The sequence below is a fragment of the Bubalus kerabau genome, chromosome 7 (genome assembly GCF_029407905.1).
Source record: "Bubalus kerabau isolate K-KA32 ecotype Philippines breed swamp buffalo chromosome 7, PCC_UOA_SB_1v2, whole genome shotgun sequence".
In the NCBI taxonomy this organism is placed as follows: domain Eukaryota; kingdom Metazoa; phylum Chordata; class Mammalia; order Artiodactyla; family Bovidae; genus Bubalus; species Bubalus kerabau.
The window spans coordinates 115,906,316-116,483,031 of NC_073630.1; the positions used below are offsets into that span (position 1 = coordinate 115,906,316).

At 43.1% G+C, this 576,716-nt stretch overlaps 2 protein-coding genes and 1 long non-coding RNA gene across 9 annotated transcripts; 1 reads left to right on the forward strand and 2 right to left on the reverse strand.

Moving 5' to 3' along the window:
• Nucleotides 1-4,701: 4,701 nt before the first annotated feature.
• On the reverse strand, nt 4,702-458,009 carry LDB2 (LIM domain binding 2). 7 transcript variants are annotated; one of them, XM_055589162.1, is made up of 8 exons: nt 457,637-458,009; nt 291,567-291,669; nt 86,487-86,659; nt 76,330-76,452; nt 73,860-73,943; nt 15,922-16,045; nt 11,962-12,104; nt 4,702-6,052 (listed from the first exon to the last, which is right to left on the reverse strand). In XM_055589162.1, exons 1-8 carry the CDS (start codon nt 457,766-457,768, stop codon nt 5,822-5,824), a joined length of 1,113 nt encoding a protein of 370 aa, XP_055445137.1. In that variant the 5' UTR covers nt 457,769-458,009; the 3' UTR covers nt 4,702-5,821. The 7 variants fall into 7 exon arrangements, with proteins under 7 accessions (XP_055445137.1, XP_055445135.1, XP_055445136.1 ...); XM_055589160.1 differs by having other exon boundaries at nt 11,956-12,104; XM_055589161.1 differs by having other exon boundaries at nt 11,962-12,107.
• LOC129658134 (uncharacterized) lies at nt 254,952-291,540 on the reverse strand. Its single transcript, XR_008717284.1, has 3 exons — nt 290,734-291,540; nt 262,948-263,067; nt 254,952-255,826 (listed from the first exon to the last, which is right to left on the reverse strand). It is a non-coding gene; the product is annotated as an uncharacterized LOC129658134 (long non-coding RNA).
• A 92,355-nt stretch (nt 458,010-550,364) lies between the features above and the next one.
• LOC129657326 (E3 ubiquitin-protein ligase RNF138) lies at nt 550,365-551,216 on the forward strand. The gene has a single exon (XM_055587528.1). The coding sequence runs from the start codon at nt 550,365-550,367 to the stop codon at nt 551,100-551,102; it is 738 nt and encodes a 245-aa protein (XP_055443503.1). The 3' UTR covers nt 551,103-551,216.
• The last annotated feature ends 25,500 nt before the right edge of the window (nt 551,217-576,716 follow it).

Below are 576,716 nucleotides of genomic sequence, written 5' to 3' on the forward strand. Positions count from 1 at the left end.
AAGCCAGAAAGAAAAACACCAATATAGTATACTAATGCATATGTATGGAATTTAGAAAGATGGTAACGATAACCCTGTATGTGAGACAGCAAAAGAGACACAGATGTACAGAACAGTCTTTTGGACTCTGTGGGAGAGGGAGAGGGTGGGATGATTTGGGAGAATGGCATTGAAACATGTATAATATCATATATGAAACGAGTCGCCAGTCCAGGTTCGATGCATGATATAGGATGCTCGGGGCTGGTGCACTGGGATGACCCAGAGGGATGGTACGGGGAGGGAGGTGGGAGGGGGGTTCAGGATTGGGAACACGTGTACACCCGTGGTGGATTCATGTTGATATATGACAAAACCAGTACAATATTGTAAAGTAAGTAGCCTCCAATTAAAATAAATAAATTTATATTAAAAAATAATAATAATAAAAAATATTAAAAGCCAAAACATTTTAACTTTTATTGAAAATTCATCCACTGTTTTCCTTTATTTATTTTTAACTGAAAGATAATTACAATATTGTGTTGGTTTCTGCCACACAACATGAATCAGCAATATCCGTACATACGTCCCCTCCCTCTTGAACCTCCCTCTCACTTCCCACCCCAACCCACCCATCTAGTTTGTCACAGAGCCCCAGTTTGAGTTCCCTGGGTCATACAGCAAATTCCCATTGACTATTTTTTTTTCAGTGTTATCATGCTTTTATTGATCAATCTGTGCCCAATTTAAAAACAAACAACCAAAAAATACCCTTATCTAAAAGCAAACTTCAGGATGAGAATTAAGGAATATCTGATGTCTCTGAGGACAAGGGTCTGTGAAGTGGCGTATTGATAGCACTTGTAATTTGAAGGTTTCCTCCAGAGGGGACTTCATGGTCTCATTAAAAAAAATAAGTCACATAAAGGTGTGATTTTTGTTTGGACTATATTTTCTTTTTTTTTTTAATTTTAACTATTTATATTTTTTATTTTAACTATTTACCATTGACTGTTTATATATGGCAGTGTATATGTTTCCATGCTATTCTTTCCATTTGCCCACCCTCTCCTTCCTATCCACCCCTCATATCCATAAGTGTGTCCTCCACGTCTGTGTCTTCAAAGCTGCCCTGCAAGTAGATTCATCAGTACCATCTTTCTAGATTCCATATATATGTATCAATACGATATTTTGAAAACTCATCAGTTTTTAAATGTTAACAAATAACTAGAAGTTTTTCAGACATCTTTGTGTAGGCTGCCAGGGGTAGGCTGGATTCCCAGTTGTTTGTTCATACCCTTGAGTCTGCAAGATGTAGAGTTTATTTCCCCACTCCACTGATGCTGGATTGTCCTTGAGACTTGCGTTGGTCCATGGATGCAGTGTGAGCAAGTGTGTGTCTGTGTGATTTGGCTTGACTTCTTTCACTTCTTTCAGAATCTGCCAAGAAAGTGTGTGCTCTGAAGATTGCCTGTTCTAGATAGAGACCCGAGGGGCAGACCCGAGATACATTTGTTCCAGGTGATCCACAGTCCCATCAGGGAGAAAGATAAAATCTTTCTGGTCATCAGCTGCTGATATTTGGAGGTTATTACAGAGCAAAACCCAACTATGCACCACCATTGGGTTCCCATCATTGTGAGACCACTCAGGCAAAGGACCTAGCAAGCGGCTGACATGTAGTGTGTACTTGAGAAATGGTTGCCCTTGGAATTATTCTGGGCCTGACAAATCTCCCAGGCCTAACAAATCATTTAAGTTCGGTTTAAGCCAGTGTTTTGTAGAATGTTTGTTTTGTGCCGACCTGCCCTCGGAGAACCTTGAACACGCCCGTCTCTGCTACCTCTTATCTCTTATGTACCCACAAGGGTAAACATCACTTTCTGTTGTGCCATACAATGACAGATTGTAACATGAAGGGGAAATGCACGGTAAGCAGTGGTGTCATGATTTCTTGCTTGGGAGTTTTTAACTCTGTCTATTTTGATACGTATGATAGAGTTTAGATATTAAGGATTCAGATGGAAACGATTAAACCACTCAGCCCTAGAAAAGTCTAGCAGGACAGTGAAAGGTATTTAACAACAGAAACAAAAACTTGTCAGGACAGAGCCAAGGCAGAAGCAAGAACCAAGGGCTCTTGGATCCCAGAGGGGACTACGGATGCTGACCTGAGTTGGGGAGTCATCTCAGGGCCAGGAGAATCAAACTGGGCCTTTAAGAGTGAATAGCTTTGGGGACTTCCCTGGTGGTCCAGTGGTTAAGAATCCACCTGCCAAGGCAGAGAACATGGGTTCGATCCCTGATCTGGGAAGATCTCACATGCCAGGGAGAAACTAAGCCCAAGCACCTCAACTACTGAGCCTGCACGCCTAGAGCCCTCACTCTGCAAGAAGAGAAACCACTACAATGAAAAGCCCACACAGCATGACAGAGGCCCAGTGCAGCCAAAACTAAATTGATTAATTAAAAAAAAAAAAGAAGGATTGAGTAGGTTATGTAAAAAGGTGGGGGTGGCATTCTAAGAGGGAGAAACATATGCAAAGACATGTCTGATGTGGCACTTAGTGTATTCGGACAACGAAAAGGAGTGGAGGTAGATGGTGGTCAGGTACCACTGGGAAGGGGCTAAGGACACAGTGTCAGGGAAGCAAGGACCAGCCTGTGGACTGTGTTGGATGCCGTAGAGGTTTGTTTCCACACACGGCCGTCTGCAGTCAATCCCCTTGTTGGAGGCACGTGCTACTTACCCATCACAGAGGAAGTTTGGGTCTCTGCACCTTGAATCTGGGCTGCCTTGATGGGCAGTGCAGATAAGTGATGGTGTTTCAGTTCCAGGCACTAGCAGTTTGCTTCTTCTCCCCTGGGAACCCAACCATCATTCCGTGAAAGTCTGGTGGAAAGGCTGTATTCAACAGCCTTACATTCCATTCTAATCGCCAGCTATGTGATTGCGCCATCTTGAATGTCCAGCCCAGCCAAACCTCTGATGACACCATCCCCAACCAACATCTGTGCCCCTAAGTGCAGACCGCCTGACCATTGAGCTCTCAGAATGTTAACTGATAATGATAAATTGCCTCTTGAGTCTCTGAGTTTGGGGTCGATCAGCTGTGTAGCAATAGATAAGTGGAACAGATGTCAAACAAATTGTCCCAGAAATCATCTGTGATGACTGCAGGTTGGTGACTTTAAAGAGCTGATGAAAGGAACCCTGAAATGATGAGGTGGGCAGAGGATAAGCTGGCATTCTCCTGTTCTAGTAGGGGAGCTTCAATTACAGTAGCTGTTTCCCTCAATTTCCTTTGGCTCTGTTGCCATTGTACCACACATTTCCCTCCCCATGCTAATGTCATAAGGAAACAATGTGATGCTGAGAGAGAAGCTAGGCTTTGTAGTCAAGGGAGATGCAGTAAGAAATTCCACCGATGTCTCCCGTGAGCTCTGAGATGGAGCAAGTCACTTACTGAAGCAGACGGTTGGTCCCCTGCCCAGACGCCCTTTCTGGGACTAACCTACCCATGCCGAGATGCTAAGACTGTTGCTTTCCAGTTGATCTCTCCTCTGCAGGACAGCCCTTGGCCAATGGGGGCTCATCTTATTCTGAAGTTACTGCCTCCCACACCCCCTGGGGGTGGCCCCAGCCAATGACTAACCGGTACAGGTGTACAGAAATCTGGCAGCTGAGTTTCGAGGGTTAGATAACTCTGTGCCCCAAGCCTTCCCCTGCACCATGGACCAGGCTCAGGAAGTAGGCTTCCTGAGTTCGCAGCTTTCCTACCTCTTTCCTCTTCTGCCTCTTCCCCCCTCCACTCCCTTAAAGATTTTTTTTTTTAACTGAAAAAGATCCCCTCAGTAACTCTGTGCTCCGAATTTTGGTCTCAGGTTCTGCTTCTGGGAATCTCAACCTAAGAGACACACTCTCCCTTCTCTTCTCTTTTTCAAGCCCTTCTTTTCCAGAACTGGCTGAGATGATCTATTACTATGGCCTGGCACTTTATACACACCCAGTTAATGCTAACAGATTTCTTCTCTCATCTTCCTCATTCGAACAGAGTAGACAAATGTGGCGAAAGTTCTTGAAACCCAAAGTCCTCAAATGAATTTTCCATAATCTTTGTATAATAAGCTTTTTAGAAAAATAGGCAAGTGGGAGCACTGATTTATAAAAAATGGGGAGATGAAGGCCTAGTTGGTGGATCTGTGAGGATTAGCTGAAATAAAGGCTCTTCTGTCCATGGAATTCTCCAGGCAAGAATACTGGAGTGGGTTGCCATTCCCTTCTCCAGGGGATCTTCTCGACCCAGGGATAGAATCTGGGTATCCTGCATTACAGACAGATTTTTCACTGTCTGAGCTCTCAGGGAAGCCCGAAGTAATGTCTGTGGACCTTAAATTGAGATGCTTGGTACAGAGTAAGCACTCCGTGAGTGGAAGCCGCTGCCCTTGTCCAGCCACAGGGAGCGAGGTCAATCCTTGCTTTCCAATCCCTGTGTCTGCGGCCAGCAGAGTGCCCAGCTCAGAGAAGGCACCCCTGTGTTTGCCCAAGTAAACTGCAGTGAGTGTGGAAGAAACTGTAGTTTATAAAGATGAGGCGTTTTCACAGTCCCACTCCGTGTGGGATTTGGGTCATAAATCCATGCTCAGTACTTCTCATCATCGTGGGCAGATTTCTCTGCCGGGATCACAGATATGCAGACTCCTTTGCTTTGGTCGTTAACACAGTTTATTATTGGCACACTTATCAGTAAAGCATACATAAAATACAGCTGTTTTATAACACACGAGCCACTGTGTCTTTACATGGATAGAGGAACATATTAATATGCGAATGGAAAAATTAGTTCTTTTATAAAGTTTCACATAAATACACTGGGATTGCCCCCAAGGGAAAGTCCCCATAAAAGAACCAGGTGAGGGCTTTACAAAATATTATACAGGAAATATACTATGAAGAGAAACAACAGTCAACTCAGATACAATAAAAAAAAGAAACCCAGAAGTTTCAGATTTATTAAACTGCCCACAAAATTAATGGATTACATGGCTTGAAAATATTTGGATCAACAGCAATTTTACAAACAAATACATTCTCAAGGGGCCAGGTGTCTTTCTTTATGTAAAAATCTGCCTTGGTGTCTCTGATGACAAAAAGACATTTCTTGTTTCTGCACTCGGGCTCGATTGAACCAACTCGGGCTCGAGGACCAACTGACATTAGCTTGGCCATAAATTACCCTGCTGGGCCCTCTTTGCTGTTGCCCAGTGAAAGAAAAGGTGAAAGAGAGAGAAAAAAAAAATAAAGGTACGTTTAAATTACTTTTCAAAAGCGGATTTTTTTTCCTTTTCTTTTTTTACTGAAACAAGAAACTCTCAGATGCAAGTCAAAAAGCAGAAAATATTTTACAATATTAAAAAGTCATCTGTAGTTGGATTCGGCATAGAATGGGATCCTGAGCACTGAGGGTTTACTGACAACATGGCCTTCGTTGGATGGTTGGATGCGGGGTTGGCGAAGGGAAATTAACAAACATGGTTCAAACTGAGCCAGGAGAAGCGTTAGCATTTGCTCTTGTTTTAATTATCATCAGTGCCAGTATCTGTGTTACCTGCGAAGGCCTCCAGGGAGGGGTCATGGAAGTTTATTCGGAATGGTCCTCTCAATTTAAAAAAAAAAAAAAAGGAAGAAAGACACTCAGATCATTGTGGTTTAGAAATCAGTATTTGCGTGGCAAAGTTTTAACGTCTTGCTCCTTCCTCTCCTGTAAGTAAGGATCTGAAATAGTGAGCGTGACCCACGGGGGCTATGGACAGTGGATTCTGGAGCCGGTCACTCTTACTGGGAAGCCTGGGGCTGGGGGTTCTCTGATTTGGTCTCCTGAGTGGCCGGAGGTTTACTGTTCCATGGGCTGCTGTTCCCCAGGGCGGGTGAATTGGTGAAGTCTTCCTCGTCGTCCATGCCGTTGGCCGCATCATACTGCGTGTTTTCTAATCTAGTGATTAGCCTTTCGTCCTCGTCCCCAAACTCACCTCCCATCAGAGTTGGCTCTCCTACCACCATCACATCCTGTGAACAGCAGCTGACATTATTACAGGGAACCTTGGGAGAGAGAAGCCCACTTAAAACACTAGCGGGAGGAGGCGCTGGGGGACCTGGGTCAGACACACCGTGTCCTGTACACCGGGGCCAAGTCTCGGTGTCGGGGGGGCCAAGACGCATATTGGATTTCTACAGGAAATAAACATCGCCTCCTGACGGGAGCGACCACGCGAGTTTATGTCCTTAGCGTGCAGCCTGACACCGGAGAACGAGCAATGCTAGCAATCTGCAGAAATAAAAAAATGGATTTTTCAAAATTAAAAAAATCCACGCTTTGCAACTTGCCGACACTGGGGACTTTTGAGAGGGCAGTGGGCGCTGTGCGAGACCTCGGAAACGCCACCACTTTTACTGAGGGTCTCGGGACGGCTTTGCAAACGACTGAGAACAGCAGCCAACGCCGGGGAGGAGGCGGCTCTGCCGTCTTCACGCAACTCATTCCAAACGGCATTTTCTCTGTCCCAAGGACGGTATACGTTTTAATTGAAGACAGATCTCTCTTTTTTCCTACTCAGCCAGGCCCTTTTACACAGCCAACATCCTTGACATTCTGCTACTTAATTATGGTAATTAATTTAGGTAAAGTTTTCGATAAAAACAATGTTCACACTGATTTGACAATTTGCATAGCTAATTAAGTCATTAGCAAAAACCTGCTGATTGCCAACAAGCCCTGAATTTACCATCTGTTATTCCATGGTGCCTGTCACCTATCCCCACACAGGCAACCCCACCACCAATCTGGGCAGTAAAGAGAACCAGTCTGTCCAGCTGGTGCCGTTAAAGGAAGATGAAGAGAACTAATGATAATTATATCGATGAAGCTGGTCGTCATCAGAGATGGAAGCGGGCAAGAAGAATCCATCTAATCACTCCTTTAAGTACAAACTGTCCTTCCATGCAAACAAGGAAGGCACGTCCTAGAGCTGGGAGCTTGGCAGAGGCCACCGCTGCAGAGGCTCGAGGACAGGGGAGAAGAAAGCCTACCCAAGGCATGGCTCTGGCCTCTGTGCTCCAAAGGGGCCCTATGGGCCCAATGGCTGAACTGGGCACGGCACAGGGCATCCATCAGGTGGATCCTGCTCTGCCAACTCTGAGCAACAATCTACTTAAGAGTGCCTGACTGCCCTTGGCCTTGGCTGAAGCTGAAACATCAGGGCCAGCCAGATGCTTTTGGAGATATAAGTAAGCATTTGCTGATACGGGTGTGCATTTGCCTTGACAACGGGGCAAATGTTCTTTCCACTGGGGCAAGAGAGGCTGCCCGGGGCAGTCTACGAGTGGAACACTGCCTGTGGTCAGGAGAAAGGTCCAGCTGTCCCTCCAGGGCCCTTCTCAAATTTTGAAGGTGCCCATTGAACTAATCCCTTCGTGACCATCTGCTTTGTTTTGGAATGGAAAACCTTGTTTGTCTGATAGATCGATTCCCCTCGAATTAGAGGGAAGATAATCAATAGGTTTCACACTGTGTTTTCAGACTAATCACTCTTGCGAATTGATAACAAGGATGTTAAAGAGAAATGTCCCAGATGAAGTAAATGGCTCAAAGGTGACCTGAGTAGACTCAGCCTTCGACGTGCCGGCAGGGTATTCAACTATGAGTCCCTAAGAACATCCTTATGATGCCACCAGGAGCCAGACGTGACACTGACTTATAAGAGACTCACAAGGACTCTTGAAATGAGATGTAAAATAGACACAGAGTTCGAGTGTCAAGAAAGCCGATGGGACGTTAAATGGAACAGGGCTTCCACCTGACCCCTTGGGGTGCTGGGGATACAAAAAGCACCCTTCATTGCAGGCCCTCAGGACACTGTGCCTACAGTCAGGAGCAAAGGCAGGAGGCAAGACCAGGTTAAGATGCGGCAGAGCGCCACACGAGGGTGCTCCCCAGCCCGTGACCTGTGTGCGGCACCCTTTGAAGGGCTGGGAAAACACATGCATTAGGTGTCACAGGGCAGGAGCAGAATGTTAGAACTGACGCGTGGGTCTGCATTAGTATTGTGAGTCCAAGGTCAGCGATAGAGGCTGGGGGAATGGGAGGAAGTAAGCATAATTTGGAAACAGAAGAAGCCGACTTAAACGTGATATTAGCCAAGAAGTTCCCAACATTCCAGATGCCTTCACTCTATCAGCAAACAGCAGCCATTCCAGAAAAGTCCTCCAAAAATAGTGATTTGAATCTCTTCAAATGGGGCTCATGCAGGCTCATAGTATGTTTGGTGTATCTTTGTTCCAGGAACAACTGGAAAAAATGCTCAGGCATATTTTGGAGCATCTGAAATTTCAGAGAGATGCCATGTTTGCCTTACTGATTATAAAACATATCCTTAGCCAGATGCATAATCGTGGGTGTATGTATGAGTGTGTGTGCACACGTGTGCATGTGTGAGTGATGAATAGATGGCAAGTTATAATAAAACAGACGTGTGCTAAGGACTTTGTGTGTACCTAGAGGCTTGAGGACAGTTACACAGTTATGCACAGGACTCTAGCTGGGTCTGCTAAACCTCCAGGCTGGGACATGTGTTCTCCACTCAGGTGGGCTTGACTTGCTATCTTCACAAAATGAGTGGAGACATAAGGCACATTTTGCGTGCATGCTCAGTTGCTTCACTTATATCTGATTCTTTGCAACCCCGTGGACTACAGCCCACCAGGCTCCTCTGTCCATGGGATTCTCCAGGCAAGAATACTGGAATGGGTTGCCATGCCCACTTCCAGGGGATCTTCCCAATCCAGGGATCAAACCTTCATCTCTCTTGTCTCCTGCATTGTCAGCCAAGCTCTTTACCACTAGCACCACCTTGGAAGCCCAATGCACATTTGGGGCTCCTTCTAACTGGGGGTGTTGGCATCGTTTTCCCCACACCCCCACAGTCTTTAAAAATCCCCCCACATCATTCAACATCCACAGTGAGAGCTGAACTTCCTGCCCTGTCTTGTGGGACCCCCCCCAGGAGGCAATATTGGTCCACCTGAGAGTAACCCATGTGGTCTCAACTCCCCACAAGGCAGACCCCTCTGCTCCTTGCTGGAGACCCTGGGATGCCACCAGCTGGTGCCCATGTACCTCTTCTCACTAAGCCCGCGAGCGAGGCCCACCAACCTCTGAGGACGGGGAGGGACTCCTTTCAGGGCCCCTCAACGCTTCTCCTTAAACTGGCCAGCAGGGGTCACTGCTGTGGACTGACACGGGTCTCCATCCCTCCCAGGGTTGAGGCTGTGGTTCGGGGTCACTCCTAGCCCCTGCTCTTGGATGGACTGAGAAGCAGAAGCCAAGGATTAAACCCGAGCCCTTGCCGGACACACACGCTGCCGTCCGGCCACTGGGTGGACGACAGCCATGGCCGTGGTAACATGCCCCCCTGTCCGTGTCTTCAGATAGGGCAGCTAAGGCCAACAAGTGGCATTTCTAGTTAAACAGGAACGGGGTGTGAGTGATTCAGGACACACAATAGATGTGATCCTTACGAGCCAGTCGGTGCTTATCATCTGACATCCAACCAGCCGGGGGACCTACAGAAATGGACACGTTTGTCTAACCTGGATGACTTCCCTGTTTCTCTCAGCCATCTCTAAGTTTCACTTAATGAAAACATCCTTCTTTGCACAGTGAGGATACTGCTAACATTCTTCTTGCACTTTCTAATGGTGCCTTGCTCTTCTCCGAAGGGTCTTAACTCACTAAAGACCCTCTCAACACAGGCATCTTCCAGCAAAATGCAATGGTTGGTTGGGAGGACAAGAATGTAGTGGAGTAGAAAAAGTTAGGTGCTCTTTAAAAAAAATTGCAATGCTTCTGACTGGGCCAGGTATGTGAAAATACATGGACAGGTAGATGTTATTCTGTACCCACGGCAGACATCACTAATGAATGGCCTACCACACCCAGTTCAGGCTCAGAACCTTTCTGGGCACTCTACCCTGTGAGTTGACCCCAGGAGACTGAGTTGGCAGGAGAGAAGAAACCTCTTCATCGTCCCTCCTTTAGATAGCGAGCTCTTCAATAACGGAGCTTGGGCATCTTTTGGTCTGGTTTTTTTTTTTTTAATTTTAAATCTTGGGATTACCAACACCTGGTGTAGTGTGGGGCACACAAAAGGAGCTCAGAAAATGCTTGATGAACCGCTCTGAATTCTTGCAGTCCCTGTGCCTTTAAGTAGCTATGTCAGAGTTCCAGAAATCCCTGGAATGTACTTTCAATTGTTTGTGGAAACTAACCACCTTTAGTTTCTAAAACTCTCAGATTAAATGAATGAATAGGCTTCTTGTGTATGCTTTGGGGGCTGATTTTTTTACACCTGGCCATTTTTTTTTCCTATTCATTTTCCATTTAACCAGCAGTGGGTACAACTTACTGGCACCTTAATAAGAAGACTGCTTTTCTCCTTTGATTTCCAGCCCCCTCACTCTTCAGGGATGATAGCCCAGTTAAAAACAGAGGTGACTCTGGTATTATCTAAAGACTGAAATTCCTAACGCTCTTAAAATTAAAATGACACCTACCCCACAGGCTGGCCACTCTCTCATGACCCTTTCTTTTTAATGTACTGGGGAATGGCAACCGTACCCTCTGTCTATGGAGGACAGGAGGAGAGGCCAGATAATTCTCCGATACACTGGTGGGGTTGGGTTTAGCCGAAGAGAACTGACCAATGGGACGTGGGGGCAAGTGGGTGGGGGGTCAGGTTTGAAAGCCACACTTAGAAGTAAGTGGAGAACCTTCTGGAAAGGATGGTCCACTCTCATATGGACAGGAGACACAGCAGGATCAGAACCTGAAGGAGGAGGACCACAACCAAATCCAAGAGGGGAGACGAGTGAGAAAGAGGGGAAAGGTTAAAAAAAACACAACTGCATTGGAGGTGCGAGAAAGGGCACACTCTCAAAGACACAGGATCCAGAGGGCACCTCTGAGGCACCATGAGAGTCCCTGGGTTGGAAGGAAGGACAGCTGAAAGCCTGGTGAGGTGATGTACCAAGGGCGCAGAGAAGGAACACCCGCAGGTCACTGAAGAGGCAAGACAGGCTTCAGGGGACGTGAGAAATTGTCAGTAAAAGTGGCAAGTGGTCTAATTCTGGGATGAGGAATTCAGAGTCTAGAAGGAATCAGGAAGAAGGGAGAGGACTGGGGAAGAAATCAAGAGGAGAGCAAGAAAGGTCCCATCTGCCTGATTTGCCCTTCTGGGGACACCCTCGGCTATCAGTCTCAGAGTTCAAAGAAGCCCCATTCTGAGCGGCCCATTTCCTTCGTCAAGACCCGGAACTGAAAGAAAAGGGTCAAGAGGTCAAGACAGTTCAGACCAAACCTGTGGCTGAACCTCCCTCTAAGCTAATGAAACAGGGAAAGCGAAATCCACTGAGCTGCACTGGCCTTGAGTTAATTACCTGAGTCTTAAGATAAGAGGAGATGCCCATGTCTGGGGTGGGGTGGGCAGGGCTGGGGACAGTCGAATGACAATCTGGAGTCTGAGTGCCAGGAGCTAGCTTTCCAGTGGAACGCAGGGTCCCAGCGATGGTGCCCAGAGCCCCTTATCTGCCACCAGGCACATCGCTCAGTGATATTTTAATTAAACCTTAGGTGACATATCTCCTGTCTGCGACTCTGACGGCATTTTCATTCCTGTCCCGCTGCAGCACAGACTCTGCGTATTGCTTTCTAGTTCCCAGTTTGCAGGGGCTGGTTTTCAGGACAGAGTCCTCCCCCTTCCTCCCAACTCCTGTCCCTGCCTTCCCCTTCCCCCACCCCGCCTCCCGCCTGACCGGCCCAGAAGGTCTTTGCAGCTAAGAGTCTTTTCCGCGGGTCCCCCTGGAATTGGGAGATGGTAAAGGCAGGAATTGCAGCCTAAAAGGAAAGCGAGACTTACAGGTACCTGACTGGACAGACTCAGGTTGGCGGCCGTGGTCTTCTTCTTGCTGCCGGTGCTGTTGGCGGCGTTCCCCGCGCTGCTGTTGGAGGTGCTGCTCGTGGAGTTTTTCCTTTTCCTCCGTTTGGTTGTCGGTTGCCTTGTGGGTTCTGCTGCAATATGGAAAATGGAAGGGGGATCAGTTCCCGGGCGACCACCATGGTCCCTCCAGTGACGCCGTTTTTGTAAACTGAAAAGAGTGGACTATTGACATTTTTCCCCCCGTCTCTTTTAACTTGACAAAACCCAAAAGGAGAAAACTGATGATCTAGTTTTAGTACAAAATGATGGAAACTCTTTTCTTTACCATGTCTATAAAATGATTTGCATTTAATTGTTCTTTCTGATTTCATCTGTATGTCTTGTGCTCAGTCATGTCCGATTGTTTGTGACCCCATGGACTGTAACTCGCCAGGCTCCTCTGTCCCTGGGATTTTCCAGGCAAGAACACTAAAGTGAGTTGCCATTTCCTACTCCAGGCGATCTTTCTAACCCAGGGATTGAACCCAAGTCTCCCCCTTCTGCATTGGCAGGTGGATTCTTTACCATTAGCGCCACCTTGGAAGCCCATCTATATGTCTGGAATCTATGAATAAGTCTTAGGGGTGAGTTATACCACTATCACAATTTGAACTTAAAGTATTATTACCATTATGAATTTTGAGAAAAATTTTTTATGGCCTACCTTATTTTTATAATAAAAGGAGGGCTCTGAGAATCCACCTGCAGTACAGGAGACCTGGGTTCGATCCTTGGGTTGGGAACATCCTCTGGAGAAGGGAAAGGCTACCCACTCCAGTATTCTGGCCTGGAGAATTCCATGGAATGTACAGTCCATGGGGTTGCAAAGAGTTGGACACAACTGAGAGACTTTCATACTATTCACACTGAGATTCCTAGGAATCCTCCAAGGCCTGAGAAAAGTGTGTGTGTGTGTGTGTGTGTGTGTGTGCACTCAGTTGTATCTGAGTCTTTGTGACCCCATGGACTGCAGCCCACCAGGCTTCTCTGTCCATGGAATTTTCCAGGGAAGAGTACTGGAGTGGGTTGCTATTTCCTACTCCAGGATCTTCCCGACCCAGAGACGAAACTTGTAACTCGTGCATTGGCAGGTGGATTCTTTACCACCAGCGCCACCTGTATGAATGTAGTTAAATTAGGGACCCAGTGAGTAACAGCAGCACCTACTGGCCAAGTGTTGTATTGCAGCCAAGCTCTATCACACCTTGAAATGATGAAGCAAAAAGAAGTGTCCATCCAACCAGCCATTGATGTACAACTTGTGGATTCCCAAACTCAGGAGAAATGCCCATGGTTTGCATCCTGGTGTTTAAAGGATGCAACTAACTTGAAAATTCCTGAGGGGAAAATGTCTTAATATGCTATAATCAATATATTAATGAAAGGAAACTAGACCTCTTCCAGAAGGTATAGAAATAGAAAAAAGAAAATTTTTTTTGAACCTGAAGGATGAGGCAAGATCTTATTGGAAGTGTACAGACTTATGGAAATGTGCAGTAAGAAGAATTTCATTTATTTATTATGCACTATGAGCATGACTCAATGTTTTCATATTCCTGATATTTTCTGTCATTATTTTATATGCATAGCAACTCTGTTAGTTAGGTGCTATATAATCTTTGTTTTGAGAATGAGCAACTTTCAGAAGCCTGTTCCAGGCGCTTACTAAATGAATTGGAAATGGTATGTAAGAGCTAACCCTATTCTAGGTCCAGCCCTGATGGGAAGAAGGTAAGCTAGGGCCATATTGGAACTAAGTGAGCGGACCTTTGGCATTTTCTTGAGACATCTTTGCTGCTTCTATTGGACAATGGGGTGAGTTTGTTTTAAGGCTCATTTCAAAGACTACTGGGTCCATCATGTTATTCCTGACTTTTGATGAAGAAGTAGAAGGTTTCTATTTATACAGTATTTTTTCTTTCATAAATATTTTCATCTTAATGTCTGAAGATACTCATCGACAGAGGTCTACTGTCCCTATCCATGGAGAGTTAAGGGTGCTTATTCTGAAGGTTATGGAAACAGGAAACAGAATTGTTCCAACTTAGGCAGCTGGAGGTGAGCTGAGTGGTACAGTCTAAAGTTAAGCGAATACCCCAGTTTTCCCTGACCAGCGTCTTTTTCCTTTGACTTGAAATCTGCTGCTTTTTATAAAAAAAAAATTGTATTTTTTAATGGAATTTTGGGAAAATATGCTTAAAATGTTTGCTCTGTGTTGCTCCTACTGTCATGAACTGAAGACACAAAAACTTATTGTGACATAGGTCTCCACTGATTAGTCTTGTGCTAACTTTGGCAAGCTCTACTTTAAATCTGGGGCCTATTGTATCGAATGGGAATAACAAGAAATATCTCATACCTCACAATAACCCTAGTGAAGATTCAACTAAAAAATAAAGAAAGGTCTGAGAGACTGTGATTTATGACTCTTTTCACACAGTGCTGTAAGCAGAGTGGCTTGGCCAGTGCCTGGCATCTTGTAGGGGCTCAATAAATAGTTGTTGAGTTAATGACTGAATTAATGAATAATATATGAATTATGGGGCTTCCCTGGTGGCTCAGACGGTAAAGAATCTGCCTGCAATGCAGAAGACCCCTGTTCATCCCTGGGTCAGAAAGATCCCCTGGAGAAGGGAAAGGCAACCCACTCCAGTGTTCTTGCCTGGAGAATTCCATGGATGGTGGAGCCTGGTGCGTGACAGTCCAAGGGGTTGCAAAGAGTTAGAGATGACTGAATGACTAACACACACACACACACACATAGACGTCATATGAATTATATGTGCATACATCAGGAAATAGAAGTTTTCAAGACCTGGAGTGAGTGAAATTTTTTCCCCATAAAACCTTATTGATATTGAAAGAGAAAATAAGGCCAATTTAAGCACATTTAATATCTTTGAAAAATAATGTTCTAAATGTCGAAAATTCCCCTAAGATGGAGATGCAGCTATTCTATGTAAAGTAATGCTCATTTTCCCAGCTTTCTAAACATGTGCTTGATTATATTGACTATATCCTCTTCATTTAAAACCCCTGGCCAATTACCAGTGGAAGGTGACCATTATATTTCATGATTCAGAAAGCTATGTGCCTCATGTTAATAATTACTCTTCATAAAAACAATTTTTAGCGAATGGATACATTTTGCTTTTATGATCAATGAGGCTCGGCACAGGCCTGGGAGTGAAAATGTATTAGATAGAAAGACAATTAATGATGACTCAAAGCAGTAATTTCAGAACCCCAGCAGGAGACTACAGTATCTAAAGTGTATCCTAGGGAAGTGGAGAAATGGGGTCTTTTATGTATTCTTTTCATGATCAGAGTACCCTTTGATATTATGTATCGTTAAAAATAGGGCAAAACTTTCTCCCTCCTTCCTTCCCTTTTTTCTTCCATCTATTCCTCCCCCCTCCCTCCCTTCCTTCTTTTTCTCTTCTGCCCATCCCCCCATTTTTCCTTTCTTCTTCCTCCTCCCCCTTTCTTTTCGTAATTTCTACCATTTTTCATTCTTCAAAGGACAAAGAAAACTAAAGTAAGCCATCAGCGGTCACCAAAGTCTTGTCCAGTGGAACGACCACTGGCCTGGGAGACAGTGAACCTTGGTTCCCATCTTGGCTTTATCAACATCTCAGTAACATTAAAGACATCAATTTCCTTCTGTGAGTTTCAGGTCCTCCTAAATCTAGCAAGTGAGGAGACTGTGGAGCATGGTCACCACGTCGAAGAAGGATGTTTGCCCTTCACCAACTCAGTGTCTTTGGATCCAACATCACGGTCAGAACATCCCTTATAAACTACTTGGCCTGATACGTTTATAATCACTCCCTTTTCCTATCCCTTCACGTCCAGAAGCAGCCTCGGAAAAAGCGTGTAGATGGAGAGTGAAGGGCAAGGTCGTACCTGGCGGTGCCACCATCCGCTGCCACTTCTGAAACAAGCAGGTCTTCAGGCAGTCCCGCGGACTGAGGTTGTAAGTTTTATGTCTGGACATCAGTTCTTGCATTGGCTCCAGTATTACACACAACTGCAAGGAGTTCAAAGACAGGGGTTTCACTACTTGATAATATTATTTGCAATAAATAATATTAACAGCCGGAATCCATTTCGAAGCTTAAAGACATTTTTCTTCCCTCCTGCCCACCCCCACCATTTTTTATTTTTTTCTGTATAAGTGTGGAGGAAAAGAAATATTACCAACATTTGATAATGCTCACTGTCTTTACTATCATTTATAATATCATATTACAGCTGAGTGTGATTTACACACACACACACATTTCCCCATGTATTCTAAACTGATGGTTGGGTGGATACACGCAGTTCTATTCTGAAACGACGTGATTCTCTCTGGTTAAAGAAAAAAGCTCTTTCATATTAGCACAGCATGCTCAGATGTCTACTCTAGCTTCTGTTGTTTTTCCTGTTTGCATAACCACACACTGTGAGTTACAATGGCAGTTTATGTAGATTTTGTGGCAGTGAAGGCATCATTCAAGCTTTTGAGAACAAAGTGGTAACTTCAGGTATGTTTTTTGACCCTAATTCTTATAAAAAACCATGATGAACACAACTTCATTTTTATCCACGGGCTCATTTGTATTTTACACAAGATGTGAAAATTGGTAATGGATGGTAATGTATACTCCCACATATATTCAGTGTGGGGTTTTTGCTCTGGTTCTGTACGTAGTCACGCTTCTTGCTTCCTTTAGTTAGACCTTTCAGCTCTACTGCAGTCCAAGACATCTGACGACAAAGATTAATGAATGAAATAAGAAGGTAAATCCAGTTAGGATTGCCCTGGACTTTTCTGAATCCCTTCTCAGTTGGAAGCTTATCAGAACACTGCTGCATTGAGAGAGCTGTTGCTAAGAGGGCAAAGACCACAGCTTGGAACAACGCATCCATTGCTGTTGAAACAACAGCAATACGAACATTGGCAATGCACCTGTGCATGCATGCTAAGTCGCTTCGGTCGTGTTCGACTCTTTGTGACCCCATGGACTGTGGCCCGCCTGGCTCCTCTGTCCATGGGATTCTCCAGGCAAGAATACTGGAGTGAGTTGCCATGCCCTCCTCCAGGGGATCTTTCCCACCCAGGGATTGAACCTGCATCTCTTACATCTCCTGCACTGGCAGGCGGGTTCTTTACTTCTAGTGCCAACCAGAAAGCCCTGGCAATGCACCTACCCGTGTGAAAAGATGTTATTTTATTATGAAAGACAGACTTTCAATCTCCGCCTTCATCCGCCCATCTTTTTTACCACCCTTTCCCTTCTGCCCTGTCTCATCTGAGTATTTCCCTAGAGGCCACACTTCTTATTGCCCACTGGGTTCCCTCAACCTGGAATTCTTCCCTCCTCTCTTCCTGGTTTATGCCCACTCATCCTTGAAGGCAGAGTCCCTTCTTCTGTTATGCCTTTCTCCCCAGGACTGTGCACTTCTTCCCATGTGGGCTGAGCCGAATACCTCTCCAGTTCTCCACAGCACACAGCTCCTTCTGCTCTATGAACTTATTTACATTTTGTAACCATCAGCTTCCAAGTCTCTTCTCTACTTGACTTTGAACTCTTTGAATGCTGAAATGAGACTATGCCTTTTATCTCTGTGTTCCTAGACTTGGCTCAAATGAATGGATGCATTGAAAGAGTGTTTCTCAGAAAGACTGGAAAACCTTTCTATGCCAATGTTCCTCAAAGTCCAAGGCACACTTTTATCAAAATCAGATGAGTTGATTGTTTAAAATGCAGACTTCTGGGCTCTGCCCTTTCTGTTTTACTGAATCTGGAGATGGGGCCCTGAATCTGCATTTAAAAAGAGCATTCCCTCATCTAATTCTGATAAGTATTATCCAAAGCTGAGAGCCACTGCCTTGCAGATGCTGGGTTTTAGCAGAGAGAAATACAGAAGCAAGCCACGCACAGATCTCCAAGGGTTTTCTGCTCAAATTTCCTTCTATTTTCACCGCCCCCACCCTACTTTCCCTCTTCTCAAGTCTAAGCATGATAATCAAAATTGTCGTCATCTAGAAAAATACCTTAGCCCTTCCTAGCTATCAATGATCTAAGCCAAAACCATTAACCCCACTCAAGGGCCAACTGTAATCTCCTTTCATTTGCAGTTTCTTCAGGAAAAGAGACTAAGATTTCAAAGCTTGAGCGACACAGGTACAGTGTGACTCAAAGAGACAAAGTCACTAGTGCGTCAGGCTGCAAAGTAGTGAGATCTGGGTTAGTTCCCATCCATCTTCAATTTCCCTATCTTCCTGTTTACTTGAGAGTCCTTTCTGAAACCTTTTAGAAACAATAGACTGGTTCCAAATTGGGACAGGAGTACATCAAGGCTGTATATTGTCACCCTGCTTATTTAACTTATATGCAGAGTGCATCATGAGAAATGCCGGGCTGGATGAAGCACAAGCTGGAATCAAGATTGCCAGAAGGAATATCAATAACCTCAGATATGTAGATCACACCACACTTATGGCAGAAAGTGAAGAAGAATTAAAGAGCCTCTTGATGAAAGTGAAAGAGGAGAGTGAAAAAGTTGACTTAAAACACAACATTCAAAAAACCAAGACCATGGCATCTGGTCCCATCGCTTCATGGCAAATAGATGGGAAAACAATGGAAACAGTGAAAGACTTTATTTTCTTGGGCTCCAAAATCACTGCAGATGGTGACTGCAGCCATGAAATTAAAAGACGCTTGCTCCTTGGAAGAAAAGTTATGACCAACCTAGACAGCATATTAAAAAGCAGAGACATTACTTTGCCGACAAAAGTCCGTCTAGTCAAAGGTATGGTTTGTCCAGTAGTCATGTATGGATTTGAGAGTTGGACTATAAAGAAAGCTGAGTGCTGAAGAATTGATACTTTTGAACTGTGGTGTTGGAGACTCTTGAGACTCCCTTGGACTGCAAGGAGGTCAAACCAGTCCATCCTAAAGGAAATCAGTCCTGAATATTCATTGGAGGGACTGATGCTGAGGCTGAAACTCCAATACTTGGACCACCTGATGCAAAGAACTGACTCATTGGAGAAAACCCTGATGCTGGTAAAGATTGGAGGGAGGAGAAGGGGATGACAGAGGATGAGATGTTTAGATGGCATCACCAACTCGATGGACATGAATTTGAGCAAGCTCCAAGAGTTGGTGATGGACAGGGAGGCCTGGTGTGCTGCAGTCTATAGGGTCACAAAGAGTCAGACGTGACTGAGTGACTGAACTGAACTGAACTTGAAACCTAAAATGTTAATAAAGAAAAACCTGTGAAAGAGGGAGGGTTCCTATACATTTAAGTCCATATTCTGGTGTGTTTTCCTCCACTAAGTATTCTTTATTGGAAATCAAAATATGTGTGCAAATTATAGACACTCTCAGGTCTTCCCTTGTCACTCATAGCAAACAGAGTGAAAGGTTCCACATCCTCTCTCCACATGGAGATAAGACTGCGTTATCCATCAAAGAACTACTATTAGCTTCAGACAGGGTCAGAAGATATTTGGATCAATTATTAAGTTAGAACAGTAAGAAAAGCTTTCAGAGAAGTTCTAAGGACTGGGAAAACTTTTTCTTTTAATTAAAAAATGTTGTAAAGATTTTAAAACCATTTCCTTGTGGTCAATTCCCATTCTCGAGAAATTGATTTACAGTGGATATAAAAGTTCATGGATGGAGTGGAACGAACATGGACTTAAAAACTGAGAGGTCTAGGTATAATCTTATCCTTGGCTGAAACAATAATAATGCTGGCACTTGGTTTCATCTGTAAAACCATACATATCTCGGACATTTGAAAAAGTTGAGATGATACGCCTTGACACGTAAGTTCAACAAACAGTAGATATTATGATCATATATTAACAAGCACAGCACAGATTGCAAAACAAAGCGCATTTCTATTACGTTAAATCAACAAGCATTTATTGAGTTTCCTCCTAAGTTTCAGGCACTTTGCTTAGGAACTATGAGAGTGATCGGAGAAGGCAATGGCACCCCACTCCAGTACTCTTGCCTGGAAAATCCCACGGACAGAGGAGCTGAGTAGGCTGCAGTCCATGGGGTCGTTAAGCGTTGGACATGACTGAAGTGACTTAGCGGCAGCAGCAGCAGCAGCATGAGACTAAAACACTCTTGGTCCCCAAAATTCAGTCCCTTAAAAATGATTTTAAGTATATTAAGAACACTATCCTATATTTGACTTAGCTGCTTAGAAAATCACAACTTCCTGAAGCAGATAGTTTCATGATTGCAAGTTAGATGGCAAATATTTTTATTGTATGAGAAGTTACCTGTCTGGACCTAGAACGGGTTGTCAGAGTTGAACATGCTAAGAAGTGGAAGAGTTGCATTTATCGTGAGAACTCAGGAGTTCATTTTCTCTTCCTTTTCCCCGCTTTCCTCCTGGGTTTTTGGGCAACGCTTCTTTCAGGTGCTAATCCTCAGGATTTATCCCTTCCCCTTTCATGTAAAAATATCTTCCCATCGCTGTAACTCACCCCAAAGGAATTTGCATCTCTGAATACTAATCAGGAATCCCCAAAGCCGTTTTTCTTCTAGAGGAGGGGTACCAGGCTGGAGAGGCAGCGCGCACCGCCCCTTATTCATGTATGCAAATGAGCCTCCCGGCTCCGGGAGCCAAGCGGGCGCCTCTGCCCGGCTGCGTGCTGTAGATGGCAGAACTAACTCAGACAAAAGCCTCCTTCTCAGGCAGCAAGCCAGTGCGTCTTGGCAACAGCAGAAGCCTGAGGCCTTATGGAATGAGATCGGGAAGATGGTTCGTTGAGTAGGTTCCGGCAGTCACTCGCTAAATCCTTCTGGAGCCAGGATTCCTATTCTCCTTGAGGTCTCAGATCCCCTTGAGGATCTGGTGAAGGCTATGCAGCCCGTCTTCCAAATTTTGCACAAAATATTTGGAGGTTTATAAACCCTTTTACATTCCCATCCATTGACTGTAGGTAAAGAGTCCCCTGTTTGTAATACACATGTACAGACTATGTAAGAGACTATACAAGAAGAGACCGATTTCAAAGGTGCCTTTACCTCCACCTTCCACACACACCACACACACACACACACACACACACACACACACACACCACTCCAACCTCAAATGCATATTAATGGAACTGAGCAGAATAGCAAAGAGTTCTCTGATTTTAAAGAACAACGTTATCTGCAAAGTTGTGTCTGTTCCCAGCCCCGGTCCCCCTGCTCGGAAAGAAAAGATTCAGACAATGACATTTGCAAGACTGCATTAGCCTGCCTGAGTCTGGTCTCCACCTGCGGGGCTGCTGGAGGGGTGAAAGGATCTAAAATAGAAGCAGAGGCTAGGAAACTGAGACTCGACCCTGGCGCTCAGAAGAAGGCAACTTAAGAACGGAGAGACTAGTTTCCCCTACAGAGATGACATAAACTGACTTCCTGACGAAAGAACAGCCACCCAGAATCTGCCTCCATCCTCGAGCCAATGAACTTGTGCCTGGGATGCTGGCTACAGCCCTGCCTGCTTCGCACTCCTTGTCCACGAACACAGCCCGCCTCAAACCCTTAACCGATTTGCTGGCGCTGGCTACAGCATACCGTTCCCTAGCTGCAGTTTCTCCGCTATTCCTGAATACACTCAATTTCTGGTCCTTTGAGCTTGCCTCAGTTTACCTCTTTTTTTTTTTTTTTTTTAAGGTTTCTTGAGGATACTAGGGGAAACCCAGGACATTGTGTGAGGGAACAGGAATCAGCAAGGCCTGAGATCTCTCTGAACAGGAAGCCCCCAAACTGGTATTCATTGCCTGGTCCAGTTAAGATCCCAAAGAAAACCACTGGCCAGCCTGGCAAAGTTCTGAGGATGGCTTTGGCAGACTTAGAGTTTTAGGCTGGGCTTGTGCCCTTGATGCTTCCAATTTCATTTTCTGGGATTATGGCCCAGCACTGACCCTCTGTTACAAAACCCAAACCTATAACCACAGCGATGACTTGCTGAGGGAATGAATGAGTGGGTGGATGGATGAATGCATGTTGAACAGATATCGTGGCCAGATTTACAGCAAAGAGTCATTTGCTAGTGCCAGACAAATTAGGCATTGTCCTCTGGGCTTAGAGGTGATGCATTTGTCCGTTTAATAGATAACTGATTGCCCTGTCTGTGCAGAATGCTTTGCACATGTATACATACATATATGCAATTACTACAGGTCCTGGCTGAGCCAGGTGACCTTAGCTCAGCCCCAGACTCCTGCCTTTTCATAGTAACAAAGAGCCTAGCAAATCTAGACAGCATGTAGTTTTGTTTTATTTAAATATAACAGTTCTCCCAGAGAAATTTGATTCTCTTTAGCCATACATAACTATATACCCGTACTCTTTCTTTTTGCTTATCTCCTGATCTGAACCTGGGAATGGGTGGTGCTTATTAGAGTTGAAAATGAAATGAAATACTAGTCGCTGAGTCATGTTGGACTCTTTGCAACCCCAATACTGTAGCCCGCCAGGCTCCTCCATCCATGGGATTCTCCAGGCAAGAATACTGGAGTGGGTTGCCATTCCCTTCTCCAGGGGATCTTCCCAACCCAGGGACTGAACCATGGTCTCCTGCATTGCAGGGAGATTCTTTACCGTCTGAGCTACCAGGGAAGCCCTGGTGAGTTGGCGCTGGCTTAAAAAGCTGATACCTTGGGACTGGCCTTTGGCTAACTTCCAAAGATGGGTTCTGACCACCAACATTTTAATTCAGTCTTTCCGGATGATGGATGACATGCTCTGAGTTTGAACCACCCACTCTTGGTATAGGGTCATGGTGATCACAGCAGCTCAGGCCATTGCTCATGCTGTTCTTGCCTTAAAGACCTTCTTGGCTCCTTCTCAGTCATCTTAATGGGATATTGGCAAGCTATAGCCAGTGGGTTTACTGTGACCAAGCCTTTGTATTGTCCTGAGCTGCCTCTGTGTTGCAACACCACAGTTGAATAAGTACAACAGAGTCTATGTGACCCATAAACTCCCAAAATATGTACTACCTGGCCATTCCAAGTTTGCTAACTTCTGTCCTAAACCAGTGCTACTCAAAGGAGGTGCTGTGCAAACCATTTGCTATGTGTCCTTGAAGGGATAAGGAGCTCGAGGCAGAGCATAACTCAGTTCATTGCTTCCTTCATTAAGAAAGTCTTGTGTCAAAAAGTAAGTCAGATGAACTAAACAATGTATTCAATAAGGTGGTCGATTCACATTCTAGAGCGAGCTCCTTCTTCTGGTGTGGATCACTAAGAGTTTGCAGTCTGGCCCTGGTCGGCAAACCATATTTGATTCACACAGATTGACTATTAAGGTTCTCCAAGGTCCAGCCCAGAGCTAATATCTGTCTCTGACCATCCTCACTCTCAAAGGACTCTTACATCTGCAGCACTTATTACTAATCTATGTACATCCCAGAGTTTATATTTGCATTGGGAATTTTCCTTTCTTGTGGATTTGTTTCATCGCCTTATCTATGGCAAGCCCTACTCCACTTTTCTCTCTCCTTTATTTAACACGGTATGAGGCATACTCAAATATTTGTTGAGTCATACCTTAATAATCACTGTGGCGTATCTAACCTATGTCTGTCTCTGGAGTATGTACTTGCTATATATTATATCATTAACCCTCACCACTTCCTGCTTCACTTTTAACAGGTGAGAAAACTCAAAGACTCAAAGCCATTAAGTCACCCAGGTTGATATTAAAGAGTGTGATTCTTATAATGTGTCGAAGCTTATACAACCATCTGAGGAGCAGAAAAGAGGCTCATAGTCAAGTCTGCCTGACTCCAGCCCCGCGCTCTGAACTCATTACTGCTCTGCCGTCTACCTCTCTGACTACGAATGGCCTAAGTCTCTGCCAAGATACCAAGTTCCAAGGCTTTCTCTGTCTTTTATATTGTTCCTTGTTATTGTGCAAGGAATAATGCACAGAGAGGTGTGTCTATACGGAGACAAGAGTGATAGAGAGGGGTGCAGGCTTTGGTGCCAGATCCATATGGATTCAAACCCACATGTCTGCCATTTACTACTAGCTGTGTGTTCTTGGCCAAGAACTTCAGCCTCTCTGAACTGCAGTTTCCTCATCTGTAAAATGGGGACACTGACGCTTATCTCTGAAGATTTGTAAGAATACATGTAAATCCTTAATGCAATGCCTGGACTGAGGTGGGTACTCAAAAGATGGAAATTCACATTATGATAAATACTGGCTGCCTCTATGGTGCAGTCCCGCTGAGCCCATAGATCAATGTGTGATGTGATTGGTTAGCTAGTTGGGGAAGTAAATCACCTTATTTCCCTGAGACTTAGGGGCTCCAGATGCTCCAAGGGATGGTAATCAGGCCAATGGTACATGGAAATTTAGTAGCTAATGTTTCTGATAATTGGGCTTCCCTGGTGGCTTAGACAGTAAAGAATCTATCTGCAATGCAGGAGACTCGGGTTTGATTCCTGGGTCTGGAAGATCCCCTGGAGAAGGGAATGGCTACCCACTCAAGGATTCTTAGGGCTTCCCTGGTGACTCAGATGGTAAAGAATCTGCCTGCAGTGCAGGAGACCCAGGTCTCTGATAATAACCCATTTTTAGCGATAAATACAAAATGTTCAAATCCACAGACCAGAGTCCTTTTTTTCTTTTCTGTTTCCCCCAGTAACTTACTCTTCTGGGTAACTCTGAATTAGAAAAATATCAGCGGATAGGGGAGGGCTGGTTAAGAACAAGTTTTTATCTAAGGGTGAAGGAGCCTCTCCTAATTAAGAAACACAACACAAAAAGAGATCTCATATAAAACAATAGAAAAAATATAACTTACAGAATCTAGAAGGAAACAAAACAAGCAGATAATTCCCCTAGAAACAGATAAGAATGAATAACAGGCACCCACAGGAGTAAAACCCACTCTGCCTTCAAGGATGAAAACCAGGGGGAGAGGGGGGAAAGGCTTTCCCTGAGAAGCTGTGCAATTCCAAAACATCAGATTATGATTCGGGTTTATTTCCTGATAGGATTAAAGGTAGATTGATTGTCAAATTCAAAACATCCTCTTTTTTTTTTTTTTTTTTTTAATCTGAAGATTCAACCAGGGGAGCCTTTGCCTTTTCTCAATTGTTTTGCAAATTGATTACTCAGGGAAGTTATCACGTCCGCCAGATATGGGCACCTCTCTGCATGTCTGCACGCTCTGCTCAGTCAGCGGAGGGGGTGCAGAGGACCCCCTCCAGTCTTGGAGGAATGGGAGGGACGGTCCTCTGCCGGAGCAAGGACTCACGCATGTGCATTTCAGAATCTGTGCCTTGACCTCAATTTTGAGGCCACGAGGAAGGTTGCCTCTACGTGACCATGGAGGCCACTGGTTGCTTTTCTGACCCACCCCCAGGGGAGAAGCGCTGGGTTATTTTCCTGAGCTGCAGAGCCAAGCTCAGGGCTGGTTTCTGCTGTACCAGTCAGGCCCATGATGAGATGGGCCAAGATTTCGAATGTTTATTCTCTTTCCTTCGGACCCATGGACTGAATCCCTCCACCCCATTATTTGGCACGGGCACCCCTTCCACGTTGCTCTGGTCATTTGTTTTCTTGTCCTTAGATCCACCCCTTCCTCCCTGCTCTCCTGCAGAGGACAGAACCCTGCATATTATTTCCCAGCTGCTTTTGCCAACTGGCCTCGGGTGAGGTTGGGCCAGTTAAAGGAACCAGGGCAGACTGGGGGGGAAGTGGGTTGAGCTATTTGAGTGGGGCTGCCATAACCAAGGAAGGCAAACCGGGTGGCTTAAAACAACAGAAACTTATTCCTTCTTAGTTCTGGAGGGCGGAAGTCTGAAATCAAGGTGCTAGCAGGGCTGTGCTCCCTCTGAATTTTCTAGGGAAGAAGTTCTCCTTGCATCTTCCATCTTCCGTTGGCCCTGGCTAGCCTTGGTGCTCTTTGGCTTCAGGTTGCATCACTGCAACCTCTGCTTCTGTCTTCGCCTCACCTTCCCCCGCCCCATGTCTCTGTGTTCTTTCCTCTCCTTGCAAAGGCAGTAGTCGTAGGATTTCCAAACAGTCACATCCTGAGGTTGGAGATAAACATGGATATTGGAGGAACATCACTCATGGTACGGCATGGGTAAAGGTAAGTAAGGGTGTTTCTTGTCCTCTCTGAGGTTCAGATGGCCTCTCCAACGGCTGTCACCAAGGTCCATGATGGTCCCAACTTCTACCACGTGGCCTGACAGGAAGCCCTCTTGCCTTTCTTCCCAGGAGGGCAGTAAATAGACTCACGGCGGCCTCATCTTCCCCTGGCGGGTTTTCTAGCTCTAACACTTCTATCAATAGCTTGCCAGCTGTGAGTTTTGTTTTCTAGGATAGATTCTGATTGGCATTCATGGTTTATCAGATATTAGGCCATATCTAAAAGGTGTGTTTTTTCCTGGAAAATTCCATGGACAGAGGAGCCTGGTGGGCTGCAGTCCGTGGGGCCCCTGAGTCGGACATGGCTGAGTGACTGAGCACAGAAAGGCGTGTGGAAGCATCCTGGGTTAGGGGTTAAGCATGCAGCTGTGTCTCTGGTTCAAATGGCAGCTACTTAGTAGTTGGATGACCTTGGGTGGGTTACTTAAGCTCTGAGTGTTTGTTTCTCCATCAGCAAAGTCAGGGTAACAATGGAATCTAATGGTATCTGATTAGGATGTTAGGAGAAACAAGAAAATCCACATAAATTGTATCCCTAGGTTCTAACATGTGGAAAGTGTTCTCTATACATGTTTATTATGATGGGGCTAATTATCAATCTGTGAGGCAGGGGCTTCATGGAAGACATCTGGAAACTTGTCACAACACACCTAGTAAAGTTTAATGGGCGTTCCCTGCTCAGTGTATTAGGCTGGCCAGAAAGTCTGTTTGGGTTTCTCTGTACTGTCTTACAGAAAAACTTGAACAGACTTTTTGGCCAGCCCAATGTATACACATATATACACGCCGGTTAATTATTAGATCTTGGTGATACAATGGATGTTTAAAACGTTCAGTCCACATGCCTTTCCTATAAGTCACTTGCTTTGACCACTGAGGCTTTGCCACAAATATCATATGCATGTGCTCCACTAGCAGCTGTAAATCTGAGAGCACAGGAGCTGGAATGTTTCCAAAGGAAAAACATGACATCTGCCTGGAACTACCCCACCATCATTAATAAATATCTAATGCGTGGTGTCAGTTACCTAGAGGGCTCTGAGCAAATTTTAGGTACATTTAAAAAAATTCTTATTGAGCAATTATTGTGCCCTCAGATGGACCAGGGGGCCTCCCAGGTGGCTCAGTAGAATCACCTGCCAATGCAGGAGACGTGGGTTTGATCCCTGTGTCAGAAAGATGCCCTGGAGAAGGAAATGGCAACCCACTCCAATATTTTTGTCAGGAGAATCCCATGGACACAGGAGCCTGGTGGGCTGCTGTCCACGGACGGGGTCACAAAGAGTTGGACACGACTGAGTAACTGAACATGTACACATACACACAAGCCCTGAAAATAAAGGTCAGGGGCTCAGAATTACTCTAAGAGTCTCTTTATTGTCTGTTACTGTGTTAGGGTTCTCCAGAAAAATACACAGAACTAAGAGGAGATAAGGGTGAGTGTGTGCATGTATTTTAAGGAACTGGCTCATGTGACTCTGGTGGTTAGCAAGTCTGAAATCCATAGTTTCCAGAGCTGAAATCTTAGGCAGGAGTTAAAGCTTCAGTCTCGAGATGGAATTCCCTCTTCTCCAGGAAACTGCAGTTTTGTTTTTAAGAACTTCGACTGATTGGGTGAAGCTCGCCCAACAGTAATCTATTTCACTTAAAGTCAACTGAGGGCTGTTATTGTTCAGTCGCTAAGCTGTGTCAGACTCTTTGTGACCCAGTGGACTGCAGCACGCCAGGCTTCCCTGTCCTTCACTATCTCCTGGAGTTTGCTCAAACTCATGTCGATTGAGACAGTGATGCCATCCAACCATCTCATCCTCTGTTGCCCCCTTCTCCTCCTGCTTCAGTCTGAGGGCTGGATGATCACCAATGCCAACCAGATGCAAATAACTTTACAGCAAACCCTAGATTAGCCTTTGATTAAAAACTGGTACCTTAGCTAATCTGAGCTGAAATGTGACCCCCTCACATTGCTACATTGATGTCTTAACCCCCATTGTGACTATATTTGGAGACAGGGCTTTAGGAGGTCAATAAGGTTAAATGAGCTCGTAAGAGTGGGGTTCAAAACTGACAGATTGGTGGCCTTGTAAGAGGAGGAAGAGACATCACAGATATCTTTCTCTCTCCACGTCCACCATGGACAACAAAGCAAGAGGGAGGCCTCTGCAAACCAGGAAAAGAGCTCTCAGCAGAAAGGGAACCCTGCCAGACCTTGATCTTGGGCTTTCCAGTTTCTAGAACTGTAAGAAAATAGATTTCTATTGTTTAAACCACGTAGTCTGCGGTATTTTGTTAAGGCAGCATGACTGTCTTAGGTCTGCCTGAAAGACACAGAGAACTATCATAGCCTCCCCACTACACTGCAAGGAAGTGGAGATCTGGGAAAAGATAAAATAAAAATCATTTTATTTTTAAAAATAACACCCAGTACCGAGCAACAAGTGTAATATCTGTGGGTGGAATGATTCCTTGAGTCCATGAATACCATCGAATGAAAAACAAAAAGGCAATCAGACATCAGAAAAGGAGTCAGATAATTTTTTAGTTTATTTTTTATCAGAGTACGGAAGCCCCACAATGTGTCAGTTTCTGCTGTACAGCAAAGCAAATCAGCTACATGCAAACCGATATCCCCTCTCTTTTGGATTTCCTTCCCATTTACGTCTCCACAGAGCACTGAGTTCCCTGGGCGATCCAGTAGGCTCTCATCAGTTATCTGTTTTATACATAGTGTCAGCAGGTATCTATGGGTCAGATCTTGCTTCATCCACTTGGTAGTTATAGTAACCGGGGTACCAGGGATGTGGTGGTGAAACAGCAGATATAGCCTCCCTCCCTTGAAGCTTACTGTCTAGATGGGAGACAGATGATAAACAGGAATCCCAAACAGGCTGCATATTATAGAGGAGAGGGGCAAGTGACACCAGGAAAGGTTGCCAGGAGGCACTAATATTTAAGTTGAGATGAGTCAGGAGCCAGCCAGGTGAGAGAATGCAGCCAGGACAAGGGTTAAGGTGAGCATCTCGGGCTGAGGGAATACACATGGGAATGCAAGAGAGAACACAGAACTAGAAACTGAAGCATGATGACGTCTGGGCTGACACGTGTGGGCTACAGTGGACAGGCAGGCAGGGGCCAGGCTCGCCAAGGCCCCAGTTTCCACCCCACAGACAAGCTGGGAGGGGCAACCGATGTGGCCTCCACATATGCTACTTGGCTGAACCCTGATGATAGGTAAACATCACGCTGTTCTTTTACCCGCGATTCCTGAGCCTGGGGAGGGCCTCATCGACATTGGGATGTGGCTGGTAAAACAAAAGCACCAAATGTGCCCAAAGGGAATCACTAGCTGCTTGGGTTCCAGGCAGTGGAGACTGCCCCCCCAACCCCACCAAGCCGATCAGTGTTGATTGCCGCACTGGGAGCATTTGCACCGGTCCATGCGGTTCCTCATTGGAAGGACTGATGCTGAAGCTGAAGCTCCAATACTTTGACCACCTGATGTGAAGAACTGACTCATTGTAAAAGTCCCTGATGCTGGGAAAGATTGAGGGCAGGAGGAGAAGGGGACGATAGAGGATGAGATGGTTGGATGGCATCACCAACTCGATGGACGTGAGTTTGAGCAAGCTCTGGGGGTTGGTGATGGTCAGGGAGGCCTGGCGTGCTGCAGTCCATGGGGTCACAAAGAGTTGGACATGACTGAGAGACTGAACTGACTGATGCGGTCCCTCATTGGAAGGACGTAGTTTTTGTCACATGTTGGTTATTTTCCCCTGGGAACTGAGAGACTGTGTAATTGTGCTGAAGCAATGTTTACGCACTGGCATTTATGAATGAGTCCTTATAATCTCAATACTGTGGGAGAGGGAATTCAGATTTGGTCCTTGGGAGTTGTCAGTCACAAATTTGGCAAATCTAATACAGTTATGTAAAGTTTAAAAATAAAATAAAATTAAAAAAAAAAAAAAACAAAAAAAAAAAAAACAAAAAAAACCCCACTTGAGCATTAACTGCATGTGTACCCTTCCCTCCTGCCCTGCTGTAAATACCCGGGAGGCTGTTAAAGACAGCATTGCATCGTGGGGTTTGGGGTAGCACTCCCACGGTCACTGTCTGGGAAGACGGCTGGGCTCCCTCGGTCGGGTTGGGCATGTGGACTTGTCGGTCCTGGGCACCCAGAGCACAGTTGTCTGTGTGGTGCCTGCCTGCCTGGGACCTTCTGCCAGGCAACAGAACCTCCCAGCCGCTCCGCCCTGACGCACAGGGGAGGAGGGATTTCTTAGCTGCCTGACTGCTCCTCAGGCACCGCCTTCATCACACCTGTGGAACCTTGAATCAGCAGCCATTTCCCTGCCCAAGGGTGAAGAGGGGTGGGTGGAAACCAACATTCATGTTGACAGTGGCAGCGGTCTATGACAATGGAGCTGGAAGAGGCTGGAGTCCACTCACTCAGCCCTTATGCATTGAATGCATACTGTGTGCCCCACCTTGCACTAGGTGTTGGGAACGCAGTAAACAGAAAGAAAGAAAATCACTCCCCTTAGGTCAGTCGCTCAGTCGTGTCTGACTCTGCAACCCCAAGGACTGCAGCGCGCCAGGCCTCCCTGTCCATCACCAACTCTCGGGGTTTACTCAAACTCATGTCCATTGAGTCAGCGATGCCATCCAACAATCTCATCCTCCGTTGTCCCTTTCTCCTCCTGGCTTCAATCTTTCCCAGCATCAGGGTCTTTTCAAATGAGTCAGCTCTTTGCATCAGGTGGCCAAAATATTGGAGTTTCAGCTTCAACATCAGTCCTTCCAATGAACACCCAGGACTGATCTCCTTTAGGATGGACTGGTTGGATCTCCTTGCAGTTCAAGGGACTCTCAAGAGTCTTCTCCAACACCACAGTTCAAAAGCATCAATTCTTCAGTGCTCAGCTTTCTTCACAGTCCAACTCTCACATACATACACGACTACTGGAAAAACCATAGCCTTGACTAGACAGACCTTTGTTGGCAAAGTAATGTCTCTGCTTTTAAATATGCTGTCTAGGTTGGTCATAACTTTCCTTCCAAGGAGTAAGCGTCTTTTAATTTCATGGCTGCAATCACCGTCTGCAGTGATTTTGGAGCCCACTCCTCTTAAGGAATTACATTCTAGTGAAGGAGACGGATACATTTTAAAAGCAAAAGATATATGTTAGTGAGGAGTACCAAAGAGGGAGAAAAAATCAAGGAGGGTGGAAAATTTGGACATTTTGGCTAAAGTCACTGTGCTTAGAAGATTCATAGCTCTGCAGAGTCTCAAGGCTTAAACTCTTGGGTGTGTGAATATGCCAGGTTATGGCAGAGGGAATTAAAATCACTAATCAGCTGATGTTGAGATGGAGAGAGTAGTCTGGATTATCTAGATGGGTACAATTTATAAAAAAAAAATTTTTTTTTAATTTATTGGAGTATAGTTGCTTTGGGCTTCCCAGGTGGCACTAGAGAAAGAACCCACCTGCCAATGCAGGAGACATAAGAGATGTGGGTTCAACTCCCCTGGGAAGATCTCCTGGAGAAGGAAATGGCAACCTGCTCCAGTGTTCTTGCCTGGAGAATCCCATGGACAGAGGAGCCTGGCGGGCTGCAGTCCGTGCGTGGGTCGCAAAGAGTCTGACACGACTGAGTGACTAAACCCCCGCCACCCGTTCTCTTCATTTGCATCTCTGTTCCTGCCCTGCAGATAGGCTCATCTGTACCACTTTTCTAGATTCCACATATATGCATTAATATACGATGTTGGTTTTTCTCTTTCTCACTCCTTTTCATCCTAGACTCTGGCAGGATCGCAGCCAATAGCAGGTGCTTGATAAACATCTAATTGAAGATAGGGATTATTCCAAAGTCCACATTCCTTCTACCACCTTCCTCTGCTGTGGCAAAGTTACGCTTTCCTTGAGCACACCGGTTTTGAAATCAAAATTGATTTAAAAAGAATCCTGCCAAGACCATTCTCCTGGGGCCAGCACTGGGCTCCCAGTGCCTCTGTGACCTCTCTGGCACCCGTGGCTCCCAGTGGTATCTTTCGGAAGCAGCCTGGGAAGTGACGATTTCCTGGTCTCCCGTCTCTCTTCGCTATCTGGCGTGAAGTTTCAGAATGACATTTCCTTCCTCTTAATTTCTCCAAAAGGCCAACAACACATTATTCAGGAGTCCTGCATCCAATCCTAACACCCGATGCATCTGATAGGAAAGCCGCTCGCTTCTTCTGTTTGTGCAGCGGAGACATCTTATCGCTCCTCCTGCACCTCGAGTTTCCATTATGAAATGCATCTCCTATCACTCTTCACCTGTGTCCTTGGCAGCTTCCTCAGGTTCACGTGGCTTCTCAAACACTATTCATCTTGTTCAAGTTCTTCAGGGTCCAAAATAAATCATCGCCCTGTCGCCCAGACTTGCACATGCCCCACTGGCGCACGGCTGAGTAGACAGATGGACGTAGGCAAACCAGGGATGTGGTTTAGGAAAGCCATACTATTGGAATACCTTTTATCTGGGAGCCTTCTGTCCAAAAGTACCCCAAAGACATGCGGTTTTACATCACCTAAGGAAACATGCCAATGGATCGTTTTTCCTGCAGACAGTTGGAAGCTCAAACTATGATGAGCAGAAGCGCACCTAAAGGTGAGCCCGGCACAGTTTTCATTTAGGGGTGACAGGCTCTAGTAAAAGGTTGTTTTTAAGGTTTCATGCTGGCTTAGCGTGATCCTCTTGGGCACTAAAAATAAACAGATTATACAGAGCTAGGGTTCTGAGGGAAAAAAATCAGCTTCCTTTACTACCCTCCTTTTTATCCTCCCAACTTTCCTTTTTAATTTGTTTCTTTAATTTTCAGTATGCCAAAAATAAGGTTTTCAGGAGCATAACAAATTATGGATTTCAGGCATCACAATATTTTCTCCAGGTACACACACACACACACAATGCACACTTACACACATGCACACACATGCATACACCTCAATGTGGAATATACACACATACAATACACACTTACATGCATATACACGTGCACACACGTGTACACATATATGTGATATACACACGTACACATTCTTTTAGGTTTCTATGCCATGGCTAAAGCACAAACACAGTGTTTTTCACAGAACTGGTGCTATTTTTAGACTAAATTGTAGGAAGTCTGCAGCTCTAATAAATGGACAAGAAGCACAGAACCCCAGTGCATCGTAACACACCAGCGTGAAAGCTAGCCTGGCCTTCAGCCAGTGAACTGTTGTTAGATGCTGTAGCAATGGAAGTAAGAACACCACTTACAAAGGAATGATTAATAAGCTGACAAACTTCCAGGCATTTATTTCCTATTCTTTGGTGCCAGCAATATTCACAGTAGCATGTTTTCAACTTTATTAGTAAAATCTCCCAGCCTGATATGCTTTGGCACGTTCATGGAGGGCTTCTTAAATCTGCTGCAAATTATTTGGAGAGGTGAACATTGGATAAACATTCCTTTTTCTCTGTCACCCTAACAGAACTTTGTGTTTCTCTGACTCCATGACAGGTGGCATCGAACAATACCGTTATGTTTTACCAAACTTGACACGAGCAGAAATCTTTTCTGACAGAGGAATTAGCATCTGCTGGTAACTGACTCATGGCCAGTGAGTGCACCTTCCTGGGTCATGTTTGTTTCAGGGAAGTTCTGTCCTTCATGGCATCTGCCCCCTCTGTGGGCACTTCGACTGTCTTTGGAGGTCAACCACTTCTGGGGCTTCCCAGGTGGCGGTAGCGCCAGTGCAGGAGATGTGAAGGACAAGGATTGATCCCTAGGTCGGAAGATCCCCTGGAGGAGGGCATGGCAACTCACTCCAGTATTCTTGCCTGGAGAGTCCCATGGACAGAGGAGCCTGGAGGGCTACAGTCCACGAAGTCACAAAAGAGTCAGACATGACTGAGCACTGAGACCAGCTGGTTAATGGTTCCCAAGCCCCTCTTTGGGATAAACCGATGATATTAGTCATCAGGGAAGACGATGTAAAATGATGTAATGTAAAATTATGGGATGGAATGAGGGTGATCAACTTCTTCACCTGGGACTGTCCCAGATTTAAAACCAGAAGTCCCGAATCCCAGGAAACTGCTCAGTCCCACTCAAAGTGGGGTGTTGGTTACCCCAGATGGTAGAGTCACCAGCTTGAGTGAAGGAAACCCGGAGGGGCTGGGGTGTGGGGTCAGACCCAGTTCCAAATTCCAGTGGCCCCTGTCAGCTTTGTGACCCTCTGTGACCCGTTAACCTCTTCAAGCAGCTGTGTTATCAAAATGGGGCGAATGCCTAGTCATAGGGTGCTGTGAGGTTTAAGTAACGTAAGATATTTAAGTTGTAGAACACCATGCCCTGGCCCATTCCTACTGCCACGATCATTTCTGAAGTTATAAAAGTATCATGTCGGCAAAAATAAAAATAACTGCTACCTCATGTGTTGGATGAGACAAGGTCAAATCTGCACATATAGGAAATAATGAACTGTATCTATCTAAAATAGATAGCTAATAAGGACCTGCTGTCTAACACAAGGGACTCCACTCAATATTCTGCAATGATCTATATGGGAAAAGAATCTAAAAAAGAGTGAATATCTGTATATGTATAACCAGTTCACTTTGCTGAACACCTGAAACTAACATACACACAGAAAGAAATAACAAACTTTAGAGCCGGGGTTGGGGGGCTCTTAGGTGGTTTGTGATGGGCTCTCGGAAGTGGGTTCTAGAAATGTGACGGCAAATGACACAGTCAAATCATGCCGTCCATGGTGGTCCCTTCCTCTTAACTCCCATGCGATTTCCCCAGGAAAGCAAGACTTCAACCGACAAGTCTGCCTCCTTCACCATCTCCTGGATGGACAGATGGTGCTTATATAAAAGACCCTGCCCTCCACTAAAAAATTCTATTTTGGGGCTACATAAAAATGACAATGACTGGGAAGTCACCATTTTTAATTAAATGTATTCAGAGAGAGTACAGATTAATGCCTCTAACCAAGAGAGTATTTAATGCTCAGAAGCCAGCTCATGCCTGCTGAAGCAAAAATCTCCCTAGCAGTGGCGCTTTTAAGAATTGCTATTTCCTGCATTAATAATACTCAAAACCACATTCATAACAATATAGTTAGCAACACAGTTCCTATCATACCGTACGTGAGGACTCTGCATTATTAATTACACCAACCGAGCTTTCGCACAGAGAGCCAAGCTCTAATTTTAGCTTTCAAGGTAAATGAACTTAAACGTGGGGGTCGGGGGAGCCCCGCAGAGCAGGGTGCCCGGCGCACAGCTGTCTCTCTGGTGATCACTAAATAACAGCGAATGCCCTGTCCACAGTGCCTCGGGGAATGACATAGGTTTCAAAGTCCAAGCTTGAGTGAATTTGGCTGTGCTCCCAAATTTTGTACACGGGAAAATATGACGAATATCTGAGCAGTGCTTATTCTATCTAAGGCTCCATCTTTAAATCCACAGGACATCGTGATACTTGTCGATGGATGAGCTGAGCAGGAAGGCCTTCCTGAGGGTCTTAGAGACCAAGTCTTACCCCTGTGGGCTTGGCCCACTATTTCCAGTGCCTCCTTCAACACTCCGGGTGACTTTGTAAGACTCTTGCCTCTGGTACCAGAAGCACTCGAGTGAGGAAGATGCATGTTTTGTCATCTCTGGTTTTGCTAAAGGCTTGTGCTAGTTCTGAGAAAGGAAATAAAATACTGAAACAGTTGTTTGTTGTTTAGTTGCTATGCCATATCTCTTTTGTGGTTCCATGGACTGTAGCCCACCAGGCTCCTCTGTCCATGGGATTCTCCAGGTAAGAATACTGGAGTGCATTGCCATTTCCTCCTCCAGGGGATCTTTCCGACATAGGGATTGAACCCGAGTGTCCTGTGTTGCAGGTGGATTCTTTACCACTGAGCCACCAGGGAAGCCCATTGAAACAGAGCAGCTCTAACTTATATTTCTTGTGCAGCTTATAAGGGCACCCATTTCTGTATATCTTCACAAAAGTCTTACCCTCGAAAAAATAAGTTTGCCAATTGGATACATACAAAATGATAGGAAATTGTTATTTTCATTTGCCATCATGGATTACGAAGAGCACAGCTCAGCCGAGATGGCAACAAGGAGGAGGAGGTTAGACCCAGAATGAACTAGGGCAGGATCAGAGGATGCTTCTGGGGCGTGCCCTGGCTCTCCACCTGTCTGCAAGGTACCCGGCCGCCCTCATCAGCACCTTCCCCACACTGCCCTTACTGTGAGATCTCTCTGCTCAGAATGCCCAGAGTAGGCATTCCTCCACCAGAATCTAGCCCTTTGGTGTTTTCTTACTCTTTGTGTTCCATTAAAAAGGCTGTAATTATTTAAAAAGACTTCTCCAAGGATCTACCAGAGATTAGATGGACATTAGGCTAGCTTCTGAGGATGCTGAAATAAATAAGCCCTCTTCCCTAACTCAGAGGAGCTCAAAGCCCAGGGAGGAAGATGGACAAGTGAAAACAAAACCACTGAATACAATTCATTGTGAAAAGCAAAAACATAAATGAAACTTCTGTATACGTCATAAAGGGCTTATTCACTAACCCACTCCCGCCTGACAATGCACAAGCAGGTTAAGAAAAAGCAGTGTCTCCCACTGTAACTTTATGTTTCCACGCAGTATGAAGAGGCACTTCTGGTCTGGGTCTGGGTCTTACTCAATGGGTGAAACCACAGTGACCTGACTCCCAGCACTTCGGTCCCCTTAACACTCAGGATGGGTGTGGCTGAGATGCCTTGGCTCGGAGAAGGGAGTTGCTCTCTTTTCTGTGTGAGGGTCAGAAAGGAGTGCCCACAGGAATGGGGATGTGGAATGGACTTGTGGGCACGGCAGGGGAAGGGAAGGGTGCACTGAACTGAGAGCGTAGCACTGACGTCTGTACACTGCCACGTGTAAAATGGGGTTTCCGGGGCCTCAGGGGCAAAGAAGCTGCCTGCCGATGCAAGAGACATAAAAGGCAAGGTTCGATCCCTGGGTCAGGAAGATCCCCTGGAGGAGGGCACGGCAACCCACTCCAGTATTCTTGCTTGGAGAATCCCATTGACAGAGGAGCCTGGACGGCTACAGTCCATGGGGTCATGAAAGTATCAGACATGACTGAGCACTGAGTACCAGCTGGTTAATCATCTCCAACCCCCTCTTCGGGATAAACCCATGATATTAGTCATCAGGGAAGATGATGCAAAATGATGTGATGTAAAATTATGGGATGGAATGAGGGTGATCAACTTCTTCACCTGGGAGAACCTCAGATTTTAAAACAAGAATGTCTGTTGTGTGCAGTGATGCTATGGGAAGGGCTAAGGATAGGAGAAACAGTTACTTCTCTCCAGGAAGTTACCTCTCAGGAAGACAGACTAGCAAACAATAATGAAGTTACACTGTGAGAAATAAAACAGAAATAGGTTTAGGGTGTAGAATTGTTGGGAGCTTCCCAGGTGGCCCAGTGGTAAAGAATCTGCCAGCCAATGCAGGAGACTCAAAAGACACAGATTCCATCCCTGGGTCGGGAAGATCCCCTGGAGGAGGAAGTGGCAACCCAGTCCAGTATGGTTGCCTGGAAAATCCCATGGACGGAGGAGCCTGGTGGTCTACAGTCCATGGGGTCCCAAAGAGTTGGACATGACTGAGCACGCCTGCACGCATTCACATGTGAAATAGATGCCTAGTGGGAGCTCAGCTTAGTGCTCTGTGATGGCCTAGAGGGTTAGGATGTAGGGGGCGGGAGGGAGGCTTGAGAAGGAGGGGATACATGTATCACAGAGCTGATTCACATTGTTGGATAGCAGAAACCAACACAACATTGCAAAGCAGTTATCCTCCAACTAACAAAAATAAAGGAGACCCCAAAGACGAAGGTCCATTGAGCTAGGTTTTGAATGTGAAAAGGAATTTTCCAGACAGAAAAGAGGGAAAATCACATGCAGACACGTAGAACATCAGACCATAATATTAATGGCATATTTGAAGAGTGTGTGACATGACTTAGTGGTGGGGAGTGGGGGGAGCAAGACTGACAGAAAATGAAGCCCAGGGCCTATAACATGTGTATTATCAATATTTCCTATTATATATTTTGCAAATATTAACAAGTATTTGGCAAAAGAATAAAAAATATCCCAGGTTGAAGTCATTTGGAGTAAAATATTGAATGAATTACAATGAAGCAAATTTTCTGCAGGAATTCTCAGAGCCATCAGCTGAATTCCCAAGAGAAGGTGACAGGCTTTCCCAAATTTATTACTAGGTTGAACCCTTTAAAACAAAAATCAAATTTGCCATTTTTGTAGATAAGAAACAGTCAAATAGTGGCAATTTTATATGATTCTACCTAGCATTTTACCACCAAGCTCTTTGATCAGGGACTGATCTGTTTTAGAGAACAGTTTGCAAAATTCGAATAGAAGTGTTTTCCCATCCAGAGCAGAACCCCTCGTGAAAACAGAATATGTCATATTTTCCTTGCATACCATCCCTACTTCCAGAGTAATTGCTGTTTAATAAAAACTTTTGAAATCAGGCTGTCTGATGGACTTTTCTCCAGGACAAGAAGATCTACCTACAAATAGTAGAAATGTTTCCAAGTAACCACTTAGGTATTCGAGGGCATAATATGCAAAAAGGAGAATCGGATCAACAGACAGCCCAAGGTCAACAGACTGGACTCAGTGTTTGCCGTATCACAGGCCTCACCCCTGAATATTTGTTGGAAGAACTGATGCTGATGCAGAAGCTCCAATACTCTGGCCACCTGATGCGAAGAGCTAACTCATTAGAAAAGACCCTGATGCTGGGAAAGATTGAAGGAGGGAGGAGAAGAGGGCAACAGAGGATGAAAAGTTTAGATAGTATCACCGACTCAATGGACATGAGTTTGAGCAAACCCCGGGAGACAGTGAAGGACAGAGGAGTCTGGCAGGCTACCATCCATGGGGTCACGAGTCAGACATGACTCAGGATGGAACAACAAGAAAGGCCTCACCGCATCCTGAAGACCAGAGCCAAGTAACAGACTACGAAACGGTGTGATCCACCTGGACCACACAAGCTGGGCGCTCAGGGGAGCTGGGCTGCTGGTCAGATGCCCAGGTGGCCTCAACCACTGGCCAGAAGACAGAACCTCTTTAAGATGCTTTTGCCTCCAGTGACACAAAAGTCCCTGCCCCCTGGGTGAGAAGGCGGAGCAGTGATGTGAAGCACAGGCACCCGTGTGACCCCAGACTGGCCTGCGTAAGGACTTGTGTCCTCATGGAAAAGGAGCCGGTCCAAGGGTGGAGGGGCTCCTGTCTGCCAGCCTCCGGAATCACGGGCCACCGATGGCTCGGGTGATGGAGCGTGGCTAGAGGACGGGGTGGCAAGGCAGCTGAATACCCTCCTGGGGGCTTGAGCCAGGTGGGAGGAAGGCCTAGACGGTGAGCACAGGTCAGGAGTCAAACATGTCTGCTTGTTAATCCTGTGCCCCGGCTTATCGCTGTGTGACCTTAGGCCAGTTACTCAGTCTCTCTGTACTCAAAATGCAGCCTCCTTCTTAGGGATGCTCTGCAGTTTAAACAAGATGATGCATGTAAGGCACCAGGCCCAGCGCTGAGCTGGCGCGTCTCCAGTGCTGTGTCACCAATCCTGTTACTCCAGGTTTGTTTTGGTTTTTCTTCTGAAGTCATATTTATACATTGCCTTTTTGGAGGTTTTTAAAAAGTTGATTTTTTTTTATTGTTATATGACATCAAAAATCATGTTTGCATGACTATGGGTCTATTTTTTCTTTTTTTTTTAAGGATAGAGAGACTATCTTCCTTTTGATTCCTAGAAACATCAGTTAAAAAATTTTTTTTTCCACCTAAATGACAATATAAGAAAACCCCAGGAGACTTTGTCAGGGACAAAACAGTTTACTTTTCACTGAGTAACAACTAGTTTCTCTTGATCTTCCTTCTTTTAGAAGGAAAAGTGTGGATTTCCTTAGTTTCTTCTTCCTGTGTGAAGACCTCGATATAGACACACTGCAACCTGAGAAGTCATAATTCCCGGGGGAAGAATATATTTCAAGGAAAAATTCTTTTAAATCCATGAGAGCCTGGTCTGTTTTTCCTTCTTCGCTTCTTTACTGAGAAAACTGGGTCTGTGGCTGACAGCACAGAGGGTGTTGGGAATTCGGCATATCAGTGTCTGGGGCCAACACTAGCCGTTCTCGGGATTTCCTGGTGGTCCAGTGGCTAATACTCCATGTGCCCAATGCAGGGGGCCTGGGTTCGATCCCTGGTCGGGGAACCACACATGCCATGACTGGAACAAGAAAGATCCCATGTGCCACAATTAAGACTGAGTGCAGCCAAATAAATTTTTTTTTTTTAAGAATAAAACAAAATAAAAAACCTCTAGTCCCTCTTACTGTTTTCTGTGGTTATTGTGCTGTGCGTAGCTGCTCTGTCCTGTCCAGCTCTTTGCAAAATCACAGACTATAGCCTGCCAGGCTCCTCTGTCCGTGGGGATTCTCCAGGCAAGAATACTGGACTGGGTAGCCAGTTCCCCAGGGGATCTTCCCAATCTAGGAATCGAACCCAGGTCTCCCGCACTGCAGGTGGATTCTTTACCAACTCAGCCACCAGGGAAGCCCTTATGTGATTACAGATCACAGCAGTTTGCAAAGAGCTTTCGTGGAGGGTGGATTACTGTTCCTAATGTTCCCCTAACCACCCAGAGGGGAGGGGCAATGAAGATCCCTCCTCCTTTTCCAGGCAGTCAAAGCAAGACGATGATGTTACATGCTGCCCTACCAGTGGTGATCAGGACTGGAGTGGGATTTGAGTCCGGGTCTTTTCCTGTCTGTCCCTGGCTGCCCTGGTTTCTGAAGCCCCTGCTCCACTGAGTTGCCCACAGCATACTGCAGGGAGTTCCTTATTACAGGGGTCACCCCGATTGTTGAGGGAGGAAGCCCCCTTTCATTTATATCATGTCACCTGGTCCCTTTAACAACAGGGCTGGGGACAAGGGACATGGGCATGGGTGATACAGCATCTTGGTAACCGAGGAGGCAGGTTGTGGATGTGACTTGGTCAGCACCTCCCCATGAGTCACCCCCAAACCTCGCACTTGCTGGGCTCAAGTCCGGGGATGTCTTATCTGCTTTCTTAACACAGCAGCAGAAGAAAGAGGGGTTATTCTCTGATGGGCCTGGATTGCATTTCTAAGCAACAAACTCCGTTTTGCTTTCTCCCAGCATCAAGGAAGCATTAAGAATAAAGATGTGAATGGATAAAGAAGATGTGTAAATGGAATATTACTCAGCCACTATAAGGAATGAAGTAATGCCATTTGAAGCAACATAGATGACCCTAGAGATTGTCATACTGGGTGAAGTAAATCAGAGAAAGACAATCATCATATCACTTATATGTGGAATCTAAAAGAAATTATACAAATGAACTTACTTACAAAACAGAAACACTCATAGACTTAGAGAATAAACTTATGTTACTGGGGGGAAGGGTCGGGGGAGGTTCAGTTAGGGAGTTTGGGATGGACATGTGCACACTGCTGTATTTAAAATGGATAATCAAAAAGAAAAGATAATAGACAAGGACCTACTGTATAGCACAAGGAACTCTGCTCAATATTATGTAACAACCTAATTGGAAAAATAATTTGAAAAAAGAATAGATATATATATAAAACTGAATCACTTTATTGTATAACTGAAATACATTTTTAATCAGTTATGCTATAATGTCATGTAAAATGTGAAAAAGAATATATAATTCACAGGGATAAATTAGGAGTTTGGGGTTAACATATACAAACAAAAGTGAAAGAGAATGTCGCTCAGTCATGACTGACTCTTTGCAACCCCATGGACTATACAGTCCAGAATTCTCTAGGCCAGAATACTGGAGTGGGTAGCCTTTCCTTTCTCCAGGGGATCTTCCTGACCCAGGGATCGGACCCAGGGATCGGACCCAGGGATCGAACCCAGGTCTCCTGCATTGCTGGCAGATTCTTTACCAGCTGAGCCACCAGGGAAGCCAAACAGATAAAAACAACTATATATAAAGTAGATAAACAGCAAAGCGCTACTGTATATCCTCTAATAAACCAGATAGAAAAGAATCTTCAAAAGAACACATGTATCTATATAACTGGCTTACTTTTCTGTACACCAGAAATGAACACAAGATTGAAAATCAACTATATTCCAATTAAAAAGAAATGACAAAAGACTGACTTTGTGAGCTGGGCTGCTGAGCATTGCATATGACTAAGAAATGAAAAATCCCTGCTCTGCACCCAGAGCCTTCCAATCCTGCTGTCTGGACTGTTTCTCTTTTCTATTCACTAGAATGAAATCAGGCAAGTCTGAGAAGGAAAAGCTATCATAATAGCAAAGATTCAATGGGAGAGGAGGAGTGCTATCCTGAAGCTTCCTTCAACGTGCCTTTTCCTTTTCCCTTCCCACCATTCTCATCCAGGTCGGCACAGATGTTTATTCCACCCATTTGTGAAGCACCAGCCATGTACACATACCGCATCAAAAGTGGATTTTCTAGAGTCAGCCCGCTCAAACCAGCTGTGTGACCTTGAGCACAAAACCTTCTTGAAGCCTCAGTCTCAGTTTCCTCATCTGAGAAATACCAGCTAGTGAGATTGAGTCAGTTAATCACTCACTCATTCATTCATTTATTCCTTCACTCACTAAATGTGTACTGAATACCTGCCGTGTGCCAGACATTGTTATTTCTTTGCTCACTAAACATTTACTGAGCTACCTACTCTGTTTACTGGGCACTTACTACATGCCAAGCATTATTATTATTAAACACTACGGGGTTTATTTTTTATTTGCCCATCAAGACAACCCTGTGGCAGTTCCTTTCATTATCTTCATGTTACAGATGATGAAATGGGAGCAAAGACAGTTGAAATAACTCAGGGTCACATCACCAGTGAGTGGTTGAACTGGGATGGGAATTCACACTCAGTCGTCCTGTGCCGGTCCTGGAGAATAAAGCACACCACTCGGTCCCTAATCTGAAGATGCTCACAGCTTAGTAGCGAGATAGGCGTTAAAGTGGTTGTGATATGTAGGCACGGGTTCACGACAGAGCTATGACATATGGGGGGAACTCAACCCGTCTTAGAGGTGGAGGTCAAGGAAACCTTAACAGATAGGGGATTTCAAGTGAAATCTTGAAGGACGTGTGTACTTTCTCGATGAAGGAAGGGAGGGAAGGACGGGCAAGGCATTTCAGGTAGAGAGAGAAAGGGGTACAAAGCACAGAAAAGATCAGACGCGTTTGGGAAACCGTCAGGAGTTCAGCAGGGTTGGAATGCAGGATATTTACAAAAAAGAGGAGGAACGTGAAGCTAAAAGGATGAGCAGGGGCTTTAATTTTCTCTGGTCACATACACAGGCGGGAGCAGTCGCCGCCCTCCTCCACGCCAGTAACCATGGTGATGATGGTGGTGATGATGATGATGGATTAGATTTGCACAACACCTAGCAGTTTATGAAACACCATCACATACATTACAGTGTAGCATTTGATCCCATGAAGAAGGCAACACAGGGAGTAGTTTTAATCCCTCTGTTCCACAAAAATAGTTTAACCCCCAGTTGCTTACAAGAGTTTGTCCCAAATGTACTCAGCCACCCTCAAAGGCAGTGTTTTTTATTTGTTTGCTTTGCATTTGGAGTCTAGGAGTCTACTGTTACTTCTCTTATCCAGTAAGAGAAAAAAAAAAAGCAATCAGATCCACTAAAAGTTCGGAGTTAATGTTCACCAAATAACCATGTGCTCCCTTGAATCTCCTAATCCCTGCCCCCTCCCCCCACCACCCCAACTTCCAGTTGAGCCAAAGTCACATGACTAATTCTGACCAATGGGCTGGGACTAGAAGTGAGGTGTCATTTCAGGTTAAAGTAGTTACTTCCTTTCTTTTAATTGCTTTTCACCTGACACAGGGACATCGTATCTTCTAGATGCGATAGCTTCAAGATGGCAGAGGGTGGCCAGCTCAAGCTGGAAATAAGTCTTTATTGGGTCAAGCCAGCTGCAATTTTGGGTCTTATCTTTACTCTGACATAGCCTAACCTGTCCTTCCTACAACAGTTTTCCAATGTTGGCATTTATTCCTTACCTTCTATTAGTCTTTATCTCAGGTTGACACATATCTCCTAGAGAACAGAGACAAATAGAAGTATTTGAGAAAGCTTGCTATTGCTAATCTCACAATAGGGTTGGCTGAGCTCACTTCTCTTTCTTGCTCAAAAGTCTTCAAAGGTTTTCCACTGTTCCGACTGACGTCTGAATCCCTGAGCCTGGCAGGTAAGATATTTTGTGATCTACTCATCTTTGTATTTTATTTCCCACCGGAATTTCCTCCGCAATTTAATTTCCTGCCTCAGTGCACCACATAGAGTCCCTGCATATGTCCTTCAAGAATTATTTATAGTCCTCCTTCTCCTACTGGATTGTAAGTTCCTTGAAAGCAGAGCTGTGGCGATTGTTTGGAAAAAGAAATTCTTCCCAGGAAGAACTTGGTACAAAAGGAATGTGCATGGGACTGAATGCCTTGGAAAAATGAATATGTGAGAAAGGACCACTTTGCTTGGGACACTTTTAGACTCCCAAAGCAGTCTAGCTGATTTTAAAAATGATGTCATTTAGGTACTGATGAACCTATTTGCAGGGCAGGAGTACAGGCTCAGATATAGAGAACAGACTTATGGACATGGTGGTAGTAGGGGAAGAGAGAGTGGGATGAATTGAGAGAGTAGCATTGAAATATAGATATTACTATTTGTAAAACAGATAGCTAAAGGGAAGGTACTGCACGACACAGGGATCTCAACCTGGCACTCTGTGACCATCTAGAGGGGTGGGATGGGATAGGATGTGTGGATACCTATGGCTGATTCGTGTTAATGTATGGCAGAATACTACAAAATACTGTAAAGCAATTATCCTTCAATTAAAAAAAGAAAAAGAAGGAACCCACCCTCCTTTCCTCTCTTCTTTCCTTCCCCAGTTAGTCTGAGATCCGGGCAGGCTTTATATTCCCTGGGCCTCGTCACAGAACTGAGGACTCTTGTTTTTTCCTGATACCTCCCAAGGCATGCAAAGACCTAGTGGATAAAGATATCTCAGTACAAAATAGATAAAATCATATCCAAGTACAAAAAGCATCCCTTGCACTCTGTTATTATAATAATAACATGGCTGGTACTTTCTTCCCAACTTCTCCCCGTGGAGAATTGAAAAGGCACGCCACGTGAAGGTTCAGCAGCATCAGAAGGCATACACGATCAGCATAAACGTCTCATTCTAGATGAATCCACTTCAATTATATATTTAATTCAGCTGAGCACTCCCCAAAGAATGGTTATTCTGTATTCACCTGCCAAAGTATTTCTGATAACCTCACGGGGACAAGGATTTTCCAAAATTCATGCAACCTTTCTTATATTAATGCAGAAGAACTTGAAGGTTATTAAGTCCATGCTTCTGACAGCCCCTGCAGTTACAAATAAAGCAGCTAATGAGAAGAAAAACTGCCCCTACCGCCTTATTTCCTAATCCCCAGCCATCTTTACGCAAGAGTGCTGTGACAAATGGTACTTTTCACCTTTTTAGCACGCCCCTTCTCCGATTACAGATATAGATGGATAGCATGACCACAAGAGTTAAACTCCCCGAAGCAAATGACTGCCTCTAGCACCCACCATATGCAATTTGGGTGAAATTTCCAAGCGCCAAATGAAATAATTGCAACAGGGAAGTCTAACTCGGCAAGTGAATTTATAAAAATTAAAAGGTCTGCGAGGTGATGCTCGTGGACCCATTTGTCACATTTTTCCTCATTAAGATTTAATTGAAATGAACTCTGGTAAATGTAAGAAAAGTTACATTCTTATTTTAGACTAGCCGATACAAGAAGGTAATCTTTTAAGCGTCCAGTTTCCATTTGGGGTCAGCTCCATGCCTAGCTGTTTCACGATGGACACTCGCGTGATCGTACCAGTGAAATTCAAAATACAAGAAATATCATTATTGCTACCAAAAAGGCAGTCCAGTTTTGACATTTCAGGAGCCCTGGTGCCTGTGTTTGAAGGCGCAATTAAAACAGCTTCCGAACCAACTTGAAAATGTGAATTGGCCCCCTACCATGTAAAACTAATTTAAAGGAAATGGAGAGTCAAAATATTGTCAGCTAACATAATTACCTTATAAAGACGAAGTCATTCATTTATCTGTACTTCAGTGTAATTGTAGAAGTAAGTGTTAGTGTAAAACACACTCTTATGTCTACATAAGGGGTGGGGGAGGATTCGAATATGAGAGTATCCTCGTCTGGAGCCTGCTAGGCAGCTGATGCATAGAATGTCATTGAACAGCTTGCAAGTCGTGTGATATGCTGGCTACCAGGAATCTCAGCTCCACACTGCTGTCTCTCCCACCAACACTGATTGAAAAAATAAATTCCCAAATGGTCCATGTCAAGGTCACCACCCCACCCCCACCGCTAACACACTGTATGTGTGCCACACTTCAGGGCTATCTGACACTGCCGCCGTGCCATCCTTTTTATACATGATATACTTCCTTTGGGTTTCTAGGTCTTTCTCCCGATTGCCTCCCTCCATCTCTGATGACTTCTCTTGGGTCTCCTTTCAGGGTTCTCTCCCTCCAGTGTTGGTCCTTCTCCAATTTTTCTGCTCCAGGTCTACCTGTCTTCTTGCTCAAGACCTTCCCACTGGAGTGGGTTGGATAATGTCCACCAAGGGAATGTAAGTTACTGCAGCCACTATGGAAAACAGTGTGGAGAGTCCTTAAAAAACCAAAACTAGAACTAGCATATGATCCAGAAATCCCACTCCTGGGCATACATACCTATAAAAAACTATAATTCAAAAAGATACATGCATCCCAACGTGCATTGCAGCACTATTTATAATAGCTAACACATGGAAGTAACCTATACGTCCATCGACAGATGAATGGATAAAGAAGATGTGGTGTATATATATATATATATAATGGAATATTGGTCATCAAAAGGAAATGAAGCAATGCCATTTTCAGCAACATGGATGAACCTAGAGCTTATCATACTAAGTGAGTCAGAGAGAGATGAATACCATATGATATCACTTATATGTGGGATCTAAAATATGATACAAATGAACTTGTCTATGAAACAGCATCAGACTCACAGACACAGAGAACAGACTTGTGGTTGCCACAGGGCAGGGGGCTGGAGAGGGATGGATTGGGAGCCTGGAGTTAGCAGCTGCAAACTATTATATGTAGAATGGCTAGACAGCAAGGCCCTCCTCTACAGCTCAATATCCCATGATGAACTGTAATAGAAGATAATATAAAAAAGGATGTATATGTATGTATAACTGAAACACTTGGCTGTACAGCAGAACTCAACACATTGTAAATCAACTATACTTCAATTTTTTAAAATGAAATATTAATACACACACATTTGTGTGAGATTTAACAGACATGAATTTGAGCAAACTCTAGGAGATCGGGGCTTCCCTGTTGGCTCAGATGGTAAAGCGTCTGCCTGCAATGCAGGAGACCGAGGTTTGATCCCTGGGTTGAGAAGATCCCCTGGAGAAGGAAATGGCAACCCACTTCAGTAGTCTTGCCTGGAATATTCCATGGACTGAGAAGCCTGGTAGGCTACCATCTACCTACCAGGCTTCTCAGTCCATGGGGTCGCAAAGAGTCGGACATGACTGAATGACTTCACTTTCACTTTCTGGGAGATAGTGGAGGACAAAGGAGCCTTGCATGCTGGAGTCCATGGGGTCGCAAAGAGACACAGCTTAGTGACTGAACAACAACAATAAATGCCTCTCCACTCCACCATAAGTATATGAAAGCTTGAATACCACTTTCCCTGCTCACCTCTGTAATTCCAGCACCCCACATCATGCCTGGCACCTAGCAGGCATCCTAAACATTTGCTACCAGAGTCGAGGAATGCTCAGCACATAATAAGTGATCAGGATATTCTGGTCATTAATGCTAAGCTTGGTGAGAGCAGCAAAACACCTTCATTTTTATAATCCCCAGGCTTTGGAATACAGAGAGAATAAGAGATTATCTTGTGTAGTATCAAAGGTAATGACTATTCTTTTGACTTCATCCAATAATCAGCATTTTAAGCATATCAAAGGTATTTTTCTCTATCATAAAACCATAGACAATAAAGACTGTTCATACACACAGTCATTGCCACAGCTAGAGATTGCCTAAAGCCACTGGGAAATTAATAAGGAAATAATAGTTTTCAGAGGGGTGAAAGACCTCTAATAAGAAAAAGCTAAGTGAGCACATGTAGTTAAAAGTTGAATCAACTGTATATAAATATAGTTATCAAAAGCATGGTTATAACTACTTTTAAAAAAATGAGGCAGTCCCCTTATCAATTTATAGCTATGCCTAATGAAGTAAGATGCCTGATACTTTTAAGAAAGAAGGAATAACATAAGAATATTCCTTAGTCTCAGGTTGGGGGGAAGGCAAACTCTAGAGTTTTCTAGAAAATTCTACATCTAGAAAAACCAAAGTTAACCTTTATTAAATTTTTAAAAAGTAATTCTATGTGCTAATATTATCATATCCTAGATTATTCCAGACAGTCACATTAAAACTGTGAAAATACTTCCTTTTCTTAAAGAATTTACAGAATTTTCATTAGTAGACAAATCTCCCTCAGGATTCCAGACATTGGTTTCTATGTGTGCCTCTGAACCTTAGAATATTTTTGTATTAAAAACCTCTATGCCATGTTTTAAGAGGCTCTTTGGGTGTATGTACTGAACTACAAACCACAATGTTATTAAAAACACTTAAAAACATCTGCTCAGAGAGTCTGAAACAACACAGCAGAAAGACTAGAAGGCAGTCACAACACCTTCGACCTGATCTTGTGACAGATGGAACCAAAGATCTCCTTAAGGACAGGCACCTATGCATTCCCTGAGGACCCCAAGTCAGTGATGTTCTTCTGGAAGCTCTCCAGATTTCTTCCTCCTAGAATTCACAGACTCCCTGACAAAGAATCTCAGTGGGTAGCAAAATGGACTGAATGCTCAATGGACAAGATGGTCCAAGAATTAACACCTGTGAGTGTTACGGCTTTGGCTCCAGGCTCCCTGTTTCTTCCTGGGCTTCGTCCTTCACAGTGATCTTCAAGGTTGTAATTGCTAGGTAGTCAGATGTTAAGAAGACTCCCAGCTTATAGTCAATCCCTTTTTGCCCATCTGCTGCTGCTACTGCTAAGTCGCTTCAGTCGTGTCCGACTCTGTGCGATCCCAGAGATGGCAGCCCATCAGGCTCCCCCGTCCCTGGGATTCTCCAGGCAAGAACACTGGGGTGGGTTGCCATCCTCCTCCAATGCATGAAAGTGAAAAGTGAAAGTGAAGTCGCTCAGTAGTGTCCAACTCTTAGCGACCCCATGGGCTGCAGCCTACCAGGCTCCTCCGTCCATGGGATTTTCCAGGCAAGAGTACTGGAGTGCGGTGCCATTGCCTTCTCCGTTTGCCAATCTACCTGTCTCAAATACCTTCTAATCCAACACATCAAAAAACAAACATGAAAACAAAAAACCAACTCAGTGACCCTCTGCACTCAGTCCCCCACCCTGACACCCACCCTACACAAAATCTTCGTCCAGTCCCTGCTCAGTAAAGGTGTCCAGTGCCCAGCCTGTTTTGACAACCAGAGACAGAGCAGATACCTCCTTCTCCCTCACACCTTTTATCCAATCTAATCACTAACTTTTCTTTCCTCAGATCTTTCAGATGCACTCATTTCTCTGTGTTCTTCACCTTCAACAGCTTTGCACTGATTTAGGGTAAAATTTTGAACATCATAGAGGTCCAGCTCCTGCCTCCAGCCTCAGGTTGAACCATGCTCTCTATTTGGCTGTTTGGGTTCCAGCCACATTCAAATTTTTTAGTCCCTGAAATATCACTATATAAAAGCCCCCTGCCCATACTGGGTCTTTATTCATTTTGGGAGAGATTCCCCTCCATTCCCCTTCTACCTCCAACCTCCATGACTTCTACTTTCTCTCTTCCGACATGTGTTTTTCTTTCCTAGACCTTAGTGTGATTATAATTTTACATTCATGAGTGTTATTCATTCAGTGTGTATCATTTCCATATGTTAAACTGTACTGACCTCAGGACCAACTAAATAGACCAATTACCTAGAACAAATTTAAAAATTTATCAAGACACTACCCCTCCAAAAAAAAAAAAAAAATGTCCCAAGCCCAGATTTTTTCACGGGGGATTTTGTCCAAGGTAGTTTCATAGAGAACTTCTGCAATAGCTTTAAAAGACAAGTAACTTCAATGCCACTTAGATATTCCTGAAAAAAGAAAAAAAAGAAAAAAGAGAAATATTTCTAAAACATTTATGAGGCCAGGTTACCAACAAGCCTCGGCACTGAAAACAAACATCATAAAAGGAGAACTTTAGTTGGATTTTTTTAAGACTGATGCAGAAATTGTAAATAAATATTAACAAATGGAACCTGTGACACACCAAAAGTATTTGTCCCAAGTAGAATTTGTTCCAAGAATGAAATGATAATTTACTAAGAAACTTATCAAGGTAAAATAGGTTTGCACATAGAAGAACTGCCCTGAATCCACTCTCAGCTCTGCCAGTTATTGCTTGTCCGATCTTATTCAAGTTATTTAACCTCTGTAAATGTGAGTTTTGTTTTTTTTTCCCACTTTAGAGTGAAAGTACTAATAATACTGAGTTCTAGACTGGGTAAGGATTAAGTGAGTTGATACATGTAAAGATCTTAGAATATCACTTTGGATAACAACTGCACCAAGTAAGCACCAATTACTTTTATTAATATATCTAATCACAATAATAAAAAGAAAAATAATATCATTTCCTTGGACACTATAAATACATTAGATAAAATTCAATGTCCTTCTGTTTCTTTAAAGAGCTCTTAATAAAATAAGAATAGATAGATATTACTCTAACATGAGAAATATGTCTATCTCAAATCATAAGCCATCATCCTGCTTAATGAAAAAAATCTAGAAGCATTCCCATTAAAGTCAGACACAAGTTAAGGGTGTCAATTATCCTATTATTTAATACTTTTCTGATGGTACTAGCCAATATAATTAGAAAAAAGAAGAAAAGAAAATATAAAAATTGGACAAGGCTTTGTAAAATCACCATAATCTGCAAATGACATAACTTAGCTGGAACACCCACCCAAGAAGACAAACTGAAAAAAAAGTTCCTGAAACTATTAAGAAGATTCTCTATGATGCCTAGGAATAAAATTAATATACAGAACTCAATAACTTTTATAAATACAGGGAAACCAATTAAACTATAAATGAAAAGACCATATTTATGATAATGAACCCAAAACAGACAGAACCAAAAACAGATGTAGATGCAAAGTTATCAAGAGATGTAAAATAAAATACATGTCTATATCTATATACAAAATAAAATACATGTGCACATACATGCAAAAAAAAAAAAAACCCTCAACACTTTACCAGGGGACACAAAAAGGACGTTAATACTGGAAAGGCTATCCAAAATTACGGGTAGAAAGACCAAAGGTCACAATGACAACAATTTCTCCAATGTTAATTTAATTAACTCCAATGTAAATTTAGTTTCCGTCTAGTCAAAGCTATGTTTTTTCCAGCAGCCATGTATGGATGTGAGAGTTGGATTATAAAGAAAGCTGAGCACAGAAGAATTAATGCTTTTGAACTGTGGTGTTGGAGAAGACTCTTGAGAGTCCCTTGGACTGCAAGGAGATCCAACCAGTCCAGTCCTAGGTGTTCATTGGAAAGACTGATGTTGAAGCTGAAACTCCAATATTTTGGCCTCCTGATGTGAATAACTGACTCATTGGAAAAGACCCTGATGCTGGAAAAGCCTGAAGGCAGGAGGAGAAGGGGACGACAGAGGATGAGATGGCTGGATGGCATCACCGACTCAATGGATATGAGTTTGAGTAAACTCTGGGAATTGGTGATGGACAGGGAGGCCTGGTGTGCTACAGTCCATGGGGCTGCAAAAATTCAGACACGACTGAGCGACTGAACTGAACTGAAATTTAGCTTCTCCAATGTATATTTAATAGCATTCCAATAGAATATCAATAAATTTAGCTTTAATTAGATAGGCTAATTCTTGGCCTGTATGTAGGTCAAGAAACAATAGTTAGAAACAGGCATGGAACAATGGACTGGTTCAAAATCGGCAAAGCAGTACGTCAATGCTGTATATTGTCACCCTGCTTATTTAACTTATATGCAGTGTACATTATGTGAAATGCTGGGCTGGGTGAAACACAAGCTAGAATCAAGACTGCTGGGAGAAATATCAACAGCCTCAGATGACACCTTCCTTATGGCCGAAAGCAAAGAGGAACTAAAGAATCTATTAATGAAGATTAATAATTAATTAATTAATAATTTAATTAATAAGTTAAATAAGCAGGGTGACAATATACATCATTGATGTACTGCTTTGCCGATTTTGAACCAGTCCATTGTTCCATGCCTGTTTCTAACTATTGTTTCTTGACCTACGTACAGGCCAAGAATTAGCCTATCTAATTAAAGCTAAATTTATTGATATTCTATTGGAATGCTATTAAATATACATTGGAGAAGCTAAATTTCAGTTCAGTTCAGTCGCTCAGTCGTGTCTGAATTTTTGCAACCCCATGGACTGTGAAGGTGAAAGAGGAGAATGAAAAAGCTGGTTTAAAACTCAACATTCAGAAAACTAAGATCATGGCATCTGGTCCCATCACTTCATGGCAAATAGATGGGGAAACAATGCAAACAGTGAGAGATTATTTTCTTGGGCTCCAAAATCACTGCAGATGGTGACTGCAGCCATGAAATTTAAAGACACTACTTGCTCCTTGGAAGAAAAGCTATGACCAACCTAGAGAGCATATTAAAAAGAAGTCAATCCTAAAAGAAATCAATCCTGAATATTCAATGGGAAGACTCATCCTGAAACTGAAGCTCCAATACTTTGGCCACGTGATTCGAAGAGCCGACTCCTTGGAAAAGACCCTGATGCTGGGAAGGATTGAAGGCAGGAGGAGAAGGGGACGACAGAGGATGAGATGGTTGGATGGCATCAACAACACAATGGACACAAGTTTGAGCAAGCTCCAGAAGATGATGAAGGACAGGGAAGCCTGGCATGCTGTAGTCCATGGGGTCACAAAGAGTTGGACATGAACGAGCGACTAAACAACAACAAATACACTTTTAAAGTTTAGATGAAAAAAAAAACTTTAAGAATTCTATAAAGAAGAAAAATGATATGATCTTAATTCTACTAGATGCTAAAGTATATTGTAATGGAAAGGTAATTTTTAAAGCTTGCTTTTGGGGGACTTCCTGGTGATCCAGGGGTTAAGACTCTGCTTTCACTGCATGGGGTGAATTTTCGATCCCTAGTGGGGGTAATTAAGACCCCACATACTGTGTGGCACAGCTTAAATAAATGAATAAATGTGGTTCGGGATAAAGAAGATAAAGACAGGTTAACAGAACAGAAATTAGAGTTTATAAGTAGGCTCAAATAGTTAGGGCAAAGAAAATGCCAAATTGAAATTTCAAATCAGTGGAGAAAATATGCATTAACTAACAGAGAGTGTTTAGACAACTGACTAATTAAATAGGGTCTTTAGTCCAGATGGTAAAGAAATCTGCCTACAATACAGGATACCCAGGTTCAATCCCTGGGTCAGTAAGATCCCTTGGAAAAGGGACTGGCTATCCATTCCAGTATTCTTGCCTGGAGAACTCCAAGGACAGAGGAGCCTAGTGGGTTATAGTCCATGGAGTCGCAAAGAGTCAGACATGACTGAATGATTAACATTTTCATTTTCATGTTTTATACCCCCCAAATTCCATGTGGATCAATTATTTAAACATGAAAAAGTCCCCCAAATTTTAAAAGTGGCATTAGAAAGCATAGAATATATTTTAATTATTACTAGCTCAGAGGACTAATGCTAAATATGAAACACAAAACAAAAGACATAGGGGAAATACTGCTTCATGTGACACGTCAAAAAACATTTGGATAAAACAACTTTATAGAAAATTTTAAAAATCTCAAAAACTTGTGATTTCAATTGTATCATAAAAAAGTGTATACTTCTTTAAATTATAAGAAAAGAACAAGCCAAAAGAAAAATGGGTAAATTATATGAACAAATAATTCACAAGAAAGGAAATACAAATGGCTCTTAAGTATAGGAGAAGATAATAAATCTCTCTTGTAATAAGAGAAAGGCATATTACAATGAAAATGAGATACCATTTTTCACCTACAATATTGGAACATAGAAAAATTTGATAACCTTTAGTTGTTGAAAAGTGTGGAAAATAGTCATTTTATGTGCTGCTGGGGAAAATGGAAACTTGGTACAAACTCTATGTTGAACAGCTTAACAATATCTATCAAAATTGCAATGTATGTGTCTTTTGACCTGGAAATTTTACTTCCAGGAATTTCTTCTATGAATTTAGTCTTTTAGTTGCTCTTGAGTAAAATCAAATATGAGAAGACATTTGCACATCATTGTTAATAATAGAAAAAGATTAGAAACAACCCAAATGTCCATCAACAAAGTACTTGGAAAATAAATTATATCTCTAGAGTGATATACCTCTTTAGAATATATCTCTGTTGCTTTTATAAACAGGATTACTGCTCAGCTCTTAAAACAGTATGAACACTATATTACCATTTGTGCATACATGCATGTGTGTGTCTCTGTGTGTTTAAAACAGTATATATTTAAAGTATATGCAGAGAATATTCCAGGAAGAAAATGCAAGAAACTGACAATGTTGGTTGCCTCTAGGGAGGTGAACAGAGAGGTTGAAACTAGGTGTAAAAGGTATATATTTAAAAAATATTTTTACATTTAAAAAATTTTACAATATATATGAATACATTATCTATTCAAAATATAAATAATTAAGTTTTTAATGATGTAATGAGGGCTAGTTAAAAGATCTACAATGCCTGACCCAGGGTCAGCAGGCAATAAATGGCTGTTACATTTGCTATTATTATGTTAAATAGCAATTGGAAGATGATGGTGGAAAATGGAAAAATCATGGAGTCAAGTGATTGTCTGCCTTGGATATGGGGTGCCCTGTACCCAAGTATTTGGAGAAAGCAACGGCACCCCACTCCAGTACTCTTGCCTGGAAAATCCCATGGACGGAGGAGCCTGGTAACCTGCGGTCCATGGGGTCGCTAAGAGTTGGACACGACTGAACGACTTCACTTTCACTTTTCACTTTCATGCATTGCAGAAGGAAATGGCAACCCACTCCAGAGTTCTTGCCTGGAAACTCCCAGGGATGGGGAAGCCTGGTGGGCTGCCATCTATGGAGTCAGACACGACTGAAGCGATTTAGCAGCAGCAGCAGTCCCTAAGTATTAGAATGAACCATATGAAATAGCCAATATTTAACAGCATTTGACCTGCAAAAATAGCAAGTTCATATAATTCAACCCCAAATTGCTTTATTCTTTGTAAATTAGACTGTAGGTGATCATGAGAATCCTGGTGACCATTAGTTCAATTATTCCTCATCATTGAAACTTACCCAGTTTTCAATTTGGAGAGTGAGAATTCAGAGAGTGAGTTAGAATAATGGGAATACTGAACTACATGGATTAATTTGGTTCCTGCATTTTGGATAGTGAGTAGCTTGAATTGGATAAGGAAGAATTTATTTAAAATTTTTTTCCCCCAAAACTCATTGCTGTTGCTGCTGCTAAGTTCCTTCAGCTGTGTCCGACCCTGTGCTACCCCATAGACAGCAGCCCACCAGGTTCCCCCATCCCTGGGATTCTCCAGGCAAGAACACTGGAGTGGGTTGCCATTTCCTTCTCCAATGCATGAAAGTGAAAAGTGAAAGTGAAGTCGCTCAGTCATGTCCGACTCTTAGCGACCCCATGGGCTGCAGCCTACCAGGCTTCTCTGTCTACGGGAGTTTCCAGGCAAGAGTACTGGAGTGGGTTGCCATTGTCTTTTCTGAAAACTCATTGATTCCTAAATTAAGATAACAAGTTTGGACGCTGAGAGTTTGGATAGTCAATGAGGGGTATCTGTTTTGCAGAAGAACCTTACAGCTTTCAAAGCATTTTATTATAAGTGACCTCACATATTTCTTAATCTATGGAGGTGTTATTCCAATGCCCGTTGCATTTAACAAAAGGGGAACTGTTTCTGCTTTCAATTGCAAGCCCGTGCTAACCAACGCAACACAACTGGTGTGGAAGGACCTGACAAAAGACTAGACCTCCTGTAGGACAGGGCACCTGTTCAATGGTAAGACTACAGGTTACGTCTCTTCTAAAGCAAACACTTGTCCTTCCTGTCTTCCATCTGTTAGTGAGATATCAAAAGTCCAGAAGCTCAGAAGTTACGTGTCAATGGTAGTAACAGAACTAATGGCTTAATTGTGTCTGAGTCTTTGTGGCCCTATAGATTGTAGCCTGCCAGACTCCTCTGTCTATGGAATTCTCCAGGCAAAAATACTGGCGTGGGGTGCCATTCCCTTCTCCAGGGGATCTTCCTGACCCAGGGATCGAACCTAGGTCTCCTGCCTTGCAGGCAGCTTCTGTACCGCCTGAGCCACCAGGGAAGCCCACAGGGAAGGGTAATGGCACTGGCCAGGGTGGCTACCATTTTGCATATGTTTGTAAATTCTGTTAATCAACAACAAGAAAACTCTAATTTTTCTACCTAAGTTTCCCCCTCATGGTAAAACCATTGAAGAATTGATAGGTGACAGCAAACTCCTGCTGTAGGTAAAACATAGGCAGAATCCCAAAGGGACATCAAAAAGGGAAGAAGGAAGACAACCGCTTTGATCAATTCCTAAGGCTATAGACATTTATTCTACAAAAGCCACATTGTGAAGCTTCTGGAGGTGAGGCTGCTCTTTTGCCCAAAGTTTCCATAATGATCGAAGGCTGTATTGAACCCAAAAGGGGTCAGTTCATCCCTCCCAAATCTTGGGAACATGCAGGAAGAGAGGAGGGGGAAATGAGTTGCCTTCTCAGGTAGACTTCCAGTCTTATGTTATGACTGACCTAGGAAATCAGAAGCAACATATATGAGATTCTCACGAGCACAGAAATATTCAGTATCAAATAGGGAATCTGTTGGCTAGAGACCACAGTAGACCCAGGTATACAACAGGTGCTCAGGAAACATTTGTAGACTGAACGGCACCAGAGTAGACCCTGGTATACAATAGGTGCTCAGTAAACACTTGTAGACTGAATAGGACCAGAGTAGACACAGGTATACAATAGAAAGTGAAAGTGAAGTCGCTCATTTGTGTCCGACTCTTTGTGAGCCTGTGGACTGTAGCCCACCAGGCTCCTCCATCCATGGGATTCTCCAGGCAAGAATACTGGAGTTGGTTGCCATTTCCTTCTCCAATACAATAGGGGCTCAGTAAACATTTGTAGACTGAATAGGACCAGAGTAAACCCAAGGATACAATAGGGGCTCAGTAAACACTTGTAGATTGAATAGGACCAGGGTAAACCCAGGGATACAGTAGAGGCTCCGTATATGTTTGTGAACTGAATGGATGTGAATGAGTCTTGAAAATGGGGAATCAAGACAGAAAGCAAACCATAAACCATGCTATACTAATAAGTTGGCAGACCTGGGCCAACCTGGAACCTCTTGAGTGTAGCTTCCTCATTTCTAGCATAGATTCTTTAACATTTTATTTGTTGTATGTGTTAATATTTCTACTTTGTGCTCCTCCTTTTTAGAAGGCTTGAGTAGAAGTCCTTAGAAGTCACGTTCATCCTGTGTTTTATAGATGAGGCACAGTCATCAGATAGCGTTAATGACATCCCTCCCCTCCCGTCCCCGACAGGATTGTTTATAATTGCAAAATAAGAACATCAGATCCTTAGAGAAAAATGCTGCAGGTGCTCAGTCTGTAGTGTCAAGGATGGTTAACAGCCTTCACACAAGTGTCCTTGATATTCCAAGGCAACACTTGGATTTGGGATTTTATAAATGGTTTCCTCTTTAAAACTTCCAGCTGATTAAGGAGCACACCTCAAGTTGAGGAGACTTACCATTACTAGCTCTCTATTCAGGGGCTAGGAGACAAGATAGCCACTCTCAAAACACCTGCATTTCAGTAACAGGTATGAGGGGGGAGAAACAACAGAAAACGGAAACTGATGATTACGCAGGACAATTGAACTGATGAAAACTGCTACGGGGAAAAGCAGCCAGGTAAGAGGCGACAGAAGATAACTGGGGTGGGGAGTCCTCTTTAGACTGGCTGACTAGGTGAGACCTTTTGGAGGAGCAGATGAGTCCTGAGACCTGACTAATAGGGAGACGTGAAACTGTTAGTTGCTCAGTCATATCCAACTCTGAGACCCCATGGATTGCAGCCTGCCAGGTTCCTCTGTCCATGGAATTCTCCAGGCAAGAATACTGGAATGGGTAGCCATTCCCTTCTCCAGGGGATCTTCCCGACTCAGGGATCAAACCCAGGTCTCCTACATTGCAGGCAGATTCTTTACCATCTGAGCCACCAGGGAAGCCCATGCAAAAATCTGGCTGAAGTATCCCAGGCAGTGGGGTTGATGATGATGACATTGACGACAATGGTATTTTCTGAGGACTTACTACATTCCAGGCTTTATTCTAAGCACCAGTGCCATTTTATTCAAACTTCTCCATGACTCTTTGAGGTAAGGGACTATTATTATTCCCTTTTTCTTGATGGGAAAATCTAGGCACAGAAAGGACAGAGAGTTGCCTGTGGTTCTATAGCTAAATGATCTGATGGAGCAAGTTAGAGCCCCTGCTATGTGGGAGGAACTTAGTAGGTTGGAAAAGCAAAAGTCAGGCCGGGGCACTGGAGCCAGCTCTGAGATGAACTTGGGGAGGTCAGATCCCATAGGGCCTTGCAGGCCAGTGTCTGTTCTATGAAAGTGTTTGCCATCCAAGGCATCTGTTGACAATTATCTGTTGACAGTCTGGCAAAACAGCCTGGACATCTCAGCAGAAGTGGCTGACCGAATCTTCAACCCGGCTCATATTAGCAGGTGATACTTCGGCAACATGAGAGTGGGCGGGGTACCAGGCCCACACAGGATCCCACCTAGCCTGGCAGTTTACCCACTGAATGACCTTAGATGAGCCCCAGAACGGGATGAGTCTCAGTTTCTTCTGTAAAATGAGGCCATGCACACCCATCTCCCAAACCAGTTGTGAGGAGTAAATAAAACCAGAGAGAGAAGAACGAAAAGGTGAAAGTGTTAGTCACTCAGTCGTGTCTGGTTCATTGAGACCCTACGGACTATAGCCCACCAGGCTCCTCTGTCCATGGAATTCTCCAGGCAAGAATAGTGGAGTGAGTAGCCATTCCCTTCTCCAGGGGATCTTCCCAACCCAGGGATCGAACCGTGGTCTCCCGCATTGCAGGCAGATTCTCTACCATTTGAGCCACCAGGGCAAGTTTCTGTCTAGTGCCCATTGTAGGCACTCAACAATTCTAGTTCTCTGCCTTCCCTTTCTCCTTAATTATGGTGCACACCCTCCATCCATTCCCAAGCTGCTGATGAAGATCAGGACTGAGGGGTTTAACCTCACCTGCCTTCCCTCCTTTCCACATGCTTGTTTATTACCTGCCTCCTCTGCTCCCTAAACTCTGCTAGGGACAGACAGTGAGGTCCTGCAGCCTAACAACAACTGCTCCCTCTAAGGAATGGGAGTTTCCTGTGGGCAGTGACATGGTGCCTATGCAAAGTTGGACAACAACGGAGACCAGGCACAGAGAAAGGTCTCGAGCCTCAGAGCGATGCAGGGAAACCAGCCCCTCTTCATTTTCAGGCTACTTTCCTGGATGTGTGCGTGTTCTCAGTTGCTCAGTCGTGTCTGACTCTTGGCGACTGCATGGACTGTAGCCCACCAGGCTCCTCTGTCCATGGGATTCTCCTCAAAAGAACACTGGAGTGGGTGCCATGCCCTCCTCCAGAGGATCTTCCCGACCCAGGGATCAAACCCACATCTCCTTCATCTCTTGAACTGGCAAGCGGGTTCTTTACCACTGAGCCACCTGGGAAGTCGGCCCTGGCTGTGCTCTTAAAATAAATTCAAACAGCTCTCCTCTTGCTTCCTGGTCTGCATTTTCCTGACATGTTTGTGACTCATTCTAGACAATTAGAGGCTGAAACTCCAATACTTTGGCCACCTGATGCGAAGAACTGACTCACTGGAAAAGACCCTGATGCTGGGAAAGATGGAAAGCAGGAGGAGAAGGGGGTGACAGAGGATGAGATGGTTGGATGGCGTCACCAACTCAATGGATGTGAGTTTGAGTGAACTCTGGGCGTTGGTGATGGACAAGGAGGCCTGGCGTGCTGGTGCCCATGGGGTCACAAAGTGTTCAGACATGACTGAGCGACTGTACTGACTGACTGAGACAATTAGGTAGGCTGTTTCTCAGGACCCAGAACTCTGGGCTCCGTCCTGCATTTCACTTTGCAATCCCTTATCCATTTCTGCCTAGAATCTCACTGCCCACCTTCCCATCTCCCCTGATTTTCACTGTCTTGTTAAATGACAATTTCTCTTTCTCTAGTACCTGAGACTTGGAAATTACTTTCTTTAATCCAGCCCTATTCGTACCTTTAAGGCCAAGCATTTTAGAAGCATGCATGGCTCTAAAATTGTTTTCAGTTAAGACTGCCCTGTTAAAATACTCTCTCTGTGTGTGTGTGTGTGTGTGTGTGTGTGTGTGTGTGTGTGTTTTCCTTTAGTGTTCTGGTAGCCATTGCTTATGCCTGACTTTAGGAATCCGTGTTTTCTGGACACTGGGCTATCTCTATGTTATGATTATTTTAGCTCTTTAAGAGTGAACTGCTTTAATCCCCTGATCACGCAGTCATGTAAGCTACTTTTCCATCTCCAAAAGCAATTAAAAGTGCCCTTTGGGTGTTCCAAGTTTTAATCATTCTATGTGTGTAGCATTCCTGGGCTCAGAAGGCCTTTCTCGGCCTCCTCTTGGATGGATCTTTTCTCCAAGGAGGGAAAGGCGGAGCGGCGGAAAGTCAGAATGAGATGGGAGGCCAGGCCCCTCAGTCTTAAGGCACCGTCTCTCCTGCAGGGGCCAGAAGCCAGTCCCCAGCAGCAGTGGGTGGGGTGGGACGCAGGCTCGGGGCCGAGCCAGGAAGCGTTGCTGCCAGGACCAGCTTAGCAACCTTAGGCACCAACTGACTTTCATCTGTAAAACGTGGATAATAATTGCTGTCTCATCCTTTTGCTGAGAGCACAGAGAAGCTCCTGCCTCACTAACGGTGTTATGATGGTCCCGATGGTGCTGAATGGTCTCTGAATCCATTCCACGTCTGACGCTCTAAGCCAGTGCTTCTCCAACTGTGAGTCACATGCCCTTGACTAGTGACCACACGCTCCGTGAGTCGGACAACACCCGAACCCCTTCATAGCCTGGTCAGTGGGTTGAGTCCACTGCATGAACTTGGATGTCCTGGCGATGTCCAACTGCTGTAGTCATTTTAAGTCTTTTAATTCTCGTTTTCTGAACTTATCACAAACTGATCATGAACTGCAAGCCTTCGGTGATCCATGCTTTAGGCTGTGAGCCGTTGGAGGATCATATGGAGCAGGTGCTGTGGGAAGCCCAGGAGATCTGCTGGGATGGTCACCCCCTCACTTTAGTGCTTAGGAAGCCTGTGCTGCTGGTCTGCCCGCAAGAAGAGTGAACGGTCTGCCCAGGTGCCAGCCCATCACCAGGGGACCGCCATAGTTCATCTCAGTCTCTGAACAAGGATCCTGTTCCACCCTCAGGCTTGGCTTGGCATGTAGACAGGAAAGGGGGTTGGATTGCCATCCTTTCTCGTGCCATAAAACCAAGGAAAACATCCTGGCTGGCAGTCAAGCCTCACAAAACAGCAGCAACAACAGAAACTCTTGGCAGGATTTCAAAGGGCTGACTCCTGCCACGGTTGCTCTCCCCACAAAAGGCCACTTGGGGTCATTCAGTTGAGGGTCATTTTCCAAAGCAAATTGCCTAGTTCTTCCAGGTACTGGACGATACTCCTTTGGTATCAGTACAAGCTACATGCAGGGACCAGTGCTCTTTAGGGCCTAACAATCACACAAAAAAATCTTCATTCACTTGGGAAATTAAAGGTACAGGGTCAGAAAACATTAACTGTGAAAACTCAAGCTATCAAGGCCAGTTGAGGATACTGCATTTTTGAAGGGATAGACTTAACAACAACAAAAGGTTATAAATAGCATTGAAAACACCCAGTGATGATGGTGAGATGTTTGTAATAACATTTCTATTGAAAAGGGAGTTTCAAATATTTGGCACGTGCCTCAGACTCTTTCCTGCCCCCCTTCTTGGCAGCTGTCATTTGCAAATCCCTTCTCTTTTTTTTCTTCCTATCATCTGGCTTCAGAATGTCAGTGTAGAATTCAAGGCCATGACCGATGTACAGGAGATGATAAATGGAATGGGAGTTATTTGGCTTCCTGGTGTAGTCATTTCGAATAACATGTGCTCTTCACATGCATTATCGTTTTAACCCTCGCCGGCAGTGTGATTCTTGCTATTCACAGTGTAAGTAATCACTCACATGTGAGAAAACTGGAGATCTGAGAAATTAAGGCGGTCAATCAATAGTGACCTTGGAGTCCTGACCCACTGCTCTGGACAACACAGGAGAGGACTAGGGTTTATTATGCTCCTTCTGTATGCTGTGTGCATGCGTGCTCAGTCACTTTAGTCATGTCTGACTCTTTGTGACCCCATGGACTATAGACCGCCAGGCTCCTCTGCCCATGGGATGCTCCAGGCAAGGATCCTGGAGTGGGTTGCCACTCCTACTTCCTCCAGGGTATCTTCCTAACCCAAGGATCGAACCCACATCTCCTGTGTCTGCCATACTGTAGGCTGATTCTTTACCCACTGAGCCGCCTGTGCCAGGATCTTATAGTTTGTAGCTGATCTAATCTTATGAATCGTAATTTGTGCCAACCTGTGAGACATTATTCTTCCTGATTTTCAGATGACAAGAGTGGGGTTCAGAGAATTTAAACTTGTTCAAGACTGATATAGGTCATAAGGGGGCTAGGATCTGGACCCACATTGCTCTGATTCTGAAGCACATCTGTTTTACTCACTATGTGGCCTCAACAGTTCAGCCTCTGCAGAGAACACCACTGAGAGCAAGACATGGCTAGGGCATTTAGAGGAATGGTATTAATGACAGCAACAACTTGCATATGACTCAGTTTCAACATTTAGAGAAATGATTAAATTACCCTCACACTGGTATTTGCAGCTATTATAAATGGTTTATATGATGACTACGTAGAAACAGGCAAAAGTGTTTACCAAATAACATTAAGAAATCGTATGTGTACTGATTACATTTATGCAGAAATTATGCATATAGATGGATAAAGAGTAAGACCCACAAAGAAAATAGCTTTTGGCTGGGATACAGGACAATAAGATGCTTTAGCATTATTAATTGCTCAGTCATGTCCAACTCTTTGCGACCCCATAGACTGTAGCCTGCCAGGCTCCTCTGTCCATGGAATTCTCCAGGCAAGAATACTGGAGTGTGTAGCCATTCTCTTCTCCAGGGGATTTTCCTGACCCATGGATTGAACCCGAGTCTCCTGCATTGCAGGCGGATTCTTTACCATTTGAGCCACCAGAGAAGCCCAAGATGTTTTAAAGCTGCATTAAACAAAACAAAATGCTTAAAGAAGTGTGTGCATTCAGGCACCAGGAAAAGCTGGCCAAAGAAAATAGGCAAAAATAATCACCCACTAAGAAATGTGTCCCCAAGAATTTAAAGAAGATATTTCCAAAATGATGAGATGGCCATAATGGCACTTAGGGCAAAAATTACATACTGATTCAGAGCGGTTTTAGAGTAAAAGCTTTGGGAAGTCTGAGTACTTTAAGTGGAGATTCTGCACACTGGAGTGATCCAAAGGCCCCGTGCCACGTTTCTTTCATTTCCTCAACGCATTCAACTCTGCTTCTTTTTAGATTTCATGGTAAAGTTCTAGGTAGCAACTTTGAAAATGAATCACACATTGTTTTTTAGATGCTGCAGGGCAAGTGAATTCATCTGAGTTCTATTACTTTGTGTGTGTGTATGTCATTCAAAATCCAGCCTTCCATTCACCAAACTCCCATCCACCAATCATCCATTCAAGAGGCATTTACTGGGTGCCTACCAGTTTCCCTGATGGCTCAGACAGTAAAGAATCCCCCTGCAATGCAGGAGACCTGAGTTCGATTCCCTGGGTCAGGAAGATCCCCTGGAAAAGGGAATGGATACCCACTCCAGTATTCTTGCCTGGAGAATCCCATGGATAAAGGAGCCTGGGGGGCTATGGTCCATGGGGTTGCAAAGAGTCGGACATGACTGAGCGAATCACTTATCGTGATGTAGACCTTGTTAGGCCCTAGAAATACAAGGCAGTCAACTTGTTCTCGGGTTCCTCTGAGTCTCACACAGGAAACAAGGAGAGACTAAACATGGAGACAAACAGGCGCATGGAGAGACGATTCCTACGTAGGATCTGCTGAGATGTAAGCCGCATATCACGTGTGCAGGACATCAGGGGCACTGGGGAGGGACCGGTACCCCCACTGAGAGTCAGAGAGAGATGCTCAGAAGAGGGGATGGACAATGGGTCCTGAAGGATGAGGAGGAGCTAGACTGGGGAAATCGGATGGAAGGGAGGGTAGGAACCGCAGTGCAGGCAGTGAGGCACACTGCCAAGGCATGTAGGCAAAAGAGCATGGCCAGTTTGGGGATGGGCAGCTGGTCCGTGTGGCTACAGGATGACACATAAGTGGGGAAGGGAGGTGGACCAAGGCTGGGAATCGCAGAGGCCCCACCGTGGAGGGCTTTGAGAGCCAAAGTCGGGAGCAGAGCACTTGATGGGCACACTAGAAACTACGTGGGTGCAGCTTAAGTCATCTGTTGAGACCGACATGGGTGTGTATTAGGAGCAGAGGAACATTCTGGGGTGATCTGAGGTCCCCAGCTGAGGCTGGGCAGTGTGAACTGTGAACAGAACTACCTATCACAGTGTCTTCAGCTCCTCACAAAAGGGAATGTGCCTTATCCATCCTTATCAACACCATACCTTGTTCCTTTTGTGCCCAGGGCCTAGTAGGTGCCACCCAAAATGTCTCTTGGCCAGATGATTGACTTAAAATTTAAACACAAAGCCAAACTACCCCACATTGTCAAGGGATAAAGCGCTGTTATCCTGCGGTATCCAGTGGGCAGAGATTGTTTCTACTGTTGACAGCAGATGAGTGAAAATGGCACACCCCACTTACAGCCAAGGCAGAAATTCGCGGGGGTTTCCTTTAAATGCTTACGGACAGGGTTTCTGCATTACCAACCTTCATTCTTTTTATGGGATAGGAAATGAAACAGACGTCAGTTATTTCAGTTTCAATTTTAAAGTCTTATCTTTGAAGCTATTTAAAGAAAATAAATCCTCCACACAGTAAACATTCACATATAAGAACTGCATATAAGAAATCTGGGATGGTGGCAATTTCAAACCCTGAGTTAGAAAGGGTTTTCACTTTCATGAAGTGGAAATAAAGAAGGATAGGACTTCTGGGTGTTCTGACCAACTGGAACTCTTCTCATAAGCTCTGAACACAGGGGAATCTGATGAATGACTTGATCCCACTGAGAAGAAAGGACCAGAGACCCTACAAGAGTGTGCTTGCAAAGAAAAGGGAGCTCCACATGAATGTATCTCACTGGAAATCAGTTAAGGGGGTGTTACACCCCATTCCTAAATAGGGAAACAGGCTCAGAAAGGTCAAGTAACTTTTCCAAGGTCACACAGCTAGCAAGCGGCAGTCCTCAGATATATACTCTTGTCTGTCTCACCCTTACACCCAAGTTAAACAAGCTTAAAATTTACATTCCAGTCATATGAAGCCAACTTATTGGAAAATACCCTGATGCTGGAAAAGATTGGGGGCAGGAGGGGAAGGGGGCAGCAGAGGATGAGGTGGTTGGATGGATCACCCAGGCAATGGACATGAACTTGAGCAAACTCCGGGAGATAGTGGAGGACAGGGAGACCTGGTGGCGTGCTGCAGTTCAGGGGGTCTCAAAGAGTCAGACATGACTTAGTGACTGAACAAGTGAAACTGCCTAGAATTCATCCATACCCCCAGTTTTATCCATCCTTCTCTGATGCTACTCCTGGGTGGGACCACATACTCATCTTTCAGAGTCAATTCAAGAGCCAGTTCCTCCTTGGAGACTTGGCCTCCCACCCCCACCATCCAACAATCTCTCTGTTCTTTGTGTCTGGAGTCAGACTGTGGGTTCTAATCCCTTCTCAGCCATTCACCGGGCCCTGCGACCTTGGGGAAGTACCTCCCTAAGCCTCAGTTTTCTCACCTGCAAAAAAGGGCCAACAAGAGTCCCATAAAGTTGTGAGCATTAAAAAAAATAAATGAAATAACTCCTTGCCCAGAGCACAGCAGCATGCCTGGCACGAAGGAAACACTCAAGTGATGTTAGCTAGCATTTTGTGCATTGCTGTAACCAGGCAGATGTCTCTCCCTGCAGTATTTTTTCTTTCTCGCCTACTAGACAGTGATCTCCTTAAGGATGATGGATAAGTGGTGTCTCATAGATGCTTGTGGGATGAACCATGAATAATGGCGGAAGGAGGATGTGGCGTGGGGGGGGAGGGGTGCTGGGGGGGTGGGGCGGGGCGGGGTACTGATGAACTACACAGGCGGGTCTCATTGACCTGGACTCCCCATGCCTCTCCAAGGGCACCTGGCCTTCCCGTAGACCAAGCTCTTCAGAAGATTGGAGGGACAGCCTGTCTGCTGCTGTGTCCAGCAAACATGGCATGGAACACATGCCTGAACTCCCACCTGCTTCTAGATATAGCGTTCCCTCCCCAGAACACACTGATTGAGGGGCGCCATCACCCTCATGATAGTAAATTCCTTCGCCTCCAGGAGACAGTGGACACGTTCGTGAAACACACCACCCAGTTTCCGGGACTCCTAACAACTGCTCACTCTGCATGCCTGTTCCCAGCCCGGCGGCAGCCAGGAGAACTACCCCAGGGACACAAGGTCAGTAAGCCCTGGCCTCCCGGAGGTCATAAGACGGCATCCAGGGGAAGCGAGGCTGCACGTGGTCAGGAAGCCATCCCTGCTCTGCCTCCTCAAGCCTACGTTCTGCTCCGCGGGGACTAGCGAGCCAGCCAGCACACCCCTGGGCACCACGCCCCTCCGGCCTTGATGTGCTGGAGGTGGCCGAGGGAACGCAGGCAACCTGACAACTCAGATTAAAGGACAACAGCCGGTCTGTGGTCACTTCAAAAGCATCAGGTCCACAGAGTCCCCAGCAGCGCACTGCCAGCTGCTCCAGCAACGTCATCCGTGTTCACGTCTCGGAGCTGGGCCGTGTGCTTCGCCAGCTCCTTCCTCTAACTGGGGGAGCCGCCTCCTTGTAACCCCTCCCACAGGCCCCCGGACAGCGATTGGGAATTTCAGGCAAAGCTGGGTGATCATAACTGCTTACCTCCTGTATTGCTTAATTTTGGTTCCTGAAAGACAAAGCTTATTGAAATTTCAGATGTATGAAGTATTTAAAAATCTCCTATCCCACCTTTCCAAAGCAGGGCGCATTGATGTTTAAAATTCTTCCTGTGATTCAGAAGGCCCTGGATTAGTATTTGCCCAGATAAAATGTCTGACTTCTTCTTCCGATGCTGGGTGTGGCTAGTGAAATTCCTGGCTAACTCTGTTGAAACAACTCTTCAGGTGACTTTCTGAGGCTGGAGCCAAAAGCCCATTTCCTCAGAAGGATGGGAGAGCTTTTAAAGTAGTTTTTATAAATAAAATTATTTTCTTTCCTCTTTTTTTTTTTTTTGGCTGCTCAGCATGTGGAATCTAGTTCCTCGACCAGGGATTGAGCCTGTACGGTTTGCACTGAAAGTGTGAAGTCGTAACCACTCTGGACCATCAAGGAAATCCCAATAAATGTATTTTCTTACTGCTCAACTGTTTTGCAAATATTAGGTGATAAGAGTACTAGGAAAATGTTAGATCCTGGTTCTAAAATGAAGAAATTAAGCTTTATTTCTCATTCTTGGTGACCACTGACCAGGCCAGGTCTCGTCGTGGAAGCCCTGTGTGCTGGTTTTGGGCTCTAGTTTGAGATTCTGCTCAGCCATGACCTGCCAAGCGGTCCTCAGCTGCCCTGAGGGGTTGTGGATGGGAGGTTGGCTTCTACGCTGACCACCTTCCCCGCGAGACCCACAGGTCCCTCCCCAGGCTCTTCTCATGGGCCTTGCACACCCCTCCAAGCCAGCACACCTCTCCCTGCCAGCTTCGCCCACCAGCCTGTGACCACTACCCTAGGAAGGAGGCCACAGCTCCATGATGGAGGGCCATCTCCTGGCACACTGCCAGGAAGACGGAGTGGGTTCAGAAAGTGTCCTGAAACAATCAATAGGTGAGTAAGGGGTCGGGTGAGTGGAGGCAAGAAAAGCAAATGGCCACTGAACCAGAATGCATGAGCCTGGGAAGCCAAGTGGTGTTGGGAGGACTGTGAGTGAGAGGAGAGAGCCAGAGGCCATGTTGCTCCAAGGAGTTCCCGGCTGGAGGACAAAGACGACACATAACAGGCGCTCGGTAAACTATGGCAACAAACGCTAAGTGGGCACTTTCTGGCTGAGACCTTGGGCTAAGCCCTCTGTGTGGGTTCTCTCTCTTAATCCTCACATTGGGCTTCCCAGGTGGCTCAGTGGTGAAGAATTCACCTGCACTGCAGGAGAGGCCAGAGACATGGGTTCGATCCCTGAGTTGGGAAGATCCCCTGGAGGAAGAAATGGCAACCCACTCCAGTATCCTTGCCTGGGAAGTCCCATGGACAGAGGAGCTTGGCGGGCTACAGTCCATGAGGTCAGAAAGAGCTGGACATGACTTAGCAACTAAACAACAACAACAACAAATCCTTACACTAAACCCTACAAGGAGCTGACATAACTTTCGGTAAAGGAGATTAATGATCCAGTGAGAAACACTGACTTCTCTGTCAAGGCGGGAAAGACATGATCCAATTCCTATCAATATCATCATTCTATGAGAATACTGTTTGCAGAACATGGATGGACCTAGAGAGTGTCATACTAAGTGAAGTAGGTCAGACAAACAAACTAAATATCATAGGCTGTCACTTATTTGTGGAATCTAAAAAAAACAAAAACAAAAACAAACAAAAAAAAACGATGCAAATGAACTTACTTACAAAACAGAAATAGACTCACAGACATAGGACACAAACTTACAATTGCCAAAGGGGAAGGGGGTAGGTTTGAGATGAGCAGACCCACACTACTGTATATAAATAGATAAACAACAAGAATGCATTGCATAGCACACAGGACTATATTCAATATCTTGCAATAACCTAGAATGGAAAAGACTCTGAAAAAGAATATATATATATATGCATATACCATATATATTTATGAATCACTTAGCTGTACACTTGAAACTAACACAAATTGTAAATCAACTATATGTCATTACAAAAATAATTTTTAAATCATCATTGTACATTCTTACTAGAAAGGCAGTGTTTTGCCATGGAGCATATAGATTCTAGAGTTCAAGTTCCGGTCTGTCATTTGGGGGCATAAAGCTGGGTGACTGATTTTATTTCTGTCCCCTGTGCCAGCTCTTTTATGGGAAAGTGAAAGTGTGCACTGTTTCACATGGGCCATTGTGGAGTCCTGCTACATCAGGACAGCCTGCAGTACTTCACTTTAGGTGGTAGCATTGGAAATGCATCTCTCTGTTGCCCCAAACCATACATGGTTCCCCATGTCATTATCAGCAGAGGGCCTGATGCCATTCCCTCTCTGCTGGTATGATGTCCTTACTCTTTGCAGGCTGCAATCAAAAGACTGCAGACGTGGAGACCAGTGAACCTTGCTGATCCCACGGTGACGGTCACCATTTTACTGATGACAACAGAGGAGCTGGGCGGGTGGGGCATGTAGGGAGGAGGGAAATTCAGCATTTATCGCTCTGTGTTTAAATGCAGCTGAAATATGTAATAGTCTGTTCAAGACCTCAGCAGAGACTGAGCAACCGAGTCCAGGATGGACGCCGAAGTCCCAGATTCCACGGAGGTGTCAGCTGAGGACATGTAGTGTGGGACTTCTCTATCTGCCTAAGGAGAGGCATCATTAGATGGTTCAAAGGAAATCTCTCCTGGCCCCTGACAAGACGCAATGCCGGGTGGTGTGGGGCCGCCTTCTGAATTCCTGTGGCTGGAACAGCACCGAAGACCCCCATGTCCTACTGGCTCTGTGCCAGCAGCCCTTACGGGTGCCAGTGCTGAACGCAGAGCCTGGAGGCTGGGGAGAACGCAGCCTCATCTATCCCGCTGAGAGCTCTCTCCTCGGACCCCGCCTCCTGGGCAGACCCTGGTTTCCCTCCGAGCAGGAACCAGGGGGCCGTTTAGCGGGGAGCGCCCTGGCTGAGGGCGTCCAAGATGGCGGGCGCGTTGGCGTGAGGTGGCGGGGAGTGAGGCTGACTCTGGGTCTTGCCACAACAGCTGGATTTGGTTCTGGGGCATCCAAACCGAATAGAAGACTCTTCTTCCTTTACTCAGGACGGAGACCCTGCTATCCTCATGTTTAATCTTTTCGGGGGTTCCTGGCCCCGGTACCCCGGCCAGCCAGTTGCTCCAAGACCTGGCTCCCAACTAACTCTCTCTCCCTCCTCTTCTCGGCCTCTCCCTTCACATCTCAGCATCACCAAACTGCTCGGCTTCCCATTCCCTAACCTGTGCTCCTTCCGCTCCCTCTGATGGAAAAGGCTTTCCTCCTCCTTTGGCTTTTCTTTGTTCATTCTTTCACACTCTGCTCAGGCATCACCTCCTCCATGAAGCCTTCTCTGGTTGATTCACCGGAGATGTCTATCTTGTATTCCCGTAGCTCAGTCTGGAAACTTCTATCATGATATTCACCCTTTCATATACAATGATCTCTCTTTATAAACCCTCATAGGGGAGGGTTTCTTCGTAACGGGTGCCATGACTTTTGTCTTTGAATCTTCAGCATCTAGTTCAGGGCCCGTCACATTCCAATGAGGGCACAATTTGGAAACATTTGTGAAAATCATTCTTCATTTACAGAAGAGAAAGTCCCGCCAAAGCATTTCAACACGTAGAAGTATGCAAACGTGATTGAACTTAGAGGACTGCGAATTCAAAATAAGATTCAAAAGCCTGCCCTTAAGGATAAAGAAATTATCTGTATATTATTTTCTAGCCTTCGAATTTGATAATATCAACTATTTTACTATTTTTGAGCTGAATAGATCCTACAGCACTGCGGTTTTCCTTCTTGTTTAATTGACATTTTTAAAAGCTTAACGGTGAATTTACTATGAATCTGATTCTTTCCACCTCTCAGAATCAACTGCCAAATAAATGAACACGTTCCAATGCTTTCATCTAATAGTAAATATAAGTTTTCAGGTAGATAAAAAGGAAAAGAAACAATGGCATAAACACTCCAATGGGGTGGGCCCCTGGAGAAGCAGGGCGATGTGGAAGCCAGCAACTCAGAGGCAGAGGGATGGGGACCGTGGCCACTGCCTTCCTGTTCGTTCTGGAAGGCGATGCTGGCTTTATGAAGGAAACCGTATCCTCTGCTTGCAACGTGGTGACTGCCACTCCACACTGAAAACAGCATTGACATATATACAGCGTGCACGTGTGTGTGCAAAGTTGCTTCAGTTGTGTCTGACTCTGTGCAACCCTGTGGACTGCAGCCCGCCAGGCTCCTCTGTCCATGGGATTCTCCAGGCAAGGATACTGGAGTGGGTTGCCGTGCCCTCCTCAGGGGATCATATATACATCACCTCATGTAAAACAGACAGTTAGTGGCCATCTACTGTGCAGCACTTCAGTGCTCAGTAATGACCTAGAGGGGTGGGGGTGGGGGTGGGTGGCAGGGGAGCTCAAGAAGGAGCGGGTATATATACACACACAGCTGATTCACTTTGTGGTACAGCAGAAATCAATGCAACATTGTAAAGCAATTATACTCTGATCAAAAGTAAATTTAAAAATATAAATAACACGGATATATAAAAATGAGTATAGAATATTTAAAAAAGAAACAGTGTGATGTTTGTTACCCTGACCAACTATATTACTGTAGTTGTTAGCATAGACCAATATAAAGATGTTTGTCTCCAGAGACCAACTCTGGAGGCTGTATTATGTGGGCAGAGAGTTTTGCCTTACATTTAATTTTTTTTTGAATAAAAATTCACTCTATATCTAAACCAGAAAACCGATTACACGTTACACACAGAGTCCCCAACAAGCCTTAGAAATAAATGTCTGTGTTCCAGCACTGAGGTGAGTTTCTTCAGGGGACCCTCTCTGGAAGGCACACTGAGCCTCCTTACGCGTGAGGAGTCCCTGGACGCAGACACAGAGACTATGAACTCGGCAACAGTACATTGGCGACTTGAGACAATCAGAAGGGACACGGCACCGAAGCATTTGATGAGAGAGACATTGCCAGCCTTTGAATAATTCATTCTGGGAGTCATATAAACGTAGCGAAGATGCTCCACCCTGACAAAGTCTAGGCTCAATGCTTTTTGTTAGTTAAATCCAATCATCCATCGATCACACACAGACACACACATGCACACACAGTGGTGTAAGACATACACATTGTGCTACTATTCACAATCGCCAAGGCCTGGGTACAACCTAAATGTCTATCAGTAGATGAATGGATAAGTAAGATGTGGTACACGTATACAGTGGAATATTGCTCAGCCACAGAAAAGAATGAAATAGCATCATTTGCAGCAACATGGATGGAGCTAGAGATGCTCATACTGAGTGAAGTATGTTAGAAGAAGAAAGACAAATACTTCTTAGAATAGAATATCATATACATGTGGCATCTAAAATAAGACACAATGAACTTATTTGCAAAAGAGCCTGACAGCTACAGAGAACAGCCTTGTGATTGCCAAGGGAGAGATGAATTGGGAGTTCTGGATCTGCAGATGCAAACCACCATACACAGAATGGATAAACGACTAACTCCTACTGTACAGCACAGGGAGCTGTATCGATATCCTGTGATAACTATAATGGGGAAGAATACGAAATGAAAGAGCAAGTATATATATATATACATGTATAACTGAATCACTTTGCTGTACAGTAGAAATTAACACAACATTGTAAATTAACTATACTTGAATAAGATACATTTTAAAAAGACATATGTATTGTGCTAGATTACCTCATTTTAATTCCTTGGTTCAAGATACACATAAATCTCTAAAACACTTTTCAAACTCAATGGGAAATATCCTCAGGCCATTGGTCTTACCCTGAGGTAGTTGAGGGTGAAATTTGTCAGCCCCATCCTGGTGATGTTTTTGGACAGCTGATCCAAGACCTGAGGATCTTGTGCCTAAACAGGAAAAAGAAAATCAAATATTTTATCCCCTCAAGACGGTATCAAGGAAGTCCCGACTGTGTTACTGCTGCTAAGACATGCAACTTGCCAGTTTTTCTCAGAGGGTAGGTTGCTGGAGAGAATTTGTTTTACATTTTGAAGATACTTGCATATAACGCTCAAGGTCACCTTTGGATCAATGGTGCAAGACTCATTGCCAGGGAGAACTGAACGGAGTCAGATGGGAGAAAGGACTTCACTTCCTCTGTGAGAGGCCTTGTGTCTTCCAGAGGAGGGTTATTAAGCCCGATCAGGACACCTCCAGGTCCCTGGCACCCCCTTAACTCTGAGGGGAGGTGGGGTCTGGGTTTGGCAGAACCATGTTTTAGGGCTTCCCAGGTGGTGCTAGCGGTAAAGAACCTTCCTGCCAATGTTAATGCAGAAGATGTAAGAGACTTGGGTTTGATCCCTGGGTGGAGAAGATTCCCTGGAGAAGGAAATGACAACCAACTCCAGTATTCTTGCCTGAAAATTACCATGGATAGAGGAGCCTGGCCAGGCTATAGTCCATGGGGTCGCAAAGAGTTGGACATGACTGAAGTGACTTAGCACACACGCACACATGCTTTAGGACTGGCCTTTGCTGTGGGTTATGATAATAGTTTTTTTTTTAAAGATCTTCAAATTTTTTATTCTAATCTCTATTAATTATCTACTAATGTTATTTATGGGGGGAGGACACATTTCTATTTTATTTTTGACCACATCATGAGGCATGGGGGATCTTTGTTCCTAGACCAGGGATCGAACCTGAGACCCATGCAATGGAAATGTGGATTCTTAACCACTGGGCCACCAAGGAAATCTCATGACAGTGTTTGTAGCAGCTTGGAGTTGAGTCCTATATTTGAAAATTTTGGAATTGCCATGAAATATATTAATACATATATATTAAAAATGCCTAACTCTCCTCTCCATTAAGCTGAGGCTACAAATAGATGTCCTCAACAACTTTAATCCTGAAGGACTGTAAAGGTATGCATTCTATTTTCAGAAATATCAGCCACATTAAAAATATCAAGATGTCATGTTTCATGGGCCACCCCCAGTGTTCTGTTTGGCAAGAAAAGAAAACAGATTCTTTCTGGATTCCGTTGTAAGGTGAGTCTCTTAGTCACTGCTCTTTCTTTCTGTTTGTTTTTCCTTCTTTCTTGATAGATATAAACTCTTGATAGATATAAACTATTGCTAAACAGAGGAAGTCTTAAGTAAACATCTTCTTGCCTCCGGGTCTGCATTCCTGAGACCATCTAGGTTATACCAACATCTTAATTTATTCTTTTTCTGTACTTAATTTCCCTCAGAGTAATGCAACCAATTGGCTTTGTGTAGATAAAAAAAAAAAAACAAAACAAAAAACTAATGTAGGTGAAAATAGCTTGCCATTTTTCATCTCAATTTCTGAAAAGAGGGTCCTCTGTAGACAAGCGTGCATGCATCCTAAGTCACTTCAGTTGTGTCTGACTCTGAGACTCTATGGACTGTAGCCCACCAGGCTCCTCTGTCCATGGGATTCTCTAGGCAAGAATCCTGGATCGGGTTGTCATTCAGTACTGGCGTGGGCTGCAATTACAACTGTAATTGTATTCTCTTTTCACCACATAGGGTCTTAAAAATCAGGCTCAAATATGATTTTGCTCCAAAGCATTTTCTCAGAAACTGCTGCATTGTGCATTCTGGAAGAAGCATTTATTAAGTCAATGCCTGGTGATTCCTTCTTACGGGACTGACCTGATGAGTTTCTGTCAGGTCTTACCATTAAAACATCTCTCTAGATTGGCATCGAATCCACCCTTGGACCTTCTTGATGTCCAAGCAATTTGATATGATTTACAGCCAAATGCAATCAAGAGGAACCCAGGTCTTCCTCGGGTTTCCAATGCCGTGGTTAGGAAGTGTGTGCACACACATTGGAGGTATGTGAACCCCACATCTTGTCAGATGGTTCCAATAAAAACTGGAAACTGTTTTTCCTACTCCTTGTTTTATTTCTCTCATTTATACATAACAGGTTTATTAGCCCAGGCCGAGTGGTACTTGATAACAAATGCGTGGAATTTAAGAAAAGTACAGACTGTTTATTGAGGTAACCTCCATTTGGAGTTTAAAATAATAAAGTAGGAAAGGAAATAGTCTCACAATTTACCAAACTCAGAAACAAAGGAGGGCAAAAGGGGCCTGTGGATGAAAATGGTTGATGGGAAAACTCAAAATTTAGAGTTCATTGCCTAAAGTGTGAAGATTCTGGGAGCTCTTTCACAGTGAGAAAACAGGGCTTCTCTTTTCCGGGTAAGATGAGGGGATGAAAGGGAAGAAAGTGAAATGGAAACTAAGTACTTACGTGCATGGCTAGAATGCTTCTTGGGACTAACTCTCTGTACTGTCTAATGGTAAAGTGCCACGTTTTTATTCTCATGAGGTCGTCAAAGGTGAACTCCAAAATCAGTCTGCCTTCTGTACACACCTGGAGGGGCAAACAGGAGGATCAATGGTTATGCACTTGGTGGTTGCGACGTTTTTGTAATTCACATGGCAGCCACTCAACGCGGTCGCCCTGACTCCTCTTGGCAGGTGCTTGATCTTGGCAAAAATGTGGCACAGGTGATGCATCCATGGAGCAAGGTCTCAGCTCGGAAATTAATGGGGTCAAAGGTCAGCACAGCCGCTCACCAGCCATGAGCTACTGGTTTGGCAGAAACTCCATGAGCCCCTATTTCTTCATTTGTAAATATGCAGACAAAACCCATCCTATAGCGATGCTATGTCAAACACTCCTGGTACATGTGTCCCCCATAACATTAGCATGCTTTCATCTCCTTTCTCCTCCACTTTCATCATCCTTCTAGAATAAGAGTTTGAGCTCTGTTCTAATCTCCATTATCCCACTCTGGGAGAAAGTACCTAATACAAGTATTCCGTGTAAATATGAGTTACTTCAAGCTCACCCAGGCAGGAGGAGAAGGGGACGACAGAGGATGAGATGGTTGGATGGCATCACCAACTTGATGGACATGAGTTTGAGCAAGCTCTGGGAGTTGGTGATGGACAGGGAAGCCTGGCATGCTGCAGGCCATGGGGTCACAAGGAGTCAGACAGGACTGAGTGACTGAACTGAGCTGAACTGAAGCAGAGGAAGTTTTCATTTCCAAAGAGAAATGTCAGAGGTTGGTGCTTAACCCAAGGCTGTGGGTTATCAATTACAGATGTTTGGAAAGAAAGGCATTTTAGAGTAAATTCCTTGAATCATGTTCTATTAGACATGACGAATTCTGCTTCTATAAAGGGCCAGGCTTTGGGGAGCCAAATTAACCTAAGATAAATGTATATTATTAATGAAATATAGTGAGTCTTATAGAGTGATCAGTGACAGGGTAGCCTTTTTATCTGCTTTGAAAGTCAGATGATTTTTGGCATGCAGTTCATTTTTTTTTTTTTTTTGGCAGCTTACAGGATCTTAGTTCCCTGACCAGGGATTGAACCTGGACTCATGGCCATGAAATGGCCAAGTCCTAACCACTGGACTGTCAGAAAATTCCCTAGTTCCTATTTTATTCATATTTCTTCTCACTGCGGTGCTGTGTGCTTAGTTGCTCAGTCATGTCCAACTCTTGTGCAACCCTTTGGACTGTAGCCCGCCAGGCTCCTCTGTCCATGGGGTTTTTCAGGCAAGAATACTGAAGTGGGTTGCCATTTCCTTCTGCAGGGGATCTTTCTGACCCAGGGACTGAACTTGCATCTCCAGTGTCTCCTGTACTGCAGGCAGATTTTTTACCTACTATGCCGTTGGGGAAGCCTTTTTTTCAGTGTTAATGACTTAGAAATGAAAGAAAATGTGGGAAGTCTTACACCACTCATTCTATCTCACCTCTAAGATGGGAAGCAGTGACAGTATATTGGTCCAGTTTAAATAATTGTAGCTCGTTATTCAGCCCACGTTTGCCTAGAGAAGCAGTACAAAAATAGGAGGCTTTGGCACCAGAAAGTCCTAGATTCAAATCTTGACTCTGTTTTCCACTTATTTTGCAACTTTCAGAAAATCAAACAGATTCCATAAGTTTCAGTTTCCTCATCTGCAGAATAAAGATCAGAATACCCCTAGATAGGGATATTGGGAAAGTATATTAAGTGAAATTTTGTATATAGATTGCCTAGTATTGTTGGTGTTGTTTAGTTGCTAAGTCACGTCCAAGTCTTTGTGACCCCATGGACTGTAGCCCGCCAGGCTCCTCTGTCCATGGGATTCTCCAGGCAAGAATCCTGGAGTGGGTTGCCATTTCCTTCTCCAGGGGATCTTCTTGACCCAGGGATTGAACCCATGTCTCCTGCATTGGCAGGTGGATTCTTTACAGCTGAGACCCCATGGAAGCCTGCCTGATATTGTACTTGACAGTAAATGATAGTTTAAAGATGAAAGACATGCAACCAAAGAACACAGAGCCTTAGACCAGGGGTTGTTGTAATGTCCTATCTGAGACCTGGGCGGTTATGAGCAGTGTATCCGGGGCTCTTCTGGGAAGAGCTAAGCCTCCACCTAACACTGAGATTCCCACTCACTTTCTTGATTCAACCAGAACAGCTTCAGTTTTATCTGTTTTAAGTAGTGGACCTCTGACCAAGCCTGGCTGGAGAAAGATTTCTTAGACTAAAAAAAGTACAAAACTTTGGAAATCATTGCACTTATACTTAAAGAAAAAATAACAGTCAACTGAATAGGGAATATGATCATTTTAGAAATAGTCTAAACTATAGTCCATGAAGATAATTAGCAATGTAAATCATTCTTTTGGGCTTCCCAAGGCGGTGGTAGTGGTTAACAACCCGTCTGCCAATGCAGGAGACATAAGAGACACGGGTTCAATCCCCGAGTCAGGAAGATCCCCTGGAGCAGGGCACGGCAACCCTCTTCAGTATTCTTGCCTGGAGAATCCCATGGACAGAGGAGCCTGATGGGCTACAGTCCATAGGATCAAAACGAGTTGGACATTACTGAAGTGACATGGTACAGCACGTCAACCTTTTATGAAATCTTAATAGTCACTTCAAATTTCTTTTCAAATGAGTCAGTTCTTTGCATCAGGTGGCCAAAGTATTAGAGTTTCAGCTTCAGCATCAGTCCTTCCAATGAACACCCATGATTTCCTTTAGGATGGACTGGTTGGATCTCCTTGCAGTCCAAGGGACTCATTTGAAAAGACCCTGATGCTGGGAAAGATTGAAGGTGGGAGGAGAAGGGGACAACAGAGGATGAGACGGTTGGATGGCATCAACGACTCAATGGACATGAGTTTGAGTAAACTCTGGGAGTTGGCAATGGACAGGGAGGCCTGGCGTGCTGCAGTCCATTGGGTCTCAAAGAGTCGGACAGGACTGAGCAACTGAACTGAACTGAATAATCACTTCCTTCTTTGGGAATTTTATACCAAAACCCATCAATTACTGAATTCCAACTATGTCCTAGGCACTGGGTTAGGTGCTTCCTAGTCTCTCTAATTTAAAGAACTATTTTCTTTAAACAAGCAGAACACCAAGTGCAGGAGAATTAGTAGTAACCTGTTGATAGAGCATGACTTAAGAAACATGCTTTGGAAAAAAAAAAAAGAAAGATGCTAATAACACCTGCCATTTTCATTTCATCAAAGGTCTCAGAAGCACTATCAGATAATTATTGATAATCTGGGTGAAGGCCTCTGACTCAGATCCAATTAGCACAAGCTGTGGGTAATTCCAGGCATTTGGGCTGCTTGCCCTCAAACTCCTCGACTGAGTGGTCTTCAGAGCCTCGTTTCTGGATCTTCGCCATGAGAGTCGAGCACAGTGAAATGGGGGAAGACTTCCGCGTCCCCACACCATTCCTCCAGAGCCTTGCCCGTCAGCATCAGACTTAATTTACCAAGGTTTTCCAAAGAGTTGCATGGAGATTAAGCCACACAATTCTTCCCTGAGTGTTAACAGGACAGAAGCCACCGGCAGGGGAGGCTTTCCCAGAAAGGAGGTGACTATTGCCAGACATGGGCAGAGAAATGTCTTGACAATGCAGGACAGGGATATTTGGATGCCATAATCCTTTTCTTTTAAAGAGAGGGGGTTATTGGATGTTTAAGCAAATATTAGCCAAGTTAAATGTCATGCTTTTTTTTTATTATCTAATCTATTTGTTTTGTGTTTATGAGACAAAAACCCAAGGCAGAGAGAGGTTCTGGTTTACTTCTACAGGAATAGAATTTCATAAGGGGAAGGCCTGGGTGGAGTTCTTCTGATGAATTACTCAGTTGGAGAATCTCTAAGGCCATGTTCAACTGTGTTCTTTGTTCACTGTGATGCAGCAAACCAGCTGAGGACTCTTCTTGCCATCAAACTGCTAAGGGCCTATGAAAAGAAACATTGCAACAACCCTGGACTCCTCCTTTCTCAGCGAAAACCAAGGACTCAGGTTTATCCGGGACATAGCATGTGCAAGAGAGGAATTCTGAGAACTGAATCTAAGTGGCTGTGTCGAGTGTTTTCTTTAAGGGAAACTAAATGACTGAAGTGGGTGAAAGTCACTCAGTCGTGTCCGACTCTTTGTGACCCCATGGACTGTAGCCCGCCAGGCTCCTCTGTCCATGGAATTCTCCAGGAAAGAACACTGGAGTAGGTATCCATTCCCTTCTCCAGGGGATCTTCCTGACCCAGGGACTGAACCCAAGTCTCTGGCATTGCAGGTGGATTCTTTAGCATCTGAGGAGCCCTGGTGACTTCTTTGAATGAAAGGATGGGAGACAATTTGATCAATGCTGACCTTCCCCAAGCAATTCTTCCCACAGCCTCCTCCCAAGCCCTGCCCATCCTCTCCACCCCCTGCCCTCCTAATGGAGGTCAAAGGAAACTGAAGGTTTTGTGATTTATTTTATTTTACATGCAACAATCAGAAAATGAAATAGAGATGCTTAAGAAAAAATATATATACATATATATATATATATATATATATATATTCCTTGTTTGGAATAGTTAAAAAAATGAGCATAGCTTACGAAGAGGAATTAATGTTTCCTCTTTAAAGAAAAACTCTGTGCATTCCTTGTAATCAATACAATTAATGTAGCTTTTATCTAAAGTTGGCCTTAAAAAAACAAAAAAGCTGCCTTTCACTTGGAATCCAAATTCAAAAGGGTCCCCAATTAAGAAAACATTTTCTGTTGTGCTGAATTCATGTTACTGTGAGTTCTGACATTTTGTTTCTGTGGTAACCAAAATCAGCTGATTAGTTGGCATGGCAACAGAAAAGATGTAATCCCAGCAGACACACTCTAATCAATGCCCCCAGCACAGATGGTCTCCGGAGGATCAACAAGAAAGAGGCTGGCAGGCATTCGGTGCATCACGTGTTGGCTTGAGACTAGGCCAGGAACAAGAGAACCAAAAAAGAACATTTCTCAAACTAACCCGTAGCTTTTTAACCCTTTTCTTTCTTTGCCTAATCATAAGGCAATACTGACCATGTCGTTGTATAACAAAATGATTCTCATGCAGCTTTTACGAAATACAATATGCTTGTTAGATGGGAGTGTTCATTTAATTTTTCTTGGTCTTTATGCTTAGAACAGTTTGCATGGACTAAGGCTTTTAGATTAACAGTTGCATAAAGCTCAGTATATCTTACTTGGAAATGCTGCACATGTCAATCCATAGTGGTTTAATTGCTAAGTTGTGTCCAACTCTTTGTGATGCCATGGACACCTTTGCCCCTCAGGCTCCACTGTCCATGGAATTTCCCAGGCAAGAATACTGGAGTGGGTTACTATTTACTTCTCCCGGGGATCTTCCTGACTCAGGGATTGAACCCGGGTCTCCTGCATTGCAGGAAGATTCTTTACCTACTTAGCCACCAAGGAAGCCCATATGTAAATACATATATATACATTTATTAGAGTGATATACTCATTGATATAGTAATTCCATTAGAGTCAGGATGAGAGTATAAAGGGCTTTCCAGGTGGCGCTAATGATAAAGAACTCGCCTGCCAATGTAGCTGGATTTAAGAGGCACAGGTTCAATCCCTGGGTTGGAAAGATCCCCTGGAGTAGGGCATGGCAACCCACTCCAGTATTCCTGTCTGGAAAATCCCATGGACAGAGGAGCCTGGTGAGCTACATTCCATGGGGTCGCAGAGTCAGACACGACTGAGCACGCACACAAGAGTATAACATAATAAGAATGATGAACTAACTGTCAAACACATCAGTGAGGATTCATACTGGAAAAAAAGTGAAAGTTACTCATGTTTGACTCTTTGTGACCCCATGGGCTGTAGCCCGCCAGGCTCCTCTGTCCATGGGATTCTCCAGGTAAGAATACTGGAGTGGGTATCCATTCTCTTCTGCAGTGGATCCTCCTAACCCAGGGATTGAACCCAGGTCTCCTGCATTGCGGGTGGATTCTTTGCTGTCTGAGCCACCAGGGGAGTCCAGGAATACTGGAGAGGGTAGCCTATCCCTTCTCTAGTCGATCTTTCCAACCCAGGCATTGAACTGGGGTTTCCTGCATTGCAGGCGGATTCTTTACCAGCTGAGCTACCAGGGAGGCCCACACTGGTTGGTATTTCCTTGGTACTTTTCCACAGTATTAAATAATTTCACAGCAAACAATTGGGATAAGAAAAGACCATAGCCTATGTTTACAGAAATGACAAGAAGTCCAATAATGGCTGTAATTATGGTTCCAGTTTGTGAACCCCAAAATGATGCAACATGTACCCCAGAGAGGGTCCTTTCAGTATTGGCCAGAATTCACATCCTCAAATATAATTCAAGGGTCTTTAATTCTGAAAGCCTTGGGGATTGCTCTTCTGATTATTAAGCTTTGTTTCCAATTTGATTCAAAGTTGAATACAGAAAAGAAAGCTTTCAGAATACATGTGTAAAAACTCTCATTACAGCATCTATAGTGTTCCTAGGGTCAGGAAATTGCAAAACATGCTTTGTGGTCCTGAGGAATATTAAATATTACCTTTGATTAGGGCTGTGGCTGATTTTTGATTCAGCAGTTGACCACATTTTCATAAAAGCAACTCAGAAATGCAGAGTCAAACGCTATTTGGAGAATTAGAGTTTATTGATAGTCTAAATTAGAACAATGCGAAAATGCCTGCACATAATGTGCTAAGTGATACCATGTACTAATAGCAGGCTCCCCTTTTAAAAAAAAAAGCATCAGCTACCAAACTATTTTTCTTTGTGATACTGAAAGGTCATTAGATTTCTGATTTCTACTAAATCACCATATTATTTTATTACACAAAGATGAGTTATTTTTAATTAATATAAGAACAAAAGAAAAATTGGAAAGATTCTTTGGGTAGTATAATAATCACCCAAGGAGCAAAAAAAAAAAAAAAAAGAGAAAAAATGAAACGCTTTGGAATATTCTAAAAATAAATGTGCATAATTAGCATCTGGACGAAGGCCACACAGCTAAGCTACATTTCCCAGAAAGTGATATTTTTCATCACAGTATAGAAATATTCATTACTGGAGCTGGCAAAAGTATTGCCACAGAGTAGAGTCAGATGGGTGATCTAAATAATTAAAGCTTGAAACCCAGAGAGCTGAGTTCAGGAGAATGTCCCCGTGTGGGAGGGGGTGCCATGTGAGCAGGAGCGCTCCAGCAGGGAGGGGGAGGCAACAGAGGAGAACCTTGGTTTCTTAATTTGAATGGTAAAAAAAAAACCACCTTATCAATTCATAGGAAGAATGGGATTCTTTTTGATTTAAAACCAATCTGGCATGTACAGCATGATATCTTCAGAGCAACTATGTTCATTTCTGAAAAAGTTTCGGTCTGAGAAGGACATGGAGGAAATATATGAAAGGCTCATTGCAATATGCATTTTTATTTTCAGTGGCTACAGGCTTTGGAAGTAGCTCCTTCATTACAGCCAAGTTTAATTATCACGGATTTCTTTTTTCTCTGAAAGCAGAAGGAACTGGTGTGTTTTTCCTGAATGACCTAAAAGTACACTAGTGTTAGTGTGTTTAGTGGCTCAGTTGTGTCCGACTCTTTGCGGCCCCATGGACTGTAGCCCGCCAGGCTCCTCTGTCCATGGGATTTTCCAGGCAAGAATACTGGAATGAGGTGCCATTTCCTTCTCCAGGGGATCTTCCTGACCCAGTGTCTCCTATGTCTCCTGCCTTGGCAGGCAGATTCTTTAACACTAGCGCCACGTGGGAAGCTGTAACACTGTGTGTGTGTGTGTGTGTGTGAGTTGCTCAGTCATAGAATACTGGAGTGGGTTGCCGTTCCCTTTTCCAGGGAAAGTAACACTAAGCTTACACAAAGGATACGGAAGCAACAGAAAAAGGCTTTCCCTGCAGTGCTCGGGCTTTGTAATTCTAGAAATGGCTCCTGTATCCACAGGTGATGTAAATGTTTGGTGTCTTCAAAAATAAGTGAGTCATGGACAGAGTAGACCATCACCCAGGTGACCATTCCTTTGCACACAGCAAAACTCTCAAGACCAGCACGCTCCATCACACGCAGTGGGAATCTTCCTTATCCCAGACTGACAGCTTTTCTCTCCGCTCAATGGTTAAAAAGGGAAAATGGGAAAAACCCTCCTCCTGTTCCATATTTAAAATGTCTGTGGATGATAATCAAGATACCATAAACTCAATGGCATTGGATGATTCGTTTTTGCATTTATATAAGCATTTTCTTTGCCTGTGGTTTTTAACACCCCTGTGGGCACCAGAAAGGTGAAATTGCACCAAGATCAAAGAATACTTTAAATAATATACGTTTTATATCTACTCTTTCAGCAAAATAGTGTGTAGGTGGCAGACACATCTTCAGTTTTATAATTTAGGCTTCCGCAATTAACCCTGATAATTCAGCTTCTCTTAACTATAAAGAGAAGGTTGTCATTTGTGTTTTTAGCTAAAAGAAAGAACTGGTTTTGTTGATGTTACAAACTGGTTTCACCCTGAGTCTTAGTCAAAATGCAATGAACTAGTGTTCATTAAAATAAACTTCCATTTTCCAGATTCTTTGACTAAATATTTATTCTTACTAATTTTTCTGCTTGGGAGATGATATAAAGGGATTTTCTATAGCATTCCATTTATATTTTTATACTTTTGTATTCCTTAAAGATTATGACTAGTTGAATTGTGGTTTGTTGATTTTCCCCCTGCTTCTTAATATTTGAATTTAGCTTTAAAAACTTTAATTTCAGTAATACAGCACAAATACTGACTGCACAATAATCGAAGAATGTTCTTTTAGTTGTAGGATATCCCTGAGTATCAAAACTGAAATTCTATGTAATGTATATCATCATGGGCTATAGCGAATAATACATAGTATCTTTGGAGTGTTGTATATTTGAAAGTTACTAATAGTCTTTAACACATTACTGACCAGAGACATATTAACACCACAGGCGTTAGTTTCTAAAAAAATCCCCCAGTCTATAATGTGTTAAAGGGCTTCGTCACAAGAAAGAAATTTTAAGCATGTGTAGTGGCTGGAGGGCATCACTGACTCGATGCACATGAGTTTGGGTGAACTCCGGGAGTTGGTGATGGACAGGGAGGCCTGGCGTGCTGTGATTCATGGGGCCGCAAAGAGTCAGACACGACTGAGAGACTGAACTGAACTGAACTGAGTGTTGGATGGGGGTCTTTCCTGGTGGCTCAGACAGTAAAGAATCTGCCTGCAATGCGGGAGAGCTGGGTTCGATCCCTGGGTCAGGAAGATCCCCTGGAGGAGGGATTGCAACCCACTCCAGTATTTTTGCCTGGGAAATCCCATGGACAGAGGAGCTTGGTGGGCTACAGTCCATGGGGTTGCAAAGAGTTGGATACGACTGAGTGACTAAGCATAGTGATGGATGTTAACTAAACTTATGAGTAACCCCCTCACAATATATACATATATCAAATCAACATGTTGTAAATGTAATACTAATACACCGTTACGTATAAGTGGTATAAGTGTTAGTCGCTCAGTGGTGTCTGACACTCTGTGAATCAATCCATGGACTGTAGCCCGCCAGACCCCTCAGTCCCCGGAATTCTCCAGGCAAGAATAATGGAGTGGGTTGCCATTGCCTTCTCCAGGGGATCTTCCCAACCCAGGGATAAAACCTGTGTCTCCTGCCTAACAGGTAGAGTCTTTACCAGAGAAACCTGTTACTGTCAATTATATCTCAATTAAAAAAAAAAGAAAAAGAAAAAAACCCACCAAAATTGTAATTTAGTAGCCTACGTTTGATAGGCAACCAAAACTCTCTTCTCTTTCTTGAAGGTTTATCCTGTTTGACTTTCTTGGGGTCTGTATCAAATGCACAGGGCTCCCCCAAAGAGTCTTGCCAGGTTACAAACCAAAGAGATGACCTCACAGGGCTGTTCGCATCTGACATGTGAGAAGTCAGCTTAAAGTTCCAGAAGAAAACCCTAATCAGTATCCTGCAGCACACCCAGAGGAGAGCAAGCCGTGTGGCCGAGCCCAGCCCGTACCTTGGTAAACATGGGCTTCCCATGCTGGGTGACCATCGCACACTGGTCACAGTCCACGGTGATGGACGAGTTGTGGTAGGACTCTTTCGAGTGTTTGAGAACGTAATACAGGTCAGTCACCCCTCCTTCAAACACAGTGCTAAAATAACGAGGGATGAGGGTCCTGCCGATAGCTGGAAGAGACACACAGAGAAACAAACCATTAACAATAAAATCCGGATGGTCCCATATACCCTACACCACAGTCAGACCTCCAACTGGATACAGATCATACCAAGAGGCAAATTTTTTCTCCTTACCAACTGCCATATCCCTTATGGCTTACAGCTAATAAAATAAAATCTCTAAGTATTCACAAAAAATTTATGCAGCCATCTTTCCAGATTTGGCATCCATCAATAATGTAAGAGTTAGTACTTTAAACACAAAGGGGGAAATGCTGATGACTTTTGACCTCATAGATATTCTTTAAGTTAACATGTTTTCAAAAAATAAAACATATCCAATTCACTTGGACTTTTCAATGGATTGCACACCAGTTACTCAATCATGTTTTATTATTAGTAGTAGTAGTCATAGTAATACAAGTTTTGATAATGTAATGCTTTGTGGGCTATGAATTATTTTGGGGCTTCACACACTCATTGGATCTTCAGCACAAAGTCAAGAGAATTAGGAACTATAAGAAACACAAAGATTATTACAAAAGAAAAAGTTATTGGGAATGTTTGAAAGTCACGTGACTTATGAGTAGATAACTGAGGTGTCTAACGTCAAATCTGCAAATGCCTGTAGGAGTTTGGGATGGACATGTACACACTGTGATATTTAAAATGAGTAACCAGCAAGGACCTACTGTATGGCACAGGGTACTCTGCTCAACTTTGTGTGGCAGCCTCGATGGGAAGGGAGTTTGGGGGTGAATGGATATTATGTATATGTATGGTTGAGTCCCTTTGCAGTTCACCCCAAACTATCACAATATTGTTAATCAGATACACTCCAATATAAAATAAAAACCTTAAAAAAATCTGCATACATTGAAACACTTTCCAACACCATGTCTCAAACTGATTTAATGAATGGATATCTTTAACAAGTGATCCCTATCTGTATACAAAGAAATCCATACCTACGTGAATGCGCACTGCTCTATCTGCTTCTGGAGTTGAAAGAAAATCTCTTTCCAGAATCAAAGGGCCATCTTAAGAAAACCTGATACCTTCTACTTGGTCTAGATTGGTCTCTTTCATTCTGCATGTCCTGTCCTGTCCCATTTTAGTTTGAGTGGTTTGTAAGTAGCTGGATCTCTCTGATATATGATGTTTAGAAACAGCTAACAAGCCCTTGCTTTAGCAGAGATTTTAAATCCTCTTACCCTGAAAATCCCAACTCATAATATCAGGAATTTTGCCTATGTGCAGATTTTGAGGCAAAGTACTAAAGCACTCTCAAGTGATTCAAGGTTTTAATAAATTTCTTACATTCACTATATAAGGCTTCCTGAAAGACAAAAATAATATTTAAGATAAATACATTACCAAAGAGTGCTTTAGTAGCAAAGATCATGCAATCATCACTTGAATGCTTAAAAATGTTTAATTTCATTTTAAAAGAATCAGTATTAATCCATTTTGTATGAATCTATATCTCTTTTGTACACGGATTTGGAAAAATACTATGAAAAGAATACTCTGCCAAATGTTTTCTGAAGTGATCGCGAAAGAATCCCAATGTGAATGCCTAGTCTCTGAATAATTTATATAGTTGTTATTGCTTCATATTTACTGCAGTGAAATCAATCAACAAGTGTGTGCTGAATATTCCAGGATCTTTGGCAATTTCATCCTAAGTAATCCTTATACATACACTTCCTAAATACTGCCTAATCCCCAATAGTGCATGTTTATTTGCTAAATATAAAATTCAAATAAGAGTCATTTGAGTCTGTCATATTCTTAAACATATGCATAGCTGATATGTCATAAAGAAAACTTTGCTAATATGAAAAACCTTATTGTACTTTGCTAAACAGCTAAAATTAATTAAATGTATTTCAAATATTCCAAGTTAAAACTAATTACCATAAATCAGCTCTAGCAATTTTGACATTTTGGGATATGTACTGTGGAAAGTAAACACACACCATAAAAATATAGATGTAGGGTGAAAATATTTCACTACAATATCCAAGGAATTGTCACATTAAAAAGGTTATGCAAATAAACATCACTGGATTAGCCACATTATCATTTATTCATGAATCATGCACAATTTAATTTCTCTGTAGTAGTGTTTGCTATATGTAAGCATTATTTTCATTCATAGTTTAAGGAAATTCAAATGGAAAAAAAGTTCAAAATTCCTTAACTTTCAATTGAAATTTTTCAATCTTTTTTTTGTGATAAAAGTCACACAAAACACAGCATACTATTTTATTTTTTTTTTCATTTTTTTTAAATTTTATTTTATTTTTAAACTTTACATAATTGTATTAGTTTTGCCAAATATCAAAATGAATCCGCCACAGGTATACATCATACTATTTTAAAAGTATGTTCACTTTGCTGGGCAACTCTCACCATCACCCACGTCCTCAAGTTTTCACCTTCCTAAACTGAAACTCTGTCTGTCCCCTTTAAATACTGGCTCCCCTCCCCGCCTCCTGCCCCCTTGTTCCCTGGCGTCTAATATACTTTCTGACTCTATGAATTTGACTACTCTAGGTGACGTGCATATGTGGAATTATAGAGTATTTGTCTGCATCTAGTATATCCTCTCTGACTCGAGATAATGCACAAGCTCTATAGTCAACAGACATAGAGGGTGTCGACTTTGCTTCACTGAATCCTTTCTGTCACTGAAGGAAATGATTGTTAGGGACACCTGAGGGTTGTTTTCAGTCCCGAGTCCTTTGTGGGACTACCCCTACCATTTTTGCACTGTCTGGCTTGGACCGTCATGCACAACGCTCTGTTGTCCTCTGTGGTAGACTAGCTACTCTGATGACCCCAGTGACTCACACCAGTGGGAGTCACAACCTTACATATGTAGCCTCCTCTTTTCAGATCAGGCCTGGATCCTGTGTTCTGCTTTCATAAATAGAAGGTGGCTTACTTTACTCTGTATAAGCTCTAGGTTCACCTACCTCATTAGAACTGAGTCAAATGCATTCCTTTTTATGGCTGAGTAATATTCCACCGGGGCTTCCTAGGTGGCTAGTGGTAAAGAATCTGGCTGCCAATGCAAGAACACATAAGAGATTCAGGCTCAATTCCTGGGTTGGGACAATCTCCTGGAGGAGGGCATGGCAACCCACTTCAGTATTCTTGTCTGGAGAATCCCCATGGACAGAGGAGCCTGGTGACTTCAGTCCACAGGGTTGCAAACAGTGGGACATGACTGAAGCAACTTAGTAAGCATGCATGCAATATTCCACTGTGTATATGTATCACAACTTCTTCATCCATTCATCTGTTGATGGACACCTAGGTTGCTTCCGTGTCCTAGCTATTGTAAACCCTGCTGCAGTGAACACTGGGGTACGTGTGTCTTTTTCAATTACGGTTTTCTCAGGATATATGCCCAGTATTGGGGATGCTGGGTCATAGTGTAGTTTTATTCCTAGTTTTTCAAGGGATCTCTGCACCATTCTCCATAGTGGTTGTATCAATTTGCAGTCCCACCAACAGGGCAAGAGGGATCCCTTTCTTAGCATCTTCTACAGCATCTGGTTTTTGAAGATTACACAGAGTGAAGTAAGTCCAGAAGAGAAAGACAAATATCCTATATTAATGTATTTATATGGAGTCTAGAAAGAGGGTACTGATGAACCTATCTGCAGAGCAGAAATGGAGAGGCAGACACAGAGAACTGACTTGCGGACACAGCAGGGGAAGCAGGGGTGGGGGGGACGAATGGAGAGAGCACTGATATATGTGCAGACAGTCAGTGGGAACTTGCTGCATGAGGCAGGGAGCTCAAATCCTGAATTCTGTGACAACCTAGAGGGGCGGGGAATTAAAAGATGCTTGCTCCTTGGAAGAAAAGCTATAACCAACCTAGACAGCATATTAAAAAGCTGAGACATTACTTTGTTGACAAAGGTCCATCTAGTCAAAGCTATGGTTTTTCTGGTAGTCAAGTATGGATGTGAGAGTTGGACCATAAAGAAAGCTGAGTACTGAAGAATTGATGCTTTTGAACTGTGGTGTTGGACAAGACACTTGAGAGTCCCTTGGACTGGAAGGAGATCCAACCAGTCCCTCCTAAAGGAAATCAGTCCTGAATATTCACTGGAAGGACTGATGCTGAAGCTGAAGCTCCACTACTTTGGTCACCTGATGCAAAGAGCTGACTCATTAGAAAAGGCCCTGATGCTGGGAAAGATTGAAGGCAGGAGGAGGGAATGACAAAGGACTGAGATTGCTGGATGGTAATCACTGTCTCAATGGACATGAGTTTGAGCAAGCTGTGGGAGATGGTGAAGGACAGGGAAGCCTGGCGTGCGGCAGTCCGTGGGGTCGCAAAGTGTCGGACACGACTGAGCGACTGAACAACAACAGAGGGGTGGCATGGAGTTGGGGGAGGGAGGGAGGTTCAAGGGGGAGGAGACATGCCTATGCCCGTGGCTGATTCATGTTGATGTATGGTAGAAACCAACACAATATTGTAAAGCGATTATCCTCCAATTAAAAATAAACAAATTAAAAAAATATATAGAAGGTGGCACGAGTAACCTTGTGTCTATTGGGGCCCAAACTTGAGAAGGCCTAGGCGCTTCCACTTTGAGCTTAAGGGAAAAATCGGTTGCTATGTGCAAAGTCCAACTACTCTTAAGACTGCCATCCTGCAAGAAGCCCAACCTAGCCATGTGGAGCAGTCGCATGAAGGGGAGAACAAAGGACAACATCCCCAGTTGAGCATCCAGCCAATAGCCAGCAGTAGCTTGCACGAGGAAGGACGTTCTGGACACTTGAGTCCCCAAAGAGCTGCCTTGAGCGTGTCTCACATGGATCAGAAGTGAGCTGCCTTCCAGAGACTTTGCCCAAACTGCAGAATCATGAGCGAATAAAACAAGCGTCTTGGGGCATTTCTAAGTGCAGCAATGGATAATCACAGCAGACTTTCAATCTCTTAGGCTACAAAGATGGGCAGATTAGAATTCTTCCCTGGAAGAGGATAGTTTTGCCACTAAAAGCGTGTGAATTGTAGAAATGCTGAATTCTGTACAAAGGAAGCAGATGAGAGAGACTGACTCTGTGGACTGATGGGGGGTCATCTTAGCTGGGACAGAAGCCAGATCCATCTCTTGGAGGTCCCACTTATGTGAAATATGTACCCCCACTTTTTTGATCTAGTTTGTGTTAGATTTCTGTGATTAGTAAACAGAGATATCTTGATTAATGTTGTCCTGTTTCAGCATGGAATAAAGGAGCGGACACACAAAATAAAGAGGAAGTGATAAGAAAAAGTTGTCAAAGACTGTATCTGTATTTTAATTGTTGCTGCTACAAACTTGGTCTTCCCTGATGGCTCGGTGGTAAACAATCCACCAGCCAATGCTGGAGACACAGGTTCGATCTTTGGGTTGGGAAGATCCCCTGGAGAAGGAGATGACAAGCTAATCTAATTTTCTTGCCTGGGAAATCCCTTGGACAGAGGAGCCTGGGGGGCTACAGTCCATGGGGCCGCAGAGTTGGACGTGACTTAGCAGCTAAACAACAGCAACAAACTTAATGCCTTAAAATCCATCTGTCTATCTATCCTCTATTATTTATCTATCATCTATTACTTATCTTATAGTTCTGACAGTCTGACGTGGGTCTTGCTAGGCCCAAATTAAGGTGTCAGCAGGGCTGTGCTCCTTTCTAGAGGCTCTAGGGAAGATTCACTTTTCCTGCTTTTCCAGCATCCACAGGCTCTCTCTTACTGCCTGACTGTGGCCACTTCCTCCATCTTCAGAGTCAGCAATGGTGGATGGACTCTACGTGGTCTTATCCTCGCCTCCTCCTCTGCCTCCCTGTCCCACTTTTGAGGACCCTCATGAGTGCAGTGTGCACATGCGTGTGCTCAGTCACTTCAGTCACTGACTCTCTGCAACCCCATAGACTGTAGCCCTCCAGGCTCCTCTGCCCATGGGATTCTCCAGGCACAAATACTGAAGTGGGTTGCCATGGCCTCCTCCATGGGGATCTTCCTGAGCCAGGGATCGAACCCAGGTCTTCTGCATCTCCTTCACTTCAGGCAGATTCTTTACCCACTGAGTCACCTGGGAGACCCCCTGAGCACACTGGGCCCACCCAAATAATCCAAGATCATCGCCCACTTCAAGATCCTTCATTTAATCGAATCTGCAAAGTTCATTTTGCCAAAAGGTAATGTCTTCATAGGTTCCAGGGGTTAGGACTGAACTTTTCTGGGAGGCTGTTATTCTATCTGCCATCAAACAGCTTCTGTTCTACAAGGGAGTGGAGTCAAAAATACAATACACGCATGCACACTAGATACAACAGTTAATGTGCAATGAATGGGAAAAGAAAGCAGAAAAAAGAATTGCACACATTCATTGATCTCCTCTATAAACCTTTACTGAACCCAGAGTAGGTGCAAAGCTCCTTGGCAGGTGCTGGAAACACAAAGATAGATTTTTGTCCTTGTCTTAAGACCTCATTTCTAATAACAAATATCTAAGTATCTGTAACATAATGTAAAAATAAAGTTAAAAAATAGATTTGTGATTTTCAACTTTGCCGTTTTCTTCTGAATCCTGAATTTGATGTACAATTTTATTACTTTTGAGGCACTAAGATTAAAATGTCCTTTTAATTTAATAAATGGTGCATCCGCACTGCACAGCCTAATATAAATGGCTTTAAAGTGAACATTTCAGATTTAGACCCCGTGGTCCCCTAATTCATCAGCCATACCAATTCTGAATCTATTTAAGTTGTATACTGTCCCACTCATAAGCTACACCTATGCTTTACATTGATACATTAATCCTTGGAATAAAAAATAATTTTAAATATTGATATGATAAATCTACATTTGTGCCTCCATGAAAGGGATTGTATCTTTCAAATATACTTGAAAAGAGATTAAGATTCTAATAATTATAAAAGTGATTCTATTTTTCTAACACATTTAGGTCAAAGCTCCAAAAAACTGGAAAGAGAGAGTATGGAGAGTCAGATAGTATGAGAAGATTTTCTGTGATATTATGTGAGTGGAATACTGTATATGCTATTTATCCATGTGTTTATGAAACAGAAAAGAAGATCACAGATTAAATTATTCAGGAGTCTGAAATGTGTATAAAGAATGTTTAAACAAGGCTCGACCTTGTAGGTAAACATGATTAGTTCAGAATAGCTAACAATTTTGTGTGTGTGTGTGTGTGTGCGCTATTCACTCAGTTGTGTCTGACTCTGTGGTCGCGCGGACTGTAGCCCATCAGTTCCTCAGTCCATGGGAATTCCCAGGCAAGAATACTGGAGTGGGTTGCCATTTCCTTCCTCAGGGAATCTTCCTAACCCAGGGATTGAACCCCGGTCTCCTGCATTGCAGGCAGATTCTCTACCAGCTGAGCCACCAGGGAAGCCCATTATCCTAAGGTAATTTGGGTGCTGAGCTCTGAATTCCAGTTCCTTGGGAAGTTTTTCCTTGTTGTTCTGTTTGTCCCCAAGCATTGGCCCTTCTTCCCCAGAAATTCTTGCTGTGAAAATTGGAGGGCTGATGGAGCTGTGGAGGAAGGATCTAGTTTCTCTTTTTTTCTCATAGAGGTTACTTGTAGACATTAAGCTGATACCCGTAGATATTAGCTGATTTTCCCCTATTTGGAAACCAAATGGTACACATTGGTAGCTCTTAATCACTGAGAAGATATAAGCATCTGCCTTTTGGAGCAGTTTGTCTCTACTAATAATTATGAAATGCTTTTCTTAAACTCTTGAGGATGTTTAGAAGGAATTCACATGAAAGAAACTGCAAGAAAAAAATAATCACATGAGAAAACGTTCAAACTAGTAACCAAAACACATATTAAAATAAAATTTAAAAGATTAAAACATCAACCTGATGAGGTTGTGGTGAAACTCTAGGGAAATCAATGTAACAATTACTCCTAGTCTGGGGAGTGTCTAACTCTCAGATAGTTTATTAGATGTGATGCTAAGCTCTTGGGAAAGATCCTGGCCAAACTGAGGTTCTAATGTTCAGATCTTAAGCGCTCTGAAAACCATTGTCCAATGTGAAGACCTTTTGGTTTGGGGCCATCCCTTATATTCTAAATGTCTATAACTTCACCTTTCAAAGAAAAACCACTCCAAAAAATGTAAAAGTTTGAGGATCCCAGTGAAAATGGGGAATAAGAGCAATGCATATAACTAACAGTATATTAGGATCACTTCACCCTTGACAATTATTTAACTAGTGATTTTCTACCGCATTGGAAAAGGAAATCATGCTACCATACTGCACATTAGTGCTTTTAATTAGGCATTGTTAATTATTTTAAAGAAATTGAGAACTATGATTTTTAAACATTTTTTCATAAACATGACAATGGATAAACTGATGGCCTAAATCTGAGTAGTTTTTATAGAGTTGTTCTAAAGCTGCAGTACCTCAAAAATTCAAAAGGAAATTCTATTAGAGATATCACTACATCATAAGTGCAAAATTCTACTACATAATACACGTGAAGATTCAGTCAACTTTAGACTTCTCTGAATTCAGATATTAGTAAATGCATTATGCTAACATAATGGGAATGCTCCTAGTTCTGAAATAAACAATACTGATGTTTTTATTTATGGTACTTGTGATTTCATACATAGTAGCTCAGTTGTGTCTGACTCTGCAGCCCCATGAACTGTGGCCCACTGCAGCCTTTGTCCTTGGAATTCTCCAGGCAAGAATGCTGCAGTGGGTTGCTGGTTCCTCCTCCAGGGGATCTTCCTGACCCTGGGATTGAACTCGCATCTCCTGCGGCTTCTGCATTGACAGGAAGATTCTTTACTACTGAGCCACCAAATATAACTATATAACCAAAACGATGGAATTAAAACATGCTTGAACTTTGATGGGGGTGATACAGGATTAAGGCAGATTCCTTTGTCTTGATGAAGGTAAAGCAAGCCCAAATCACTTGACTTTTATAAATTATTTTCATTGTCATGTACCTTTAACTACTTTTTGTAAACAAAGCAATCTGATTTAAACATTCTTCTTTCTTGCTATTTCAAAGATTCTTTCATTCAATATATGTTTATTAAGTACCTGCTATGGGCCTGACATTGTTCTAGGTGCTGGGGATAAATAGCAGACAGTGGGAAGACAGAGAATAAAATTGGTAGGGAAGGAAGGCAGGCTGGTTTAGGTTGGCTGGTCTGCAAGGCTGCAGTGGCGAGGTGTTGATGGAGCTGAGTCTAGGCTGGACAGGTCATGTGAGCATCTGGGAATGAAAAGGTCCTATAAGGCAAAGCCCTAAGACAGAAATGAGCTGGAATTGAATGAGCCTGGTGTGTCCCAGGGTCAGAAAGAAGGAAGTGTGATGGGACCATAGTCATGGAGAGTGACATGACCGGTGAGTTCAGAAAAGGAGGTGGGGCCAGACTATCCAGAACCTTCTTGGCTGCTGCAAAGACTGGCAGCTCAATCTCAGTGCAGTTCACCTGACCTGCCTCTTGAGAAACCTGTATGCAGGTCAGGAAGCAACAGTTAGAACTGGACATGGAACAACAGACTGGTCCCAAATAGGAAAAGGAGTACATCAAGGCTGTATATTGTCACCCTGCTTATTTAACTCATATGCAGAGTACATCATGAGAAACGCTGGGCTGGAAGAAGCACAAGCTGGAATCAAGATTGCCAGGAGAAATATAAATAACCTCAGATATCCAGATGACACCACCCTTATGGCAGAAAGTGAAGAAGAACTAAAAAGCCTCTTGATGAAAGTGAAAGAGAAGAGTGAAAAAGTTGGCTTAAAGCTCAACATTCAGAAAACGAAGATCATGGCATCTGGTCCCATCACTTCGTGGGAAATAGATGGGGAAACAGTGGAAACAGTGTCAGACTTTATTTTCTTAGGCTCCAAAATCACTGCAGATGGTGATTGCAGCCATGAAATTAAAAGACGCTTACTCCTTGGAAGGAAAGTTATGACCAATCTAGAGAGCATATTCAAAAGCAGAGACATTACTTTGCCAACAAAGATCTGTCTAGTCAAGGCTATGGTTTTTCCAGTGGTCATGTATGGATGTGAGAGTTGGACTGTGAAGAAAGCTGAGCGCTGAAGAATTGATGCTTTTGGACTGTGGTGTTGGAGAAGACTCTTGAGAGTCCCTTGGACTGCAAGGAGATCCAACCAGTCCATTCTGAAGGAGATCAGCCCTGGGATTTCTTTGGAAGGAATGATGCTAAAGCTGAAACTCCAATTCTTTGGCCACTTCATGTGAAGAGTTGACTCATTGGAAAAGACTCTGATGCTGGGAGGGATTGGGGACAGGAGGAGAAGGGGATGACAGAGGATGAGATGGCTGGAGGGCATCACTGACTCGATGCACATGAGTTTGTGTGAACTCCGGGAGTTGGTGATGGACAGGGAGGCCTGGCATGCTGTGATTCATGGGGCCGCAAAGAGCTGGACACGACTGAGCGACTGAACTGACTGACTGACTGACTGACTGACGGAAACAGCAGTTTCGGGCTTTAGCCAATGATGTGATCAGACGCACTTACTCTGTTTTTCAATGTATTATATTATATTATGATCTGATGAAGTTGCTGCTTTTAAATGTGTCATCCACCTGTCAACACAGTTCCAAAGTGCCACAAAATTTTTTGTTCCTCCCAGAAATCTAATAGGCATTTTTCTTCCGTTTTCTACCAGAAGACTTCTACACGACAACCACCTAGCAGAGATGCCGGAGGAACAGTGCAGACTGTGATAAATCTCATCCCGCTCTTAGGGAGCTTTTGGTCAAGTGATTCTTAGAGCTATGAGTTCATTAATTAAGGACAAATATAATAGGATGCAACTCACGGCTCGTTCTTGTTCTCCATTGTTTATTCATTCCGGACACACAAATGGGACCCATACATGTTTGCTGAATGAGTGAGTGCAATCCATGAATGGATTTACAGCTTAAACGTTCCAAGAGTTTACGTGTAAGACTTGCCTCATTTCACCTTATTTAATTCAACCAGGGATTGGGTGTAATCAGATAACTTCGGTCCATGATTTTTTTTCAGCTATACCACAGAGTGTTTTTTCTCACTTCTGTGCCTTTCATGATGGGCAAAATCCTTTATCTCTTTGTCCCACAGTTTTGATAATGATATTGTGCAAGGGAAGTCCACAGCCACTGCTGCACCTCTTACCACGAATCAGTACCTGATGGGTATGAAATTGAAACCCTTGAATAACGTCCAGATTAAATCCATGTCCTAGTCACTGTGCCTCATGGACACAGGCCAGTGTTGATGGGAAGAGTGAGGCGTCAGAGAAACACCCGAGCTGAAGGGTGAAGGTGAAAGTGAAAGTCGCTCAGTTGTATCTGACTCTTTGCAACCCCATGGACTATACAGTCCATGGAATTCTCCAGGCCAGAATACTGGAGTGGGTAGCCTTTCCCTTCTCCAGGAGATCTTCCCAACCCGGGAATCGAACCCAGGTCTCCCACATTGCAGGTGGATTCTTTATCAGCTGAGCCACAAAGGAAACCCAAGAATACTGAAGTAGCTTATTCCTTCTCCAGCAGATCTTCCTGACCCAGGAATCGAACCGGGGTCTCTTGCATTGCAGGTGTATTCTTTACCAACTGAGCCATCAGGGAAGCATAGACACCAATCAGATACAGGGAACCAGAGGGAAGAGAGTAGTCCTGGCTGAGGAGACTGCATATGTGTAAGGAGCATGTGCATTTCCCATGATTTGGGCTGCTGCCTTTTTTTAATCTTTAAAAATTAAAAAAAAAAATTAAAGTTTTCTTTTTAATGCAAACTGTTTTAAAAATATTTATTGATTTTGCTTCTGTTGTACATTTTGTGGATGTGAGGCATATGGGATCTTAGTTACCCCACCAGGGACTGAACTGGCACCCTTTGCATTGGAAGGTGAAGTCTTAACTATTGGCCACCAAGGAAGTAGCAACCAGAACTTATATATTTATACTTCAGAAGAGTTTGTCTGGATGAACTATTACATAACCATGACATTTTCTCACTCTTTCCTTAGGACAGTATGATAGTCTTTTAGTTATCCAAACTTTATAATGTAGTTTACATCTGGCAGATTTATTTCTGCTCTATTATTTTATTTCAACATTTTCATAACTGATACTGATACTGCTTATTTTTCTAGATAAACTTTAAGATAATTTTGCAAGTCCTGCCCCCTACCAAGAAAAATTGGAAGGAGGTTTGTTTAAATTGAATTTGCTAAAAAAGAATTGACTTCTTTAGAATACCCAATCATCCCGTACAAGAAGATAAAATGCCCATTTGTTTAAATCTTTATTTCCACCTCACAATAATTCTGTAGCTTTCTATAAGTAGATATCTAACAGTGCTTGAATATTTTAGTTATGCTGAATGGTTAATGTAATTTTTTTCATTATTTTTCTGTCTGGAACACAGACACTTACTTCAATGCTCTTACTATTTTAATAGTCTTTTGGAAGGTTGCTTTGATTTTTCTAGGTGAAGAAATCTATGTATTTCCTTCTTTATAATATATTTATATCATTAATTTCTCATTTTACTACAATAGTTGGAATAGCTCTTCCAGGACGAAAGGATAAATAATGAGGCAAGTAGTAGGCTGTCTTTTTTTCCCCTAATTTTTTTGAGCATTTCCTCTAAGAAGGGAAATACTTTTTGTTGATTTGAGATCTGATCATTTAACTTATTATGGAAAGAGAAACAAATTATTTTTATAACTCTTGTGTTTATGATTTTGTCCTTTTTAATCCTGATGAATGTCTAATTTGATCAAGTGCTTCCTTGCTTATTATTGAGTTGGTTGTTTAGGTTTCTTTAGAAAATTACCTATTAATATATTTGCAGTTATTAAATAATTTTTGTACTTCATATAAACCTTTCTCTTGTGCACACATATATTTTAAATAAATTTTTGCATAAATTCATGATTTTATTAATTTCTTTAACAAAGACCCATGAAAGCAGGGCTCTATATGAGGCACTAGCCTAGGTACTAAATTAGAATGATGGAGCAAGAGAAGACCTCATCTTTAGTCCACTGACTCCAGCATTTTCTAATTCCAGTGGGTTTCTGACGATCTTAAGAAGCACCCCCTAGCTAGTTCCATACTTCAAAAATACTATTAAAAAAGAATATGTTTAGCATGTTTCTCTGATTTGAGTAAAGTGAACTCAACTCATGGTGATACTGATTAGCTTCTGATTAGTGATTATGAATAACACTTAACATATGTGGGAAAAATATGATGCAGTATACTAACAATTATTTAATAAGTGTAATAATATTATCCTTGATTATATTTCATACCCTCACTTTATAGCAGAAAAATCTGATGGCTAGAAAAGAAAACTGCAGAGCTACTAGGAGCCAGGGTAATATAAAGTAGAATGCTTATTCTTTTTAATAGACCAAACTTTGTTTGTTTCTATGCCTGAATTTAATTTTTATTAATTTTTTAGTTGCATAAGTGATCCACATGCAAAAAATTAATACAGTGTGGTTGCAGAGACTCACTAACTGTTCACTAGATCTGATTTCTTTTTCTAGGCATAGAGTAGACCTCACTTCCTAAACTCCCTTACGGCTGAGAGGCTGCCTTATGATGGTGTTGTAACCAATGTCCAATGGATGTTTCTATTCTTTTCATTTTTTCCCACCAAGCAGACATCACGGAAAACTATTCAACTTTCAGAAATAATGGATGAAATCATTCTATGTGTAACTGATAAGCTCTTTCCCAGCTCTAACAGCGAGGTGTTGAAGACCCAGGAGGGGATTCCATGGACCCCTGATAGTACACACTTTATCCACAACTTCACCAGCACTGAATATTGTCATCTGCATTTTTTCTGCCATTTAGATCACAAAGCATTTCCCTTACAATGTGACGACCTTTAAGTATGCAAAGTTTTATGTATGTGTAGATGATGAAACTAAGTAATTAACCACAGACTTCCAACTCATGGGGTTAATGTTCCAAGTGAGTTATCCATATCTGACATTTTCAGATGGTTTGCCATTTTCTGGAATTTTTTTTTTTTTTTTACCCCAACCCCCTTCACTTTACTAAAAGAAAAATAACTCCTCTAGACTAGAGAAGCAAAAAAAAAAAAAAAAAAATTCCATCCCTTTATTTTTCAAAGGTGCCAAACATCAAGAATTCTTATGAAATTATTTCAATATGATGATTTATTGGAACTGCTCAAACTCAGACCCATGGGGACACCATAAGTCATTCAGTTCTGTATTTTAATATCAGCACAGTTTAACTGAGTTAGAGAAAGGCTGCCAGAGAAACAGACATATGTGTGTGATTTCAAACTTAATCGAAACCAGGACTCAGCAACCTTTAGCAATGCCAAGAGTGGTGAAAGAGACCATTTCCTCTCTGTAGAGACAGGCAGACACAGGGAAACTGGGCCCGTCCCCAGGACTGGATATTACACAAGACGTTCCCTGGAAGGTGTTAAGTGGTCACTAAAATAGAAGCTAATAAAACATGACCCTTTAAAGTGGATTTTGAAGTCACGGGAAAGGTTGTAGAATTAAAATAATAAACTAGCTGTCCCCACCATTCTCCCAACTCCATTTCAGTCTCACCCACTCCCTTAGTGTTTCCAGGCTCAGCACACCTTGAAAACATCATTCACGCAGCATCCTTTGCCTGCGACACCCTAATCTTCCCTCTTCTGCTTCATCTAAGTCCTAGGCAACCTTAATTCTCAGCTCAAGGACCACATCCTATAGTGGAGCATCCCTTTTTCCCTTCTAATTTTCCTCTTCTGTCCTTAATACTCTTCTTTAAAATTATTACTATTAGTTTGGCTGTGCCCGAGGCAAGTGAGATCTTATTTCTCAGACCAGGGATCAAACCTGTGCCCCCTGTGGTGAAAGGGCAGAGTCCCAACCACTGGCTCCCCAGGGGAACCCCTCTCCTTGGTACCCTTAAAGTGATTTTAAGCTTGGATGCTGTAGTCAAAGTTCTGAATTCATTGACTCCCTTGATGACCTTGAACAAACCATTTATGCCCTTCACACACCAGTTTCTTCATCTGTTGAAATGGGAATAGAAGATCCACGCATTCAGTGAGCAGTTACAGGTATTACTGGCATCATACATGTAAAGTATTTGGCACAGAGTTGGACTCTGTAAGCGTTTAATGCATGTCATTGTTCCTGTAACGCTCCGCGTGTGCACAGACCATGCGGCCTACCCCGCAGCCCTGGAATCCTCCACTTTATTGTCTTTCCATCAGTGACTGAGGTTCCCTGAAGGCAGAGAACATTCCTCCATCATCTTAGTATCGCAGCACATTCGGGATGTGAATAGCTACTTAAGAGACGTTTGGCAAGTGGATGAAGGAGACTTGGCATGTCTGCATAGGGAGGCTGCCAGCCCCAGCCTGGTTACGTGTACACGTAGGGTTTTAATGCAGAGGTAAAACTACTTTCAGAGTTCAGGGTTGGAGAACCAAAATCACAAGGAGAAGAAAGGAAGGTTTTAAGGTCCCATGTCTGGAATTTTCATGTCTGAATGTTCAGGTCCAGATAATTAAGGATCAAAGATTAGTTATTTTGAAAGATTCATCTTGGGATTAAAACCAATTTTGCATTTTATAAGTAAAAAAGTGTCTCAACCAAGACTCCTCAGTTTGAAGGGGCTTCACCCTTACCGTATCTGTGGGACTGATTTATAAACATCCAAACTCCATAAACAAAAGCAGGCTTCTTTAAAAAGGAAACTAAAGGGAAAGTGCCCTGGAGAATGGGAACAACAACTCATTCCAGTCTTCTTGCCTGGACAATGCCATGGACAGACGAGTCTGGTGGGCTACGGTCCATAGGGTTGCAAAGAGTCGGACATGACTGAAGGGACTTAGCATGCACGCATAGAAAGGGAAAGAAAGAGAGAAGGAAAGGAAGGAAAGAATGGAATGAAGTCAGGAAGGCAGAGAGAGAGAGAAAGAAGGAAAGAAGGAAAAAAAGAAAGAAAGGCACCATCTGCAGGCCAAGTCAGCATTCCAGGGGCATTTTACAGGGATGTAAAAATCCTTGGAAATGAGAAGCAGTAAAAGAGGGTCAGCTTCGCATTCCACAGAAGTCCACTGGGGGCTATGCTTCTGACCCTTAGACGGTGTCTACAAGCAAAGGGACAGCGATTCCGACAGTGAATTCAATGTTGTGTAGGCTCTCTGGCAGCAGCGCTTAACAGCCCCACTGCACCCACCTGCGTCTGGTGAAACCGCGTGGGCGCCAGCTGTTGGAGTCTGACATGCCGAGTGCAGGTTTCAGAGAAACCCGAGGATTTAGGCAAGAGAAGGCAGCTTCTGAGTGCTCTGTGGGTTCTGGGATGGGTCTGGTTTGCCTGAGCCTTGGTACCCAGTTACCAGCATGATGCTAACATCTCTTGTGTGTTAAACAGTATTAAAAAAAAAAAATCCCCTCACTACCCACCATCATCCAATAGCCCCTCCCTGGCTGCCCAGCTCCTCTCAGTAAACAGACTGTGACTCACCTCCCCTATCCCCAGGCTGAAAGGACACTTCTGGTGTCTGCACTCCATTGCCCCTGTGAGGGGAGGTGCCACCTCATGGGGAGACGAGGATCCTTGGAACGCAGGGTCTGGAGCTGGGCCACTGAGTCCTGACAGGCACATGGGTCTGTCCTCTCTCTCACTCTTCCCTTTCTTCTCTGTCACTATCAAGAACTGACAAAAAGGTGCAGGGATGCTCCTGGAGTTATTGCTCCGAGGTCTCACTAGCCCTGACCTCTTCCGAGGAGTGGGCCATGGGGTCAAGAGTGTGCACTTGGAGCCACCTGGCCTGAACTTGAATCCCAGCTCTGCTGCTGTGTGACCTCGGGCAAGTGACTCAGTCACCCTGAACTCAGGTTCCTTATTTGTCAGATAAGGATGCGGACAGGGCCAGCCCCACAGGGATGCTGTGCAGAGCACGTAAAAGCAACCACAGAATGCTCTCCCCTCTGGCTATTAAGTAAGTAATTATTAATCATATCCTAATTAATTTTTCTTCATAGCTTTGATCACATATTATATTTGTGTATTATCTGCTCCTTCGCTGGAATACAAGCTCCAAGAAGGGAGAAGCTGTGTCTGCTCCTGGCTGTATTGTCTCAGAACCCAGAGCAATATGGAATAAAGAGTAGGTACTTACTATTATAGAATGGCTGAATTTTGCATGGGTGAATAAAAAGACATCAGGCTTCCCAGGTTGGGCTAGTGGTTAAAAAAAAAAACAAAAAACAAAAAAACCTGCCTGCTAATGCAGGAGACCTAAGAGACACATGTTTGATCCCTGAGTTGGGAAGAACCCCTGGAAGAGGGCATGGCAACCCACTCCAGTATTCTTGCCTGGAGAAACCCATAGACAGAGGAGCCTGGAGGGCTATAGTGCATGGGGTCACAAGGAGTTGGACTTGACTGAAGCAACTTAGCATGCACACACGTTAAGACATTACTATTATTATTACTATTATTAGCATGCCATACAGATTAAATAGCATGGAGCGTGCCTGAGTATTGAGGTTGTGTTCAACACACAGTGAATAAACGCTAGAAAGAAAAAAGGGAGGAGATGGTGGACAAATGCAAGGAAGAAGAGCAGACACGTTCCCAAACAACTTCTGCATGGGAGGCAATGAGGTGAACGTGAGGCCAGCATTAGGGGAATGGGTGGGTGGGCCAGTGCCTTTGAAATCTTTGGCCAAACACCCACATGTGAGCAGTGCTTGAGGACCAGGGAGACAAGGAGAACTTGTGTTGGGTGGGAGTTACTCCGGCTGCACAGGAGTGGCAGCAGGTTGGTGGCGTTTGGGATCTTGAGGCATCTCCTGAGCTCTTTCCCAGGCTAGGGAATCAGGGGTGCAACTGCCTGCTTAGTAAAAGGTGCCCAGACCTTCCCATAAAGTGAGCTGGTGCTTGCCTCATCCTCTCCCTCATAGGTGGTTAGAGAAGAATCAGCTTGGGGTAGATGAGAGACACAGCTGTGAAACCAGACAGAACAGGGCCAGACCTACTTCTGCTGCTACAGGCAGCCACGGCGTAAGACAGTTAACGAGAATGGATCCACTTGCTCCTTGTCTCTGTAGACCCCTCCCCCTCCACATCACTGTAGTTGTTCAATTGCTAAGTTGTGTCTGACTCTTTGTGACCCCATGGACTTCATGCAGACTGCCAGGCTTCATTGTCTTCCACTATTTCCCCGAGTTTGCTCAAATTCATGTCCATTGAGTCAGCGATGCTATCTAACTATCTCATCCTCTGCCATGCCCTTCTCCTTTTGCCTTCAATCGTTCACATCATCAAGGTCTTTTCCAATGAGTTGGCTCTTTGCATCATGTGGCCAAAGTACTGGAGCTTCAGCTTCAGTATCAGTCCATTTCCCTACACATGTGTTATGTACCTTGGTGGCTGGTCATAAGCTAGTTCCATGGAGATAATATTACTTACTTTCTAGATGACCTTGAAGATTAACTGAAATAGAAAAAGGCATTGAATATCTAACTGAGCTCCCAGGACTCAATAGACTCCAACAGGTAGGGGTACAGAGTTGGGACCTCACACTCAGTCCTCAGTACTTACTTACTGAAGATGAGAACAAAGGTTGAAATCCAGATAACTCATCAAAAATCATATAAATCTCTCACCATCAACATAATACTTTGGTCACCTGATGCAAAGAGCCAACTCATTGGAAAAGACCCTGATGCTGTGGAAGATTGAAGGCAAAAAGAGAAGGGGGCAGCAGAGAATGAGAAGCTTAGGTAGCATCACCGACTCAATGGACATGAATTTGAGCACACTCCAGGAGAACAGGGAGTGTGGTGTGCTGCAGTCTGTGGGGTCACAGAGAGGCAGACACGGCTTAGTGACTGAACATCAACAACCACCACAACCATAACCATCTACACACACACAAAAGATGATTCTAAGTGTTTTCACGTAAGGAACTTGCAAGATGGCTGCTTTTAAGGACAGAGGGGCTCAGGGTCTGTTCCCACCTTGCTCTCTCCTTTTCTAGCAAATGCAGAGCTAACTGCATTCACTGGTCTGCACTTCCAAACTTGTCCAAGAGCCCAAAGATTAAAAACAGCAGAGCACAGTAACATGGGTACATTTTTCTTGCCCGTCTACCATTATTTTCTCAGTCTTTGGCAACTCTTTGTATTCTTTTCATGGTTTACATTGGAATGACAGCTGGCCAGAATGACAGAATGTACCTGGCTACTTTAATAGCATGTCTACAAAATTCTTCTTCCTTCCATCTCCCCTTCTCTCCTTTCCCTCTTCCTCCTCTTTCTTTCTTTCCTTTCCTCCAAGGTTTGTGTTTTCAGAATTTCACCCCCTCCCCTAGAGGGAACATTTTAGCAGCATGGGTTTATGACTACTGTAAAGAAGAAATTTTGAAAGGCAAAGTCAGAGACGTGATTCCCCAAGCTTTATAACAAACTCCTGTCAAAACATAACAGAAAACCACAGCCAGACATGAGCCACGATGACAGAATGCAAGACCATAAAGATGATGGAGATCAGACAGGACAGGCACTTTATAGAAACAAACACCTTCCTCGCAAACAGACAGAGCAGGCATAACACTGAAAAACCCTTCCTGAAAAAAAAAAAGGTCTGAAGAAATAAGGGCAAAAACATAAAATTCAAATGATAGCCCAGCCCAAGGAGATAAACCCAAGGCAGAAAGAATCCAATTTTACTAAATCAAACCAACATCTCTTCCTGACTTTAATTGACCTCAGTAAGCTGGATCCTAAACAAACATAAAATTAAGGAGTCGGTAGCATCCAGGGGGAGAAATGGACCATCCATGTGTAGATACTTGAAGTTTCACTTTCTCAGGACGTTCTTGGTTCTGTACAGAAACATGAACTCATTCACTCCAGGGCGGGTGGTGGCCACAGCGCCCAGTGTGAGGTCGATTCAGTGTTCCTGAGAGTGCCCGTGGAAGGTTCAGAGTTGAGGTCTGGCTCCAGCCATCAAATATCAGTTCAGGTTTCCATGGTGCTGTCATCATTGGGAACAATTGAGCACAGGAAGGGGAAGTGAAGCTAATGGATGCAGCGTCCCAAGATGCCAAGGAAAGTTCTGTCTCCTGTTAAACTGGAAGCATTACCATGGAGGAGGCACCAAAATGACCTCTATTACCACAAGTCCCTTAGTCATCAAGGCGTGTATGTTTTGAAAAAAATCTCCCCATAGTCTCTCTGGTTTTCCTTTGCTGGACATTCTTGCTGACCCTTCTTCCTTCCTTTATTTATTTATTTTTCTGGGTAACGCTTCCTCTTCTTTAGCTTCTGACTTGGGAACTATTTCTTCCAAGGAGGAACTACTTCTTTGATTTCCGCAGGTCAAGCTGGTTCGGTCTGTCTCTTGCAAATTCTTTTGACAGCCTCTCCTTCTCTGTCATAGGATTTATCGTATCACAGTGGTTCTCCAACAGACTGCAACTTGGGGAGCTTGTTGAGATAAAGATTCCCAAACCTCACCTCCAAAAGCATCTGTTTCAGCAGGAGTGGGATGCGGCCAGGGTCTGGTATTTTTTAACAAGTATTCCAGATGCTTTGGTCACAGATAATCCCTAGAGCATATTCAGACTCTGGTTTATCTGACTTCTCTCTGAGTCCTCTTACTATGTCGGGTCCATGAGAACAGAAACCAGATCTGCCGAGTGTCACACTTGTGTCCATAGGGTTGATCTGAGCAATCAGCTTTCAGTAACAGCCACTCTGTTTTGTTGCTGTTCAGTAGCTAAGTGGTGTCTGACTCTTTGCGACCCCACGCACTGCAGCACGCAGGCTTCTCTGTTCATCACCAATTCCCAGAGCTTGCAGAAACTCATGTTCATTGAGTCAGTGATGCCCTCCAACCATCTCATCCTCTGCCTTCCCCTTCTCCTCCTGCCTTCAATCTTTCCCCGCATCAGAGTCTTTTTCAATAAGTTGGCTGTTTGCATCAGGTGACTAAAGTATTGGAGCTTCAGCTTCAGCACTAGTCCTTCCAATGAATATTCAGGGTTGATTTCCTTTAGGATTCACTTTTTTTTTATTTCCTTGCAGTCCCAGGGACTCTCAAGAGTCTTCTCCAGCACCACAGTTCGAAAGCATCGGTTCTTCGGCTCTCAGCTTTCTTTATATTCCATCTCTCACAACTATACATGACTACTGGAAAAACCATAGCTTTGACTATATGGACCTTTGTCAGCAAAGTGATGTCTTTGCTTCTAAGTAGGTTTGCCATAGCTATACTCCCTACATATGTATGTAGGCATGTAGATGGCTGTGTATCTGTATATGTACATGTATACATATGTATGTGCATATGTCCACACACACACAAACACACATATAGTCACAGAGTGAATATGGTATGGAGCTGTGTTTGGTAGGTTAGGTAGGTAGGTTACCATACCTACGTGTGTTTGGTAGGTATGGAGCTGTGTTTGGCAGTCCTGTGTTTCACAGAGATGAGAATGATCGTGGCATGGAGTATTGAGGAGCAGTATCTCATAGCCTCTGGTTGTCATCACTGATTCTTCTATCATGTATTGCCAAGAGAATGGACGGGATTCTCAGAAAGCAAAACCTTCCACTTACTGGTGACTAGGTAAGAAGTGGCCAGCTCTATCCTGCCAGACACTCCACTAGGCTCCCCCTGCTGAGTCTCCCTGGGTGCAGACCCTGCTCAAGGAACCTCAGCACCAGCCGGTGGGAGTGTCCCCTGGTGGCACTTCTGCTGAGAAAACAAATACTTCAGTTCCAAACAATCAAGACTGCGGTGGGGCCACGTGTTGAGATAATTCTGGGAAACAGATTTGAAAGATGAGGTCTCTTTTCTATCAGTCACATCCCCAAACTGTTATAAATCTGGGACTGCCCACACTCCACTTAACATGTTAGAATACAATTGAGCGCTGAGCTTTACTCCAGGTTCATTATAGTGGGGACTTTGCATGATGAATGTGTTGGAGATGAGGGGCTTGCAGTAATCCAAGAAGGCAATTCCCAGAGCCAACAGGCCATTGCGAGCATGTATGAATTGATAACCAGTGATCACTCGTGCAATTTCAGGCTGTGGAGATACAAACAATATCTCGCTAGTGGATAATATCAGTTGTCAAGCATATGTTTTATAACCCCCAGGACTCCCTCTTGTTTTTGCAAGCTGCTGGTGGATATCTTCGATTTTTTTTTTTCCCTAGCTGCATAAGACTTTGGAAAGGTTAGATTTCTTTTTTTTTTCTTTCTCTTTTTTGACCAGAGAGGTTAATAGTAGAGAAAATGTAAGCAGAAAAAAGAAGTGAAGACAGAAAAAAATTATGAAGAACCATTTCATCAGCCCTTTAAACACCACTGAAAACATTTCAAATGGGTATTTTAGTATCTGTAGTCAATGTGACAAGAAACCTGCATACGTCAGAGGCACTGCTTTCTCTGCCTGAAAGATAATGCGGGTGAGATTTAACTGTCACGACATCGTTTAGCCCCGGTGTCTCAGGGTTCTGTAAGAAAGGAAGCGTGTCTGTTCATCTCTACATCTTGAATGCCCAAGCCAGCACCCTGCACAGTTGCTAAATAATTTATGTGTTCGTTCATCACCTTGGGTTTCTTTCTTTTTTTTTTTTTTGAAATTTATTATTTTAATTGGAGGCTAATTACTTTACAATATTGTGGGGTTTTCACCATACATTGACATGAATCAGCCATGAGTGTACATGTGTCCCCCATCCTGAACCCCCGACCCACCTCGCTACCCATCCCATCCCTCTGGGTCATCCCAGTGTACCAGCCCTGAGCACCCTGTCTCATGCATCAAACCTGGACTGGTGATCTGTTTCACATATGATAATATACATGTTTCAATGCTATTCTCTCAAATCATCCCACCCTCACCTTCTCCTACAGAGTCCAAAAGTCTGTTCTTTACATCTGTGTCTCTTTTGCTGTCTTGCATATAGTCATGGTTACTATCTTTCTAAATTCCATATATATGCATTAGTATACTGTTTTGGTGCTTTTCTTTCTGGCTTACTTTACTCTGTATAATAGGCTCCAGTTTCATCCACCTCATTAGAACTGATTCAAATGTATTCTTTTTAATGGCTGAGTAATATTCCATTGTGTGTATGTACCACAGCTTTCTTATCCATTCATCTGCTGATGGACATCTAGGTTGCTTCCATGTCCTGGCTATTATAAACAGTGCTGCGATGAACATTGCGGTACATGTGTCTCTTTCAATTCTGGCTTCCTCGGCATCACCTTGGGTTTGTAAGAGTTGGAAGACAGGAACCGATCAGGTAGACTGGGATTAGGAACCAACCCAGGCAGATATGAGCCAGGAAAAAGAGGTGAGTCTCTGGGGAAGGGGAAGGTGAGCGACATGAGGCAAGAAGGTTCTCTTAAGTCTGTGCTTCTGTTTCTGCTTTATAAATAAAAGACTTAGAGGATAAAATATAAAATAAAGACTTAGAGAATGACCATATGGTTACCAGGAGGGAAGAATCAGGGGGCAGGATAGCTAGGGAGTTGGGGGTGGACATGTACACACTGCTATATTTAAAATGAATAACTAACAAAGTCCTGCTGTACAACACAGGGAACTTTGCTCAATGCTATGTGGCAGCCTGGATGGAGGGGAGTTTGGGGGAGAATGGATACACAAACCTAGACAGGATATTAAAAAGCAGAGACATCACTTTGATGACAAAGGTGCATATCATCAAAGCTATGGCTTTTCCAGTAGTCATGTATGGTTGTGAGAGTTGGACATGAGGAAGTCTGAGTGCTGAAGAACTGATGCTTTCAAATTGTAGTCCTGGAGAAGACTCTTGAGAGTCCCTTGGACTGCAAGGAGATTCAACCAATCAACTCTAAAGGAAATCAATGGTGAATCTTCATTGGAAGGACTGATCCTGAAGCTGAAGCTCCAACTCTTTGGCCACCTGGTGCGAAGAGCTGACTCATTTGAAAAGACCCTGATGCTGGGAAAGATTGAAGGCAGGAGGAGAAGGGGACGGCAGAGGATGAGATGGCTGGATGGCATCACGGACTCAACAGGCATGAATCTGTGTAAACCTCAGGAGATAGTGAAGGACAGGGAAGCCTGGTGTGCTGTACTCTATGGGGTCACAAAGAGTTGGACGTGACATAGCAACTGAATAAGAACAACAAATATGTATGGGTGAGTCCCTCTGCTCTCCACTCAAAACTACTGCAACATTGCTAATTGGCTATACTCTGATATAAAATAAAAAAAAATTTAAAAAGAAGGTCTGGGTTGGAATTAAAAGACTTGAATGCTGTGGAAGAGGAAACCAATAGCTGCCTAAGACTAATACAAACATACAGGCAGGGAATAAGTAAGGAGGGTTTTCTGAATCAACAGGGAATTGGCATTGCGAGGGAATGTCCTAGACACTTGAGGGTTCTTCTTTGTGGAGGAATCTCCATAAAGTGATATGCCTCACCTCTCTTTGCCTCTTTGCTTACTCCACCTGGGTGAAGCAGAGGCATAAGAAGTCTTACCAAAGAGTTGAAAGTTCAGAAGGCAAAGTTAGGCATGTGTAGTCCTCTTCATTCTGCTTCCTTCTCTTGGATACAAGCTCTACAGGGAATGTGTGTTCCACTCAGCTCTTGTAGCACCAGAATCTTCCCTCCAGGGTGACATGCAATGATGGTGATGGCATGAGTAAGTCTACTTGTTCTTGGACTTAATTTTAGGAAATCCATTTTCCTGGGGATATACGGTATGTTCTCCAAAGAGTATGCGTACCAGAATTATAAAGTCATCTGCATCTGGCATCTCCTTTGTCTTACTTCTCAATTGGTTTAGAACTTTTAAGTGTTAAAAAAAAAAAGTGTCATTTGTTGGAATCTCAATTCACTGGACAAATATTTGGCAGGTAGCAAACATCTCAACTCAATTCAATTTCATGAATCCTTTTCACACACCCACTATGTGTACAGCCCCATGTTGCCTTTCGGAATGTTTACAGCAGTAACCAAGACAAGATTTCAGGCCAGGGCACCATACACCATTCTAGACTTGAGGCAGGGAGCAGATGTCATGACCACTGACTTAATGGCAAAACCCATTGCCCAGTACCCATGATTAGATATGCAAGCGCTTTGGTTGACCTACATTTCACATTACAAGGCGCACTTGCAGCCCCAACTGTGTCTTGTAGTGTGAGACCCTTGAAAGCAAGAACTCTGCCTTAGTCTTCACCTTGGTCTCAGTGTCTGGAACATGGATTAACCTAGAACATCATAATGGAATTGTTGCTTAGATGGATGGATGGATAAGTTCTACTGGATATGGAAAGACTTGTGTTGTGAAGAAGGTAAAAATCATCTCCACCTCAAGTGGTCAGAGTGACAAGTCAGAGAGAGAGAGTTTGAGCTCTTCTAACAGTTTCACTCTAAATAAAGCATGCACATTTGGAAGATGTTTTCAAAAATAGTAGAGTAGAGATTCTTTCTAGATAAAGAATCATGTTTCAACAGTAGGATGCTTTGAAAAAAAAGTGAAGGCTGCTAGGTAGGTGGATAAAAAATGTATGCTAAGATCTCCTGCTTCTTCCTTCTGTGAGTCTTTTCTTCTGGTCAGATGGTTAGGGAAGAATTAGTGGAACCATGACATTTGCTTTTTGATGGGGAAGATTATTTTTGATTCTCTAAATGACTGAGTCAGGTATGAGTTGGAGAATGCCAACAGTGAATGCTTATTTAAATTCAGAGAAATCACAGATTTGATAGTATGTCTCAAGGGGAACAAATAAAGAGAAAAAACAAAAACAATGACTATCTGGCATACAGTGTGCCTTTGATATCTCTTGCTTGAATGACATAAGTGAAATAGACACACGCTTAGAAAAAGAAAGCCCAGACAAGTAGAAATTGCAAAACACTGAGATGAGGCAGTGGTTCAAGTTACAGGCAATAGCTTTGGGGTATCTTTTCCTGCACACCCAAAGTCCCCGGCATCTTCAGGAAGCCTTGGGAATTAAAGGCAAAATAGCAAGAAGAACAACAGCTGTTGGCTAACTTCCTATGGCAGTTTTGAATGAAAGCTTTCGAGTTCAGCTTTTGCTATGCAGACAGAAGTTATGAAAGGTTTTGAACCTTGGAATGGATCTGGATTTAAATATTTCCCAGCTTTAAATTTCCATGACTGCTTTTGGTAACAGCCCAGTAGTGCTTAATTTTCTCTGTTAATACGTGCATCAAATCACAGAGGAACTAAGAAGGAATTTTAATGGATCTGGTATGGGGTGAAAGCATGTGTTAGTTAGTGGGGAGAATGTACAAATCTCTGTGTGCAAAAGGAGTCATTTGTATAATTTTTGAGACTTAATGAAAACCTCTACAAAAACAAGGTCATATAAAAGCTATTGTCCTGCGTCTATAACCCTGTGTAATGATCTAAATTCTGATAAACCTATCATTCTACCAATCTCCCATTTTACCACATTTATTTTTCTATGCCTACCTCTAGACAGTTCTAACCACCTCCCAAGGATGATAACTGCTCCATTCCCAAGCCAAATATATGACCAGAATGCAAGTTCCAAGAGGGAAGACTTTTTTACTTCTTGTTCCTTCTGTATCTCTAGGGCCCAGACTATTTCCTGGCACAGAGCAGGGACTCAATAAATATTTGTTGAATAAATAAATAAATGATGATAGCTATGAATTTAGCAAAAACAACACTCACTGAAAGTAACCAGAGGAAAGCAACGGGGAGAAAGCCATGCCAAATAATAAAAAGGACAAAATGTTCTGCAAAGAAATGTCATTTTATTGCTTTTAAACATGCTCTTTAAAATCAATGGCTATCAAGTACTACCAATTTTTGTGATATTTTGAGATATTAATACTTGCATAGATCAGTAAGGCCACATTTATAATTATCATGTGGCATATATACCTAGAAGTGGCTTAAAGTACTGGAAATTTTTTTTAAGAGTTTAACACCCCAATCTAAAGAGTCTCTTGATGAAAATGAAAGAAAGTGAAAAAGTTAGCTTAAAACGCAACATTCAAAAAACTAAGATCATGGCATCCAGTCTCATCACTTCATGGCAAATAGATGGGGAAACAATGGAAACAGTGACAGACTTTATTTTTGGGGGGTGGCTCCAAAATCACTGCAGATGGTAACTGCAGCCATGAAATTAAAAGACACTTGCTGCTTGGAAGAAAAGCTATGGCCAACCTAGAAAGCATTTTAAAAAGCAGAGACATTACTTTGCCAACAAAAGTCCATCAAGTCAAAGCTATGGTTTTCAAGTAGTCGTTTATGGATGTGAGAGGTGGACTATAAAGAAGGCTGAGTGTCAAAGAATTGATGCTTTTAAACTGTGGTGTTGGAGAAGACTCTTGAGAGTCCCTTGGACTGCAAGGAGATCCAACCAGTCCATCCTAAAGGAAATCAGTCCTGAATATTCATTGGAAGGACTGATGCTGAAGCTGAAACTCCAATTCTTGGGCCACCTGATGTGACGAACTGACTCATTTGAAAAGACCCTCATGCTGGGAAAGATTGAAGGCTGAAGGAGAAGGGGATGACAGAACATGAGATGACTGGATTGCATCACTGACTGGATGGACATGAGTTTGAGCAAGCTCTGGGAGCTGGTGATGGACAGGGAGACCTGGCATGCTGCAGTCCACGGGTTGCAAAGAGTTGGACATGACTGAGTGACTGAACTGAACCGAACACCCCAATCTCCTCTACCATGGCATATAGAAAGGCAAAATTGGAAATAGTGACAAAGTTTATTTTCTTGGGCTCCAAAATCACTGCAGTGGATGGTCACTTCAGCTATGAAATTAAAAGATGTTTGCTCCTTGGGAGGAAAGCTATGACAAACCTAGGCAGCATATTAAGAAGCAGAGACATTACTTTGCCAACAAAAGTCCATCTAGTCAAAGCTATGATCTTTCCAGTAGTCATGTGTAGATGTGAGAGTTGGACCATAAAGAAGGCTGAGTGCTGAAGAACTGATGCTTTTGAAAGTGTTGAAGAAGACTCTTGAGAGTCCCTTGAACTGCAAGGAGATCAAACCAGTTAATCCTAAAGGAAATCAAACTTGAATATTCATTAGAAAGAATAATACTGAAACTCCAATACTTTGGCCACCTGGTGCAAAGAGCTGACTCATTGGAAAAGACCCTTATGCTGGGTAAGATTGAAGGCAAGAGGAGAAGGAGATGGCAGAAGATGAGATGGTTAGATAGCTTCATTGACTCAATGGATATGAATCTGAGCAAACTCCAGGAGATAGCAGAGGACAGAGAGCCTGGTGTGATGTAGTCCGTGGGGTCATAAAGAGATAGACATGATTTAGTGACTGAATGATAACAGTCTTCTTTACAATTGCCAAACTTTCCTTTGTTTATTTTAAAGCAAATGGGTTTTAGTCTCATGGAGAAAAGAACTTCACACTACATCAAATTAACAGGATCCTGAATTTGAGGTGTTTAAATAGATTATATTGCAGCTGGTAATGTGATGGTAGTAACGTAACTGTTGTTATCCAAACCCTTTCTGCCAGTTTTAGCTTCCCAAAAGTATCAGTCCTACTGCTATTAGAAAGCTGTTAATAGCTAACTAAATTTAAGTTCTTCTCAGGTGCCGGTCATTGGATTAAGTTTGTTTGTTTTAACTCTATTATTTCCTCTAATAGTCTCAATGACATTACATAGTAGTTACTACTATTATCTGAATGTTATACATAAAGGGGCCCAGGCTCAGAGAGGAATGAGTACCTAGAATATCTGACCCCCAAATCGACCAATCAATAATATTAATCCATCTCATGCCCCCTCTTTTATTGTGTAGGAAGGTTATATGTCCCTCGAGTTTTTATTTAACTTTATGCACAAACGAACCTCCCAGCACACCCAGAATGGTGTCAGCCACATAATGGATGAATAGTGAAAGTTTTGCTAGATTGATGCCACTGTGTGAATAAACGGTATGATAGTATCAGATCAGATCAGTCGCTCAGTTGTGTCCGACTCTTTGCGACCCCATGAATCGCAGCACGCCAGGCCTCCCTGTCCATCACCAACTCCTGGAGTTCACTCAGACTCACGTCCATCGAGTCAGTGATGCCATCCAGCCACCTCATCCTCTGTTGTCCCCTTCTCCTCCTGCCCCCAATCCCTCCCAGCATCAGAGTCTTTTCCAATGAGTCAACTCTTCGCATGAGGTGGCCAAAGTACTGGAGTTTCAGCTTTAGCATCATTCCTTCCAAAGAAATCCCAGGGCTGATCTCCTTCAGAATGGACTGGTTGGATCTCCTTGCAGTCCAAGGGACTCTCAAGAGTCTTCTCCAACATCACAGTTCAAAAGTATCAATTCTTCGGCACTCAGCCTTCTTCACAGTCCAACTCTCACATCCATACATGACCACAGGAAAAACCATAGCCTTGACTAGACGAACCTTTAGTATAGTTGACTATTTTTTAAATATTAAAGAATCTATTTATTTGGAAAGCATCTCAAAGAGAATACAATAGTATATTTTGGAGATGGCACAAGTCTACAGGGATCTTAAAGCTCACCTAGTCTAACCATTTGCCAAAAGTGTCTGGCCAAGTTCAATTGTCTTTAAAATCTTTCAGCGGCTCTCCCATTGTTTTCAAGGTGATGCTGTTGTTGTTCAGTCGCTAGGTCATGTCCAACTCTTTGCAACTCCGTGGACTGTAGCACGCCAGGTTTTGTCCTTCACTATCTCGTGGACTTTGCTCAAATTCATGTCCACTGGGTGGGTGATGCTATCTAACCCTCTCATTCTCTGCTGCCTCCTTCTCCCTTCGCCTTCAATCTTACCCCGTGTCAGGGTTTTTTCCAGTGAGTCGGCTCTTCACATTAAGGTGAAGTGCAGACTCTTGAATATGATTTCCAAGGGTCTTTCATGATGGGGTCCCTGCTTATCTCTTTGATCTTGTTTCTTATAAGTTACCTGCATCCCCTGTTCCTCCTCATCCTCTCCTTCCTCCTCCTTGTCCCTACCATTCACCCCCCATCACAGAAAGACGCACAGTCTTGGCACTAACAGAACGTTTTCCTGCTCCTCTAAGTCTGACAACTCTCCCTTGCTTCTGCATTTTTAGCTCATGAGATTCCATCTGCCTGGAATGTCATTACCTTTCTCTGGCTAATTTCTTCCTAAAAACCACCTCCAGGACATTTGGAGAAGGCATCTCTTAGCAGTGCTTCTGCCATTTCTTCTGCTCTCCAGTAAGAGACCACAGCTCGCGTTGCACTGGACAGTTTCCTTGATCCCCACCTGATCCTCTTTGAAGGCTGGAACTACAGCTGTTCTGATGCTATGTCCCTACAGGACCAGGGACAGAGCAGGCTGAATGAGCTCTTGGTGAATGAATGAGTTGGACCCAACAGCCAGGATTTCAATGCTCGCTGGGTTCTTGTCCATGGATACATCAGCGTATCAAGTGGGGAAAATGCAGAAGCAATAAAGTCTTTGTGCAGTACAGTCTTCTGACTTCTGGGAATGGTGTCCACCTGGGTCACAGTCTGAGCTGCCCTGAAAACTCACGGAGGCTTAACCACAGTCCCAAGACGACTCAGTTCTGTGGCTTCTCTGAGCCACAGGAAGCCAGTCTTGATGTGGGCATGCAGCTTCACCTGTGTTAGCATCTTCTGTTGTAAAGAATGGGCTTCCCAGGTGGCTCAGTGGTAAAGAATCCACTTGCCAATGCAAGAGATGTGGATTCGATCTCTGGGCTGGGAAGATCCCTTGGAGAAGGAAATGGCAACCTACTCCAGTATTCTTGCCTGGAGAATTCCATGGACAGAGGAGACTGGTAGGTTATAGTCCATGGGGTCACAAAGAGTTGGACACAACTGAGCATGCACGAATGAACGAATGATTGTAAAGAATGTCCGAGAGCTTCTTAGGAAGGCACATCTCTCCTGCTCCCCACATCTACGTGGGATCCTCATTCCCTTCTGCTTTGTCCCAGGATCACAGCATGGCCCAGTCGGAAGGGTCTGTGCAGACCGTCTCGCTCAGCACCCTGATTCTGATATAGGCTGATGTAGGCCAGGGAGCTGGAATTCCTAAACATTGCACGATAGTGGGCAGGACCCTGCCTATGTGTACCCAGGTTTTGTGCATTATCTTAAATTATTGACAGAACAGCTGTATGGGGTGGCGTCTGTTATTAACCCATTTGTACAAATGAAGGAAGTAAGGCTTAAAGATGCTAAGTGGCTGGTCTAAAGTTCCACACCGGCTAGAACATCTAGTGCTCGGTCCCCATCCCCTACTCCAAACCACTGACTTCCAATCAGAATACACATCAGTTACCGGACCACCCAGAGAATGTGAGATTTAAACCTCAGCAGCAATCTAAGCCCCTGGGTTTCATTTGCCCCGTCTCATTCTTTCTCTGTTTTGCATTAGAAGAGTGTCACTGAACTTTGTCTCAGTGTACTGCCTTGGGAGACACGTCACCAAAAAGCCTAAAGTATGAAGTTGGTCAGGAGAGACCAGCTTATGTTGACAGCTTTGAGAAGCCCTGATTTCAAAATCCTGCTAGCTCTGTGCCCCAATCCAGTACTTGGAACCAAGGCAGATTCTCAGGGAAAGATCAAGCAAGTACAACTTGTACCCTTTTCCAGGGGCACTCGGGGCAGAACTGCACTGGGTTGCAGATTATCACAAACATCTTTTCATGTACCAGCTGTGTGACCGTGCACAGGCTGCTTTTCCTCACTGGGCCAGTTTCCCCATCTATAAAATGGGAGTGATAACAGCCCTCCTCTCGAGTGTAGTGAGTTTTCGATGAGGTATTTGGAAGACAGATCATCAGTGGAGGTCAGTTAACCACATGTTTAACACACAGGAGCTTCAGTGCAAGACCTCTCCTGCCTCCTACTCTGAACAGATGCCTATACCTGGAAGAAAACACTGCAGAAAACAGATCCGCTTGGATGGCTGCAAAGGGAGAACCGGATTACAGACAGGACTCACCAAGAACTGCAAGGAGGCTGGGCACAGAGAGCTGAGTCTTAGCCTTGTTAAAGGCTGCTGTTGCTGTTTAGAGAGAGCTTCCCGGGTGGCGCTAGTGGTAAAGAACCCGCCTGCCAATGCAGGAGAACTAAGAGACACGAGTTCCATCCCTGGGTCGGGAAGATCCCCTGGAGGAGGGCATGGCAATCCACTCCAGTATTCTTGCCTGGAGAATCCCATGGACAGAGGAGCCTTCCAGGCTACAGTCCATGGGTTTTCAAAGAGTCGGACACAACTGAGCCGCTGAGCACACGCTTTTTAAAGAAACTCTCCTGGGAGGCTCTCTGAAGAAAAAAAACACCCACTCTCCTCCATGTCTCCATCCCCGATGGCTGCGTATCTGTAGTCACGAGGGCTTCTTGGCAGCGATATGAGCCCATGACTCACGTTGAGAGCCCAGTGCCTAAAGGATTATTCCCCTCGGTGTCATGCCCACACCACCATAATTCCACGTTCCATTTGCTACTTCATGTTTTTAAAGCTTCTGGAAAATAAATAATCATTGAGAGGACTAGAAATGGATATGGATGTCATGGGTGCGGTTCCTATTACTAGGGCAATGTGCTTCTGTTCTCCCCCAGCCTAGCTGAAAATGGGTGGTGAATGTTGAAAGCATTAGGCTCATCCATCCAGCCCATCCTTCCACACAAATGACCGCTCCACTAGGAGCTCACCGGGAGCTTCCTCTTCCTTCTGGAAACAAGGGGAAAAAACACAAAAACTAACATTCATCGTCATCATCATCACTACCGTTTTCACTATCATGATTATTTTTAGCTGCTACTTATTATTACATATCAAGTTGTTTACATTAATTATCTCCATTTGTTTGATGGAGAAATCAGTAAAGATTTCTGATGGAGAAAGATTAGATGAACTGTTCAAGTTCACGCAGATACTAAGTGCCCAAGAGTTAGGATGCCCAGTGCAGTAGGTTGTTTCCCAGGTGCCTCAGACAGTGAAGAATCTGCCCACAGCACAGGAGACCCAGGTTTGATCCCTGGGTGGGGAAGATCCCCTGGAGAAGGGAATGGCAATCCACTCCAGTTTTCTTGCCGGAGAATCCCATGGACAGAGGAGTCTGGCGGGGTCCCAAAGAGTCGTACACGACTGAGCGACTAACACACTTTTGCACGGGGTGCCTCCAAGATGGCACCCAGCTATCCTTGCCTTCTGGTATTCATACCTGTGGGCAATCCTCTTGCCTTTAGCATGGGCTGGATTTAGTGGCTTGCTTCTGGCAATACACCAGACTGTGGCAGAGGGGACGAGACATCACTTTCGAGGTTAGGTCACTAAAGGACCGTGACTTTCATCATGGCTGGCCTGTATTGCCTGCTCATCCCGAGGAAGCCAGTTGCCAGGTGTGAGCTGCACTACGGGAGAATATTTCTGGTTTGCAGACACCAAGGACATAAATCTGCTGGCAGTCATGAGAGTGAGCCTGGAAGGAAATTCCCCCCAGTTGAGTGCTGAGATGAATGCAGGCCCAGCTGACATCTGGATTCAAGCTTTGTGAGGAACACTGGTCCAGAGGCACCCAGCAAAGACACACTGGGATCCCTAAACTACAGAGACTGTGGGATAATAAATGTTCGCTCTTTCAACTGCTGTGTTTTGTGCTAATGGACTACACATGTGCTACGTGCTAAGTCGCTTTAATCTTGTCTGGTTCTTTGTGATTGTATGGACCATAGATCGCCAGGCTCCTCTGTCCATGGGATTCGCCAGGCAAGAATACTGGAGTGGGTTGCCATGCCCTCCTCCAACCCAGGGACTGAACCCACATCTCTTATACCTCCTGCATTGGCGGGTGGGTTCTTTACCATTAGCATCACCTTATGAATGGCACCCCACTCCAGTACTCTTGCCTGGAAAATCCCATGGACGGAGGAGCCTGGTAGGCTGCAGTCCATGAGGTCGCTAGGAGTCGGACACGACTGAGTGACTTCACTTTCACTTTTCACTTTCATGCATTGGAGAAGGAAATGGCAACCCACTCCAGTGTTCTTGCCTGGAGAATCCCAGGGACAGAGGAGCCTAGTGGGCTGCCGTCTGTGGGCTCGCACAGAGTCGGACACGACTGAAGCGACTTAGCAGCAGCAACAGCAGCAAAAATCAAACTCTTACACCAACTTAGTTTGGTTGGAAAGGAAAGTGAAGTCCCTCAGTCGTGTTTGATGCTTTGCGACCTCATGGACTTACCAGGCTCCTCCGTCCATGGGATTTTCCAGGCAAGAGTACTGGAGTGGGCTGCAATTTCCTTCTCCAGGGGATCTTCCTGGCCCAGGGATTGCACCCAGGTCTCCCGCATTGCAGGCAGATGCTTTACCCTCTGAGCCACAAGGGAAGCTAGCTTGGTTGACCTCAAAGCTAAAGTGTTGGGCTCTTCCTCTGTGTCACTGTGTCCTTAGGACACCTGTCTTTGCATTGTAATGTTACAAGTCAGTGCTCTGGGGACCTCATCCCAAGGATGACCCGTAATGGAGCAAAACACAAAAAGACTGGGAGTTGAGAAGGAGAGAAGAAAGAGTAGAGGGAAGTTGGTTAAGAAATCTCAAAGTCTGACCTTCTCATGCTCCACCATTGCTGGACTCTAAGAAGGAGCCCAGATGTGCACAGTTCAAGAATTGAGATACACTGAGTCTGCTGCTGCTGCTACGTCACTTTAGTCGTGTCCGACTCTGTGCAAGCCCATAGACGGCAGCCCACCAGGCTCCCCTGTCCCTGGGATTCTCCAGGCAAGAACACTGGAGTGGGTTGCCATTTCCTTCTCCAATGCATGAAAGTGAAAAGTGAAAGTGAAATCGCTCAGCGACCCCATGGACTGCAGCCTACCAGGCTCCTCTGTCCATGGGATTTTCCAGGCAAGAATACTGGAAGGGGGTGCCATTATGCTGAGTCTAGTAAGTATTATTACAGACTTTGGGGGCTAGATTGTAGACAGGGCATCATATACAGTTGTAGTATATGGGCACTGCTCAGAGGGGGAAAAAAAGTGAAAATGATGTATGTGTTAGTCACCCAGTCATGTCCAACTTTTTTTCATCCCATAGACTGTGGCCTGCCAGGCTGCTCTGTCCATGGAATTCTCCATACAAGAATACTGGAGTAGGCTGTCATTCCCTTCTCCAGGGGATCTTCCTGACTCAGGGATTGAACCAGGGTCTCCCACATTGCAGGGAGACTCTTTACCATCTGACCCACCAGGGAAACCCATAGGTACTACAGTCGGCAAGGGTGAACTGAAATTGGCTATATCCTCCTGAAGGGGATTACCTTCCAACTCATACGTGGGCTTCCATTGGCTGAGGTCATTACTTTGTCTTATTAATAACAAGTGGACTAGGATAGGACTTGTGGAACCCAGGAATAGCCCCAGGAAACTGCATGGTGTCACTCAACAGGGCTTCTCTTTGTTTATTTTCCCTTTGAGTTAAAGTCTTTGTGAACATCCCAGGCAATCTCAAAGATGGTAATGATCTAACCAGAGGCAAGACAGAGGTAACTTTTGTTATTGGTGGTGGTGTTTCAGAAGCTTTACTTGATCTGAAGCTTCAAAGAGGGAACTGGGTGGCATTCCTTTGGGGAGCCTGATAATAGCTGGGAGCCTGATAATAGGTGGGAGTCAACGAGAGAGACCCACTGAGAGTACTCGAGAGTAACAAAGGGGGCTGCCTTCAGAGCTCCCTGCACAGTATGTCTTCCCAGCACCTGCAGACTCCGCCTCCAGGGCCAGAGTCCTGACGACTCTGTCCTTCTAAGAAGAGAGTCATGTCTTGTTTCCTTCAGGGGCAGAGAGGATTCGGGTGCAGGAAATGTGTGAGGCTCTTCCTCTGGTGCACTGGCTTGGGGTGCAGGGCAAGTTGGGTTGTGCATTTGGACATAAACCAGAGGAGGCAGGCCCACTGCAGGGTCTTAGGAAAACATGGGGGCAGTGGGTAGACACAGGAAGACTGAAAAGCATTGGATATCTGCAGTTGCTGTTCGGTTGCTCAGTTGTGTCTGACTCTTTGAGACCCCATGGGCTGTAGCACACCAGGCTCCTCTGTCCATGGGGTCTCTAGGCAAGAATGCTGGAGCAGATTGCCATTCTTTTGTCCAGGGGATCTTCCCAACCTGGGGATTGAACTTTCATTTCCTGCATTGCAAGCAGATTCCTTACTACTGAGCCACTTGGGCGCTCTTATATCCTCCATCCAAGTTCTTCTCTCTACATCCTGAATCTATATTCAAGACCCACTTCAGCTCTCAGCCTTTAGGGGCTCTCACATAATGGACCTCACCAGACACATGGGACTCAAGGGGTCTCCATTTCACTGTCCGGGGGTGACAAATGACAGATGCCTTGTGACCTGAGTGACATCGCCTGCTTAGCAACACCGCCAAGCATCATCCCATGCTTCCTCAGGCCTCAGTGCTTTACCCGTGTTGCATCTCCCACCAGGACTGCTCTCTCTTCCATCTCCCTTTTATCCTCCTCACAGTTATTTATCGTTCTGGTGAACTCCTACACATACTTCAAAACCCAATTCACAGACCATTTCTTGCAGGACATTTTTCCTGACATCTGGTGACCTACCCCCATCCCAGCATCCCAGGCTCTGTCAGAAGAGCCACTGTGTCCTCCCATAACAGCAGGCATTTCCTCTCACACAACATGCATTGTGCTGTATTATAAGGATCTGTGTTTATGATCGCTCTTTCCTATTCACTGAGAATTATAGCTGATAGCTGGCATTTCAGTATCCCAAATGCACACTCCAGGGGGTCAAAAATATTCTTTATATGAATATATACATGTAACGGGAAAGCATGGGAGGAAGAGCAACCCCATGAAGAAGGTCTAAATGGTTTGTCCCTGAAATGTGCCCACACGTGGAGGCACGGCGCTCTGCACTTTTTAATGATTTACTCCTGAAACTGTGTACAAGCCCCCATGTCCTTGTCTTTTGAAGTAATGTGCTGCCTCCAGAGTTAATAATTAGGAAATAAGAAGATGTAGAAACAAAGAATCGGTGTTGGGCTGGGGAACTGGCAACGATTTAGACTACTTCTGCCACACAGCAGAATCACTGGACTCCCGGTTTCCTGAAGGACACAGATAAAGGCCTGACACACATCCCTAAGTTGGTTTTACAGGATGCAGACCCCTTCCGAAGAAAACTGTTGACCACAGGAACATAGACTGACTGGTTAAAACTAGAAGGTTAGTGATGCTTGAAACTCCGCCTTGATGCCAACCAATCAGAGAACTGTCCACAAGCTGATTATACCCTGCTCTCTCAACACTGTAACACTCCTCACTACAGCCTTTGGGGTGGGTCACACAGTCTTAATGGCATTAGCCCCCTGTGGCCTCCTTTGCCTGGCAAAGCGATAGAAGCTACTCTTTTCCACTTCATCCAAAACTCTGTCTGCATCTGTCTATTTGGAACCTGGTGAACAGAGGCTGAGTTTCAACATCTCTACACATTCCACTGAGGGTTCAGAGAACTGGCGTCTGAGGACTGGCCTGGTCACCCAGGCCCTGCAGACAGGAGGCCCAAGCAACCGATGTGAAATGAACATGTGCCAGCAATTTACTATTTGGATAATGTCCCTTCACTGTGGTCTGTGCATGTATCACTGAAGAAACACACCTCGGTCCCCAGGTGGGTCATAAAGGCCCAGGGTAGCTTAGAAATGTTCCCGAACTGGCCAAAAAGTCCCCGAACTTTGGGTTAAACACAAGGAAAGGAAGAGGAGGCTCTGTTCACAGTGTTTGGGGTTTAGTGAAATTGGACGATACAGCTTGCCTGGCACCCTCTCCCTCTAACTTCTAAACCCTCATAAACTTCACAAGAATCAGAAACAGACGGTTGCATTCCTCTGATTCAAGTCATCAAAATATTGTATTGTAAGGATTATGTGAATTCCAGAGAACCTTAAAGAAAAGCATTTCTTTATCTCATGCCCCCAAAACTCCAAATAGGATCCTCACAGCAGGGGAGAGTGTCATCTGACTTAGAATGTCTCGGGGCGGTTCGCCACGGCTTTAGCGACAATGGGAGCCCTGGCCCAAAGTAATTGATTCTAACCCAAATTAACAGCCAGCGAATTTGGTTCAGATTGATTTGCCACACTCCATCTTTCTAATAGAAAGAGAAAAATCATAGAAAGAGAAAAATAACTTCAGGGGAGGCCTTTCTCAACTTTCTCGCTTGACAAAATTCTACACATCCTGCAATGAGTCAATCCTTTTTTATCCTCTCCCCCAACATCAGAAAAAAAAAAAAAAAACCCTCTCTCAAATGTGGCTGCTCATGTTCCCATCCTTTCAAATGGCCATCACATGGAGCGCGAATAAATGTCAGCTCATGGACTTCATTTAGAGGCTTGTAGGCAGTGCCTGGGTAAGGCTGAGAAAAGGTTCTGGAGCTAATGTAGGATGTCATGTGCTAGCTTTAGTTGAGAGCATGAGATTGACTTGTGATGTTCGCTCTGGACGCAGGTGGATGGAGTGATGGGAAGCTTGCTGTGAATGTACTGGTTAGTGCTGCAACGCAGTCATGCCCTGAAATGTTACCGAAAACACGTGCGAATATTTATATCTAGATCAGCCACGCTTTCCAGTTCTTGTGTTGGAGGAGAAGGAAGGTGGGACAAAAAGCGATTCTTTTAGTGACACGTGCCCTTGCCCAGAACACAACAACGACGTGTTCTGTGTGCCAACAACATGGCTTTTAAAAGAGTAAAACAAAATTCTGCATTTGTATAAGGCTTGATAAAAAAAAATAAAGGACAGAAAAGGTATGGATGTAACAGAAGCAGAAGATATTAAGAAGAGGTGGCAAAAATACACGGAAGAACTATACAAAAAAGTTCTTCATGCCCCAGATAATCACGATGGTGTGATCACTCACCTAGAGCCTGACATCCTGGAATGTGAAGTCAAGTGGTCCTTAGGAAGCATCACTATGAACAAAGTTAATGGAGGTGATGGAATTCTAGTTGAGCTATTTCAAATCCTAAAAGATGATGCTGTGAAAGTGCTGCACTCAATATGCCAGCAAATTTGGAAAACTCAGCAGTGGCCACAGGAGTGGAAAAGGTCAGTTTTCATTCCAACCCCCAAAAAAGGCAATGCTAAAGGATGTTCAAACTACTGCACAATTGCAGTCATCTCACACACTAGCATGGAGAACACAATGGCACCCCACTCCGGTACTCTTGCCTGGAAAATCCCATGGGCGGAGGAGCCTGGTAGGCTGCAATCCATGGGGTCACTGAGAGTCAGACACGACTGAGTGACTTCACTTTCACTTTTCACTTTCATGCATTGGAGAAGGAAATGGCAACCCACTCCACTGTTCTTGCCTGGAGGATCCCAGGGACAGCGGAGCCTGGTGGGCCGCTGTCTATGGGGTCACAGAGAGTCAGACACGACTGAAGCAACTTAGCAGCAGCAGCACACACTAACAAAGTAATGCTCAAAATTCTCCAAGCCAGACTTCAGCAGTATGTGAACTGTGAACTTCCAGATGGTCAAACTGGATTTAGAAAAGGCAGAGGAGCCAGAGATCAAATTGCCAACATCCGCTGGATCATCGAAAAAGCAAGAGACTTTCAGAAAACATCTACTTCTGCTTCATTGATTACACTAAAGCCTTTGACTCTGTGGATCACAATAAACTGTGGAAAATTCTTTAAGAGATGGGAACACCAGACCACCTTACCTGCCTCCTGAGAAATCTGTATGTAGGTCAAGAAGCAACAGTTAGAACTGGACATGAAAAAACAGACAGTTCCAAATTGGGAAAGGAGTAGGTCAAGGCTGTATATTGTTACCCTACTTATTTAACTTACATGCAGAGTACATCATGTGAATTGCCAGGCTGGATGAAGCACAAGCTGTAATCAGGATTGCTGGGAGAAATATCATTAATCTCAGATATGCAGATGACACCACCCTTATGGCAGAAAGTGAAGAAGAACTAAAGATCCTCTTGAAGAGTTGACTCATTGGAAAAGACTCTGATGCTGGGAGGGATTGGGGGCAGGAGGAGAAGGAGATGACAGAGGATGAGATGGCTGGATGGCATCACCGACTCGATGGACATGAGTTTGAGTGAACTCTGGGAGTTACTGATAGACAGGGAGGCCTGGTGTGCTGTGATCCATGGGGTAGCTAAGAGTCGGACACGACTGAGCGACTGAACTGAACTGATGAAAGTGAAAGAGGAGAGTGAAAAAGTTAGCTTAAAACTTAACATTCAAAAAATTAAGATCATGGCATCTGGTCTCATCACTTCATGACAAATAGAAGAGGAAACAATGGAGACAGTGATAGAGTTTATTTTCTTGGACTCTAAAATCACTGCAGATGGTGACTGCAGTCATGAAATGAAAAGATGCTTGCTTCTTGAAAGAAATGCTATGACCAACCTACACAGCATATTAAAAAGCAGAGATATTACTTTGCTGACAAAGTTCCATCTAGTCAAAGCTATGGTTTTTTCAGTAGTCATGTATGGATGTGAGAGTTGGACTGTAAGAAGGCTGAGCACCAAAGAATTTATGCTTTTGAACTGTGGTGTTGGAGAAGACTCTTGAGAGTCCCTTGGAGATCAAGGAGATCCAACCAGTCCATCTTAAAGGAAATCAGTTCTGAAGATTCTTTGGAAGGACTGATGCTGAAGCTGAAGCTCCAATACTTTGTCCACCTGATGTGAAGAGCCAATTCATTGGAGAAGATTCTGATGATGGGAAAGTTTGAAGGCTGGAGAAGAAGGGGATGACAGAGGATGAGATGGTTGGATGGCATCACTGACTGGATGGACATGAGTTTTAGCAAGCTCTGGGAGTTGGTGATGGACAGGGAAGCCTGGCGTGCTGTAGTCCATGGGTTTGCAAAGAGCCAGACACGACTGAGCGACTGAATGGACTGACTGAATGATAAAAAACTATTTCTGTACAGTCAACAGAAGCACACAGTTATCACACAGGCACACACTTCACTTGGCGTGCCCAGCCCCTTCAGCTTTCTGCGCCGAGACTGTTTGGGCATCTCCATTTTCTGCCGGGTTACACCCATCCTTGCCAGCATCAGCTTCCCCCTTTTCCCTTTGGGTAACTTCTCTTCCTTCTTTGCAGGGACCGTTTTAGAATTAAATGTTCATGTCCTGCTTAAAATACCATGATTGTTTATGAAAAGTAACTGTAATAAAGCTGGATACAATTAAAAGAAAAAAAGAAATTCTGCCTTGTCTTTGCTGTATTATTGCCTGACTCTGCTCTGCTCATTCAACTTTGTAGCAACCCTTCTGTTTTAATTGTTGTTCCTACTCTCCCATCAATTAGAAAACCAAGAAAGCCTTTCAGAAATGTGTTTTCCAAAAGGAAATATGATTTCAAATCTGGGCTCACGGGTTCTGGTATGAGTGAAATTCAAGAGCCTTGCTGCATGGGATTTATCATTCCCATATAGGGGGTTCTGATTATCATTTGTCATGTCTTATCTTCGCAGATATGTTCCAGATAAACAGATGCTCTTACTAAGAAGTGGCTCCTTAAGACTGGAAGAAGCATGAAGGTGCTTAGTCATCCAGAACTTTTGCAAGGTTGAGGGTTGTTTTATATGGGAGCAGATGTATCATAAAAAGCCATTATGAATTATTAAAGTTCCCATTGACTTACACTGAGGGTGAAATCCTAAACATCATGAGCATGTTATTCCCATTTCACAGATGAAAACACTGAGTCTCAGGGAGTGTTTAGGATCATACTAGCATATCAAAGGCAGAGCTGAGATTCCAGTCTGCCTGGGTCCACAGCAATGTAGACAATCCTCTGTCATTACCTGCTGCCCCAGCCATCCTGCATTTGCTTCTTTTCTCCCAAAGTTACCAGATCAGAGAAATTGCAAGTGGAGAGACACAGAGATCATGCTTAGCAGCCAAGAGGCCCATGGTAGCCAGCCCATGGGAGCAGACTGTTGCCAGCCCACCAGTGTTACGTTTCTGGTGGGGCTCTGATTATTTAGGAGATAAGCTGATCCCTGGACAATGCTGCTGCTGCTAAGTCACTTCAGTCATGTCCGACTCTGTGCGACCCCACAGATGGCAGCCCACCAGGCTCCGCTGTCCCTGGGATTCTCTAGGCAAGAATACTGGAGTGGGTTGCCATTTCCTTCTCCAATGCATGAAAGGGACAAGTCAAAGTGAAGTCTCTTAGTCGTGTCCAACTCTTGGCGACCCCATGGACTGCAGCCTACCAGGCTCCTCCGTCCATGGGATTTTCCAGGCAAGAGTACTGGAGTGGGGTGCCATTGCCTTCTCCGTCCCTGGACAATAAGATGCTGTAATTTATCTGATGATGCTTCCTGCTGTATGACAACTTCTATTTGTGTATTTTGTTTTCAACTCTGCATCTTTATTCTTGGAGATTAATAAGATGAATCACTTTATTACAGCAAATCCTCTTACATTTTGACAAGGGGAGTGCAGAGTGGGGGTTGGGGGGAAGCGGACAAGAGCAGGAGTTTGAATTGGGGAGAAGCCTAGACCCTACAATGATTTTAGAGAGAGATGACATTTTTCTTTAATTAATTTATAAATTATCTGCCAGCTCAAACAAGAACAAAAGGCTCTCAAGTAGCTTGGAGTATTACAGCTCATATATGTCAAAGCGGTTTAAACAGGATTTGCACAAAGGAGAGTGGAGAAGCCTTTTAGAAGGAGAAGCGATGTAATTGCACTAAGAATTTAGGAAGCACTATCTGGCTGCAGTCAAGTTTATTCTGCAATTTGCACTCCTTGATAACAAAGAATTTCCAGATAGAAGTCTGGTTGGATCTGCTTTAATTGAAATCGGAAACCCCCAACTGATTACCAGAAGTTTGGGTGCTGAGATTCCTCAAGTCACTTTGCTCTAGGATAAACAAAAGCACCTTCTGCTTGTTGCTGTAAATCACTGGGTTTGGAAACACTTTCGCAGCCCAGCCCAGGCCAGGTAAAATATTCCCAGACTCTACATTTGTGGAGTTTAAATGAAGGAAGTTTCAGTCACAAAACCTGAGTTGTTTCTCAACCTCACATAAGGAATCCCAGTTCTCTGTGAGAAAGATTTGAATGCTCCATGGAAATTCTTTCCTGAGTAATTCCTTTTTCAGCATCCCCTGCCATTACAGAGAGGAAGTTTATTTGTTTTTTCCATTAAATTTTTTTTCAACTTTTTATTTTGTACTGGGGTATAGCTGGTAAACAAGCAATGTTGTGGTAATTTCAGGGGAACAGCAAAGGGACTCAACTATACATACACATGTATCCATTCTCCCCCAAACTTGCCTCCCATCCAGGCTGCCACATAACACTGAGCAGAGTCCCCTGTGCTATTCAGTAGGTCCTTGTTGGTTATCTTTTTAAAATATAGTGATGTGTACATGTCCATCCCAAACTCCCTAAGTTTCCTCCATCCTTTCCCCTGACAACTGTAAGTTCATTCTCTAAGACTGAGTCAGAGAGGATGGGTTTTGATAGACAGAGGCTGCCATACCTTGCTCTTAAGCAAAGATGTGGGTGCTTCAATGATATACTGTGATGACTCTCCAAAGTTAACTACACCTTATTCTTTAATCTCACAAATATTTACAGAATGCCCCCTCTGAGTCAGATGCACGGCTGGTTACATGATCAACCAGTGTTCCCCATCTACCCTCATGGAGTAGAAATCTACAGGACACTGAGCAGGGGATGACACTCATGAGTGTAGAGTCACAGACTGTGATAAAAATTACCAGGGGAAGCCTGGATGCTCAGTGGGAGAATAATGATGAGATTTCAGTAAGATGGGAGTGTTGGGGGACTTCCCTGGTGGTCCACTGGTGAAGATTCCACCTTCTAATGCAGGAGGCACAGGTTCAATACCTGGTCAGGGGACTAAGATCCTACATGCCCTGCAGTGCAGTCAACAAGTTAAAAAAAAGAAAAGAAAAAGATGGGTGTGTTCGACAAGCCTCCTGTCTGGGAATAAGACGGTAGGAACAATAGCATGAGGAGGAATTATTCTTCCACATCTTAACTGTGGAGCCCTCTTCTTCCATTTTTCTACTGAGAGCCAGCCAAGATGCAGCAAGCATGGCAGGTGCTTGAGATGAAAGTTGAGCAAGACCTGCCCTCCATCAAAGGAGAGGGGCCGAGCATTTTAAACTCTGCAGCCAGGTGCCAGGGTTGAAATCAGGACTCTGCTATGTACCAGCTGGATGCCTTGGGTGAATGACCTCACCAATTCCTGCTTCTTTTCCTCCTTTTAAAAACAGAATGTTATGGCGCTCGCCCCATGGGGTCATAGGATTATAAGGATGAAATGAATGAATATACATAAAAGGCTTGGAAACAGTTCTTGGCATTTAATGAAAGGTTTTGTGTCTGCAGACATACATGGTGTTTGCAGACTCATTGGAAAAGACTCTGATGCTGGGAGAGATTGAAGGCAGGAGCAGAAGTGGGTGACAGAGGATGAGATGGTTGGATGACATCACCGACCGGATGGACATGAGTTTGAGCAAGCTCATAAAGATAGTGGAGGACAGGGAATCCTCAGGTGCTGCAGTTCATGGGATCGCAGAGAGTTGGACACGACTGAGCAACTGAACAACAAGGGTGGGGGAGGTATGTGGGGGTGTGGGTGATTACATAAATCATTCACTGAGGGGAAAGGCTTTATAAGTGAAGCATCATCCAAGTGCAAAGAAGGGAACAGTGGATTTTGCTAGAAAACATGTCTAAAAAGGCTCAGTGTTGCAGGGAAGAAATCCATTATGCCACGCATGCAAAGAGAGCTCTGTTCTTTGGTTTAACATCTTCTGGCTTCGTTTTCTTCATCTGTGTGATGGGTGTGATGATCTGTTCAGAGGCCATAGCTGAAGCATGTCATCAGAGTGAGGTTCCCTGTGCAGCCGCACGAGGTGTCTGGACGAATCGCTCCACAGACCTTTGTTGGAGGATCACACAAGAAGGGGAGGGAGCCACCTCGCCCAGCTCCGCTAGAGCCAGCTCTGGCTTGCTCAGAGCTCAGGGAGTACCTGAGAAGGAGGGGGTCCTATCTTAAACAAAACTTAAAGAACTTCCTAAATGAAAAGGAAGTGGGTGCAACTTTAATGATAGCCAACAGGGCAACCTTTCCTTTTGTTTCTTTTTTGTAACTTTAAAAGAATTCCAGATACATTTGGATATTTTTGTTTGAAATGTAGGTGATTTACAATGTTGTGTTAGTTTCAGATGTACAACAAAGAGATTCAGCTATATATATACATGTGAATGTATATATATATTTGCTCAGTCATCAAGTTGTATATATATATATATATATATATATAGTCTTATATTCTGGGCTTCCCTGAAGGCTCAGATGGTAAAGAATCTGCCTACAATGCAGGAAACCCAAGTTTGATCCCTGGGTCAGGAAGATCCTCTGGAGGAGGTCATGGCAACCCACCCCAGTATTCTTGCCTGGAGAATTCCATAAACAGAGGAGCTTGGTGGGCTACAGTCCATGAGCTCACAAAGATTTGGACACATCGAATACTTTCTTATGTTCTAATACACACACATGTGCACGCACACACACACACATATATCCTTTTTAAGATTCTTTTCTATTATAGGTTATTACAGAATATTGAGTAGAATTCCCTGTGCTATAGAGTAGGTCCTTGTTGGTTATCTACTTTATATATAGTAGTGTACATATGTGAATCCCAGGCTCCTAATTTATCTCCCGCTTTCCTCTTTGGGAACCATAAGCGTGTTTTCTATGTCTGTGATTGTAAATAATTCATATAAGTGATATCATATGGTATTTGTCTTTCCTTGATTTTCAAATTAACTTTCATTGTCTCTGTGTTTTGTGAAGCCCATGCACACTGCACTTTGAAAGTTTGCATGTTCCTTCATCTATCTGGCAACATTAATCCACTGAGCTCCTTCTGTGGCCAAGCACCGTGCTGGGTATCAGAGCACAGAGGCAGGCATTTTATACTTTCTGCACACAAGTCCATCATTTGATGCTCCACACATGTAAGGAAAGATTGTTTCAAGAAGACAAGAATGTGTGCTCTGTGATAGAAGCCAGCACAGGATTTTATGGGAGCAAAGAGACAATCTCCTATTTGGAATTTGTAACATAACTATTTAAATGCCTTATTCCCTTGTGATGCAAAAGACAGCAGTAAACTCAAGCTTGGATTCTTCAACTTTGGAATGTTTCAGAGAAGAGTTTGAGAAAAACTTGAAAAAGTTTGCAGAAGGAGGAAAAGAGACTAAAGAAGAATTATAATCCTCACTTAGTTTCAGTTCTCACTGTAAATAATTCCACATAGAATTAGTTCTAGGGAAAAGGTTTCTAACATTGTCTGGCAAAACAAACCAAAGAAAAATAACAACAACACGAACCACCTCCCAAATTTCTGTTGCCATGTGAAATAGTTTAGAGGTTAAAAAGTTAATTGTGCTAAATAGAAATTTGGCATAGGCATGCCTTGGCTTCAGAGAGAACTATAAGACAAAACTCAAGAGGAAGTGTAACATTCTAAATACAACCCTGGCAAAACAAAGCTTTTAATGAGAACAGGATAGCTATTATGATGAAAAAAAAAAAAAAGAAATATACAGAAAGTTGGAACCAAATAATTTTTTTTCAAATATTGAATGTAGCTTACATTTTACATTAAATTCATCCTTTCAGTGAATATGTAACTGGAGACTCAGAGGAAGTAGCACAGAAAAGGTGCTTTCAAGGCACACACAGTCTGTTAAAATACTGTAGATGCAAAGATGACTCAAAGCATCCATTATCCATCCATCTCCAAAGGACGTTACAGTCGCCTCACTTTGTACAGTTAGTTAAACCTCAAATTTTTATCTATGTATCTACCTATATAGTCATTAATTATTTGTTAACAGCCACTATGTGCCAGCCTATTTTATTTACTTTTGTAGCACCCTATACGTTGGCCACCTAACGTGAAAAGCCAGATCACTGGGAAAGACCCTGATGCTGGAAAAGACTGAAGGCAGGAGGAGAAGGACACGACAGAGGATGAGATGGTTGGATGGCATCACCAACTCAATGGACATGAGTTTGAACAAACTCCAGGAGATAGTGAAGGACAGGGAAGCCTGGTATGCTGCAGTCCATTGGGTTTCAAAGAGCTGGATACAACTTAGCGATTGAACGACAACAAATTTCTCTTTTACAAGTACTTATCACAATTGGAATATACTAACTACTAGTATAATCAGCCACTTGGTATCTTATCACTCTTTTATTCTATAAGGAATACGAGAGTTTAGCATCTCACCTTGTGGGTCTGCAAAAACATGCAGAATAAACAAAGAGATGAAAAAACAGAATAGCGAAGAAAAATCAGAGAGAACAGTAAAACGTCCAAGTAAATGCAGTAATGGAAACTCTAGATGGTTAAGGGATTTTAAATAGTTAACTGAAATAATAAAAATCTCCTAAGTGTGCTGAGTTGTTAGAAAGGCTTCAGAGATGGTCCTGACTCTTTAAGGAGAAGGAAGATACCACAAGGACAATGCTAGGGATGTGCACTCATCCCTTTTTCTTCCCTATTGTTTCCCAGATTCCATGGGATAAAGGAAGATATTAGTAATATTTTTGGATTATTTACTACCAGTCAGGTGTTATTAAAACCACTTGTTATTTTTGAATTAATTTAATTCTCAGAGTCTATGAAAATGATATTACCATGATCTCAGGCTACATATATTGAAACTAACCAATGAAGAGCTGTAGTAACTTGGCTCAGATCTTACAGCTGGCAAGTGACAGACACAGGATTCAAACCCAAGTGGTCTTTTTTCCAATGTTTCTCCAGACAGTGCAGATTCTACTTTAAAGGGCTCCTAATGAGTGGCTTCGGAGAAGGCAATGGCACCCCACTCCAGTACTCTTGCCTGGAAAATCCCATGGATGGAGGAGCCTGGTGGGCTACAGTCCATGGGGTCGCTAAGAGTCGGAAATGACTGAAGCGACTTAGCAGCAGCAGCAGCAATGAGTGGCTAATCTCATATTTTGTACCTAAGACTTGCATTTGGAACTGGTTCTTAGGAAATACTGCCATTTTAGTTAAAATTCAACCATGATGTCTAGATGACAATATTGCTTTCATTTAAGTTGAGTCTCTTTCCACTTGAGGCTCAGCTCGGTCTATGCAATGAAGCCAACCCACACTACAAGACTGTTCTACCTGGTAGAGTCCAGCTCTAGTTCTCAATATCAGGAAGTTAACACAGAGCGTAGTCTACACCATTGTCTTAAAATGTGTGTGCTGTGTGTGTGTGTGTGTGCACACATGTGCACACACAGGTTCCTATCCCAGCACTGCATATGTAGGACAGACAGAATACCAGTCCCACATGACAAAGAAATCAAAATTATGATGCAGATCATGATAAATCTAGAGAAAAGAAGATATAGAGTAAAGTAATGAAGAATTCTTATACCAGAGCATGTGTGTGAATGTAGATATGTGAATGGGTAGTGCAGGTGAGGGAACACAGAAAACTGATAGAAAAGTAATATTTAAAAATGTACCTAGAGAATAAGAGCTTTCTTGGGGTTAAGACTAAGAGTGACCAGAGAGGGAAGGGACCTGATGTAATGAAATTTACGAACAGGCGATTCTCAAGTGGAATAAAGGAAGAATTGCTTCACAACCTGACTGCCAGAGCTGGGCTCAGCCCCAGAAATCAAATGGCCTCAGAAAAGAGAGGCTCTTAGATGGAAAATCTTAGCTGTTTCAGTACAGAGGAGAGCAAAGAGGTCGTCCCTACTCCATCAGGACACCTGGAAAGTCTGCATTGCCTAGCAAGATCAATATGACCGTGAACTACACAGTAACCTTAGAGATAAACCATAGAAAAAGAATATTTGTAAATAGAAGAGGAAAAAAAGAGAGCAAAGAAGGTAAAAGATGAAAGAAAAATGCACTTCTAAGAAAAAGTAAATAAGAAGGAGAAAATGTCCCATAAAAATTCATGAATTACAACAGCTTGATAAGTTTATGAATTTAGTAAATTAAAAATTCAGAAGCAAGATGAAAAAATGTCAGATGGAGATAAATTAAAAATTAAAAAGAAAATACAACAAAACAAAATAGATTCAAGGGATTAGATCTGACAGACAGAGTGCCTGAAGAACTATGGATGGAGGTTCATGACATTGTACAGGAGGCAGGGATCAAGACCATCTCCAAGAAAAAGAAAAGCAAAAAGGCAAAATGGTCGTCTGAGGAGTCCCTAAAAATAGCTGAGAAAAGAAGAGAAGCAAAGGCAAAGGAGAAAAGGAAAGATATACCCATCTGAATGGAGAGTTCCAAAGAATAGCAAGGAGAGATTTAAACAGCCTTCCTCAGTGATCACTGCAAAGATATAGAGGAAAACAATAGAATGGGAAAGACTAGAGATCTCTTTAAGAAAATTAGAGATACCAAGGGAACATTTCATGCACAGATGGGCACAAAAAAGGACAGAAATGGTATGGACCTAACAGAAGCAGAAGATATTAAGAAGAGGTGGCAAGAATATACAGAAGAACTGTACAAAAAAGATCTTCATGACCCAGATAATCACAAAGGTGTGATCACTCACCTAGAGCCAGATATCCTGGAATGTGAAGTCAAGTGGGCCTTAGGAAGCATCACTACAAACAAAACTAGTGGAGGTGATGGAATTCCAGTTGAGCTCTTTCAAATCCTGAAAGATGATGCTGTGAAAGTGCTGCACTCAATATGTTAGCAAATTTGGAAAACTCACCAGTGGCCACAGGACTGGAAAAGGTCAGTTTCATTCCAATCCCAAAGAAAGGCAATACCAAAGAATGTTCAAACTAACGCACAATTGCAGTCATCTCACACACTAGCAAAGTAATGTTCAAAATTCTCCAAGCCAGGCTTTAGCAATATGTGAACAGTGAACTTCCAGATGTTTAAGGTGGATTTAGAAAAGGCAGAGGAACAAGAAATCAAATTGCCAACATCTGTTGGATCATTGAAAAAGGAAGAGAGTTTCAGAAAAACATCTATTTCTATGCTTTATTGACTATGCCAAAGGCTTTGACTGTGTGGATCACAATAAACTGTGGAAAATTCTTCAAGAGATGGGAATACCAGACCACCTGACCTGCCTCCTGAGAAATCTGTATGCAGGTCAAGAAGCAACAGTTAGAACCAGACATGGAACAACAGACTGGTCCCAAATTGGAAAAGGAGTACGTCAAGGCTGTATATTGTCACCCTGCTTATTTAACTTATATGCAGAGTACATCATGAGAAATGCTGGGCTGGAGGAAGCACAAGCTGGAATCAAGATTGCTGGTAGAAATATCAATAACCTCATATATGCAGATGACACCACCCTTATGGCAGAAAGCCAAGAAGAACTAAAGAGCTTCTTGATGAAAGTGAAAGAGGAGAGTGAAAAAGTTGGCTTAAAACTCAACATTCAAAAAATGAAGATCATGGCATCCAGTCCCCTCACGTCATGGCAAATAGATGGGGAAACAATGGAAACAGTGACAGACTTTATTTTCTTGGGCTCCAAAACCACTGCAGATAGTGACTGCAGTCATGAAATTAAAAGACGCTTGCTCCTTGGAAGAAAAGTTATGACCAACCTAGACAGCATATTAAAAAGAAGAAACATTACTTTGCTGACAAAGGGCCATCTAGTCAAAGCTTTGGTTTTTCCAGTGGTCACATATGGATGGGAGAGTTGGGGTATAAAGAAAGCTGAGCACTGAAGAATTGATGGTTTTGAATTTTGGTGTTGGAGAAGACTCTTGAAATTCCTCTGGACTGCAAGGAGATCCAACCAGTCAATCCTAAAGGAAAACAGTCCTGAATATTCATTGAAAGGACTGATGCTGAGACTGAAACTCCAATACTTTGGCCACCTGATGCAAAGAGCTGACTCATTGGAAAAGACCCTGATGCTGGGAAAGATTGAAGGCAGGAGAAGAAGGGGACGACAGAGGATGAGATGGTTGGATGACATCACCAACTTGATGGATGTGAATTTGAGCAAGCTCCAGGAGTTGGTGATAGACAGGGAAGCCTGGCGTGCTACAGTCCATGGGGTCAAAGAAGAGTGGGACACGACTGAACAACTGAACTGATCGGGTGATAGATTCTCCCCAAAAACGTAGTATCATAGGTTCCTCGAAAAACTAAAAATATAACTACCACATGATCGTGCAATCGCACCCCTGGGAATATATCTTTGACAAGATATGTGCACTTTAACTTTCATAGCAGCACTATGTACAGTAGCCAAGACATGGAACCAACCTAAATGTCCATCAACAGATGCATGGGTAAAGAAGATATGGTACATATACATAACAGAATACTACTCAGTCAAAAAAAGAATGAAATAATGCCATTTGCAGCAACATGAATGGACCTGGAGATTATCATACTAGATGAAATAAGTCATTCAGACAAAGGCAAATATCATATGATATCACTTATATGTGGAATATAAAAAAATGATACAAATGAACATATTTTCAAAATGAAAACAGACTCATAGACTTGGAAAACAAGTTTATGATTACCAAAGGGGAAAGGTTTAGGGGAGAGAGAAAGTAAGAGTTTGAGATTAGCATACAATAACTACTATATATAAAATAGATAAACAGGAAGGACCTACTGCATAGCACAGGGACCTCTACTCAATGTTCTATAATAACTGATATGGGGAAAGAATCTGAAAAAGAATGGATGTATCTACATAAATGTGGTCCATTTCCTCCTTGAGGTCAGTGATTCCCCTCCACATGGCCATGAACAACCACTTGGAAGTAGTTTCTGCAAGGAAACCCAGGGACCTTTATTCCATAGTGTAATAGTGTGTTTAACCATTGCCCCACCTAGACTGTGGGCTCCTGAGAAGCAGACTTTCTCACTCTTCTTTGCATCCCCTTGGAAGAGTACAAACACTTAGTAGGCAGTCAGGCTTCTTCTCAAGTGGTGCTAGTGGTAAAGAATCTACCTGCCAAAGCAGGAGACCTGGGGTTGATCCCTGGGCTGGCAAGATTCCCCTGGAGAAGGAAATAGCAACCTATTCTAGTATTCTTGTGGCTCAGCTGGTAAAGAATCCGCCTGCAATGCAGGAGACCTGGGTTTAACCCCTGGATTGGGAAGATCCCCTGGAGAAGGGAAAGGCTACCCCACTCTAGTATTCTGGCCTGGAGAATCCCATGGACTACAGTCCATGGGGTTGCAAAGAGTTGGAGACTACTGAGCGACTTTCACTTCCCTTTCCTTTTCTAGTATTCTTGCCTGGAGAGAAGCCTGGTGGGCCACAGACCTTGGGGTCCCAAACAGTCGGACAGGGCTGAGCGCACACACACACACAAAGAGATAAATGGTACCAAGATCAACACAGTGTTTCATTAAGGCTTAAGTCTGAATAAAAAGGAAAACTTGGAGGGGGCAAGATGGGAGAACTTTATCTTCTTTAGCTTTCCTAGAAACAAAGGATATTCTCCTGCTCGAACTGGAGACAGAGCCACCTCCGAGGGAATACCTTTCACATCAAGGGTATCATAGATTTTTATACTTATTACAACAATTTTCCGGTAGATGGCAGTAAGCCGTCTTGGTCTACACAGTCAGTTTATTACAACAATTTTCAAACAGATGGAGATAAAAGTATCTTGAGGGAGAGACACTGCTTCCTAATTCCCATGGAGACTCCATGTGTATACCTGCAGTGCCCAGGGCAGGAATTCAACATACCTATGTTCAAAACCTCACTCCTCCGATTGCTAGCTGTATGATCGTGGAAAAGTAATATAACTGCTTCAAGGTTCAAACTTCCTATCTGTAAAAAGGCTTAATAGAAGTTCCTATTTCAGAGAGAGGGATCGAGGAGTTATTAAACAATACAAGTAAAAAATTAAGCATGACTAACTGGCACAAAATAAGAGCTAAATGGTATTTTACATCATCCTCACCAAATTATTATTACTGTCATTAAATTGTTTTAAAACCTGCTTCTTTTGTATTTTTTAACCCAAGAAGGTAAATCAGTCTCAAAATAAGTAGAGTATGCAGATCATGCCTAAAAATAACGCAATTATTTCAAACTGATAAGATATATTTTGTATTTTAAGCACTTCAAAGTGTGTTGTCTATTTCAAGTATTTGAATACAGGCATCTTAAAATAACTTCTGCATTTTGGTCTTGGGTGGAAAGTGATGAGTGATTTTTTTTTTTTAAGCTGCCCAGTGATTAAGCGCATCTCACAAATAAAATGTAAGGAATTTATTTACTGTATTTTGTGCTCAGTCGTGTCCGGCTCTTTGCGGCCCCATGGACTGTAGCCTACTGGGTTCCTCTGTCCATGGAATTTTCCAGGCAAGAATTCTGGAGTGGCATGCCATTTCCTCCTCCAGGGGATTTTCCAGACCCAGGGATCGAATCCACATCTCTTACATTCCTGCATTGGCAGGCGGGTTCTTTACCGCAGTCGCCACCCGGGGAGCCCATTTACTGTACTAGAGTATATCATTTCATCTGTTGACTCTTGCCTTACAGATAGCTCTCTGATGCCGTCTGAGAAATTACGTTTTAGCGCCTTGGCATAAACAGCATCTTCCCCTGTTCTTTCTCTGGTATCTCCTCAACAACAAGCAACCTTTCCAAGTGCTGCTTCTTGAGTAATTGTTTTTTGTCAATGTTTTGTCAACTTGTCAATTGCTTGCGCACGGTTTACGAGCCTTCACATAGCGCAGCTGTCTACGGTCTGACGGAGAAGCGCATCCCTTTGGGATGGCAGCCCTGTTTGAGTGAGTTCTGTTCATGTCCAGGATGATAGAGAGAGAGTCCATGGGAGATTTATTGCCACTCTTTTGGCAGATTCAGATTTTGACAGAATTTCTTTGAATACAGAGTGCCGACCAGTGCAGAGACATGAATGGATGGGGCCTGTGCTTCAGTATTTCATTTCAAGCTCCAGGTGTTTCCTTAAGGACAGGTTGGTCAAATGCCTTTGGCCCCTCCTGCCAGCAAGGTACCCATTCTCACCACCAACCTCATCATCAGCATTTCCCAGGAGCCGGTTTTTGTTTTACACTTTCTGATAAAGCTTCTCTCTTTCATAATCCTACATTTCAGATCCCCATAACGTTCTCTTGATAAACTACATCTTTTCCATTCACCTTCCATATCAGATATTCAGACCAATTAACCTTCCTGACACTGTTTTTCTTTTTTTTTCCCCCTTTTTCATTCTCACCATCACTCTGTTACCATTCTAAGTACCTTCCAAAAATCTAATTTGCTTCCAGTGGCTTGCCTGATAGAAAGGCATAAGAACAAACACTTAATTTGAGAAAAAAAAATCTTATTAGCTTTGAAATAAAGCAACTTTCCATTCTATGCATCAGCTGTGTTCCATTTAGGCTGTGACCAAAGGGAGAAGGGTGGACAACTGAAGGCCATGTAGAAAGTAGAGCATCTTTTAGGCAACAGATTAAACGCCAGTGATTCAGACCCCACCAATTCAGAACCTAAGTGAATTCACAGGGGTGGCCAAGGTTTCCTTTTATAATAGTTATAAAAAAGGATCATTTGGGTAGCTCCAAAGTATAAGCAGGGCTTCCCAGTTTGCACAGGGGTAAAGAACGCGCCTGCCAGTGCAGGGGGCACAGGAGACACAGGTTCAGTCCCTGGGCTGGGAAGATCCACTGGAGTAGAAAGGTCAACCTACTCCGGTATTCTTGTCTAGAAAATTCCATGGAGCCTGGTGGAGTCCATGGGGTCGCAAAGAGTCGGACATGACGGAACGACTGCGCATATGCACGAGTACCCGAGTAATTACCGTGAGAACCAAACAGGGCGACTGCCAGAGAACCCAGCTGCATTAAGAAGGGGGCCCCATTCAGGCTGGAGCCAGGGCTCACATCTTTCAACCCTTTATTAGCGATTCTACAGACAGAAGGAGGTGTCTCTGAAGGCTCTTTCCATCCCTGAATTTTGTCATTCTGTGAAGTAAGCAAGCATCTGAGGACTCTAGGAGCATCAAAACAGAATATGTAAAATCAATAGGTCAGGGACTTCCTTGGTGGTCCAATGGCTAAGACTCTGAGCTCCCAACACACGAGGCCTGGATTCGATTCCTGGTCAGGGAACAATATCCTACATGCCTGCGGCAACTAGCGACCCCGAGTGCCACAACTAAGACTGAAAACAGCCAAATAAATATTTAAAAAGTCAACAGGTTAATTACAAAATGCCTTCACCTTTTCATTACAGTGACTGTCCAAAGAATGGCTTCTACATTACTATAACTTTCTCACCTCTTAATTTTCAAACAATAAGTTATAATTTGGAAATCTGTCTACCCTTTCTCTTTTTTTGTCTATTTCCCTGGTTCTCACCTTGATTTAGAGACCTGTAAATTCTGTGTTAGGTCATTCTTCCCAGATCTTTACTCCATTTATATAATGGGGTTATACAAACACATACTGTGCCATGGGACACTGCAGAATCTTCCAAAAAAGTAGGTAGAGCAAACTTCCCCACACCATGACTTGTGGGCCTAGCCGTGTGACTTGCTTTGACCAAAGGAATGTTACTGGTTTGACATGGCCTCAGGCATGTCTGTCATTGCCATAAGGAGAATAGAGTCTGGGTAGCCACTGGCCCCTGAATGAACTTGACCTACAAACTGTAGTCAAGCCCTGCCTCTCCTAGCAGGGATGGCAGAGTTACAGCCGACCTAAGAGCAAGAAATAAATATTTGCTATTTTAAGCCACTGAGATCTGGGCTTTCCATGCACCGTTATCACAATGATAGCTAACCCTTCCCTGGATTTTTATCAAGTGAAAACAGACTAAATTGACTTGTATCTCCTTGTTCGGGTTCTTCCCCAGTTCACACATGGGGGAGGTATTGTTTGTACAATAGACAATACTTCAGGCATTAAGAGAAGAAGGGGGAAATGATGCAGCTGCTTTGGAAGAGTCTGACAGTTCCTCAAAAGGTTAAACATGATTCAACACCACCTCTAGGTACCTACTCAAGAGACAAAAGCATATGATGTCGACACATGAACTTGAACATGGGTACTCAGAGCAGCCTTATTTATAACAGCCCCAAAGAAAACAACCCAAAGAGCCGTCAGCTGAGGAGTGGATAAATAAAACGTGGCCTGTCCACCCAGTGGAAAAAGATCTGGTCATCAAAAAGAATGAATAACTGATAGGCACTCTAACACGGGTAAACCTTGAAGACAAGCTCAGGCAAAGAAAGAAGTCAGTTCCAAGGACCACATGCTGTATGCCTCCACGAATGAAATGTCCAGAATCCATCGGGACAGAAAGGAGGTTAGTGGTTGCCAGGGGCTGAGAGAAGGGAGAAAGGAATATGACAGTCGATGGGTATAGGGTGTTGGGGTGTGAAGAAATGTTCTAAAATTGATTGTGATTATGGTTGCACAGCTCAATGGATATAGTAATAACCACTGAATTGTGTATTTTAAACTGGCAAATTTATGGTTTGGTTATGACATGATTATGACATGGGTTATTAAGACATGGTTAGGGCTTCCCTGGTGGCTCAGTGGTAAAGAATTCGCCTGCCAATGCAGGAGATGCACAAGTCTTGGGTTCGATCCCTGGGTCTGGAAAATCACTGGAGAAGGAAATGGCAACCCACTGCAGTATCCTTGCCTGAGAAAACCCATGGACAGAAGAGCCTGGCGGGCTATAGTTCATGAGGTCGCAGAGTCAGACGTGACTATGTGACTGACAACAAGTTATACGTGCTGTGCTGTGCTGTGCTGAGTCACTCAGTTGTGTCTGACTCTTTGTGACCCCATGGACTGCAGCATGCCAGGCCTCTCTGTCCATCACCAACTCCCAAAGCTTGCTCAAACTCATGTCCATAGACTCAATGATGCCATCCAACCATCTCATCCTCTGTCATCCCCTTCTCCTCCTGCCGTCAGTCTTTCCCGGCATCAGGGCCTTTTCAAATAAGTCAGTTCTTCGCATCAGGTGGCCAAAGTATTGGAGTTTCAGCTTCAGCATCAGTCCTTCCAATGAATATTCAGGACTGTTTTCCTTTAGGATGGACTGGTTGGATCTCCTTGTTGGCCAAGGGACTCTCAAGAGTCTTCTCTGACACCACAGTGCAAAAGCATCAATTCTTCAGCCCTTAGCTTTCTTTATGGTCCAATTCTCACATCCATACACGACTACTGGAAAAACATAGCTTTGACTAGATGGACCTTTGTCGGCAAAGTAATGTCTCTGCTTTTCAATATGCTGGGTCTACACCCTAAATCTACTTGTACTGTTTTATTTATCACAGTGTTACTTCATTATTGTTCACTAGTCTGTCTTCCTAAGAGGTAACTTCCTCGAGAGAAGTAACTGTTTCTCGTATCCTTAGCCCTTCACATAGCGTAACCGCACACAACAGACATTCAATATAGCTCCGCAATTCAAGCAGCTGGTCTCAACTGTGGACACATGGGGACCTTAAAAGGCAGAGGCCCTTGTTTTATGAATGGTGAAGTTCGGTCTCCGAGAGGACTAGGTAACTGCTGGATGCGCCCAGCTAGTAAGTGTGCCAATCAGGATTGAGGTTCAGAGCCTCAGCCTCAGATTCCAGCTCCTTTTCCTCCCTCATCAGCAGTGCAGACATTTCAACTAGATCTGATGAGAAACTTGAGTAGATGAGAGTGCTTCCCAGCTATTTATATCCGACTTTTCTGGGAGGAAAGGAGCATCTCAGATGCATGCGATGCATAACCTTAGGTGAGCAGGCACAGTTCCCGGCCTGTCTCATCTGTCTCAGTTGTCCAGCTTGGCAAGCCTTCTTGCCAACTGGTACCCAGAAAAACCATAGACCCCCTCATGTGGTCACCTTTCAGAGTGATTAATGTCTGCTGCTTCCTTTCATTTGTCTGCCAGGCAAGTGAGAAAGATACTCCAGAGTCTGGTAAACACTATGCAATGCCTTTCACCTTGACACTGGAGCTTATAAGCTGATTTGCAGATTCTTAGGAATAAAGTACAGAACCCACACAAGCCCAGTGTTTTAATGCAAAGAGACTATATCATATTTAATCACTCCTCTCAATTTTCCTCCTTTTTTTTCTTCCTTAGAATTTCTCTATTTTTTTAACTGAGAACTCCTCCAAATCACTTTAGTTTTTCTGAACCCAGCCATGGCTGGAGCCATTTCATTTATATTTATAGCTAAATTCCAACTGCATATACTCCACACATGATTAATTCACAGATGAAGGGCTCTGAAGTTTGAACATTCTCAGTAAGTACAAAGCAGGGCAGAGTTTAAAAATGGGAGCTGAAGCCAATAATTTGAATTTATAAAAAAAAAAATTCAGAAATCACAGACAGTCTCTGGTTTAAAAATTTATGATCCCTTAGAAAACTACTTTTTTATGTAGAAAAGGAAAATATTAATCTTATGTTAACTAGGCGGTGGCAAGAAGCCAAGTCTCAGCTTCAGACTTTCTTTCTTTGTATCTTCCCTTGGCATTACCCTAGTGGGAATGTTACCCAGAACCCTCTGCTGTCAGATGACTATAATGTTTGGCCTTCAGAGTGAACTGATATAAGAACCACAGGTCTAGCTAGGTTTATACTGGGAATGAAAGACTTCCATTCCTCATGATGAAGTATACGTTTGACCAAAATGTTCCTTGTAAAATATATGACCAAAGACTAATTGCATTCACATATTATGAACTTTTCACTTTCCTTAGGTTTCTGAAGACATGGAAAGGTTGGCATAAATTAAAAAAAAAAAGAAGAAGTAGAAGAAAAAGAACGTGTTTAGGTAAAATATATGACCAAAGACTAATTGGGCTAACGTGTTATAAACTTTTTACTTTCTTTAGGTTTCTCATGACACAGACAGGTTGGCATAAATTTAAAAAAAAAAAGAAGAAGAAGCAAAGAAAACGTTTAGGGACTTCCCTGGGAGTCCAGTGGCTAAGAATCCACTTGCTAATGTAAGGGACATGGGTTCAATTCCTGGTCCAGAAACCGAGATCCCGCATATCTTGGGGCAACTGAGCCCAGTGCACCGCAAGACTGAGTCCATGCTCAGCAACGAGAGAAGCAACTGACCACAGTGAAAAGCCTGTGGTCTTTTCTAGAGGAAGCCTTTGTGCAGCAGTGAAGATCCAGCACAGCCAAAAACAAATAACTTTAGAAACAGATGTTTAACAGATTCCCCTTGTACAAAGGGCAGACAAGCATAACACCTCTGCATTTGCTAGAGTAAGTCAGTCTAAAGCGTGCCTCCTTCACTCTGCTTTTATTGTATGTGCATTAAGACCTACGAAGCAGTCACAGGAGCAGCTGCAGACCCGGACTGCCCAGGTTCCAGCTCTACCACTCACTAACACTTTTAAATTCTGTGCCTCAGTTTCCTCATCTGTAAAATGGGATGCTAATAATTGAGCTTACTGCAAAGGGCTTAGAACGGTGCTTTGCATATAGAAAACACTGAATCAGAATTCACCCCTTCTTTTTCTCATCATTGCTACTAGAACTTAAGAGAGTAGCATAAGATACAGAAAATTTAATTAATGAACGCCGTGCCATCAAAGTGCCTGGGAGGTGAGGGTTATTTGGAACAGTACTTTAAGGGATTTATAAAGCTGGTGGCTGTAACAGAGAAAATATGTGTGGTAAAGAATACTTATCTTTTCCCTTTATCCTGTAGATGCCTGACTGGGAATGTGTGTCGGGGGGTGTTTCACTTTGTCCCCATTTCTGCTCCCAAGTGTGACTCTTGTCCTGGTTCTTTCTGAAATTGCTTGTTAACAGAGGCAAAAGCATGCTTCCCCCGAGTGAAAGCTTTTCTTCTCTTTAATCAAGTGAAGGAATGTTTAGAAGCACAATCTCCACGTTGATGTATGGCAAAACCAATACAATATTGTAAAGTAATTAGCCTCTAATTAAAATAAATAAATTTAAATTAAAAAAAAAATAGAAGTACAATCTCTGGATCCAACACGCCTAATTTCCAATCCTGGGGCCACCACTCTCGTACGCTGTGTGACCCTAGGCAAATTTGCTGATCTCTCTGTGTCAGATTCCCCTTTCTGTACAATAGAGATGATGGCGGAACATCCCGGTGAAGAAACGGGAAGCTTCAGAGAAATGATACGCACTAAGCAGTCAGAACTGGGCCTGCGATAGAGCGGCCTCTCAGCAGCACATCTGCTGTTATTATTATGATAAACCTTCACATCCTGACAGTCTGCTTGGTGGAACTTTTTCACTCATCCAGTAAACGTTCATTGAGGGCTAACCATATGTTGGGGTTCATGCTGTGTGCCAGGGTTACAGAGAATCTAAATTCAGGACAATTTCTCTAAGATTATGTTCAGAAGGTGAAAAATATTTCCCAGTTCTTTCACTAATACAATTAGTCATTAGCACAATTTAAAAGTAATATGTTCTAGAACTCTACTTGTAACATTTAGTTACTGTAAACGTTCGTCTATGTTTTAAAATACAAAAAAAAAAAGAACACAAAAATCATGTTTTAAAATACCAATGGGCTTCCCTGGTGGCTCAGCTGGTAAAGAATCCGCCTGCAGTGCAGGAGACCTGGGCTCGATCCCTGTGTTGGGAAGATCCCCTGGAGAAGGGAAAGGCTACCCACTCCAGTATCTGTCCTGGAGAATTCCATGGACTGTATAGTCCGCGGGATCACAAAGAGTCGGACACGACTAAGAGACTTTCACTTTCACCTAAAATACCAAACTTGCAATGTTTAGCAACAGTTGCTATCTTCCTTTTAGCATTGAGTTATGACATGTCTTTGCAAGTAGACACACCAAAAGATCCCAAGGTTTTCAGAGTCATCTCAAAGGTGGCACCTCATAATTTCTGAATGCATATGTTCCTACAACATTGTCATGTAAATGTCCACTCTCTTTATTCCTACAAGACACAACACTTTCCACTCAATTCAAAGTTGTGCTCCCCAAATCTGTATATAAAATCCCTTCTGGAGGTTCTAATTCCTTCATTCCTATTTATGGGCCACCACATTCATGGGTAATTCATTTTTGCCAACTTTGCTCCCACGTTTTTCCTGTGCCCTTATACCTTCCAAGTGTCATAAATTCACTCTGCCAACTTAGTTGAAATCAGCTCACATTTTCTCTGGAGACTTTGGGATAATTTTTCTTCCTCTGTTGTTACAAAGTTTTGAGAATGACTATGTTATCTGGGGGGTTTCCCTGCTGGCTCAGTGGTAAAGAATCCACCTGCAGTGCAGGAGATGTAGGAGACGTGGGTTTGATCCCTGGGTCGGGAAGATCCCCTGGAGGAGGGCATGGCAACCCACTCCAGTATTCTTGCCTGGAGAGTCCCATGGACAGAGGAGCCTGGTGGGCTACAGGCCATTGGGTCTCAAAGAGTTGGACATGACTGAAGAGACTGAGCACACAATCACATGTTATCAAGGTCTTAGAAGGATACACACTTTCTTTTTAATTCCCCACCAGGCCTCAGACATTCATCCCTCCCATGACTTTAGATTCCACTCTGTGCCAGGCACTTGCCTTATGGTGGTCATGATGGGAAAGGTAAGATTAGGATTAGATGTGATGGCTCCTAAGACAGGTGCCAACTTCACTGGGACTTTGTCCCAACCTCAATATGGGCGCTAATCAATTGTGTATTTTAAGCACAATTGTTTGCTATTACTTAAGTCAATAGCTCTCATGAGTAAATAAAAATGTTTTAAGGTTTCCATAACTCTCTTGACTGTTGAAGAATTGATGTCTTCAAATTGTGGTGCTGGAGAAGACTCTTAAGAGTCCCTTGGGTAGCAAGGAGATCAAATCAGTCAATTCTGATTGAAGAAAATCAATCAGGATTGATAAGAAAACCAATATTCAGGGTTGAAGAAAATCAACCTGATTGATTAGGTTGATTTTCTTCAACCCTGAATATTCATTGGAAGGTGATGTTGAAGCTGAAACTCCAATTCTTTGGCCACCTGATGCAAAGAGCCAACATTGGAAAAGACCCTGATGCTGGGAAAGATGCAAGGCAGGAGGAGAGTGGGTGGCAGAGGGTGCGATGGTTAGAGAGCATCCCTGACTCGATGGACATGAATTTGAGCAAACTCTGGGAGATAACGGAGAACAGAGGAGCCGGGCAGGCTGCAGTCCATGGGATTTCAAAGAGTCGGACAGGACTTAGTGACTGAACAACAACAATACATGCCCAAAGCATCTGAAACTAATGAACCTTGAAGAAATAAAATACCCTGGTCAGAACTTAAAAGCCCCTTAGACTGGTTTATCCCAGGACCAAGAATAAGAACATCAAGTTTGAGCCCAAAGATATTGCTATGTTGCTGAGTGAGAAGCCGTGCACAACTCAATGTATAATGGCCAGGCTGGTAAAATTTTTACCTCACACACCCCAATCACTTCCCCCGGGGAGCTGCTGAGGGTGGAGCGGACCTCACAGGCACATATCTGGCAGAGATGCTGAGCTGCCAGACCTGGGTACCACTTCGGGAGTGTCCCCAAAGCTCTGCTGTCCGGGCTTTGGGAAAGAAGAAACAGCTCTAAGGAAGCCCTACTCCAACACTCCAGGTGTGGAGCAAGCAGCCTCAGGAAGCCCCACTTTTCAACGGAGCGGGCAACTCCTGTGGTACTTGATATTCAGGCGTTCACACGGCTCCCCCGAGGACACGGTTTTTATTTTTAGAGGAGCCTCCGTTTGCTGACTGCCGTGCAGAGAACACTCAGGAGGCGCCATTAGCAGTCACTTGTTTCAGTAAACATTGGATGTAACATATGCCTCTCAAGTAATGTGTATCCAAACATACAATTTACAAATAATTAACATCATGTTAATTAGTCACATTAATTTATGCCACTTTGTGGAATTATTTCCTCAGAGTGTTTAGGAACGCTGCCAGGAGCTTGAGCCAAACCGTGTGGAAATGTGCTTGAAGTTAACGCTTGGGAGTGGCTGTGAGACACAGCTTGAGCTGCTAGTGCCCGGGGCCCTGCAGCAGATCGGAAATGAACTGCCTTTTGGTCGCCCTGCCTCGTGAAAACTCAGTCCTGCGGGCGTCCTCTCACCTTTCCTGACTCGCACCTTCTTTTTCATTCTTAGGTTTCTGCTGATTGTGGGTGACTGCCCCCCGTCCCCACCATCAAAAACAAAACCAAAACCACCGGCAGGTACACACAGGTGGGACTCAGCAAGCCCCCCTGGTGAGTCTTACACGTGGTGATGTTCTGTCCACCACTGGGGCTTGGTGATGAAAACATCAGCGCAAAACAAACCTGGGAACTACGTCCTGTAAACAAAAGCTCTGAGACTGTGGCCTGGCAAAAGCAAAGTGTTAATATTCCAAATAAAGGGGCATCCCTGTAAAGTCTTCACCTGCCTTTGAAACACCACCCCCCTCACAAAGATCAGACCCCACTCTCCTCAAAGGGCTTAAAATCCAGGGAATTAAGAGGGCTACAATCAGCTGAGGAATGAAAAAGGAAGGTTTTAAACAAAACGGATTTTGTAAAATTTTGCAAACGGAGTGGAAATAAGGTAGGAAACTTGAACACACCAAACAATAAGATCAAGTCAAGGAAATAGTGCCAAAGGACACGAGGGGATTGGGCTCATTTCCGGGGCTGAGTCCTGGTGGGAGTAAGACAGCTTCCTAACGTGGCTGGTCTGACATGATTCAGGGCTCTTTGAAGCATGTCATGCTTGCTCCTTCTTAGATCTGGCCATTCTTATCAGTGACTCCAGTGGTGATTGTATCTAAGGTTGATTTCATTGGGGGAACTAAACTGATAAAAGGGAGATGGAATTTGGAACTCTTCCTTGAACTTCACAGTATTAATTCTGGAAAGCCCCAGACAAGCCTTGGGACGTCCTCTGTTTGGGGTGATCCCTAAAGGGCTGATGATTCTAAATGAATGACGCACGGCAATACTAAAATTCTATGATTGAGTTATACTCCCAAGGTCCAAATATGAGCACAAAGAACTTTATGAAAATTTAATGCAGACAAGCATTTGAATGCAAGAATACTGACCAACATGTGAACATTATGGACAAGAGAAGGAATAGGAATCCAGGAAGCTCTCTTAAAACACTGTATGTTAGTGAAAACAAGGTCAACAAGATGCCTGCTCTCTAAATCCCTGCTTTATCTCCTTAGTTGCAGAATAGGTCATTGCAAGCTGCCTTACTTCATTGACACAGCGAGAAATTGAGAGTGAGTCAGCAACAAAATGATGGAGCATCTAGAGGCTAATGAAGAGGCATGTAAGTTGTTATTAATAGCACTCAGCATCATTCTGGTCCTCAGGGAGTTGAATAATCTAGTGGGAGAAGCAGATGTGTTCCTTAAATATATATATATATATATATATATATATATATATATATAATATAATTTTAATGCCAGTAAGATACTGGGTTGGCAAAAATATTCATTCAGGTTTTTCCATAAGATGTAATGGAAAAATTCATATGAAATTTTTGGGTAGCCCAATATGCTATAAGTGTAAAAAATGAGGCTCAAAAATGTATTGTGGGACCCAAAGGAAGCCATGATCCACTCAGAAAGTTAGAGACATTTAGCTCAGAGAAATTTCCTTTCTTGATATTTCACCCCTGCTGCCTAAAGAGATGCATTCTGAGCTTTATTTCCATGTGGACACATGGATATGTAAAAATAGAGGGTATTTTTCCCCATGAGAAACCCTCAATACATTGGTATGAGAACCACATTTAATCTATAACTTCCCCCAAAGTCTTGATTAATAACAACATATTTTAAGTGTTGCTTTTTAAATTTTATTTAGGGCCTATTTGATTCACTTTAACCTCGATTCAATTTGGTTCTCTTTAATATTTATCCAATAATGTTTCAGAATCCCAAAGAAGTGAATACATGAAAGTTGTTCCCTAATGTCCAGGAAACCATTGAGAATATAAAAGCAGCAAAAATCATCCTAGGGTTTAAGGACGTTCAGAAACTTCAAAGAGATTCGAATGAAATCTGCGCCTATTTTGCCCAATCTGAAATTGCGCTCGGCAGGAGAAGTGCTTCTCCCTGTGTGCAGATATCAGAAAACGCATTTGAAAAAATAGATCCATATTTTAATTAAAAGGGGCCGTTCTGAGCCCAGCATGTGGAAGCGTGGCATTAATATTTGTGACACTAGCCATGGGGGACGGGGTTGCAAAGAGGGTCTTGCCTCAGCAGCAGGAAGTCAAAGTGGATCCTTCTTGAAACCCAAGTCTCGCAGACATTAAGGGGTTTGTTCTTGCTTTAAAGTGCTCCCCAAGGACAAGGCATAGTGTTGGCAGGTCCAGAGAACCATTAGGAGGGCTACGGTGGGATCAAAGTTTAAGCAGGATAGTGCTTCTGCAGAACAAAAATGTGATGGACGTAGATGAGTGAGAGTCTGTGCATGGGTGTGTGTGTGTGTGTGTGTGTGTGTGTGAGTGACAGCCAATGACTCTGCCTATCAAGCAAACACAAGAATAAGTGTCAATTCCCAGTTACACAAATTTTAAAATGAGTATAATTTGCTCAACAGACTTCAGAAATGTGACGGTCTACTGAATACTGATGGTGTTTACTGGCATTATTTGTTCGATGGAGCATGACAGCCTTCCAACAGCCCCCTAGTTGGCATTTAACAAAAATGCACATATTCTGCCAACTTTCGGCAGCCACTCCTCAAAGCTGTGATGTGGACATCAGCCATCAGGGCTGGTAGCCAGTCCCGGCCCACTCAAGGCTGCCAGGCTTATGAACATGTAAAATGGAACAGGTAAAAGAAAGTCACATTTGTGTGCATGAGACAATTTTTCTATGTCAAATGGACCATTTCCTTCTCGTAAAGAAAATACTCATCGGTCTGTGTGTAAAACATCTTTTAAATGTAACCTGGTTCTTATGTGCTTGGTGTCATGTGGCCTTGGCTTGTTTGTTAATAGAGCCCCAAGAGTTCAGTTTTGAGTCCCACGGGATGGGAAAGCAGAGAGTGTGGCATTTAGAGCTCCTATCAGCCAATACCTTCTCTGGTCAGAGGGGAACAGGCCAGGAGAGGTAAGGGCAGGGCCTCTTGGCTTAGAATTTCACTGGGGTTGCATGTCCAACATGGCAGGCACCAGTGATTCGTCACAGGTGGCTGTTGAGGACTTGAAATGTGGCTGGGGAGACCAGGGAACTGAAATTTTTGTTTAAATTTTACTGATGCAGAGTTAAATTTAAAATTTTAAGCAGTGCAAAATACCTTTCCATCAAGCATGGCTATGATGCTGGAATGATCCATTTCCATCCATGTAGCTATTGTATCACACAAGATAATATAGTCATTTTGTAGTTGAGAGAGTGGGGAACATGTGTCATTTCTATGATACTACCACACATTGTGTGTTTGTTCCTGTCAACACATTGATTCAGCTTGAATGGCTTTCCTTTGCAACAGACAGCATTATAATATGTTTATTTAAATATTTTATGCAGACAGCATAAATAACAGGGATTTCTACATAAATCATAATTGAGAATTAAAATAATGGTGCTAGTTATAAATCATTACATTAATTTCCAGTTAAAACAAATAAGTAGAGACAGATTTTAAAGTGTATAAGCTGATGCAAAATCTAGGGGCAAATTACAAGCCCCTTCTACAACCAGAAAAGTTAAGACAAAATAGACTAAAAAAAAAAAAATCCCCCCCTTTAGACTAAAAGAAGGAATACCACAAGTTTCAAGAGGTATGTTGACTGCGATTTACTGCAGCAGAAAAGAACAAAGCTGATTGTTGTATAAAAGTTAAATGTAATAAAATGGACAATATAAAAAGACATTTTCAGCAAAGATCAGTAGATTTGAAAAGAGCGCCCCCCCCCCAAACGTGAACCAAAAATGTTGCTACTAGAAAAGATGGTTCCTAGAAAATTTTAAATTACACATATAATCTGTGTGCTATATCAGTTAGATGGTGTCACGGGGCCAGTACACACTCAGTCTTCAAAGTCTGTCCTGAATCTGCTTCCATAGCCATTGTCATCCTACAGGTGGTGTTACAGGGAAGAACTGACTCCATGTTGGGTCTGTTTCTTTTACTTTTGCTTCTGGACGCTTTTGTTCACTAGAAGGATAATGTCCACACAAATGGCCTGCCTTGGGGAGCCTTAGCCAACTGCCTGAATGTTAAAACCAAACTGCCTTAGTATACTGTATTGGTGTTTTTCTTTCTGGCTTACTTCACTCTGTATAATAGGCTCCAGTCTCATCTACCTCATTAGAACTGATTCAAATGTATTCTTTTTAATGGCTGAATAATACTCCATTGTGTATATGTACCACAGCTTTCTTATCCATTCATCTGCTGATGGACATCTAGGTTGCTTCCATGTCCTGGCTATTATAAACAGTGCTGCGCTGAACATTGGGGTACACGTGTCTCTTTCCCTTCTGGTTTCCTCAGTGTGTATGCCCAGCAGTGGGATTGCTGGATCATAAGGCAGGTCTATTTCCAGTTTTTTAAGGAATCTCCACACTGTTCTCCATAGTGGCTGTACTAGTTTGCATTCCCACCAACAGTGTAAGAGGGTTCCCTTTTCTCCACACCCTCTCCAGCATTTATTACTTGTAGACTTTTGGATCGCAGCCATTCTGACTGCTGTGAAATGGTACCTCATAGTGGTTTTGATTTGCATTTCTCTGATAATGAGTGATGTTGAGCATCTTTTCATGTGTTTGTTAGCCATCTGTATGTCTTCTTTGGAGAAATGTCTATTTAGTTCTTTGGCCCATTTTTTGATTGGGTCATTTATTTTTCTGGAGTTGAGCTGTAGGAGTTGCTTGTATATTCTCGAGATTAGTTGTTTGTCAGTTGCTTCATTTGCTATTATCTTCTCCCATTCTGAAGGCTGTCTTTTCACCTTGCTAATAGTTTCCTTTGATGTGCAGAAGCTTTTAAGGTTAATTAGGTCCCATTTGTTTATTTTTGCTTTTATTTCCAATATTCTGGGAGGTGGGTCATAGAGGATCCTGCTGTGATGGATGTCAGAGAGTGTTTTGCCTATGTTCTCCTCTAGGAGTTTTATAGTTTCTGGTCTTACGTTGAGATCTTTAATCCATTTTGAGTTTATTTTTGTGTATGGTGTTAGAAAGTGTTCTAGTTTCATTCTTTTACAAGTGGTTGACCAGAGTTCCCAGCACCACTTGTTAAAGAGATTGTCTTTAATCCATTGTATATTCTTGCCTCCTTTGTCAAAGATAAGGTGTCTATATGTGCGTGGATTTATCTCTGGGCTTTCTATTTTGTTCCATTGATCTATATTTCTGTCTTTGTGCCAGTACCATACTGTCTTGATAACTGTGGCTTTGTAGTAGAGCCTGAAGTCAGGTAGGTTGATTCCTCCAGTTCCATTCTTCTTTCTCAAGATCGCTTTGGCTATTCGAGGTTTTTTGTTTTTCCATACAAATTGTGAAATTATTTGTTCTAGCTCTGTGAAGAATACTGTTGGTAGCTTGATAGGGATTGCATTGAATCTATAGATTGCTTTGGGTAGTATACTCATTTTCACTATATTGATTCTTCCAATCCATGAACATGGTATATTTCTCCATCTGTTAGTGTCCTCTTTGATTTCTTTCACCAGTGCTTTATAGTTTTCTATATATAGGTCTTTAGATTCTTTAGGTAGATATATTCCTAAGTATTTTATTCTTTCCGTTGCAATGGTGAATGGAATTGTTTCCTTAATTTCTCTTTCTGTTTTCTCATTATTAGTGTATAGGAATGCAAGGGATTTCTGTGTGTTGATTTTATATCCTGCAACTTTACTATAGTCATTGATTAGTTCTAGTAATTTTCTGGTGGAGTCTTTAGGGTTTTCTATGTAGAGGATCATGTCATCTGCAAACAGTGAGAGCTTTACTTCTTCTTTTCCAATTTGGATTCCTTTTATTTCTTTTTCTGTTCTGATTGCTGTGGCCAAAACTTCCAAAATACAGTATACTAACGCATATATATGGAATTTAGAAGGATGGTAACAATAACCCTGTGTACGAGACAGCAAAAGAGGCACTGATGTATAGAACAGTCTTATGGACTCTGTGGGAGAGGGAGAGGGTGGGAAGATTTGGGAGAATGGCATTGAAACATGTAAAATATCATGTATGAAATGAGTTGCCAGTCCAGGTTCGATGCACGATACTGGATGCTAGGGGCTGGTGCACTGGGATGACCCAGAGGGATGGAATGGGGAGGCAGGAGGGAGGAGGGTTCAGGATGGGGAACACATGTATACCTGTGGCGGATTCATTTTGATATTTGGCAAAACTAATATAGTTATGTAAAGTTTAAAAATAAAATAAAATTTAAAAAAAAACAAAAAAAAACCCAAACTGCCTCTGTTCAAGACCCTGTCCACCTGTGAGTGGCTACAGGAAGGAAGAGATAAACACACCCCTTCCCTGATGTTGGCCATTTCAGGAGATATTTGTAAGACTAATGGCCTTTTTACTTTACTCCCTCCCCTTCTCTCCCTCTCTGTTCTATAAAAGAAAGTGGCATTCAGAGAGTGATGACAAGATGGTTATTTTGAGACATTAGTCTGCCCTCTTCTCGGTCTGCCAGCTCTCTGAATAAAGTCGTATTCCTTGCCTCAATCCCTTTTCTCTCAGTTAACTGGCCAACAGGTAAAGAAACTGCCAAGAATTCACCTGCAGTGCAGGAGACTTGGGTTATGTCCCTGGGTTGGGAAGATCCCCTGGAGGATGGCATGAAAACCCACTCCAGTATTCTTGCCTAGAGAATCCCATGGACAGAGGAGCCTGGTGGGCTGCAGTCCATATGGTCCCAAAGAGTTGGATACAACTGAAGCAACTGAGCACGCAGGCATGCACACAGCAAGAAGAATGAGCTCAGACTTGGTGGCAGTGTCCCCCATCACCTCTTACTTGCCCTAAGCTGGACACCACCTCACTGGCCTTCTGGCTTCTCTCTTGCCTCCTTGTAACCCATTCTCCACATCATGATCAATGAGATCTTTTAAAAAATGGAAATCAGTTTTCTCATTCCCACCACACTCAGAAAACACACAAGACCCACGACAAAGCCTATAGGTCCTGCATAAATGGCCAATGTCATTTCTAACTGCCTTTCTCCCTGCATCCTCCAACCACACTGGCCTTCCTTCTGCTTCTTGGAAGGTATCCCAGCTTGTCCCCATTTCAAGGCCGTAGGACCCACTGTCCCTTTGTCTGAAGCCCTCTTTCCCCAGCTCTGTATATACATCGCTGATTAAGTAAATAAAAGGGATGTCAGGGGAAGAGTGAATTGGGTTAGACGTTGGAATTTCCTCCATCCATTTCTTGTCATAGGCATTCATGCATTATTTCAACAAACAAACTACTTAATTCCCGCACTTTGCCAGGCACTAGTTAGGAGTTGGGAAGCCAGATGTTTTTCTTAGAAAAATGTCTCTCTATAGGGAAAAAAAAAAAGGGAAAATGGCTTCTGTTTGTGTCTTCTGTTTTCCTAAATTTTAGGAAGACTAAATTTATCTACAGCAAAATCATTCCAATGATGTTACGTTATCAGTACATGGAACAAAACGGAACAAAACAAAAACTAGGGCTCGTAAGCAGAATATGAAAAGTTAATGATGTTATGAGTCTCAACTCAGGATGAAAACAGAAAACAGAAACTGCAATCTGGTCAACGGATGGAAGATGTCAGCAGGGCAGGTTCCTCTTGGGCAGGGGCCGTATCGTATTACGTTTTGTGTCCTCCATGCCGGATCTGTGGTAGGAATTCAATAAATTCCTGCTAAATTGAAATCATCACTTACAACAAGCCCTTAATACGACTGTGAATTCCTTGAAGGCAGGAACTGTGGTGGTCGGTCTCTGCATCCTGGAAACCTTCCTTTTAAGTACCCAGAGTCTCTGCAATTGCTTATCCGCATTGTGGCGAAAACCTCAAGTCTCGAACCTATCAGGCAGGTGACAGAAAGTGTGAAAAGCAAGCCAGGTGTGAGACATCACAGAGTGATGGAAATCAGGAGACTGGGGCAAGGTGCCCCATCTTCAGGGACCCAGTGTTACCAGATCTTCTGATTCTGTGTTTCTTTCAAAAGCCTGCAATTTAGGTTTTTACTTGAAACCTCCAATTTCTAAATATTGGCAATTATTTCAGAATGTCCTAAAGGACTTCGCCAACGGACACATAGGCAGGCCACTCTGGGCTCCTTGGGTGGTCCGATTGTGATCCTGGTGTTATGAAAAAAGGGGACAGGAATAAACACTCCCTAGCACCCATCCATGTAGCAAGTCCTGCCCTGGGACCTTTCTTTTCCACATCTCCTTCTGTCTCCCAGCTGCCTGAAAAGCACATCTCATTAGCTCTCTTTACAGCAGAGAAGAGTAGGACACAGAAGGGTTAAGCATTGTGTTGGCCCCAAAAGTTCATTCGCTTATGCTTGGAAGGGGGAGGTTGGGGGGAGGGGACGGTTAGGGAGTTTGGGATGGACAAGTACACTCTGCCATATTCAAAATGGATAACCAACAAGGACCTACTGAACAGCACAAGGAACTCTGCTCAACGTTATGTGGCAGACTGGATGGGAAGAGAGTTTGGGGGAGAATGGATGCCTGCATATGGATGGCTGAGTCCCTGTGCTGTGCACTGGAAACATTGTTCTGAATTAGCTATACCCCAATACAAGATAAAGAAAATTAAAAAAAGAAAAAGCTTGTTCAGATTTCCCAAACGAATCTTTTTGGCCAACGCAGTAATTCATCCAAGGTCACACAACCAGTAAGTCAGTGTGGCAGGGGCTGAAAATCAAAGCCATTGATCTTTCTAATACACTGATTTTCCTTCTAACTTTCTAATTACAGATACCAGACTGGTTCTTAAACAAAGAGAGGAAAAATAAAACTCTCTTTCTAAAAGGCTCACCATGTTGGCTTGAATTTTAGGATGGGGTCATATTTTAAACATGACCAGGAGCACCACCCAGACACCCTCCAAAGAAAGACATGTCCTTAACTATGTCAAGGTTCTGCTGTACCTTTCTCAAGTACAGCCAAAGGGTAAACAGAAAGACCTAAACTGTACAGAAAAGGTCTGAGATACACTTGGCAGTTTGATCTTTCTCTCTTTGGTTTTTGCAGAGTTCATTTTGCAGACATGTGTTTCTGCTTAGAAATGCACAGAGGTGGATAAATCACTGGATTGGCGTCTCTGGAGCCAGCTCCATTAACTTTCCTGGCATGATCTCACCACTTAAGTCAACATGACTTAAGAGTTTATATAACATTTTATTAGGCTTTAATTCCATACTTTTCCTGAATTTCAATGTTCGTCTGTTAGTTAGAAAAGAAATGCTACTCGCGACTCAAAGACTGAAGTTTTCTAGCTTTGTTATTAATTAATTTCTTTGGTTAATTTGAAGTAGTCAGGAGGGAGAGAGTTATGAACACTTCTGAAGAAAAAAATCATATATATATTATATAATATTCATACACACATACATACATGTGTTTAGAAGGTGACAATATAATCAGACTTCTGAGATGAGTAAATGGACAGAAGTTTAAAGTTCAATGTGAAAAATAAGACTGGGGTGGGAGGTGGGAGGCAGGAGAGGGTTTCAAGAGGGAGGGGACATAGGCATACCTATGGCTGATCCATGTTGATGCATGGCAGAAATCATTACAATACTGTAAAGTAATTAAAAATTTAAAAAATTTTAAAAAATAAAATAGGATCATTTTATTGTGATTGTATTCTTGGGCTTCCCGTATGGCTGGTAAAGAATCTGCCTGCAATGCAGAAGACCTGAGTTCAATCCCTGGGTTGGGAAGATGCCCTGGAGAAGGGAAAGGCTACCCACTCCAGTACTCTGGCCTGGAGAATCCCATGGACAGTATAGGCCATGGGGTCGCAAGGAGTCAGACACGACTGAGCGGCTTTCACTTCACCTGTGTCATGTGATCTCATGACTCTGGTGATTATATTTGACTAACTTTGTCTTCTGACTCCTGACCTCTTTTTTTAAACCAGACTTTTAATAACTATGTAGGTCAGAGTTTTCATTTAAGGAGAAAAGGAAATAGTATGACCAAAACTAGGCTTCCCTAGTGGCTCAGTTGATAAAGAATCTGCCTGCAATGTGGGATACCTGGGTGTGATACCTGGGTTGGGAAGATCCCCTGGAGGAGGGCATGGCAACCCACTCCAGGATTCTTGCCTGGAGAATTCCAAGGACAGAGGAGTCTGGTGGGCTTCAGTCCATGGGGCTGCAAAGAGTCAGACATGACTGAGTGACTAAGCACACACATGACCAGAACTCAACTAATTGGAAACGTATCTTTCGGACAGAATCATTAGACGAGTGGACCTCAACAAGTGAGAATTTTGCTCCCCGGGGTACAATTAGCGATGTCTGAAGACATTTTTGGTGGTCAAGATTTGGCGGTGTTGCCACTGGCCTCCAGTGGGTAGATCAAACCACAAAACCGAAAAAGTGTGATACGAGAGTTTGCCCTCAAGAGAAAGAGATTATGGAGTTATCTTTCATCTCACAGGGAAAATAAAGCACTTGTTTCTCCAGTTCCTCTGGTGAAGAAATCTTATTTTGTAGCTGATATGGGCAATGCCTCTCGCAGTTTCAGAGAAGGCATGGAATTCCAGAAGCCTGAGCACAAGACCCACATTTTGCACAGGCCATCGAGTGGTCTTAGGCGAAGCCTTTTAGCTCTTTGAAACTTAGCTTGTTTATATATCAATGGGGCTGCAGATGATAATGATAGCTGCCCATCTGATCTCACAAGATACTGGAGAAAATTCAATGAGATGATGCCTATCAGGCATGATCAGATGTCACCACCACCGCCACCATCAACACCATCATCATCATCTTCAACATCCAGATGGACCACAAATGTCCATATTAAAGTAACAGCCTCCTTTTTCATTCATTCTTTCTTTTTCATTTATTTATTCAGCAATTATTTACTGAATTATTTATGTAGCACCTGCTACATGCTGGGCATCCTGCTAAGTTCAGGGGTTATAAATACGAGCAAGACATTCAAACCGTATTCCCTTGCTGCATCAATTCCTGTTCTCCAAGATCTTATGATCACTGGACAGAACAAGAGAAATAAATACGGGAATGGATGTAGAAGAGTCCTGATACCTTATCACATGGTCCCTTTCATAACTGGCGAGCCTCAGAGAAAGATGTAACTGAGTTCAGGAATGGCTGGAGAGATGTATGGGACTGGCTTAGGAAACAGGTTGCATCAATTATTTGGAGTTTGGCCCAATCAGATTCAGGCACAGGCTCACTTTTTTCCGGAAGAACCAGGAAGACAATCATTGTCCTAGAAAGGATTATAGAGAACACTTCCACAGGAGAGTAGGGCTCCCATGGATGCAAATTTAATTCTCCTGAAGATCTGAGATTCTGATTTTAAAGCCAAATGACACCCTATCCAACCAGTCCATCCTAAAGGAAATCAGTCCTGAATATTTATTGGAAGGACTGATGCTGAAGCTGAAACTCCAATACTTTGGCCACCTGACATGAAGAACTGACTCATTTGGAAAGACCCTGATGCTGGGAAAGATGGAAGGTGGGAGGAGAAGGGGATGACAGAGGATGAGATGGTTGGATGGCATCAACAACTTGGTGGACATGAGTTTGAGTAAGCTTCGGGAGTTGGTGATGGACAGGGAGGCCTGGCGTGCTGCAGTTCATGGGGTTGCGAAGAGTTGGACACGACTGAGAAACTGAACTGAACTGACACCCTATCCTTCCCAACCTTCCCTCCAACACCCGGGAAGCTTTACCTCCCACCGTGGAACATGAGGCGTCACACTGCACAGCGTGTGTTCGTGTGCGTGTGCATTTAGTGTGTGTGTTCCCACTGCAAGACAGTGACTGCTGTTGCCGTTCAGTCGCTAAGTCATGTCTGACTCTTTGTGACCCCATGGACTGCAGCATGCCAGGCTCCTCTGTCCTTCACTATCTCCTGGAGTTTGCTCAAGTTCATGTCCATTGAGTCATGCCAGACAGTGAATCAAGGAGTGAAAGGAAAGGAGAAAACAGTCTGGAGAAACAGCCTACTTGTGCCAAGTACCATCACCATGGCAACGGTTTTCAACATCAGAAACACATCAGAACCTTTGGGGAAACTTTATGGAAATATGGAGGCAAAGCACAGTGGTTAGGAAACAGAGTGAACGGGCTCAAACACCAACTGCCACTGACCTTGTTCGGACCTGGGGGCAGGTTGTTTAGCTTCTCCATGCTGCGGTTTCTGCATCTTTTATGGGGATAATATTGCCCATCCATAGGGCTGTTGGGAGGATTCAATGAGATAATTTATACAGAACAGAACAGAACAGTGCTGGCACCCAGTAAGTGTTTACTGTATAGCTGCTCTTACTGCGCTGCTACCATTTTTAACATTATCGTCATCATTGTCGTCAACACCAGCATCATTACAAGAGGCCCTGGGTTCTAGCCCCAAAGCATTCCATCACTTTTAAGGAATGAGGGACCGGGCATCAGTATTTTTTTCCAAAAGCTCCACCCGTTTGAAAAATCACTGACTGAGTATGCAGTTGGTTTTCCATAGCGATTGAAAAATAAATAAATGATGGAATGAAATACATCCAAGTGCCATGGAAGAGATCCAGAGTAGAAACTGAGTCAAGACAGAGTGAGAGCCAGAGAGATCCCTTGGCAGCTGGAAGACTGACCCTGCAGGATGTTGGCAGAAGGACTCAAGGAAACGTCTTCCCTTCAAACTTTAATTAATGTGGCAGGTGACGCTCATTCTTGGAAACTGTCCACACAGATTCTAGCCTTCGGCCAAGGGAAGCCCCTGATGAACTCTTGGTCTCCTTCCAGCCTTTCAATTATTTATTTCTCCTTTTTCTAAGGAAGAGGTAGAAGGGAAGAAGGTAACTGACGGCTAGAAAACTCAAGATTCGTTCTGTGCAAGTTCTTGTTGTGACTATCTTTCTGGGTCCACTTCACTCTGGAAGAGTTTGGTTGGCATCCCAACCCAGGCCTTTCCTAACCACTAAGTCCACCCATCCCATAAACACACTGACTCTGGACCTTCAGCACATCCCCCAGGGGGATTAGATTCTTCTTGATCTTTGCCCCAGACACAGCACAGAAGATGCTCAACAATCTCTGTTGAAAGATGAAAACAAGCCAAGCAAAACAGAGTATGGATCTTGGCTCCATAATAAGTACTGGGGCTTCCCACATGGCTCAGTGGTTAAGAATCCACCTGCCAATGCAAGAGCCACAGGAGATGTGAGCTCGAACCCTGGATCAGGAAAATTCCACATGCCACAGAGCAACTAAGCCCATGCACCACAACTACTGAGCCAATGGTCTAGAGCCTGAGCCACAATTAGTGAGCCCAGGTGCAGCCACTACTGAGGCCCTTGCACCCAAGAGCCCACGCTCTGCAACAAGAGGAACCACCGCAGTGGAAAGCCTGTGCAGTGCAACTAGAGAGTAGCCCCTTCCCACTCCAACTAGAGGAAGCCTGCCCAGCAACGAAGACTCAGTGCAGTCAAAAATCAAAATAAAATTTAAAAATTATTTTAAAAAATAAGCATTGGCCACAAACTTCTAAAACCCCTATCCCTGATTGTCATAAGCCCACCATCTCCCACACCATGTCTTGCATCAATTAATATCTGGTGAGAATACATAGCAAACAGTGAGAAAGATGTTTAAAGTAGACTTTATGTTACAGAGTTCTATTTTTGTTGAGCAAGAGGATGATTCGAAACATTACAATAACAAACAGAGAAGAGGGCCTCTCCCACCAGGATCTGCTACTAACTAGCTGGACCCCAGAAGAGAATTTGAATTACCCCGAGCCTTCATTCCTTGGAGCCAAGGAATAAAGAAAAGAAAGCTTTTCTTCTAGGAAGCCCAAAGTGCTTCCTTTTGTATGCCTTCCTTGGTTCTCATAGTTTCTCTTAAAAGAGAGAAAAGCAAATATCCTATGATATTGCTTACATGTGAATTTATCTGTGAAACAGAATCCCTCATGGCTCAGTTGGTAAAGAATCTGCCTGCAATGCAGGAGAGCCTGGTTTGATTCCTGGGTCAGGAAGTTCCACTGCAGAAGGGATAGGCTACCCACTCCAACATTCTTGGTCTTCCCTGGTGGTTCAGCCGGTAAAGAATCCGCCTGCAATGTGGGAGACCTGGGTTCGATCCCTGGCTTGCGAAGATCCCCTGGAGAAGGGAAAGGCTGCCCACTCCAGTGTTCTGGCCTGGAGAATTCCATGGACTATACAGTCCAAGGGTTTGCCAAGAGTCAGTCATGACTGAGCGACTTTCACTTTCACTTCATGTGAAACACAAACAGTTACAGATGCAGAACAACACAGAAGCCTGGATGTTTGGTGTTAGCGTTTTCGTTGTCATTTAGTCACTAAGTCATGGCCCACTGGTTTGCAATCCCATGGGCCCTAGCCCACCTGGTTCCTCTGTCCATGGCATTTCCAGGCAGGAATACCAGAGTGGGGCGCACAGAGTTGGACACAACTTGGAGACTGAAAACAACGACATTCTTGGCAGACAGGTAGGGGCTGGAAGGACAAAGTGGCATGAGGCTTATATAAAAGTGAGAGAGAAATGAGAATTCAAAAAGATTTGGGACATGAAATTAGGGCAGGGCAGCATGCCAGGGGTGGTGGGTCATTTGACGAGGCCAGGAACATGGAAGTGAAGGTGGGAACAAAGACCCCCGTGGCTGATCTGAACTAAGAAAGAGCTCTCGGGTTTCCATTTCATCTGTTACCAATGAGTTTTCTTCTTTTTTTTTTTTAATCAAAAAAGACCACCCAATACCTCACCACTTTACAGAAGAGATTTAAAAAAAAAAAAAAATGTCTGCTATTCAAATGTGCATTCCTGTGGTGAAGGTCCTTTCCACAAGGCGTAAAACAACGGCCCATGTTTAATTCTTTTCTACCTTTCCCCATCTTTCAAGGGTCTTCATGATAATAGATGTAGAGTGGAGGCACACTTGTACTCTCTGCATGATTCCAGAAACTTCCGACTGGCTTCTTTGCAGAGATTCCCAATCTACTGTGCTGTGCCTGCTTTTTTTTTTTCTTCTTTTTTTACAGCAGTGAGAGCTAAAATAGTGAGAATGCCCTCATCAAAATGACACCCTAAGATAATCCACATAACTAGAAAAGGCTCTGCCTTTTCCCATTGCAACTAAGGAGCTAATTCAATAATCACAGAGCGAAATAAGTGGGAGACAGCAGGATGCCTCTGTGTGCAGACAGACAGACCCAGCAGAACAAGGAGATAAAGGAGCCTTGGGTGTGGGCACAGAACCCCGGGGAAGGGAGTTCTTGGAGGGTCTGTTGTTCATAGGAGTCTCACCCTTTCCCCAGGGCACAGGGCATTTACGACCTTAGATGCTGGTGGCTCAGATGGTAAAGAATCTGCCTGCAATGCGGGAGACCAGGGTTCAGTCCTTGGATGGGGAAGATCCCCTGGAGAAGGGAATGGCAACCCACTCCAGTATTCTTGCCTGGAGAATTCCATGGACAGAGGAACCTGGCGGGCTACAGTCATGGGGTCACAAAAAGTGGGACACAACTGAGTGATTAACACACACACACACACTCCAGAGTGAAGCTTCAGGGATGCGGAGATTTTTGAAGTCTATTTCTATTGACATTTCTGACAGTTGAAAAACAGAAGTCTTGAGACCGACCCATACCTGAAAGAGTGAGAGAGGATCGGGTGTGGGAGTTCGAGCCCTAAGAAAGGGCAGGGGAGGCTGAATGCCTCCCTTCTGGGTGACCAGCTGGGAAAGGACTGCTTGGAGAAAAACTCCAATACTTGGGCCACCTGATGTGAAGAGCTAACTCCTTGGAAAAGACCCTGATGCTGTGCCTGTGTGCCAGATAATCAAAGGGGGAATGAAGGCAGGCCCAGTAAAACAGTTCTACAGTTCAGTTCAGTTCAGTTGCTTCTCCTGCTGCCTTCAGTCTTTCCCAAAATCAGGGTCTTTTCAAATGAGTCAGCTCTTCACATCAGGTGGCCAAAGTATTGGAGTTTCAGCTTCAACATCAGTCCTTCCAATGATCACCCAGGACTGATTTCCTTTAGAATGGACTGGTTGGATCTCCTTGCAGTTCAAGGGACTCTCAAGAGTCTTCTCCAACACCACAGTTCAAAAGCATCAATTCTTCGGCACTCAGCTTTCTTTATAGTCCACCTCTCACATCCATACATGACCACTGGGAAAACCATAGCCTTGACTAGATGGACCTTTGTTGGCAAAGTAATGTCTCTACAGGTGCTGGCTTAATGCCAGACACAACAAGCCGATAAATCCGAGAGATGAGGGGTTAAGTCAGGGAAGAGACTTTATTTGGGGAGCTGGCTGACTGAGAAGATGGCAGGCTAGAGCCTCAAAAAAACCATTTGTCGGGGTCTGGGTGCCAGGTTCCTTTGTAAAGTCAGAGAGAAAGAAGCAATGAGGAACTGAAGTCAAAAGGCAGAATAGAGAGGGAGAGGCAGTGGGAAAGTAAAGTGAAAGGGTCTCCAGGTTTGCAAAACATCTCCAAGGGAAGGGCCAGCCTTTGCAAGGGGTGTGTTGTTGTTCAGTCACTCAGTCGTGTCCGACTCTTTGTGACCCCATGGACTGCAGCATGCCAGGCCTCCCCATCCTTCACTATTCTCCCAAAGTTTACTCAAACTCATGCCCATTGAGTTGCTGATGCCATCCAACCATCTCATCCTCTGTCACCACCTTCTCCTCTGGCCCTCAGTCTTTCCCAGCATCAGGGTCTTTTCCAAGGAGTCGGCCCTTCCCAGCTGGGCAGGGTCAGATCACCTCTCTATGAGCTGAATAAGGCACTTTAGTTTACAGTCTGGCAGAGGGGCAGTGTCCTCTGAGGCAGGCCATTATGTATGATGATATTAACAAAAGCAACAAAAAGGAAGTCAAAAAAACAGTTTCCAACATGGAGTCGGAACTTCTCTGCAACACCAGGACTTAGGACCCCGTGCGTGGGGACTGCAGGAGGGACGGGGCCATGAGGGAAAAAACCTCTGTCCACATTGGCCAGGCCAACCCAGGATCTCTGCTTGGAATATTTGCCAAGCCCGGAACGTGAACCCTCCCAGCACCCCCACCTCATCCACAGACTCTGAAGGAGAGTAAAGCAGCAGCTGCGGGTGGGGGACGGATGGAGGTGAGTAGAACAGAGAGGACAATGCTTTCCTCACCCAGTGCATCTTTTAGTCTGAACCAAGTCTGAGCTGCACAGCAGAGAAGATCTAACTGGAGCTCAGGATTTGGCTGTTACTCAACATTAGATGTTCCAGCAGGTGAACTGAAACTCAAAGTAGCTGAGTCATACCTGAGAGGGAGCAGACCAGATGAGGCTAGATTTCTCCAGGGACAGAAGGAGGAAAAAACCTGCAGTGGGTTGAATAGCAGCCCCACCCCACTCAAAAGTTAGGTCCACTTGGAACCTGTCGTGTACAGATGTGAGAGCTGGACCGTCAAGAAGGCTGAGCACCAAAGAACTGATGTTTCCAAACTGTGGTGCTGGAGAAGCCTCTTGAGAATCCCTTGGACTATAAGGAGATCAAACCAGTCAATCCTAAAGGAAATCAACCCTGAATATTCATTGGAAGGACTAATGCTGAAGCTGAAACTCCAATACTTTGGACCCCTGATGTGAAGAGCCGACTCATTGGAGAAGACCCTGATGCTGGGAAAGACTGAGGGCAGGAGGAGAAGGGGATGACAGAGGATGAGATGGCTGGATTGCATCATCAACTCGATAGACATGAGTTTGAGCAAACTCAGGGAGATAGTGAAGGACAGGGGGGCCTGGCATGCTGCAGTCCATGGGGTCGCAAAGAGTCAGACGTGACTTAGTGACTGAGCAACAACAACATGGAAAAAAGGCGGTGTTTGCAGATATAATCTAGTTGAAGATGCAAGATTATCTTGGATTAGAAAGTGAAAGAAAGTGAAGTAGCTCAGTCATGTCTCACTCTGCAACCCCGTGGACTGTAGCCTACCAGGCTCCTCCCACCATGGGATTCTCCAGGCAAGAATACTGGAGTGGGTTGCCACTTCCTTCTCCGGGGGATCTTCCTGACCCAGGGATTGAACCCAGGTCTCCTGCATTGCAGGCAGACGCTTTAACCTCTGCGCCATCAGGGAAGCCATCTTGGATTAGGGTGTACCCTAAATCCAATGATAAATCCTTATGAGAGGTTAGAAGGGAAAATGGACCCAGAGACACTGGGGAGGGGTCCATGTGAAAACAGGGGCAGACAGAGGAGCGATGTGTCTACAAGCCAAAGCTTACCAAGAGCCACCAGGATCGAGAAGGGACACCTAGAAGAATCTCAGAGCTTCAACCCAGCAGACGCCTTGATTTTGGCTTCAAGCCTCTAAAATTGGGAGAGAGTAAGTTTCCGTTCTTTTCAAGCAGCCAGGTTTGGGGTGCTTTTGTATGGAAGCCACAGGAAACAAAGACGACCCGGGGTAAATTTGAAGAGACGCTGGGAAGGGCGTGTTTTATTGTAATCCACATGACAAGCTTGGGCCACACAGGAGTTATGGGCGGGGGGATAGTTACCTGCCTAGCTCTGGCTCAGGGAGTGCAGTAATGAAGAGAAAAAGGCTCCAAGGCAATCAGCCGGCCAAGGGGCAGGGCTGAGAAGGAAAGAAGGCCTCCCGGGCCTGGAGCTGACCCCCAGTCTGCAACCTCACAAGGGGGTCTTGACGCCTCACTGAGGCTCACTTTCTAGCCCTGGAAGAAGCAAGGCAGCTCCCTGCCAGCAGCGGGAGTCCCTCCTCTGCTGGTCCTCTGGGTGGGTCGCATTTCCTTTCTACGGCAGAGATGTCTGCTGAAGCTCAGGTTTCGGGCTTTAGTGTGGCTTTACCGAGCACCCTCCTGGTAGATGACCCTTTTATGGAATCAGGCTCTTACAGAGAAAATCCACAATATTTCACAAAACCTCCGAAGTAGAAAGACCCGTGGGTCTTCACACAACAGCAACTTGGAAACGCGCCCGTCCAAAAGCAATGCTGCACTCTCTCACCCTTGACTCGATTTGAAAAACAGGCGGTGGTTGTTTTCTCACAAAGCCTCGTTGTGTTTTTTTTTAAATAGGAGAAAGGGGCAAAGAAAGGGACCTTATTCCGTCCACAAGTGTTGGGTGGGGGCTTTTCCCTTTGAGTTGGGGGTGGCGGGGGCGGCGGCTGGAGGGGTGGGCGTGGGCACAAGCTGGTTAGTTAGATCCTGAACACTCTGTCTGTCTGTCGGACTAAGATCACCACTCCAGGGCATCTGGGAATGTCATAGATCACTCAATGTCTCCTCAGTTTTGTTCGTAAAGTGAAGCACAGAGAGGGTGAGTGATTTGTCAAAGGACACACAGAGATAGGAAGAGATAGCACCTGCATCTCAGCCCAGAACTCTTCCATCTCTAGGCTTGCTCTCCGTGATCTCGGGGTGACCCTTGTTTAGTATCTGACAGTACAAAGGCATTTCCATCACACCATGGGGGCTTCCAACTGTGGCTGAGCAGCGACGGGAGGTCGGGTATTTCTTGGGCTCTGCAGTGTGCAAGCCCTGGGCTCCATGCTTTTCCTGGGTTTTTCCCTACTGCCCTCCTGACAACCCCCAGGTATCACTTCCATCTTAGGGTTGAGGGAGCTGAAGTCGAGTGTGAGCATGGGCTTAGTCTGGTCTGATTCTTTCTGATCCTTTGAACTGTATAGCCTGCCAGACTCCTCTGTCCATGGGACTCCCCAGGTAAGAATCCTGGAGTATTTTGCCATCTCCTCTTCCAGGAGATCTTCCCCACTCAGGGATCAAACCTGTGTCTCCTGCATTGCAGGAGGATCCTTTAACCGTTGAGCCATTGGGAAAGTCCGAAGTCAAAAGAGGAGGAAGGATTTGGCTAGTTTCCAGCAGACCTGGGATCTCCATTTTTTTCTTTTAATGTTTACTTAAGTAACTACTTGCATTTTCTGCCCCCTTTATTTTGTTGTTGTTGTGGCTTTATTTTTATTTTTAGGCTGTCTCATGTGACACGTGGGATCTTAGTTCCCCTACCAGGAATGGAACCCCTGTCCCCTGCATTGAGGGAAGCGAGGAGTCTTAACCACTGGACCACCAGGGAAGTTGCTCCATTTGGTGTTCTTTCTGGTACACTTGCCACTCTGACCCCCCACAGAGCAGGTCAGAGGCAGAAGAATTAATGAGGGCTTTGCAATCAGGCAGAGCTGGTGTCAGGCTGGACTGTGGGCTCAGACAACTCCCAGAGCTTTGTTCTCTCTCAGCTATAAGGCTAACTCATGGATGGCATCAGAGAGGGAAATGGCAACCCACTCCAGTGTTCTTGCCTGGAGAATCCCATGGACAGAGGAGCCTGGTGGGCTACAGTCCACGGGGCTGCAAAGAGTCGTACAGGACTGAGCGACTAACAATTTCACTTCACTTCACTTCAAAGGGTTTTGGTACTTGGTGGAACCTTTCAAGGCCATCCCACCGTTGTTCTCCTCTGAAGTTCTGCCCTAGTCCCGGTGCCTGACGATCCGTCACATGCAACCATATGACATGTCTTGTGCTTCTGGTTATTTCGGGCTCCTCCATATGGGTTTATGTAAATGATGTGGCAGAAGGAACTTTGTACTCAGAGAGATTTGGGTATGCATCTTCTTAAAAATTATTTATCTGTTTATTTTTGGCTGCACTGGGTTTTCGTTGCCACGTGGGTTTTTCTCTAGATGCGGCGAGCTGGGGTCACTCTTTCATTGTGGAGTGTGGGCATCTCATTGCCGTGGCTTCTCTCCTGGCAGAGCACAGGCTCTAGGGTGCAAGGACTTCAGTCGTTGTGACACACCAGCTTAGGTTCCCCGCAGCTTCCCTGCAGATTTTGGGAATCTTCCCAAACCAGGAACCGAACCCGTGTCCCCTGTATTGGCAGATGGGTTATTAATCACTGCACCACCAGGGAAGTCCTGGGCAAGAATATTGCCCTGTTCAATTTTTGAGCTCTGCAACCAAGGGGTGAGAGAGTCAGTTTCTAAGCAGGTTGATAAGGAGCCTAGGGGTCCCCAAGGAGAGAGGGGTCTGGAATTCTCAAGGAGGAAGAAAGGACAAACTTTTTTTCTTTCTCTACATTCCTTAGGATTATATAACAATAATTTATCCTGCCTAAGGACAGTCTCTGGATAAAACCTTCTGGCTAATTCTATTATCTTAAAATGTAAATTATGGGAGTAGGTCTGATGAGGTCTTTACAACCTCCAGACATTCTTTGGATTATATAACTTCATTGTTAACACTAGCAAGCGGGTACTCTTTCTGCCCCCTTCTGATGCCTATGTCAGAAGCTTTCTCTATCTCCTTTATACTTTAATAAAACTTTATTACACAAAAGCTCTGAGCGATCAAGCCTCATCTCTGGCCCCGGATTGAATTCTTCTCCTCCGGGGGCCAAGAATCCCGGTGTCTTCACGTGATTCAACAACAACCTTTCAGGGGAATGTGTCATGGCCTCTGGGTGCTTGCTTCCTCCCCTATGAAAGGGGTGGTGATTTCTGCTGTGTTAGGTTCTCCAGAAGACTGGGCAGAGTTTCAGATGCAAAGAGCCTCACATATCACCTAGCACAGACTAGGTGCTCAGAAACGGTCTTCAGTAATGATGTATCTGCATGATGCACCTGGGCGATTCCACTATACATTGAAAATTGCAAAAACAACAACAAAAATACTGGCAGTGAAACTCATGACAGTATCAGATTCACATCGGATATTGGCAGACGAGTAAACTATTCAGGGCAAAGAAGGTTCAATTCATTTAAAGGAATCAGATCAGGGACTTCCCTTGATGGTCCAGTGGTTGAGAATCCGCCTCCCAATGCAGGGGACGTGAGTTCGATCCCTGGCTGGGGAAGTGGGATCCCACATGCCACGAGATAACTAAGCCCTCCAGCCAAAACTGGAGAGAACCCACGTGCTGTAATGAAGATCTCCCATGCCACAATGAAGACCCAGCATGGCGACATAAATCAGTATTTTAAAAAATTAAAAAAAAATAAAGAACTGACGTCATGAAACCCATGAGGATTCCTCGAATGCTGGGATGGAGAGGACACAAGACCTGGACTCTGGTTCTGAGACTAAAGGATCAGACTGGCAAGATTCATCTTCTTTAACCTTGATTTCAGTACCTGGAAAATGAGGATGACAGCACCCATGTCACGGAGGCCTGAACTAATCACACGGGATAAATCACACTTAGCATCTGGAACAGAGTCAGGGCTGGTAAATTAAAGCTACAAATGTGGCTGATTTTTCAGGCTCTCTCCCAGATGATTGACTTTGCTAAGGAAACCTCAGTTTTCTCATCTCTACAGTGATGATCACAAGATTTGTCTTGTCTCCTTCAAATGAGATACTTTGTCCTGCAAGTTTTGAGTGGAAAGCAAATTCTGGACACAGTTGAGTAAGAGCTTTGAGATGTCTTCTTGTCCATCTGATCTTCTCTTTTCTTAGTAGATTTATGATTGGAAAATAGTAAGAAATGGACACACGTGCTTCTGTTGATTAAACACTAATTCAGTGCATTTATTTATTTACAAGGACTTCCCAGGTGGTGCTAGTGGTAAAGAACTTCACCTGCCAGTTCAGGAGACATGAGAGATGTGGGTTTGATCCCTGGGTCAGGGAGATCCTCCGAAGGAGGGCATGGCAGCTCACTCCAGTATCCTTGCCTGGAGAATCCCATAGACAGAGGAGCCTGGAGGTTTACAGTCCATGGGGCTGCAAAGACTCGGACATGCCTGAAGGTGAACACTAATTTAAAGGTGTTAATAGCCAGCACTTCGCAATTCTGTACAGGGAAACTAGCGCTGTCTTAAAAACTGCATAGCTGCTCTTTCATTTACTCTCACAATACCCTGTAACCTGGGAGGTGTAATATTTTTTAATATCCATTTTGCAGCTGAAAAGTATAATAAGCATCAAGTCCACACTCTAGGCTAGGATCCGGGCTAAACATTTTTCAGGGATAATTTTAGTCTCTGGTGCTGTGGTTCTGTGACCACTCATGCCCAAATTCTGGAGACAAATACCCTGAGTTTGAATTTGGGCTCCTCCATCCCAAGATATTCAATCTTTGGTTCCTTATCTACACAGTAGGCATAATAATAGTACTTACTTTACAGAATTGTTATAAAGACTAAATGAGTTAATACAAGGAAAGCTCTTAGAGAAGACACATAATAAGCGCTCCATAAATGTTAGCTGTCATTGGGATGACTGTCTTTCAATGAGTAAAATATTGAACAAAAGCAATTGGTAACTAAGCAGCAAATGGCAAGAATGCGAAAAGCTCAGGCTCAGGCTGGAGGAACTGCTTCAGGAGATGCCCAGACACGTTGTCCAGCCCCGGCTGTGATGTATGGTTCAGATCAAGAAGCGGCAGCTAGTCACCATGTCACTTGTCCAACCCACCCAGTTTACAAAGGAGGACAGGCTGAGATTCAGAGAGGGTGATGGGCTCGGTGTCACGCCGCAATCAGAAGTGTGAGCGCCAGCACGGAGACGGAGACTGAAACCCAGCCCAGGCGTCTCCATGCCTCTGGACTTGCCCTGGGCATGCTCCTCCCGGCCCCAGGGCTCTCTATGGCCCATGAGCCCCAAGCTCACGCATCCATGTCTATTTTCCCTTCTTCTCTCCTGATCCTGTATCATCGCCAGAATCAATATGTTGCCCATTGTGAGCTCGAATCCTTAAAAAAAAAAACAAAAAAACCCTCTCTATAAAAGGTGTTATGCACTGAACGTTGGTGTCCCCACACCAAAAAATTCATATGTTGAAATCCTACTCTTGGGTGTGATGGTATTAGGATGTGGGGCCTTTGGGAGGTAATTAGATGATGAGAATGGTACCCTCATGAATGGAGAGAGTGCCTTGTAAGGGGACGAAAAGACCGAAGTTTTCAGGACTTCCCTGGCAGTTCATGGTTAGGACTCCGAACTTCCAGTGCAGGGGGTACTTGTTCGATCCCTGGTCAGGGAACTAAGATCCCACAGGCTGTAAAAAACCAAAACAAACAAAAAGAGCGAGAAAGGAAGACTGAAGCTTTCCCTCTGCAATGTGAGGACATGGAGAGAAGGCAGCCATCTCAGAAAAAAGAGGGTGAATGTTGACCAACTGGAGGGAGAGTCATCTATCAGGGTCCCCACAATTCTGGAAGCAAGATGCTGTTCTCGGGCACAGAACTGAAGGTCAGGCTAACTGTGTGATTGGACTAAGATCTCACAGCCAAGAGGTGCCAACACTGGGATGCTAGCCCAGGATTCCCAGCTCTGGTCCTTTGCCCTCTGCCATGCTTCTCTGACAGCAACGACCCTGCCTCCCAGGTTGGTCCAGCCTACGGATACCAGTTTCCTTCATATCCGCTGCCCACCCCCAAATACGCAGGCACGGTGGCAGCTGCCTTCGGGGGAGCCAGGTCACCTGCCTGGCTCATCCTAGGCTTTCAGTCACCTAAAATCTGGACCCTGATTCTTAACCGAGTTCTTGCAGTCTGGACTCATGCTGATTATCCCCTAAACGATAAATGGAAGTATCTACCTTTATCCTTTTGTAATTAAAAATGCATTTTTATGTCTATTGATAAATATAGCTCTATATTTGATCTTTACATGGATCCACAGAGGAAGGTTTGGAGAAGGCAATGGCTACCTATTCCAGCATTCCTGCCTGGAGAAATCCCAGGGACAGAGGAGCCTGGTGGGCTACAGTTCATGGGGTCACGTAGAATTGGACACGACTGAGCAGAGGAAGGTTCATAATGTTCTCTCCTTTACAGAAAACATATGTGAGATTCAGAAAGATGAAGTGCATTGCATCAGTTGTCAAAGGCAGACAAACTGAATAAGTGACAGAACCAGAATTCCAACCCAGCTATTCACAGAATTTCTAACGTTTACTACCTGCCGTTGGCCTGGACCACTGAGAGCTTTGTGAATCTTCATTTTCAGCACCCACATTTCAGGTAGCCCTCTTTCCCAGGTTTCTGTCATTACTAGTGTGATAAATCTGTCTCTGTGTCTTCAGATATAGATTTTTGTTTGTTTGTTTGTTTTTGGCTGTGCTGGGTCTCCATTATGGCACAGGTTTAGTTGCCTTGAAGTATGCGGGATCTTAGTTCCCTGACCAGGGCTGGAACCTGTGTTCCCTGCACTGGAAGGCAGATTCTTTACCACTGGACTTCCAGGGAAGTCCCTGCCTTCTGAGTCTTGATCAGAGGTCAGCAAACTAGGGCCTAAGGTTCATGTCACATACTGGCTCATCACCTGTTTTTATAATGTTTTATTGGAATATAGCCGTGTACATTTATTCAAGGATCTTCTAAGCCTACTTACATGCAGTGATACCAGACATGAGTAGGTATGACAGAGACCTAACAGTCTGCAAAGCCATAAGTACTTCCTCTCTGACTCTTCATGAAAAGTTTTGCACCTTCTGATCTAAGTCATTGATGAAGCTGAACAGAAGCAGCCTGAGATTTGCCCTGTGCCCACCACTGGAAACCTTTGCAGATGGCTTGTGATTGGCACTCTTTAGAGTCAGAGCTTATCCAGAGCCAGGACACAATTTAGTGATATACACCCACTAGGATCCTCTGTCTAGGGGATTTTTCCAGCAAGAATATTGGAATGGGTAGCCATTCCCTTCTCCAGGGGATCCTCCTGACCCAGGGATTGAACCTGAGTCTTCTGTGATGCAGGTAGATTCTTTATGGCTGAGCTATGGGGAAGCTCCAATATATGCCAGTCCAAGAAAAATGGCAGCCCCATGAGTCAAGAGGCTATTCACTAACATAAGCCACATGACCTCGAATGGCATTTTTTTGCAAATCTCTAATTTCAGGGGCGGACTGCCCTGTGACTTCACACACAAAAGTTGTGAGTCTTTGCCACTTTCTCAAGGTGGAGTCATAGACAGTGGCTCCCTGGGATCTGTGAGACTGCTATAGTAACTCGCCAATAACAACAGTTCAAATCCTGACTCTCAGGACTGACTGACTATTAAATAAAAAACAAGCCAGTTCAAGTTCATGGTAAAACATCACCCAGTGCAATTAAAAACTGCAGACTCTGATCAAAGGAAGCTCCTCTCAGTTTAAATCCCAGGTCCACTGCTTTCCACCTGCAGTCCTCGGGAAAATACTCTACCCTAGGCAACAGGAGTCTCATCTATAAAATGCAGGTAATGATAATACTCACCTAAAAAGGTTTTTGTGGCAATTAAATTTGTTAAAATATGTCACTCAGTAAGAGATCAAACCAGTCAATTCCAAAAGGAAATGAATCCTGACCATATATTGGAAGGACTGTTGCTGAAGCTCCAATATTTTGGCCATTTGATACGAAGAGGCAACTCTTTGGAAAAGACCCTGATGCTGGGAAAAATTGAAGGCAAAAGGAGAAGGGGGCAGCAGAGGATGAGATGGTTAGATAGCATCACTGACTCAATGGACATGAATTTGAGCAAACCCCTGGAGACAGTGGAGGACAGAGGAGCCTGGTGTGCTGCAGGCCATGGGGTCACAGAGTCAGAAGTGACTTAGCAACTGAACAACAACAGTGAGAGAATTCTTGAAAAGTGAAAGATGCTCAGTCGGGTCCGACTCTGTGTGACCACATGCAGTGGAGCCCGCCAGGCTCCTCTGTCCATGCGAATTCTCCAGGCAAGAATACTGGAGTGGGTTGCCGTGCTCTCCTCCAGGGGATCTTCCCAAACCAGGGACTGAACCCAGATCTCCTGCATTGCCCATGGGTTTTTTTTGTTTGTTTGTTTGTTTTTTTACCATCTGAGCCACCAGGGAAGGCAGAATGCTTGGCCAGTAGGAAAGGCTATACGCAGATTCGCTATTGTTATTTATTGAGTGTGTAGAATATGCAATTGTATTCTAAGAGCTGTGCACGGATTACCTTGAACCTGTGACCCTGAATTACGGTGTGTGGGCTCCTTTCCGAGAAGGAGGAGTTAGTCACAGCTGGTGTGTGGGGGATGGGGCAGAACCCACAGCCTGTGTTATCTCTGTGATATTCAGAAATAGATCTTTCACTGGATGATATCATTACTCAAATACTCAAAAAAAATTTTTTTAAAGTAGCACACACACAGAAACAAGAACTTTGAATTTAAACACAATTTTCTCAACTTTCTCTGAAAAATTTGGAGGAGGGCTTATTAAAATCATAGATTTACCCCCCGAGAGCACGTCAACCATGAGAACATCACCTGTCAAATGGATGTCGGGAGGAAAATTCTGGCAAATCGATATCTTGGGAATTTAGACTCACACTCCCTTTCAGTCGATCACGAGTTTCTTCATCTGCACAGAGCCAGGCTCCAGGTTTGCAGTGAGAGAGAAACAAGATCCTCCGCATACAACCCACTGACCAAAATGGGGGCTCCTGGCACTCCGAGAGCCCTCGGCTCCCCTGTCGCTGTCCCTTGGCATCTGGGTTCCCTCAGTAGCCAGAACCCAAGCCTATTCTGGGCACAGGTCAGTCAAGCCCCCAGAGACGGAGACCAACCTACAATCAGAACCTTGGGCTTAACGTGTGCAAACGGATGGACATCCTGTGCTGACTCTGGGAGCCCAAGTGTCCAGCAGCCCAGACAGAGGGGCCTGGTGGGTGACTCCTGGAGCCCAGTCCCTGTCCCACAGCAGGCGGGGTCCACGCCACTGAGAAGCGCCCAGGAGCTCGGGGGACACCGTGGAGCCCAGAGGTCCTCCTGCGTGCCAGAAGCCATCCGCACAGAGTGACTCGGCGAGCAGGCGGGTGTCTGGAGCCGTGGTTAGATTACACCAGCCAGGTTCAGGGGCCTCCCTGGTAGCGCCGTTGATAAAGAATCCGCCTGCAATGCAGCAGACCCCAGTTCGATTCCTGGGTTGGGAAGATCTACTGGAGAACGGATAGGCTACCCACTCCCGTATTCTTGGGCTTCCCTTATGGCTCAGCTGGTAAAGAATCCGCCTGCAATGTGGGAGACCTGGGTTCAATCCCTGGGTTGGGAAGATCCCCTGGAGAAGGGGAAGGTTACCCAGTTCCGTATTCTGGCCTGGAGAATTCCATGGACTGTATAGTCCACGGGGTGGTAAAGAGTTGGACACGACTGAGTGACTTTCACACACACACACACACACACAGAGCCAGGTTCAAGAAGTCAGTTGCTTTCCACACAGGACAAAAGTGGGCTGCAGCCAGCTTGCTGTTGTTTTAATGACTCACCATTTTCTTAGTTTCTGCAGGAAAAATGATGCCTGGGATGCAATTTCCAGAGCTGCCTCCCAGCTCCCTGCCCAGGTGCGTGGAGAAGACCAAGACTTCGGTGACAGTGACAAAACAGCCGTGACTAGCAGTTACCCGGTGCCTTAAAGACGCTTCCTCGTCATTACTCAGAGCTACCCCTTATGAGGAAGGCGGCATTATCATCCCAGTTTCACAGCAAAAAAAGAACTAAATAAAATAACTCGGAGATGTTAACCAACGGGCCTGTGATCACACAGCCTATGAGTGGCAGAATCCAGTTAGAAATCAATTCGAGTTCAGAACCAGCAATCCTAGCCTCTATCTCTAGTGATTCCCAGGGTAAGTATGCCCCCCCAAACCAACATTCTCTAGTGGCCAAGTCAGAGCAGGAGAAGAGCAGAAGGGAAGGAAGCCTGGTGGAAGATGCTTGAAGTCTGGCAATGTTGTCTAAGATGCTGAGGCTGGTGGACAGCACCCCAGGCTCACTGCCAGACAGGCAAGAGTTAACAGAAGGGCAACTGTGCCCCTGTTGACTTGTGTTCCAGTTTCTTTTTTCAACTATCCTACTGGGAAGGACTGTAAGCCTTTCCCGCTCCTTATTAAAAACAGAAAATCTGTTTAGGCAGCAGCTACAGAACAAAGACAGATAGATACACAGGAGCAAAAAGGAGCCAGGCTACAGGCAGCCAGCATCTGTGGAGGCGGGGTTTGCATCAGCCAGTCAACAGGCTGAGGATCTCCAGTTAAACCCCCTGCCTCTGGCAGGGTTAGGAAAATAAGAAACAATGGAGAAACAAGAGCACATTTCATGCTCTATAGTAACAAGGACAGAATGAGTCCTTCAAGGGGGGGAAAAAAACCAAAACCAACTACAGCCTTCTTTCTTTCCCTTCCTCCCTCCCTCTCTCCCTTCCTTCTTCTTCCAACTCATCACTGAAAATTCTGATTTGTGACCAACGGGGTTTTGATTCTGAAGGGAAAATGTTAGTCGCTCAGTCCTGTCTGACTCTTTAAGACCCCATGGACTGTAGCCTACCAGGCTCCTCTGTCCATGGGATTCTCCAGGCAAGAGTACCAGAGCAGGTAGCCATTCCTTTCTCCAGGGGATCTTCCCAACTCAAGGATCGAACCCAGGTCTTCTGCATTGCAGGCAGATTCTTTACCCATCTGAGCTACCAGGGAAGCCGTGATTCTGAAGGACAGTGGTAATTACCATGATATTCCTTTTCAAGGGTAAGGGCATGAATCTGTTTCACAGTTAATATCTTTGCTTACAATCTATAAATACAAACTTTTTATGGGATACGCTCTTCCTACAACACCAGTCCAACGTCTTCAGCATGTGTATAATCTGCTCAAAGACTGTGTTGAAAACACTTGTGGATACTTATTAATTAATCAGTGAGTGGATACTTACTAACTAATCGGTGAGTGAATGAATACATGAATATCAGAAGTAGATGGCCAAAGTCAAGGTTATTTCTGCATCATCTCCCCCACTACCCCCGTTGGATTTTGGGGCTATTTTTGTGCGTCACTTTTAGATTAGGTAGCAATAAGAAACACTCAGGTCTTCTCAAAACCTATGCTCAGATGCTCAGTCATGTCCAATTCTCTGCTAACCCATGGACTGTAGCCCACCAGACTCCTCTGTTCATGGGATTTTCCAGGCAAGAATACTGAAGTGGGTAGCCATTTCAAAACCTAAGGTCTTCTAAAAACCTTCTTTGCACACACGCCCTCTGTTTAAGAATTCATTTTAGGTAGCTCTGAAATTTGTTGCAGTAGGTTTTGTGAAGTCATCAGAATTTTGCAGAGGTTTTGGTTTCTTTATGCTGCTGAGTGTTCTATTTTTCTTTGCTGTTGACAAGTAAGTCCTGGCATGGGTAAACTGTTATATGGGAACATCTGACCATATCTGGACACACTATGGTTGCACAAGTGATGGGGTAATTGGCGTCTAGAAGCCAGGGATACTGCCAAACAACTACATTTCATAGGACCTCCTCCTTCTTCCGGCTTCCCAGGTGCTTCAGTGGATAAAGAATCCACCTGCAATGCAGGAGATGCAGGCTGACATGAGTTCAATTTCTGGATTGGGAAGATCTCCTGGAGGAGGGGATGGTAACCTACTCTATTATTCTTGCCTGGGGAATCTCATGGACAGAGGAGCCTGGTGGGCTACAGTCCATGGGAATGCTAAGAGTTGAACATGACTGAAGTCACTGAGCATGCATTATCATCTCCTTCTTCACCCCAAAATATAAAACTATCCACACCAAAAAGCCCATAATGCCAAGGCTGAAAAACCAAATTACCCTGACAAGAGGTCTTGTTGAAGAGGAAGGGAACCCTGAATATCAAAATGAGGATACCTCTTCCTCTTCTGCACGCCTCCCCTCCTTGCAGAGAGGCCTGTTAAATTCCATGGGATCTCTGCCCAGAGCACACAGAGAGTGCACAGGAAAATTAGAGCAAAGATCAATAACAGTAATAACGATAACGACCCACATTTGTACATCACTTTACTGTCTACAGAGCACGTGCCCATAGGTTAACTCAACTGCAGCTGCACTGCTGAGGAAGCTGGGAAGGTTGCCCCGAGAAGATTTCCCATTTTATGCATTTCCAGAGTTAACAGTTTAAAGCAAATTAGAAATAGCTTAAATGAAATAATACCTTTGGTCAAACAGGAAAGCAATTACATGATATTACATGATAGGAAGTTGTAATAATCCATCACAGGCGTCTACCTCCGAATCTCATGCTGGTGGCAGTTCTTGCTGGCATCTGCTGATACCCAGCCATGGACGTTGTCTTTGGTCTTTGAAATGCCAGAGACGAGAGCAGTCACCATGGGGAGGTGATTGGAAGAGGGTACTGAGGTGTTCCCAGTGGTAAGTTGTTGTTCAGTCGCTAAGTCGTGTTCGACTCTTTGCAACCCCATGAACTGCAGCACACCAGGCTTCCCTGTCCTTCACCATCTCGGAGAGTTTGCTCAAACTCATGTCCATTGAGTTGGTGATATCATCCAACCATCTCATCCTCTGTCATCCTCTTCTCCTGCCTTCAGTCTTTCCCCATCAGGGTCTTTTCTAATGAGTCAGGTCTTCACATCAGGCAGCCAAAATATTGGAGCTTCAGCATCAGTCCTTCCAATGCATACGCAGGGTGTTTTTCCTTTAGGGTGGACTGGTTTGATCTCCTTGCAGTTCAAGGGCTCTCAGGAATCTTCTCCAGCACTGCAGTTTGAAAGCACCAACTCTTTGGCGCTCAGCTTTGTTTATAGTCCAACTCCCACATCCATACATGACCACTGGAAAAACCATAGCTCTGACTGTATAGACCTTTGTCGGCAAAGCAGTAAGTTAGAAGCAGCTATCTTTTGTTGTGTTCCCGTGTAATGGGCTAGACTGGGACTTGGTTTATATTTTATCCGTACATAATATATCGCTTTGGCCAAAAAGTTCATTCAGGTTTTTCTATACCATCTTATGAAAAATCCAAACAGTCTGGCCAACCCAATAATTTCCTTTCTGGGCTGTATTTTTGCAAGCTAGGGATTGCCACTCACTCACGTATACATGGATAAGGAAACCAAGAAGCTGAGCAATTGCCTCACACAAGTAAACAATGCAGACACACAAATAGCAACAACTTGTGATGCAGGCTTTGCACCTTGGTCTGCCCGCCACGCCATCCCCACGGCCTGCCCCCAGCCCCCACCATGCCCTCATCATCTGTAATAAAGAACTGCATTTCTTGGGACCTGCAAATGTGTGGTACCTTGTACACAGGAGGGATTGAATTAGTATTTGTTTTTGTTGTCATTTTTCTGGATAAAATTATAGAAGAAATAAAAATCTCATCTTTTGACAACACACATACACCCATCTTGTTCCTTGTCAACAGTAAAGGAATGGCGGGTGGCTTTTGTTTTCATTCAACACTGTGATAGCAAAATACCTAATTTATGAATGAGGAACCCCAAAATGAAGACCTCGTTGGCATTCATGTCTACATATAAGGAGGCTCCATGAACCATGAGATGGTCAGATTTCTGCTAACTTGTGCCTACAATTCTGAGTATTGTCATACCACTTCCTCTGTACCGAGGATGTACTCGTTTTTAAAAACTCTTCATTTTGAAATAATTGTTGGCTCATCTGCCATTGTAAGAAATAAAACAGAGAGATCCAGAATATTCTTCCCTCCATTCTCCCCACTGGTCTCCCTGGCAGAGCCCAAGTATAGGAACAACTGCATCCAGGGAACTGACATTGGCCTTGATACCTCAGCCCCACCTGAGTCAGGGCTCACTACTTGTACAAACATTCACACGTGTGTGGGTGTGTGCACGAGCTTGTGTTCGGTCACTCGGTCATGTCCCACTCTTCGAAACTCCATGGACTGTAGCCCACCAGGCTCCTCTGTCCATGGAATTTCCCAGGCAAGAATACTGGAGTGGGTTGCCATACCCTCCTCCAGGAGACCTTCCCAACCCAGGGACTGAACCTCCATCTCTTCAGTCTCCTGCACTGGCAGGCAGATTCTTTACCACTGAGTGTGACCTTAATCTTATGCAATTTTATCACATGCATACTTTTTAAATTTTGTAATATGGTAAGTACTCTATGCAACTTCAATAAAAGTCAAATAGTGCAAAAACAATGATGAGTCACATTCCTAATATAGATACAGTAGTTCAAAAGATTCACTGAAGATGTTCTCTGCCAGGCACTTTCATAAAATAAAAAATATTAGACAGGAAGAGAAAAGAAAAGCCCAGCTCCTGTTGTCCTGGCACTTCTGGTCTCATGGGAAAGGCAGGAATGTAGATAATTATAGAACCCAGCAAGTGCAAAGTAAGTCTTTCAACTACAGTTGACCCTGAACAACACGGGGGATAGGTGCGCTGACTCCCAGGGCAGTTGAAAATCCACATAGAACTTTATGGTCAGCCTTCTGTATATGCAGTTCTGCATTGGTGGGATTCAGCCAACCGGGGATCATGTAGTACTGCTATGCATATTTGCTGAAAAAATCCATGTGTAAGTGGACCCATACAGTCCAATCCCATGTTGTTCACGGGTCAACTGTTGCTGCAAAAATAATCAAGATGAATAAAATTATATATCTTGGTGGTTATTATTAAAATGTTGGCCCTGAGCCCAAAGTCACTTAAACCCTTAATACTATATACATCTTAATATATTAATAGTGCCCATGCAACATATGTTGAACATTTAAAAATATGAGCTCTAATGATCTATCAAGATGATGTCTGTGTATCTTTTCCCATTGCAGCAATTTAATTCAATATGTTAAAACATAAAAATAAATCAAAGCCAGACTTGACTTATTTATACAGAGATTTCCCCATTTCTTTAGTACAAGATTATTTAGAATCCCATCAAATACACGTATCTGTCTGTGCTTAATTAAACAAAGATGTTTGTCAGATTAGGAAGGACTATTTGGCATATTGGCAGATGCTCATTAAGCTTTTATTAATGATAGGAAGATGAACAGTATATTTCATACCCACACGAACACCTCTGTTGGGAGAAGTCAGTGTTTTTAACTGAGTATCATCACATCCTGGGACTTCCCAGGTAGCGCTAGTGGTAATGAACCCACCTGCCAACGCAGGAGACTTAAGAGATGTGGTTCCATCCCTGAATTGGGAAGATTCCCTGGAGGAGGGCATGCAACCCACCCCAGTGTTCTTGCCTGGAGAATCCCATGGACAGAGGAGCCTGGCGAGCTGTAGTCCATGGGATTGCAAAGTCAGACTGGAGAGTATTTCGTCTCTTTCTGTATCACATCCCTCTATCCCTAGAGAGTGGAGAGGAAGCTGAAATGGTTTTACCTGGGAAGGACTGAAGTACAAGAAGGTAAACCCCCAGGTGAGGATCACATGCCCACTGGTGACTCAGGCTAGACACCATGGCAAGTGCTGTCGGGACCACACAGAAGAGGAAACTTCTATTAACCAGTGAGCCTCTTTCACCTCCTATGACATAGATGGGCTTCTCAGGTGGCTCAGTGGTAAAGAATCCACCTGCCAATGCAGGAGACGCAGTTTGATCCTGGGTTGGGAAGATACCCTGGAGAAGGAAATGGCAACCCACTCCAGTAAGATGATGCTGTTAAACTGCTGCACTCAATATGCCAGCAAATTTGGAAAACTCACCAGTGGCCACAAGACAGGAAAAGGACAGTTTCCACTCCAATCCTAAAGAAGGGCAATGCCAAAGAATGCTCAAACCACTGCACAACTGCACTCATCTCACATGCTAGCAAGTTAATGCTCAAAATCCTTCAAGCTAGGCTTCAACAGTATGTGAACTAAGAGCTTGCAGATGTACAAGCTGGATTTAGAAAAGGCAGAGGAACCAGAGATCAAATTGCCAACATTCATCAGATCATAGAAAAAGCAAGAGAATTCCAAAAAAAAAAACCCATTTACTTCTGTTTCATTGAATACACTAAAGCCTTTGACTGTGTGAATCACAATAAATTGTAGAAAATTCTTCAAGATATGGGAATACCAGACCATCTTACCTGCTTCCTGAGAAACCTGTACGCAGGCCAAGAAGCAAGTTAGAACTGGACATGGAGCAACATATTGGCTTCAAATTGTGAAAGGAGTATGTCAAGGCTGTATATTATTTAACTTTTATGCAGAGTTCATCATGCAATATGTTGGGCTGAATGAAACACAAGCTGGAATCAAGATTGCCAGGAGAAATATCAATAACCTCAGATATGCAAATAATATCACTTTAATGGCAGAAAGTAAAGAGGAACTAAAGAGCCTCTTGTTGAAGGTGAAAAAGGAGAGTGAAAAAGCTGGCCTAAAACACAGCATTCAGAAAACTAAGATCGTGTCATCCAGTCCTAACACTTCATGCCAAATAGATGGGGAAAAAATGGAAACAGTGATAGACTTTATTTTCTTGGGCTCCAAAATCACTGTGGATAGTGACTGCAGCCATGAAATTAAAAGACACTTGCTCCTTGGAAGAAAAGCTATGATAAATCTAGACAGCATATTAAAAAGTAGAGATAACACTTTGCCTACAAAGGTCTGTATAGTCAAAGCTATGGTTTTCCCAGTAGTCATGTACAGATGTGAGAGTTGAATGATAAAGAAGGCTGAACACCAAAGAACTGATGCTCTCAAACTGTGGAGCTGGTGAAGACTTGAGTGTCCCTGGGACTTCAAGGAGATCCAACCAGTCCATGCTAAAGAAAATCAGTCCTGAATATTCATTGGAAGGACTGATGCTGAAGTTGAAGCTCTAATATTTAGGCCAGCTGGTGAAGATCTGACTCACTGGAAAAGACCCTGATGAGGAAAGGTTGAGAACAGGAGAAGGGGGTGACAGAGGATGAGATAAGGTTGAATGGCATCATTGACTCAATCGACACAAGTTTGGGAAAACTCCAGGAGATGGGGAAGGACAGGGAAGCCTGGTGTGCTGCAGCATCGGATCACAAAGAGTCAGACACGACTGAGGGACTGAACAGCAACCAATATTCTTGCCTGGAAACTTCCAAGGACAGAGGAATGTGATGGGCCACAGTCCATGGGGTCACAAAGAATTGGACATGACTGAACATGTGCACACACACACACACACAGCAGATGCAGCATTCTGCTAAGTTCCAGAGGTACAAATAGCCCTAAGGATTTATTAGTAGCTTCGAGAACTACACAGTCTAACTAGCACGCCAGTGACTTCCCTGGTGGTCCAGGAGTTAAGACGCTGCCTTCCAGTACAGTGGGTGTGTGTTCGACTCTTGGTTGGGGAGCTAAGATTCCACACGCCTCAGAAAAAAACAAAACATAAAACAGAAACAAACTTGTAACAAATTCAATAAATACTTTAAAATGGTCTACATTAAAAAAAAAAAAAACTTAAAAAAAATCTTGGAAATAGGTTAAACAGGAAACCCAAAATAAAATGTCAGGAATAAAGTTTAAGCATATCAATAATTGTAATAAATATGGTTAAGCTCATCTATTAAAACTGTTAGATAGGATTTAAAGGAACCAATACAGTTGTATACTGGTTAGAAGACAGAAGACAGTGGGAAAAAAAGCAACGAAAAAAGATATGTAAACAAGTGCTAACGAAAGGAAATATAACAAAAAAGATCTTAATATTAAAAAATAAATAATAAGCCAGAAATGAGAAGCCTTTCAAGGCAGGTACAAGAATGATATAATGCCTGGTTTTATAAAAGCATGCGGTCTAAGCTGTGACAGTTTAAGGAAACCACAAAGAAAGGAGGAACTTGAGAGCCAAGTCAGGACAGGGTTCTCGCACGTGGTGGTGTCTCCGCATTTGGCGTTGGGGTGCCTGGAGCTGGAGCAAGACGGAAAGCAGGGCAGAGAGCTGCCTCTGGGGTTTGAATCTGAGAAGCTGAACTCCGCTTCTTGGCTTCTCTCTTAGCAGCGAGAGAGTTCCTTAACCTCTTGGAGACTCAGTTTTCATCTGTAAGTGGGGACAGGGTAGTGGGCATGGGGTAAGGTCATGGTGAGGTCTGCATGTGTTAATACCTGTGATGCGCTTGGCATGTTTAATCAGCTCTGGAGGAAGATCGTCACTAGGTGAGAGGTTGGGGGGAGAGGAGGTAGAGTATGCACGAGGGTCAGAAGGATGGACAGAGTTCAGGGGGCCTGACGTGGGGCCGTGGACCTGAACTTCTTTCCCAGGCTGTGAAGGGTTGTCTGTCCTCATCCAGTTACATGAAAACAAATGAGCACATGTGCATAAAGTGTGGTCACAAAAGTTATTGACAAGCAACTGAACCGAATGGAGAAAAGCACTGAAGTCTGTGGGAGAGAACTGCACAAGACAGATGGCAGGAGGGAAGGCTGGATCCGGCAGGAAAAGTGAGTGAAGCTGAGAGACACTCACTGGGGAGAGAACAGGAATGCAATCCACACGCCCCACATTCAGAGCTTCAGCCTAGCAGCCTGGTGACGCTGGTCCCTGCCAGGCAGGACCCCTCCTTGGGAAAGGATCTGAGAACTGGGCAATCTGAGTTTCCAGTTGATTCCATATAGCTCCAGAACATGACTTGTTTTTAGATCAAATATCTCGTTTTGTATAATTACGTACTCCAATAAATTATTGGAGTGGCAACTCCAACTATGGTTTTATATTTTTATATTTTTTACATGATTAATGGAAACCCACTCCAGTATTCTTGCCTGGAGAATCCCACAGACAGAGGAGCCTGGCGGGCTACAGTCCATGGGGGCGCAAAGAGTCAGGCACGACTGAGTGGCAAACATACACCCATGAAGTTTATTATCCAAACTGAGAGGCTTTTGTTCTGGCAAATGTGAAAACAGCTGGGATGCCAGGAAAATGGAGAGAAACTGAAATATCCAGCCAAACCAGAGCGTGTGTTCCAATTTCATACAACCCACGTAAATACCTTAATAAATGATATTACATTTCCATTTTTTTATTCTATTATAGAAACGCTGGGAAATGGCTGGAAATATTTTCACCATGTTTGGTGGGCATATTGGGGACTATGTGAATCAGAATGTGGATCTCTGTAAAATTTGCTGGGTGCGGTCTGGGAAATGCCTCGAAGCTATACACAGCCATTCACCCAGAGCATCTGAGACAATTATGAGCAGCCCTGAGAACTGCCATGCGGGAGAGATGGGCCATTGTGTCTGGACAGCAGTGGACAGAGAAAACAAACAGTGATTTCGGAGCTCAGCCCCAAATCAGAAGTCCCCAGGCAGGATGGCCAAGCCTGCCAAGCAATGACCAAGGAGTCCAGAGAGGGCTTCTCAACTCTATAGATTCTATAGCTCTACAGGCCACAGTGAAGGATGACATCTTTGTGGCCTTTGTCTTCACCACAGAAATGCAGCAAAGGTCAACTCAAGAGTTAACATTTGTTGAGCAATTATTTTGCACCAGGCCTGCTGGTAAATTCTGTTCTTTTTTCACAGCTGCACTGAAGTGTAATTGACATACAACAAACCGGACACGTTATTGTCTTGGAGGGATTCTTAACCCCATGTGGCCATCAAGTGTCGAATTGATGTGCCTCAAATGTATAGTGTGACATGCAATGTTGGGTACTGCTAGGGTTTCAGGGGGGTTCAGGGGGGCACCTTGTCCTGGCCTTGGGTTTCCAAGGGGAGTGAGCCTCTTTAGAGTAATGCCCTGTGTCTCTCTTGGCCCCCTTCTCACTCTGTCTCAGGAAATGTGGAATGAGTTATTTGGTAAACTCTGCAGGAGATTTTGAGAAGATCCAGCTTGGCCTCAGCCTCTCTTCTATGGAATAGACCTGCAGAAAGGACCCATTCCCTGCTCCTCTGCTGTCTGCTTTCAGGGCAGGACCTGGGAGAGAGATGGATAGAAGGATTAGGAAATGTTAGCCCTGCTCACATGGGATGGGTAAACATCTTGTCTGAGGACCCTAGGAGAAAGTCCAGTTGATTCATGGGCCTGAAGTCCCATTTTCTAAACTAGACTTCATCTTTTAAGGTATTAATACTAGCAATTTTTTATCTCCATCTTCTTGAAAATGAAAGTTGCTTGGTCCTATCTGACTCTTTGGTATCCCCTTGGACTGTAGCCCGCCAGGTCCTCTGTCCATGGGATTCTCCAGGCAAGAATACTGGAGTGGGTTGCCATTCCATTCTCCAGGGGATCTTTCTGACACAGGGGTTGAACCTGGGTCTCCTGTTTTGCAGGTGGATTCTTTACCATCCATCTCCTTGAGTTCTCTTTATTGTCAAACAAGTATAGAGATGAACATGATGTTTATTAGGCTTTCCCAAATCTCAGTGGTGGGAAATCTAAGAAATATAAAACAGGGTCTCTGAGCTTATCACCAGGTTGGGGCTGGAAAACATATACACACACACATACATACACACAAACTTAGAAAATTGAAAAGATATGAAATAAAACATTGCATTATTTCAGTGCCTTGCAGTAATGTAAATGGCATTAAGGTGAATTTTTTAGACCTTTCCGCTTTCACCCTTTTTCATTCATATGGTCAAGAACTGAAAAACTGCAAAAAACAAAGTGATTTTAGGGGAGTGACTGCAACTGAATTCTTCTTTTAATTGTGGATGCTGTGACGTTGTGTAGTAAAGAAAGGAAATAACAGAGAAAAAGGAGAGAGTTGGGAATGAAGGCGGGGGAGAGAGAAGGGAACTTTTCTAGGTTGAAAGAGAATAATGATGATGACAATTAATAATGCTGAGCATAACACTTCTCAAGCATTTGCTATGGCCAGGCACTAATCTTCTACCTTTATGAACTCATTTAATCCTCACAACAATGCTGTAAGGTCGATACTATTGTCTTTCATGTCAATTTCAAAGAGGAGCCAAATGAGGCAGACAGAAGTTAAGCGACCTTTTGGCAGTCCACGTGACCTTCAAGGGGCAAGAAATGAGTGTCCCTGGGCTGCCTTCAGTCCAGTCATGTGCTTCTAAACCTTTATACTCTGCGGCCATGGAGCAGGGTGGTCAGGCAAGGAAGTGCAAGAGGGAGGAGGGGCATGAAAGTGATCCAGAAGGAACAGCTGATGGGGATAAAGGACCGGAGGTGGGGCAGGCAAAGATCCTTCCCCAGGATACCTGCCAACCAGCCTGACCAGAGTGGAAGGTCGGCCCCTGCCACTCTGAGCCTGGCAGGCTACAGTCCACGGGGTGGCAAAGAGTCAGACACCACTGAGCCACTGAGCACAGCCCAACATCTTCTAAGGACACAGACCATCCCTTCTCTCCTTGCATGCTCTCTTTCTTGTCCCTTTCCCTCAATCAAAGCTGATCTTAACTTCCACCTTCTTCTAGACTCAGTGACGTGGAGGCAGGGAAACACCATATCTGCTCCTGGTTTATCTTTCTTTTGCTAAGTGTGTTCAAAATTCACCTCTAGGAATGAGGGCCGATATTCGGCTTCTTAGAACTTTACTGCGGGGGACTTCCCTGGTGGTCCATGGTTCAGACTCTGCACTTCCAATGCAGGGGGCACAGGTTCCATCCCTGGTTGGGGAACTAAGATCCTACATGCCACATAGTTGGGCCAAATTAAAAAAAACAAAAAACAAAAAACAAAAACACTTTGCTCTGTAAACAACTAAAATAGTCACCATTTGCAGGATCCATACAACATGTTGGGAGGCTACACAGAGGACTTACTTGCTGACAACAGAGAGCACTTGGGAAGGTTTGTTTTTAGTTTAGAGATAGGAGATGAGATTCCAAAAGGCTAGGGAGCATGCCCAGTGCAGCACACAAGTAGGTAGAGAGGCATGGATTGGAATCCTGGTCACTCCTTCTCCAAAGCCATGCTCTTGTCCCTTATTGAACACTTAGCTTTTCGCCACTGTTTCCACAAGTGGCAGAGGATGTAGAAGAGTGGGGGGAGGGCAAATGCAAAAGGGAAACAAAAAAAGAGAGAGAGAGAAAGACCCTGATGCAATCCAACGTACTGGCCATCTCCTATTTTATTCCTTAGAATCAACAGTCCCTGACTATTATACAGCCAAAGAGGGCAGAGACAGCCACTCACAGTCCAGTTATGTAGTAAACCTGAGAACTTACCATTAAGATGAAAAGTCACAAGAAAATAGAATGTTGGTGGGCAGAATTCTCAGATGCGCCACAGGATTCTGGTCCCTGCTTATCAATACTGTACGAATCCAGGTGCAGCTGCAAAGAGATTCTGCAGATGTAACTGAAGTCCCCGTTAATCAGCCTAAGATATGGAGGGTATCCAAGTGGGCTTGACCCAATCTCATGAGCCTGTTAAAAACAGAATATTTTCTGGCTGGTCACAGAAGAGGAAAAAGCTGAGAGAGTCCCTGGGACAGCAAGGAGATCATACCAGTCAATCCTAAATGAAATCAACCCTGAATATTCATTGGAAGGACTGATGCTGAAGTGGAAGCTCCAATACTTTGGCCACCTGATGCGAGAGCCAACCCATTGGAAACGATCCTGATGCTGGGAAAGATTGAAGGCAGGAGGAGAAGGGAGCAACAGAGGATGAGATGGTTGGATGGCATCACCGACTCAATGGATACGAGGTTGAGCAAACTCTAAGAGATAGTGAAGGACAGGGAAGCCTGGTGTGTTGCAGTCCATTGCGTTGCAGAGTCAGACACAACTGAGCAGCTGAACAGCAAAAAACCCTAAAGCCACAAGAAGTCAAATTCTTCTAACAACCTGAATGAGCTAGGAGCCTAACCCAGCTGATACCTTGTCTTGGGTCTTGTGAGACCCTAAGTTGAACCCATCTGATGGGTGTCTTATAAAACCAAGGCATAATAGATGTGAAGGAAATAGCAACCTATTTCAGTACTCTTGCCTGGAAAATCCCATGGACGGAGGAGCGTGGCAGGCTACAGCCTATGGGGTCAAAAAGAGTTGGACATGACTGAGTGACTTCACTTCTACATTAAACCATTGTTTGCTGTAATTTGTTACACAGCAAAAATATAAATAAATAAAAGAATATAAGAATTTCACTGTGATAATATTCATTATTGAAATGCACTCTGTTCCTCATTTTAATAAAATGTGTGCAAACCTTCTGCAAACCTGAGAACTGGGGAAACCTTTTCTACTTTTAGCCGCATTAAGTTTAACCATCTAGAAACATAGGAGACAGCTGCCTGTTTGTAAATGAAGACGTACAGTAACATGCAGACTAATTTATTTCCCAGACAGTATCTTTTCAAAAAAGTTTTAATGTCATTTTGAACATTGCTCGTCAACATGTTTATTTTATATAGAGAGCAAGAAAACAATTGTGTAAGACAGTTGATGAGATTTGAGTCTTAAAGAAGTAAAAAGTGTTTGTTCCTACACCACAATGTTTTTTAATCTGTCAGGGGAAAAAAAAGCCTTAGAAACAAGTTAAAAAGTAACAAGAAGTGAGATCCCAGTTTAGGTTCTGTCAGCCCTCAAATCTGGCTGTTTCGTGTCTCTGAGGATGAGAGTCAGAGATGGGGAAATGGATGCAATGATGTAGAAGGGAAGGGAGGACCAAGATCTGCCCAGTGGCTCCTCCCTCACTGACCACCTGAAGCTCCACCTTCTCACTGACCATTGAGTATCATCACGAGATGACTATCAGGACAACCAATATTTTATAAAGCATTTAGAACAGTAACAGCCGTGGGCAGATGCTCAGGGAATGTCGATCCCTGCCCCTCTGGACTATCTCCTGGTTAGCTGGAGACGCTGCTTCCCTACTCCTGATGTTTCTTTCCTGTGGCAGCAGCTCAATTAGCTCAAGACTCTGGGCATGCTCAGTTCATCTGAGCTCTCTCCTCCTTCAAGAAGTCAACACTGGTCAGAACAGTCATCACTGAGAAGTCTACAAATAGCAAATGCTGGAGAGGGTGTGGAGAAAAGGAAACCCTCTTACACTGTTGGTGGGAATGTAAGTTGGCTCAGCCACTGTGGGACACAGTCTGGAGGTTCCTCGGGAAACTAAAACCATAATCACTGTACGATCCAGAGATCTCATTCCTGGGCATGCATCGAGGCAAACTCTAATATGAAAAGATACACGTACCCCTACGTTCATAGCAGCACTATTCACAGTAGGCAGGACATGGACACAATCTAAATGTCCATGGTCAGATCAATGAATAAAAAACATGTGGTACATATATACAATGGAATATTACTCGGCCAATGAAAAGAATGGCATATGCCATTTGCAGCAACATGGATGAATCTAGAGACCATCGTACTAACTGAAGTCAGTCAGAAAGAGAAAGACAGATACCATATAATGTCACTTATATGCGGAACATGGCACAGATAAACCTGTCTGACACAGAACCAGAATTATGGACATGGAGAACAAAGAGATGGTTGCCAAAGGCGGGGAGGGGGAGAGGGGTGGGGATGGGATGGAGTGGGAGTTGGCACTGGCAGATGTAAGCTTTTATGTGTAGAATGGATAAATGAAGTCCTACTGTACAGCACATTGAGCTACGTTCAATATCCCACGAGCAACCATAGTGTTAAAGACTATAAAAAGTGAATGCGTATTTACATATAACTGAATCACTTTGCTGTACCCCAGTAATTAACACGACTTTGTAAATCAACTATACCTCAATGAAAAAACAAATAACAAACAAGCAAAAGGAAGTCAGCTGATCCTCCAGGAACCAACTCAGCTTCTATAGGAGGTTTGCAAAAGTCCAGCCTTACTGCACCTGGTTCTAGGGCTCAGAATAAGAAGCTCACTTGGACAATGTACCTCATGACAAACCCTCCAATCTGACCTCTTAATCAGAAAGGTGATATTTCAGCCTATTCTTCAATGCTCTATTTTCTTACTTGTTTAGAACCAAGATGGGAAATAGGACTCTTGTTATTGGATTTTCCGTTCTGAACTCCCAATCACAACCCCAAACACTGCAACTCATCTCTGTTTTATTCTGAGGTTCGTGATTGAGCTACTATGCTTCTAGACCATTCACCTTAGTGGGTGTTCAGCTTTAGTTGCAAATCTCTCTAATAAATTACAGTAAGAAGTTTTTGTCTATGTTTTTTCTATCTAACAAACTCACCCAACCTGGAAGCTCTACATTCCAAAGATAAATGAGAAGTAAACTTAAATAAATGCTTACAGGGTCCAGAAGATAATAATATGTCACTTTAAATAATCCATTACAAAAGCAACAATGCATTTATCTCCAAATATATTTCTCTTTTGGAAAATTCCACTTGAGATAACTGTACAGCTGGACAGTGTCACATAGGGCTACTTCCTGCCTCAATACTAATATTATGCTTTCCCCAGCCCTAAGAGGGAACATAAGTAGTTTCAAGTATAAACTGCTGCTGCTGCTACTAAGTCGCTTCAGTCGTGTCTGACTCTGTGCGACCCCATAGACAGCAGCCCACCAGGCTCCCCCGTCCCTGGGACTCTCCAGGCAAGAATACTGGAGTGGGTTGCCATTTCCTTCTCCAATGCATGAAAGTAAAAAGTGAAAGTGAAGTCGCTCAGTCGTGTCCGACTCTTAGCGACCCCATGGACTGCAGCCTACCAGGCTTCTCCGTCTATGGGATTTTCCAGGCAAGAGTACTGGAGTGGGGTGCCATTGCCTTCTCCACTTATGGTTATTATGAAATATTGACTGTATTCCCTGTGTTGTACAATATATCCTTGTAGCTTATTTTATGTCTAATAATTTGTATCTCTTAATCCTCTGTGCATGCATGTGTGTTAAGTTGCTGCAGTCTTGTCTTACTCTTTGAAAATCCATGGACTGTAGCCCGCCAAGCTTCTCTGTCCACAGGATTCTCCAGGCAAAATACTGGAGTGGGTTGCCATTCCCTCCTCCAGGGGACCTTCTCAACCCAGGGATTGAACCCGAGTCTCTTATGTCTCCTGTGTTGGCAGGTCGGTTCTTTGCACAATCTGAGAAGCCCCCTTAGTCCTCTGCACCTGTAATACTCCTTCCTCTCCCTACTGGTAACCACTACTTTGTCCTCTGTATCTGAGTCTGCTTCTTTTTTGTTATATTTACTGGTTTGTTGTATTTTTTAGATTCTTAATAGAAGAAATATCATCTTTCTTTTCAAATATCAAAGAAATAGTATCTTTCTTTGTCTCTGACTTATTTCACCTTGTACAATGCTCTCCATGTCCTCACATGTTGCCGCAAGAGGCAAGAGTTTGTTCTTTTTTATGGCTGAGTAATATTCCATTGTGCATATACACCACATCTTCTTTACCCGTTTATCTGCTGATGGAAAAGCATTATCTATTTTATATAGGAAGTTCCAAACAACCTAGGAACATTTAAGTCCAAAGTGGAAGAGGAAGACAGGCCGCCTCCCAGCCACAGGTGAGGATGTTTTCCACTTTGGACTTTCTACCATCACGTCTTTATTTTAGGGGCCAGTAAGTTATAGCCTGGGGACTCAGAGGCAGTTCATCATCTGTTTTTGTAAATAAAGTTTTATTGGAACACAGCCATTTCTATTTATTTCCATCTCATCAATGGCTGCTTTCTGCCTCCCTGCTACAATAGCAAGGTTGTTTTTTCTTTTCTTTTTCCTATCCCAGGAGTTGAGACAGAAAGTAAATGGCCGTTGAAACCCAAAGTATTTGCTGTTTGGCCCATTACAAAAAGGAAAAAAATTTCAACTTTTGCTTCAGTTAATATTTGTTGTTGGCCTAGAGGTCTGAAATCATATTTTTAATAAGTTTTTCTCAATTATCAGTGATAATGTATGGTGGAGATGTTATTAAACCCCAAACCCAAGGGTTCAGTTGTCTCTACTGGACTCAAACCAGCATTGACTCATTTTCCACTTTTCTTTGCCTTGGAGAGCAAATTTAAAAGAAAGTTCAGCTACCTTAAATAAAAACATGACACTTTTTCAAAGTGTTTTTTTCCCCCACACAAAACAAGAAATATAACTCTGTCAGCAGCTCAATAAGCCAAACTATGATGAATGGGCAATCAAGGAATATATACATATTTTGTAGAATATTCTTGATGAGTTGAATTCTACCTGAATCCAGCCATTCTTCATGTGTTCGTTCTTATTACAGTTGGACAGAAATAACAGCAGTCACGTTTTCTCTCCTCACAGTCATCTGACTTGCATTTCTGCTCACACGCATTGAAAATGAAAACGGTACACAGAGCAAAACACACACTCCATCTCAGCTGAGCTGAGCTTGCTTTTCATCATGAACGGTGATGTTTCATTTGGCGCATTTGTGTTACATAATTAAAACCAGATAAAGCAGAGATCAGTTGCTAACAGGCAAGCTGCCATAGAGAATAGAAAGTTTATATCTGTGACAAGTACATCACATTAACTGTGAAAGACGCGGCCATTGTTTCCCAAAGACGGACTCTCAGTTTCTGTGGAAGAGCGTTCCTGCTGCTAAGTGCTTACCCCACCAGGACTAGAATTCCTTACCCCCTTTCTTTATGTCTAGGCAAGGTCTTTCTGATGGCTCAGTGATAAAGAACCCAGCTGCAATGCAGGAGCTGCAGGAGATGGGACTTTCATCTCTGGGTCAGGAAGACCCCCTGGAGAAGGAAGTGGTAACTCTCTCCAGTATTCTTGCCTGGGAAATCCTATGGACAGAGGAGCCTGGCAGGCCCCAGTCCATGGGGTTGCAAAGAGCTGGACAGGGCTGAGGCTACTTAGCAGGCAAGGCCTTATGACACATGGCTGCCAGTAGAATGTGAGAGAAGCTTCTTTCCAAGCTGAATGGTAGGAAGGGATGTACCTTCTTCACTGTATTTCACTTCAACCCTGGAAGGAATTGATGACCTAGAGGCCTGAGGGTGATGCGGCAACAAGACAGGAGTTGGGGTCCTCAGTGAGCAAGAAACATTTCTGTTGTGCTAAACCACTGAAATCTGGGGTTTTCTCGGTTACAGTGGCTAACATTAATTAATACACTCATCTGTAATTCTACTTTATTCTATCATGACACCTCCCTAATGTGAACAATTCCCAGTGACTGTGATAGTCACCTTCTTCTCCAGGGGACCCTTCCCCACCTTTCTGATTAATTCTACTCGTGTGTTCTTTGTTAATTAGAGCCAGGAGGCACTTGGGAGATTACAGTCCAACCAACTGCCTTTACAGTTTAGTTAACTGAAGTTTATAAATGACATCAAGCAATTCAGTCAAGGTCCCATTGCTCATCAGTGGCAGACCTAACTTTAGTGTTCAGTGTCCTCATGCCCCCAGAATTCAGTGTTTTTTTTTTAACCTCACCATAGTATACCTTTGTAATCTATTAGTTTATACTTGGAGAAGACAATGACACCCCACTCCAGTGCTCTTGCCTGGAAAATCCTATGGATGGGGGAGCCTGGTGGGCTGCAGTCCATGGGGTCGCAAAGAGTCAGACATGACTGAGCGACTTCATTTTCACTTTTCACTTTCATGCATTGGAGAAGGAAATGGCAACCCACTCCAGTGTTCTTGCCTGGAGAATCCCAGGGACGGGAGAGCCTGGTGGGCTGCCGTCTATGGAGTCGCACAGAGTCGGACATGACTGAAGTGACTTAGCATGAGTGGAGTATAATCTTTAAACATTAAGAGTTACTATATTGTACACCTATAACTTACATAATATTGTACAGCAATTATATTTCAATAGAAAAAAGATAAAAAATAAAACAGATACTGTTTCTATGGTAAACAGGTGATGAAAGGGAAGGATATTTGCCAGCTGCTAATGAACAAAGTTTGACACCCAGGAGACCAAGTTCTAATTTTGGTCGTGCTGGTATGGATGTGATCTCCCTTGCCTCATTTAACTTCAATAGGCCTTTGTTTCTGCTTCCCTAAAATGAGGGAGTCGGGCGAGATTACCTCGAATACCCTTTACATCTCTCAGGTTCTTTTTAGACTGAAAAGCTAACTGCTGGAGAAAACGTCAGACTTGGACCCAGAGGGCACAGCCCTACATCTTGCCAGGTATGCCATCTCGGATGAGTTACTTAAATTCTCTAAGTCTAGCTTCTCCAACTGTTTGATGAGCCTAATACACTTTATCTGACAGGATGAAGTGGGATACAGGATGTGAAGATGAGTGGCAGGGCCACCCCCGGATCTTGATGTTCCAATGTGGTGCTAGTGTTCAGTCCCTAAGTCGTGTCTGATCCTTTGCAACCCCATGGAAAGCATTCCAGGCTCCCCTGTCCTTCACTATCTCCCTGAGTTTGCTCAGATTCATGTCCATTGAGTTGGTGAAGCTATCTAACCATCTCATCCTCTGTTGTACCCTTTTTGAAGGCAGGAGAGCCTTCAGTCTTTCCCAGCATCAGGGTCTTTTCCGATGAGTCGGCTCTTCACATCAGGTGGCCAAAGTATTGGAGCTTCAGCTTCAGCATCAGTCCTTCCAATGAATATTCAGGACTGATTTCCTTTAGGATGGACTGGTTTGACCTACTTGCAGTCCAAGAGACTCTCAAGAGACTTCTCCAGCACCACAGTTTGAAAGCATCAATTCTTCACTGCTCAGCTTTCTTTATGGTCCAACTCTCACATTTATACGTGACTACTGGAAAAACCATAGTTTTGACTAATATGGACCTTTGTAGCCAAAGCGATGTCTCAATTTTTTAATCTACTCTCTAGGTTTGTCATAGCTTTCCTCCCAAGGAGCAAGTGTCTTTTAATTTCATGACTGCAATGTGAGTCGAATCCAAATCCATGGCTAATTTAAGGAAATTTCCTTCACTTCAGTTATCCTAATGTGACCATCAAAGCTGCCCCAACCCCTTAGAATCTAGAAGCATTTTCCCGGAAGTGATCATCAAAATCAAGTAATTAAAAAATGTCAATGTGGCTGGTCAAGGCTAACCACAAGCTCTCAAGGATGTAATTTCCATGGGGCAGAAAGTTCTAACGGAGGAGCAGCCATGAATGGGGATTCCCCCTGTCCTTTCGCTAGATGCTCGGAGACCTAGAGTCCAGCTTCTCCCTTCCTTGTGGCTGTTCCTTCATCACAGCCCGAGCCCAAATCCCACAGCCTCAGAGAGCTCTGAGCCGCACACGGGTGAAAGCTGGTTACCTCCCTCGTGCCAGGCACTGTGCTGGCCTCCGAGGGCATTTTTCTCACTGTACATTTACAGCCTTTCTCTGCAGTTGGCATGACGCTTCTCATTCTCACTGATGCTGAGGGGCTGAGGAGGCATGGGCCTAAGTAACTTTCCTAAAACAAAGCCTGCAGGGAGGATTGTTCGATTCCACAGAGACTGTGCTTCTGTTCAAATCTCAAGAGAAGTTAAAAATCTTTGGGTGGATACGATTAAGTGAGGCAGGATGTCTGAAACCAAACTTCCCAGTGAACCTGAAAATCAGAGTCTGCTTCCCCAAACCACGGGACTCTCTTCTAGAAGATGGATAAGACAGGCAGACAGTCAGAATGTAAGTCAGGAGGATCAGGTTGTTCTTGACCTTGGAGCAGAGCCACGCACACTGCACGTGAACCCTACATGTTTTTGAATGAACAAATGAATCGATGAAGGATTGGTTTATATTTAAGTTGCCAGGACCATACTGGTCCATGGATGAGATAAATCTTGTGCTGCCTTTTCTGTTTGTGTTTTTAGCACATGTCCTAGCTCTTTGCCACAAATCACATTTTTCTGTCCTTATTCATCCAGATTTCAGCCTTTGGAAGCCTGACCTTCTATTTTCTTTGGCTTCCTACCTTTCTTCCCCACTGCCCTTCATCTTCATCCCAAATGCTTTCAGAAAGAAAGCCTCAGATTTTCTTCTCTTTTTTTCCCTCCAATTGGGTGAGAGGAAGGACTTCTTGTTTTTATATACATTTAAATCCTATGACTTTATAAACTTAAAAAGAAACATGAGTTCATTAACGTAACACCATGTGCTTCTTATTAAGGGTCCTATTTTCAGTCGTGGGAATAATAATAATAAGGAAGATGGTGACTTAAGACATATATAAACTAAGTCTGGATTTCTTTAGAAATCAAACAACAGCAGACCCTATTGGGAAATATATCCACACATACCAAACAATGCTCACTCATTCATTCAAGGAGTTTCTTTTTCCCCCCATTATTTCCTTTGTTCAGGGAGCTATACTGAGCCTGGATCGAAAAGCAGACCAGGGAAAAAGTTAAAATGTGAGAATATGTGACTCTAGGAACTGACTCAGGCGTTTTCAGGATAGGCAAGTTAAGCATGGAATTAACCTTGTTCATCATAAACAAAAACGTGGGGAGTAAACAGTTGAGTGGGAGACCTTCTTCAATTCAACTCATATTGCAGATATAAATACTGGAAAGAGTCTCATGCTTGTTCAGCATCCAGTAAGTGTCAGGCACTGGGCTGGATGTGTTTATATTAAATTTTAGCTGCAGACTCAGACTTTATGAGACAGATCATAAAAATGAGTCATCAAGACTAAACTGAATTATTCCAAGTTACAAGGTGTGGAAGGGCAAGCAAGGGGATTTGAACTCCAGTCCTTGGGGCCCCGAAACCCCTTGTTGCTACCGCAACCACTCTGCATCCAAGAGTGATCTCTGTGCAGCAGAAAAAACAAGAGCGGTTCCCCGGGAGCTGGATACGGGAACTTGGTAAGAAGACCGTCTTTTCCATCAAGTAGGTATTGGCTCAGAGATCCCCCACCCCACCAAATTCAGGCAGGTGTTTATGCAGCCGCCAGCTCTGCAGGGCAGCTGCCTCAGGCCCCACAGCCCTAGGAAGCCCTGCATCACTGCGGGGCTCGCGGGATCCTGGGGCTGCAGGAATCGCCCAGCTGGCTGAAGGGTAGGACACCCCTCACTGTCACTGAGTATGAGGATGGGCACCTGCCTTTAGTGAGCGTCTAGCATGGGCCAGTCACATGGAGCTTCAATAAGCTCTCTGCCTACAGGATTTTGTTTCACCCCTTAACCCTTGGAGGAGGTCCTATCATTCTCATTTTGAGTTTATTGTCAATAAATGAGGAAAGGGTTGCTAAGGAGTCTGCTTTCCGAGGTCCACAATTTGATTGATAGTGAAGTTAGGAGGCGAGCCTGGCTTTGCCTCCTACCAAAATCTGCCCTCATTTTTATTATTATTATTATTTTAAACTGGAAGATGAGTGCTTTACAATACTATGTTGGGTCCTGCCATACTTCCACATGAATCAGTCATAGGTATACACATGTCCCCTTCCTCTTGAACCTCCCTTCCACCTCCCACCCTGTGCACCCTTCTAGCTTGTCACAGAGCACCAGTTTGAGCTCCCTGCATCAAACAGCGAACTCCCACTGGCTATCTATTTTACAAATGGGGCTGTATATGTTTCAATGCTGCTCTTCCAATTCGTCCCATCCGCTCCTTCCCCCGCTGTGTCCAAAAGTTAAACCTGCATTCTTAATCCTTAATCTCTAAACCTGATAACTACATGCAACTGACACACCAACCCAGATGTTCACAAATGGTCTCTGTGGCTTTGGGGAGCAGAATTCCAGGTGGGACGTGACCTGGGACAGGGAGCAGAATGGAACCCACAGAGAACAGGAGAAGCCAAAGAGGGTCAAGATGGGACCAGAAGGAATTCATAAAAATGTTTAGGGAAGGATTGGAGTTAATGCATATGCTACTTTTGTGGAGGATGAGATGGTTGGATGGCATCCCTGACTCAATGGACATGAACTTGGGCAAACTCCGGGAGATCGGGAGAGACAGGGAGGCCTGGTGTGCTGCAGTCCACAAGGTCACAAAGAGTTGGACGTGGCTTGGCAACTGAACGGCAGCTGTGGCTTTGTCTATGTACACACACACACACGCACACGCACACACACACTGCAGTAGGCTGTAGATACAATTTCTCTTTACTAATATTTGTGTCTATGAAGTTCTGAGTTGGAAGAGCCCATTCAGACATTGATAAGGAGATGTGCATGGGTGAGGGCAGACCAGCCAACAGGCGCGGGCACCTTCCCAAGGCCAGGAGAAGCAAGTTGAGCAGCCCATGAATTTGTTTGCTGAGAGTCCACGTGGGGCCTTTTCCAACCTCACAGGCTGCTCACTATGGACTCCGTGTACGGGGGCTGGATTACCCTGGTTTACGGATTTCTTTGGGGAAAAGGAGAGGCAGACTAAGGAGGGACTCAATGCAAGGATGATGGGTGAGTAATTCCTGGGGAAATTATGAAGAAAGGAGAAGCCTTGCTTTAGATCTATAAGAGGGAATCAAGGAAAATCGCATCCCTTTTGAGCAAGGCTGGAGAGAGGCTTCCCCTTACCCCCAGGGATGGTGGGAAGGCGCGATCACCTTGGCGCCACGGAGGAAACCCCACTGGACGTGGAGGACCACGTGAGAGTTAAGGCGGCTTAAACGCAGAGAGTGGCAGAGGCCTCGGGCCGCTGCTGCCCCCACGCCGGATGGGTAGGAAATTGTAGGTTCTTTTTTTTTCCTTTTATTCCATTTTCTTAAAAAAGCACAGACCGGCACTTTGCTCTGTAGATAATAATTGTTACAGCACTCGATTAGAATACGGGATCTGATAATAATTTTAAAAAATGATAACGTAGCTTCACTTCTCTCCGCATCTTGAGTGATTTGCCCAGGAGACAGAGTGTGGGGCCTTTTCAATCCGGTTGCGTTCAAAACAGAGAATGGGCTGCATTTCAATGAGGTATGCGCTCTATGTAAAGTTATCCACTCCAAGTCTGCAGGCACAGTGTTAGAACAACAGGGTCTCAGAGCCTAAACTCAGAATCTCTGCCCCCTCTTCTTGCCCCTAGCAATCCTTTTTTCCGCCTAACATACACATCTTCAAGTCTTGATATGTTATTTTTGTTGCTTTACAAAAATGAGAAGCAATATATCAGATGTCTAGCTTTGGATTCTGCATCAGGCAAGGTCGAGTCATAGAAACAAAACCCACTTTAGGAATCCCAAGCAGAGTGGGTACAGCACAGACATTGTCCTCACAGATGACAGAGGGGCCGAGACAACTCAGGGGCAGAGAGTGATCTAGAAATTACCCACAGCAGGACCATAGCCCGTCTGCTTCCCGTAAAAATACAAGAGTAAGATCTCTAAGGGAGGAGTGAAACAGGAGGGAAGGGGGCACAGCACAGTCTTTAAAAGCATGACATAGTCATAGGACAAGACAAAAGCTGGGTAGAACCAGTTAGGTCCGAGACGGAGGAAGATTTGACTTCCAGTGGACCTTGAGCCTCTTTATACGCTCACTGAAATACATTGGCTAAATGACAGTCCCAAGGTTAACCACAACAGGTCAAAAAGTGGACAGCGGCCCAATTCCTGGAAATCACCACTCCTTCCCTGGAAAAATTGGAATAATCCTCCCACCTGTCTTCCCAGGTGAAAGTGAAAGTTGCTCAGTCGTGTCCAACTCTTTGAGACCCAACTCTTTGGACTATATAGTCCATGGAATTCTCCAGGACAGAATACTGGAGTGGGTAGCCATTCCCTTCTCCAGGGAATCTTCCCAACCCAGGGATTGAACCCAGGTCTCCCACATTGCAGGCAGATTCTTTAGCCACAAGGGAAGCCCCAGGTGGCACAGTGGTAAAGAACCTGCCTGCCAATGGGGAGACCCAAGAGACTTGGGTTTGATCCCTGGATCAGGAAGATCCTCTCGAGAAGGAAACAGCAATCCCCTCCAGTATTCTTGCCTGGAGAATCCCATGGACAGAGGAGCCTAGTGAACTACAGTCCACGGGGTCACAAAGAATCAGACATGCCTAAATATATACACACACACACACCCCACCCATTAGCCTTTGCAATTACCTGGCCCATAAGAACTAATCACACCATATGCCGAGGCCTCTCGCCCTCTGATACGACCCACACTTTGTCTGTGAAGTGTGTGTCTCTCTAAATCAAACCACTTCTCACCTATCACTTTGTCTCTAAATTCTTTCTGTGACAAGACATCAAGAACTCGAGCTTCACTACATTCTAAGACCCAGTGTGTAGTCTCAATTAAAAGACATGGGTTCAAGTCCCAGTTTGGATTCTGGCTGAGTTCAAGCCCTGGCATGTGGGTTTGAGTCCCATCTGAGGTGCACGGATGGTTTCAGCCCACCTGAGCTCTGAGGCCACAGAAAAAGACAGGAGTTCTGAATGCAATGTCTCCTGGTAGGAGCAGGAACCACTCGTGATCTGTGATATGGAGGGAAGGGCAATTCCAGAAGAACCAACTCATAGAAGAGATTCAGCTTCTGCTGGAGACAATGTCTGCATCAGCCAGACATTACAGTCACATAGGCAGAATAGCCTGTGAGCCTCAAAGGCAAGCACCAGCCAGGAGTCTGGTGGTTGCCCCAGGCCTTAGATGTAATAGATGCGAGCTTGATTGACGTGGGTTCAAATCCTCGCTCTCCCATTTATAAGATTTCTGATTCTTGTTAAATTACTAAATCTGGCTCAGTTTTCTCATCTACAATATGGGAGGAAAAAAACTCATCCACATAAGGAAAGCACAAAGATGAAATGCTGAAACGGGGCTTAAGCCTCCCTGCACTCAGGAAATGAGCAGCTTCCCACTGTAGTGCAGTCTTCTCTGGGTTGCAGATAAATTATGATGCATTCGGAGAGCTAATGGTTTCTATTTGTTCATTTCCCTAAATCACTCACTGTATATTGTACAACCTAATGGAATGGACTGTGTCTGGGGGGAAAGTTCTAAGAGCAGTTAGGCCTTGATGTTGTAAATATGAAAATCTATTTGCAGAGCTCATCTTCCTTAAAGCCATCCCTCCTGAGAAATTAACAGTAGAAAGCAGCTTCTGAAGGAGGCTGCAGAAGGGGCTGGCCCAAATTGGGTGAAACCCATCTGTGCAATTCATCAGCTTCAGTTACCCAACCAAATAAACAAAGATGGTTGGGCTAACCTCCGTGGCCAAGTGCTCTTAAAACAAGGACAGGCTGTCTTCACTCTCTAACTCATCACCAGGATGGGTGTTATAAACAATGCCACACCAGCTACTGCCAAGATTTCCTCATCAAGTATCAAAATGTACTTGGAAGAGCTATGGTTTTTTGCACCTGCTGTGATCATCTTGGGAGCTGGGAAGGGTCCTCCTAAGTGAGGACAGCCTTCAGGCTTGGGGGAAACAGGTCAAACAAATGTAGATGCTAGCAATGAAGGCTGATTAGAAACTTCAACCTGAGAACTGAGGCCTGAGAAACTTACGGGAGAGAGACAAAGTCACTGAGAGATCTCAGTTACTGCTTCAGTAGCTGAGATCATATTGGGGAAAATGTCCTAACGTTTTACACAATGGGATTCTAGAGATGCTTTAAATATAGTTTAAAACCACTCTGCACTTGTCCAGAAAGAAGCTTGAGTCAGATGGCCAGTTTCCCCCAGGTGGAAAAGCAGTTATCTTAGATTTCCTCTTCTGCCCTTTAAATATAAGCACCTTTACTGCTATTTATTAATCTATACAATAGGCAAATCATTTCCATTAAGGATTTCCAAGTCTTGAGGCGTAACTGCAGGATAGGCATTGCTATCTAAATCTTAGAGATGAGAACACCAAGATGAGAGAACTTAGGTTGGTCTGCTGCTGTTTCTGCTGCTAAGTCACTTCAGTTGTGTCCAACTCTGTGCGACCCCATAGATGGCAGCCCACCAGGCTTCGCCATCCCTGTGATTCTCCAGGCAAGAACACTGGGGTGGGTTGCCACTTCCTTCTCCAATGCATGAAAGTGAAAAGTGAAAGTGAAGTCGCTCACTCGTGTCCAACTCTTCATGACCCCATGGACTGCAGTCCACCAGGCTCCTCCATCCATGGGATTTTCCAGGAAAGAGTACTGGAGTGGTTGTCATTGCCTTCTCCCTTAGGTGAGTCATCCAAGGTCAAACAGCTTCCATGTAGCAGAAGTGTGAATCCAATCCAGGCTGTTCGTCTCTAAGGCTCTAAGGTCCTTCCTCTTTCAGCTGGACCAAGTGTAGAAGAAAAATGTCACCTGCCAAGTCAGCAACAAAGGACATTGCTGCCGTCAAGCCAGCAGCCACTGCAGCCACCCCAGCTGCACACCCTGAGGGGATTCAGAATGGAGAAAAGCAGGATACTGACCCCAGATACGGAAGGCGCATATCAGAGCGATGATTTCAGTGAACCCAGATTCTTACATTTTCCCTTACATTTAGCAAAGGGCTAAATTCATTACCTTGAGATATCTGATTTTCTTTAATTAAGAGTTAGCTTTAGGTGTTTCAACTATCTAGTATTTTGTTGAAAAAAAAAAAAAAAGCAAACCTATATATTCTGGTTCCTCGTCTACTTCTTTGGAACAGTGCCTCAGAGCAATCTAAGAGGCTGTCATCTGGGCTTAGTATTCGGCTCAGTCATGTTTGACTCTTTGCTACCTCATGGACTGCAGCTCACCAGGCTCCTCTGTCCATGGGACTCTCCAGGCAGGAATACTGGAGTCAGTAGCTGTCCCCTTCTCCAGGGGATCTTCCTGATTCAGGGATCGGACCCACATCTCCTGCATCACAGGCAGATTCTTTATTGTCTGAGCCACCAGGGAAGCCCTCTTCCGGGCTTATGCCCTCAGAAATTTTGAGGAATAAAACACAATTCTCAGCTTTGAGGTCATGCATGCTTTTCCCAATGGACAATGCTATGTCTCTTCTGTGAGAAAATATTATTCCATCATTCATTCATCATTAAGCAAATAGCTAATGAAGGCTAACCATGTATATGGAACAGTACAGGGCTCTGAAACATCAAGAATAAGCATGGGGTGGACTGGCTGTGCAAATGTAAGCCACCCGCAGTAAGTGCAAGTTCTCTGTCCTGAAGGGAAGGAGGCTCTTCTCAAGTGAGGACTGTGTGTGCTTGCTGCTGTTGTTCAGTCACTTAGTTGTGTTCAACTCTTAGCGAGACCATGGACTGCAGCCTACCAGGCTCCTCTGTCCATGGAATTTTCCAGGCAAGAGTACTAGAGTGGGTTGCCATTGCCTTCTCCACGGATGTGAGAGTTGGACCATAAAGCAGGCTGAGCGCAGAAGAACTGATGCTTCGAACTGTGGTGCTAGAGAAGACTCTTGAGAGTCCGTTGGACAACTAGGAGATCAAACCAGCCAATCCTAAAGGAAATCAACCCTGAATGTTCATTAGAAGGACCGACACTGAAGCTGAAGCTCCAGTACTATGGCCACCTGATTCGAAGTGTGGACTCGTCAGAAAAGACCCTGATTCTGGGAAAGACTGAAGGCAGGAAGAGAAGGGGACAACAGAGGATGAGATGGCTGGATGGCATCACTGACTCGATGGACATGAGTTTGAGCAAACTCCAGGAGATAGTGAAGGACAGGGAAGCCTGGTGTGCTGCAGTCCATGGGGTCACAAAGAGTCGGACACAACTGAGCAACTGAACAACAACCACCTTCTATACTCTGATCTTCCCATTTTCTCATTCTAAACTGAAAGGGAGAAGTTAACCCATTTTCTTCTCGTGACGAAGATCATCAAAAGGAGTTTAGGTGTCTGACAAATTCAGGTTCCCATTCCTTCTGTTAGGGACCCCCTCTCTCCTTAAGTTAATGATCCTTTGAGAAGCTGCTTCCTGTCCTGAGCTTCGTCTCTTTTCCCTGCCTGCTAGTTACCAACACTGTCGTAGTTACAAAGAGTTGAGTGCTTGACCTTTTCTCTTTGATATTCCAGTGACCTTACCATGGCCTTGGTGACATTCTGAGAATCCCAGGATCTAAGTATTCTAAATATTATGTGAAAGAAGCACCCTTTGCTTCATCATGAGAGCCAGAAACATGTATTTGGAGGGAGAAATCTGATAGGAAAAGAAGCCTTATGTGTTATCAAAACATCAAAACATCTCTGTGTCTATAAACTTCTGTAGTTACACATCTTAATTTGATAAAGCAGAAGTTGAATGTAAATACACTGACTCATGCCTGGAGGATATAAAGGAGAAAACAATCTTCTGTTAATTGCTGAGACCCTCAGAATTACCACAGTTGATGTCTTCCTATCAATTCTCTTGCTAATACACAAGTAAATGAAAAGTTAGGTACAATCTTGTCCTTAGGGATCTATCAAGTCTAAATCCAACAGCACCAAGGAAAAGGGTTACCTCTAACCCAGCCTCCGAACGTGGAGATAAGCAGGAACTGGTGCTCTGAGCATGTAATATTTATAATGCCATACAACTTTAATTTTTTTCTTCTTTGCTGTGGAAAGACAGAAATCTACTTTTTTTCTCTCTCTCTCTCTTTCGGTAAAGCTCAGCACAGCAGGAGGAAGGGAAAAAAAGTACCTCGGCCATTTGGGATTTTCCACTGCCCCCATCAGTCTAGTTAGAGAGCATAGTGAGGACATGGAGCCAGAAAGAGGCACAGAGATGAAGATATGTCAGTTGGTGAATTTCAGAGATGTTTCAGGGTTCTCAAGCCTGATGCTGAACCTATGCTAAGCTGGTGATCATGCCTGAGTCCCTTCTGCGTTCTTTATGGACACACAAAGTGGTCCTGACATGTTAGTTGCTCAGTCATGTCTGCCTCTTTGGGACCCCATGGACTGTAGCCCACTAGGCTCTTCTGTCCATGGAATTCTCCAGGCAAGAATACTGGAGTGAGTAGCCATTCCCTGCTGCAGGGGATCCTCCTAATCCAGGGATCAAACCCTGCATTTCAGGCAGATGCTTTACCATCTGAGCCACCGGGTTCTTACACAGACATATGAAAATCTGAGACTGATGTCTGCTCTAGAAATCAGAGACAATTGTTCCTTGCTGTGAGCACAGGCATTAGTTCTTGTTTTCCCTGGGGTAGAATTAGTATAAAAGTATTTACTCTCCAAATTTCCTCTCCTCACCTCCAAGCCCCATTAATTTTTACATTGAGAATTAGGTAATTCTCTGGGCCAGACCCCCTGTAATTCTCAAGGAAAGTGGACAAATAGATTTCAGGGATCTTGACTTGGCTTATTGCAGGACATTGTCAGGGAGGCTGCCATAACATGAGACACACAGGGAATGAGTCCCAGAGAAAAACCAAAGACCTGACTATTGATGAACCAAAGACCTGACATGATTTTATTTGAGACTCATCAATCTGGAGACCTAAGGAATCTTTAGCGAGAAGAACCAGGGACCTGTTGCAGCCCTGGAATCTTCCAGAACTCCTGTGCCCTGGCACTGGGGGTACTTATTCCCTAGAGGAATGATGCTACACTTTTTGTGGCCTGCACCCCTTTGACACTCTGACAAAAATCTATACTCACTGGAGTTAGAAAAGCTCACAGACATACTAATACAAATATTTAAACATTTGTATATATTTTTATAACACAAATCTTAGCTCGTTAGTAATACATATTACAAAGCAGTTAGTGCTAAGATGGTGGAGTAGAAGGATGTGAGCTCATCTGCTCCAGTGAGAACTCCAAAATTGCAACTTGCTGCTGAACAGGAGACTGTTGGATCCCACCCCCAAAAAAACACATCCCACATCCAAGGGAAAAGGAGAAGCCCCAATAAGATGGTAGGAGGGATGCAATCATGCTTAGAATCAAACCCCATATCCACCAGAGACTCTCAGAGGGCTCAAAACACCCTCGTGTGCACCAGGGCCCAGAGATCCCACAGGGACTGAGTCAGACCTGCCTGTGAGCATTTTTGTGTCTCCTGCAGAGGCACGGGTCAGCAGTGGGCATGGGTCAGCAGGGGGCACGGGTCAGCAGTGGGCACAGGTCAGCAGTGGGCATGGGTAAGTAGTGGGCATGGCAGGGAAAGGGGCTGTGGGTGCAGCAGACCTGGGAGGCACGACATATGGCATAAGCCCTCTTGGAGGAGGTCGCCATTAGCCCCACTATAGAGCCACTGAGCCACGGACTGGAGAACAATTTTACCAATGACATTCTTACACTGTTATGGAAGTTCTAGGACTCACAATAGATTTCTAACTCTTGGGATCCAACAAAGGGATTGAGAAACCCCAGGGAATTTGACTTTGGAGGCCAGTGTGATTTGATTACAGAACTTACCCAGGACTGGGGAAACAGACTCTTGGAGGGCACAAACAAAACATTGTATGCACCAGAATCTGGGAGAAAGTAGCAGTGACCCCACAAGAGACTGAGCCAGACTTGCCTGGGAGTGTCCAGGAGTGTCCGGCGGAGGTGTGGGTTTACAGTGGCCTGCTGCAGGGTCAGGGGCACTGAATAGAACAGTGCTGGCATAAGTCCTTTTGAAGGAGGTTGCCATTACCCTTCCATAGTTTGGCCATGGCCAAACAATAGGGAGGGAACACGGCCCATCAACAGAAAATAGGATTAAAGATTTACTGAGTATGGCCCCACCATCACAATAAGACCCATATTCCCCCACAGCTAGTTCCTCCCATCAGGAAGATTCCACAAGCCTCTCAACCTTCTCCATCAGAGGGCAGACAGAATGAAAACCACAATCATAGAAAACTGACCAAACTGATCACATGGACTACAGCCTTGTCTAACTCAATGAAACTATGAGTCATGACATGTAGGGCCACCCAAGACGGACAGGTCATGGTGGAGAGTTCTGACAAAACATGGTCCACTGGAGAAGGGAATGGCAAACCACTTTAGTATTCTTGCCTTGAGAACCCCATAAACAGTATGAAAAGGAAAAAAGATATGACACTGAAAGATGAACTCCCCAGATTGGTAGGTGCCCAACATGCTACAGGAGAAAAGTGGAGAAATAACTCCAGAAAGATTGAAGAGATGAAGCCAAAGTGAAACAACACCCAGTTGTGGATGTGACTGTTGATGGAAGTAAAGTCTGATGCTGTAAAGACAATACTGCACGGGAACCTGCAATGTCAGGTCCATGAATCAAGGTAAATTTGAAGTGGTCAAACAGGAGATGGCAAGAGTGAACATCAACATTTTAGGAATCAGTGAACTAAAATAGATCGGAATGGGAGAATTTAATTCAGATGACCATTATATCTACTACTATGGGCAGGAATCCCTTAGAGGAAATGGAGTAGCCCTCAGAGTCAACAGAAGAGTCTGAAATGCAGTACTTGGATGCAATCTCAAACACGACAGAATGATCTCTGTTCCCATCCAAGGCAAACCATTCAATATCACAGTAATCCAAGCCTATGCCTCAACCACTAATGCTGAAGAAGTTGAATTTGAACACTTCTATGATGACATACAAGACCTTCTAGAAGAAACACCAAAAAAAGATAGCCCTTTCATCACAGGGGACTGGAATGCAAAAGTAGGAAGTTAAGAGATACCTAGAGTAACAGGCAAGTTTTGCCTCAGAGTATAAAATGAAGCAGGGCAAAGGCTAACAGAGTTTTGCCAAGAGAACGCACTAGTCATAGTAAACACCCTCTTCCTACAACACGAGATGAATCTATGCATGGACATCACCAGATGGTCAATACTGAAATTAGATTGATTATATTCTTTGCAGCTGAAGAAGGAGAAGCTCTATACAGTCACAAGAACAAGACTGGGAGTTGACTGTGGCTCTGACCATGAAGTCCTTAGTGCAAAATTCAGACTTATATTGAAGAAAGTAGGGAAAAACACTAGACCACTTAGGTATGACCTAAATCAAATCCCTTACAATTATACAGTAGAAGTGACAAACAGATTCAAGGGATTAGATTTGACGGACAGAGTGCCTGAAGAACTATGGATGGAGGCTTGTGACACTGTACAGGAGGCGGTGATCAAAACCATCCCCAAGGAAAGAAAGGCAAAAAGGCCAAAAGGTTGTCTAAGGAGGCCTTACAAAGAGCTGAGAAAAGAAGAGAAGCAAATGGCAAAGGAGAAAAGGAAAGATGTACCCATCTGAATGCAGAGTTCCAGAGAATAGCAAGGAGAGATAAGAAAGCCTTCCTAAGTGATTAATGCAAAGAAGTAGAGAAAAGCAATAGAATGGGAAACACTAGAGCTTTCTTCTAGAAAATTATAGATACCAAGGGAACATTTCATGCAAACATGGGTACAATAAAGGACAGAAATGGTAAGGACCTAACAGAAGCAGAAGATTTTAAGAAGAGGTGTCAAGAATACACAGAAGAACTGTACAAAAAGATCTTAATGACCCAGATAACCTCGATGGTGTGATCACTCACCTAGAGGCAGACATCCTGGCATGCAAAGTCAAGAGGGGCTTAGGAAGCATCACTACAAACAAAGCTAGGGGAGGTGATGGAATTCCAGCTGAGCTACTTCAAATCCTAAAAGATGCTGCTGTGAAAGTGCTGCACTCAATATGCCAGTGAATTTGGAAAACTCAGCAGTGGCCACAGGGCTGGAAAAGGACAGTTTTCATTCCAATCCCAAAGAAAGGCAATACCAAAGAATGTTCAAACTAATGCACAATTGCAGTCATCTCACACACTAGCAAAGTAATGTTCAAAATTCTCCAAGCCAGGCTTTAGCAATATGTGAACAGTGAACTTCCAGATGTTCAAGCTGGATTTAGAAAAGGCAGAGGAGCCAGAGATCAAATTGTCAACATCCGTTGGATCATAGAAAAAGGAAGCAAATTCCAGAAAAACATCTACTTCTGCTTCATTGATTACACTAAAGCCTTTGACTGTGTGTATCACAACAAACTATGGAAAACTTTTAAAGAGATGGGAATACCAGATCACCTTACCTGCCTCCAGCGAAACCTGTTTCAGGTCAAGGAGCAACAGTTAGAACTGGACATGGAACAACAGACTGGTTCCAAATTGGGATAGGAGTACATCAAGGCTGTATATTGTCAACCTGCTTATTTAACTTATATGCAGAGTACATCATGTGAAATGCCAGGCTGGATGAAGCACAAGCTGGAAACAAGATGCTGGGAGAAATATTATTAACTTCAGATATGCAGATGACGCCACCCTTATGGCAGAAAGCAAAGAGGAACTGAAAAGCCTCTTGATGAAAGTGAAAGAGGAGAATTTGAAAAATCTGGTTAAAAACTTATTCAAAAAACTAAGATCACAGCATCCAGTCTCATCACTTCATGACAAATAAATGGGAAACAATGGAAACAGTGACAGACTTTATTTTCTTGGTCTCCAAAATCACTGCAGATGGTGACTGCAGCCATGAAAAGACGCTTGCTCCTTGGGAGAAAAGCTGTGACCAACCTAGACATCACATAAAAAGCAGAGATATCACTTCGCCTACAAAGGTCTGTCTATCAAAGCTGTGGTTTTTCCAGTAGTCATGTATGGATGTGAGAGATGGACCATAAAGTAAGCTGAGCACCAAAGAATTGATGTTTTTGAACTGTGGTGTTGGAGAAGACTCTTGAGAGTCCCTTGGACTGAAAGGAGATCAAACAAGTCAATCCTAAAGGAAATCAGTCCTGAATATTCATTGAAAGGACTGATGCTGAAGCTGAAACTCCAATGCTTTGGCCACCTGATGTGAAGAACTCACTCACTGGAAAAGACCCTAATGCTAGGAAAGACTGAAGGCATGAGAAGGGGACAGCAGAGGATGAGATGGTTGGATGGCATCACCCACTCAATGGACATGAGTTTGAGCAAGCTCTGTTGGTTAATGATAGACAGGGAGGCCTGGCATGCTGCAGTCCATGGGGTCACAAAGAGTCGGACATGACTGAGCGACTCAACTGAACTGATTATGTGTTCAAGCCACTGATGGGCTCCTAAGTTATAAGTTTTGGACCTTAAGTTATAAATCCATTCTAGAGAAATCTATTAAATAATCAAAGCTAACTACTAAGCACTACTTGTAAAATAATAATAACAATGAATTGGGAGGGAGATTATGGGAAAAAAATGGAAAAAGTAAGTATAGAAATTCCTAAACAAGGAGTTTTTTGTTCCCCCATCCAAATTAGTACCAAAAAGCCATGAATTTCATGCATTGATAAAAAATAAGAGTTATAATCATGAAGCTGAAGCTCCAATACTTCCACCACTTGATGTGAAGAGCTGACTCATTGAAAGACTCTGATGCTGGGAAAGATTGAGGGCAGGAAGTGAAGCGGGTGACAGAGGATGAGATGGTTGGATGGCACCACTGACTCAGAGGAGTGATTCTGGGCAAGCTCCAGGAGATAGTGGAGGACAGGGGAGCCTGCCATGCTGCAGTCCATGGGGTCGAACACGACTTAGCAACTGAACAACAAACAACAGCGTTTGTTAAATAATGATCATATTCCTGGCATCGTCCTGAGTGTTAGCTGTACCAGTTCTCTAAATCTTCCCAGGGTATGGGTACTTCATAAATGTGAGCCGTATAGAATAGACAGAAAAAGGCTATGCCTCTAGGCTGTATGATGCTAGACCCTCCAGGATAAATAAGCTGCTATTAGTGTTTGTGCTGGGTTTTGTCTTCAGGTCGGAGCTTATAACACATATCCCATTAGAAGTTTTAAGCCAGGCGTGTCCTCCTAAGTCTTGGATGAACAGGAGAAACATCTTGCAGGAGGTAGCGTGTAAGCCATTGCAGTAGATCATCGCCAGGTGTGAACAGCTCAGATGTCTCATTTAGTGTTTTGCTTTTTTCTCAAGAAGCACCCTTCATTAGGGACTTCCCTGGTGGCTCAGACGGTAAAGGTATCTGCCTACAATGTGGGAAACCCAGGTTCGATCCGTGGGTTGGGAAGAAACCTTGGAGAAGGAAATGGCAACCCATTTCAGTACTCTCGCCTGGAGAATTCCATGGACAGAGGAGTCTGGTGAGCTATAGTCCATGCAGTTGCAAAGAGTCAGCAAGACTGAGTGACTTCACTTTCACTTTCACCCTTCATTAAAATAAACATGAACCACAATGATACTTTTCTTTTATGCAGTGAGTCTTCTCTCAGTCACAGGTTATAGCACCAGCTGTTATGGGTCCATGTTCTTTTTTTTTTTTTTTTTTTTTTTTACTTTTTATTTTGTATTGGGGTGTAGCCAGCTGATTAACAATGTTGTTAGTTTCAGGTGGACAGCAAAGGGACTCAGCCATACATACTGATGTATCCATTCTCCCCCAAACTCCCTTCCCATCTAGGCTGCCACATAGCAGAGTCCCCTGTGCTATACAGTAAGTCCTTGTTGGTTTTCCACTTCAAATATAGCCATGTGTACATGTCAATATATGGGTCCATGTTCTTAAAACAGAGAGGAGAAAGGCTGGAGATAAGGAAGCAGTGGATACAGAGAACATCTCTCCTGAGTTTCTTCTCAACATCAGAGCAAAAGTGTGAATGTGAGAGTAAGTATGGCAACATGTTTGTGAAATGCTGCTTTCACAAGTGACTATCGGGGTCAGAAATCCATTAAAATCCTTCCAGTAGGTTATCCCAAATGTGCAGACCAAATCCTGGCTAAAGAAGCTTCCTCGCAGTGTGGGCAATGCGCTACGCTTTGCAGCTTTGGGGCAGAATAAAAGAGAATGCATCACAACTTAGACTGGTTGGCCCTAGGAGTGGTCCATGGAGCTGTAGTTTTGCAGCTTTTGCTGACTCAGTGGTGTGCTGTGACCAGCCAAGAGGCAATTTACATGATTCAAAGTTGGAATGATTCATTCTGTGTACATATCGTGGGGGGCTTGAGGTAATTCCCGTACATTTGCATCTCAGGCTGCTGCCTTGGGAGGGAGAGCAAAGGCTGGTGTGTCAGGTTACCTCCTAAAATTGCACCTCGCCCTGGTTAGTGTCAGCACGGGAACATGAACCTCAGCAGAAAGATAGAAAATACGTATGCTTGTATGGGAACCGATGCAGTCATGTTCTGGTGGGGCACCAGGGACCTCTCTACAGTGATCAGGGGTCCTCTGATCACAGACACATTGGGAAAGGTGACAGATTTAGTAAGAAAACAGTTCTCAAAGCCTTTGAAAGAGTGGACAGCCTTATAAAACCTCACCAAATGGGAGGGAGGTTTAAAAAGGAGGGGTTACATGTATACCTATGTCTGACTCACGTTGAGGTTTGACAGAAAACAACAAAATTCTGTAAAGCAATTATCCTTCAATAAAGAAATAAATTTTAAAAAAAGAAACCCAAAAAACAAAAAAACCTCACCAAAAGAAAAGTCAGACCCAAAAATCATAGTGCTTTAAAGTATATCTAGAATGTTGACTCATTGAAAAAGACCCTGATGCTGGGAAAGATTGAAGGCAGGAGGAGAAGGGGACAACAGAGGATGAGATGGTGGATGGCATCACCCACTTGACGGACATGAGTTTGAGCAAGCTCCGGGAGTTGGTGATGGACAGGGAAGCCTGGCATCCTGCAGTCCATGGGGCCACAAATATGAACATGACTGAGTGACTGAACAACAAAGAGTTTTTAGTATAAGCACGATCAGAAACAATTAGATCAGAGATTGGCAAATGTTTTCTACAAAGGGCCAAACAGAAAATATTTCAGGCTTTCCATAGGGCTCCGATCTGCCCTTGCAGGGGGAAAGCAGGCCCAGACAAACGTAAATGACCGGGCATGGCTGTGTGCCAATAAGGCTTCACAGATGGACATTGAACCTCGAGTTTCATACGACTTTCAAGTGAAATACTTTTCTTCTTTTGATATTTTCTCCCCAAGCACCTAAAACGACAAGCTATCAGTCAGGTTTGAGCTCACTTCTCCAATGAACCACAGCCCAGCTTCTTCAGAAAGTGGGGAGGGGGTGCGGAAAAGGCCGTTACAGCCTCCACGGACATCACGGCAACCAAGCCCAGGACGAGCTTCGAAGACTACCGAGTGTTGCATCTCCGTCTTTAGTAACGCCGAATTGCAAGCTTTCAAAAAATCTTTGCACCACGCCATGTGCTTGCCCCAGCAGATTGCTACCCCCCAAATATATTCATAAATTCATCCTTTTCCCCCAGATATGTCACTTTCAGTTCAACCACCAGAAAGCCTTTGCTGAGCACAAACTATACGCGTGGCTAATAGTGACCTGTGGTCTCCACCTGTGACTTCACAGGTGCTTTTTCCCACATTTGGCCGCTGAGCAGAAGTTTCTAATTACATTTCCGGGATGCTCTGCACCCCAAGGCTAGATCTATGTGCTTCCCTCGGCCCGGATTGATCCAGCCTCCTCCACCTGCAAGTAACTAACCTCTATCTACCTTCCCAAACCAGCTCGACAACTGGATGCTCGGGGAGGCCTCCGGGGCCCGCCAGCATCTCTCCCTGGACCAGAGCAGGAGGTTCTGCCTGCTCTCTCCGGCCTCATCCTGTGCGTTCCTCAGAGCAGCTAGAAGGACTTTGGAAAAACAGAAATCAAATCAAGTTACTCCTCGGCTTAAAACCTTCCTATGACTTCCTATTAAACTTAAAAGGATGACACCCACACCCCACCACGGCCTCTGAGGCTTCATGAGACCCAACCTCTGCCCACCCGTCTGATGCTATCAGCATCACTTTGCTTCGCCTCCTCTGCTCTCATCTCAAACCCACCACCTGTGCACCTGCCACAGGGACCTTGCACTCGCCTCCCTTGGCCTGAACCCTGACAGCACTGGTGCCGGGTTTATTTGCCTCCCTGGCTCTAGGACCTCCACAGCGAGGCTTCCTGGTGCCCCCAGCCCAGTTCTGGGAATAGGCTGGTGGGAGAGAGAGACAGTGCTCCTGTTCTCATCCATCTGACATTCTAGTAGGAGCAGACAGAGAGGGAACAAGAAAAACACAAGTAAGATTGACCTAAGCAGTGCCACGTAATGTAAAGAAAATAAAACAAAATGATGTGACCAAAATTCTCTCAGCGTTGTACAGCCAGCACCTATAAAAGTCCTTGGAACACTGGAGGTATTACGTAAATGTTAGTTAAAATTGGATTCCTCTTTGTGTATGCATATTTTTTTTAATTGTTTTATTTTGGAGTGTAGTTGATATTGTACAGCAAAGTGATTCAGTTATACATACGCAAGTATCTATTCTTTTTCAAATTCTTCTCCCATGTAGGTGGTTATAAAATATTGAGCAGAGTTCCCTGTGCTCTGCAGTATGTCATTGTTGGTTATCTACTTTAGATATAATTATGTGTACTCTTTTTTTAATGCTAAAACAAAAAGGAGTATAATTTATGCACTGTCCGATGTTCTACTTTTTTCTGTTGATGATATATCTTAGACAGTTTTTCTCATAAGCTCATGTAGATCTACCCTATTATTTACTGTTTTCATCCAATTGAATCCTGGTGATAGATCATTTCTTGTTTTTTTCTCTTTTTTTTGTAATTCAAAACATCATTTCACTGAACATTATGAATATATATATATATATGTAGTGGGCACCACATTAGTGAAGAACATTCCTAGGGGGCAAAATTGTTGAGTCAAAAGAATATAAGCCATATAATTTTGATAAATATTGCCAAATTATCCTCAAAAATATTGCCATTTGAATGCCCATACACTCCCAGTGCACAACAATAATGCTGCTTCCATACACGTCCCAGGTCCCTTCTGTTGTCAGACGTTTAGTTTGTCAGTCTGATAGACATCTGCTGGTTCCATTTGATTTGCATGTCTTTAATTATTAATTGATGCTTTTGAACTGTGGTGTTGGAGAAGACTCTTGAGAGTCCCTTGGACTGCAAGGAGATCCAACCAGTCCATCCTAAAGGAAATCAGTCCTGGGTGTTCACTGGAAAGACTGATGCTGAAGCTGAAACTCCACCTGATGTGAAGAGCTCACTCATTTGAAAAGACTCTGATTCTGGGAAAGATTGAAGGCGGGAGGAGAAGGGGATGACAGAGGATGAGATGGTTGGATGGCATCACCGACTCAATGGACATGAGTTTGAGTAAACTCTGGGAATTGGTGATGGACAGGGAGGCCTGGAGTGCTCCAGTCCATTGGGTCACAAATTGTCAGACACGACTGTGTGACTGAACTGAACTGAATTATGAATGAGTCTGAGAATCTTTCCATATGTTTATGGGCTATTTGCACTCCTTTCTGAACTGTCTTTTCATATATCCTTTCTTCACCTTTATTCTTATTCTTAAGTTGTTCACCTTTTTCTTATTCCTTTCTGTGGATTCTTTGTAAATTAATTTGCTTTATGATTCATATTACAAATATTTCTTTCACATTTGTTATTTTTCCTTTCACATTTATTTTTTATTTATTTATTAGTGTATTTTTATTTGCCCTATGAGAAAGTTTTTTATTTGTATAAATGCAAACACACTATATTCCTTCATGGTTCCTTGGCCATGATTGTTTTTCGTGTAGTAAGGATCTTAGTGTCTCATCATGAATGAAGTCATTGTCCTAGTCCTAGTATACAAAATGCCACAGACTGGGTGGCTTTAAATGGCAGAAACTTATTTCTTCCAGTTCTGGAGCCTAGGAGTCCAATATCAAGGCACCAGCAGATTCAATGTCTGGTGAGAACCCCCTTTCTAATTCGTAGACAGAAGTCTTCTCCCTGTGTCTTCATTTGGTGGAAAGGACATGAGCACTCTCTCTTATTCCTCTTACAAGGGCACTAACTCAGTTCATGAGGGCTGCACCCTTGTGACCTAACCAACTCTAAGAAATCCCTACCACCTAATTCCATCACACTGGGGATTAGCTTTTAACACATGAATTTGGAAGGCCACAAACCTTCAGTCTATAGTAGTTATGTTAAAAACAGAATTCCTAGAGTTGGCAATTAAAGGCACTTACAGAAAACTAAGGAAGTCTTTCCAGTCAATGACGAAATCTCCTTCTTGACATCTCTGATGAAAAATTGGTCAGTTTCTCCTTCAACCATCATAGGTATTAAATTTCCTATTTTAAGAGGCAGCCCTTTATATTCTTAAACAGCTTCTTATCCATTTGTTCAAATAAGAGGTAGAGGAACTGTGGTCCAGGCAGCGGAACAGGGTGCACAGAGGTCAAGCACAGGAGGTAACAGCATCTTTGGGGGCTGCTCATCCTTCAGCTTCGATGTGAGCTAGTTCCTCCTAATACAAAGCCCAATGCTGTCTCCTGCTGATTGATCATGGCTTTGTAATAAAGTGAACCCATTCAAAATAACAGATTCTGCCAATCTTTGTGGTCCATGCTGCAAAAATCAAACCAACACTCCCTGATAAGGATCGTTACGAACTAATTTTGTAGTAAATCCTGACACAGATTTCACTCTGCAGTGATATTAGCAAGTAACAGGTGTTTTTTTTTTTTTTTTTTTTTTTTTTTTTTTACAGTTCATGGGAATAGGATGTACTTGTATGAGTTTGCCTGTAAGATTAAGTTCTGAATATCAATACCACTTTCCACTGAATTTCTTTATGTAATTAGATATATGGTGGCCTGGTATCAACATCCATTATGCAAAGGAACCTATGTTCTCATGGAGAATGTTTGAGATGGAGAAGTCTATGGAACACCTAGAAATAGACACTGCACTAAGAACTGTGAGAGAAATAAGGTAATAACGCCAACCTTCAGAAATAAAAGCTATAGAGAAGAGGAACAATGAAGAAAAGGCCAAAGGTAGACTTATAGCCTAAAATGATCATTATTCCAAAGAAAAACTTCAGTCTTTCATTGCTCGCTTCTCTCTTCTCTGGGAGGAAAATCAGAAGAAATCCCTGAGAGGCTGGAATTCCCATGATGCACTCTAGTCCCAAGGTGGCTGATGCTGCATCCCCTGATAACTCATGGATGCAAGGTTGCCAGATTCAGCAGGTAAAGGGGACTTACCCTTCGGTCCAGCGATTAATTAAGACTGTGCTTCCAGTACAGGGGGCACTGGTTTGATCCCTGTTCAGGGCACTAAAACACCACATGCTATGCAGCATGCCATATATATGTATATATATATTATACATGTATGTATGCAGGAGTCAACTGGAGAAGGCAATGGCACCCCACTCCAGTACTTTTGCCTAGAAAATCCCATGGATGGAGGAGCCTGGTAGGCGGCAGTCCATGGGGTCGCTAGAGTCGGACACGACTGAGCGACTTCACTTTCACTTTTCACTTTCATGCATTGGAGAAGGAAATGGCAACCCACTCCAGTGTTCTTGCCTGGAGAATCCCAGGGACGGGAAGCCTGCTGGGCTGCCGTCTATGGGGTCGCACAGAGTCGGACAGAACTGAAGCGACTTAGCAGCAGCAGCAGCATGCAGGAGTCAACAAATAAAAATGCAAAACACGCAGTTAAATTAGAATTTCAGATAAATAATGACTAATTTTTAGAGTAAATATGTCACAAATATTGCAAATGTGCCCTACATTTGATCTGGTAACCTCATGAGTGGTAAACTTATTTTCATTTTGTAAACTCCACATCCTATAAAGATGATCATTGGGGTAACTCCAAATTTACAAGTCTTTATATTATCTGTTAAAAACACTTGGTTGCTGTGTAAGAAGACATTCTTGTCCTGAGAAGTTCCAAATGTCTTAGGGGAAAAACCTAACCACAAATTTCATTTGTATATAAACATATTCTGATCTGAGGAACAATTACCACATGCTTTCCCACTGGAAACTTCCAGTGGATTAAAAAAGATCACTGTATTTGTTCTGTTTCTAGTGGCAATTTGTATTCAATCACATCATGCATGCAAAGCTGGTCATGAGTTGGAGAGCAACACGCTATGCTGGGGAGAAGCCAGACTATGTAGTGAGAAGTCCATGGAAACCTCTTATCAGTAACAAAGTGGGAAGTGGCTGTTGTGTAGTCGCTAAATTGTGTCCAACTCCATGGACTGTTGCACTCCAGGTTTCTCTCTTCCACAGAATTTCCCAGGCAAAAATACTGGAGTGGGTTGCCATTTCCTATTCCGGGGGATCTTTCTGACCCAGGGATCCAACCCAAGAATTCTTCCTCTCCTGCATTGGCAGGCAGATTCTTTACCACTGAGTCACCTAGGAAGCCCATACAAAGTGGAAAGACTTGAGGTGAAAACAAAACCTCATTGAATTGTTAACTACAGCAATCATTTCTGACTTCCCCTGGACCAGTTTGAATACAGAAGCACTCTAGATAATGCCTTCATAAAGAAAGTTAAAGCCCCCCGCTAAATAGATATGAATAAATGTCCTTATCAGCTTCCACCAAGTAAAGGGACAAATGAGTGAGAAAATCACAGTCAGTATTGAACAATACTAATATAAATAACTCTCATTTTGCCTGAAGTGTGTTTTATATATATTAACTCATTTGTTACTTAGAACAGTCCCGTAAGGGAAGAACTCGTACTACTTTCACTTTACTGCAGAGGAGCCTAACTCACAGAAGAGTTGAATCATGACCCCAGGTTGTGCCCACCTGCAAGTGGCCAAGGTGAAATTCAAACCAAGGCAGAGAATAGAATGCTTGCTTTCTATGAGGCAGCTTGTTCCTCAGATTATCTGACAAGGGAAAGACAAAACAGAATGACAAACCAGAATAGCCACATGGAGCAAATCTAATGGCCTCTCCAGAGGTCTTATTCTGATTATATCAGAATCCACACTGGCAGCCTCAGCCTCCACGGTGAAGACCTAACTGCTCAGTAGACAGCCTGTCAGCTGACAAGCATCGCGTTTCTCTGAGGACCAGCCTCACCACCCATTATGCTCCCAGGCGTGAAGCAAAGGGGATGACGAGAGGAGAGTGGATTAGATGGCTGAAACTCGCCCAGTAGCCACGTGACACAGCACCCTGAATTGCCTGAACAAGCCTGCATGCGTGGTTCTAACAGCAATAAAGCTTCCACCTGTTCCCCTTCCTCCACGGCCTCTCTTTCAGGGTACTTTCAAGAGGTAAGCAAGAACAAAGTGAAGGTGAGAGAAGCTCCGATTGTGTTTTAGGCATTGTTGGATTTTATCTTCCTCTCCAAGCAAGGGCTGCTTCCTTGCCAGCAGACCCTGGGAGGTGGGTTAGCATCATTGTTTGTGTCTCTACTTCATTCTGGAGATGAAAGGAATAGCTGATGAGGTCTAGATGCCTTCTTGGTCTGCACAGGGACTGAGGTGTGGACCCAGTCCCAGAGGTGTTTTTGCACACACACACGCCCCCAAAGGAACACTAGCAATGTGACTATGGCTTCCTTCCTTCCTGTGACTTGAGAGGCTTGCTGCATCTGCCCTTGACAACCTTCCAAGCCCTGTCCCTCCCACTGTGCCATACTCAATTTCTCCCAGTCCTTGGACGTCCAATGTGCCTTCTCCATGGTCTGATGCAAAGAATTCTTCCATATGGAAAACTCCTTCCCTCCACTTATCCTGAATGGTTAAGTTTAAACATGTTACCTTCTAGAAAGCCATTCTCAATCACAAAAACATTCTGGATTCCTTTTCCTTGCTGTGTATTTTTATATGCTGAGTATCAGTAAACCCACATTCACTGGGCATCTTCTGCGTGCTAAGCTCAGCCATGTTTGACTCTTTGTTACCCAGGACAGAATGGAGTAGCCTTTCCCTTCTCCAGGGGATCTTCCCAACCCAGGGATTGAACCGATGTCTCCTGCAATGGCAGATGGATTCTTTACCACTGAGCTATCGGGGAAGCCCAGGTGTAGGTGCTATGTAAACAGGTAGAATGGGTGTGATGTGTGGGAAGGACAGAGATTTTGCTAGACGAGAATATCAGTGGTCTGTTTGTGTGCCAGTAAAATGATTGTCATGGCCAGTTTACATTCTCTGGTCACCTGACGGGCAGAGAGCAGTTGCACATGAGAAACTTTAGGAGAAAGTTTTCCCATGAAAGGGAAGAAAATTTCCCTTTTGGTTAAATTAACCAGGGTTATTTTCTTTTGTTTGCAACCCCAAACTATAACCTATCCATATATCTATCTTACTGTTATTATGATTATGACTGCTACTGTTATTATGATGATTAGAAAAGAGGGTTTAATTAACATTATTATGATGATTATTTTTGATGCTATAACCAGACCACAAATTTCCTGTGTAAATTGGCAGTAGATACTAAATCAAAGGCAAGCTTCATACATCTCTATTCACTTTCACATTTATGCCCACACCTGCTGGATAAGGTTCAAAGCAAGAAAAAATTTACAAATAATATACTGGGCTTCTGATTTAATGTCTATCTTCAAGGTCAATGACAGTCACATAAAGAAAAATCTCTGACCAAATATTAGTGGGGGGAGAGAGATTAATTAAGAATTTGGGTTTCACATATACATTCAAGTATATATGGGCTTTTCCAGTGGCTCAGCAGTAAAGAATCCACCTGCCAACACAGGGGACATGGGTTCAGTTCCTGGTCTGGAAAGATTCCACATGCCGCAGAGGAAGTAAGTCCCTTTGCCACAATTATTGAAGCCTGAGAGCCCAAAGCCCATGCTCCGTAACAGAAGAAGTCACTGCAATGAGAAACCCATGCTCTGCACCTAGAGAGCAGCCCCCTCTTGCCACAACAAGAAAAAAGCCCGTGCAGCAAGGAAGACCCAGCACAGCCAAAAGTAAGTAAATAAACAGTTTTTTTAAAAAAGACTAGAACCAGTCTTGTGACTTTTCTGCCTCCCCACAGCAGACTGAATCAGCGTCCACACCCTTCACATCCTCCCTGTGTTAGAATCACACATCCATGTGGCATCTGACTTGCTGGGTCTCCTATTGGAGTTGAGTGGGGGTGTATTTTCCCACCCTTTGAGATTGGGCATGACCCTGTAACAGCCTTGGCCAATAGATAGTGATTGTAAAATCTCAGGGACAGAGCAAGTTCCCCTCTCTCCTTGACCTCTTATAATGTGCTATGAGAACCACTGACCCAAAGCTGTTGTTCCAAGGAGGATGAGGCACATTAATGCCCAGTAGGTGGGCCTGCAGTGGAGCCTGGCTGAGCTGAGCCTGACATAGGGCTGCCCCACCCTACCGCAGACCCAGGAAGCAAAAAGTAAACAGCTGGGGCTTCAAGTCACTGCATTTTGATGTTGCACAACAATAGGATGATATAGCTGAACCATGTATCATTAGCCCTTAGCGCACCTTATATGATTCGTTGAATGACTATAAATCTGCAAAGTTAATGTCAGGGTCTGGTCCACTGCTGTTCCCTGCACTCTTTAGGACAGTGTGTAACACATAATATTTACTGGTCTATGAGTCTATTGCATGAGCTGATTGTATTACTCTAGTCCTCTGTCACCAATAAGATGTGAATTTAAGAGAAATAAGCGATCCTACGTTAAAAGTGGTAGACACAATACATATGGGATGTTCTTCCACTTTTCCCAGTAACTGGATAATCAATGTTTTTTTAAGTGAATCAAATAAACAGGCAAATCTTACAAACAAAAGCTCTGGTGCCACTTTACACACTGTTCGAGGAATTCCCTGGTCGTCCAGGAGTTAAGACTCTCACTGCAGTGAGAGCGCAGGTTCAGTCTCTGGGCAGAGAAGTTCCCCGTGCCACATGGTGTGGTCAGAAAAACAAAACAAAGCTGTTGGAGAAAATATTTACTGCATTTTTGAATGGTGGAGGGCCCAAAAATGCCAGTCAAAATAATTCTGAATTTGTGTATTCCTTTATTCATGGAATAAGCCTTTTGACAGAAAACTGACATTCTGCAAAGATCCTGATGCTGGGAAAGATTGAGGACAGGAGGAGAAGGGGACGACAGAGGATGAGATGGTTGGATGGCATCACTGACTTGATGGACATGAGTCTGAGCCAACTCCGGGAGATGGTGATGGACAGGGAAGCCTGGCATGCTGCAGTTTATGGAGTCTCAAAGAGTCTCAAAGGACATGAGTTAGAGATTGAACAGCAACAAAGCACCATATTATCTTCTTGAGGTAGGAAGAGCAAGCTCGTGGTTCTTGGCCTGAAGTCCTTTATACTGTCCTGGGAGACACAATTCCCTGGACATCTCAACTTTAGTGTATCAAGAATTTGGCTAGATAGAGGGTTCTCTCCAGTGGGGTATAAAAGAAGACACATCTAACTAGGACCTGGGAGAAATCAGGAGACCTCTTGAAGCAGGTTGAGCTGGTTGAATTTTAAATGATGAGAAAGAGACAGCTGAGTGAATAATAAAATTGGAAAAGATAAAATTGACAGCATCTCTTCTCAGAGACATCATGGCTGGCAGGGAGACAAGGATGGCTTGGTTAGGAAGCAGCTTATTCCTCCAAAGTTCGCAGTTGGAGCACAAGGTTTGTTCTGTCTGCCTTCAATGGCTGTGATTCTATTTTCTCCACATCCCCCAGCCCTCTGGGAAAATGGTTATGCTTTTTACCTTGGCAAGTTCTCTGGGATAAAGCAAAGTCTGCAATGTGTGCGTGTGTGCGCAGTTTCTCAGTCGTGTTCAGCTCTTTGTGACCCTGTGGACTGGAGCCCACCAGGCTTCTCAGTCCTTGGGGTTCTCCACAAGAATACTGGAATAGGGTACCATTTCCTTCTCCAGGGGATCTTCCCAACCCAGGGACTGAAACTGAATCTCCAGCATCTTCTGTATTGGCAGGCAGATATATTACCACTGAGCCACTTGGGTTTAGACAAAATATTCACAATGTTGGTTTATTTGCCCTCTATTGTAAAATTAATGATAATCCTATTGTACTTAATGTAGGGGGCAGAAGCTGCACATGGAAGTCTAGGAACTAATTTGATGAGATAAAAATTTGATATTTTGTGAATCATCTCACAACTCAAAAGACAATGCTGTGGGTCATCTTATGTCACTGAGAATTTTCAACTTAACATCTGTGACATATAAGAGCACCGCTATCTTTCTATTATTTACATTTGGCCAAATAACTGAGCATGATAATAAAATAAAATTCTAATTTTGTTCTCTAACTATTTAGAGGAAGGAAAAAAACCCCATAATTAAAATATTATACAAAATGACCAATGGATGCGGGGATAACATAAAATAAATCCCGGAATTTAATGAGCTTTTTAATCATCACTAGTTAAGACAATTGGTAGGCCCTGTTATTTTCAGTAGCAAGCTCAAATCATTTCACGTGATAATTTCGAGGGTTAATTGTCTCAGTTTATTCAATGCAATCTTCTCCACCAGCTTTATTTTTATCTGCCAGTATACCAATATGCTGTAATTAGCATAAATTAAACTAAATGAATTCTGTGGGTTACTAAATTATTTTACACCCGTCTTTTTTTATTTTCCTCTCCAAACATTTAAAGGTTAGGGATGGGTGAATGGTTTGATGGCAAATTCCAACATCCAGCTGCTCAGGTTCAGCTCAGAAGAAAAAAAAAAGCTTAAAAACGGAATGATTGATTTTTAGAAATCTTGAGTAGGAAAATACATCGTGAAAAATGTCATCACGCAAGATGTTGTATCATTATACACTGACCTTCACAGAGGTCCACATGACTCACGGCTGGAAAGTGGGGAACTTGACATGCAAACTTAGATAATGTAGAATGAGAATGATTCAAGCGTGTGCCTCAAAAGAGCAATTTCCAGGGCTGAGACCTACACGTGGTGACCTTGGATGGCTACGGGAACTTTTGTGCTTAACAAAGTGAGTTTTGTCTAATTTAGAAACCTGGTTCCTTTAACTCTGCCCTATTGGTGGTAACCCATCTTTCACTGAGAACCTCAGCACAGATCCCCTTGACTTCCAGTCAACTTTAGAAAGTTCTACAGAATGGTCAGCCACTGCTCGACCTTCTTACTGTCTACCTGACCAGTAACCAGGATGACACTCCTCCAGGGTCGCTGAGCCTCTGCCCCACTGACATTTCCTGCCCACACTTTCTTCCTGCCTTGGACCCTCCCTGCTCCCCCTTTTTACCTCTGTCCTGCAGGAATTCACCTACCGTTTATTACCTACCATTTTCCTCCTCTGCAACTCTCACCCTTTTCTTACCGTCTCCTTCCTCAGCCAACAGCATTTACTGTGCACCTATTATGTACCAGATTCTGGGCCTTGTGCTGGAGATCCATTATTGGACAAAATAGAAATGGTGTCTGTTTCACGAAGAGTAAAGTCAACAGGAAAGACGGTAATTACAGTAAGTCCCCTACATATGAACCTTAAAGCTGTGGACTTTCAAAGAGCCGAATACGTGTTCACATGTCCCATCATGGATGTTAATTGACATGTCTGGTGCACATTGTCACACATGTGTGCATCCTCAACCAGTAACTGTGCTTTTGTGTACTTTACTGTACAGTGCTGTGTAGAGCATTGTCTTTATTTCAAGACAAGATGCCCAGAAACAAGCATTAAAGCAGCTGCAATGGAGCTGCTGCAGGACTACCCAGGCATCACTGGATCGTTTTTTTAAGACAGTAGATAGGACTGAATCCACCAAGGAACCAGAACCTGTGCCATCAACATCCAGTGGAGTAATCTTGCCAGTTGCCCTGGTCTTCTGTTGCTGATGATCCTTCAGCTCCACTATTTCCGACCTCTTACCCTCCTCCCCCTTTCAGTAACTCTTCTTGCCTGTTCACTCGATGTCAGCCCCTTACATGCCAGCTGTTGTGCTGGACTTTTCAAGGTACTGTGCTATAAGATGACAAATGATCTCTTTATTTTTTAGTTTGTTTTTTATCTATTATTTGTGTGAAAAGTATTATAAACCTATGCAAGTATCGTACTATATAGCTGATCATGTTAGCTGGGTACCTAGGCTCACTTTGTTGGATTTCCAAACAAAGTGGACTTAGGCATGTGCTTTTGGGACAGAACTCATTCATATGTAGTGGACTTGCTATATGATAAAGCCATCAACATACTCCACTCGGGACAGTAGAGATTGTAAGAAGAGGGGAGGGCCTCTCCTCCCCCCCTCAAGTCTCCTTTGTTCTCTCTGGAAGCGCCTTCTCTCCACCACACTTGCTGTACTCCTGAATGGGAGGGTTAGACAGGCATGACCTTGGTCTCCAGGGGAAGGGAACATGTGAAAATAGCAACATGCTCTACAAACCCTCACTCTGCAAGCCACCTCTTCCTGCCCTAGCACCTCCAACACCTTGCAAGCAAGAGCTGGCCAATTTCTTCTTTGCTCCCAAACTACGGGTCTGGATTCAATGGCAGCTCTTCCTTGGAACACATGCTTGGTCCAGGTGCAGGCCCTTGTACGGAAGGCGTTCTGTGATATGTATGCTAAGTCACTTCAGTCCTGTCTGACCCTGTGTGACCCTATGGACTGTAGCCTACCAGGCTCCTCTGTCCATGCAGTTCAGGCAAGAATACTAGAGTGGGTTGCCCTACCCTCCTCTGGGGGATCTTCCTGATCCAGAGATCAAACCCGCATCTCTTATGTCTCCTATACTGGCAGGTGGGTTCTTTACCACTAGCACCACCTGGGAAGCCAATTCTATGATAAGCAGCTTATTATATCCATCACTAATTTCTCATTTACTTGATCAGTGCCTCCTTCATAAAGATGCTCAGTAAATATTTCTTGAACAAACTAAATGAATAAATAATGTGTTAAATTAATGAATTGTTTTTAACATTATGATATCTACCAATATGGTAGATGATGTTTGAGTAGAAACTTATGACCACATGAAACTATTCTGGAGTGCATAAGAACAGAAAGAAGTTCTGAATTTATCATGAGTCTGCTTCAAGGCCAAAGGGATCTCAATCTACCAGTTGAGAACCAACTGCCCATCATAAAGGAGCCTCGGGTCCCAAACACCTGACTAGAATGCTCATGAAATGAGCATTCCATGGGGTCTATCTTATCCACTGCTGAGTCCCTATTACTTAGCACCAAAAGGTGCTCATAATACTTGTTGAAAATATTAAATGAAGGAGCTAAAATAAACTTGGGACTTATAAGACATATTTGTTTGTTAAGGGTTTCTGTGCAAGAATGCATCAGCTAGTGGCCTGCAGATGTGTTCTGTTGGATCTGAAGCTTGTTTTTCTAAAATTTGAATGGTTTACCAACATGGAGAATTTGACAATAGGAAAATATCTGACATTTAAACAAATTTAACCTTTATATTTTTGAGAAAATATGAGAGAGAATCTAGAAATAGCACTAGGGGGAATAAAACCAGGAGCCATTTGTTTAGAAAGCTCCGGGGGCCATCTCGTTTGAGAGGGGCATGAACTCTCCACCTCATGGTGGTCCACACCTGGCTGGCCTCATGCATCCATACACCCCGGAGGTTTTTGGTTCTGTGACTCTGATCTAAACAAGCATATTAGAGGAGAAGCAAGAGAGATCATTCGTGGTTAGGCACCCTAAGGTGCTCTTTGATTCTTAATAATTTATAGTTTAAATCCTTTGTCTATTTTCTAACAGAGTTTAAAATGGAGAGTGATGGGATGGGAAGAAAAACCACTTTAAAAAAGCTCTCTGCCTTTACAAATAAAACTCAAAATACTCTCCAAGCAGCCAAGTAAGCTGAAAACAGGGTGGGGTGCGTTAACTTGTTCTCCACGTGCTCCCTGCTGGCCTGTGGGGAGGAGAAGGGACAGCCATGACTACAGACAGTCTAGAAAATGCTAGAAGGATGCCTGGTTTGACAGTGAGATCCACCGACACCTCCAAAAGTGGAGTGGTTTCGTTCAGAGTCTGGTGTCCGACAGTCAAATCCTTCTCCTTTGGGTTAGACCTGTCAGTAACATAATGAAGTGAAAATTATTGAGAGTCTGAAGAGAATCCAGGCTTCCTGAGAAATCTGGAGTCATTTATGTGCGGGCAGAACACTAGAAGGTGGCCTGAAAGATAAATACTCGCGATCCAGGTGGAAAAAAACAGACACCCAAGTAGAAAGCAAGCTCAGAAAGCCATTCCCTAATAGTTGACAGGATGGTTTTCTTGAAGGCTTTTTTAAGAAAATAAGAAAAAAAATAAACAAAAAACAAAACCGGGTCTCCAAGTATATTTTATTGGATTTGAATTAGGACAAAAGTCTCAGCAACTTATCCTTAAGCAATATTCAAGCTGAGCTTTATCATGATGCCAAGAGTTGTTCTTGTTTAATTGTTTCCCTCTTTTTGTTTCTAATCCACTGTTTATTGGCCCAGAACCATCTCAAAATAATAGGTTGAGTCAACAGGGAAAGACGCAAAACTGAGGGCAGAGAGCAGTGGGCTCAAGAAAGAGCCAAAAAGGCAACTGACTCTGCCCTTACTGCCAGAGGCTGGGCAACAATCTCACTGCACATAGCCAGGGATCTAGACTCCAGCAATCTTGTGAAGTATCCCTGGCTATGTAGGTGCTTTCTGAAAAACCCTAAAAAATAAATTTCAAAATATGTATTTACCTATCCATTCATTCAACAATGTTATTGGGTACCAGGTCCCATGAAGGTCAATACTGAAGGTCTTACAATCTAGGAGAAGGTATATACATATAAACCAATACCTATATTGCTATATGATAAGTGATATGCTAGAATTATTTCCAGGGCACCTAAAGTACATGGCAACAAGGGAGTATTTGGTCAGGGGAAAACTTCTAGGAGCAGTTTACCAGGTAAAAACGAAAGAAAAAATGGTGCCCAAGCAACGATCATGGGTACTCCTGGTTTGTTCATCTTATATGATGTGCTGTGCTTAGTCATTCAGTCATACCCGACTCTTTGAGACCCCATGGACTGTAGCCCACCAGGCACCTCTGTCCATGGGGATTCTCCAGGCACGAATACTAGAGTGGGTTGCCATGCTCTCCTCCAGGGGATCTTCCCAACCCAGGGATCCAACCCAGGTCTCCCTCACTGCAGGCACATTCTCTACCATCTGAGCCACCAGGGAAGCCCATCTTACATAATAAATATCTACTTTTTCCAGGCACTGTACTTGCCAGGGCGCTAGGCTCTGGTGCCTGAAGGCGTTAAAAGCATACAGCTTCACTGGGCAGTTTGAATAGCCCAGGGATGTTGGGATGAACAACTTTGAGGGACGATGTAATGAGACAAAGATGAATGGATAGGCAGGGGCACCTTCCCTTAATAAATAACTTTATTTATTAGAAATAAAATGATGACAAGCCAGATAGGGTTTTAGAAAGATCTCTCTGAATGCTGTACAGAGAATGGACTGCAAAAGGCAGAGACTAGGGGCAGGAGACCAATTAGGAAGATGGTCAAGTCATTCAGGTGAGAACAGATAAGGATTTGATTTCAAAATTCACGGTAAAGCTATAGTAATAAAGACAATATGGTTCTGGTATAAGGATAAACATATAGATCAACTGACTAGAATTGAAAGTACAGAAATAAATCTTCACATTTACTGTCAATAGACTTTAAATGAAGTAGTAGAGACAATTCAGTAGGGAAATAAGTATTTTCAACAAATGGTGCTAGGTTAACTGGATATTCACATACAAAAGAATGAATTTGAACCCTTAAATCATACCAAACATAATAATGAGCTCAAAATGAATCATAGACCCAAAATAGAAAACTTTTAGAAGATAACATAAGACTTTGGTTTAAGCAAATATAAATCGCAGCAAGATCTTTTTGACCCACTTCCTAAAGTAATGAAAATAAAAACAAAAATAAGCAAATGAGACCCAATTAATCTTAAAAGCTTGTGCAAAGAAAACCATAAACTAGACTAAAAGTTAAAAGAACTCAGAACAGAAGAAAATATTTGCAAGCAAAGCAACCGACAAGGGATTAATGTTCAAAATATACGAACAGGTCATGCAGTTCAATATAAAATAAACAACCCAGTCAAAAAATGGGTTGTTCAGTCACTAAGTCATGTCTGGCTCTATGTGACCCTTCGGATGCAGCACGCTAGGCTTCCCTGTCCTTCACTGTCTCCCAGAGTTTGCTCAAATTCATGTCCATTGAGGCAATGATGCAATCCAACCATCTCATCCTCTGCCGCCCTCTTCTCCTTTGCCTTCTTTCCCCATATCAGGGTCTTTTCCAGTGAGTCGGCTCTTCACATCAGGTGGCCAAAGTACTGGAGCTTCAGCTTCAGCATCAGTCCTTCCAATGAATATTCAGGACTGATTTCCTTTAGGATGGACTGATTGGATTTCCTTTCAGTCCAAGGGACTCTCAAGAGTCTTCTCCAACACCACAGTTCAAAAGCATCAATTCTTTGGCACTCAGCCTTCCTTATGGTCCAACTCTCACATCTGTACATGACTACTGGAAAAACCATAGCTTTGACTGTAGGAACCTTTGCTGTCAAAGTGATATCTCTGCTTTTCAATAGTTTTGTCGTAGCTTGGGCAAAAGACCTAAATAGACATTTCTCCAAAGATGGCCTACAAACACATGAAAAGTTGCTCAGTATCACTAATTATTAGAGGACTGTAAATCAAAACTACAATGATGTTTCATTTCATACCAGTCAGAATAGCCATCATAAAAATGTCTACAAACAATAAATGCCACAGAGAATGTAGAGAAAAGAAAACTCTCTTACATTGTTGGTGGAAATGTAAATTGATACAACCACTATGGAGAACAATATGAAAGTTCCTTGAAAAATTAAAAATAGAGCTACCAATAGTAACAATGCAACTATTGGGCATATACCCTGAGAAAGCTATAATTCAAAAAGATACATACACCCCTATATTCATTGCAGTACTATTTACAATAGCCTGGACATAGAAGCAGTCTAAATGTACATCAACATAGGAATGGATAAAGAAGATGTGGTACATATATATACAATGGCATATTACTCAGTCAAAAAAAAAAAGGAACAAATTGTGACATTTGTAGAGAAGTGGATAGACCTAGAGACCTGGCATACAGAATGAAGTAAGTCAGAGAAAAATAAATATAGTACACTAATGCATAGATCATGAGAAGCGCTGGGCTGGAAGAAGCACAAGCTGGAATCAAGATTGCTGGAAGAAATATCAATAACCTCAGATATGCAGATGACTCCACCCTTATGGCAGAAAGTGAAGAGGAACTCAAAAGCCTCTTGATGGAAATGAAAGTGGAGAGTGAAAAAGTTGGCTTAAAGCTCAACATTCAGAAAATGAAGATCATGGCATCCGGTCCCATCACTTCATGGCAAATAGATGGGGAAACAGTGGAAACAGTGTCAGACTTTATTTTGGGGGGCTCCAAAATCACCACAGATGGTGACAGCAGCCATGAAATTAAAAGACGTTTACTCCTTGGAAGGAAAGTTATGACCAACCTAGATAGCATATTCAAAAGCAGAGACATTACTTTGCCAACAAAGATCCGTCTAGTCAAGGCTATGGTTTTTCCTGTGGTCATGTATGGATGTGAGAGTTGGACTGTGAAGAAGGCTGAGTGCCGAAGAATTGATGCTTTTGGACTGTGGTGTTGGAGAAGACTCTTGAGAGTCCCTTGGACTGCAAGGAGATCCAACCAGTCCATTCTGAAGGAGATCAGTCCTGATATTTCTTTGGAAGGACTGATGCTGAAGCTGAAACTCCAGTACTCTGGCCACCTCATGCGAAGAGTTGACTCATTGGAAAAGACTCTGATGCTGGGAGGGATTGGGGGCAGGAGGAGAAGGGGACGACCGAGGATGAGATGGCTGGATGGCATCACCGACTCGATGGACATGAGTTTGGGTGAACTCTGGGAGTTGGTGATGGACAGGGAGGCCTGGCGTGCTGCGATTCATGGGGTCACAAAGATTCGGATACAACTGAGTGACTGAACTGAACTGAACTGAATGCATAGATGTGGAATCCATGGTACAGATGAACTTATTTGCAAAGCAGAAATAGAGACACAGACGTAGAGAAAAGATATATAGACACCAAGAAGGTAGGAGGGATACAATGAACTGGGAGATTGGAATTGACATATACACTACTATGCATAAAAAGATCACTAATGGGAACTGATTATATACACAGACAACTCTACTCAGTGTTCTGTGGTGACCTAAATGGGAAGGAAATCCAAAAAAGAGGGGATAGGTGCACACATACAGCTGATTCACTTTGCTGTATAGCAGAAACTAGTTGTAAAGCAACTACATTCCAATAAAAATTTTTGAAAAATTTTTAAAAAGATTCTTTAAATATAACATCAAAAGTACATCCCATAATAAATCAATAATGTGCACTTCATCAGATTACAAATTTTTGTACTTCAAAAGAAATTATTTAAAAAGTGAAAAGACAACCCAGAAACATGGAGAAAGTATCTTAAATTGTATGTTCAATAAAGGACTTTTACCCTGAATATGTAAGTAACTCTTATAGCTCAACAATAGAAAAGACTAGTAACATATTTGATAATGGGCAAAAAGATTGAGTACACACTTCTCCAAAGAAGATATGTAAATAGTGAGAGAGTCAGTTCCTACGCAGGTTGATAGGAAGTCCAGGGTCCCTGAGGAGGAGAGGGGGGGTCTGGGGCTCTCGAAAGGAGATAAGGGTCTGGAATCCTCGAGGAGGAGAAAAGGACAAAGGTCTTTTTTTTTCTTTACGTTCCTTAGTCTCAGTCACATAAAATGTTTTTTTCTTTAAGCCTGGAACTGATGATTACACAACAAACAACTCAGTTTAAACTCTCTAATAAGGATTATATAACAACAATGTATCCTGCTTGAAGACAGTTTCTCCTTCCTGAAAACCTTCTGGTTAGTCCTGTTATCTTAGAATTATTTGAGTGAGTCTAGTAAAATCTTTACAACCTTGAGATAGTCTTTTGATTTATTGTAATATCCAATTAAAAAGCATATAATTCCCTTGCTAACACTAGCGAGGGGGGCACTCACCATCCCCCTTCTGATGTCTGTGTCAGAAGCTTTCTCTGTCCATTTTTATATTTTAATAAAGCTCTGCTACACAAGGCAATGGCACCCCACACTAGTACTCTTGCCTGGAAAATCCCATGGATGGAGGAGCCTGGTAGGCTACAGTCCAAGGTGTTGTGAAGGGTCGGAGAGGACTGAGTGACTTCACTTTCATTTTTCACTTTCATGCACTGGAGAAGGAAATGGCAACCCACTCCAGTGTTCTTGCCTGGAGAATCCCAGGGACGGGGGAGCCTGGTGGGCTGCCATCTATGGGGTCACACAGAGTCGGACACGACTGAAGCGACTTAGCAGCAGCAGCAGCAGCTACACAAAAGCTCTCGAGTGATCAAGCCTGCTCCCTGGTCCCAAAGCTAAATCTTCTTTGGAGATCAGGAATCTGACACCGTTCACCGTAACCTATCAGTAGCCAATAAGCAGATGAAAACAACGTTCAGCATCAGTAGTCACTAGGGATACACACACCACACCCACTAGGATGAGTACAGTCAGAGAGAAAATCACGAATGCTGGAGAGAATGTAGAGCTCTCAGAACCCTGAAACTTTGCTAACGGAAACATAAAGTGACACAAAAACAGTCTGGCAGTTTCTCAAAATGTCAAACATAAAATTACCATATGACCCAGTAATTCTACATTTATGCATCTATGTAAACATATATATATATATATATTTCTACACAAAGATTTATACACACAATGGAATGCTGTTTGGCAACAGAAATGAATGAAGTCCTGATATTAATACACCCTACAACATGAATGAATCCCCAACATATTGTTAAGTGAAAGATGCTAGACACAAAAGACCACATATTGCACAATGCCATTTATAGAAAATGTACAGGAAAAAAAGTATATCTTTAGAGACAGAAAGGAAAGGAATACGTCAAGGCTGTATATTGTCACCCTGCTTATTTAACTTATATGCAGAGTACATCATGAGAAACGCTGGGCTGGAAGAAGCACAAGCTGGAATCAAGATTGCTGGAAGAAATATCAATAACCTCAGATATACAGATGACACCACCCTTATGGCAGAAAGTGAAGAGGAACTAAAGAGCCTCTTGATGAAAGTGAAAGAGGAGAGTGAAAAAGTTGGCTTAAAGCCCAACATTCAGAAAACTAAGATCATGGCATCTGGTCCCATCACTTCATGGCAAATAGAGGGGAAACAGTGGAAACAGTGGCTTACTTTATTTTTCTGGGCTCCAAAATCACCGCAGATGGTGATTGCAGCCATGAAATTAAAAGACGTTTACTCCTTGGAAGGAAAATTATGACCAACCTAGATAGCATATTGAAAAGCAGAGACATTACTTTGACAACAAAGGTCCGTCTAGTCAAGGCTATGGTTTTTCCTATGGTCATGTATGGATGTGAGAGTTGGACTGTGAAGAAGGCTGAACGCCGAAGAATTGATGCTTTTGGACTGTGGTGTAGGAGAAGACTCTTGAGAGTCCCTTGGACTGCAAGGAGATCCAACCAGTCCATTCTGAAGGAGATCAGTCCTGAGTGTTCATTGGAAGGACTGATACTGAAGCTGAAACTCCAATACTTTGGCCACCTCATGCGAAGAGTTGACTCATTGGAAAAGACTCTGATGCTGGGAGGGATTGGGGGCAGGAGGAGAAGGGGACGACAGAGGATGAGATGGCTGGATGGCATCACCGACTCGATGGACATGAGTTTGGGTGAACTCTGGGAGTTGGTGATGGACAGGGAGGCCTGGCGTGCTGCGATTCATGGGGTCACAAAGAGTTGGACACAACTGAGCGACTGGACTGAACTGAACTGAACTGAGAGGGAGCAATACAGAGTGTACACATTTCTTAAACGGTGGTATTATTGGGGGTGATGGAAATATTCTGAAATTGGATTGTGGTGCTGCTCAAACAGCTATGTAAGCAAAATTTTAAAAATATTGAGTTGTATACTTAATATGGGTCAAGTTTATGGTATGCATAAAATAAACAATAAAGACGTTAAAAAAAAAAAAAGATGAAGAATGGAGGAACGTGATGTGAACCAACAATAAAAAAAAAAAAAAGCATCAGCAGAATTTGAACTTGGAAATGAAAGAGATATAAGAGTGTGTGGCAGAAGAAAAAAAACTGTAGCATTGAAAGATTGAAAACAAGGATGATACTGATGGATCAACTTAATTGAGCAACTGTTATGTGCCAGACATTGTTATGTGTCTAATATGAATCACTGCATGGTTTTTGTAGAAACCTTATTGCTGCTTCTACTGCTGCTAAGTTGCTTCAGTTGTGTCCGACTCTGTATGACCCCATAGAAGGCAGCCCACCAGGCTCCCCCGTCCCTGGGATTCTCCAGGCAAGAACACTGGAGTGGGTTGCCATTTCCTTCTCCAATGCATGAAAGTGAAAAGTGAAAGTGAAGTCACTCAGTCATGTCGGACTCTTCATGACCCCATGGACTGCAGCCTACCAGGCTCCTCCACCCATGGGATTTTCCAGGCAAGAGTACTGGAGTAGGGTGCCATTGCCTTCTTCAGAAACCTTATTAGGTTGGGACTATTATTACCCATGGGATTCCCAGGTGGGTCAGTGGTAAAGAATCTGCCTGCCTGAAGATGCGGGTTTGATTCCTGGATAGGGAAGATCCCTTAGAGGACGAAATGGCAACCCACTCCAGTAACCTTGACAGGAAAATCTCAAGGACAGTGGAGCCTGCCGAACTACAGTACAAGGAGTTGCAAAGAGACAGACATGACTAAACACTGAACCCATTATGATCCATGCTTTATATATGAAAAAACCCTGCCGAGGCACAGAAAGGTTAAGAGATTTTCTGACAGTCACACAGTAAGTGGTGATCCAGTGACACTATCTGTGACCAGAAGAAGGATCAACTTCACAGGCCACCCAGGGATTCCTTATAATGCTAGGTAATCCGTTATTTCCACAGGTTATCCACACTGTGATCTTGATCCACATGGCAGGGAACATGCACATGTCTTCTTTTCTGGCTGTAGATTCTGGCCGGAGCAACTCTATCCCAGCTTTGCCATTGCCTTCTGTAGGGATGTTCATTTACATATTGATGATCTCTGCCTGAGATCATCAGAAATGCCAAATGGTAGGGCCAGGACAACAGCCAGAGAGAAATTAACAGCAGTTAGGACTCATTCACTACTGAGAAGATATTTAAAAGGCAATTAACAGCTTCCTCCTGACAAGTAGCCAGAAATTGCCATGGAAAAGTTCACAGGGTGGAACACCGCTTCCTCTGGGCAGGAAGCAGGAAGCCATCTCCTGTCACGTGCTAAGAAGTTTTACCTTGAGAAATTGGTTTTTCTTTGGTCACTAGTCCAACCTGGGTACTAAGCTGCTGGAAGATGACCTGGAGAGGAATAAATACCAGGCTGCCGTGTTTGTTCAGCAGAAATTTTACTTGTGCAAGGAATGAACAAGCAAGCGTTGCCTGCCTGCTCACCCCAGGCAGGTGTGAGTCCGCCGTGTAGCTGGACTCCAAACTCGGTCCAGGCACATCCCTCCAGGGAGGGCATCGTGGTGTGGGCAGTGCCCAGAGACCAGCTGACTCCCCAGAGGCCTTTTGTCCACGTGGGGCCCTTCCACTGCTGGCCCATATTTCTGTGTGTCCTTGGGTGAGGACCATCATCTTTCTGGGCAGAAAATATGAAGACTGTGGCAGATGGATGCCAAGATCTCTTCAAGCTCAAAAGTTCTTTTCCCAATGTAGAGTCTGAAACAGACCAGCCCATTAACTGGGGGGTGTCCTCGATGCTCCAGTGCAGGAAAAAATAACAATATAAAGCCTGGCTCTTCCCCTTATGGTTAGAATAGTGTGTTGGTTTCCCGTGGCTGGCTGCTGTCACATATTACCACAAACTGGGTGGCTGGAAACAGACTTTTTCATTCCTAGCCGTAGAGGCCACAAGTCCAAAATCATGACCTCTTCAGGGCCGGTTCCTTCTGTGGACTCTGGGGAAGAATGCGTTTCAGGCCTTTCTCTAGCTTCTGGGGCTGCTGCAGACCTTGGGGCTCCTTGGCTCAGAGGCACGTAACTGGAACCTTTGCCTCTGTCTTCACAGGGCTTCCCTGTGGTCCTCCCCTCTGTGTCTCAAACCTCCTGCTCCTTTCACTCCTGGGAACACCTGTCATAGGATTTAGGATGCTCGCTAAATCCAGGAGTCCATCTTGAGATCTTTAACTACATCTGCAAAACCTCAAGGGGCCTCCCAGGTGTCTCAAGTGGTAAAGAATCCATCTGCAACTCAGGAGATGGAAGAGACCCAGGTTCGATCCCTGGGAGGGGAAGATCCCCTGGAGAAGGAAATGGCAACCCACTCCAGAATTCTTCCCTGGAGATTCCCATAGAGGAGCCTGGCGGGCTACAGTTCACAGGGTCACAAAGAGTTGGACACAACTGAGCACGCACACATGCAATGACCTAATTTCCAAATCAGGTCACGCGCACAGGTACTGGGGTTTAGGCCTTGAGGATATCTTTTAGAGGTACAGAATCACTTTGCTAACAAATAGCTAACACTTAGTGAGATTTTATATGGACCCTATGTGTCTCAAGGGGCTTCAGATGCATAACCGCATTTATTCCATATGACACAAAACTTGGTGGTGATGGTTCCTGCTCAGCTGAGTCTGACTCATTGTGACCCCATGGACCATAGACTGCCAGGCTCCTCTGTCCATGGGGTTCTCCCGGCACGAGCACTAGAGTGGGTTGCCATTTCCTTCTCCAGGGGATCTTCCTGACCCAGGGATCAAACCAGAGTCTCCTGCATTGACAGGCAGATTCTTTATTACTGATCTACCTGGGAAGCCAATAAAAACTTACACACATCTTATAAATGAGGTTACCAAGAGATTGACTAACTGGCCCTTGTCACTCAGTGAGGAGGGGGACAAAAGACACCACCCCAAAATCTGCCACTTTGTTATGCTGCTGCTGCTAAGTCTCTTCAGTCATGTCCGACTCTGTGCGACCCCATAGACGGCAGTCCACCAGGCTCCCCCGTCCCTGGGATTCCCCAGGCAAGAACACTGGAGTGGGTTGCCATTGCCTTCTCCGCCACATTGTCATATGGGTTGTTTTAACCTGAGGGCAGTTAAGGCCTAGCAGACTCAGGGGAAGTGTTTATTTTTAACCTCTCCCTTAACTGCCTAAAATAAATTTAGATTGAGGGCTTTCATCAGGAAGAGAGCTAATACCAAAGATAATTTTTTATATCAGAAAGTCTTATCCACATGGATAGAAAACATTGGTTCACCAAACACTCATCTTCCTGAGATTTCTATGCCTCGCCTTTGAGACCCTGGGCCCTTGTCCCCTCCTCCTTAGCCCAGGGTGGTGTACAAGCCTCAGTCACCTGGCTGCCAGGAGGAGCACATGTCTTTGTGGGGCCTCTGTGCATAGCAGAGTAAACTGGTCTGAGTTATGAGACCAGCCAAAGAGCCTAGAGGGACAGAAGGAAAAAGTTTTCCTCTCCTACATCCACTATTCAGCAAGGCATGTAGAATGCTTCCAGAGCACCCATGCAAACAAGGTCTCGATGCTGCCTCCCACAGAGGCACAACGAGACAAAGTGCCAATTTCATGTAGATTATAGGGAACATCAGATTTCATTCGTTTATTATCAAACAACACAGGAGGCGCTTCATATACACTTCTTGATTAAATAAATGCCTGCAATGCCACAGACTTTTTAATTGGACACGGGGGTAGAGATGTTAACAAGACTGCAATAGGATCTGGAAAAATCAGAAATGGCTTTCCAGGCATAAAAGAAATGACATTTTGCCATTTGCAGCAACATGGGTGGACTTGGAGGGTGGTATGCTAAGTGAAATAAGTCAGAGAGAGAAAGACAATTGCTATATGCTACCACTTATATGTGGAATCTAAAAACATACAGCAACCAGTGACCTTAACACAAAAGGAGCAGACTCACAGATATAGAGAAAAAACTAGTGGTTACCAGTGGGGAGAAGGAAGGTGGGGAGCAATACAGGGGTGGGGAACTAAGAGATACAAATTATTAGGTATAAGACAAAAGATATATGATACAACATGGGGAATGCAGCAACATTTTACAATAACTATAAAGACTGTAACCTTTAAACACTGTGAATCATTATACTATACACCTGTAACTTATATTCTAGGCAAGAACACTGGAGTCAGTTGCCATTTCCTTCCCCAGGGGATCTTCCCAACCCAGGGATCAAACCCAGGTTTCCTGCATTGCAGGCACATTCTTTACCATCTGAGCTACCAAAGAAGCCCACTGTACAGCAACTATACTTCAATAAAAAATAAATTTAAAAAAAAAAAGGAAAAAGAAATGACTCGAGCTAGGCCTAATTCTTTGAGAGTTCCCTGGATCGCAAGGAGATCAAACCAGTCAATCCTAAAGGAACTGGAATTCAGGAATCAGTCCTAAATATTCATTGGAAGGACTGATACTGAAGCTGAAGCTCCAATACTTTGGCCACCTGATGTGAAGAACTGACTCACAGGAAAAGACCCTGATGCTGGGAAAGATTGAAGGCAGGAGGAGAAGGGCATGACAGAGGATGAGATGGTTTGATGGCATCACCGACTCAACGGACATGAGTTTGAGCAAGCTCCAGGAGTTGGTGATGGACAGGGAAGCCTGGTGTGCTGCAGACCATGGGGTTGCAAAGACATGTGTTTGACCCCTGGGTTGGGAAGATCCACTGGAGAAGGGCATGGCAACCCACTCCAGTATTCTTGGCTGGAGAATCCCATGGACAGAGGAGCCTGGCGGGCTACCGTCCATGGGATTGCAAAGAGTGGAACACAACTGAGTGACTAACACTCGCTAATACTAATATACGGATTAATTTGAACTAAAGGCAAGTGAGAAGAAGCAGATCCAAGCAAATTTCTCTTTCTTCCCCTCTTTGCTTACAAGTATATACTAGATGTTTCTTAACTATTTAAAGCCGTGGATGGTTAGGTTAGTTTGAAAAAAAGAAAGGCTAAAGGTAAGACAAAATCATAGTTAATAACTTTAGTTGCTTCATTTTTTGCCTGAACTGGTGGTAAATAATAATGATAACAATAGAGATGATGACTAACTTCATTTCTTTCTCTTTTCCACTTCCCTTTCTACTGGGACTAGAAATAGGTGACCAAGGACGATGACTCAGCACAAGAAACAATAGCTCTGCTTACTCTACAAGTCGGAAAATGCAGGCCTGGTTAACTGGGTGTTGATGGAGAACACTGGATTGCTACCTTGAATACCAAGCATACCCTGACCCCTCTGTGCAGGTGAAATGCATTCTGTAAGGGGATGCAAATAGCTGCCTATTGTCATTACTCACTACCTAGCTTCCATTGGCAGGGAAGTTTCCCCAGGGGAAGAAAAATGATTCCAAAGTATGATTAAAACTCATACTTTAAGAATCTTAATAATCATATCAAAAAGACTTCTGTGTTTCTCCAAGTCTGTGCGTTTAGCTACCCCGCAGTCCTGCAAGTGAACAAAGAATACATATGATCATCTTACATTCATTTACCACCTCGTGTCTATTAAATCAAATATATTATTTGATAATCACTTCCCCCTTTGATGAATGGATTGTGTTGCTTGATATTTTGCCCAAATTACTCTGCCAGTAACACTGCATGTACATTTGTCCCCTTTAAATATTCCTGAGAGTAGTAATGGGGGCCTCCAAGGCTCAAAGCACTGAGAAGATCCTTTTTGCTGTTATTCAGTCCCTAAGTCCTGCCTGACTCTTTTCAACCCCACAGGCTGCAGCATCCCAGGCTCTATTTTACCCCCAGATAGGACTGCCAAGATTAACCAAAATATCAAGTTCCTTTGCTTTAAGCAGGGATTTAGAAACAGTGATAACAGTGCTTATCTGCTGCAATCAGAAGCTCTATCTTTCAACAGCAAACAATGGGAAAACAAGTTCATTGTTATGTAATAAATGCAGTTTGGTAGACAAAAATCATGTGAAACGTAGAACCCAGTGGGGGATTAATAAAGACATCCAGGTAAATTTAAAAATGCAAATAATTAAGCAACATCATTTTTCTGAGAGGAAAAAAAAAAAAGCAACTGAGCATGTGAGTTTTACTGGGGTGGGGGCGGGGGCAGTTGGTGGTAATGGTGCAGGCCATCTACCTACTGGAGAATTATTTATTCAGCCTGCTTTGGTGCTGAGCATTGTCCCAGCTACCGGGGAAACAGAAGAAATGGAGGAACACAGAACATGGATCCTGTCCTCAGGGGGTTGCCAATCTAGGCGGGAAATTTTTTATTATGTAACTATTTGTATATATGTAACAGATATGATTTTATGTAGATGTACATGTGTGTATATTCTTCAATCCACTTAATAAGCTGTCTAATGCAATGAAAAGGAAAAACGAAAAAAGTTTAAGAGAATTTTCAAGATAAGATTGAGTCTAAGAATTTTAAATGGCTTTAAACCAAATGCTATTCTGACAACTTTTACTCTCACTGCTATCTTTAGACACAAGACACATGGGCAAACATTGAGATTTGCATATTCAAGGCAGCCAGTCTGGATATGTGTAGTCATTGACCTAATGGCTGCACTATAATTTCTCCAAGTATATTCTATAGCTCATCATCCCTTGAGGGGGGAAAAAAAATAAGGATGGGGAGGGACGTATGATCAACTTAACTGGGAAATCATTGAAAATTTTCTCTCCATCTTAGAGATTCATAACAAATCCACATATGAAAAGCTAGGTGAGGTATTGTATCAAAGAACCTAGTATATTTTATGAAAACCAGACTTTCCCAAACTTACCTCCTATGGATAGAATTCCTTGTGTAGCACCTATTTATTGGCATTCCAGAACATTCTCTCAGAAATACTGCAGTAATAGATAACAAACATGTATCTACTGCTCTTAAAAGAATATTTGTAGCCCGCTTATACTGTTGATCCCAGTGACACCTTCCAGAGATTAAACCATCATATCCTGCCGTGTGCATTTGCAGAAACTAATGTTTATATATTGAAGAAAACTGTGACGATTGAACCTCAAAGTAAGTAGGTATATAAGAGGGAATAATCTGCAGTATGAAAGGTTATGAGTAAATGCACAAGGGAAAAAAAAAAGATTTTATATACAGCAGCCAATCTGTTGTTAAAGAGGCTTTATGATCTGCTTGGTTTTCCTTATTCTTTTCTTCTCGACATACACATGATTCAATTGTTTTAGTCAATTCTTTCATGATAGCTTGGTTAGTTTCAAGTTGTAGATGACTGTCAGAGAAAACAGCAGACATGGTCAGCTAAAGGAAGCCATGCTTTTCAATTACAAAACAAGTGCCTACAGAGAAGCATAGGGAGTTCCTTAGCTTGATAAGAATATATTCATAAGATCAATAAAGTAAGTCAAAATAATTTTATTTCCACGATGTTAGTTCTACAGAGAGTGAGTATAACTTTGGCCTTTTGTTCTTCGATAAGGCCTTCTGTAGCACAAGAAAAATCACTTAAAAATAAATCTCCTTCTCACAGGGTCCTAGGTTTCAGCTTCGTAACATGAGTAAGCGCTAGAGCTCTCCTGTACAGCACAGGATCTCCAGTTAACAATACTGAATCCTACATTTAAACATTTGCTAAGAAGATGGATCTTATATGAAGCATTCTTGTCCTCCCAAATGACTAAAAATAATGCACTATAAAGAGGCAGGAGAAAGCATTTGGAGGTGACAAATACGTTTATAGCATAGATTATAATGATGGTTTCATGGGCATATCCTTTCCTCCAAATTCATCCAATTGTATACACTAATTACATACAGCATTTTAGATATCAATCATATCTCAATAAAGCAGCTTAAAAAAGGAAATAGACTGACACAAAAAGATAGAGTATGCACCAAATATACATCTTTATACATAAAAATAAGTAAATTTTATGGATATACATATTCGCCATTGGCCTTCCCAGGTGGCTCAGTGGTTAAAAATCTGCCTGCCAATGCAGGAGACACAGGAGATGCAGGTTTGATCCTTGGGTTGGGGAGATCCCTGGGAGAAGGAAATGGCAACCCCTCCAATATTTTCACCTGGGAAATCCCATGGACAGAGGAGCCTGACAGACTATAGGCCATAAGATCGCAAAGAGTCAGATTCAACTTAGCAGCTGAGCACAGGTGCATTCTCCATTACTCATACAGTTGATCTGTTTGAAAACACCAGTGTGTCTTCCAATTCCACCCTTCCTGCCCCTGACCTATCATAGTTCAGTAAATTTAGTAAATTCTCTCCACTAAAAAGATGTTCATGTTTACAGTTATTGTTACTATAAGTAGTGTTTACTGTGGTCTTACATGCGGTAACGCAAGTAATGCATTTGTAACAGCATCTGGCCCATGTAAAGATCCCCTGAGTGTTGGCTGTAGTTATAATTTGCCAGCAATTTGAAAATCAATTCCTCTTTCACTCCTCACAACATTATCGAGTAGACAGTATTGTTCTTCCCATTTTATGGATGAGGAAACTGAAGATCTGACACAAAACAGCTTGAAGCAAAAAGCAACCAGATCCTCAGAATTACTTTATGCATGATCCAAGGTCAATTTAAATACTTATTTTCTTATAACTCATTAAACTCCAACTGTTACAATGAGAAAAATTGAGAGCAGAGGAGTTCAGCAGCTCCTTCAAGGTCATGTGGAGTCAAAAGTGGAGCCTGGTGTGATGGCCAGTTTTCTGTGTTAATGTGGTTTGTAATTCAAGCTAACGCTAATTTAAGTGTCCTTGGGAAGTTCCTTCCTAGATGTGAGTAAAGGCCATCATCAGTTGACTTCAAGTAAGGGAGACTGTCCTAGTCTGGATGGGCTGAACTGTATTAGCTGAAAGCCCCAAAGACCAGAAATCATAGCCCTCAAGGAAGAAGAAAGTCTACTTAGGGCTACAGCATCAGCCCACACCTGGCAGTGCCAGCCTGCCCTTCCCAGGGGGCCCACCCTGTAATTTTTGGAATTGCCAAGCCAGCCCCCACAATCACATAAGACAATTCCTTACAATGAATCTCCTAATGTGTATCTGCGACTGGTTCAGTTTCTCTAGTTGAAACATTTGGATTAAGACCCAAATCTCTGTGTCCAGAGACAGAGTTCAGCTCTCAACTATTAGCATCACAGTAACCATCAAAACTCAGCTTATCTCGGTCAAAGACGTCTTGGCCTATTGACTTAATTATGAGGGCTTCCCTGGTGGCTCAGTGGTAAAGAATCCACCTGCCAATGCAGGAGACATGGGTTTGATCCCTGGGCCAGGAAGATCCCCTGCAGAAGAAAATAGCAACCCACTCCAGTATTCTTGCCTGGAAAATTCCATGGACAGTGGAGCCTGGTGAGCTTCAGTCCATGATGTTGCAAAGTCAGACATGACTGAGCGCATACGCCACTGCCAACCGTTAAAACTCAGCTTGTTTTGGTCAAAGAGGTCTTGGTTTTATCAGAACCCTATTGGTTTAATTAAGCAGCTTTAATGAGACCCACCAGGAATAAAGAATACAACTGTTCTTTAACCTGTAGAAATGCTACCTTTCTTGTACTAGTAATAGTACACAAATAGTAATAGTAAATTAACATTTACTGAGGAAGTACCACTTTTCAGCAAATGATCAAGATCTTTGAAGTCATAATCTTATTTCATGGAGATAGAGAGGTGGGATCCTACTCAATACAAGGACGAATTTTCTAAGCATAAAACCAACCTGGGCTGATTTGAGAGGTGGGAAGCTTTCCATCTGTCAAGGTCTGGAAACTCAGATTTAAGGCATTTTGCAAGTTAGGGAGGGAATCTGGCATTGAATGGTAGCTAAAGATGACAAACCATAAGCTCCCTTATTCCAAAAACTCTGTCCTCTGGACATTTACATACTAAGCCTGCATAACATTATTTTTAAATTGCTGATAAAACTGTCCTCAAAGACTGAGTGCATGCAGACTTGAATTTCTGGCAAAATTAAATCAGTGAACCTTATCTCTACTTTTGTGGCCTCCCCCAATAAGGGTGTCTGCAAAGATCCATAAACAGGCACTAAACAAAAATGCAAATTAAACCAGAGTCAGTTCTCAATTATCCACATTGATAGATAGAGCAAATGGACAGATAATCCAAATCAGCAATCAGTGGCAAATTTTTTTACATTTGATTTTTAAATCCTGCACTCTACTGCTCCATGATTAAGAGGTGACTTTAGCTGGGAAAAAAAAAAAATCCACTGCCTTGGTAGAATTTTGCTTCCCTTATTTTTATTTTTTTAATGTTTGAATTGAAATATTGTTACTTTACAATGTGCCAATCTCTGCTGTACAGCAAAGTGATTCAGTTATAGACATATAGACATTCTTTTTGTATATCCCTTTCCGTTACGGCTTCTATATAGTTCCCTGTGCTATACATTAGGACATTGTTTTTATCCGTTCTAAATGTAACAGTTTGCATCTACCAGCTTTAAATCCCCGGTCCAGCCCTCTCCCCCACCTCTATCTCCCTGGAGACCGCAAGGCTGTTCTCTATGCCTGTGGAGTGAGTGAGTGTCAGTCGCTCAGTCGAGTCCGACTCTTTGCGACCCCATGGACTATATCCCTCTAGGTTCCTCTGTCCACTGGATTCTCCAGGCAAGAATACTGGAGTGGGTTGCCATTTCCTCCTCCAGGGGATCTTCCTGACTCAGGGATCAAGCCTGAGTCTCCTGCATTGCAGGCCGAGTCTCCCACCTTGCTCCCCTATCCCTGGGAATCTCTGAGCAAGGAGACTGGAGTGGGTTGCCATTTCCTCCTCCACTATGTCTATGAGTCTGTTTGTATTTTGCAGATAGGTTCGTTTGTGCCATATTCTAGATTCCACACGTAAAGTACATCATCTATTTGTCTTTCTGACTCACTCAGTGTGATAATCCCTGGCTGCATCCATGTTACTGCCAGTGGCATTATTTCATTCTTCTGTGGCTGAGTAATATTCCGTTGCATATATCTACCATATCTTCTCTATCCATTCATCTCTTAATGAGCATTTAGGTCATTGCCATGTTTTGGCTATTTTAAAACAGCATTGCTATGACCTAGGCATCTAACCCACATCTCTTATGTCTCCTGCATTGGCAGGCGGGTTCCTTTTTTTTTAATTGAAGGATCATTGCTTTACAGTATTTTGTGGTGTTCTGTCATATATCAACAAGAATCAGCCATGGGTACACCCTCCCTCTCGAACTGCCCTCCATCTCCCTACACATACTGCCCTTCTAGATGGTCACAGAGTCCCCGTTTGAAGTTCCTGAGTCACACAGCAAATTCCCATTGGCTATCTATTTTACATGTGGCATTGTAAATTTTCATGTTACTCTCTCCATATACATTACCCTCTCTCCCGCCCCTCCCCCCATGTCCATAGGTCTGGTCTCTATGTCTGTTTCTCCATTGCTGCCCTGCAAATAATTTCATCAGTATCATCTTTCTAGATTCCATATATATGTGCTAGTATACGATATTTTTCTTTCTCTTTCTGACTTACTTCACTCTGTGTAATAGGCTCTAGGTTCGTTCACTTTGTTGGAAGCAACTCAAACACATTCCTGTTTATGGCTGCATAGTATTCCACTCTATATGTATACCACAGCTTCTTTATCCATTAGCACCACCTGGGAAGCCCAGTATATGGATTAGCAAACCTAAATTGTGCAGCTTCTTACTTTGTCAGAGATAAGACACGTTACATCTTAAATACAGCTCACACCAAACCTATTCACAGGGGAAGACTTTTCATCTTACCTTGTCCCTGAAACTTTGCATTTGTTCCCTTGACAGGGTTAGGCTGCAGGACAGTCAGTTTCTAGACGGTCTAAGCCAGAAGACTAGAGAGTGAGGGCACAGTGATCTTAAAGTTAGTTTTAAAGAATTTTGAGGAATTGAAGATAAAGTAGGAATTCATTGCACTCATTTCTTGCATCACAAACCATGGCTCAGCAAAGAGAGAAAAAGCTTACCTTCATTTCCTTATGTTTCAATAAATAATTAAAACAACATATAACAGTTCAAGACAGAATGAAGTGTTGTGTCCTGGACTAGAATGTGGAAGGCAGAGATGCTTGTCCGAGTCTGTCAGTAATTACCTGAGACAATAGGCAAATCATTTGACTTCTCTGTTTCCCAGTTTCTGTATCATAGCAACAGCTACTACTTGTGGAAAGCTATCTTATGATGTCTTGGTAACTTTTTAAAAATCACTTTTGCAATTTAACTCAACAACCTTGTAAGTTAGGTGGGACGAGCAACCCTGTTTTACAGATGACAAAAGAAAGGCATAGAAAGTAATGTGCCCGAGGCAGGCGCATGGAGTGGGGTCAGGTCAGATTGCAACCCATATGGTTAACCATCATGCTACACTGCCTCTCTGTCAGAAAATGTGAGAGTTAAATTAGGTGTTCTCTCCGGATCCTTTAGGTCTTATATTCTGTGATTCTACAACAGAGCAAACTATCTATTAAACAGTTTGAAAGGGCTAGCCTCAGAGGGGATGTCCATTCCCAGAAATATGTCTCCTTCAAAACCCAGATGGAATATTATCTCCTCTGCTCCCGAGGCGCATGGCACAGTATAGCCTCTGTGAGATGAATGCTCAATCTCAGCTTTGGCTCTCATCACACGGCATACACTATCACCAGCTTGTCCTTCTTACCTATTTGGTTGCTGACTCTTCCAGATCAAGACTGCTCAATGCACGTACATGTTCTTGTCACTTCCTGAGCCGATAGACATTAGGAATTTTATTCTAGAGGAACAGGAGGGGAAATCCAGAAATCTAAAATGATCCGCAGGTGGTGATACCGCATGTCTTTGGAAGAATCAGAAGTCTGAGGTCTGTTTACTCTGCCTGAGAAATCAAAGACTCTGATTTTGATAAGGACTTGTGCTGCTCTGTCCTTTGCCACTGCTTGTCCACATGTAGGAGAAGCAGAATGGCTTCTTGGAGAATTCAAGGTTACCACTAGCTAGTCACTGGCATGCACTTGAGTTATTAGTGATGGAAAGGAACTACTACATAAAATATCTAACAGATAGATAGAGAAGGGAGGAGGGAGGCAGGGAGGCAGAGAGGGAGAAACAATATAGAAATGAACAATGGGCAGAATCTGTATAAAACTCACCCACACCCTGAAGCAACCGGCCTGGGAGCCCAACCCTTCTCTACAAGAGCAGCCCAGGAAGTCAGCCTGCTACAAGCCAGACTTGCTGGAAGCCTGACTGCTCTTTCTAGTGACAATCCAAGAAAGCGAAACAATAACTTCTGGAACAATTGGTTTAAACTGGCCAGGACTCAATTAAAACTGACTACTTGATTGCTGATTACCTTTTGTCCAACTTAGGATCCAACTTAGGATCCAGCATGAGAAAGCCAAACAGGCACTCCCAACCAACTTGGGATGACCACCTCCAGCTTCCCCAGGGCACGAGCCTCTAGTCAGGGCCGACAGGAAACCTTGCTGTTTTCCACTAGGAAGCTTTCCCACTCCTCTGCTTGCCTTTGAGTCTCTACCAGAACTCAGGTGCTGGTGACTGATTCTGTTACTGGAGCAGGCTTTGAATCAACATCCTTTGCTTTTCTCATTTGGCTGATATATAGATATATTGGGTTGGCTGAAAAGCTAATTTGGGTTTGTCCATAACAAAGGGTGGAAAAACCTGAATCAACTTTTGGGCTGACCATATAGAGATAATACGCTGGTGGTTCAGTCATTAGGTTGTGTCCAACTTTTTGCAACTCCATGGACTGTAGCCCACCAGGCTCCTTTATCCTTGGGACTTTTCCAGGCAGGAATACTAGAGTGGGTTGCCATTCCTTTCTCCAGGGGGTCTTCCCCACCCAGGGATTAAACCTGGGTCTCCTGCATTGCAGGTGGATTCTTTACCAACTGAGTCACCAGGAAAGCCCATATATATACATATATGTAAACACACACATATATCTGTATACACATATAATTTTATTCATATATATATATGTGGATATATAGCCCACATAACCAATGAACTATAGTTTGTCTAATATTTTTCTTTAAACATATTCCCTAGAAAACTTTACATTTCTTTTTAAAGTGTACTTTCACACTTCTATCTTAAACAGTGATAAACTAGTAATTTTCTAATCAGTACTAAATGTTTGTTAAGTTAAATCTCTTGATTCAGTTACTGCCTGGAAACATGTCACATACTGCCAATTATTTAGTGTATGATGGCACCCCACTCCAGTACTCTTGCCTGGAAAATCTCATGGACGGAGGAGCCTGGTGGGCTGCAGTCCATGGGGTCGCTAAGAGTCCGACACGACTGAGTGACTTCACTTTCACTTTTCACTTTCATGCATTGGAGAAGGAAATGGCAACCCACTTCAGTGTTCTTGCCTGGAGAATCCCAGGGACGGGGGAGCCTGGTGGGTTGCTGTCTATGGGGTCGCACAGAGTCGGACACGACTGAAGCGACTTAGCAGCAGCAGCAGCAGCTTAGTTGAGTGAACACTGAGTTCAGGGGTAAAAAGCCTTGTGTTTGCACTCAGTTCTAACACTCACCTGCTCTGTGGACTAGGACAAGTGATCTAACCTCTCTGAGTCTTGGATTCTCACCTGCTGAATTCCTACAACTCCAAACTAGTAGGGTGATGGTGAAGACGACATTCCAGGGTACCTATGAAAACGCCAGGCAAAAGCTAATGCTCAATGAATACATGTATGTTCTAACAAACACAAAAAACCAGGAAGTTATGAAAAAAACTGTAGCATCAGAATGAAGTTCCTTGAGTTTGTTCAAAGCTAAATTAGTATGTGGAGTCCACCATTGGTCAACTACACAGCAGCCAGGAAATGTTCATTTAAATGAAGTAAAGTGCTGACAATGAAAAGCTATTTAAACCACATCAGATGAATCACATGATATTTAGAAGGAAGGCTTTGAGCAGAAGGAGGACCAGCCTGAGGGTCATTTACAACCAAACTGCCATTACTGGTAACATGTGTTCAATGCCTATTTAAGGTGTTTTTGAATGTCGCTTAGAATTAAAGCAAATAAAGAAAAAATATTCATCAGATGACAAAACAGTCCTAAATCCATCCTTGGACATTTTCCAGAAAAGACTGGATCTCTTTCAAAAGCCTTAGATAGCCCCTAACAGTAAGAAATCTGGAACACAGAAATTGCGTACATATAGGTGTACGCGTGTAATTATTTTTTAACAATGTTCGTGATAATGTGGGTCAGCTTGCTTTAGAAAAATAGCATAATTATGGTAGTTTCTCTGTGCTCAGTTGCTCTGTTGTGTCCAACTCTTTGCGACCCCATGGATTATAGCTCACCAGGCTCCTCTCTCCATGGAATTCTCCAGGCAAGAATACTGGAGACAGCCATTCCCCTCTCCAGGGGATCTTCCCGGCCCAGGGATCAAACCCACGTCTCTTGTGACGCCTGCATTAGCAGGCAGGTTCTTTCCCACTGTGCCTGTGGTAGTTTGTTGGTACGTTATTTCATAAGTAACTGCACAGATTGATGAATCAACCAAAATGCATTTAAACGACGGCCAAGGCTGCCCAGTTTTCTCTTGGGGGAACGTAGAAGCAGAACTACGAAGCAGATGCTCCCAGGGGCAAGGATTCCTAATTCACTGAGTCAAAGAAGACTGCCAGGCCGCCAGAAATTGGAACAAAAAGGGTGGTGCTATAGACAGTGCCCCTGGGGGAGGAAGAGCAGAAGTTCTATTCTGCAGAGAGAAAGAAACCGCCTTGGCAATTTCCAAAGCAAGAAGCTGGCGTACCGGGGTGATACAGATAAAAAGCCAGGCCAGAGGCTGTCTCCGTCCATGGAGTCCACGTGCAGGTCGGCGTGCGCGCCACGTCCCTCTCCATGAACGTGGACCACCAGGATGTGGGAAAGCAGGCAGGGGGTGCTCAGAACCCCTCTGCCCCAGGCACTCCTCACCAATATTCTCATTTCTTCTTCAAACACAAGAGATACCTTTCTGCTTCTAAAGAAGAGACACCTGTGCACCATCTCATGAAGTCTTTGTTTTGCCCTTCCAATAGCCAGGTCTCTTTTCTTATATTTCCTGCAGGCTAATTTTCTATCTAGCACGTGTCATTTCCCATGTCTTCCTGCACGAAGATGCTGTCTCCACTGCTGCGTTTTCTCTGGCTTTCCCATTCAAACAAAGTTGATAGTTTATTCCTCCCCACCCAGCCCACCCCCATATTTTGCCATGCTTCTTTTCCTTCTCTCCCCCCGTATCCCATCTTTTTTCCCCTTTCATTAAACGCCTTCATCTTCATGTGCAGAAGTAAGCAATAACATGACTTTCAGATGTCCACAGAGGGCTTGACTCCCCCAGGGGAAATCTTTGCTCTTTCTCCAGTGGGATTTCATAAGGCAGGCATTTCCTGTCAGTGGCCCCTTCTATGGCCGAGATTATTTAGAAATAAACCTTCCTGAACTCCCATGTCATGTACTTCTCGGTAAAATTTGGGCTCGGTAATAATAATAACAGTGGGGGCTCCTTCTCACATTAACATTCTCTTATTATATGTTCATCCAGTTTACTAAATAGGATTTGCTCTCATTTTGAAAAGCAAAACAAAGAAGTAAAAAATGAAGATGCACCCACACTGGGGAAATTAGGGTGTTTCACGTTAAGAAGAGAGGTACGTGTGTGTGCTCTGTTGCTGAGTCGTGTTCAGCTCTTTGCAACTCCACTGACTGAAGCCCGCCAGGCTTCTCTGTCCATGGGCAAGAATACTGGAGTGGGTTGCTATGCCCTCCTCCAGGGGATCTTCCTGACCCAGGGATCGAGCCTGAATTAAACAGTTCAGGATAGTGTCAGACAGAGCATGAGTATCAACACCAAGTAGGATTAAGTACTCAAAACCTAGCAAGGTAAGAAGGGAAAAAAGCGTTATGGCACCTTCAAGTCAGTCAAATATAGATATATATAAAATTAGAAGTCTATACATAGACTATATATACATTGATGGCATAATCAGTAATCAATGCTGTATTTACAATGTGTCATTGCCACACAGCAGGATAACTAATATAATGTGCCTATCCCTCGTACTGATGTAATTTCTAGCTGACACAACATGAAAATACCCCAGTACCTCAGTCTCCAAGGGGAACCACTGGAATGGCCTCCTTTGGAGGGCCACTGGTCATATGGTCACTGGCATCCCTGTATCCCTCAATGGGTACAGTCAAAGGTTTGGGCAAGATGAGAGCACAATAAATATTTGCTAAATAACTAAAGGAGAGACCGTGATGATCTCACGGACAAGTTGAAGACAGAAGAAAGAATTCGCAAACGAGGCTCTGCAGGACTTTTTGCCTCAGCAGCGTGCGTGCAAATAAAGCACTAAACTCCACCAAGAAATTAAAGCCACATTAAAAAAAAAAAAAAAACAAGTGAGATCCTTTTTTTATTGGAAAAACTTGCATTTAGATCTATGGTCTGTTAATGTGTGAAAGCTGGTCTATGTCATCAGTAGCCAGATCCTAAAAATGCAGAAAATTCCCTGAATTACACAGAAAAGGCAGAAGTCGTCAACTTGCTGAAAATTAAAACATTTTTCTTTTCGTACTATATTTCAGATGATTTCAGCTTTCAAAGCAACTTCATCTTTCACGTTAAGAACACAAACACAAACCCTCTAGCCCTCTCTGCTCATGCTGTGAATTCTGTTTCTCATGTTAAAAGAGGTTTTTTTATAAGTCCAGCCTTGATTTATCTCCTCATTTATTATAAGGCTACATTGTTTAAAGGTAACACGTATGTGTTTACAGAGGATCGGCCAAGGTAACAGAGCTGGGTTACATGGAATTCAGCCCACAATTCAAGTTGAAAACTTACCATTTTCTCTTTGAATGGCAACTGAAAGAAGAAAATACAAAACCATCAGCTCAGTCAGGGAGCAGGAGCAGGAGGAGGGGAATTAGCAAATCTCTGAAAAATAAAGCTGCATAATCTGCTATATTTCAGGCTGCCTTTATCCTCCAAATCCCCCATCTTTGTTTAAGCTACAAACGGACTCTATAAAAATCAGCTCACTGGCCTCCCCTATTATACACCTCCCTGCACAAATCAAATGAAGCTTTGGCTGAAAAGCTGATAAAAAAAAAAACACTACCACTGACACATGAGCAAGCTGATGTATTTAAAAAGCGGTTATCATTTCTAATTCTTTGCCTTCTCTGCAGGGACCAGATCATCTTTCTAAGGAGCACACACAGCTCTGGCACGGAGCACACTTTGCCTCTGCGTTTGTTTTCAATAGGGATTTTCTCAGATCACCACTGCACAAAGTGTTTCATCATTAGCATCGATTTTTAACACCTTGGGAGGAAAGTGAACAGTGGTTAGTGTAACTGTTTAATACCAGGGCATAACCAAGACTATCTTCTAATATTTGCTCTCCTGATCCAGTTTTTTCCTGGAGAAACAAATTCCTCTTGGGCTGAAAACCACGCTGGCAAGGTATCATCCAAGTACTTGAGGTCTAGGCTGTTTTATTTTCCCTTGTTTTTTTTTTTTTTTTTTTTGGCTGTTTATAATGAATTCCAATTTCTGAACAGCAACATTGGAATGTAACAGATCCTTCTTGGCATTTTTTTTTTTTTTTTGGTCCTGGCTTTTCCCCTGATTGCTGGCAAATTGAGCAGGGGCTGGGGGATTGTGGAGGGGGTATTCAGTGTCTGTCTCTTTTGTAGGTCTGCTCTCCAGGACCCCTACCCAAATCTCAGTGCCTGCTTCACACAGCGCCATAGTGTCAGAAATCTCTGCTTCACGGTCATTACCACGGTTACAAGCGTATAGTGTCTAATCTTTGCTCCGTAACACTGAATTCCATGAAAGCAGAGACTCTTACTCATCTTTGATACTCTGTGCCCAGCCTCCTGAGCTGGGTGTGAGAAAGACTCAATAACTGTATCACTTACCCCATTATAGATTTTCTCATAATAATGTTAGCTAATATTGACAGAGTATGTACACTCCAAACCAAGCACTTTACATATATTAATCCCACTTACTCCTCTCTCCAACTCCATAAAGCAGTGACTAATATCATCTCATTTTTCAGATGGAGGCTTAGAGGGGCTAAGTCATTTGCCCAGATACATGGGATAGAGTCAGCATTTAAATTCACACAGGTTGCCTTCAGAGCCCCAGGGCTGACCCCCTAGACTCCCACCCTGGGCCAAGAAATCCTCAGCATAAGAAGGTCAAGTCTCCATTTCGGGGTAAATGGTACTGAAACCTTGGCTCCAGGTACTAAGCTCTTTGTTCTGAGACATCCTTCAGGCACACAACTATCCTGTTCATGAAGAATTGTCACTGTCCTCATCCCCTCTGATTGTCAGGAGCACGGCAACCTGGAGTTCAAGTGAGTCCTCTGGGGTAGTAGGGAATGTCAGAGGCCAAGCTTAAAGCCCTGTCTGTTGGGCAAAGCTTTCCCAGTGCTCCTCCAGGGGAGCTGGAATTGGAGGGAGGGAGGGAAATTAGGGAGAAAACAAAAACAGGCGCTGCTCTTGGTCATCAGAAGGAATCAGACAGGCAGGAAAATGACAGAAGGGAAGTAGAGGGAGTCAAATAAAGCAGGCTGCAGGGTTCACAGGTGGGACTCAGGCAGGCTTTTGTTGAACCAGAGTGGAATGGAAGGGAATAGAGTGGGTTAGCGTGGAAGAGAATGGGTGGAGGTAGAATGAAGTGGAACAGTCTGGTTTGAAACAGACTAAAACACGTGACCAGCTTTGCACCTGGCACGTCTGTGGGCGTGTGCAGTCGCTCATTTGTGTCCGACTCTTGCAGCCCCGTGGGCTGTAGCCCAACAGGCTCCTCTGTCCATGGGATTTTCCAGGCAGGAATGCTGGAGTGGGTCATCATTTCCTCCTCCAGAGATCTTCCTGATCCAAGGATTGAACCTTTGTTTCCCGCATCCCCTGCATTGGCAGATTCTTTACCACTGAGCCACCTGGGAAGCCCTTGACACATAGGTTTACTCATTGCTGTGAACTGAATTGTGTCCCCCAAAATTCATATGTGGAAGCCCTAACCAGGGCTTCATCACACTTGGTGTGATGATATTTGAAGACCTTTAGGAGATAATTAGGGTTAGAAGAGATCAAGAGGGTGGGGCCCTCGTAACAGGATTAGTGCCCTTATTAGAAGAGGCATTAGAAACTTGCATGCCTTTTCCCCCCTGCTGGGTGTATGCAAAGGAGAGGTCATGTGGCCATGAGGCAAGATGGTAGCCAGGACGAGAGTTCAGAAATCAGAAGTCAGGAATCAGATTGGCTAGAACTTTGATCTTGAACTTGCTAGCCTCTAGAACTGTGAGGACATTAATTTCTATTGTTGAAGGCACCCAGGCTATAGTATTGGGTTGGCCTAAAACATTATTTGGACTTTTCCATAAGACAGCACAATAAACCCCCAAAGAAAATTTTGGCCAACACGATATTTCACTATGGCACCCCAAACACTCACATTTTCCTAAAAGTCTTTGTAAGCCTCCTCAGCCTGCTTCCATTTCCAAATCCCTCATCCTGGCCTAGGCTGTCTTCAGCTTGTAACATTCACCGAGAAGGTTTCTTTTGCTCATTGGGCCTGCTTGCTTCCATTCTAAAGCAGTCGGTCTCAGGAAAGCAAACCAATACAAGAGGGAAGGGATATGTACATATTTATAGCTGAATCAGGTTATTTTACAGCAGAAATGAATGCAACATCATAAAGCAATTATCCTCTGATTAAAAGATAAAGTTAAAAAAATACAAATCCAAAGCTGCTAAATTGCTGCTAAGTCACTTCAGTCGTGTCCCAACTCTGTGTGACCCCACAGACGGCAGCCCACCAGGCTCCCCAATCCTTGGGATTCTCCAGGCAAGAACACTGGAGTGGGTTGCCAATCCGAGGCAAATTCAAACTCCTTTTTCAAAACTCACATGATGTAAGAGACAGAGGGAACCCCAAACCGGTGCTCTGTGAAAACCTAGAAGAGTGGAATGAGGAAGAAGTGGGGAGGGAGGGCTTGCGAGAGAGGGACGTATGTATACCTATGGTCGATTCATGTTAATGTATAGCAAAAACCATCACAATACTCTTAAGTAATTATCCTCTAATTAAAAAAAAAAAAAAAAACCACTCACATAGGTGGCCTTTCAAGCTGTGGGTGGAATTTGCAGAATATTCAGGAATTCAGAGGCCTTGCCTTGAAAGGTAGATCCGATTCTTCAAAGCAATTTAGTCTGAACTATTCAGCCTACCCGGTGGTACAATGGTAAAGAATCCGCCTGCCAATACAGGAGCCAAAGGGAGACACAGGTTTGATCCCTGGGTTGGGAAGATCCCCTGGAGGGGGAAATGGCAACCCAGTCTAGTATTCTTGCCTGGAGAAGTCCATGGACAGAGGAGCCTGGTGGGCTATAGTCCACGGGGTCGCAAAGAGTCAGACACCACAGAGCAAGCACACACGGATTTAACCTATCAACTTTGAGTTGCTCAGATTCTCTCTCTCATTATGGATTTGAACCTGCTGCACAGACGGAAGAAAAGTCTCCTTCCACAAAGAATGTTGTTTCGGGACACCCGGATTTACCCCTGTCCCCTCCCAGTCATGCCTTTTCAAAAGATTGAGACTTGGCTGGAGCCTTTTTACATAAATGCAAATACAATTATTACTTATGCATTTCAATACATCCCCAAATGGTAAAGGACAATACCACGGCACTCACAGTAACAGTGCCTCCCCTTTCCTGCCCCGCCGAGCTCCAAATGTTACTTCGTTAGTGTGGGTTTGATCACAATGCTCTCTGCCACCATAGCTTCTATTCCAAAACCCAAGGAGGTCGCAAATGCTGTATAATATATAATTATTAACCTACATCAAGCAAATCGGAGTGGCTCAGTATACTGTTTTCCTACTAAATCTGGTCCCTCATTAATAGCCTTAATTATTGTGCATGGACAGAACAGGATTCGTAGAGTTCAGAAGCCTGAAACTGCTGTGGCAAAGTCATTACCATCTGTAGCTACAGTTCTATACAGAAGTCAAACTGGAAAATGTGAGAAACTGCCTAACACAAGAGTTGTATTTTGATAGAAGACTGGGAGGATGCTTTCTCATCTATTTGGATGAACAAATATACACATCTGAGGAATCAGCTGTTAGGGACCAGAATGGAGCTGGGGGTGGCGGCGGGCAGAGGGGAGGGGATAGGAATAAGGGATGCATTTTTCCCTGAAAAGGGGTTTGTCAACAAAGCAAAACCAATGTAAGCTAAAAATGAACACTCTGCCCTTGGAAAACCAAATTATGCAAATCCATCCACTTTTACCTAGCTCCTGCTTCTCTGCACTGGTGAACTTTTCAGTCTGGGGACAAAGGCACAGGGGGATGTTTGTAATCCTCTGGGTTAGGTGCTGAGGTTACAGAAAATCACAGTCAAGGAAACTAGCCTTGATTGGAACCAGATACACCAGATTTTTAAAAAACCACTGGAACAAAAAAAGTAAAACTGTGAAGCAGGACAAGCATCAAACTCAGGCCACTGCTTAGTGGAGCATTCAGATGCAATGTAACAGCACGACAACAACAAAAAAATGGTCCAAAATCAAATGAATTTCCCTGGAGGTATGTACATATTTCCTATGTCTAATATTAATGCTGGACTTCCCTGGTGGCTCAGTAGTTTAAAAAAAAAAAATCCACCTGCGATGCAGGAGACACACGTTGATCCCTGGGTTGTCAAGATCCCCTGGATAAGGAAATGACAACCCACTCCAGTAATTTTTACCTGGGTAACTCCTTGCACAGAGGAACCTGATGGGCTATAGTCCACAGGGTTGCAAAAGAGTCAGACACGACTTAGTGACTAAACAACAAGAACAATACTAAAGTCAGGTAGGGATAAAGAGGGGTGTGATCTAGTCCCTCATGATTATCGGGTGCCCTGGAGTGGCTTAAACTTTAAACCTGGGGCAGATGATGTGAGCAGCATAATTCAGATGAACCTAAACAAATCTCCAATTATTGTACAGGAAAACTTGGTGTCTGATTCTTGAGCTGTTCTGGAAGTTCTTGACAAACACGAGATGCACAAATACCATCTAGGAATTGGCCTTGGAGTGGGGAATCTGGCTGTTGACAGATCAAGCAATGGCACTGGATTATAAAACCAAACATTGACACCTCGGGGTTTACTACATCTGCCTCAAAGGGAAGCTTTGGGATATGATGGAATAATAGAAGAGAAAGCCATGTGAGATAGCAGCAATGGGTAAAAATTATTTGTGTGGCACCAGTGAACCCAGAATCTGCTCGTTTTCCAGCGATCCACTCTTACGACAAGCGTGGCCTTGTGACGTGGGAGACTTGCAGAAGTACCGTGTCCTGATACGACGCTTACGCTGTCTTATCTATTGTACACAAACCACCCTAGTCATCAAGGCAGTAATTAACTTCATATTGAAGTTGCCTAATTACCATGTTTATTCTTCACACTCTCATCACATATTGGCTTATTTTTAAAAAAATATTATTATTAGTGGTAACAGATAAAATAAATAAAATCTCCCTGTCTGGGCAAGATGAAGCTGCAGAAGACAATTTGTTATGTTACAGAGGCAGCCTGGCACAGGGAGAGGAGAACAGAATTGGATTCAGGAGAAACAACCTGAGTTGAAATGTTGACTTGGCCTTTGTTTTCTCATCTGATAAATGAGACTAATGATACTGACCTTTACAGAGTTGCTGGGTGGATTAGAGAGATGAGATGCTTTATGTGATACTGTAACCAAGTTTGCGGCCCAGAGGCTCTCCTTAAATGGCTGTAATGATAATGATGATGACTAATAAAAGCGGTTCGTTAGGTCAGATCTTTGAAGCAGGATGTGTGAAAACTCACACACTGGGGTAATTCATCCAACTACAGTATATTCAATCAGGCTGATTAAGTCAATTAAGGAGTGAGTGAGCAAATAGATGAATGAATACAAGGAAGACGGTGACTTAAGGAATACAGCAACATTGCTCATCACTAAACAATTCAGGCCTTGAACCACTGGTCCCGAAAAACAGTGCCTGGCCCTCAGAATTTGTTGGAGGGAGTTAAATAAAACATTGAAAAATATTCCCCAAAGGAATTTGCTGTATGTCTCTGGGAAGTCAACCCAGGCCTCTGTGTCAAACTAGAGGAATAGGATGGGGTTGGAGGTGGGAGGTGGGAGGGAGGTTCAAGAGCGAGGGGCATATGTATATCTATGGCTGATTTATGCTAATGTATGGCAGAAACCAATATACTATTGTAAAGCAATTATCCTTCAATTAAAAACAAAGAAATTAAAAAGTATTCCCCAATGGGCAACTATACTCCAATAAAAATTAATTAAAAACAATAAAATTATTGATATTAAAAAAATAAAAACAAAAACCATTTCCCAATGAACATTGTTACACTGTGGAGCACCCTTTCCTGGCCATTTGCCCTTACCTCATTCTACGTGGGCTTCCCTGGTGGCTCAGCTGGTAAAGAATCTGCCTGCAATGTGGGAGACCTGGGTTTGATCCCTGGGTTGGGAAGATCCCCTGGAGAAGGAACAGCTACCCAATCCAGTATTCTGGCCTGGAGAACTCCATGGACTCTGTAGTCCAGAGGTCATAAAAAGCTGGACATGAATAAGTGGCTTCACTTTCCACACTATGTGTGGAAGTATTTATCCACACGCAGCCCTTGCCTAACCACCCACCTTACTCTGCCTGTCATCAGGGGCCTTTCCTCTGGCACTGCCCACACTGTGCGATGCACCCTCTTCTCAGTTTGCACCAAAGATAAGGAAGAGCTGGTCGCTCTTTCTAAGGACTTAGCGGTGCACTGAGCTGCTGTCACGTGGGTACAAAAGAATGAGATGAGTCGTCACTCCCCCAGCTTAAGGGCTGCTCAGGTACCCGGTTTGTTGTGATCCACGTGAAGGCTTTAGCAGCAGTCAATGAAGCAAAAGCAGATGTTTTTCTGGAATTCTCTTGCTTTCTCTATGATCCAGCAAACATTGGCAATTTGATCTCTGGTTCCTCTGCCATTTCTAAACCCAGCTTGTACATCTGGATGTTCTCAGTTCACACACTGCTGAAGCCTAGCTTAAAGGACTGGTGATGCACAGGGAGGCCTGGCGTGCTGCAGTCCATGGGGTTGCAGAGTCAGATACGACTGAGCAACTGAACTGAAGACCTGCAAAGAGCTGATTCATCACAAAAGATGCTGATCTGGTAAAGACTGAAGGCAAAGGAGAAGGGGACAGCAGAGAATGGCTCTGCATCAATGACTAATGGGCATGAATCTGAATAAACTCCGGGAGCTGGTGAAGGACAGGGAAGCCTGGCGTGCCACATGGTGTGCCACAGTCCGTGGGGTCGCAAAGAGTCAGACGCAACTTGGCAACTGAACAACCACAACAGCATGTACCTGGGGGAGAGCAAACAACGATGCGGCTTGCAGTCATTCCTGTCCTTTGTGCTCCAGGTCATTCTTCTCTGCTCTGATGTGGTGGAAGGTGGGGCGTGGACTTAAATGGTCCTGGAGGACCTGTGAGAAGACAGCCTCAAACTGACTCCCCAGATGAAGCGGCTGCTGTCCCCCATCCCGGGGGCCACCCCTCCCCTCTACCTTCCTTCCCTCCTTTTAGAGATGGGCGGGTGTCCAGGGAGCTGGACCTAGGCAGGTGCAGGCAAGGGGCCAGAGACTCCACAGCAGGGGGCCAGCCCCCACCTCCAGCTTCTCCCTCCCACCAGGCACCCTGAACCTCAGCTCTGGGTGGGAGGGGTCCCCACTACCCACCCGCCCTCTCTGGCCTCAGGCCCGCACACCTCTCACAAGCATTGCTCTGGAACATTCCAACCTTCTCAGAGGACTTCACAGATCAAAGGCAATCAAATAAAATCCTTCCAGATGGAAAAGTTAATACTCCCCACACAGTATTCCCGAGTCTGTCCACACAGAAAGCCAGAGTCCGACTTTGACATCGTCTATCTGCCTATATATTTTAAAGGCTCTCTCCACCCTCAGCTTTGATTGGATGCTTGTATCTATACTTGATCTTATGTAATATTTCTGGAGCACTTTGCATTGAATAAATAGGACACTGAACAGGAGGGGATTTAATACGTTTAGTAGAAAATAAAAAGAAACACACTGAACTAAGTATAAGAAGATCTGGGAAAGACACAGAATCTTCCTGAAGGCAAGCAAGATATCAACTGTGCAAGTTTGGGAACTTAATCTATACTTTACCTTTAAATTCTGAAACACTGACAGTGTGTTCTTCAGTTATTATCTTTTTAAAGAAAACAAAACCAGCCAATGAACTAACAAACAAACCCCTAAACCTCTAGAATTTGCCTCCTTTTGTCTTTAGGAAGTAATATAAAATAGGTCAGAAACTCAAATCAACAGAGACCTCTACACAAAAATATTTGCTATCAAACATTTAAATTAAAAAAAAAAAATCCAAACCAAAAATTTGTTGGGTGTTTCCATGAGATCTTAATTTTGATTTAATCCCTTAAAACTGGAATAACAAAAAATATTTGTTAACCAATTTATGCATGCATGGGTGCTAATTTGCTTCAGTCTTGTCCGACCCAACTCTTTCCAACCCCATGGGCTGTAACTGACCAGGGTCCTCTGTCTGTGGGATTCTCCAGCCAAGAATACTGGAGTGGGTTACATACCCTCTTCCAAGGGATCTTCCTGACCTAGGGATGAAACCCACATCTTGGTCTCTTATGTCTCCTGAATTGGCAGGCAGGTTCTTTACCACTGGTGCCACCTGGGAAGTCCCAACCAATTTATGCTTGGAGTCAATTTTAAATATAAACATTGGCAATATAGATATTTTAATAAGAGTAAAAGAAATTAAACTGTAATTTTTGCAATAATAACTAGCACAGCTAGGAGTGCAGGAACATGCACTTCCTGATCTATTGCTGATAGGAGTGTAAACTGATACCAACTTTAAGGATCAAAATTTGGCCATATCTATTAAAAGTCTTTAAATATAAAAAATATTTTTAAAAGTCTGTATTACTTCTATCCAGCAATTTTTCTTTTGTGAATAAATTCCAAGGGGAAAAAATCTAGGTTTATTCACAAAGATTTAGTGATAAGATGTTTGGTAAGACACAGCAAAAACAGTACAAAAAAATTAAAACATGGTAAATAGTCAATAACAGAACATCAGTTAATCATATGAAACTCATATATAAAATAGAATATTACACAGGCATTAAAAGAGATATCATAACAGAAAATTTTATGTTAAAAAGATGCTGATTGTTTATATTGAGCCAAGGGAAAGACAACTTACAAAAAGTCCATGCCCTTACCATTCCAATTTTGTAAAGAAAAAGCATTTGAACATAGATGACAACGATTGGAAACATAAGCTAAATATTAAGTGATTTGCCTCTGAGTTATGATAATTTTTATTTTTTTCTTTCTTTTTTCTTCTTTTTCTTTTTCTGTATTTCAGAATTGTCATCAATAAGCACATATTGCTTGTGGTTATTTTTTAAACAATTTATACTACCCAGAAAAGGATTTTAGAGTAAGGATTTATCTCTTACCATGATTCAATAATGCTTATAGACAGCTAGTTCCTGTAGTCATTTAAATGAGTTTATTTCTACCCCAGCTCACATTCAGTTTAATTTAATAGTTAAGATTAGTTGTTAACATATATACACTTGTTGTTTTTGTTCAGTCAGCCAAATCATGTTGAGTCTGCACTCCCATCGACTGTAGCCCACCAGGCTCCTCTGTCCAAGGGGTTCTCCAGGCAAGAATACTGGAGTGGTTGCCATTCCCTTCTCCAGGGGACCTTCCCAGACCAGGGATCAAATGCACGTCTCCTGCATTGACAGGAAGATTCTTTACCACTGAGCCACCAGGGAAACCCCAAATATACGCTGCTGCTGCTGCTGCCGTGTTGCTCCAGTCGTGTCCGACTCTGTGCGACCCCATAGACGGCAGCCCACCAGGCTGTACTATTTATAGAGTAAATAACTAATGAGAACTAACTGTGTAGCACAGGGAATGCTATTCCATATCTGTTGTGACCTAAATGGGAAGGAAATCCAAAAACTAGGGGATATACATACACATATATATAGGACTTCCCAGGTGACACTAAAGAACCCACCTGCCAACGCAGGAGACATAAGAGACACGGTTTCAATGCCTTGGGTTGGGAAGATCCCCTGGAGGAGGAAATGGCGACCCACTTCAGTATTCTTGCCTGGGAAAGCCCATGGACAGAGGAGCCTGGTGGGCTGTAGTCCAGCGGGTTGCAAAGAGTCAGACATGACTGAAGCAACTCAGCATGCACACACACACATAACTGATTCACCTTGCTGTACAGCAGAAACAGAACATTGTAAATCAGCTACACTCCAGTTAAAAAGAAAGATTAGTCATTAAGTTCAGAGGTCTAGAGTGAGGATTTTGGGCTGCCTTTAGAATATCCTACCCATGGTATCAATGGTCTGATGTGGCAAATTGTTTGGAAGGAATCTACAAATGGGACCTGTCACTCAGAATGTGTATCAGGGAAAACAAAGATTAGGGATTTCATAAGCTGTGTCGCTGGATACACCACTGCCCCTCACCTAGCTTCTCACCACCAAAGGGAATGGTTCAATTTTCATTATCCTCAGACCAATGTAATGACAATGCTGTCATAGTGTTAAAAATGAAGAAGAGGAAGTAGACATAGAGTGGAGGGGCAGGCAAGGGGGTGGCGCTTAATGATGAAACATACAAGGAGCATCAGACACAGGAAATGATTTTCTTCAGCCTTCATACGACACATTGCCCGAGACTAGAAGCTCTCAGGCGGACTTCATGACTTTTGATATTTTTTCCTGCAGGACATAAAATTAATTTGTACGTTGCTGCACAAACCCACACCTACTTGTATCAAATGGAAAGGCTCTTTCATTTTCAGAAACTATCAAGGAAAACTTTGTATGGCTACCAGTGTCCTTAGAGAAAACTGAAAATCTGGCTTGTATGTATTAAGTACAGGAGACACAGAACATTTGGCAAATTAATGAACAAATGTTAGGAGTGTTAAGTGTAGAACGAATGAATATGTGAAGAGATGAAGTTAACATTTGTGGTCCCATATTGAATAAATTCTTATCATGGATTGTTTACCCATAGGATATGCAAATCTTATCCGTGCAGGCTGGGACAGTTCTAGTAATTTGGGGTTCTTTGATGAAGGGGAGTAATTATATATTCTGGATCCAATTCTTCTAAACTGGAAAAATCCTTATCACTTGGAGCATCTCGCCAAAATTTTGTGATAGAAGAAATTAAAAATTAATTTTTAAAAGGAGAGAGAGAAAGAAGGATAAAGAGATAGACTGAAAGACACAGACTGCCTTCCAGTTTTCCCAAATGAAACTTTCCTATGGGGTCTCTTTAATTAAACCAATCTAAGGGACCACCAAAGTAATCATCCTTTAGAATGTTGAATTTTGCCCACTCTATCAGTTTCTGAAACTCCTTTGAGGATATAAAAATTTTAAATTTTCTATCACAGGTAATTTTTTTGAAGAAGTTTTTTTTCAACAAGTGCAGAGCAGAAATGGTTATTTTTTTAAAATACACTAAAGCATAGCACTATTCATAACAGGGAAAATATGGAACATGCCAAAGTGTCTACCAGTGGATGAATGGATAAATAAACTGTAGTGTATATATATACATATATATGTATAGACTTCCCTCTTGGTTCAGATGGTAAAGAATCTGCAGGAGATCTGAGCTCAATCCCTGGGTTGGCAAGATCTGAAGAAAGAAATGGCTACCTATTCCAGTATCCTTCTTGCCTGGAGAATTCTATGGACAGAGGAACCTGGCCCGCTAAAGTCCATGGAGTTACAAAAAGCTGGACATGACCGAGCAACTAACACTTTCACAAGAATACTACTCAGCCACAAAAAAGGAAATCTTACTATTGGCTACACCATGGATGAAAATAGAGGGCATTATGGTAAGTGGCAGAAAGTGAAGAAGAACTAAAGAGCTTCTTGATGAAAGTGAAAGAGGAGAGTGAAAAAGTTGGCTTAAAGCATGACGTTCAGAAAACTAAGATCATGGCATCTGGTCCCATCACTTCATGGCAAATAGATGGGGAAACAGTGGCTGATTTTATTTTGCTGGGCTCCACAATTACTGCAGATGGTGATTGCAGTCATGAAATTAAAAGATGCTTACTCCTTAGATGTAAAGTTATGACCAACCTAGACAGCATATTAAAAAGCAGAGACATTACTTTGTCAACAAAGGCCCATCTTGTCAAGGCTATGGTTTTTCCAATGGTCATGTATGGATGTGAGAATTGGACTATAAAGAAAGCTGAGAAGAAGAATTGATGCTTTTGAACTGTGGTGTTGGAGAAGACTCTTGAGAGTCCCTTGGACTGCAAGGAGATCCAACCAGTCCATCCTACAGATCAGTCCTGGGTGTTCATTGGAAGGACTGATGTTGAAGCTGAAACTCCAATACTTTGGCCACCTGATGCGAAGAGATGACTCATTGGAAAAGACCCTGATGCTGGGAAACATTGAAGGCAGGAGGAGAAGGGGGTGACAGAGGATGAGATGGTTGGGTGGCCTCACTGACTCAATGGACATGGCTTTGGATGGACTCCGGGAGTTGGTGATGGACAGGGAGGCCTGGCGTGCTGCGGTTCATGGGGTTGCAAAGAGTCGGACATGACTGGGCAACTGAATTGAACTAATGGTAAGTAAAATAAAGTCAGAAAAAGACAAATACCGTATAACTTCATATATATAGAATCTAAAAGACAAAACAAACGAGCAAACAAAACAAAACAAATAGATTCACAGATACAGAGAACAAACGTGTGGTCACTAGATCTGGGCGGGAATGGGTGAAATAGTTGAAGGGGATGAAAAGATATAAACGTCCAGTTATAAAATAAGTAATCACGGTGATGTAATGGTGATGTCATATACAGCCTAAGGAGTATGATTAATACTATTGCTATAACTTTGTGTGGTGATAGATGGTTAGTATACTTAGCATGGTGATTTATTTGTAACATATACAGCTATTAATTCACTATGTTATACCTGAAACATATATGCTCTGTTTTTTATGAATATACTATTGCATGCCAAGTATTCTTCAACAGCAACAAAAATAAACAAAAAAACCTATTTTTCAATAAAGTTGATTGCATTTTATATCTGAATACAAATTTTCCTACCTTTAAACATTAAAATTAAAATGAACTGATGTGTTCATTACTTGGATTAAACGAGGAACATGAAATTAAAGATTCATGGGATAACACGGTTCAACACGTGTGATTAGTGGAAACAAAACATTTAAAACATTAAAGTTGGAATTGGAGACAGGAAAGGGCTGGCAGAGATTTCACGGTGCAGTCTCAATAAATATTTCTTGGTTTGGTCTCATGAGCACTAAACCGGGACATCTAACATTTGAAAGAAATCAGCTTTGTTTTTGAGTCTCTAAAAAAGCAGTTTTCATCGTTTCTTCTGCTGGCAGACACCCAACTGTTTAAATTCCTCTTTTGTTTTGTTGCCTTTGGTTATATTCCCTCGTACACTGCCCTAAACAGGTCACCTGTGAGCCCTGGAGGCTTGGAGGTGTCTCGAGCGACGCGTACTCTGCTATCAGCCACTTAGCTACATTGCATATCCTTTGCTCCTTGCCCACGGATCAGTCCCACCAGGGCTCCAGTAGTGTGAGATGTTCTTTTGATTGTCCTTCCGTATCCTTTGCCCTTCCTGCTGCTCACATCAGCACGCTGGGGACAGAATCCCGAGCTTTCAGCATCAGTCTGACTTTTGTCTCATGCTAATGCTGTGCTTGTCTAAAACCACTCAGGGACCTCTCAGGCACAACCCCTCCTTGGGCTTGTCTCTGCCTTTGGAGAACTATATCCTGCAGGACATTTACTGATGTATACAAACAGGCATTTTTTCCTCTATAGAAAGAGATGTCGTTGTCTGTCCATCTGTCCTAGAGGCATATTTTCACTCATAGTTTGATAGACATTTCAGTCCTATTGATGACTTGGACTATCTCTTTAATGTTATCTCTGTGTTGTATTTATACTTAAAAAAAACCTTATCTTCCTAATCCTAAATGTAACATTCTGTAACAAGTCTAAAATGCACAGCACATCTGAGAAATGCCCAGTTATGGAAGACTCGCCCTATCAGAAAGGGCTGGACCTCAATTCGGTCCCTTAAAAAAACGCATCATGGGAATTCCCTGGCAGTCCAGAGGATAGGACTCTGCACTCTCGCTGCTGTGGGGCTGGGTTCAATACCTGGTTGAGGAGCAAGGATCCCACAAACCAGGCGGTATGGCCAAAAAAAGAGAGAGAGAAAAATAAAAGGAGTCTCATACTTAAAAAGCAAAAAGTATCAACTTTCTCAAATTATCAAGATCAAAAGCATACTTTGATAATTGATAGTAGACATAACCAAGTTTTTCAAATTCTATTTCAGTTCGGATTCATATACACAAAGTCATGGGACCTCTGTCCCATCCAGAGAAAGTGAGTTCCACCTCTACTCTGAGACAGAACTTTTCACTTTGGAAAACTGATTTTTTTTTTTCTTTTTCAAGATCTTCCTTTTAAAGTCCGGTGGCTTGTCAGTGTGTTACTTTCATCACTGGTTCTAAATTATTCATTTAACTAGTTCTGGTTTATATCCAACTAGTTCTGGTTTATTCACCCAACAAATACTATGCTGTGCTGTGCTTAGCTATTCAGCCGTGTTCCGCTCTTTGTGACCCCATGGACTTTAGCCCGCCAGGCTCCTCTGCCCATGGGGATTCTCCAGGCAAGAATACTGGAGTGGGTTTCCACGCCCTCCTCCAGGGGATCTACCCAACCCAGGGATCAAACCCAGGTCTACCACACTGCAGGTGGATTTGTTATTGTCTAGCCACCAGGGAAGCCCAACAAATACTATTCTGCACAAACTGTGTCATCAGATGAAGCAGTGGGTAATGGTGATGAAAAGATAAAGCAGCCACAATCACCGTCTGAGGACGTCGGCAGTGAGGTTCTAGCCGAACCTTGTGTAATAGGTGGCTGAAGGCCACGTGATGGAGGAAAGGGCCACATGGCACCAGCATGTACAGAAGGGGGCGATGGATCCTCTGGAGGGAACTAGGGAGAGAGGCAGGCTCCGAGGGGAGAGCACTGGTACTCAGGCAGAGAAGACAAGAAACACATCCAAGCTGATACATTCTGTTGTTGTCCAGTTGCTCACTCATTCGTGTCCAACTCTTTGCCACTCCATGGACTGCAGCATGCCAGACTTCCCTGTCCATCACCAACTCCCAGAGCTTGTTCAAACTCATGTCCATTGAGTTGGTGATGCCCTCCAACCATCTCATCCTCTGTCGTCCCCTTCTCCTCCAGCCTTCAATCTTTCCCGGCATCAGGGTCTTTTCCAGTGAGTTGGCTCTACTCATCAGGTGGCCAATGGAGATTCAGCTTCAGCATCAGTCCTTCCAATGAATGTTCAGGACTGATCTCCTTTAGGATGGACTGGCTGGATCTCCTTGCAGTCCAAGGGACTCTCAAGAGTCTTCTCCAACACTACAGCTCAAAACCATCAATTTTTTGGCACTCAGCCATCCTGATGGTCCAACTCTCACATCCGTACATGATTACTGGAAAAATCACAACTTTGACTAGATAGATCTTTGTTGGCAAAATGATGTACCTGCTGTTTGCCTGAGAGACACATGACAACTCTGTGTTCACTTTAATTTGTCTCTTCTCCCGAGAGATTTTATTCATCCTTTCTAACTTGCTCAGAGAGGTTTAATTTGATGTCACTCCTGCAGAGATTGGTTTCAGCCTCTGATATTGCTCTCACAGCATTCCAGATATTTTGCCCACAGCACTTATCACAGTTGAAATTAATTCATAATGAGTGTTTCTTTGTTAGCTCTCTATACCTCGAGAATCTAAAGCCTAAATGATCTAGAATTGTCTTGGGTCTAGATTATAAACCTCATGAGGGCAGGAGCCAAGGCGGTCTCATTTACTGCATCTCCGGAGCAAAGCAGGAGGGGCACCAAGGAACAGGGTAACATGCTTAGTCAACAAACACATGATGAGTAAGTGCACCGATTGTTACATGTCACAGCCTTGGGTTCTTTAGCTCCAGCTGGTGTCACCTATAGCTTATAGGATTAAACTTGCAGAAGAAATCACTTCTCCCAGGTCCTAAAGGGTCAGCAGAAGGAGGATTCAGAACCTTACAGACAAAGCACATGTGGCCAGAATCTTCCCTTCTCGATGAGCCGGTGCATTAAGAAGCAAGGGATAGGGACTTCCCTGGTGGTCCAGTGGCTAAGACTCTGCCTTCCAATGCAGGGGGTTCGGGTTCAGTCCCTAGTTGGAGAACTAAAATCCTACAAGGACTATGGCCAACAAGCTAAAATATAAGACAGAAGTAATATTGTAACAAATTCAATAAAGACTGTAAAAAAAATAATCAGCAAAGGATAATAATGGAATCAGGTAGTTCTCATCACATTTTGTATAGGAAAGCTTCTGCCTGTAATGCAGGAGACCCAGGTTCGATCCCTGGGTCAGGAAGATCTCCTGGAGAAGAAAATGGCAACCCACTCTAGTATTCTTGCCTGGAAAATTCCATGGATGGAGGCGCCTGGTGGGCCTGGAGTTCTTTCTTTCATTTGCTCAAAAACGGGTCGAAAAGAGTCGGACATGACTGAACAACTTCACTTTCTTTCTTTCATTTGCTCAAAAACCTAATAGTCTTTAAAAAACCACAGAGCAGTTCCTTAGAGCCAAGTCTCAGTTCATTTGGGCTTCCCAGGTGCCTCAGTGGTAAAGAATCCATCTGCCAAGCAGGAGAGAAAGGCTGGATCCCTGGGTCAGGAAGATCCCCGAGAGAAGGAAATAGCAACCCACTCCAGTATTCTTGTCTGTAAATCCCATGGAAAGGGGAGCCTGGCGGGCTACCACCTGTGGGGTCACTAAAGGGTCGGACACGACTTAGTGATTAAACACCACCAGCCCCTACTTCGCCTGGGTCAGGATGTGATTCTTCTACTCTCTTCCTTCCTCACTGTCCTTGCTCGCCTTGACCTCTGTCCACATGAACTCTGCCCCCTGTTGCTGTCATGCCTCTCAAGCTCCATAGCAGGAAATGACTTCTCTTCTTGGGCTTCACCTGGCACTTAATACTTCCTTGATGATATTGGCCAGAAAGTGGTGTATCATAGCTATGAACTTGTCTCATTTCCCTGGCGGGCAGACTTCTAAGATAACCCTCAAGATTCTCACCCCCTGGTGGGCACACCCTCCGTTATCTTAGCCTCCCCACCCCCAGCCACTCTGTGTGTGAGTAGCACTTAAGATAGTGATGAGATGTTGCTCCATGATTATGATATATGAGATCACAGAGGGATTGTGCAGAGGTTAATAAAGTCCTTAAACAGATTAAGTTATCAATAAAGAGACTCTTTTTGGTGGGCCTGACCTAATCAAGTGAATCCCTCATGTCAGAAGGGAGAGAGTCTCCTGATGGTCTGAAAGACCAAGTCTCCATGTTGTGCAGGGGACACATTTAGGACCTCCGCTGCTGCTAAGTCACTTCAGTCGTGTCCGACTCTGTGCGACCCCATAGACAGCAGCCCACCAGGCTCCCCCGTCCCTGGGATTCTCCAGGCAAGAACACTGGAGTGGGTTGCCACTGCCTTCTCCGTTGGACCTCTAAATACTCTCTAATAACAGCCAGCAAGAACGGGGAACTTCAGTCCTACAGACACAAAATAACTGAATTCAGCCAATAGTCCTGAGTCTCATAAGGGGTCACAGTTCTAACCGACATCAGTTTCAACCCTATGAGACCCTGGGCAGAGGATCTGGTTAGCCAGTGCCTGGACTCCTGACCCTTAGAAAATGTGAAATAGCAAATGTGTATTTTAAGCTGCTGCTGCTAAGTTTGTGGTCATTTGATATGCTGCGGCAGAAAACTGAAACACCCGTTCGATAGCTGATTTCTACTTCTTGGCACACCATTGAATTCAAAGAATTTAGGGACATTTTATATTGTACTTGGCTCTGAACTATTTTGAAGATGATCCAAAGAACAAAATTAAATTATACCTGGTCCCCATAAACCATGTTTATAAACCATGAAGAACTGTTAGCTGGACACTAAGTGGAATCTTGTGTTTTATAAAGAGTCGAGAGAAGTGAATTCGATCCTGGCTCTATCACCAAATAGCCAATTGCCTTGAATAAGTCAAAGCCAAGTCAACTTCTTGGTAGGTTATCTGTCAATATTAAAATAGCTACTTGTATTCATTGGAGGTGCTGAAGCTGAAGCTCCAATACTTCGGCCACTTGATGTGAAGAACTGACTAATTGGATTGAGGGCAGGAGAAGAAGGGGACGACAGAGGATGAGATGGTCAGATAGCATCACTGACTCAATAGACATTGAGTTTGAGCAAGCTCCAGGAGCTGGTGATGGACAGGGAGGCCTGGCCTGCTGCAGTCCTTGGGGTTGCAAAGAGTCAGACGTGACGGGGTGACTGAACTGAACTGATACTGTTGGTAAATTCTCATGCATCAGGGATTGCATGTATTCTATTTACAAATACCACCAAGCCATAGCCAGATATACTTTATGCTCATTTTATAGATGAAAATAGTGAGGTTCGGAGAGATTGGGTATAATAACCAAGGTTATGGGTTACTGCAGGATAAGGTCATAATTTGGAGGCTCTCTGTCTCACAGGTCTGGGCTATTAAAGTGAGGAGTTAATGTAAGATCTTCTCCATTTGGGGCTTACCTGATAGCTCAGTTGGTAAAGAATCCACCTGCGATGCAGGAGACGCTGGTTCAATTCCTGGGTCAGGAAGATCCCCTGGAGAAGGGATAGGCTACCCACTCCAGTATTTTTGGGCTTCCCTTGTGGCTCAACTGGTAAAGAATCTGCAATGTAGGAGACCTAGGTTCGATCCCTGGGTTGGAAAGGGAAAGGCTACCCTCTCCAGTAGGGGCTTCCCTTGTGGCTCAGACAGTAAAGCGTCTGCCTGCAATGCGGGAGACCCAGGTTTGATCCCTGGGTTAGAAAGATTCCCAGGAGAAGGAAATGGCAGCTCACTCCAGTACTCTTGCCTGGAAAATCCCATGGATTGAGGGACCTGGTAGGCTACAGTCCATGTGGTGACAAAGAGTTGGACACGACTGAGCTACTGAACGACTTCTCCAATTGGATCATTCTAGAGATACAGACATAACGTATCACAAGCACAAGGCCCCAAGAAGACTCATCCCCCACACCTAGAAATCAGTCACATCTGAGTTCCTGGCAATGCAAACGTGTCCAGGTTTAGACAATGACACAAACCCAGTGCCCAGGCAGGGAGACTGCACAGATTTAAGGACCTGTTTACTGAGAACAACGGAAAGGAAGTCAAGCATGAACTTTCTGAGCTTCACAGATATTCTCAGGGCCCATTTGGGAATAAGCATAAATCTTCAAATTTATCCAAAGTTTAGCAAATTCACAATGACAAACGTAACAGTTCCTCTAAATTGAAGTTCATCTCTTGGCAGTTTTGGAGGCTTGGAGAAAATGCCAGCAACAAGGAGTTGGAAGGAAATAAATCTTTAGATTCCCTGAAAACATAGATAGTTATTATGGAAGACATATGGAGGATCCCATACTGTGCTGAAAAAGAAAATTTATAAATGTCAGCTTTGAGGCAGCAACGTTGGAAGGATTGAAGTGCTCCGCACTTAACTCTGATGGGCAAAATTATGCTGGGGCTATGTGCTCCCATGAAGAAAGAATTCTTCTTAACCTGTGCTGTTTCTGGAAGGAGCGATGAGGATAGAGAAGACTCCAGAATTCAGAGCAAGAGGTTAGTTTTTTTGTTTTTGTTTTTAAATCGAAACAAGTAACATTTAACAGATTTAATTTTCTTGGCCTCTAAAATCACTATAGATGGTGACTGCAGCCATGAAATTAAAAGACACTTCACCCTGGAAGAAAAGCTAGGATAAGCCTAGACATTGTATTAAAAAGAAGAGACATCATTTTGCTGACACAGGTCCATACAGTCAAAGCTATGGTTTTTCCAGTAGTCATGTTTGGATGTGATAGTTGGACCAAAAAGAAGCCTGAGCACTGAAGAATTGATGCTTTCAAACTGTGGTGTTGAAGAAGACTCTTGAAAGTCCCTTGGACAGCAAGGAGACCAAACCTGCCAATACTAAAGGAAATCAACCCTGAATACACATTGGAAGGACTGATGCTGAAGTTGAAGCTCCAATACTTTGACCACCTGATGCGAAGAGCTGACTCACTGGAAAAGACCCTGATGTTGGGAAAGATTGAGGGCAGGACAAGTGGGCAACAGAGGATGAGATGGTTGGATAGTATCACCAACTCAATGGACATGAGTTTGAGCAAACTCTGGGAGATGGTGAAGGACAGGGGAGCCTGGCACGCTGCAGTCCATGGGATCACAAAGAATCGGACAAAACAGAGCAATTGAACAACAACAACAGCAGCAGCAGCATTTAAAAATTCTCTACTGTTTAAAAAAGATGCTGAGAAATGGGAAGAAAAATGGACTTCAATATAGACACTGACAGCAAGTGAGTTTTCATCTCTACAGTACAAACGATCAGCATAATACCTTCTTCCGGGCTCATAGCAAGGATGGAATGAGGTACTACCATCCAATCCCACTCAGCAAATATGAGCCATGGTCCCTCTCTTCCTCCCTTACAGCCACAGGCCCTGAGGGTGCAGAGGAGACCATGGTCCAGTCTTTTCCCTCCATGAGCTTTCAGATGCTCCTGATTTATGAAAAGCATTTATAAACTGCAAACCATGATCAGAATACTTGTCATTTGAACTCATCCACCAACCCAGGAGGTTACTATTGGCCATATTTGAAAAACATCAAGGAAGAATCCATGAAGTATCTCTCTCTCTCTTTCTTTTTTAGCAAATTAGAAGATCAGAGCTAGAATTACTTTGGCCTAAAAATTGGAATCGGTAACTGTCTTGTTTTTTAGGCAAAACCACAGCTAATATTGGAAGATCTTGATTTTTTTCCCTTTTCCAAAGGGAAAGAAGTAATAAATAAAACTGGAATGCAAAACCAGGGAAGGTAGGAAGAGAAATGGTCTCATACACATTTCTCCTTTCCCTGGGGATGGGTCTTCTCTTTGCTCCCTGGAGGTTCTGAGCGAGGATGGTGTCAATTAAACAGTGCCCAGTCGGACTTCTCAGGTGGCACAGTGTGTGTAATGGATTCTCCTGCCAATGCAGGAGATGCAGGAGACGTGGGTTGCATCCCTGGGTCAGGAAGATCCCTTGGAGTAGGAAATGGCAACCTGCTCCAGTATTCTTGCCTGGGAAATCCCATGGACGTAGGAACCCAGAGGGCTATAGTCCATGGGGTCACAAAGAATTGGATGTTAGAATGTGCATGTGTGTGCATGCACACATATGCAAACACACACACACAGACATGGTTGGCAACAAAGCCCAGAGCTGAGAATGGAGAAAATACAGTTGGAAGCATCAACCGTCAACAGATGCAATGGGACCTCAGGAAATAAATTATGAACATCTACTGAGAAATACGTGACTTCTCAGAACTTCCATAACTAATGTCAATGAGGCAATGTTGAAGAGGAGTCTGGATTTAATAGATCTTTTAATATTTTCACAGCTGGGCCTGCTGGCATGGAGCTGGTGGGCCATTTTCTTAACTAAGGTATGGCGCTGGTCTGACATTAGTTTAACAAGGTAATTATCAAGTGAAGAATAGCAGCCACACTGCTGTGAACCTGAATAATAACGCTCATAATTACTGATTTTGGGCCCATCTTTTTAAAAAAATAATAGAGCACTATGTACTAAAGCATTTTATAGGAAATACATTCAGGTACAGTGTCTAGAAGTATGGGGAAATATTAAAGATGTAATTAGCAGTTTATTTACATAATCAGTCAAACACCCTATATCATTTCTCTTATGGTCCTATTGAAAAGAAGCAAATAAGCGTGGGAACATTAAGTTAGGTTGGGAAGTTCCCCTGGAGAAGGGAATGGCTACCCACTCCAGTATTCTTGCCTGGAGAATTCCAGGACAGAGGAGCCTGGTGGGTTACAGACCATGGGGTTGCAAAGAGTCCGACACAACTGAGCAATTACCACTAACATGCAAGCAACCTGGAAAAAGTTGATAATTATTATTATTTTAAAGCTTGAAAGTTGAAGTGTCCTAAATGCCTCAGTTGAAAAGTGAATAAGTGCTATTGACTTTATCGAATGCTACCACTCCTTCACACGTATGATGTGACAAACATTTCCAAGGGAAGTGTTTCTTGGGCAAATACATCTCTCAGGTAACTAACTTTAATATTTGGAATATATTCAAAGTTTTCATTAATTCTGAAACAACACACAAATAGCCTTTTATTGAGAAACATCTTAAGTGGTTGATTTTTATCTGGAATATGAGAGCAACATGGAGATAGCATATATGTCTGTAAGGCAATATCCTCTCAAGCATTACTGACTAAGCTTCCCCATAATTTGATTTTAGAACTTCTGTCTTTCCATTGTCCTCAGTAGAAGTAACCCATTCTCACATAGCAAATGATGTGTTTTTCAAAGTTAAAAAAAAGACAATCAAATTCCAAATCAGATTATTCAAAGGCAGGATTAAGTAAGACACATATATTTTTAGAAAAGTCTTTAAAAAAGTAATATAATACTCTGATTGCTGTATATAATATGGGACTTTGTCTCATGAAAAGGGAATGGCTTTATGACCAGGCTCCCAGGTGACCTTCTTCCTCCTTCTACAGATCTTCAGAATGATTATTAAAGTTGATTGCTGTCAGTTTCAAGTCCTCCTGACTTATTGAAAACCCAAAGATAATGCTGCATCAGGGAAGTTCTCATCAAAGAATACATTAAAGGCAGCACCAACTGGGAAAGGACCAACTTCATAAAAATAAATAAGCACATTATAATGGTTATGCGAAGTGAATTCTCTTGGAATGAATAATAAAAGCAAAATACAAGTAGGCACTAAGTTCTGTAAGCTCCTGAATTTAAATATTCCAAAACAACCACCTTGATTAAACAGTAAATAATGAAACACACCCCAATGGGTGATTTTGTCATGGAACCTCTCTATTCTTAATAAAATACACATGACATTGTTTAATACAGTTGTAGGAGAATGCTAATTTAACCTGACTTCAACAAATGTTTATTTTATCCCATTTGCATAAATAAGGTGTCCTCACAACCTGCAAAGATAACACAATAGTGAAGATGAAACTATACACTGGTTTGTGGGGGAGGGTGCTTCAAGTCAGCTGATGTCACTAAATAAGAGCTTCACAAACCAGTATAGTACCAAGGAAATACCACGTACATTCCAGCTTAACACTGAGTTTTCAAAATGGTTTATATTGAAAATACTATCAATGCTACGTTTAGATGTAGAATCTAAAAATGTGATGGTGGGCATTAATAAGAACAGGTTTATAGGGCTTCCCTGATGGTGCAGTGGTTACGAATCTATGTTGCAATGCGGAGAACACTGGTCCGGCCCCTGGTCTGGGAAGACCCCACATGCTATGGAGCAACCAAGCCCACGTGCCACAACTAGAGAAATGCCCTCGTGAAGAATGAAGACCCAGTGCAGCCATAAATTCATTCATTAATTTTTTCTTAAAGAACAAGTTAATAAACAGAGGCGTATGGCAGCAATAAGAAAAAAGTCCAGCTAAGATCCGCCAATAGTCAAATCCTAGAAGCAACAGCTCACTAGACTTTCAGCTCCTCCCAGACAAGAATGTTTGCTCATCCCTCTTCTTATCACAAAGGCACAGGTAGATGACACCTGGAAAGTCCTTGAGAAAAGTTAAATAAATAAATAGGTATTTCAACTGCAGTTGTGTCCAGAAAGATCCATTCAATACAGAGATTTAGGTACGGTTGTTGAGGGCTACTTATTCTATGAAATTTGATGACACAGTCGGACTTACCAGGAAGGCTGGCAGACTGTGTACTGAAATACTCCACTAACCTATGGCCCAAAGCATTAAAGGAAAAGAAAAAAAGCAATTGATCCTAGTATTGTCAGATCAGATCAGATTACATCAGTCGCTCAGTCGTGTCCGACTCTTCGCGAGTATTGTATTAATATCTAAACAACCTACAACCTAGTATTGTAGGTTGGTTAGTTTTTTTTTAATTATTTTTTATTGGAGTGTAGTTATAATGTTGCATTAGTTTCTGCTTACAGCAAAGTGAATCAGCTACACTGATACATATGTCCCTCTTTTCTGGATTTCCTTTCCATATAGGTCACCATAGAGCACTGAGCAGGATTCCCTAGGCTATAGCATAGGTTTCTCACTAGTTATTTATTTTATACATAGTATCAGTTGTGTGTATATGGAAATCCCAATCTTCCAGTTCATCCCACGCCCCCTTTCCCCCTGCTAGTATCCGTTATGTCTATTCTCTACATCTGTGTCTCTATTTCTCTTTTGCAAATAAGATCATCTAAACCATTGTTCTGGATTCCACATACATGTGTTAATATACGATATTTGTTTTTCTCATTCTGACTTCTTTCACTCTGTAGGACTGTCTCTAGGTCCATCCTGATGTCTTCACATGGCACAGTTGGTTCCTTTATGTGGCTGAGTAATATCCCATTGGATATATGTACCACATCTTTTTTATGGGTAGATATGATTTTCATTTGTTGTTTAAAATGTTAAGTCTAAGTCTCAGTTCTCTTTATGGACAAACTTCCAAATTGCTCTGTGACTTTTCTGTTACTCTACAATACAAAATGAGTCACTAAAGCTAGAGATTTTGATTGTAGACATCTATTAAAACATGAGAAAAACTGTATGTACAGTTAACGTGCCTGTGGGTTAAATAATCAGTTCCCATGGATCATATTGATACTATTTATGGACTTTCTGGTGGCTCAGCAGTAAAAAATTCTACTGCAATGCAGGAGCCCATGGGTTTGACCCCTGAGTTAGGTAGGTACCCTGGAGAAGGAAATGGCAACCCACTCCAGTATTCTTGCCTGGGAAATCCCAGGGACAGAGGAGTCTGGCAAGCTATAGTCCATGGGATTGCAAAGAATCAGACACAACTGAGCAACTGAGCAGGCACACACCCTTGCTCTATCATCTGTCTAATCCACAAATACTTATTGAAAACTTAATCTTTGCAAGGTATCCTGGTAGTGTGTTTTCTGTCATGGCTTCAAAGAACCAAAGGTTTTAGAAGGTTGGAAAGACCCCTTTACCAGTTTGAGTTTTTCTCCTGGAAGCAGATTTGATCACGTTCTCCTTTATGCCCCAAGGACTTTGTTAGCCTTAGGCTTCCACTGTGGGGATATTATTGCACTGGAGTCAGTTGCTTATCTCCATCTCCCCTGTTAAACTGTAAGGTCCTTTGAGGCAGGTGATAGTTCTCACTCCTGTGTGCTCAGTACCTGCCCAAGTGCAGCATAGTCAACTGTGGAAGGTCTGCAATATGGACTTTGGATTCAAAATCAGGCAGGCTTTAGCCTGCTGCCCTCCCCCCCCCCAACCCACACCATGCCCCCGCTGCTGAGGTGTTTTATTCTTTAGGTAAGACTCATGAGAACAGTCGCTGAATGTAAGCAGAGGCAAGACGCTTGTGCCTAACAGGGCCAAGTAACACTCTCAGAGATTTTCCCATATAATGTATAGTGTTCACACTCCATTAGAACTGCTCTGGAATTGTCTAGATTTCATATTTGAGCGTGAGCTGGGGTCCTTTGGTAGGGCTGCCAGCTTTAAAAAAGAAAGACAGACACAGGGCATCTACTTAACTCAGATTGTTAGATAAACAACAATCGATTTTGTAGTATTAATTATGTCCCATGTATTGCATTTGTATACTTTAGATTTTATCTAGCAACACTACCTTCAAGATGAGGAGTAAATTGGATGTGAAGAGGGCCAGGTAAGATGTTTCTTAATAGTTTTTTATTGAGTAGGACATTTATCTTCTCCAGCTCCTGACAATAAATGCCGGTAGCATCAACTATCACTGTGATAGCGAAAAGTTGGCTACATTCATCCTGTTACCCACCGTGAGGCAGTGCCATATTGGTTTGAGAACCACAGGGAAGCAAATGAGAGTGGGAATATACCCATGAAACCAAGAGTCAAGAAATGTACATACCAGTACTCCATAGATATCATAGTCACACAGTCTCAAAAGTGAGACATCTTTGTCCATTTCTTGGCTAGAACCTCCTTTAGACCTCTCAACCCAGCTCTTGAGAATAGTTATAAGTCTGACTTGCTTAAGCTGTATAATATTGACAGTGAATTTTGGCCCCCTGAGAAAAGATCCAGCACTCCTCCCAGATTTCCTAACTGCTTGGCTTATAAAGGGAAAACAAAGTCACCAAACCCAAAAGGTCAATTATAAACATGAGGATAATCATGCTTTCAACTTAAACAGCACTTTATGTAACACATTTTTCTGCCCATTGTGTCATTTGATTGTTAGTGTGGGATTTATTAGCAGATGAGTGAATGGGAGATATGCTGAATCTATTGCTATGACCAATTTTCATTTCTTGATATCAGCAATTTGAAACCACAGATGAGAAAAGATTCAGGCTCATCTTTCCCTTCAGAAGTCTGTTTGTTCCTTCATCAGTTGTAGGCTTTCTCTGAGGTCTTTTTTTTTAATATATAACTAATCCTAGATTTTGCATTAACATTGCGAGAATATTTTCTCTTTGTGCTACTTAGCAGATTGTGTTAATTTAAGGCAAGAGTTTTGCATTAAATGAAATTAAAACTCAATGAAAAAAATAGTGATGAACTGCCTTCCTCTCAAGACTACCTAACCCACGATTACAACGCCTGGGGAAAAGCAAGAATTCGGTGCATTCTGAATGCATGAATCAACGAATGAGTGAAGAGAAAAATGAACTTAAATGAATGCCTGTTTAAGTAAATGAACTTAATTTACTCCAAATCTTGCCAGCCCAATAAAGACTTCTGTTGAAAAGGATAACTCACTAGAATTACAATTTCAAATACTAGACCTTTCCAGAAATCCTATAGTGCAGCTCCATCAGAGAATAGCATTTTCCTGAGTTACCTGAGGCAAAGACAATGATGTCATTATGTAACGGAAGTGACACAATCATCATTGTAATAGTTTGGCACTTGTTTATTTAAGTCACCATCTTCCATTAGTATCAACTTTTCTCCCAGTTGGTCATTACATTCTCAAGGTTTCTCTATGGCAGACAAATTTGATCAAGCTTTGCCCAGAGCCAGAGATTTTCCTACTGTGTGTTAAATGATGAAAAGAAGGGAACTATCCTTTACATGTATGCCAAAGTGAAAGTGAAAGTTGCTCAGTCGTGTCCAACTTTTTGCGATCCCATGGACTATACAGTCCATGGAATTCTCCAGGCCAGGATACTCGAGTGGGTAGCCCTTCCCTTCTCCAGGGGATCTTCCCAACCCAGGAATTGAACTGGGGTCTCCTGCATTGCAAGCAGATTCTTTACCAGCTGAGCTGCCAGGGAAGTAGTATTAATACCAAGTGACTGGCATATCATAGGTTCAACTCATTCTCTTATTCATCCATCCATTCATTTATCTAAGCAATAAACATTTTCTGTGCGTTTTTCATGGACAGCACTAAGCTAAGGTACGTGTTCAGTTCAGTTCAGTTCAGTCGCTCAGTCGTGTCCGACTCTTTTCAACCCCATAAACTGCAGCACGCCAGGCCCCCCTGTCCATCACTGGGGAGATCACCAGGGAGAAGTGATTGAAGATTAAGGTGTGTGTTACTTAATCTTATTTAATCACTGGTGGCTCAGTTGGTAAACAATCTGCCTGCAGTGCAGGAGGCCTTGGTTCAATTCCCGTGTTGGGAAGATCCTCTGGGGAAGGGATAGGCTACCCACTCCAGTATTCTTGGGCTTCCCTTATAGCTCAGCAGGTAAAGAATCCACCTGCAATGCGGGAGACATAGTTCCATCGCTGGGTTGGGAAGATCCCCTGGGGAAGGGATAGGCTACCCACTCCAGTATTCTGGCCTGGAGAATTCCATGGACTGTATAGTCTATGGGGTTGCAAAGAGTTGGACACGACTGAGCAACTCTCACTTTCACCTCACTTTAAACCTTCACAAGTATCTTAGGATGTTGGCATTCTGATCACCTTGATGTTATGTATAAAAAAACTGAGGTTCATTACCTCACACACCTAATTTCACACAGCTCTGGTGGAGCAAAGGCTAAAAAGGACCCAGAATCAGGGATTTTGAACTCTACCTCCTTAAATGGAAAAAAAAAAAAGAAAAAAAAGAAAGAAAAAGAATGAAGAATTTTTAGAAGAACAAAATTACTTCACAGAGGAAGAACCCCTGGACTAATTGGCACATGCCTCTCGAGGAAGCTACAGGTCTCCAAATGCTCACAATCCTATGACAAATTTTGTTTTCTTGGGTTCCCAAATCATTGCAGATGGTGACTGCAGCCACGAAATTAAAAGATGCTTGCTCCTTGGAAGAAAAGAGTGGCAAACCTAGACAGTGTGTTATAAAGCAGAGATGTCACTTTGCTGACAAAGCTCTATCTAGTCAAAGCTTTGGTGTTTCCGGTAGTCATGTATGGATGTGAGAGTTGGACCATAAAGAAGGCTGAGCCCTGTAGAATTGATGTTTTCAAATTGTGATGTTGGAGAAGACTCTTGAGAGTTCCTTGGACAGCCAGGAGATCAAATTAGTCAGTCCTAAAGGAAATCAACCCTGAATATTCATTGGAAGGACTGATGCTGAAGCTGAAACTCCAATAGTTTGGCCACCTGATGCAAAGAGTTGACTCATTGGAAAAGACCCTGATGCTGGGAAAGATTGAGGGTAGGAAGAGAAGGGGGGTGACAGAGGGTGAGATGGAATATATAGAATCTAGAAAAATGGTATTGATGAACCTATTCGCAGGGAAGGAATGGAGACACAGATGTAGAGAATGGACTTGCGGATGCAGCACAGGAAGGAGAGCATGGGACGAACGGACAAAGTACACTCTCAGGGGTAAGATGGATAGCTAGTGAGAAACTGCTGTGCAGCGCAGGGAGCCCGATCTTGCACTTTCTGATGACCTGGAGGAATGGGATGGGGAGAGAGGAGGGAGGTTAGGGAGGGAGGCGATGTATGTATAATTATGGCTGATTCACACTGTTGTATGGCAGAAGCCAAAACAACGTTGCAAAAAAAATTTTTTAATAAAATATTCTTTAGTTGAAGAATAAAAACAAGAAAGAAAATATATAGGTGTACTACTAAAAAAACATACTCATGTTCATATCCTAATAGTTATTAAGTGTTGTGTCAAAATGCTAATTCAAGGAATCATTTTGCCAGAAACATATTTTTAATCATGTAAGGTGATATTGCAGGGAGAAAAAGAAAGCGGGGGGAAATGTTTTCAGAATTCCGATATAGCAAGCACAATAAAAACACAGCTGGACAAGGTGAACCAATATAAACCAGGGGAAAAAAATACAGCAACCAGAGATAGGCAAGCTACTCGGGCCTTATAGAATTTCTCTACCTTAAGGGCACACATCCAAATACACCTCACATAAAAGCACATATTACAAGACAAAACTGAAGAACTGCATCAATATTGCCATCAGAATTTTCAGAATAAAAGGGAAACAGGACAAAAAATGTAAAAGAGAGGTAAGAGTGTAGAAACTGCTCCAGAGAGGGGCCGACGTGCAGGTCTTCAAACATCTAGTGGGGTCTGACGACTAAGGAAACAGCACGGAGAGTGATGGCATGCCCCAAACAACTTAATGCTTTTGGACGGTGAAATAAACGAACCCCCAGAAGCCACAGAGGAAACAAAAACAGTCTTCGGCTCATGTGACTATAAAGGTGTGCGGTCCTGCCAGAAACCTTTACTCTGGAAGGAACGTGGGATTCAGCACAATATGGGTTGTGAGACGGCAAATTACTGGGACCCGTCACCCTCAAATTATGAACAATATTTAAAGGATTAGCAACGACTGTGTTATCTGAGTTGCCCTCGATCTCAATCTAGAGGCCGAGGTACGCTCATTGGAATTCAATTGAAGAACAACACCTGTTTATGGAGCTGTTTTCTGTGTGCTGGAAACTCTGCTAAGAAATTTACATGCCTCATCTCGTCAAACCCTCGCTTTGCAAAGGAGGCCGCTGATGCTTCAAAAGTGACTGGGACCAAATCACACAGGTAGTAAAAGACAGGGTGGCTCAGTGGTAAAGAATCCGCCTGCCAACGCAGGAGACACTGGGGACGCGGGTTTGATCCCTGTATTGGGAAGATTCCCCTGGAAAAGGAAATGACAACCCACTTCAGTATTCTCGCCTGGAAAATTCCATGGACAGGGGAGCTTGGCAGGCTGCAGTCCATGGGGTCCCAAAGAGTCAGACATGACGGAGCATACATGCATGATCTCTGTCCAAATGAGTTGAAGCTGGGATCAAGTAGTTTGACGGTAATCAAGTAAAAGCAAAGGTGGGTCTGAATCCAGGTATCAGACCCAGAACTCCTGCCTGAACCATGCTGCTGCTGCTGCTGCTGCGTTGCTTCAGTCGCATCCGACTCTGTGCGACCCCATAGACGGCAGCCCACCAGGCTCCCCATCCCTGGGATTCTCCAGGCAAGAACACTGGAGTGGGTTGCCATTTCCTTCTCCACCTGAACCACGCACCTCTCCCTAAAAATAATGAGGGGGATAAAATTTTTTTAAAAAACTGGGGGCCAATGAGAAGTGCCCCCAAATAAGATGGCATTTTAGTATTTGTATCAGCCCTCCCCACCAAATTTCCAGAACAAGGCCAACCTGGACATACTGTAGAGTTTGGAGTCGTCAGCCCCCAAAGCCCAGAGCCCACACACACTCAGTCACTCTTCACTTCCTCTCCCACTTCACTTACCAGTGATGACTGTGGGTTTTCTGCAGTGGAAAGCCTAGGAGGGGGTGGTCACTTCAATGCTGCATTTCAGCAGGAATTGCCCAGCAAAGCTGTCTGTGGGCTCCCTGCTGCCCAGCAAGCTCTAGGTACTTGATAAGGACTTGACCACAGCAAGCCTCTCCAATGCACAGAAGCTTCACTGATGCCCAAGCTGTGTATTGTTATCAGTAATAATAGTGGGGACTTCCCTGGCAGTCCAGTGATTAAGAATCCGCCTTCCAATGCAGGGGACATGGGTTTCATCCCTGGTCTGGGAACTACGACCCCACATGTCACAGGGCAACTAAGCCCACCAGCTACAACTACTGAGCCATGACCCTCTGGAGCTCAGGCGCCACGACCCTCTGGAGCTCAGGCGCCACATCTAGAGAAGCCCGCACGCCACAATGAAAGATTCGGCATGTTGCAATTAAGACCTGATGCACCCAAAGAAATAAAAAGTGAAAGTGTTTGTTAGTGGCTCAGTCATGTCTGACTCTTTGCGACCCCAAGGACTGTAGCCCACCAGGCTCCTCTGTCCGTGGAATGCTCCAGGCAAGAAAACTGGCGTGGGTAAGCAATTCCTTCTCTAGGTGATCTTCCCAACCCAGGGATGGAACCCAGGTCTCCTGCAATGCAGGCAGATTTTTTACCCTTTGAGCCACAAATGAAGCCCTAAATAAATCAATAAATATTAAAAAGAATACTAGTGCTGACTGCTACATTGTTTAAATGCTCCAAGGGTCTTTGATCATCTTATCTCCTTAATTTTTACCATAAACCAGTGATGGTAGTATTGAGTCCATTTTACAGATGAGGAAATAGAGGTTCTCTTTAATAATCAAGGCATAAGTTAAGACCCAAGAATGTTCACATTGAATCCTTGTGTGCTTTCTATTGTCGAATATATCCAACTGCCTCCCAGTCTCTCCACTGTCTCCATGAAACACAAGAGAACTTTCTCCATGCATCTCTCCCAGCAGAGAACCCTTTCCTGAATGAACTGGCAATCACGTATTTCTTATAGATGAAGAATACAGCCATCGTGACCCTGGATGTTAGCCTAGGTCTCTTTAGGGGGTTAACCAGTGTCTTTACCAAAAGTGTCTGTGCTGGTCACCAGGAGCTGGGGAGACTGTGCCCACAGTTCTGCTCTGTGCCCAGAAAAGGTGCAGAGGAAAACTGACCCTTGCTTGATGCTGACAGTGAGCAGGCAACCTAAGAATGGTCACTTCCGTACAAGATGGAGGAGAAAATCACGCAGCACCTTAAAATTGCAAAACGAGCGTGCAGAGGGCTCTGCCATCCCCTTCCTCTTCTCACTTGTCTTCTCCGTCAAATAAGACACATTATTATTTGCGACTGGTGTTTTCAGAAATGTGTGAATTGACACACATTTCTTCCCCCTTGGCAGTGGGAGATGAAAGGGTAGGATGGGGTGGGGCAGGGTGCCCTGACTCTGACTTTGGAGGTGGTCAGCCTGAGGCCTCGCAACTCACCAGCTGGGGCTCTGGGGGCCGAGGAAGGGTCCACTTCCAGAAAAGACACTCTTCAGCTCTCCTGATCTTTAACTTGGACTTGCTGACCAAGAAGGAATCTCTTCTGCCTGGCCCTCTTCCCCATTCGAGAGTCCACCACACCCAAAGAGAAACCACCTCCCTGGACTGTGGGTTTCTCCAGCTGCTGGGAAAATACCTTCAGGATGGCTCACGAGGCAGCGGCAGGCACATAACCCTAGGCGCTGCACAGCCCGATGGCAGACGTTTTCCAGTAACTCTGTTCCTCTGGGTCCTCTCCTCATCAACTACACACCAGTCTTCTAGGAAGACAGCAGCAGTCTCCATCGGCAGTTCCCATCATACCCGACCTGAGGAGGGAGCCTACTCCCATCAGTAGAGTAGGGACCTGGGTGGTTGGAGCAACAGGGACTTTCTAAAAGGCAGAGCAAATGGACTTGGCCAGCAGGCCAGTGGTTAGGACTCCTCAGTTCCAATGCAGGAGACAGGGGTTTGATCCCTGGTCAGAGAACTAAGATCCTGGATGCCACACAGCCAAAACATAAATAATAAATGGTAGAGTAGTGTATCTTCCCAAACATAATTACTTTCTGAATTATTATATGATTAGGTTTCCCCCTCCCAGTGCAGTTCAGTTCAGTTGTTCAGTCGTGACCGACTTTGAGACCCCATGGACTGCAACACGCCAGGCTGTCCATCACCAACTCCCAGAGCTTGCTCAAACTCATATCCATCCAGTCGGTGATGCCACCCAACCATCTCATCCCCGTCCCAACCGTGCAACTTAAAATAGATCCAACCACACCCTAGAACTTATTTGAAAACCAAGCAGAGCACGTTGGTTTGAGTTCTCCCCATTTAAAGAAGTGCAAAGACCTCTGTTTGGTGGTATAAAATTTTCCCCCAAAATGTCCATTCATAGAGTCATTCAATGAGTATTTATTGGGCACCTGTCTTGTGCCAGTTTCTGTATTAACTTGATAATTCAGCAATAAATAAAACAAAGCCCCGGTGCACAGAGAGATAACATTCTATTACAGGATGACAGGCAACAAATAAAGAAGTAGCACATATTACAGGATTTACGGTAGCTTTGAGATACGATCTATTTGAGCTGAGAGACCCTCTGAAAACACTGAGATAGGGAGGGAGAAGGAAAAGTTTTTTTCTAGTAAGGGTTAAGTAAACCTCACCTGGAATATTTCTTGGTACTTAGAATGAAAGTAATTTGCAGAAATGTCTTACATACATAAATGTAATAGCCAAGTCCTACTTTCTCTCTCAGAAATACACAGCTCTCAGCTCCCTGCAAGGTGTCAAGAAAAGGCTGCAGCCCCCAGCACGGGGCCAGCGTGCGTTTTCCCTGCCCAGCCGGCACAGTGTGCCTGGACCGCCAACGGGTTAAGGTAGCCTCGAGATGCTCGGAGCGCTGCATAAACAGCGTGTGTCAGACGTTCCAAGCATCCTTCATCTTCCCTATCTCCCGGTCCTCGGCTGTCAATCAGCTGTCACTAGCCCGCACATCAGCAAGCGTGCGCACATCACCCGACTGTCAGCAAAGCAGCTGATGAGGCTCGGCTCCAGACTGTCAATCATCTTTGTTTCTCTCTGCCGCTCAGGAAATATTTTGGCTCAGAGGAACAAAGAAGCCTGGGCAACAATGGCTCGTTGTCAGGCAGGCACTCCTGTACGTGAATATAAGATCTTCAAAGAGCCCTGATCATGCCTCACTGCCCGCCCACCCCCCGCAAATGATGTTGGGGTCAGGAGTGGACAGATGGAAGACTGAGAATCTGTTTTATTAGTAATTCTAGTTCCCCGAGCAGACCCTGATGGATTCACACACACACAAATAAGCACAGGAACATGAAACAATGATAACTTGAAGTTATCTGAGCTTATGCCTCAGAAAAAAAATAAGGCTTGGAGGATGGATGACTGCTTGGTTCGCAATTATTCATCATTGATCAGGCAGGCTTTTGGGGAGAGAGTAACTGTTAGATTGCTGAGTTCATTCATCTCCCAGGGAATTCTGAGATAGTAGCTTCGACTCTCCCACTCTCTGGGGTGTGAGGAGGTTGGGAGCACCCACGCACAGAAAAGCCAGGGAACTCATTAGGACCCCGGTGAAGTGGGTCTGCTGGCGCTTGCAACAGGCGTCCTTATGTCGAATGTAAAGACATTCTGGAACAGCCCCTTGTCTGGCAGAGAAGCTGCCCCTCTCATACAAAACACGTATTGAATATGTCCCCTACCTCTAAAAGCCTGCAATATACAAATCTAAAGAGATGCTCCTGGCTCTGAACTTCCGTCGAGCAAGCTGTCCTGCTCCCCACCAGTTTGCCACTTTTGCAAAATCACCATGCATGTATTGGCATAATTAATCAACATCATCTTGCAATAGATCCAAATACTAAGTTATCTGAAGCCCTGTAGCATTAAGAAAAAAAGTACACTTATTGTACGCTAATTGCTTTGCAATACATTTAGAAGCCGTCAGATCTTTTCATGGTGTTTATCAAGACTGCTATTACCTATCAATTACCCAATGCTCTGAACTGACCCGTTTGTACATACTGTGACTGCTCCCATTATCAGCTCCGTGTTTGTGACATTTGGGATGCTTTACCCTCTGACAGACAGATCCTTTCCTACCGCGCAACGCTGATTTCTGAAAATGCATCTCTCCTGATCTAACTGGACATTAATTGCTTTTGTGCTGATGCATCTATGCCTCTCAGTCTCCCAGCATAACTAGCAAATCTCATCTCTGACAAGTTGGCTGAACCTAATCAGGACAGATCAGCTGTTACCCAAGGTGCCACGGGCTGTAATTTGTGGTTCTTTACAGAGTTATCACTCGCTGGAGAGACAAGGAACTATAAATTCTGTCAACAGGAATCCCAAAGTGTGTGTTCCAAGCAGCTGTGGCCTCCCCCGCCCGCAAGAAAACATAGCACTTGTCAAATAAATACTTGAGATAATTGATAAGAGGGGATTAGAAGGATGTGGCTGATACCGTGACTGTAAGACTTTTTTTTTTTTAAAGGAAACTTCAGTAGCAAAACGGTGCATGTGAAGTATGAGTTGTCAAGGATAAAGAAGGTTTGCAGGGAAGTGAGGGGTGGCAACTGTCCACAATTCAGCTCCACCAATCACTGGGGAACTTGGTTCACATCTGCCTTGCTCTCCAAACAGGCAGAAGCCTAGACATCCTAAGTTGCAAAGGAAACAGCGCGCCGCCTCTGAGTCAGGCTGCCGCCCGGTGACAGTGCCTTGATCAGAGGCAGGAGGGCAGGGAACACTGTCAGCCTGTCAACAGCATTCTATTCTCTGAAGACCCCTGTGGTTTTCTTTCAGGCGCAGAAAAAAAAAAAGGAAATATTAGAGAAAATAAACTGCTTTCTTACTGTATCGCTTTGGTCCATCTTCCAAACAAAATGAAAGGGTTAATGTGGCATCATCTTCAAAAAACTCGGTGGCAAACGCGTCCCACCAGAGGTTGTCGCTGTCCTGCAAAGAGACAGATAATTTATTTAGCAGGCAAGAGCGGAAAATAGCTCAGAGAGGAGCTGAGAAAGGGAAAAAGGCCGAAAAACCCAGTCACCGGTGGCTTGGGTCTCAGCATATGTGTGTGGGTGTTCTGGAAGGAGTGTGGGCAGGTGTGTGGTCACTCTTCAAATTAATTGCCTCAAATGGGGATGGAATTCCAGTCCAATAAACAAGCTAATGCAAAGTGAATGAAAATTAGTTCTGGGGGACATATTTGGGGAGATTTAATAAACGTATTTTGGAATACTGTGAAAGTTTTTAAGAAAAGGGTTTGCATTTAATGTAAAATGTACTCGGCCTTTTTTCTCTTTCTTTCACTTTGCTCTTTTAAGAGCCGGACTTTACAAACAGAAACCACAATATTACAACCAGGTTAAGGAGACTACATTTTTTAAAGATAATTTATTTAAAGAAAAAGAAAAGATTGTGTGTGGCTTGTGGCATTCCTCTATGTAAATATCCCTATGAAAGACACAGGTATTGCTACCTGGATTTATGTAGAAAGATGAGTTTGTGCACAAGCAAACATCACATACATGAGGACTATTCTCGAGGACTGGTTTAAGATGGCAGGCAATCACTAGTCGTTATTAAATCAGTTATAAAAACAGAAGAGTTCGGCAGAATGCAAGCCATCCACAGGAACTCTGCTTGTTTGTCTTGGGTTGAGAGTTTCCCTTGTTCATCCAGAAAATACTTTGAACTTGACCCAGTTGAAGACCGTTAATGTCACTGTAAATCTTCAAGGGCAGGAGAAGGGCTTCCGTAACAGGGAATTGGGGGGATTATGCATAGTGTTGTGTTTAAAAGGGGGGGTCCTAACTGTGCCTCATTCTCTGCATAGTGCTCGATTTACTCCCAAATTATTTTTTAATTTTAATTTTCATTCATCAATTTTTATTGAAGTACAGTTGCTTTACAATACTCTGTTAGTTTCTGCTAAGCAGCAAAGTGAATCAGCTACACATATAGATATACCTTCTCTTTCTAGGATTTCCTTCCCATTTGAGTCACCACAGAGAACGGAGTAAAGTTCCCTGTGCTATACGGTAGGTTCTCATTAGTTATCAATTTTGCACCCAGTATGAATAATGTGCACATATACACATGTACATATAGACATATATGAGTGCTCAATAGTTGATACTTTCAAACTGTGCTGCTGGAGAAGACTCTTGAGAGTCCCTTGGACAGCAAGGAGATCAAACCAGTCAATCCTAAAGGAAATCAACCCTGAATATTTATTGGAAAGACTGATGCTGAAGCTGAAGCTCTAATACTTTGGTCACTTGATGCAAAGGGCTGGCTCATTGGAAAAGACACTGATGTAGGGAAATATTGAAGGCAGGAGGAGAAGGGGATGACAGAAGATGAGAGAGCTGGAGGGCATCACTGACTCAATGGACATGAATCTGAGCAAATTCAGGAGATAGTGAAGGAGAGGGAAGTCTGGCATGTTGTAGTCCATGGGCTCACAAAGAGTCAGACACAATTTAGTGCCTGAACACCAACAGCAACATGAGGCTTCCCAGATGGCTCAGTGGTAAAGAATCTGCCTGTCAATGCAGGAGATGTGGGTTCAATGACTGGATTAGGAAGATCCCCTGGAGGAGGAAAGAGCAACCCCCTTCAGTACTCTTGCCTGGGAAATCCCATGGACAGAGGAGCCTGGCGGGCTATGGTCCGAGGGGTTGAAAATAGTTGGACAAGACTGAGTGTACACATGTGCGTGCATTCACGTGTACACACACACGCATGTATATATGTACTTTTGTCACCTGATGTGAAGAGCCAGCTCATTGGAAAAGATCCTGATGCTGGGAAAGAATGAAGGCAAAAGGAGAAGGGGGCAACAGAAGATGAGATGGTTAGATGGCATCACTGACTCAATGGAGATAGTGGAGGAGAGAGAAGCCTGGTGTGCTGCAGTCCATGGGGTCGCAAAGAGTTGGACATGACTGAGCAACTGAATGACAATATGTGTCAATCCCAATCTCCCAATTCCTCCCACCCCACCCCCTGCCCAACTCATTTTTCTACATCTTTGGGGAGGCAAGGACTAGGGTTCAGGAAGAAGGAAGGGTGATGGAAAGGTTCATATTTTGTCTCAGTCTGGTTTCTTTTCAAGCCCTTCACTCTACTGCTCCATTGTCAGGACTCATGCTCAGGAGGAGGCTCAAACCATGCAGTAGGGCAAGTGGTATTATTAATACATCATTGGTGGATCAGTCCTGAGCACAGCCCTCGGAGCAGGCACATCCTGACACCTTTTCCCAGCTATGTGAACTTGAGCAGCTTATTTTACCTCCGTGAGCCTATTTCCTTACTTGGAAATTAAGGATAATGATAATGACAACAATAATACATATCTCAACCAGAAGATACAACAACAGTTACATTAATAAGTATCTTGCATAGAAGATGCGGCATTTCAGTAAGTTAGTGGCTGTAATGTACTCAGCAGAGTGCTGGGAACACAGTGAAGATCAATGCAATGCCGCTTTCGCTTATCCTCCATCTTTAATGTCACTTCTAAGGGATGAAGCATTTCATGTTCTGAAGAACTCTACATTAAAACTGTTTCCACACATGTATACCTGTGGCGGATTCATTTTGATATTTGGCAAAACTAATACAGTTATGTAAAGTTTAAAAATAAAATTAAAAAAAAAAAAAACTGTTTCCAAATTGAGTATATTTCCAAATCACTTTGACTGTCTGTAACCCATTTCTTGGCAACAATACCTGTCTGTGACATAGTGGAAACTTATGAATGGATAAAGTGTTGTGGTATACACACACACACACACACACACACACACACACATATATATATGGTGGAATATTACTCGGCCATGAAAAGGAACATACTTGAGTCAGTTCTAGTGAGGTGGATGAACCTAGAGCCTGTTATACAGAGTGAAGTAAGTCAGAAAGGGAAAAACAAATTTCATATATGAACACAAATATAAGGAATCTAGAAAAATGGGACTGATGAACCTATTTGCAGGGCAGGACTAGAGACACAGAACTAGAGAACAGACTTTGGACACAATGGGACGAATTGAGAGAGTAGCCTTGAGATACATACACTCCTGCATGCTAAGTTGCTTCAGTCGTGTCTAACTCTTTTCAGCCCTATGGACTGTCTGTCCATGGGGTTGTCCAGGCAAGAACACTGGAGTGGGTTGCCATGCCTTCCTCCAGGGGATCTTCCCAACCTTAGGATCGAACCCATGTCTCTTTTGTCTCTTCCACTGACAGGCAGGTTCTTTATCACTAGCGCAACCTGGAAGCCCATATAAATGCTGCTGCTGCTGCTGCTAAGTCACTTCAGTCGTGTCCGACTCTGTGCGACCCCAGAGATGGCAGCCCCCCAGGCTCCCCCGTCCCTAAAATAGATGGTCAGCGGGAAGCTGCTGTATGGGCACAGGGAGCTCAACCCAGTGCTCTGTGACAACCTAGAGGAGTGGGATGCACGGGAGTGGGGTGAAGGTTCAAGAGGGAGGGGACATACACTTGTGTACTGGTGGCTGACTCAGGATGTTGTATGGCAGAAGCCAACACAATATTGTAAAACAATTATCCTGCAATTAAAAAAAAGAAAGAAAGAAATTAACCAACTTTCTTTCGCTTGCTAATTGTTCAAAGACCCAGTGACTAAATCAGTTCCTCCAGCTCCATTCTCCTGTCATCTCACTCTGGGTTTCTAGCCCTTTTGCTAGAAAGTGGGCCAGTGGAAGGTGAAAGCCCAGGGGGCACACAGGCTGATCTGAAGTCACTAGGAAAAAAGAAAGGATCCAGGCTGTCAGGAGGTGGGAGGATTGTCCATAAGCAGCCATACAGTTTCCGCAGGACCCAGACAAGGGAGTGCTGGCAGAAGTCAAGGGGTGGGTAAAGACCTCAGAGGGGGGGATGACATTTGATTTAAACCAACTGTAATGGAACATGAGATGACTCAGTGTCTCGGGAAATGTCAGGACAGGCTTGGTAGGAGAAGGCTACATCAAATGACTATACACACACACACAAAACCAATTGGCTTTGGTCACAGATCTTGGGAGAACATTCCCAAAATAAAAAAAATACATAGTTTCACAAGACCAGACACATCATAGGTACATAAGAGAACACACACACATGTGGGCTGAGAGAATGAAGGAGTAGATGAGAAATGGGGGCTTCTTTTTTGTGCCATCAAAGACAACCCAACTCAAGAAACCCACGTTTTTGTGAGGTCTAGATGGTCGATCCTACTTTATCTGTCAGTCAATACTTTTAAACGGGCACAAAAAAATTTTTGGACACTATTTTTAAGCTCTAGTTGTCAACTGCCCCCCAACACACATATATAAAGTTTTTAAATTAGTCCTTAGTTATGAGAGAAAAATTCTGATGGAAAGAGGGGATTAAAAAGTAGTATTTTTAGGAAAAAATTAGTGAATGTCAAGTACAATCCAGGCTCAGCTTGGCTTTTTTTCTGAAGGAAGCAGATCATGGAAAGAACGTACATAGCAGGGCGGGGGCACTGGGTTAGTAGTACCACCCATAACTCAATATTTTCTAAGTTTTTTTCCCATGAATTGAACCATCTTATATTCACAACTGCCCTAGTTGTTCCCAAGGGGCACAACAAGCGGTCTTTAGAGAGAATTTATACCTTTGACCTCTATGTTACATTGGCTTCAACATATAAATTCTGCCTCTTATTCACTGATGACCTAAGTCAAAACCTCAACTTCCTTGCCTCTATTTATTCATTTGCAAACTGGGAACAATTATTGCAGTGGACTGTGGAGCCTAGGGAGTAACTGTCTGGCACATAATTGTTGCTCAATAAATGGCAGCTATTATTATTTATTATGGTCTTCTTTGACGCTAAGATATCTGTAAATAGAGAATCTGAATTTCGAAAAACTTAAACCCAGTCAAGATCATCAGCTAGAAAGTGCTGAAGCGAAAGTTCCCATGCTGTGGTTTCCTTAGTCTACACACACACACACACACAACATGGGAACTTAGTTTCACACTTTCTAGCTGATGAAAGTCTGCTAATTCTAGCCTATTTTTTTAAATGGATTTGATCTTTTTAGCGTAGTTTTAGTTCACAGCAAAATTAAGAGGAAAGTACAGATGATTCCCACACCCCCTTGCTCACATACATACAGAGCCTCGCTCACTATAGCAGTGGGTTTGTATAATTGATAAACCAGCCCATGTTTTTTACCAAACAGTTCTGTTCAAAAAGTGATTTTCACCTTAGACTGAAGACAACAAGCAAGAGTACAAGAGGCTGGCACTGGCTGCAGGACATTTTGCTCGAGTAGATCTCCTCCAGTCCTTCCAGATTTTGCCCCCTTCTCGCACCTTCATGTGCTTTTTTCTGAAAATGAACCTCCTCTTTACTCCCTCCTGCCACTCACCGACTAGTATAATTCCTGGGATCAGTGAGGCAATTTTATGGAAGAAATCTGCATAGTAGCTAGGCCAGGAGTCCAGGGAGCAGCAGAAATACTATAAAAACCCATGCTGAACCAATGTGAAATTTCTAGCAGAAAATCTAGCAATGTGACAGGTGGAATCTCAGTTCTCAGCCACAGAGCTGAGCTAACAACCTCATGAGCTGTGGGCAATGGTAAAAAATCAGTGCTTCCATATTCGATTTCTAGATGTCAGTCATCTAGATGGCATGAGCCTTGCAGACAAAGGCAACAGGGCTCTGCTTGACCACATGTGAAAGAGACCAAGGAAAGGTAACAGAAAGTGACTGGTCACAATTCTGCCTTTCTATGCACAGGCTGTGGAAAATTCTGAAAGAGATGGGAATACCAGACCACCTGACCTGCCTCTTGAGAAATCTGTATGCAGGTCAGGAAGCAACAGTTAGAACTGGACATGGAACAACACACTGGTTCCAAAGAGGAAACGGAGTACGTCAAGGCTGTATATTGTCACCCTGCTTATTTAACTTATATGCAGAGTACATCATGAGAAACACTGGGCTGGAAGAAGCACAAGCTGGAATCAAGAGTGCTGGGAGAAATATCAATAACCTGAGATATGCAGATGACACCACCCTTATGGCAGAAAGTGAAGAGGAACTAAAAAGCCTCTTGATGAAAGTGAAAGAGAAGAGTGAAAAGTTGGCTAAAAGCTCAACGTTCAGAAAATGAAGATCATGGCATCTGGTCCCATCACTTCATGGCAAATAGATGGGGAAACAGTGTCAGACTTTATTTGGGGGGCTCCAAAATCACTGCAGATGGTGATTTCAGCCATGAAATTAAAAGACCCTTACTCCTTGGAAGGAAAGTTATGACCAAGCTAGATAGCATATTGAAAACCAGAGACATTACTTTGCCAACAAAGGTCCGTCTAGTCAAGGCTATGGTTTTTCCAGTGGTCATGTATGGATGTGAGAGTTGGACTGTGAAGACAGCTTAGCGCCAAAGAATTGATGCTTTTGAACTGTGCTGTTGGAGAAGACTCTTGAGAGTCCCTTGGACTGCAAGGAGATCCAACCAGTCCATTCTAAAGGAGATCAGTCCTGGGTGTTCTTTGGAAGGAATGATGCTAAAACTGAAACTCCAGTACTTCGGCCACCTCATGCAAAGAGTTGACTCATTGGAAAAGACTCTGATGCTGGGAGGGATTGGGGGCAGGAGGAGAAGGGGACGACAGAGGATGAGATGGCTGGATGGCATCACCAACTTGATGGACATGAGTTTGAGTGAACTCCGGGAGTTGGTGATGGACAGGGAGGCCTGGCATGCTGCAATTCATGGGGTCGCAAAGAGTCGGACACGACTGAGTGACTGAACTGAACTGAACTGATGCACAGGCTAGCACTTCCGCCTCCTGATTGCAAACGTGCTGCCTCCATCAGCAGAAAAATGAATGATCCAGGAAGTTCCATAGCCCGCCAGGTTTCTCTGTCCATGGGATTATCCAGGCAAGAACACTGGAGTGGGTAGCCATCCCCTCCTCCAGGAGATCTTCCCGATCCAGGGATTGAACCCACGTCTTCTGCATCTCCTGCATTGCAGGCAGATTCTTTATTGCCAAACCATCAGGCAAACCAGAGAAAAGCCATTATTATCCTTTTGGGGACCAGCATCTTGAGGAGTTGGCCTGTGTGGAGTCAAAGGACCCAGCAGCTTAGCTTTTCAAACCAAGGGTCCCTTATTAACCATTTCCTGCTCCCTCATTTTTGCATATATTGTTCTTTTGGATGGGCATGTCCAACAAAGACCAAGTCTCAGTCCTTGGATTCCTTTTTCCCTGTCTTCTGTGCTAGAAGAGCTTGACACCTCTACCCAGTTAGAGTGTGGATCAAATTATAATTGAATCACTGCCTTGAAATATACTGGCTTGGCCAAAAAGTTCGCTTGAGTTTTTCCTTAGGATGGTACAGAAAAACCAGAACGTACTTTTTGGGCCCAATACGTTTATCTAACCTTGTGACTGCCGTACTAGGTGCCTAAGGAAAAGTGAAAGTGAAGTCGCTCAGCTGTGTCCGACTCTTTGTGACCCCATGGACTGTAGCCCATCAGGCTCCTCAGTCCATGAAATTTTCCAGGCAAGAGTACTGGAGAGGGTTGCCATTTCCTTCTCCAGGGGATCTTCCCAACCCAGGGATGGAACCCAGGTCTCCTGCACTGCAGGCAGATGCTTTACCGTCTGAGCCACCAGGGAAGCCAAAGGACCTGGTATTAAGTGTCTCTCCATCCTCAGTAGGTCTCCCATCTACAGCTAAGCAGTAGAAGAAATGGAGAGGCCATACCCGCATAGTGAGTAAGATTCTTCCTCGAAGACTGGAGGGAATCTTAAACCTAAACTCCGTGGCTAGGGGCCCAGGACAGCACACAAGAGGGCCTTTCTGTGTCACATCACTGCTGCCTCCCTTGTTATCAGTGGACGCACCAGCCACGCACGTGACAAGTCCACACAGTTGCAGGAAGGACTTCTCACTTATACTGCTGTTCCACTGAACCGCCTGTGGGTATTTTTCTTGCTCTTTTCAGTGAAATGTTCGTTAAGTGAATACACTTCATTGATTGTAACACAAATAAGAGACTTTTTATTTTATCAATTTTTAAAAACCATAGAATATGATGAAGACTCATGGGCCCATTATCCAGGTGGTTTGATAATTTAAATAATAGTTTAATAATTAATCATTATTAAAAAAATATCTTTTTTCCTTTTTAAAAGGAATGAAAAATTATAAATAAAAAAAGATGTCCCAGGTATCCACAGCCAGCTCTGTTTTTCTCTCCCTTCCCCCAGGCTCCCATAAACAACCGTCTCATGAAAATCATATAGCCCTTCATAGTCCATCTTTTGTGTAAAAGTGAAAGTCTCCCAGTGATGTCCGACTCTTGGCAACCCTATGGACTATATAGTCCATGAAATTCTCCAGGTCAGAATACTGGAGTGGGTAACCTTTCCCTTCTCCAGAGAATCTTCCCAACCCAGGGATCGAACCCAGGTCTCTTGCATTGCAGGTGGGTTCTTTACCAGCTGAGCCACCAGGGAAGCCAATCTTTTGTGTATATATATGCATATATATATACACACATACATAGCTCCATTCACATGCAGCCCTGTTCCCTGCTTTTAATATTGCATTTAAATGATGTCATACATTATGTTTCCTTTTGTAAACTTGCTTTTTTTCCACATTGTGTTTTGGAGACCTCTCTATTTTATATATTAGAGTCTCTTCTTTCCTTATATAAGCTAATGGTAGCACACTGAATGAACAGAATGTATGTTATTTAAGCATTTTGCTATGAATGACCTCTAGACAGTTTCTAATGTTTTGCCATCACAACAGTGCTGCAGGCAGTATTTTTGCGTGTCCCGCTGCGCTAACACGTAAGAACGTCGGGGTGAAGTGGCCACACCTAGGCATAAAGTGTGTGCTTTTCCATTAGCAGATCCCTACGCTTCCAGATTGAAGACTTGTGGTCTGAACTTGCACAGGTAGAGTTGAAGCAAAGAGCATTTCTAAGTGATGTATTTCAGTGGGATCTAACAACAGTATCAACATAATTACAAGACAGAGTCCGGCTCTGCTAGGAAAAGGATGAGCATCCAAACGTCCTAAGAAGATGCGGTGATCAAATACCAGCACTCATAAAACTTTGCTTATCATTCTCTTAAAGGCAGAGTGTATCACAGGGCTTCATTAGCCAAAAGGAAGGTTTTTTGCCACAACACAAGAAAGGAAGCATGGTTGCTAGGGTCTTCCAAAGTGGCTCATGAGACAGGATGAGTGAGGACCAAAGGCCCCAACATGTGGGCACAAAAGTGGGGAATGGGGGCCACCTAATTCCATACGCCCTGCCACCTGGCTTCTCATGGAGGTCACACCTTCCTTTTCCAAACAGAGAGGTCCTTTCAAACCTTGCTGTTGCTTAGCATCTGAGCAGCGCTTATTTACTAGTTAGTGAATATTAATAAGTAAAGAGTGGATTCTTTTCCCTAAGCTGGAAAGTCACAATAGCAGAGTGCAGCCTCCAGGTAAAGAAAGATGAAATTAACTCAGCCTGAGCTCAGGCATGGAGCCTGGTGCTGACAATCCCTGTACATTTTAATTAGGTAAAAATACCAGTGGCGCTTCTCCACTCTAAATAATCCCCCATATGCATTCTGCGACGAAAGCCCCCGGTCCTTCTGTCTCATCTCACAGGTGAGCCCACGTAGCCCCAGCAGCCAGATCATATACTGGGAGGAGAGATGCACTCGGGTCAAATAGCAGAAGAGTGTCTTAATTAGATTCAAAAATCCACAAACGCATTTTGCTCCCATCCTGGATCCGCGTCCACTCCCGTCCGTGTCTCTCTCCACCAAAAACAGGATCCGGGTGCCAGGGTTGCCCCCCGGGCAACTCTAACTTCAGTACTGACAGGTTATGTGGGATTTTTGCCAGAGTAATTATTTTTCAATTCAACAATAATGAGAAATTACCATGGCAACCACTTGTCACGTGGCACACATACACCCCCTCCGAAGAATGAACTATACATAAAGCTGTTGCTTGAAAATTGTACGTTGTTTTTTTTTTTTTTTTTTTTTTTTGCGTTTTGTTTTTTATGAAAATAAACTTAAACAGGTCAGAGTGGAGAAAAGGGTATGAAGGGGTCTGGAAATAGGAGGATGAGGAGGGCAGCGGCTTTCTTCTGTACCTTGAGACTCTAGAAAATGATGATACCTCATCCCACAGCCCTACCGTCTTGCACAGAGGCACACGCAGATAGCACACTATTGATTTGTCTCTGACCACTGTGGTCACTCCCATCAGACATGTGTCAGCTAGCTTCTCTCATGTGACTCCACGACCGAAGCGGACACACGCTTGGCCAGACTTGCTTTCTCTAAATGTCTCTGCCCGTTGCAGGCATGTTTTGAGACAGAAGACCTTGACAATCCCAAATCTCCCGCCTTTCCCTTTCTAGAGGAGGCCCCCCTCGGACTGAAGAGGGGTGCACGTCTTTCATTTTCTCGATCAATAAGGTCTTGCTTCCATCGTTTTCTCCAAGCCTAGGAGTCTTGTATCAAACCACGTTTATGTCAAATTAGCTACATTTAATAATATGGTCATACAGAGTGAAGTAAGTCAAAAAGAAAAAAACACAAACATTGTATATTAACACATGTACATGGAATCTAGAAAAATGGTACAGATGAACCTATTTTCAGGACAGGAATAAAGACACAGCTATAGAGAACAAAAGTATGGACACTAAGGAGGGAAAGTAGCGGGTGGGATGAATTGGGAGATTGGGATTGACCTTTATACACTATTGATACTATATATAAGGTAGATAACTAATGAGAACCTTCTGTATAGCACAGGGAGGTCTATACAGTGCTCTGTGCTGACTTAAATGGGAAGGAAATCCAAATCAGGGAACATATGTGTACATGCAGCTGATTCACTTGACTGTACAGCAGAAAATAACACATCGTGTGAAGCAACTGTACTCCAATAAAAAAAATTAAAATAATAATAAACAGTTCCAGCGCAGTTATTGCAAGCTGGCCACCATTCTGAGCCAACTGAAAAACATAAATTCCTTGAAACCTCACAGGGAGCCTAGCAGATAAGTCCTACTATTCATTCCAAGATTGCAAAGCTGACAAGTAACAGAGAGATTTCAAACTCTGGCTCTTGAGTTGAGGCTCATATAACCATTCTGCTACTCAGATATTCCTTTGTCCAGAATACTGTTCTTCAAAATTTCTACTGTCTTAGTTGTTTCAATATCCAATTAATGCACTGAATGTTTGAGGCTTCATCTTGTGAACAGACAGCCCAAAGCAAGGTTTTCCACCACATCGATGGAATTCTACATTGAAGCAGAGATAAAAGTGGTAAGATCACTTGCTCTCACCAGCTGGTAATTGCAGAAGCATGTAATGGACACACAGAATTTTAAATCCTTCTTTTTTATTTAATGTTATGGATTTTTCAAAAATCTCATGTCCCTGGGGTTGTAGTTTTGATTTGCCTTTTTTCTCATGGTCAACTAGGATTTGTTTATTCTCAATTAAATTGTGTGTTATTTACCAGTAAACATTAGTTACCATTTTAACAGAGAAATTCTAAAACGGCAGCATGTTACCAAGAGAGTAAATCGCACGTCAGGGTTTCACTCACAATTCAAGGCTTCCTTTTTAGAAAGTACCTCCTGCATTTCACTCCCCTGGGCTGCTGCCTTGGGAAAGATATGTATTAAAACAGGCAGAGAGACAGAACTTGGCATCTGGCCGAAATGATTCTACAGCCGTAGCTACGTCAATGCCTCCCCTTACCCCAAACACCTGGAAAATCCATGTATTTCAATCTCCATCCTTGACCTACAAAAGCATTAATTAATCGTAAGGAGTCCAAAGAGAAAGGCTACTTATAATAATCTAAAAATAATGAGTAAAATGTATACAGTTGAGGTACCAAAAATAAGCTTTGAACTTCTTACAATTATTATGAAATCCTGGTGGCTCAGATGGTAAAGAATCTGCCTGCAATGCCAGAGACTGGGGTTCGTTCAGTCCCTCGCTCAGGAAGATCCCTTGGAGAAGGGAATGGCTACCTACTCCAGTATTTTTGCCTGGAAAATTCCATGGACAGATAACCTTGGTAGTCTACAGTCCATGGGGTCACAAAGAGTCGGACATGTCTGAGCAATTAACATTTTCACTTCACTTTTCATGAATTGTTTTTAATAGTCTTTTTTGATTAATTTATTTATTTTAATTGGAGACTAATTACTTTACAATATTGCTGTGGTTTTTGCCATACATTGACATGAATCATCCGTGGGTGTACATGTGTTCCCCACCCTTAACCCCCCTCCCCTCTCCCTCCCCATCCCATCCCTCAGGGTCATCCCGGTGCACCAGCCCCGAGCACCCTATCTCATGCATCGAAATTCCTATCAGCTTTATGAAGGCAGGATTGCTACCTGTATCTGTGCATTGGCTAACATCTGGCAGGCAAGCAACAGATAAGTATTCGATTACTTGATTATTTAAATTATTTCTTTTAACAAACAAATACTTATTTAATTTAAAGCCAGCATATTCTCAAAACCCTAAAGAAACACAATCGCATCTTCATGATGTTTGGACACATCTATTCTGTTTTTTGGTTCACGTGTCTATTATTAATAAGTGGGGTGTTTTAAATCTTCAAAGAGTGACAATGTGAGGGCTTAAGAGTTTCACAAGGAATTACATTCTAGTCCTCACAGTATCCCTATCAAGTTGCTACTTTTACTATCTCAATTTAAATGGGGAAACTGAAGACCCAGGAGGTTTAAATATATACCCACTGGACTTCTCTGATGACCCAGTGTCTATGACTCTGAACTCCCAACGCCCAAAGCTGGGGGCCTGGGTTCGATCCCTGGTCAGGGAACTAGAGTCCACGTGGCCCAACTAAAAGTTTGCCTGCTGCGGCTAAAGATCCTGCCTGCCTCAACTAAGACCTGCGGCAGTCAAGTAAATAAAAATAAATAATCAAATATTTTAAAAGATATGTATCCAAGGCCACAGACTAAGTAAGAGGCAACCGTGGGATTTAATGCCTGAACGCTGTGATTCTTAAATGTGTGTTTCTATCTGCAGAGCTTCATTGCCTTGTTCTCATCTCTATTATTCTGGTGTGAAGGACTAGTATTTTCATCATAATTAAATTTCCTCTATTAGACTCCAACCTGAAAACGTGCACTCTGACATACCAAAAATCATACACTAGAGACCCCGAGCAAGCTCATTTTGCCAATGACGTCATGAAGAATTACTCTGGAAGCCTGGGTTTCGCTGGGGACAGACTGGGCGGCGAGCTCATGTTACATCACACCCTCTAGGTGTGAGAAGGCCTGAGTGGCAGGGCGATCTGATGAGGCAGTGACTCGTGTATCTTGAGAAAAGCACACCATAAAATCAGGCACAGATTTTCTGTCCCAACCTAAACACAGCAGACAGCAAGAGAACATTTGTGGAAAAGCCTGCGAGATGCAAAAGCTTGTTTTCGTGACCTGCCCAATTGCATCAGAATCAGGTGACAGGGATCACTCCTGGAGTCCCCACTGAAAACTGGAAGCTCGTGCTGGGACCGAAGCAAGGAAAGAAAACTGGTGTTTCCTCTCTCCTTCCTTGGGAACAGGGAAAAGGACTTTTGTTCACAAAGATAAACATAATCTCAAAACTCAGAAGGAGGATACTAGGTTTCTCTGGACCATGGTCGAAGGCCTCCCTGCTGTTCTCAGTTTACCCATCTGTTTATTGGGGTCTTAGAGCCCTTTGAGGCTGTGTCTGATCACAGCTCCCAGCTTCTCCTTGGGGCTCCTCTAACTCCACCTGCCTCACAGGCTTCCCCATCTGCTAACCAAAGACCGAACACGCCCAAAGCCAGACCCGCCCCTATTTCTCCACACTCCAAACCTATTCTCCCCACTCTTTTCCAACTCAGTAACATCACTCCAGATTGCTATTCTCAATAGCAATCTACTTTTAGCCCAAACTTTTAGGACATGTTCTTTTTTTCTCTCTCTCTTTCATCCAGGATACTCTGATTGAAGTTTATTTAACAAGTCAACGACAAACAAAACAAAAGAGGACATATGCTTGATCCCTCTCTTTTCCTAAGCCCACACCTCCAATCCATCAGCAGTTCCCACGCATCTATTTCCAGCCTATAACAGGGCCCATTCACCGTTCTCCTCCTCCACCCCTGCTCTTCATCTGGATCTCCAGTCCCTCCAGCCTGCACAGCAGCGCTGGCTTCCTAATCCTTCTTACTGCCAGAAGCCTGTTTCGCTGTACAGTAAGTCCCCTACATACAAATAAGTTCCATTCCGAGAGCGCGTTCCTAAGTGCACTTTGTAAGGGCAACAAGTTAGCCGAGGCACCCAACTAACACAATGGGTTATATAGTACTGTCCAGGAATAGGTTTACAATACTTTTCACACAAATAACACACAAAAGACAAACGCAAACAATAAAGGAAACATGGTTAATCTTACAGTACAGTACCCTGAAAAGCACAGGAGTACCAGCTACATCACTGCTGCAGTCATGCCTGCTTGCGGACATCCTGGGCTTGAAATAAGGACACTGACTACCGTACTCTATACTGAACAGCACAGTGAAGTACACAAAGGTACCCCCTCTTGCAGAGGATGCACGCACGTGACAATGTACGCCAGACACAAGAACCAACTTACATGGTTGGAGACGCAAACACACTTTCATATCTTTGAAAGTTCAAACTTTGAAGGTCCGTATGTAGGGGATTTACTGGACCTGTGCTCTACAAAGAAGCGTGATATTTGAAAGACACCCACTAGATTACATCACTTCCTGCTGAAAGCCTCTCGTGGGGTCCCGTGGCTGCTTATCGCCGTAGCGCACCCTGCCCTGCATGGCTGGGACTTGGTCTCCCCCCTGGGCTCAGTTCACCTCACTGAACACGGCTCACAGATCTGGGCTCTTGCCACAGAAACCTTCCTTCTGACCCGGGACTACATTCTTGGCCAACACAGAGCCCTCAGCAATCGCTCTTCCATCCACAAGTGGACACCTTTCCTCTACTTGACGTGTCTTTCTCTTCCTCGTCATTCAAATCTCAAGTCCTGTGTCACTTAAGAATCTGCCTGCCAATGCAGGAGACGGAAGTTTGACCCCTGGGTCGGGAAGATCCCCTGGAGAAGAAAATGGCAAGGCACTCCAGGATTCTTGCCTGGAGAATCCCATGGACAGAGGAGCCTGGTGGGATACAGTCCACGGGGCCGCAAAAGAGTTGGACACAACTGAGCAACTAAACAACAATAGCAACAATCCATAGGAGCTAACCTTAAAAAAAACCAAAAAAACCCAAATCTGTCAATGTTTTTTCTCTGGGAAGTCCTTATCACCTGCTTTTGTCTATTTGTTTGTCTTCCTAGCCACTGGAAAATATAAGCTCCTTGGGAGAATGGAATCCTGCTGCCCACTTGGCTGTAGACCGTGATACCTGGTGCTCTGCCTGGGGGCTCAGATGGTAAAGAATCTGTCTGCAATGCAGGAGACCCGGGTTCGATCCCTGGGTGGGGAAGATCCCCTGGAGAAGGAAATGGCAACCCACTCCACTATTCTTGCCTGCAGAATTCCATGGACAGAGGAGCCTGGTGGGCTACAGTCCATGGATTTGCAAAGAGTTGGACATGACTGAGCAACTAACACTGGTACCTAGTAGGTGCTTAATAGAAGACAGCTTGAATAAATGAATATATGAAAAAAAAATGTGTTAAGCAAGAAAAGAGAAAAATCTATCAAAGAAATCAATTGCTTGAACTTCCACAGGGCAACTATTCCCAGACCCAGGCTTGTCACAACCTGGTTGGCTTCAACAACATAATAGAGTCCTAGAAACTTACCAGAATCTTTATTCCCTTTAATTTTTAAAATAAATATATGCCATGAATTAAAGGCATTAAAAAGCATTCATGCCCTTTGACTTGGTAATTCTATTTCTGGGAACCCATCCAAAGAACATAATCCAAAAATATGTAAATGCTTTATATGCAAAAATAGTCACCATAGGAGCCTTCATAATAGAAAGAAAACCAAAAAACTAGGAACAATATGCTGCCTTACGAGGGAGAAATTATACCAGAAATCACGATTTGGACACTAGAAAAAAAATAGGAATCTTTAAACGTAATGTTTGCTCATGGTTTATAATAATGCAAAGGCATGCTTAGGTTATAATGTGAAATAAAGACAGGACGATGGACACACAGAGCTGTGTGGCCGAATGGAGGGTGACAGAGATGCAGAAGTGGCCTGGGGTCTGAGTCTGTGGAAAAGACGGCCTCGCTGGGGAGAAGGGGAAGGGTGACGATTGGAGAAGTAGTCTTGATTTTTCATATGTAAAATTACATTTGATTCCACTTCACATTATCAATAATTTGGCCACCTGATGCAAAGAGCCAACTCACTGGGAAAGATCCTGATGCTGGGAAAGACTGAGGGCAGGAAGAGACAGGGGTGACAGAGGATGAGATGGTTGGATGGCATCACCGAATCAATGGACACGAGTTTGAGCCAACTTCGGGAGAGAGTGAAGGACAGGGAAGCCTGGCGTGCTGCAGTCCATGGGGTTGCAAAGAGCTGGATATGATTTAGTGGCTGAACAACAACAACACATAATCAAATATAAATTCCAGATGGATCAACCATAGAAATGAAGAAAAACAAAGTTTTCAAACAATTAGAAGCAAAGAGAGATTATTTTGTATGACCTCACAACACGGGGGGAGTCAGTAAACAAGCACACGGACAAACCATATGAGAAGCAGGGGATCCATTTGAATCCATCAGCATTTCCTGTGACAAGCATTTCATGGGACAGAAGACGTTATAAACAGGCCACAATGTAAGTATGAGCTGGATGAGGATTAGCCACAGAATACACAACAAACTGTCAGAAATCAAGAATCAATAAAATATAAAAGAGCAAGAAAGTTATGAAAGTACCATTCCCAGAAAATAAATAAAGCAATGAAAGGCTGTTCTATTTTGCTTATAGCCAAGAAAAGGTAAATTAAATCTAAGTCCTTGAAAATCCATGAGATTGTCAAAAAAAAAAAAAAAAAAAAAGAGTTAAAAAACTGAATAATACCACACGTCGCTCGAGAGCGGTGGAAATAGGAATTCTCATACGCTGAGATCACTTCTCAGGGTCTGAAAGCCCCGACGCACGAAGCGGACAGATGTCTGCATCCCCGCCCGCTCAGCACGTACCGCCCTCCTGGACAGACTTGCCCTTCACCTCTCCGTTCCTTCACTTGCAACACTCTTCTCACACCACACTCTTCCACTATTTTCCACCTATCTTGACTCATTCAACCTCCACCAAGTCTGGCCTCCATCCTGAAACTCACCAAGATTTCCAAACTATAGAAAAGTCTCTGTTTTCTAGGCTGAGAAACAAAATTTTCCATGACTGTGAGCCTCCTGCTGACAGCACCTGTAGAACAATAGTTTGATTTCGTTTTACATGATTTTATAGTTTACGTGATGTCTAGTCATGGCAGGCACGTCTCAATGACTGTAAAGTCCATGGATGTGAAGTGAAAGTCACTCAGTCGTGTCTGACTCTTTGCGACCCCATGGATTATACACTCCATGGAATGCTCCAGGCCAGAATACTAGAGTGGGCAGCCTTTCCCTTCTCCAGGGGATCTTCCCAACCCAGGGATCAAACCCAGGTCTCCTGTATTGCAGGTGGATTCTTTACCAACTGAGCCACAAGGGAAGTCCATGGATAGAGACATCATATACTTTGGGTTGCTCTTTGCTTTCCGTTGCTTACCTGGCGCACATTTATATGTTTAATTATGACCCAAACACTGTGCATTGTCTATTTCAGGCTTCGGAGTGCGATCAGGTAGCTACTATTATTCTCCTTTTACAAATGAACAACAACAAAAGTGCTCAGAAAGGTTACTCAGTTTTTCCAGTCACACAAATGGTGCATGTTGATATCAGTGATCAAAGCCATGTTGCGGTTCCAGAACTCATTTCTTGTAACTGATGTGAGAGAAAATATCCGTGATAAGTCACATGTAAGACTCGTGCATGAATGTTCATTGCTTCACCATTCACAATCAGCCAGAAATGGAAACCATCCAAATGTCCATCAACTGATGAATGGATGCACAGAGTGGTATCGCCATATAATGGAATACTATTAGCAATGAAAGGATTCAAATATTGCTAAGTGCCTGAATATGGACCACAAAACCATCATACAAAGAGAAAGAAGCCAGACACAAAATGCCACATGTTGAATGAAATTCAACGTGGATGAAATATCCAGAATCCCAGCTCTGCTGCTCACCAGCTGTGTGATCTCAGGCAAATTACATAAGCTCTCTGTGCTTCTGCTTCATTGAGTGTAAAACAGATGTAATAATTCATCATTGTCATTGTGAAGATTACAGTAGATAATACATGGACCGATGGCTGGAGTAACGCCCAATAATGGGCACTATTACTAAGTGGTAGAGAAAGTCCCAAGGTCAGGGTTGGGTGGATATTAAATAATAAGTATCAGCAGTCCATCTTACGTAACAGACCACACACTTTACAACCTGACCTCCAGGGGCTGGATTCCAAGGCCAGCATTTCTATGCTCTATAACTCTAGGCAGGTTATTCAATCTCAGTTGCCTTTGCTGTAAAGATGAGAATGATGATGGTCTTGGCACCTTGTAGTGCTGTTGTGAAGATCGCTGCTGCTGCTGCTAAGTCACTTCAGTCGTCTCCGACTCTGTGTGACCCCATAGACGGCAGCCCACCAGGCTCCCCTGTCCCTGGGATTCTCCAGGCAAGAACACTGGAGCAGGTTGCCATTTCCTTCTCCAATGCAGGAAAGTGAAAAGTGAAAGTGAAGTCGCTCAGTCGTGTCCGACTCTTAGCGACCTCATGGACTGCAGCCTACCAGGCTGCTCCGTCCATGGGATTTCCAGGCAAGAATACTGGAGTGGGGTGCCATTGTGAAGATTAAACACACTGATACATTGATGTGCTTGGGCTTCCCTAGTGGCTCAGTGGTGAAGCATCTGCCTGCAATGCAGGAGATGTGGGAGATGCAGGTTTGATCCCTGGGTCGGGAAAATGCTCTGGAGAAGGAAATAACAACTGACTCCAGTGTTCTTGCCTGGGAAATCTCATGGACAGAGGAGCCTGGCGGGCTGCAGTCCATGGGGTCACAAAGAGTTGGACAAGACTGAGCGACTGAGGCACGCACATTGATGAGATTAACACAGTGCTGGCACACGAGACGTGTTTTAGTTTTGTTATTTTTTACCTACCATTATTGTTTTGGCCATCAGTGTTAGGGGGCATTAAAGACACCCAAGATAGAGATCTCCAGCCTCAGAAAATGTATTATCCAATAGCCTAGCTGTCCCAGTATCACCACTGGCCTCAGATGCACACAAGGAAGCCCTCCTCTGGCTGTGTCCCTCCTCAGCCGGCCAAGTCCGCAAGGGTGGGATCGACGCTTTGTTTTTCACTATCTCCCTTGTGCCTTGCACAGTGCCTGCCTGGGAAAGAGCAAGGGTGTGCTATCCACCAAAGTGAGTTTTCAATGCAGATTGAAGGGAGAGCAGCTCCTGCTTTGCACGCCAGCCTCAAATCCACACTTGCATGCGGTTCAGGCTAATTTGCATCTCGGCATCTCAGAAGGCTCTGCATTTAGCTACTCAGTTTGCTTCCTTGTCAACTGGATATCACAACTTGCAAGGCAAAAGGGAGCTTTAGGGAACACTGGCTTGCCTCCCAGCACCCTGATTTGGGGCCTGCAGGATCTTTCATTTTCTCCTTCCATCTCCATGGAAGACAGAAAACTGGGTTCTAATTCTGATGCCAGTAATTCTTCATTGGGTGACTTCACACAAGTACAAATCAAAGAATCTTAAGTCTTCCAAATGTCCTTGGAGGATGTGCTTGGACCTCCCTTTTTCCGTCTGTCAAATATGAGGATCTAAGGATCCTTCCAAAGGCATCCTGCCAGAACACTCACTTCCTCAGGGATTTGTTTTTCACCAAATGAACCTGCCCACCTTCCCTACTCTTGCTTTCAGGGAAAACATTTTTGGGGTATCTTGGTCAGGGCTATAGTAAAGGCAACACTGTCACCAAAGGGTGTATAAAGGGAAGATTTCCACCACCTCCCAGGGTCCAAGAATAGTCACCATAAGGATGGCAAATGGATTTTAACCCAAGTGGCCTCTGATGAATGGGTTATTGCTCACTAGGACTCTGAATCCATTCTCACACACAACAGATATTTATTGAGAACTTACTATGGGCTAGACAATGTCCAAGGCATTCATGAGAAAGCAGTGAACAAAAAGGACATAGATCTCTGTCCTTGGAGAGCATAAACCATGGCTGTTGTTCATTGCTTAGTCACATCCAACTCTTTGAGACCCCATGGACTGCAGCATGCCAGGCTCCCCTGTCCTCCACCATCTCCCAGAGTTTGTTCAAACTCATGTATATGTATATATATATATATATATATATATATATATATATATATATCTCCAGTAGTGGTTGATGCACAACAAGCAAGATAAATAAGTGACATTTACCATTTCTCAGATTGACTAGTACACAGGAGGAAAATAAGAAAGCAGGGAATGGGACAGAGTGTGGGGGTGAGGAAGGGGCTGTGAGACCTTAGAGGGGGCAATCATGGATAGCCTTGCTGGGACATCCCTCTCTTTCTATGAAACTGGATTATAGTTGCTCTACAGTGTCGCGTTAGTTTCCACGGTACCACAAAGTGAATCAATTCCGTGTATATCCCTCCCGTTTGGACCTCCCTCCCACCCCCATCCCCCTCTCTGGGTCATCACAGAGCACCAAGCTGAGGTCCCTGTGCCAAACAGCAGGCTCCCACTAGCCATTCTCCCAATTCTTCCCACCCTCCCCTTCACGCCCGTGTCCCCCATGTTCATTCTCTACGCCTGCATCTCTGTTACTGCCCACAGATAAGTTCATCTGTGCCAGTTTTCTAGATTCCACATATATGCGTTTATTGTTGTTGTTCAGCCGCTAAGTTGTGTCCAGCTCTTTGCGATTCCATGAACTGCAGCAGCACACCAGGCCCCCCTGTCCTTCACCATCTCCCTGAGTTTGCTCAAACTCATGTCCACTGAGTTAATGATGCCATCCAACCATCTCATCCTCTGCATTAAGATACAAATATTTGTATTTCTCTTCCTGACTTACTTCACTCTATGTGAGAGACTCTAGGTCCACCCACATCTCTACTAATGACCCAACTTCATTCCTTTTCATGGCTGAGTAATAGTCCACTGAATGGCCATCATCAAAAAATCTACAGATGATAAATGCTGGAGAGGTGTGGAGAAAAGGGAACCCTCTTGTTCTGTTGGTGGGAATGTAAACGGATACAGTCACTAGGGAAGGTCTCTTCAGAGCCAGTTTTATTAACCTCAGCACCACTGACACTGGGCTGGAAGCTCCTAGGTGAGGGAGGGGGCTGTCCTGAGCATTGGAGGGTGTTTGACAGCATCCCTGGTCCCTACCCAAGAGATGCCATACATGCCCCTCAGTGTGACAACCAACAATGTCTCCAGACGTTGCCGGATGTCCTCCAGGTTCAATACCACTGGTTTAGAGCAAAAACCTGAAGGAAGAGCAAGAAAGAGCCGTGCAGAGCCCGGGTCAGGCACCGGAGACAGAGGAGTGAAAAAGACTGATTCTCCCTTCTCCCCCCATCATAGCCAACTTACATCAAACAAATATCTTCTCAAGTATACTTGTTCTTATGAGAGTTCTTTCTTTTTTTAAATAAATAAGAAAAAGAAGATCAGATAAAGTAAAATAAAATAAACTATAAAGATATATTATGCAACACAGGGAATACAGCCAATATTTTATAACTATAAACAGAGTATGGACTTCCTAGGAGATGCTAGTGGTAAAGAACCCGCCTGCCAGTGCAGGAGACACAGGAGACATGGGTTCCATCCCTGAGTTGGGAAGATCCTCTGGAGGAGGGCAGAGCAGCCCTCTCCAGTATTCTTGCCTGGGCTCCAGTAATGGGGTCTCAAAAGAGACACGATTTAGAAACAAAGCATGCACACACACAAATGCAATATAACTTTTAAAAATTATAAATCACTATACTGTACACCTGTAACATGCAATATTGTATATCAACTATACTTCAATAAAAAAATTATAATTTAAATAAAGAGAGAGAGATAGAGGTCTTGGTCCACAGAAGTGAGGAAAGAGAAGGGCCCGACCCACGAGGTCAGAAGAAGGTGCTGCATTCAAGAAACTGAAAGGGGGGCATCTTAGCCAAGTGCTGAGAGCAGGAGGGAGGCCAGAGACGAGCCTGGTGAGGGCCTGGGCTCTCCTCCTGCAAGCAAGACCTCCTAGGAGAGTTTTAAGCAGGAAAGAGTCACGATCAATTTAGATTCCAAGAACCTCCTATGAAAAGACTGTCACTCCTGAATAGCTGTGTGGCCCAGGGTGAATTCCTTTGCTACACGGGGCCTCAGTTTTCTCATCTGTAAAATTGGGGATGGGGGCAACATGAGTAGCTGCTTCACGGGTTTGCTGTGAGGTATTATTAAGCGAGAGAATCTATGCAAAGCATTTAGAGCCCTGTCTAGAACGCAATGCACACTTGATCATGACCTTAGCTTTGATAAAGAGCACGCTCCTGAAGCAAATATCAGCTCTTCTTTGCTTCCCTTTCTCTTGGAAGCTTACCAAGACCCAGTGAAATTTATTGTAGGTATAGTTTTCTTTCTTTTATTTAAATTTTTTTTGGCCATGCTGCTTGGCATGTGGGATCTTAGTTCCCAGAGCAGGGATTGAACCCATGCCCCCTGCATTGGAAGCACAGTCTTAACAACTGGACCACCAGGGAATTCTCAGGTTTAGCTTTCACATCCACCCACCCCATCCCTGCCCTTCCTTGGCCCTCACCCCTGACCTCAGGCCTCTGCTCCCAGGACCCTGTGTTTCTGCTTCTATGGCACCACCTACTTGCCAACTTCTCTGCACACCTGGACTGCACATTTTCAATCAATAGCTTTTATTGGGGCAAATACTTCCATTTGAAAACAAATGTTAAAGAGACCTTCTATTTCCGTAAATACTGTTAAGGCCTCCTATGTGTATGACTCTCAGTTCTACCTTGAGAACAGGTTCTAAACCAATCAACTGTCACCTCTGGGGGTCATCAAACCACCCCCCCTCACCACCACCTAATGTATTGTCTTTCCATTTCTGGCCACACTTTACAACTTGTTCCCTGACCAGGGATCGAACCTGCACCTCCAGCAGTGGAAGCACAGTGTACTAACCCCTGGATGACCAGGGAATTTCCTTTACTGCTTTCTTATCAGCCATTCAGTGTTTACATGATGCTTCTACCTATAAATTATTTTCCCCCAATTCATGGTCCAGAGTATTTCCGCCAGTTGACAACTGCAAGAGTTCTCCTTCCCAATCCTCCTGCCCCCAACCCCTCCGCTCCCCCTCTATCTTCAGCAGCAGTAATTCCACCCCTCTTAACGTGGATACCAGCACCCGCACAGAGCCCAACACTGAGCAGAGAGTGACTCCTCTCTACCCCAGTCAGCATCCTTTGGAGGGCCTGATGCAAACTCAGTGACGTCACATACTGTATCTCATGTGATTCTCACACCAAGACATTAATACTAATAACACAGGTGTTTTGTATATGAGCAAGCTAAAATGTGCTCCAAGTTTCCCAGAAAGCAAATATCAAAACCATTAGCTACATACGAATCTCCTAACTTCCAGTGCCTAGACTTGTATTTTAAATAAAATTGCTATTTGCCAAAACTTTAAAATGTTTAGACTCAAAAGATGCAGCGTAAGTATATACACAAAAGTACTGCCTGTGTGTTCCTGGGCTTGTTGTCATCAATAGTACCAGGTAATAGTAACAAAAAGAATAAATAGCTAGCAATCACTGAACACTTTATCTGGACAGGCAGCATGCTGGGCACTTTACAAAACTGCTGCCGTTAGTCATTTCTGACTCTGTGACCCTGTGGATTGTAGCACATCAGGCTCCTCTGTCCTTCAGTATCTTCCAGAGTTTGCTCAAAATATGTCCATTGAGTCAGGGATGCCATCTAACCATCTCATCCTCTGCTTCCCTCTCCTCCATTTTGCCTTGTCTTTCCCAGCATCCGGGGGTTTTCCAATGAATCAGTTCTTTGCATCAGATTGTCAAAGTATTAGAGCTTCAGCTTCATCATCAGTCCTTCCAATGAATATTCAGGGTTGATGTCCTTTAGGATTGACTGGTTTGATCTCCTTGCTGTTCCAGGGACTCTCAAAAAATCAATTCTTCAGCACTCAGCCATCTTTATGGTCCAACTCTCGCATCTGTACATGACTACTACAAAACTAACTCATTAAATTCTTACAACATTCCTATGAGATAGGTATTACTGTTTCCAACCGACCGATGAAGAAAGTAAGACTTTTGACCAAGGCCACTTCATCAGTACATGATAAAGGTAAAATTCAAACCTAGGCAATTGTGCTATTAATTTTATGTGTCAGTTTGAATGGGCACTGGGTGCCCAGATATTTGGCTACACTCTATTCTGGGTGTTTCTGTAAAGGTGATTCTGGATGAGACTGAGTAAAGCAGATTGCTCTCCTGATGGGTGGGCCGTATCCAATCAGTTGAAGACGTAAATGGAACAGAAAGGCTAAGAAGAGGGAACTTCACCAGCCTGTGCTGGGCCATCAGTCATCTCCTGTTCTCAGACTGGAGCTTGAATTGTTGGCTACCCTGATTCTCAGGCCTTTAGACTCAGACAAGAGCTTTCCTGGTTTAGCTTTCCTTGGTCTTCTGCCTGTCAATTCACCATGCAGATCTTGGGGCTTGTTGGCCTCCATAACCACTTGAGCCAATTTCCTGTAATAAATCTCTTTCTATGCATACATATATCCTATTGGTTCTGTTTCTCTGGAGACCCCTGACTAATATGTTGGTATGCACCTAAGCCCTGGTATGTTTCCATTCTCTGTATTAAGTAGAAATAGAATTCCTTTTACTCCAGGTGGTGAAGAAGCATTAATTATCAATAGGCTGCAGCAAGGGACTCACTAACACATTTCACTAGATGTAATTTGCTTTGTTCCAACATCTCAGAAGCAGGTTTTCCCCCTGCTCGCTTATATTTTAGAAAATCACACTGTAGAAGGGATCTGAGAGATGGCTTTGGATTTCTAGGAGCTTGGTGGGCACTGGCGCTCTGACACACCCCGCATGGATGACCGTGGAAAAGTCAGATGACCTCTCTAAAGAGGAAGAACGTGGATGATATACACCTAGGCCCCCCATGTGAAGCTTAAAGCAGATCAGGAATTGATTATTTCTAATTTCTTTCATTCATCTCCAGACCACAAAAAAAGTTAGCAAGCAAGGGGGACTGCCGGCTTCAGGAGCAATGCACCATGAAAAATAGATACTAATTCCATTTCATCTGATTCTTGTCCAGTCATCTTAACTGAAGGCTAAAAATGATTCTGCAGTAATAAAGGGAATTATAATACACAGTTGTGGAAGCTTGGAGAGCAATTCCAGCACTGAAGCAAGCGATTACACATTGCAACAAATTAAAAACTCGGAGAAAAAGAGGGGAGGGAGAGGAAGGAAACCAAAGAGCACTCAAATCCCTCAAGAAACACTATTTAATAAAGCAAACTCTACTTTCCATAGAATTCCAATCAAGGGGCATTTTGGCCACATGGAAGCAATTAAAGACATCTATGATTTAATGAAAATGCGAAAACCGAGGACAAAACAACTTCATAATATGAGGCTACGTCTCAAACCCCTGCCCCCAAAACTGTGGGACGGAGAATGGCTGAAAAGCCGGTACCAGTGACACAAGCCTCAGATCAGCCCGCGTCACAATCCCCCAAAGTCCAGTCTGCCATTTGCTGGAACACAAAGGAAACAGAGCTTTAAGCAAAACAAAGACCAAGCACAGCCACACCAAGCCTCCTCCGCGGGTGGCCTTTGAGACCAGGGCTCTCAGGAGGAGAAAATGCATGTGCGGTCTGGCTCCCCCGCTCTGGCCTTGGTGCACAGCTGGCCCCATTCCTTAGCAGAATGTGATCAGCCTGGACGCTCCCCTTCGCCAGCCATAAACACCCAACGTAATTTTGATTTTAAGCCATTGCCCTCACACAGAAGCATACATAAGTCACTTTCCTGTGAACTGGAACTCTTTTGGCTTCAGGTGATGAAAAAGGAGACAAGTTTATCTCACTGACACCATCCCCTCTCCCGGAGCCCCTGGACCTTGCTCTGTGGCTTTTTCCCTCAGCTCCCAACATCTTATGCTAATGTCTGCTTCAGGTCTTGTTTCTTGATGTTCCCTCTGCCTGTGGGGCTGGTCTTCCAGCTCTCCAAAGACTTGAATCCTCCACTTACTCTACACGTTATCATGTCTGATTTTTTTCTTTTTTTGAGCACTTCTCACCATCCAGAACCTCTGCTATTAACTCGTGTACTTCCTGATTTAACCTGCCCCCCTTGACCAATCTCTCCTCTCATAAACCATGAGAAAGCAGAAGTGTTGATCATTTATCTCTTTGCCACCACGTTCCCCACTCCCAGCACAGTTCCTGGCAGACAGCGGGCACTTAATAACATCAGTATAATGCATGCATAAAATGGTGTGTTGTTTGGAGTTTCTGAATTTGGGGAAGCATGGCTTTAGCCAAGAAGCATCTAATTTATTCATTCATATGCATCCATTCTTTCAATATCAGTTGAGTACAAGTATGTTCCAGGAACTAGGGATACAGCGAGGAATTAAATCTGGGTCCTTGCCCACAAGGAGTTAGGAATGGAGATGAAGAGAAGAGGAGGCAGCCTACTGCAGCAGGATGTGAGGAGGAGAACGTGTCAGGGCACCAAGGAGGGGCCGGCACTTGACCAGTGGCAATGTCACCTGGCCTGAGGAGTGGACGTTCAGAGGTCCTTACTGTTAAGTAGGTTTGTTGTTGTTCAGTCGCATCCAACTCTTTGCACCTCCATGGACTGCAGAACTTCAGGCTCTCCTGTCCTTCACCATCTCCCAAACTTTGCTCAGACTCACGTGCTTTGAATAGGTGATGCTTATCCAACCATTTCATCCTCTGTCGTCCCCTTCTCCTCCTGCCCTCAATCTCTCCCAGCATCAGGGTATTTTCCAAGGAGTTAGTTCTTTGCATCAGGTGGCCAAAGTACTGGAGCTTCATCTTCAGCATCAGTCCTTCCAATGAACACCCAGGACTGATTTCCCTTAGGATTGACTGGTTGGATATCCCTGCAGTCCAAGGGCCTCTCAAGAGTCTTGTCCAACACCACAGTTCAAAAGCATCAATTCTTTGGCACTCAGCCTACTTTATGGTCCACCTCTCACATCCATACATGACTACTGGAAAAACCATAGTTTTGACTATATGGACCTATGTCAGCAAAGTGATGTCTCTGCTTTTTAATAATGAAAAAGTGTTAAGTAGTATTAAGAAGGTGGGCATGTTAATTTCTTGTGACTGCTGTAACCAATGGCCACACGTTGGTGGCTTAAGACCACAGAAACTTGTTCTTCCACAGTTCTCAAGTCCAGAATTCTTGAGTCAAGGTGTCAGCAGACTTGGTTCCTTCCAAACCATCAGGAAGCATCTGCTCCATGTTTCTCTCCTAGATTCCGGAGGTGGCTGGCAACCCTTGGCATCCTTGGTTTGCAGGCACGTCACTGATTTCTGCCTCTGCCTTCACATGGCCATCTCCTTGTGTGTCTGTCTCTGTGTCTCATGAAGACACCAGACGCTGGGATGTAAACCCACCCAAATCCAGTGTGACCTTGTCTTAACTAGGTACATCTTCAGAGACCCTGTTGCCAAAAGCTCACGTTATGAGACTCCAGGATTTGGGAAAGACGGGTTCAAGGAGGACAGTCTTCAACCCAGGGCCGTTGGCTACACCTTCCTTAGCCTTTGATTCTGGACAAGAGAATGCCTTTCATGAGCACCGTTTGTCTGACGGATTTAGTGTGACAGGATTTCACTCTCCGCTGAGCACACGGGTCTGCCAAAGTGTGAGGGGTGACCCACATTCTTCTTCTGCCTCTGATAGAGTCAACCTACCGGAGGGAAGAGGGGCGAAGTAGGTCAGGGGCTGCATGCCGCCTGGGCGATGCTGTCCCCCTAGGAGCCTCCCTCAGCCGAGGGCTCCATCGCCTCTGCCTCTGCTTCATCTCTCAGTCTGGGTTCAGCCAAGGGGGAGGGGGCTTTTGGGGGACATTCGACAGGAGGAGTCATTGTGAAGCCCTCGGGGATGCTGAGGAAACTTCCACCAATTAGTGCTCCTTCTGTTTGGCCCTTGAGATCCCAGCCTGGCCTCTCTGCTATCCCTTCTGGTATAAATGTAGCCCAGCTCCCAAGCTGTTGCTTCTGTCTTCCTACTCCATTTCCTTTCCAAGCCATCACCTTAGCTCTTCTCAGGGATGGAGACCAAGGTCCCTGAAACCCAAAGAGAAGGCCCCAGTCTGGAGACAGCTAACTGGTTCCCTCATTGGAGAGGATCGCAGCCACTTCCAGGCAACCCGCGTCCCAGACGTGGCCCTGAACAGCCCCGAAGTGAGGCTCAGTAGAGAGCTGACACACAGGAATCCCACAGCCCACAGTCCAAAGCTGAGCCCTGATCTTCATTAAGCGTCTCACTCTAGAGCAACGGCTTAACCTTCTTAGTGGCCATTGCCTCATGGATGCAAATTCCTACCAAATGGGGGTTAAAATACATATTACATTTTAAAATAATGATGCATACAGCACAGGTCAAGACACACTGGGGCTTCCCTGGTGGCTCAGAGGTTAAAATGTCTGCCTGCAATGCAGGAGACCCGGGTTCGATCCCTGGATCAGGAAGATTCCCTGGAGAAGGAAATGGCAACCTACGCCAGTATTCTTGCCTAGAGAATTCCATGGACAGAGGAGCCTGGTGGGCTACAGTCCACAGGGTTGCAAAGGGTGGACATGACTGAGCAGCTTCACTTTCTTTAAGACACATGGGATGTGGTCAATAAATGTTTTTTGAATTGCATGAAGAAAATCGAAAGATCTGATATAGAGCTACTAAGTTGCAAGAGAGAGAGAAAATATACTGGATTGAGGTCTAGAAAGAAATACTTGCATTTTCACTGATGTACAGGTTCAGTTTTCCTCCATGGCTGGTGCCTCCCCATTCTTCAGGTAACTCAAATGCTACCTTCTCAGAGAGGCCTTGCAAACCAGGTTTACCTGGAAGAGGACATCTCTCCTCTAGACTCAGTCCATCTTTCTCATCCCCTTCATACAAATAACGGTATCTGTGTTTGCTTTATTTGCTCCTGTATTTATTGTCTGTCTCCGGCTCTAGCTTTTTCCCTAATCCCAGAGCCTCGCATAGGGCAACACATCCAGTGACATTTGTCAAAAGAATGAACGAGGAAAAAAGTCAAATCCTGTGACAGCAAATGGAGAGCCTGCCTTAGTTTCATCATTTTAACTGTTTTAAAAAGACATGGGAGAGAACTGTGCAATTTGCCAAAGAAAATGAAAGAAGACAGAAGGATTTCACATTTAATTTCTACTTGTGGGATTATTGCAGCAGGTTAAGAATAGTAGGAAACTTGTATTAGTATATAATCAATATTCAACTGATGCCTGAAATTCTGAGACACTTCTGGTTGTTTGTTTAGTCATTGAACTGAAGTGGGGAGACAGAAGGAAGTGACAGCAAAATTAATTTGCCCCAGTCACCCCTTTGCCTTGGCTACTCAACACCTGCTAAGTCACTTCAGTCGTGTCCGACTCTGTGCGACTCCATAGACGGCAGCCCACCAGGCTCCCCCGTCCCTGGGATTCTCCAGGTAATGACACTGGAGTGGGTTGCCATTTCCTTCTCCAACTCAACACCTGAATGTCCTAAATATGTCTCTTAAAAAAAAATGGCCTTCAAACATTTGAGGACACAGTCATGGCCCCCACGGCCCTTCCTCGTCTCCAAACTAATCACCTTGAGACTTCCAACTCTTTCTCAAAGGACAGAGCTTCGTTTCCTCTTATCATCCAAGGTGGTGGGGCTGAAGTCAAAGAGATATTTAACTTGCCACCCAGCCGCCTTCCTATGTGGTAACAGTCTGCGTGAAAGAAACAGGCAAGTAAATCCGGGCCATCCGTGCTTCGAAAGTGCGTTTAGATTTCCATAAAGCCATAAAAGGTTTCAGATGACACATTTGCTTTAAAAACGACAGATTCTTAAATGAGAGTGATTTCAAGAAGCCCAGGCATCCTGTGGTGCAATTGCGGAGGGAAAGCAAATTGCATAACCGCGGCTCATCTGAGCAGCGGTGAGGAGTCCTGCCAGCAGTGGCCCAGGTTCAAATCCCTGGGCCACCTAAGCCAAGTTCTGCAAAGAGACTCCTCTCCAGCTCACTACCCCCCACAGCTAGATGGCCAGGCTAACTCATCCATCCCGTTGTGTTTCCCTGAAAAACTGGAACACAAAGAAAGATATAAAATGAGCTTTGTGAAAGCCATACATTTGTCCTAAATGTTCCCTTCTCTGAGCAGGGACACAATGAGACGGGGATGAAAAAACTTTAGCCTGGGAGTCAGGTTCTTTAGGTCTGATTTTACAAGGGGAAGGACCCACAGCCGTGAGCTAATTCAAGTCTCTCGTTTTCCATCTGAGGTCATTGACACTGAAGCCACCTTCATTATGTAATGATTCATGTGATCTTGAATGAGTTGCCAAGACTCGCTGGCCTCAGTTTCCTAATCTGTAAAGTGGAGATGATGATCATATTATCGCTGAAGAATCAATGCTTTCGGGTTGTGGTGCTGGGGGAAAAGACTCTTGAGAGTTCCTTCGACAGCAAGGAGATCAAACCAGTCAATCCTAAAGGAAATCCACCCTGAATATTCACTGGAAGCACTGATGCTGAAGCTGAAGCTCCAATAACTAGGCCACCTGATGCAAAGAGCTGACTCACTGGAAAAGACACTGATGCTGGGAAAGACGGAGGGCAGGAGGAGAAGGGGGTGACAGAGGATGAGATGGTTGGAGGGCATCACTGACTCAATGGATATGAATTTAAACAAACTCCAGGAGATAGTAGAGGGCAGGGGAGCCTGGCGTGCTGCAGACCATGGGGTTGCAAAGAGTCGGACATGACTTGCAACTGAACAACAGCAAAAAGAAATAGCTATCATGATTCAGTGACAGTGGAAAATGTATGTAATGTGCTTGATAGGGAGAAAGCACTCCATAATAGCCAGCTATTATTATTTTTCATTCAAATAGTGATTGGCCTGTGCTATGTGTCAAACACTGCTTCAAGTAATGAGGATATAGCAAGAAATGAGATAATCCCTGACTTTATCCTCCTGAAGGCTTCTGGGAAGACAGACATTAAAACACAAATTCACAGACACTGTTGATTATAGTTAGATGAGCACTGGGGCTTAAGATCACACAGCTAGTTGCTGGTTCACATGAAATTAGAATTTAGGTCAAAGAGCTCATAGGTTTCTAATTTTCATGAGTGTCACTGTGACCATCCCACCCTTGTCAGCTGTACCACGAGGGAAGCTTAGTGAGATATAATGCATGCAGGCTAAGCCGTCCCTTCAGTCATGTCTTACACTTGTGATCCCATGGACTGAAGCCAGCCAGGTTGCTCTGTCCGTGGGATTCTCCAGGCAAGAATACTGGAGTGGGTTGTCATGCCCTCCTCCAGATGATCTTCCCCATCTAGGGATCGAACTCAGGTCTCTTACATCTCCTGCATTGGCAGGCAGGTTCTTTACCACTAGCACCACCTGGGAAGCCCAGGAGATATAACAGCAGGTGCATTAAGAAAAGTTCCCTCTTCTAAGTGTTGATGAGTCTGCAATGGAGTCCTAACTCAGCTTGGCCACTTACTTAGTGCCGATGTTGGCAAGTAACTTAACATCTGTGTTTTAACTTCCTCATCTATAGAATGGAGATAATAACATTTCCTATCTCACAGAATTTAAATTCTCTATGTAGACAAGAAAGAAATAAGAACAAATGGAATTTATTGAGTAATTACTAGCTTCCATGTCTCAGTTCCTGGGCCCTCCCTTTAAGTAAGATGTGGATCATCTGGAACTAAGTCTGTGGCCCAGCATGGAAAAGCAGATAAATTCTTTGGAGATGAGAAAGAAAAAAAGAAATACTGGTTTCAGAACCAAGCAGGATTATACTGTTTTAACCCAAACTGGATTGTACTCTTGACAAGCTATGGAACCTTTGATTGAGTTGTGAAACTCTCTAAGCCTCGGTTTCCTCATCTGTAGACTGGGGCTGGTAATTTCCGCCTTGCAAATCTGGCTTGAGAATTAAATAAGAAAGTGCAGATAAAGCACTTAGCATAAGGATGCATGCAGTAAGCTTTCCATAAATGCTAGCAATTCTTAAGAAGAAGAGAGGGAGTTAAAATATAGGAGTTCAAGACACAAATCATGTCTCATCTCTGCGTAAATGCCCCCAGGAACTTCTCAATCGATGCAGATGAAAAGGCAGCCGTTAGAATAGCCCACAATCCCCAAACAGCCAGCGGGCTGCCTCCCTCTGTCCTGCCTCCCCACACTCCTTTCTGCAGTCACTCCACTCAGGCCAGCCCCATGCATTAGACACACTAAGTCCAGGCCACCTCAATACCTTCAAACAAGCAGCCTTCCTGTAAAAGGCAGAGTAGCTCAGTGATCTAGACTATGGGATCGAGGATCAGAAGCCTGGATCTGAATCCCAACTTGGCCACTCACTTAGTGTTCAGTGCTGCCAAGTTAACCTGCCATCTGCTTTTCAACTCCTTCACCCGTAAAATGGAAATAAGAACACCACCTATCCCATAGAACTTAACCTCTCTCTGCAGGCAAGGAAGAAACGACAAAAGCAATTTAGTGAACAATTACTAGCTGCTAGTCTGCCTAGCTGATATATGGTATCAGCACTCTGCACACTTCGTATGTAATCCTTATAAAATTTCAAGACAAAGCAACACTCGTCCCATTTTACAGATAAGGAAACTGAGGCCGAGAGCATTAAAGCACATCCAGGACTCAGATCCAAGCCTGGCTAGCTCCAGAAGGTTCTACTCTCCATGCAGATTTGGAGTTCTGTGCTCCATGGAATGCCAAATTTGTTCATACTTTGTCAATATGGGTTCAGATCCCAAAGTCATCAGAATATGCTACTGCTAAGTCACTTCAGTCGTGTCTGACTCTGTGCGACCCCATAGATGGCAGCCTACCAGGCTCCACCGTCCCTGGGATTCTCTAGGCAAGAACACCGGAGTGGGTTGCCATTTCCTTCTCCAATGCAGGAAAGTGAAAAGTGAAGGTGAAGTCGCTCAGTCGTGTCCAACTCAGCGACCCCATGGACTGCAGCCTACCAGGCTTCTCCACCCATGGGATTTTCCAGGCAAAAGTACTGGAGTGGGGTGCCATTTCCTTCTCCAAGGGACACACATTTGTCTAGTGTCCCTCTGGACCTGGGTTTTCGATCTTTTACTTGTCCAGAAGGCACATGTGAGCTAGACACACTATCTCCTCTTCTCTCTTGCACAGCAGAGGTAAAGCGGGCAGCCCCACCCAGAGAGGAAGGAACTCGGCTCCTGTGGAACCTGCATAATACAGCAGCTGTCTCGTACATACGCGGGGTAGAGACCCCAAAACACTTATCATGTGACTTAAGCCCCCAAACATTTATCAAGCACTCAACCCTAACCCTAAAGGAGATCAGTCCTGAGTCTTCATTGGAAGGACTGATGTTGAAGCTGAAACCCCAATACTTTGGCCACTTGATGCGAAGAGCTGACTCATTGGAAAAGACTCTGAAGCTGGGAAAGATTGAGGGCGGGAGGAGAAGGGGACGACAGAGGATGAGATGGTTGGGTGGCATCACCAACTCAATGGACATGAGTTTGGGTGGACTCCAGGAGTTGGTGATGGACAGGGAGGCCTAGTGTGGTGCAGTCCATGGGGTTACAAAGAGTTGGACATGACTGAGTGAGGAACTGAACTTAACAACCTCACAACACATGAGTGAATGAATAAAGTAAAAGAGCAAAGCACGTCTCTGACAGTGTTAAATCTTCGTATTTGTCCTTCCTCCCCAGCCAAGTGTCCATCACCTCCTGCCTGTGATTCAGGCAGGAGCTGAGGGACAGCCTTGCACCTGTGCACCTGTGTGCCAATCACTGACTCAGAAAGTGTTCAGCAGAGAGGCCAGGCTGCTGGAAGCACAGGGCACCAGGGCCCGGCGTCCGGGTAAGCTCTGCGTGGGGTGTGCTTTGTCACCCATGCTGGAGCAGCTGGAAGAACGGGGAAGGTACAGAGGCAGAGCTGGATGGGAAGCCTCTAAACAAAGCCCTATTCCAGTTTGGCTTGAAACAAAATCACAGCAAAAAGCGTCTATGTGCTTCTACGTGGGGCTGAAGGAAACCAAGAGGTTAAATCCACTTCAGTAACAAAGAAGGCACAGTAGTCAAGAGCTCTTCTTCATCAGAACCCAGTCAGGGGATGCCCATGCCCTCACAGTCATGGACCTGAAACTGGATTTTTTTTTTAACTTGTCTTCAAGGCCCTTGTGATTAAAACTGTGAATCTAAGCAGATCACCAGCAGACAGGGAGATACTCTTCAGGCCTTGTACGTGGACCAGTGCTCGCAGCAAACATGCCTTAAGATCTGCCTTTTGCCAGCCACTTGACATTAGGTTGTGCTTTTTTTTTAATTGGAGGATAATCACTTTACAACGCGGTGCTAGTTTCTGCTGAACAATGAAGTGAATCAGCTCTGTGTATACATATATCCCCTCCCTCTCGGACCTCTCGGAAAAGTGAAAGTGAAGTCGCTCAGTCATGTCCGCCCCTCAGTGACCCCATGGACTGCAGCCTACCAGGCCCCTCCGTCCATGGGATTTTCCAGGCAAGAGGACTGGAGTGGGATGCCATTGCCTTCTCCATTTACAATAGGAAGGACATGGAAAGACCATAAATGTCCAAAAATAGCTGAATGGATAAAGATGTGGTACAAATATACAAAGGAATATTACTCAGCCATTTAAAAAAGAACAAAATTTGTCATTTGTAGAGATGTGCATGGACCTAGAGTCTGTCATATAGAGTAAAGAAAGTCAGAAAGAAAAAAAAATTATTGTATATTAATATAAAGTTTATCAATCACTAATGTATACTGTGGTGCTGAAGAAAACTCTTGAGGGTCCCTTGGACAGCAAGGAGATCAATCGAGTCAATCCTAAAGGAAATCAACCCTGAATATTCACTGGAAGGACTTCTGCTGAAACTGAAGCTCCAATAATTTGGCCACCCGATGTGAAGAGTCGGCTCACTGGAAAAAACCCTGATGATGGGAAAGACTGAAGGCAGGAGGAGAAGCGGTAGTAGAGGACAAAATGGTTGGGTGGCATCACCGACTCGATGGATATAAATTTGAGCAAACTCTGGGAGATACTGGAGGACAAAGGAGCCTGGCATGCTGCAGTTCATGGGGTCACAGATTCGGGTGCGAATTAGTGACTGAACAACAGAATGCCACACTACCTCCACTCCAGGAACAGTAGCAGGGACGGGGATGATGACATGACTGCTGAGAATGATAATAGTTACTGTTGCCTGAGTGGTTACTGTTACTGTAATAGGTGCCAAGCACCAGTGCCAAATACTTCACATGCTTTGTGTCATTGAATCCAGTCAACAACAATGTGAGGCTCGTCCTCTATCATCCTGTTTTACAGATGAAGTCATCGAGGCTTGGAGAGACAACAACTCACCCATAGAGACCTGCTCTGATAACCCCTGCCATGTCCCTCTAACTTGCTCCACTGCCTGGACCTCAGTTTTTGGACCTGCAGAATTGTGGGGTTTGGCACCAGCAGAAGTGATTTCCAAAGGAGCGTATCATGCCAGCCTTCCAGTCCTGCAGACCCCAGCCAGCCTTAGAGGGACACAAGATGCATTTCTATTTCTAGGGTTCCAGAGGCTCATCCCTGCCTTCGGATCTGCAGCAACAACAACCTCAGAGTGTTTCCTTCTTTCCTCCATGACGAGGAGTGGCTCAGGACCCAGGAACTGCTTCAGAGGCACAGGTGGCCAGAGGCTGTGCAAAACGAGAATGCTGTGTTTTCTTAAGCCCACGCCTGATCCTTCTCTCTACTGGTCAAAGCCTTGAACAGAACCCCCTACTCAGAAAACAAAGTTCAAATTCCTCAGTATGCTATCCAAGGCTCTCTGGGGTCTCATCCCAACCTGCCAGGGAAGCCCATCAATCTTTCCTTCGGATTCCTCCCAACGCCTCTATCCCCAGCCTGTTGTATGCTTCACACACTTCTGCACTTGTTTTTACCCTCCCCAAAGCAGTGACAGAAACATCCATTTTTTTCCCCCCACAACTTTCTTTACTTTAACACTAAAGCAATGTTGAAGATCTGGCTCCCTGGGCATAGACTGCCACGTCCCTTTGCTCTGGCATCCTCAGATACATTCCAATCCCCCATGCTGTCTAATTTTCTGCAGTAAATGGGTGCTGTGATCTGAATGTCCTCCCAAAACTCATATATTAAAACCTAATGCCCAATAGGATGGAGGCAGGGCCTTTGGGAGTTGCTTAGGTCATGATGATGGAGTCCTCGTGAATGGGTTTAGCACTCTTATAAAAGGGACTCCTATGTGGAGTCAAAATGAAAAGACAGTACTTTGCAACTGGGAGAGAGCCCTCCCCAGGACCTGGCCATGCTAGCACCCTGATCTTGATCTTCCAGCCTCCGGTGTCGTGAAAAGTAAACTTCTTTTGTTTTTAGGCCACGAGGTTTATGGTACTTTGTTTTAGCTGCCCAAGTGGACAACTGAAGCAAAGAGTTATTATCCAGTTGTTAATATCATAGAAAGATCATAAGACCCAATAGTGAATGAAATAAGCATTATGTAAAGTTATACATGTACCTATGAAATGATCTCGATTTTGCACAAATATATTTATTTTTTAAAAGCCTGGAAGAAATTCTCTGGGTGGCTAAATTAAAGGTAACACGAAGAAAATGTCTGTTGGCATGAAAAACACAGCTCCATCCAAGACTCCCGAGGACCCCAGGCCACAGTTGTCCCCGGTGCTCAGACTGTGTCAGGACCAAAGAAAGTGCAAACCAATTGCAACTTTCCTCCAGCCACTTTCTGGGTCTCAGTTCCACCACAGGCCACAACAGAGCAGGAGGGGGCAGGGTCAGCTCCCAGGAGAATCCCTCATGCTCTGCCGAGACACAGAAGGGCCGTGTGGTAAGAGAGGACACGTCACCATAATACATAGCAGCAGGGGCCCACCCCAGCTCCACAGCCAGGCCAGAAAGCTATGTACAAGCATCACCTATGTTGGTTCCGGTGGCGGGGCTGCCCCTGGACCAGGTAAAGGCAAAGACAACAGTATTCGGCAATGTTCCTCCAATGATAATGAACTAGCCAAGCGTGCGAAGCGGGTCCTGCAAATGCAGGATAGATAAACAAGGCAGCATGGAAAACACACATGCTGGTTGGCTTTTTTGAACACTCCTTGGCCTTCGCCCTCCACTCCCACCCCAGATGAGAGAGAGAATGGCCCAGCTCCTCTGTCATTTCTCAAGAAATCCACATTTCAGGGTCTGTTCCTGGAACCACACTAGAAATTTTTGCTTATCCTGAAAGGTTAGAAACTCTGAATGACCCCTAAAGGAGCTTCATTTGTCTCCTCAAGTTTTGAAAGCAAAACTCAAGGGACTTTCCCCAACATGAATTATGCAGAAGCTACGATAAAATGAGATTCCACCTGCTGCTAAGGGACTCGCCTTCGAAAAATGTAATCAGATGTTCATTTCCTGATATTAACAACCACTAAAAGGGAGCTCTGATTTCTGGAACAAATATCTTAAGAAGGAAGTTTCAACATATACATTCTAATTGAATTTCTTCTCAGCCAGCATGCAATTGACAGAGGCCTACCTTCATCATGATCCGCAGGCTTCTACAGCTCGTGAGTTGGCCAGTCTACTAGCAGGACTTTTCTAGGTTCTTAATACTCTTGTCAACCACTCAGGTTTCCAGGGAGACTCATCAGTGGAGCTGCAAATGCTGCCGTTGGCATCATTATCCACCACGAAAGTTTGGAGCATCTGCCCTCCTATATATATTTATTTGTTTATTGTCTGTCTTACCCCCGACTAGAATGTGAGCTCAACAAAGCAGACATTTTTATTTGGCACGCTGTAACCCTCAGCTGCCCAGCGCTTGTGGGCCTCCAATACTGCTGACTATTGAAGGGGACCAAATATGGCACCCCAAAATATGACACTTTGGCACAAGGATTATTTAGAACTGAAGGCAACTGAGAAGAAGCGGATATAAGAAAGCTTTCTGCCTTCCTCCTATCTGCTTAAAAGCCAGACCTACCTGTGGTTGAGAATCTGCCTTCCAATGCAGGGGATATGGGTTTGATCCCTGCTTGGGGAACTAAGATCCCACACGCCTCGGGGCAACTAAGCCTCCACTGTAACGACTGAGACCATGTGCCGAAACAAGAGATCCCACATGCTGCAGCAAAGACCCGACACAGCCAAAAATAAATACATAGATGCTGCTGCTGCTAAGTTGCTTCAGTCGTGTCCAACTCTGTGCGACCCCAGAGATGGCAGCCTACCAGGCTCCCCCAACCCTGGGATTCTCCAGGCAAGAACACTAGAGTGGGTTGCCATTTCCTTCTCCAATACATGAAAGTGAAAAGTCAAACTGAAGTCGCTTAGTTGTGTCCGACTCTTCGTGACCCCATGGACTACAGCCTACCAGGCTCCTCCATCCATGGGATTTTCCAGGCAAGAGTACTAGAGTGGGGTGCCTTCACCTTCTCCAAAATATATAGATAGCAGGACTTAAATTTCTAAAGGTTTTTCCCCTTTCCTGTCTTCCAGAAAGGACAGAAGTTAATCATTAAACACAACTCTAGACCCTTATTAGTACTCGAGGAACCTACATAACAAACTGCTACCTGGCTCTTCTCTTCCATAAGTTCCCATATATTTGCTGTTGTTCAGTCACTTAGTCACATCTGACTCTTTGGGACCCCATGAACTGCAGCATGCCAGGCCTTTTGTACTTCACCATCTCCATATATTTACCTTCCCATAATTTTCTGCTCCCAGAAATTCAAAGTTCTTTTCCTTTGTCTTGTCAATTGTCCACAAATGTATGTTCCTATATTAAGATACTATATAAGCCCAAGTTCTAACCACCTCTTTGAGTTAGTCATCCCTGAATGGTCCTATTTGTATGCATGGTACACACTGAATAAACTCCTACTTTTCTCTTGTAAATCTTTCTCTAGTGAATCAGCCTAATTTACAAGGTCTTTGCCTGACAACCTAAAATAAATAAAGGAAAAATATAGTTCTCCTCCCCTACAGGTTGACTCTCTCATGTATTGAGAAACTGGAGCCTGGGGATGCAAACAGGTCCCACCAGGAATAAATTTTTGGTCTCTCTGACTAAGTGACCATACCCATATAAACACACACTCAAACAGAGAAATAATCCTTAGCAATGCTTATAAAATTTAGATACGGAAGGAATATGCTTGGTTTGGTAAAAAATTCTGTGTGTATTTTTGTTAAGGTTTGTCTTTGTAAGATCATACCTCTTTGGGAGAACATTTTTGGTTCGCATTTGTTGACCTTCATTTGGCTTCCCTGGTGGCTCAGTGGTAAAGAATCTGCCCACCAATGCAGGAGACATGGGTTCAGTCCCTAAGTCAGGAAGATCCCCTAGAGAAGAAAATAGCAATCCACTCCAGTATTCTTGCCTGGGAAATCCCATGGACAGAGGAGCCTGGTGGGCTACAGCTCATAGGGTCAAAATGAGTGAGACACAGCTAGCGACTGAGCAAGCACACACACACACCAGAAAAACTAGAGGCACCTGCCTCTCCTCCCACACCAACTGGACTCCAAGTCCTGCAGGCCCTGGGTCCTGCATGAACCTGTCCCTGGTGGATGCGGACTGATGCCCAGAACCCCTCCGCCTCGGCTTTCTTGCCTCAGAGGCAGTTTGTCTTACAGGTGCTGAAAGGGAGGGAACCCACTGTTGATATTTAAATCAAGTAAGTCCCAAGACAGAAATGAAAATCTTCTGTGTAAGACAGCTTGATTGTTTTCAAGGCTGCTGTGCAGGACAGAAGAAGTGCCAGATGGAGAAGCAGCATTCATTCACGTGTTCCCTCTTTTATTCCAAAAATGCATATGGAGCAGCTATGCAATGTGAGGGATTGTGCTAAGAGCTGGGGACACAGAGGGAACCTAAAGACACAGCCCTGCCTCAGAAAGTATCTGGTCCAATACTGTAAAGCAAATATTTTGCAATAAAAAAAATTTTTTTAAAACACCTGAAAAAAATGTTTGGTCAACAGAGAACACAGAAGAGCAAATAGGTAATAATCTTAGGGTGCCACAAGATTTATTATAAGCAAAGCAGAGGATGCCACAGAAGCAAACAAGGGCAAGCCTTCCTTCAAACCTACTTTTGCCACTTAGGAGGCCCATGACACTGGCAGGCCGTCACCCATCGTCAAGCTGTGATCTCACGACTCAAAGAGAGGAATCCTTTCACCGCCGTGCAAGACTGCTGGGAGGGTTCGGCGTGCTTCCACATATAAAGTGCTCAGCGAAGTTCAAGACCTACTGCAAGCACTCACGACATCGTAAACATTTGTATCAGACAAGGGGGTGTCGGGACCTGCCTTCAGATTTGCTTCCTGCCATTTAGGATTGGGTGCGTGGGTGACTCAGTGGTAGAATTCTCGCCTGTCCCACGGGAGGCCTCAGTTTGTTTGCCAGTCCACACAGCCACAGTGACCCCTCTTTAGGGCTTTCCAGATGGCGCAAGTAGTAAAGAATCCACCTGCCAATGCAGGAGATGCAAGAGACGTGGGTTCGATCCCTGAGTTGGGAAGATCCACTGGAGGAGGAAATGGCAAACGACTCCAGTAATCTTGTCTGAAAAATCTATGATCAGAGGAGCCTGGAGGGCTACAGTCCACGGGGCTGCAAAGAGTCACACACGACCGAAGTGACCAAGCACATGCACATTCGGTGGTGAGGTTTGGACACTGGGGTGGAGATCAGGAATGGAGACCCAGACAGATGTGTGCCATCTGGCTTCAAGACGTGCCAAGAGGTTCCCCAACAGCCTTTCACTTGTGCTGAGTGTGCCTGAGGAGCTGTGTGCAATCCTGTTAACGTGAGCTTATAATTTCCATGGGGGCATGATCCAAGGAATGGCTAAAGAGACTTCAGAGGTGGGGATGGAAAAGGGGTCCTCTGTGTAGTCAGGTTCCTCCACCTCAAGCAACCCACATGGATGCAAAATCAAAGTCAGAGGAAAGTGCTTGCTATGCTACATTTTTTTTTAAAAGACTTATTTACTTATTTGGCTACACAGGTCTTAGCCGCAGCCTGCAGGATCTTCATGGTGGCATGTGGGATCTTTAGCTGCAGGGTGTGGGATCTAGCTCCCTGAATGGGGATGAAACCGGGGTCGCCTGTGTTGAGAGTGCCAAGTCTTAGCCACTGCACCACCAGGGAGGTCCCTGTGCTAATTCTTCAAACGCTGAGCCTTCCTGTCCCTGGGAGATCTATGGAATGAGCTCTATTCAAGTGTCCAAGAAACCAGGAGACCCCAAGGGGCACCTTGGATCCTAGACTAGTCTTCCCAAATCTGTAGCCCCCCAGCCCAGCCTCTCCCCCTCCCACACACACACCCTGGCTCTGGGTCAGCTTCCCACTCTCTTCTGTAATTCAGACGCTCGGCACGCTGCCTGGCACGCTGGCGAATGTGGGATAAGCACTGGTAGATGGATGGGTGAGTGGGCACAGGAATGAGTGCGTGAGCTAAGGGAAGAAGCACCTGGGATCTGGCACTATCTGGCATCAAACGACAAGAACGGTCCGTCCTGAAGCCCAGGCACATGCATAGGATGGATGTCATCCTGACGCTGCTGGCTGCAAAGGGGCGCCGCTGTGCAATTAACTCTTTCCCTCCCAGTCTAGTGGGGATGGGGAGGGGATAGGGGAAGCCCACTGAGGCAGAACCATTATGCCAACAGGAGGCGGGGTCCAAAGAGCAGCCAGACCGGATTTCATTTTGAAATGTACTGTAAGATTTTTTTTCTTTTTTTTTTTTTTCTGCTGTTCCAGCCACAGCAGCAGCAGATTTACGCTCCTAATTATGTTTGGCTTTGGTTAAATTAGTTTGCATTCCCTGAGCATACACTGGCTGGGGGGAGGGGCAACAGGCAGGGGAAGGAGGTGGCCAGAGAAGATGCCAAGAGGTGGGGAGGATCTTCTTGGAGGAAGATGCTCACTCACAGCAACGGGACAACCAACGAGGCACCAGGCAGCCAGCCCCACTGCACAGGGGCCCAGGGGTCCCCAAGGGGCGGAGCAAGTGGTGTTCCACCTAGAGCCCCCATTCATTCATTCATTCCTTCTCCCTGCCAGTATTTACGAAAAGCCCACGACAGACAGACTTTGAACTAGGAGATAAGGAAACTGCAGTGAACTCGACAAATCAAGACTCCCTGACCTCCTAAGCTTATACTCGAGAAGGGAAGTGAGACAAGACACCAGCAAGAAGTTAAACAAACCTTTTCAACTCTAGGAAATCAATGTATTAATAACAAGTAAAGTGATAGGGAAGGACAGCTCTATTTTGTTTTTATTTATCGTAGCAGTTTCAACCAGCAATAAAGCACTAATAAACAACTACTATTAATATGTTTACTCAATGTTTACTACAGTCTAGACAGTCTTTGCGACCCCATGGACTGTAGCCTGCCAGGCTCCTATGTCCATGGAATTTTCCTGGCAACAGTATTGGAGTAGGTTGCCATTTCCTACTCCAAGACATTCAGGAAAATTTCATTTAATCCTCACAAAATCCCAGTGAGATGGGTGTAGTTATTCCTGTTTTACAGATGAGGAAACCGAGGCTCAGAGAGGTCTAAACCTTATCTGCTGGAAGACACACATCAGTGTGTGACCTCAAATGCAATGTTGCCCCCTGATGTCCTTTTCAAAGATCTACAATCAAGAATAACAGCCAGTGATTAAAGCCCCCACTGAAGAGCAGACACAGAATCCTTGCCACACGTCTCTCCTGTCAGCGCTTACCAGCCGTGTCCTACAGACTGAGAGCTTTAGTGACTTAACTTACCTGCTGCCTGATATAACTAGGAAGGGGTGAAGGCAGGGTTCACACTTATAGCTGTGTGACCCTGCAATCTTCTGGCCTCCCCAGAACATAATACAAAGCAGTCTGATGGCTCGAATCTGCATTTTCCTTGATAACCAGGAGGAAAGTTTCAGGCATTAGAACGTCCTGGAGTCCCCATCCACTGACTCACTCACTGAACGCATGAGATGATGGCCCTTTGAGCTGTCTTTCTGTCCCAGCTAATCCAGACCTAAACTCAGCGCTCTTACAAAGTTACTTTCGGGAATGAACCAGAAACAAAAATGCCTTGAACCCAAAGCAATGTGGCCATCACGAAAGGGGTCTCTTGTGAAATTGCACATCCTTAGTAGAGACACAAGCAGCAGTTAGCACTGTGTGTAAATGAGAGCTGTGTACACCCGCACACCAGCCTTTTCTTAGCATCCTTTCTGCTCAGTGGACTTCTCTTCTCTGTGCCTGGCTCCTGAAATCCATTGACATAGCTACCTGTCATCATCAGCTGCTGGGGTAGCTCTCTCTGATGGATGGCCAAGCAGACACCCCACTTACCACCACAGGGAAGGGCACTGCAGACTTTTCATGACAAAACCTGTTCTTTGTGCTTTAACACCTTGCCTGTTTCTCACACTTGCAGTGAACACAAACCTGAGAGGGGATTGTCGAATCAAGATTCTTTTTTAAACAAAATGCCATGACAAATAGAAGCAGCTGGTTTTGATTTATAAACACTGTAATCTTCCCCAGGCCCTAGGTTTTCTTTCTTTCTTTTTTTTTTTTTTTTGACAACATCCAGATCAGAACCAATTTAATTTTGAAAAATAGCTAATCAAGTAATTTGTTGTAGCACTTTCCTCCTTCTTGCTGTTGCAGAGGGGGTTGGGAGTTGCATACGGATAAGCCGACACTTTATTGAAGATTACAAATGGACCCTTTAGGTATCATGAGGTGCTCACCTGTAACAACTTGTGTACATTCATTTCACCAACTAACGTGAGCGTTCCAGACAGTCACACGGAGTGGTGTCCACTTGCATGGCTAAAAGCTGAGGCTGCATGCATTTTTACATGTAATATGTCTCTCTGAGTCTTTTTAATTTTTTTTATTACAAGAGGCATTTTAAAAAGTTTTTAATTCATGTTTTTTGTTTTTTATTGAAGTTTAGCTGATTGACAATATTGTTTTAGTTTCAGATGTATAGCAAAGTGATTCAATAATATATATATATATATATATATATATTCTTTTCATATTCTTTCCCCTTATCAGTTCAGTTCAGTTCAGTCACTCAGTCCCGTCCGACTCTTTGTGACCCCATGAATCGCAGCACGCCAGACCTCCCTGAACATCACCAACTCCCAGAGTTCACTCAAACTCACGTCCATCGAGTCAGTGATGCCATCCAGCCATCTCATCTTCTGTCCTCCCCTTCTCCTCCTGCCCCCAATCCCTCCCAGCATCAGAGTCTTTTGCAATGAGTCAACTCTTCGTATGAGGTGGCTAAAGTACTGGAGTTTCAGCTTTAGCATCATTCCTTCCAAAGAAATCCCAGGGCTGATCTCCTTCAGAATGGACTGGTTGGATCTCCTTGCAGTCCAAGGGACTCTCAAGAGTCTTCTCCAACACTACAGTTCAAAAGCATCACAAAATACTGATTATAGCTCCCTATGCTATACAGTAGGTCCTTGTTTATCTATTTTTGGGTTAGACAAAAAATTCATTTGGGTTTTTCGTAAGATGTTTTGGGAAAACCCAAATGAACTTTTTGGGCAACAAAATACATATAGTAGTGTGTATATGTGCTTCTCAAACTTCTCATTTATCCCTCCCCACTCTCCCCCTTTGGTAACCATATGTTTGTTTTCTATGTCTTGGGTCTATTTCTGTTTTGTATATAAGTTCTTTTGTATCTTTTTCTTCTTTTTAGATTCCACATGTAAATGGTATCATATGCTATTTGTCTTTCTCTGTCTGGCTTACTTCACTAAGTATGACACTCTCTAGGCCCACCCATGTTGCTGCAAATGGCATTACTTCATTCTTTTTTGTGGCTGAGTAGTACTCCATTGTTCATATACGTATATCTCACATCTTCCTTTGGAGAAGGCAATGGCACCCCACTCCAGTACTCTTGCCTGGAAAATCCCATGGACAGTGGACCCTGGTGGGCTACAGTCCATGGGGTCGCTAAGAGTAGGACACGACTGAGCGACTTCACTTTCACTTTTCACTTTCATGCATTGGAGAAGGAAATGGCAACCCAATCCAGTGTTATTGCCTGGAGAATCCCCGGGACTGGGGAGCCTGGTGGGCTGCCGTCTATGGGGTCGCACAGAGTCGGACACGACTGAAGCAACTTAGCAGTAGCAGCACATCTTCCTTATCCATTCAGCTGCCAATGAATATTTAGTTTGTTTGCATGTCTAGGCCATGGTAAATAGTGCTGCGATGAACACTGGGGTGTAAGACTCTTAAGAGACTTATGTAGATGAATTCCCAGTATTGAAGGAGGAAAGTCAGTTGAACAGTGTTGATACTATAATTTCTTACACTCCCACACTAATGAGAAACATACATGCTAAATAGGAAACAAAACAGGCATGGCTTTGAGAATTTCATGTATTTTGAGACCATTATGGTCACCCTGGGCTTTTCATCCACTAAACTTTAATAGTATTTACTGAATAACAGGAACATATGCTACCCTTGGAACGCACATCTTAGCAAGGACAATAAGGTGATCCGATGACTTTTACTTAGCAAATACCTACTGTGTGCCAGGCTCTAACTGCTTTATCACTATTTAATCCTCATGACAGCCCTATGAGATAGGTACTGATTTGCACCCTACATTTTTTTTCCTTTAAATCTGATCTGACTTGAGTCCCAGCCATGAGCTTCTATTTCTCTCTAACATGTAGGAAAGAAATATTCATAACATCACACAGGATGAATTTCTCAGAACTATTTCACACTCTAAAGTGGATCGACAGTGTCATGGAGTTGAATACTGCTCCTGGTCTAGCAAGTCCCTTTCCCCAGAACCAATTATAATTACTCTTTCTGAGCAACACCTCATTTCCTTTCAAAAGATGCATTGCGATTCTGGGAAAGACAGAGCCCCCAGACATTCCCTGCCAATCTAGGCAGAGAAATCTGGACACCTAGCATTACTCCTGTCATCATATCCCTGTTCCCTCTTGCTTACTGTGACCATCAATTCAATTTAAAACTCTCTCTGCTTAGGGGCTTCCTGGTGGTCCAATGGCTAAGAATACACCAGCCAATGCAGGGGACATGGGTTTGATCCCTGGTCTGGAAATTAAGATCCCACATGTCATGGAGCAACTAAGCCCACCCACTGCAACTTCTAAAGCCTGCAAGTTCTGGAGTTCTCATACCACAACTAGAGAAAACCTCCATGCAGCTATGAAGAGCCCATGTGTGGCACTGAAGACTCATTGTGCAGTCAAAAACAATAAACAAATAAATGTTGTTGTTTAGTCACCAAATAGTGTCTGACTATTTTAGCTGACTCATTAGCAAAGACCCTGACACAGGGAAAGATTGAAGGCAGGAGGAGAAGGAGATGACAGAGGATGAGATGGTTGGATGGCATCACCGACTCAATAGACATGAGTTTGAGCAAGCTCTGGGAGATGGTGAAGGACAGGGAAGTCTGTTGTGCTGCAGTCCACAGGGTCACAAAAAGTCAGAAACAACTGAGCGACTGAACAACAAAAAAGTACAATTTTTTGTGACCCCATGGACTGTAGCCTGCCAGGCTCCTCTGGCCATGGGATTCTCCAGGCAAGAATACTGGAGTGAGTTGCTATTTCCTCCTTCAGGGGATTTTTTTTCCCACCCAGAGATTGAACACCCCATCTCCTGCTTGGCAGGCAGACTTTTTTTTTTTTTTTACCACTGACCCACCTGGGAAGCCAAATAAATAAATACATAAAATTATATATAAAAACATACAGCAGAGGAAGAACACTCTTTTAAAAAAGTTCTCTCTGCTTACCACTGCAGGCAGGATTTATGAAAACTCTTGCAAGAAGCTTTGTTGAGAGAAAAGCAAGAAAGAATGCTATAGCACATTCTATGACTGTACTTTGAAGGCATTTTCCCCTTGCTCTGGTAGAAATAAACATGGTTTTCAGGGTTTAAATCTCAGTTCTGCCCCATACTTGCTGTGAGAATGTGAGTGAGTTACTTAATGTCTCTGGGCTGTCACCTCATCTGTAGAAAACATACTCCATAGATTTTTACCAAAATGAAGTAAAATTAAATTATGGGGTTACAACATAAGTATAATGATCCATTGCGGCCACCTCATAAACATTGGGTGTCCCTTCTCTTCCTCCTCTTTCCATGTGTATTAACCTATTTTGTCTTTCCAGGACAATCTGCTACTGTAAGTTCCATGTATTAATGGGTAAGTGTCCTGTTTTGTTTTTTTTAAAGACATTTTCCGAAGTCCTAGGAGGGATGTTCTGTTCCTATTTTATTTATTTATTTATTTTTAATGGAAGGATGATTGCTTTACAATATTGGTTTGATTTCTGCCATACATCAACATGAATCAGCCACAGGTGTACCTATGTCCTCTGATCCTATTTTATGGGTTTACCAGGCTGGGGTGATTCCCAGCCAGGACACCCATTCTGCCCCATTTTGCTGCCTCCAAGGGGGGCTAACATTTATCTTCTCATTTATTTGCTAGGGAGTAAAATACTTCCCATAAGTGCAGGAGGGACACGCCCACCTCTCTGAGGGGTCTTGGAAAGCAAGCCTTCCTCACCCCAAATGGAAGGAGCTGGGCCCCAAAGCAACAGCACCCCTTGGCCGATGGGCGTCGCTGTGACAGGTTTTAGGGTTATGTGAGTAGAGGGTGGAGGTGGCTATGTTCTCTGTACGGTTCAAGCGTTTGATTTTCCAAATCAGGAAACTTCATTTCTAAGTGTGCTCGATAGAATCTCTAGGTTTCCTTCAGATGACCAAAGGAAAGCAGCTGAAAATTGGCATGCACTTGCCCTTTAATTCGAGCTTTTGTTCCCCTTTTCTTGGTCCTTGTGGTTTAGGAGATTAAATGCTGCTCCTGCCCTGCCATCCCCACTCCTGCCCCCCGCCCCCTCCCAAGAGCAAAAACAGTATCAAAGCGCCCTCTAACCAGGAAGGGCAGGATGAGCCTGGTGACTTTAGAACTTCAATTTTGAATCTTCTGGCCTCTGCAGGTGTACATCAAATCCTCAGAGTTCCTTCAGGTGGTGTTCTGTGCTTAATTATATGTAAAGGTTCTGTGGGTGGAATTCCATTTGAAGCCCAAACCACCAAGCCATCAGTTTGTCATTTCAAGCTTCTTACTTTTCATCACTTGAGTCTTTACCTAGGATGTGATTTTCTTCAGGTTAAGGGGATTTTTGCTTGTAAGCACTCATAAATGCATGCAAAATGTAGCATGTCTTACTCATGGAAGTAAAGACATCTGAATAGATCTCAATCTTTCATGCAAATAATTCACAAATGATTACGAAGAGAGTTGTAACGGCTGCTCTTCTTGACCTGTGTTTGCAGATTAGGTCACTCTGCCGGGGCAGACAGGATACGCAACACGCTTTTGGAGCAAGACTGTGTGAAGCATCAGTGTGAACCACTGTTGAGGAGGATCACCAGTGGACTGGAGGTGCAGAGGGGTGGGACTCAATGGAGGAGGCAAGTCACACTCCCATTTTACAGACGTGGAAGCTCACTGAGGCCTCGAAAAGCTCCACAGGATGATAAGGGCACTAAAAGCACTGGTCTGGGACCTGAGTCTCCTTTCCTCACAATCTCAATACATTCTTAGTTGCAACAGCCAAACACCATAGCTGCCTCTTTCAATAAATACGACCATATCCAAAATCCACGGGAAAACTTTCGGGAGAAGAGCCTTAGCAAAAAGCAGCAGCAGAAAACAGCCCTTTTAGAACCCACTAAAGACCTTAAAGTCCATGGCATGCAAAACAAATGTGTGGCCTCCAGTGGATTAGGCAGGGTGACGTTGATGCCCCGGGCAAACCTGACATGGTTTGGCTTTAAATGCCAAGATGAAGTCTGCACATGTTGAAGGTACCTTGGGTGGCAGAAAGAGGGAGTGGGGAGATGCCCTATTTAAAGGAAGAAGTGAAAAGAAACTGCTAATTTCAGGACGACCATCTCAAGTTGGCTGCCACTCCTTATAGATGCCAATCTGCTCAGCCGACTCTCTCTTTTATGGAAAATGCACATCTCATCTTCTCATACCTTCTGTAATGCCCCTCCATGTTCCTTGTCCTCCTTGCTTTCAGGATATTGACTAAGAGTTCAGGGTTCTAAAGTAGACACTCTGGGCTGTCCTAGGTTTCCTACTGGGCTATGTAGCCCTAGGCCTGTTACTTAACTTCTCTGTGCCTCAATTGTTTCATTGGTCAAATGTAAATAATAGGAGTATTTACCTAACTGGACTGACAGCATCAATAATGAGTTAATATATGTAAAGAACTTAAAACACATACTAAATGTATGATCATCTCAGCTAGATCAAACCAGTCAATCCTAAAGGAAATCAACCCTGAATATACATTGGAAGTTCTGATGCTGAAGCTGAAGCTGCAATACTTTGGCCACCTGATGTGATGGCAAGCAAGACATTGGAAAAGACCCTCATGTTGGGAAAGATTGAAGGCAGGAGGAGAAGGGGCTGACAGAGGATCAGATGGTTGGATGGCATCACTGACTCAATGGACATGAGTTTAAGCAAACTCTGGGAGATGGTGAAGAACAGGGAAGCTGGCGTGCTGCAGTCCATGGGGTTGCAAAGAGTTGGACATGACTGAGCAACTGAACAGCAACAAAAGTATCCCCCAAATGTTTAAAGTCTATTTAAAATAATTAAGTGGTTCCTTTACTATCTGACTTTTCAGATACTTCAGTATATTAGGAAACACTATGAACCTTCCCTAAAGTGTGACTAGGAAACTGAATAGCTGTTAGATTCTCTTGGGCTCTAGTGTTCTCTTGAATAGTTAGTAATAATAATAATAACAGTAATAATACTACTAATATTTTTAGAGAACCTCTGAGCATCCTGGTTAATACTGTAGTCCCATGTGCCAGGCTTCCTATTCACATATTAGCATCAGCACTTAAAAGCTGTCCAATCTTAGGCGAATTGATTTAATTGTATCTTAGTTTCCTTAGTTGTAAAGTGGGATTAATTATGCTCCTTCCTCACAGGGTTATTATGAGAATTCAATGTGTGTATAGAGATGACTCTGTGGTTGGTGCAAAGTAAACTGCTCAACGTGGTACCCTTGAGGCTTCTTGAAGGCTTTGCGGCCGTTATTTCTCTACATAGCAAATATGATCATTTGTGGTAGTAACTGCTATCATTTTATAGAATAACTGGCCCAGAACTCACAGTTAGAAGACAACAGGGTCAGAACCATCTGGGAGAAGGTCCAAGACTCAGGATCTTGGAAAGAAGTAACTCCTAGGACCCTGAGTGATGAGATTTTTGGGAGAGGGAGGAAGGTCCAGGGGCTAAGAGAAGGAATCTTAGAACATGAGGATATAGAATCAAAACTAACCTTGGTTGAAATTCTGCAATTTTACAAACACTTTCCTGGTTGTTATTAATAATTGCCAGGAAAACTTGGTAGACAGACCACTTCTAATAAAACCATAAATACCGCTCTCTCCCCACATCTCCTAGGGACCAGTGCCCAGTAGACCTTTCTCGGTCCAGCATTCTCTGTAAGGACAGAATTTGCTCCTGAATGTCCAGTTTCCCCCTAGAACATAGAAGGATCCCAGCACACTTTTCTTCCTCTGCTTCTGCCCTGGGATGCTGGACACTGTAGTCTACACAGCAGGTTCTTATTCCTTATCTATTTCATATAGTAGTGTGCACATGTCAAATCCAGTCTCCCAATTTATCCCACCCCTCCCTTTCCTCCCTGGTAAACATAAGATTGTTTTCTACATCTGCTTTGTAAATAAATTCATTAGTACCATATTTCAGATTCTGCATATAAGCAGTATCACATATGAGCAGTATGAATTGACCATGTTTTCTTGTGAACTCAGTACTATGGTGTACACCCCTTGCTTAGTCCTTGGCATTCAGGTAGGGTTATCAGATAAAACATGGGATGTTGGGTTAAACTGGAATTTCAGACAAATTAAGATTTGTTTTTGTCTAAGTATCCCATGCAACATTTGAGATATGCATATGCTAAAAAAGTACTTGATGTTTATCTGAAATTCAATTTTAACTGGGCATTCAGTATTTTTTATTTGTGAAATCTGGCAGCCCTACAAAGAATATAAATTGTGTTTCACTGGTTTGCTTTGTTTAAATAGTATTACACACAGTGTATCAATAGTGTATGAGTAAATTAAATGCCCTGTGTATGAATAAATTAAAATAGAAAGATTGAAGTCCAGAAGAGGAAGCGGCTGGACTTCTGGGGTTCAAATTAGAATGGCAGACCTCAGAAATGAATTCAGGCTTCCAGAACCTGTCAGAAAAAAATTGTGCAAAACTTTGAAACGGACCTGAAGGACTCAGGAGTTTCCTGTCCATCTGGGTTCTCTCCATCTCTGAGTTATTCTAGCTCTGTTGTTGTTATTTAGTCACTAAGTTGTGTCGGACTCTTTGCAAGCCCATGGACAGCAGTATGCCAGGCTCCCCTGTCCTTCACTATGTCCAGGAGTTTGCTCAGACTCATGTCCATTAAGTCAGGATTGTTATCTAACCATTTTATCCCCTGCTATTCCCTTCTCCTATCCTCAATCTTCCCCAGTATCAGAGTCTTTTCCAGTGAGTTGGCTTTTCACATCAGGTAGCCAAAGCATTGGAGTTTCAGCTTCACTTGCATGAGGTTAATTACTGTGCTATGGACAGACCCATCTCAGCATCTATGTATAAGCTGACATCAGCATTCCTTCAGGACACTTAAACATGTAGTTCTTTCAGTTCTTCTTTGAACTGGTCATAACATCTTACCAGATCCTTCATTTACTAATGAGTTAAATTAATCTTTACCAATATTATTTGGCATGCATATTTCATATTTATAAGATGCACTATTTTACCTCTTATAAAAAATTATTCTTCTGCAGTGACATTCTTCTCTGGACAGTGAGTTTGGAAAGAAGCTTAAATGGTAATTCCTTTCGTCACACCTTCTCCTTTCCACCTCCATTCTCTACATCTGTGTCTCCATTCCTTCCCTGCATATAGGTTCATCAGTACCATTTTTCCAGATTCCATATACTTGTGTTAATGTGCGATATTTGTTTTTCTCTTTCTGACTTACTTCACTCTGTGTAACAGGCTTTAGGTTCATGTGCCTCACTAGAACAGAAAGTAGCAGCACTGACATATATGCAACATCAGGTGTGAAACAGAGAGCTGGTGAGAAGCTGCAGTGTAGCACGCGGGGCACAGAGCCCGGCTTCTGTGATGACCTAAGGGGGTGGGATGTGCTAAGGGAGGGAGGCTCAAGAGGGAGGTGATACATGTATAATTATGGCTGATTTAAAGAGGAGCTAAAGAGCCTCTTGATGAAGGTGAACGAGGAGAGTGAAAAAGCTGGCTTAAAACTCAACATGCAAAAAACGAAGATTGTGGCATCCAATCCCATCACTTCATGGAAAATAGACGGGGAAACAATGAAAACAGTGAGAGACTTTATTTTCTTGGGCTCCAAAATCATTGTGGATGGTGACTGCAACCATGAAATTAAAAGATGTTTGCTCCTTGGAAGAGAAGCTATGACAAACCGAGACAGCATATTAAAAAGCAGAGACATTACTTTGCCTACAAAGGTCCATCTAGTCAAAGCTATGGCTTTTCCAGTGATCATGTACAGATGTGAGAGCTGGATGATAAAAAAGGCTGAGCGCCAAAGAATTGAGTCCTTCAAAATGTGGTGCCGGAGAAGACTCTTGAGAGTCCCTTGGACTGCAAGGAGATCAACCAGTCCATCCTAAAGGAGATCAACTCTTAATATTCATCAGAAAGACTGATGCTGAAGCTGAAGCTCCAATACTTTGGCCACCTGATGCGAAGAGCTGATTCATTGGAAAAGACCCTGATGCTGGGAAAGATTGAAGGCAGGAAGAGAAGGGGATGACAGAGGAAGAGATGGTTGGATGGCATCACCTACTCAATGGACATCGAGTTTGTGCAAACTTGGCGAGATAGTGAAGGACAGGGGAGCCTGGTGTGCTGCAGTCCATGGGGTTGCAAAGAGTTGGACATGACTCAGTGACTGAACAACAACAACAACAACAATGGCTGCTCTGCATTGTTTTATGGCAGACACCAACATAACGTTATCAAGAAATTTTTCCCCAATTAAAACTAAATTAAAAAAAATGATAATTCCTACAAGTGGACTGGGTGGAGAGGAACAGAAGAGAATGCATCTTGAAAGGTAAATCTGATGGCAACATTCCCCAGAAAACTTTTTCCTGATTTGGAGACATGGCCCCAAGGATGAAGCCAAAACTCCCCATCCTGGGGGCGGTGCTCCGTGTCCCCCCACCCCTCACCTTTGTGTGCAGCAGGACTCTCTCCCACCCCCATTATGAGACTCCCTCCAGTTCTCCCGACCCCTGTCAGTCTGATCTAGATGGATGCCCATCCTGGGGGCTCCTCAGAGCCCCTTGGGCTTCACAACCATCACACTTTTCTCAGTCAATTGTCTGTAGCCTGCATTTGATGGCACTTTGTGAGGGTGGGGTGCTTTGGTTTGTTTACTTGTGCATTACCAATTCCAAGCAGAGGGGCTTGACTCACAGAGACACTAAAAAAAAAAAAAAATGCTAAGTGAATAAATGGCGCCAAGAGCATAATAGAATCACTGGCACACAGAAGAGAAGGAAGCCGAGGGAGTGAGAAATAGAGGACGAAGACAAGCAGATTCACATTCGCTTTATTTCCCTAGAAAAACACTTTAGGGGACAAATTACTAATCCCCTTGTCCCCTGCCACCCCAGGTACTGATCCACTCTTATCCAAGGATTCCCTTCTATCTGACTACACAGAACTAATTATTACATTATTCGACATCATAGCATAGCAATTTTTATTACTCTTTCTATGAAACTGAACTATAAAATTGTGCACCTAAAATTTCTGCATTTTCTAGTATTTCTTAAAAAAAAAAAAAAGCTCCCTATTTGAAAGGATGAAAGAAAAAATACATTTCTGAACCTCAACTGGCCACGATCTGGAAAAAAGCCAATCCATTTAGGAAAGGCGCTCCCGGGGAAAATGCGAACTCCCAATCCTGTGTAATGTGTCGTGCCATCTCTGCCTTCAGTTACCAATTAAAAGCTTCCATAGAATCTCAGGTTCCTGCAACCGTTCCCCAGAGATAACCTGGATTCCAACCCTCTTTCCAAAGTGCGCCCTCCCTGGAGGTTGTGCATTCCATTTATAAGAGTCCCTCCCTGGACAGCCTCATGCCAGTGAATTAGCTAGATGGTGTTTACTGCAGAGATCTGAGTCTCGGAGAGCATTAAGGATGGCCCTTCCCTACCACCCACCACCCGCACCACCAACCATGCCATTTCCCCTGTGGGTACAAGCCGATTCCTTCCTGTGGAGAAAGCGAGCTGCGACCAGGTGTTGGAGGCTCTCTCCAACCTGTACTTCTCTCTGGATGAGTCACAGCAGGTCCCAGGGGACAGCAGTCACTCCACATGCCTCCATAGTGATCAGTGGTCATTCAACAGCTACTATCCCCTGTTCCTTGTATCAATGAACAAAACCTGCCGGCCAAAGAACCGTCTCCCCCAAACAGGCAATGGGAAAGCTGCAGTCAGGAGGTGGGTTTGGTCCTTCTGGAGGGGGAACTTGGGGTGACACCCAGCTGTGGGGAGCAGGAGACCGAAGGATGGGTGTGCATCTCGTTGATGGCTCTCACCAGTGACTTGCACTCCCTTGACTCTAACACCCACCTTTCAGAACACAGGCAGGTCTGTTTCAAGAGGCACACTCAAGTGCAGAAAGAATTCTATCAATGAACAAGAGTTAAAAGATCCTGAGCGTTTATCACATGCCCAGCACCCTATTAAGTGCTCCCTCTGCATCCTCTTATCCCCTCCTGGCTGGCATATATGGCATGAACAACTGTCATCCTCATTGGAGAAATGAAGAAAGTGTCACGAGGATGTTTTGAAACTTCCCCACGGTCTTCTAACAAGACTATGGCAGCAACACGGTTCAATCAAACCAAATGATGGGACCCCTGACTCTGGAGAAGGGAGCAGCTACCCACTCCAATATTCTGGCCTGGAGAATTCCAGGGACAGAGGAGCCTGGTGGGTTACAGTCCGTGGGGTGGCAAAGAGTCAGACACACTTTCTTTCCAACTCTTAACAATTAAGCTGTTGTATTTGTTTGGAAATTTGGTGCTACAGATTTTATTTCTGCCATCTCATTGATTTCCTGATAATACTCTGAAGTAGTCAATTCCTCAAAAAGAATAAGGAATGTAAGGAACTTGCCCCAGGCCACATGGCCGCCAGAAAATGAAGGCGTGGCTTTGAATAAAGGTTTGCCCGTGGCCAGATGCTGGTGGAACTGCAATGGGCATGGATGGGAAGGGTGGACGAGGACTCCAAGGAAGAGGGTCCAGGGCTGGTGTGAACTCCTGATGTCCAGGAGCATTCAGCTCAGGCCAAGGTTTTAAGGGGAAAACCTCTGAGCTTCAGGAACCTTAAATAAGATGATCTTTGCATGCTTTCCTGAGACTGGAACTGAGTCATGAAACAGTCAGGAGGCAGTGACTTGGCCTAAAGGTCCCCTTCACCAATGGCCTTGAAAAAAAATACATTTTGTGTCCCATGGCTTAAAGGAAAGGCTGAGTAAGACTGGTATCCTAGAGAGATGGTTTGAAGCAGTTATATCTCAGGGACTCCCCTGGCAGCTCAGTGGTCAGGACTCTGCAATTTCACTACTGGGGTTTGATCCCTGGTCAGGGAACTAAGATCCTGCTAGTCACGCAGTAGCACGGCCCCAAAACATCAGCTTTGAAGTAGTTATATCTCACTCTGAGGATTCTGCCTGTTGGATCACACCAGAATAACAGGAATTACTGTGTGCTGAGGAATATCACTTAGTCTTGATTCAAAAATCACCAAACCCTTTCACTCATGACCCATCTCCAATCCCCTTTTTGGTTTGAAAGTTCCCAAGTCTACATTAAGTCATTGACTCAGATAATTGAAATCATCAATTTCTTGGGAATCAGATAGAAGAATATAATGGCTCTTGATAATCGAGAAGAAAGCTGACTTTCCAGGAAAGGAGGATTTGGGGGAAGAGGTGGAGCAAGTGTAAATTTGTATCATTTAAGAAAAACAGTTCAGAGTTAAAATTATAAAGGAGAGTTTGACCTCAGGGCGAAGTTCCTTCCTATTTTTAAATTAAATCAAAGCAGTACACACTTGGCTAGGTGTGTAAATCTACCAAATTGCTATGATTCCGAAGCCCTCACGTATAACTAATAATGTTTCAACCCCAGGGTCATGAAAAATAGGGCAAAAATGGAAGAAGAACTGGGCTGAAGTAAGAAAGTCGGGATTATGACTCTATGGTTAAGTCTTATCGTTTCTTGACTCAACTGCATTGCAACTTCCTCATCTGTAAAAAGGAAATAACCCTGCTTACTTTAGGTTTGTTCATGTCCTAAATGAGAGAGCAGTCACTTTTTTGCACAGTGCTGGGCACAGGGCCGTTGCTTACGGAATACTTAGTTGTTAAGATACAACGCTTGCTGTTATTTTGATTTTTTTTACTAAGTAATACAGGTCTGAAATAGTTTTTGAATCAGTCACACAGAATTGACAGTGTGTTACCTTTGAGAATTGTTGAGGTTACTGGAGGAAGCCAGTAGACTCCTTAAGACTCAATTGATTTCATCACTTGAATGAGTACAGTTAGAATATAATTATAAGTTGCATGTTGGAGATAGTTGGCAAATTTTTATTAATCTATGTAAATGTGAAAATTGAGAAGATACATATTTTCATAGAATTAGATGTTACATATTTTACATAATGTAGAGTATACCTACATGAATACATACATATAGATATGTATGTGTATGTACACAAGAACACACACAGATGCAGAGAAAGACTGCGTGTGTGCTCAGTCACTTCAGTAGTGTCTGGCTCTTTGTGACCCTATGGACTGTAGCTCCACAGTCTCCTCTGTCCAGGCAAGACTACTGGAGTGGGTTGCCATTTCTTCCTCCAGGGGATCTTTCTGACCCAGGGATGGAACCCACGCCTCCTGCATCTCTTGCATTGCAGGTGGATTCTTCACCCACTGAGCCACCTGGGAAGCCCACAGAGAAAGAAAGGGTGAAATAAAGGGAAAGAGACAGAGATAAACAGACCTTGGCAAAGGCTCCACCCAGGAGTGGACAAGATGTAAAATAACAAGTACAGAAGAACCAGGTTCCCCAAGTTACCCTTTGTACCTCACTGCTGACTCAGATTCATTGAGGTTGATTCTGCACACACAGATGCTACTTCATTCTTTCACTTGTGCAATAAAAGCAGTGATTGGTCTTCAAGGAGGCGTGCTCCCAATTATAAAGGATGATTCTAAAGCAGGAAGAGAAAGCTCAATGACAACCCTCAACCTTAAGAATATTGTAGAAGGACACCTGGGCCAGGGCAGCAGCGGGAAGCAACAGAAATCGCTGAGGACTGTGGGAAACTGGAGCTTCCCATGGAAAGGCGGCAGCCTCCACACGATTCTTGCCATGTGGGAGGAGACTCAGGTCTTTGCTGAGTCTTTCTGTTTTGTTTTGTTTGTTGTTCATGTTTTTATTTGTTTTTTCTACTTTTTGTTTAGAAGCTATAAACCTAGTCAGCTCTGGCTATCATAACAAAGTACGGTCAATGTGGAGGCTTCATAGAAATTGATTTTCTCATGCTTCTGGAGGCTGAAACTCCAAAGCCAGGGCACCAGTGTGGTCCAGCTGAGATGAGGGCTCTTTTCCTGGCTTGTCGATGACCACCTACTGTGTCCTCACATGGTGAAAATGGAAGGGGAAATCTCTGGTGAATCTTCTAGAAGGACACTAATCTCATCATGATGGGCCCCTTTTTCAACCTCATCTAAGCCTAATTGCCTCCCCAAGGTCCCATCTCTGAGTACCATCACACTGGCGTTAAGACTTCAACATATTAATTTAGGAGAGGGGGAGACACATTTAGTCCATAATACTGTATTTGAATATTTCTAAACACTGGATAGACCAACAAAATTCATTCTACATCAGCAAATGCCTGTCTGACTCAAAGCCACTGATGCTTTTGAATTGTAGTACTGGATTTTTGAGAGTCCTTCAGACTGCAAGGAGATTAAACCAGTCAATCCTAAAGGAAATCAACCCTGAATATTCATTTAAAAGGACTGATGCTGAAGCTGAAGCTCCAATATTTTGGCTGCCTCAAAGAGCCGGAGAAGGCAATGGCACCCCACTCCAGTACTTTTGCCTGGAAAATCCCATGGACAGAGGAGCCTGGTGGACTGCAGTCCATGGGGTCACTAGAGTCGGATACAACTGAGCGACTTCACTTTCACTTTTCACTTTCATGCATTGGAGAAGGAAATGGCAACCCATTCCAGTGTTCTTGCCTGGAGAATCCCAGGGATGGGGAAGCCTGGTGGGCTGCCGTCTCTGGGGTCGCACAGAGTCAGACACGACTGAAGCAACTTAGCAGCAGCCGCAGCAGCAGCATGCAAAGAGCTGACTCACTTGAAAAGACCCTGATGCTGGGGAAGATTGAGGGCAGAAGGAGAAGGGGACGACAGAGGATGAGATGGTTGGATGGCATCACTGGCTCAATGGACATGAATTTGAGCAAACGCCGGGAGATAGTTGAGGACAGAGGAGCCTGGTGTGCTACAGTCCATGGGGTCATGAAGAGTTGTACATGACTTAGTGACTGAACAACAAAATTCCACCATCCAAGCTTCTCCATGTTGTATCACTGGAATAACACCACTTACACATGCGTGTGCACGCACGCGCGCGCACACACACACACACCCCACAAGTCATACACCACCTACTTTGGAAATTTTGTCAAACGCATATGCAGGGAGTCCACCCTTTCCTGAAGAGGGAGGGATGGAAAATAATGTGGAGACTCAGGACCAGCTAGTTTCCTTGATTGGAGTGGAGCGAAAACCCAGGTATGGTGAGAGATGAGATGAGGGATGGGGGTGAGGTGGGCTGGAAATTCGCATTCACTTTGATTCAGGCTGATTCAAGAGGCAATTGGGAAGTACTGCCTCATTCTCAAGAGGGAAAATGGTGTGACAGCAATTAAGGCAGTGCTCAACTATATGTAGGATCAACTAGAATCAGAAAGGCCTGCAGAGAGAAAAGGCAGGAGGAATATTGTGCCAGACAGTATTCTTAGGGCTGTGCTAGGGGGAGGAATTATTCTGAGGCTTCGTTCACGTGTGCTGATGTCCAGCATGGGAACTGCCCTCCTGCCGCTCAGACACTTCTCTGCCCAACATCCTGCTTCACACCACCTGTGATGCGGTCACCAGGTGTCACAGCCTCTGTGAAGCTCTCAAGATTATTGCTATCATCACCTTCCCCAGACACATACGATGGGATCTGTTTTCTATTGATCTCTCCATGATCTTCATTGTAACCCCACAAGGGACATTACCATTTTGATTTGTCAGGATAAGAAACTGAGCCACAGGAAAGAAAAATAACTTTCCTAATATTTCCCATTGGCCTAGCCATGACTTGAACCCAGAGCTGGCTGATTTTAGTCCCTGAGCAGCAGGTGAATCCCTTCTGCCTTGACTCCCTCTGTTTCTTTGGCCCAAAGATGTCCTGCCCATCTCTGGCTCAAGGAGAACATTGCCTCTACCTCCTTGGTAGCACTCACCGTATATAATAACCATCTGATTCCACATCCTTTTCTCCCCTGGAGACTGTGATCTCCTTGAGGACCAAAAGCAGAGTTTCCCCATCTTTGTGTCTTCTGTAGCTCACAACACACACTCAGTACCCAACAGAAGAAGGTGTGAATACATGGTCATCAGATTGGTCTGAGTTCTGTACACCAAGAGGGATCTCAGGACACAGATGGTCTGTGCAGCTCCCCCTGCTTTAAGGGAAGGGACTGTGGCAGAGGAACCACTTTATAGGTGACCCCCCCCCCTCCCAGTTTATATGAAAACTCTTTCTATAGCAGTTTAGCAGGATTCAGGAGAAAAGACAGCTAAGTCTTGTATCCAAACTCTGGATCCTCAAGGACACGGGAAGCCTTCGAGAACCTTGCACAACTGTTGGAACGTGCAGCTCTTTGGTGTTGAGAGGAAGCCCTGCGTGGAGGTTCCTAACTTGGGGTGGGCAGACAAACTGCCCGGATTGTACTCCCAGCCTCCTCTTCCCTGACTTGAGTCACTAAGGATAAGCGGCTTCACCTCTCCTGGTCCCCAGGTTCTCATCTATAAGAGTGCTAATCTTGAAAATATGTGGGTTATTCTCAAATATCTTTTGATGTTGATTTCTAACATAATTCCACAGTGAAAAGAAACAGACTCTGTATGATTTCAATACCTTTTGATCATGAAATTTTTGCACCTTGTTGTATGTCCCTGGACATGTTCCAATGTGTCCTCGTTTACAGTCTATGGGAACTTGGATAGAATTTGTATCCTGCTGTTGTATGAAAATTGGAAAAATCTTAATTATGTTGAATTGGTTTGTAGTGCTTTTCAGGTTTACTATATCCTTCCACCTTTATGTCTATTCATTCTATTAATGTTTGAGAGTTTGATATTGAAACTCCAACTAAAAAGCCTAATATATCTACTTAAAAAATAATTATAATACATAATGAAACTATATGTAACTTTGTTCTGTATTTTCCAAGTCTCCTGTAAATGTGTTATCATATTTCAAAAGTTAAAATACCATACTAATAACGATATCACAATTTTAAAAAGAAAAAAAGAGACAAAAAAGAGTGCTAATAACAAAACTATACATATCATAGTACTGCTTTGAAGAACAAACGAGTCAATATGTGAAAAGCATTTAACAAAATGCTTCATACAAGTTAACCATCACTAGCATATAACTATTTCAAATTTCCTCAGTGCAACAAGACAAGGATTGGCAGTTCAAAAAACTAGTTTTGGGCCTGAATCTGTCCCATCCTGGGATGGCATTGACGAGTCCCTCTTACATGGGGCTGTGGCCCTGTTTTAAGTTTTTACCCCTGCAATGTCAACCTAAGATATGTGTGTCATTTCATCATTCCATCTGCAGACCAGGAGTGAATTCCTGCCTGTGTATTTCATAGGGTTAAAATGTATTGTGATCATGTCTTGAAAGAATGTAAATAGTTATGGTCTTATTCATTATTATATCCACAAGTAGAATATTTCAAGAGCCATAGGGCCTTAATTAATCATGGATAATACTCAAAGTCATCCTTCTAACCAGGAATAATGCTGGATGCTAAAAATAGTCTCCACACAAAGATGAAATACAGCAAAAAACATCTCTCAGTGCATCAGAAACAGCCTTCTGCAAGGATGGGAAGCACGCTTTCGCTCATACTTTCCTTGCTTCCTTCATCCTCTTCTTGCTCTCTCACTATTCCTGCCTTGCCTCGCATAAATTTCCCTGAGGAATACTAGCTATTGGTGAATCACGACAGATTATTGGCTGCTTACAGCTAATGAGCTATTTCATTTGCTACACTGTAGAAAACCACCCAATCTTTCATCCTGATTCTCATGGCGGACCGAGCTAGAGAGGAACAGAACGGCCCCAACCTCCACTGCTGTAGTCTTTAAATATTGCATTTAGAGAAATGTGGACAGCTAAAAATATAAGACACAAAGATCAGCTTTCTCTTCTCCCACATCCAGTCTTGTTTCACCCATGTCTTTCCAAATATTCACTTATCTGTCACCCTAGCACAAAAGAAATTGCTGAAGTATTGAATATACAGCAAAAAACTAAAGACTACTCAGAAAGTATAGGCCTTATCAATGGGGAACTTTCCTCCAGAATTTAGATATTTCAGTGAACCTATATAAAGGGAAGGTAGGCTTTCTCTAAAGCATCTTTCTTCTCCCAATTCCATATGTCAAATGAGTTTCTATGCTTAAAAAAAGTGAGAAAACAGATAACTTTAAATATCCAATGTAGTTGGTATAGTCATTTAAAAAGAAAAATGAAGAGGAAGAAAGAGCAGAAGGTTTAGGAAGAGGAAGAAAAGGAAGAGAAGTAAAAGGAAGGAATAAAAGGGAAGAGAAGGGGGGAAAAAAATCCCTCAAGATCCCCAAGCTAGTGGATATCTCTTTCTTTAGAAACGCTGCTCTAGAAAACTCCTGTATCTTTAATTACAGCAAAATAGCAGCAGAAACTTCTCTTTGTCTTTGGATCGCAAACATGACTCTGGCTAGAGATCCCCAAAAGAGTCATAGATAGAATTTTATTAGTTTCAGCAACACAGAGACATGGTGGTTCAGCAAAGAGGCAGAGAGAAGCAAGAAAAGTCCTGATTGGGGGCAGATTTTATGAGTAACCAGTGGCACCTGGGAGTCTAAGCTTTAGTGCAGTGGCCTCTTTTGAGATTATTATTTCAGAGACAGAACATGAGATGATTATGAACACTTCATCTTTTTGTGTCTTTTAAAGCTGCTGCCAATATTCAAAGAAGAGACTTAAGATTCAGTTTTGATGTAGCAACTTCTATGCCAGAAGCCAAGGTCCATGGGACCCCAGGAAAATAAAGGCTATCAGTATTTGGAGGCTTTGACCATGGAGATTAGCCAGAAGGTGAGGAAGAATATTTGCGTACAATCTGCTAGTTTCAGGAAGACAGACTTTCTCCCCTAGTTGCCAGCATACTTTGTGAAGCATTTGAATGGTGTCTTTTCCGTGTCTGTAGCGCAGGCCCTTGAAGCCACAGATGTAGCCAATCCTAGTTTGCATCTCTGGCCAGCTCTCCCCAGAAAATCCATGCTCTTTCTGCAGTATGGGATTGTCCCTCGGATGTAACTGTCCATCTAAGAGTAAACTGACGGATCCCTTTTTGCATCATGTCACCCTGTTTCAAGTTCTCCACGGAACATAAGCCCATGAAACGTGTCTTTTCCAGGTCAGGATTTTTTTTTTTTTTTTTAATGGATGGGTTTCTCTCTCTCTTGGGTTTCTGCTTGTTCAGGCTGAAATCATTCAGATACTAGAGGACAGCAGAGCCACAGATGGAAGGACCCGGGGTCTCTGAAGCCTCATGTCCAGATGCAGCAACACTGAACCAGATGTAATCCAGAAATGGGCATTTTGAGGTTGCTTGGGCTTCCCTGGTGGCTCAGATGGGTAAAGAATCTGCCTGCAATGCAGGAGACCTGGGTTCGATGCCTGGGTCAGGAAGATCACCTGGAGAAGGAAATGGCAATCCACGCCAGCATCCTTGCCTGGAGAATTCCCCGGACAGAGGAGCTTGGCAGGTAACAGTCCACGGTGTCACAAAGAGTCGGACACAACTAAGAGACTTTCACTTTTCTTTTACTTTGTTATAGCAGCTCGTCTTATGCTAACTAATGCACTATTTGTGTATATAAACTTGAACTGCATTTTTGTTTAGCATGAAGGTTTAACTCAGCTCATATAATAAAAAATGTAAGGCAAATCTATTCAACAGGCAGACGGTATTGAGCACCAGTGCTAAAGGCTGATGAAGAATCAGGGTGAGTAGCTGCTGGAAAGGTCTCTAGCGTTCTCTGAGACAGAGAGGAGTTGAAGGCGGGTTAGCACAGCCGCAGACAGCTATGCGCTAAGACCTTCAACTCCCCACTTCCGAAAGAGGCTGCAGTCATCACCATTATTAGGGAATGGGTCTCTGTCTCTCTCCACTGGGATTTACAAAGACTGAGCAAAGAGCAGTCATCAAGGTCAGTGCCTTGCAGGCACAGTGACAACAAGCCTTGTACCTGAACCGTGTAGGTTCTCAGCTTTGGGAAATGATCTTAAATCTCTATTGGCCTGTAAAAAAAAAAAAAGAAAAAGAACTACATGGGAATCACTGATAAACTGGTATTGATTTTCACAGATCACCCTTGTCAAAAGGATTTATTGATGTGTCAATGCGTGTTGCTGAGAGGATCATAGCAGGATGGCTTTGAAGGATTTATAAGAAATCTAGAGGCTTTAATACACTCGGCGGTAAATAACTAACAAGTATTGCACGTATCGATTCTTGTCATGTGGTCAATGCAATCTTTAGCCCACTAATTGTCAGTATTGACAAACAGTTCATGATCTAAATGAGCAGCTGGACACCCGCTCCAAGCAGAACATTTCCAAATGGCGTTTTCCCTGCTAGTCTCAGCCTAACGTTCATGGAGCAGCCTTGCAGGTAATCGGTTCTAAGCAGAGGGAAATGTGTGGTAATTAATTCTTCCTTGCTGTCAAATGTCCCCAAGGGAGAGGGGAGGGAGGAGAGTCTGGTGGCAGCACACCAGGCTGGAACCCAGTTCCCTGATGCATGCACAGCGCTATCCTTCAAGGCTCATCTCAAATGCCTCTTCTTAAAAGTTGCTGTTTAAGACACCAAATCACGTCCAACTTTTTGCAGCCCACCAGATTCCTCTGTCCATAGGATTTCCCAGGCAAGAATATTGGAGAGGGTTGCCATTTCCTTCTCCAGGGGATCTTCCCGACCCAGGGATCAAACCCATGTATCCTGCACTGGCAGGCAGATTCTTTACTACTGAGCTACCTGGGAAGCCCCCTTCCTGAGGGAAACCTTCCCAAATCATGCCACCCACAGGGGTTCTACTGCTCCAGCCCCATGACAGCTCCAGGAAACTAATCACACATTTTCTGTGTTGAACTTTATTGCTGTTGTTCCGTTGCTCAGTCCTGTTTGACTCTGTGACACCATGGACTGCAGCACACCAGGCTCCCCTGTCCTTTACCACCTCCCAGAGTTTGCTCAAACTCATGTTCATTGAGTCAGTGATGCCATCCAGCCATCTCATCCTCTGCTGCCCCCTTCTCCTCTTGCCCTCAGTTTTTCCCAGCATCAGGGTCTTTTCTAGTGAGTCTGCTGGTCGCATCAGGTGGCCAAAGTATTGGAGTTTCAGCTTCAGCATCAGTCCTTCCAATGAATATTCAGGGTGAATTTTACTACCTATGCTACATTTTTCTATTATGACTACATCTTGGTTTTCCAATTCTGTATGAGCCTTTGAAATTTGGAAAGAATACATGGGACCTCATGATAGATCTCACTGAGGTGATGAATGCTATTAATGGTTGCTCGGGAAAAATTTACAGTCAAATGAGAAAGGTTTCCAGGGGTTTCACTGAAGGTCTAAGGAATCCATGAGCTCCCAAAACAGATGAACCCAGGTTCAAATCCCAGTTTTACTACCCCCACTGCAGAGGTCTGGCCTCAAGTAAGTGTCTTAATCTGTCATTCTAACCAACCTCAACTCAAGAATAATCAATTACAGCACAGGTTTGTTGAAAGGATTAAGTGGACTGATTCACGGAATGTGCTGAGCACGGGATATCTACTCCAAAATGTCATTGGTGTCATTTAAGTTTTCTCTGTTCATTTCTTCTTTCATGTTGCAAACACCTATGGAGCCCTTAGCAGGAGTCACATATAGACCCATTACTATGTCCCAGGGCTCATCCGTCCATACCAAGCCAAGCCCCTTATTTATGACAGTTCCTCAGTTCATGGTTTTTAATAGAGTGATGGGGATTTTTACCACTGGGTAAAACAACCTTTAAATTATTCCACTGTATTAATTTTATTCAAGTATTCTTGACTAAACTTTTCAATGGTGTATTACAAGCCTTTCTCATAGGAGGAGGCGGATTCCTCTACCCCAGCCACCTGGCCCTGAGACTGTACAATGTGACTGACCGGGTCCTTCTCTACCCCATCGATGATGTTTATACTGGAATGTGCCTTCAGAAACTAGGCCTCACTCCAGAGAGACACAAAGGCTTCAGGACATTTGATATAGAAGAGAAAAGCAGGAGTAACATTTGTTCCTATGTAGATTTGACGTTGGTACATAGTAGAAAACCTCAAGAGATGATTGATGGTTGGTCTCGGTTGCAGAGTGCTCATTTAAAATGCTGAATTATGTGCAAACTACATTTTACACAGAAATGTATCTCAAATAGTTCCCATTTGTGTTCTCTTCCGTTAGAGGTCATTTCTATGTAAAACCATCAAAATTGCCTTTATAGGTCGTGTCCATTTGACGGCCTCTAAACCTTTCAGTTCAGACGGTAAAGCGTCTGCCTGCAAGGCGGGAGACCTGGGTTCAATCCCTGGGTCGGGAAGATCCCCTGGAGAAGGAAATGGCAACCCACTCCAGTATTCTTGCCTGGAGAATCCCATGGACAGAGGAACCTGGGGGGCTACAGTTCATGGGGTCTCAAAGATTTGGACACGACTGAGTGACTTTACTCACTCATCATATACTAATTAAACTTGAAAAAAGTCCTTTAGAGAAAGGGCATTTATCAGACCATATTTTCTGCAATGATAATTGGATACAATCTGTTATTTTTGTAAAATTACATCGCATTTTAAATAGAGCTAATCCATCCCTAAATGCACACTTCTCTCCCTTAGACAAATAAGTTAAGTTTAATAGAGTAACCATTTCATTTATATTACAATACAAAGACATGTACCAACGTATATCTAGGCCTGCTGTAAAAGATTTTGTTCTCCAGTGGGAAAGAGTGGTATAAAAACGCAGTTATGAAGAGCAGGTACAAAGAGTGAAGCTATCTATATACATGAATATTTGATCTGTAAAGGAGCTTTTCTTAAATTTGGAAGATTGGCTAATGAACACAAAAATATTATAATTTTTTAGTTAATAAAATTATCAGAACTCTTTCATGGGCTAATAGAAATCTTTCCAATTATTTTTCTTCTAGGCACACAATCCTGCCCCAACATGCTTCTATCTTTATTTTGCTCATGGGGAAATTTGGGATTATCACACCCAGTCTTAAACTCTATCCCTTGGATAAAGTCTTCTGTCCCAACTTTTATAATTTCTCACCATATTTCCTGGCAATGGAGGTTTAGCACATTGACATTAGTGAGGCATAGAGTCCCCGTGACTGACACTCCATTGTCAGATGTAGCTCTTTCAGACATGGTACCCCATCTGATCTTACAAACATCTCCAGTGCCAATTATCACCAGCCATTTGGGTGAGTGACAGGACGTCAGGGGAAAGTTTTCCAGATCACACTCATTCCCTCTCTCCTTTCCCTTTTCTCTGAACACAGGAAGGGCTCCTTTTTATACTCTAAAAAGCATTGGCATTGATTCCACACCCACAGCTAAAGTTTTAACATAGCCTTCCTTGCTTTGTTCCCCCAAGTCTAAACCTGATCATCAGCTCACCAGAGGGGCTAAAACCTTTTTTGGACCCAGGGTTTAAACTCTTGCAGGGTTTAAACTCAAGAGTGCTGACCCTCAAGGAAAAAACAATACATAGTTGAGACTGGAACCAGTGAATTGTATATGAATATGTACAATGAATATACTTTATTGAATACAGTGAGTCAAATATATATATAGCTTTGTTGTTTTGTTGCCAAGTCATGTCCAATGCTTTTTGCAACCCCATAGACTATAGCCCGCAAGGCTCCTCTGTCCATGAGATTTCCAGGCAAGAATATTGAAGTTAGATTGCCATTGCCTTCTCCAGGGGATCTTCCTTATCCAGGGATTGCACCTGCGTCTCCTGCATTGGCAGGCAGATTCTTTACCACTGAGCCACCAGGGAAGTCCCTACATATAGGTATATATGTATTTATATATTTACATGGATACATACATACATACATGTATATATATTTACATACATACATATATACGTGTGTATTTGTGTAAAATCACAGAGAAAACCCTTAAGAAAGAGTAACTATTCTGAAGTCTTTGAAAACTTAGTTGATGGTGAGCTAGGATTAGAAAGATTAATTCGAGAGAAGAAGAGCAGAAAACTACTACAATATTTCATATTTCATTATTAGGAAAATGCACCACAATAATGGCTTTCACCAGAAGATTTCTTCCAACAAACACTAAATGTTATGCCAACATTTCCTCATTAATTTTCTTTATAATCTAGAAGGCAGTCAAGAAGTAAAAATTGATATTCAGATTCTGCCAGTGGGATCTACAGTGTAGAAGGGGATGTTGATGAGACACTTCTGAGGCTAGATGTACCTCAGTTTACTCATTTGTAAGATAACAGTATTTGCATCATTTAACATATGAGATGGTTGTGAAGATTAAGTGAGTTAGGACACAGAAAGTGGTTTAGACGAGATCCCAACACATAGTAAACATTCAGTAAATACGAGTGATATATATACTGCTATTGGAATGCATACTGCAAGTGAGAGAAAGTCACGTTCACATTTCCTCTGGACACATCACACCCAGGAGAGAAATAAACATCTCAGTTTCACTCACCAGCACCTACTGAATAATGCTGCTGCAGAATATACCAAATACCTATAAAGAGAGTACTCTGCATTTTACAGAGCACTTCTCATTCACAAAGTAATTTTAGATACGTTGTCTTCTATGACCCTTACAACCAACCAGGAGGTCAGGAAGACAAGATTATTATGTGTAATAAGTGAGAAAGGAAAGAACCAGAGAGGATAAATGACATGCCCAAGGTCAGCAGCCAGTTAGTGTGTGCATGCTAAGTCACTTCAGTCGTGTCTGACTCTTTGTGACCATATGGACTACAGCCTGCCAGGCTCCTCTGTCCATGGGATTCTCCAGGCAAGAATACTGGAGTGGTTTGCCATTTCTTTCAAGACAAATGCAAAACCAATTTCATTACTGTGGAGTCCTTTCCACATGCAATGGATATATCTACAGGCTTTTCTTCCTACCCATACTGATCTTTCTAATAGCACTAATCGATTTTCTTCTGGAAGATTAACTTTTGCCAACGTGCACAGGCCCGGTTGAATAGTAAACACACCACCCACAGAAAGTAAGTGAGTCCTGTAGGCTCTTCTCTGAGGTCTTCCTCATCCTGACCCGGTGCAGTCATGTGTCAACAGGGAAACCTAGATTCAGTTCTGGAGTCTCTCCTATGACTTTGAGTCTTGAAGAGCAGGGCACAAGGTTGGCAGAAAGGATGATCTCAACCCAGTGACGGCAAGCAGTTATGATCATGACGCTTCTGCTGCTGTATCCCGTGGTGTCCTCTGGTTCTCAACTCTCCCAAATTCCTCAAACTTCCTGTCCATCCTCAGAGAAACCCCTGTAATACATTGTCTTCTTAGGTTCACAAGAGTTACGTTCCATTTTCTGCAACTTAAGAGCCTAAGCTAATGCAACACTATTGTCCCTTTCTCTCACCCATCCCACCAACAGACACACATACTGACAATCATCAGGTGCCAGCTTCCATGCTAGGAATGGTTTGGAATACAATTGGGATGGGGAAAAAAAGCAGGCACCTAAGAGAGAGTTTAAAAAAAAAAAGACAAAATGAAGTACCGCAGTCAGGGATACAAAGTGAAGGGCATCAGAAAAATATGCAGATCAAGCTAAGTAGAGAGATAAAGAAGGCTTCCTGGAGAAGGAGGGGCTTCATCTAGGTCCTGAAAAATGAACAGATTTTTGCAACCCGTTCAAATATTTAGAGTCTTATATTAGGAAGAAAAAAAAATCATCGGTGCTCCATTCAAAAGCAAATTTATTTTCCTTTTAAGAGGCAATGAGTGATTGATGGAAAAGCAGAGCATTTGTGGGAATAGGATTCTATATATTCAGATCATTCAAATGTGTTACTTAGCATTTGTTCAAATCGAGCCTGAAAATTACCACAGAGCAGGAGATCGTGAACTTTAACAAACATTTTTAATTGTAAATAAAGAGCAAAGTATTGTGTTTTTCATTGCCTTCAGGATGAGAGTGTAAATTCCTCCTGGGTTTTGAACCAGGCTTCCAACTGAAAGCTAGAGTAGCACTAGATTGGTTAGTATCCTAAGTAGAATAACGACTTCAGATTGAAAAAGCAAGTCTATAGTATTTCTCACACTAGTGACATTAGTAGGGGTGAAGAGACATAGACTGGCCTCTTTTAGATGTTTCTCCTAGTTTAAAAAGATTTACACTATCCAATATATTTCACTGAAGTCTGTAGTAGCCTTGATGTTTTTATTTAGGTTAAATAAATCCAAAATGTTTCTACTGAAGATCATATGGTACTTACTGATATCTAGTATCCCTTCCAGCAAATCCTCTGTTTTCTCAAAGCTATATTGTAAGGTCCTCCTTCCACAGGATCTTTGCACAGGCTGTAGTTTCTGCCCCAACCACCCTGTTCCCTCCCCTTCTCTTCTTAACTGTGTAGCCCATTCTTCAAGCCTCAAGCCCAGGCATCATTCTTGTAAAGAACTGCTTCACCCTGCCCTCCAGTGCTAGATACCACTTGTCCTCCCATAGATCACTTTGCTTTTCCTTCATAAGGTGAAAAAGTTATGATTATATACTGTTGATCTGTTGTGTGTGACAATTATTTGATTATTGATTCTCCCTGCAGGTTTTGGAAGAGCATCGACTAGTGTTATTTCCATGGTGTCAGCTTCAGTGAATGAAAGGCTAAGTGAACACAGTTCTTTCTTCTTCTTTGTTTAGTAGTTAAGCAGTGTCTGACTGTTTTGTGACCCCGTGGACTGTAGCCCACCAGGCTCCTCTGTCCATGGAATTCTCCAGGTCAGAATACTGGAGTAGGTAGCCTTTCCCTTCTCTGGGGGATCTTTCCAACCCAGGAATCAAACACAGGTCTCCTGCATTGCAGGCAGATTCTTTACCAACTGAACCACCAGGGAAGCCTATAGTGCGTGTATCTATTCATTCCAAACTCCTAATTTATCCTTCCCCTTCCCCCTTTGGTAAGCGTAAGTTTGTTTTCAATGCTTGTGAAGCTATTTCTGTTTTATAATTAAGTTCATTTTTATTATTTTTTTTAGATTGGACATGTAAGTGATGTCATATAGCATTTGTCTTTCTCCTGATTTACTTCATTTAGTATGATAATCTCTAGGTTCCGTCCATGGTGCCACAAATGGGACAAATGGCATTATTTCATTCTTTTTTATGCCTGAGTAGTATTCCATCATATCATTTTGCTTTTTCATATTGTTCATGGGCTGAGCACAGAAGAATTGACGCTTTTGAACTGTGGAGCTGGAGAAGACTCTTAAGAGTCCCATGGACAGCAAGATCAAACCAGCCACTCCTAAAGAAAATCAGCTGTGAATAGTCATTGGACGGACTTGTGCTAAAGCTGAAGCTTTAATACTTTGGCCACCTGACGTGAAGAGCCGACTCATTAGAAAAGGCCCTGATACTGGGACAGATTGAAGGCAGGAGGAGAAGGGGATGACAGAGGATGAGATGGCTGGATGACATCACTGACTCAGGGGACATGAGTTTGAGCAAACTCCGGGAGATAGTGAAGGACAGGGAAGCCTGGCATGCTGCAGTTCATGGGGTCGCAAAGAGATGGACATGACTGAGTGACTGAACAACAGCAGTATTCCATCATACAAATATACAGCATCTTCTTTACCCATTCCTTGGCCAATGGCATTTAGGTTGCTTGCAAGTCCTGGCTTTTGCACTACGAACATTGAGAATGTGTGTATCTTTTCAGATTAGTCTTTTCTGGATACATGCTTAGGATTGAGATTGCTAGATCACACAGTAACTCTATCTTTAGTCTTTTAAGGAACCTCCTGTTCATACATTCTTTTTCTGGCACCTGTCACCCTAATTTTTACTGGTTTCTATCTGCATCGCCGACAAGACTGTGAGCTCCTTAGAAGAAGGGGCAGGCCTTACCTACCTTGGAGTTCACATTTTTGGGCATGATGCCTGGCTCACCTTCTGTAAATACCTGTTCAATCGAGATGCTGCAAATCGTCCTTTGGGGAAAGGACTGATAACATCGACAGATTCAATTCAAAATCTTGAACTTGACAGAAGTGAATCTTGCTGTTTCATTTTCTCCCCAGTGCAGCTTCCTACTCTCTTCTGACATGGAGATGTAATCCCTGTTTTCTCAAGTCTTCTACTTGATTTGATGGTACAGGTGTGAATAATGTGCTGTTCAACCTCTTGTTCATATAACAACGTTTAAGAACAGTGGACCTGTCACTAAATGCCACTCTAGCAAATGTCATGTCTCTCTTCTTGTTTACAATTCTTTATCTCTTTTAGGTCCCATGGGGATATTCATTTCCAAGCCTAATCTGAATTATTTTTGCAAGTCAGATTTTAGGAGACCTGAAGACCCAGCACAAAGGCCTGGTCACAATCTAAAAGAGTTGTTACCTAAACCAGCATTCAAATGTCTAATTTATTGCTCTAGAATAACAACACATATTTACATAGCACTTTCTGTGTACAAGACGCTGTTCCAAGGACTTTATATATACTGGTATTAACTTTTTTTAATCCTCACGTAATCCTCCTATGAGGTGGTTATTATGCCCATTTTATGGATGAGGAAAGTGAGGCACATGGAAATTCGAAGGAAATATTCCTCTTCCAGAATCTGTACCATGCTATACTGCCTATGTGCTGTGCTCTGCTCAGTTGCGTCTGACTCTTTGTGACCCTATGGACCAGGCTCCTCCGTCCATGGAATTTTTCAGGCAAGAATACTTGATCAGGTTGCCATTTTCCTCTTCCATTTTCCCAACCCAGGGATCAACTCTGCGTCTCTTGCATCTCCTACATTGGCAAGTGGATTCTTTATCACTGTGCCACCCGGGAATACTGTCTCTAGGAAACTTCTTACTTAAACTATCTGCAGCAACTCAAGAGTTCTGTTTTCCATCGCTGCATTCAAAAGTTACCCCAAAATTTGGTGGCTTAAAACAACAGCCATTTTATGAAATTTCATGATTTTATGGTCAGTGACTTAGCTGGGTGATTCTCTGTTCCATGGAGGATCAAACTGATCCAAAGAGGGTGGTATTGGGCTGGAGTCAGGTCCATCCACCTGAATATCACCCTGTTTGAACCAGTACTGAAAGGTCCTTGAGACTTCATCACCTGCCTGGCCCCCAGATGGGGACCGCTGGAAGGTGGTCTCTGCTGAGTCCTCTCCCTCTCCTTGAAGTGCCAGGGCCTCTCTTAGGGTCCCTTAGCTGCGTAGTCACACGTCTCCAGGAAGACGCAGAACAGGGACCAAGGTGAAAACTATCATTCATCTGCAGATCAGGTTTAGCTGGCACCACGTCTGCTGTGGGTGCCTGTTCAAGGCAGGCACAGGCCAGCTGGACTTGCGTAGAGGGGAAACAGACCCTGCCTCTTGACAGGAGAACCATCAGCAAATGTGTGGCCACCTTCATTTACACAGCATCCCCAAAAGGGTTGGCTTTTAGAAGGTTGAGCCAAAATACAATATTGTATATTTTGGTCTTTATTTTTGTACTTTTTCAAAAAGTTATTATTCATGGGAGGGAAAGGGAGTAGGGTAGACCGAGAGCCAGGAGTTCTTTAATTGGGCTTTTCTCTCCACGTTTTCTCATACCCATCCTAGAGAGCAATGCCGGCTCATTACGGTGAGGGCTCAAGTTCCGCTATAAGGGACAAGTACACGGTGCTCAGAGGTTAGGAAACTCGACACTGAGGACTTGGGATTAAACGGGAGAAATGTGTGTTTTCTTTTGATTTAACTAAACTAAATGGTCTTCCCTGGTAGCTCAGAGAGTAAAGAATCTGCCTACTATGCAGGAGACCCGGGTTCAATCTCTGGGTTGGGAAAATCCCTTGGAGAAGGGAATGGCAACCCACACCAGTGTTCTTGCCTGGAGAATCCGATGGATGGAGGAGCCTGGGGGGCTACAGTCCATGGGGTTGCAAAGACTCAGACACGACTGAGCAGCTAAGCATAGCACAGCAAACGGTAACTTCTTATGGTTTTATGGGCTCACTGATGGGAATGAAAGAGAAGACACAGTGTGTTGCACACAATTTAGCAAGAGGGCTCCTTGAATTTGCTAAGAGCTGGGGGACGAAGCACCCCCTCCTTTGTGCCTTTGTCTTCCCAGTAGTAAAATGAATGGTCAGTATTCTCCAAACTGTTCTTTTTTTGCTTTTTAAATTTTTATTGCAGTACAGATGCATTACGATGTTCTATTACTTTCTGTGGTTCAGCAAAGTGAATCAGTCATACATATACATATACCCCTCTGGTTGGATTTCCTTCTCATTTAGGTCACAGCAGAGTACTGACTAGAGTTCTCCGTGCTATCCGATAGATTCTTGTTAGTTATCTGTTTTATGCAACAGATCAGATCAGATCAGTCCCTCAGTCGTGTCCAACTCTGCGACCCCATGAATCGCAGCACACCAGGCCTCCCTGTCCATCACCAACTCCCGGAGTTCACCCAGACTCACCTCCATCGAGTCAGTGATGCCATCCAGCCATCTCATCCTCTGTCATCCCCTTCTCCTCTTGCCCCCAATCCCTCCCAGCAGCAGAGTCTTTTCCAATGAGTCAACTCTTTGCATGAGGTGGCCAAAGTACTGGAGTTTCAGCTTTAGCATCATTCCTTCCAAAGAAATCCCAGGGCTGATCTCCTTCAGAATGGACTGGTTGGATCTCCTTGCAGTCCAAGGGACTCTCAAGAGTCTTCTCCAACATCACACTTCAAAAGCATCAATTCTTCAGTGCTCAGCCTTCTTCACAGTCCAGCTCTCACATCCATACATGACCACAGGAAAAACTACAGCCTTAACTAGATGAACCTTTGTTGGCAAAATAATGTCTCTGCTTTTGAATATGCTATCTAGGTTGGTCATAACTTTCCTTCCAAGGAGCAAGCCTCTTTTAATTTCATGGCTGCAATCACCATCTGCAGTGATTTTGGAGCCCAGAAAAATAAAGTCTGAGACTGTTTCCACTGTTTCCCCATCTATTTCCCATGAAGTGATGGGACCGGATGCCATGATCTTTGTTTTCTGAATGTTGAGTTTTAAGCCAACTTTTTCACTCTCCATTTTCACTTTCATCAAGAGGCTTTTGAGTTCTTCTTCACTTTCTGCCATAAGGGTGGTGTCATCTGCATATCTGAGGTTATTGATATTTCTCCCGGCAATCTTGATTCCAGCTTGTGCTTCTTCCAGTCCAGTGTTTCTCATGATGTACTCTGCAGAGAAGTTAAATAAGCAGGGTGACAATATACAGCCTTGACGTACTCCTTTTCCTATTTGGAACCAGTCTGTTGTTCCATGTCCAGTTCTAACTCTTGCTTCCTGACCTGCATACAGATTTCTCAAGAGGCAGATCAGGTGGTCTGGTATTTCCATCTCTTTTAGAATTTTCCACAGTTGATTGTGATCCACACAGTCAAAGGCTTGGGCATAGTCAATAAAGCAGAAATAGATGTTTTTCTGGAACTCTCTTGCTTTTTCCATGATCCAACAGATGTTGGCAATTTGATCTCTGGTTCCTCTGCCTTTTCTAAAACCAGCTTGAACATCAGGAAGTTCACGGTTCACATATTGCTGAAGCCTGGCTTGCAGAATTTTGAGCATTACTTTACTAGCTTGTGAGATGAGTGCAATTGTGCGGTAGTTTGAGCATTCTTTGGCATTGCCTTTCTTTGGGATTGGAATGAAAACTGACCTCTTCCAGTCCTGTGGCCACTGCTGAGTTTTCCAAATTTGCTGGCATATTGAGTGCAGCACTTTCACAGCATCATCTTTCAGGATTTGGAATAGTTCAACTGGAATTCTATCACTTCCACTAGCTTTGTTCGTAGTGATGCTTTCTAAGGCCCACTTGACTTCACATTCCAGGATGTCTGGCTCTAGGTCAGTGATCACACCATCGTGATTATCTGGGTCGTGAAGATCTTTTTTGTACAGTTCTTCTGTGTATTCTTGCCATCTCTTCTTAATATCTTCTGCTTCTGTTAGGTCCATACCATTTCTGTCCTTTATCGAGCCCATCTTTGCATGAAATTTTCCTTTGGCATCTCTGATTTTCTTGAAGAGATCCCTAGTCTTTCCCATTCTGTAATTTTCCTCTATTTCTTTGCATTGATCGCTGAGGAAGGCTTTCTTATCTCTTCTTGCTATTCTTTGGAACTCTGCATTCAGATGTTTATATCTTTCCTTTTCTCTTTTGCTTTTCGCTTCTCTTCTTTTCACAGCTATTTGTAAGGCCTCCCCAGACAGCCATTTTGCTTTTTTGCATTTCTTCTCCATGGGAATGGTCTTGATCCCTGTCTCCTGTACAATGTCATGAACCTCATTCCATAGTTCATCAGGCACTCTGTCTATCAGATCTAGGCCCTTAAATCTATTTCTCACTTCCACTGTATAATCATAAGGGATTTGATTTAGGTCATATCTGAATGGTCTAGTGGTTTTCCCTACTTTCTTCAATTTAAGTCTAACTTGGCAATAAGGAGTTCGTGGTCTGAGCCACAGTCAGCTCCTGGTTTTGTTTTTGCTGACTGTATAGAGCTTCTCCATCTTTGGCTGCAAAGAATATAATCAATCTGATTTCGGTGTTGACCATCTGGTGATGTCCATGCGTAGAGTCTTCTCTTGTGTTGTTGGAAGAGGGTGTTTGCTATGATCAGTGCATTTTCTTGGCAAAACTCTATTAGTCTTTGCCCTGCTTCATTCCGTATTCCAAGGCCAAATTTGCCTGTCACTCCAGGTGTTTCTTGACTTCCTACTTTTGCATTCCAGTCCCCTATAATGAAAAGGACATCTTTTTTGGGTGTTAGTTCTAAAAGGTCTTGTAGGTCTTCATAGAACCGTTCAACTTCAGCTTCTTCAGCGTAACTGGTTGGGGCATAGACTTGGATTACTGTGATATTGAATGGTTTGCCTTGGAAACGAACAGAGATCATTCTGTCGTTTTTGAGATTGCATCCAAGTACTTCATTTCGGACTCTTTTGTTGACCATGATGGCCACTCTATTTCTTCTGAGGGATTCCTGCCCGCAGTAGGAGATATAATGGTCATCTGAGTTAAATTCACCCATTCCAGTCCATTTCAGTTTGCTGATTCCTAGAATGTCGACATTCACTCTTGCCATCTCTTGTTTGACCACTTCCAATTTGCCTTGATTCATGGACCTAACATTCCAGGTTCCTATGCAATATTGCTCTTTACAGCATCGGACCTTGCTTCTATCACCAGTCACATCCACAGCTGGGTATTCTTTTTGCTTTGGCTCCATATGTTATGCATATGTTTTATACATAGCAGTGTATATATGCCAATCTCAGTCTCCCAGTTCATCTCACTCTCCCCTCTCCTTCCTTGGTGTCCATACATTTGTCCTCTACCTGCTTTTCAAACAGGTTCATCTGTACCATTTTTCACCCTCTTAACACTGTTGGCAGGAATGTAGACTGGTGAAGCCACTGTGGAGAACACCATGGAGGTTCCTTAAAGAAACTAAAAACAGAACTACCATACGACCCAGCAATTTTGCTTCTGGGGCACAAACCAGGAAGAAACCGTAATTCCAAAAGATACATGTACCCCAGTGTTCATTGCAGCACTGTCTACAATAGCCAGGACATGGAAGCAACCTAAACATTCATCAACAGAGGGATGGATAAACTAGATGAGACACTTGTATATTACTGAACCCTAACATGGAAGGAAACTGTCATTTTCAGGGATGCGGATGGACCTAGAGACAATCCTACACAGTGAAGTAAGTCAGACAGAGAAAAATAAATATTGTGTATTCTCTTGAGAAACCTGTATGCAAGTCAGGAAGCAACAGTTAGAACTGGACATGGAACAACAGAGTGGTTCCAAATACAAAAAGGAGTACGTCAAGGCTGTATATTGTCACCCTGCTTATTTAACTTCTATGCAGAGTACATCATGAGAAATTCTGGGCTGGAGGAAGCACAAGCTGGAATCAAGATTGCCGGGAGAAATATCAATAACCTCAGCTATGCAGATGACACCACCCTTATGGCAGAAAGTGAAGAAGAACTAAAGAGCCTCTTGATGAAAGTGAAAGAGGAGAGTGAAAAAGTTGGCTTAAAGCTCAACATTCAGAAAATGAAGATCATGGCATCTGGTCCCATCACTTCATGGCAAATAGATGGGGAAACAGTGGAAACAGTGGCTGACTTTATTTTTCCGGGCTCCAAAATCACTGCAGATGGTGATTGTAGCCATGAAATTAAAAGATGCTTATTTCTTGGAAGAAAAGTTATGACCAACCTAGATAGCATATTCAAAAGCAGAGACATTACTTTGCCAACAATGGTCCGTCTAGTCAAGGCTATGGTTTTTCCAGTGGTCATGTATGGATGTGAGAGTTGGACTATAAAGAAAGTTGAGCATCGAAGAATTAATGCTTTTGAACTATGGTGTTGGAGAAGACTCTTGAGTCCCTTGGACTCCAAGGAGATCCAACCAGTTCATCCTAAAGGAAATTAGTCCTGGGTGTTCATTGGAAGGACTCATGTTGAAGCTGAAACTCCAGTACTTTGGCCACCTGATGCGAAGAGCTGACTCATTGAAAAAGACCCTGAGGCTGGGAAAGATTGAGGGCAGGAGGAGAAGGGAACGACAGAGGATGAGATGGTTGGAGGGCATCACCGACTCGATGGACATGGGTGTGGGTGGACTCTGGGAGTTGGTGATGGACAGGGAGACCTGGCGTGCTGCAGTTCATGGGGTTGCAAAGAGTCAGACACAACTGAGCGATTGAACTGACTGCACATATGTGGAATCTACAAACTTGTGTTCTTGAACTCGATTTGTAAAGGCACAACTGACACTTTTAAATGATGTAGCATAAAAGTAGAGAACAGAGGGTATCTTATGCAAAGAGCAGAGTGTTGGATCTTTGGCTTCAGCTGTGGCTGCCTGTCTGCATGATGTGTGTGCGCGATGCTGCCCCCAAACATATTTCTTCCCATAGGCGGCAGACAGAAAAGTTTGAAAGCCACTGGGCTAGCTGATCTTCATGATTCCTTCCAGATCAAAAAGACAGGATTCTAGGAGACATCATTTCAACCATGATTTTGTATAAAACAGAGGCTATATCTCACTGTCTTTGAACAAGACTTTGAATAAAATGACTATTTGTTCTAACACACTTGACATATTTATCATCTCATATATTATTATTCAAACTCAAAGAACATTCTCTACCTTAGGTCAAATTTTTGTCCAGAAAAAAAAAAAAACTTTCCTGCACCCAACCTTCCTGCCCTCAGGACAAAAATCTCTGTACAGCAAGTATTCCCAAACCCCAGCTCATAAATCCTGTATTCATTTCAGGCAATATTTTTGAAATGAAATTTTACTACCTCAAAAGCATCAGAACCATCCTTCCAATTTGGGATATAGCATGCACAATTCAATTTTTACTCAATGTAATGATGTCTAGAAATTAAACCTCAAGAGAGTATCTTAAAACACAAGTGTGAGCAATACTGCATCAATTCTTAATTAATGCAGAGGATACAACCTGCAGAATTAAAGAAATGATTTAGGGACACACATATCAGATCTGGGAGAAGGCAATGGCACCCTACTCCAGTACGCTTGCCTGGAAAATCCCGTGGATGGAGGATCCTGGTGGGCTGCAGTGCATGGGGTCTCGAAGAGTCAGACACAACCGAGCGACTGAACAACAACAATGAACATCTAGAAACTGCCATTTGGGCAAATAGTCCATGAAGTGTTAAGTTAAAATGAGCTTTCAGGGGAAATGTATCACACTGTTGGCTCAAAAAAATCTAGAAATGACGTGACAAATATTTTTTAGATTCTTTTCAGGAAATTTTTCTGATTTCAACATTCACATAATAATATATTTATAGGGCACTTTACTTTTATAAAAGCACTTATTTTCATTCACTTACTCAAAAATATTTATTGGGTGCTTGCTTTGTGCAAGGCTTTGCCCTGGGCAGTACAGAACCAGACAAGGCCCCCTGGAGTTTACAGCTTAGTGGATGGGGGTGACAAGACAGAATGGAACCAGATCATTGCAGACTGTGATAAGTGTTATGAAGGGGGAGGGTAGAGGGAACAGCTTGTGAAGATCAGAGATGACTTCAGACACACAGGTCAAGGGAATCTCTCAGGAAGTGACATTTAAGCTGAGACCTAAATGGCAGGAAGGAATGAATCCCCAGCAAACACAAGGGCCGAGTTTTCCTGACAGTGAACTTACTGGGACAAAGATCTCCAAGAGGAAACAGGCCTAGCATGTTCTCCAGGAGAGATGGGCAGGCACAGAATAAAGACTCTCACATACCCAGCACTTTCTTTCCACGAGGATATAGTGCATTTAAAGACCTCATTCTTAATCCTCCCACTCCACCCACTGCGCGCTTGCTTAGTCACTCAGCCGTGTCCAACTCATTGCGACCCCATGGACTGTAGCCCGCCAGGCTCCTCTGTCCATAGAATTCTCCAGGCAAGAATTCTGGAATGGGTAGCCGTTCCCCTCTCCAGGGGATCTTCCCAACCCAGGGATCAAACCTAGATCTCCTGCATGGCAGGCAGATTCTTTCCCAGAATCTGAGCCACCAGGGAAGCCCAACTTCAAGCCCTATTTGTCCCATATTTTGAGGAGTGGGGAAGAGAGAATTGAGAAAAATACACAATAAAAATTTTTTCTGCATAGTACATACTCAAAATAAGCTGATAGGCTTTTCTTTTTTTTTGGCTGTGCTGGGTTCTTTTTGCTGAGTGGAGGAGAGGGGCTACTCTCTAGTTGCAGTGGTCTGATAGTTCTGAAATCTGATTTTTAAAATCCCTTTAGGACAAAGATCAGACTGATCATGTGTGCTTGTATAAGGAATTGTTTTTTCCTTTCCCTTAAGCCTGATTTTTCCAGATGCCAAGTTTCCATTAGCAATGATCTTGTCATGCTCTAAATATTTAGGTTTTGTTTAATTTCTTAATCATTATTTGATAATTTAAAAATGGACTGACTAACAACCAAATGCTTTACAGCTGCAAAAGAAAAAAAAAAGACAGAAAACAAAAACACTCTTTTTGTCAAAAGAGGATGCTCAAGTCTGGAACTGAGAGTTGTTAGTGTTGCTCAGTCATGTCTGATTCTTTGTGACCCCATGGACTATAGTGTGCCAGGCTCCTCTGTCCATGGGATTCTCCAGGCAAGAATACTGAAGCAGGTTTTTACACTGTCCTTCAGGGGGATCTTCCTGACCCAGGGACTGAACTTGGGTCTTCTGCGTTGCAGGCAGATTCTTCACCATCTGAGCCACCTTTGTTAACAGAAGATGCCTGAGGCTAGACCTGATTTTCTCCAGAATATTTTAGCAGTTCGGCACCTCATCCCTCCTCCTTCCTCACCACTCCCTGCACTAGAGGGACAGCAAAGGACTAGAGGCAGTTAAAGAGGCACTCACAGGGCTGTTCCTGGAGAAGGCACTGATCTAGATATCCTGAGGGTTTTAGTGTTTCAGGGTCATGACTGCTGTTTTGGTTCTGGCTTTTCAAACAGTCTGAACACAGACCGCAGCCTTTTACATAGACTATTTGAAAGAGTTTTTATCTTTGGTACCCGAGAATGGAAACCATTCCAATGTTTCAAACAAACAAACAAAAATAATGATAAGGAAATTATATGTAAAAAAAAAAAAAAATCACTGAGCAAATCCCCTAAGCTCTTTAAACCTCATTCTCTACAGTGAAACTTGGGGCCAGTCTTATTAAATAATGAAATGTAACTGCCGGAAGGAACGCATCCTAGAATTCGAGTCTGTTCTGAGGCTTCAGACATGTTCTTCTCACTCTCTGGAAAGTTCTAGTCACTTTCTCCATCTGATAAGTCTGTAAAGAGCCTTCAGATAAGGTGGTTTTGGTCCCAAAGGGACTGGGACTGAAATCTCTGCTCTCCTACTTCAAGAGCTCATTTGTCAAAAGATTGTGAACCGAAGATTAAACGAGGCCACCTGGGTGTACTGTGCGTGTACACCTGAGCCACCTTCTGTGCCTAGGATCTACTGAGAGTGAAAGTGTTAGTCACTAAGCCCCGTGCCACTCTTTGTGACCTCATGAACCACAGCCCTTCAGGCTCCTCTGTCCATGGAACTTTCCAGGCAAGAATACTGGAGTGGGTTGCCATTCCCTTCTCCACAGGATCTTCCTGATCCAAGGTTCAAAGCTGGGTCTTCTGAATTGCAGGCAGATTCTTTACCATCTGAGCCACCAGGGAAGCCCAGTCTGTTCCATGAATATTAAGAACTATTTTTATAGTCGATGCTCATGTCAAAAAAATTTTATTGAGGTACAGTTGATGTACAATATTATATAAGTTTCAAGTGTACAATGTACTGATTTACCATTTTTAAAGGTTATTCTCCATTTAAAGTTTTCATAATATACTCTTGAGAGTCCCTTGGACTGCAAGGAGATCCAACCAGTCCATCCTAAAGGAAATCAGTCCTGAATACTCACTGGAAGGACTGATGCTAAAGCTGAAACTCCAATACTTTGGCCACCTGATGCGAAGAGCTGACTCATTTGAAAAGACCCTGAGGCTGGGAAAGGTTGAGGGCAGGAGGAGAAGGGGATGACAGAGGATGAGATGGCTGGATGGCATCACCAACTCAATGGACATGGGTTTGGGTGAACTCCGGGAGTTGGTGATGGACAGGGAGGCCTGGCATGCTGTGGTCCATGGGGTCGCAAAGAGTCAGACACGACTGAGCGACTGAACTGAATATACTGGCTGTCTTCCCTGGTCATAGATGCTTTTTTATCTGGTATAAGAAGACTTGGTAGTTGGTAAGTGAATGGAACATTGGTTGAAGCTGAGAGAGCATGGCCTGCCAGCACTGAGCATGCGCATCAGCCATATGTTTCTCAGAAGGAAGGAAGCAGGTCACCCAACCTTGGCAAGTGGGAGATGCCTTGTAATCACCAACTGGGTTTTTTTTCAGGTCTGATCTTCTCTTATCCTCTACACAATCTTAGTTCTCTGAACAACTAGACTTCTTGGGCACATACAGTCTATCAGGCAATATTCTCCATGTTTCACAACAGCCCAGTGCAACAGGTGGTGGTGTCTTTGTGGACACCACACAGCTGGTAGCCTCAGTGATGACCGGGACACTGTCCGGTCCAGCTCCAGAGTCCACGTGGCCTTGCTAGCCCCCGGCCCCTGCACTCTCTCCATCGGGATCCTTCATACACTGATCTGCACCTAGCTGGTCTGTCTTCCTGGACAGCTGAGCCCCATAGGGTGAGAATCACCTCGGATTTTGATACGCCACAGGCACTCAGTCCATTTGGAGACTGACTATTTCCAAACCCTCATTTCCATGGATCAGAGAATGTGGTCAAGAGAGGGTTAGTGAACTGCCCAATGGGCACAGCGGATGTTAGAATGCGGTCTCCTCTCTCTGCCACCACTTTCTAGCCATTTCATCAAGCCATGCTGGTTTCCCTGCTTAATATCCTCTTCCTACTCATTTGACACCTTGTCTCTGAAGTCACAGCCCCCAACTCCATCCCCCATTAGGTCTAAAGTCAGTTTCTCTGAATCTGATTTAAGTCTATAATGCAATGAGAATTTTAAGAATTTTTTTAACTGAATACTAAAAGCATCCAGATAGAAGACACAATATAGAAACCTAGCTGAGCTGGTATATGTACCCCCCCAACCCCAGTACTTGGCTTCCTAATGATCTCTCTGACTGAGGTTCTGCAAAGATGCATCTTTGAACTGGAAAAGAAAAACAAATAAATAAATAACTAGCTCCGCTGATGAGCAAGGTACTGCAGCTGCTAAAGAATCTCCCACATCTAACGCACCGTCACATCGTCATCTGCGATGTTTGTTTCTTCTTCCAGCCGAGATGAAGAGAGGACGGGATTGTGCTTCCAGTGTACAATCTTACCTAATTATGCCAGCTGATCACTTAAAAGTAATGTTTGCACACAGATCGGGAAGACGCTTACAAGAACCAGCTGGTTGATAAAGGCTATAAGTGAGGATTTGATTCCTTTTCAAAGACGTGTTAACTATTTACATCTATTTTTAAACACCACATCACAACACCAGTAAGTGGGTGGCACCGTCAAGGGATGCTGTACTCGAGTTCCAAACTTAGAGACAAGCGTACTGCTCGCCACGTAAAAAGTAGGATGCTATCCCTCACTGCTTTACCACATACATCTGAAGGAGGACTGACCACTGTCTTTCGGTTTTTAGACACAAATGAAAGCCTAATGAGAATTAGGGCTTCCCTGGTGGCTCAGCTGATAAAGAATCCACCTGCAACGCAGAAGACCTGGGTTCGATCCCTGGGTTGGGAAAATCCAGCTGGAGAAGGAAACAGAACCCACTCTGGTATTCTGGCCTGCAGAATTCCATAGTCCACGGGGTCACAAAAAGTCAGACACAACTGAGCTACTACATTTCCTTCTAATGAGAATTAATCTCATCTTGTGAGCACATGTACTTTCTTACAAAGCAGAAGGGTACAAGCTAATCACTGCCAGCTTCTGGGCATAGAAGACTAGTTAGAATACTGACAAACAAGCCACTCACACATCGTTACGTCATGGGCATGTTGAGGTGAGTTCCTGTCCTAGAAGCTGTCTTAATTAATCCACATAACATTGTTTTATTTCATCCACAAAACAACCAAGTGTGGTATTATCATCATCATCATTTTTTTTAATTTGAGGAATCTGAAGTGCGTCTCTGTCCAAGACGCAATGTGAAATGTGAACTGAAACCTGTGTGATCTCAACTTTGCCCAAGCCTCAAAGTCTAAGTCCCTTCTTCGTCTCCATACTCTCACAGCCCAGAGTTCAGCCATCTTTAATCCATCCAAAGCTTAAAGCATTCCAGAGCATGCGCATATGACTGAAGGCGGATTTCCTTACCTCAGCAGAGGGCATCTCAGTCTGATAACCACACGAGGGAGACAGAAAAGAAAATGTTACACTGCAGAGCAACGCATGCCAATGGAAACTCACTGGCACCGGGCAGACTAGGTGCCACGCAATATATGGGGGATAGGGGCGCCCCTGGTGGCTGAGAAGGTAAAGACTCTGCCTGCAATGCAGGAGCCCTGGATTGATCCCTGGGTCAGGAAGATCCCCTGGAGAAGGAAATGGCAACCCACTCCAGCATTCTTGCCTGGAGAATCCCATGGACAGAGGAGCTTGGCGGGCTACAGTCCACTGGGTCCCAAAGAGTTGGACATGACTGAGTGACTAACACACACACACACACACACACACACACACTCCAGAGAAGTATTTGCAGCTCAGTAGGAGCTGAGATACTATGTCTGGAAAGTTCAGAGAGAGCAGGCTTCCTGGAGAAGGTGGCTGTAGAGAGAGCCTTTGCCGGGAGCCAGCATGAGGAACTCCGCCCATGGCAAAGGTCATGAGGAAGGAGGCTAGGCATACACAAAGGCGGGATGGAGCCTCAGGAGTCCCCCTGAAAATTCTCGAGCATCTACCCCCAAAACCAGAGTCTGCCTACTTTACTGCTTTGTGCTCTCACCTACACCTCTGACTTTACGGGGGGGCTGTCCCCCACCACCTCTCTCTGAAAAAAAGTTAAATTACAGCTCCAGTTAATAAAGTTCCTGGGCGTGACAAGAGTGTTTTAGTTCACAACTGTGAGAGGCATGAGATGTTCTAAACTGTCTGAATACAGATTCCTTTAAGCAGTTGAAAGACTGATTAGAAATTGTATTGGTGAAGGGTTTTTCACTTTTTGGGCCAATGTTTGCTGCTAAGTTTCCATATCCCTTACCTGCTGTGTCCCTGGCAGTGTATTGATTAATATAATTGGTGGAAGTAGTAGCTTTAATGTTTGTAACCTTGGACCCTTGAGTTAATTCTTTTTCTTGTTATAGCCCACCACACTTTTGCCCTATAGGAATGCAACTTTATCTAATGCTTCTGGAGGGTGGCACCTGACTAATCACCTTTAGAGAAAAATAAGTTTTCTGAAGAAAGGGTCTTAAAATGTTAACAGGCCTCCGGGCCAGAAGATGATGCAAATCACTTAAACTTCTGCATATGATAAGTTTTCAGGAAGAAAGCCTGGCTTACTGCATGACTCTACCCCTTCCCCCATTATCCTCTATGCATAACTTAAGGTATAAAAACTACTTTGGAAAATAAAGTGCGGGCCTTGTTCACTGAAGCTTGGTCTCCCCATGTCGTTCTTTCTCTCACCTTATGGCTGAATTATTCAGCCTCTTTTCTCCACTGAATTTTCTCACTGAGCTATCCTTATTTAACCACTCTTTATATCCTTAATTAACATTTAAGTAAGCAGTTGTTTCCTGATCCTCGCCGACGCCGTCCCCGCTTCGATTTCCCTGGATCCACCGGGGCTGGACCCTGGCAAGCCTTGAAGAATGATGAATTCACTAGGCAGATAGTGTGGGAAGGACACTCCAGACAGAAAGGAAAAAAACTTTGTGGCATAATGAGATGTCAGGACTTGAAGTATGCAACTCCAGTTATTTTTCTGAAGTATGAATCCTATACGTGGTCATTCATTGAGTGAAGACTTACACCAGAAAGAAAAAATAATAGTGAAAAAAAAATTAGCTCTGAGATAGGAGCTAGGGTTCTCCAGATTAGTGATGCCAAGCGTAAAGAGCACTCAAAGACCTTGATCTTCCCTGAGACTTTAAACCTCCAAGGCAAGTGTGGTACCTTGAACATCTACTGGCCGTGTCCTGTCTGTGATCCACCTAGGTCTTCGGGTGACCGTATAGTATCCAAAATAAGGCCAATGCAAGACCTTGAGGGTGATGCAATGTTCACCAAAGCAAGACCTTGAGATAAAGAAGTATTCATGTCTGAAGGAGATGAGGATGATACACGAGGCAGTTCTAGTTCTGTCCTCATAGTAAGATGGAGGGACCACATTTCTCTAAGAAAATAGGAAAATGCCCTGAGCCCAGCTCCACGATTTTTGGCAAGGGCCTTCACCCTCTGTTATTTGGTTTTTTCACATCTACATCATGGAGATGTCATGAGAATTACATGATATACTAGCTTTGTTATATAGCCAAATTATTTCCCACAGAGATTAATAAATAGCAATTTTCATTTTCTCTAGAATGCCTTAATATAATTAAAGCACTCCAAATTTAGTTTACTTATGAATCACCCATAAAACTGATTTTAGACATGTATATGTATGAAGCTCACATATATATTCATTATATATTATAATTATTATTTATATATAAATCACTGACATCTGTAATGTTAGTTTAGCTCTAATGTTCTAGCTAATCTATTTATGGATTATCAATTAATAAAGGAATATGTAGAAAGAAGATAGATAGAGCAAGCTAGCTATAACATTAAGAGAAAAACAATACTCAGATCAGAAATGAGCAAATTGACTTTAAATCACATTTATGATGAAATAAAAGTCATCAGAGCACATCTATTACCAATCGTTCAGTATCTATAAGCTTCCAGCCTTAATTTCAGCATAAACAAAAGAAAAAGGATAAAAATTAAACTCAGTTTAGGTGATCCTGGCCATTTAAATCAAACAAGTCCCTATTACATTTACGGATGACACGGATTTACAATTACTACTTCCAGAAATCTGTGAATTTTGAAACTTCCACCCCACCCCTAGAATATGAATATTCAGCAGCAAATGGATGGATTACGTTCTTATGCAAACGCCATCACCTTACTGGTGAGCAACAATTCCTTCTGTCTCCCACCAGTGAGCAGGGCTCCTCCCACAGAGGGTTCTTCAAGAAGTCTTTCCTACAACTGCCAAAACTGAACTCTAATGCACACCTTCAAACAGGAAAATTCTCTCTCTAAGCCCGTTTCTGATTCATGAGTTTATTCATTTGACTGCAAAGGCTTGAGAAAAATCTGCTTTTTTCAACAAGCGTAAACATTCTGGGAAGAGTCAGGACAATAGGAGGAAAAAGAGAAGGGATAAAAACACATACACACACACACACAGAGAAAAAGTACTACATTAGATGCCAATGGCAAAAGTTAGGGAGGCTTGAAGCCTGACATTTGAACTGCAAGGACTTGACTGGTGATTCAAGATTGATTAAATACAGAACTAGGCTTGATGGGTGGAATGGTTCAATCATAATCCTGACCTGGAGAAGGGACCTACAGGAAGGTTCTCAGGGGCGGGGGTCACCCAAGAAAGCACAAACCCATCCACAGAAAAGGCATTTAGAGAATTCTCATTTACTCTTCATTTTTACCTCGTGCCATATTTAAAGGAGGGCTCATAAAATAAAAACAGCAACCCCCACCACCAGGAACCAGAATCCAGATCCGGAGGTGTGCTTAAAGAATCTCCTTAGAGGAACGGTCCATTCCCCTGGTCCACAGAGAAGGCAGCTCCATTCCGGGTGAAAGTGTCTGCCCCTCAATCTTGTCTGATGCTTTGCGACCCCATAGACTGCAGCCCACCAAGCTCCTCTGCTCATGAATACTGAAGTGGATAGCCATTCCCTTTTCCCGGGGATCTTCCCAACCCAGGGATCCAACCTGGGTTCAAGCTGGGGAACCTTCAAATAGCTGGAGGGCAGCATAGAAATGGCCAATGTGGAGAGGCTGGGTGGGGGCTGATGTTTTCAAAGGGAATTTGGAGTTATAAAAAGTGCAAGAAATAATTACACAGATGAATCAAAAATTCTTCGCTCTTCAACATATTCAGAACTTTTCTACCCTACTTGGGAAGGAAAAAAAAAAAAAAGAAAATAGAATGAACACCAGGATAATAGGTTAAAAAAAGTCTACAGTTCTCACATGCTTGGCAACAGGTCTGCAAGGCTTTCAATTTAGTTCATAAGATTTGCTAAGTGGATTAATGCTGAAGATTCTTCATTTTGAAAAAGGTAAAAAAAAAAAAAAGAAAGAATCTGGAATATGAATAGATGATGAAAATGCTCTTGTCTGCACACAATTTCATATTCACATTTTACCTGAACTGCAAAATCAAGATTATTTTGTTCTTATTCTAAAATTTTGCACCTATGTCTGACCTTTGATAACAGGAGGAGGAGGAGACAGAAATCACAAAGATTCAGGGAAAAGCCCAGATTTATCAGCATCTGGGGTGTAACCCTGTCCATGTGACACACCATGGTTGGTCCAGACCTCAAAACCCTTCAGTGACTTTCCCGTCTCTTAAGTCCTAAGTTACACACACTCTCCCATCAGGCAGAAATGCCTGGGTTTCTTCCCTTTGACTCTTGACTTGCAGTCTCTTCCTGGAATCTTTCTGTTGCCCCAGTCCCCACTTTGGCCAAATCATTTCCTTTCCTTCCCATCCCAAGATTTTAGTTTCTCCTCTTTCCAAAGATGGTTCCAGCTCTCTGCTCTCCAATCTTTCCCTTCTAGGAATCCCTCCACACCCCTTAGTTCTTATAGGCAGTTTTTCTTTTTAAACCCATCTCCTTTTTTTTTTTTTTTTTCCAATTTATTGGGCTGCCTTGGGTCTTAGTTGCAGCAAGTGCGATCTTCATTGAGTCATGCCAGATCTTTTCTAAGAGCACACAGGCTTCTCTAGCTGTGGCTGGAGCGCTCAGTAGTTGTGACTCTCAGGCTTACTTGCTTTACAGAATGTGGGATCTTAATTCCCAGCGGTGGTGGTGGTGATTTAGTCACTAAGTCATGTCCGACTCTTGCAACCCCATGTAGCCCGCTGGTCTCCTCTGTCCATGGGATATTCCAGGCAAGAATATTGGAATGGGTTGCCATTTCTTTCTCTGGGGAGCTTCCTAGTCCTGGGTTCCAAATCTGAGTCTCCTGCATTGCAGGGTGGATTCCTATCCACTGGACCACCAGGGAAATGCCCTTATAGACACTCTTTATATGTGCTGCTAAGTCGGGTCAGTCGTGTCCAACTCTGTGTGACCCCACAGATGGCAGCCCACCAGGCCCCGCTGTCCCTGGGATTCTCCAGGCAAGAACACTGGAGTGGGTTGCCATTTCCTTCTCCAATGCATGAAAGGGAAAAGTGAAAGTGAAGTCGCTCAGTCGTGTCCGACTCTTTGCGACCCCATGGACGGCAGCCTACCAGGCTCCTCCATCCATGGGATTCTCCAGGCAAGAGTACTGGAGTGGGGTGCCATTGCCTTCTCCGCTTTATATGTGCTAAGTCACTTAAATTGTGTCTGACTCTTCATGACCCATGGACTAATATAGCTTGACAAGCTCTTCTGTCCATGGGATCCCCCAGGCAAAAATACTGGAGTGGATTGCCATGTCCTCCTTCTGGGGATCTTCCTGACCCAGGGATCAAACTCACATCTCTTACGTCTCCTGCATTGGCAGGTGGGTTCTTTAGTACCTGCACCACCTCAGAAGCCCAAGACACCACCTTAAGAGAAAATCATCCCCAAACTTCTAATCAAACATTCCAGCCTGCCTGCACCCTGTGCCTGCAAGGATCTGCATATTAATACTTCCTTCTGTAAATTCCTTTCCTTGAGCCAAGCTGATGGACACACTTTTTTTTTTCCTCAGCCCCTGCACTTGCCTGCCTTTAGGATTTTGCCCCTGTTTTCCCCCTAGTCTTAGATACACCACTCTCTGGGTCACTGAGTGTACCTTTCTGGATCCCTCTGGGCAGGCAAACTTGCAGCCCTTACTCTGTAACCTGCCTGTTGATGTACAATCATGTGCTCGTATCAGGGGTGCATAGTCTACGTGCGTGATTTCATCAGGGGGTTAGAATATACAACACTTAAGAATCCCTTGAAGGCTTTTCCTGCATCTCAGACTCTGGATAGAACGTGACAGATATTGTTGGACAAAAAGTTTGTTCAATTTTTTTTTTTTTCATAAAATGTTATGGAAAAACTCAAACTTTTTGGTCAACCCAATATATTGACAGTGGAAAAAAAAAAAAAAAACCTAGAAACTTCCATTTTAGGGTGTGGCAGGACCATGTGCATTCTTAAAAAAGTCTATGTGAAGAGATAGAGAAGGAATAAAAGAGGTGCAACTTCAGGGATGAAAGGAAGCAGAACAGGTGAGACGGGTGAGATCATTTCATAGATTTTTGGAAGCTAGAAATTGAATGGAGACATAGTAAGATCTTCACTAAAAGTGGAGACACCTGGGGTATGGCAGCCTGCAGAGAGAGATACCAAAGAGAGCTGAGACTGTCTATCGTACAGATCCTCAGAGAGGCTCAGAAGTCGGCCGTGTGCCCAAAAAAGGCGGGTGAAGCCTAGAACTGGAAACAGGGGCCCTGCTTACAGAGCACTTACAAGATCAGGTCCCCCTCCACCCTCCCTTCTACCTACTCAGAACTGTTAACCGCCTCCCACCAACAGCAGATCTCATACACCTAAGCAAGGAGCTGGAAAGTTCCTGTTTGGAGAAATTTAAAGGATCTGGAAAACAAGCTCTAGAAACTCAGGTGGGTGTTACCAATGAAAATGCCTGCTGGCCACCCAACACTTCAGTGGTGAGACCCACAAGGCAGAAAGATTTACCTGCCCTCAGAGCTTGTGGGCTTCTCAGGTGGCTCAGTGGTAAAGAATCTGCCTGCCAATGCAAGAGACATAGAGATGCAGGTTTGATCACCCGGTAGGGAAGATCCCCTGGAGGAGGGCATGGCACACCACTCCAGTATTCTTGCCTGGAAAACTCCATGGACAGAGCCACCTGGCGGGCTACAGTCCATGGGTCGCAGAGTTGGGCACAAGTGAAGTGACTTAGTGCCACAGAGCTTGTAATGAGCTTTGGGGGCAGAATATTTTGAATATCGAAGGGTAAACAAGGAGTCACAGAGTTAAGCAAAGCTTCCAACATGAAGCAGAAATGAATACCAAAAAAATGAAGAGGAAACCCAAAGGAAAGAGACAATGCAGGAAGCAGAAGAAAACTTTTTTAAAAAGAACTGCTTAATTTTTAAAACCATGTGTCTATAGGCTGCTTGAATAAAATATGGGTCAAGATGAAAATAGAATGCATTCTTGGGAGGATAACAGACATGGGTTTAAAATATGATTTCCATGTTTAAAATCTATGTGTGACATTAAAAAATAATTGAGGCTCTCTGACCTGAGTTCTTGCATCTATGAAATTACTATGGTAATATCCCAACTCACAGGTTGTTCTGAGGATTAACAGGAGTGATGAAACACAGAGTGTACTCTCTGCGAAATAAATGATAGGCATCGAGAGGAGTTTTTATTTCCACGAGTTCTCACCATTTTTGGAGTGCTAAACCCCTCGGAGAACTTGATAAAAGCTCTGCCTCCTCTCAGTGGAAAAACAAATACATCTATCTGTACAGATAAGAGTTTACACATAATTTCAGAGGCCTCTCAGATTCTCTGAGGCTCAAAGAAAAAAAACCCCTCCCCAGGTTAAATAATTGATCTAAATGAAGTCTTGAAGGGCATGTATGTTCCTTTTCATTTCTTTTAAATCAATTTCAATGCTCAGCAAAAGAGGCAACTCAGTGAATGGGATAAGAACTGAATCTAATTGTGTCTGTGTCAAACAGGAATGATTCAGCAAAAAGAACATGAGAAGGGTCCACGGACCAGAGGAGAACCAGCCGGAACTCCCAGGGACCATTCTTTCATTCTATCCATGAAAGGAAGATGGCTGATCCAATTAGCCTTTGCCGGCCTCAAACCTGACGAGGCTTATTATTTCCTTCGGTGACAGGGCCTAGGGTAGGGGTTCCTAATGGTTCTGGCAGAGCGAGATTCTAGAAGACTTCGTTTCCTCTCTCAGAAAGACCCATGGCTCTCCCAGAAATGCTGAGCAGTCTTTTCGCAGAAGGGACTGATGGCCTTCATGGAATCTATTACCGAGCAATCAAGCAGTCATTAAGCATTTATGCAATGGGGTTGAATAAAAACATACAGAATGTGTGGGCTGCCTGACCTGGTTTTAGATCCTGGCTCCATTAGTTCTAAGCAGGATGGCCTTGGGCAGCTTAGCCTCTCTGAGCTTGTTTTTCTGTTTTGAGTGCTTTAAAGGCCTTAAGGAAAGACTGTACCTTCCTCTGGAGGAGAAAAAGCAGCCAGGAGACTGGTATGGCTGAAGTACACAGAGAGGGAGAGAGAGAAAGTCACAGTGAGTGTAGAGCTCCAATACTTTGGCCACCCGATGCGAAGAGCTGACTCAATGGAAAAGACCCTGATGCTGGAAAGATTGAGGGCAAGAGGAAAAGGGGATGACAGAGGATGAGATGGTTGGATGGCATCGCCCACTCAATGGACATGATGAATTTGAGCAAACTCCGGGAGATAGTGAAGGACAGGGGAGCCCAGCATGCTGCAGTCTAGGGGTCGCAAACAGTCAGACAAGACTTAGCAACTGAATAATGAGAGGAGCTGGGTCCTATAGATCTCAGTGCTGTGCTGTGCTGTGAGAAGTTGCTTCAGCCGTGTCCAACTCTGTGCAACCCTATGGACTGTAGCCTGCCAGGGTCCTCTGTTCGTGGGATTCTCCAGGCAAGAATACTGGAGTGGATTTCCATTCCCTTCTCCAGGGGATCTTCCCAACCCAGGGATTGAACTAGCATGTCTTACGTCTAACCTGCGTCGACAGGCAGATTCTTTACCACTAGCACCACCTGGGAAGCCCACAGATTTCAGAGGGAAGGGCAAAGACTGCAGATTTTCTTCACAGTAATTAATATGGCTCAGTGGTAAAGAATTTGCCTGCCAATGCAGGAGACACAAGAGAAGCGAGTTTGATCCCTGGGTCGGGAAGAATCCCTGGAGAAGGAAATGGCCACCCTCTCTAGTATTCTTGCCTGGAGAGCCCCAAGGAGAGAGGAGCCTGGTGGGCTGCATCCGCAGGGTCACGTAGAATCAGACTGAGCACACTCGCCTGCCTCTGCCTCGATGCAATATGAGAAGCCGTTGGAAGATACCAGAGAGAAAAGACATGATCTGACCTATGTCTTCAAAAGCTTTCTCAGACTATGGTGTGGAAAGGATGGTGGTGGCATCCTTCGGTGGTGCCTACAGTCATCCTCATCCAGAGGCCGGAGGCAGGGATGAAGGCAGTGATGACTGTGGTACCCGACCCAGGAAAATCAGGCTTAGGAGAGCGTGTCCCCAAGTGTTCTAGAAGGAAAGAGACAACCAAGGAATCCTAGCATCCGAGGACAACGTCACAAGACAGCGTGGTTTCTGCTATAAACGATGTGACAGAGCAAAGGTGCTAGCTGCCCCTTCTTCCTCTGCAACTGGCCCCCTGCTCAGCACCTGACTGCCTAGGTGGGGGGGGGGGCGGGGGGGCGGGGCCGAGACCAGTCCATATATTGTAGTCTCGCCGCAACAAGTGTGCCCATGAGGCCAGTGGGTTAAAGTACATCGTGCATCCTTGGCAGACGTCCTCAGAGAAGGGGGCATGTCCTCCCCTTTTGCCCTCCTCTCCGCCTCTTAATAAAGGATGTCCAGAGCTGGAACAGCTGTCTCGGGTGGAGTAGGACCTGTGTGTTGAAATCAGCAGCTCTCAGGAAAGAAGCCTGGGTCCTCACCTATCCTGGAGGGTCTACGCCAGCCCCGGACTGCCTACATTCATGTGGACAATAACTAAACTTCCAACTTGTTTAAAACACTATAACTTGGCAGATTATTCTATCACTCACAGTAGCCCTAATCCGAACTGAATCAAAGGATGATTAAAATAACAACAGCTATTCTTTGATAAGAGGAGAACCTTTTTCACATAAATGCTCCATCATTTTATTTTTTTTAATGTATATATTTATTTTTGGTTGCACCACACTTCATGTGGTAAGGATCTCAGTTCCTTGACCAGGGATCAAATCTACACTTCCTGAATTGGGAGCGAGGAGTCTTAACCACTGGGAAGGGAGTTTCCAATGACAACTTTTAATATGTTTGTTGAATGCTTGCTGGGTTCCAGGTAATGTGGAAAGTACTTGACATCACAAGATGTCAAAATGCATGTGATCCGATGGCATTGCATTTTGACATCTTTAATGACACTGAAATGTAAAGGAACTCAGGTTATATTCCTTAAGCTAGATTAAAAACTAGTTTTTAAACTATGCCATTCTTTAAAGAAAATGTTTATGACTTTGGCTTTTGCTAAGCAAGCTGACACTAGCTCATTTTTACCGTGTAAGGTCAAAATTCAGAGTGAAACGAAATAATATGCCTTAAGGCTTGAAACTGATTAGAATAGAAACAAGGAGCTGATTTTGAATTTTTGAGCAGCATTTTAATTATCTAACTATGAAGCTCTGAGAAAGACTATTGCTCAGACGCAGATGATAAGAACTGAGGGTCTCTGTCGGTGTCATGGATACTGCTGACAAAGGAAACATAAGTGACATAGGGTAGGAACGAGGTTGAGAACCTCTCTCCTTCCTAGAAAGCCAAACTTCAAGACCACTGGAAGAATTTAGAAAAATCCTGTAAGGTGAGGGACTCAGGAAAACTTACCTAACTGAGCACCTATTGTATGACTTCAAACTTGAATGTTTCTATTTCACGGCTAAGAAAGTTGAACTAGTGATGAAAGATCAGATAGGATAAACCTCAGATTGGTGTTTATTAATAAATGCTGCCTGGATGAATAAACTTTGCAAGAGGTCACAAACCTAAATGTTTAGCTTGTAATGTGTTTTGGGGAAAAAAATGAACAACATGTCAAATTTTCAGCAGCAGGATTTCCAGACTCTCTTGCAAAATTAGATCTAGCACCACTGGGCCATTAGGCGAGCATGATGTGGCTTAATTAGAATAGAGTAGGGATTGTTCCCTTCACACAGGGCAGTGGTAGGCAGTTTGTGACAGAATGCTATCAGCCCACTGTTGTCTTAACCCCTAAAGGCACCAACTCTAGAAGGTAAGACCCCTAAGAGAAGGGTTTGTCTTTTCCACCATCCTATTTCCAGCGTCTACACAGCAAGTGGCAAATGGGATTATTGACTGAAGGAATAAATGAATATGTGTGTGTTCAGTTATTGTCGTATCGGATGCTTTGCAACTGCATGGACTGCAGCACACCAGGCATCCCTGCCCTTCCCTATCTCCTGGAGTTTGCTCTAATTCATGTCCATTGAGTCAGTGACGCCGTCTAACCATCTCATCCTCTGCCCCCTCTTCTTTCTTTGCCTTCAGTCTTTCCCAGCATCAGGGTCTTTTTCAAATGAGTAGGTTTATATTCTCCCTGAATTCCAGAAGAGGAAGTTGAAATTCAGAAAGGCTAAGTGACTCACCCAAAATCACAGTGAAATGAAGTCACTCAGTCGTGTCCGACTCGTAGTGACCCCATGGACTGCAGCCTACCAGGCTCCTCCATCCACGGGATTTTCCAGGCAATTTAAACCTTGGGCCCATTGGCTTGGCTTCTATATCACAATGACAATGAATAAAGAAGCACTTCTTTCTAGCATCTCCTGCGTTTAACAATGGCAGCAGGAAATGGCCACCCACTCCAGTATCCTTGCCGGGAAATCCCATGGACAGAGGACCCTGGCGGGCTACAGTCCAGGCAGTCACAGAGTCTGACACAATTTAGTTACTAAACCATCACCACCATGTTTAAGAATACGATCCTTGATTTTTACAATCAAGGTCACATGTATATAGCCATGAAATACCTAGATCGCACGTTTACAACTTGAGATTTGAAAACATATTCACCTATGTATGTAGCCACCTTCCTATCGCAATGTGAATCTTTATATAACCCTAGAAACTTCTCTTATCAGTCAATCTTATCATCACTCCAAAGGTCGCCCATGTTCTTCTCAACTGTCATAGACAGACTTCCCTAATTTTGAATTTCATATAAAGGGGATTCTAATTCATATTTTTTTTCCCTGGCTTCTTTCATGTAACATAACATTTTAAGATTCTCTGGTGCTGTAACCTGATTTCACGAGCACACCAGTGGCTCCCTTTGGCCGTTAAAGATATAAGACCCGTGTCACTCGAGCCTGCAGCCTGAGCTGTGCACCGTGACTTAGGAAGCACGCTTGGCATGTGAGTGCACTTCTTGGTGAGTATTTGCAGAAGGGCCCTCACTGCAAAGCCCCCAGTGCACACTCAAGTCACACCTGGCCTCCACCATCTCCCTGCCATACCAAGCAGGTAACTTCCAGAGGGAGGACTGTAATCTGTTCTCCACGATGCTAATAAATGGTTCAGCTGTCCGGGCACTGAGTGAAGAAAAAAAGCAAAAACATAGTTCATGCATTTTGGAAGAACTTAGCCCAAAAGTCTGACAGGCATGGCCGTATCAGTGATCCAGTGGTTGAGACTTCATCTTTCAATGCAGGAGATGTGGGTTCAATCCCTGATTAGGGAGTTAAGATTCCACATGCCTTGCAGCCCAAAACACAAAAACATAAAAGAAATACCGTAACAGATTCAATAAGGACTTTTAAAAGATTGTCCACAACAATCTTTAAAATATAAAATATCTTCAAAATAAAAAATCCCCATCTTAGTAACAAGACATGGAGCTTGAACTCTGGAGACCATGGCTTGGATTCTTTTTGTTTTTGTTTTTTAATTTTATTTACTTATTTTTGGCTGTGCTGGGTCTTTGTTGCTGCAAGTGTGCTTTCTCTGGGTGGGGACAGTGGGGACTACTCTAGAATTGCGGTATGCAGGATCCTTACTGCAGTCGAGTGTGGGCTCCAGGGGTTGAGGGCTTCAGTAGCTGCAGCACGTAGGTTCAGTAGTTCTATACACCAGGCTCTAGAGCTCAGGCTCAGTAACTGTGGTACACGGGCTTAGTCACTCTGTGGCATGTGAGATCTTCCCAGACCAGGGACTGCCCTGTGCGTCCTGCACTGGCAGGGGAGTTCCTTACCACCGAGCCACCAAGGAAGGGCCTGGATTCATCTTTTTAAAACCATACCAACTTCTCTCTGTGAAGGACAACTGGGCATGGAGTTAGACTCCCAGGCTGGAATCTAAGCTCTCAGCTCTCAGCACCCAGTTTTCCTTACCTGCTGTACAGCTGTGGTGAGGAGTACGTGAGCAGACGTAAATCAAGTTCATGAAACCTAGCGGAGTAAGTTCACTATAAAAGGAAACAGTTATCATTACACTTCAACAAAAAGGAAACATTGCAAAGAAAAAAACAAAGTCTACCGTAATTACATCACACAACCATCGTTTTTTTTCGTTTGCTGTACTTTTCCCTTTCCTCATTGTTAGCATATGTGCAACCATTCAGTATATACAAATCTGTACTCTATTTCTCAATAGAACATAAACACTTTTCTCACAAATGCCATGCTCAATATCTACATCCAGTAAACTTATAAGTGATCATTTCCTTAGTTTTTAAACACTGAGGTTGTTTCCAATTTTAGCTTTAAAAATAATGGTGTAATAAACATCTTCCTGAATTTAGCATTTCCACACACTGGGCTATTTCCTAAGAAGGGATGTTTCATACGTGTGCTTCTTCAGAGTTCGAATCATGTCTTTCCTCTTTATTGTTAAGTCCCCAGAGACTAGCAGAGAGTCTGGTTCAAGAACGAGTTGACAAATGAATGAATGACTTCAACGTGTTATACATTAAACACAGGGTGTAAGTGTAAAATATCGCCCATGAAAATGTAAATGCCAAGTATTAACAACTGTAGAATGTTTTCATTCCATACATTACTGAAGGCATTATCAAATGGCATACTTTTCTATCAAAATCTTAGAAAAAACTTTTTTATAATCTTATCATTTATTTTTATTCTGGGCTGTGCTGGGTCCTCGTTGCCATGTGGGCCTTTCTCTAGTGGCAGCTAGTGGGCGGCTACTCTTGGTTGACTGGCTTCTCTTGCTATCTATGGAGCACGGCCTCTAGGGTGTTTAGGAGTCAGTAGTTGGAAGTTCTGACGCCTAAACACCCTAGAGGCCGTGCTCCAGAAGGCGATGGCACCCCACTCCAGTACCCTTGCCTGGAAAATCCCATGGGTGGAGGAGCCTGGTAGGTTGCAGTCCATGGGGTCGTGAAGAGTCAGACACGACTGAATGACTTCCCTTTCACTTTCATGCATTGGAGAAGGAAATGGCAACCCACTCCAGTGCTGTTGCCTGGAGAATCTCAGGGACAGGGGAGCCTGGTGGGCTGCCGTCTCTGGGGTCGCACAGAGTCGGACACGACTGAAGCGACTTAGCAATTGGAGTTCACAGGCTCTAGAACACAGGCCCAGTGGTTTTGGCAGGCCAGCTTCGTTGATCTGCAACATGTGGGAACTTCCCAGACCAGGGATGGAACCTGTGTCTCTTGCACTGGCAGGCAGATTCTTTACCACTAAGCCACCAGGGAAGCCCGATAAAATTTTGTTTAAAATTTTTTTATTATTAATTTTTGGCCCCACCGTACAGCTTGTGGAATCTTACTTCCCTGACTAGGGATTGAACTCAGGCCCCAGAAGTAAAAGCATCAAGGACTAACCACTAGACCACTAGGGAATTCTGCCCCCTGCCCCCCTACCCAATGTCCAATATTTTATTTCTTCAGAAACCAAGGTGCTGGCCTCTTCTATGAGGACCGGTTAATAGTGCGTCAGATAGCAACCGGTCTAGAGATTAAAGTAAATCCTTTCCTCCTGTCCGTTTCCCTGGCTGCCTCATTTCAAATTCCTTGGCCAATGACATCCTTTCACTAAAAGGACATCCTTTCGCTCAGGCTTTATTTACATTTCTGCAGTTCCACATCTGGAAAAGAGACTTTAAAACTTGACTTCACAAGGACCCGTGTGGCTCCCTCCTAGCCCTTTATACAGTAAAGATATTAAGAGTTTGTCTTTTACTTTTCTTGTATTTTTTTTTTCCTAATTCTGCTTTTTTATTGTGTAATTGGGATAAGTCCTCGAGGCACAGAAGTTTTTCATTTTTAAGAAATCAAACTGATTGACTCTGCATTCAAGAAAATATTCCTCCTGCCTTGCAATAGGAACACAGACATAGAGAACAGACATGGGCAAGGCGTGGGGGGAAGGAGAGAGTGGGATGAATTGGCAGAGTAGGACTGACATATACAGGCTGCTGCTGCTGCTGCTGCTGCTAAGTCGCTTCAGTCATGTCCAACTCTGTGCGACCCCACAGACAGCAGCCCACCAGGCTCCCCCGTCCCTGGGAGTCTCCAGGCAAGAACACTGGAGTGGGTTGCCATACATGCTACCGTGTGTAAAATCGATGGCTAGTGGGAAGCTGCTGTATGGCTCAGGGAGCTTAGCTCAGTGCTCTGTGATGACCTAGGGGGTGGGATGGGGAGGCCGAGGGTGGGGGGAGGTCCAAGAGGGAGGGGATATATGTATACATATAGCTGATTCTCTATAAACTACCTTTATCCATTGAGGTAGGTGCTTTCACCCACCTTCCCAGGTGGTACAGTGGTCAAGAATCTGCCTGCCAATGCAGGAGATGCAAGAGATACAGGTTCTATCCCTGGGTCGGGAAGATCCCCTGGAGGAGGAAATGGCAACCCACTCCAGTATGCGTGCCTGAAAAGTTCCATGGACAGAGGACCTGACTACAGTCCATGGAGTTGCAAAGAACTGGACATGGCTAAGCACACATGCGCGCACACACACACACACACACACACAAACACTCACACAGCTGATTCACGTTGTTGTACAGCAGACACTAACACAACATTGTAAAGCAATTATACTCAAAAAACAAAATTTAAGAAAGAAAAGAAAGCATTTCTCTAGTCTTCCTACACTTGAATCTTGATGGCGAGGACTTCCTGACAGTGATTCAAAATGCTCCTTCCCTAATCTTATTACCGAGCGTCTCTTCTCATCCTCCAGAACCTCTGAAAACATTGCTTTTCCCTGACGTCTACTGCCTAATGTCTTCTCTGCCTGCATTCCTTTAATTTCAGACTTGATACTGGATTAAACATTCAAAGCAAATGGAATATGGCCTGTGGCTAAAGGTACAAGGGGGAAAACTATGTAACGTCATCTGTCTGCTAATGATGGGTCAAGAGCAAATACCTATAAGCAGATGCAGGGGAATCCATGGGCCACCGGGGGCCAGTTCACTCTGGCTCTTTAAGAGTTTCTAGAGCAGACTTTGGATGATGGCCATTCTAACTGGTGTAAGGTGATACTCCATTGTAGGTCTGATTTGCATGTCTCTAATAATGAGAGATGTTGAGCATCTTCTCATGTGTTTGTTGACAATCTGTATTTGAGTCAGGGAGGTAGATGAACCTACAGCCCGTTATACAGAGTGAAGTAAATCAGAAAGAGAGAAACAAATACAGTCTCTTAGCACAGATATATGGAATTTAGAAAAATGGTACTGATGAACTTATTTGCAAGGCAAGAATAGAGACGCAGATATAGAGAAACTTGTGAACACAGCGGGGAAAGGACAGGGTGGGACAAATTGAGAGAGTAACATTGAAATACAGACATTACCGTGTATAAAACAGATAGCTAGTGGGAATTTGCTGTATAAATACAGGGACCTCAACCCTGTGTTCTGTGACAACCTAGAGGAGTGGGATGGGGTGCGGCGGGGAGAGGGAGGCTCAAGAGGAAGGAAATAGTTGTATATTTATGGCTGATTCACATTGTTGTATGGCAGAAACCAACACAACATTGTAAAGCAATTGTCCTCCAATTAAAAATAAATTAAAAAAAATAGAGTCTATACAATAGACCCATCCAGTGAATGTTTCTGGCCAGCCCCAGCTGAGAGGTGCTTTCCTAACATTTGGGGTCTCAACGGCACCATGCTGTAAAATCCGAGAGCTGAGTTGGTATCAGGTCAGTGGTATTTGTTCTTGAAGCTCTAGAGCCTCGTGGGAGGAAAGTGGGGTACCTGGGATGAGCAGATCCCCTAGTTTCGAGTTCACATGTCGAGCCTCCACAAGAAAGAGTAGCTTGGGAAACCACAGCCACAGTGAGCTTGGGCCCCTGACTGCATGTGAGGATGCTACGGCCACACCTGTTTCCTCTGAGCATGGGTGGATGGGTAAGCCTTGTCAGTAACAGCTTTCCTTATCAAAGGAGCCCAGACAGCAGTGAGTCGGGGTCACTTTTCTCCCTTGTGTTCCTTTAGCACAAGGCACAAGGGCCTGAGACATGTCAAGTGCTCAGTGAATATTTGCTGTGGTTGTCAATATTCAAGATCATATAGGCCATTTGCAAAATACACGATTACCTGTTATTCTGCATTCACTGTTTCTTCTTCCAGCAACATTCTATATTGCTATAGATATATAACTATAGCAATAGTTATAGGTAGAAACAAGGAAATCAATACTATTAGCTTAAGAATTTATGTAAATTTACCACGGGCCAAGCACTCAGCTAAGCGACTTCTATATACTTGTCTCTTTCAGTCCTTAACTTTCAGGCCAGGTAGGTATTGTTAATTCTAGTTTATGAGGTCGCTGACGAGGCAACTGAGAGCAAGAGGAGTCCGTTTGCCCCAGAAGAGATGAGCCAACTAAGCAACAAGACTGGCTTTTAAGGCTTGTCTTTCTGATCTCAACACTCATACTTTTTCTACAACATCGCACTGTCCCTAAGACTTTGGCCCACTCCTGACTTTCTGCCTATTGTCTAATACACACAGTTTGCAGAGTTAGTTTGATGAGAAATCTCCTCATGTAACAGGTAAGTCCATCAGGATGGCTCATCAGTTTTAACAGTTTCAAACAGCTAGTAGCCCAGTAGTTGACGGTTTTATAAACAGAAGGTGAAGTATGTTCTTCCTTGTACTGTGGATATACAAAAGATCAAACTCTCTAACAGAACTAGTTGCATTTTAACTTACTGGCAGTAGGGCTAAAGATTCTCTATGTTTTTTATGGCCTGACGTGCATAGAAATCAGACTTTTTGAAAGATGTTTTGTTACCTTCTACAGTAGTTTGAGAGAGTGTTTCTAGAGCTATAAAAGCACTGAATATGTAAATTTTGGAAACACTTATGTTAAAAATACTGAAGAGCCACCACGCATAAGCTCAGAGCAGGTAGAAGGCGATCCTGCTTTTGCAGTTGGTAGATCCTCAGAGCTCTTTACTAATTCCACCGTGCTATTTACATGACAATGGAGCCCTTCTCTGTATTAAGATGCTAAAGCCACATTGCATGGACAATGCAAATGAGTCAGTGAACAGTGCTTTGTCATAAAAATATATAATTTATTTCAGCAGTTTCTGTGAGTTTTTGATATCAAAGTGTCTTTATGACGCTGACAGTCACCAAGCGGATGTTTGTCAAAGTACATTCCCCAGATGTCTAAATAAAACAGTTTTTGCTTTGATGAGTTTTACATTGAGAGCTGGAGAAAGATTGCACTCTATTTGAATTTTTCTACTTGTGTAGTACATGTCATGTCTTTCTTGTTTCAATTTGCCTCTCACCCCAAATGTGAATAGTTAACATTCTATTAATTGTTGAATCCCAGTTTACAAAAAGCTCTTACAAATGTTTTTATAAGATAAGGGAAGGAATATGACAGGCAGGGAAGTGTTTTAAAAATAACAGATTCAACTGATAAATGGGCAAAAGCAAAAACACAATTCAGAAGCAAGAAAATGTAAAGATTAACAACATACAGAAAAAAAATTACCCTCAGTAGTAATTCTCGTAATGCGGATGAGACTATTAATGCCAAATGGGTTTTGTCAATTAAGTCAGCAAAGCTTTCTTTTAATGATATTTAACAGAGGCCTGGGTGTGGTCAAATGGCCAGGCCCATCTGTAATGAGCTAATTACATGACCTCATGGGGAACTCGCTATTGTCACACCGTATGAAGAGTTTCAGGAATGTCCACACTGACTGTAACTCCCTTGAGGATGTGATCCAAATTATGGGGGAAAAAAACCCTTTTAACGGAAGCTGTTCACTATAGTGCCATTAAAATAATAGCAATTGTTAAAACTCTAACAAGGGGACTCAGCCATACACATCCCTTCGCTGTCCACCTGAAGCTATCACAACATTGTTAAAGGGCTATACTCCAATATAAAATAAAAAGTTAAAAGAACAAAAACATCGACAAGGAAGAATATCCTCTACCCCTTTCACTCCAGCTGCTATGAACTTTAAGTCTTTGGAGGTTCAGTTGATTTTTCAACAGAGGCTTTTTTTTTTTTGCAGGTAATTTGAACTTGGAATCGGACCCACATATAATTACTCTAAATAAAATAAATACAATTGATTGCAAAAAAAAGAAAAATTAGCAATAAATGGAATCATCTTAATGACTGAAAAAACTACTCAGCAAGTGTGAGAAACATTCTCTGAGAAATTCTTTAAAAGCCGTATTTTAAAACATTTGTTATAACAAATGCAAATGAAGAAAGCAAAACATAAGTGTATAGTACAAGCACCGTCCCCTTGAGAAAAACTAGAAGAAAAATGCTGAAAAAAAAATAAGCCAAATACTCAACTGTCAAGGTCTTTGAGTGATGAGATGCTGGATGGCACTTATATTTTAAATCTAGGCACTTGTCTCTCCTTTCTTATACTCCACAAGAAGATACTACACTAAAATGAAGTACAAAGTAAATTACAGAAAGCAGAAGAGATGGAAAAGAATTATGTAAAGGGTCTGAGTGACAAGTCACCACTAAAAGCTTAGCATTTCATTCAAAAACTAAGGCTCCATAACATGGCTCCACACACAGAGATTACCCAGTCTGGAGAAGCCCATGTATATATAAGACAATCACATGAATGGCTTTTTTACCCGAGCTAATTTGAAATTTTAATATGCTAAAACAATGTCAAGAATCTTAGTATTCAAATATTTGGCAAGACTTTCCGCAAAGACAGTAGATGTATTCCATGTGTTTCCAGAGGAGTAAAAATGTACACATGGGTGGAAGTCGCTGGAAGACAGAGTCCAGATTACCATGGGAAAGAATTGTTCACCTTTAGAGACACCCCACCAAGGAGTGGGTGGCCTAATCCTCCTTAACTTGAACAGGTTTGTAACAGAGGCTGCAGGGCCATGAGCTAGAGTGTAGGAAAAATCATTTCCTTCCTAAGCCTTCTCCTTCCTCCATCTCACCAATCCCCAGCTCAGTAAATGCACCAATACACACATGGGTGCTGAAGATACATATTGAGATCTTCTCTTCCCTGTGCCAGCCACATCCAGTCCATCAGCAAAATCCATCTCAAATTCAGCCACTTCTAACCCCACTGCCACACTCTGATCCAAGCCAGCATCTTACTTTCGAGAATGGAGGAGCCCCCTAACTATCTACACTCTTTCCCTATTCCCTGAAATTCACTCTTGGTACAACTGCCAGAATGATATATCTATAGAGTAAGTCAGTTTAAACCCCTCCCACTTGTAGCTTTCCAAAGGCTTCCCACACCACAATTAAATCCCAAATCAAAACTCCTTTCCCCAGTCTACGAGGCCTAATGAAATCTGGCCCCCAAGTATCTCTGCAATCTAATCTTGGGCCATGTGCTTCTGCTGTCTTGTCTGGCTCACTGTCTTTCTCTCCCTTTCCTTCTGTGTTTGCCCTTGGCCACCACTTAGAATGCTCCCTGCCAGACGTTCACAGGGCTGGCTCACACTTGCACATACATCTTTGCCTAAGTATCAGCATCAGCTCGCCAGGAAGGACTTCCCTGACCACTGCATCTTAAGTTGTCCCTAATATATTTTCTCCCATCAGCCTCTTTTCTTTCTTCTTCTTATTACTGAGATCACTACTTGATATTTTCTTATTGATTTCACCCAATGCAAGCTCCATAAGAGAGGGACCTTGTCAATTGCATTCATTTTGTTTTATTCAAAATGCTTCATATAAAGCAAGTGTTTAGCTAATACAGATGGAATGACTGTTTGATATCATTTTTGTCATTGTTGTTTAGTCACAAAGTCATGTCTGACTCTTGTGATCCCATGGACTGTAGCCCGCCAGGCTCCTCCATCCATGGGGTTTCCCAGACAAGAATATTGGAGTGGGTTGCCATTTTCTTCTCCAGGGGACCTCTCTCCCCAACTCAAAGATCAAACCTGATTCTTCTGCATTGCAGGTGGATTCTTTACCTCTGAGCCACCAGGGAAGCAGATACACTTTACCAAGAATTCCACAACAGGAAAAGCAACACAAAGGTTCTAAGGACCCTAGTGGCTTACTGCGAAGCCTTTTCAGAGAGTTGTGTGACTTCTGGCCCTACTGATGATGTATTGATGCATTTTTAACTCCACGAAATGGAGCCATTTAACATTAGAGTGACTGATGGAGACCTAAGTGACATTTGATGACACAAATATTTCCTGATTGTCAAAAATAACACATTCTTGAAGTGTAGCTATTGAAGCAGAGCTATCAAGAATGTGAGGACACTTGTCCCTAATTTCCTTCTTCTCATTCTTCGACTATTTCATGGATCCTGTTTCTTACTGGAGAGGCAGGACCCTGAAGGTAGGCACTAGCTCTTAGCCCCATACTGCTGCATGTTATATTTGATCCCACCTAATAAACAAGCCAGTCACATAGTGGGCTTGTGCAAATGGGTGAGTGATCTTCAAAAAGTGTGAAAACCATCCTTGTAACAATGTTCTCCAAGAGTGTAGGGCCCTTTCAGCCTAAAAACCGCAAGAAATATGAATGAACTTTGATTCCACTCACCCAGTTGTTCCATTAGGCACGAGGTTACCTAGGACCAAAGAATGTTCAAACAACTGCACAATTGCACTCATCTCACACTCTAGCAAAGTAATGCTCAAAATTCTCCAAGCCAGGCTTCAACAGAACATGAACTGTGAACTTCCAAGTGTTCAACCTGGATTTCAAAAAGGCACAGGAACCAGAGATCAAATTGTCAACATCCATTCAGTTCAGTTCAGTTCAGTCACTCAGTTGTGTCCAACTCTTTGCGACCCCAAGAATTGCAGCACACCAGTCCTCCCTGTCCATCACCAACTCCCGGAGTTCACTCAAACTCATGTCCATCGAGTCGGTGATGCCATCCAGCCATCTCATCCTCTGTCGTCCCCTTCTCCTCCTGCCCCCAATCCCTCCCAGCATCAGAGTCTTTTCCAATGAGTCAACTCTTCGCATGAGGTGGTCAAAGTATTGGAGTTTCAGCTTTAGCATCATTCCTTCCAAAGAACACCCAGGACTGATTTCCTTTAGAATGGACTAGTTGTATATTCTTGCAGTCCAAGGGACTCTCAAGAGTCTTCTCCAACACCACAGTTCAAAACCATCAATTCTTCAGCACTCAGCCTTCTTCACAGTCCAACTCTCACATCCATACATGACCACTGGAAAAACCATAGCCTTGACTAGACAGACCTTTGTTGGCAAAGTAATGTCTCTGCTTTTGAATATGCTATCGAGGTTGGTCATAACTTTCCTTCCAAGGAGTAAGTGTCTTTTAATTTCATGGCTGCAATCACGATCTGCAGTGATTTTGGAGCCCCCCCAAATAAAGTCTGACACTGTTTCCACTGTCTCCACATCTATTTCCCATGAAGTGTTTGGACCAGATGCCATGATCTTAGTTTTCTGAATGTTGAGCATTAACAAGAGAATTCCAGAAAAACATCTACTTCTGCTTTATTGACTATGCCAAAGCCTGTGACTGTGTGGATCACAACAAACTGTGGAAAATTCTGAAAGAGATGGGAATACCAGACCATCTTACCTGCCTACTGAGAAATCTGTATGCAGATCAAGAAGCAACAGTTCGAACTGGAAATGGAACAACAAACTGGTTCCAAATCGGGAAAGGAGTACTTCAAGGCTGTATTGTCACCATGCTTATTTAACTTATATGCAGAGTACATTCTGCAAAATGCTGGGCTGGATGAAGCATAAGCTGGACTCAAGATTGCCGGGAGAAATATCAGTAACCTCAGATATGCAGATGACAACACCCTTATGGCAGAAAGCGAAGAGGAACTATAGAGCCTCTTGATAAAAGTGAAAAAGGAGAGTGAAAAAGTTGGCTTAAAACTCAACATTTGGAAAACAAAGATCATGGCATCCAGTCCCATCACTCCATGGCAAACAGACGGGGAAACAATGGAAACAGTGAGAGACTTCATTTGGGGGGGTTCCAAAATCACTGAAAAGACCCTGATGCTGGGAAAGATTGAAGACAGGAGGAGAAGGGGATGATGGAGGATGAAATGGTTGGGATGGCACCATGGACTCAATGGACATGAGTTTGAGCAAGCTCCGGGAGTTGGTGCAGGACAGGGAAGCTTGGCATGCTGCAGTCCATGGGGTCGCAGAGTCAGACATGGTGGAGTGACTGAGCTGAACTGACTGAACTACCTAGGACCTTGGACGGCAGGCAAGGTTTTACAGGTGTGGAAACACAAAAGCAGTGCTAGAAAGGATGAAGACCTTTGGAGCTCTGCCTGGGGTAAGCACAAGAGGTCATTTCAGTTGCCAGTGGCCAGTTTCATGCACAGAAAACCACGTAGCCCCAGGCACTGGGTGGTAATGAAAAGATCACAGCCTTTGAAGCCCCATTGGCCTGTCTGAACCACGGCTCTACACCTACTAACAGGGCTCTATGGACAAGCTATTTATTTTAGCTGAGGTTCAACTTCTCCTGTGTGCAAAAATATTATGGTAATACCTAAATCACAGGAATATCCAGAAGATTAAGTCAACTGATGTAAGAAAAAGCTTCTAAAAGCATCCAGTGGATGCTTAATTTACATGAGCTTATTTCCTCCCTTCCTTGAGCAGAGGAGGATGCTGTTTTCACTGCATAGATTTCAGACGTCAAATTTCCCACACTGCAGAAATTTCAAAAGTCTAAGTGTCCAAATGAAAACCACCCTGTCACCCCAAATGACCATTTCCTTCATGTTCCCACTCCAAGAACTATTTCTAGAATGAGAACTCCTTTTGACAATGCCTTCTTGGTCTCAGCATGAAAAGATGAGAGAGAGGTCCCAGCAAATTTCTGGAGTAGATGGAAGTAAGACGATGGAGCCATTATAGGAGAAGCACAAGATGGTGAGTTCAGGTTGGGATGTGGAGAACTTAGGGTGTCTGTTCAACATCCAAATAGACATTTTCAGGAAGTGATTGGGGGGATATGCAGGTCTCAAATTCTGGAGTGAGTTCATGTCTGCAGATAGGTGCGATGGTACAGGTGTCTGTTAAAACCATAAGATTGTGTGTATGCGTGTGTGTGTGTGTGTATGTGTTGGAGAAAATATGTGTCAAGTGAGAAGAAAATTTCAGAATGACTATTCTAAGAAATACCCTCATTATGCAGGAGTAGAAGCAGTGGGGACTGAGGAATGTCTAATATTCTTGGAGCTGGAAGGGAGCTGATATTTAACAGTTGCCAATCTCCATGGTGTGAACACTCTAGATAGCCATTTCCGAGCTATCAACACGACATGGAGGGGCTCACAAAGTTCCTGAAGAATTAACCACTGACTTTCACAAGCAAGTATGAGCCACACAAGGCAGGAGGGGAAGGATAAAAAGGACTGAACCAGAAAATGGCCAAGGGAGTAGAAGAAAAACCAGGATGACAGTACCATGAAAGTCAAGGGTCTTGAGTCTCTCATTAGGGACTACTGCAATCACAACAGAAAGATCCAGGAAATAAACACAAAAGTATCCTTTTGCCAATATGTGGGTGAGGCATATCCTTGAGAGGTACATTCAGCAAAGGGGGAAAGGGGAAGAAGCCCAGCTTCAGTGGCTTGGCAGGGAACAAATATAAAGGGATTGGAGACAAGTCTAGAAGAGCCTTTCAAGATTCTGGCTTAGGAAAGGCAGGGGAGACATTAAGTGACAGCGGGTGCAGGGTCTATCTGATTGCAACCTAAGAGGTATGAGCTCCTAGAGAGAGTATGGCAGTCAGAAAATGGTTGAGGACAATTGCCACCCATGTCGACTGGCCAAGGAGCAGGTAGGGTGGTAAAGAGCACGGCCATATGCTAGAGAGAGAAAGAGACTTCGGGGAATGTTCTATCTGCTCTGTTGTTATCATCTCCAGCAGGAAGGAAATCGGGATGACCAGGCTTGGCTGCTGAGATCAGAGACAGTTGGGAGAAGCCCTGACTCTATCACGCGTTCTCAGGCAAGACTCACCTCCACAGCTTTAAAATGCAGATGATAATAACCTCATCTCACGGGGTTGTTATGAAGATGCAATTATTTAGAACGTATAAAGGACCTATCAAAGTACCCGGACTAGGGTGGACCCCAGATCCGTTTTAGTTTACTTCATCCCTTTCCACGGGCAGTAAGGCATTTAAACTAATATTACAAAGATATCCTGTGCTCTTTCCTCATCAGGGAGGAAGGAAATGTGCCTTCTGCTGGGTAAATCATGCAGTTTCCAGGGCATAAGGGATAAACAGGATGGGCTTGCCTCCCCCCTCACACACAACGACAGCGTAGTGAGGCAGGGACATTCACACACGTGGGCTGGGCCAGACACAGCCGCATGGAGGGAAATCCATTCATAAAACACTTGAGGGTCATCTGGACAAAAGATGTTACATGAACGTCTGTGGTCGTTACAAGTACATGTTCTATTGGTATGAATCACGAGAGGTTATGAAGTCGGTATAACTTCAGAAGATCATACCTAGGAAATTAACTTGCTCCAGCTTTTCCTGCTTTGACATTAGCTTTTATTATCTCATTTCTTATACGAACTCAATACTAGAGTAATATTTGCTTTAAACCTCTTAAATGGTTCCCTGGGGGCTGAAAACTTAACCATATTTATTTTCCTACAGTAAATATAAGAAAGTTAGGCAGTTACAAAAGTGTAAAAGTCAGTCACTAATATTTAAATCAAACAAGCTGATCCAAATATTTTAAGTAACAGTGGTTACTGCACCCTGGATTTCATATAAATATTGAATTAGGCTTATTTATATTAGTTAGTCAGAATTTGGAAAATGGAAAACGGAAAGGTCACTTTAAGTTTAGTGAAAACTTGGGCCCAGAGTTCCATAACAGGATAGGTAGGCATCATTTCTCAGTAGGGGGAAACCAAAAGCAAGCACTTGGAGCTTCCAGAAAACACAGTCGTTGTTTTTTCAAGTAGTATGCACTGTTATTCTTCCCGCGGCACATGGAATGGGAAGATTTCCTCTTGTGAATGATTCTGTAAGGTTTAAGAAGTCAAATTTCCATAATTTTTAAAAGTTATCAATTTTGTTAATAAATTCATAACTATATCCTATTTGTAAAATGATGTAATGTCAAATAAATAAAAAGTCACAATTGATATAACTTCCTGTTGTGGGTCCTTCCATCCATCTAAAATAATGATTATTATCATTTGGTGATATAATTTTGGAGTTAATCCTTCCAGATATTATTGATTTTCCTGCACCTTTAAATATTTTACATCTATGTATATGATTTATATTCAAAATAGTTATGTATTACATATGTGTGTATATATATATATGTTATACAATTATATATATATTTAAAAAACTGTTTTTGATTGGGTACAGTAATTTATCCATAATACACTCTATGTTTTCTGAAATGTGCCATTTTTTTTTTTACAATAAACTATATCTTTCAGGACTTTCTGTCAATGCATTCTATTAATATATCATTCCATGCAATGTCATATTTTACTATGTACAGAGGCCCATAATTATTTAGGTTTTGCCCTATTCCTGAAGAAATATTTGCTATATATATATATAAAATATATATATTGTAATATATATATATTGGTTTATAGGGCTTCCCTGGAGGCTCAGCTGGTAAAGAATCCGCCTGCAATGCGGGGGACCTGGGTTCGATTCCTTGTTTAGGAAGATCCCCTGGAGAAGGGAAAGGCTACCCACTCCAGTGTTCTGGCCTGGAGGAGTCACAGTCCATGGGGTTGCAAAGAGTCGGATGTGACTGAGCGCCTTTCACGGCATAATCACTATTCGCTGTATAAACATAAATGTGCTGTGTGTGCTCAGTCGCCTCAGTCGTGTCCAACTCTGTGACACCAGGGACTGCAGCCCACCAGGCTCCTGTGCCCATGGAATTTTCCAGGCAAGAATACTGGAGTTGCCATTTCCTCCTCCAGGGAATCTTCCCAACCCAGGGACCAAACCCACGTCCCTTGTATCTCCTGCATTGGCAGGCATATTATTTACCGCTAGCACCACCTGAGAAACCCAAACGTAAACATATGTATATATGCACGTATATGCATGTATATGTATGTATATGCATGTATATGTATATATATATGTATGTATATATATATATATACACATATGTATATATCTCACTTCTAAAATCAATAAGAAAAAGAAAACCCACTAGACAAATTGGAATAGGGAGTAGCCAGTTTGCAGAAGAAAATACAGATAAAAATATACTCCTTTTCAATATTATCTAGGGTAGCAGTCCTGAAAAAGTCCCCAAGATCATTTCAGGGGAAACATGAGATCAAAACTCTTTTTGTCATATTTTACCTTATTTGTCTTTTTCCTTGTGCTGATATTTGCAATGATACTGTATACCAATGTTGGAAAAAACTTGGAACCTTCACACAAAATCAAAGCACAGCATCAAACTCTACAGGAGGAACTGTATTCTTTACCACCTTGCCCTTGGAGTTAAAAAGCATATATTTTTTGAAGAAGGAATAAAAATTATAAATTGTATTATATCTCTACCACTGAACACCAGCCTCTCTATTTTTCTGTGTGACAAAATGAGACAGATGAATACTATCTCTAGGAAGAACATGTGTGTGATTGTGGTAAGCTCAACTAGTGACTTATTTCACTCAATTCTATTTCAGGTGAAAAAACAACTGAAAACTAGTTATTCAGAAGCCTATTTGGCAGACATTTTCTCAATGAACAAAGCGAACTGATCACTTTAAACAAAACGATTGATATTTGTTGCCAATGACAAACTTTGAACTTTTGAGCAAAAATTAAATTACAGTAAACATATCTGCCACTGTGAGCTTGATAGCTTTCCATTATTAAAGACTCTTCTGATGAGATTGATGGTGATATTAACAAACGTGATTTCTTTTGCTATTGCATAATGAGAAGTGAACCAATTTGGACGATTTGCAAAATTCAGTGAACCAGTATTTTCCAAATAACCAATGCATGACATAAATTCACGACTGGGTACACCATTCATAGTGCAAAACAGACTGATGAATTTTAATATTAAAAAGATGCAAAGTTCAATGATATGGTTTCAGATTCTACATTGAAATCTATCTTTAAAAAAACTATTAGGTTCCAAAACTATTAGGTTGGCCAAAAAGTTCTTTCAGGTTTTTCCATAAGGTAGTATGGACGAACCCAAACAAACTGCTTGGCCAACCCAATACCACCTGTAGAGTTTTGGTATGGGAACAAAGAATTATTTCAAAAGGCTATGAGAATATCCCCCCTTTCCCAGCTACAAATTTACGTGACACTGATCTTCTCCATATTTCCTTCAACTGAAACAACCTATCAGCAGACTGAACGCAGCAGCTGATGTAAGAAACCCCCTCTTCCATTAAGCAAACATCAAGAGATTTGCAAACATACAAAGAGATGCCCGTCTTCTCACTTCTAATTTGTTCAAGAAAGTGTAATTCATCTATTTAAAAGCTGTCGTCCATGTTAACTTCCCTGGTGGTCCAGTGGTTGAGACTCTGCACTTTCAGTGCAGGGGACATGAGTTCAACCTGTGGTTAGGGAGCTAAGATTTCACATGCCTCTTGGTTGAAAAAATAATAATAATAATAAAGGGCTTTCCTGGTGACTCAGACTGTAAAGAAATTGCCTGCAATGCAGGAGACCAGGGTTCTATCCCTGGGTTGGGAAAATCCTCTAGAGAAGGGAATGGCTACCCATACTAATATTCTTGCCTGGACAATTCCATGGACAGAGGAGCCTGGCAGGCTACAGTCCATGGGGTTGCACAAAGTTGGACATGACTGAGCGACCAACATTTCTCACATTAATTAAAAAAATGTCATCATGTTAACATGTAATAGGTTTACTATTGCCACTTTTAGATAAAAAATTTTTTTTTAATTTCTCAGCTTTAATTTATCACATGGTAAATCTTGACAGCTATCACCCACAGATACAAAATCTCCTAGGGGCCCTCAAACATTTTGAAGAGTGTCAGGAAGCCCTGAGAACAAAGACTTGGAGAACTTCTGATCAAGAAAATGAAGGTTAAATTTAGAAACCAGTTTTTGACCCATCAGCTTAGCTAAAATTGTCAAAGTGAATAATAATAAACATCAGTAAGGGTAGAGAAAGTGAATATTCTTATACTCTGATTGCTAAACAGATTATAAATTGGTGCAGTTACTTTAAAGGTCAATTAGGCCAGGTCTGTTTTAGAGGTTGGCAAACTTTTTCTATGAGGAGCAAAAAGCAGGGGGCAGCCTTATTTATATTTAACAGCTTATTTATATTTTTAAATTTATTTTATTGAAGTATAGTTGATTTACAGTGTTGTGCTAATATCTACTATACAGCAAAGTAATTTGGTGATGCATATTATATATATATATACACATACACACTCATTTTCATTTTCTTTTCCATTATGGTTTATCACAGGAGAGTGAATATATTTCCATGTTCTATATGGTAGGATTTGGTTGGTTTTCTGTCCTAGGTATAGCAGTTTGCTAACCCAAACTCCTAATTCACTCTGCCCCCACCTTCCTGTCTTGGCAACTTGGCAATCACAAGTCTACTCTCTGTGGCTGAGTCTGTTTCTCTTTTGTGGATAAGTTCATTTGTGTCGTATTTTAGATTTCACATATAAGTGATATCGTATAGTGTGTCTCTTTCTGACTTCACTTAGTATGATAATCTCTAGGTCCATCCATGTTGCTACAAATGGCATTATTCCATCTTCTATAGCCGAGTAATATTCCGTGTGTGTGAAGCATATATATGTATATAGTCATTCAGTTGCCCAGTCACATCCAACTCTTTGTGACCCCATGGACTGTGGCACGCCAGGCTTCCCTGTCATTCACTATTTCCCTGAGCATTTGCTCAAACTCATGTCCACTGATTCAGTGATGCCATGCAACCATCGCATCCTCTGTCGTTCCCTTTTCCTCCTGCCTTCAATCTTTCCCAGCATCAGGGTCTTTTCCAATAAGTTGGCTCTTCGCATCAGGTGGCCAAAGTATCAGGTTCAGCATCAATCCTTCCAAAGAATATTCAGGGTTGATTTCCTTCAGGACTGACTGGCTTCATATATATATATATATATATATATATATATATCATATACCACAATTCTTATCCATGCATCTGTCAAAGGACATTTAGGTTGCTTCCGTATCCTGGCTATTGTAAATAGTGCTGCAATGAACATGAGGCACATGTATGTTTTCAAATTATAGTTTTTTTCCCCCACATATAGGCCCAGGAGTAGGACTGCAGCATTATATGGCAACTCTTTTTAGTTATTTGAGGAATCTCCATACTGTTTTTCACAGTGGCTGCACCAATTTACATTCCACCAAGAGTGGAGACGGGTTCCCTTTTCTCCATACGCTTTCCAGCACTTGCCATTTGTAGACTCATTAAAGATTTTTTTATATTTAAAGTGTATACACTCAGGCTTCAGTTACTCTACTCTTCAGTACCTTTGAAGAAATGCTCACATCTTTGTACTGTTTCAGTTCAGTTCAGTCGCTCAGTCGTGTCTGACTCTTTGCGACCCCATGAATCGCAGCACACCAGGCCTCCCTGTCCATCACCAACTCCCGGAGTTCACTCAGACTCACGTCCATTGAGTCGGTGATGCCATCCAGCCATCTCATCCTCTGTCATGCCCTTGTCCTCCTGCCCCCAATCCCCCCCAGCATCAGAGTCTTTTCCAATGAGTCAAGTCTTCACATGAGGTGGCCAAAGTACAGGAGTTTCAGCTTTAGCATCATTCCTTCCAAAGAACACCCAGGACTGATCTCCTTTAGGATGGACTGGTTGCATCTCTTATATGCTAAATACTGCCCTAATCACTTTACACATTTAGCCCATTTAATTCACACAACAGTTCTATAAAGTAAATCCCGTTGGCTTCTTTATTTTCTAGATGAGGAAAATGAGGCCCAGAATGGTTATGGAACACCTAAGACTGCTCAGCTAATCCATGGATGTTTGCCACAACATTATTTTGCAAAGCAAAAAACAAAATGACATAAATATTTACAGACATTAAAAATTATGTCTGTTCTGGTTGGTGTCTCCCCTTAATAGACCTTCCAAAATTGAGTGGAATGAAATTTCTCATTTCATTTCTTGGTTTATTCAAATTTTTTGAGTACATTTGAAGTCCCAAGTTCTCCTTAAACATTGTACTGACTGCCAGGCCATGATAATCCTGGTTCTTCTTAATCCAAGGGAAACATTATCCCTGGAATTTATGGCGTTTACTCTTTCCTAGCCTAGCTTCTCGGAGAAGGCAATGGCAACCCACTCCAGTACTCTTGCCTGGAAAAATCCCTGGGACAGGGGATCCTGGTAGGCTGCCGTCTATGGGGTCGCACAGAGTTGTACATGACTGAAGCAACATAGCAGCAGCAGCAGCAGCCTAGCTTCTATATCCTGGTCGGCCAGCAGTTCTTTAAGGATTAAGAATGAATGGCTCTTGGGGACCTCCCTGGTGGTCTAGTACTTGAGGCTTTGCCTCCCAATGCAGGGGGTACAGGTTCGCTCCCTGGTCAGGGGGCTAAGATCCCATATGCCTTGTGGCCAGAAAGACCAAATCAGAAATCGGAAACAATATGGTAATGCATTCAATAAAGCCTTTAAGAATGGTCCACATCCCCAAATCTTAAAAGAATGAATCACTCTCAGGCTCCTTTTTTACTCCTTAGCATCTGTCACCATCTCCGTCAACTCCACTGTTACTATTCCTTTTTTGGTAATTTTGTTGAGGTGTAGATGATTTATAACATTAAAACTGCTACCAGTCTTGCCCAAGCCACCATCATTGCTTTTCTGAGCTGAAAAGTCTCCAGGTTGATGTACCTGATCCTATCTTTTCAGTAGCCAAGTCGTGTCTGACTCTGCAGACCTCATGAACTACAGCACGCCAGGCGCCTCTGTCCTTCAGTATCTCAGAGTTTGCTCAAATCCCTGTCCATTGAGTCAGTGATGCTATCTAACAGTCTAATCCTCTGTGGTCCCATTCTCCTCCTGCCCTCCATCTTTTCCAGCATCAGGGTCTTTTCCAATGAGCAGGCTTTTCACATCAGGTGGCCTATCTTACCCACCTGCAGCCTTGTTTCCTCCACAGGGTCCAGCGTGAGCTTTATACAAAGTTCAATTCAGATCAAAACCTCCACTCAGCAGCTTCCAGCAGCTAGTCACTGCATAGAATTGCAAATCCTCACCAGGGCCTTCAAAGCTTGACTTCCTGAATTCATCTCCTATTGAGGTCCTGGCTAACTCTGGGCACCCAGTTCTGTTCAGTTCAGTTCAGTCACTCAGTTGTATCTGACTCTTTGCGACCCCATGAATCACAGCACGCCAGGCCTCCCTGTCCATCACAAACTCCGAGTTCACTCAAACTCACGTCCATCGAGTCAGTGATGCCATCCAGCCATCTCATCCTCTGTTGTCCCCTGCCTTGCCGTTCCCCTGACAAAGAAATTTCCTCTGTAGACCCTTTGTACAGGCTGTTCCCTCTGCCTGGATGCTCTTCCCCACAATGTTGGCAAGGCCCATTCTTCTGTCTCACAGAAGTCTCTGCTGCAAAGGTCCCTGCTCATCCTACCTAATCAAACAGACTGCCTCCACCAGCTCCTTCATCCTCTCTTCCTGTCCTCAGTTTTGTCTTCTTCAAATCACCTATCAGAACCTAACACATCTAGTTTTTATGCTTATTCACATGCGCTCTCTCTTCAGCCCAGTCTAAAATAGTGCATGGGACATGCTGCTCAATACTCACATTGATGGAATGAGCCTCAATTTTCTTACTTCTAAAATGGAGATACTACTGTCCCTTACACAACTGTTATTAATAGCAATTACTGCTTATTTCATTATGAAAATATAGCAAGTGATGCCAGGCACACTCTAAATAGCCTGCCTGCATCATCTCACATAATCCCGACAACAACTCACCGAGATTGATATTATCATTATCGCCCACTTTGCAGGCGAGGAAACTGGGGCACAGAGGGCATGAGTCACGTGCCAGGTTCCCAGCTCTGCATGAACCACGGAGGGAATAGTCGAAGCCAGGAAGGAGCTGCCTCCAGAGCTAAGTGGAATGCGGGAAGGCAACAGGCTGAGAGCTCGGTGCTCTATAAATGCGAGAAATTACCGTTCACATCACCTCGGGCAACGGGGGCAATGGGCAGGATGCTAAAAGGGCCCCGGGGACAGCGGTGGTCCTCTTCTGGGGGAGCTGAGTCTCAGTGGGTCAGCGTGACTCAGAGGGACCGCTCAGGTGAAAAAAGGACTTCCCCCCACCAGGGACTTTCTTAAGCACAGCCTAGGAAGGGTGTTTGCTGAGTCCGTTCTCTGATCAGATAACAATTTGACACCCACTCTTCCATTCTCTGCTGGCACCAGACCCAGTCCGTGACTTTTCATTACCCATCGGTTATCTGTGTGGCCTGGAAGGAACTCCGGGTAAGGTACAGGAAAAAGGTGGGGGTATTGTTGGGGCTTCCTGCTGGCCAGCGCACTGGCCTATTGTTGGGTTTATTTTTTTAGACTATCACATCACAGTGATTTCGGCAACATCCTTTTTCCATCCTGGACCTGATACAATATTTATTGAATTCTACAAACTGCGTCAATAGACAATTCTTTCTGTATCATTGCCCACGTTTTTCCTTTTTTGAAATCCATTAAAAGATTTTGCTAATTGCCCTGTGATCAACCAACCCTTCAAACTTGAAATCATAAATTTTTTAACGAGGCCTCCAGTAGAGCCTTGCTAACCTACTATATATTTTTTTAAACAAAGAAAACAGCATTTTTTGAGATTCCAATGTGTCAGACACAAGGCTATGTGTCATCTTATGAAAGTCCTGTCACACCCCGCAACCATGAATATTTCCCATTTTACAGATGAGGACACTGAGTTAAGAAAAAAGAGATGGGATGGCCCCCTCACTAAGTCACAGATGTGTCCTGTGATCCCTGGAGGTCTGACTACAGATGCTATGCTTCAGATAAGAGAAGTGACTTGCCCTTGAAATATTTTGCCATGTTAATTTGAGATCAATGGGGTTCTAGGAGTAAGGGCTACACAGAGCAAGGACCCTATTCTCCCTGTCTACACTGGTTGTATGTGTGGGTGACTCACCCAGGTACCAGAACCAATTAACCAGAAATGAAACCGAGTTTTGAAAGCCATAAGCAGTATGGCAACATTGAAGATGCCACAATGCTTCATTTCTTTCTCCTCCTCCTGATTATTTTGATTTGATTACGGAGTGAGCCTTCACAAGCAAATCAGCATCGTGAGAACTGTTCTTTGCATCCTCAATATGTTCACATCCCTTTTCCCTACGGCTTTCACTTTGGATTCTTGAGCCATGCAGAATCACAGACTTTAGAGACTAAGGATAGAGAGTGTGCAGAGCTGGGAGGGGCCGTCTTCATTTCATTCAAAATAGGAAACTGAGGTCCAGAGGGGAGGGTGCCTGTTTCTGGGCCACATAGTGACTTGGTGGCAGAGGAGTTACTCAAAAAGAGAAGCAACCTTTGTTGAAAACTTGCCTTGTGTTAGACACATTGCATAATAAAATAACAATAATCATAGCAATATTAAAAATAATAATAGTGAATATGTATCAAGTTCTTGGGCTTCCCAGGTGGCACTAGTGGTAAAGAGCCCACCTGGCAATGCAGGAGACGTAAGAAACACAGGTTTGATCCTTAGGTAGGGAAGATCTCCTGGAGGAGGGCATGACCACCCACTTTAGAATTCTTGCATGGAGAATCCCAAGGACAGAGGAGCCTGGCAGGTCACAGTCCATGGAGTCGCAAAGAGTTGGACACAACTGAAGCAACAGCACACACGCAAGTACATCAAGCTCTTAACATTTGTCAAGTACTATGCAAAATGCTTGGGAGAAGGCGATGGCACCCACTCCAGTACTCTTGCCTGGAAAATCCCATGGACGGAGGAGCCTGGTGGGCTACAGTCCATGGGGTCGCAAAGAGTCGGACACGACTGAGCGACTTCACTTTCACTTTTCCCTTTCATGCATTGGAGAAGGAAATGGCACCCCACTCCAGTGTTCTTGCCTGGAGAATCCCAGGGATGGGGGAGCCTGGTGGGCTACCGTCTATGGGGTCGCACAGAGTAGGACACGTCTGAAGTGACTTAGCAGCAGCAGCAGCATGCAAAATGCTTAATGCAATTAAAAAAAAAAATTTAGTCCTCTCCACCTTGGAGACAAGTACTCTAATTATCCCCACTAGGCAGGTGAGAAAACCTCTGAGAGAGACCACTCAGTCATGGAGACAAGATTCAAAGGCCCAGGCCTGTCCGGCAACATGGTCCTTGCTGTGCTATAAACATGGGGGAATCCACATGGAATGAAACTCTCCAAAGCCCTAACTGAGCCACAAAGGACCTTCTTAACTATGGATTTCTGCTGAGACAAACACTGAGAAAGAGAGATGGGTTTGGGGAGCCCAAGAAGTAACATTTTTCACCATCCCCACAGGGACCTTCCTTTCCCTGCTCTTTCCTGTAACATTTAAATAGAAATGGTGGTAGGTAGGGGGACTTCCTTGATGGCTCAGTGGTTAAGACTCAGGGTTTCCAATGCAGGGGGTATGGGTTCAACTCCTGGTCAGGGAACTAAGATCCCACATGCCAGGCAACATGGTGAAATAAAATTTTTTTTTAATACAAATGGGACTTATTAATTTAAAAAAAAAGTGGAGGGGACCATGAAAGCCTTTTCAACTAAATGGAGCCTTGATCATTTAAGCACAAGGAGACCCACTGTTACACAGAAAACCCTCTCCTATGAGCAGATATGTGATTCTCGCAGCTCAGAGGATATCTATTGGATGTGCGTGCATGCTAAGTCTCTTTAGTCGTGTCTGACTTTGTGCAACACGATGGACTGCAGCCTGCCAGGCTCCTCTGTCCACGAGATTCTCCAGGCAAGAATACTGAGTACATTGCCATGCCCTCCTCCAGGGCATCCTCCCAATCCAGGGATGGAACCTGAGTCACTTATATGTCTTGCATTGGCAGGCAGGTTCTTTATCTCTAGCGCCACCTAGGACGCATATCTATTAGATGGGTCATGGAATTCTCCAGGCCAGAATACTGGAGTGGGTAGCCTTTCCCTTCTTCAGGAGATCTTCCCAACCCAGGAATCATACCCAGGTCTCCCACATTGTAGGCAGATTCTTTACCAGCTGAGCCACCAGGGAAGGCCAAGAATACTGGAATGGGTAGCCTATCCCTTCTCCAGCAGATCTTCCGGACCCAGGAATCAAACCAAGGTCTCCTGCATTGCAGGTGGATTCTTTACTAGCTGAGCTACCAGGCACCTAGGAAGCCCATCTATTAGATGAAAGTGAAAGTTGCTCAGTCGTGTCCATCTCTTTGCACCCCCATGGACTATACAGTCCATGGAATTCTCCAGGCCAGAATACTGGAGTAGGTAGCCTTTACCATCTCCAGGGGATCTTCCCAACCCAGAATAGAACCAGGGTCTCCTGCATTGCAAGCGGATTCTTTACTGGCTGAGCCACCAGGGAAGCCCATCTATTAGATAGAGATCCCAAAATCTCAATCAAAATGATCCGTCTCTGCTCAACCTGAAAGGAAACACCTATTCATCCCTGAATACAGACAGCTGGTGTGGTGCAGTGGTTTTTAAACACCTACATCCTCATAAACAGGACCTAAAGGTTATCATTCATCAGCTATGTGACCTCAAGCAAGTCACTAAACGTCTCTGGTCCCATTTGTTCATCTGGAAAAGCACACGTGGACTGAACAAAATCATTGGTCCCTTCCATCCAAACGCTCTATGGTTCCTTGACAGAATATTCTAAAATGAGCTCATTGAAAAGGGCACTGGTTTCATGAACAGCCTGTCCAGTGAGAGGCTTTATAATGCTGAAGCAATATTGGCAGTGATCCCACATCTGTAGACCAAATCACTCTTGGTGAATTGATTTCATATCCAGCAATATATTGACCTTGGCAACACGGGTGTTCTTTACCACTTGGATCCATATCTTGCCAGTGGAGAAAACTGGATACCCCAGGATATGGCATAACTGAAGCTACAAAAAAAATCAGTCTAAAATAATTTTCCCCAAAAAAAGTAGGCATTAGTCTTGAAACAAGAGTTTTTAGCTTAAAGGTAATAAGCATGTTAACCAAAAAGAACCACCCACCCCATGTAATCACCTTCATTAGGGTAAGGAGGTTTCTCCCTTATGTGAGTACGAGTCTATAAAGAACATACATATTAAAAATAACTGCTGGACTGTTCATAAAATTGCTTGTCCTGCAACTGAATTCTGTTATCTTTTTTCTACAGATAAGGAAACTCAAGCACTGACTCACTAAGTTGACCAAAAGAGAGAAAAAATGTGGAGACTGTGAATCATGGAGACTGAAGTGAGTCAACACTCCTCCGACTATACCCTGAATCACATGAGGCAGTTTCTCAGCCTCAGCACCATTGACACTTGGGGCTTGATGATTCTCTGCTGTGGGCACTGTCTTGGACATAGTCTGATGTTCAGCAGCATCCCTGGTCTCTACCCATTAGATGTCGATAGCTCCCCACTCTAGCTGTCACCTGAAAGTGTTCTTGGTGAGGCATACTCGGCCCCCAGTGAAAGCCAGAGCCACAGATGTTCTAAGAATTCAGGGTGGGTGACGACTCTTCAGCTGCCCTCAGGACTGAGGTCGAGCTCAGGCTCCGATGACCCCACTTCTAACTTTCTGGGTACTCAGTTGAGTTCAGTTCAGTTCAGTCACTCAGTCGTGTCCGACTCTTTGCAACCCCATGAATCGCAGCACGCCAGGCCTCCCTGTCCATCACCAAGTCCCGGAGTTTACCCAAACTCATGTCTATCAAGTCGGTGATGCCATCCAGCCATCTCATCCTCTGTCGTCCCCTTCTCCTCCTGCCCCCAATCCCTCCCAGCATCAGGGTCTTTTTCTCCTTCTAATCACAAGTATTATCACGCTGAACCTCTGTTTTAATACTCTCAAGTCTTTTCCTCATAGGTTATAAAGTCACAGACAGCTTTGGGTGGCTTCCAGATGGGACTTCAGCCCCAAGCCTGATATTTCTGCCACATGGTAGCAGCAGACACTTCCCAGGCTCACCATGCAATGCCTCGCCTCCCTTGAACATACCTGTTCCCTCTGCCTACAATGCTGTTCTTGTCTTCCCAGACAGACAGTGTGAATGCATCCTTCTAAACCCATACATACACCTGCTGCGAACACACATTCCTGAGAACTATATCTGGGATGCTGCTGCATTACACAGGGAGCTCAGCCTGTTGCTCTGTGCTGACCTCAAAAGGGTGGGATGGGGTTGGGGTGGGGGGGGATGTATACATATGGCCGATTCCTGTTGTTGTACAGCAGAAACTATCACAACATTGTAAAGCAATCATTCTCCAATTAAAAAAAAAAAAGAAGAATTGAACTGACTTCCTGTTCAATTACCACAGCAACAGACTCCATCGAGCTCCCCCACCTCCTGAGACCTCAGTTTCCTCATCTGTAGTCTGGGCACATTGAAGCCTCACTCTCATGTCCGATATGAGAAGTAAAGGACTTAGATGCCTGCCACCTAACAAGTCCTCAATGAAAAGTTCCTTTATCTGGCTGTTCTTACCAATCTTTGAAAATGGCTTGACAAGAATGGACCCACTGTCTGGACTATACAATCTTCACACATTTAATATACAGAAGTGGACCTGCAAACCTTCAAGTCATTTTTTTTTTTTGGTGAGAAATTCCATTTTCCCCACCTTGGATTATTATATTTTTCCTTTAAGTACTTGGAGCTAGGAATACAGGTTGGATTCCAGGGTAACTATAGAAACAGCCCTATCTTGTGTGAATCAAAGAGCCTCCAGCCCTGGCCCTGGGTGAGTTCTCTCTGAACAGTGCTATCTGCAGCCCACACTCTTTGCCACCAACAGGAGTTCTTTTCCAAAGGCTTCCCGTTTCCCACGGGAATATAAGGAAATGGGAATTATTAAAGCAAACGATAACAGGAGAGACAGGAACAATGCCCCAGTCCTCCGCCCCCAAGTCCAGCAAACTCGAAGTTCTTTGTGTTAACACTCAGAAGGATGCCAAGCCCAGCAGAGATTGGTGACCAGCAAAAGGAAGAGGACCGGGAAAGGGAAGAGGATACACAGAGTCACGGGCAGCTGAGCTGTGGGGCCATTCATCACCAGCCCTTCCCAGGCAGCCTGCACGCTTCCAGTCACAGAGGGCACCAGCCCTGGCTGGCCAAGGACAGCTCAGGGCAGGGGGAAGAAAAACAACCTTGGCTTTGCTTCATTCGTTAAGTGAACAGATGCCTTCAGAGTATTGATGTACGGACTAACGATTCCAACATTCAGCGTGCTGAGAGCTTACATGCTTAAAGGGCAAGAGTTACACATCAACAAGTTATTAATTTAACTCCTCTTTGAAAAGGTGCCAGAGGGAGAGAAGGAAGGACCCAGGGAGCGTGTGTCATGTTTGCGCCTGTGTAACTTCAGCCCCTACTTTCTTAGCCAGTGGATCTGAAACATCAGGGCATTCTGAAAGCGCAGGCTCAGCAGCTTATTACCATGCAGATCCCCTGGCCCCCTGCTCAGCTGTTCTGCCTCCTGAGGTCTCGGTTTGGGCCAGAGAAGCTTCATTCTTCCTGATCACCCACCACATCTGGTCACATGACCGTGTTCTGCCCAATGGGGTAACAGAAGTGACGTGTCTCGCCCCAGCCCTGGCTCTCACACCCCTTGTCCCATCTGCACACCCCATGGTTGTTGGCTGGATGGATGCAGAGGACCCAAGGGAAGCCTTGGGCAGGGCAGGCAGTAGAGCTGCTCAAAGAGGGGGTCCTAGAACCATCAAGTGGATCAGATTCCGATCCCTCTTCCCACCAGCCATGGGGGCTGTCACAGGAGTGAGAGAGAGGAAGAGAGGGTAAAATTTTTTTTTTTTATGAAGGCGCTGAATTTTGAAGTTTTTCCTAGAATACTTAGTCTCACTTGATGAATCTACACTACTCTTTTCTATTCTACATTTTAAAAAATTACTTGTTTTTATTTATTTGGATGCACCAAGGCTTAGTTGCAGCATACAAGATCTTTAGTTGTGGCATGCAGGGTCTAGTTCCCCGACTAGGGATTGAACCCGGGCTCCATGTATTGAGAGCACAGAATTTTAGCCACACTAGGGAAGTCCTTATTCTACAATTTTATTAGGTTTTCATTCTAAAGATCTGAGTTACAGGTTTTAAGGGCAAAACTGGTAAACCCAGAAGAAAGTCAAGGAGTGATTCATCACATTAAAATCCAATTCCATCCTCAGATATGAGAATGGACACTCCTTCAAATATAACAGGTCTCTTGGACTTTCACTGCACATCCAAGATTATGCCTTAAACCTCTACTCATGTTGGAGCCAAACTAATACAGCAAATGTTAGACTCAAGCAAAATGTATGGACTGAAAACTAAGGTAGGTAATTATGCAGAAAGGATTAAAGGCCCCTCTCAGGAGATACAAAGCGCACAGGAATACAAAGAAATCTGCCACAAAGACAGAAACTGAGGAACCATAACCATCTCTTTAAAAATGGTCCATGCCTATGGGACTTCCCTGGTGGTCCAGTGGTTAAGACTTTGCTTTCCAGTGCAGGGGGTGTGGGTTCAATTGCTGATCAGGGAGCTAAGATCCAACACCAAAAAAACAAAACAGAAACAGTATTGTAACAAATTCAATAAAGATTCAAAATAGTCCACATCAAAAAAAAAAATCTTAAAAAAATAAAAATGGCCCATACCTTGAGTTCACTTGGCCATCTTAAGACCCCTTTGCCTTCCCTACTGCCTCCCACCCACCGACCCTGAGCAGTATTTAGAAACTGCTGCTGCCAGCCCTGTTGCAGGAGTTTCGCACAGCGACTGCATTGATTATTCTGATGTTTAGGGACCTGGGACTGGCCTGGAGGTGGGCTCAGCTCCACACACCCTGCTGGACATGCGGCCGGGGAGTCTCCGCCACCAGCCCCCAGGGTAGTGAAGAGACTGCAGCCTCCAAGAGAAGGGCTGTTCCCATCTAGGAAATGTGTCCTCCTCACCCATCAAACCAGTCAATTCTAAAGGAAATCAATCCTGAATATTCATTGGAAGGACTGAAGCTGACGTGCCAATACTTTGGCTGACTGACGCTTAGAATTGACTCGTTGGAAAAGACTCTGATGCTGGGAAAGATTGAAGGCAGGAGGAGAAGGGGACGACAGAGGATGAGATGGTTGGATGGCATCACTGACTTGATGGACATGAGGGTGAGCAAACTCTGGGAGATGGTGAAGGACAGGGAAGCCTCGCGTGTTGCAGTCCATGGGGTGGCAAAGAGTCGGACACAAGCAACTGAACGACAACTATGAAACTAAGACTTCAGATGGAGGAAGAATACCTCCAACTCCCCTCTGCCCCTTTGGCCCAAGTCAGCCTCACACCAAAAAAGCAGTTGACTAAGGACTCGTGCGTCAGCATCCCACCACGTGGCAGTCTCCAGTCACACTGGAGGTGATCCAGTTTGAGTTTGGAAAAGGGAAGGGCCGGGGCATGCATCCCAGAGAGCTGAAGGATGGAATCTTCCACTCACGATTCCAGCCACACTGGCCTTCTCACTGCCCCCGCCCCCCGACACTCCAGACTCATCCCCACCTTTGTGCCGGCTGCTCTTCGCCTGGAGTATTCTTCCCCCAGACCTCCCCGGGGTCTGGGCCCCTGCTTCCTGCAGGTGGCCTCTGCTCAGAGACTTCCCCTATTCACCCTTCCCAAGTCAGCTGCCCCACCCCGGTCTCTCCAACCACTAGTCCCATTTTATTTTCCTCCAAAGGCCTTATCACCACATGGAAGTATGATAATTGTTGTTCCAGCCAAACAGGATATCTACCGGGGACCGGGTGATAAGAGCTGCAGAGAAAGGAAGGTGACTGTGCAGAATTTTTTATTTTTTTTCCTAAGTGCCATTTAAAAACAATCAATACACAAAACAGCACCAATATGGAAAATACACTTGAAGCAAGGTTAATGAAAACACAGATGATAAAGTAGCACACTACTATGACACAAGGATGGGGGTATAATAGGCCAGCACGAAACTTTTAGGGGATGCAGTAATAAGCAATAGCTCTCTTTCACTTTTCAAAGTTCTGTGCACAACTTTGTATTATTTTATCAGGCTTAAGAATACCTTTGAAAATAAATAAATGCATAAATCATTTAAATCTAATAAATGAAGATCATTGCAACATTTGGAGAGACCACGGAGGCTGTCTAGTCTAATACCCTGATTTGCAGATGAAGAAACTGAGCTTCAAAGGGAAGTGAATTGCTCAAGGTCATACTCAAGGTTAGTCAATGAGGAGACAGAATTCAACGCAGAACTTGGACTCTAGGCCCAACGCCTTCTTCACTGCACTATGTTTCATAGCCACAGTTTCAAAGGAGCCTTTTAAGAAGGAACACATCTTTCATGGGAGGATGAAGACCAACATTGTCATAAGCGTGCAGAGTGTAACGCAGAAGCATTTCTTGTTCACACGGGGCACTGCCTGCCCAAGACCTTCCACCTCCATGCTTGTCTTTAGCCTGGTCCCTTCGCCTCTCTGAAGCCCTGTTTCCTCTCATGGGATGACGATGGTCATGATGGTGATGATAAGGATAAGGATGAAGAAGAGGATGGTGATGTTACGGCTGATGCCGATGTTGGAGATGACAACTGGTACCACCACTGATCAGGCACCGTGCTCCGTGCCTCGTTGTTTCATTTAATTCTTAACCACACTATGACGTGGGCATAGCCATCGTTATATTATTATTGTTGTTATTGTTATACTTTCATTAGGTGAGGAAGCTGAGGCCTGGAGAGGTTAATGAACTTCCCCAAAGACACTCATCTTAAGTATTAATATGATCTTAACTGGAAATTAGTCTCAGGCAAGCCAGCTCCAGAGATAGAATGGCAAAAATCCTAAAAAGTAATTCACAAATGACTCAAGTTTGGGGAGAGGTGGATCATGCTCTGCTGACCCCTCTGAAATGGAGGTGCTGATATCGACCAAGCTTCTTCAGAGAGGGGGGCTGCTGGGGGCTTCATGCCTTATCCCCTCAAAACCCGTGTGTTGACATCTTCACCACACACTGCGGTTGTATTTGGAGATAGAGGCTTTGGGAAGGTGATTAGGCCAAGAGGGCGGAGCTCCCACAATAAGATTAGTGTCCTCACTGGCTTCCCTTGTAGCTCAGCTGGTAAAGAAGCTGCCTGAAATGCAGGAGACCTGGGTTCTATTCCTGGGCCGGGAAGATCCCTTGGAGAAGGAAATGGCAACTCACTCCAGTATTCTTGCCTGGAGAATCCCCGTGGACAGAGTAGCCTGGCAGGCTACATCCATGGGGTCGCAGGAGTCGGACACAACTTAGCAACTAAACCAGCACCACCACCTCACTGGAAGAAAGAGACCAAACTAGAGCCTGCTCTACCAGTTGTGTGAAGCTGCAACAAGGCAGCTCACCACAGTCGGGAAGAGTGTCTCATCAGACCCCAGGCCTGCCAGTGTCTTGATGCTGGACTGCCCAGACTCCAGATCTGTGAAAAATAAATATGTTGCTGAAGTCACACACTCTGTAGTATTTTTGCAATAGCAGCCCCAACTATAAAGAGAAAGTGAAATCTTAGCTATGATGGGGCTTCTAAAACTACCATGGGGGACTTCCCTGGTGATCCAGTGGTTAAGAATCCACCTTCCAATGCAGGAGACTCTGGTTCAATCCCTGGACAGGGAACTAAGATTCCACATGCCTTGGGACAACCATGCCCGTGTGCCACAACAAAAGATCCCTCATGCTGCAACTAAGTTCTGACATGGCCAGAAGAATAAATATTTTGAAAAATAAATAGAAAAATAAAACTACCATGTTATATGAACACTATGTAACAGTAAAAATCCTAATTCTAACAAAGGCCTGATAAGGTAGCTATTGTCATTGTGCATGCGTGCTAAGTCACTTCAGTTGTGTCCAACCTTTTGCGACTTAGGGACTATAGCCCACCAGGCTTCTCTGCCCGTGGGACTCTCCAGGCAAAAATACTAGAGCGGGTCGCCATGCCCTCCTCCAAGGGGATCTTCTCAACCCAGGGATAGAATCCACATCTCTTACGTCTCCTGCAGTGATAGATGGGAGACCTGGGTTCGATCCCTGGGTTGGGAAGATCCCCTGGAGAAGGAAATGTCAAACCCACTCCAGTATTGTTGCTTGGAGAATCCCATGGACAGAGGAGCCTGGTGGGCTACAGTCTACAGGGTCGCAAAGAGTTGGACACAACTGAGGGACTTCACTTTCACTCTCACTTTTTACCACTAGCGCCACCTGGGAAGCTCATTGTCATTATCACTTTGCATCTTGAAATGAAGAAACAGACTGTTGGGTAACCTGATCATGGGATGGTTGACCTGAAATCCAAATGCAGACAGTCTGGTCGAAGGCTGAATCTTAACCACTACACTGTGAGTGTTTCTATTAATAAAACATCATTCTTACTGAGGCCGGAAGTTCCTAAGTCACAAGGGTACAGTCCAAGCACTTCATCCCTTGAGTGTGGAGCTTGTCATAACTGATACACAGGTGTTCACTTCCGCAGGGTGAACTTTGAAGGGTGATACCTTCGATCACCCTCCATCTTAGAAATCTGAAGAAGACACAGCTTTTTGGTTCCAAATTTAGAAGGGGTCTAGAAGATTAATGTGGCGATTCCAGAACAGCACTCAGGAAGTTCTTTGAGTCTGTTTCCTTACCTGCAACCTTTTCTCAACCATACATCTCAGTCTTTAGGGACTTGTCCATTCAGACAGTGACCGGAGCTGATGTAAGCTGGAATGCCAGCCAGCAACAACACTGGAAATGAGTGGGCTGCTCCCCCATCATCCCTAGAGGCTTAGCTGAAAAAAGCAAGTCACTGGATTTCTTACAAGACAGCTGTTGGGGAAGGCCCCTAAATTCAGAGGAAAGTAGGAGATGCAGAAGATGAGGTGAATTCAAGGTGTCGAGAAAATGAACCATACCCATATCAGTATGAAGGACATGCTGAGAAAGACCAGGCTCCACACAGACAGGCATCACGCATTCACCATAGGAAAAGGACTAGAAGTCTCACAACCAGATTCAGAGATAGTCAGAATTAGAAGGAAGCCCACATTTCACATTAGTCCAACTTTCTAATCTTGGGTAAGAAAAGTGACCCGGAAGATGAGTAGCTCCTGCAAAATCACATAGTTGGTTGGGGGCTTGACACCTTAAGGATGTTAAGGATGGTGTGTGCCAGTGGAAGGTGGCCACACATAAGGGCATGGTTCCCAGTGGGTCACTACTTCTTCTTGTTGTTCAGTCGCCAAGTCATGTCCAGCTCTGCGACCCCATGGACTGCAGCACACCGGGCTTCCCTGTCCTTCACCATCTCCCAGAGTTTGCCCAAGTTCATGTCCACTGAGTCATGATGCCATCGAACCATCTCAACCTCTGTTGCCCTCATCTCCTACCTTCAATCCTTCCCAGCATCAGGGTCTTCTCCAATGAGTCTGTTCTTTGCATCAGGTGGCCAAAGTATTGGAGCTTCAGCTTCAGCATCAGTCCTTCCAGTGAGTATTCAGGGTTGATTTCCTTTAGGACGGACTGGTTGGATCTCCTTGCAGTCCAAGGGGCTCTCAAGAGCCTTCTCCAACACCGCAGTTTGAAGGCATCAAGTCTTCAGTGCTCTACCTTTTTCATGGTCCAACTCTCACATCCATGGGTCACTCCTACTCCCCTTAAAATGACTCCTCCACCAGGCACAAAGACGCCTTCTGTTCTGGCCACACTACCTCTGCTGCCCACCTCCCTCCTTGAGTCCACTTTGTATCCACAACCCTGACCCCCTGGGTTTCCCATCTGAGGGCCTTCCCACACCCCACTTTCCCAGCCTTCACTGGAGCATCCACATGCTTCACTCTGCAGTGGGTGAAGGCAGCACAGATCAGCGCTCTTGGTGTAACATCTTCAGGAATTTCGTGAAAGAGTGGTTCATTTCCAGTTAAATAAGTTATATTAAAAACGACCGTACTGAATGCTCTCGACTTCCAAGTTATTTCTTTCCATGTTGCAGTTACTGAGCTTTTGGGATTATTCATGTCTACTGTTCCTACATGATGGATACCCCCCATCATGTGGGCAGCTCTTCCCAATGCCACATTTAATGACCACACATCGGTAACTTTAAATTGGCCACAGTGGGAGTATTTACACCACAGAAATCAGTCCGTGCTATAAATCAGGACTTGGTTTTTTTTTGCTTTGTTGATTGTCTAGACTTATAAAAGTGGTCGATAAATCACTGACAGTGAAGATTAAGCGTGTGTTTCTTGTTGGTAGCCATCACACTGTGAATAGCACATTTGAGGAAATATCCTTCCAGAACTTAAAAACCCCTCTTCCCTTGTGGTTCACCTGGTAAGGATTCTGCCTGCAGTGTGGGAGACCTGGGTTCGATCTCTGGGTTGGGAAGATCCCCTGCAGAAGGGAAAGGCTACCCACTCCAGTATTCTGGCCTGGAGAATTCCATGAACTGTATAGTCCATGGGGTCACAAAGAGTCGGACATGACTGAGTGACTTTCACTCACTCTTATTCAGAAGAGAAGTAACTCATGCCATTGAGGAAAGAGAAATTCAGATATTCATCTCTGTTGTTTCACTTTCTTCTTATCCATTAATGTGAAAGAAAGTATCAGTCAACTTTCATATCAAAACCATTCTTGTCAATTAAAATTATAGTTTGGCTATGAATACAAGAGTTCAGCACAAAACAGTGAAAGCATTTGAGAGAACTGATTGGTTCTCTGGAATCTATGACAAATAGCATTGTATATTTTATTATTATTCATAAACTCAGAACTATAAATATTTTTATCAGTTAAATTAATAATAAACATATGTATATATACATACGCTTCCTTCTTTTTTTTTTTTTTTAAAGAAAACTAGTCATTGGAAACAAAGTAGATGTCCATCAACAGTGGAATGCACAAAGATGTGGTACATACGTACAATGGAATATTCAGTTCAGTTTAGTTCAGTGTCTCAGTCATGTCCGACTCTTTGTGACCCCATGAATTGCAGCACGCCAGGCCTCCCTGTCCATCACCAACTCCCGGAGTTCACTCAAACGCATGTCCATCAAGTCGGTGATACCATCCGGCCATCTCATCCTCTGTCATCCCCTTCTCCTCCTGCCCCCAATCCCTCCCAGCATCAGGGTCTTTTCCAATGAGTCAACTCTTCACATGAGGTGGCCAAAGTATTGGAGTCTCAGCTTTAGCATCAGTCCTTCCAATGAACACCCAGAACTGATCTCCTTTAGAATGAACTATTACTCAGCCATAAAAAGAAATGAAGTTGGGTCATTTGTAGAGAAGCAGAGACTGTTATACAGAGTGAAATAAGGCAGAAAGAGAAAAACAAACAACATATATTAAAGTATATCTGAAAAAACTGGTATAGATGACCTTATTTACAAAGCAGAAATAAAGACACGGACATAGAGAACAAGCATATGGATACCAAGGGGAAAAAGCAGGGGAATGAATTGGGAGATGGGGATTGACATATAAACACTACTGCTGCTGCTAAGTCACTTCAGTCGTGTCCGACTCTGTGCGACCCCATAGATGGCAGCCCACCAGGCTCCCCTGTCCCTGGGATTCTCCAGGAAAGAACACCGGAGTGGGTTGCCATTGCCTTCTCCAGTGCATGAAAGTGAAGTCGCTCAGTCGTGTCCAACTCTTCGCAACCCCATGGACTGCAGCCCACCAGGCTCCTCCGTCCATGGGATTTTCCAGGCGAGAGTACTGGAGTGGGGTGCCATTGCCTTCTCCGATATACACTACTATGTATGTATAACTAACTAATGAGAACCTGCTGTATAGCACAGAGCTCAGTGCTCTGCAGTGACCTAAATGGGAAGGAAATCCAAAAAAAGAGGGGAGATTGTAGCTGGTTCATGTTTCTATAAAGCAGAAACTAACACAACATTATAAAGCATCTATATGTCAGTAAGTTTTTTTAAAAGAAGAAAACCAGCCATTAAACAGTAACCCACACACCAGGCTGTCACTCCTACACTTTCTCTGGGTCCTGCCCAAATGCTGTCTTCTAGAAGAGGTCTTCACTGATCACATTAGCTGTACCCACCACAGCTATCCCCAGGGGCTCCACGTTGTCTCCACAGTATCTCATCCCTACTTACGACTGTATTATGCACAGATCTGCTTACTTGCTTGCCATCTGGTTTCCCCAACGAACTGTGAGTTATAAAACAGCAAACAAAACACACTGTGTTCTGTGGACATTGCTTCTTTCCCCCACTGCTGGTGGTTTAGTCGCTCAGTCTTGTCCGACTCTTGTGACCCCATGGACTGCAGCCCGCCAGGCTCCTCTGTCCATGGAATTTTCCAAGCAAGAATACTGGAGTGGGTTGCCATGTCCTTCTCCAGGGGATCTTCCTGACCCAGGAGTCAAACCCAGGTCTCCTGCATTGCAGGCAGATTCTTTCACCCCCCACCCCATGCACTGAGAATAGATGTCTAGTATACAGCAGGCACTTAACCAATATTTTTGAAAAAAAAAATGAATGAATTCAAAGGTCTTCTCAGATTCTTAAGTAAATTCATGGCATCATTGGTTACAAGTAAATGTAGATCGGGCTACTCAGATGGCATCATGGTAAAGAATCCACCTGCCAATGCAGGAGACACAGGTTTGATCCCTGAGTGGGGAAGACCTCCTGGAGAAGGAAATGGCAACCCACTCCAGTATTCTTGCTTAGAAAATTCTATGGACAGAGCAGCCTGGCAGGCTATAGACGATGGGGTCGCAAAACAGCTGGACACAACTGAGCGGCTGAGCACACCCACACAGATGCAGATAAGCACTCCAGACCCCTCTCATTGTGTTACAGTCAAGAGGAACATTTGCAAGTAGACTGGAAATCAGTATAAGGAAAGAAAAAGATTTTACAGCTTCTGATCACTGTTGTGAAACTAGCCTCTATTACTTTACTGTCAGTATTGTTCAGCAAAAGATGACACGACCTACACAAATGTTTATGACTTCTATAAACAAAGCACGGAAAGCAGATGACCCATTGTACCGGAACCAAAATTGCCCAGATCACCTGTGGGGTAACTTGTCACATTCTAAGTGTTCCACGAACAGTGGAACAAGTGGCCAAGGAGGGCAATCAGGCCAGCGAGATGCTTGCTCGCTGTTTAGGGAGAGTCAGACGAGTCAAGAGGTAGGTTGGTAAAAATGCCGTGAAGGAGGCTGGCACATGTGCCTAAAAGGTGCCTTTAGGCCTCTGGGGATGTTTAGCCCAACAATGAGAAGCACCTAGAAGTGTGGGCTAATTCAACTCCCAACGTTTGGAGAGTGGAGGACTGTCTTACGAAAGACCGAACTTGGTCTCTACAAGCTTAGAAAATGACTTAATGATTGAAAGCGCCTAAGACTTCAGTTTAATCTTTTCTATTCCTCTCAACACTTGGAACCTCAGACAATAGGTTGAATTGCCTCAAAAAGAGGTGGGCTTCTCCACATGGAACGTGCGAGAGCAGAAGACCGGAATGGGGTAAGGCTGATGGAAAAGAGAATCTGACATCCAGCCCACGGTTAACCCTGGTGATGTCAATAGTCTCTTCACCGGGAGACCTTGTGATGAAACCCCGTCTTTGTTCTGCTTTCAGTACTTCACCTCATGCCTTAAAAAGATAAACAGAAACCAAATTGTTTTAGTTCTAAAAAAGTTTTTTAAAAAAAGAATTAAAAATAAAATAAGCAAATGAAAGGATAGTTTAATATTATTTTATATCATATTCTTTAGTCTATGTTTAGTCTTTAAACTTAATATTCTGGGAAAACAGCAGTGGCGGCAGGAAGGTAATTTTAAGTGATTTTATTGAGGTATAATCGACAAGCCATAAAAATGCACGTGTTTTCATTTTTAGTATATTTACCAAGTTGGACATTCACCCTCATAACCGTTTCCAGCTTACTTCCCTTCTGCCCATGGCAGAGACTCCTGTTCCCACCCCATCCCACCCACATAATCATATAATACATGGTCTTTGGTGACAGACTTATTCAGCATAATATTTTTGAGGTTCATCCTTGCCAATAGTATATATTAGATTTATTAGATTCCATTCCTTTTTATGGCTTCAAAATATTCCATTGTATGAATATATCACATTTCATTTATCCATTCACCAGTTCACAGACATTTGGGGTTTTTATGTTTTTTGAGTCTTACGAACAATGATAGCATCATTTTAAAATATCTCCAACTCCCCACATAAACCAGACACAGTTGGGCAATACCAAAAACCCATGGAAAACACCACAAAATTAAACAACAAGACCAAAAGCACTTTGGTTATGTATCATGGTAAAGCATAGGTTGGAGAATACGAAGGTCTCAAAGTCCAATTTTATATCCTATTTAATGAAAAAATGTTTAGAACATATTTTAAGCTGAAAAAGCAGACTGCAAAATAATGCTTGCAGTAAAATCCCAAATATTTCTATCTCTGTATATAACTCCATTAATTCTAGAGTGCTCACTTTTTCTGGTATCAGTGGCCCTGGGCTCTGAAGTCTCAATGCGGGTTTTAGAATAAGATTTCATCGTTTCTGTCAAGCCGTCACTGTCATTGTGCGTGTGCCAATATCAAAAACAGAAACATCAGGATTTTCAGATTGGGTGTGAGTGACTTGGGAGAAAATGAAAGCCAAAGAGGATCAATTTTGAACCTCTCAGAATTAAATGGTTCGAGATCAGAATCAGGGAGATTGTGCATCCAGTAAGGTGAGCTAGGTTTCTGAACACTGAATTCAAAATTAGGCGAGCTCTGTGTCACTGGAAGGACTGATGCTGAAGCTAAAGCTCCAATACTTGGGCCGCTTGATGGGAAGAGCTGACTCACTGGAAAAGACTTGATGCTGGGAAAGACTAAGGGCAGGAGGAGAAAGGAGGCGACAAAGGATGAGATGGCAAAGCTTGGATGGCATCACCGACTTCATGGACATGCATTTAAGCAAGCTCCAGGAGATGGTGATGGACAGGGAAGCCTGGTATGTTGCAGTCCATGGGGTCGCAAAGAATCAGACAAGACTTAGTGACTAAACAATAACAACAATGTACTGAAAGTCTGCTCAGAGCTCAGCACCAATGGCCTTTTTTAAAATGGGTTATTTTGAAGTATGCTGTCTCACCAACGTTCCTGATGGCCCAGAGACAATACAACATGGAAACCCATGGACAGCTATGAGTCAAAGAACAAAATGCCAGGCTCTGAATATGACCACTCTTAGGAACATCTAACCAATGTATTTCATTTATATTCCCGTTTATGTACGCACGAGTGAGGTTGGATTTAACAAGGCAAAGTCTGAAAGAGCTTTCTCAATAAGCATATAATAAAAGTTTTATGTGAGAAGAAAAGGTGACATGCACTCCAAGACACAGCAAGTAGAATAGACCACAGGCAACCTCAGGACATTTGTGTTTTCAAAATCAGGGCAAGGAAAAGCAGAAGAAAGCCAGGACTCATCTGATGGCCCAGAAAATGTGCCCCCAAAATACCCAACAGGTATTCACTGGAAAGTGAGGCAGATCCGTTTGAAAATACCCACTGGAAATGATAGGGAGAACACCAGAACATTGAAAGCAAAAATGTCTATTAACACTACGCAAGGAAGAGGGTTGTGAGTAAAGTCAGGATTTCCGGGCTGGTGGCAAAATTCTGACCTTCTAGCCAAATACTCTCATTTTAACACCTTATGCTTTACAAAATTAATGGACTGATTTTAAAAGAAATTTTTAGAAATTACCATGGTTACTTGATAAAAGCAGACTCCGTGCCCTCCTCCAGATCTGCCGTATCAAAGAACTGGAAACCAAAGCCGAGAAATACTAAAGACTGTGCAAGTATATGGAGGAAAACCTTATGATTCATTTTAAGTTATTTTTGAAAACTGACTGCATTTTAGAGAGAATCAGATGTTTAGTCAGTACTAATATCTCTTCAAATTTTATAAAAGAAAATTTTGTTCAATAAGAGTCTCCATCTAGAGCCACCTCCTAATCTCGACTGAGACGGGGGAGGCCTGTGTTCTTCGTGGTGACTCAGAACTCACCACCATAAGGATCAGGGAGGCCTTAGAGAGGGGAGACATCCTGCTGTGGAAGCCCACAGCCCAGGACAGGCCGTCTCCAGGGAAAACAGTCAAAGGCAGAGTCTAGCTTTTGGAGTGATGCTTCCTTATGAAAGCAGCCACCTGTAGCCACGTCCTCATCCACATAAAGAGCTCTTTGTTATGTTCCGTCACTAAGTCCTGTCCGACTCTTTGTGACCCCATGAATTGCAGCATGCCAGGCTTCCCCGTCCTTCACCATCTCCCTGAGTTTCAAACTCACGTCCAATGAGTTGGTGATGCTACGTAACCATCTCTTCCTCTGCCACTCTCTTCTCCTTTTGCCTTCCATCTTTCCCAGCTACAGGGTCTTTTCCAATGAGTCGGCTCCTCACATCAGGTGGCCAAAGTATTGGAGCTTCAGCTTCATCAGTCCTTCCAATGAATATTCAGGGTTGATTTCCTTTAGGATTGACTGGTTTGAGCTCCTTGCTGTCCAAGGGACTCTCAAGAGTCTTCCCCAGCACCACAATTTTCAAAAGCATCAATTCTTTGGTGTTCAGCCTTCTTTAAGGTTCTGCTCCCACATCCATGCATGACTACAAGTCCCTGAAACACTTCACATCCTCCTCTCATTCCAATTTGAAACACTGAGAACCCTTAGTGGTAGATAAAGGTTGCATTATAGGAGGACTACGCAGTTCAATGAGGGAGGCCAGATGCCCAGAAGCAGTGGGCTGGGGCTATGATCCATATCTTTGCTGCAGTCCTGCCACCCTCCTAACGGGCCTTTGCACAACCAGTTCAAAGCCACAAAATCACCTTGCATGACTGTGCTTTAGAGGCACTGAACATTTGGGTAAACTGACTATGGAGACAGACATTCTTAAGTATGCTTCCTGCAACAACTTCATAAACATTTAGTATTCGAGATCTATTTCTTTCTCTGAAACACCTACCGAGTTGATTGATAATTTATGCAAGGATGATGTTCTGCTACATTTAAATCTAGGGTGCATACCTCTGCCCTAACACCACCTCTAATTTTCCATACCTCATTTTCCTTGAAGGAGTCAAAATTAGGCAGATACAAGACAGCTACACTAGCTAAAGCCTGAAGTTGAAAAGATAAAGAGCTGCTAGGGTCACCTGAGCATCACCATATTGCACCTGCTCTGTATAGTATTTTTCTCTACTAATAGACGATTAAATGTAAATCCTAATGTACATTCTATTTTACATGCAATGTGGGTTAGTTACTGTTTCTATGGAAACCTTCACTTTTGCATTTACTGATTTTAATTCTGTGACATTTGCTGACTTTAGTACAATGTAAAGTTTATAAATATAACATACAGGTTTGCAAAGGGTTTTTTCGAAGTATTCAATTTGCATAGATAATTCCATCACAAATCTCTAGCTACTTTAAGGGAAAAAGCATGAAACGGATGCCAACTAGCAGCAATCAGCAAACAACAGGCTATTTCCAGAAATAACTATTTGCATCGATCCTCGAAAATCTCCTTTCACTCACCAAATGCCCCATCCGTTGTATAAATCTTCTAACCACTGATTTTAATGATAATTTCCCAGTGTGGAATGAATAAAGGAATTCTGTTTATTGAAAACATTTTCAAATCTTACCTCATTTTACCTTTAACATTAACCTAAGAGACAGGCCAGGTATAGTTTAAAGAAATGACCTTGCTTTAGGGGACAGTTCCAATTCAGGGCAAACAATTCTTTGACTTCCACCTGGACATTCAAGGGGTCGTTCCAACAAACATCCTATTTTCATTCTCCTTCGTAGCCTTAACCATTTTTGCATCTTTGAAACCTAGTATAGTTCCCGTATGTGGAATAAATGCATACTCTGTAAATGACCCTAAATTTTTTTGATTCTTTGATTATTGCCACTTAACAGGCATAGAAACTGAGATCCATAATCATTATGCAAAAAAGTCAAAAGTCATCTAGCAACTAATTTAAAAATTAAATACGTACATAAGAACTGACAACATTCAAGATGGATATTCAATACTTTTGAGGTATTCCCATAGTCATGGGTGAAAATCCACCTCACTGCTATCGACTCATAGAGAAATAAATATTTTGTGAGTTTACCCAGGGAACGTCTGGAATCAGGTTGTGTTGTTGTTTAGTTGCTAAGTTGTGTCCAACTCTTTTGCAACCCCATGTACTGTAGCCCACCAGGCTCCTCTGTCCATGGAATTCTCCAGGCAAGAGTACTGGAGTGGGTTGCCATTTCCTCCTCCAGGGGATTTTCCTGACCCAGGGATCGAACCTGTGTCTCCTGCCTGGCAGGCGGATTCTTTACCACTGAGCCACAGGGAAGCCCTCTAGAAATATAAAAGAGAGCATATATCGGAAGCATTATAAATGGTTTTGTGAAAGTCTGCACATTTAAGAAAAGGAACAGATTTAACTAATATTTACTGAGCTTTTGTGTTGAGTCAAACACAGCTTGGCAAACTCAGGGCAGTCAAGTTTCTACAGTTGTACCTGGCGAAGGGAAGAGGGGATGAAAGAAAACCGTGACACCGTAATTAAGGCTGATACAGAAAAGGAAGACAGGCCAGCAAAATGGCAAACGGGCTTAAGAGAATCACAAGGGCTTTTCAAAGATAAGAGGCACTTGAGAGAAAACAGGGCCACTAATAACCAAGAAGAAACAGGGAAGTAATGAGACTCAGAAATGGGGATGAGAAGAAACCCTTAATCAATCCTTGCTTAAAAAAAAAAAAGAATGTTGAACAAACTGATAAGTGATGAAGATGCTATGAAATTAGACACTCATCAAAAGTAGGCAAAGGGAAGGGGCTTGGGAAATGCACACCTCAGGGGAGGCGGAGAAGGCTACGGAGGTATTCAACAAAATTGATGGACATGACAGATGCTGCTACTGCTATTTCACGTGGATTCTGGAAATCAGAGTGAACATCATTGAACTGCACACTGATTTGGGGCTTGAAGACACAGATGTGTGCTATTGGCAAGAATGAGCGGAGATAACGTCTGGAAAGGGTCCCTACTCTTATTCCCGGGACCTCAGAGTTAGGCTCAAGACCTCCCCTACCTAACGCCTTCCATCGGCAATGCATCGCCAACCACTGTCCCTCCACATTCATCTGACCCCTTTATGGGCTCCAAGGTGATCCAATTCGTTATTACTATTTACCTGAAAACCTGTAAATATCCTTCTCTAACTTGTTTTCTTGCAGCTGCTATTAAATCCCCCCAAATCATTCTGCATTCAGCAACCTGAGTGATGTTTTCAAAATACCGTTAAAATGACTGTATTCTGTGGGCATGGGGCCCAAGCATGGAACACCGTGAGAACAGAATGGTGCCTCTTTTAAGGACGCAACTCTCAGGCTTCCCTGGTAGTCCAGTGGTAAAGACTCCGCCTGCCAAGGCAGGGGGCCGGGGTTCAATCCCTGCTCCGGGAAGATCCCACATGCCTCGGGACAAGTGAACCGTGTGCCGCATCTACTGAAGCCCCTCCCACACACACTCTCGTGCTCCACAGCAAGAGGAGCCGCCACTGAGAGGCCCGAGTAGTACCACGGTGAACAGTAACCCCCGCTCGCCGCAACTAGAGAAGGCCCACGAGCGCAGCAATGAGACCCAGTGCCGCCAAAAGCAACAAATGAACAAATCTAAAAATAAAAGCAGGCAACTCTCTGCACACCTGCAGAGACTTCCCTGAGCGGAGTGCAGCCGATCACATCCCATCCCTGCCCCAGACCGACACCTCTGTTCCCTCCAACTGGAATGCTCTTTTTCATCCTCAACACATCCACATCCTCGAATCCCTTATGAGACCAGTTCAAATCCAACCTTTTCCATGATACGTGCTCAAACTTTCTACTGTATTCATTATATTCTAATCACAGTAGACCATTTTAGCGCTACCTTTAAAATTCTAATTCTACAGTGATAAGAGAGCAGGCTCTGCGTGATTTCAATACCTTTAGACCATGAAGCTTTTGTACCTTGTTTTACATCACTGGGTATGTTTCAGTGTCTCCCAGTTTATAGTCTATGGGAACTTGAATGGACTAGAACCTGCTGTTGTGTGAAAACTGTATTAATCTTAACTATGTTGAATTGGTTCATGGTGATTTTCAGGTCTACTATATCCTACTTTTTTGTATATCCCTTCTATGAATTTTTGTTTTTGATATTGAAACTCCAACTAAAAATCTTAATTTATCTACTTGAAAAATAATTGTAGTATATCATGGAACTATATGTAATCTTGCTCTGTATTTTCTAAGTCCCCTGTAAATGTGTTATCATACATTCATAATTTAAAAAATAAAAAAGAAAGAAAAAACAAAGCAATTACAAATTTAAAAAAATTATTTATGTGTTCAGTTGATGTATCGTGAGTATCCATCAGATTTTAGGTCCTATGTTAGACACTTGGTGACTAAATTTTTTTTTTAAAATAGTCTTATTTGTACATCTGGGCAATTTCCATACTTCAGAAAAGGCAATTTGCCAGGGAAATAGGAGGAGGGTCTGAAATTCCAAACACTTTGCCAAGCCCTTAGGGGCACGTGTCTGCCAGGAAGACCAGAAAGTTTTCCTTTTGCACAGAGGCTTACCCAGTGAGAAGACCTTTTTAATAATTCACATAAACATAAAGTATAGGCCACTAGGCCTAGGAGGACAGGCCCTGTGCTCATCGGTGTGGAGCTCAGTTATTAACAAAAAGTGAAAGTGTTAGTTGTTCAGTCATATCTGACTCTTTGCCACCCCATGGATGTAGCCCATCAGGGTCCTCTGTCCATGTAACTCTCCAGGGAAGAATACTGGAGTGGGTAGCCTTTCCTTTCTCCAGGGGATCTTCCCGACCCAGGGATCGAACCCAAGTCTCCCACATTGCAGGCAGATTCTTTACCATCTGAGCCACCGGGGAAGCCCCCAGTTATTAACAGTTGTGTTTAAATTTCTGGGCCCGCTTCTTTTCTCATAGCCTTTATCCAGTCAAGAAAGGTCTCCGGCATCACTTCTGCATGGGGCCCCGTGTTCCATGTTGCTGATACAATGATGAGCCATGCATGGTCCCTGATCCCAAGAAGGCCAGGATCATGTGAACTCACGGTAGATTCTCTTTGTACATACGCTGGTTCCCACTGAAGACCCAGACAAAGTCATCACCAACGAAAAGGCTTTAGTTGTGCCTCATCTTATGACCCGAGGCTTGCTTGAACTTGCCCGGGCCTCAGTTTTCCCACCTGTAAAGTGGGGCACCACCTGCAGAGTTAGAATTGAGGGTGAAGATCACCTCTGGGCTTGGGTGATCAAGCCATAGTGTGACTCTTGCCTGCTATGAAACCCTGGGCTAATTACAAAGCCCCTCTCAGCCTCAGTTCCCTCATCTGGAAAATGGGGGTAATAACCCTATTGACTGCACTGCTGTGCAGCTTAATTGAGGCAGTAAGGTTAAAGCACTCAGCTGGAAGGCTGATAGGCAGAGACACTCAGCAAACACGCGTTGTGATCATCACTGTTCCTGATCTTGAGTTTTTGAGATACTGCTTTTTTCTCACCCAGCTCCCTACCTTCAGTTTTATGAATTCCTAATCACTCAACGCTTTCTGTGATCTGTTTTCTTCCTAAATGTCTCTTAATATTGTCTAGCTCATAGTGGGAGGAGGGGGATTTTTATTTAACTAAGATTCATTAAATAAGAAAAAAATTACAAACATTAATACGGTGAACTCCTTGGTAAGGATGAAATTTTCTACCCTATACACAATTTCTCATGGCCGATGGCCCCCAAAAAGGATTATTTTTGCACATCTTGACTTCTAAGTAGTCTCAGAGGAGTCCCCTTTTCTTTCCTCCTCACCCAAGGTCTAGGTTATAGCAGATTAAAGGACCTGGTTGCACCATCACAGGGGCATGAATGCTGCACGAATGATCTCCCTGGCTGGGGATGTTTAAGCAGCTTAGTCAGCATCACTAACTCAATGGACATGAGTTTGAGCAAACTCCAGGAGATGTTGAAGGACAGGGAAGCCTGCCATGCTGCAGTCCATGGGGTCACAAAGAGACGGATACAACTGAGCAACTGAACAACAGCAAAGCAGCTTAGCTCTTCTAAAGATCATTAGATACAGAGTGTCGTCTTAAAGTTAGCAGTGCCCTGGATTAAACCATAAATATTAAGACCATAAGTGTTCTTATCACAAAAAGAAAAAAATAAAAAGGAAGCTTTTGGAGGTGATAGGTATGTTTATGGCAACCCACTCCAGTATTCTTGCCTACAGAATTCCATGGATAGACCATGGGGGTAGCAAAGAGTTGAACACGACTGAGCAACTAACATAACAATAGCAAAAGATATGCTTATGGAATAGATTATAGTGCTGGTTTCACAAATACACACTTACCTCCAAACAACAATGAAAAATATGAATATTTAGGTCATCATTGACGCTATAACATAAGCGACTTGGCGTGTGAATGGCCGTGTGTGTCTCAGCACCTCAGTCTCTGCTAGGATAACTTCCTCCTTGCTGCTCTCAACAGACCAGGCTTGCCTCTCCTAAGTAGATGTTCAGCTAACTGGCTTCCTCACTAGGCTGTGTGCATCCTGAGGGCAGGGCTTTCTGGTAGACCTCTGCATCTGAGCCTGTAATAATTCAATAGGTGATAGAGGGTTGAATGAGCCAATGCAGTCCCATCTTACATACCCAGGGTGTCATGAATGTTCCTTTTAAAATGGTTTTAAAAGTGAAACAGCGTCCAACTCTTTGCCACTCCATGGACTATACAGTCCATGGAATTCTCCAAGGCCAGAATACTGGAGTGGGTAGCTCTTTCCTTCTCCAGGGGATCTTCCCAACCCAGGGACAGAACCCAGGTCTCCTGCATTGCAGGCAGTTTCTTTACCAGCTGAGCCACCAGGGAAGCCCAAATAGTTTTAAAATCAAAGCAAAACTAAAAGTAATAGCAGAGTCCTTTCTTCTCTCTTTTTCCCCTGACCCTGTTAAAAAAAAAAAAAAAATCACAGGAACTATAGAATTAGGACTGGAAACCATTCCCCAGCCTTCTCTCCCCACCTCCCCCAATCTCCTGTTGTACCAGGAGTATCTGGTGGCCCTTCAAGGAGGCCTTGTGAGGCCTGATGATATTATACATGGCTGGGCTGGAAATACAATGGGGCAAATTAAGGTGAAGTTTTCAGTGTCTGACTATAAATGTCTTGACATATTTTCCTTTCAGATGAACACCTAGAAATATAATAAACTATACTTTAATGTTTATTTGTTTCAAGTACAGTATATTTTTCAACAGACAAATGTGAAGTTTTGAGTCCAGAAAAAAATAGGTTTAAATCACCCTCATAGCAAGCAATTTTTAAAATAGTACACACAAGTACTCATTTCAAAGCAGTTTAATGCACTTAGCCAACAGGCGTTAACAGTCTTTTTGGAATAACCTAACACCTCAAGCTTTATTTTCCAGTCTTGATTCAGATGAATTTTAACCTTTCTTTAAAAAAAAAAAAAAAAAAAAAAAAGACACCAAAAAACTAACGGGTACTGAGAGCCCCAGTGAACTTGGTAATTTGGAGACATCCTGCATTTGCATTTTGAGGTTCTTTTATGATGACCGGAAAAAAACAATCCCTGGACCTTCTTTCGTGTGCAGGTTTTAAGACAGTGGTGTCCAGTGGGTGAGGAGGGCAGAGTGGAGCTCAGCTCCAGCCTGTGTGTGCAGAAAAGCAAGAAAAGTCTTACGGTGATTCAGCAAGTTCCCCCCAGTGAGGGAGGCGGGGAGCAGAGGGTGGGAGGCTCAGTGGGAAGTGTCAGCAACACGCGATTCACCTCCTTTGTATGTTTCATGGGGGAGATTAAACACAGAAGCAAAAAGTCCACCTAATGGGAATCCGAGCAAGAACAGCGGGGAAAGGATGCCTTGCGGTTCATATCTCCTGGAATCAGGGACTGTCAGAAGAGGAAACAGGCTCTGGAAAAGGGAAGATTCATCTGAGGTCACAGGCTCAAGTTTAGAGAGGAAAGACAACGTGAGAAGAGGCTAAAAAAAAAAAAAAAAAAATTCTGGAAACGAACAATCTTTGGCCCCCTGTGGCATGAAGTCCCAGGTAGGGAAGGGCAGGGCAGCCACACCCCCTCCCGGGACCACCTGGTCCTGGCAGTGTCCCTCCTCTGTCTCACCGAGGTTCCAAGATGTTCCTTTGATGTTGACCTCTGGCTCTGCGCATCCTGCACTAAGGAAACTGAGGCTCAGAGACTCATATGGCATGGCCTTGGGGGGTGGGGTAGGGGGAAGGATTTCAACCTTCTGCACCTTCTCTCTCCCCAGGCAGCCTCTTCACTGGACTCCCTGCCGCCTCCCTCTGGCATCCTGGTGCCAAGCTGGCTGCCAGGTAAGATGTATGAGTGTGTGCTGGGGGGTGCCTTTCCCAGGGGCCACAGCTCATCACTTTTGATTTTCCAATTCTGTCAAGACAGGAAGAAAAGCCAAGGCTGGCGACCTTGGGGGCCCACCAGCTGCTGAAAGTTTAGTAGACCCACCACAGCCTCACTGGTGGACAATCAAGTGTCCCCAGGCAAGTTACATAACCTTGGCTTACGGTAATTTTGCGTCTTAAAAAATGCCATGAGAATCTATCCTTTACTTCAGACACACTAGGCTAAAAATAGCTCAGCCGGCCAGTAAGTGTGTGTCATTTCTCCCCATCCACTGATCCACGGCCCCTCAGCGGACAAACATGCTCCCAGACAGACCACCAGTCTGCCCTGCACAAAGTGGCCAGAGGGATCCTGCTGAAGGGCACAGCACACGGTTACACTGCCCAAGCCAAAAGGTACCTGTGATCAGTTCCCTTTGCCCTGTGGTATAAGCCGGGGTTGGTGGAGTCCTTCCTACACAGTAGTGATGTGATGGACCAGCTGGTCTAATAGCTTAAAGCTCTCACATCCCGTGAAATTCCCTAAAACAAAACCTATCAGGGGAGGACTACTCTTGCATCCTTTTCCAGATGAGGAAATCAAAGCACTGAAAAATTAAATGATCATGCCGGGGTCCTGCTCATATCACCATGCTGAAGTCCAATAGACAGTCTCCCAAGGACAGAGACCAGTGGCCTCACTGGACATAACAAAGCTCCACAGTCGGCCCTCACATCCTCTCCAGGTCTATTTCCTGCCATAGTCCAACCCCACCCTACACATACACACGTACTCATACATACACCCTAGGGCTTCCCAGGTGGTACTAATGGTAAGGAATCTGCCTGCCAGTGCAGGAGATAAAGGAGACGTGGGTCTGAGCCCTGGGTCAGGAAGAGCCTCTGCAGAAGGAAATGGCAACCCACTCCAGTATGCTTGCCTGTAAAATTTCATGGACAGAGGAGCCTGGCGTGCTGCAATCCACGGGGTCACAAAGAGTCAGACACGACCTAGAGACTGAACACAGCATGTATACCCTAGACCTTAAGCCCTAGCTGTGCTCACATCTGCACCCTTCCTCAAACAGACCATCGCCTCCGGAGACTTGCTTTCTATGCCTGTGCCTTTCTTTCAGCCAAAAGCAGCCTTCTCACCACTATTCTCAAATTAGCGAAATTCCCATTTATCCCTCCCAAGATCATCCTGCCCCACAAATCCCTACTGCGGCCTCACTCAGCCCTTTCAAGTCAGGCATGCTGCCCTCTTCACCTCCAGACCAGTAATACCACATACGGTAGACTTCAATATCCAGCAAACAAATCAGCATCATCGTGGTGATAAACACCGAGAGACCACAGGCACCATGAGCATCACTATATAAGAGTTAGCTCACCCGAGTCTCATAAAAACCCTATGACGTAGATTATATCACCATCCCGCCTTACCCGTGAGCACAGAGGGGTGAATTAACTCACTCCAGGTCACACAAACAGTAAGGAGGGAAACAAGTCTGTTGGACTCCAGAAGTGAATCATTCAGTGTTCATGCTGTGGTAGGGGACATAGTCTAGTGGCAGGCCATGACTGCTCTGTCCTAGAGCATATGCCTGAGAAGCTTATCTGTAAAATGCAGGTGTGTTAGTCGTTCAGTCATGTCCGACTCTTTGTGACCCCGTGGAGTGTAGCTCGCCAGGCTCCTCTGTCCATGAGATTCTCCAGGCATGAATACTGGAGTGGGTAGGCATTTCCTTCTCCAGGAGATCTTCCCAAACCAGGGATCAAACCCAGGTCTCCTGCATTGCAGGCAGATTCTCTAGAAAGCCCGTAAAAGGCATATCACCCACATGAAAACAGTGATAACTCAGAACCTAGTTACAAAATGGTGACCACTGTGAAATCTGCCATTAAAAAATGACTGCTACTGGTCACCAAGTCTGTCAATTGCCATGGATAAAACACGAACAAGGTTGTACCTGACCCCAAGGATCTCTTCAATCCAGTGAGGAAAATAAGGTAACATTACATACATCTCATAACATAGCCCACTTTATGAAATATCACTTTTGTCCTTGAATTGAACATTTGTCCTTCAAACGGTATCATAAATTAACTGGCTGTATGCCAAACTGCTGGTTCTAGATCAGCACTAGCTCTTAACATGAATTCCACCTCCCTCTTCCCAGTAGGAATTTTGCAAAAATCTTTTGATTTACAGATATTGCACAAGGTTGTGCTGACTGCCTTTGGACTCAATACAAGAGAAAGAAAAACACAGGGAAAAGGATCTGCTCTCAAGCTAAGAGGGAAAAGCTTTCTTAATAGGAGACAGGGAGCCCTGGGTGCAAGCTTTCTAACTAGTATTAAATCACCACGGTAATCGCCACAGACATCATGGCTAACTTCCTTATATCAGAAGCCCTCCATCTTACTAGGGGCAAGATTGATTAAGAATACTATTTCCTTGAGTTCAAATCAAGGTGCAAAGAAGCCAGAAAAATTTTTAAAATATGTCTTCATGTTCAATTTAAAAACAGCGACATTTGTGTAAATAATTCAGACAACTCAAAATCATCTTTTAAGATTTAAGAACACAGTGAAACACTCATAATTTTAATTAAAAGAGCTGGATTCAAAAGGGTGCTCAGTATGTCCCTAAAAATATAAAGACTGATGCATATATGTATCTACACTAGACTGATATGCTAAAATGTTAACAGCAATTTTTGCGTGGTGTAACTAAAGACAATTTTTATCTACCTCTTTGTACATTGTTATAGTTTACAGATATTCTGTTCCTCACACACCAAGTTCTTAAAATCAGAAAAAGTAGATCTATATCTTAAAACATATTCAACTTTAAATAAATTGGCAAGGAAGACAGTCATTAATTTCAAAGCAATAAAGCTTAGTCATGTATCTTTCAACATCAATAGTGTCATGCTTTTGGACAAATTGGAAAACTGGAAAAGAAGAAAGGGATTTGAAAAGCAGAAGTGTTTATAGAGTTGAAGTGCAACTTAGTGATCAGTCAGGGTGTTTGATACGGTCACTTCCGGAGTGGTACCTGGGTAGCCAGTGTCATGCTTTAGAAAACTGAGAGCACTTCTGAATCCTCAGCACATCATCGTTCAGCTAAGCACAACCTGTGTCTGGTTTCAGAAAATTCACAATCTCCACAATCAGATGTTTAGTCTAGATGATCACTCGGATCTAATTCCAGCCCTGCAATTCTGGGATTCAGCCAACTGAGAAGTCATAGTCTCCATCTACTGTTCTGTTTAAGAACCTTTTAATGGCAGGTGATATGCACCAACTGCTTAGTTTTAATTTCAAGCAGAAGTTTTAGCGAACTGTAGGATAATCATGGCCAATGTTATAAGGCATAGAGGTGTGTGTGTGTGTACTGCCAAATAGTTAGCCTTGTTTATTAGTCTAACTTTTGCTTATCTACACAGATTTTGAGTCTCAATATGAGTCCTAAGAAATGAACCATATTTGGAAGTAAAATTTAACAAGCACTACTCTCTTAGAAAAAATAACATATAGGGACTTCCCTAAAGAGAGGTTCAGTGGTTAAGAATCCACGTTTCCATTGCAGGAGTTAGATTCCTGGTGTGGGAACAAAGATCATCCTGCATGCTGCGTGGTACAGCCAAAAATAAAATAAAAATAAATAAAATAAAAATGTGCCTTTCCCCGTGATAAAGAAGGTCAATAGATAACCAACAGAAATCGGAATAAAAAATTGAAGATCTATAAAAAATATAAAACAACTAAATTCAAATTACATTTTATTCCATATATATAAAATTAGAATATAAAATTAGAATACAAAACAATGTAATGTTTAAGCTGGGCATCCCTGGTGGCTCAGATGGTAAAGAATCTGCCTGTAATGCAGGGAGACCCGGATTTGATCCCTGGGTCAGGAAGATCCCTTGGAGAAGGGAATGGCTACCCACTCCAGTATTCTTAACTGGAGATTTCCATGGATAGAGGAGCGGGCAACAGTCCATGGGGTAGCAAAGGGTTGGACACAACTAAGCCAGTTCCACTCACTAATGTTCGAGCTATGCAAGCTACTTCTCTCGAAAGTTAATTACAAATGATTATTAATGTGAAATTCTACATAAAAATCACAGGCGGCCTAGTCAGTGAAATGAAAAGTAGGAAGGTATGCATGCGTACATTAAGGAATTCACTAGGAAAAGTCAGAGAGGTTGGACACTGAAATTGATGAGACAAATCTACACATGACAATGTGTGATCACACGCACAAGGAAAGTGGAGGCAAGCAGCTTAACTTCCCATCACCATGACCCCTCTGGCCAGAAAGATACCCGCACGTGGTATCTTTTAGATACTGTTTAGAGCATCACCATTTCCACCCATGTACATCGCCCCATGTGAAGAAGGAAGCCGTAAGGTATCCTGCTGCATCAGCTGGCCGGGCTGTTACCAGTCCAGACACACAGGTGGGGCTGTAGGCTTCGCCCAGCGCCTGACGTAGCTCCCTTGCAGAAGTCTGGGCCAGGCTGCATTTGGAGAAAGTGTGCCTCTTTAGACAAAACGACCAGTCAAGGCCAGCAGATGTGCACTCTCCAGCCCTCCTCGAGGCCCCTGCTGAGATGGCCCTGCAGAGGCACTGCTGAAGGAGAGTATTTCAGTGTCCTGTTGACCCCCCGAGCCCTAGCTAGAGCAAACCCTGAACACAGATTGTTTTCCAACAGAAAGGACTGCATGTGTGTCCCATGCAATGATCATTTCTTAATCTTGACACTTGGTATGTTGAACCCGGATCTCCCGCATTGCGGGCAGACGCTCTACCCTCTGAGCCACCAGGGAAGCCCTTGGTATGTCTAAGAGATACTTAAAACTCAGACTTTGAGGGAAGCCATGGCCACCAGAAACTGTGTGATAATTCTCACTAGTGAATGATGGTAGAGCGCCCTGATGGTACTGTTACATGTTATAAGAATCCCAAGCCCACAGATCCTACAACATATCACTGAAGTTTCATTTATCAAATTAAAATATGCTTATGTAAACCACATAAGACATATTTTTAAAGATACCTTTATGGCTACCAGAGGAGACAGGGGAGGGCAAGGAGTATGGGATTAACAGATACATACCATTATACATAAAAAAGATTAACAACAAAGATTTACCATATAGCACAGTGAATGATGGCAGTGTTCTGGCCTGGAGAATGCCATGCACTGTGCAGACCATGGGGCTGCACAGAGTCAGACACGACTGAGCAACTTTCACTTTCACAGTGAACTGCATTCAATATCTTGCTATAACTTATAAAGGAAAAGAATATGAAAAATGATAGATAAATAGATAATAGATACAGATGCTTCCCAGGTGGCTCAGTGGTAAACAACCTGCCTGCTGACACAGGAGACCCGGGTTCAGTCCCTAAGTTCGGAAGATCTCCTGGAGAAGGAAATGACAACTCACTCCAGTGTTCTTGCCTGGGAAATCCCATGGACAGAGGAGCCTTGTGGGGTGGTGGGGAGTGGAGTAGTTAGACTCCATGGAGTAGCAAAAGAGCCAGACATGATTTAGTGACTGAGCATGAGCATGGATAGATATAGATATACAGATATAACTGAATCACTCTGCTGTATACCTGAAACTAACACAGTCTGTAAATCAACTATACATTAATAAAATATAAGTAAATACTATTAGGAAATCGTTTTTCCTAATAGGGGACTGGAATGCAAAAGTTGGAAGTCAAGAAACACTTGGAGTAACAGGCAAATTTGGCCTTGGAATACGGAATGAAGCAGGGCAAAGACTAATAGAGTTTTGCCAAGAAAATGCACTGGTCATAACAAACACCCTCTTCCAACAACACAAGAGAAGACTCTACACATGGATATCACCAGATGGTCAACACCAAAATCAGATTGATTATATTCTTTACAGCCAAAGATGGAGAGAGAAGCTCTATACAGTCAACAAAAACAAGACCAAGAGCTGACTGTGGCTCAGACCATAAACTTCTTATTGCCAAATTCAGACTTAAATTGAAGAAAGTAGGGAAAACCACTAGACCATTCAGGTATGACCTAAATCAAATCCCTTATGATTTTACAGTGGAACTGAGAAATAGATTTAAGGGCCTAGATCTGATAGATGGAGTGCCTGATGAACTATGGAATGAGGTTCGTGACATTGTACAGGAGACAGGGATTAAGACCATCCCCATGGAAAAGAAATGCAAAAAAGTAAAATGGCTGTCTGGGGAGGGCTTACAAATAGCTGTGAAAAGAAGAAAAGTGAAAAACAAAGGAGAGGACCCAGAGGGATGGAATGGGGAGGGAGGAGGGAGGAGGGTTCAGGAAGGGGAACACATGTATACCTGTGGCAGATTCATTTTGATATTTGGCAAAACTAATACAATTATGTAAAGTTTAAAAATAAAATAAAATTTAAAAAAAATAAACAAGGTAAAAAAAATAAATATATAAAATGCTAAATATAAAAAAAGAAAAAAAAGAAAAGGAAAGATATAAGCATCTGAATGCAGAGTTCCAAAGAATAGCAAAAAGAGATAAGAAAGCCTTCAGCGATCAATGCAAAGAAATAGAGGAAAACTACAGAATGGGAAAGACTAGGGATCTCTTCAAGAAAATCAGAGATACCAAAGGAACATTTCATGCAAAGATGGGCTGGATAAAGGACAGAAATGGTATGGACCTAACAGAAGCAGAAGATATTAAGAAGAGATGGCAAGAATACACAGAAGAACTGTACAAAAAAGATCTTCACGTCCCAGATAATCACGATAGTGTGATTACTGACCTAGAGCCAGACATCCTGGAATGTAAAGTCAAGTGGGCCTTAGAAAGCATCACTACGAACAAAGCTAGTGGAGGTGATAGAATTCCAGTTGAGCTATTCCAAATCCTGAAAGATGATGCTGTGAAAGTGCTGCACTCAATATGCCAGCAAATTTGGAAACCTCAGCAGTGCCCACAGGACTGGAAAAGGTCAGTTTTCATTCCCATCCCAAAGAAAGGCAATGCCAAAGAATGCTCAAACTACCGCACAATTGCACTCATCTCACACGCTAGTAAAGTAATACTCAAAATTCTCCAAGCCAGGCTTCAGCAATATGTGAACCGTGAACTTCCTGATGTTCAAGCTGGTTTTAGAAAAGGCAGAGGAACCAGAGATCAAATTGCCAACATCCGCTGGATCATGGAAAAAGCAAGAGAGTTCCAGAAAAACATCTATTTCTGCTCTATGGACTATGCCAAAGCCTTTGACTGTGTGGATCACAATAAACTGTGGAAAATTCTGAAAGAGATGGGAATACCAGACCACCTGATCTGCCTCTTGAGAAATCTGTATGCAGGTCAGGAAGCAACAGTTAGAACTGGACATGGAACAACAGACTGGTTCCAAATACGAAAAGGAGTACGTCAAGGCTATATACTGTCACCCTGTTTATTTAACTTCTATGCAGAGTACATCATGAGAAATGCTGGACTGGAAGAAGCACAAGCTGGAATCAAGATTGCCGGGAGAAATATCAATAAGCTCAGATATGCAGATGACACCGCCCTTATGGCAGAAAGTGAAGAGGAACTAAAAAGCCTCTGATGAAAGTGAAAGTGGAGAGTGAAAAAGCTGGCTTAAAGCTCAACATTCAGAAAATGAAGATCATGGCATCCGGTCCCACCACTTCATGGGAAATAGATGGGGAAACAGTGGAAACAGTGTCAGACTCTATTTTTCTGGGCTCCAAAATCACTGCAAATGGTGACTGCAGCCATGAAATTAAAAGAGGCTTACTCCTTGGAAGGAAAGTTATGACCAACCTAGATAGCATATTCAAAAGCAGAGACATTACTTTGCCAACAAAGGTGCATCTAGTCAAGGCTATGGTTTCTCCTGTGGTCATGTATGGATGTGAGAGTTGGACTGTGAAGAAGGCTGAGCGCCGAAGAATTGATGCTTTTGAACTGTGGTGTTGGAGAAGACTCTTGAGAGTCCCTTGGACTGAAAGGAGATCCAACCAGTCCATTCTGAAGGAGATCAGCCCTGGGATTTCTTTGGAAGGAATGATGCTAAAGCTGAAACTCCAGTACTTTGGCCACCTCATGCGAAGAGTTGACTCACTGGAAAAGACTCTGATGCTGGGAGGGATTGGGGGCAGGAGGAGAAGGGGATGACAGAGGATGAGATGGCTGGATGGCATCACTGACTCGATGGACATGAGTCTGAGTGAACTCCAGGAGTTGGTGATGGACAAGGAGGCCTGGCGTGCTGCGATTCATGGGGTCGCAAAGAGTCGGACATGACTGAGCGACTGATCTGATCTGACCTGATTAGGAAATCAACATTTTGCATGACTTATATCACTTATTTTGCAAATGGGACAGAGAATCAGGGCAGCATAATCATCATCACCATCCCCCTTCCTACCATCATCATCACAGTTCCCACTTATTGAGCACTTACTGTATACCAGGCATTTTTACACATGTTGGCCATTCACCTGTCAACTTAAAACTCAGGCTAAGAAAACAAGGGTTCAGAACAGTTAAATGACCTCCCTAAGATGACACAGCAAACAAGAGGGAGAGCCAGGGTTTGGCTCAAAATCTGATTTATTGTAAGCCATTCTTCAGTACAGATCTTTACATTCCACTCATGCTACTTTTTTCACACCAAATGGGAAAAAAACAAAAAAGTTGTGTATGTTTCCTAACCAGAAGCTTCATATGTACACAAACACAATCTGATTGGGTTCAGGATGTCTCTCGTCTCGGTCTCTCTTTTTGACTCTGTCATATATACATGCCCGCGTTGCACGCAAACACACCCAAACACATCATACAGGTCCTAGTTAGGCTCAGTGGTAAAGAATCTGCCTGCCAAGCAGGAAGCAAGTGACACAGGTTCAATCCCTGGGTCAGCTTCCTGGAGGAGGAAACGGCAACCCGCTCCAGGATTCTCGCCTAGAAAATCCCATGGACAGAGGGGCCTGGCGGGCTACAGTCCATGGGGTCACAAAGAGTTGGACATTACTGAACACACACACAACATATACTATTATGTTCCCATATTTTCTGTTATGCTAAACACTTGAAAAAAGCTAATTCATGGCCCAGAAAGCACTTTCTCAAGACACAAAGTGCTCCAGGAAATGTAAGGTATTATCACAATTTACATCATAATTCATGGCTGTGAGCCCTCCGGTAGATCCAAGGAGAGGAAATGGTAGAAAGAGCAAATGAGAAAAGTATAAATGTTTTTCATCAGAAGTCGGGAGATTCCCAACAGATTCATACCACCCAGAGGGCAAAGTTCTCAGTTCAACACTGCCTGCCTTCACAGAAGAAATTCTTTTCAGGCTCCTTTTTTTTTCCACCTGGTAGATATAGCAGAACATTCTGTGAATTTTCACTCAGCTATTAGGTTCATAGATTCTTTTCCAACTGGAGCTACAGATGATTGTTGGGAAGATTCAAGGTAAAATCCAGTGTCAGTGTAGAAAGTCCTTGTTGTCAGTGTCCAGTCACTCAGTCGTGTCCAACTTTTTGTGACCCCATGGACTGCAGCCTGCCAGGCTTCCCCATCCTTCACCATCTCCCAGAGCTTGCTCAAATTCACGTCCAATGAGTCAGTGATGCCATCCAACCATCTCGTCCTCTGTAGTCCCCTTCTCCTGCCTTCAATCTTTCCTAGCATCAGGGTCTTTTCCAATGAGTCAGCTCTTTGCATCAGGTGGCCAAAGTATTGGAGCTTCAGCATTCGTCTAGCCAATGACTATGCAGGGTTGATTTCCTTTAGGATTGACTGGTTTGATCTCTTTGCTGTCCAGGGGATTCTCAAGAGTCTTCTCCAGCACCACAGTTCAAAAGCACAACATAACTTCCTTTATTCAACAGACGAATTTTGCATATCAACTATGTGCAATGAGGCACTGGACAGACAATTATAAAGGAGATGGCTGAGCCTTTTGTCCTCACATGGTACACATTCTATTGAGGATAAGCAGACACTTAAATAAACTACAAGCAAGAAAATACCAGCTTGCTATAATTCCTTCATAAAAAGTGATCAGGGCATGGGATAGAAAGTGAGTGAGGTTGTATGTCTGGCAAGAGGCAATTTTAACTGAGGTGATTAAGGGAGTCTCTCTGTGACAGGGGTTGACCCAAAAAGGCCCTACTAAGTGCTAGGAATCTCCTCTTTCATGGTCATTACTTTCTTTGGGACATTGAATCAATTACCTGCAAATCAGGCCAACACCATGCCAAATTCCAATTCATTTAACTTTCCCAATACTCACACATTCAAAAAACTAGATCATGGCATGGCAAATAGATGGGAAAAAATGGAAGCAGTGACAGACTTTATTTTCTTGGGCTCCAAAATCACTGCAGATGGTTGACTGCAGCCATGAAGTTAAAAGATGCTTGCCCCTTAGGAAAAAAGCTATGACAAATCTAGATAGCGTATTAAAAAGTAGAGACATCACTTTGCTTACAAAGGTCCATATTGTCAAAGCTATAGTTTTTCCAGTAGTCATGTATGGATGTGAGAGTTGGCCCATAAAGAAGGCTGAGTGCCTAAGAATTGATGCTTTTGAACCGTGGTGCTAGAGAAGACTCTTGAGAGTCCCTTGGACAGCAAGGAGATCCAACCAGTCCATCCTAAAGGAAATCAACCCTGAATATTCATTGGAAGGACTGATGCTGAAGCTGAAGCTCCAGTACTTTGGCCACCTGATGCGAAGAGTTGACTTATTGGAAAAGATTCTGACGCTGGGAAAGATTGAAGGCAAGAGGAGAAGGGGCGGCAGAGGATGAGATGGTTGGGTGGCATCACCGACTGGATGGACATGAGTTTGAGGAAGCTCCAGGAGTTGGTGATGGACAAGGAAGCCTGGCATGCTGCAGTCCATGGGGTCGCAAAGAGTCGGACACAACTGAATGACTCAAAACAACAACGACAACAATACTTATAAGTGCTATTAAAAAGGAATCTGTATATGCATTCTCCTGCTAAGCGCAAGGGTGTTGAGGTACAGACAAGCTTGGCATGTTAATGGATCCAACTAAGTCTCTTTTGGCTGGAATTTGCTGAACATCCATCAGGAAGCAGCAGATCAACAGAGTCTTCAACCAAGAGTTCGGATTTTAGAGCTTATTCCAGTGAGAGAGGAGCTGGAGAGTGATGTGCTCTGATTTCTGCTTCAAAAATATCACCTTGGCTGCTTATGGGAAAACAGATCATGTATTAGGAAGAGGGAGCAGAGAGGATAGTTAGGAGATCATTCAAATTCAAAAAAGAGCATGGGGACCTATGGTGTCCCTAGAACAAGGGTGGTTCCCCTTCTTCAGAGGAATCTACAACTGTGGATGAGATGGTTGGAAAGCATCATTGATTCAATGGACATGATTTTGAACAGACTCTGAGAGATAGTGAAGGACTGGGAAGCCTGGTGTGCTGCAGTCCATGGGGTGGCAAAAAGTCGGACATGACTGAGTAGCTGAACAACAACCACATCATTAATGCTCAGCGTTGTTTTTAATTGGAAGGCTGAAACTTCAAACTAGATTGGTTCATAATGGTGCTGGAGAAGACGTTTGAGAGTCCCTTGGACTGCAAGGAGACTAAACCAGTCAATCCTAAAGGAAATGAACCCGGAATATTCATTGGAAAGACTGATGCTGACGCTAAAGCTCCAATACTGTGACCACCTCCTGTGAAGAGCTGACTCATTGGAAGAGACCCTCATGCTGGGAAAGATTGAAGGCAGGAGGAGAAGGGGACGACAGAGGATGAAATGGTTGGATGGCATCACTGACTCAATGGACATGAGTTTGAGTAAACTCCGGGAGATGGTGAAGGACAGGGAGGCCTGGCGTGCTGCAGTCTGTGGGGTCACAAAGAGTCAGACATGACCGAATGATTAAACAACAATAAGAACAAAAACTGTCAGCGAAGTGAGGGCAAGGGGTGGCAGTCAGGGTTCCATCAGAGAGTAGGAAGCCTTCGCCAGTAGACTTTGGGTAGTCAAAAGATTCAGACCCTGGAGACACCCATGCATAGACTTGGTCTTCACCTCTCTGAGCCTCAGCTTCCTTATTCGTTAAAGAAGAACCAGAACACAGGCATCTGGGGCTGGCGAGTGCATCACAGGAAGAGATCCATCTTATCTCTAGTCATGGGCAGGCATTTACTGTAAAGACAGTAGCCTCGCAGGGAGCTAAAGGAGGCTGCAGGGTTAGGAAAGAAATCTTGTGTCCCACGAGGAAAACTGACGTGGACAGACTGTCTCTTAGCATCAAACTAGGACAACGAGAAACCAATACAAGTTGGAAGGGCTCTTCCCTCTTTGCCTTTCGTTTTCCTACGATTCTTAATTGATTCCCTGCAAAGGAAGCCAACATCATGCCAGATTCTAATTTACTCTCCTCATCCTGTATCCCACCAAAGTTGGGTTAGTTTTTCTCTTCATCCCACTGATGTTTAAAATAATTAAACCACCGTCTCCCATAGAGCAGACCTGAGACAAGTCAAGCGCTGAATGGAAACCTAAATATTTTAAGTTGAAAAAAAATTAAACTCTTAGATAACGATACATAGTATTCCACAACAATTCCAGTGGCTCTTCAGATAAGATCACGTCCATGAATACCGAAACTATCCATTCTTCAGTAGATAGATGTGATTGCGGTCTCTTTTTTGATAACCGGGGTATATGCTGCAGCTCTGATGCCATCCTTTGGAACTTCACATGGGCCCTTTTGAAATGAGCCAGACATTCGAGAGGCAAATAGTCCAACCAGGTGAGGTAGATGGGGTCAACTTTCCAGCCACTGCCAAAGTCAATCTATGCAAGGAAAAAATGTATTCAACCAATACATTTCCACAGGCAAAACTAGAATCCTCTCTAGTATTTCTTATCTCAGAGAAGTGCTGCGGTTAAGAGGATAACTTCTAAAACTAAACTACCATCCGTGCGGCCTTAGACAATTTACATAACCTTTAGTTTTTCTTCATCAGTAAGGCTGCACAGGTTAGAAGTACCAATTTGAGGTGGTAATTATGAGGGTGACGTGAGTTGACCTACAGAATGTACTGAGCACCTTGGGAACCCTCCACAGATATTAGGGACTATCATCATGACTACTTTTCAGAAAGGTGTGCCTCTTTCAATAGTCAAAGGCACAGTGTATTAACCCAACAGCGCAGTTCAGTCGCTCAGTCTGACTCTTTGCGACCCCATGGACTGCAGGACGCCAGGCTTCCCTGTCCATCACCAACTCCTGGAGCTTGCGCAAACTCATGTCCGTTGCATCGGTGATGCCCTCCAACCATCTCACAGGCGGCTTCACTGTAAGAGTTGGTGTTGTATTCTGCCCTTGGTTACCAAATGGTAAGCTTCTAAACACAGAAAATGTCTTAATAGTCTTTGCATGTCCAGACATTGATACTGTCATTGCCTGAAGTAGGAAAATTCTTGAAGGAATGGCTGAAGTTTGTCTCAAGTATTAATAGGTGCCTGTGTTCAGATGCACGTGGCCAGAATTTAAATGTAAAAAGAAAACCTAAGCTCAGATTGATAAGAAAAAAGGAAAGAAAAAGAAAGAAAGGAAGAGAGGGAGGGAAGGAGGAAAGAAAAGAAAGAAAGTGGAAGGAAGAAGAAAAAGGAAAGAGGAAAATAGCTTGTTTAGGAAATCACAAAGATATATGTAATACCTACCTTAGCTGAAAATGTTTTTAAAGCCCCGTTTTCTGCTACCTTCAAAAAGAGATTGTTTTTCCAGATCAATTATATTCCGCAACCCACCAACTGAATCCAAATAAGTAAGTTTATGAATCTTGTTCTTGAGAATATCTGGCGTTGTTTGTTTTATGCTGTGTTTGCTCGCTCGGAAAGGGGGTGTTCTGTGGCCCACATGAAAATGAGTTCATGTGGACAAACGTAATAAAAGGAGATTTATAGCCCTATCTCCATACAATTTAAATTAATTTCTTTCTGAAACCCAAACAAAAAGCTAAATGCATAAAGGATGCATACTGTTTAAATCCTATATCATAATTTACACACCAAAAGGGGGGAGATTTAAGTATGCATTGATTTTAGGCTGATAAGAATCTGTGTAGAATGGTGTTGAGAGATTTCTTTTTTTCTTCTTGGCCTCCTACGAATAGTTAGTTTGCAGCAATTTTTAATTAAAAACAGTTCCCATAGTAAGAAAATGGAAAAAAAAAAAAAAGACTTCAGGAAAATAAAATCGGTACAAGAGTCCTGCAATTTGTTTTCTGAGGCCTTGTAGAGATCTTGAAAAATAAGAGAGGTTGGGAGTTCTCATTTTTTTTAAAAAAAACTTCAGTTTTGGTTTCATTTAACATTTTCAAAATAGCTTTCCTTACCACTACTAACCCACCCTCCACTCCCCACTCCTCACCACCCCCCTTCGAAAAACTTGGAAAGTTCTGTGCTTAACACTGAAAATCATTCATATGCCTCAGAGTAACAGCACCATTTTTCTTTCTAAATTTCTAAGGGGAAAAAAAGGAAAAAAATCCAAGTTTATCACAAAGCAGTTTTCTTTTTTTTTTCCCCACCTATCCAAAATACCTAATCTCATTTTAACTAGGCTCCATCTGAACATCAATGATACTCAGCTAGCCCATGAATAAACATGATGTTACAAGGGAAACCCTGTGACTAAAGTATATAAAAATGCAGCTGAAAGAAAAGCCTGAGAGCCCTCCACCCCCTTCCACCCCCTCCCCGGGGAGCTGGAGAGTTGAACTGAGGCGGGGCTAAAGCAGCAGATTTAAATTTCAAGGTCTTCAAATATTTTCGACGTTCATATTAAATCCTGTAAAACTAAACACCGTAATTCTAAGAAAACCCTTGTGCCCGCAGTGGCTTCCCATTGTAATCACCGTCTTCTCTTTGGGAGTGGAATGTGTAATACTGATACAAGGGGAAAAGCCCTCAAAACAAAAGAAACACATCATGGTACCCACACTTTCCCGATGGTTGTGGCATTTCATCAAAATCAACAGACTGCCAACGTGAAAAAAAACTATATACTTACAAACCTTTTCATTGGAACAGAGACATTTTTGGTCTTTGAATGAGGAAATAAGGTATAGAAAAGTTACCTACAGTAACCAAAATTTTTATAACTTGATTAAAGTTCCTTAGATTCTATAAAAATCTGACATTACTGAAATCCTTTCACTAAAAATGAAGGTCACCATGATGATCTTATATTTTACCTATACATATTTTTTTTTTATCTTGTAGCACAGACCTCAGGAAATGAAAATAACACTGCTTCTTCTATTATTATTGAAGCTTGTTACAGAACAAATTCTGAAATCTTTAGGACATAGGTTTATGTCCTATCTGATTATACTCTGTGTGCAGCGTTAAACAAAAAATTATGCAGTTCTGTTCTCCCAAAAATACATTTGAGACAGCAAGATGGTTCAAATAGTAAATGAATTTGCGAAGACCTCAGGTCAATTCATGGTAATATACACAATGGAAAACAGCGTAGCCCTCTTCCTACTGGCTAGGATACAGATCAACATTGAGGAAAAACTCCAAGAGTTTCTCTTAATTTCAACTAAAAAGAGGTGGGGGGGGGCATCCATGCATTTCTTTATGAAATTCCACTGAGATTCTGGTGTTGCAAAGAAATTTTTATTTCCCAGAATAGCTGGCAGCATTGAAAACATATTTATGTTGTATTGGTTTGCTTTGTAAAGCATTCATATTCCTTTAAAAAGAAATGAGATCCCATAATTTCTTAGACACTTGCTTTCCTTGGCCACAGAGATTAGGGATCTAAATTGCCTCATGATGAAATAAATGTGGAGAGGTGGAGATGAGCAGTTTTAGGGCACTGGGAAGTTGGTCCCTAAAGCAGCTTCAGGAGGTACCAGCACCCCCAAAGGCATCAGAATTGTACTTCTCAGGAATGATGCCAATTTCAGTGACACTGGGCTTCCCTGGTGGCTCAGAAGGTAAAGAATTAATGACATAGCTAAACTCTCTCTCCTCTGTCATTTACTGATTCATGATCGCGTGTTCACAGACGTTTCTTGTACACCTACTTTGTCCCAGCAATTGCTTGCTTCCAGCGCTGGCCTTAAACAAGACTGCCAGGGTTTCTCTCTGCAATATTTTCTCCACTATGACTATTTTCACATTACCATTTGCAATTCTGAACTAAATACCGTGAGCCAAGAAATAATGTCTTTGCTCATTACTCTGGTTCATGACACTTTGTTCATACTGAAGGAAACCAAACCCTGGACTTTGAAAGAATCTGGATTTTCAAATTAAAGGGGCCTTGCAGGGGATTTGCTGATGAGGAAACAAGATCCATGCCAACAAGTTAGTAAGCGAAGAAACAAGTTTGAAACAGGATTAACTCCCAATCCTGGGTTCTTTAAGACTACCCAGCTCCTGAAGGGCTCTGACTGGATTTAACTGGAAGAAAGGCATCAATCCCAGAAGAGAATGTTCTGGGGGGATAGAAAAAAGCAGGAAGGTAGGTGGGCGCCATGCTTCTTCTTCACAACTTTCTTTCCTTTCCATAAAGAAGGATGTTTTCAAGAAATTTCTGCAAACTTGGTTACAATTTTTTTCATCGCAAATGGGATGTGCTACAATTTCTTTCTAGGCAAGTGTACATTCAAAAAGGAATGGAGAGTCAAGCGTGCTACCAGGGGTGTGCGTGTGTGAGTGCAAGTGTGTGCGTACATGTGTAAGGAGTCGATGAAAAACACCAAGTAATATAGAAGCAGGAACCTGAAGAGAGAAAGAAAGAGGGTCGGCCTCTCTTGGCCAAAATGGATGGATGCACAGGTTACATTCTAAAAGTGATCTGGCAACCAACTATTTGATTTTTGCGTGTGATTATAAACTGATAACTCTTTCTGGATATTACTGTACTTTATTCCAGCCCATCTCTCCCTAGGGTTCAGAATAACTTCATCATAAATAATCATCCTTGGTAAAGGCACAATGCAACTTTTTCAAGAAAAGTTAGTCTTTTCTAAACCCTTTTTTTCCGTTATAAACTTTGACCAGTCTAATACTGAATGTTAAGATTTATGTATCTTAGGAGTACTTATTTGGTTCTCTCCTTTTTTTCATTATGAAATGAAAGCAAACTTACGGCCTCGGGTTCATGACATCCTTTACTGCTTGGCAAAGCAAAACGGAAGCGTCAGAGTAATTATTTGGATAATTACTTTAAAAATCTAACTAAGGGAAGAAATGTTTAAGGTAAGCTCTAGAACATTCAGTTCTAGAAACAGTTTTCCATGCTTTTTTGTCAGCCAGAGAGGTTTTAAAACATCTTTAAGATCTGTCATAGCAAGATTTCCTTCTCTAGTTTCTCGAGCTACGAAGCAGCTTTTGTACTTAAAAGTAATACCCCAGGATCCAAAAGTTAGGAATTCCTTACTTTAGCTCTCACAAAAGATAATGTGCCATTTTTAAGAAACATGCCATGAATGAGGGGCTTTCAAAGGTCTTCTCTCACATGTGAAACAAATGTAGGCACCTTATTGCATCCTACAGATTTTTATGAGGACCAGCGTAGAGAAGTCTTCCAGATGAGTATGCTAGCTCAGAACTGGCCAGGTGATAATTAAGGGACACAGGAGAACACACACGTCTGAGAAATCTGCCTGCTCCCCTAACAGAGAAGGTTGTTGGGAGGAAAACCTCCTCCTACAACTCCACAAAAACTTTCTAAGATATAAGATGAACACGGGTTGTTTTTAAATCCTGCTGCTCTTCAACAATCGATCCATCAAGGCCCCTGGTCTCTTTTTTTTTTTTTTAAAAACTAATCATATTTCAAGACATTTTTTTTACCCCAAATCTGTGTTGCAATTATGTGTGCCTGAACTAGAAGACATTCTCTATCCTCCTAATTTAGAAAGCAGGCTGTGACAAACAACAGTTTGGGTAAGAGTTGACGATTCCAATACACAGTCGCAAGGATCGGAATGACATTGAAATATACACACTGTAACATACAATCTCAACAACACACATATATCATTTATATCCAAAGGCTCACCACCCTTTGCACAAGAGTTTACACTTGTGTCAAAGCTACTGGCTCTTGGGAAGAGCAATAGTATCAAGTATATGTAACATCTATGATGTATTAACACATAAAGAAAACAGCAGTGATAAAGACAGCTCAGCTACTTTTTTTTTTTTTTTCTTAAATCAGTCCTAGTCCAGCAGTTAGCCAGTCAGAAAGCGGGTCACATCTTGTTAGCTACATTAAATACATTAAACATCAGGAGTTCTCCATGGCTCTATGGACAATTCAAGCAAGTGTATTTTGGGCTCTCATCTAATCATACAACCTTAACTGAGTCCCTCTTTGGAACTGAGAGTCAGTCTTCTACCTAAAATTCTACCAATGCTAGTCCCCGAAAGCTTTTTGCCAGCAACCCTCCAGGTATCCATACTCTGCAGAAAGGACAAAATTCCCAGTGATTTCTACTTTCTAAAGTGACTCTGTGACAAACTCCTTCTCAGAACACTTCAACACAAAGCCCCAACTTAAAGGCAAAGGGGCAGCCCAGCTGTAGGACCTGTCAGCTCAGCCAGCACTGAGGAAAAGTCAGCGGGCACTAAATATTTAAATTGCAGGAGGCATTCTGGAGTTTTTGCATTTACAAAGTTCTCAAAGTCCTGTCTCCCGTGGCTCCCAGAGTTGCTTGCAAGGAGGTGAGGCTCCTATCTCAGGCACCAGATCACAAAATTTGCCAAAAACTCAAGCTGATTTGATTTCTGAGCCAGCTCTGGTGGAAGGGAGAGCCCAGGAGACATCCCTACCCTCCCTGGGAGAGAGTCAAGAACCCCTCGCCCCCAGCAAGTGGTTTCTTGAATTTAACAGGGAAATAGACAATCATGTCCCTCCAGGGCCAGTTCTGAAAAGTACCACGGGTGGATCTACTGCCCTTTTCACCTCAATCCTGATGACTTTGAAAAGCAAATGCAGGTCAAAGCAGACTTCCTCTGGGATTTGCTTTTTTTAAAAAAACAAATTATTTTGCTGGATGCCAATGAGCATGGAATCTCTTAGAACTCTATCTCAAGAAACACTAAGAGGGGACCGACGCGGAGCCTGCAAGACGCCAGAGTTCTGGGAAAGCATTTCTGGAGACCCGACAGGCGAATCAAGTGCTGGGTTGTCTATCTCAAGATTCCACCAGAAACTGTCCCCACCTTCCAAGAGTTGCTGTGCAAGAAACCCAGCGTTCAAACTCGTGGCTTCATCCTGGCGCTCATTTCCACGTACGCGGTAGGATCTAGCGGGACACTTCCCGCAGGATGCAGCCAGCCACGCAGGAAAAGCTCGGGCACAGTTTGGGGGAAGGAAAAAAAAAAAAAAAAGACAGCAACACACACCCAAGGTTGAAGTCCTTACCTCTGTGCGGGACTGCAGCCTCTTGTTCATCTCATAGATTCGGTACTCTGGTTGTACCATATAGGGTGTGTGTCTCCTATAGAACGGTCCGAAAGGAGAAGAATAGAAGGGGTCATGTGGTGTGCTGGACATCTTGCCTGCTTGTCGAAAATCAAGCCAAACAGAGTATCAGTAACGTCCATGCAGAGCACATGGGCTGTGTTCTTCCCACTACAAAGTAGCCGCACGCACACGCTCGCACACACGCGCGCGCGCGCATACACACACGCACGCACACACACACACTCTCTCTCTCACACACAGAGGCAGGCAGGCAGGCTGAACACAGTGGCTGGGAACTGCCGTGGGAGCCTCTATAGCGAGCGAGACCGGAGAGCGGGCGGCAGGGAGGAGGGCGCGGGGAGGAGGGAGGGGGGGAGGAGGGAGGGGAGGGAGAGCCGGAGAGCTGGAGCTTCAGAGAGGGAGGGAGGCTGGGAGAGAGGAAGGGAGGGAGGGAGAGGGGAGTTGGATGGCTTTAGGCATCACTGCTTGTTTTTAAAGAAGCAGTTTGTGGAGAGGTCATTTCCTGTCCGCACCGTAGACTAGTTCAAAAAATATCCTTCTCCTCGCAGTCTGACAGGGGTCTAAGGTTTGGTGGGGTTTTATTTTTTGCTTGCCCCTCCAGCCAGGACCCTTCACGACCTGAAGGCAGAGCTTGTTAGCATATAGGTGGTTTAACGGCTCCCAGCTGAGCCCTCAGCCCCAGACGACCACAGCCATTGTCATGGATCAGAGAGGTGACGGCTATAAAACACAGAACCTGGGTGTCCGGGGTCCCCCAAAGCTGAGCCGGTGGTTCACTCCCGGGCAGGCTTCCCTCTGCACTAAGCTCCCTCTGTAGTTTTGGTTTTCCTTGCAGTTTGAGAGCTTGGTGGAGTCTTTGCATTTCAGTCCCTCCCTTGGAGCCCCTTCCTCCCCTGTCTGGCACCCTTCTTCCCAGCCCACTCCCTCTCCTTCTCCCAAAGCTTCACTCAGGCTGCTTTAAGGGGGCCTAGATTCAGGTCACTGAAACATTTTCAGGTTAAAAATAATGATTATTTGGAATGTGGAATGCCCAAGAAACACCCATGGTGCAATGGTCTTCTTTCCCTAGGAGACAAAATAAAGGAAATAAAATCTCCCAAAGCAGACCTCCAAGAAAGATGGGAAAAGCAAGACAGAGAAAACTCCTGCAAAAAATGTCCATGGAAAATTCAGTTGAGTAGGAAATTGCGAATAATTGAATGGTTTATCCCCAAATAACATGCCCAACTCTGATGGAGACAAGGCCTTTTTTTTCTAAGATGGGTTATGTCCATGAATCTTTTCTCAATCATGGTATATGATAACTGGAAGAAAGCCTGCACCACCCAGGAGAGGGGAGAGGATGTCTATAGTAATGAAATGATCTATATGACAATCAAATTCTGCTGGAACCAATGATAACCAGACATCTACCCCTTAAACAAAGCCCAGATATAAAAGCACAGAAAGTGTAAATGTTTTGAGCCAGTATCTAGCTAGGTCAGTGGTATTAAAGAAAGAAAGCAGAGACTACCAAAAAGCTTGATGCATGTAAGACTTGAATGTAAATGCATGCAAATGAGACATTTCTTCTTTTTAATAAGCAGGTTAATTAACTTTCTGCCCCAACCATGGCTTGGGGTATCTGCAAGTCACTAGCCAACAGGGGATAAGGTATTGCTAATTCTGCAATTTACACTCTTAAGAATACTCAGGCATCAAAATGCCTCCAAATTGCCGTCTTGATTTGTCCTCCATAACTGCATGAAATATTTGCAGAGTCCACCTCAAACTTACAATGCAACCCAATACAGTAACTGTCTCTTGCCAGGATGAGATTAGGGAAGGCCTTACATACACTAAGGCTGGTTGGAAGGCTTCCTTCCAGAGGACCCCAGGGCAGGCCGGCACACTGGGTTTCAGGTTTCATTACAAATCCAAAAGCTGGACCAAATTTGCTGCAAGGTTTGTCAAAACACACAACCTTCTAAAGACAGGATTTCAAACAAATTTGGCTTGATTTATGTTTTGGAATGATGGCCACTGCAAAACCTAACCGTTGCCTGTGTTTAAATTCCCCAACTCAACGCGGCCCAAGAGTTCAGTGCGGCCCAAGAGTTCAGTGCCGCCCAAGTTTGTGTTTACGTGGCTGTCTTGGTTGGAGAATTAAAGTAACACCGAGCAGGCCGGTGCAGTCCCGTACTGATCAAAATTGGGAAAAGCTCAACAATCCCTTTAGGGAATCCCTTTCTGAATAAGGTGGAGTTTTGCTCTCATTATTTCTTATAGACCGTTCCAAACGGTTATTGGAAATATTTCTTCCTGTTAATACCTAAAGATTCCAAGTTCGGAAATATCTGATACTGTTCACACATCCACAATTCTCTTCTGACTTGGGGTTCATCCTTATTACAAGTCGAAGGTTGATTATAGAAAGGGAAGTAAGCTTGCCCACGTTTTCCCTTCAGTGTTTTCTCCACTGTCAGCGGGGTAATGCCCAAGCTCATTAAAACTTTCCTCTCTCTGCCTCTCTATCTCTTTCTGTCTGTCTCTGTCTCTCTGTGTCTCTGTCAAACACACACACACACACACACACACACACACAATTTGTTTGTTCGTTTGCTATACTCAGTCTGCCTATAGTTACAATCTCATTTCATGCTGGCAAGCATTGGCCCTTTGGTCCCTTGCTTACGTACAAACCCCTACTCACCCTCCTCTCCAATTAAAGTGGCTCCTGCTCTGTGAACCTTGTTTCTTTTTTCATTACCCATTCACTGATGCGTTCATTCCACACATACTTCATTGGCATTAGAAGACGGCACAACTGAACACTGGCCAGAGAACAGCTCAGCCCCGGCTCTACCGCTTACCTGTCTTGTGAACTTGACCAAGTGCCTTCATCTCTGTATGCCTTGGGAACCTTATTTTTAAATTGGGAAAAATAATTGTAACAATCCATAAGACTGCTGCAATGGATTAGATGAGATGATGCACCGGAATGGATTAGCACCCACACATATGACTGCTCAAAAATGTTACTATTAGGTACCTAATATATGCATAGGTAGGTGCTAGGAAACATAATTTCAAATTGTAGTGTATGCTATGAAAGAAAAAAAATGAAAGCGATAAGAAATATTCAATAATGTCCCCCTTTGCGTAAACTATATTTTCTATATTTTTCTATTGGAGAATTTATACATAGATGTAGTAATTGCTATTTTTTATGAAGTCGTTACTATGTGGCAGGCACTGTGCTGACTGGTTTACGCAAACATTCTTTGCTAATCTCACAACAAACCTATGTGATTGATGGAATTACTGTCCCTATTTTACAGATATGGAGACTAGGACTTGGAGAGGCTAAGAAATACCTTCAAGATCAAATACTTAAGGACAGTGACAAGATTCATACCCGTCTGCCTGAGTCTTAAGCATTTTGCTACTTTGAACCTAGGTCCATCCTGCTCATCTTTAGAGCCTCGCTGTTCTTTATCCTCGGTGGCCAGCAGGGTACTGAGCCCTTGGGTAGGTACCCAAGCCATGCGTACAGATTTAATTAGAAAAAAAGGCAAGAGCATGAAATGGCTCTCATAACCTGGATTTTAGTTTTCGTCCTGCTCAGTGTCAGACACCCATTGTCCCCACCGTCCCACTTCTACCCTGAAGCCTTGCCAAACTACTTCTGCTTTTTTCATCGTCCAAATCTTCCAGCACGTACTCTCAAAGTCACACCGTTAGATGTTTAATCCTTTGCATGATCAGGTTACCTGCTTGGTTTTGCCACTTCCCTGCTTCTTTTGTTTTACTGGTTTTTCTTACTCTTTTCTTAAAATTTTTATTTGATATTGGGGTATATTTGATTTACAAAGTGGTGTTAGTTTCAGATGTACAGCAGAGGGATTTAGCTATAGATATGCATATGTTGTCATTGTTTAGTTACTAAGTTGTGTCCAACTCTTTTTGCAACCCCAAGGACTGCAGCCCGCCAGGCTCCTCTGTCCATAGGATTTCCCAGGCAAGAATACTGGAAGTGGGTTGTTATTTCCTTCCTGAAGGGATCTTCCAGACGCAAGGATCGAACCCTCATCTCCTGCTTGGCAAGCAGGTTCTTTACCACTGAGCTGCCAGGGGTTCCCACATGTGCATATCTCTATTCTTTTTCAGAATCTTTTCCCATATAGCTTATTACAGAGTACTGAGCAGAGTTCCACATGTTGTCCAGTAGGTCCTCACTGAGTATCTGTTATACATATATGTATATATTTGTGTGTCTATGTTAATCCCAACCTCCTTATTTATCCCTCCCCCACCACTAAGGGACCAGCTATGACTCATCTTATTCTGTCACAGCGTTAAGCCTGAGAAGTGAAAGAAATGTGCTCATTTGAAGCCTGTAAATCAACTCTTTTGGGAAACCATAAAGAAATTCAAGAAGCAATGTTTGTATACCATAAGAGTGAACACATCTAACCCCAGTGCAACACTTCTATTACCCCTCAAATTGAACCATGCCAGTTTGCATAGAATTTTGCATGCTGAGTGTTGAATGTGCCCCCAAAGTCCTCTCCACAGACATTCAGGATGCCCTAAAACCTGGCCTGACCTTTGAGTTTGCAACTTCATCTAACTATAGTCACCCTAGGTTTAACCCACAGAGGGTTTATTTTTCCCTTCACTTGAAATACTTGCCAACAGCTTACAAAAACAAAGAATTTCATGTAAAATCCAGATTTTCATCTTCTCTTGAAAAGAAGCTCTGGCACCCCTTGGCCCCATCTCTGCCGCACAGCAGCATGCAGTGGGACCCGTTAGTACCTGTCCGTCCTCCATGGTTTCCATCACCACAGCCTTCACCAGCCTGTGTCCCTAATTTCCATTTGCCTGTCTGACTCATCTAGATATTGGAGTCATTGTCCCTTTCCTTAATCTATCCAATTGCAAGGGCTTCAGTTCCTTCTGCTAAGCTGTGTTTGCTTTAGAAAGCTGGCTTTCTTACCACTCTTTTGTTGTCTCTCTGCCTTTCCTTGCCTTTATCTGTGCCTTTTATTTTTTCTTTCTGCCTCTTCATTCCATAAGCATTTAGCTAACATATACATGCAAGATACAGCTGAAATGTGACGGGCAGATAAAATAAACAGACATGAATATTCTCTTAAAGGATGCACTTTGGAACTTCAGTGACTTGGCTTGAAGCTTGCATTTAGCTGTGTGATCCTAGTCACTTAACTTCTCTGTGCCTCGGTTTCCTAACCTGTGAAATGGGCTAATAGCAATCCTATGTTTTTATGAGAATTAAATAAGTCAATAAAAGTGCAAAATTAAACCATACTAGTTTGCATATAATTTTGCAGGTTGAGTATTGAATCACCCCTAAAAGTTCTCTGAACAGACATTGAGGATGCAATAAATTGGCTGGAACAGTGCTTGGCACTTGGTAAGTGTTCATAGTTGCTACTGCTATTATTAGAAAAAGTATCAGGGATTACTCAACCTCAGAAATACACGTAAAATGACACTGTGGAGTGTGAAGGACAGGCTCAGATAGGAAGTAGGCATTAACACTAGAGATAAGGCAGAAATAAATCTAAGGCATCTTAAGGTAGGTATCTTCAAACTCTATCAAAGAAAAGCTAAATAATGTACAAAGAGCCTTCAAGGAAGGAGGAATCTATTCAAACTAGTAAAGTCAAAGAAGGCTTCACAGAGAAGTTGGCATCTGTGTTTATCCTTGAGGATGTGTCAGAGAGACAAAGGTGAGAGTCTGCAGAAAGTCACGACAAGCAGAGGGGACACTAAAGAAATGAAGATATTTGACATCAAGAAAAGTCAAGAAACTTTGCAAAAGTAGAAATAGTAAAAAATGTTGATGCCCTCGAGAAGGCCTTAGGTACCATTTTAAGAAGTTTGCAGTCTGTTGCATGGATCCTGGGGAGCCAATCAGTGACAAGATAAGCCCTTGGTTTGAATGAGAGATTATACAGATATGAGGAGGGTGGCTGGGACTCAGACAGACCCAAGACCTGAAGGAGGCTCTGGGAGGTTAATTTCAGCCCCAGGAATACCTAAAACAGTTACTAAATAACTTCTATCTGGAACAGAGGAAACAAGACCCCAAAGGGATGCTAAAAACTTCTCTCCTTGCTTTTGGCTATCACCTGAAATTGAGATGATTGATGACTTTGCAGAACTCCTAAAGGCCGACTTCTCATCTGGATCAGTTGTCCTGATTCAGGCATTTAAAATTTATAAATGGAGTCAGTCTGCAGCTCAGGAGAGCCTTGCTGACGGTCCCAAAGAACTTGGAAATCTGTCTCAACCTCGAAACTTTGGAGACATCTTGAATTTCCTTTTTTTGTGATGTCTACAGTCATTCTCTACCGTTCTCTTGCCTAAACTAAATTCACTAAGTATTTGTAGTGGCTAAGAAGGCTTCCCTGGTAGCTTGGGCTTCCCTGGTGCCTCAAACAGTAAAGAATCTGCCTGCAATACAGGACACCCGGGTTTGATCCCTGGGTTGGGAAGATCCCCTGGAGAAGGGAATGGCAACCCACTCCAGTATTCTTGCCTGGAGAATCCCATGGACAGAGGAGCCTGGCGAGCTACAGTTCATGGGGTCAGAAAGAGTTGGACAGGACTGAGCTGCTAAGCACAGCAGAGCATAGCGCAAGAAGGCTGTAGCTGCTGAGAACAGCTCAATGGTAAAACCCAGCCCCACAGCATCGACCACCCAGTATTCACTTCGTCGTTCCGTAAGTCCATGGAATGACATCCATGACCAATTATCTAAATGTTCTATCCATGGGCCATCACTTTCTATCACTGAATTCTGTTGGTTTGGTCTCTGTCATTATTTTTAATCATGTCTGTATTGGCTATTTCCTTTCCTCTTGCTTGTGTCTGCCATGAAATCATAAATTCCATGAGTGCTGGTGATATGTTGGTTTTAGCCATGCATGTGCACTCAGAATTTAGCATGCTGCCTGGCACTTGTGGGTGTTCAGTATATTTTTGTAAAATAAATAGGTAAACACTTATCAGAATGAATTCGAGGAGCTATCCTAGCAATTTACATCCCTTAATTCTAGGCCAGTCTATCCATAATATATAGATAAAAAGCTATTATAGAGGGATGTGTAAAAGCTATTATTCATTCATTCATTTACTCACTCAGAAAGCATCTAGTGGGCATTTATTACAAGTCAGTTACTATGCTAGGTCCTGGCCAAACAAAAATGGGCAAATTTGATAACTGAAGAAACTCCATTTTCAGAAGCCTCTACCCCATAAGGTTCTCTGTCATCATCTTAAATTGTTCAATGTCCAAAAGACCTCAGAGCTGCTGTTGAGGCTTCTGTAATCTACTTCTGACCCATGCCAGACCATGTGGTCAAATGTCAAAGACGTTGCACTCTGGATTCAGTTTTGTCACTTCCTCATTGTGTGAATTAGATTTCACACAATTATTAAATCTCTGAAGTTAGCTTTAGTTTTCTTTATTTGTAAAGTAGAAATAACAGCACTAATTTCATGGGGCCATTATGGGAATTTAGGAAGAATACTTGCTACTCAGTGACTAACCCTTACACAAGTTTTACGAAGCTTGAGGCATTGTTCCATGTGTTTATGAGTACTAACTAATTCAATCCTTGCAACAAGGATCGCTCTTATTTGATAGATGAGAAAGCATAGACATAGAGAGGCTGAGTAACTAGTCCAGGGTAACCCACATGGTGGTGGGTGGGGTGGAACTGAACCCTGGCATTCCGGTCCTCGCTGTTGAGGCTCTCAGCCAATATCGTCCACAGCCTCTTGTCCATCTGCCCCCTAGGTTGTGAACTGTTTGACAACAGAGAACAGGCCTTTTCTAGTATATGGTAAGTCTTTGCTGGTGGCTCAGACCATAAAGCATCTGCCTGCAATGCAGAAGACCTGGGTTGGATCCCTAGGTCAGGAAGATCCCCTGGAGAAGGAAATGGCAGCCCACTCCAGTGCTCTTGCCTGGAAAATCCCATGGACGGAGGAGCCTGGTAGGCTGCAGTCCATGCAGTCTCTAAGAGTTGGACACGACTGAGAGGCTTCACTTTCACTTTCGGTATATGGTAGCACAGACACGCAACATACTTTGCCGTGAAAAAAGGAAAACATACATGTGAACATGAACACAGCGGGTCGTTTGGGGCTCTTTGTTATCGTTCAGTCGCTACGTCCTGTCTGACTCTTTGTGACCCCGTGGACTGTACCCTGCCAGGCCTCTGTGTCCATGGAATTTTCCATGCAAGAATACTAGAGCAGGCTGCCATTTCCTACCCCAAGAGGTCTTCCCAACCCAAGGATCAACTTCGCATCTCTTGCTTCTCCTGCATTGCAGGTGGATTCTTTACCACTGGTGCCACCTGGGTGGCAAGTATTTCACACGTGCCTGAATGACAACCTGTACTGGTGCAATCTCTATTACACAGACTCTTTTCTAACATACTAGGAATTATTATTGCCCTCTGTTTTCCCAGACCTTACTTTCAGTGCCACTTCCCTGCCCCCCACAGCATCTGCGCCCCCCTTCACCGCCCTATCTGCCAGAACCCCCTTTGCTTTTCTAGATCTCAGCCACAGACCTTGTGCTCCCGACCCATGGGCTTCCCAGAGAGACCGCAGGTTGGCTGCCAACACCCTGAAGACAGCAAGGCTGCCGAGTCCCCCAAGGCCTGCCAAGGACAGATTCTACCTGCAACGTGGACCCGGAGAGTCATTCTCGAACAAAGGAACCCCAGAGGCCTGAACTTACTCAGAATTGACTTCTGCGTCCTTCTATTATTGGGACTGACATTTGAAGTGTGAGTATGTTTTTCTTTCATAAAGGCCCTACCCTAATCCAAGATCAAACAATTTATTTTGGAAAATAACTGTACATAATGGTACATTTTCCAGCCCCGGCCAGGTCTCCCTGTCATTTGCCATCGCCTTTGAAGTGCTTAACAGCTGAGGTAACTTGGGGTGGCAACTGGGCTCCTGAAAGTGGCACGAGTGTCTCTGCCATTTGCTGGGGACGCATCACTTGCCCCTGCTTTTATCATCACACTTTTTGCTTTTCTCTGTTCTGTTTCCCAAGTGAATTGTCGTTGCCTAGTCTTCTGCCCTTTGTTTCTAAGGGCTGGGGAGGATGTTCTTATGTGAATGGCCTTTAACTCATCCCACTGTTCCCCCAGAGTTGGTATTTGCATTATTTCTCATTTTTCTCTAACGTAATAATCCTTGCATGAATATTCTCATTCTTTCCCTCTCCCCCAGGCCTATGAAGGTATAACTGATCAATAATAATCATATCTCTTTAAGCGGTGCAATGTGATAATTGGACATGTGTATACATTGTGAAATTATTCCCACAATCAAGTTAATTAACACATATGTCACCCACCTCACACCTTTTGGTTGGTGTAATGATTGTAGACCTTTTTGCATGCCCACATTTATCCACAACAAAATTCTAAAATAAAATCGTCTTAAGGCAAAGGGTATGGACTTTATAAACCATTAGTGACATGTTAGTAGCTCAGTTGGTAAAGAATCCACCTGCAATGTAAGAGACCCCGGTTCGATTCCTGGGTCAGGAAGACCTGCTGGAGAAGGGAAGGCTATCCACTCCTGTATTCTTGGGCTTCCCTTGTGGCCCAGCTGGTAAAGAATCTGCTGCAATGTGGAAGACCTGGGTTCAATCCCTGGATTGGGAAATCCCTGGGAGAAGGGAAAGGCTGCTCACTGCAGGGTTCTGGCCTGGAGAATCCCATGGACTTCAGTCCATGGGGTCGCAAAGACTGAGCGACTTTCACTTCACTACCAAATTGCCCTATAAATGAATAGGAGGGATGGAGTGCTACCAGCAGTTTCTAACTTTGACTTACTATGGAGGTGAGCATGATAGATGCTTGTGAAGAAAATTCATACAGGTCTTCAAAGTATGAAGGAAAAAGAGATGTGTACCTGGCTTTCTCTGTTGTTTACACTCTACAGAAGGACCCAGCAGGTCACCTCTGGGTCAGCCCCCCCAGCTGTCACACATCTACTGGATGCTGGTAACAGGGCATCCTCTATACAGGACTGTGGCTGGCAGACAAATCCCTGACTCTTTCACAATCATAAGAATACAGAACAGTGACTATCTGGCATTCATCCTTCAGGCTTGGTTGTAAATGTCACCTCTTTAGAGGGAATTTCTCAACTCCCCAATGTATATTTCAGCTTTTTATTGGTCTCATTAACAAGACTGAGAGGCTCTGAGTGCTCTGCATAGGAACTAGCACCCTCAGAGTACTTTGTACTTAACACATCACGACAAACCAGGTCTGTGTACAATGACTGTGCTCAGTAGCTCAGTCATGTCCAACTCTGTGACCCCGTGGACTGTAGTCTGCCAGGCTCCTCTGTCCATGGAATTTTCCAGGCAAGAATACTGGACTGTGTTGCCACTTTCAGCTGCAGGGGATCTTCCTGACCCAGAGATCAAACCCATGTCTCCTGCATTTCCTGCATTGTAGGCAGATTCTTTACCCACTGAGCCAGTTGGGAAGCCCAGTTGATTATTGGTACGTTGTAAATATTTCAAAATCTATAGCATATTGTGAGAAGTGTTATCATTTACAAACTAATTTCAAAGTGAATTGATCTTGAGAGTCCCTTGGACAGCAAGGAGATCCAACCAGTCCATCCTAAAGGAAATCAGTCCTGAGTATTCATTGGAAGGACTGATACTGAAGCTGAAACTCTAATACTTTGGCCACCTAATGCAAAGAACTGACTCATTTGAAAAGACCCTGATGCTGGGAAATATTGAAGGCAGGAGGAGAAGGGGATGACAGAGGATGAGATGATTGGATGGCATCACTAACTCAATGGACATGAGTTTGAGTAGGCTCTGGGAGTTGGTAACGGACAGGAAGGCCTGATGTGCTGCAGTCCATGGGATCGTAAAGAGTCAGACACAACTGAATGACTGAACTGAGCTGAACTGATAGCATATTGTGAGAGGTGTCATCATTTACAAACTAATTTCAAAGTGAATCGATGTTTTATATACATGATGAACTGTATGCTCAGTTCAGTTGAATAAACCTCTGTTGGCACCACAATGCCTCAGGTACTAGTCAAGTATCAAAGACTGGGATACTTAATTTTATGTCAACTTGACTGGACTAAGGGGTGCACAGATATTTGGTCAAACATTATTCTGGGTGTGTCAGTAAAGGTGTTTCTGGATGAGATTAGCTTTTGAATTCAAAGACCGAGTGAAGCCGATTGACACTGACCTACGTGTCTGCTTTTGTGCCAATACCACACTGTTTTAACTACTGTAGCTTTGTAGTATAGTCTTAATTTTGGGACCATGATTCCTTGAGCTATCCTAATGACTGGAAATAAAGTCACTGTTGTGGTTGTTGCTAAGTCATGTCAGACTCTTTGTGACCCCATGAGCTGCAGCATGCTATGTTTTCCTGTCCTTCACTATCTCCTGGAGTTTGCTCAAATTTATGTGCACTGAGTCAGTGATGCCATCCAACCATCTTATCCTCTATTGTCCCTTTCTCCTCTTGCCCTCAATCTTCCCCAGCATCAGGGTCTTTTTCAATGAGTCAGCTCTTTGCATCAGGTGGCCGAGGTAGAGGAGCTTCAGCTTCGGCATCAGTCTTTCCAATGAATATTCAGAGTTGGTTTCTTTTAGGATTGACTGGTCTGATCTCCTTGCAGTCCAAGGGACTTTCAAGAGTCTTTTCCAGCACCACAAATTGAAAGCATGAAATCATTAGACTTAAATATATTAATGACTCTATTTCCAATAACCTAGAGAATAATGATGGTCCATGACATGATCTTTCAAGAGAGATTTGCAACATCACCTTTGGATGCTCCTGTGCATGCGTGCTAAGTTGCTTCAGTCATGTCCGACTCTTTGTGACCCCGAGGAGTGTAGCTCGCCAGGCTCCTCTGTCCATGCGATTCTCCAGGCTAGAATACTGGAGTGGGTTGCCATGCCCTCCTCCAAGGGATCTTCCTGACCCAGGGATTGAACCTGTGTCTCTTATGTCTCCCATATTGGTAGGCACATTCTTTCCCACTTGTTCCACCTGGGAAGCCCTGGATGCCCCTAACCACCCACTTAAGTATCTGGGTGACTATGCATATAATACTTTTAAACCTTTTTTTTTTTTCAAACTAACAATTAAAGTGAGATTGGTTGGTTGCTTCCAGTGTTACTGGACAAACGGAAGAAAGAAAAAGATGAGCTCAGAGCCTCAGATTCTCCATTCAAGTGCCATGTAAATGATCTAAACCCTTCTATATGTGTCCCAAAGGAGGGGCTTATCTCCTATAGCTGCAGGACTGAGATTGCGGAAAAGCAAGCCCAAAGTTTCATCCAATGACCAGCCAATTACAATCTGAGGAGAGGTTCAGCCTTGTAGATGGATTACTGTTAAAGTGAGGACCCTGACTGGGAAGAAATGGAATCCTGAAAGTTGGGATGGGGATGTGTGCGAAGATCTTGAGGATGCTGGGGACTTTGTGCCCCTAAATTCTGATGAGTCTTCTTTACTAGTTCAAGAGGTTTCTTCATCCCCAGTGGGGACTGCTTCTCCATCCCTGGCTGAGGGGGTAACCCTGCATGGTCTGGGGAAACAGTAATGACCAGCTCTGAGACAGTTACGTGAGACAGCCCTGATTCTCCTCAGGACCAACACCCAACCCTATGCCATGCTTCCAGACCCATAACTAGACTCAAGTCTGCAAGTTCCTCAAGGTGAGGCACAAAGCATGACCTGTGAAGAAGCACACGAAACGGAAAAGACCTACTTGGGTGTTCTTTCTTCTATTAATTTTTATTGGAGTATAGTTGCTTTACAGTGTTGTGTTAGTTTCAACTGTAAGCAACGTGAATCAGCTAAACATATACCTGTTTCCCCTCTTTTTTGGATTTCCTTCTTATTTAGGTTATCACAGAGCACTGAGTAGAGTTCCCTGTGCTTCTTAGGTTCTCATTAGTTATCTAGTTTATACATAGGATCAATGGTGTATATATGTCAGTACCAATCTCCCAGTTCATCCCATCCCCCCTTTCCCCCTTGGTGTCTATATGATTGTTCTCTGCATCTGTATCTGTTTCTGTTTTACAAATAAGATCACCTATACCATTTTTCTAGATTCCACATAAATGTGTTAACACATGCTATTTTTCTCTTTCTGACTTACTTCACTCTGTATGACAGTCTCAAGGTCCATCCACATCTCTGCAAATGGCACAACTCCATTCCTTTTTATGGCTGAGTAATATTCCACTGTGTGTGTGTGTATATATATATATATATATATATATATATATATATATATACCACATCTTCTTTATCCATTCCTCTATTGATGCACATTTAGCTTGCCTCCATGTCCTGGCTATTGTAAATAGCACTGCTTGAGTTCTCTAACTTATATAGACACAATCTGAGGGATATGAGTGGGAATGGGTATTAAGGGTGTGGACTATTGGTGGAAGAATCATAAAGTTAGATCAGGCCAGGCATTGATATGGGCTCACGGATCTGAGATTCTGTGCTTCGTACTGTAACTCAGGGAGTTAGAAGGGACTCTAAGAGTTTTGTTGCTTGGTTGGCTGGCTGAAACGTGGACTTGGAAAAGGTGATCAGTGGTGGGCAAACTAGAAATGCTGGATCTTCCTGAATTTAATGTAGATAAAGAGACATGTAGGTTTCGGGAGACTGGTGTGTTAAAGTGGATTTGTCACTTAAGACCTACCCACACACCTTGTGAGGGTCCAGAAGACATATATTTCACAATTACTGTGAGAAGTAAAGTGTTTTTTTTTGGGGGGGGGGGTGCTCTAGCATCCTGTAAGATCTCTTTGATCACTTTTCTATTTAGTCTAGACCTCACAATGTGAACCACAGTCCCTGAATCAGGAAATCTAAATGCACTGAGAGTAACTGGACTCCAGGATCCTATGGCCAAATGGAAACATTCAACTACCAGAGGCGAGATGGGTCTGGTTACCATCATGGGCAGAGGCGTCAAAACACCAATCAGAAGAGTTTAACTCACCCAACCTGTGATGATGGCTATTGATCACGTGGTTCCTAGCAGTGACGTGGGAAACCTACTAAATTCTTACTTGCCCTGAATAAATAGCAAAGTTCAAGGTGAAATGAACAGAACTTCAATTGAGTCATAAAGATAGAGACTCACACCCTCTTCATTAATTCCCAGACTTGAGCCGTTGACAGACCTGGAATCGCTAAGATTGGTCCTTTTGAGGAAGGCTCCCAGTACACTGCCAAAATTTGTATTGTTAATCATTCTCCCACCCCTCCCCAAAGGGATCTGTGAGCTTTTATCATGGTAACTGTGTATTATTGAAGAGGAAATAATCAGACTTTTAGGGGATACTGAACTGAACTAATTACGAGGAACCCAAAACATTACCAAAGTCCAGTAGCTAGTGGCTGTTGTTGTTGTTGTTGAGTTGCATCCGACTCTTTGTGACCCCAAGGACTGCAGGATGCCAGGCTTCCCTGTCATTTACTATCATGGATTCTTTTCCACCTGAGCTACCATGTAAGCCACTGTCTCCCAGAGTTTGCACAAATTCATGTCCATTGAGTCAGTGATGCAATCTAATCATCTCATCCTCTGTCGTCCCCTTCTCCTTTTGCCTTCCACCTTTCCCAATATGAGTTGGCTTCTCTCATCAAGTGGCCAAAGTAGTACAGCTTCAGCATCAGTCCTTCCAATGAATATTCAGGGTTGATTTCCTTTAGGATTGACTAGTTTAATCTCCTTGCTGTCCAAGGGACTCTCAAGAGTCTTCTTCAGCACCATAATTCGAAAGCATCAAATCTTCGGTGCTCAGCCTTCTCTGTGGTCCAACTCTCACATCTGTACATGACTACTGGAAAAACCATAGCTTTGACTATACCAGTTAGAGTAGATTCTTATTTAGGTCATGTGATCAATGAAATTTTAGCTCAGGTTCATCTCATGGTGGAGCCATGGGTCCCCAGTCCATACCTCAGTTTTGGAATGCATAATTGAAATAGACTTGCTCAGCTACCAGCAAAATTCCTACATCATTTCCCTGACTTGTGGATGGAGGGCTAGCATAATGGGAAAGACCAAGTGGAAGTCATAGAACAGCCTCTGCCTAGGAAGATAGTAAAAATGAAAGAAATGGTACGTTCTTGGAGATTAGAGTCACCATCAAGGACCAGAAAGAAATAAGGATGGGGATTCCCACCACATCCCCATTGCACTTGCTTATTTGGTCTGTGCAGAAGACAGATGGGTCTTGGGGATAACAATGGCTTATTGTAAGGTTCCCTGGGTGCTGACTGCAATTGCCTGGGTTCCTGCTGCACCAGATGTTGGGCTTCCCAGGAGGCAGTAGTGGTAAAAAAAAAAAAAAAAACCCGCCTGCCAATGCAAGAGACATAAGAGATTCAGGTTCGATCCCCAGATTGGGAAGATCCCCTGGAGGAGGGCATGCCAACCCACTCCAGTATTCTTGCCTGGAGAATCCCATGGACAGAGGAGGCTGGTGGGCTATGGTCCAAAGGGTTGCAAAGAGTCAGACAGGACTGAGGCGACTGAGCATGCACACACATAGCAGATGTCATTTCATTGCTTGGGCAAATTAGCACATCCCCTGGAACCTGGTTTGCGCTATTGATCTGGCAATTTTTTTTTTTTTCTATACCTAACAATAAGGATCACCGAAACCAGTTTACTTCTGGTTGGCAAGGCCAGCAAGGCACCTACACTTTCTACCTTAGAAGTATGTCCACTCTCCAGTCCTGAGCCATGGTTCACAGGGACCGTCCTCACCTTCCCTCACACGATAGTAATCCGGTCCATTATGTTAGTGACAAGATGATTCATTCTTGTGAACCATGGGCAGCAACTTCTCTAAACTTATTGTTAAGATATTTGCCTGTAAGATGGTGGGATTTGAATACCATGCAAATTCAGGGGTCTTATGTCTCAGGGAGATTTCTAGGGTCCCAGTGGGATGGGGCATATGGAGGTGTCTTTTCCAAGGTGAAGACTGAGTTCTTGCATCTGCTACAAAGGAAAAGGTACAGTGCCTAGTAGGGCCTTTGGAGGCCACATGTTCCTCATTTGGGTGTGTTACTGTGGCCTGTGTACCAAGTGACTCCTAAAGCTACTAGTTTTGAGTGAGACCCAGAACGAAAGAAGGCTCTGCAACAGGTCGGGACTGCCATTCAAGCTGCCCTGCCACTAGGACCATGTGGTCCAGCAGATCCAACGATGCTCGAAGGGTCAACAGCAGGTAGGGATGTTGTTTGGAGCCTTTGGCAGGACTCTCGAGGTGAATTGCAGCACAAGCCTTTAGGGTTGGGGAGCAAAACCCTGCCACCTTCTATGAATAACTACCCTCCTTTTGAGGAACAGCTCTTGGCCCGCTACTGGGTCTTGTGCGCATGCATGCGCAGTCGCTCAGTCGCTCAGTCCAACTCTTTTGTGACCCCATAGCCTATAACCCACCAGGCTCCTCTGTCCATGGGATTCTCCCAGCTGGAATACTGGAATGGGTTGCCATTTCCTCCTTCAGGGGATCTTCCTGACCCAGGGATCAAAGCTGTGTCTCTGGCATCTCCTGCATTGGCAGGTGGATGGGGCTTCCCTGGTGGTTCAGAGGGTAAAGAAGCCTACAATGCAAGAGACATGGGTTTGATCCCTAGATCAAGAAGGTCCCTTGGAGTAGGAAAAGGCAGCCCACTCTGGTATTCTTACCTGAAAAATCCCATGGACTGAGGAGCTGTCTAACTCTCCAGCCTGAGAGAAGGACATATGCAAAGTCACAGAAGAAGGCAGAGGGCAATGAGAAACTTCAAATGCCTGAAGAATGAGCACAGCAAAAGAACACAAGCGAAAAATTAAGGAGGCAGAGGAGACAACATTATTCACATACAGTTTCTGGCATGAAATAACAGGAATGGTATGAAAATGATATTATTTTAAATCATATACTGCTTTCTGGTTCCATTGATTAAAAAAAAAAAATACAGGATGTCTTATTGGTGATGGATGATTCAATTCAATGATCCAGGCTATAGTCAGACGCCTACAGTGTTTAGGGGCTTCCCTCATATCTCAGTTGGTAAAGAATCCACAAGCAATGCAGGAGACCCCAGTTTGATTCCTGGGTTGGGAAAATCAGCTAGAGAAGGGATAGGCTACCCACTCCAGTATACCTGGGTTACCCTGGTGGCTCAGCTGGGAAAGAATCTGCCTGCAATGTGGGAGACATGAGTTCGATCCCTGGGTTGGGGATATCCCCTGGAGAAGGGAAAGGCTACCCACTCCAGTATTCTGGCCTGGAAAATCCCATGGACTGTATAGTCCGTGGGGTCACAAAGAGTGGGACACGACTGAGCGCCTTTTGCTTTCACTTTTCAGTGTTTAGAGTTGAGCACCGAGGGTCGCACAATGAATGCCCTCAAGGAACTTACAAGGTTGCTGTGTGATGCACAACAGAATTACTGAATGGTCAGGATAGCACTGGAGGGCACTGGGAGGATGGAGTAATTCATTCCAGCCCCTGGGAACTAGGGAGTCTTCCCATAACAGTGAGCACAACTCTATGGGTCTTTTCATATTGGAAGCATCATATACACTCTTACTCATTTCTTGTACTGAAACACCAGCTCCCTTCCCCTGGAAGAGTTGCTCAAGAACTGGCCAAGCGTTGCAGAAAGGAATCAAGTGAGACATCACCTGAAAAAGTAGACAAAAATCTCATAGCTGTTTCTTATATTATGCACACGTGCATGTGTGCTAAGTCACTTTGGTCATGTCTGACTCATTGCAACCTTAGGGACTGTAGCCCACCAGGCTCCTCTGTCCATGGGCTGCTCCAGGCAACAAGACTGGTGTGGGTCACCATGTCCTCCTCCAGGGGATCTTCCTGACCCAGGGATCAAACCCGAGTCTCTTATGTCTCCTGCATTGGCAGGCAGATTCTTTACCACTAGCGCCACCTGGGAAGCCTTAGATTACATACACCATATTTAAATAAGACTGAAGGATCATTTTAAAGTTATTTAACAGTTTTCTAATTATAATTGTAGTAATGGTCATTACAGTACATTTTTTGTTTTTGTTTAAAGGGTTGTATACTCTTCTCTGTATTATACTGTTTTCGTTTTGAAGTATAGTTGATTTACTGTGCTGTGCTAGTTTCAGGAATACAGCAAAGCGGTTCAGGTACACGTACATAACAAATACATACATTCTTTTTCAGATTTTTTCCATTATAGGTCATTACAAGATACTGAATATAGTTCCCTGTAGGTCCTTGCTATTTATCATCTCACATAGAACATTTTAAATATTAAGAAAATTAAAAGACAATAAAGAGGAAATTGGAAACCAGTAATTCTACCACCCAGAGAAATAATCACTAACACTTTGACATATTTTTTTCCTGCGATTGTTTATGTATATATAGATTATCTTTATGTATGACTGAGATAGGGCTTCCCTGGTAGCTCAGCTGGTAAAGAATCCTCCTGCAGTGCAGGAGACCTCAATCTGATTGCTGGGTTGGGAAGATCCCCTGGAGAAGGGCATGGCAACCCACTCCAGTATTCTTGTCTGGAGAATCTCCATGGACAGAGGAGCCCAGGGACAGACTAAACACTGGTGAGTTACAATCTATGTGCTCTCAAAGAGTCAGATGTGACTGAGCAACTAAGCACAGCAGAGCACAGCACAATTAAGATTATGTATAAAATTTTGTATCTTTTTCACATATATATGACCATTTTTGTATATCATTAATATTAATGTATTTTCTTATTCACTAATCTTACAATATTCTAGTTTATGGGGTTATCATGATTGATTGAAACATTTTCTTATTACTGGATTTTTAGGAAATTTCCAATCACTTGCGTTTTGAATAACACTGAGATGAGTATTCACTGTAAATCTTCAACCTTTATATGGTTTCCTTTAGGCTAGGTCCTCTGAGATACAGACACAAGACAGGATTAGAAATGTAGGAGATTTATTAGGGGACGCGCCTGAGGGAAAATGAGGAGGGAGCTGGCAGGAGGCAGGGAAGAGCTATGCTAACAAGTTCATTGGACCTTGCCTGCGAACGTGCTCAGTAGTATCCAACTCTTTGTAACCCCAGAGACTGTGTAGCCTGGAGGCTCCTCTGTCCATGGGATTTTCCAGACAAGAGTATGGGTGGTGGTGGTGGTAGTGGTTTCATCGCTAAGTCGTCTCCGACTCTTGCGACCCCAAGGATTGTAGCCTGCCAGGCTCCTCTGTCCGTGGGATTCTCCAGGAAAGAATAGGGGAGTGGGTTGCCATTTCCTCCTCTAAGGAATCTTCCCCAGCGATAAATAGCAAGGACCTACATGGACGGAGGAGCCTGGAAGGCTGCAGTCCATGGGGTCGCTGAGTGTCAGACACGACTGAGCGACTTCCCTTTCACTTTTCACTTTCATGCATTGAGAAGGAAATGGCAACCCACTCCAGTGTTCTTGCCTGGAGAATCCCAGGGACGGGGGAGCCTGGTGGGCTGCCATCTATGGGGTTGCACAGAGTCGGACACGACTGAAGCGACTTAACAGCAGCAGCAGCACTATATAGTACAGGGAACTATATTCAAAGCCATGCCTGCATTGGCCAGTGGATTCTTTACCACTGAGCCACCTGGGAAGCCCCTCAATGAACCCAACTGAAACCAAAGTTGCCAGCAGAGAAGTCCCCCCATCTCCTTGCAGGAGCATCCTCCGTATGTATCTCTGCTGCTCTCAGCCATTGGCTGGCGCCGCCCACGGCCGGGGGCGGGCCCTGGCTGGGCAGCAATGGTGGATCGAGAGTACCGCTGCTGGGGCTGTCAATCAATTCTGCTCCTGGCATTCAGAGAGCTGAGAGGCTGAGAGGGACATCGTCGTGGCTGCCACGGGAGACAGTCCCATGAACAGTCTAAAAGTAAACTCACTTTCAAGCTTTCTGCATAATATTAAAAATTATTTTCCTATTTGATAAACATTCTGCATTATGAATACCAAATATTTTTTATATATATAAAAAAACCTCCACAACCTCTCTAATTTTAGGACCATGTCTTCCTTCTCAGAGACCCTCTTTATGGTTGGATTCTTGACACCTCTTATCAAAGTCCTTGCCATCTTCTTCTGACCGTTCTCTCTGCTTCTAGACATTTTGTTTATATTTCCAGGTTCACATTCTGAAGTACTGCCCGTCAGGACTTCAGCTTCTCTCTTTTGGGAGGTGGAGGCGGGGCACACCATTCAACCTGTAATGTTGGGATACTGTAGAAAATTTCCCCAGTGAACAGGAAGAAGATAATAACATTGGTTTTAAGTAAAAGCTAAATGTATTCCATTTAAAGTATTGTTTATTCTAAGATTATGTCTCCCTATCCTTTCAGTATTAAAACATTATTTGTTTTAGTAAATGATAGAATAAATAATATAGGACTCTTTTTTCAGAGGAAAGAAATGAAATGCTGGCCCATTTTACAAACATGTTTGAAATTCTACATATTCAAAAAAGAATTAACTCCAAAATCTTCTGCTTACATGACCTTATTAGGAAAACAAATTGCCTTGGTGTCTAAGAAAAATGTATTCTCTGTGTTTAATTTATACCTGAACATTAACTAATGCCTAAGTAGGAATTTTAAAGGATTAAAGATAAAACAAATAATTATCTCGTTTATTTCTTAGTAATATAATTTTGGAAAAATCTTTCTAAAATTATTATATACAAATTTTTAGTGATAATGATGGGCTTGAGAAATCTTTACTATTTTGGGGAATCATTTTGTAACACATAGACATAGCTTTTGAAAACTAGGTTTTAAGTTCAAATTATTTCAAGACTTGATTATCATAGTTGTCAGGACTGAAAAATTGCTTTGGAAAAGAACACATCATGCAATATGTATTTGGGAAGATGTTTATGGTTATTGATAACAGATACACAAATTCATATTTTAAATAGCATTCTTGATAATGTCATATTTGGAGTTGGGCAGATCAGCCATCTTATTATTTTTAAACCCTATGTATTTATCTTGATTTGTGGATTCAATAAGATGACAGTGTAAATTCCATGAAATATTACTAAAGCTAAATTCCTTTTGTATTTTTGGTTAAAATTAGAAAATCACGGAAGGGACCAGTGGTGGAAGATAAACTTAGTGGTAAAGGTGGGATGAGAACAGGTCATTTGTATATTTTCAAAATCTCTCTCCACCATAAGCATTTTAATTGCTGGTGAAAAAAATAGCCATTTTTACAGGACCTGGCAAGTATCATGTTAATCAAGGGATCACAGTTTGCGTTGAGTAATAAGACACACTGACGTCGTGTACCACTTGATACAGTATACTGAGAAGAGCATATCACTTCTACGAAGTTCTTGCCAAAAAGTGGAAAACCTTAGACAAATCACGAGAAAATATTAGATAGACTTAAACTGAAGGACAGTCTACCAAATGAGGGATCACTAGTCTTTAAAGCTGAAAAACAAAGACTGGAAACCATTAGAGATTGAAGAAGACTAAGGAGACGTAACAACTAAATTAATAACTGGATCTGGATATATTAAAAAAATTCTTTAGTACTGAAACTGGAAAAATTCAGATTAGGTCTGTAGAACAGGTGATGGTATTTTATCAGTGTAGTTTCCTGGTTTAGATCACTGCAATATGGTTCTGTAAGATGTTAATATTAGGTGAAGCTAGGTAGAGCATATATAAGAATTCTCTGCATTATTTTTGCAACTTTTCTCTAAGTGTATTTTTTTAATTAAAAAGATAAATACAATAATAGAATTTGAATCATTACTTTCCGATACCTGGAGGAATTTCTGCTTCATCCATGAAAGAGATCTTGCTATGTAAAATTCTCAAGCTGTATTTTCTGCTCCAAACTATGCTTCTGTGCACCTATGCTTTTGCATCAGCTACTTCTACCATCAGAAATTCACTCCAACACATTTGACTGCATCCTGGGTGTAAAGGCAACTGATGCTCACAGTTGTTGAACTGAATGCCATCATTACCAACCTACCTCTCCTTCTAGGTGATTGAGTTCAGTTCAGTTCAGTCACTCAGTCATGTCTGACTCTTTGCATACCCGTGGACTGCAGCACACCAGCTTCCCTGTTCATCACCAACTCCCGGAGCTTACTGAAATTCATGTCTATTGAGTCGGTGATGCCATCCAATCATCTCATCTTCTCTGGTCCCCTTCTCCTCCCACCTTCAATCTTTCCCAGCATCAGTGTCTTTTCAAATGAGCAAGTAATTTGCATCAGGTGGCCAAAGTTTTGGAGTTTCAGCTTCAGCATCAGTCTTTCCAATGAAAACTCAGGACTGATTTCCTTTAGGATGGACTGGCTGGATCTCCTTGCAGTCCAAGGGACTCTCAAGAGTTTTATCCAACACCACAGTTCAAAAGAATCAATGCTTTGGTGCTCAGTTTTCTTATAGTCCAACTCTCACATTGATACATGACTAACACTTTCACAGCATCATCTTTCAGGATTTGAAACAGCTCAACTGGAATTCCATCACCTCCACTAGCTTTGTTTGTAGTGATGCTTCCTAAGGCCCACTTGCTTTGCATTCCAGGATGTCTGGCTCTAGGTGAGTGATCACACCATCGTGATTATCTGGGTCATGAAGATCTTTTTTGTATACTTCTGTGTATTCTTGCTACCTCTTCTTAATATTGTCTGCTTCTGTTAGGTCCATATGATTTCTGTCCTTTATTTTGCCCACTTTTGCATGAAATGTTCTCTTGGTATCTCTAATTTTCTTGAAGAGATCTCCAATCTTTCCCATTCTATTGTCTTCCTCTATTTCTTTGCACTGATCACTGAGGAAGGCTTTCTTATCTCTCCTTGCTATTCTCAGGATCTCTGCATTCAAATGGGTATATTTTTCCTTTTCTCCTTTGCTTTTGGCTTCTCTTCTTTTCACAGCTATTTGTAAGGCCTCCTCAGACAACCATTTTGCCTTTTTGCATTTCTTTTTCTTGGTGATGGTCTTGATCCCTGCCTCCTGTACAATGTCCTCTGTTCATAGTTCTTCAGGCACTCTGTCTATCAGATCTAATCCCTTGAACCTATTTGTCACTTCCACTGTATAAACATAAGGGATTTGATTTAGGTCATACCTGAATGGTCTAATGGTTTTCCCTACTTTCTTCAATTTCAGTCTGAATTTGGCAATAAGGAGTTCATGATCTGAGCCACAGTAAGCTCCCAGTCTTGTTCTTGCTGACTGTATAGAGCTTCTCCATCTTTGGCTGCAAAGAACATAATCAATCTGATTTCGGTGTTGACCATCTGGTGATGTCCATGTGTAGAGTCTTCTCTTGTGTTGTTGGAAGAGGGTGTTTGCTATGATCACTGTGTTCTCTTGGCAAAACTCTATTAGCCTTTGCCCTGCTTAATTTTGGACTCCAAGGCCAAATTTGCCTGTTATTCCAGGTATTTCTTGACTTTCTACTTTTGCGTTCTAGTCCCCTATAATGAAAAGGACATCTTTTTTGAGGTGTTAGTTCTAGAAGGTGTTGTAGGTCTTCATAGAACCGGTCAACTTCAGCTTCTCCAGCATTACTGGTTGGGGCATAGACTTGGATTACCGTGATATTGAATGGTTTCCCTTGGAAATGAACAGAGATCATTCTGTCGTTTCTGAGATTGCATCCAAGTACTGCATTTCAGACTCTTTTGTTGACTATGAGTGCTACTCCATTTCTTCTAAGGGCTTCCTGCCCGCAGTAGTAGATATAAATGTCATCTGAGTTAAATTCACCCATTCCAGTCCATTTTAGTTCATTGATTCCTAAAATGTCAATGTTCACTCTTGCCATCTCCTGTCTGACCACTTCCAATTTGCCTTGATTCATGGACCTAACATTCCAGGTTCCTATGCAATATTGCTCTTTACAGCATCAGACCTTGCTTCCATCACCAGTCACATCCACTACTCGTTGTTGCTTTTGCTTTGGCTCTATCTCTTCAATCTTTCTGGAGTTATTTCTCCACTGATCTCCAGTAGCATATTGGGCACCTACTGACCTGGGAAGTTCATCTTTCAGTGTCCTATCTTTTTGCCTTTTCATACTGTTCCTGGGGCTCTCAAGGCAAGAATACTGAAGTGGTTTGCCATTCCCTTCTCCAGTGGACCACATTCTGTCAGACCTCTCCACCATGACTCGTTCATCTTGGGTGGCCCTAGACAGAGTGGCTCATAATTTCATTGAGTTAGACAAGGCTGTGGTCCATGTGATGTGATTGGTTAGTTTTCTGTGATTGTGGTTTTCATTCTGTCTGCCTTCTGGTGGAGAAGAATATGAGGCTTATGGAAGTTGAACTTCTAAAATGTTCTCTTAGATGTATGGTAAGCCCTAATTGAACTTGCCAAAAACCCATAGATGAAGGACAGGTCCTGTATTCTGACATTTCTTTTGAAGTTGAAGAAATACATTCCAAGACGTCAAATAATTTGCACCCTTTTGAGTAACTGACTCAGGCTTGTCTGTTTCACACTAAAGGAACATTTGCTCTGGCTCTTCTCCTTAGCCACATCCCTAAATTTAGTAGCTATAAAAGTATCTTTCTTCAACAAATTCATCATGGTGCCCAAGCTGAGTTGTCTAAATCAGCATCAATGCTGAAGTCTGTGCAGAAGACTGGGCTGACTGTGTTCTTACTCAAGAGTGTTCTTTTTAAGTAGGTCATTGTGATGGTTAATTTTATCTTTCAGCTTGCCTAGGAGACAGTATACCCAGATATATAATTAAACTTTATTCTCTGTGTTTCTGTAAGGCTGTTTTTAATTGAGATTAACGTTTATGTTGGTGGACTTTGAGTAAGGCAGATTGCCCTCTGTGATGACAGAGTGGGCCCTGTCCGATCAGTTGAAGACCTCAGTAGAACAAGAGATTGGCCTAGGTGGCTCAGCGGTGAAGAACCCACTTGTCAGTGCAGGAGACAGGGGTTCAGTCCCTGGGTGGGGAAAATCTGCTCGAGAAGGACATGGCAACCCACTCCAGTATTCTTGCCTGGAGAATCCCATGGACAGAGGAGCCTGGTGGGCTACAATTCATGGAGCCGCAAAAGAGTTGGACACATCTGAAGTGACTTAACACACACGCGTGCAAGTGAGAGAGAATTCTCCAGTAGACTTGCTGCCTTTGGACTACGTCTGCAACACCATCTCTTTCTGCCTGAGAGGGATCTATATCTATCTCTATCTCTGCGTGTGTACGTGCTATGTCACTTCAGCTGTGTCTGACTCTTTGCAATCCTAATGACCGCAGCCCGCCAGGCTCCTCTGTCCATGGGATTCTCCGGGCAAGAGTAGTGGAATGGATAGCCATGCCCTCCTCCAGGGGATCTTTCCAACCCAAGGATCGAAACTGAACCGCATGCCTCTTAGGTCTCCTACATTGGCAGGCAGGTTCTTTACCACTAGCACCACCTGGGAAGCCCATCTCTAACTCTACATCTATCTATACTTGTAGATGTCCCACTGGTTCTCTGGAGAACCAGAGTTCTAATAGAGGCTAATAGAGTTGTCCTGTGTGTTCTTGTTTGTTTTCTCTTTTTTTGTGGTGTGCTGTGTTGTATGTGGGATCTTAGGTCCCAACCAGGGATCAAACTTGTGCCCCTTGCAGTGGAACCATAGAGTCTTAACCACCGCACCACCAGGGAAGTCCATCCTAAGTGTTCTTTATATAAATGGGTTCCCTGGTCATTTGCCTCTTGCCCACCACAGTCATTTGGGGGAGAGGCCAGAGGGCAGTATAGTTGGGGTATCTCCAAGTTTATCTATAATTATCTCATGATACTGGTACACATTCCATTGATTAACTTTGAAGCTTCTGCTTTGAAAATGGAAAATACATTTCTACCTGCAAGGAAATGGCTGAAATATTGACTAATGTGCTTTAAATGTAGACTCCTCCTGGTCTACTGGTCATTTATTGGCTAAACATCCACTTAGCACTAGCAATGTTTAACAAAAATAGGAAAGAAACTGTAGGTTGTCACTTACTTTTCCACCCCCAGAATGGGTATGGGTTACTTCTTCTCTCCCAGTCATGGAATAATTTTAATTTTTCCTGTGGTGTATTTACTGCAGCACTGTATTTCCTAAGACAATTAAAAAATTTTGGCAGCCCTTTTTCGTCCCCCCATAAATGGTAACAGTGTTTTCTTAGAATTCCCCTTTGTGTCAAGCTTCAATAGTCAACGTGGTCAGTGACCCAGATCTCAGATCACATTCCCTTGAGAGGCATATATTCTTCTAAGCTTAAAATCTTAAAGACATTTGTCTTTCACCATTAAGGTCCTCTTACCAGATTCTTTGTTTCAGCTTCTGCTACATTATGATCTAAGAATCCCAATTATTTTGCTTGATGGGAATTTTAATGCATCAGTTTCAGGAGCTTTAAAAATAAGTTCATTGTCTACTGGAACCTAATTTGATTACTCTTTTTTTTTTCCCCCCTAACATGGTTCTTATAAAGAGGTTGAAGCCATACAATTTTGCTATTTAGAGGATTCAGCTTAAGGTAATGGTCAAATTGAATAATTCAAGATCAAAGGGTTTGGGGCTTCCCTGGTGGTACAGTGTTTAAGAATCCACCTGCCAGTGAAGAGGAAATGATTTTGATCCCTGGCCCGGGAAGATTCCACCTACCACCGGACAACTAAGCCAGTGTGGAACAACCACTGATTCTGATGCTGCAGCTGCTGAAGCCTGCATGCCTACAGCGTGGTCTGCAGCAAGAGAAGCCACTGCAAGAGAAGCCCGTGCTCGGCAATGAGGAGTAGCCTCTGCTCACTGCAACTAGAGAGAGCCTGCGTGTAGCAGTGAAGACCCAGTGCAACCAAAAAGAAAGAAACAAGTTTTTAAAAAAGAAAAACCAAGGCCTTATATCATGAAACTTTTTCTGTTTTCTTCACTCACCTCCCTTTTCCTTACACTCTGCTCACGAGCGTGTGGCTGGCAGCAACTTGACTCCCAGGTCCCTGGTGGTTTAGCTGGTAAAGAACCTGCCTCCAATATGGAAGACCTGGGTTTGATCCCTGGATCAGAAAGGTCCCCTTGGAGAAGGGAATGGCTGCCCACTCCAGTATTCTTGCCTGGAGAATTCCATGGACAGGGGAGTGTGGAGGGCTACAGTCCATGGGGTTGAAAGTATCAGTCGTGACTGAGCAACTAACACAACACTTTATTTTATTAAGGGAAGAATGTGCCAGGGCAAGCCTGCCTGGCAGACGGGGTTCTGATTGCTATCTGGTCTATGGTTCCTCTGGTCTTTATGTGCCAGTCTGTCCTGAGGTGGCTGAAGCTCAGCCTTTCTCATTCCATTGCCTTGGGAGCACTGAAAAAATGCTAAAAGCCTAGACTTGCTGGGCCAGAGCCTTGAAGAAGTCACCAGAAGCCCCTCACAGGGTCCCTGCCACTTTGTGAGCTTCTCATGGCACCCCAGTCCTGCGTATGTGCTAAGTCGCTTCAGTCATGTCCAACTCTTGTGCAATTCTACGGACTGCAGCTCTCCAGGCTCCTCCGTCCATGGGATTCTCCAGGCAAGAATACTGGAGTGGCCTGCCGTGCCCTCCTGCAGGGGATCAAGGGACTGAACCCATGTCTCTTACATCGAACCTGCACTGGCAAGCAGGTTCTTTACCACCTGGGAGCCCAGTACCGGGGGCACAGCTTTTCTCACTTGTTATTGGAAACAATCTCTGAAAGTCATCTATAAAATTCCATGTAAGAGCCACCTTTTAAAAACGAGACATTTCTGGCCTCTTTCTTTTACCAGACACAGTCTCTTCTCCTTCTGGACATTTGCTCCTCTGTAAGTAGTTCATGGTTCAGTTGAAGGTGTTCTTCACGGGAAAGGATGTGAACTGGGCCGCTTGCACTGTGACCGCCCCAACTCTGCCTGCCTCCCTCTAGTGGCAGCTTCGGGAATGGCAGGTGCACAAATGCAAATCCTAATTCCCACCACATAGTGCCCTTGTGTAAAACCTTCCAATCTTTCCATCACTTAGAATAAAACCTCGTTATTTACCAGACTCTGCAAGGCTAAGCACCGTCTGGATTCCATTTACCTCAGTGACAACTTCTACTTTTTTGGTTCTCTCAATACTTCCGCCTTCATTCTGACTTCAAATATTACAAACTAGCACAGAATACATCATGCAAAAAGCTGGCTGGATGAAGCACCAGCTGGAATCAAGATTGCTGGGAGAAATATCAACAGCCTCAGATATGCAGATGATACCACTCTAATGGCAGAAAGTGAAGAGGAACTAAAGAGCCTCTTGATGAGGGTGAAAGAAGAGAGTGAAAAAACTGACTTCAAACTCAACATTCAAAAAACAAAGATCATGTCATCTAGTCCCATCATTTCATGGCAAACAGATGGGGAAAAAATGGAAAGTGACAGACTTTATTTTCTTGGGCTGCAAAATCAGTATGGACAGTGATCACAGCCATGAAATTAAAAGATGCTTGCTCCTTGGAAGAAAAGCTATAAGAAACCTAGGTAGCATATTCAAAACCAGAGACACCACATTGCCAGTAAAGGTCTGTATAGTCAAAGCTATGGTTTGTCCAATAGTCATGTGTGGATGTGAGAACTGGACCATTAAAAAGGCTGAGCATCAAAGAATTGATGCTTTTGAACTGTGGTGCTAGAGAAGACTCTTGGGAGTCCCTTGGACTGCAAGGAGACCAAACCAGTCAATCCTAAAGGAAATCAGCCCTGAATACTCATTGGAAGGACTGATGCTGAAGCTGAAGCTCCAATACTTTGGCCACCTGATGCGAAGAGCTGACTCATTGGAAAAGACCCTGATGCTGGGAAAGATTGAAGGTGGGAGGAGAAGGGGAAGATACAGGAATGAGATAGTTGGATGGCATCACCAACTCAATGGACATGAATTTGAGTAAACTCCGGGAAATAGTGGAGGACCGGGAAGGTGAGCATGCTGCAGTTCATGGGGTGGCAAAGAGTCAGAAATGACTTAGTGATTGAACAACAACAACAACTACCCTTCGAGGCCTTCCCTCTAAGGGTGGCATGTGGTGCTAGTGGTAAAGAATCTGCCTGTCAATGCAGGAGATATGAGATGTGGGTTTGATCCCTGAGATGTGAAGATCTCCTGGAGGAGGAAATGGCAACCCATTCCAGTATTCTTGCTGGGGTTGCAAAACAATCAGCAAACAACAAAGCCACCCTTAGAATTTTTGTTCTACTTGCTTTTTACTCTCTGGGGGTATCTTTCTCATATTCTTTAAGCCCAGCTTCTTCTCATCACTCGGATTTCAGCTTAGATACAACAACCTCAGAGAAATCTTCCCTAATTGGTTACCCAGTCTTTCTTCATCATGTGGTCATATTTTATTAAGCTGAATTTTCATGGTAGTCATTGATACTTGACATTTTCTTGTTCAGTCTTGTGTTTACCTCTTTTGCAACTTAAATGTAAGCTTCATACAAGCACAGTGATTATTTTTTTTAGCTCTGTGTTCCCAGAATTTATAGTAGTGCCTGGAACAGAGCAGAGAAAGGCTCCAGTATGCATTTATTAATGAATCAATCTTGCTACTCTCCATCCAATATCTGCAGCAGAGAATTAATCAATTGTGGTGATTTTTTTCCCCACTACATATTATAGCATCAAAACAACAGTTTGCTAGAGATTCTGAGTTCACCCCACATGCAGAGGTAAATTCCAGATAAAGAGCTACGTGTCAAGAAATATAGAGATGATATTTAAAGGTGAAAATTCTTATAACATGGCAATAGGAAAAAATATTTCAATGACAAAAGTATTCCAGAGTCAAATATAAGACTCAGAAGCTGGTATAGAAGGGATTGTCAAGTCTGGCGATAAAATGTTAAAAGTTTGCATGGCACAGTAAACCAAGATAAACAGTAAGTGAAACATTCGATGAAAATATTTGCAAAATAAATAATGAAGGATTAATTACCTTAAGTTTTAATTCTCACAAATCAATAAGAAAAAGAAAACAATATAGAAAATAAAGATTAGATTTTCACAAACAATTCACATATTACAGATGGCCAATGATAATAAGGAAAGGCATTTAACCTTACTTAAAATCAAGAAAATGGAAATCAGCGTAGAATTTTTTTTTTCCTACTAGATTAGTGAAACAAAAAAGATTCAGTGCTCTTGTGAATGTGGAGAAATGGCCAAAGTTATGAGGTAAAAAAGAGTGAAAGTGTGAGTCGCTCAGTCGTGTCCAACTCTTTGCAACCCCATGGACTGTGGCCCGCCAGGCTCCTCTCTCCATGGGATTTCCCAGGCAGGAATATTGAAGTGTGTTACATTTCCTTCTCCAGGGGATCTTCCTGACCCAGGGATCAAACCCAGGTTTTCTGCATTGCATGTAGATTCTTCACTATCTGAGTAACCAGGGAAGCCATCATGGAAAAGAGTATAAATGTGTACCACCTTTTGAAAGGTAATTTATTGGTACCTACATCTGGTTCCATCACTTCATGGGAAATAGATGGCGAAACAGTGGAAAAAGTGTCAGACTTTATTTTTGGGTGCTCCAAAATCACTGCAGATGGTGGCTGCAGCCATGAAATTAAAAGACGCTTACTCCTTGGAAGGAAAGTTATGACCAACCTAGATAGCATATTCAAAAGCAGAGACATTACTTTGCCAACTAAGGTCCATCTAGTCAAGGCTATGGTTTTTCCAGTGGTCATATGGATATGAGAGTTGGACTGTGAAGAAGGCTGAGCGCCGAAGAATTGATGCTTTTGAACTGTGGTGTTGGAGAAGACTCTTGAGAGTCCCTTGGACTGAAAGGAGATCCAACCAGCCATTCTGAAGGAGATCAGCCCTGGGATTTCTTTGGAAGGAATGATGCTGAAGCTGAAACTCCAGTACTTTGGCCACCTCATGCAAAGAGTTGACTCATTGGAAAAGACTCTGATGCTGGGAGGGATTGGGGGCAGGAGGAGAAGGGGACAACAGAGGATGAGATGGCTGGATGGCATCGCTGACTCGATGGACGTGAGTCTGAGTGAACTCCAGGAGTTGGTGATGGACAGGGAGGCCTGGCGTGCTGCGATTCATGGGGTCGCAAAAAGTCGGACACAACTGAGCAACTGAACTGAACTGAACCAAAATATATACTGCATGTGACAATAATTTCATACTTATGAATTTATAATAATTGACATTTCTTTGAATGAGACTGAGATTAAGTACTTTTCATGTTAATTACTCATCTCTATATTATCCTGTTCTGAACCTGCTAGTTTATGGCCATGACCTGCTTTGCTACCATTAGATTGTTAGCTGAGAAAGATTTGGAGGTTCAGAGAAACACAAAAAGGGCATAAAAATTTACTTCTTCACACACTGATCACTGAACTCCTTTACTTTTTCCCTTTCAGTACTGGAGCCAGTTGTACTGAAACAATCACATAATGACAATTGTTTCTCAGCAGTGGCCCCATCCTAGAAGCTTGCATCCCTCATAACTTTAAAAAGGATAAAATGATTGCAGTCATATGCTCAAGAATTGTAATCCATCATGCATGTTTTAATTCAAGGAGTAAATATTTATTGACAGGGCTTCCTTGGTGGCTCAGTGGGTAAAGAGTCTGCCTACAATGCAGGAGACCTGGGTTCAATCCCTGGAGAAGGGAATGGCAATCCACTCCAGTGTTCTTGCCTGGAGAATCCCCTGGAGAGAAGAGCCTGGTGGGCTACAGTCCATGGGATCACAAAGAGTCAGATACATCTGAGTGACTAACACTTTCACTTTCTTTACCTTTGCCAGGTACTGATTTAACCATCCTTCTTCAGCCCTTTTGCTCTCTCTTATAAAACATGTACAAGTCCTTCAGAAGCAATGACAGAGGAACGGAGGTGAGTGATCAGGGACCACAAAAAAGATGCCTAAGTGAGCATGAAGTGACATCTGAGCCAGAAGGAAACTTTTGTTATTAAACATTTTTAAAGCAGAACCTCAAAAACAAAATCCTTCATGTATTTTTCAGTTAAGAAAATAAAAATTAACAAGATTCAATGTGTAGAATGTTTCCACTTTTGATAAAAAGTATAAATATATATGTACTTTTATACATATTTATGAATATATATGCATATTTATAGGACTGAATCTGACCAGAAAATGTTCTGGATACCCCAAATTAATTTTCTTAAATGGTGGCAGTTCAGACTACTTTCATTTCTCTTTTTATTATTTTGGTTTTCTAAATTTCTGCTACCAATACAGAGTACCCCAATAATCTCAGAAATTAAAAAAAAAAAATCCCTTATCATGAGCATGAGTAGTTAAAAGTGAGTTCTATTAAAAATGTTGTTTTCTTAAAATTCTTTGTCACTTCCCAAAATTATGAATTGTAATTCATAATTATAATTCATAATTTTTATGTTTAAAATCCATAATTTTATGTAAAGTCTCTTAGCTACTCTAAGCCTTAGTTTCTTCACTTGAAAAGAGCAATAATAAGTAATGCATGTGTGTGTGCTAAGTTGCTTCAGTTGTGTCCAACACTTTGAGACCCCATGGACTGCAGCCTGCCAGGCTCCTCTGTCCATGGGATTCTCCAGGCAAGAATACTGGAGTGGGTTGCCATGCCCTCCTCCAGGGGATCTTACCCACCCAGGGATCAAACCCTCATGTCTCACATCTCCTGCTTTGGCAGTCAGTTTCTTTACCACTAGCGCCACCTGGGAAGTCCCAGTAAGTAATAACTACTCCCATGGACTCTTAAGCTTGAATTCAATAGTATCAAGTAAGAAAAGCCCTTAGAACAAAGCTTCAGGTTTAGTAAATACTCTCAGTGTTAGTTCCTTTCCTTTTTTTCTGCTTCTCTTACATGGCAAATGTTAAAGTCCTATAAACATTAGGGTCTCTAAAAGCCATAACAATACACCCAGGAGTTTCCAGAATAGTCCCAGTTTCAAATATTCCATCCTATCGTCAGACAATGTTTGTTGATTTTTATTTCAGATTCATGATTTTCATTAGGCTCATGAATTTTTGGTCATCTTATCACAATATCTAATAGTTTTGAGCACTTACTATGTCTATCCAATCTGAAATGAGAAAAAATAGCTTTGAGAGTGTGACACATGGCTGCCTGAAGCTTTCAGCCTCGTTCATAGCCAAAGCCTCTTATACCGTTAACTGGAATGTTATCTGCCTTCCTTAATGGATAGGCAGCCTTAGTTAATTGGAATGGTAAAACTGCTCTTCAATGAATATGTATTTTTCAATCCCAGTGATACTAAGAATTAAATATAAAGAGGAAAAGTCCTAAATGCACTTTATAAAGTAAGTATGACATTGATACTGAAAATTCATAAAATTATTCAAAAAGTTCAAAAAAGAAAAATAAGTATTCACACTAAAAATTTTGAATGAAATATTAGCAAACAGCCCACGAAAACTATACATTAAAACTATACATTAAAAGCATGTGTCCTTTTTTTGAGGAATGTAAAAGTGGCTCATTATTAAGAGTTATCTTTATAAAATTCATCAAATTAAAACACCTGAGAGAAAAATCATGATTATATACCAGAGGTGCAGAAAGAACATTGCCAAAATCCATTTACAGATTTTAAACATTGATATATTAAATTAAAAAAATGATAAAGTAAGAATTATTAGATATTTCCTTATCATATGTAAAAATTATTTTTTTTGTTGTTATTTAGTTGCTCAGTCATGCCCAACTCTTTACGACCCCATAGACTGTATTTCCCAAGCAAGAACTCTGGAGTGGGTTGCCATTTCCTTCTCCAGGGGTTCTTCCCAACCCAGGGATCAAACCCATGTCTCCTGAATTGGGAGGCAGATTCTTTACCACTGAGTCACCAGGGAAGCAAAAATTACATACATAACCTTAATAATAAAGCCAGAGATTTTCACTAAAATTAGCCTTCAAAAGAGTGATATCCATCATCTTCATATAAATACATTCATGTAATCCATTGTATGTAACATTTGCAATGACTAATACTTCCAACAAAGTGTTACATAGCAATGAATTTCACTCTTCTTAGTCCTGAGGAGTGGAAGAGTCTGATTTTGTTGCTAAGGTTGTGTGTGCTATTTTTATATTAGTTATATAATAAAACAGAATATTAATATAACAGAGGCATTAAGATAATATGTGAGAGTAAAGTGTTAGTCACTCAGTCCTGTCTGACTCTTTTGCAACCCCAAGGACTGCAGCCCGCCAGGCTCCTCTGTCCATGGAATTCTCCAGGCAAGAATACTGGGGTGAAAAGCCATTCCTTTCTCTAGGGGAATGGCTTTATATAATTAATATCCATTAATATCTTAAATAAAACTCCCAAAGACCCCAAAGTAGACTTAAACTCTACTGTTCCTATATAGAGAGGCTATTTTTGCCTGTCAACTTACAAAGATAATACAACTCCAGTAGAAATATCAGCTGATTTTTTTCTCAAACCATACAAGTGGATTACAAATTCCATTTGAAACTATAAACAAGCAAGAATAGCCAGAAAAGCCCTGGAACTGAGGAACTCCATGGATGGTAATCCTATCATATATGGAAACATACTACCAAGCTTTGGTATATCTGAAATTGGTGAATAGACAGGCAAATCAATGAAGCAAAAGAGAAAACAAAGAAACAGACAAAAATTACAGCTGTGAATTTAGTATGTGATACAGATAGCTTCTCAAATGAGTGGAGGAGAGATTGACTTTTTGATAAGTAACATCAGGATCATTGGATAATCAGATGAAAAAGATAAAAATGTATCAATTTCTTCCACCATACACCAGAATAGATTTCAGATGGATAAGATATTTAAGTGTGAAAAAATTAAAACACAAGCACTGAACAAAACCATGAGTGAATTCCACTACAATTTAGGGTTAGAAAAATGTTCTTATTATTCAAAATCCAAAAGAACTATAAATAAATGTCAAACTATAAAAAGAAAAAAAAAGTTTTCATGTTAAAGATGCCAAAAGCAAAGGGGAAAAAAGTCAAATTGGGAAAATATTAACTCCTTGGTTGTGATGGTTTAGTTGCTAAGTCGTGTCCGACTGTTGAGATTTCATGGACTGTAGCCTGCCAGGCTCCTCTGTCCATGGGATTTTTCCAGGCAGGAATATTGGAGTGGTTTTCCATTTCCTTCTCCAGGGGATCTTCCCAACTCAGGAAATGAACCCATGTCTACTGCACTGCAGGCAGATTCTTTACCTTCTGAGCTGCCAGGGAAAAATCATTAACTCCTTGTAGAACAACAAATATACATTTATAAACATTGCTAACATACATTTGTTGTTGTTGAGTTGCTCGGTCATGTCTGACTCCTTGCAACCCCATGGACTGCCACATGCTAGGCTTCCCTGTCCTTCACCATCTCCCCGAGTTTGCTCAAATTCATGTGCATTGAGTCCGTGATGCCATCCAACCATCTCATCTTCTGTTGTCCCCTTCTCCTCCTGCCTCCAATCTTTCCCAGCATCAGGGTCCTTTCCAATAGTCAACTCTTTGCATTAGGTGGCCAAAGTACTGGAGCTTCAGCTTCAGCATGAGTCCTTCCAATAAATATTCAGAATTGATTTCCTTTAGGATGGACTGGTTTGATCTCCTTGCAGTCCAAGAGACTCTCAAGAGTCTTCTCCAACACCACAGTTCAAAAGCATCAGTTCTCCAGTGCTCAACTTTATTTATGGTAGAATTCTCACATCCATACATGACTACTAGAAAAGCCATAGCTTTGACTATATGGACCTTTATCAGCAAAGTAATGTCTCTGCTTTTTAATATGCCGTGACAGAGTCGGACATGACTGAAGTGACTTAGCAGGTTGGTTCAAACTTTTCTTCCAAGGAGCAAGAGTCTTTTAATTTCATGTCTGCAGTCACCATCTGCAGTGATTTTAGAGCTCAAGAAAGTAAAGTCTGTCACTGTTTCCATTGTTTCCCCATCTATTTGCCATGAAGTGATAGGACCAGATGCCATGATCTTCATTTTTTGAATGTTGGGTTTTAAGACAGCTTTTTCACTCTCCTCTTTCACCTTCATCAAGAGGTTCTTTAGCTCCTCTTCACTTTCTGCCATAATCTTCGTTTTCTGAATGTTGAGCTTTAAGCCAACTTTTTCACTCTCCTCTTTCACCTTCATCAAGAGGCTTTTTAGTTCCTCTTCACTTTCTGCCATAAGGGTGGTGTCATCTGCATATCTGAGGTTATTGATATTTCTCCCCGCAATCTTGATTCCAGCTTGTGCTTCATCCAGCCTGGCATTTCACATGATGTACTCTGCATATAAGTTAAATAAGCAGGGTGGCAATATATAGCCTTGACGTACTCCTTTCCCAATTTTGAACGTCAGCTAACATACATAGAATTACAAAAAAAAATTTGTAAATACCTACAGTTTACAGAAAACAAGCTAGAGAATGAACAAATGACTCAGAAAAATAAATATAAATGACTTGATTATGTTGCTGTTTAGTTACAAAGTCACATCCGACTCTTTGTGACCCAGTGAACTGCAACATGCCAAGCTCCTCTGTCCTCTGCTATATCCCAGAGTTAGCTTATATTCATGTCCATTGAGTTGGTGATGCTATCTAATTATCTCATCCTCTGCCATCCCTTTCCCTTCCTGCCCTCAGTCTCTCCCAGCATCAGAGTGTTTTCCAATGAGTCGGCTTTTCATATCAGGTGATCCAAAGTGTTGGAGCTTTAGCTTCAGCATCAGTCCTTCCAATGAATATTCAGGGTTGCTTTTCTTTAGGATTGACTCGATCATGTGAATGTTCAATTTCACTCATGAAAAAAGAGATCTGCTTCAGACTGACTGAGATGTCTTTTCTTGACTACTAGGCAGCAAATTCAAACTTTCTTCTGAGTTTTTGGTAAAAATCTTCTGGTGGTGGTTTAGTAGCTAAGTTGTGTCTGACTCTTGTGATCCCAGGACTGTAGCCCACCAGGCCCCTCTGTCCGTGAGTTTCCTAGGCAGGAATACTGGAATGGGTTGTCATTCCCTTCTCCAGGGGATCTTCCCAACCCAGGAATTGAACCCAGGTCTCCTGTACTGCAGGCAAATTCTTTCCTGGACTGAGCTACCAGGGAAGAATCTGTAGACAAATCTTTTCAGGCAAATAAGCACTTTCATATATTGCTTGTGAAAATAGGAAATGGTACTATTCTTAGAGAAGAGAATTTGGCAACATCTAAGAAAATTTTATGTGCATTTAAACTTTGACTTTAACAACCCAATTTTCAGAAATGTATCCCATAGATACACTGGCAAAATAAAGGAAGGAAAGACAGTATTATAATTTCAAGGGTATTTATTGCAGAACTAATTGTAATAGCAAAAACAGGAAAAAGACCCAATGTCCATCAACAGGATACTGATTGAAGAAATTTGTATGTATTCATACAATGCAGTAACATGCAGCTTTATAGACTCACAAGGAATAATCTATCTGCATGCTATACAGAGTGAGAGCCAGGATATACCATGGGAAAAGGCAAGGTAGGCAAAGTATGTGAATAGTGTTCTATTTTTAATCAGAGGGAATATGAATAGATGTATATATCTCCTTATATTAATAAAGAGGAAATGCTGGAAGAAGAAATAAAAGAAAATGGGGACCTACGAGGGATTTTTGTAGATTTGACTCTCAAGCCAAGCAAATATTTTACATAATTTAAGACAAAATTTAATTTTTAAAAATCAGTAAGGAAGAACACATAGTAAAATGAAACAGATGAACTTCACTGTGTATCCAGTTTGTGTCAAATCCACAAGAGAGAAAGTATTCCAAGTGATTGTAAAACACAGTAATTTGACTTTTCATCCCTAAGGAGATAAAGAACTGCACCTCCCACCCCCGTTGCCTATGGCAACATTATTTTGACACTCTTGTATTTGCTTTGAGAAATAATGCAATTGAGTAATTATGTGAATTGTAATTTTATCATAACTGTGAAGAAAGGACTATGAAACAAATGACTCATTTTATTCAAAATAAACTAATAGAAAAGAGAGAGGAAAGTAATCTTTAGGTTACAGTAAGTTTAAAATACTTATCAAACTATGGCAATATATGAATATGATTAAATTCTGACTCAGGCTAACAAAATGTTTTTAAAGAGATGATTTTATGAGACAATCTGAAATTTAATAAGACTGGACACTTGATATTAGTAATTTATTGCTAATTTGTTCATGTATAATAATAAAATAGGGTTATGTTTTTAAAGGTGCTTTTAACCTTTTTTTTTCAGTTTTAGAATGATTTATTTTAGAGCAATAGGAGTTGAAGGGCTTTCTTGATGGCTCAGACTGTAAGCATCCTGCTTGCAATGCGGGAGACCTGGGCTCAAGAGCTGCGTTGGGAAGATCCCCTGAAGAAAGGAATTGCTACCCACTCCAGTGTTCTTGCCTGGAGAATTCCATGGACAGAAGAACCTGGCAGGCTACATACAGCCATGGGGTTTCAAAGAACGAAACTTTCAAAAAGCTTCCTCAAATCAATGCAAATATTAATGGCGGTGTATAAACAAGAGACATAAACAAATTATTAATGCAAGAGGATCCCTACTGGTGGATAAGCATATGAAAACATGTCTAAATTTATGACTAATAAGACGTTAAAATGAAAGTCATGAAGTATGAATTCTTAGCAATAAACTATGCAGTATTCAACGCATTTCAAATTCTGAGTGTTTATGAGTATGAGCTTTTACCATTTTAACATATATATGGGCATATTTGTATATAAAATGCTTTGACACTGAGGATTAGCTCATAATAATAACAGAGGGGGAAGTGGGTAGAAGTATGGATGAAATAAATTGGCCATTAGCTGATGATCTTTGAAACTGAGGGATGAATTTCTGCGAATTTATTATTTTATCCATTCAATTTTTGTGTACATTTAAAATTTTCCCAAAATAAAAAGAATTAAGTCATCATTACTTTGCAGAAATAAATAGATGAATTTGCTTGATTTATAAAGGAAGCATAAATTTATAAGAATGAAGCTAAAATCCTAAGGGACAATTAGATTTTGTGAAGCTGTCACTTTAATAAATTGAATATGAATTATCTAAGGCAAAATACAACTCTTGAGTAGTGTTTTCTATGCGAAAGAGCCAATCTCAGGGACATGAACATACACAGATAAGCTGTGCCCTGGAGGAAGTCAACTTGAACTTAAATTCCTTCTCACCAGGAACCTGAATTAAAAAATACAAAGTATTTAGAACAATGCCTGGCACATGGGCAACACTCAGAAAATTTAGGAATCATGATTATCATCAGCCTGCGCCATGGAAAGAGAAAGGACCTAGTTCAAATTTTGACCTCTCCATTTATGAACTGGGGATTCGTTATTTGGTTCCATTTTAACAAGTGTATATATTTTATATATACATACATATATACATACATTATATACATATATATATAGAGAGAGAGTATTTAATAGAAAATGTCTTATGTGTGCTATCCCCCCAAAACTAGGACACTGCTCTTAAGGAGTTAAAAATCTGCAGTCTAAAGTAACAATTTCTTCAAAATTGCTAAAATTGCTGTTCCAATAAGCATGGATCATAATACTTTCACTGAATTAGTTTGCAAATGAAGTAAAATAGGTTCCAAGGATCTAAACAGAAAAATCCCCAAAGTGGGGGGGAAAAAAATCTGTTTGCAGCATCCATTTAGATGAAACTAGCTTTAAAGGATATTGAAGTGCTAAGTTTTCTTCTTGGCTCACCGTGCCGACTGCCGATGTTGATTTGCTCTCTGAAGGGACCTGCTTTCAACAAACTTCTGGTGCTTCCTAGTAATCCAAAAGGGGTTGGATTAATTCATAAACTGCAATTTGGATTTGTAAGTCAAGCCCTAGCACATTTTGTTAATGCGACCTGATCCCCAGAAGACAGGTACCATTCATCTTTCACTCATGCATTTCCTTCAGTAATTAGTTCTGACTGCTTACTATGTGCAAGGCATTGAGCTAGGACTCGGGACAATCACAAAACACAGACACAAAGGAACTTATATTCCAGCATGAGCAGACAAACAGTAAATAATCTACTTAATCAATGAATGAATTATGTTAGATGGTGAAATGTGCCCTGGGAAAAAAAATCAAAGAGCAGAGAAATACAAACACAGTGTTTAGTAATATTTATTGATTGGTTTCTTTATCTTTGACTATTACTGGTAAATTGTTGGCTACACTTCTTAAGCAAAATCAACCCTGAATATTCACTGGAAGGACCGATGCTGAAGCTGAAGCTCCAATATTTTGGCCACCTGATGTGAGGAGCTGGCTCATTGGAAAAGACCCTGTTGCTGGGAAAGATTGAGGGCAAAAGGAGAAGGGGGCGACAGAGGATGAGATGGTTGGATGACATCATGGACTCAGTGAACATGAGTTTGACCAAACTCCCTGAGATAGTGAAGGACAGGGAAGCCTGGTGTGCTGCAGTCCGTGGGGTTGCAGAGTTGGTCACGACTTAGCAACTTAACAACAATGAACAACACCATTTCTCTGGAAGCCCCAAATTTCCTTTTCCTTTGTCTGGGCTCTTCTTAACTCTTTATTACTTTTTGTTAAAATGGTTTATATGTTCCTGGGTCCAGCCACTCTTTGGGGTTTTCACTTCTTCTCTTTGAAGTCTCCATATACACCTAAAATTAACCTTTTCTCCTGTTAATCTCCTTTCTTTCCATTTAATCCACAGACCCCAGACACTGTACCTAATACAGAAAAGGAGAGGTTTTTTTTTCCTCCCCTCTCTTATATTTGCAAACTTATTTGCATTGGAATCTCCTGGAAATTTTGAAAAATTAGTGCCTAAGTCTCACCTTGATGGAAATGTATGTAGGTAGGGGCTGGAAGGTAATACTTTGTAAAGATCTTACATCTGGCTTCTGGCCTCTGTGTGCAAACAAGATGAGTGAATCTGAGGTCACCGCTTTGTACGGAAGCGACAGATGATGGTCTTGTCTCCGTTTTAGCACTTCCAGTTGGTTTCTTTCTTTGAGCCTATTGCACAGTTTCCCAGAGGCGGGAACCTGCCTTTTATTTATTGGTTCCTCTGAGCAGGTACCACAATTACTCTTTCAACCATTAATGAGCAAAAAGGGCCTGAAGAGGAGGCAACTGGCACTATCTGATGGTCTGCTTCCACTGCAACTTGGTTAGCCTCTCTGGGCAGAGCAGGAAAAGAATACAGAGTGCACATAACAACTGTTTATTATGTATCTGTTCTTTGTTCGCTGCTAGATGGAGAACCTAAACCCTGTTTCCATGGTTTGAAGGCCACTTAATGGACCAAAGAGCAGAATAAACATGGCATCAGGACCTCTCAAAGGACAAATGTCAAGCTTTTGTCTGGAACCACATGCCATGGACTTGAAACAGGACTTATGGAGTCCACCTTGGGCTGGGAGGGCAGTTTCTGGAATAACTTTTCATGCTAAGAAGCTAAGAACTACACACAGAGATGAAAATCTCCCTCAATTAAATCCTTTCTGGGCTTGCCATTGCTCAAAAGACAAAGTCCAAATTCCCTGATTTGGCAGCTAAGGCCCCGTATGACCTGTCCCCATGCGTTTTTGTGTCCCTGGCTTTAGACACGTGGGTTCTGAGTTCACTGTGCCTGCCTCACTCTCCCTCCTTTGGTTGATAGACACTACCGTTCCCTCCAGAGCCAGCTTGTTCATCACTTCCTCATGCCGCCTTGATTCCCCATCAGAATTTACATCCCCACACAAATCCTCCATGACCCCTATACCATTCCATTGATTGGTTTACATGCCTTTCTCTCCTATGAGGCTATAAGATCTTTAATGGCAAGGCTATGACATATGGTATTTACCTTTGCAACTCCCAGAGCTAAAAACATGGTTCAGTTCAGTTCAGTTCAGTTCATTTCAGTCGCTCAGTCGTGTCCGACTCTTTGTGACCCCATGAACCACAGTACGTCAGGCCTTCCTGTCCATCACCAACTCCTGGTGTTTACCCAAACTCATGTTCATTGAGTCGGTGATGCCATCTAATCATCTCATCCTCTGTCGTCATAGATACTTAAAAAAAAAAAAAAAACTTTTCAAAATAAATGGCACTACCTACGAAGTGTTGAATGTGAACCTAAGCCTTCTAGATCTATTAATAGCTTCTTATTATTAACAACAATAATTTGAATTTCTCAGGAAACTCAGACAGGGGCTTTGTATCAACATAGAGGCATGGGATGGGGAGGGAGATGGGAGGGAGGCTCTAGAGGGAGGGGATATATGTACACCTATGGCTGATTCATGTTGAGGTTTGACAGAAAACAGCAAAATTCTATAAAGCAATTATCCTTCAGTTAAAAAATAAATAAATAAATAAAATTCAGCATTGGAGGAATAAGGAAAATTACACTATCAGGAAACAATCGTAATGTAGATTCTGTGGGTAGTTGGCTTGGTTTCTTCTTCTTTATTTTTAATTGGAGTGTAGTTGATTGACAATGGTGTGCTAGTTTCAGGTGTAGAGCATAGTGATTCAGTTTTATATCTATATGCAGATGTAGATATATGTATATGAAGTGAAAGTGTTAGTCACTCAGTTCAGTTCAGTTGCTCAGTCGTGTCCGACTCTTTGTGACCCCATGAATCGCAGCACGCCAGGCCTCCCTGTCCATCACCAACTCCCAGAGTTCACCCAGACTCACGTTCTTCGAGTCAGTGATGCCATCCAGCCATCTCATCCTCTTTCGTCCCCTTCTCCTCCTGCCCCCAATCCCTCCCAGCATCACTCAGTCATGTCCAAATCTTTGTGACCCCATGAACTGTAGCCCACCAGGCTCCTCTGTCCACGGAATTCTCCAGGCAAGAATACTGGAGTGGGTAGCCAATCCCTTCTCCAGGGGATCTTCCTGACCCGGGGATGGAACTCACGTCCCTTGCATTGCAGGTAGATTCTTTACTGTCTGAGCCACCGGGGAAACCCAATTTTCAAATCCTTTTCCATTATATATTATTATAAAATACTGAATGTAGTTCCCTGTGCTATAAGTGGGTGCTTGTTGTTATCTATTTATATGTAGCAGTGTATATCTGTTAGTCTCAAACTCCCAATTTATCTCTCCTGCTCTGCCACCCTACCACTTTCCCCATTGGTTATCTTAAGTTCATTTTTTTATATGTGAGAGTCTATTTCTATTTTGTAAATATGTTCATTTGTATCATTTCTTTTAGGCTATACATATATGTGATATAATATGATGTTTCTCTTTCTCTGATCTGGTTTCTTTAATAAGTCAGGGATAGCATAGGGTTCTCTTTGAATAAAAGAGACTTAAATGTATATTGCAATTAAATGCATTGTGTAAGCCTATTATAAATGTATCTATGAGATGATTGGGAAATCTTAGCGTAGGGAACATTAGATAATATTAAGTTATTATTGTTTGTTAGGTATGAAAGCATTATTTTGTTTATGTGTGAAACATTGTTGTTTAAGGGCAGATTCATGCTGAAGCTGAAGCTCCAATACTTTGGTCACTTGATGCAAAGAGCCAACTCTGGAAAAGACCCTGATGCTGGGAAAGACTGAAGGCAGGAGGAGAAGTGGGGGACAGAGGATGAGATGGTTAGATAGCATCACCAACTCAATGGACATGAGTTTGAGCAAACTCTGGGAGATAGTGGGTGAATGACAGAGCAGCCTGGTGTGCTGAAGTCTATGGGGTTGTAAAGAGTCCAACAAGACTTAGTGACTGAACAACAGCAACAAGGGCAGACCAAAGAGGTATAAAGGATTTTCTTTAAAATACTACAGCAAAATAAACAAATAGTTATAGACATGCAAATAAAGCATCCTTGGGTTGTGTGATATAATAAAAGTATATGTTTAATCTTTGTCCTCTGTTCCTGGCACTGAGCACCTAGAACATGTTGGACTTCCTGAGTGATGGGACTGTTTTTTGTTTTCATAAAGAGCCCCTTTCAGCTGCACCTGAGTTTATATTAATGAGGTGATTCATGGTGGTACCCTAGCTGGCCTCAGGATGGGGGTATGTCACCCAAGGAACTAACCGTATGATGAGAAAGTTGGAACTTTCTGCCCCACCCTCAAACTTTGGGGAGGGGAAAGGGTTGGAGATTGAGTTCAGTTCCCAATAGCCATTGAGTTGATCAATCCTGTTTACCCAGTGAAACTCCATGTAAAACCCGAGAACATCAGAGCTTAGGCAGCTTCCAGGCTGGTGAGCATCCTGCTGGGCAGGGAGGGTGGCACACCTGGAGTGGGCAGCGATGCTTGTGCCACCCGTTTCCTCCCACTTGATCCCGTGTCCCATTTCCATCTGGATGTCTCTGGGCTTCATTCATCATAACAACATGGCACCTTCCTGTTCTGTTTGTCGTTTTGGTGACTTCTCAGACCTGATGGGGGCTGGTGTGGGAACCTCTGAGGCTGCAGTCAGATAGGCAAACATTTAAGAAATAGGGATCCCATTGGCAGCTGGCATGTGAAATAGGGGCAGTGCCATGGACTGAGCCCTAGACTTGTGAGGTCTGAGCTAACTCCTGGGAGTTAGTGTCAGAACGGAATTGTAGGACACCCAGTTGGTGTTAGAGAACTGGTTGTGGCTGAAAAGTGTCACGAGGTACTTATGGCAAGATGTTGATAATGGTTGACTTTGTGGGTACCTGGTAATTCCATGGCTGTTCCAAAGTGGTTGACTGAGGAGGCTTTACAAGTAGCCGAGGAAAGAAGAGAAGAAAAAGGCAAGGGAGAAAGGGGAGGATATACACAACTGAATGCAGACTTCCAGAGAATAGCAAGGAGAGATGAGGAGGCCTTCTTAAATGAATAATTCAAAGAAATAGAGGGAAACAGTAGAATGAGAAAGACTAGAGAGCTCTTCAAGAAAATTGGAGGTATCAAGGGAACTTCATGCAAAGATGGGTATAATAAAGGACAGAAACAGTAAGGGCCTAACAGACACAGAAGAGATTAAGAAGAGGTGGCAAGAACACACAGAAGAACTATACACAAAAGGTCTTAATGACTTGGATAACCATGATGGTGTCATCAGTCACCTAGAGCCAGACGTCCTGGAGTGTAAAGTCAAGTGGGCCTTAGGAAGCATTACTGCAAACAAAGCTGGTGGAGGTGATGGAATTCCAGCGGAGCTATTTCAAATCCTAAAAGATGATGCTGTTAAAATGCTGCACTCAATATGTCGGCAAATTTGGAAAACTCAACAGTGGCCACAGGACTGAAAAAGGGCAGTTTTCATTTCAGCTCCTAAGACTGCAATACCAAAGGATGGTTAAACTACCATAAAATTGCCCTCATTTTGCATGCTAGTAAGGCTATGCTCAAAATCCTTCAAGACAGGCTTCAGCAGTATGTGAACCAAGAACTTCCAGATGTACAAGCTGGGTTTCAAAGAGGCAGAGGAACCAGAGATCAACTTGCCAACATTTGTTGGATCATGAATAAAGCAAGGGAATACCAGAATAAAAACATCTATGTCTGCTTCATTGATTACACTAAAGCCTTTGATAGAAGAATCACAACAAACTGTGGAAAATTTTTAGAGAAATGGGAATATCAGACCACCTTACCTGTCTCCTGAGAAACCCATATGCAGGTCAAAGAACAGCAGTTAGAACCAGACATGGAACAACCGACTGTTTCAAAATTGGGAAAGGAGTACGTTGAGGCTGTATATTGTCACCCTGCTTATTTAACTTACATGCAGAATACATCATGTGAAATGCCAGGCTGGTGAAGCACAAGCTGGAATCCAGAATTCCAGGAGAAATATCAACAACCTCAGATATGCAGATGATACCATTCTAATGGCAGAAAGTGAAGAGGAACTAAAGAGCCTATTGATGAGGGTGAAAGAGGAGAGTGAAAAAGCTGGCTTAAAACTCAACATTCAAAAAACTAAGATCATGGTATCTGGTTCCAACACTTCATAGCAAATAGCAGGGGAAAAATTGGAAGCAGTGACAGATTTTATTTTGTTGGACTCCAAAATCACTGCAGGTAATGACTGCAGACATGAAATTTAAAAATTCTTGCTCCTTGGAAGAAAAGCTATGACAAACCTAGACAGTGTATTAGAAAGCAGAGACATCTCTTTGCTAATAGAGAACCTTATAGTCAAAGCTATGTTTTTTCCAGTAGTCATGTATGAATGTGAAAGTCAGATCATAAAGAAGGCCGAGCACTGAAGAACTGATGTTTTTGAATTGTGGTGCTGAAGACTCTTGGGAGTGCCTTGGACTGCAAGGAGATCAAACCAGTAAATCCTAAAGAAAATCAACTCTGAATATTCATGCAAAGGTCTGCTGCTGAAGCTGAAGCTCTAATACTTTGACTACTTGATGCAAAGAGCCTACTCGTTGGAAAAGACCTTGATGCTGGGTAAGGTGGAAGGCAAAAAGAGAAAGAGGTGGAAGAGGATGAGGTGGTTAGATAGTATCACCGACTCAACGGACTTGAGTTTGAGCAAACTCTGGGAGATAGTAGAGGATAGAGGAGCCTGGTGTGCTTCAGTCCATGGGGTCACAAATAGTGGGACACGACTTAGTGACTGAAAAACAACAATATCACATGGTAGTTCATTATACTTTTCTTCTACTCTTGTGTATTTCAAACTTTTCTAACAAGAGCATTAAAAAATTAAAAGAATGCTCTTTATAGATTAATTTATCTGTTCAAAGAGAGTATTTGTGCAATGTAGACATCCTAGTAAGACATGATGTTCTCTCATAATGATTATAATTTGCATCTGTTTATAACTGATGACGTTGAACATCTTTATGTGGGCATTTGTGTATCTACTTTTTCAAAGCAACATTCCAGGGCATTTTCCTGTAGGAAATGAGAACCTCTGTTCACAAATGGTCTCATGGAAGATAGTTCATGGCAGCTTCATCCACAGTAGCAAAAAAAAATTTTTTTAATTGGCAGACAAATGGATAAGAAAGCAGTGGTACATATACAAATGGAATATTACTTAGCCATTAAAAAGAATACATTTGAATCAGTTCTAATGAGGTGGTTGAAACTGGAGCCTATTATACAGGGTGAAGTAAGTCAGAAAGAAAAACACCAAGCAGTATACTAACACATATATATGGAACTTAGAAAGACGGTAATGATAATAATGAGACAGAAAAAGAGACACAGATGTAAAGAACAGACTTTTGGACTCTTTGGGAGAAGGCAAGGGTGGGATGATTTGAGAGAATAGCATTGAAACATGTATATTATCATATGTGAAACAGATTGCCAGTCCAGGTTCGATGCATGAGACAGGGTGCTCAGGGCTGGTGCACTGGGATGACCCTGAGGGATGGGACAGAGAGGGAGGTGGGAGAGGGGTTCAGGATGGGGAACACATGTACACCCATGGCTGATTCATGTCAATGTATGGCAAAAACCACTACAATATTGTAAAGTAATTAGCCTCCAAATAAAATAAAATAAGCCACCCAAAGTCTACCAACAAATAAAGAAATAGTGGCATATTAGATGATGGAATATTACTCAGCATCGAAAAAGAACAAGCTACCATTAATATCAACATATTAATAAATGAGTCTTAAAAACCCTGTATTGAATGAAAGAAGTCAGATACAAAAGGATGCATATTGAGTAATTTTGTTAAGAATTTCGAGTTCAGGCAAAATTAGGCTGTAGGTATAGGAGTGAGAACAATGGTTGTCAGGGGAGATAATGAACAAGGGTAGGAGGGAACTTCCCAAGGAGATAGCAGTGTTCTATTATTGTGTGTGGGCTATTGGTTACACAGGTGTATACATTTGTCAAAACTCATCTAATTCTACATTTAAGATCTGTGTGCTTTACCCTACATAATTATACCTCAATTTCAAGAAAGAGAGAGAAAAAAAATATCCAACACAAAGGAATGTGTTGCTAGTAGTAGAATTTCAGAGATTAGAAAGAGAGGCATTTTATGTTGGAAGGCCACACCTTCCAGGTCTCTCTGCCAGGTGTATGTCTGGTATGGAAGAACGTGGGACCCCCTTAGAAATCTGAGTTCTGCTTTGCTTAGGCATCAGTGCAGAGCAGCAGGCCACCTCTGAGATCTGAATGAGATCTGAACTCTTCTTGATGCAGTCACGACCCAGAATTCTTACTCTGATACCATGGAAACCACACAAGCTTTCTCTGTAGGCCACACAAGTGACCTCTCCATTGACGTCACCGGCAGAGATACGATTAGCTATAAGTGGGCTGTATTTGACTGCAAGGATCACAGTGAACAGGCGTATGTTACTTCTCAATGTGCTAAGTCTCTTGAGTCGTTTCAGACTCTTTGCAACCCTTTAGACTATAGGGAGCCAGTAGGCTCCCCTGTCCATGGGATTCTCCAGGCAAGAATACTGGAGTGGGTTGCTCTGCCCTCCTCCAGGGGATCTTCCCTACCCAGGCATCATGCCATATCTCTTATGTCTCCTGCATTGGCAGGTGGGTTCTTTACCACTTCTGCCACCTGGAAAGCTCACGTTACTTTGCAATACTAAGAGCTTATCCCACTAAGTTCAAGGTTCTCACTTTCTCACGTCAATGTACATGTGAGATTCCTCTGGGAACAGGGACAAGAGGTCATTAACAAGAATGGCTAGGTGAGAACTGGGATTGTTTCCTCAATTTTGAGATGGCTATATATTCGGGGGTTTAATGCCCTAGAAATATATGACGTTAGTAACATTTGTTTAGAACACGGCAAAATGTGTTAATCCTTCCTAGGATTGCTGGGCCTGCCATATCAAGGGACCTTAGAATCTGGGCTTAAACAACAGAAACTTATTTTCTCACAGTTCTGGAGGCTGGAAGTCCAAAACCAAGGTGTTGGCAGGTCTGATTTCTTCTGAGGCCTCTCTCCTTGACTTAAATGAGGCTGTCTTCTCCCTGTGTACTCATGTGGTCTTCCTGCAGTGTGTGTCTATTTCTCAATCTCCTCTTCTTATAAAGACACCATTCACATTGGACTAAAGCTCACCCATAGTGCCTAATGTTAACTTCATTAGCTCTTTAAAGACCCTGTCTTTACCTATCATCACCTTTTAAGATACTGAGAGTTAGGAATTCAACATATGAATTTTGGGGCATACAATTTAGCCTATAAAATCAGAGGAAATAGGCATTCGCCCCACCTTGCTCATAAGAAAGACAAATCTCAAGAAATTAAGGGACGAGGTCAAGACTGGTAAGTAGGAAGGACGGGTGTGGTGGACAACGTCCCTTGGGCCTTATCATTTGAATGCTGCCAGGCTGACTTCAAACTGCTGATTCCTAAACCTCATCCACAGGGGACTCTCTCTGAAGCTTGGAAGACCACTTTGCCTGACTCTCAGAAAGACGCACCCGAAATTAGCAACCCCAAGGCGTAGTCCTCAATCCACTACTGATGGGAGCAGGTGTATAAATACCCCAGCCCCCTCGCCCTTGATTGGCAACCTCTGGGATAAGCATCGATGCAGCCTTTCTCATTTGCCCAGAGAGATTCAGCTTTTGCTGGTCTCTGTGGTGGCTGGCTTGCTGGCATAACAGAGTTGGCTGCCTTCCTTTCTCTGCGTCACTTTCCCAACGAGTGTATCCTTTACCTGACAAGTAAATTCCTTGACCTTGAGTCTTTGTGTCAGAATCTGGCTCTAGGGAACTCAAGCTAAGACCTTGAGTTTCAAACCTAAATCTTTCTATTTCAAGATCTGTTCTGCTGCTGCTGCTGCTAAGTCGCTTCAGTTGTGTCTGACTCTGTGTGACCCCATAGATGGCAGCCCACCAGGCTCTGCCATCCCTGGGATTCTCCAGGCAAGAACACTGGAGTGGGTTGCCATTTCCTTCTCCAATGCATGAAAGTGAAAAGTGAAAGTGAAGTCGCTCAGTCGTGTCCGACTCCTAGCGACCCCATGGACTGCAGCCTACTAGGCTCCTCCATCCATGGGATTTGCCAGGCAAATCTCCATCCATGGGATCTGCACTATAAATTACAGGTCAGGCTACTTGGAATTGTGTCATTTGACCATTTTTGACCTATAAAAATGACAATATTATGCAGCTCAAGGGAATCGAGTGCAGGTGTTTGTATAGCATATACATATAAATAACCACATAAAACGCATGCACAGAAGAAAACAGGCATATGCGTGTGTGATATAAACATAAAATGTGCTTTGTAATGTAAGGAGGCCACCCACTCTGTCTTTTTAAAGCAAAGGTCTTTGTGTCTCTCCTCTTCTTTAAATCCTTCAGTAATTATATCACCACCACAACAGAATTCAAGTTCCATAAAATGATACTGATATCCCACTATTTTCTGGCTCCAGGCCTTTTTCTCCTCTAATCTCTGCCCTCTTTGTTTTGTCCTCATATCACTAACCCGCGTAGAATTAAATAAAAAATGAAAGAGGAAACAGTGTACTATTTTGCAAGTTTTTATGCTTCCCCACTGGTGAATCTCTTTCCTCTTTAACAACTCACCAGCCAGAAGCTTTTTCCTGGGTCCTTTTTCCCACACTGAATGCGTCCAGCCCTCCCGGGACCACCTCTCTGTCTTGGAGATGAATCCACAATTGCATTAATAACACTGAACTGCAGTATTTTTATTTGCTTGACCATCTCCTCTCTCAGAAGACAAGCTCCTGAGGTCAATGCTTGGTTTTGACCACTCATATGTCCAACATCTCTCATAGCACCTGGTGAATAGTAGGAACTTATTAAGTGATGTTAAGAGATGTCAGAAGCAAAGCATCGTACAGAAATACATGAACAATGCCCATTTCTTTAGGTTGCATAGAGACTATCAACTCAGAGGGCAAATTTAAAGATGTGTAACCTTCTGGATAAATTAGTAGGAGTATAGGATTAATAGATACAGACTATTATACATGAAATAGATAAGTAACAAGAATTTACTATAGAGGACATGGAACTATAATCAATGTATTGTAATAATCTATAATGGAAAAGAATTGGATATATACATATATATATATATATATCGGATTCTTACATATATATCAGAAATAAGAATATATATATATAAAAGAATCATATATATATATATCTCCAAATCATTTGTGGTATACCTGTCATTGTTCAGTTGCTAAGTCATGTCCAACTGTTTGCAGCTCCATGGACTGCAGCACACCAGGCTCCCATGTCCTTCACTATCTCTAGGGTTTGCTCAAATTCATGTCCATTGAGTCAGTGATACAATCTGACCATCTCATCCTCTGTCATCCCTTTACTCTCCTGCCTTCAATCTTTCCTAGCATCTGGGTCTTTTCCAATGAGTCAGGTTTTTTCATCACTTGGCCAAAGTACTGGAGCTTCAGGTTTAGTATCAGTCCTTCCAATGAATATTCAGGGTTGATTTCCTTTATGATTGACTGGTTTGATCTCTTTGCAGTCCAAGGGACTCTCAAGAGTCTTCTCCAGCACCACAATTTGAAAGCATCACTGAAGCTAATACAATATTGTAAATCCACTATGCTTGTTTTTCAGCCACCCAGTCATGTCTGGCTCTTTTCCACCCCATGGACTGCAGCACGCCAGGCCTCCCTGTCCCTCAACTACCTCCTGAAGTGTGCCCATGTTCATGTCCATTGCATCGGTGATGCCATCCAGCCATTTCAGCAACTAGAAAGAGGGCTTTGAGGAATTATTAAATCTTCCTTTTTCCTAGATTAGCTGTTTAATTCAGTGCTTCACAAAGTTTTTATATGTAAATAAATATTATATTTTTAGAAAAGAGGAGGTGATGATGGGAAGTCTTTGAGAAAGATAAATACATCTACTCATTGTGGAACTTCTCAGGACCTGTGATATGCTAATATATAGACAAAATCTCTAAGAGGAGGTATGAATTACTATATACTAAACTTGTGTGATCATAAAGTTCTTTAATCACATAAGGTCCTGAAGACAAGCATATTATAAGATATACTTTGGGAAATGATAATCTTGTAATCAAAATAGGTGTATATTTGCCTAATTTTGAGAATCAATAGACTCAAATTCTTGCTTCCTTCAAGATATTATTTTTATATTTAACTTTAATACCAGTCACATTTTTTAAAAAGTGACTGGAATTTCAGCTCTTACAGCTATAAGAGCTATAAGTAAGTAAGTATAAGTAAGCTATATCAGTCAATAAGTATTTATTGAGAACTTACTTTGCAAAACTGGGAGGTTCTAGCTAGCAAACTTCTGAAGGTACACATCAGCATGTATGTTGAAATAAATGTGTCCTTTCTTATGCTGAAGTCTTATGTTCACTCACCCTTCTGAATTTTACATTCAAGAATTGCAATATTTCTTTCTTATTATATAATTTGAACTCTCTTTTCAGTGCAATTTCTACTGGACAGAGATTTAAGAGTTTGTCAGCTCAGTATTCTCACTGTAAATGAGAACAGTGAGACAGCAGAGAAAGACTGATCCAAAATTACAGAGCAGTTACAGAGGCAGGTGGGCTCCAGCTTAAGGCCAATCACCCACCTTATTCTCACTCCACCAGCCTGGCCTTCCCTTTGCTCCACTCTGAGCTCTCAATTGCTATTGCCATTGCTAAGTCACTTCAGTCGTGTCCGACTCTGTGTGACCCCATAAACAGCAGCCCACCAGGCTCCCCCGTCCCTGGGATTCTCCAGGCAAGAACACTGGAGTGGGTTGCCATTTCCTTCTCCAATGCATGAAAGTGAAAAGGGAAAGTGAAGTCGCTCAGTCATGTCCGACCCTCAGCGACCCCATGGACTGCAGCCTACCAGGCTCCTCCATCCATGGGATTTTCCAGGCAAGAGTACTGGAATGGGGTGCTATTGCCTTCTCCGCTGAGCTCTCAATGGCTTAACTCAAATCTTTATAGAGTCCACATCCCTAGAGCTTGAAAGATTCTTGGTAGAATGTAAAGACTTGCTTGTAGTCCCAATACCCAAAACTTTAATCCACAGAAAGTGGCTGGAATGGAAACAAGCATGGCTTTAAATCCCATCTTTGCCACTAACTAAACGGTGCAAATGGGACATGTTCCTTAAACCCTGGGCCTCAGTTTACTCATCTCTTGAATGGGGACAAAACTACTGACAACTTCTGCAATAATAATGAGGTTGTGAGTGCTTGCTTAGTCGCTCAGTGGTGTCTGACTCTTTGCAATCCTTTGGAATGTAACCCGCCAGGCTCCTCTCTCCATGGGCTTCTCCAGGCAAGAATACTGGAATGGGTTGCCATTTCCACCTCCAAGGGAATCTTCCTGTCACAGGGATTGAACCCAAGACTCCTCTGTCACCTGTATTGCCGGCAGATTCTACCTGCTGAGCCATCGGGAAAGCCCAAGAATGAGGTTACAGGAACTGGGAATGAAATACTTGGCTTTAAGTGCAGCCCAGTAAGTAGCACTGAAACTGAACATCCTTCAGATTATTTAATGAGTTCGCTAGGCTTAGTCTCATCCCCTGTGACACATAGGATCTCAGGCAAAGTTGGTCAGTACTTGGCCAGCAGGTTACTTCTCTTCTCAGCAGAACCCTTTCCTGGAGCTACTCTGGGAGAAGAGGGGAAAGAGAGTGAAAGCAAGATGCAAATTAACATCTCAACAAGCTGTCCCATTACACACTGCAATCCCTCATTGTTTCACTTTATAGCTGTGTACTTGCCTTATTTTTAAGCCCTTTGAGAACAGGAAATATGTTGTGTTCCTTTTTGTATTATCCAAGCATATTACATAAAGCCACTCTTAATACAGAGCCTCCCATATGCTAAGCACCTATTGCTTGTAGTCTAGAAGGAGGAATAAATAAATGAATGAATGAGACCCACAGCATCTCCACTCACGTGCCGTCCTTCTCTAGCCTCATCTCCTGTGCGTCTGCCTGTGGTCTCACGTACCAGGCCTCCTCCCTTCCCTTCAACCATCTGCTTCTGTCTTCTACCGGGCAGTTTTGTTTTTCTCCTACCAGCATTGAATCAACACTTGCTACAAAACGATGCAGCCAAGCGACACTTGGGCAAAGAATTATCTCCAGCATCTTAGCAGATCCCAGCTAAATAAAGCACATCATACATTTGACAAAAATGCAAGATTGTGTCTATCTCTCAAGTCGGAGTGAATAGAAGGGCCTTGAGACAAGAAGAAAAGGAGAAAAAAAAAAATATGTGATACTTACACACTGCAGACCATTAGGCCAGAAACTAGAAAACGAGAGTGATCTGTTAGTGAGGGATGTGTCATACCAGGAGTGCCTGCTGTCCATGGAACACCCGTCTTCAGACCCAGCTCCTAAGCTATGAGGAAGGCTGCCAGCCCTGCCATCTGAGTCTCATTGCTGACACCTGAGTGCTGCTTTCTCTACTTTACGTTTACGACCAAGTCTCCAATAACTAGCCTCTGGGACTTGGGCTCTGAAGACACATGTCTGTAATTTCTCTTGCCATCTTCTGGGAAGTGAAGGTTAGGTGTGGTCACTGTCAGGGGAACTGTATCAGGGCAGTCCTTTAGAAAGATGCTCCAAGGACACACTTTGCTGTTTCCAGGCTGGCTGGCAGCACACAGAACGCATCCCTCTGTATACAGTCCTACCTACCGAACTTTGTCCCGGAGTTGGGTTCATTCACCTGCCACGTTTGCATGGCAGACTGTCACATACCTGGGTAAGCTTCTAGTTGCTCTGACTCTGTAGTTAAGACCCAGCAAGTCCTCTCTCTGCCATCCAGGCTTTCGCATAGCAGCCTGAAGTATTGGCCTGGGAGACCTCTGAATTGCCTTGTCTCTGTGGGATTTCAGATCTTGGAGAACTTGACTTCAAAGTGCAGGTCCAACACTAACGACTGAGCTGCATAACATGTGGGAACTGGCTGAGCATCCCTTCCTGGGGCAGGGGAAAGGGAGGATGGGGAATCGTCTTGTCCATGCCTGCATGCTGAGTTGCTCAGTCGTGTCCGACTCTTTTCGACCCTATGGACGGTAGCCTGCCAGGTTCCTGTGTCCGTGGGATACTCCAGGCAAGACTACTGGAGTGGGTTGCCATGCCCTCCTCAATTATGTCCAGACAAAATAATTTGTGATATAACGGAATGATTGGAAACAAGCCAAATGTCCCACAAGGGCTGAGTATAAAAATTATGGTGCACCCACACCTGGGGAGCCTCTTCTCCATTTCTGATTTTTCCTTTGCTGTGGAGGGTGCTCACAAGGACAATCTCCATCCTTCTTGGTCCTCTTTTCATGCTTCCGTGGGAAAGGAGGAATGATTCTCTAACTGGTGATTTGGGGAGAATAGACAGGGCAGCCCGAGCCGCCCACTCTTAGGAATGAGATGTTCATAGGAGTCCATCTCCATAGGGGCAGAACCTGCCTGTCCAGCACTGCCTGGGGCTGGGTAGGAGACTCTGTATTGTTCTGGGGGGTCAATGTCATGAAGGCTGTGTGCGTGCTTGCTAAGTTGCTTCAGTAATGCCCAATTCTTTGTGACCCTATGGACTGTAGCCCACCAGGCTCCTCTGTTCATGGGATTCTCCAGGCAAGAATAGAGGAGTGGGTAGCCATGCCCTCCTCCAGGGGCTTTTCCTGACCTGGACTCGAACCCACATCTCCTGCATTGACAGGCAGGTTCTTTAACACCAGTGCCAGCCGGGAAGCCCTTAAGGAAGGCTGCTGCTGCTGCTGCTAAGTCGCTTCAGTCGTGTCCGACTCTGTGCGGCCCCATAGACGGCAGCCCACCAGGCTCCCCCGCCCCTGGGATTCTCTACCAGCCTTCAACTGTTGGCCACCTTGCCCGACAGCAGCCCCGTGGGGGTGAAAGTGACACTTATGTCTCAAATAGCTCACAGCTCAGGTAGGAAAGATATTGTCTCTTTTGCAGGGGTTCCCAAAGCTCCAACATAATACCATGGAATAACATGCAAGAAGCTTAAAGCAATAGGTATATGTTTATTTATACATGTTAATAGATCCAGAATGATAGAATGACATCATTATATGCTGTGATAGGAAAAAAATACGAATGTGTGCTGAGATTTTGGTTTTGTTTAAAGTACATACATTTACTTGCATGTAACATTTCACAGTGGATCAAAAGCCTGAAATGCAGCACGAACCTTTAATATCAGTTATCCTGGAGTGGAAGAATAATGAATGTTTTAAAAATACTCTTTTTTTAGATTACATGTACTTTTAAGAAGTCTGCAATAAAAGTATATTCCTATTTTATTGATTAAAAGTGCCAGAGTTATTTAATTCCTAAAAAATAGAAGCCATTCTCAAAATCATCAAAACACAACTGTTTCACAATTACCTTTTCATGAGCTCATCGCCTGGTTTGTTAGCTCAAGTCAGAAGCAATTGTATATTTGGTTGGGGACCATCTGGTGTCACTGACTTGCAATGGGCAAGTTTCCACAGGCCTTACATCCCTTTGAGTTTCAGAACAGTCAAGAGGGAAAAAAAAGCTACTTCAAAATCTGAATAATTCTACATGCTCAGTATGTGTTAAATAAAAGAGAAGGAAGAGGGTGATTAATAAACAGAGCCCATGAAAATGTAGGATCATCTAACTAGAAAGAATCTTAGAGCTGCTCTAGCTTACTGGATGGAAGCCCTGGGCCGTTCCTTGCCTGTTTCCCCACGGCAGATGTTGGTAATTGATAGCTGCCTCTTTCAATGCCAGTGTCTGTCCCGGTCACATCCGCAGTCCAGGAAGGCACAGTACACTTATCAGCCGTGGCAGGACCAAAGGCACTGTGAGCCCATCTCTTCAGCGACTGAGCCCCTGAGCTCACAGATGAGGAAACTGAAGCAAGAGTCAGTGACGTGGTTTCGGGAGAGTCACACCGCTGACAGCAGAAAGCGAAAGTGTTAGTGCTCAGTCCAGTCCGACTCTGTGACCCCATGACCCCCTCTCTCCACAGGAATTCCCAGGCAAGAATACTAGAATGGGTAGCCGTTTCTTTCTCCAGAGGATCTTCCTGACCCAGGGATCGAACCCAGGTCTCCCGTATTGCAGGCAGATTCTTTACCATCTGAGCCACCAGGGGAGTCTTGATAACAGAACAAAATGCCAAATCTTGAGTTCACCCAGTGACCATGCTTTTACTGAGCCCTCTGCATGAGCACATTGCTGTCTTAGGCCTTGTGGAGCTGCCTCAGTCAATAGGGCATTTGTCTGCCCTGGAGAAGTTTACAATGTACCCAAGGGAGTCTTTGATGCATGACAGAAGGTAATAAAATCATGTAGAAAAAAAAATGAGTGTAATGAGAGAACATCGGAAAGAGGAAAAGAAACTAATTGTGATCGAAAGGATTCAGAAGCCCAAGGATCAACCCACTATATTGTGAAAAATGTGTACTACAAATATGTCTAGCTCATCAATAGGTGTTCAAGGAACACCAGCTGAATAAGCCAGTAAAGGAATATTAAAAAGGATATAATCTATAAGAATATATATTATGTATTTAGGCTGCAAGATAAATATCCAAAATAAAAACAGTACAATAATCATGTATATTCATGAAAAAGAGTAACTACTATCAAACTAAGCATGATTGTTCTCAAATTTTCTTAGTGTTTGCTGTTAATTTGTTTGTCCTTACTAACAAATAAGTTAGTGAGTTAAAGAAAAATAATCAAAAATTAAGAAAATCTTTACACTAACTTATTTCTTATCCTTTATAAATGAGAAAAGACTATGCATTCACTTTTGGCAGTATAATAACTCAACATTTACTTTAATTACTTATTGGTTTTAAAATATTATTTAGAATATTCCTATTATTATAGAATCTCTAAGGATATGCCATTATAAAGTTTTGAAGCCTTAGAGGTGTTGAAAATACAATATAAATATGTTTGGATGACCAAAGAAAAATGTGAGAAAGTATTTATTAAATGGATGAACTACAAAGATTAAAAAATCTTAATACATAAACAGCTTCTAAAATCAATAAGAAAAAAGATATGTTTTTTTTCCCTAAAAAGTGTGAAAATCATAAATGAAAAAACAGAAAAGGCCATGGTCATAAAAGGAACGTCATTTCTGTATTAATCAACTAAATGGAAATAAAACAATGAGATGTACTTTTAATCTAATCAGATTTTCAAAGATTGAAAATTGTCACGTGTTGATAAAGGGGTATGGAGACACCATTTCACATACCTGAGGGATTTGGCAACATGTATCAAACTTTAAATGTGCAAACTCTTTGATCCAATAACTTCACTTCTAAGAAGTTATCTAAAGGAATCAATAAAGATTATGTGAAAAGATGCTTAGTAGTAATTGTGAAAATAATAATGAAACAATAGCTAATATACATTGAACTAGCTACTAGTCACTATGATATTCAGTTTCCATTCATGACCTATTTTAGTTCCTAAACATCTTTGAGATGGATATTGGTATTATCCCCATTTTGTAATTGAGAAAACTGTTTCTTAGAGAAGTTAAGAAATTTAACAAACTTCCTTGGGGACTGTGAACAAAAAGTCATTGCACCATTCTTTATAATAGCAGAAACTTGAGCTCAACCTAAAATATTTGATGGTTAGTTTAATAAATTAAAGTACATTTACACAATAGGATGATACTACTGAAAAGAAGCTGAGGTTCAACGGTTCTATGAAGACCTACAAGACTTTTTAGGACTAACATCCCAAAAAGATGTCCTTTTCATTATAGGGGACTGGAATGCAAAAGTAGGAAGTCAAGAAACACCTGGAGTAACAGGCAAATTTGGCCTTGGAATACGGAATGAAGTAGGGCAAAGACTAATGGAGTTTTGCCAAGAAAATGTACTGGTCATAACAAACACCCTCTTCCAACAACACAAGAGAAGACTCTACACATGGACATCACCAGATGGTCAACGCCGAAATCAGATTGATTATATTCTTTGCAGCCAAAGATGGAGAAGCTCTCTACAGTCAGCAAAAACAAGACCAGGAGCTGACTGTGGCTCAGACCATGAACTCCTTATTGCCAAATTCAGACTTAAATTGAAGAAAGTAGGGAAAACCACTAGACCATTCAGGTATGACCTAAATCAAATCCCTTATGATTATACAGTGGAAGTGAGAAATAGATTTAAGGGCCTAAATCTGATAGATAGAGTGCCTGATGAACTATGGAATGAGGTTCGTGATGTTGTACAGGAGACAGGGATCAAGACCATCCCCATGGAAAAGAAATGCAAAAAAGCAAAATGGCTGTCTGGGGAGGGCTTACAAATAGCTGTGAAAAGAAGAGAAGCAAAAAGCAAAGGAGAAAAGGAAAGATATAAGCATCTGAATGCAGAGTTCCAAAGAATACCAAGAAGAGATAAGAAAGCCTTCCTCAGCAACCAATGCAAAGAAATAGAGGAAAACAACAGAATGGGAAAGACTAGAGATCTCTTCAAGAAAATTAGAGATACCAAGGGAACATTTCATGCAAAGATGGGCTCGATAAAGGACAGAAATGGCATGAACCTAACAGAAGCAGAAGATATTAAGAAGAGGTGGCAAGAATACACAGAAGAACTGGACAAAAAAGCTCTTCACAACCCAGATAATCACGATGGTGTGATCAATTACCTAGAGCCAGACATCCTGGAGTGTGAAGTCAAGTGGGCCTTAGAAAGCATCACTATGAACAAAGCTAGTGGAGGTGATGGAATTCCAGTTGAGCTATTTCAAATCCTGAAAGATGATGCTGTGAAAGTGCTGCACTCAATATGCCAGCAAATTTGGAAAGCTCAGCAGTGGCCACAGGACTGGAAAAGGTCAGTTTTTATTCCAATCCCAAAGAAAGGCAAAGCCAAAGAATGCTCAAACTACTGCACAATTGCACTCATCTCACATGCTAGTAAAGTAATGCTCAAAATTCTTCAAGCCAGGCTTCAGCAATACGTGAACCGTGAACTTCCAGTTGTTCAAGCTGGTTTTAGAAAAGGCAAAGGAACCAGAGACCAAATTGCCAACATCCGCTGGATCATCGAAAAAGCAAGAGAGTTCCAGAAAAACATCTATTTCTGCTTTATTGACTATGCCAAAGCCTTTGACTGTGTGGATCACAATAAACTGTGGAAAATTTCTAAAAGAGATGGGAATATCAGACCACCTGATCTGCCTCTTGAGAAACCTGTATGCAGGTCAGGAAGCAACAGTTAGAACTGGACATGGAACAACAGACTGGTTCCAAATAGGAAAAGGAGTACGTCAAGGCTGTATACTGTCACCTTGCTTATTTAACTTATATGCAGAGTACATCATGAGAAACACTGGACTGGAAGAAGCACAAGCTGGAATCAAGATTGCTGGGAGAAATATCAACATAAATATCAATACCTCAGATATGCAGATGACACCACCCTTATGGCAGAAAGTGAAGAGGAACTAAAAAGGAACTTTACCTTGATGAAGGTAAAAGAGGAGAGTGAAAAATTTGGCTTAAAACTCAACATTCAGAAAACGAAGATCATGGCATCCAGTCCCATCACTTCATGGGAAATAGATGGGGAAACAGTGGAAACAGTGTTAGACTTTATTTTTCTGGGCTCCAAAATCACTGCAGATGGTGATTGCAGCCATGAAATTAAAAGAGGCTTACTCCTTGGAAGGAAAGTTATGACCAACCTAGATAGCATATTCAAAAGCAGAGACATTACTTTGCCAACAAAGTTTCGTCTAGTCAAGGCTATGGTTTTTCCAGTGGTCATGTATGGCTGTGAGAGTTGGACTGTGAAGAAGGCTGAGCACCGAAGAAATGATGCTTTTGAACTGTGGTATTGGAGAAGACTCTTTAGAGTCCCTTGGACTGCAAGGAGATCCAACCAGTCCATTCTGAAGGAGATCATCCCTGGGATTTCTTTGGAAGGAATGATGCTAAAGCTGAAACTCCAGTACTTTGGCTACCTCATGCAAAGAGTTGACTTATCGGAAAAGACTCTGATGCTGGTAGGGATTGGGGGCAAGAGGAGAAGGGGACGACCAAGGATGAGATGGCTGGAGGGCATCACTGACTTGATGGATGTGAGTCTGAGTGAACTCCGGGAGTTGGTGATGTTCAGGGAGGCCTGGCGTGCTGCGATTCATGGGGTCACAAAGAGTTGGACACAGCTGAGCGACTGAACTGAATTGAACTGAAAAGATTGAAGTGGATATCTATATATTGACATGAAGAGGGAACTATAATGCATTATTGAGTGTAAAAAGATTACAGACACTATATATTTGTTTAATATACATGAGTATTTCATTTATGTACTTCAAACTATTCACAATAATTATCTTTAAGGTGAAAGATTATGAAATGTACTTCATAAAATGTGTATTATTTTGATTACAATAAATAGTATGTGATACTACTGATATTCTCCTGGAAGAAAGGCCCCTTTCTCTGAGTCCTATACCAATTGTGGAATATGACAAAACAGTAATGAAAAAGGGCCCAAAATAACATCACCATTACTATGAAGTTTGTATCAGAGGCTCCAGCCTTCCCCATCCCCCAACCCTGGGACACAGGTTTTAAGGCTAGGATTATTGCATGTGAGGAGTTAAGCCAAGATCACATCTTTCTCCTTTCATATTTACCAACCAGACTAAGTCATTTTTTGCCCTCAGTTGGGATAGAAAGAGTAAGGGGCCAGAATGAGATGAAGGTGAGGATGGGCAAGTAAGATCAGGTGGAGAAGTGTCCCCCCTCTTCCAAAGATTACCTACCTAGGGTGGGCTGAGTAAGCGTCCCCAGATATATTCGAATCTTAAATTCCCAGAACCTACAAAAGGGCTTTTCAGATACAATTAAGTTAAGGATCTTGAGATGGGGAGATGATCCTAGAATATCCCCAAATGTGCCTTAAATGTAATCACATGTCCTGGGGAGGCAGAGGGAGGTTAGAGACAGAAAAAACCACATGCCAACAGACACAGTGGGAGAGAGAGAGAGCGATCTGAGGATGGGGTACAGCAGCCTGAAGATGGGGTACAGAGGTCTGAGGATGGGGTACAGTGGTCTGAGGATGGGGTACAGTGGTCTGAGGATGGGGTACAGTGGTCTGAGGATAAGGTACTGTGATCTGAGGATGGGGTACAGTGATCTGAGGATGGGGTACAGCGGTCTGAGGATGGGGTACAGCGGTCTGAGGATGGGGTACTGTGATCTGAGGATGGGGTACAGTGGTCTGAGGATGGGGTACTGCGATCTGAGGATGGGGCACAGTGATTTGAGGATGGGGTACAGTGGTCTGAGAATGGGGTACTGCAATCTGGGGATGGGGTACAGTGGTCTGAGGATGGGGTATAGCAGGCTTTAAGGACCGAGTATGCAGCCTGGGGTCCAGGACTGCAGAGGCCCCTGGAAGCTGGAAAAGCCAAGGCAACGGATTCTCCCCTCAGATCCTTCTCAAGGATCTAGCCCTGCCAACACTTGACTTGTGCCGAGCAGACTTCTGACTCCCAGAACTGTAAGCCAACATGTCTGTGGTGTTTAAGTCACTTAAGCCTGTGTTGTTACAGCAGCAACAGGAAACTGATACATGCTAAAAATTAAAAACAAAAAACTCAGTAACCATGTTTGCATAATGACCAAAAGTATTCAGGGAACTCTGTCACTGTAATTTGGCATAAAATAATCAGCATCCTGTCTCTTTCTGACAAATATCCCTTATGCTTAAAGAAGGGATTTCCTTCTCTCAAATACAGTGAGATATTTACCTGACCAAGCGGATAATGGAAAGAGAATATCAGTAAGTTGTCCAGATACTATAAACCCCCAAAGTTGAACATTTTACTATGTTGCTCTAAGCTTCTCTTAAAAGAATCATATACCCCAAGTCTTCTTTAATACATCACCCTGCACAGATTCGAGTCTTCATTTTGTTTGTAATTGAGGCTCATACATGTGACTGTGTAAAGTAGAACCTGTGTGCTCAAATGTCCTACTGAGATGTAATACCAACTACTACATCTATCAACTATCAATTATCAACTATTTCAAATTCCCCCAGAACCTCTACGGAGTCTGAATTCTCTGGCCAGATCATTCCGATGGTTTTGTCTTCTTTTCTCTTGAAATCCCGATACGTCACCACACTCCTGCTTCTGTGGTGTGGTTAGCTAGAGCCAGCGCTTCTTAATTGCTATTTCCAATGTACAACAAAACAGGAAATCAGAAAACCAAGCTTCTAATGACATTTTCTGAAATAAGTAAGAACTCAGCTTTCTAAGAAGCTGTCTTGTGAGTACAGTGCTTCTATCGAGTAGAAAACCTGTGCTTCGTTATGCAAAGGTCCAGTGGGCCAATTACCAGTATCTGAAATGATCTATTTGTCTGTCTGCCAGACTACAAGCACTCTGAAGGCAAGAGTTGTACCAGCAATAAATCTTAAAGTAGTAATTATTTATTTTTTAATATAAATTTATTTATTTTAATTGGAGGCTAATTACTTTACAATATAAAGTAGTAAATATTTAATACGTTCCTACTATGTATTAGGGGCTTCCCAGGCGGCTCCATGGTAAAGAATCCGCCTGCTAATACAGGAAACTCAGGTTCGATTCCTGGGTCGGGAAGATCCCCTCCAGAAGGGAATGGCAACCCACTCCAGTATTCTTGCCTGGAGAATTACATGGACAGAAAAGCTTGGTGGGCTACAGTCTATGAGATCGCAAAGAGTTGGACACGACTTAGAGACTAAAGAACAGCAACTATGTATCAAGCATTGTATAAAAGGCTTAGAAATCTCATTTAATACACACACACACACACACACACACACTTCCTACAGTAGTTATCCCATTCTTATTTGACAGAAATGGAAACTGAGATCAAGAGCTGAAGTTACCCATCCAGAACTAATAGAGAAATGATACTTTTTTGTGGGCACTACCCCACACTGGGGTCCCTGTGAAAAATACAATTCCTTGCACTTAGTAGGCGCTCAGCAAATGGTGTTGGAGATGAACACGCCGCATGAATCCAACCTCGTCTCTCTTGGAGTGTATTCAGGAGAGTGCAGGCCCGAATATCCAACTCAAATGTTTGTGAAATGAAAAACTTGTATCATGCCTGTCACTGCACGCCTCTCCTTCTGATGGTGCAATGAAAGGGCAGAGCGTTCACCGTGGATTCCCAGGAACAGAAACCACTAACAAATGTATCTGTTAGTCTGCTGTCAGGAGCAAGATTCTTATCAGGAATGTTGTATTTCTGAAGACACCAGAATAATTTCCTCCTAATAAATTTCCATCTTACTCAGAGAAGCTAAGATTCTGCCAGGAGCTCAGAGCCTCCTGGGGGCAGGGCTCCGGCAACTTTCACGGGCGGATTAGATGTGCGTGCACGGCTCTGAAAGGCAGGCAGAAACCCAGCCGTCAGGGCACGTGGGGCATTGAAAACAACAGCTCAGAAGCACACGCGGCAATGGTCTGGGTTCCCAGAACCCTTCTGAAAGGACCTGAAATGTGGTGAATTGGCTTTTCTTCTCTTCCAGCAGAGGAGGAACTGAGTTTGTCTGCTGGATCTTTCTTGCAAAAAGAAAAGGAAACATTTTCCTGTATCTTTTTTGAGATTTGATTTATTGAAGTTTGAAACACTGTTAATACTGCATTTTTATTTAATTTTCTATTTTTTCCCCATAAATTCCCTTTTACACTAGCACTTACTCCTGATAGGAGGGAATTCTAAAGGTCCTAATGGATTAATTCTTGCAAAGACTGTATGATAGTTTGAATTGTTAAATGCAGATGCCATTTCTTTAAATAGATAAATTCAGTCTCTCCCTTCACTCCTACGTTTTCAGTCTCCCCCCTCCAATTTTCTAATAAATAGAAGTTGAGTCTTAGATTCCTTTTCCTCTTTTTACTGATTCCAAACTATTTTTAAACCCTAAATTCTTTTCTCTATTCCCCAGGGATCACCAAGCAGCCTCCTCTGAACAACACGAAGGCAATGAAGAGAAATGGGGTGGAATTTTTTCTTCTTTAAAAAAAAATACCATTCCAGCCAGCAAACTAATTCCATTTGTGATTTAGAGAGACTTGGCACCTTCCCCCTAGAACCCCCCTGGGGAAAAGGATGAATGGCCATCTCAGCATTGCATGAAAATTAGTATCAGGCCACAAATTATTTGACCCTATTAGAGTTTTCTTTTAAGTAAATTAAGGTTATATATCACCATCTTCCAAGAGGTTTGGGTGCTTTGAATCCTCCAAGTTAAGAGAATTTTCAAGATTTCCTGAAATCCAATAGTAAATATGATTCAAAGACATGGATGTTACAAACACAGCTTCCTTTTTGTGGCAGCCTCACTTTAAAAAAATAATAGAAATGAGATGATGAATCTTATAACCAAAGGATTTTCAGCAAAGAAAAGAGATCATATGGCCAGCAAATTATGCATCAAGATCCCACCACCAATTCCCTAATCCATCAGGTCACCAGGAAATTTAGGAGAATACTCTAGTGTGTGTGTGTGTGTGTGTGTGTGTGTGTGCACACGCGTGCACACTCAATTCAAGCAATCCAAAGGCAGTTAATATTTCCTCCAGCCAGACGCATTCATATTAATGTTCTATTTCTTCAGTAATCAGGTTTAAGCCCAATTTTATTGTGTTTTCTACATCTCCCAAGTAGCAAATTGATATTAAGCTCCAGTATTCATGCACTATTGAGGAATCTATACATTACTGCCCAGCATGGAGACTACACCTTTTACATTTCCTCTTAATTTCAGAAAAAATTTTTTACTAGTTTAGGTGGAAAACCTACTTTATGGATAGTCCCCCACCCTCTGCAACGATTCTTTTCCGGGATCATCTTCATTCCATTTCCCAGCATTCCAGGCCCCGCCCCCTCCCCATTTTTCTGTTGAAAGTTTCATCAAGGTCTGTCGCCGCCTTCTGCTTACAGTTCCAGCTTCACTTACAAAAGGAGGCTTGTCCCTACAGCTGCTCTCGTTCCCGTCTCCTCCCCCCAAGCCAATAGTAAATGTGATCAATAGTATTTATTGATTATTTTAAAGGAAGAGAGAGGGGAGAGAAGAATCAGGTGGTTTTTTCCTGCCTTTACTCCTCTCCACCCACATCACCATTCGGAAAGCCCATCCATCACAGGCTACTGGCCTAAGTCCACCCTGGATGATATCAGGGGAAGAGCCCTGCACTGGGACTAAAGAGAATTAAGTCCGACGTCCTGTTCTGTCACCAACAGGCAGAATTAAACTTACTGGGACCTCAAGAGCTACTGTACACAAGGCTTAGACCTCAAGGACATCAGTTCTTTGCAGTCCTAGGATGCTTCATGGGGTGGATACGGGTACTAACTCCATATCTGACCAGGAAACGGAGTCTCAGATTTTCTCAAGGGAGTCTCTGAGACTTGAGGCATCAGGACTCAATGCTGCTGCCTGCAAGCGGACCTCACCAGCCCCAGTGTCTGTCTGTGAAATGAGAATGTTGACCCTTCAACCTCATTTCCACATTTCCTGGCAGCTCTAAGAGTCTGTAAAATGCTCTGTCTCTCTAGTTTTAAGTCACTTTTTAGAGGGCTTCCCTGGTGGCTCAGATGGTAAAGAATCCAACTGCAATGCAAGAGACCTAGGTTCGATCCCTGGGTTGGGAAGATCCCCCTAGAGGAGGAGATGGCAACTGACGCCATGAACAGAGGATCCTGGAGGGCTGCAGTCCATTTGGCTGCAAACAGTCAGACATGACTGAACAACTAACACACACATTTGTGAAATTCTCTCTCTAGTTTTAAGTCAAATTTTAAAGAAAAAGCCAAAGATCTAGTCATGCTTTGTGAGAAACAGCTCCACGCTCAGGGTTTGCAGTGAAATTCCCAGAGGTTTTATGTATATATTCTCAAGCCCAAGACGTTAACACAAATCCCAAGCAAAATGTAGGATTAAGAAAAGTGCCCAATGCCAGCTGACATTATGCATGGTGAGATTACAGATGTTTTCATTTTTAATTTCTGTCTGCTGAAAAAACATATACCACATTTGTAAAATCTTACTTTTTTTAAATGTCTTCCATCAGAGAACTGTGTGTAAATAGCATTTGCTCATTTTTCTAAAATATCATTGTTTCAACACTTAGAAAAATAAAGCTCCAGAAAGATACATAGCATGCTGTAGACATTTTCTCTGGGTAGTCAGGAGCTTGAAAAGTCTTTTATTTATTTATTTATTTATTTTTGGTTGTTGTACCTAATTTTTCCATGAATTTGTATGACTTTCATAAAAAATATAAAGAACAATAAACTAAATAATTTTTTTTAAAAAACCACAAAGAAGAAATCTGCTCCTTTTCCCCATGTCCTAAATTCCTACAATTTCAAATTGAGGAAGGAAACAGGATGTGGAACAGTGGGTGGGAGAGAAATTTCCCTGAGATTTAAACCAAAATTCACAGATTCCTAAGGTGTTTAATTGAGCAGTGTTGTGATGGGGAGAGAAAGTCTTGGAAATTTTCCCCAAGATTTTTCTCCAAGACAGCCGATGGCCTGAAAATGAGATTATAGAGTCTTTTTTCTTTTAATTACACACTGCAGCTTCACAATCCTTTCTTCAGAACTCTGAAATCCCAAGTACTCTGAAAATTTGGAAGACTTTAAAACTCATATGGCTGCATATCTAACCAATACTGAGGGTCTTCACCCGACTTAGGGTGGTTATTAGTATGTTTTCCTGCAGAAATAGTCAGGTTAGGATACTAAGTCCTCATAACTTCTGCTGTTATCATTTGCTTGTTGTTTAGTTGCTAAGTCATGTCTGACTCTTTTGAGACTCAATGGACTGTAGCCCGCCAGGCTCCTCTGTGTATGGGATTCTCCAGGTAAGAATACTGGAGTGGGAAGTCATTTCCTTCTCCAGGGGATCTTCCTGAACCTGGCCTCCTGCTTTGCAGGCGGATTCTTCACTGTCTGAGCCACCAGGGTTCAATGCTCTTTAAACCTTACAAGAGAACGTAGCTCCATCAGGTACCTTCCGTTCTCTCTCTTGACTTTTCTGCTAAGGATATTCCTCATGACACACATGATATTGGACTTGTTGAAGAAAAACGATGCACAGTCTTGGGAGGATGGGACCTAGGGGGAGAACTTCTGTGAACAAAGCAAAATTTTAAGACCAGTGGAAAATAATTGTCAGATGAATAAACCACTTGTTTTCTATCTTTGCTCAGAAAATAGCCCTGCCTTTCAAATCAGAACTGTCCTCATATATTCTTACTTTAAATATGCTTTTCTTTGATTGGCGATATTTTTCCAGGTGTTGATACACATAGAGGATGACAGAGTTGAGTGTATTTTTATAGATGGGTGCTCTAACCTTCATAAACATTCCAGGTGATTACATTCACTAGGATGCCAGATCACAGATCAAAAAGCAAAATCACTTTAAGCCTCCTAACTTGGGTAAATGAGTCTCTTTTATCAAATATTTATTTTTCTAACCTTGCAACACAAATAATGTAGTAGAAGAAAGATGTTTCTGAGGTGGTACCAATATAGAACAGGCTGTTCAAGGAGAAGTAGGCATTCATCTTGCAGTTGACATCTTTAACAAAATTGAGCAAATTCCTGGGCATTTTGTCCTATCAAACCACCCATCAAAGTAATATTCAGTCACAGATCAAGCCAGGACTGGCCTCCTGCTTACCTCAATGAGCCTTCTGTAAGTCAAGATAACAGTAAGTAAAGATCCAGTTTAAATTATTAAAAATCAGCCAAGGGGATTATTATGAGCTGAATGTTAATGTCTCCTCAAAATTCTTATACTGAAATTCTAACCCCTATAGTAATGTCATTTGAAGGCAGGGCCTCTGAAGGTAATTAAGTTTAGATGAGGTTATAAGGGTGGGGCTCCCATAATGGGATTAGTGCCCCTATAGGAAAAGGAGGGAGGAGAGACAGAATCCTCTTTTTTCATCATGTGAGGGCAAAAAGGTAGCCCTTAGCAAGAGAGCTCTTACTAGGAACCAGATCAATCAGTCCCTTAATCTTGGATTTCCTGGACTCAAGAATTAGGAGAAAGAAGGTTTATTTTGTAAGCCAACCAGTTTATGGATTTCTGTTGGAGAAGCTCAGGTTGACTGAGACAGGGGTCTGTGCCTTCAGAAAAAGATTCACATGCTGACCTTTCCCAGAGCAAAATTTGGTGATATGACTTCTTGAGGGCTAATTGCCTTGTTTTTTTCTTTGATGCCAAACTTTGCAAAAACTAGAAAACAAGCAAGCAACTGAATATTACCTCTTAGCTCCACCAATGGGTCTCCTGATTGGTTGGTTTTCTTTTGACTCAGAATATGTGAGCCCCAGGGCTTGGTTTAAATACAAGTAAGGAATTGTGAAGAGGAAAGAATTGAAGGGACAGGAGACGGCAACTGAGGCATCTTAGGAGAAAGAATTTCTAAGAAGAGAAGGTAAGGGATTTCCCTGGTGGTCCAGTGGTTAAGATTCCATCTTCCAATGCAGGGGACATGGGTTCCATCCCTGGGCAGGGAACTAAGACCCCACGTGCCTCAGGGCAACCAAGCCCCAATGCCACAACTATGGAGCCCACACACAGCAACAAAGAACCCATGTGCCAAAAAGAAAGATTCCTTGTGACATAGCCACAAATAAATGAACATTAAAAAAATAAATAAAAGTCATCTTCTTTAAAAAAGAAGAGAAGATAAGAGCAGGGCCATTGATATCAAGAGCATCAGGAATGTCTGGGATAAATCCTGGCTCTAAGACCTGAAGGCTGTGTGTCCTTGAGCTGGTCATTCACACCCTCTGAGCAGCTTTCCCATCTTTGAAATGAAAGTATTCATTGTCCGGCAATACAAGGGTTAAATAGGATCATATATGTAACATAACAAGCAAAATGCCAGGGACGTAAGTGAGAACTCAATAATTTGCAGTTTTATTTCCCCTAATACCCCTTCCCCCATACCTCCTGCCTTGTACTTTTAAGATTAAAGAAATGACAAATCATAGTCTCAGGCTTCCATTTGTGGGTGAGCAGAGCTAATCTCTCCACGATTCTCGCAGAAAGCCTCACAATTAAAAACTAAAATAAAACGTTCACACTCCAGATTTTATTTTAACCAGCCCACAAAATTTTTTATCCATCTTTGCTTTTCAGAAACCCTGCAGCTGATGGCAGGGAAGTCAGCAGAGCCGCCTTTAGATGTCTCAGGTTCTTGAATTTTCTGCTGCTCATTAGAATTCCATCTCACCCATCGCCTGATCCCGCAGGCCCCTGACGGCAAAGCCTGCCGAGCCGAGCCCGCTCTGGCTTTATTCATTTGTTCATCAAACATTTATTGAGCATCTTCTACATGCCAGGTTCCACGTTAGGCTCCTGACCAGCAGTGGATAAGACAACATTTGTATTCTCACAGCGGGCAGGGGAGTCAGACATGTAAAAAACACAATGAAGAAGATGCAGTGATTGTTTATCAGGAAGCAGAGAGGAGAAGGCTACAGATGATGCTCTTCAAAGGATGGGGGAGGGTCAATAGGAAAGAGGCTTTAGGACAGAACATATTATGTGACTCATTGGAGGAGCAAGACTTGCCAGAAACCTCTCCCCTCAGGCAAGGAGAGTCCCAAGAAAATGCCCCCTGTTTTTTCTCTCTCCTTTGTTCTCATCAATTATCACTCCCCCTACTTTCTTACATTCACTGCCATATCTTTAGCATCTTAGAACAATGTCTGACACATGCAGATGCTTGTCACGGTCTGAATTGTGTCTCTCCCTGCCCCATCCCCAAATCACATGTTGAAATCTTGTATGCTGTGTGCTCAATTGCTAAGTCGTGTCTAGCTCTTTTGTGACCCCCAGAGACTGTAGCCCGCCAGACTCCTCTGTCCATGGAATTCCCCAGGCAAGAATACTGGAGTGGGTAGCTATTCCCTTCTCCAGGGTATCTTCCTGACCCAGGGATCGAGCCCATGTGTCTTGTGTCTCCTGCACTGGCAGGAATGTTCTTTACCACTATCACCACGTGGGAAGCCCTGATGAAGTCTTAACCCCTCAAGATGGCAGAAATTACTTGGAGATAGGACCTTTATAAAGGTTATTAAGGACAAATAAGCTCATCAAGAGAGACCCTAAAACAATCTGACTGGTGTCCTTATATGAAGAGGAGATTAGGACACAGGGAAAAGATGATCCCCTACACGCCAAGGAAAGAGGCCTCAGGAGGAAGCAACTCTTCCCACACCTTGATCATGGACTTATAGCCTCCAGACTTGTAAGGAAATAAACTTCCATTGGTCTGTAGTATTCTGCTATAGCAGCCCTAGCAATCTCATAAAATGTTCAAACCGTGTTTGTTGAGTAGATCAATGAGTAATGTTCATGTTATTGTAACTGAGTTAGTTGCACCATAAAGAAGACTGAGCACTGAAGAATTGATGCTTTCAAACTGTGGTGTTGGAGAAGACCCTTAAGAATCCCTTGGACAGCAAGGAGATCAAACCAGTCCATCCTAAAGGAAATCAACCTTGAATATTCACTGGAAGGACTGATGCTGAAGCTGAAGCTCCAATAGTGTGGCCACCTGATGCGAAGAACTGACTCACTGGAAAAGACCCTGATGCCAGGAAAGATTGAGGCAGGAGCAGAAGGGAACAACAGAGGATGAGATGGTTGGATGACATCACTGAATCAATGGACATGAGTTTGAGCAAACTCCAGGAGATATGAAGGACAGGGAATCCTGGTGTGTTGCAGTCCATGGGGTTGTGGAGAGTAGAACATGACTGAGTTACTAAACAACACCAAAGATATGTAAACTTGAGTCCTCATTTAAGTCAAAAGTACAGGGTGAGCTACATGAAAAAGCTCTTGGGAAAATGTGAATCTTTGCTTTACCTGTACAGTTCCAGAACCCTACAGAAAAATGGTGCTGGCCCTAGAGAGTCAGGGTGCATGTCCAAGGAATGAGTTCAGGGAGCCCACATACCTGCATCTTCCCAAAAAGGGAGGATCAGCCCCTTCCTTGGAAACCTGAGTCACCACATCTGAGCACTGGGCATGATTGTATGACCTCTGGCTTTCCTGCGTGGTGCTGGGCAGGGAAGAAATGAAACAACAGGTAACTCACCTCCTGCACAGACCCTGAGCCAGGGGCCGCTCTAAGTCTTGCATCAGTCCTGGGAGGCAGACCCTCAAACTACAAAGGAAAACGGAGTCCCTGAGAGGTCAAATGGCTTGCTCAAGGTCACACAGCAGGATACAGGAGGGCTGGGATTTGAACTCAGGCCAGTGGGTTCATAAGTACAGCCTGTAGGACATACCAGCAGCTCATTGTCCTTGCTGTCCCTTCCTGCCACTGTCTCTCCATTGCAAGGTGGCCAAAAAGTGCCAAATGAAAGATGCAACAGATATCAGAGAGCAGAGCCTAAAGGCAGCTTTTCTGAGTGAATAACAAACATACTAAAAGGCTAGCAAAGAGCAACTGGGCATCGCACAAGCGAGAGGAGAGTAGCTGTCTCTACTGGGAGGTGACAACAGAGTGCGGTCTTCACATACAAGCCCCGGGAAGCAGCAAAGACCTCTGGCTTGCCCATGAAACGAGGGAGCCCGCTGCTCACAAGCTCCTCAGGAGAATGAGCTGTGAGCACCACTGCTGTTAAGTGCGAAAAATGTTCCCCAGCTCCCTTCACTTGGCCCTGAACTCCCGTCGTGTTCACTTTGCCTATTTACCACTTCCCATATTCTCCTTCCGTTTAGGAAGGCAGACTGCTCTCTCTCCCTCCCTGTTTCTCTCTCCTGCTAATCCAGGCTCTCAGGATTTCATCCCCAAGAAGTTAATCAAAGGCATTTTCCCCAATAAATCAAGTCTCCCTTAAGATGAATTCCAAGGCCAGCTGTTCTAATCCCGCGTGTGTCCACCTGCTCCGCGAGCACTTTTACAACGGCTATTGTCTGCATGTGAATGTTATCTGCTTTGTTACATGAGCCTTGGCTTCAGCTCTAACTCTCAGAAGAAAGATCAAACGGGTTCGTCTTGGGAATCTGATCTGAATCGCTCCTTCCTTTTCTGGAAATGCAGACAAGCTGGGGCTGTGGCTGCATCTGGAAGGCCAGCCGGAGCTTCTCATAGAAGCCAGGGTGCCATCTGCCAGGCACAGTGACTAGCAGGACAGTGTGGGGGGCAGTGCCCAGGGAGGAGATGGCAAAACAAGAGCTGAGCCACCTTCTCCGCCCGCCACCCCGGAAAGATGTCAACTGGAGTCTACATCTAAGAGGGGCTTCCGAGGGAGCCTGTGCCTGCATGCGTGCTAAGTCACTTCAGTCATGTCTGACTCTGCCACTGCATAGACTGTAGTTGCCATGCCCTTCTCCAGGGCCAAGGAAGCCTGCCTTCCCGTGGAACAACAGACAGTGAAGGTGAAGGACAGTGTCTTCAGTGGAGGTCTTTAACAGAAGGATTCAGCCAGGACTCTTACAACCATGCCACCTATATATATATTATGGACTATTCAGTTCAGTTCAGTTCAGTCGCTCAGTCGTGTCCGACTCTTCGTGACCCCATGAATCGCAGCACGCCAGGCCTCCCTGTCCATCACCAATTCCTGGAGTTCACTCAGACTCACGTCCATGGACTATTACTCAGCCATAAAAAGAATGAAAGAATGCCCCTGCAGCAACAGGGATGGACCTAGAAATTATCATACTAAAGTGAAGTAAGCCAGACAGAGAAAGATAAACATGATATCATTTGTATATGGAATCCACAAAAAAAAAAAAATGATACAAATGAATTTATTTACAAACCAGAAACAGATTCACAGACATAGAAAGTAACCTTACTTCTGTTATCAAAGGGGAAAGAGGGCGATAAATTAGGAAAATGGGATTTACAGATACACATGACTATATGTAAAAATAAACAACACGGATTTACTGTTTAGCATAGGTTACTAAATTCAATATAGTAACTTCCCTTATGGCTTCCCTTGTAACTTAGTTGGGAAAGAATCTGCCTGCAATGCAGGAGACCTGGGTTCAATTCTTGGGTCGGGAAGATCCCCTGGAGAAGGAAATGGCAATGCACTCTAGTATTCTTGCTTGGGGAATCTCATGGCCAGAGAAGCATGGTGGGTTATAGTCCATGGGGTTGCAAGACTTGGATATGACTTAGCGACTAAAGCGCTAAACTACTATATTCAATATTTTGTAATAACCTATAATGGAAAAGAATCTGAAAGAGAATAGATATACATATGTATGTGTTTATCTGAGTTACTTTGCTATATACCTGAAACACTGCAAGTCAACTATATTTCAATTTTTAAAAGTCATTAACTAATAAATAAAATCACACCATCATGGCCCTTAGACTCAACCCAGTTTCTTAACAATAAAGACCAATGAACATTGAAGAAGATAAGGATATACCTATGGCCAAGAAGGAAAACACCTCATCAGAATTGTGATGAGCTCAGACTAGGGAAGTTCTTTTTCCTGAAAGAACCTTTCATTAAAGACTAGCGTTTTAGTCTAGTCCCCCTTTTTTTCTCTGTTCATGGAATCACAGATGTATTTTTTTTTCCTTCAGAGTTGAAAAGAACCTTAGAAATGTAAACCATTCATAATATTTTGCAGAAGGAATTAAGCCCAGAGACTTACCCAAGGTCACTCAGCTAGAAAAGGGCCAGGCCAGGATCTGGTGTCCTGACTCAGCTTGGGTCTCTCAGATTTGAGAATTTCCAGACTCAGCTTCCTAGAAAAAGTAGCCCCCTCCTCCAGTGAGGAGGTATAAATCCCCCTCCCTCCAGATGACAAGATCCCACTTCTCTTGATCGGGCTTCCCTGGTGGCTCAGATGGCAATGAATCTGCTTGCAATCTGTGGGTCGGGAAGATCATCTGGAGAAGGGAATGGCTACCCACTTTAACTTTAGAGTAAATGCTCATCTTTGTTTACTAGAGGGACTGGGGTTCAGAGAGTTCTAGAGACCTGCAGCAGGGCTCCAGGAGAGTGCATGAAGGGGCCAGATGTCAACCGCAAGGAGACTCACTCCAAACCCACCCCAGGCTGAATAGCATCCCCCATCCTCTTCCGCCTGGATTTCCCCATGACTGTTTGTGTCCTTGCTTGTAGCTGCTGTAGGTCTTTCAATATTGGCACTTGCAAGACCCTGAAAGGGAGCACCTCCTTACATTTTTATGTCCTGGGCGCCTCACCAGCCTCCCCCAAGTCCCAGCACTGTTGTCAAGGCTTCTTGCCATTGCATCCCTTATCCATTCTACAGGCAGAAAGGTCTTTGCAGAATTTAGTTCTGTGCCCTGCTTAAATACATCACTTCTCCCCTTGGTCCCGGGGTAGAGTCCACATTCCTTCACTCAGTGTATGAGTTCATTGAGGAGCCCCTGGAGAGGACAGGAGGTCTCCACTGCAGTGGCCCATCTTCACCCCCTTGCAGCTCCAGGGATACCCATGGTTCCCTGAAAGCTTGATCACAACTCATCCCTCATTCCCTGTTCCTCACGCTTCTGTGAACCTCTCTAGATGGCCTTTCCTCTGACATGCCTGGCAAAAGCTAGCAGCATCACTCCTCCCCCCAGGTTTCAATTTTCTTCTGAGTGTCTGGTAGATAGGGGTTCCCTAACAAGAACAACAAGAAAAGACCTCATCCTAAGAGATAAATGGGGAAAGTGGGGGTGGGTGCCATCCTTTATCTCACCGAGTACCAAATACCTATCTCCCACAATCTGCTCTTGACCTCTGTCTGCAATTTCATTCAGCTTTTCAGTCATTATCTTAATAGGCATCTACCCGTCATTTACCAAAATGCAGTTAAGTGGGGTGATCATTTTTCTGAAGATAAAAATGACATTTCTCTCTTCTCGTTTTCTCTCTCTTAAAGGTGATGCTTGTCCATTATTTTAACTCAAGCTCTTTGGGGCTCTCTAGGATGGTTCCATGTTCTGGCTTTGTCTGTAAAACTTGGGGAGGCAGAGAGTTAAACCATCAGCTAGAGAATTTGATCACTACAGACCTAGACTCCTGGTACTTCAGTGCAAATGAAAACAACAAGTTTCTTTTAGCCTTAATTATCTGTGTAATTGCCTTAGCTCAGAGAGACAGAGGCTCAGACTCTCAAGAAAGGTGGATTTCTTTTCTTCAAGCAACAACATTTATTATATGCCAACTGTATGAAGCAACTGTACATTAAGTCTTGAAGGGTACCCTGGAGGAGTATTATAGATGCTGCTAATGAACCTCTAAATAACCTAACTACAGAATCAAGTTCATTGGAATGCTTGATAAGTACCAGGCAGTACACCAGCTGCAAGGATTCAATATGGGGAATTAAGGAGGTAGTAAGCAAGAATAAAAGCAAGCCAAAAATGTGTGTTTGGTGGAGCAGTATCATATTTTGCAATACTGACATAAAGGTGGCAGGAGTTTAGGGGAGAAACAGTCAAAATGCAGAAGTTGTCAGCCAACACTTACTGGAAATGTACTCTATGCCAAGCCTTACCTCTTAGACTTTTACCCACCAATCATCACAGCTCAAATGCCACCTCTTCCATGAAGGATTCTGAGCCCTTAGACAAAAGGAATCATCTGCTACTTGGTGTTCCCAGGAAAAAGAGCTATTTGGCATTAACATCATCCTGTCTTGTGTGAAAACAAATTATTTTCAAGTCTGTATCAGCCACTAGCTCTTTCTTAAGGTTTAGGAAGCTTGCTTTACTCATGTCTTTATCATTGAGAACATTCATCCCCATGACTTACACAGACTAGTTTTCAGCTCAGTTCAATCATTCAGTCTTGTCTGACTTTTTGCGACCCCATGGACTGCAGCACGCCAGGCCTCCCTGTCCGTCAACAACTTCAGGAGCTTACTCAAACTCATGTCCATTGAGTCAGTGATCCATCCAACCCTCTCATCCTCTGTCATCCCCTTCTCCTCCCGCCTTCAATCTTTCCCAGAATCAGAGTCTTTTCAAATGAGTCAGCTCTTCACATCAGGTGGCCAAATTATTGGAGTTTCATCTTCAACATCAGTCCTTTCAATGAACACTCAGGACTTATTTCCTTTAGGATTGACTGATTAGATCTCTTTGAGGTCCAAAGGACTCTCAAGAGTTTTCTCCAATGCCACAGTTCAAAAGCATCAATTCTTCACCTCTCAGCCTATTTTATAGTCCAACTCTCACATCCATACATGACTATAGGAAAAACCATAGCTTTGACTAGATGGACCTTTGTTGGCAAAGTAATGTCTCTGCTTTTTAATATGCTGTCTAGGTTGGTCATAGCTTTTCTTCCAAGGAGCATGCATTTTTTAATTTCACGGCTTCAGTCACCATCTGCAGTGATTTTAGAGCCCCCAAAACTAAAGTCTCTCACTGTTTCCATTGTTTCCCCATCTATCTGCCATGAAGTGATGGGACCAGATGTCATGATCTTAGTTTCTTGAATGTTGAGTTTTAAGTCAACTTTTTCACTCTCCTCTTTCACTTTCATCAAGAGGTTCTTTAGTTCTTCTTTGCTTTCTGCCATAAAGGTGGTGTCATCTGCATATTGGACATTATTGATATTTTCCCCAGCAATCTTTATTCCAGCTTGTGCTTCATCCAGCCCATCATTTCACATGATGTACTCTGCATATAAGTTAAATAAGCAAGGTAACAATATACAGCCTTGACATACTCCTTTCCCGATTTGGAACCGGTGTTCCATGTTCAATTCTAACTGTTGCTTCTTGGCCTGCATGCAGATTTCTCATGAGGCAGATCACGTGGTCTGGTATTCCCATCTCTTGAAGAATTTTCCACAGTGTGTTGTGATCGACACAGTCAAAGGCTTTGGCATAGTCAATAAAGCAGAAGTACATGCTTTTCTGGAACTTCCTTGTTTTTTTTTGATGATCCAATGGATGTTGGCAATTTGACCTCTAATTCCTCTTCCTTTTCTAAATCCAGCTTGAACATCTGGAAGTTCAGATACTGTTGAAGCCTGGCTTGGAGAATCTTGAGCATTACTTTTACTAGTGTGTGAGATGAGTGCAATTATATGGCAGTTTGAACATTCTTTGGCATTGCCTTTCTTTAGGATTGGAAAGAAAACTGACCTTTTCCATTCCTGTTGCCACTGCTGAGTTTTCCAAATTTCCTGGCATATTGAGTGCAGCACTTTCACAGCATCATCTTTTAGGATATGAAATAGCTCAACTGGGATTCCATCACCTCCACTAGCTTTGTTTGTAGTGATGCTCCCTAAGGCCCACTTGACTTTGCATTCCAGGATGTCTGGCTCTAGGTGATTGATCACACCATCATGGTTATCTGGGTCATGAAGATCTTTTTGTATAGTTCTTCTGTGTATTCTTGCCTCCTCTTCTTGAAATCTTTTGCTTCTGTTAGGTCCATACCATTTCTGTCCTTTCTTGAGCCCATATTTGCATCAAATGTTCCCTTGGTATCTCTCATTTTCTTGAAGAGATCTCTAGTCTTTCCTATTCTATTGTTTTCCTGTATTTCTTTGAATTAATCATTGAGGAAGACTTTCTTATTTCTGGACATGCACTCATCTTCTCCTGTGAGAACTCCAAAATTACAACTCGCTGCTAAACAGCCATTGACAGGACAATGTTGGATCCCACCCAAAAAAGATATCCCACGTCCAAGGGCAAAGGAGAAGCCCCAGAAAGATGGTGGGAGGGGTAAAATCACATTTAGAATCAAGCCCCATACCCACCAGAGATGCTCGGAGGGCTCAACCAAACTTTGTGTGCACCAGGACCCAGAGACTGAGCCAGAACTGTGTTTCACTGTCTCCTGTGGAGATACAGGTCAGCAGAGTACTGCCGCAGGGGCAGGGGCTCTGGGTGCAGCAGACCTCAGTGGGGTCACCATTAACCTCACCATAGAGCAGCCAGAACTTACACAGGACTGGTGAAACAGACTCTTGGAGGGCACAGACAAGATCTTATGCACACCAGGACCCAGGAGAAAGGAGCAGTGATCCCACAAGAGACTGACCCAGACTTGCCCATGAGTGTCCAGGAGTCTCTGGTGGAGGTGTGGGTTGGAGGTGGCCTGTTGCAGGGTGGGGGGCACTGAGTGCAACAGTGCTTGCTTGCCTGGGACCTTTTGAAGAAGGTTAGCATTATCTTCATTACCTCCACAACAGTTTGGCCTCAGATCAAACAACAGGGAGGGAACACAGCCCCTCCCATCAATAGAAAATTGGATTGAAGATTTACTGAGCATGGCCCCACCCATCAGAACAAGACCCAGTTTGCCCCTCAAGTCAGTCTTTCTCATCAGGATGCTTCCATAAGCCTCTTATCCTTATCCATCAGAGGGCAGGCAGAATGAAAACCACAGTCACAGAAAATTAACCAAACTGATCACATGGACCAGCCTTGTCTAACTCGATGAAACTATGAGCCATGCTGCGTGGCATGGAGGTCATGGTGGAGAGTTCTGACAAAACATGGTCCACTGGAGAAGGGAATGGCAAACCACTTCAGTATTTTTGCCTTGAGAACCCCCTGAACAGTATGAAAAGGCAAAAATATAGCACACTGAAAGATGAACTCCTCAGGTTGGTAGGTGCCCAATATGTTACTGGAGGTCAGTGCAGAAATAACTCCAGAAAGAATGAAGAGATGGAGTCAAAGCAAAAACAACACCCAGTTGTGGATGTGACTGGTGATGGAAGTAAAGTCCATTTCTGTAAAGAGCAATACTGCATAGGAACCCGGAATGTTAGGTCTATGAATCAAGGCAAATTGGAAGTGGTCAGACAGGAGATGGCAAGAGTGAACATTGACATTTTAGGAATCAGCAAACTAAAATGGACTGGAATGGGTGAATTTAACTCAGATGACCATTATATCTACTGCTGTGGGCAAGAATCCCTTAGAACAAATGGAATAGCCCTCATAATCAGCAAAAGAGCCTGAAATGCAGTCCTTGGATGCAATCTCAAAAATGACAGAATGATCTCTGTTCATTTCCAAGGCAAACAGTTCAATATCACTGTAATCCAAGTCTATGCCCCAACCAGTAACGCTGAAGAAGCTGAAGTTGAATGGTTCTATGAAGACCTATAAGACCTTCTAGAACTAACACCCAAAAAAGATGTCATTTTCATTATAGGGGACTGGAATGCAAAAGTAGGAAGTCAAGAGATACCTGGAGTAACAGGCAAATTTGGCCTGAAGTCCAAAATGAAGCAGGGCAAAGGCTAACAGAGTTTTGCCAAGAGAATGCACTGGTCATAGCAAACACCCTCTTCCAACAACACAAGAGAAGACTCTACACATGGACATCACCAGATGGTCAATGCCGAAATCAGATCGATTATATTCTTTGCAGCCAAAGATGGAGAAGCTCTCTACAGTCAGCAAAAACAAGACTGGAAGCTGACTATAGCTCAGATCATGAACTCCTTATTGCCAAATTCAGACTTAAATTGAAGAAAGTAGGGAAAATCACCACACCATTCAGTTCAGTTCAGTTCAGTTCAGTCGCTCAGTCATGTCCAACTCTTTGCAACCCCAACACCATTCAGGTATGACCTAAATTAAATCCCTTATGATTATACAGTGGAAGTGACAAATAGATTCAAGGGATTAGACAGAGTGTCTGAAGAACTATGAACAGACAGGAGGCAGTGATCAAGACCATCCCCAAGAAAAAGAAATGCAAAAAGGCAAAATGGTTGTCGGAGAAGGTCTTAAAATAGCTGAGAGAAGAAGAGAAGCTAAAGGCAAAGGAGAAAAGGAAAGATATACCCATTTGAACACAGAGTTCCAGAGAATAGTCAGAAGCAATAAGACAGCCTTCCTCAGTTTTCAATGCAAAGAAATACAGAATAGTTTTAACAGCTTTTAATAGTTTTCAAGTTACTCTTGGGGCTTATGGCTTAAATCTCCTTCTATTTCCTCAAGGAGACTTGGAACATCTCTTGCTCTGCTTTTTTTAGCTGTTACTTTCATATTTGAGCCCGAAGGGCCATTTTATTTCCCCTCTTTCCAAATTTGTGAGGTATCACATCACAGATCACAGATATGATAAAAATAAGAAATCAAGAATATTTGTTGACTGTAAGAATGTTACCAGGGCTGAAACTTCAACATGGTGATTGGAAGGTGTTGAGTTGGAATGGAAGGACATTCTAGTAGAGTATGGAGAATTATAAGAAAATGAACATGGATTTGAAAACTTTCTGCCATCTCTGGGTTGTTCCCTGAATCAATTATGATACCTCTGGGTCTTTGGTCCATAATGGCCGTTGGGGAGTAGGGGTGGGGTGGGGACTGAGATGCCCTTGGCCAGCTTTTCCAGCTGCATATTTTCTATCCTTCTTTTAATATTTTAATATCTAACATGAAATGGTGGGAAGGACACTGAGAGAAAAAAAGTGATAATAAGGAAGCAAAGAAGGAAAGATGAAAGGGAGAGAGGAAGGCAAGAAGAAGGACTACACATTTGCTATCTAAATCCTGGATTCAAATCCTGGCTCTGCCACTGACCACCTACGATACTGAGACAAAATGTTTTTCTTGCTGTTCCAAACCTTACGTTTCTCCTTCAGGAGAACATGACTACTTCCCAAGATGGTAACTTACAGGATTGACCAAGAGAATACGTATACAAAAAGTCTAGAACAGAGATTACATAAAATGTCAGCCAAATCACTCTGGAAACCTACCTGAAATGAAGCAGCAGATTGAAGTTTTCCCAGGCACACACACATGACACCATCACAACACCGACTATGCCCTACTATTCTTTGTCCAGGTCCTTGTCTCTTACTAGGCTAGAAATTCCTCCATGACAGTCACCAACCCATATTCATTCATGAAACCCTAGACCTGAGATGGCCTCTTACACAAAGGCAGTCTTTCCAAATATTTGCACAATGAATGAATAAATGTCATCAAAAATCTCCAGACCTAACTAACTCAGAAAATGAAGAAGGCATTATCATTCCTATTATAAAACCTCTCTCTCACACTGGGTAATCCTTTTACTTTCCGAAGCCCTGGCACATATGGCACCTTGGATTTGCACTCTACAATCCCTGGATGTGTTTACAACTTACGTCACCTGGGCAGGTTTTTGCTGATTGTCTATGATGTACAATCACCCAAGAAGAGTCTCATGCATGTAGGAACTGCCATATCTATGTGTTTCTTCCTTCCTTTACAGAAAGGAAGAGTGGAAGAGTGGTGCCCTGACTCCTAACTGATGTCAAAAACTACATTTCCTCCCACAACTTTTGGTTTTTGATTTCTGTCATCAATTATAACTTTACAGCAGAAATTGTTTCATTTTCTATGTATTTGTGAAGAGTTTAAGAGTTATAAACTGGCTTTCCTTATGTGTGCACAGAAAAAAAAAAGTAAGAGGATTTATGGGAAGAGAATGAATAGAACAACAACAAAAAAAAAAGGTCTCAAAAGGAATTCAGAGTTTAAACTGGCTCTAAATGCTTCATGCTGAAGGCCAGAGTAGATTTCAAGGTTTAAAATTAATGTGTAATTTTTTCAGAGTCCTTTTCTTTGTTTTAACTTAAAAAAAGAATGCGATGTAGCAAGGTCAATGGACTTTCTCATTAATATTATTAATGTTAGTTTAATGAAATGCACAGATTTGTAAGTGCAGTTTTTTTTTTTGTTTTTTTTTGTTTTTTTTTTTTTTTTAATTTTGGCTCTTCTGGGTCTTTGTTGCAGTGCATGGACTTTCTATACTTGTGGCGAGCCAGGAGAGTCTCTTGCAAACGAGCAAGGACTCTAGAGCATGCAGACTCAATAGTCGTGGCAGGCGGGCTTTCTACCTGCAGCATGTGGGACCTTACTTCCTTGATCAGGGATCAAACCTGCATCCCCTGCATTGGAAGGCGAATTCTCAACCACTGGACCACCAGGAAAGGCCCTTAAAAAATGCAGTTTTATGAGTTTTACAAATGTCTATGTATACCCTTAATAACTCCATTGCAACCAACATATAGAACAGCTTCATGTCCTCAGAATTTTCCTTTCTGACCTTTTTTGGATTCTCTCTTACATCCTGTTTTCCAAATCAGGGGATCTAAATAGTTTGACTCCATGGATTATTTCTTAGAATCTGATGAAAGCTGTAAATCTTTCTGCACTGAGTCAGGAAAGTGGAGTATATAAATTCATCACAGATTAAGGACCCCAGGGAAGTTTTATTAATTCTTTTATTTGTTCATTCAAAAATCTTTATTGAGCACTAACTAGGTGCTTGGGAGCGGTGTTGGGCAGACAGTGGGAAAGAAAGATAGCATCATTCTTGCCTCCTGGATTCACAGCAAGGAGATAGGTAAGAAATAAGAAAGCAAACCAATAAAGATAGAATTTCATACTGTGATAAATGCAATGAGGGCAACTGTCAACCCAGGTGTAGTGATAAAGGACAGCATGATGAGGCCCTTTTATAGATTCAAGGAAGGCCTCTGAGGAGGGAACTGTTTGGTGGAGACCTAGATGTGAAAGGAAGCTGGCCATGCAAAGAGGTCCAGCTGTTTGGTTGCTGCCGTATCTGAATTATCCTTTTCTTCCCCTTCATCCACTCAAGGCTAGAAGCTACATGCTTAGTCATGTCAGACTTTGCAACCCCATGGACTGTAGCCCACCAGGCTCTTCTGTCCATGGAGTTTTCCAGGCAAGAGTACTGGAGTGAGTTGCCATTTCTTTTTCCAGGGAATCTTCCCAACCCAGGGATGGAACTCAGCATCTCTTGCATCTCCTGCATTGGCAGGTGGATTCTTCAGCACAAGCACCACCTAAGAAGCCTATCCTCACAAATTCTATCCTAAAATACAGAATGGTAATTTCACCCATTTACAAAGCAGTCCAAATGTTAAAAGAAAATTTATATTTTCACATGACTTTATTTTTAATTACTATGAAAGTTTTCTGTCAGTGCTTTCCTCTAGGAGTTTTACAGTATCTGGTCTTATATTTACATCTTTATTCCATTTTGAGTTTATTTTTGTATAGGATGCTACAGAATGTTCAATTTCATTTTTTAAATGTGTAGCTGTCCAGTTTTTCCAGCACCATTTATTGAAAAGACTGTCTTTTCTCCATTGTATATTTTTGCTTCTTTGTTGTAGATTAGTTGACCATAAGTGCATGGGTTTACTTCAAGAAAATTGAAGTTTTAATTTAAAAACTACCAAAAAAAGAAATCTCCAAGCCCAGACAGTTTTATTATAAAACTCTTCCAAATGTTTAAAGATGAATAAACAACAATTGTACACAATTTCTTTCAAACATAAAAGAGGAAGAAATAATTCTCAATTTATTGTATAAAGCTAGTATTAACAAAACCAGAGACAGTACAAAGCAGAAAACTGCCGATCAGTATTCCTCATGCACACAAGCACACAAATTCTTAACAAAATATTAGCAAAGAGAATTAAGCAATATATAGAAATAATTATACAGCATGACTAAATTGGGGTTTATTCCAGTGATACAAGGTTGATTTAATACTTTCAAATCAATCAATGTAATCTACCACACTAACAAGTCAAAGAAGAAAAAAGAATCACGTGATGCTATCTGTTGATACAGGAAATATATTCAACAAATTTCAACATCTTTTCATGTTAATACACTTAGAAAGTTAGGATAGAGGGGAACTTCCTCAATTGATAAAGAACATCTTAGGTGGGGAGAAAAAAACAAACAAAACTACTATCTTTATACTTAAAGGTGAAAGGCTGAATGATTTTACCTCAAAATCAGGAAGACGAGAATCTTTGTTCCCACTACTCTTTTCAACAAGATGGTAGAAGTTACTCAGTGTCACAGAAATATAAAATAAAGGGCACATGGTTTATTTGGAAAGCAATAAAACTTTCTATTTGAAAATGATACAATTTTCTATATAGAAGAACTCCAGGAATTAATTTAAAAATTTCCTAGAACCAATAAGTGATCAGTCTGATCACAGGATAAAAAATAAGCATACAAAACCAATTATGTAGCTATATAATACCAATGAACATGTGGATGCCAAAATAAAAAATACAATTCCATTTATATTAAATAAAAAATTAAGGAAATATTTAGATGTAAATCCAACAAAGCATGGGCAAAATTCGCGTGATGAAAATTGCACTGCTGATGAACAAAATCAAAGCACTAAATAAATGGAGAGACGTCCTATATTCACGGGTTGGAAAACAGCATAGTAAAGATGTCAGTTCTTCTCAAACTCACATATAGGCTTAACAGAATGCTTGTCAAAATTTCAGGAAGGTGTTTGTAGATATAGATGCAGATCATTCTAAAATGTATATGGAAAAATAAAGGAACTACAATAGCTGAAATAAGTTTGAAAAATAGAAGGAAACGGTAGACTTGATTTCAAGACAACTATAGAGCTATCGTAATCATGACTATGTGATAAGGATGGGCGTGAAAATCGACAGAAAGATCAATTGAACAGAATAGAAAATCCAGAAATAGACCTACACAATTATAATCAACTGATCTTTATGGGGGGAAAAAATGCCAGAGGAAAAATAGCCTCTCTAACAGATGATTCTGGAGCAGTTGAAAATGTATAGGGATAAAAATAACCTCTACCTAAATTTCAGATCTTATACAGAAAGTCAACTCAAAGATGGTTGTGGAATTACTTGTAAAACCATAAAACTTATAGAAAAAAAATTAGGAGAAAATATTTGGAATTTAAGGCTAGAAGGAAAACTGATTAGTTTGGACTTCATCAAACTTAAAAACTTTAGCTCTATGAAAGACCCTGTTTACAGAATGAAAAGGCCAGCAACATTTGAAAGAAAATATTTGCAAGCCATATATCTGAAGAGGGACTAGCATTTAGAGTATACAAAGAACTCTCAAGCTTGATACACACACATGAAGAAAGCATACAATCCAGTTTCAAATGGGCAGGATACATGAAGGAACATTCACGAGAAGAGATGTGTTGATTGTGTCTGACGCTTTGTGACCCCATGGACTACAGCATGCCAGGCTCCCCTGTCCTTCACTATCTGTCTCCCAGAGATTGCTCACACTCATGCCCACTGAGTAGGTGATGCCATCCAATCATCTTATCCTCTGTGGTCCCCTTCTCTTCCTGCCCTCAATCTTTCCCAGCATCGGTTTCTTTTACAATGAGTCGATTCATTTTTTTTCCCCCATTTTTTTCATTGTTTTTTGCGTCAGGTGGCCAAAGTATTGGAGTTTTAGCATCAGCCCTTCCAAAGAATATTCAGGGTTGATTTCCTTTAGGATTGACTGGCTTGGTCAGCTTAGCTTAGCCATGGCCAGATTCCTAACATACAGAAACCATGAGATAATAATGTGTTCTTTTAATGTACTAAGTTGTGGTAATTTGTTATACAATAATAGATAAGTAATGCAGGTAGAAACTTGATTGGAATATCCTTGCTTCAGACAACAATTATAAGACCTAGACAAAATGTTCTTTAAAATCACTATGAAATGAGTTAAATATATTTCAAACACTGATATCTATAAAATGTTTTCTTTTTTTTTTTTTTTTACTGTGGATGCATTTTATTATTTTTTATTATAAATTTACTTATTTTAATTGGAGGCTAATTACTTTACAATATTGTACTGGTTTTGCCATACATCAACATGAATCCGCCATGGGTTCATGTTCCCCATGAACCGCATGTTCAGGTGTTCCCCATCCTGAACCTCCCTCCTTGTACCATTCCTCTGGGTCATCCCAGTGCACCAGCCCCAAGCATCCTATATCATGCATCAAACCTGGACTCGCGATTCATTTCATGTATGATATTATACATGTTTCAATGTCATTCTCCCAAATCATCCCATCCTCTCCCTCTCCCACAGAGTCCAAAAGACTGTTCTATACATCTGTGTCTCTTTTGCTGTCTTGCATACAGGGTTATTGTTACCATCTTTCTAAATTCCATATATATGCATTATATACTGTATTGGTGTTTTTCTTTCTGGCTTACTTCACTCTGAATAATAGGCTCAAGTTTCATCCACTTCATTAGAACTGATTCAAATGTATTCTTTTTAATGGCTGAGTAATACTCCGTGTTTATGTACCACAGCTTTCTTATCCATTCATCTGCTGATGGACATCTAGGTTGCTTCCATGTCCTGGCTATTATGAACAGTGCTGCAATGAACATTGGGGTACATGTGTCTCTTTCCCTTCTGGTTCCCTCGGTGTGTATGCCAAGCAGTGGGATTGCTGGGTCATAAGGCAGTTCTATTTCCAGTTTTTTAAGGATTCTCCACACTGTTCTCCATAGTGGCTGTACTAGTTTGCATTCCCACCAACAGTGTAAGAGGGTTCCCTTTTCTCCACACCCTCTCCACCATTTATTGCTTGTAGACTTTTGGATAGCAGCCATTCTGACTGGTGTGAAATGGTACCTCATTGTGGTTTTGATTTGCATTTCTCTGATAGTGAGTGATGTTGAGCATCTTTTCATGTGTTTGTTAGCCATCTGTATGTCTTCTTTGGAGAAATGTCTATTTAGTTCTTTGGCCCACTTTTTGATTGGGTCATTTATTTTTCTGGAATTGAGCTGTAGGAGTTGCTTGTATATTTTTGAGATTAGTTGTTTGTCAGTTGCTTCATTTGCTATTATTTTCTCCCATTCTGAAGGCTGTCTTTTCACCTTGCTTCTAGTTTCCTTTGTTGTGCAGAAGCTTTTAAATTTAATTAGGTCCCATTTGTTTATTTTTGCTGTTATTTCCAATATTCTGGGAGGTGGGTCTTCTAACCAAAATAATACCTAATTAGAAATTAATACTAGTAAGACTGTCACACTTGGAAATTAAACCATATATTTTTAAGTGGTCCATGAGTCAAATAATGAATACAAAATGTTTTTAGTCAAATAAGTTTAAGAATATATCAAAAATTATGTGAGGCAATTTGTGGTAAAAATATATCTGAAATTCTTACGTAAGAAAAAAACTCAAATCAACTATCTAGCTTCCAATCTTAAAAAGCTAAAACAAACAAGAAGAGGAAAAACTGAAACCCTAGGAAAGTGTAAGAATGGATAGATCATGGTTGATATCAATGAAATAGAAAACAAACAAGGAGTAGAGAATATTAAAAGATTAAAACATGAGTTTCTTAAGAAGATCAATAAAACTGATAAATCCCTATGGATGCTGTTCAGTGAAAAGGAAAATATATAGATAACCAATCTACTATGAAAGAGAAGGATCTTCTGAAAATTCTATACACATGAAAAGGAAAATAGAACATTAGGAATAGCACAGTGCCAATAAATGTAGCAATGCTGATAAAAATACGAATACCTTAAAAAATACAACTTAAGAAAACTGACAAAAGATGAATTACAAATCTGAATAGACATTTTTATTAGAGTAATTAATTTGTTATGAAAAATCTATTTATACTAAAATATCTAGGAGCAGGTGATTTCTGTCAAACAAGAAAAGGGCTCTACTTTAAAGGAGAAATGATAGCAATTCTATGCAAACTCATTCAAATGAGAAGAAGAGGATGGAACACATACTTATTTTATTGTAACAGCACTATTTGATACCAAAAGCTGACAAAAAATGTACAAGAAAAAAATATACATCAATATCCCTTATGAACATAGATGCAAACATACTTAGAAATTGTAAATAATATAAAAATATAAACACATTAAAAGGATAATATATTATACTAAGTGGGGCTTAAGCAAGATTGATTTAACATTAAAAAATCAAAATAATTTACACTACAGAATAGAGAAAAGCATGTAAATTCAATAAACGCATAAGATTTTATATTCAGTCATAATACTAACTCTTGGTAAATTAAAATCAGAAGAGAAATTCTTCAATATGTTAAAAGGCAAATATGAAAAATCTAGAGCTACCATCATATTTAATAGTGCAGTATTAAACTAATTTATCATACGTTCAAAAGCAATGTAAAGTTACTCATTCTCACCTTTTCCACTGAACATTGTACTAGAGGTCCTAGCCAATTCAATGCAGCGAGAAGACATAAACAACACAAAGGTTAGGAATTAAGAAATAAAACTTCCCTATTTTAATTTTTATGTGGAAAATAAGTAATCAACCCCTCTCCCTCTCAAAAAAAACTAGAACTAGTAAGTGAGTTTAGCAAGATCTTATAATACAAGCAAGTTCAACATCCAATCACTACTTTTTTCCTATGTACTATTAACAAATATTTAGAAAGCCAAAAAAGTGTCTTTTTTTATTCTGCCAAAAAAGTTTTTTATTAAAATTTTTTTTTATTCCAATTAGTAGTCATCATAAATACTTCAGATGTTTTGGAATTAATTTAACCAGATAGACAAGAACTCCTTTCTCAAAACTACAGAGAGAAAGTTTTTTTAAAGAGTTATTTGTTTTATTAATGGCTGCACTGGGTCTTTGTTGCTGCCATGGGGCTTTCTCTAGTTGAGGTGACTGGCTGTTGGGAGGCTACCCTTCACTGTGGCACAGGCTCTCACTGCCACTGTTGCTCTTGTTGCAGAGCACGGGGCTCTACATGCATGGGCTCAGTATTTGCAGCTCATGGGCTCTGGAGCACTGGCTCAATAGTTGTGGCCCATGGGTAAGTTGATGTGCAGTATGCGGGATCTTCCCTGACCAAGGATCCAACCTGTGTCCCCTTTATGGGCTGAGTGACTCTTCACCACTGAGCTACCAGCAAAGCCCCACAGAGAGAAATTTCAAACGATCTAAAGAAATGAGAAGATATGTGCTGTCTACAGTTAAAAATGCTTAATATTTTTAAGATATTAACAATAGTTCCCCAATAATTCAACACAATTCAAATCACGATTTCAGCAGATTTCTAAAACAGAAATTTGCAAGCTATATGTAATATTTGGGCTTCCCTTGTGGCTCAGCTGGTAAAGAAACCACCTGCAATGCGGGAGACCTGGGTTCAATCCCTGGGTTGGGAAGATCCCCTGGAGAAGGGAAAGGCTACCTACTCCAGTATTCTGGCCTGGAGAATTCCATGGACTGTATAGTCCATGGTGTCCCAAAGAGTCAGACACGACTGAGTGACTTTCACTTTCACTTTCTTTTATACATAATATTTATACAGAACTATAAATGACCTAGAATAACCAAATTAGTCCTCAAGAAGAATACAACTAAAGAACTCATGCCATGTTTTCTAAGTCTACCAAACTGCTATATTCATCAGGAGAGTATAGGATTTCCAAAAGGATAGACAAATCAATCAATGGACCAGAATGAAATTCAGAAATTGATCCTTTCATGTGGTTGTTTAATTTCCCCCAAAGGTGCAAAGCAATTCAATATAGAAAGAAAAGTTTATTCAACAAATGGCACTGGAATGAATAGATATCCATATAGAAAAAGAAATGTTTACATTCTTACTTTATACCTGTATGCTGTGCTGTGCTGTGCTTAGTTACTCAGTCAAGCCCGAGTCTTTGCGACCCCATGGGCTGTAGCCTGCCAGGCTCCTCTGTCCATGGAACTCTCCAGGCAAGAATACTGCAGTGGGTAGTCTATCCTTTCTCCAGGGGATCTTCCCAACCCAGGAATCAAACCAGGGTCTCCTGCATTGCAGGCAGATTCTTTACTAGCTGAGCTACCAGGGAAGACCCTTATACTAGTATACACAAAGTTAATTTGAGAAAGATTGTAAATCTAAATATAAATGTCAGAAAACACAAAAGAAACTGTTCACAGCCTTTAGGTAAGAAAACATTTCCTTGAGAGGACATGGAAATCATGTCTTAAAAAGGAAAAAAAAAAAAAGTTAAGTTGTACTTCATCAAATTAAAGTCTTCTATCCACCAGTATGTGAACCAAGAACTCCCAGATATTCAAGCTGGATTTAGAAAAGGCAGAGGGACCAGAGATCAAATTGCCATCATCCGTTGGATCATAGGAAAAGCAAGAGAATTCCAGAAAAACATCTACTTCTGCTTCATTGACTATGGTAAAACTTTTGTGTGGATCACAACAAACTGGGAAATTCTTCAAGAAATGGGAATACCAAACTATCTCAACTGCCTCCAGAGAAACCTGTATGCAGGTCAAGAAGAACAGTTAGAACCAGACATGGAACTGATTCCAAATCAGGAAAGGAGTACATCAATGCTGTATATTGTCACCCTGTTTATTTAACTTATGTGCAGAGTACATCATGAGAAATGCTGGGCTGGATAAAGAACAAGCTGGAATCTATGTTGCTGGGAGAAATATCAGTAACCTCAGATATGCAGATGACACCACCTTTATGGCAGAAAGTGAAGAAGAACTGAAGAGTCTCCTGATGAAAGTCAAAGAGGACAGTGAAAAAGCTGGCTTAAAACTCAACATTTGAAAAACGAAGAGCATGCCATCCAGTCTCATCCCTTCATGGCAAATATATGGGAAAATGATGGAAGCAGTGACAAACTTTATTTTCTTGGGCTCCAAAATCACTGCAGATGGTGACTGTAGCCATGAAATTAAAAGACACTTGCTCCTTGGAAGAAAAGCTATGACTAACTTAGACAGCATATTAAAAAGCAGAAGTTGGTCCTAAGATGGCAGAGGAATAGGACGGGGAGATCACTTTCTCCCCCACAAATTCATCAAAAGAACATTTGAACCCTGAGTAAATTCCACAGAAAAACTTCTGAATGCCAGCAGAGGACATCAGGCATCCAGAAAACCAGCCCATTGTCTTCGAGAGGAGGTAGAAAAAAATATAAAAGACAAAAAGAGAGACAAAGAGGTAGGGACGGAGCTCCATCCCGGGAAGGGAGTCTTAAAAAAGAGAGAAGTTTCCAAACACCAGGAAGTGCTCTCACTGTCGAGTCTGTGGCGAGCCTTGGAACCACAGAGGGCAACATAACTGGGAGGAAAAATTAATAAATAATTAAAACCCACAGCTTACGTGCCCAACAGTAACTCCCTCAGCAGAGAAGCAGCACAGGTGCCTGTACCCATCACTAGCAAGCTGGGGCTGGGCAGGGAGGCGTGGGCTGCATTGCTTAGAGTAAGGACTGGGCCTGAATGCCCCAAGGGCAATCTGAGGGAACTAACTAGGGCTAGCAAACAAGACTGTGGGATAGCTACCACGTGAAAAGCTCTAACCGAAGACACCACCAGGCCTGCTCATAGAACAAAGGACTGACTAGAGCTACACGAAAAGCCCTAACCTAAGACACCATCAGACCCACTCACACAACAAAGGACTGAGCAGAGCTGGCCAGCTGCAGACCAACCCCCTCCAGTGACAGGCAGCCAGAGCCAGAAGGGGGCAATCGCGGCCCCAGAGAGGCATTATCTACCAAACTGCAAGCAGGCTTCGTTGCTAATTAAGACTTCTTGGGGTACTGGGTAGGTTGCCGCCCGGAGACCGACGGCCGCGCGGGTGGGAAGGGGGTTTCGGGGAGCGAGTGGAGAAAGGAGCCTAAAAGCCCGGGGAAAGGGAGGCTAGAAGCGCCGCAGAGGGCTGAAGGCGGGGCCGCGGAGCCCTGCAGAGCCAGCATGGCCGAGGAGCTCTCCGCGGCCACGTCCTACACCGAAGATGATTTCTACTGCCCCGTCTGTCAGGAGGTGCTCAAAACCCCCGTGCGGACTGCGGCCTGTCAGCACGTTTTTTGTAGAAAGTGTTTCCTGACTGCAATGAGAGAGAGTGGAATACATTGTCCCCTCTGTCGTGGAAATGTGACTAGAAGAGAGAGAGCGTGTCCTGAACGGGCCTTAGACCTTGAAAATATCATGAGGAAATTTTCTGGTAGCTGCAGATGCTGTGCAAAACAGATTAAATTCTATCGCATGAGACATCATTACAAATCTTGTAAGAAGTATCAAGATGAATATGGTGTTTCTTCTATCATTCCAAACTTTCAGATCTCTCAAGATTCAGTAGGAAACAGTAACAGGAGTGAAACATCTGCATCTGATAACATAGAAACTTACCAAGAGAATACTGGTTCTTCTGGGCATCCTACCTTTAAGTGTCCCTTGTGTCAAGAATCAAATTTTACCAGACAGCGTTTACTGGATCATTGTAACAGTAATCACCTATTTCAGATAGTTCCTGTGACGTGTCCTATTTGTGTGTCTCTTCCTTGGGGAGATCCTAGCCAGGTTACTAGAAATTTTGTTAGTCATCTAAATCAAAGACATCAGTTTGATTATGGAGAATTTGTGAATCTTCAGCTAGATGAGGAAACCCAGTATCAAACTGCGGTTGAAGAATCTTTTCAAGTAAACATTTGAAGGCTGTAGACACCTCTGCATCTTTGTACCTGCAAGTGCCATCTTTAAGGAGAAAATTACAGGAAGTCACCATTTCAATAACTTGATGTGTATATTAATAAAAGTAATTCAGTCTATTGTTTTAGTTTTTTTATTGAAAACTAAAGGTGGGCCATGTAAAAACTTAATTCTTTTGATAAGTTAAAAGATAAAGCTTAGGACATTATCTTTATAAACATTAAAAGGATTATACTTCATTAATGGTGAAAAGAGAATCCCTAATGTACTTACCTTTTTTGCATTACATATTCTTGAATTTTCCCTTGCTTTTGAAATTTGGTGCAGTTCCTCCCATTGACATTATTGTACACAGGTAACACAGTACCAAATTCTGAATGATGTGATTAATATAAACTAACAAAACTGAGCCAGTTATTGGAGTTGCAAATGGAGACTTGAAGTGCAAAATGAAACAATCCAAAGGAAACTTTTTTAAATACAGATTCTAGCTGAAGAATTCAACTATAAGAAAATTGTATTTATATAATGTTTAGTATTTTTGAAGACTAGTGAGATTTCTTTAATAATTTTAACTCTTTAAAAAGCAAAAACTCATTGTATAGATATTTCCTTTTTGCTGTTAGAAGGAAATATCAAGAGAAAAATTGATTTCTTTGGTGGACAAGTTGGTAATATCAAATCTTGTTTGTTTGGCTGACTAATATGTAAGCCTAAAGTACAGTAAGCTGAATTACAGCTCTTTGGCCTCAGAATTTTCAGTAACAGAATTGCTGGTTAGCTATGATGAAACTTGTATTAGAAACTTGCAGTTGGTGATATTACATTCTCTCTATATATTTAAATGAGAGGTTTAACTTCATCTCAGTTTAGAAATTTGTTCAAAGCTAAAGATGTGTATGTATATATACATGCACTTTTGTATGTGTATATACACATATAAGCATGCAATTTGTCTGGTTATATGCAGAATTTCTATTAAGATTTTTAAAAGGGACTAGTAATATGGGGTTGATGTGTTCATCTGAGTTGATTAAAATTTTGTATGTTACCAAATTTTTAAAGTAACAGTCAAATGCTAAGTTGTCTACTTCGCTACTATGACACCTTAAAAACTGAGTTTACACACCTACACAATTATATGTTTGTATGGTGCTCATTTGTTATCTGAAAGATAATGTGGGACTATAGTAGTGAGATGGATCCTACCAGCCACTCTGTTTCACTACATTTTAGTCAAAATTGAGTTCATTCTTCGTATTCATTAATAAAAATCATAAAATAACTTATACTAGAAGGCCCAAATGACAGAATAAAGCTAAAGAGTGGATTAGCTGACATTCCATACTAATATAATTGTTTATGCTTTCTTTAAAACAAATAACTAAAAGAACATAAAATCTCAGAAGTAGTTTGCTGCTAATATATACATATGTTGTATAAAAGGTATATTTTGGTTTTGTTAAAACCCTTGTTGACTTTTCTACAGTGAATGTTTTTTTAACTTGATTTAATAAAAATGTTAATTTTGGAACGGAAAAAAAAAAAAAAAAAAGACTTCTTGGGATTCTGGACGGTCAACATCTGCCTGAGAAGGTGTGCTGGTTGTACATCCAGAAAACTGAGTGGCAGGGACGGGGGTGGGGGGGGGGGAGGTGTGATAAGTCGCAGCAACTGCGCTCGCCAAACACCTGGTCACCTAAGCTGCTCAGACCTGGGAAGGGCACAAAACGCAGGCCCAACCGAATCTGCACCTCTGAGGACTACCTGAGTACCGGAACCTGAGCAGCTTAGACCTGGGAAGTGTGTACAGCCCAGGGCCAGCCTCAGACAGTTCCCGCCAGAGCAACCTAGAGCCTAAGCAGTGTAGACAGGGAAAGCACACACGCCGTGAGCGGGGTCAAACCCAGTGTGGCCGAGACACTGCGAACACACGCCAGGGTTATTTGTTTGCAGTGTCCCTCCCTCCCCACAGCATGACTGAACAAGTGAGCCTAAAAAAGTGTCCACCACCGCTCCCTTGTGCCAGGGCAGAAATTAGAAGAGATCAGCAAACAGAAGAAGCTAAAACAGAGGGAACCTCCGTGGAAGTGACAGATGGAGAAGTCTTGAGGCTACTGTAAAAATAAGACTGAAAACCAGAAGCAGGAGGCTTAAGTCCAAATCCTGAGAACACCAGAGAACTCCTCACTCTAGGGAACATAAGTTGACAGGAGCTCATCAAACGCCTCCATACATATACTGAAACCAAGCACCACCCAAGGGCCAATAAGTTCCAGAGGAAGACATACCACACAAATTCTCCAGCAACACAGGAACACAGCCCTGAGCTTCAATATACAGGCTGCCCAAAGTCACTCCAAACCCATTGACATCTCATAACTCTTTACTGGACACTTCATTGCACTCCAGAGAGAAGAAATCCAGCTCCACCCACCAGAACACCAACACCAGCTTCCCTAACCAGGAAACCTTGACAAGCCACCTGTACAACCCCACCCACAGCGAGGAAACTCCACAATAAAGAGAAATCTACAGACTGCCAGAATACAGAAAGACCACCCCAAACACAGCAATATAAACAAGATGAAGAGATAGAGGAATACCCAGCAGGTAAAGGAACAGGATAAATGCTCACCAAACCAAACAAAAGAGGAAGAGATAGGAAATCTACCTGATAAAGAATTCCAAATAAAGATAGTGAAAATGATCCAAAATCTTGAAAACAAAATGGAATCACAGATAAATAGCCTGGAGACAAGGATTGAGAAGATGCAAGAAAGGTTTAACAAGGACCTAGAAAAAAAAAAAAAAGTCAATATATAATGAATAATGCCATAAATGAGATCAAAAACACTCTGGAGGGAACAAATAGTAGAATAATGGAGGCAGAAGATAGGATTAGTGAGGAAGAAGATAGAATGGTAGAAATAAATGAGTCAGAGAGGAAAAAAGAAAAATGAATTAAAAGAAATGAGGACAATCTCAGAGACCTCTGGGACAATGTTAAATGTGCCAACATTTGAATCATAGGAGTCCCAGAAGAAGAAGACAAAAAGAAAGACCATGAGAAAATACTTGAGGAGATAATAGTTGAAAACTTCCCTAAAATGGGGAAGGAAATAATCACCCAAGTCCAAGAAACCCAGAGAGTCCCAAACAGGATAGGCAAAACACCCCAAGACACATATTAAGCAAATTAACAAAGATTAAACACAAAGAACAAATATTAAAAGCAGCAAGGGAAAAACAACAAATAACACACAAGGGGATTCCCATAAGGATAACAGCTGATCTTTCAATATAAACTCTTCAGGCCAGGAGGAAATGGCAGGACATACTTAAAATGATGAAAGAAAATAACTTACAGCCCAGATTACTGTACCCACAAGGATCTCATTCAAATATGAAGGAGAAATCAAAAGCTTTACAGACAAGCAAAAGCAGAGAGAATTCAGCACCACCAAACCAGCTTTCCAACAAATGCTAAAGGATCTTCTCTAGACGGAAAACACAAAAAGAGAGTATAAACTCAAACCCAAAACAATAAAGTAAATGGCAATGGGATCATCAGTTCAGTTCAGTCGCTCAGTCCTGTCCAACTCTTTGCGACCCCATGAATCACAGCATGCCAACCCTCCCTGTCCATCACCAACTCCCGGAGTTCACTCAGACTCACATCCAGCGAGTCAGTGATGCCATCCAGCCATCTCATCCTCTGTCATCCCCTTCTCCTCCTGCCCCCAATCCCTCCCAGCATCAGAGTCTTTTCCAGTGAGTCAACTCTTCGCATGAGGTGGCCAAAGTACTGGAGTTTCAGCTTTAGCATCATTCCTTCCAAAGAACACCCAGGGCTGATGTCATTTAGAATGGACTGGTTGGATATCCTTGCAGTCTAAGGGACTCTCAAGAGTCTTCTCCAACACCACACTTCAAAAGCATCAATTATTCGGCGTTCAGCTTTCTTCACAGTCCAACTCTCACATCCATACATGACCACTGGAAAAACCATAGCCTTGACTAGACGAACCTTTGTTGGCAAAGTAATGTCTCTGCTTTTGAATATGGTATCTAGGTTGGTCATAACTTTCCTTCCAAGGAGTAAGCGTCTTTTAATTTCATGGCTGCAGTCTCCATCTGCAGTGATTTTGGAGCCCCAAAAAATAAAGTCTGACACAGTTTCCACTGTTTCCCCATCTACTTCATGGGACCAGATGCCATGATCTTCGTTTTCTGAATGTTGAGCTTTAAGCCAACTTTTTCACTCTTCTCTTTCACTTTCATCAAGAGGCTCTTAAGTTCCTATTCACTTTTTCCATAAGGGTGGTGTCATCTGCATATCTGAGGTGATTGATATTTCTCCCAGCAATCTTGATTCCAGCTTGTGCTTCTTCCAGTCCAGCGTTTCTCATGATGTACTCTGCATGTAAGTTAAATAAGCAGGGTGACAATATACAGCCTTGATGTACTCCTTTTCCTATTTGGAACCAGTCTGTTGTTCCATGTCCAGTTCTAACTGTTGCTTCCTGACCTGCATGCAGGTTTCTCAAGAGGCAGATCAGGTGGTCTGGTATTCCCATCTCTTTCAGAATTTTCCACAGTTTATTGTGATCCACACAGTCAAAGGCTTTGGCATAGTCAATGAAGCAGAAATAGATTTTTTTCTGGAACTCTCTTGCTTTTTCCATGATCCAGCGGATGTTGGCAATTTGATCTCTGGTTCCTCTGCCTTTTCTAAAACCAGCTAGAACATCTGGAAGTTCACAGTTCACATAGTGCTGAGGCTTGGCTTGGAGAATTTTGAGCATTACTTTACTAGTGTGTGAGATGAATGCAATTGTGCGGTAGTTTGAGCATTCTTTGGCATTGCCTTTCTTTGGGATTGGAATGAAATCTGACCTTTTCCAGTCCTGTGGGCACTGCTGAGGTTTCCACATTTGCTGGCATATTGAGTGCGGCACTTTCACAGCATCATCTTTCAGGATTTGAAATAGCTCAACTGGAATTCCATCACCTCCACTAGCTTTGTTCGTAGTGATGCTTTCTAAGGCCTATTTGACTTCATATTCCATGATGTCTGGCTCTAGGTCAGTGATCACACCATCGTGATTATCTGGGTCGTGAAGATCTTTTTTGTCCAGTTCTTCTGTGTCTTCTTGCCACCTCTTTTAAATATCTTCTGCTTCTGTTAGGTCCATACCATTTCTGTCCTTTATCGAGCCCATCTTTGCACAAAATGATCCCTTGGTATCTCTTATTTTCTTGAAAAAATCTCTAGTCTTTCCCATTCTGTTGTTTTCCTCTTTTTCTTTGCATTGATCACTGAAGAAGGCTTTCTTATCTCTTCTTGGTATTCTTTGGAACTCTGCATTCAGATGCTTATATCTATCCTTTTCTCCTTTGCTTTTCATTTCTCTTCTTTTCACAGCTATTTGTAAGGCCTACCCAGACAGCCATTTTTCTTTTTTGCATTTCTTTCCCATGGGTTGGTTTTGATGACCTAATTGATATCTATAAGACATTTCACCCCCAAAACAATGAATTTCACCATTTTCTCAAGTGCACATGGAACCTTCTCCAGGATAGATCAAATCCTGGGCCATAAATCTAGCCTTGGTAAATTCAAAAAAATTGAAATCATTCCAAGTATCTTTTCTGACCACAATGCAGTAAGATTAGATCTCAATTACAGGAGAAAAACTATTAAAAATTCCAACATATGGAGGCTGAACAACACGCTGCTGAATAACCAACAAATCACAGAATAAATCAAAAAAGAAATCAAAATATGCATAGAAATAAATGAAAATTAAAACACAACAACCCAAAACTTATAGGACACTGTAAAAGCAGTGCTAAGGGGAAGGTTCACAGCAATACAGGCATACCTCAAGAAACAAGGAAAAAGTCAAATAAATAACCTAACCCTACACCTAGAGGTGTAGAAAAGGAAGTAATTAAGAACCCCAGGGTTACTAGAAGGAAAGAAATCTTAAAAATTAGGGCAGAAATAAATGCAAAAGAAACAAAAGAGACCATAGCAAAAATCAACAAAGCCAAAAGCTGGTTCTTTGAAAGGATAAATAAAATTAACAAACCATTAGCCAGACTCATCAAGAAACAAAGGGAGAAAAATCAAATCAATAAAATTAGAAATGAAAATGGAGAGATCACAACAGACAACACAGAAATACAAAGTATCATAAGAGACTACTATCAGCAATTATATGCCAATAAGATGGACAACTTGGAGGAAATGGACAAATTCTTAGAAAAGTACAACTTTCCAAAACTGAACCAGGAAGAAATAGAAAATCTTAACAGACCCATCACAAGCATGGAAATTGAAACTGTAATCAGAAATCTTCCAGCAAACAAAAGCCCAGGTCCAGACGGCTTCACAGCTGAATTCTACCAAAAATTTAGGGAAGAGCTAACACCTATCCTACTCAAACTCTTCCAGAAAATTGCAGAGGAAAGTAAACTTCCAAACTCATTTTATGAGGCCACCATCACCCTAATACCAAAACCTGACAAGGATGCCACAAAAACAAAAAAGAAAAGAAAAGAAAGAAAGAAAACTGCAGGCCAGTATCACTGATAAACATAGATGCAAAAATCCTTAACAAAATTCTACCAGTCAGAATCCAACAACCCATTAGAAAGATCATACATCATGACCAAATGGGCTTTATCCCAGGGATGCAAGGATTCTTCAATATCTGCAAATCAATCAATGTAATACACCACATTAACAAATTGAAAAATAAAAGCCATATGATTATCTCAATAGATGCAGAGAAAACCTTTGACAAAATTCAACATTCATTTATGATAAAAACTCTCCAGAAAGCAGGCATAGAAGGAACATACCTCAACATAATAAAAGTTATATATGACAAACCCACAGCAAACATTATCCTCAATGGTGAAAAATTGAAAGCATTTCCCCTAAAGTCAGGAACAAGACAAGGGTGCCCACTTTTGCCACTACTATTCAACATAGTTTTGGAAGTTTTAGCCACAGCAATCAGAGCAGACAAAGAAATAAAAGGAATCCAAATTGGAAAAGAAGAAGTAAACCTCTCACTGTTTGCAGATGACACGATCCTCTACATAGTAAAGTGAAAGTGAAAGTGAAGTCAGTCGTGTCCGACTCCTAGTGACCCCATGGACTGCAGCCTACCAGGCTCCTCTGTCCATGGGATTTTCCAGGCAAGAGTACTGGAGTGGGGTGCCATTGCCTTCTCTGGATCCTCTGCATAGAAAACCCTAAAGATTCCACCAGAAAACTACTAGAGCTAATCAATGAATACAGTAAAGTTGGAGGATATAAAATCAACACACAGAAATCCCTTTCATTCCTATACACTAACAATGAGAAAATAGAAGGAGAAATTAAGGAAACAATTCCACTCACCATTGCAATGAAAAGAATAAAATACTTAAGAATATATATACCTAAAGAAACTAAAGACCTATATATAGAAAACTATAAAACACTGGTGAAAGAAATCAAAGAGGACACTAACAGATGGAGAAATATACCATATTCATGGATCAGAAGAATCAATATAGTGAAAATGAGTATACTACCCAGAGCAAACTATAGATTCAATGCAAGACCTATCAAGCTACCAATGGTATTTTTCACAGAGCTAAAACAAATAATTTCACAATTTGTATGGAAATACAAAAAATCTCAAATAGCCAAAACAATCTTGAGAAAGAAGAATGGAACTAGAGGAATCAACCTGCCTGACTTCAGGCTCTACTACAAAGCCACAGTCATCAAGACAGTATGGTGCTAGCACAAAGACAGAAATATAGATCAGTGGAACAAAATAGAAAGCCCAGAAATAAATCCATGCACCTATGGACACCTTATCTTTGACAAAGGAGGCAAGAATATACAATGGAGAAAAGACAATCTCTTTAACAAGTGGTGCTGGGAAAACTGGTCAACCACTTGTAAAAGAATGAAACTAGAACACTTCCTAACACCATATACAAAAATAAACTCAAAATGGATTAAATATCTAAACATAAGACCAGAAACTTTAAAACTCCTAGGGGAGAACATAGGCAAAACTCTCCGACATAAATCACAACAGGATCCTCTATGATCCACCTCCCGGAATATTGGAAATAACAGCAAAAATAAACAAATGGGACCTAATTAAAATTAAAAGCTGCTACACAACAAAGGAAACTATTAGCAAGGTGAAAAGACAGCCTTCAGAATGGGAGAAAATAATAGCAAATGAAGCAACTGACAAACAACTAATCTCAAAAATATACAAGCAACTCCTGCAGCTCAACTCCAGAAAAATAAAAGACCCAATCAAAAAATGGGCCAAAGAACTAAATGGACATTTCTCCAAAGAAGACATACAGATGGCTAACAAACACATGAAAAGATGCTCAGCATCACTCATTGTCAGAGAAATGCAAATCAAAACCACAATGAGGTACCATTTCACGCCAGTCAGAATGGCTGCTATCCAAAAGTCTACAAGCAATAAATGGTGGAGAGGGTGTGGAGAAGCGGGAACCCTGTTACACTGTTGGTGGGAATGCAAACTAGTACAGCCACTATGGAGAACAGTGTGGAGAATCCTTAAAAAACTGGAAATAGAACTGCCTTATGACCTAGCAATCCCACTGCTTGGCATACACACCGAGGGAACCAGAATTGAAAGAGACACGAGTACCCCAATGTTCATCGCAGCACTGTTTATAATAGCCAGAACATGGAAGCAACCTGGATGTCCATCAGTGGATGAATGGATAAGAAAGCTGTGGTACATAAACACAATGGAGTATTACTCAGCCATTAAAAAGAATACATTTGAATCAGTTCTAATGAGGTGGATAAACTGGAGCCTATTATTCAGAGTGAAGTAAGCCAGAAAGAAAAACACCAACACAGTATACTAACACATATATATGGAATTTAGAAAGATGGTAATGATAACCTTGTATGTGAGACAGCAAAAGAGACACAGATGTATAGAACAGTCTTTTGGACTCTGTGGGAGAGGGAGAGGTTGGGATGATTTGGGAGAATGACATTGAAACATGTATAATATTATACATGAAACAAATTGCCAGTCTAGGTTTGATGCATGATATAGGATGCTTGGAGCTGGTGCACTGGGATGACCCAGAGGGATGGTACAGGGAGGGAGGTTCAGGATGGGGAACACCTGAACATGGGGTTCATGGGGAACGTGAACCCATGACAGATTCATGTTGATGTATGGCAAAACCAGTACAATATTGTAAAGTAATTAGCCTCCAATTAAAATAAATAAATTTATATTAAAAAAAATAAAAAGCAGAAACATTACTTTGCTAACAAAGGTCCGTCTAGTCAAAGCTATGGTTGTACCTGTCGTCATGTATCGATGTGAGAGTTGGGCCATAAAGAAAGTGAGTGCCGCAGAATTGATGCTTTGAACATGGTGTTGGAGAAAACTCTTGAGAATCTCAACTGCAAAGAGACCAAACCAGTCAATCCTAAAGGAAATCAGTTCCTGAATATTCATTTGATGGACTGATGCTGAAGCTGAAGCTCCAATAGTTTGGCCACCTGATTCAAAGAGCCAACTCATTAGAAAAGATCCTGATGCTGGGAAAGATTGAAGGCAGGAGGAAAAGGGGATGAGATGGTTGGAAGGCACCATTGACTCAATGAACATGAGTTTGAGCAAGCTCCAGGAGATGCTGGAGGACAGGGAAGCCTGGCATGCTACAATCCATGGGGTTGCAAAGAGTCGGACATGACTGAGTGACTGAACAGCAAATTCACCAGAAGGTACCATTAAGATAACAGTCAAGACAGAGACAAGGGGAAAATATTTGCATATGAGTATCTGATAAAGGAGTTCTTTCAGACTATATATATAAACTCAATGATTAAAAAATAGTTTTAAAATAGGCAAAAGATATGAATAAAAGCTTAACTAAAAAAAGACATAGGAATGACCAGTATTTGAAAAAATGCTTCACCAACACTGTGAAGCATATAAATGAAAATAAAAACTATAATGACATACCACCATACAAGGAAAACCAAAATTAGATAGATGGTAACATGAAATGCTGTTGAGGATGAAGAGTAACTACAATGTTAATATTTCTGATGGCAAAGCAACATGCTACCACCATTTACAAAGTAAAAGCTCACCTCTCCATTGATCCAACAATATCTCTCCTGGAAATTTACACAAAAGAAATTAAAATAAATGTTCACTAAAACTTGTGCATGGATATTCCTAGCAATTTTATTCATAATTGCTAGAAATTTGAACCAACCCCAAAACCCATCAGTAGGAGAATGGATTTTAAATTTGTGGTAAACGTATATAATAAAATATAATTTATCAATAAAAAAGAACAGACTACTGATAGAAATAACACAGATGAACTTTATAGACATTATATCAAGCAAAAACAGAAAAAAGCTACACATACATGACTACAAGTACAAGAGACAAAATTAATCTGTGGTGACAGAAGTTAGAAAATGAATGACTCAAAGTGGAGCATAAGGAAATTTTCTGGGTTGATCAAAAGATCCCATATTTTATTTGCGTTGTTTATTATACAATTATAAAAATTACTCAAAACTAATTGAAACAAATACTTAAGATTTGTGCAATTTATTGTCCGTAAGTAAAACCTCAATACAAAAGAAGTTAAAATAAGATTACAATTTCAATGAAAAATATTTCATATCTTCTTCAACATGTTTCATATCACTGATTTGCTAATAGCTTAAGTATAATCTGTTTAGAATTATTAGCAAAAATTGATGAAAAGTGATTTCTCAAATTGTCTCAACATTGCAATTTTATCTTCCCCCATCCCAAGTTTCTTATCTGATCTGCTTAGATTGTCCTTGTTTTAGGAGGAGATGAGATATCATCTCTTCCTCCTGGGTCTTCCTTTAGGCTGGCTTGGATAATATTATCTTTAATACAAGTTGGTTTCTTTACAGGAGTTTTTCCAAGTGCCTTGTCCATTTTGCAAAGGTTAGTTTAGTTATAATTTCTTGATACAAGAAGGTACAGGAATCCCTCAATGTTCAAAATATGGTTAAAACAAATGAATAAAGAGTAAGTTCTGCATGCTACAGGGCCCTGGATCTCCCCATTAGCACTCCTCTCCACATATTAGTGACAGTTAGAGCCCCTGCCTCTTTCACTTGGGGACTTAAGAAGGACCTCAGTGCTAGTCAGTATATTAAAAATGAGTAAAGTTCATTTTATTCTGAAAAAGAATGAACACAAATGGGGGATTGATTCATATCCAGCAGGGCACTTATGCGTTCACTTCACTCTGTTTATCACCTACCTTGATTTTTATGGTGACTTTCTATTTAGGTCTTGCGGACTTCCCTGGTAGCTCAGCTGGTAAAGAATCCGCCTACAATTCAGGAGACCCCAGTTCAATTTCTGGGTCTGGAAGATTAGCTGGAGAAGGGATAGGCTACCAATTCCAGTATTCTTAGGCTTCCTTGGTGACTTAACTGGTTAAGAATCCACCTGTAAAGCGGAGACCTGGGTTCAATCACTGGGAAGGTCCCCTGGAGAAGGGAATGGTTAGCCACTCCAGTATTCTGGCCCTGAGAATTCCGTGGACTGTATAGTCCAAGGGATTGCAAAGAGTCGGACATGACTAAGTGCATTCTACTTACTAAGGTCTTAGATCTTAGCGCTCTGGTGAGTTTTTCTGACTCTCCAGGACTGATCAGATGCCTCAGGGTCTTTGCACAAGAAAACAGGCCATGATATTTCAAGGTGAGCTTACTTGTCAACACTGATCAAGACAGTGGCGTTAAGTACCCTGCTTAAAATCTTCCTACCTTATTTATTCAGCTAATCACGTTCCCTCTGCTGTTATATGCACAGAGGATTCAGTGGTGAAAGAAACAACCAGATATCTCCCTACCCACGGTGGTGCAGACAGACGATTAAAAAATAAATGATGCGATGATAAGTACACAAGAGAAAAATAAGGCCAGAGAGGATGTGAAATATGAAGAGTAGGCTTGACAATATCATCTAGCGGTCAAGGAGGACCTCACGCAGAATGTGAGTTTGAGTCAAGATCAGAAGGAACCACATGAATACACGCAGGAAAATTGTTACAAAGAAAGGAAAGAGGCTCCTTGCTAATGGAGTGAGGGCAGAAACAGGGAGAGAAGCAGTCAGGCTCAAGATCATTTTGCAAGTCCACAGATCTTTCTTGCAGATGGATCAGATATGAGAGACAGCAGGGATATGGAAAAGGAAGAAGAAAAGGTGGCTCTCAGCTTTCTGCTTTTAGCTAATCAGTGAATGGCAGTGGCCCTTAGAGGGATGGAGAAAAAACACCCTGGCTCAAGAGTTCATATCTGACCTGGTAAATTTGAACTGTTAGGTATACAGCGGTCCCCCATTTTTACTTTGAGGACATTCAGGCTCTCAGGGTATAATTTACTTGCTGAAGTAGATTGTCTACGTCTCCTTGCTTGCAGTGTGACCTTGAGACACTTATCATCAAGACAGGAGTCTATTTCTCCACTCTTTGGATGTGGGCTTAGTTATGTGACTTGCTTTACCAAGTCAGGTGTCAGCAAATATGACACAAAGTGGAGGTTTAGAAAGTCATGTTGCCTAGACCAGGCCCGCCACCATGGGGATGAGCTGGGGTAAACTGTTGGAAGGTGAGACATACATCACCCCATCACCCTAGCTGATATTACTGAGGTCACCTTAGACCATCCAACCCTGTCAGACCCAGCCCAGACTAGTGGTGAGAAATCAAAAACAATGTGCTTGAATCTCAAAATCATCTGAGCAAAACTTAATTGATACACTTATTTCAGATGGAGAGCTGGTGAGTGACCAAGTCAAGCCTTGTGGCTTCTTTCTCCTAAATTCACAGTGTCTCCATCATTCCTGTACTAATCTCTTTGAATAGTAGCTCATGCAATGAAAACCAGGAACATTCTGGGGCTGTGGCCTCCAAGCTGCCATCTTAAGCATGTATGCATTAAAATCCACACCCTTTGTTAATTGTGCAATCTCTCTCCCTACCCTCTCTCTCTCTCTCTCTGTTGCTGAGACAATGTTGCTGTAAAAGCAACCAACAGAAATCCAATTCAATCTCTGGGGAAATTTATAGAAAAAAAAATCTTGCTATGCCAGTGCTTTTTCCATGGCAGTATGAAGCATATGGGATCTCAGAAGAAGCATCTATCACAATATGCTGCATTGCAGTGCAGGAATTGGCATTTTTTCCAATTTCTCAAAGCATTGCTAAGAGCAAACGAAAGGTATGAGGTCCAGGCTACTGCTGACATGCTGTCCCTTTCAAACCATTCTGCTGGCTTAGGGAAAAGGAAAAATAAAAAGCAAAAAACAAACGAAAAATCTCCCAAGGCCCTCAAATGTCAATCCCAGAAGTCTCTCTAAGCTGAAACTTGAACCTAGAGCATGTTCACAATAGCAAAGTGTCAAAGGGGGTCCCAGCACTGCAGGGACCCCAAACAAAACACAGGGGCTGAAGGACAGTATCCCAGGGCCCCACAAGGAACGGGAAAGAGGGAATACAACTGCCAACCCTGGCTTTAGAAATGAGGAGTCCCGAGTTCCAGCCTTCCCTTTACTGCTACACAACTGCATGACATTGGATGAGTCTTGTAACCACAAAGATAACCCATGAAGCCATCATTAACCACGAATACTCTAGCACGTGACTCTTCTTGGAGCGAGGGATGAGCAGAGGGCTGTGTCCCCAGGGAAGGGGATGGGAGACTGGTACATTTTGATGTGATGGGAGAGGGAGTGGGAGGGTCTCCTGGCAGCTGAGAACACACGGAACTGAGGTCTCTCAAATTAGCCAGAGACCACCGGGAGAATGTTGGGTGCTTGGTTCAGATGCTGAAAGGGAGGAGGGCAAGGATGCGGGGCATGGAGGGAGCCTTCCTGCTGATCACCACACAGAGGCCTGGGACCTAGTAGATCCCATCCAGTGCCATGGGCCCTGCTTATCCAGTGAGGAAACCGAGTCAGAAGGAGGGAAGTGACTCGATCCCCCTCCATAGCTGGTGAGTGATGGAGCTTAGACCTAAACTCAGGCCTGCCTGTCTCTAAACCCCATGTCTTCCATCATTTTAATCTTGGAATATAAGACTGGAAAATGATGTCTGTGGATATCTTCTAAACTAACATGGAAAGGATAACAAGGCCCTTTCAGGCAGAACGCAATGCTAGTTTATTATAAAACACCCTTTTAAGGGATGAAATGGGTTCTTCCTCTTCCTGCACCCATCTGTTGAGTCTCACAGCTCCTCTTTCCTCTCCGGTTCCTGTGATCAAGTGAGGGTGAGACAAAGCAGTGCCTGGGAGAGTAAAGGCCCAGAATGTTGGATCCTGCCTGATCGTCCCAGTGATCCACGTCTCACTACTGCAGCAACACAGCCCTGGCCTACTGCCCAGCTTCCCGGGGCATCAATCCTGACGCTTCTATAAAAGGAGAGAGACAACAGCCAGCAGTACTTAGAGGTGGGAATCATTGTGAGGAGACATCCACCCCCAACCCCAGCTTCTTTTTTAAATTTTTTAAAAATTTAAATGAAATATAGTTCATTTATAATGCTGTATTAATTTCAGACGTGTATATATATATTCATATATCGGGTGTTCACTGGAAGGACTGATGTTGAAGCTGAAACTGCAATACTTTGGCCACCTGATATGAAGAGCTGACTCATTGGAAAAGACCCTGATGCTGGGAAAGATTGAGGGCAGGAGGAGAAGGGGACAACAGAGGATGAGGTGGTTGGATGGCATCACGGACTCAATGGACATGGGTTTGGGTAGACTCCGGCAGTTGGTGATGGGCAGGGAGGCCTGGAGTGCTATGGTTCACGGGGTTGCAAAGAGTCAGACACGACTGAGGGGCTGAACTGAACTGATATATTCTTTTTAGATTCTTTGCCATTATAGATTATAGTTTATTATAAGATACTGAGTATATTCCTACACTCTACAGTAGATCTTGGTTGATTATCTATTTTATATATACTAATATTTCATATATTATATATATATATTAATACCAAACTCCTAATTTATTCCTCTTCCCTCTTCCCCTTTGGTAACCATAAGTTTGTTTTCTGTGTCTATGAATATATTTCTGTTCTGTAAATAAATTCATTTGTATCATTTTCTTAGATTGAGCATATAAGTGATACCATATATTTGTCCTTCTCTGACTTATGTCCCTTAGTATGTTCATTTGTAGGTCCCTCTGTGTTGTTGCAAATGGCATTATTTCATTCCCCAAATCACTTAAAATTATATTCCAAACTTTTTCATTAATATTTGACATTAAGTGAAATGGTTTAGTTCCACCTATTTGTGTTTTCTGTACATCAAATTAACTGCAACACAACAGAAACATTACTCAGAATTTAAAGACTATAAATCCAAAAGTTTTCCCTAACAAAAATAGTTTGTATCCAGTAGGTGGGACACACATACCGAATGACCAATGAGATTAAAAAAAAAAAGAAACCCTTGATGGTAAGCAGAGGTCAATGGGTTATAAAGGGCAGCCCAGGTGTGTGTTAGGATGGAGTTGGGCTCTGGAAAGATGCAGAAGAGCAAAATCAGGGTCAGCGGGAGGGGCAGGGATGGAATGCCTGCCAGGAGTTTCAGAAAAGGTGAGTATACAAATCCAGTGAGGTTAGATGAGAGTGCCAAGAAAAGCTTTGCCAGAGAGTTCAAAATAGGGAGAAACTGAATTTCAGCTTTAGCACATATTGGACCTGTGATACTAGCAACAGAACCTTCCTGAACCTCAGTTTACCCCTTCTGCCCTCCTGACAAGTGGGAAAACGCTTATCACTTGCAGGGGAATTAGAGAAACAAATGAGATAATTCTGTTTCTCAAACTCCCCTTTCAGAAGGACCAAGTGGAGGAGTCTGTCCAAAGATGGACCCTCAGAAATGCAAATCAAAACCACAATGAGGTACCATGTCACGCCAGTCAGAATGGCTGCTATCAAAAAGTTTCCAAACAATAAATGCCGGAGAGGGTACAGAGAAAAGGGAACCCTCTTACACTGTTGGTGGGAATGCAAACTAGTACAGCCACTATGGAGAACAGTGTGGACATTCCTTAAAAAACTGGAAATAGAACCGCCATACAACCTAGCAATCCCACTGCTGGGCATACACATGGAGGAAACCAGAACTGAAAGAGACATATGTACCCCAATGTTCATCGCAGCACTGTTTACAATAGCCAGGACATAGAAGCAACCTAGATGTCCATCAGCAGCTGAATGGATAAGAAAGCTGTGGTACATATACACAATGGAGTATTACTCAGCCATTAAAAAGAATACATTTGAATGCATTCTAATGAGGTGGATGACACTGGAGCCTATGATAAAGAGCGAAGTAAGCCAGAAAGAAAAACACCAATACAGTAATTAACACATATATATTTAGAAAGATGGTAACGATGACCCTATATGTGAGACAGCAAAAGAGACACAGATGTAAAAAACAGTCTTTTGTACTCTGTGGGAGAAGGCGAGGGTGGGATGATTTGAGAGAATAGCATTGAAACATATATATTACCATATGTGAAACAGATCACCAGTCCAGGTTCAACACGTGAGACAGGGTGCTCAGGGCTGGTGCACTGGGATGAACTGAGGCATCTGGGATGGGGAGGGAGGTGGGAGGGGGTTCAGGATGGGGAACACATGTACACCCGTGGCGAATTCATGTCAATGTATGGCAAAAACCACTACAATATTGTAAAGTAATTAGCCTCCAATTAAAATCAATTAATTAATTTTTAAAAAGTAAGTGGATTGTTGTTCAATTGCAAAAAAAAAAAAAAAAAAAAAAAAATGGACACTCAAGCTCCTTTCCTGAGTTTCTGGGGCCGGGGACAGTGATTTCAACAAGTGTTCCAGAAGCTTCAAAGCCAAAAGATGGGACTGGGGTTTTGTCTCAATTTTCCCTCCCATCTCCAGCAAGCTTCCACCCTAGTCACTTTGAATCCACCTCAATATTCTCAATTTTTCTTATTTTTAACTCTTCACTTTGAAATAATATGACTCGTTAAAAAAGTTGCCAAAAGAATAATAGGAATTGTCTTATGCTTTACATTCAGCTTTGCCAAATATCAGTCTTATGTAGCCATAATATTCAATATAATAATTAAAATTAGGACATAGACATTAATCCAATCCTCTATACTAATCCACAGCTCTTATTTAAATGCTGCCAGTTGTTCCATTCATGCCCTTTCTCTTGTTTGGGATCTAACCCTGGCAAATTCCAATAAATTAAATATGGTGTGAGGCTAGGAAAAGCCTCTTTGAGACAAGTCCCCAACAGCCCTGTAAACAGAAAGTTCTTCAATTCCATTTTACAGGGACCCTCTAGAGAGCTCCCCTGGTACCTCACATGGCCCTTATAATCAAGAAATCTAGGTAAACACTGAGATAACAATTTTGATGGTCTTGGCCCAGGCTAGTAGGATAAGTAGAAGCACACAAAAAAATCACTATCAGTATATAAGCAATCAAGGAAAGGGTGGTCAACGGCAGAAATAGGCTTCCATAGAGAAGAGCCTGAGACGCTATGGGTGTTACCTTGCTTCTCCCTTGAGCAATGTCATCTCCAACCCTTACCATCCCCAGGCACAACCCTGCCTGCCAGACAAGGTCCATTCAATGGGGACTTCCCTGGTGGTGGTCTAGTGGTTAAGACTTTATCTTCCATTTCAGTGGATAGGAGTTCAATCCCTGGTCCAGGAACTGAGATTCCATATGCCTCTCAGCCACAAAAAACAAAAACAAAAAACCTAAACATAAAACAGAAACAACATTGTAACAAATTCAATAAAGACTGTAAAAATGGTCAACATTAAAAAAAAAAAAAACAGATTCATTTAATGAGATGATGCGTGGAAAGGATTTAGTTCACGAACACACGAAGAGGACCCAATGAATGTTGCTTCTAGTGTGTTTCTCTTCCCAAACCACTCTCTTCTTGAAATTTTTTGATTCAATCCAAGAAGGGTGACACTCCCAAATTTGCAACCCCTTTCTGTTGTTTGAGTCTTTCACGTAGCTCTGAGCACATCTTGATTTAAATTGTAGTTATCTGTGTACTTCCTTATCTGTTAACAATTGCCCCAATTAGATTATAAATTCTGATCCTTCTGTTCCCTGTGTGGATCACACTGTGGGTAGCTGGCGTCCCAATGCACTGGGACATCCAGCCTGCAAATTCTCTTATTTAATTTACTGCCAACTCTCTAGGCTTTAACTTTTCTTAAGCATCTTCCCATAAACCTGCCACTGTGCTCAACGGAGGAGGCACCTGTTCTAAACTAGTCTCTTACAGGAGGCAAGTCCTCTCCTCTGCAGGAAAAAAGGCATGCCCCTATTCAGGTAGACCTCTTATTAATGATGAGACTTCAGGGCACGGTCTGTATTTTGGGTACTGTCCGTTGGCCTTAGGTAAAAGAGAGACAAAGAAAGTTTAAGGAGGTTGATGACAGTTTCTAGCACTTTGGTGTTTCACATTTCGAAGCACTTTACTCAAATCAACTAATGAACACTTCAAATCACACAGCATGTAGTCTCCCCTGGGGATTTGGAGGCTCTAGGCTTCAATTCTGCAGCCAGAGACGTGAAAGGAGTGGGCAATTTCAAGGTAACAATTGCATTTATGATTGTGCTCCTTTAAAGACAGGCGATCACATCTCCTGCCTTTCACTGAGCAAGTTCCTGGCTGGATGTTTGTTGACTGACTGAATCCCACTGATAGCAGATCCTTAAATGAGGCTCTTCCTCTGCCCTCCTCCTTCCTCAGGTTTCATCCAAAGGCACAGGCCAAGTTCATTCTAGAAAATTCTTCCCAATGCTACATTAGATCATTTAGTGTAAAATGTCTAGGGCCAAAGTCCATTATAAAAATTAGGTGCAAGGTCTGAAATTTGTTCCCAGAAAAACACTGAGTGCACACAGCATTTGCTTCAAATGTTCATGTGATTTTTCAGCGCCCTCTCTGAAACCCAAACTCAGACTCTGCTTCAATAATTGTTTGGAAGCAGCCAGCTTAAAAAGAATCACCTATGTCCAGTTCCGGAATAAACAATCTATTCTGTCAAGAATACTTTGGTTCCACTGGTTTAAAAGCTAAATTTGTACGTGCAGTTGCCCTTTTCAGATGAGGCATCGGGAATATTTTAAAATGTTCTATGACTCTGTTTCGTTTAAACATCATTAAGTGAAATTGTGTGCTTTCCGGTCACAGCCATTTTCAATGACCTTGGGGACTTGTTTTTCTTCTTCTTAGTCTCATCTAATGGCAGAGTTTCATATTTGGGAAAATAGGAAAGGTTCTGCCTGTCTTCTTAGTTAGAGGATGTGTTGTTAGGAGAGAAAACATTTCTGAAAACTCCTTGGCAGTGCCCACAGTGATGTTAACTAAATTCTCCATAAATATCCCCCAGCAGAGCTCAACAAATGATGTCAAGAAGCCCTGACATCCCAACACCTAATTCCCAGCCTTATTGAAAATCAGGAAGGAAAATAAATTGTAGGCCTTTGATGGAAAAGAACCTCACTTTCTAGGAAAAGTGAGCATTTTGAGGTGGAGGCTTCCCTGGTGGCTCAGATGGTAAAGAATCTGCGGGCAATGCAGGAGACCCAGGTTTGATCCCTGGGTTGAAAAGATCCCTGGGAGAAGGAAATGGTAACCCACTCCAGTATTCTTGCCTGGAGAATCCCAAGGACAGAGGAGCCTGGCAGGTAGAGTCCATGGGTCCCAAAGAATCAAACAGGATGGAATCTGAATGACTAACACACATACTGGGAAAGAAGAAGGCAAAGAAAGATCAAAAGGAAGTTTGAAGCTCCTTGGGAGTGGCCCTCCAAAATCAATAGTTTGTATTTCAATAGTCATTCTTCAAATGCAGAAATCTAAGATTCTTTCTTAAAGACCTTCTCCAAGAAACCTAGACAGAGTTTGTTTACCATGAACACAGTATCCCTAACACCTGCACCAAGGGGGGGGTCCTCACTTCCTGGTGTTTGGGGGAAGGAGGAAGGAAGGAGTAAGCAAATTTGCAGTCTGGAGAGTGGATTCCATGAACTAAAGCCAAGGATGAAAGGGTTTTCCACGTCCTCTGCAACTGATGTGGAAATCCGCCCTCCAATGGCCCAGGGGATCTTGAACAACTGAGACGTCCAGCTGTTTTTAGACAGAAAGGAACTTAGGAGTTCAAGGCTATGATTCTTTTCTTTTTAAAATTTTTATTGAAGTATAGTTGATTTACACTGTTGTGTTAGTTTCCGGTGTATAGCCAGTTTTTACACAAACACACACACACACACAGACACACATACTGGAGTAGGAAATGGCAACCTACTCCAGTATTCTTGCCTGAAAAATTCCATGGACAGAGGAGCTTGGTGGGTTACAGTCCATGGGGTCGAAAGACTGAAGTGACTGAGCACAGCATATATATACACACACACACATATATATATACATATATATAATATATATGTGTATATATAAATATATATTTATGTATATACATCCCACTTTTTTATATTATTTTCCCATACAGGCCATTACAGAGTAGTGAGTAGAGTTCCTTGTGCTATACAGGTGGTTCTTATTAGCTATCTACTCCAATACTTTGGTCACCTGATGCAAAGAGCTGACTCATTTGAAAAGACCCTGATGCTGGGAAAGATTGAGGGCAGGAGGAGAAGGGGACAACAGAGGATGAGATGGTTGGATGACATTACCAACTCAATGGACATGGGTTTGGGTGGACTCTGGGAGTTGGTGATGGACAGGGAGGCCTGGCGTGCTGCTGTCCACGGGGTTGCAAAGAGCTGGACACGACTGAGCTGAACTGAGCTAGTGTGTATGTGTCAATCCCAGTCTCCCTATTTGTCACCCCTGTCCCCTTTGCCCTCTAGGAAGCATGGTGTTAGTCGCTCAGTCATGTCTGATTCTTTGCAACCCCATGGACCACAGCCCACCAGTCTCCTCTGTCCATGGGATTCTGCAGGCAAGAATACTGGAGTGAATTGTCATTTCCTCCTCCAGGGGATCATCCTGACCCGGGGCTCAAACCCACATCTCCTGTCTCTCTTGCATTGTAAGGTGGATTCTTTACCACTGAGCCACTGGGATAAGTTTCTGGTGCGGATTAAATAAGGTAGTTAAATATATGGAAGTATATGTCCCTTGTTTCATAAAAAAAATTGCAGTGATACACCTGCCCACTTCAAACACACATTAAATTTTTTCAAAAAAAAGAATTCAAATGAATACTATTAAAGACTTAACTAATATGATTTTCAATTAAAATTAGATGTGAAATATTATATAATCATTTTTAAATTTGCAGTTTGGGAAATATGCTTTTTGCTTTGGTTTTGTTTTTTTGGAAAAGAACTTAAAAAAAATTTTATTGGAGTATATAGATGCTTTGCAATGTTGTCTTAGTGTCTGCTGTACAGCAAAGTGAATCAACTGTATGTCCACATGCATTCCCTCTTTTTAGATTTCCTCCCCATTTAGGTTCCCGTCGAGTGGAGCTCCCTGTGCTATACGGTAGGTCCCGTCGAGTGGAGCTCCCTGTGCTATACCGTAGGTTTGCATTTTTATATACATACTAGTGTGTATATGTCAATTCCAATCTCCCAGTTCATCCCAAGCTGCTTTCCCTCCTCGGCATCTATATATTTATTGTTGACATCTGTGTCTCTACTTCTGCTTTGCAAATACATTCATCTGTACCATTTTTCTAGATTCCACATATATGTGTTAATATGCATTTGTTTTTCTATTTCTGAAGAGAAAATGTTTATATTTTAGAAACCACTTAAAAAAAAAAACCTTCAGGGTAAATGTATTGAAAGAGATATGAATGACATGTCACCTCCACTTTCTGTGGAATGTGTGTGAAGGTTAGTCATTCAGTCGTGTCTTACTCTGTGCAACCCCACAGAGTGTAGCCCATCAGGTTCCTCTGTGCATGGAATTCTCCAGGCAAGAAGACTGGAGTGGGCTGCCATTCCCTTCTCCAGGGGATCTTCCTGACCCAGAGATCGAACCCACATCTCTGACATTTGCAGACAGATTTCTTTATCACCGAGCTCCCTGCAAACATTAACTATTGCAGCCGCCAGGCAAGCTGAGCTGGTGAGCCCTGAGGGAACTCAGGAAGGAAAGAATGCAGCCATCTAACTGTATCCACTCCCTACCATGAGCCCCAAGGGAGCCCAGGATGTGAAAAATGCAGGATACTGGCCCCAGATAGCTGAGGTGTATATCAAAGCAATGATTTCACTGAGCTCAAACTTTTGCATCTTTATATAGCAAGAAGATCAGTCCTGGGTGTTCATTGGAAGGACTGATGTTGAAGCTGAAACTCCAATACTTTGGCACCTGATGCAAAGAGCTGACTCATTGGTAAAGACCCTGATGCTGGGAAAGATTGAGGGCAGGAGGAAAAGCGGACAACAGAGGATGAGATGGTTGGATGGCATCACCGACTCAATGGACATGGGTTTGGGTGGACTCTGGGAGTTGGTGATGGACAGGGAGGCCTGCTGTGCTGCGGTTCATGGGGTCACAAAGAGCGACTAAACTGAACTGATACATAAAAAACCACTAAATTCCTTAACTTGGAATATCTGGTTTTCTTCAATTTACAAAAAAACTTTTGATGATTAGACTACTTGCCCTTTGTTGCAAAACTTCTATTTAACCTGGCTCTTCCCCTCACCTCCTCAGAGGAGTTCTCTCAGGGTGACTTGAGATGCTGCCTCCCTGGTTTAAGTCCTAAGATTTCCACTGGATAAGACATATCTCTCAATTTTTACATTGGGTGTATTTTTTCAGTCAACACCACTCTATCCTAGGCCCCTGGCTCAGAGCCCATAACATGCCATTAAATTTTTGTATCTCTACTTTGCTAATTTTCTCTATTTTTGAAAGTTCCTTTCCTTATTCCCTCCTCAGCCGTGGTTTCACATATGAACCTGTTTCTTATGAATTATGTCTTCATTTTATCCAAAGATCAAGGTATTAACCTCCTAGAGCAACTCTCCCTAGCAACAAGCTGCTGCGGAGATAAGTAAAAATATTGGCACCCATGTCTCTCAGCTTAGCTCTCCTACAAGATGGAAGGTGGCTGGTGCCCCCATGGAAAGGCCATTTCTAATGATTAATCCAAACATAAGAACAATAAATTTTACTCATTAAGCATGGGTTTCCCTGGTGTCTCAGACGGTAAAGAATCTGCCTGCAATGCAGGCGACCTGGGTTCAATCCCTGGGTCAGGAAGGTGGCCACCCACTCCAGTATTCTTGCTTGAGAATTCCATGGAAAGAGGAGCCTGGCGGGCTACAGTCCATGGGGTCACAAAGACTTGGATGCAGATGAGTTGCTAACCCTTTCACTCTCATTAAGCATAATTCTCAAATTCTGGTATTTTAAGATAACTGAAAATCGGAAGGCAATCCTAATGCTTTCTTTTTCTGGGGAAGAAGTGTGAAAAAGCCATGCTCAAAACTGAGAAGCTATTAATTTTCCTCTTCTCCTGTTTCTGCTATCACTGCCAGATGGCACAGAACGCCGAGCATTGCATGTAGGTGCCGTGCGTGCTTTATCTCATTACTGCACACAATAGTCTAGGGGATGAGCACCCTTATCATCCCCGTTTTACCAACGAAGAGATGCGGGCTGAAGGAGGTTAAGTCCTTCAAAGTCCTAAGAGTAGCAAGTGGGTAGAGGCCAGATTCAGATCCAGTCACTTCTCATCCCAAACCTCTCTCTCACCCTCACTCTGCCCTGCTTTATTGGCTCCATGGAAAGGAGCTGTGTAAGATTCTAGAATAGTTGAGTCTATATTGATTTTCATAATATAAGGTTTTGAGTACAGTGAAGGAAATGGATAACACAGAGAACTTTACCATTTTGGTCTTCCATTTGGAAAAGCAAGCAAGCAACCACATATACATACACATGTGTGTACATGCTGAGTCACTTTACTCATGTCCGACTCTGTGACCCTGTGGACCACAGCCCACCAGGCTCCTCTGTCCGTGGGACTCTCCAGGCAAGAATACAGGCATGGGTTGCCATGCATGCACCCTTTAAATTTGTGTGCTATATGCCAGATGTCAGGGATGCTAAAAATGATGAAGATGTCATTTTAAAAAAATTCACAGTGTAAAGGGGGAAAGAAAAGTAAATGTTTATACCTTTATTTAGAAGTTAGGACAGAGACACAATTGTGCCTGTACTCAGTCGTGTCCTACTCCTTCTGACCCCATGGAGTGTAACCCGTAAGTCTCCTCTGTCCGTGAAATTTTCCAGGTGAGAATACTGGAGTGGGTTGCCATCTCCTCCTCCAAGAGATACAATTATAAGAAGCAAAAAAACAATTTCTTGAGGATGTCAGGAAAGCCTCCCTTGAAGAAGTATCTTCTTGAACCGGCTTCAAAACATGTCATCCTTCAGGAAAAAAAAATGCACTAATGTAGAAGTCTGGGCAAAGGCAAAAGCCTGCAGCCCTGGCAGTAAGTGCATGGCATGTAAGGGCTGGGAGCAGAGATGAGGCTGTGGAGCAGTGGGTTGGTATCAGATCAAGAAAAGTATCACTTACCTTGTACTTTTCTGTCAGTTTCCAACTCATCTCTGCCAGACCACGTGCTATTAAATGTGGTTGTATCAGTATGGGTTGTTCAGAGAAACAGAACCAATAGGGTTTATATTATAATAATATATAATTACATATGTATATATTATATGCAATTGTAAGTTATATAATTGCAAATGTCTTTATATATGTATGCCATTATATTATGCATATAATTATATTATTATACTATATTTATAAAGAAATTTATTATAAATAATTGGCTGTCTTATTCATGGAAGTTAGAAGTCCTGTATCTGCAGACAGAAAGCTGGAGACCCGGGAGAACAATGGCATAGTTCTGGTCCAAATCTAAAGGCCAGAAAAACCAATAGTGTAAATTACAGTTTCAGGTTTGAGTCTGAAGGCAAGAAAAGACTGACCATGTCCCCCCAGCCAGCCAGCCCCAACCTTTCTGGTTACACAGCAGGGACACATTTTGTGGAAGACACTTTTTCCACAGACGGTGCCCGGGATGGGAGGGTGGGTGGTTTCAGACTATTCCACTTATTGTGCACTTTATTTCTATTATTATTACAACAACTCCACCTCCGATCATCAGGCATTTGATCCAGGAGGTTGGGGATTCCTGCCACCAGCTCAAAGAATGTCACAGAGAGAGAGAGTGAATTTTTTCTTCTCAGCCTTTAGGTTCTATTCAGGCTGTCCTTCTAAGGGTTGGATAGGCCTGCCCACATGGAGGAGGGCAGTCTGCTCTTCTTAGTCTCCTGGCTCAAATGCTAATCTCATCCAGACACACCCAACATAATTAATTGAGGCAAGTTGTGACCCAGGCATCAGAGTGTCCTAATTTTATTTCTTGGAAATATGGTAACTGATGCTAAGAAATGTGTC

Coding starts and splice junctions, on each gene's coding strand:
- LDB2 (XM_055589159.1), bottom strand. CDS start 457,768: ATGTCCAGCACACCACATGACCCCTTCTATTCTTCTCCTTTCGGACCG. Junction 73,944..76,329: donor GAAGCATTCTAGCCATGCAC/GTAAGTACTTAG, acceptor TTTCCTGTTTAG/GCACAAGATCCTCAGGTCTT. Junction 12,108..15,921: donor GCGGATGGTGGCACCGCCAG/GTACGACCTTGC, acceptor TCCATATTGCAG/CAGAACCCACAAGGCAACCG.
- LOC129657326 (XM_055587528.1), top strand. CDS start 550,365: ATGGCCGAGGAGCTCTCCGCGGCCACGTCCTACACCGAAGATGATTTC.